Source organism: Hypanus sabinus, chromosome 10 (assembly GCF_030144855.1).
Source record: "Hypanus sabinus isolate sHypSab1 chromosome 10, sHypSab1.hap1, whole genome shotgun sequence".
NCBI lineage: Eukaryota > Metazoa > Chordata > Chondrichthyes > Myliobatiformes > Dasyatidae > Hypanus > Hypanus sabinus.
Window position 1 is genome coordinate 111785533 of NC_082715.1, and position 414335 is coordinate 112199867.

A 414335-nucleotide genomic window follows, 5' to 3' on the forward strand; every position below is an offset into this window, starting at 1 on the left:
ACAAAACTGCTGATTACATCATTATGCTGAAGAGTAAAGACAGTGGGTTTCTGGAAGTTTACTCTATTCCCATCCTTCTTGTTAACCATTTCCCTCTGATTTGGAATCACCTAAAACATCAACTACCATATGAAGAAAACTTGTGAAACTTTAAATATAATGAAGATTACAAATGCTGTAACTTACAAGGTGTTTAGTAAGATTCTGCATTTTAACTTGTTACTTTTCAACAAGTTATTTCACATAAAATCTGTCCACAGAAGATGCTATATTTTTCTCCTTAAAGACACAGTACCATAATATTAAATGTATCAGCATGCTTTAAGGGAGTGGAAGAGCATGCTGGGCATGATAAAGAGATTCAGGAAAAGTTGTAACCTGAGATGAAATAGCCAAAAGAATGTTGCAATTCAGGCACGCAAGGTGGAGGAATGTAGAGGCTTGTAAGCAGGAGATTTTAACCAAAATAAAATGTAGACACCAAATGGCTGGATGGATTTCAACTGGTTTGACTGATGTTTGGGAGATTGTTAGATAAATATCATAGACAGTAGAGGTAGAAATAGAGCTCAATGATGTTTAGGTGCAGAATTAGTAAAACTGGAGACAGACCACATTCATGAAAGTTTAGGACTAAATTATTTGAAATTGCATTTAAGATTAAATCAAAATTGTTCATTTCTGATTTTAAAAACATCAAAACCAGAACAAAATGGGGTTCAATTTTACTCATAAGTATTTTATTTTCATAACTTGCATAACTGGATTTTTCCAAAGATAGAACATAATGTGCGAACATTAAGCTTTTATTATGTGCAGGCTCTAGTGCCCTTGGTTTCTTTGCTGAATGCAATATACATTTCCCAAACCAACTCGGGAACAGTTTTTTTACTAATTCTCCAGTAAGTGGGATATTACGTTAAGTACATTTAACAAATTTCAAGGGAAAGAAAGATATCAGAATTTTACCTTAGTTGCATTTAAAAAAAACTTAAATCTGAACACCAAAAGAAACAGTTTTTAAAATAAAGAAGCTAGTTAATCAGAAGTGGCCTAATGAAAAAGTAGAGGGTTCGGTCTTCAATGCACACTAGGATATTTTGATCTGACTATAATCAGTTACATTGCTTTTTTAATTGTCCATTCATTCAGAATATATATATAAATCTCATCTTTCATCACTTTTAGCCATAAACATCATCATCCTCCAAATAAAAGAAATCTCTTTCTAGATTTTCTGATTCATCATCTGAGAAGTCATCTTCATCCTCATCATACGTGTCATGCCAGTCAGGGACATATTCATCATCATCATCATCTTCATATTCTCCATCTTCATAGTCTCCATCTTCTTCTTCTGTTTGGCTGCCTGATTTCTCTCTGTGGCAAACAGGAGAGGAATTTTGGGGTATTTAGGGATTAGTCAAAAGCTGTTACAATGGGCAAATTGACCTGTACTGTACATTTACTTAGTTCTTTGTGTGTATGATAGATTAAAAAATGCAGCCTTCTCACCCCCCCCCCCCCGTTTCCTAAAGCTTTCAATTCAATTAACATACTATTTCTTTAAAAAAAAAACATTTAAAGCATGAAAACTGAAAGGTTAGTCAAAATTTGCATTCCTCAAAACTACATGACAACTGTGTTATTTTTAGTTATATAACCAAACCTGAATAACTAATTTTACAAGTCAATAGGATACAATGCAATGTCCCATGGATAAAGACAGTTAGATCCACCTACTATTTACATTTTGCTCAGTTTTTCAGGAAAACAAGTAAGCACTTAAACACCTGTCCAAAACCACTCAGTTGCAACCCTTATTGCTAAGCTTAAACAATGAATTGAACTAGATGGATAGATATCAGGCATCAGCCGAAGCAATGAATTGAGAAATGAGTTATTTCTGGCCAAGTCAATCTTCTGAAATCCTCCTACAAAACCATGTTGATTATTTCTAAACTGTTCCACAGTTAGAACAAGCATCTGCCTGACAGTAATTATCACAGAATCATACCTAGAGACAACATGCTGTACCAGTGTCCTTCATAATTATCTATAGGTAAGTTTTAACACAATGGCAGAAGTGTCTCACCAGAGGTGTTGGTATTTGAGGGAAAGGAATAACCCTGTGACTTCTGAACCTGAGCTCCACCCCACCAGAAATCTCATGAGATGAAGAGAAACATAGGCTAGCCTCCTTAGCCAATGAATCAGTTTCTCCAGGTTGAATAACAACAGACAAAGCACTGAAAATAGCAAGAATGCAGTATACTCTGGATGGAAGATTTAAATGTTTATCATCAAGAGTAGCTTGGTAGAAGTGGTACCAACAAGCCATAAAGGGCCATTGCTGCCAGATTGGGTCTGAAGCAGGTAATAAATGATACAAGTAATGAACCTACTTTGTCCTTTTTAGTCCACCTGCAGAATATATAACTGTCCATGACAATATAGTTTTGGTGGAGAGAAGGTACCACCTTCATGTTGAAGATATAGTTGTGTTCGTGGCAGTATAGTAATGGGATAGATTGGATTTAGTAGCTCAAAATTAGACATACGTGCAGTACTGTGCTCAATAGAAATATTAAGCACAATCTATTACCCTATTGTCCTGCATATTATCATTACAATCAGGCCAGGCCATCCTTAAGTAAAAATAGTAGCAAGGCATGTTGTAATCATCACTAGTCATACTCAAAATGATGTGGCAATTGGCAAAGCCGCAATGCAGAATTAGAAGTAATCCATTCAGTTTAGACAATAAGAAATTTCTTCTCGGAGCAGTTAATCTCTAGGAATTGTCTAGTCCAAAGAGCGTTGAAAGTGTCACAGAATACATTTAATACAGATACCTGACAGACATTTAAGCTACAAGTGTGTCAAGACGTTTGCAGTGAGAGCAACAATATAGTGTTGGGAGCCAGCAGTGGACTTTCTAAACAGAGAACGAGTTGAACGAGTGGGCCTAACACGCCAACACTTGTTCCTGTATCTCATGTCTCTATTATCCACCTCACAAATTCTTCAGTGTAGAATTCTGAGTCTAAACATCTTCAGCTGCTTCATCAATGACCTAACTTGCAGAATAATGTTGTAACTGGGAACATCTGTTATCATAACACACTGTAAGATTCTCTATTTGTATCTGTAACAAACAAAGCAGCCCAGGGCTGCATGCTTTAAGACTCCGTCAAAATTCAGCCATGGGCTGCTAAGTGGCAAGCAGTGCTTGTGCCTCAAAAGTGACAGACAATGACCTCGACCAAAAAGCAAGACTACAGTACTATAAAACTATTAATTCCTAATAGTTATCAACATAGGAATTAATCCAAAGTAAGCTGCTGTGTTCTTTTTATTGACTATAAATGATCAAATTCAGTGCAGACACCTAGAGTAGATAATGGACAGCCTTCATACAATCCTTTTGATAACTGCATCCTCCAAATCTTAATTTTCATTGTAACATTCAAGATGATAGTTGACACTTTCAGATTATTCGAAGTTCCGAACTTGCTGAAGTAGTGAAATCATTTCATTTTCACGGCTTGAAAGAGCCGTATGTAAAAAAAGTTCTGAATTGTCTCAATACTATTTCTCACCAACTATCAGTGACAATAATCAATGCTTTTTGAACACAACTGATGCTGTTTAAAATCTTAACACTAAGTACAGTGTAATGTCTAACGAATAGCCAAGCAAATGCATGCAACTGATGCTAGTTAGAGACTATTCAGCAAGAACCTCCCGTCCCGATTAAACAATGGGAATCCCTGCTATTTTCTGTTTTTGTCCTTTAAGAGTTGGCCCAAATAAGCAACTGCCACCATTAACCAGAACCCACTGTATCAATTTCTTGCACCTATGTTCTCACCGCAACTGCTGGACAGAGAATGGAAAAATTTTTCTGGCCCACACCTTCCACCCCAGCAGCTTCTGTATTCAACAGATCATCCATAATTTGTACCAAATTCAACAAGATTGCTACCTAGCCCCCTTCCCTTTCAAAGTATTTTGAATGGATTGTTCCCTTTCCAACTCCCATTGCTATAAAAAGCTCTTCCCATTTTAGACCACCTTCCCATGCAACCTCAATAGACACACTTGTCCTTTCACCCCTCTACACCTTCTGTGGACCAAAATAACCTTTGGGGTGCAGCAGGGATTTCTTTGCATTTCCACGGGGTCAGTATGCAGCATCTGGCACTCACAATATTATCTCTACACTGGAGAAACTGATTGGTTATGCAGTACATCTACATTCAGTCTGCAGGACTGACTGAGCTTCCAGATGCTGAATACTTTAGTTCTCGACCCTGCGTATAAGATTCGTCAGACATGATCTTCCTTTCACAAATCTATACTGACTTTGTCCGATGATTTCACCTCTTTCCAAATGTGCTGTTATCACATCTTTGATAACTGACTAGCACTTTCCCCACCACCGATGTCAAACTAACCGGTCTATAATTCCCCGGTTTCTCTCTCCTTCCTTTTTTAAAAAGTGGGGTTACATTAGCCACCCTCCAATCCTCAGGAACAAATCCAGAATCTAAGGAGTCTTGAAAAATTATCACTGATGCATCCACTATTTCTTGGGCTACTTCCTTAAGCACTCTGGGATGCAGACCATCTTGCCATGGGGAATTATCTGCCTTTAATCCCTTCAATTTACCTAACACACTTCCCTACTAACATGTATTTCCCTCAGTTCCTCCATCTCATTAGACCCTCGGTCCCCTACTATTTCCGGAAGATTATTTATGTCCTCCTTAGTGAAGACAGAACCAAAGTAGTTATTCAATTGGTCTGCCATGTCTTTGTTCCCTATGATCAATTCACCTGTTTCTGACTGTAAAGGACCTACTTTTGTCTTGACCAATCTTCTTCTTTTCACATATCTATAAAAGCCTTTACAGTCAGTTTTTATGTTCCCTGCCAGCTTTCTCTCATAATCTTTTTTCCCCTTTCCTAATTAAGCTGTTTGTCCTCCTCTGCTGGTCTCTGAATTTCTCCCAATCCTCAGGTGTGCCGCTTTTTTTTGCTAATTTATATGTTTCTTCTTTGGACTTGATACTATCCTAAATTTCCCTTGTCAGCCACGGGTGCACTACCTTCCCTGGTTTATTCTTTTGCCAAACTTGGACGAACAATTGTTGTCATTCATCCATGCGATCTTTAAATGCTTGCCATTGCATATCCACCGTCAACCCTTTAAGTATCATTTGCCAGTCTATCTTAGCTAATTCATGTCTCATACCTTCAAAGTTACCCTTCTTTAAGTTCAGAACCTTTGTTTCTGAATTAATTATGTCTCTCTCCATATTAATGAAGAATTCCACCATATTATGGTCACTCTTACCCAAGGGTCCTCGCATGACAAGATTGCTAACTAACCCTTCCTCATTGCTCAATACCCAGTCTAGAATGGCCTGCTCTCTAGTTGGTTCCTCGACATGTTGGTTCAGAGAACCATCCCGCATACATTCCAAGAAATCCTCTTCCTCAGCACCCTTACCAATTTGGTTCACCCAATGTATATGTAGATTGAAGTCACCCATTATAACTACTGTTCCTTTATTGCACACATTTCTAATTTCCTGTTTAATGCCATCCCCAACCTCACTACTACTGTTAGGTGGCCTGTACACAACTCCCACCAGTGTTTTCTGCCCCTTAGTGTAATGCAGCTCTACCCATATCGATTCCACATCCTCCAGGCTAATGCCCTTCCTTTCTATAATGTTAATCTCCTCTCTAACCAGCAATGCTACCCCACCTCCTTTTCTTTCCTGTCTATCCCTCCTGAATATTGAATATCCCTGGATGATGAGCTCCCATCCTTGGTCACCCTGGAGCCATGTCTCTGTGATCCCAACTATATCATATTCATTAATAACTATCTTCACATTCAATTCATCCACCTTGTTACGAATGCTCCTCGCATTGATACACAAAGCCTTCAGGCTTGTTTTTACAACACTCTTAGCCCTTATACAATTATGTTGAAAAGTGGCTCTTTTTGCTTTTTGCTTTTTGCTTTTTGCCCTGGATTTGCCTGCCGGCCACTTTTACTTTTCACCTTGCTACTTTTTGCTTCTACCCTCATTTTACACCCCTCTGTCTCTCTGCACTTATTCCCATCCCCCTGCCACATTAGTTTAAAGCCTCCTGAACAGCAGCAGCAAACGCTCCCCCCCAGGACATTGGTTCCAGTCCAGCCCAGCCCAGGTCCTGTTTATACCGGTCCCACCTCCCCCAAAACGGGTTCCAATGCCCCAGAAATTTGAATCCCTCCCCCTTGCACCATTTTTCAAGCCACGTATTCATCTGAAATATCCTCCTATTTCTACTCTGGCTAGCACATGGCACTGGTAGTAATCCAGAGATTACCTTTGTGGTCCTACTTTTTAGTTTATCTCCTTACTCCCTAAATTCACCTTGTAGGACCTCATCCTGTTTTTTACCTGTATCGTTGGTACCTTGAACTAAGAAATGGGAATATTAAGGCCACCATCATAATTACACATGGAAGGCTAGCCAGAAAAGAAGTGGTTTTGTGACATTGAAAGGTAGCAGCTGAAACAAACAGGATGTTGTGATAGAAAGAGAAAAAAGTAATCTTAAAATATAAAACATCATATTATGTAACAGGCCCTTAGTTTCAACTTGCCCCTGCCAACCAAGATGCCCAACTGAACCAGGCTCATTTGCCTGCTCTTCCTCCATATTCTTCTCAACCTTTTCTCTAAGTATACATGTCCAAATTAGGAGAAATTAATTTTCTCAGAAGTGAACATTTAAAACCAATCATTGAAAATTTTCCAAGGACAAAGAAATATGGGGAGAAAGCTGGAACAGGTTATTGAATTTGGATGCCCAGCCACAATTATATTGAATGGCAGAGCAAACTCAATAGCCAAACCCCTGTAGGTTCCTGCCCCCACCAACCTCACACACAGTTAAGTTCCAGATACTCATAACACTTTAGGTGCAAAAGATCCTCACTTACCGCCTAATCCAGGCAACATACAACTCCAGCAAGACAGAGTCTAACCATCTACCTTTGATATTACCGGCGATATCAACATTATCCTGGGAATACCACCAGGTAGAGTCATATAGCCTTCATCCTATCATGCCTATGCTTACCCTCTAATACTCATCCATATCAATCCCATTTATCAGCAATTGAACCATTTTATCTATCAAGAGCCTCTCCAGACACTCTGCTCAAAGGAAAACACATTTAGTCACTCCAGACTCTCATAAACTCATATCTAAAACTAATGAGATGCCAGCCTAGTGAAGATGCAATGTTGACACTAAAAAAAACATGCTAAGTTCAAAGTCACAACTAACAGACTAGACTGAAGCTGTACAGTCCTATCATGTCCAGTCATGAAACAAGTAGACAATTAAATAATGGCAGGAGGGGGACTTTAATATCCTCAACAATGACTAGAAATTGAGTGCTACTGACAAGATTACAAGGTTGAAGCAATGGAAATTAAGTCCCAAGTGGGTGATCCATCTTGACTTCCTCCCGAGACATAACATGGAAGCCAGTCTTCAGATAATTACTGAATGTTGTTTTGGGAAGGACTTCTGACACTGACTTTTCACTTAAGTTTAATCTTACTGCTTCAAAAATTCTTCAGCTGCAACAGTGGGAGTTGAACTCAAGTCTCCAGATCAATAGTCCAGCCTTTGATTATTAGCCCAGTAACTTAACCGAAGTGTGCAAATTTAAAGCACACGGTATTGGGGGTATGATATTGATGTGGATAGAGAATTGGTTGGCAGACAGGAAGCAAGGAGTGGGAGTAAACAGGACCCTTCAGAATGTCAGGCAGTGACTAGTGGGCTACCATCAGTGCTGGGACCCCAGTTGTTTACAATATATATTAATGATTTAGACGAGGGAATTAAATGCAGCATCCCCAAGTTTGCGGTTGACACGAAGCTGGGCGGCGGAGTTAGCTGTGAGGAGGATGCTAAGAGGATGCAGGATGACTTGGATAGGTTAGGTGAGTATGCAAATTCATGGCAGATGCAATTTAATGTGGATAAATGTAAGGTTATCCATTTTGGTTGCAAGAACAGGAAAACAGATTATTATCTGAACGATGGCCGATTAGGAAAACAGGAGGTGCAACGAGACCTGGGTGTCATTGTACACCAGTCATTGAAGGTGGGCATGCAGGTACAGCAGGCGGTGAGAAAGGCAAATGGTATGTTGGCATTCATAGCAAGAGGATTCGAGTACAGGAGCAGGGAGGTTCTACTGCAGTTGTACAAGGCCTTGGTGAGACCAGAGTTGGAGTACTGTGTGCACTTCTGGTCCCCTAATCTGAGGAAAGACATTCTTGCCATAGAGGGAGTACAAAGAAGGTTCACCAGATTGATTCCTGGTTCAAGTCAACAACTGTAACTCAAATAAGCATGCATTACAACAGTGTTGTGCAGAAGAACATCTATGAATGCACAACACGTTGAACCTTGAAGAGGATGGGCAACAGTAGAAGACCACAAACATACAGTATAATGAATGTATAATCCAGTCTCCGAGAATGCCTTCTAACAACTTAACCACATCAGGCTCACTGGCCTGTAATTTCCTGGTTTATTATTAGAGTGTTTCTTATACAATGGAATAACATTACATATCCTCCAATCCTCCGGCACCTCACCCATGGCTAAGGTTGTTTTAAATCCTTAATTTTAATTTAGGCCCCTTGCACCTTCTGGACTAGCCTCCCACAAGGTTCAAGGGAACACCCTGAATCTGCGTTTGATGGTCTATGGAATAATTCTTCCAAGTTAGGCACCAGACTCCATTTATTTGTGAGGATTAAACAAAGTCAAAGGAACTAGGTGTTGCTGTTGACACCTTTGAAGCCAGTGGCTAATTAAATTCCTGTCAGCCCAGTAACATATATTTTTATGTTGTCAGAGTGGATTTGTTGGAACCAGGCAGCTTCTTTGTCCATCTTGGGGTTATTTACTGAGCAATCACATTGCTGTGAGCCTATGGTTAAGTTTAGGCTGTGGCAAGGGCAGTTCTCCTTTTCAAGGGAATATTGGTGAAATAAATTATTTTTATGACAGTCTGCTCATTTCTTGGTCACCATTACTGACAGGAGCTTCAGAATTCCAATAAATTTAACTTCCCCAGCTTCTATGGAGGTTTTGAACTTGTCTCAAACCTAGACTCCATATTACTGCAACCGTAGTCCAATTACCTCAGATACTGAGATACCACCCTTTCAGGTTGGTAGAGTTTCCTTTCAACTATACCAAGGGAGGTCAGGCAGCTGGGGCTCATCAGCCTTGGACGGCAGACCGCTTAGGAGAAGGCAAACTCTGATTTTAAACCTCCGCTGCCTTGTGGCCATACCCACCCATGGGAAAGGCTTCAGGAGTAAACCCTGAGAAAGAAATCAGGAGCCAGGGTCCCCAAGGCAGTTTGATGTTGTTTACAACTTCACTCTGGCAACCTCTGTGACAACACTGGTGCCAAGCTATATCAGCGCTTGCCCTTCCCTTGGACTACATCAGTGACGTGGAGAGGGGGAACTTGCTGCATGGGCAAAACCCGGTTCTTCAAATCTTCCCGTCCAGGCCTGCACCCTGGAGAGGACACAGTCCAGAGGTGTAAACCCATGACCCCCAGGATTGACGTCTACCTACTACTACTACGATACCAGGGGCAACTTTTTGTTTGCTCTGTCTTTCCCTGTATCAGCTCAAGATCTGCATTGTCCAACTTCTATGCATTGTGCCAGGATGCCCTTGGACTTACTCTTTGATGGAATCAGATGTTGCTGTGTTAGGATGGTTTCTTGACTGAAATTCATTCTGATCAACTCCTTGCTTTGGCTGAAACCCCACTCGGAAGTCCTGAAATAGCAGATTATACTTAAGTTATTTCATTCAAATTATTTTCAAATACTTGTAGCATAAACCCTAGCAACAGCATTATAAACATTCAGACTTGAACGTATCAAATTATATGTAATGACAAGGAGTTGCAAATTTCTCCCCTGGAGCAAATAAGAGATTTCTGTAAACCTTGGGTACCTGTTTCCCAAACAAAATGCTGGAGGACAGGGTATTGTGGAAGGATCAACTGTACTCTTTTCCTAGATACTGCCTAGTCTGCTAGGTTCTTCCAGCGTTTAGTGTGTTGCGCAGATTTCCAGCATCTGCAGATTTTCTCGTTTGTACCTGTTTCCCAACATAGATCTGGCACTCCTTCACACTTCCAACATTATTAAGATATCATAAGTGGCAACACAGGTAGAAAGGGTGGATCAGAAGGCTTAAGGCACGCAGGCCTTCATCAGTCCAGGCACCGAGAACAGAAGCTATACTTCAACATAAGTTGGGAAGTTATGTTGCAGTTGTACATGATGCTGGTGAGGCCACGTTTGGAATACTGTGTTCAGATTTTGTCAGCATGCTATTTAGAACAATACCGTTAAACTGGAAAGTGTACAGACAAGATGTGAGGATGTTGCCAGGACAAGAGGGACTGAGTTAGTTTGAGCAGTCTAGTACTTAATTCTGTGAAGTATAGGAGAATGAGGGGTGGTCTTAGAGAAAGAGATGTGGTGAACACACACATTCCTTTTCTCAGGACTGAAGTAGAGGGCATAAGTTTAAAGCAAGAGGGGAGAGATTTAATGGGAACTATTTTTTTAAATTCAAGAGGGTGGTCAGTATATAGAAAATGATGAAGTGGTTGAGGCATGCAGAGTAACAAAATTTAAAAGGAACTTGGGCAATTATTATGGATAGTAAAGGTTTAGAGGTCATGGGCCAAACACAGGTATATATAACTTAGATGAGAATTTTGTTCAGAGTGGACCCTATTGGACCAAAGGGCCTGTTTCCATTCCGCAGCAAGTTTATTGGGCAAATGAGGAATTCCACCTAGTTCCTACATCAAACTTTCAATCATCCAAATTTCCCTTACAAACTACACAACAATACAAAACTATTTCAGAATATGGCATTTTCCTATTCATCTGCAGAGAAGCATACTTGACCATTTACCTCTTCCGTTCCCCATCCATAGATGTAGACTGTCCTTCCAGGTGAAGCAGCAATTCAAGATTCTTTCTATGTAATGTAGTGTTTACAATGTTTGGTCGGCATGGTAGATCCAAGCTTCCAGTTGTCTAACACGTATATTCTCCATCCCACTCTCACTCTGAGCAATGTTATAATTTAGGCCCTTTCATTTCCCAGTTGGGGATGATAGAGTTATGGAACACTACAGCACAGAAACATGCCCTTCAGCCCATTTAGACTGCTCCAAACCATTAATCTACCTAGACTTTTTGATCTGCACCCGGACCATCCCTTTCTCATCCATGTACCTATCCAAGTGTAATGCCCTGTTAAAGGTTTCATTGCTAACGTAATGGTCTTTCTGTAGAAGCAGTTATGGGTTTTGGCTAGAGATAACGGTGCTTTGGAATGTGAGCCGTCCAATCAGGGGAGCTTTTTTTTTGAGTGTGCCTGACACAGGTGTGAGCTGAGGTCTTTGCTTGTAGGGGGAGGGATGAAGAGAGAAGATGCTGGAGAGAACCAGTCATAGGATTCAATCTGGTGGGGGACCATGATTCAATGGAGCAAGCACAAGTCTAGTGAGGATCAGTAAATATGACTTTTGGTAGATTTGAGCTCCAACTTGTGCACATTTGACTGTTTAATTATAATGGGCCCTTTTGTTCTCTTCTTTACTAGTTAAATTAACATTCATAAATATAATCCCTTTAATCGTATGCAGTGGGCTGTCTGTAATTTCTTGGCAATGAATTGTAACAGTAGCAAATTACACAGCATTCACTCAAACCAGCATTTGAGGTGGGAGACCCATCCCAATCTTACGTATTTGGCAGGACCGGCGGGTGTATTCTGTAGATGTATACAGCCCAAGGAAACTGGGGTTTCATTGTGGGGGTATCATCCCGGATTGATTTTGTGATTAAGATATGTGGTTATGGACGCTGCAAGGGTTGAGTGGTAGTGTTAATCCCCAGGATTACCAGTAATGAATGTGTTTCTATTGAGTGGGATAGACTTTCATAGCCCCAATGAATTGTTGATTAAGACACTGAGTACCGTTAAATCATTAGGAACATTTGGAACAGTTACCATCATGGAGCAAAGGTTTGACAAAATGTTACTATTGGGGCTTCAGGACCATGGGCTATCCATACTTTCCAGAAAGAGGGGAGTGTAGACAAGAGTGCCAAATCGGCAGCCGAGATTCCAGTAGTTGGGGGTGAAGATTTTAAAGACAAGTTGGTCTTGTTTCTATGGAACACAGGGAAGGAGTGGCCTGATTTGGAAGGTTTAATGAGTTCTCCAGTGAGGGGTGAAAATTCTGAGTTGGTATCAGCATTTACGTCCCTGGTGAATAAATGGGGCAGAGGGGTACAAGATCTTGGCGGAGCAGACCTCTCAGATGCTGGATGAGTGGCAGTGGTCTGATGACATGAAAAGACGGTGAGAGGCCTGGCTGCTGACAGAGTGAGAAGGTCAGCTGTTTCAGTATTTCTCTCTCTAGCAGGTATGGTCTGATCTTCTTGGCATTCCCCACAGCTCTCCATTTCACAGCTTTTTACATTCCTCTGGGTTTTTTCTTGCTAACTGCATCACACGGCTTTTACGTTTATGCACTCTCTCTCTCACATTACCCTCATTAATCTATCAACTAGACAGCTTTAACACAGTTTTTACCCCAAAGCAACCCTATCCTCACCCAGTGAGATATCCTTTTTATTCTTTCCACTTGTCCCCCACCTACCTGGCAATTTACAACTAACTTGTTTTCTCTATTCCCAGGTTCTAATGAAGGATATTCAATTGTAACGTCATCTCTGTATACTTTTTCACAGGAACTTCCAATTTTTCCAGCATTTTGCGTTTTTACTATTAATCCAATGAAGAGTTCACTTTTGAATATCAGCTAGTTAAGTGTAGGGAGAGTACCTGTTAAACTTTCCTGCCTGCAAGGACAGGGGAAAACATTTCATATAACCATTTAACAATTACAGCATGGAAACAGGCCATCTGGGCCCTTCTAGTCCATGCCGAACGCTTACTCTCACCTAGTTCCACCGACCTGCACTCAGCCCATAACCCTCCATTCCTTTCCTGTCCATATACCTATCCAATTTTACTTTAAATGACAATATCGAACCTGCCTCTACCACTTCAACTGGAAGCTCGTTCCACACAGCTACCGCTCTCTGAGTAAAGTAATTCCCCCTCGTATTACCCCTAAACTTTTGCCCCTTAACTCTCAACTCATGTCCTTTTGTTTGAATCTCCCCTACTCTCAATGGAAAAAGCCTATCCACGTCAACTCTATCTATCCCCCTCATAATTTTAAAAAGCTCTTTCAAGTCCCCCCTCAACCTTCTACGCTCCAAAATAAAGACCTAACTTGTTCAACCTTTCTCTGTAACTTAGGTGCTGAAATCCAGGTAATAATCCAGTAAATCTTATCTGTACTCTCTCTATTTTGTTGATATCTTTCCTATAATTCGGTGACCAGAACTGTACACAATACTCCAAATTTGGCCTGAACAATGCCTTGTACAATTTTAACATTACATCCCAACTCCTATAATCAATGCTCTGATTTATAAAGGCCAGCGTAGCATTATCATTATCCACAATGCCACCTACCTTAGTATCATCTGCATACTTACTAATCCAATTTACCACCTCATCACCCAAATCATTAATGTATATAACAAACAACATTGGACCTAATACAGATCCCTGAGGCACCCCACTAGTCATCGGCCTCCAACCTGACAAACGGTTATCCACCACTACTCTCTGGCATCTCCCATCCAGCCACTGTTGAATCCATTTTACTATTTCAATATTAACACCTAAAGATTGAACCTCCTTAACTAACCTTTGTGCAGAACCTTGTCAAAGGCCTTACTGAAGTCCCTATAGACAACATCCACTGCTTTACCCTCATCAACTTTCCTAGTAACCTCTTCAAAAAATTCAATAAGATTTGTCAAACATTACCTTCCACGCACAAATCCATGTTGACTTTCATTTCTTTTCCGTAAGCAATCTTTTGAGGTTAAATTTCACATCTGAACATCCCTGTATGTGTATTGCTGCTTTACTACAGTTTTAATTACCTGTGTTGAGTGCTGGAGGATAGCAAGCAGTCTCTCTTGTATCCTGCGGATCAGTTCAAGCCCCGTGTTCAAGTGCTCTGGTTTAAGAAGACGAATGCAAGAAGCCAGGTCTGTGCACTGCAAAAGGGTCTCCTCTAAGAAAGACAAAGTGATGCTTCAAAAAGATACCAGACTCTTCACAATTTCAGTCAATATTTCACAGGATAAAATGCTGCAGAGAGCTTCACAGGGGCATTAGCAAATAAAATTGAATACAAGGATGAATTGGGCCAGATGACTAAAACATTTTTCAAGGTTTGTGAAGCAGTTGGCCGAGAGTTTTAGCCTTGTCAACTCAATCACAAAGTAAGATGAAAACCAGGGTAAGACAAGAGTGCGAAATGAAGGGATTTAATTTTAGCATGAGACATAACCAGGTAATGCCTCTAAAACAGTCCTTGAGCTAAGTGCTTGCTTGTCTAATTCACACAGCAGAGAGCTTTTCCTCAAAGACAACTGATCTAAATGGGTTTCCACAGCAATCCAATTTTCCTGTTGCGCTCTTTAGTCCAAAATTCATTTACTTAATCCAGTTGCAGTTTGAACATGCATTTCAATCAACAGCTTAGATTTCATTCACTAACAACCACAACGGTAAAAACAGAGGACTGTATAGTCACTGAGTTATAAAGCACAGAAATAGGCCGCGTGACCCATCTTGTCTATCCTGACAAAGTTGGTTACCTACTATCCTCTCCAGTCCCGTTCTACTCTTTCCTTTCTCAACCTAAACCTTTATCCTCACAGTATGGACTCCTACCTTGGGAAAAAGACTGACAACTCATCTTATCTATGGCCTCCTGATTTTATGATTTTACAGAATCCCATGTACTGTACCTCACTTCAGGTTACTCTGAGGCTGGAAGAGTTTACAAGGATAGAGAAGGGTAAAGCCATAGAGCTAATTGCTGAGAGTTCCTAGAATCAGAATCAGGTTTATTAAAATCAGCATGTGTGGTGAAATTTGCTAACTTAGCAGCAGCAGAACACTGCAATACATAATATAGAAGAAAAAATATGTAAAATTAAAATAATAATAAATCAGTAAGTTCTACCCATTATAATTATGACTGTACTGGAACCTCAATTATTTATCACATGGGGGCATTTTGGTTTGGAGGCATGAACCTTGTATTTGGTCTGACGTAATTATTAAGCTTTTGAATTCCCTATTTTGATTCTCTAATTAAGTTCCCAACAAATGTACCACTCTTCATTTTAACATGAGATATTTTCAGTGACTGTAAATTGTTTTCCTTTCTTTGTAAAGTTAAACAAAACTAACAAATTTCAAGCGCCAAATTTCAACTCACCAAGCAGGATCTGCAGGGCATTTGTATGTAGCTCCAAGTTCTCTGTCTGCTGCTCCATTACATCCATCTTCTCTGTGTCCTGATTATAGTAACTATACACACAAGAATAGGCCAATACCTAATAAAATCAGACAATCAACACTGAGCTAACAGCACCACAAAAAGATAATGATCGTCTTAAAACAATAAGTTGCCTTCACTGAAACCAGCTTCATACAAGCTCTCCTAACAAAGCCCTTCCAATCTGGAAATGTAATGGTGAGGAAGCAAAGTTAAGAATGCACAGTGACCTGGAGCGTAGTCTAACACATCTGGCCCTGGGCAAGGCATGAGATGAAGAATACTACATTTGGGTCCAACTGCCCAGACAACACTGTCAGGACAAAAGCAGGGTCTGGGACCAGTACAAGATAGAAGAGATTCTCCAGATGCTGGAAATTTACAGCAACACACACAATGTGCTGGAGGAACTCAGCAGATCAGGCAGCATCGAAAGACAGCGACTAACGGTCAACATTTCCAGCCAACCCTTACTCTCCATAGATGCTGCATGGCCTGCTAAGTTCCTCCAGCATTTTGTGTGTTACCAGCTGCTTTGTTTGGAATTAATACTGGTTATATTACATGGAACAGTAAAGGTGTAAGCAAAAAGTTAAATGTGATTCTTCCTTGGTTTATGCTAAAATAAAATGGAAGTCTGTAAAACAAAATGGTGTTATCTTGGAGTGTGATTGCTTTGAAAAGATACAAGAGAACCAACCCACAGCAATGCTTTGGGAAAGTTAAAGGAGTACAAGTCTACAACCATAACTGTGGAAAATTGTGAAAAATATGTTTTTCTTGGGAAGGCAATGTAATTGCGCAGGTACCAAGTGCGTGGAAAAGTGCCAGTGTTAGATATTTTGAAGGTTATAAAAGGGGAATATTCTTGGTACAAGGGAGAAGAGAGCTTTGTCTTAGGTTGAATAACAGCTGATGCTGAGATAAGTTAACAGGAATCAGAATCAGGTTTATCATCATTTGCATGTGACGTGAAATTTGATAACAGCAGCAATATGTAACAGAAAAAAACAGAATAAGAATAATAAATAACATCAATTTATAGTACACGTGTATTGAATAGATTAAAAAATTGTTCAAAAAACAAAAATACTATATATTAAAAAAGCAAAATAGTGTCCAAGGGTTCAACATCCATTTAGGAATCAGATGGCAAAGGGGAAGAAGCTGTTCCTGAATCACTGAGTGTGGGTCTTTAGGCTTCTGTACCATCTTCCTGATGGCAACAGTGAGAAAAGGATGTGCTGTGGGTGCTGGAGGTCCTTAATAATGGACACTGTCTTTCTGAGACACCACTCCCTACAGATGTCTTGGGTACTTTGTAGACGAGTACCCAAGATGAAGCTGACTAGTGTTAGCGGTCACCCTAGTTTGGGAAAGGGATCCAGAAGAGACCCTATAAACTGTGCTGCTAATAAGAGAGAGAGAGGGAGGCGTCCAGAGCAGTGAGAGAGAGAGAGAGAGAGAGAGAGAGAAACTGCTCGAAAGAATGATGTTATGGTTCCTCTGCTGACTGTTTACCTTCCTCCGAGGTCACTTGCCTGCTTGTAGAGAGTCTGCAGAAAGTGGTGGGCGGAGCAGGTGGGGGGTGTTATGATCATGTGGCCATTTGCAAGATTTATTTTTTGTGTAGTGGGGGAGGTCGATAATCACATAGCCATTTGTTTGATTTGCTTTTTTAATGCAGGGGTTGATAATTATGTTGCCATTTGGGAGATTTGGGATTTTTTGTGGGGAGGGGGTTGGGGGTTTTCCTTTGAATGGCTTCTCTGGTTTTCTTCGATTCATAGCTATCTGGAGAAGACAAACCTCAAGAGTTGCAAACTGCATACCTTCTTTGATAATAAATGTACCTTGGCATCTTTTTCTACCTGTGCAACAAGGAAAGAATCTTAACAGAAACTCACCTACCCTCCACCTCCTCATTGAATCCTCTTGAGCCTAAGCCTCAGCTCCTCCACTCTGACCCTGTCCACTCACACAATGCCTCTCTGCTTAAACCTAACTTCTTTTTATTGGCCCGTGAGAAATGCAGAAGCATTGACACTTGCTCTTTTTTATTGCTTCTCACACTCACACAGATCTCACTCTTGCTTCAAAGCGAAACTCACATGCAACAGAACTTGCTCTTTTCACTGCCTCCTGCTCCCACTCAATCCTCCAAAGTTAAACTCACAAGCAAGGAGACTTCGCTTTTCACTGCCTCCCATTCTCACACACGATCCTTCAATGTCTGAAACTAGTTTTGGATGGGTATTTCAGAAACAAACATGCACTGGTATCATAATGTCTAGAACCAGTCCCAGCAGTTTCTCAGACCAGTTCTCACTGAAATGTGATTCAAGCACCCATTCTATAAGTGAGATATAGTGCACATGATGCATCTGGATGGGGGTACAGCCAGGGACCCGACCGTGGATTACGGCACAGTGCCTAGGACCTGTCTGGGATTTGGGGCACAGTGTCTGGGCTCATATTAGGTCAGGATACCCTGTCAGGCAATCCATGGTCTTTTAACTCTCATCACTATGTTTGAAATGAAAACAACAGTCAAGTGTGACCTCTGCTCTCACCTTCCTTGCCTGAGCAAGCATCTTACACGCATCAATAACGAATGTCAATGACTTCATTTGTAAAGCTTCATTAACTGCAGAAACCTTTGCTTCCAAATTCATAGCAAAGTCCTGGAATGAAAAACAAATACTCTTTTGAAATTATTGTTCATCTAGAAAATTTCCAGTTAAATAATGTGACTTTCTTAATGTGGACAGACAAACTGAGTATGAAATTGTCTCAAATAGGCAGGTAATCAATGACCAGCCAAGCCTTTCCAGACAGTGACTTGGAAACTGCTTGGGTTTCCAGATGGTGGAAAGGGAAGAGGCGAAAGGATAGATGGTGCATATTTGTGTGTAGGCCTCCGTTAGTCTCATGAGACCATGGATTTGCGCCTTGGAAAGTTTGCTGGGCGCAAGCCTGGGCAAGGTTGTATGGAAAACTGGCAGTTGCCCAAGCTGCAAATCTCCCTTCTCCACGCCACTGATGTTGTCCAAGGGAAGGGCATTAGGACCCATATGGCTTAGCACCGGTGTTGTCGCAGAGCAATGTGTGGTTAAGTGCCTTGCTCAAGGATACACATGCAGCCTCAGCCAATGCTTGAACTAGCTTCAGATCACTAGACGAACGCCTTAACCACTTGGCCACACACCAACTGCATATCTGATAGCTACATCAGAAGGTGAGAGGGGAAGTGGTTGGTGGAAATGGAAGAATGAACCCAGGAATTCACAGAGGAATTGGTCTCTTTGGGAGAGATGAGGATGCACCTGATAGTGAGGGAAATTTCACTGCATTTTCTTTAAGTTTGATGCCAAAAATCATGTACAGGCATTTTAGATGAGTTTGGCACTGCTGCTAATCTCCAAAAGCATTTTCTGCAGAACCAGCTTCCCCAAAGATATAGTTAATCACGTCAGAAGTTCTATCTTAGGACTGGAACACAAGCAGAACATACTCACCCGTGCCTGGTGGTGAAAAGTGCACCTCTCATTATAATCATGAAACCGTTTCTCTTGCCGTGCTGCTTTACTGACCTGTGGAATTACAAATATTTCACATCAAGCTTTAGGAATAGACCTACAGTAGATAACTCTGCCAGTTCCAATTTAACACGTTACTGAAAATTCCTTTCCTACTTACAATTAATAGGTTTCAACCTGCGCATGCTTCAACTGATGTACCTCATCTTCCCTTTCATTTTTGCCATCTTTGGGTAATGCCCAGGACCATGGTAGTATTTCTCAATGAAAACAAGATTGTAACAGATAGACTGTATATTATCCAGCTGGCTCTCGCTGCAGCAGCAGAGACTTAGATCTGCATGGTACATTGACTTCCAGAAACACAATGTAAGCAAAAATTTGCCAACTTGAAATAGTTTGTTTTAAAAACCTGACTGTACAGTGAATAGCAGACCGTCCTACTTAAACAGGCTATCCAATTATCTCCCACTAACTCTCCTTGATGGCTTATTTGTAAGGTTCTGTATTCAGTAGCATAGGTTAAACATGATTAATTTTAGCAGCAGTTGCACCTCTGCAGTGATCTCAGTTACTCTGGGTTTTGGGCTTAGCAAGGAATGACTGATCGACCATTAGTCCACACCTAATTATCGGCACAGGTATCCTCTGTTGTTGAACACTCAAAAAGACCAAGTACCGGATACCTGAAGGGTGGAAGCAGCTGTACTAAGATAAGAAACAACAGGGGAGAAAATTAGGAAATAAAAATAACTTGAAATTATGATATGTTTATCAAGATGGCAGCTATTTTGGTAGTACTCAACCATAAGGCCTGCAACATTCAGAAAGCCTATATGCACCAACCACCATCCCCCAACCCTATACATTCATTCACAGCCAAGGAAAATGAATGTGTTACTGTGATTTTAAACATTATGGTGAAGAAGTCTGATCTCACCATAGCTGAACAGTTATAGTAATCTTTGTGAGTTGGTTTCCATGGCTTTAGGCATCGCCAGCAAAATCCATGATTGCACTTGGCACATGTCATGCTGTAAGAGAAACAGATAATCAAGTCCAAAAGAACTCACCTTAATAATTTAACAACCCCCATTATATCACAGTTCTTACTGACCTCTTTAGAACTGTACAGAATTCCCTATTATATCCAATTATTTTAATTCAGACTCATTCACTTTCAAGTAACCAAAAGTGGCAATCCACTCTTCACAGCCTGTGGTTCAAGCAATGATTTTTTTAATTGCCCACCCCCTTGGTGGGATACATCAGTTTCACAGATTCATTACAGCACAAAGCTATTCATCCCAGTAAATCCCTGCCTGTTCTCTATACAGCTGGTTCCATTTCCTAATGACCATCCCTTAGGGATCTTTCCCTGGATTCAATCAAATATCAAGGATTGCAACTCATCTGAAAAGACCACTGTTGCTGCTTCAAAAGTGAACACAAGATCAGGGCCATTAGAAAAGCCCACTGGGCAAGAGACAAAAACAGAGAAAGGAACTTGTCTCTGCCTATCTTTTGGACTGCAAGCACTCTGATCTTGAGAAAACACCTTGTTTAATACCATACCATTTTAAGTTAAGATATAACAATATACAGTATTTGCTGATATAATCCAAATATGTCTGAATGCTAAAGTGGCAATGGAGATGTGTGTCCCTTACATCAGTAAAGCTGCTGGTGCTACCCGGGGCTGGCTGCCAAGTGTCTGAGATTAACTGCATTTGGCCATGGTAGCACAGTGCAGTGCATTAATGTGATAGAAAACACTTTCAAGCATGGCATTGAAGAGAGGTCAAAAAAATACTGAAGTAATAAATGCTGGAATTATAAACCACAACAAAAGTGGTTTAACGATAGGGACATCCTACCACAAACATATTCTGATAGGTTTAACAAAACATCACTCTGCTTTGTTTACAGATTATCTACTAGTCACTTCACACTTCTACTACTTGAAATAATACAAGGAAAAATCAGAAAGAATTTTTTTAGAAGTTCAAATATGTGAAGCTTCCTCTCCTTTACAGGAGTGGGAGTGAAAAGGATTTAAAAGAGCAAGTCTCATTGCTGTTGAGTTTCACTTTACAGCTGTGTAACAACAGAAAGGAGTTAAAGAGCAAGTCTCACTAATTAGCAAGATGGCTAATTGGGCAGCTGCCAATAAAAAAAATGCAAACACAAGTGGAGCAGCCATTGTGAAGTGATCATTGTGTGAGGAAGGTTCACTGTTCAGAGTGGGACCAAGAGGCTTTGGCTAGAAGAGGCAGGAAGAGTAGGTGCTTCTTATCCCTGCAACAGACAGTGAGGACTGCTGAAGACATCATCGATGTCTCTCTCCCCTCCACCACACCCCATTTAGGACAGACATCAGAAACACTGCATACGGCACTTGCCTCCAGCATTGTCAAAGACCCCTCCCATTCTTCCTGCAACTTCTTTGACTTCCTGCCATCAGGCAGAAGGTATGCAGCAAAAGAACCAGAACTGTCAGGCCAGCTAACAGCTCAATCTCCTGAGTTATTAGATTTCTTCACACCCTTCTGCCACCCAGTACACATGTACACCCTTGTCTGAATGCCCTGCACATTGCTTCAGAAGAACAATGTTTCATTTAGCTGTATACACGTGTATGGTTGAATGAGTAGAGGTTAAGCTAAGGCTCTGTAAGGTCTCTTTCCTTCTTATTGCACAGCTAGAGTTGTGGGAATGATGTTCCTCTTGCATGATGTGGGAAGTCAGGCAGTCACCAATGTCCACACACTATATCTGTCAGAAATGCTTCTGGCTGTAGTTCCTTGCAAACCACAATAGGAACTGAAGCTGAATAAAATCTGGATCATTCGGAGACTGAGAGATCGTTAGACAGGAGATTCAGGGAGGCAGTCACACTTAAACTGCAAGAGGCAGGTAGCTGGATGGCTATCAGGAGAGCCAAAGACAATAAGTAGTCAGTGCAGGGTATCCCTACACCTGTTCCTCTCAATAACAAGTATACAACTTTGGATGCATTTGGGGGGACACAAACGACCAGGGAAAGTTGCAATATCCAGGTCTTTGGCACTGTCTGAAAGGGGAAGGGGAGAGCAGTAGTGCCAGGGGCTTTATTGGTTAAGAAAACAAATAGCAGATTCTATGGTTGAGAATGATACTCTTGATTGGTATGTGGTCTTCCAGGTGCCAGGGTTAGAGACATCTTGGATCAAGTCCCCAGTGTTCTTAAGGAAAAGAGTAAGCAGTCAGAGGCTGTGGTACATATCGCTGTTAACAACATAGCATGGAAAAGGGATGACGTTCTGAAAAGTGAATCCAGGGAGTTAGGAAAGATGTTAAAAAGCAGGATCTCAAGGGCAGTAATCTCCAGATTGCTGCCTGTGCCACATACCAGTGGCAGAGAATGCATGGCTGAAGAGATGGTACATGGTGCAGGTTTCAGATTTGTGAATCATTGAGATATCTTCTGGGGAAGGTAATGTCACATAAAAAAGGGACAGGTTACACCCGAACTCGAGAGGGACGAATATCATTGTGGGTACATTTGCTAGAGCTGTCAGGGAGGATTTAAATAAGGTTCACAGGGGGATGGGAATCAGAGTATTAGGTGAAATGATGAAGCAGTTGGTCCTAAGGTAAATACAATTATGCAGGATACAGCAAGGCAAGGGTTAAGATAAATGCCCAGGCAAGGTTAGCTTACAGAGAGTGCACAGTCAACCCAAGCAAGAAAGGCCTTTGAAGAGCATAGCTTCCCTTGCCACAGCAGGGGGCTGGAGCTATTTGCCTTACAAAGACATGACAAGAATGCAAACGAAGGATTCTAGGATGACACTTCATTGGTCAGTTACTTTACTAAATCTGATTGGCCTTTAATGGGGGTTCTATTAGCTATTAATATCTGTATTATCATAGCATGAATGGTAATTAGTAATGCAAATAAGGAATTTGAGCATACACAAAGTTATCAACTGGTCAATATCTCTATCCACTAACTAACTTCTGTATAAAAATGACATTTTTATTCAAACTTCAGACCAGTGTGGTGACAGGCGCCATGCTGTTCTCCTAGTAAATAAAGTAATCAGTGTGCGTTTTCAGAGTCCAGAGATGAAACAAGCAGAGAAACAATATACAGTGAGGAAGGATGGGCAGAGGATTGGCACAAATGCAGTCAGTTAGATGGGTTTAATGCAAGAAATATAAAAAAACAAGGATGATGAACTGAGAAACATGGAACAAAATGTAGATGTACATGTACGTGGAATAACAAAGTTGTAGCCCATGACAGTGACTTGGTTATCACATGTTCTGGGGTTTAGATATTTCAAAAGGGATAAAGAGGGAAGTAAAGGAAATCGGGGTGGCATTACTAATCAGGGATAGTGTCACAGCTGCTGAAAAGGAGGATGTCATGAAGGGATTGTCTACTGACTCAGTATGGGAGAAATGGGAAGTGAACAATCAGTCTGTTGTGAGTATTCTACAAGCCCCCAATAGCTACAGGGACATTGAGGAGCAGATTGTTGGCAAATTTTCTTAAAAGTGAAAAAAGAACGTGTCATGGGTGACATCAACTTCCTTAATATTGTTGGGCACCACCTTAGTGCAAAAGATTCAGATAAAGCAGAATTTGTAAGGCGAATCCAGGAAAGATTCCTGATACAGTATATGGACAGGTCAACTGGAGGACAGCCATTCTGACTCTAGTACTAGGCTATGAACCTGGTCAGTATGAGAGCATCTCAGAGATACAGACCACAAATCACTGATCTTTAGCATAGCATTGGACAAGGGTAGGAGCGGGTGGTATGAGAAAGTATTTACTTGGGGGAGAGCTAATAACATACAAAAAATGCTGGAGGAACTCAGTAGACCAGGCAGCATCTACAGAAAAGAATGAACAGTTAACACATCAGGCTAAAACCCTTCACCCGGACTCATCCAATTTTTTTTTTTGTACAGGTTACCCTGGATTTCCAGCATCTGCAGAATCTCTTATGTTGCTAATTACAGTGGTATTAGGCAGGACCTTTTGAGCATCAACAGAGATCAGATGTTCTCAGGAAAATGCAAAGCAGAATGGAGAGGTTACATAGGGTTCTGGTTAGGACTATCTAGCTGAGACAGGGGAATTATGGTAGGGTAGATGAAGCATGGTTGACTAGAGAAGAGGAACATTTAGTCAAGAGAAGGAGGAAAGCACACTTAAGGTTTAGGAAGCAAATATCAGAAAGGGCTCTCCAGAGTTACAAGGAAGCCAGGAAGGATCTTAAGCAGGGACTTAAGTGAGCCAAAAGCGACATGAGACAGTCTTGATGAATAGGATTAAGGAAAATACCAAGGTGTTTTTCATGTGGTGACTAGAGTGAGGATAGCACCACTCAGGGATAAAGGGGGATTTATGTAACAGACTGAAAATGCTGGAGCAACTCAACAGGCCAAACAGCATCTATGGAAAAGAGCACAGTCGACGTTTTGAGCCGAGACCCTTCAGCAGGACTGGGGAAAAAAAGATGAGGAGTAGAGTTAAAAGTTAGGGAGAGGGGAGGGAAAGGAGAAAAGTAAAGAGCAGGGAAGTTGATTGGTGAAAGGAAAAGGAGGATCACCACCAGAGGGAGGCAATGGGCGGGCAAGGAGTTAAGAAGGTGAGAGAGTAGGGTATTACTGGAAATTGGAGAAACCGATGTTCATACCATCAGGTTGGAGACTATCCAGATGGAATACAAGTTGTTGTACCTCCAACCTGATTGTGGCCTCATCACAACAGTGGAGTGGGCTGTGGATTGACATATTGGAATGGGAATGGGATGTGGAATTGAAATGGGTGGCCACTGGAAGATCCCACTTTTTCTGGCAGACAGAGCATAGGTGCTCGGCGAAACGGACTCCCAGTCTAGGTCAGGTCTCACCAATGTACAGAAGGCCACAATGGGAGCACCAGATACAGCATATGATCCCAACAGACTCACAAGTGAAGTGTTACCTCACCTGGAATGACTGCTTGGGGCCCTGAATGGTAGTGAGGGAGGTGGTGTGGGTTAAGTGTTGTGCTTGTTCTGTTTGCAAGAATAAGTGCTAGGAGAGAGATCAGTGGAGAGAGATGAATGGACAAGAGAGTTATGTAGAGAGTGAACCCTGCGGAAAGCAAAAAGTGGTGGCAAGGGAAAGATGTGCTTGGTGGTGGGATCCTGTTGGAGATGGTAGAAGTAGCAGAGAATGATGTGCTGGACACGCAGGCTAGTGGGATGGTAGGTAAGGACCAGAGGAAATTCATGTTTTATTCCACCCCCCCCCCCATCCCGCCAATTCAGCCTCTTATCATCTACATCTGTGACATTTCACATGCTTTGGATCTTTTTAATTTCAAGGTCCCTAGCCCCCATCATAGTTTAACTATGGATAGCCAGTCCCTATACACCTCCATCCCCCACCAGAAAGGCCTCAAATCTCTCTGCTTCTTTCTGGATATCAGACCCAACCAGTTCCCCACCACCACCACTCTCTTCCTTCTAGTGGAACTTGTCCTCACTCTTAATTAACTTATCCTTTGGCTTCCCCCCCCCCCCTTCGTTCAAAGAAAAGTTATAGCCATGGGCACTCGCGTATGTCCCAGCTATGCCTACCTGTTTGTCGACTACATTCCGAGCCTACACTGGTGGCTGTCCTGCACTTTTCCTAAGCAACATCGACGACTACACTGGTGCTGCTTCCTGAAACTCATCAACTTCATCCATTTTGCCTCCAACTTCTACCCTGCCCTCAAATTTACCTGATCAATTTCCAACACCTCCCTCCCCTTTCTCGATCTTTCTGTTTCTGGAGACACCTTTATCTACTATTATAAACCCATGGTCTCTCACAGCTACCTGGACTATACCACCTCCCACCTTGTAAAAAAGCCATCCCTTTCTCTCAAATTCTCTGCCTTCACTGCATCTGCTCTCAGAATGAGGCTCTTGATTCCATAACAAAGATGTCCTCTTTCTTCAAAGAAAGGGACTTGCCTTCCTCCACCATCAGCGCTGTACTCAACCGCATCTCTTGCATTTCACACACATATGCTTTCACCCATCCTCCCGCCACCTTACCAGGGATAGGATTCTTCTTGTCCTCATCTACCACTCCACCAGCTTCTGCATCCAGCATATAATTCTCCACAACTTCCGCCATCTCCAGTGGGATCCCACCACCAAGCACATCTTTCCCAACTCCCCCCCCAATTTTCTGCTTTCCACAGGGATCACTCCCTACGGGAGTCCCTTGTCCATTTGTTTCTCCTGGCACTTATCCTTGTAAGCAGAACAGGTACTACACCTGCCTCTACTCCTCCTCCTGCTCTACCATTCAGGGCCTCAGACAGTTCTTCCAGGTGAGGCGATACTTCACCTGTAAGTCTTTTGAGGTTATATACTGTGTTTGGTGCTCCCGGTGTGGCCTCCTGTATATCAGCATGACCCAACATAGATTGGGAGACCGTTTCACTGAGCACCTACGCTCCACCCGCCAGAAGCGGAACCTCCCAGTGGCTACCCATTTTATTTCCACTTCCCATTCTGGTATGTCAATCTATGGCCTCCTCTATAGTCGCAATGAGACCACACTCAGGTTGGAGGAACAACACCTTATATTCCATCAGGGTAGTCTCCAACTTGATGGCATGAACATTGATTTCTCTAACTTCCAGTAATGGCCCCCACCCTCCTTCACCTTTCTCCATCCTTTTTTCCCTTTCTTACCTTAGCTCCTTGTCTGCCCATTGCCTCCCTTTGGTGTTCCACCCCCCTTTTCTTTCTTCTATTGCCTTCTATCCTCTCCTATCATACTCCTCCTTCTCCAGTCCTGTATTTCTCACCAATCAACACCCAGCTCTTTACTTCATCCCTCCCTCTCCTAGTTTCACTTATCACCTTGTGTTTCCCCCTCTTCTCTTCCCACCTTTTAACTTTCATCCTCATATTTTTTTCTCCAGTCCTGCTAAAGAGTCTTGGCCCAACACTGCACTCTTTTCCATAGATGCTGCCTGGCCTGCTAAGTTCCTCCAATATTTTGTGTGTGTCGTTTGGATTTTCAGTATCTGCAGAGTTTCTCATTTCTGGGGAAATCATGTATCTGGAGGTGGTAGAGGTGGTCCTTAAATGAATATTTTGCCTCAGTATTCACCAGTGAGAGGGACTTCGATGAACGTAAATTCAGTGTAGAACAGGCTAATGCGCAGAAGCATGTCAAAGTTAAGAAAGAGGCAGTATTGGAGCTATTGAAAAATATTAGGATAGATAAGTCTTTGGGGCCTGCTGGACATACGGCAGGTTACTATGGAAAGTGAGGGAAGAGATTGCTAAAGTGTTGCCAATGATCTTCTATCCTCACTGGCCACAAGAGCAGTACCAGAGGATTGGAAGATGGTAGATGTTGTTCCTTTGAACACGAAAAGGCAACAGAGATAATCCAGTGCGTCTTACATTTATAGTGAGCAAACTAATGGAGAGGACTCTTAAAGGCAGTACTTAGAAGCATTTGGAGAAGCATAGTCTTATTGGGAAAGTCAGCATGGCTTTGTGTGAGACAGGTCAAGCCTTTTGAGTCTGACTGTATTCTCTGAGGATGTGACAAAGTTCTTTGATAACAAGACAGCAGAGGATGTGGTGGATTTGGATTTTAATAAGACACTTGTCAAGGCACCCCATCCTCAGGTCTGAGAATTTCGCAAGGCAGGGGATCCACGGAAACTTGGCTACATTGTTTCGGAAATGGCTTACCCACAGAAGGGAGAGGGTAGTAGTAAATATATACTGTCTTGAGGTCAGTGACTAGTGTTGTTCTGCAGGGATTTGTTATGGGGCCCCTGTTCTTTGTGATTTTTATAATGTTTGAAATAGGAAGTGGAAGGGTGGGTTTATAAGTTTACAGGTAACACAAAGGTTGGTGGTATTGTGGATAGTGTGGAAAGTTGTCATAGTTTGCAACAGGATAAACAGGATGCAGAACTGTACAGATAGAGTTCAATCTGGAAAACTGTAATACATTGAACTTTGGAAGGTTGAACCTAAAGGTGGAGTACAAGGTTAATGGCAGGGTTCTTAGAAGTATGTGGGATCAAAGAAGTTTTGGGGTCAAGTCCATGGATCCTTAACGTTGTCATGCAAGTAAAGAGGGTGGTTAAGGTTAATGATGTGTTGGCCATCATTATAAGGGGAATTGAGCTCAAGAGCTGCGAGCTAATGGTTTGACCACACTTGGAGTATTGTGCTCAGTTCTGGTCACCACATTATAGGAAGGATGTGGAAGCTTTAAATAAGGTGTAGAGGAGGACTTACTGGGATGCTGGCCAGATGAGAGAACATGTCTTATGAGGAAGGGTTGATTGAGCTAAGTCTTTTATGCCTGGAGTAAAAAGAGGGTGAGCACCAACTTGATAGAAGTGTGTACAATTAGGAGAGGCATAGATAGAATAGACAAGCAGTTCCTTTACCCTAGGGAGGCAATGGCTGATATCAGAGGACTTACTTTTAAGGTCAGTGGATAATAGGGACATTTAATAGACTCTTGGACACATGGTGTAGAAAAATGGAGATTTATATAGGAGTGAAGGATTAAACTGCTCGTGAAGTAGATTTATGTACGTCAGCATAACACTGTGGACTGAGGGGCCCATACTCTACTGTACTGTTCTAGAATGGGCTGTTGATGCAACTGAATCTTTGAAGAACACGTCCAGGCAATACTCACTGAATAAGCTTACATGGATTCAAATCAAGCAGAGCTGATTTGTGGATTAGTCTTGATCAAATGAATGCAGGATAGTGGGGGGGGGGGGTGTGGGGAGTGGAAGGAGGACAGCTGGTTTTTTGGGCTGAATAGCTTTCTTTAGTATAAAGTGCAAAGAGCTTATATTTTTAAAAATAACTGATGGACACTCTGACTCACTGGAGGCAACCTTCATTCTTCTCAATCTGTGCATGGCAGCTTGGACATCTTTTAGAGATGAGTTTTGCCAGGTGCTTGCTTTGTGCTTCCATAGTCATTCCCTCATAGTACCCTCCATCATCCATCCATTGTGACACGTGGCTGCAGCTGGCAGGATAGTGAGCCTAGAATATGAGAATGGGAGGCAGGATCAGAGGATGTTGGCTTCAGTCTTTTCACCATATGACCCAACCCGTCTATACAAATCAAGATTCCCTCCGAGCTAGTCCCATTTTCTCAAGCTTAGCATATATCCCTGTAAAAGTTTCCTATCCATGACTATTGAGAATCTAGAAGTGACTGCACAAATGTAACTCTTATATTTATAAAGTATCTGGGTGATCATAATGTACGAGAGCTGTGGTGTGTGATTCACCTCAATAGACTCATCTTTAATTAGCAACTACCACACTTTTCTAAGGTGCAGGAAAAAGGAATTTTGTTCAGAAACACTGCAATAAATGGACCAGATGACATATCTTCTAATATTTTCCCACACTGTACTACCTGTTTCCTTACACAACATTCCTTTCTCCAGTATCACTGACACTCTTTTCACTGCCATCTCAAACGCTACATTCTCAATCCAGTTTCCTGTTACTGTATGTGACCAACTCAAAAATCCCGTTCCCAGTACTAGACACAAACGTCTCTTTATAGCCAACATCCCTGTTACGTACCCCATAATGAGTTAAAAGAACCAGCAGAAATGGAACACACCTGGAGTCTGGTTTTGCTATTAACTATTTATTAGTATCTATGTAATATAGTAATATAAAACCAGATAAATCAAACAGGTTAGCAGAGTTTATACATACATAAGTGTCCCAAATATAAAACCCGGAACTTCTTCAAGCTTAGGTGGTAAGTGATACAGTCTTACGATGGTATAGGAACAAAGTCAGTTCGGTTCGTTATATTGAGTTGAGTAGAATTGAGGGGGGGGAGGGAGAGAAAGAGGTGATTTGTTTTCCAAGTAAGCCAATGCCGTCGATCTTCCCACATTGTCCTCTGAAGTTCTGTTAAAGTCACCGACTGTGACCACACTAAGGGTACCGTCTTCACATGGTAAAGCTATAATCCCAGGCAAGAGTTAAACACACCGACAGCTTTCCACCAGTCACCTCTTGTCCACATTGCGAGCAAAACCCACCCTTTCGTGGGCACTCAAAGCTCATCCAGTGTCTATTTCTTCTGAGTGTCTGTCAGAAAACCAGCTGACCTTGTGTATATATCCAACATGCTGAACACAGGCTGTCCATTATATAGCTCTGCCCTTCCATCACCATGGTGACTCACGAGCTACTCGGTGCTCTCTCCCTCTGAATTCAGCGGCACACACTCTCTCTCTTTTTAAAGGCACAGTCCATAATGAATAAACCTTAGGATCTCGTCACATCCCAAATTTTACTTCCGTACTCTCATCTCAGCAGGTTACTTCAAATACCACAGAGGATCAGCTACAGGCTCTTGGTTCTCATCACATCTCATAACTTGCTGGAAGATGGCCAAGCAGCAATATACAATGCTTAACAGCCAACAACCTTCATTATCTGAGACTTAAGTATCTGGTTAAGGACATTAGTAAGACAGTGGTTATATTACTGGAGAAATACAGCCCAGCAAAAATGAGCATATTCAGAAGTAACAATAAAAGCAGAAGTTAGAAGGCCATTTCAAAGGCAAAAGGCATTGGTTGGTTACAAAGAGTAATGATTCTATTCAAAATTAATGAGCGTGCAAGGAAAAAGAGAAATCATTACTTAGTTTTAAATTGTTTATTCTGAGAAGAACACAGGAGAACTGACATTGGAATCATGAAACCCACTAGCACTCTGTTTGCTTCAATCACAATTCACAATCCTCACAGGCTGAAGCATGCAGCCTGACTACAAGCAGCAACTATGGTCTTATGGTACATTACCCACCCTTGCACAGCTATTACTGTCCAAAGGTAGAGCAATACAGTGGAGATACAAGTCCATTAGCCAAAGCAGTCAATGCCCACTTTACCGTGGGGTGGAATGGTGGTGTACATACTACAGTTCTTTGAGCATGTAACAAGCTCAGTGGATACAGAGGAACAGATTGATGTTATTTACTTGGATTTCTAGAAGGGATTCGTTAAGGTACTACATAAAACACTTATCCATAAGATAAGGATGCATAGAGTTGGGGGCAATGTATTAGCGTGGACAGAGAATTGGTTACTCGATAGACAGTAAAGATTGGGATACATGTGTGTTTCTCTGGTTGGCTATCAGTGGTGAGCGGTGTGCTGCAGGGGTCGGTGCTGGGCCCGCAAATGTTCACTATATACATCAATGATCTGGAAGAGGGAACCGAGTGCAGTATATCTAAGTTTGCTGATGGCACTGACTTGTGTGGAAAAGCAAATTGTAGAGGGGATACGGAGAGTCTGCAGAGAGATATAGATAGGTCAAGTGAGTGGGCAAGGATCTGGCAGATGGAGTACAATGTTGGTAAATGTGAGGTAATCCACTTTGGAAGGAAGATGGAGGATCAGATTATTAGTTAAATGATAAAAGACTGCAGCATGCTGTTGTGCAGAGGGATTTGGGATTTCTTGTGCATGAATTGCAAAATGTTGGTTTGCAAGTGCAGCAGGCTATCAAGAAAGCAAATGGAATGTTGGCCTTCATTGCTAGGATTGAATTTAAGAGCAAGGAGGTTATGCTGCAACTGTACAGGGTACTAGTGAGGCCACATCTGGAGCACTACATGCATTTCTGGTCTCCTCACTTGAGGAGGGATATATTGGCTTTGGAAGCGGTGCAGAGGAGATTCACCAGATTGATTCCAGAGATGAGGGGGTTAGACAATGAGGAGAGATTGAGTCAGCTTGGACTGTACTCACTGGAATTCAGAAGAATGAGAGATTGTATAGAAACATATAAAATTATGAAAGGGATAGATAAGATAGAAGCAGGAATGTTGTTTCCACTGGTAGGTGAGCCTAGAACTAGGGAACATAGCCTCAAGATTTGGAGGAGTAAATTTAGGACTGAGATTGGAGAAACTGCTTTTCCCAAACAGTGATGAATTTTCTGCCCTATGAAGCAGTGGAAGCTACCTAAGTAAATAGATATAAGCCAAGGTTGGTTGGATTTTTGCATACTAGGGGAATTGAGGGCTATGGGGAAAAAGCAGGTAGGTGGAAATGGTCAGTTCAGCCATGACCTTATTGAATGGCGAAGCAGGCTTGACAGGCCAGATGGCCTACACCTGCTCCTATTTCTTATGTAGCAGGTAGCATAACGCTATTACAGTGCCAGCTGTAAGACTGGGGTTCAATTTCTGCCACTGTCTGTAAGGAGTTCTCCCTGTGCTTGGATTTCCAGCATCTGCAGATTGTCTCATCTTCCTGTGATCATGTTGGTTTCCTCCAGGTGCTCCAGTTTCCTTGCACATTCCAAAGTTGTGGACATACTATGTTGGCAGTGGAAGTGTAGTGAAATCTGCACAGCAAAATCCTCACTGATTTGATTTGACACAAATGATGCATCCCACTGTATGTTTCAATGTGTATGTGACAAATATTGTCATTCGTTATCTTTCTCAGCTAGTCCCAATTTCAGATGTAAAACTTACATCTATTTAAAAGGGACCACCAACTCAGATTTTACACAACATATGTTATATTCATTTTAAAATTGCTTTTACAAATGTGGGAATTGCTGGCAAAGCCTATTGCTTGCCTATCCCTAATTGCTTTTGAATAGGTGCTAATGAATTATTTCCTTAAACCTTGGCAATGATCTCTCAAAGTACTGCATGTTACTTACAAAGTACCCATAGTTTATTGTTCTTCCTTCTTTATGTTTACAGTACTCAGAATAATAGAGGTGCCAGGCAGGATAGTGGAATGCTCCACTTGCGGTATGTGGGAAGGGAGGGAGACTTCCAGTGTCCCTGACAACTACACCTGCAAAAAGTGCATCTAACTGCAGCTTCTAACACTTTGTGTTAAGGAGTTGGAGCTGAAACTGGATGAACTTCAGATCATTTGGAAGGTTGAGGGGGTGATAGAGAGGACATATAGATAGGTAGTTACACCAAAGGTGCAGAGCACAGGAAAACGGGAGACAATCAGGAAGGAGAAAGGGGTTAAGGAGCCAGTGTAGAATACCCCTGTGGTCATCTCCCTCAACACCAGGTATACCACTTTGGATACCGTGGGGGGGAGTGGGGGTGCAATGACCGAGACCTAGCAGAGGATAGTCACAGCATCCATGTCTCTGGCACTGAATCTGTCTTTGCAACTCAGAAAGGAAGGAAGAAGAGACGAGCTGCGGTGACAAGGGATTCCTTAGTTAGGGGAAAATAAAGGAGGCACTGTGGACCAGAATGAGTTCCCCAGATAGCATGTTGCCTCCTGGGTACCAGGGTCAGGGACATCTCGGATCGAATCCTCAGCATTCTTAAGTGGGAGGGTGAACAGCCAGAGGTTGTGGTCCACGCAGCTACCAATGACATAGGTAGGAAGAGTGACAAGGTTCTGCAAAGGAAGGTAAGGGAGTTCAGTGCCATTAAAGGGCAAGACCTCCAAAGTTGTGATCTCAGTATTGCTACCCATGCCACATGTAAGTGAGGCCAGAAATAGGAAGTTTGTACAGATTAATACATGGCTAAGGATTTGGTGTAGGAGGGAGGGCATAAGATTTGTGGATCATTGGGTTCCCTTCCTGGGAAGGTGGGAGAGGTACAGAAGAGACAGTTTGCATCTAACTGGAAGGAGACTAATAACCTAGCAGGAAGGTTTGCTAGAGCTGCATGATAGATCTTAAGCAAGAGTTATTATCAAGGTTCTTACATGTCAGATACAGCACAGAACAGGCCCTTCTGGCCCTTCGAGTCGTGCTGCCCAGCAACCCACCAATTTAACCCTAGAGTTGCAGGAGGATGGGAACCAGTGTATCAGAACAGTAAGTGGAGAGGTTGTGGAGATGGATGTTATTAAGAGCTCAAAGTCAGGAATCAAAAGGTTGAGCATAGTGCAAGTAATGTCCTAAGCTGCATATACTTCAATGCAAAAAGTATCTTAGAAAAAACATATGAGCTCAGTACATGGATCAATAACTAAAAGGCATTAATGAGACTTGTTGTAGGAGGGGCAGGACTGGCAGCTCAATATTACGGGGTTCCATTGTTTTAGACCTGACAGAGCGGGAGAGATGAAAGGAGGAGTGATAGTGTAACTGGTTATGGAAAATGTCACTGTAGTGCTCAGTTAGGACAGACTAGAGAACTCGTCTAATGAGGCATTATGGGTGGAACTGAGAAATGAGAATGATCTGACCACGTTAATGGGCTATACTACAGGTGACCTGACAGTCCGAGGAAATGAGCTGAACAAATTTGTAAACAGTATGCAGACTGTTGCAATAAATATAAGGTTATTATAGTAAGTGATTTTAATTTTCTACATACTGACTGGGACTCCAATACTGTAAAAGGACCAGATGGGATAGAGTTTGTCAAATGTGTTCAGGACAGCTTCCTTAATCAGTATGTAGAAGTCCCAAAGATGACACTTGATCTACTGTTACGGACTGAGAGAGGGCAGATGTCAGAAGTAGGGGAACACTTTGGATCTAGTAATCAGAATGCAATTAGTTTCAAGTAAATATGCAAAAAGATAGGTCTGATCCATGGGTTGAGTGTCTAAATTGAAGAAAAGCCTACTTTGGTGGCATTAGAAAGGATCTGGCAATTGTGGATTGCAATAGGTTGTTTTCTAGCAAAGGTGTAATGAAAAGTTGGATGCCTTCAAATGTGATATTTTGAGAGTACAAAGCTTGAATGTACCTTGCAGAGTAAAACACAAAGATAACAGGTGTAGAAAATCTTGGTTTTCATGAGATATTGAGGCCCTGGTTAAAAATAAACAAGGAGGTGCATAGCCAGTATAGGCAGGTAGGAACAAATGAGTGCTTATCGGGTATAAGAAATGCAAAAGAATACTCAAAGAAAGAAATCAGGACGGCTAAAGAAGGCATGAGATTGCCCAAGCAGACAAGGTGAAGGAGAATCCAAGGGGTTCTACAGATATGTTAAGAGCAAAAGGATTGCAAGAGACAAAATGGTCCTCTGGAAGATCAGGAGCCAAAGGATATGGGGGAGATAGATTTTTTTGCATCTATATTTACTCAGGAGACAGACCAAGACTATAGAAGTGAGGCAAAGAAGCGGCGAAGTCATGAACTATACACGGATTACAGAGGAAGTGTTTGCTATCCTGAGGCAAATTAGGGTGGCTAAATCCCCAGGGTCTGACAAGGTGTTCCCTCATCCCCTGTGGGAGACAAGTGCAGAAATTTTTGGGGCCTGAGCAGAGATATTTAGATCCTTAGCAATAGGTGAGATACTAGAGGAATGGAGGAAAGTCAATGTTGTTCTGATAAGATGGGCTCCAAAAATAAACCAGGAAATTATAGGCAGTGAGCCTGATATCAGCAGTGAGAAAATTATTGGAAGGTATTCTAAGGAACTGAATTTATAAGTATTTGGGTAGATATGGACTGATGAAGGATAGTCAGCAATGGCTTTGTGCTTAGTAATTCATGTCTAACTAATCTTATAGTGTTTTTCAAGGAAGTTACCAGGAAAGTGAATGAAAGCAAGTCAGTGGATGTTGTCTACATGGATTTAAGTAAGATATTTGACAAGGCCCATATGGGAGGTTGGTCAGAAGGTTCAGTTGCTCAGCATTCAAGATGAGGTAGTAGATGGTCGCCTCTCTGACTAGAGGTCTGTAACTAGTAGAGTGCCAATGGGGTAAGTGCTGGGTCTGTTACTGTTCGTCAACTATATCAATGATCTGAATGGTAATGTGATTAACTGGGTCAGTAAATTTGTGGATGACACCAAGATTGGGTGTACAGTGGACAGCGAGGAATGCTATCATGGTTTGCAGTGGTATCTGGGCCAACTGAAAAAATAGGTCGAGAAATGGCAGATGGAATTTATTGCAGACAAGTGTTGCACTTCAGTACGACCAACCAATGTAGGCCTTACACAGTGAATGGCAGGGCACTGAGGAGTGAAGTAGAACAAAGGGATCTAGAAATAAAAGTCCATAATTCATTGAAAATGGTGTCACAGGTAGATAGGGTCATAAAGAAAGCTTTAGGCACATAGGCCTTCATATATCCAAGTACTGAGTACAGGAGATGGGCTGTCATGTTGAAGTTGCACAATACATTGGTGAGGCCTGATTTAGAGTATAGTGTGTAATTTTAGTCACCTCTCTACAGAAAAGATGTAAATAATGTTTGAAAGAGTACAGAAAAAATTTACAAGGATGTTGCTGGGTCTGGAGGACCTGAGTTACAAGGAAAGATTGCACAGTTTAGAACTTTATTCCTTGGAGCTTGTAGAAGATTGAGAGGAGTTTCGATAGATGTATACAAAATTTTGTTAATTATAAATAGGGTAAATGCAAACAGGGTTTTTCCACTTAAGTTAGGTGGAACTACAGCCAGTGGTCACAGGTCAAGAGTGAAAGGTGAGAAGTTTAAGGGTATATGAGGGGAAACCTCTTCACTCTGAAGATCATGAGAGTGCAGAATGAGCTGTCAGCACAAGTGGTGCATGTGAGCCTGATTTCAACATTTAAGAGAAGTTTGGATAGGTACATGGATGGTAGGGGTATGGAGGATTATGGTCCCAGTGCAGGTCGATGGGTAGTTTTAATGGTTCAGCACAGACTAGATAGGTGGAAGGGCCTGTTTCTGTGCTATGCTTATCTATGACTCAATGACTGTGTAATATTGAAATGTAATACAGGTGTCCCCCATTTTCGAACGTTCACTTTACGACACCTCGCTGTTAAGAAAAACCTACATTAGTTACCTGTTTTCACAAACAGAAGGTGTTTTCACTATTACGCGAAAAGGCAGCACGTGCCCCGAGCAGCCGAGTTCCTCCCCCAGAACTGCATTCTAGCCAGCATCGCTTAAACACGTGCCTGTGAGTATCTGTGCTTTATGTCGATTTATTTTGTGCATCCGTTAGCAAGATGAGTTCTAAGGTATTGGAAAAGCCTAAAAGAGCACGTAAGGGTGTTACACATAGCGTAAAACTAGACATAATTAAGCGTTTCCATAGTGATGAACAAAGTAAGGACAAAGTGAGACTGGCTTGTGGAAATTAACGAAGATGATGTTGAAGAGGTTTTGACATCCCATGACCAAGAACTGATAGGTGAAGAGCTGATGCAATTGGAAGAGGAAAGGATAACAATTGATACCGAATGCAGTAGCGAATGGCCCAAAAGTGAAGTCATCCATGAACTGAACATGAAGCAACTGCGTGAGATTTTCACTGCGATTGACAACTTTAATTTTGAAAGAGTACATAGGTTTAGGGCATATTTGCAAGATGGCTTGAGTGCTTACAAAGAACTGTATGACAGAAAAATGCACAAGGCTAAGCAGTCAAGCATACTATCATTTTTCAAGCTTTCTACGTCAGCCACAGCAGACAACGAACCTTGATCTTCGACACTGAGGCAGGCAGACATAGAAGATGACCTGCCTGCCCTGATGGAAACAGACGACGATGAGATGACACCCCAGTGTCCCACCACCCCAACCTCCGACGACTCAGCCTTACACACCATCATCAGTGTCCTCGTTGTCGTCCCGATTCCAGTAAGTGAAATTACACTGTACATACATTATTTCTACTTTATATAGGCTGTGTATTTTTATGTGTTATTTGGCATGATTTGGTAGGTTATTTTATTGGGTCTGCAAACGCTCACAAGTTTTTCCCATATAAATAAATGGTAATTGCTTCTTCACTTTACGACATTCCAGCTTACGAACCATTTCATAGGAATGCTCTACCTTCGGATGGCAGGGGAAACATTTAACTCATAATAAAGATAACAGCGCAGCCCACTTAAGTAACAGCTGGAGCATTTATTTTTAGCCACATTATATGAGAGTGTATTAATAACTTGAACTCTCAAGAGAAATCTTTTATATCCATTAAAAGGTCCTCAGGTTAACATCCATCCAAAGTGCAGAACATCTAATGGTACAATACTCATTCTGTCTGGATTTTAGGGAAGCAAAGAGGATTAATAAAACATGTTTACCTCTGGGAAATTACAGGAGAAGCAAGAGGACCAGCAGCACTTGGAACAGGTACCAACACTGCCAATCCCCTCCTTACACAGGATTTGATCACAACCTTGAGGATTAGTGCACCAGGTCAGGTTTGAACAACATTCCACGTAGCCTCGCAGTAGTGTTTTGGAATACTATAGAAAGAAGATGATAATGACTGTCAGGTAACTCAGCTTGGCAATATCAGTCAGCAATTCTCTAAAGTCACCCTCTATTTAATTTCAACTGTGTATAAACTTCCTCAGCTTTCAGATGCTTTGAATTCCTCATGTCTGTATACATTATAGTATTAAACCTACATCTTCAAATGAAGAAATACTTTACAATTGATGTAGACAACACTGCTAGGCAACAGAAGAAAATAAATGCCTTGCCTCACAAAGCTTAAAAATGCTTTAAACCAGCCAAGCCCAAAGAACTCAAATTCCAACAAGTGAATGTATAAACACTATTGCACCATTCTGCTAGAATCCAGGGGGGATTGGTGAGAATGTGTGAATAATAGTCTACAGGAAAAGTTAGTTGGGGAATGATTGCACTGTGAGCCAGCATAGACTCAACAGGCAGAACATGAAAATTTGTTCAAATGGGTACCAGCTCAAGTCACAACACAGACAAATGAAGTGGCTGCCATTTGTCAAAACAACTTTTCTCATTCATGTGATAAGCATGTCATTGGCAAGCTATCATTTATTGCTCATCTTAGTAGTGTTTGAAAAACCGATGGTTACCAATCTTCCCAAAACAATGCAGCCCTTTCAGGGAAGGTACTTCTAGAGTGCTACTGTGAAGGAAACACCAAGATTTTGGCCCAGTTATAATGAAGAACCATTCATATTTTCAAGTCACAATGAGTTAAACGGAGGGAAGTTAAGGGTGGTCCCTTGTAACAATCGCCTTTGGTGGTGAAATTTGCTGGTGTGGATAGTGGGCATTTTATAAGTAGTGGCATTGAAGCTGTATATGTGGTGGTGGAAGAAGGGACAGGGGATTCTGGATGCTGAGCTCCTTCAGAGTTATTAAAGCTGCAAATATCTATTTAAGAGGAGAGTATTCCATCACACCTTCGATTTAAGATACCAGTGCTGAAAGGGTTTTTGCAGAATATGATGATGAGTTCCATACTGTGTTACCAAACCTCTGAAATACTTGGCCCCTGTGTTTATAGGCATCTAGAGAGTCAAATCAAGAAACGGTATTCTGCCAAAGGAGTCTGCACAAACACCAAGACCAGTCCTCATCCATTAACAGTGGGATCAGTCCTGGAGAAATCTACACAACGGCTGGAATTTGTCTCCAGCAGTCTCTATAAACTCTGAGACCAGTCTCCAAGAAGCTCTACACACAGTGGTGTTAATAATAGGAGTTGGATTAATCTTGGAGAATCTCTATAAACTGTAGGGTTATTTCAGGTAGTTGAAAAATTCCCAGGACATACATCAAGTATACAGAAAATGTTACTGCAACCTTCTAATCAAAAACAAATAAATCACTGAAAGTTTCACAATTCATTTACAGCTATCAATGATCTATAAATCCTTCATTCCTGAAAACCTATCTTTGGTTCTTCTTCAATATTAAACTGAAAGATTGTCTGGATTTTGCAACTACATGAACTGCCTTCCTCTATGCTTTACATTTAATTGCCAATGAACTGATATCTTACCTTGGCTGCAATCTCACTATCGCATATGATAGAACAGATGAACTCATTTGTCGGCTGTGCAGGACAGTCAGAGATTGGACAGGTACAATTCTGCACCAAGTTCTGTTCAATCCTGGTTATTAAATACTCTCTCCAGCAGGACTGAGAACAGGGAAAGACCAAAAGCACATCAAAATACAACTAGTAACCCAAAACTGAGTCATCATCCACATCCTACAACTACTAGTAAGGACTAATCACAGATATCAGAATAAGTAATAAGCCCCTTAAGTATGCTCCAGAATTCCATATTTTGGCTAATTTGACTGTAAAATCAACTTTATACTCCTGTCTACTAATAGCAACATTTTACCTCTTTGCTAATTAAATATTCATCTGCCTATGCCGTAAAATTACTTTAACACTCTGCTTCCTCTAAGCCCGGAAGCTCCAAAGACTTTCAACTGAGAAACAAGTATTGCCTCATTTGTCTTAAATAGGCAGCACCTGACCCTCGCCCTGCCTACCCCCCAGTTGTATATTCTCCCACTAGAGCAGTGGTCCTTAACCACCGGGCTGCAGACCGGTACCGGATATGTAGCTGACCCATATTGTTTCATACTGCCAAATCATATCGTTTCCTCATGGCCCGGTAGCACATGCTTTGTGGCCCGCTAGTTGGGGACCACTGCACTAGAAGACACATTCACTGTCAAGAACCCTCAAGATCCTTTGCAACTCAATCAACCCCCTTCCTTCTAAATTTCAGCCGGTACATACTTAACCTGTCCAAATTTTCCTTATAAGGCAACCTTTCCATTCTGGTATTTGTCTTGCATACCTTCAAAGGGACTGTTTCCAATACATTAACACCTTTTCTTAAATATTCCAGATGTGGTTTCACAAAAGCCCTCTTTAATCAAGGCATTCCCTCCTTAAACTTGATTTCAGACTCGTTAATAATAAAGTTAGCTTTCTAATTACTTGCTGTTCACATCTGAAAATCAAGCACTAAGAGACATATTACTGCATCTCACACCTCTGCAATTGCTCACTATTTAAATATAATCCTCTTAATTTTTCCTGTCAAAACAATTACATTTTTCTGCACTTTTCTTGATTCGTCAATCCTTCTCTCCACATACTTATCTACAGTATTGCCCTTCATAATCTCATGTTCTCTTCTCAATTTACTGCACTAAACCTTAGTGTCATCAAAATGTTAGGCAACCATATCTTCAATGAAAACATTTATATAAATTATAATAATTTGCAGTCTCAGCACCAATTCCTGTGGGATTTCCATCTTGTCAACTGGAAAAAGAGCTATTTATGCAAAGCGATGTGACAAGGTGAGATTCCAATGGTTTCTCACATATTTTCTACAACACTCCATCTGCTCTCACATTCCTTGGTACCAAGACTGTTTCTCAGGTCTATCATTTACAGTCACCACAATTTTCAACTGACGAACACAGTCTCTTCATCCTCCCTGTATTTTCAATGTGGGCTTAATACCAGACTTTGTTTCTCCCATAAAATACGTGAGTTGCATGAGCCCATGTGTGGTCACACATGCACTATTCCATGATTTCCTTTGTCATCTTTCTAGTACGTTGAACCCGTTTTAATCTTAGACCTTCAGCCAACTCTCTGACAAAATTGCATAAAGTAGAAATAGGATTCTGCAATAGGAAACAAGGGAACTCACCTTACAGCAGTAGTGCATGCAGCAAAGGGTGGGAGCAGCTTCACTATCATTAGTAAGCAGGCTCAGACAAACAGGGCACTGTGTGATGGGGCTGTTAGGAGTTTGCGGATTCCGAACCTTAAGACCCGCTACCAACAAGAGGTCTTCGTGATCTTCAGTATATCGCTGGACCAGTAAGTCAACATTCCACTTGCTGTACATAAGCAAGTGCTGTGCCACATCAGAGGAGATGCTGAGCGTGTCTGCTACCTGCAGGACAGTGTGGCTCATCAGCTGCTGTACCTCTTCCTGGCTCATGGTCCGTCCCATTGACATGAGGACCGTCTCAAGCACTCCTTCATCTGAATTCTGTGATCCATCAAAGCTTAGAATAAAACAAACAAAAAACAACTAATTTAACCCAGGTGCACTGAATGATCACAGCAGACTCCAAACCATCTGCCAACACTATTCAAATAGCAAGCAGAATGGATCTCAATGTTTGATTTAAAAGCACAAGATCTTGTTTAACATGGTCCCTATCTGGCAGCTCAGGTGGGTACATGACATCAGAGGGAGTTCTCAAGTAACCATTTCTCAACTGGCAGAAACTTCAATGCCACTGACATAAACTTGGGTGCCATACTGCCCTACAAATCAAGATCACTTAATTTTTAACCCTTTGCTGGTGAAGCACACTGGGGATGAAAGTGTGCACCATAAGTCATTTCCCTATGCTCTATCTAATCTGTGTAGAAAACTAAAAACTATGGGGCAATTGTGTGACTGTGGACTGAACTGAGATGGTTCACATTGGTTTTTGAAGTTCAAATTTGGGTTAAATTATCATATAGTAAAGTCTAAGAGACAAAAGAAACAGGTTTGATACAAAGTTTGTCATTTTTCTCTATCAGGCCAGAAACAAATATGCTTTAAGTGGGTTCAGTAATGGATTACGTTAACATATGCTTACTGGGCAAATGTAGGAACTGTTTCAGTTTTATAAGGAACAGAAGGGATAGAACACAGAGACATTTTAATAAGAACGTTAGTGAGCAAGTGTGTCAACCCAATAGAGATATAGGCTAGCATGTAATAGAGACAACTTGTGTTTGCAGTTGAAGACAAGTACAGTACTTTGACAGCACTGGAGTATCCAAAACAGAGTCAAAAGTTGGATCAGAGTGAAGTGATATTTTAATGGTATTGATGGATGTTGTCACTTCATTGTCACAAGCAATGAAGGATGAGCCTGTATGTGGCATTTTGTCTGGAAAGATCACTAGATGGTTGGTTTTGGTAATTACTTGGGATGGAAAAGTCTGTGATGAGGGTGAACAGCATGTTACTTCAAAGACAAAATTGAAAAATGACATTCCTCAATGATTTGTACTGGGGTCTCAGTTAGAAAAAAAGGTTGCTCAAGACATCAAATACAACTGTATAACAAAAGGAATGGTCACAATGGCATACACACACAGATTACGTTAATGGGGGAAACTCTGACAAGGTATAAGTACAAAGTAGGCCCTCTTGCCCACCAAGTCCAAGTTGATCACTAAGCACCCACTTATACTAATCACATATGAACACCATTTAATTCTCCAACTTTCCCACTGACACCACACTCACAGAATCTACAATAAGGACAATTTTCAGTAGTTAGTTCATCCAAAAAACCTACATATCTTTGAGATGTGGGAGGAAACCTATGTGAACATAGGGAGAACATGGAAACTCCTCATAGATAGCACTCAAGGTCAGGATTGAACAACTGTACCATTTGCTGCCCAGTTATTATTCACACTGGGTTCAAGAAAAAGATTATTTTCTTAATGCAGAGAGATCTAAAAGTGTTTTAGACTGTCCTACATTGTGTGAAATTTGTTGTTTTGTAGCAGAACTACAGTGCAAAGATATAAAATTACATAAATTATGAATTAAATATTACAACAAAAGGAATAATAATGAAATTTAATGGCAGAGGGGAATAAGCTGTTTCTGAGTTATTGAGTGTGGGTTTTTAGCTCCTGTTCCTACTTCTTCCTCTTTAAATAATTTCCAAAAAGAAGTTATTATATTTACAAATGCTTTGTCTATTGAAAATGGATGAGATGTACAGGACATTACAAGAATCTCTTCCATTACTTGGGGATTGGCTGCAGTTTGAAGAGTGGTGACATAAACAGCATGTTATTTTTTCAGCTTGACTCAATTTCAAAATCCAAATTGCTCAGATTTGTTATCTTTGTGCATAGCCAAAGGAATTTCAAAACTATTAGCCTTTATCTTCATGGTAGAAGAAATGAATAAAATTTGCTTTACAGTAACTTTCACAAAAAATTGCAAAGAATTAGCAAAATAACCAAACTTTCATAGAAGGTACATCAAAAAAATCTATATAGTATTCTGGGATTGAATGTTAAACAAATAAACTTTGCACTTTACTCATTTACATTGCTGCTTTCAATATTTTCCTATAGCTGCAAGTATAAAAGACAAAAGACTGTTCTTGACCAATGACATAATTTATCTGTGAAGTTCCAAAACCAAGAGTTCCAAGATTTAAAAAATCATTATCTAACATGATGTATCACTTCAGCAACCTCTCCAGTGCATTCACATCTTTTCTATTGTGTGGTGACCAAACTGCATACAGAACTCCAATTGTGGACTAACTAATCTTTCATATAGTTCTATCATTAAGAGCAGGGAGGAGTGATCCAATTTAAGAAGGCAAATATTCTGAATTTCTTTGATCTGCAATACTATTTCAATTTCTCTCTTCACAGCTACTGTTTCAGCTGTTGAGTACATACATTTTGTTTTATTTTCAGAATCTGAAATACTTCAAAATTTCTCAAGATTTTACCTCAAGATAATATAAGCCAGGGAGAAGCTTCCTGGAATTTAGGAAAAAGTTGATTTGGAGATTTGAAATGTTAAGGCTAGTGATAAGGGGGGAAAAAGTATTACTTCCACTAGTCTGAAATGTTAAACAAACCAGGTCTACCAGGAGTGAAATAAGGAAGAATAATGAGTGAATCTCATTAAAACCAACCAAATTTTGTAAGGTCCAGATAGTGGATGTACAGAGGATGTTTTCAATCGTGGGAGAGTCTGAGACCAGAAGGCACAGACTCAGAATTCAAGGACATCCCTTTAGAACAGAGATGAGGAGGAATTTCTTTAACCACAGTGCGGTGAATCTGTGGAATCCATGGCAAGTCATAGGTATATTTAAAGTGGGGGTTTATAGGTTTTTGATTAGCAAGGACATCAAAGCTTACAGGGAGAAGGCAGAAGATGGAGTTAAGGTGGAAAATAAATCATCCATGATTGAATGGCAAAGCATACACGATGCTCCTAATTCTGCTCCTCTGTCTTATGTACCTTTTCCCTGATATAATAACAAGAAGAGGGCACGTTCTTAATGATAAGGCTCCTTAATGATGGATGCCACCTACTAGATGGTAGAGAAGGGTGTGCTGTGATGGAACTGGCTGAGTCTACAGCCATCTTTAGCCTCTTGCAATCCTGTTGAGAACCTTCCTACCAGGCTGAGAAGCAACCAGTCAGAATGCTCTCCACCTACATCTAAAGAAATTTACACTCAGACTCCTAAGGAAGGAAGGCTGCTGATGTGCCTTCTTCATGATTCCATCAATATATTGGGCTCAGGTCTTCGAAGAAACTGTCACCCAGAAACCTAAAGCTACTCACACTTTCTACCACTGACTGCTCAATTAGGACTAGTGCATATTCTCTTGATCTCTCCTTCCTGAAGTTCAAAATCAATTCCTTGGTCATGCTGATGCTGAGTGTCAGGTTGTTGTTGTGATACCACTCAACAACTGGCCTATCTCACTCCTGTATGCCTCTTGTTACCATGTGAGATTTTACAACAATGGTCATCTGCTAGTGTGTTTGAGCTACATGGTGTTTGAGCTACAATGGCATGCAAAAGTTTGGGCACCCTGGTCATAATTTCTGTTATTGTGAATAGTTAAGTGAGTAGAAGATGAACTGATCTCCAAAAGTCATAAAGTTAAAGATGAAACATTCTTTTCAACATTTTAAGCAAGATTAGTGTATTATTTTTGTTTTGTACAATTTTAGAGTGGAAAAAAAGAAAGGAGCACCATGCAAAAGTTTGGACACCCCAAGAGATTTGACCTCTCATAACTTTTACCAACTTTTACCAGACCTTAATTAGCTTGTTAGGGCTATGGTTTGTTCACAGTCATCATTAGGAAAAGCCAGGTGATGCAAATGTCAAAGCTTTAGAAATACCCTGACTCCTCAAACTTTGTCCCAACAATCAACAGCCATGGACTCCTCTAAGCAGCTGCCTAGTACTCTGAAAATTAAAATAAATGATGCCCACAAAGTAGGACAAGGCTATAGGAAGATAGCAAAGTGTTTTCAGGTAGCCGTTTCCTTAGTTCATAATGTAATTAAGAAATGGCAGTTAACAGGAACAGTGGAGGTCAAGCTGAGGTCTGGAAGACCAGGAAAACTTTGAAAGAACTGCTCATAGGACTGCTAGAAAGGCAAATCAAAACACCCATTTGACTGCAAAAGACCTTAAGGAAGATTTAGCAGTCTCTGGAGTGGTGATGCCTGTTTTACTGTGCAATGACACCTGCACAAATATGACCTTAATGAAAGAGTCATCAGAAGAAAACCCTTCCTGCGTCCTCACCACAAAATTCACTGGTCAGAAGTCTGCAAAGGACCATCTAAACAACATTTAAACAAGTTAAAAAAGAACTTTTTGGCCGCAATAAGCAAAGGTATGTTTGGAGAAAAAAGGGTGCAGAATTTCATGAAAAGAACAGCTCCAACTGTTGAGCACGGGGGTGGATTGATCGTGCTTTGGGCTTGTGTTGCAGTCAGTGGCACGGACAACGTTTCACTGGTAGAGGGAAGAATGAATTCAATTAAATACCAGCAAATTCTGGAAGCAAGCATCACACTGTCTGTAAAAAAACTGAAAATGAAAAGAGGATAGCTTCTACAACAGGATAATGATCCTAAACACACCTCAAAATCCACAATGGACAACGTCAAGAGGTGCAAGTCCCCTGACCTAAACATCATCGAAAATCTGTGGATAGATCTCAAAAGAGCAGTGCATGCAAGAACCTCACAGAACTAAAAGCCTTCTGCAAGGAAGAATGGGCGAAAATCCCCCAAACAAGAATTGAAAGACTCTTAGCTGGCTACAGAAAGCGTTTACAAGCTGTGATACTTGCCAAAGGGGGTGTTACTAAGTACTGTCCATGCAGGGTGCCCAAACTTTTGCTTCGGGCCCTTTTCCTTTTTTATTATTTTGAAACTGTAAAAGATAGGAATAAAAAAGTAATCTTGCTTAAAATATTAAAGAAATGTGTCATCTTTAACATTATGCCTTTTGGAAATCAGATCATCTTTTACTCGCTTAGCTATTCACAGTAACAGAAATTTTGACTGGGGTGCACAGACTTTTGTATGTCACTGTATATCATGAATGCAGAGAGAGTAGAACAGAGATCCTTGAGATGTGCCTGTGTTGATTGTCAGCAAGGAGGAGATGTATTCACTGATCCGTACTGACTGCAGTCTCCCCATGAGAAAGTTGAGGATTCAGTATAGTTCCGTTAGAAAGTTGGCAATTAATACTAAAGGGATGATGGTATTGAATGACAGGCTGACATTTGCTGTTGTTGAGATGTTCCAAGGACAAATGGAGAGCCAATGAGACTGCTTCTGTTGTAGACCAGATGCAGCGACAGGCATATTGCAGGGGTCCAGGTATTTGATCAGGCAGGAGTTAATTCTAGCCATTTCTCTTGAAGCACATCACTACAGTAGATGCAAGCCCCACCAGGTGGTCAATGAGGCCGCTCACCTTGCTGCTTGGTCACTGGTACGATCATTACCCTTTGAAGCAGGTGAAAACTTAAGGCTGCAGGAGTGAGATGTTGAAGAGGTCCTTGAATATGTCAGGCACTTAGTCAGCACAGGTTTTTAAGTACCCATCAGGTACACCACTGGGGTCCGTTGCCTTACCAAGTTTCATCCTCTTGACAGATGTTCAGTCATAGGCCTCCAAGACACAGCTCACAGGGTCACTGATGTTTTGTGCATTTGCACAGATGTAGTGCTATTCTCCCTTTCAAAGTATGCATCAAAAGTGTTGAGATCAGTTAGCGAAGCATCACCGCCCTTTTATGCTGTGACATTTCACCTTATAAAAAGGCATGCAAACTCTGCCACAGACTTCCTGTATATGATGTGTCTCCAACTTTAAATGGAATTGCCTTTGCTCTCAAATTACCTTCCGTAGGTCATACCTGGACTTTTGGAAGTGATTTGAGGTCAAAATTTATCCATGGTTATAAGAGTTGGAATACAAGTTCAAATGTACAATTGTATGGCTACATTTAATTTCGGCATCACATCCTAGGGATAATAATACTGACCTTGGTGGTGATAACATGCAGAGCAATTGGTTAAATAATAGAGACTGGCTGCCTGAACCTTGAAGCTGATGGTGCAATCCAGGATCTTCAAAATAATACATACAGGCTGGAAAAATTCAATTTCCTAAGAAATCAGCACATCTACAAATAGAACAGCCCTACCTGCAACCTATAATCAATTGAAATTATCTGGACCAAAATTTTAGTTTTGCAAGGGCGTTGCTGTTATTTGGTTCAGAGACAAACAAACAGTTCTGAAGAATGCACAGTCCATGATCAGACTGAACCACACAAGCTAACAAAGCAAATGGTTCAATCCTGATTATATTATGTCCTCAAACTGTCTACCATCCTTCAACCCATGAAGTAATGTTGCTGTGGTAAAATACTGCAAGTCCCACAAAATTAAACCCAACTATTGGAATACTTACAAATAAACAATTTGCTCATATATAAGGTCAAGCACCAGTCTGGTCCCGTTTCAAATACAAAAATAAGGGTGAAAATTTTTAAAATGCTTAAAATTATGAGAGGCATAGATAAGATGGATGTTAACAGTCTTTTCCCCAGGGTATGGGAGTCTAAAACTAGGCAGCATAGTTTTAGGACATATTTAAGTCAGCTGAGGGGCAACCTTTTCCAGAAGGTTTTGAGTATATGGAATGAGCTGCCAGAGGAAGTGGTTGTGGCAGGTACAAAAATATAACTTAAGAAGCACTTGCATAAGTACATGAATGGGTGGAGGGAAAGGGGCCCAACATAGGAAATGGGACCACAGAAGGCATGGACTAGTTGGGCCAAAGGGCCTGCATTGCTCAATGCCTGTAAGTCAATATCCGACCTGTGTAACCCAGGATTTCCCCCCCAAATCTCAGAATACCTTCAAAACCATCTTATCTTTAACACAGTTGCTAATCTATTAAGTTGACCAGCTGGAAGAGATCCCATCTCGTCTACATATGATACTAATAAAATAGAATTAAAAAATGAGAAAGAGCAATAAGATGATCAAAAATTTGTAAAAGAAAATGTTTTACTGCATCACTGGTTGAAATTAAACAATCTATTTCCATTTGCTGATACAATCCAGTAATGAACTAACATGAGCTATTCTGACAATCAAGTTCAACACAGCAGTGACAACACTCCTATTGTTTTCTTTCAGTTGGCTTCCAAGATCATGTATCCAATCTATAAAAGTGAGAAGTTTTCAGAGATGCAATTTTACTACAATCAGTTCTGCGTGACTCTTTTGGATATAATCAATTGTGTAAAGGATTCATAGGTTGTAGCTAACGGTTATATCTGTAGTCTACTGATCTGTTAACTGCAGCAGCAAGAGATTATATATATTACCACCTGCCCTTTTCCATCTGCAGCGTTTACTCAGTAGGGAGCACAAGTAACACACACAAAATGCTGGTGGAACACAGCAAGCCAGGCAGCATCTATAAAGAGAAGCACTGTTGACGTTTCGGGACAGACCCTTAGTCAGGGCTAACTGGAAGGAAAGATAGTAAGAGATTTGAAAGTAGGAGGGGGAGGGGAAATGCAAAATGATAGAAGATTGTGCTAAATAAGTTGATCTCAGTGAGCAAATGCTAAAGAGAATATTTAACTCCAATGTTTCACAGGAGAAAAGAATAAACAATATATCCAGTGTTTCTGCATACATGAAGAATGGTGGCTTGCACTTGGTATAGTGACACAGATATTGTCAATATGTACTGTACTTGGAAAACTTCATCTTTAGCAGCTAAGTATGGAAACCCCTGCATTTTCAGGTGTCATTCCAATCTATTGTGTGGAAATAGCCTATGCTATTCTTGGCAACATTGTATGCCCAATTAAAACACACAAATCTATTTTCTTAAGACTGCTAGTGACTGGCTAATTGGTCCTAAAATATGTACCTCCAGCAACAAAATAAAAGCTGGAAAAGTGTCCACCCCAAATAATTTCAAACCCACCAAATACGAACAGTGTCTCCCATTCTCCCTCATTCACTGTTTGCCAGTAAAGGTGCAATCTGGTGCAAAAGGGAAGTAGTCAAAGTCATACAATAGATATTAGTCAATGTTTAGACATGGACCACTGGTGCTTGTGTTACCTAAATACTGATTGGTTCTCTTTGCCATTGCTGTTTGATCCCGTAGCTTTTGAATCAAGTTTTTTAAGTATTATTTGCGCTTGTCCTTTCCGTGGGGTTGTTGGATCCTCAAGTACATACTCCAGAATGTGAGGGTTGTCCTCGTTGCGTCTAACGAATCCCTTGTTGATAAGGTGTATGATACAGAACAGAACATCCATATTGCTGCAATTGGAGCGAAGGAATTTATTTGCTGAACTCAAGGCCTGGTTTTGACACTTGTCAATCACCTGCAAAAGGTTCAGTATACAAAGTTAGTAATAGCTTTGAGACTACAGTGCAATGTACAGGTTTACTCACTTATCTAAAATAATTATCATGAATAAGCAGTTGTAGTGAGGAGGGGGAATGAGGGGATTAAAATGTTCCTCTTGTTCTTTTTCTTTTTCCTGATCAACAAAGCCTCCCAACACCCTCTTTCCTGTCACTCACTCTTACTATCTGCTCATCATTTACACTCGTTTCCATATCACCTCTCTCCCTGTATTTCATGCTCTATCTTTCTCTCATATCACATTCCATCACCTTCAGCATTTTGTTACTTCTACTATCAGCTCTCAGCTACTGGGACAATTCACCACTCTTCTCTCTTCCATCTGTCGATCACCCTCTTCACCTGCATCCACTTATTGCCTGCTAGCTGTTGCTCCACCCATCTTTCTATATTTTTACACAGATTTTTCAACTCTTTCTTTTAGTCCAGAAGAAGGGTCTCAACCAAAAACACTGACTGTCCATCTCCCCATAGATGCTGCCTGCTCAGAGTTCCAGTGGTTCGTGTTTGCACTTTAAACAGCAGGTCAATGTGGAGAGAAAGATAGTCAATAATTCAAAATATTATTCATCTGAACTAGGAGACAACAAAGATGAACTGGTGGTGCTGGGGTTGGGGGGGATGGATAAAATGATAGGATGTTAAGATGCAGCCAGGGTTCATTTGGCGATAAGCTTAAAATTATCTAGTTTTGGTCAACAGCTGCTAATGATAGAGAAAGCAAAAACAAACAATGGGTTGTGTAAAAGCTGAAATAGTAATCTCCCAGCAGATCTTGCAGTATCAGTAAAGAAAAGAATGAATAAGTTAACATTACAGATGAACGACCAAGAGCAGAACTAGCATATCATGTTATGATGTTAAAAACAAGTCACCTAAAGTTAATAATTTCAGATTTAGATGCTAAAGGACACAAGGCATCCAGATAGATAAAGTTCTTCCCCTCAAGCTTGAGTTGGGCCTGATTACAACAGTACATAATGCCACAGACAGATGGATTAGAGTGGGATGGAGAATTACAGTGACAGACAACTGGAACTTCAGGACATTTCCACAGAGTGAATGATGGTGCTGCATGAAGCCAATCTTCCTTTAGATTCTCCAATGCAAATGCAGTGCACTAGATTGGAAGTGCTAGTGAATGGCTTCTTCTTTTGAAAAGACCATTGTGATTCCTGGATAATCTGAAATTCTCTTTGTTATAATGGTGCTTCCTGAGCCCTCTCTGCAACTTAAATGAATTTGTTTTCTTTCATTCCCAGTTCCTCAACCTGAAACGAAACATTCACCATTTCTTTTTACATGCTTGAACTGCTGAGTGTTTCCAGTATTGCTTTGTTTTCCTTTGATTATAATTACCTTGAAAACAAGATTATCAATATGAAGCTCTTTCTCCGATTTCATAATCTGAATAATCATGCAATAGATAATATTCCTTTTGCGTTCCAATATGCTGGCAGCATCTTCATTCACGTTTAAATAGGTCTGCTTTGGTAGCAATGTGTAGTGTTCTTTATTTGCTGATCCTCTAGCCAACATCTTATCATTCAATCTCAAGATCCCTGAGGAGTAGATTGAAAATAAGTAGAAAAACTGTAAGATATAGAACCAGAATTAGGCTGTTTGACCCATCAAATCTTCTCCATTCCATCATGGTTAGTTTATTACCCCTCTAAACGCATTCTCCATCCTTCTCCCAGTACTTTTGATGTTCTTACTAATCAAGAACCTATGACCCCTCACTCTAAATATACCTAATGACTTGGCCTCCACAGCTGTCCGTGGCAATGAATTCTACAGATTCACCACCCTCTGGCTAAACAATTTCCTCTTCTCTGTTCTTAAGAGAAGTCCTTCTAAGGATGTGCCCTTGGATCCTAAATTCCCCCACTACAGAGAACATCCTCTCAATGTCCACTCTATCAAGGATATTCAATATTTGATGGGTTTTAATGAGATCCCTGCTCATGCTTCTAAATTCTAGCGACTACAAACCCATAGTCATCATTCTCTTGAACCTCCTCTGGATCACCTCCATTGCCAGCACATCCTTTCTTAGTTAAGGGGCTCAAAACTGCTCACAATAAACTCATCTACATTTTCTTTGTTACAACACCACACATTTCAAGGGTTTCAGGTACTTACATATCAATACATATTTCAACATGGGGGGCATTTGGCTCTCACTGCAATTCACGGATTCCCTTCCAAGCAACCCTATCATCGCCATTCCTCTTCGTTTGATTTTCGTTTGATAGTGACATCTACTCTATCACCCTCATCAACCTGTTACTTGTAAGAAAATGCTTCTCTTATAGAAACATGACACAATTTGTAATAGACTGGAGCAGTAATACCATGACCTATTTTAGTAAGCAATAATTATAGACTTAGGGAATGTACATACCTTGATCAGTGACTGGTTGTATAAGGATCTGATTTTCTCCAAACAGAGGTTCTAATGCATGACTGATCAGAATGGGGGACAACCCAGTCAATTTTATAATGTTTTCCATAGAAACTTCCTTGCAGATGAAAATAAAAATATTTATATTAAAAATTTTGAATGCAAGATTCTTCACAGTTATGCAGCTCATCATGTCCCTGCAATGATCTACAAGTGCTAAGTTGTTTGTTCCCATAACTAGCATTTAACTTTTTCCACGATTTACCCATTCCCTCTTGAAAGTGACATTAAATCCATACACCTTTTTCAGATATAAGCTTTGTAAGCTTCCCATGATGCTCTTGGAAACAAATTTCTCCCCTGCAATTCATACCTCACTCGTCCCTGGATCAAAAGGGACACTACCCAGATATGCCCAACTGACATTCCAACTTCCACCTTAAAGGTTTCCACATTCTCTTAATGATGCAATACACAGCTGCAGAGTGCACTATCCACAAGAAATACTGCAGAAACTCATATTTTACCAATCTTTAAAATCAATATTTAAATTCCAGGAAATTAATATCCTGGAACTCAAACTTGGATTTTCAGGTCTTTGTCAAGGTGTCGATCATGAGGCTGCTAAACAAATTCTATATAAAATATAGGAGCAGAAAATGCCAAATTCCTAAATTTTATGGTCTTTAGTTCTAAAGTGAGCACAAATGTAGCACACAACAGCTGGATGGAGCAGCAACTTCAGCATATTGGACCTTCCTGGCTTACCTCCTGTTCATTAAACTGCAGAAGGATGTACATTTGCAGAGTGGACACGTGCAAGGTCAGTGATCCATAGGAGATGACCGCATGCCCCAACCACGTCCATTGTAACCGCCGAGGCTTTGTGCTACTAAACCCATATACATTCTGATCTAGGAACAGAGGGCAAAAAAAAATCAGAGTCTGAATTATGTTATCAAGAAACACAGAGTAAGTGAAGCATTAGGTGACCAATTTTGCTCTGCTATTTGATATGATCACCACTGATCTTCTGTCTTATCACTTCCTAATCTGATCCTCAGGTCTCCGAATAATCTTACAACTTAAATACATTCATTAGTTTAGTACAAACACCACAAGCTTACAAGTGGAGAATTCCAAAGATTCATAATCCTAAGAATTTTCCCCCTATATCAATCCTAAAAGACTGAAGGCTAATCCTGAGATTATGCTCCATAGTTCTGGATTCTACAGCCTGAGAAAACAATATTTTAACAAGCACTCTCTAAAAATTTTCCATCTCAATAAGATCATTTCAATAAGCACAGACCAAGCTCACTTGATTTCAACAGCTCATACATTATTTTTGCACATTGATAAATTGTCTACATTATTATTCTGTACTTTATTATTAGTTAAATCTGCAGATTGCTAAGTGTGTTTTTAAATGTTCCTGCTGTAATGAAAGAGTTTCCCACTCTGGATCAATCAAGTATTTATTATTATTGTTAACAATTTACTGAATCTATTTTTCATTGATTGCAAAAATTCTTAGTCACTTGCTGGGCACAGAGCTACAAGTTATCAAAGTATTCAAGACAGGAGTGAAAGAACTGCAACTTTCCACAAATGGGAAATAAATCTGAACAGGCATGAAAAAAAAATCACTTCTTGGAACTACTAAGCCAAATTTTTCATCAGTACACTGGAGTAAAATAATCTGATGAGTTCTATTTTCATGCAGTATTTATGTTAACTACTTTCATTGCTGTATTAAAGAACCTCAATGTTAATAGTGTGTCCGAACTGCAAGCAGTATCTGCTGAAAAAGCCCAAATTCAAAGTCACTGAGCCAGACACAAGTGCAAATCTCACCATGTCACCTGGGAAATTTATTAATTCAAATAATAGATTTCAAATCAGCTGGCCTCAGTAGCAATAACCACAAAACTGATGATCTGTTATTAAAGCCCAATTGATTCAGTCATAATCTTTTGGGAAAGGAATCTTCTGTCCTTACCTAATGTGGTATTCGTGTGATTAGTGGTTCTAGAAACACAATGTGACTGACTCCTAATTGCCTGCTCAATTCAATCAAAGCTCAATGTAAATCAAAACTCATGGTGCTGTTGGTAATATTTAAGAAGTGGACAGAAGATTGGCTGGTTATCAAAACCAGGATAGAGATAATCAAGTATTTCTGACTTGCAAGATGTAACAAGTGATGTTTGCTGCAATTACTGCTTTAAGTAATAAAAACAGGGGTTTTGTTTACCAGATGCAACGTGAAATTTAGAAAAATACTTGGAACACACAACAAGGACCAGTAAATAATATGGCATTATACAGTACAGAAAAAGGCCGCTGGCCAGCCATGCCTGTCACCTCTCTGGAAGTAATAATTGCATGTATCCTTTCCTCTCCATGGTGAATGTATTCTTTTTCAAGTATCTTCATCTTATCTCTTGTACCAGATAGCAAAATGTAACATGGCTCTGGGCAGAAGTTCTCAATTCATTTTGCCTTAGTTGCTGAAATTAAGCCCTTTTTTCTTTAGTTATATGTGCAATAGATTTTTTTTTACATGACAACATACAGTATACTAACTATGAGTACAGAAGTCAGAAAATTCCTCAAGGAAGTTGCTGAGTGCCAGTGGAAAGTAGGTCTTAGGATCATCTTGATTGCACAGGGGAGATGTAGTCCAACAGCGAGGAGAAAGCACCAGAACTTTCAGATCTGTTTCTTCCTCTGATATGAATGGCTGATCTTCCATCATCTGTATCACAAAAAGTTCATTGTAAAATGTGAACAAACTACCTACCTTTATATTAGCAATTTCCACACATGTTCAAATGTTCAAAAAGCATATCACTTGCCAAAAAAAGATTTAACATAAAACCATATATTTACAAGGGATGGAACCGTTAAAGTACATAAGGGTCATGAAATAATTACAATACAAAATGCTGAAGGAACTCAGCAAGTCAGGCAGCATCTATGGAGGAGAATAAACAGTCAATATTTTGAGCCAAGGCCCTTCATGGGCACTGGATAGTATGGGACAGAAGCCAGAATAAAAAGCTGTGAGGAGTGGATGGAGCACATGCTGGCAGGTGATGGGGAGGTATTTAGGTAGGGGTGTGAGGAATGAAGTAAGCAGCAGGGAGGTGAGAAATGGAAGTAGTAAAGGGTTGAAGAAAGAATCTAGTAGGAGAGAACAATGGACCATGGAAGAAAGGGAAAGAGGAGCATCAAAGGGAGATGGGCAGGTGGATGTGGAGAGAATGTTTCCTATCATGTGAGTCTAAGGCCAAAGGGCACAGCTTCAGAATAGAGGGATGTCCATTCACAGCAGAGATGAGAAGGAATTTCTTTAGCCAGAGGGTAGTGAATCTGTGAAATTTATTGCCAATGTCAGCTGTGGAAGTCAAGTTATGAGTATATTTAAAGCAAAGGGTGACAGCTTCTTGGTTCGGCAGGACATGAAGGTTAGTCATGTTGGTATGGCAGAGCAGACATATGGGACAAATGGCATAAGCTCTTATGTCTTATTGTTGCTCCTCCAACCAAAGAGTGGCCTAATCTTGGCAGTAGAGGAGGCCATAGACCAACATGTAGGAATGGGAATTGGAATTAAAACGGCTGGCCACCAGTAAAATGCTGTATTTTGCTACACCTTCACATTCACCTCTTCCCTCACCTCCACTCAGGGCCCCAGTCTTTCCAGATGAGGCCACACTTCACCTGTGAATTTGTTGGTGCTGTCTGTATCCAGTGCTCCCAATGCAGCCTCCTCGCGACTTCAATGTACTGTACATTGGGGGACTGCTTTGTCAAGCACCTTAGCTCCATCCATAAAAAGCAGGATTTCACGGAAGCCAACCTGAGCCACTATCAGGTTAAAGGAGCAACACCTCATATTTCATCTGGGGTTTCTCAAACTTCTGGTAATTTTCCCCTCCCCCTTCTCTCATCTTCAATTTCCCCACTCTGGCTCCCGTCTTGCCTCTTCTCTTCATCTACCCATCACCCCTCCTCCTTTCTTTCTCCCATGATTCACTCCTGTCAATAATCCTTCTTCTCCAGTTCTTTATTTTTTCTACCCATCACCTCCCAGCTTCTTACTTTATCCCTTGTTACGTACCCATGGGTACCTTGTACTTGTCACGTGACAGTGGTGTTGAAGTTATACTGGACCTAAGGTAATGGTCTTGTGATGGTGGAGTGATGTCATTTTCCCACCAGTAGAGGTCATGTGACAGTTTTTTTCAACAGGGTATAAGAGGGGCAGTTCGTGGCTGGATTTGCCATTTTGACTCCATGCTACTGCGTGGTCCAATATTATGACGCAGTTCCGTTGAAAGGTGGAGTTTTATTTAATGCCTGAAGTTTAAAAGGTAATTGCCGGCAGTTTCTTTATAATACTGCCAGTTAAAAATCAGTGGAGAGTGAAGATCAGAGTTCGGGAGCTAATAGATCGAGGAAAATCGATTTCAACGGTGAAACAGGTTTGACCTTGTTTGATCCTCATTCGGAAGGAATTCGTTGGCTGGGCCCATGTTAGCCCCTGCGATAAGAGCAGAAAGGGTTGGGTGCACATTCATCAAAGAAAGGTCAGTGCCTTTAAGCCGTTTCATTTTCATCTTCGTAAATTCTCCGGGAAAAGTATAGTTCGACTGGCAACCGCAACAACACGACGTGAAAGAGAATTTAAATCGTCTAAAAAAGTCTCTCCTTTAATGGACCGTAAGCATTTTGAACTTTCACAGTACTACTTTGAAGAACTGTTTTTGCTTTATCCTTTTAAGATCTGCTCAAGCTACCACATAGCAGCTGATTTCCAGTTGCGTTAGTCATTTGTTTACTTTTGGGGTTTGTTTTTCAGTGGTTAATAAATGTTTTATTTGTTATATAAAAAAAACCCTGTCTCACTTATAGAGTTATTGTTGCTGAATCGGTAACACCCCCCACCTCCACCCAGCTGGCTTCACCCATCGTCTTGTAGCTTGTACTACTTCCCATTATTCTTTCTACTTCTCCTTCCTTTCTAGTCCTGATAAAGGGTCTCTGCCTGAAACATTGACTGTTTATTCATTTCCATAGATGCTTCCTGACCACCGAGTTCCAACAGCAATTTGTGTATTGCTTGGATTTCCAGTATCTACAGAATTTTGTGTTCATGAACTCATTTTTATAGCTCAACATTACACAGAATGGTACAGCACAGTACAGGCCCTTTAGTCTACAATGTTGTGTTGACTTCTAAAGCTACTTCAAGATCAATCTAACTCTTTACTCCCACATAGCCCTCCATTTTTCTTTCATCCATGTCGCTATATCTGTCGGAAGGGCAGACCTACAATGGTGCTTAACAGCGGCTCCTTTGAGTTCATCTGCTGAAACAGCTTAATTTCTACATTTGCCTCTCTTTTTCCTTTTCAGGGTGGATGGGGTTCTGTCAGAGTTCCTAAACTGGAGTTAATCCCTGACTTCAGTTCTTTGAGCTGGTGGAACCTGCTCCTGGGAGCTCATGACTGACTGCTTTTCGAAATCTCAAGGATGTGGCCTAGAAGACATGCGTGCCTTCGGGGTTCCAAGGCTTCATGGCCCTGTGGACAAGCTGATTCTATGCCAGTGTTGCAAAGGAAAACATAACATCAGGAACAGTGGTCCAGCTGTCAGAGGCTCTGTATTCAATGAAGCATGTGCTCGCTCTCTCTCGTTGATAGAGGAGTTTGGTGTCAATTCTTGAGTTGGAGAATTCCGAAAAAAGCCACATGGCAGACTTTTTCCATTGCAAATCAGCGAGTTGCTTTATTATGTCTCCCCTCTCACTGAATGGGGGACATCTCTCTTTCCCTTTACTAAGGAAAGAGAAAGCATGTGGTATGTTGAATTGTAGGGTGAATGATTAATTTTTATTTACTTTACTTAATGAGATACACATGGAAGGAGGCCACACCACCCAGGAATCTCCTGATTTAATCTGAGCCTAATCACGGGACAATTTTACAACAGCCAACTAACCTACCAACCAGCATGTCCATAGACTGTGGGAGGAAACAGGAGCACCCGGAGGAACCCCATGTGGTCCCAGGGAGAAACCAAACTCCTTACAGGCAGTGGTAGAAACTGAACCTGGATCATCTGTAATGACTACACCACAGTGCTGCCCCCACTGTTGTACTGCAGATCATGGTCTCTCTTGGGGGCTTTGTGATTGCTTGTTTAGTGGATGAAACATGCTGATGCCTTTTTTTGCTGAAGCGGGGTTGAAGCAGGGTTGTTGCTTTGTTGCTGCTTGTGTGTGGGAAGGGGGGTTTTGGGGTTCTTATGTTTTTACTGTCACTCATTCTTTGAGGCAATTGTCCGTTTTTGTGGATACCTGCAATTAAGAATTTCAGGATGTATATTGCATAATTGTACTGATATTAAATGGAACTATTGATCTATACTGAACTATCTAAGGCTTAAAATTCTCTCCCTCCATCACCAGCCCTGGCATGGTATACCATGCACTCACCACTCTGTAAAAAACCTACATCTTACATCCCCCTGTACTTTCCTCCAATCACATTAAAAGTATGTCTTCTCATATTAGCTACTGCCACTAAGAGGACACAGCCTGTACACTCTCTACCTCTTATTTCTATGAAGTCTCCTCTCATCCTCCTTTGCTCCAAAGAGAAAACCCCCAGCTCGTTCAGCTTGGCTCATAAGACATCATTGTGGTAAGTCTCTGCACTCAGTCTAAAGCTTTCACATCCATCCTATAATGAAACAAGCAGAACTGAACTCAATATTCCAAATATAGTCTAACCAGAGTTTTATAAAGCTGCAACATTACCTTGCAGCTGTTGAACTCAATCCCTCTATAAATGAAGGCCATCACACCACATACCTTCTTCACCAATCAAATTAAATGGCAATTTTGAGTGATCTGTGGATGTGGACCCCAAGATCCCACTGTTCCTCCGCACTGCTAATAATCCTGCCATTAACTTTGTACTCTACCATCAAATTCGACCTTCCAAAGTATATCTATCACTTCACATGATCGGCATTGAATGCCATCTGCCACTTCTCAGCCCAGCACTTCTACTATCCCCAGGTAGAGCCCATCTTCTTGGTGTCAGCATCAAGGTCACATTGCCAGGTGATTTTTGGCCAACCTCTCTCCGTTTTCCCTTAGGTTCCACATTAATGCTTGCTTAACACAGCATGTGTCCTATCCATCCTCAATCTTTTCCTTAATTATTCTTCCGCTGGTAGCTGATGTGTTCTCTGCCATTGATCAGTGTTGCTTAAGACTTAAAGCCAGCAGATCCACAAGATTTTGCTTAGAGAGCTATCAATTTGCACTTTCCTGATTAAAGTCTTTGTTGTCCTCCCAAGTCTCTGTCCCGAAAAGAACTGACTTCACATTGGAGTTGAACTTAGTGCGCTGCGACAACTCCTTGAAGCGCCAGATGATCTTGAGCTGGATGAGGCTGCCTAGCTTTACCGATCCCTGCCTTGACATCAGCATCTGTTACACCCTGTCTATCGATGCCACTACCCAGATAGGTGAAGGCTTCTACCTCGTGGACTTCCCTCAAGAATGACTGGGTTGACAGAGGTTGAGTTGATCCTGAGGACTTCAGTTTTCCCTTTGTGGATGTTAAGGCCAACTTGTGTTGGTGGTTGCCAGGTCTGTTGTTTCTTTCCCACCCGCCACAGCAGTTCTGTATTCTATCAATGTCCCACTGTAACCCTCAATAACATTCTTCATTATCCACAACTCCATCTACTAACCCACCCTTCCATTTCCTCATCCAAGTAATTTCTTAAAAATCACAAAAAGCCAGGGTCCCAGAACAGATCCCTGTGAAACACCACAAGTTATGGATCTCCAGGCAGAATATGCTCCCTCTATTCCCACACTCTGCCTTCTGTGGACAACTCGGAATTCACACAGCCAAGTTTTCCTGGTTCCCATAGCTTCTAACTTTCCGATTGAGCCTACCATGAGGAACCTTGCTGAATATCTTACTAAAATCTATATACATGACATCCATTGCTCTACCTTCATCAATCTGCTTTGTCACCTCTGAAAAAGTCAATCAAGCTTGCAAGGCACAAACTGCCTCTCACAAAAACCAGACTGACAATTTCTAATCAGGCTATGCTTTTCCAAATACTCATAAATCCTAAAGGGTCAAGGAGTTGTGGTCTCTGGCTGAAATGCTCACCCATTGAGAGATCTGTCACCTGAGCAGGTATATTGCCCAGTAACAGATCCAGTATGGCCTTTCTCTAGTCAGCTTGTCCACATACTGGATCAAGAATCCTTCCTGGACATACCTAACAAATACTGCCCCATCTAAATCTTTTCCACTAGTGAAGTGCCAATTAATATTAGGCAAGTTGAAGTCACTCTTGACAAAATAAAACCCTGTTATTTTTTCACTTTCCAAAATTTGCCTAATGGTTTGCTTATCAGGCTGTTGGGCAACCTAGAATACTTATGATAGAGCGATTACTCCCTTCCTGTTTCTGACTTCCACCCACACTGACTAGTAGATGATCTTTTTATAACGTTTTCCCTTTATGCAGCTGTCATACCCACACTGACTAGTATATGACCCCTCTACAACATTCTCCCTTTCTGCAGCAGATTAGCAATGCCACTATCCCACCTCTTCTGGCTCCCATCCTGTCCCTTTTGAGGCACCTAAACCCTGGAGCATCCAGCAGCCTTCTCTGCCCTTCTGACAGCCAAGAGTCTGTAATGACCACAACATTGCAGCTCTAAGTACTGATCCATGCTCTTAAGTTCATCACTCTTCTTACAGATACATTTTGTATTAAACATATTTCAGCCTATCAAACTTCTATGCATTATGCCCTACTTACTGCCTATCCTTCCTGACAGTCTCTCTACACGTTGTATCTACCTTTACACCAACTGCTCCATCATATGACTATCAACTCAGGTTAATCCCACACCCCACCCCCCAACCTCGTCGATCTCATTTAAAACTCTCCCCAACAGCTCCAGCAAACCTGCCTGCAAGGACATTGGTCCCTATCAATTTCAGATTGACCTGTTCCTTTTGTTCAGGTTATATCTTCCCCAGAAGAAATCCCAATGATCCACAAATCTAAAACCTAGATTTTTATATTTAATGGCAACAAAACTCTTTCACTGCTTTTTCCACCTGTACTGCCATCTTCAAAGCTTTATTCAAAAATACCTCCTATTCTCTGTTCTTCAATATGTTATGGTGAAGGATCAAGGCAATCTATTCAGTCAAATTACCATCACTTTAAATTTACATCAGGCCCACTGGAAGCCTCTGATGCTCATAATTATGACATCTCATTGAATCCAGAAGATTCCTTCATGACATTTATAATTTCTTATCTTCTAAGCAGAACACACCAAGCTAAGGTAGCCTAGTAGTCACAGTAAAAACATAAAAGTATGAAAGTCATAAAATACAGGAAATGGTCTTAATAAATATTGCAACAGGAAAACCCCTGAAATAAGTCTGCAATCTAAACTGAAAACTCAAGGACAATGTTTAACCTCAAGTTACATTGTTAACGCAGGAGATTTCAATGAAGACAATTTCCATCAAGATCTTCAAGCCATTTCATTCAGCAGTGAATGTTCTTAAAGAAATAAAATTAATATACTAAACTGCTACAGATTGGTTTTGAGAGGACTAATCATTACAAAAACTGTTTCCAGTCACTCTTACAAGTGTCAGTTGGACACACAACAACTTACTTCATCATCCATGCTCTCAAGTTTCCTATCGAGCTGCTGCAGCCTGTAGAGGTGAAACTCCTGCTGTAGATCATCTGACTCAGTGAGATTCTTCAACATCTGTTGAGGGTACCTGCTAGGGAAACAGGTCCCAATATGATCGATCACAGCTCGCTCCAGCCACACTTTGCCCTGGGCCAGTAGCCGATCAGCTAGATAGTACCTATGAAAGAGAAAGAGCAGCTCAGAGAGAGAAAAAAAAAACACAAAAATTGACTTTTGGGGTGGCTGTTAATACTTAATAGTAAAATCAGGTAAAAGCTCCTCAAATCAATGCAACTCATATAGTAAATGCTCTCCTACAATCCACAACCTCTGTAAGGGACAGCGGGTATATGGAAACCTCATCCCAGTTCCCCTCCAATTTGCACAAAATCCTGATCTGGAAATCGCTGATGTGAATTCTGATACCCAACTGTGGAAAGACCACAAGGACTGCAGCAATCCAAGGCAGTGACACACACCTTCTCAAGGGCAGCCAGGAAGGGCAATAAATGGCGATAATGCGAAATCCTAAAAATTAATATTTAAAAAATCCTCTCAATTCAGGGGTCCTCGAACTTTGACCCAGAAACAATTCATTTTAACTGGTTAAAAAAAATCAATTTAGAACAACAAAGTTGAAAGTGACTGCATTCTAAACTGATGGTAGCGATTCGGAAGTTGTTGAAGAAACCTTGGCAAATTGCTGCAGCACATCTTCATCTGAGATAGAGATGAGGGCTGTGCAGGATGGTTGAAGAACCAAATAATAGACCTTCATTTTTATAATCCATACAAATTACCTGTAGAAATGTTCAAAGATGTTAGCAAGTTCGAGTCCTGAAAGGAACAGCATTGGCTCCAAGATTTGCTGCAACTGGTTTAGCGTTTCCACATTACTTATGTTCATTTCACTTTCTTGAATCCGTCGATCAATGTACTGTGCGAATTGCTCACTAACCTGAAGAACAGAGTTACATTTAGAGCAAGATCTTTTACATGAAAGTTGCCAACTTTGTTCACATCTCTTCCAGTTTCCTTTACTCCATTCCTGATAGAATGTTCCTTTCCTGACCCCAGTACAAAAATTGGAGATGCATCCCAATGAATTCTTGGCATCCTCCCTTTCATGATTACAGTAAGTTTTCCCAAAGCACATCATTTTCCCTGCAAACTGCTACTGCGGTTTTTTTTTACACATACCCTGAGTACAGTAATGCTGCTCAAATCCTAGCCTGTTGCTCAAAACTTTAAACATCTCCTATTAGGATCTCATCCTTAACACAGCAGTGGAATTATTTTCCATCTGTCACAATAATTCAGGATGCACTGGACTTTCTCCTGGTTAAACATGGAATAAACAAATAACTATTTTCATCCCTACTCGTTTTATCCTGCTCCTCTGCCACTTTCACCCAATGCGCATGTACTGTTAACAAAATCTGTCTTTGAACATCATTTCTTCTAAATCACAAAGAACTTATTATTCCACCCCTGTAACAGTACGCTACCTGTCAATGGTCCTACCTCAGCTTAAGAGACTCATATAAACCTTACCTAGCTAAGGAACTGAGAATATTAACTCTTACTTACTTACACGTAATTCTTTTATTTATGCATAAGACGTAGCTGTCTCTAGCATCTAAGGCAGAGAAAGTTAGAAATTAACAACACTAGTTGGTCAGATGTATTTTCCTGAAGGACAATAGTGAGAATCTCTTCAAAAACCTTGCACTTTCATAGTTTTCACTACAGATAACAGTCGTCCTCGCCTAGGTTTCTTTAATTTCTTGAATTTAAATTTCCTGGCTGTGGCTGGTGAAATTCAAACTCCAATATGTAATGTAGATACTTGTCCATTAACTTAAGTGGAAAAACCCTTAATAACAACTTACAGACAGTCCAACAATTCCTTTATTTCACATCTTAGCCTTTTAATGATTTCCATATTTCTCCAATTATTTTTCCACCTTCTTTGACCTCATACACCCGGTTTGCTCTTAGACATCCATTCATTTCCTCAAAAATACCCTATTCTTCAACCTGGCCATCACCCTTTCTTCTCAATAGCATAGTTTTATGTCTAAGCTTTCAGTCATTCCAAATAACATTTTTATCGGCAATTCAGTTGAAACCAATTTCGCAATAAACCAGGAAAACAAATGGTGAAGAATACTGCACATACACTGAAAGGAAATGACTTACAAAATATAACTGAAAAAATAATTCTCCAGCAGAGGTAACAAGTGCAGCTAAAGTATCTGAGCCTTCAACAGTGGAAGCACAATAGATGCATGTCACTCCAAGATTTTGTGTGACACTACAGAAGGTCAGTGTCACTCTGTCTTTACCAGTGACAGCACAGAGTGTCTTTGGAACGTCAATCTTTATTTTTACCATTAATATTTTTATAAGGGTCCTTCATTTGAGAATACGTCATGCTGTTAGCTGCAGGTTTAGGGTGAAAGGTGATATACTTAAAGGGAGTCTGAGGAGGAACTTCTAAACCTTCTCTCTCAGGTACTAGAATGATAACAACTCATGACTTTCCCAAGTTCTAATGTGTTTACATCCTCACTTACCATAATTTGTAATACTCCTTATATGTTATCAATCTCCAGAGGAGAGATATAGAACTGCAGCATTAAAATTTTAAAAAATAATTCATATATCAACACACAGAAATTTATTCATTTCTAACCACCAGAACTACTAGTCCAACTCAGCAGAGCAGATTCTGTACATTCACAACATCTTGTTCCCAAGTTTGAGAATCAAGAATATAAGTAGAAAGGTTTAGGGTGAGAGGGGAGAAAATTAACAGGAACCTGAGGGGCAACTTTCTTTCCAGCCAGAGAGTGGTCAGTATATGGAAGTAGTTGAGGCAAGTACATTGAAAAAAAAACACTTGGATAGATACATGGATAGAAAATAAATTTAAAGGGATATGGGCCAAATGCAGGCAAATGGGAATAGCTGAGATGAATTTTCTTGGTCAACATGGACTTGCTGGGCTAAAAGACCTGCTACCATGACTTGATGACATATCTGTAAATTCAGACCTGCAACACATCTCTTCCCGATTTCAGTTTTCTCACATAGGAATGTTGCACTGTTTTTACTAAACAAAATAAGTGGCGGCTTAATAATAATCCAACATCTGTGAGACCGAGCTGTTCTTAATTGCTATCAATTCTCATCCCTTCACTGAATAAGATTCTGTGAAGTTGAATGGTTGGTAAATATACAGTAGCTGAACAAGTCATGTGTTTTTCAGGGTACAGTAATGCTGGCAAGGTCAGCATTTGATGCCCATTCTTGCCCAGAGTTCCTATAAAGTGATTAGTTGGATGACATTTAAGAGATAAGCATATTTCTTTGGATCCAAAGGCCAAGGCAATAGCAGGAGAAAGAGTTCACAAAAAGCGAGCAGGCCAGTCGAGACATTCTGCCACCACAGTTTCTGAAGAGACCTTGGATTGCATAGCAGGACAAAGTGTTCAAAAGAAGCAAGTGGGGGCAGTCAGGGCAAATTGCGCGTCACAGCTCTCATGGCAATGTTGCAGTGTGCGTAATTAGGCACTTGGCAAGTGCCAATAAAAAGTTAGGTTGTGTGAATGGACCAGTGTTGGAGTGGGGAGTTTAGAGGCTTCAGTGAGGAGAGTAGATTTTCCTTTCTTGCTTTCTATTGCACAATTCGAGCAATGGAGATTCGAGCCAGGCAGGGCAGTGAAATACTCTTCTTACAGGATATGAGAAGGCAGAGAGACCTCTAATGACTACACCTACAAAAAGCGCATCCAGCTGAAGCTTCTTTCAGACTCTTTTAAAGAACTGGAACTGAATCTGGGTGAACTCCAGATTATTTGGGAGGCTGAGGGGTTAATCAGCAGGTCATACAGGGAGATAGGTACACCCAAGGTGCAGGACACAGGTGACTTGGTGAATGTCAGAAGATGGAAAGGGGATAGGCAGCCAGTGCAGAGTACCTCTGTGGGTGTTTCCTTCAAAACAGGTATACTGCCTTGGATACTGCTGGGGAGGATGACCTAGCAGAGGAAACCCACAGCAACCAGAACTCTGGCACCGAGTCTAGCTCTGTGACTCAGAAGGGGAGGGGGAGAAGAGGATTGCAGATTCATTGCTAACGGGAAAAGGAGGTTCTGTGAATGAGAACAAGATTCCCAGATGGTATGTTGACTTCTAAATGCTAGGTCAGGGACATCTTGGATCTAGTCCACAGCATTCTTAAGTGGGAGGGTGAGCAGACAGATATTGTTTTCCATGTCTGACCCAATGACATGGGTAGAAAGGGTGATGAAGTCCTACAAAGTGAGTTTAGGAGTTGGGTGCTAAATTAAAGGACAGGACCTCTAGCATTGTGATCTCAGGATTGTTATCTATGCCACACGCTACTGAGACCAGGAATAAGAAGATAAGACAGGTTAACACAAGACCAAGGAGATGGTGCAGGATGGAGGGCTTCAGATTTCTGGATCATCGGGGTTTCTTTCAGGGAAGCTGTGACCTATACAGAAGGATCAGTTTGCAGCTGAACTGGAGGACTACTAATATTCTTGCAGGAAGTTTTAGTAGTGCTGCACGGAAGGGGGCTTTAAAACTAGAGTTACAGGGGGTGGGTGGGAACCAGAGCACCAGAGCAGAGAATGGAGTGGTTGTGGGGGAAAGATGTTGTTAACTTACATGCATACCAAGTCACGAATCCAAAGGAGCATGGTGGGACTAACATTCTGTGTTGCGTATATTTCAATGCAAGGAGTATTGTAAGAAAGGCGCATGGATCAGCACCTGGAATTATGACATTGTAGCCATTAGTGAGACTTGGTTGCAGGAGGAGAAAGACTGGCAGCTCCAACTCCATTGTTTTATATGTGATAGAGTGGGAGGGATTAAAAGGGGAGGGGCAGCATTACTAGTCAGGGAAAATGTTACAACAATGCTCAGACAGGACAGACTGGAGAGCTCATCTACCGAGGCTACCTGGATAAAACTAAGCAGCAAGAAAGGGATGACCATGTTAATGAGGCTATATTATAGACCACCCAAGAGACCATGGGAATTAGAGGAGCAAATTTGTAGAAAGATCACAGATTGCTACAAGATACATAAAGTTGTGATAGAAGGTGATTTTGACTGGACTCCCATATTATAAAAAGGCTGGATAGGCTAGAGTTTGTCAAATGTATTTAAGAAAGCTTCCTTAATCAGTACATGGAGATTCCAACTAAAGAGCGCAATACAAGATCTCCTACTAGGGAATGAGACAGGGTGGACGACAGAGGTTTGTATAGAGGAACGCTTTGCGTCTAGTGATCATAATGCCATTAGTTTCAAGATAATTATGGAGAACAATAGGCCTGGTCCTCAGGTTGAGAATCTAAACTGGAGAAGGGCCAATTTTGATGGTGTGTACATGGAACAGGTTGATTTCTGACAAAGGTGTACCTGGTAAGTGGGAAGCCTTCAAAAGTGAAATTTTGAAGGTACAGAGTTGTCTCTTCCTGTCAGAATAAAAGCCAAGGATAACAGGTTTATGAAACTTTAGTTTTCAAGAGATATTGAGGCCCTGGTTAAGAAAAAGGAGGTGGAAAGTGCAGGCAGGAAGAAGCAAATGAGGTTCTTGAGGAGTACAAGAAATGCAAGAGAAGACTGTACGAATTAAGGAGGGCAACAAGAAGGCATGAGGTTGCCCTAGCAGAGAAGGTGAAGGAGAATCCCAGGGCTTCCACAGATATATTAAGGGAGAAAGGATAGCAAGAGACAAAATGGTCCTCTGGAAGATCAGAGTGCTCATCTATGAATGGAGCCAAAAGATAAGCCAGAGATCATAAATGGAACTTTTGCATCTATATTTACTTGGGAGACAGACACAGCATCTACAGAAGTGAGGCAAAGAAGCTGTGAGGTCATGGACCATATACAGTTTACAGGGGAGGTTTTTGCTGGACCATCTGGAAAAGTGAAGAAATACCCGAGGAGTGGAAAACTGGACTTACTGTAAAACTGCCAAAGAAAGGAGATTTAAGTATATGTGACAACTGGAGAGGTGTTACACTCCTCTCAATTACAAGCAAAATTTTCAGTAGCATCTTGTTAAATCGGCTCTCAGAGGTTGTGGAAGATATCACCCGGAAAGAACAAGCTGGCTTTAGAAAAGCCCAATCTTGCATAGACCATATATTCGTACTACGACAAATTCTCGAACGATCTGTAGGGTGGAACAGCAATCTTTATGTACTATTTGTGGTCTTCAAAAAAGCATTTGACAGTATCCACCGAGAAACACTCTGGAAAATTTTAAGAAGATACAGATTTCCCCAAAAAATTGTAAACATTATCCAAATGATGTACAGCAACTTTCACTGCACGGTGATTTGTGGAAAGCAACTGACAGAAAGCTTCAGGATATGCACAGGAGTTAAACAGGAATGCATCCTATCATCTTTGCTCTTCATTTTAGCAATGGATTGGCTTATGAGTGAAACAATCACAGAAAAGAAACGGGGTATTCAATGGATACTTACCTCAACACTTGTAGACCTAGTTTTTGCTGACACTATCAGTCTGCTAGTGAGTCATCATTGCGACATTCAGGAGAAATCAGACAGACTTACATCATATGCATCGCAACTTGGGATGAACATTCAAGTGAGAAAAACAAAGATCATGAAGATGAACGCTCCCAGTCTCCAACCAGTAATCATCAATAATCAGCAAGTGGAAGAGGTAGATGAGTTCACGTACCTTGGGAATAAAGTCAGCACTGATGGAGATAGTGGTAAGGACGTATTAGCAAGACTATCTAAAGCAAATCAAGCTTTTGGTAGCCTCAATGCAGTTTGTAAATCCACACACCTCAAACATACACCAAAATTAGAATTTTTAAAAGCAATGTCCTAAACGTGCTACTTTATGGAAGTGAATGTTGGAAGATGACAAAAGACATCTGCAAGAAACTTGACATGTTCCAGACAAAATGTCGTTGACGTACCAAGAAGATCCTCTGGCCTGAGAAAATCAGAAACCAAGACTTCCTTACATCTTGCAATATGGAATCAATCTCAGTTTGTGTGAAGACGATGGAGATGGCTGGGCCATGTAATAAGAATGCCAAATGATCAACTAGCAAAAGTAGCACTAAGGTGGACCCCACAGGGAAAGCGAAGTAGGAGCAGGCCCAGAATGACGTGGTGAAGATCTGTGGAAGCAGAACTGAAAGTAGTAGGCATGAACTGGGTAACAGTGAGAAGCAATGTGAAAGACCAGCAGAAATGGAAGACCCTTGTGTAGGCCCCATGTGCCACTTAGGCACTAACGGTTCAGATAACGACGAGGTATTTGCTGCCTTGAGGCAAATTAGGGTGGATAAATCTTTAGGGCCAGAACAGGCTTTCCCTCGGACCCTATGGGAGGCTTGTGCAGAAATTGCAGGGACCCAAGCAGAGATATTTAGAACATCCTTAGCCACAGGTAAAGTGACGAGAGGTTTGGAGGATAGCTAATGTTGTTCTGTTGTTTTAAAAAGGCTCTAAGGGTAAGACAGGAAATTATAGGCTGGTGAGCCTTACATCAATAGTGGGTAAGCTATTGGAACATATACCAAGAGAGCAGATATACAAGTATTTGGAAAGAAAGGGACTAATTAGGGATAGTCAATATGGCTTCATGCTTGGTAGGTCATGTTTCACCAATCTTACTGAATTTTATGAGCAAGTTACCAGGAAAGCTGATGAAGGCAGAGGATGTTGTCTGCATGAACATTAGATATAGGTGCAGAATTATGTCATTTGGCCCATCGTGTCTGTTCTGTGATTTCATCATGGCTGATCCAACTTTCCCCTCAGCCCCAATTTCCTGCCTTCTCCCTGTATCCCTTCATGCCCTGACCATCAAGAATCTACCAACCTCTGACTTAAATATACATAAAGACTTAGGAGTGCTGTGTTGAATATTAATACCAACAATGGCAGATGGATGAATCGTCTGTTTCAATGGGGTAATTTCGAAGTCAAGCTATCAATCTGTTTGGTGAGGGTTCAGCAAGCCACTGCCATCCTAGAGAACAGGATTTCAATACAGTTACTTTAATGGTGATTAACCTACGTGCACGGCAGTGAGGTGGGATAGCTGGAGAAATGCTGCCGAGAAGCCCTTGCGCAATGCCAATGCAAAGGCAGTCTGTTGCCCAAATAGTTCTTCCATAGCATTCTTCAGCTTTAGGTATATGTCCCGGTAGCGTTCAACAAAATTAGGGGAGTCCCATGCTCCATCCAGGAATCGTTTAACCTAGTGAGGGAAAAACAAAACAACAAATTATGCAAAATGCACGTATTCAAAATGTGCAGTCTGTCATTTAATGAACACGTGAAATTTTCCTGTCTCCTCCCCATTCCACCACCATGCAATGAATTAAAGCATTTTTTGATCTGAAATTACATGAAGGAAACAGTAGGACATAGCATTGTCTAATTCGTTCCACCACTTGATCTCTACTGATCTGATCATAGCCTCAGATCTACTTTTTGTGAATTCCTCCACATTAAACACTTTCAATAATTTCTCCTCTACAGAACTACGAAAAGATAGAAAATTCCGAAGTTCTGAGAAGAAATTCTTTCTTATCCCAGCTTTAAATGGGTGACTTCTAACTCTGACACTATACTCTTTAGTTCCATTCCTCCAACAGAGGAAACATCTCATTATTAACACTATTATGATCCCTCAGCATATTGTATGTTTAATAACATTACTTATAAACTCTGATCAGCATTGACCCAAACTGCTTCACCTCTCCTCATAAATCAATTCTTTCATGGAATGAAACAACCATTGAAGCTCCTCTTTAAAGCCTCCAAGTGCATTGTTCTTTAAGTTAAAAAGCCACAGTGGTATTCAGCCCTCCGAATACAGACCCTGTACATCTGCAGCATCTTCCTTATGTTTTGTACTACACACCTTTTACAATTAAATCCAACATTCTATTTTCACTTGCTGTAACTACAGGCTAACTTTCTGAGTTTCGTGTACAAGGACAGCCTCAGCAGTGTGTAGTCAATCTCCATTTAAACAATATTCTGCTTCTTAATTTCCTCATATTCTATTCCATTCGGCAAATTTTTACACACTCACCAAATAAAAGTCTCCTTGCAGATTCTGTGAACTTCTCAAAAGTCAGTTTCCCAACTTGGTATCATCAGTAAATTTGAGTATGATACACTTGCTAATTTTACCCAAATAATTAAAATAGATTGTAAATCGTCAGGATCCCAGCACTTTGTTGGGATACTCAACTAGTTACAAAAATGATCCATTAATCTCAACAATGTTTTCTGTTAGTTGGGTAAATGTTCATTCCTAGTAATATATTACTTTAATACAGGGAATTTAGATCTCATACAGTAACATTCCATGTGACACCCTGTTTATACTGTTACGCCTGTGGCCCCCCCCCCTCCTTTTTGAGAATCGCAGGATCGCTATTGATTCAGGTCAGGAGACCCAGGAAATGAGAGAGAGACACGCAGATTCCTCAATGTTTGGAATGTGTCCTGGGCCTCCGAGAGACAAAGCCACGGTTAATGGCCATTATCTCTTGGAGACGGAGTTGTGTATTGAGTACTGTACGATTCATCGAAGCCCCCAGGCAATGAACCGAGGGGGGTTGGTGGAGGAATTGCATCATCCCAACCTGATTGACATCTGAGATCCTGTGAGTCAGGATAAAAGAGGGTCTGGGGAACAGCCCCTTGAGACGCACCAGAAGAAATGCTAGAACTCCTGTAACAGCGTAATAGCGAAAGCCGGTGGAAAAGCCCACGTGCGTCTTTTTCCATTTGCCTCGGAATTGGTGGGTCTTGCCACGGAAGAACGGCTTTAGCTAACAACAAAGGATAAATCAGCCCCAACGACTCTCGAAGGAACGACATCATAAAAGGAATGGGCAAGTTTTAATCCGTCTCTCTCCCCAACCAAAAGCTGCAGCTTGAATGAACTTGAGTGACTTTTATATTTCCATCGGACAATACATTATCCCCTAGACAACGATAGAGCTATTTCATATTGTATTTCATATTATACCCGTGCTTTTAGATTTAGTATTGACGACGTATATTATATGTATATTTGTATTGATATTACTTTTGTGTATTTTTATCAATAAATACCATTAAGAATAGTACCATCAGACTTCAACAGACCTCTCTATCTTTGCTGGTAAGTGACCCAGTTACGGGGTACGTAACAATACCTTTCGGAAATCTATAAACATCACCTTGTTTCCCACTACCCACCTAGTTCATTAGATCCTCAAAGAGCTCTAATCTGTGAAACACTTTTTCATGAAACAAAAATGACTCCACATGTTTACAAATGTAATGCCCCGAATGTTGGATTTCAACTGATTCATGGTTACTGATAATTAAATCTGGTTTCCTGAGTTGTCTCCCTCCTTTCTTAAGTATGGCTTGTTTCCAATTTATATAGATTATTTTAAAGTCTGGGAAATTTAGGAAGATCACTGACAATGTGCCCACTCTCTCTATAATCACTTCTTTTTAAGACACAAGGATTGAAGTCATCAGGTTAGCCTTAACCTATTAGTTTGCCAAGTACTTTCTTTCTCCCAGTGGTAATGACAGTATGAGGCTCCTAACTCCTTACGCCACTGTTTTTCGAGTATTTTTCAGATGCCATTACTGAGAGGAAAAGACAAAATCAAACTGTCTCATTCTCTCAGAGAGCAATATTTACTTGAGTTCCTCTCTTCCTTATATTCCTGCCTTTTTTCATAATTCCTGCTACTAAACTCTCAATTTATCCCTCTTGTAAGCTTTTTAATCCCGCCATCATTCTATGCTGGTGTTGAAATTTTTCCCATTTTCTGGCCTATTCTTCACAGTGTCTTGGAAATATCTTTAACTTCTCTGGTCATGAATAGATCATCATTCTAGCTGTATCTTTATTTCTCAGTATATATTTTTGTTGTATGTTATGAACTACCTTCATAATGTGCGCCTCTGCTGATATATAGACTTGCCTTTTCATGCATTTCACAGCTTATTTAAGTACACTCCAGAGTCACACCTTTGTAAATATCTTTTTAAGTTGAACCACTTGTTTTAGACCCTAGTTAAGTATGGTGACCTTCATCTGTTCCTATTTCTTATGCGCTACATTACAATCTAGATCATAAACTAAAATTGATACTTTAAATAGGTTAGTTTCTCTAAATTACTAAGCCAGTTGAAAAACTTAATTACTATATAAATTACTGGCTTATTACAGGGCAGGTGTATTCAGCTGCAAACAAAGAGCAAACCTTTTAGGATGGTCAGGAAAATTACAATACTCACCAGCCAATTACCTGACTACTGCTCTGTCAGGTCAAACCCCATTTTTCACATTTTTAACTAGAGTTGCAGTTGCTGGTATTTTTTTTACACTAATTCATCATTCAAACATGAGCACATCACGTCTTTCTCCCACTTCACCACAGTCTTGTGAAATGAACACAATGTGTTCATGCACACTCTGGTAAGCTCCACAAATAACTTTAGGTTATTGCCAAAGATGTGAAGATGAATATCACAAGCTTTTCATGTGCTGACTTGCATTTCCTGACTGTTATACCACACATTCATGCCATCTTCATTCTAAAGTTATGGACTGGAAGCAGCTATAGTGCAGAAGGAAATTATGAAACTTGAAAGACAAATGCTTGCACACAATAAACACCTCCTACCTTCAAAGGTCCATCAAGTATCTTACATTAGCCTGAATTAGTACAGTCATGGTTCAAACTCCACTTATGCATTCCTACAATATGTGATCAAGCCTATGAGCATCAGCAATATATGGAGATGACAATATAAAACCTCAGACTTGACCTATTCAAAAAATTCTGGCTGACTCTCTACCTTAAACTCCAACTTACAAGGCAGGTTTCATAACCCCTTAATTCATTAGTGTCTGAAAATTAATCGATCTCAGTCCTGAACTAGCTTAACAGCCTCCTTGGGTGAAAAATACATAAAGATTACAATCCAGAAAGTGAAGTATCTTTTCTTTAGTTCCTTATTCTAAGCTTCAGATGATTCATCTGGAATAAACTATCTCACAGAATATTATATTTTCAAAAATTCACTTCAGATTCTAAACTTCAATGTGTATGCCAATTTTATTTCACTTCTCCTCCATCTAGGCTGGCATTAAAAATCCAAAAAGGAACTGATTGCTTTGTGCAAATACCCAGTTAAATCATCCTCAGTCCTTCATGACTCCACAAGAGGAAGATGAAACCGACTGTGATTTTTTTGGAGGCACAGAGCAAATACTTACAAGATGAAGAAGTATTACATCAATGAACTTTTCTCCATGATATTCCTTCAGCTCTATTATTTTAATATTCCTGTTTTCATAATCAGGTTAACAAAATGAAAACAAACCCATGCTTAATGGACCACTGCTACTGTAACTTTGGAAAAAAGCATACCTGTTGAATAGCACCAATTTGCTGTTGTAGTTTAACATTCACCCAAGTTTTGCTAGGAGACCATTTGCAAAATAGGGCTGCATATGAGTTGCAAGGACACTCCCATCCCTGTTCCACAACACTGGATCTTCCCATTCAAGTTTTACAGCTACTTCATGATATCATCATACTCTTAGCCTGTAACAGACAATCTGAAGATGTGGCACCGACCACCCTTACCTGTTGCTGTACCACTCCGTTCCAGCATTGTGCTATCCCAGAGATGCTGCTGGGCTTGTTCACTGCTGCCCCTTTCGCAGATGCGGAAGTGCTACTGCTGTCTTTTGATTTATTTTTCCCATCTGTAATATCCAGAGAACACATTTACATAATACCATCCATCTCCAGCTAACTAAGCTCTCATTTTAGAATTTCTCTAGAAACATATATTCTGCGAGAAGGCAACAGGGTCAGTCCTCCTTCTGCACCTCAACCAGGCTTTATCTGTTGGATTACCCAGGCATCCTTTCCAGTCAATGACAATAAGTATTATACCATAAGATTAGGAAGAGAATTAGCCCATCCAGCCAATCATATATGCTTGGTATCGGGGAACTCAGAGCAGAAAAAAAATTGCAAGCCCAGGACACAATGTATTTGAAGGTGAAATGCAAAGAATGCACTAATAACTGAACAAAACAAAATCATAGAAAATTCAGACAGTTCCTTCATACATTACTCCGTATAGTATCTCAATTCAAGCTTTTATCCAATTTGAGATCCATCCAGGCTCAGTAACAGTCATTACCCTACAACCATCAGGCTCCTGAACTGGCATGGATAACTTCATTTACTACTACTCTGAACTGATTTTGCGACCTACAGGCTCACTTTCAAGGATTTGCTACAACTCATGTTTACAGTTTTATATTTTTTATTTGCACATTTGTCTTCTTTTGAAGATTGGAGAGTGTCAGTGCAAGTTTTTAAAAACTATTGTATTTCTTTAGACAATTTCTTTGTATTGTATTTTCTGTCAGAAAAAGGAAGAGGGCAAGAACTCTACTGGGTGTTTTTTTTAATGGACCCCCCTCCCTGATGTAACAGAGACATCGAGGAGCAGATAGGGAGGCAGATTCTGGAATGGTAATAGGGTTGGTGTGATGGGTGATATTAATTTTTATAATATTGACTGGCATCTTCTTAGACCAAGGGATTTAGATGGGGTGGAGTTTGTTAGGTGTGTTCAAGAAGGTTTTCTGGCACAATATGTAGATAAGCCAACTAGAGGTGAGGCTGTACGTGATGTGGTATTGGGAAATGAACCTGAACAGGTGTCAGATCTCTTGGTGGGGCAGCATTTTGGAGGTAGTGATTACTACTCTATCTCCTTTACTGTAGCACTGGAGAGGGATAGGAACAGAGCATTTGGGAAAACAATTAATTGGGGTGGGGGAAATATCTGAATCAGGTTATCACTGGCATGTGACGTGAAATTTGTTAACAGTAGCTCAATCCAATACATAATCTAGCATAGAGAGGAAAAAAATAATAAATAAAACAAAACATAATAAATAAAATGTGAGAATAGGACCAATCAGGAGCGATAGTGGAAACGTGCATGGAGCCGGAGGTAGCGGTGGTACTTAATGAACACTTTGCTTCAGTATTCACTAGTGAAAAGGGGCTTGGCAATTGTGGGGATGTCTTACAGCAGGCTGAAATGCTTCATTGTATAGACATTAAGAAGGAGGATGTATTGAGCTTTTGAAATGTTAGATAAGTCACCAAGACCGGACGAGATATATCCCAGGCCTCTGTGGGAAGTGAGGGTGGAGATTGCTGAAGCTCTGACGATGACCTTTGCATCATCGATAGGGACAGGAGGAGTACCAGAGGTTTGGAAGGTTGCAAACATTGCTCCCTTGTTCAAGAAAGGGAGTAGAGATAACCCAGGAAATCATAAACCAGTGAGTCTTACTTCAGAGGTGGGAAAGTTGTTGGAGAAGATCCTGAGAGGTAGGATTTATGAGCATTAGGAGAGACATAGTCTGATTTGGGATAATCAGCATGGTTTTGTCAGGGCAGGCCATGCCTTAAGAACCTGATTGAATTCTTTGAGGATGTAACAACACACAGTGATGAAGGTAGAGCAGTGGATTTAATGTATATGGATTTCAGTAAGGCATTTGATAAGGTTCTCCATGAAAGGCTCCTTCAGAAAGTAAGGAGGCGTGGGATCCAAGGAGACCTTGCTTAGTGGATCTAGAACTGACTTGCACACGGAAAACAAAGGGCGGTTGAAGATGGCTCATATTCTGCATGGAGGACAGTGATCTGTTTTGGGACCCTTCCTCTTTATAAATGTTTATAAATGATCTGGATAAAGTAGTAAAAGGATGGGTTAGTAAGTTTGCTAATGACACAAAGATTGGGGTGTTGTGGACAGTCTGGAGGGGTGTCAGAGGTTATGGGGGGCATTGATAGGATGCAGAACTGGCTGAGAAGTGGCAGATGGAGTTCAACCCAGATTGAAGTGTGAAGTGGCATATACACTACATACTTTGAGATCTATCCCAGACTATTCATTTTTCTGCATTCCCTTGTTTTCCATCATTATACCACACCCTTCTGTTCCATTTTATGCTATGACTTGGGCTCTGTCTGACCTTTTTTCTTCTTCAAGGAGATTCAAAGGAAATTTGAGCAGACACAAGCTCAATCTATACACCCACGCTTACTACAGCAAATGCTCCCCAGGTATCTAGGTTACCTTGGTACCTTATTTAAAATACACTTGTGTTGGTTTCCTCTGGAGCTTCGGAGGCTGAACGGTGACCTGATAATATCATATAAAATTATGGGCAGCAGAGACAGGGTAGCTGGTCAAGATTCCACCCCCTCCCCCCAAGGCTTGAAGGCTAGAGGAAAAGTGAGAGAAATTTTAAAGGAGATTTATGAGGCAAGTTGTTATTTACATAGAAAAAGGTACACGGAGTGCGCTGCTAGGAATGGCAGGGGATGACGGAGCAGGTATGATAGCAACTTTTCAGAGGAATTTATATAGGCACATGAACAGGCAGTGAGTGGTTGAATACAGACCATTGTCAAGTAAATGGGATTTGTTTAAATTGGCAATGTGGTCAGCAGAGACATTGTAAGTGAAGTGCTGTACTGTTCCATGTTTTTCCTTATATGATAAAATAGCAAAGTATATTGCAGGGGCAGTAAATGAGGGAAGTTGAAAGCAAGTTCATGATATTAATAATATATTTACCTGAAATAGGTTGAATGGGCAAAGCATACCTTATACAGGATCGGGTATTCCATGCAAAACTTTCTCCAAAAGCATGAGCAAGGAGGATCAAGTGGAATTATAAAAAAGGCAGATGAAAGGAAGGATTAGGGAAGTCATTAAAATCAATGTTTGCTACTAAATGTAGCTATTTGTAGGCGATGTGACTAGCTCAGGTAATTGGGCAGAAGGCCCTGTTCCATTCTGCATTATCTTTATGATTTGGAACATCAAAAGTGATTATACTTTTAAACAATTAATTTCACATCAAACTCTTTGGGATGTTCCTTATTCTTAGACTGCTGTTTAGGCACTGGACTGAAATCACATCAAGACACGTGGAGATGGAACCAAATAAAATCTTCCAGATTACAAGAAACCTGAAATGGTTCACACTCATCTTCCAAATATAATGAGATTTTACTTCTAGTCATCCTATGGTTGTGTCTGAATGATAAAGCAATTAAAGTTGTGCTCAAAATAAGGCCTTGGTAGTGGAAAAAATAGTAACAAAAAATAACTAATTAAAATTTATGACCTTACCAGGTTTATTGGCTAGTTTCAGCTCCTCAATTTCTATCTGGCTGGTATCAACATGAACCAAAAGATGACAGAGACGCCGTACTCTGGAATTGAATATGGCTGCATGGCCTCTTCCCTGTTTCAAGATCTCAGAGTTCTCCAGGTATTCAGTCAATAGCCAGAATAATGGACTGGGATTAACGTTGTCTGAATCAAGATAAATACTTATTATAACCTTGGCATCAAGATAAATATGTAAGAGAACAATTTTATAGGTACTTGATAAGAATCGATTGATCAGCTAATACATTAGTCATCAAATACTCTGCAGTCATGGGATATAATTGCTTAATAGGCATCAATACACTTTAAACTACCTTTCTAACAATGTACAATGATATACAGTATCTGTAATTTATAGTAATTTTATGTCTTTGGAGCACCTATGGAGAGAAATAAACAGTCAACAGTTTGGGCTCCCTCCCTTGCCACTTTTTCCCCTGGTTTTCCATTGTCTTTCTCACTGCCCACCTGATAACTTTTTACTTACTGAAACAACTATATTATTCTTGTTTGAACCTTTAGTCTACTTGGCTTTCCCTTTAAATCCTGCTTGCCTCAGTTTATTTATCTTCTCAATCACTCTGCATTAAGGCAGGTTACTTGGAACCTTTACTTTTCCATTTTTGGGAAAGGTATCATGCCATGAAGATAGCACAAGGCAATTAAAAGAACATCACTGATATCAATATGTTATGAATGTCCAAGTTGCTTAGGAATACACACCTAGGGCCGTTATACTGAATACAATTGGATTGATCAAGGCCTCCCAACAGGTCCGCCCTAATGCTTCAGCTGCTTCCGCATCTGGAAGGAAACGATCAGCAAACATTTGTTCATGTCGTAAAGCGCTGTTTAACCTGCAACAAGAAGAAGCCATCATTTTCACAGAGTCGGAGTACCACTGCACAAAAGCAGGTACTTTGGTCCATCCAGCCAATGCTGACCTGATCTTCTGCCTAGTCCATCTACCTGCACCCAGATAAAGTATTTCCTTATAAAGTATTTGTGATAAATCTCTCTAGTTGCTTGAAGATTTTGACAAAGGAAATTCCTCAATTGAAAGTGATGTGTTCTTTCTTGCTTTACTAAAAGTTAAAACAATGCCTCAGTAAGAAAGCTAGAAATATGTCGTAGTGCTTTTCCCCAAGGAAAACTTGACACACAACTATTTGAAGCATTTTGTTTTCATTGACTCTTGGAAAAAGTCAATGAGGTAAAACTTCTCTACTGACTACAAAAAAGCTGCACATTCACTTGCATAGCATTACAACATTTTACCTTTTCTATTGTATCGTATTTTTCTTGCTTTATACTATCTATTGGCAATTAATGCATTATTCTAGAAGTTTAAATAAAGCTACTATTTTCATATCTCACTGTTCTTTGAAATTGTTTGCATGCAGGAAAACCAGGCAAGACTCACATTTAGGCTGATAAGTGGTGAGCAAAATTAGAGCAACACAAGTGCCAGGTTACGACCCGGCTATTTGCCATTGACTTTCAATGCCTCTACTATCACCATATCCACCCACCATTCATAAATGAATAAGCCCCACTAATACTGCAGTTGCCTTAAGATTGAAAAAGGTGTAGTAAAGTACTCACATATCCCTTAACTCATACCATAATGCACACTTGTAAATGTTGTACTTCTACCACTTGCTAAGATGAGTGCAACTCCAACAGTTATGAGCATTAATAGAATCCAGGACAAGGAATCTTCTTTAGTGGCAATTGATCCACTACCCTAAATATTAACATCCTCCATCATCATGCATTATAGTTGTAGTCGATTCTATCTACAAAGTGCACAAATACTTGCCGAAGCTTCATCAGTAGTATTTCCAACTGCTTGACCTCTACTACTGAGGAGGATTAAGGCAGCAAGGCACAGCAACATCACTTACAATAAAAGCAAAATTTGCTGGAAATTTTCAGCAAGTCAGGCACATCCAGAAACTGAACTAGCATCCTCATAGGAGCCTGGGTGGAAGGAGGTGTAGTTAAAGTAGTGGTTGAAATCAGTAAGTTTATAGTAAATTTTGTCAATTTTAACAACTTCACTACTTACCCATCCTGCCCTCAAATTCCTTTGGACAATTTTTGACATCTCTCTCCTCTTTTTTCATCTCAGCAAAGTATCAGACAAATAATATAAACCCAACAACATCCACAGCTACCTTGGCTACACCTGATCCCACCCAGTTTCTTGTGATAACTCCAACCTTTTTTCTTGGTTTATCTGTCTTCGCCACATCTGTTCCCAAGATGAAAGTTCCTGCTCTGGCACTTCTGAAATGTCCTTTGTCAGGGAACAAGGTTTCACCACCACTTGCATTTCTCCCATTTTCCAACCTTCTTTTCTTAAACCCCTCCACTCAGACAGCACAGACAGCATGTTCCCTTGATTCTCACCTATCCAGCCTACCAGCCTTTTCATTCAACATATCATCCCGTTCATTTCCACCAGTTACAAAAGGAACCCACAAGTCACATCTTCTCCTCACCACCCCTTTCTGCAGGCAATTGCCTGGTTAGCTCATCCCTATCCATCCACTGGTATTTTATCCTGCAGAAGGTGCAACACTTGTTTATACACCTCCACACCTCCTTCCCCACAACCATCCTGGGACACAAACAGCCTTTCATGTCATACGAAAATTCACTTGCATCTCCTCCAACCTGGTTTAATGTATTCAGTGCTCTCGATGTGACATCTATATTGGTACGGTTAAATGTAGACTAGGCAGCCATTTTACAAAATACCTGTACTCCACACAAAACGGCCACTTTGACCTCCCAGTTGAATGCAATTTCAAATCCCCTTCTCATACTGATCCATCAGTCCTTAGCATTCTCTATTGCCACTGCTAAAAAAACTGGTCCTCAGTTTTGCCTAGGTAGTCTGCAACTAAATGGTATGAACACTGAACTTTCTAATTTTAAGTAACCCACACTCCTTGTGCTCCTCACACCTTCTGATCTCTCCACCCTCTCAACCCTACTCACTTGGTTCCAGCTGTTTATCACTCCAACACTACATCACCTGCTTCTCTTATTTCCACCCGCTCTCATCCACTTGATCCATCTGCCTTTTTACCCTTCCATTATCTGGTTCCACTCAACATCTTCCTTACTTGTCAAGTTCCAGCACCTGCAGCCTCACCTTCACTATTACCTACCTCCATTCTCCCCTCCTACCACCTGGCTCCATCTGTTCCCCTTTTTCTCTCTCTACCTGTCTCAACATATCAACCACCAGCCATTGTTCCTTGACTCCACTCCTCCATCTCATCTCTTTATACTTGCTATCTGCTTTCTACATTCTCAATCCTAGTGCTGGGTCTCTATCTGAAACATCTACCCACACTTTGACCCCATTGATGTTGCATGAGTTCATCCAAAAGACTGGTTTTTGTTTTAGATTATAGCATCTACAGTATCTTAAGTCTTCAAGAAACCACAGTACACATGGGCAAAACAGCTGACATGAACACAGTGGGCCCAACAGCCAGCTTCTGTCTTGGACAACTTGATGACAATGGATTCTGCTAATGCAAAATAAACCCAAAGGAAGAAACTAGAAGTGCCACTTTGGCAAACTAAAAGTGACCAGGTCTACGACTGTAAGTGTGAAATTCTCAGCAGGCCAGAGAGTGTGAGAACTGACAAATCCTTTGTCAACAGACTTAAAAACATAAAACCTTAATTCATCTTTCTCTCTTTAGATATCATCCATTCAACATTTTCTCATTCTGAATACGGTGTGAATGCACCAGTGAAACACTATGGTCCCATACTTAACAGATCACATACTTGCTAAAAAGCTGCAGCAACTGCATCCTGTCCTCTTGAATCTCCTGACACCAGGTGTGTGCCTTCGTCGTGTAGAAGAGATAAGTTCGACAGCAAAGCTGCTCCTTGAACACTGGCCAGAAGGTTGGCTTTGGTCCCAAAACTTCAAATCCATGAACTCGAGTGTCAATACCACCCTGATTTGAGGAAAAAAAATTAACCAGATGTAAGGCTCAGCTCTGGCTAAGTATTTTAATTACATTTCTGAATATGTATGCAAATAGAAAAAAAATAATCAGAACATTTGAAAGAAACTTTTTGACAAAATTAGATAGGGAAATTCTTCATTGCGTCTTCAACAATTATCACATAATTACCTGCTGGCATCGCTTGATCCGAATCTGGATAATTGTCCAGTATCGAGTCATGTTTTCCAGGAGTAAAACACGGCTAGCAGTGGGGACCACATTCACCTGCAAAGCAACGGCAGGATCAGCAGATGACAAAGCAAGTTACAGTGATTCACAAGTCAATGATGAATATTCAACAGCACTGCTGACTACCAAATGTTAAAGGTTAATAGCTCACTACTTATTTCATAATTACTGATTTAAACAATAAAATGATTTTAGTTCAGCGACTCATTCAAAGAAATACTGCAGGTATTATGTGCCTGGTAGGATCCAATCAGCAGAACTGACAACAAAGCCTACCACTTGCTCGTTGATAGATGAAATGATAAAAATCAAATTTAATGTCACACGCACAAATATACTAATACACAGGTGCAATCAAAAACTTACCTGCAGCAGCATCACAGCCACATAGTATGATGTAAGCACTATGTATACCATTTTTCTTTACGAAAAAACACAAATAGAATTTTCAAAAAACATTTCAGTGCAAAGTGCCTGGGAACCCAAGACAATTTTCTTCAATTCTTGCATTAATTAGCAACCTCATACAACCTGAATAGACCAACACTCCCCTAGATCCTAATGAATCAACAAACTTTTAATGAAGGGTTTCAGCTCAAAATATCAACTGTTTATTCACCTCCATAGATGTCGTCTGACTTGCTGAGCTCTCCAGCATTTTGTCTGTGTTGTTCAAGATTTCCAGTAGAACCTTGTGTTTAAAATCAGAAAGTGACCTTGTTTCCAATAACAAAGTCAGACCATTCTTGATTAGCATGCTAACCACCACCCCAAGACATCTGATCCCGCCATCATCAATGCACAGAGGCTACAATATCTAGCATTAACAAAGTGCATGGCAGTTACTTGCAAAGACTACTCTGAGAATACCGTTTAATCCACATGATGGACATATGAATCTCATTCTCTCAAATCTAAATAACTAGCAGATAAACCAGAACAACTTTTCTATGAATACCTTTCATCAAGGGTACCCACATTCCATGCCATGCCATACACTTGCAGCGACCATTGGGCAGGGGGTATAGAAGCCTGAAGTCACACACCACCAAGTTCAAGAATAGCTACTTTCCTTCAACCCTTTGGTTCTTCAATCAACCTGCACAACGCTAATCACTATGTCAGCAAAGCAACTACAAAAGACTGTGTTTTCTTTGCAATATAACTTATGGTTTGTTGTTCTACTTATCAATGTTGTGTCTTTATTCACCTGTGATGCCGCTGTAAGGTTTTCATTGCAACTGTGCAGACTTGTGCACATAACAATCAACTCAACTGTATTTTGCATCTACAGTACAGTGCCTTGAAAGTATTCAGCTCCCACAATTATTTTTACATTTTACTGTCTCATTTTCTAAATTTAAAATATATTGAAGTAGGATTTATTACGCCAATCTACAAAACATCATGCATTTATGTCAAATCAAAAGAAAAATACAAAAACCTGTCAACAAATCATAAAAAATCAAAAATCGAAATTGAGACTGAAAATGTATTCATCCCCTTTGTAATTACTACACTAACTTTCCTCAGGTGCAATATACTATTACCTTAGCTACCCACCTAATTTGTTGATATAGAAAATTGGACGATCGCCTGTTTTCAATGAACTCATAAGAATAAATACACCCTCTCTCTGTAAGGTCCAACAGAATGGTAGATTTCTAACGGACCAAACAAAAAAGAAGACAGAACAGCATTCAGGACAAGTAAGAGAAATGATAATAAAGAAAACACAAATCTGGGGAAGGATACAAAACCATCTCAAAGGCACTGAATGTATCTTGAAGCTCAGCATAGTTCATCGTGAAAAAATATGAAACTGTAGCGATGTGCTATACACAGCGCTGAAATAACAACACGCAGTCGGTAAGTCGTTTCAAGAGTAGTTTATTCAAACTTCGCGGCGCTGGCATTTAATCCCTAGCGCCCGTCCTCTCTGGGCGGAAATGACGTCAGGGGTGCATTACCAAAGTCTCCCCCCGCGCACTGGCTATTTGTGAGCTGGTTCGCCAGCACAGAAAGTGGGTCGCCACATAACACCCCCCCAAGAACTAGCGATACACCCCCCAATGTCCACAGTCTGGATCAGCCTCTGTTTGGGAGGTCTGCCTCTGCGCCATGGTGCCTGAACCTCGACTGACTGCGCCAAGTCCACATGGGCTGGTTTGAGTCGGTCCACCGTGAAAACCTCCTCTCTCCCCCCAATGTCCAGAATGTATGTGGACCCGTTGTTGTTGATCACCTTGAACGGCCCGGTGTCCGCCCCTTCATACAAACACAAACTTACAGTTCTGCAGGTCTTTGGATACATGGGTCGGGGTCAGTCCATGCTGTTAAGTCGGGACAGGGGCCAGGTTGCCGAGCCTTTCACATAGTCTGTCCAGGACTGCTGCGGGTTCTTCCTCTTGCCCCCTTGGGGCTGGTTTGAACTCTCCCAGGACGGCCAGGGGCGCGCCGTACACCAACTCGGCCGACAAGGCGTGCAGATCCTCTTTGGGCGCCGTACGAATTCCAAGCAAGACCCAGGGAAGCTCGTCCACCCAGTTAGGTCCACTCAGGTGGGCCATGAGAGCCGACTTCAAAGTGACGGTGGAAGCGTTCCACTAGTCTGTTCGACTGTGGGTGGTAGGCAGTAGCGTGGTGTAGCTGTGTTCCCAACAGGCTGGCCATAGCCGACCACAGGCTGGAGGTGAACTGGGCACCTCTGTCGGAGGTAATGTGGGCCGGTACCCCGAAGCGTGCTACCCAGGTTGCAATCAGTGCTCGGGCGCAGGAATTGGCAGATGTGTCGGTGAGCGGGACCGCCTCTGGCCACCTCGTGAACCGGTTTACCATATTTAGGAGGTACCGCGCTCCTCAGGACACTGGTAGGGAGCCCACGATATCCACATGAATGTGGTCGTACCTCCGGTGGGTGGGTTCAAACTGCTGCAGCGGGGCTTTAGTGTGCCGCTGCACCTTGGCTGTTTGGCACTGCGCACATGTTCTGGCCCATTCACTGACCTGCTTGCGAAGTCCATGCCATGCGAACTTGCTGGAGACCAGCCGGACGGTTGTCCTGATAGATTGGTGCGTCAAACCCTGTATAGAGTCGAAAACTCGCCGCCTCCAGGCTGCCGAGATGATGGGGCAAGGTTGGCCGGTAGCCACATCGCACAGGAGGGTCCTCTCATCTGGTCCTGCAGCTGCAAACCCGAATCTGCGGTCCTGTAGCTGAGCATCTTGTCATCTGCCTGCTATGCCTCTGCCAGTGCTGCATAGTCCACCCCCAGGGACAGGGCCTGGACAGCTGGTCTGGAGAGTACGTCCGCCACGACGTTGTCTTTTCCCGAGACATGCTGGATATCCACCGTGTACTCGGAGATGTAGGACAGATGTCGCTGCTGGCAAGCCGACCAGGGATCAGACACCTTCGTGAACACGAAGGTCAAGGGTTTGTGGCCCGTGAACTCGCTGAACGGCCTGCCTTCTAAGAAGTACCTGAAATGCCGGATTGCCAGATAGCCAGATACAGTGCCAACAGCTCCCAGTCAAAAGCATTGTACTTGAGTTTGGGTGGTCGTAGATGCTTGCTGAAGAACGCCAAGGGTTGCCAGCGCCCCTTGATGAGCTGCTCCAGCACCCCACCGACTGCTGTGTCGGTTGCGTCCACTGTGAGTGCGGTCGGAACGTCCGTTCTGGGGTGCACCAGCATCACGGCATCTGCCAAGGCTTCCTTGGCTTTGACGAAAGCGGCCGTGGCCTCCTCATCCCAAGTAATGCCCTTGCCTTTACCCAACATCAGGGTGTACAAAGGGTCCATGATACGGGCTGCTGAGGGGAGGAAACGGTGGTAGAAGTTCACCATACCAACGAACTCCTGTAGGCCTCGTGTTGGGCCAGGCAAAGTGGCAGATCGCGTCTACCTTGTTGGGCAGAGGTGTTGCCCCGTCTTTGGTAATCCTGTGGCCCAGGAAGTCGATAGTATCGAGACCGAACAGGGATTTGGCCGGGTTGATCGTGAGACCGAAATCACTCTGGCGGGAGTAGAGCTGGCGGAGGTGGGACAGATGCTCCTGGCGACTACTGTTGGCTATAAGGATGTCATCCAAATAGATGAATGCAAAGTCCAGGTCGCGTCCCACCGCATCCTTTAGCCGCTGGAACGTCTGTGCGGGATTCTTCAGGCCGAATGGCATCCAGAGGAACTCGAACAGACCGAATGGGGTGATAAGTGCTGTTCTAGGGATGACTTCAGGGTGCACCGGGATTTGATGGTATCCCCATACAAGGTCTACTTTGGAAAATATTCTTGCCCTGGTATTCTTGTCGGGGTCACCAATGTAGCAATGTGCTACACACAGCGCTGAAATAACGGCACGCAGTTAGTAAATCGTTTCAAAACTAGTTTATTCAAACTTCGCGGCGCTGGCATTTAATCCCTAGAGCCCGCCCTCTCCGGGCAGAAATGACGTCAGGGGTGCATTACCAAAATCTCACCCCACGCGCTATTTGTGAGCCGGTTCACCTGCGCAGAAAGTGGGTTGCCACAAAACCACGGCCTCATTGACCAAGTCAGACTGCCCCTCTAAACTTAGTTGTTGAAGAAGAATGGCACTTGTAAAAGAGGCTACTGTGACACTAAAAGTCACTCTGAGTGAACTGCAAAAGTCAGTGGCTACAACTGAAGATGAAGTTTATGGCTTCACAATCTCTAAAGGCCTTGCACAAAAAGAGCATTTATGGAAGAGTGGCAAAGAAGAAGCCCCAGCTTAAAGAAAATAGCATATCCTAACCTATAAAGACTTGGCAAAGCATCATTTATAAGATACTGTAAAGATGTGGAAGAAGTTTTTATAGTTGGATGAGACTGAAGTGGAATCTTCTGGCCTCAACTTTAAGCTGTATGTGTGGCATAAATCTCATATAAACAATCGAAAATCTCTGGCAAGACCTCTAGAGAGATGCCCACTGCAACTCCCCAACTAACCTGGCATAGCTTTTTTTTTGAAAACTTTTTTTATTGCGTTTTTAAGTGATTATAGAGTAAAGTATGGGAAAAAAATGTATATAACCCTTCCCCCCTACCCTTAACCCCTCCCCCCTAACTTCCCTATAGAAAAAAAAGAGAAAGAAAGAAAAAAAAAGAGTGCCTGGATATCGGAAGATCCCCACATGCTCCAGGGAGTTCATAATAACTTTAGTATATATATTTATTTCTTTCCACAAGTAACCAATTGTTTCATCTTCAGAGCACCTATATATTTAGTTCTGTCTTTTGTAAATAAGGGCACCAAATTTTCAGAAATGTTTCATATTTATCTCTTAAATTATAAGTAATTTTTTCTAATGGAATACAGCCATAAATTTCTTTCTTCCAACAATCTATACTTAAATATGTGAACGATTTCCAAGTAACTGCAATGGCCTTTTTGGCTACTGCCAGTGCAATTTTTATGAATTATTTCTGATATTTATTTAGTTTGAGTTTCGGTTTCATCCCTTCAATATCACCTAGTAAGAGTAATATTGGATTATGAGGAAGTTGTGTTCCTGTAACTTGTTCCAGTAAAAGTCTTAAATTTGTCCAAAAACGTTGAATTTTAGAACAAGACCATGTAGAATGTAAAAAAGTACCAGTTTCTTGGTTACATCGGAAACACTGATCAGATAAATTTGGATTTAATTTATTTATTTTTTGTGGTGTAATATATAATTGATGTAGAAAATTATATTGCACTAATCTTAACCGAACATTTATTGTATTTGTCATACTATCAAGACATAGTCTTGACCAATTTGTTCCTTCAATTTTAATATTCAAATCACATTCCCATTTTTGTCTTGACTTATGGACTCCTTGCTTAATTGCCTGTTTTTGAATCAAATTATACATACAAGATATAAATTTTTTAATATTTCCTTTTTGAATTAAAATTTCTATTTCATTAGATATCGGCAATAACATTGTTTGACCTAATTTTTCTCTTAAATAAGCCCTTAGTTGAAAGTAACAAAATAAAGTGTTATTTGATACTTTATATTTATTCTTTAATTGATCAAATGACATTAATATACCTCCTTCAAAACAATCTCCTATATATCTAATCCCTTTTTGAAACCAATTATATAAAAGTAGATTGTCCATTGTAAAAGGAATAAGTCTATTTTGAATTAAAGATCTCTTTGCTAATAAAGATTTTTTTGTCTCATCATCAACATTTATCTTATTCCATAAGTCAATCAAATGTTTTAATATAGGAGATTCTTTCTTTTCCCGTATCCATTTAGATTCCCATTTATATATAAAATCTTCTGGTACGTTTTCTCCTATTTTATCTAGTTCTGTTCTAATCCATGCCGGTTTATCTTTCTCGAAAAAAGATGCAATAAATCTAAGTTGATTTGCTTTATAGTAATTCTTAAAATTTGGAAGTTGTAACCCTCCTAGATCAAATTTCTATGTCAATTTTTCCAATGATATTCTTGACATCTTACCTTTCCAGAGAAACTTCCTCACATATTTGTTTAACTCTTGAAAAAACTTCTGGGGTAATTGTATTGGTAATGATTGAAATATTGTAGTCTAGGGAATATATTCATTTTTATAGTATTTACTCTACCTACTAATGTTATTGGTAATGTCATCCATTTATCAAGATCTTCCTGAATTTTTTTCAAAAGTGGTGAATAATTTAATTTGTATAAGTTTTTTATGGCATTATCAACTCTTATACCTAAATATTTTATACCATTTGCCGGCCATCTAAATTGAGTTATTAATCAACATTGACTATAGTCTCCAATAGTAAGAGGTAAAATTTCACTTTTATCCCAATTTATTTTATAACCTGATATTTTCCCATATACTTCTAATCTATAAGATAATTTGCGTAATGAATGTAATGGATCTGTTAAATAAAGTAGAACATCATCAGCAAATAAGTTAATCTTGTATTCTTCCTAATTAACTCTGAAACCCTTAATATCTGGGTCCATTCTAATTAATTCAGATAATGGCTCTATTGCCAACACAAACAAAGCAAGTGATAATGGACAACCTTGCCTAGTTGATCTTGTTAACTGAAATGATGTTGAAATTTGACCATTTGTCACTACTTTAGCTTTGGGATTAGTATTTAAGGTTTTAATCCATTTTATAAATGATGTTCCTCATCCATATTTTTCCAATAACTTAAATAAAAAATCCCATTCCAATCTATCAAATGCTTTTTCTGCATCTAAAGCAACTGCCACACTCGTTTCCTCCCTCTTTTGTGCTAAATGGATTATACTAAATAACTGGGTTACATTATCTGCCGATTGTCTATTTTTGATAAATCCTGTTTGATCCATATTCACTAATTTTGGTAAGCATTTAGATAACCTATTAGATAAGATTTTTGCTATTATTTTATAATCAGTGTTTAATAAAGAAATAGGTCCATATGATGCTGGTTTTAAAACGTCTCTATCTTTTTTTGGCAATACTATTAAAATAGCTGTTGAAAAAGATTCTGGAAGTTTATGCATTCTTTCCATATAACCATATAACAATCACAGCACGGAAACAGGCCAACTTGGCCCTCCTAGTCCGTGCCGAACTCTTAATCTCACCTAGTCCCACCTACCCACACTCAGCCCATAACCCTCCACTCCTTTCCTGTCCATATACCTATCCAATTTTACCTTAAATGACACAACTGAACTGGCCTCTACTACTTCTACAGGAAGCTCATTCCACACAGCTATCACTCTCTAAGTAAAGAAATACCCTCTCGTGTTTCCCTTAAACTTTTGCCCCCTAACTCTCAAATCATGTCCTTTCGTTTGAATCTCCCCTACTCTCAATGGAAATAGCCTATTCACGTCAACTCTATCTATCCCTCTCAAAATTTTAAATACCTCGATCAAATCCCCCCTCAACCTTCTACTCTCCAATGAATAGAGACCTAACTTGTTCAACCTTTCTCTGTAACTTAAGTGCTGAACCCCAGATAATATCCTAGTAAATCGTCTCTGCACTCTCTCTCTAATTTATTGATATCTTTCCTATAATTCGGTGACCAGAACTGTACACAATATTCCAAATTTGGCCTTACCAATGCCTTGTACAATTTTAACATTACATCCCAACTCCTGTACTCAATACTCTGATTTATAAAGGCCAGCGTTCCAAAAGCCTTCTTCACCACCCTATCTACATGAGACTCCACCTTCAGGGAACTATGCACTGTTATTCCTAGATCTCTCTGTTCCACTGCATTCTCCAATGCCCTACCACTTACCCTGTATATTCTATTTGGATTATTCCTGCCAAAATGTAGAACCTCACACTTCTCAGCATTAAACTCCATCTGTCAACGTTCAGCCCATTCTTCTAACTGGCATAAATCTCCCTGCAAGCTTTGAGAACCCACCTCATTATCCACAACACCTCCTACCTTAGTATCATCGACATACTTACTAATCCAATTTACCACCCCATCATCCAGATCATTTATGTATATTACAAACAACATTGGGCCCAAAACAGATCCCTGAGGCACCCCGCTAGTCACCGGCCTCCATCCCGATAAACAATTATCCACCACTACTCTCTGGCATCTCCCATCTAGCCACTGTTGAATCCATTTTATTACTCCAGCATTAATACCTAACGACTGAACCTTCTTAACTAACCTTCCATGTGGAACTTTGTCAAAGGCTTTGCTGAAGTCCATATAGACTACATCCACTGCCTTACCCTCGTCAACATTCTTCGTAACTTCTTCAAAAAATTCAATAAGGTTTGTCAAACATGACCTTCCACGCACAAATCCATGCTGGCTACTCCTAATCAGATCCTGTCTATCCAGATAATTATTAATACTATCTCTAAGAATACTTCCCATTAATTTACCCACCACTGATGTCAAACTGACATTGCTAGGCTTACTTCTAGAACCCTTTTTAAACAATAGAACCACATGAGCAATACGCCAATCCTCCGGCACAATCCCCGTTTCTAATGACATCTTAAAGATCTCCATCAGAGCTCCTGCTATTTCTACACAAACTTCCCTCAAGGTCCTGGGGAATATCCTGTCAGGACCCGGAGATTTTCCGCTTGATGTATTAACTCCATAAAAGGAGGAATTAATAAATCTTTAAACTTTTTATAAAATTCAGGCGGACAACCATCTTCTCCTGGAGATTTATTACTTTGAAGTGATCCCAGAGCTTCTTCAACTTCCTTCAATGTAAAAGGCATACCTAATCCCTTCTGTTCTTCCATATTTAATTTTGGAAGAGTTATTTGTGATAAAAATCTTTCTATCTTAACGTCATCATTTTTTTATTCTGATTTATACAACTCAGAATAAAAATTCTTAAAACCCTCATTAATTTCTAGAGGCTTATAAGTAATTTTATTCACTTTTGTTCGAATTGCATTTATTGTTTTAGATCTGTTTTTAACTGCCATGCAAGGACCTTATGTGATCTTTTACCTAGTTCATAATATCTCTGTTTAGTTCTCATAATTGCTTTTTCTGTTCGATATGTCTGGAGTGTATTATATTTTAACTTCTTATTAATAAGTTGTCTTCGTTTTTCTTCTGTCATATTTCTTTGAGATTCTTTTTCTAATTTTATAATCTCTTTTTCCAATTGATCTATTTCTATCATATATTCCTTAATTTTAGAATTATAACTTATTATCTGACCTCTCAAATATGCCTTCATTGCTTCCCACAATATAAATTTATCATCAACTGAATGTAAATTTGTATCTAAAAAGAACTGAATCTGCTTTTTCATAAAATCATAAAAATCTTGATGTTTCAGTAGAATTGAATTAAATCTCCATCTATAAATTGATTCCTCTTTATCTATCATTATCATTGTCATTATTAAAGGAGAGTGATCAGACAATATTTTTGCTTTATATTCCACATTTTTCACTCTATCTTGAATATTCGTTGATAATAGGAAAAAATCTATCCTCGAGTATGTTTTATGTCTATTTGAATAAAATGAATAATCTCTTTCTTTTGGATTGATTCTTCTCCATATATCGATCAAGTTTAAGTCTTTCATCAATGAGTTAATTTTACTACTTTTGATTTTGCAATAGCCTTTGTTGATCTATCTAAAACTGGATCTAGACAAAAATTAAAATCACCACCTATTAATATTTTATCATGTGCGTTAGCCAAATTCAAAAAGACCTCCTGTATAAATTTTACATCATTTTCATTTGGTGCATAAATATTCATAAGAGTCCATAGTTCTGAAAAAAATTGACAATGTATAATTAAATATCTTCTTGCCGAATCAATTAATACATTTTGTATTTTAATTGGTAAAATTTTATTAACCAAAATTGCAACTCCTCTCGCCTTTGAGTTAAATGAAGCTGCAATAACATTTCCAACCCAGTCTCTTTTTAATTTCCGATGTTCTATGTCCGTTAAATGAGTTTCTTGTAAGAAAGCTATATCTATTTTCATTTTTTTAATATATGTTAAAATTCTTTTTCTTTTTACTGGTCCATTAAGCCCATTAACATTAAAACTTTAAAAATTCAATAAATTAGTCATTGTTTTTAATGATGTTACTCCAATCTATAATAATGCCTAATCTTTCAACTTTCATGGTATCCTGGGAAATCTTTTTAGAAGTCTCCATGTCGCTATGTGTGTCCCCATCAATCATCCAGGCAAAAGAATAGAAGAAAAATAGAGTATAAAGAAAAAAACAATATACCCCCCTACTAATGTTGTGAAAGAGAAAAAACACAACATTACCCCCCTCTATTGTACGGGTCATGGCAATCGCCATGATTACACACGTGAATCCCGTAGTAACCAATTCAAAGCTCCCCAGCCCCCCCCCGCAACATAAAAAGTATATATATAGGAAAAAAAACCATACCAGTCTCAATTAATATTCCTAAAATTTTACTTTTCTCCCTTGTATCATCCTTAAATGTCCATCAGTTCCATTCGCTATCTCTGTCTTCGTCTTTAACCATTAAGTTTAGAAGTCTCTACGTTTAATTAGCGAATCGATGGAAGTTTTTGTGCGAACACCTCCGCATCACGATAATCGGAAAAAAACTTTTTCCCTCCTCCAAAAAAATTATCAGTGTTGCTGGGTGACGCATTAAAAATTTATAACCTTTTTCCCATAAGACTTTTTTAGCTGAATTAAATTCTTTCTTTCTCTTCAAAAGGTTATAACTTATATCAGGGTAAAAAAGAACTGGTTTCTCTGCTATCATCAATGGACTCTTTCTTCTTTTGTCACCTTGGGCAGCCGCCCTCAAAATCTTTTCTTTATCCTGGTATCTTAAACATCTTATCAAAACTGATCGCGGATTTTGATCATCTTGAGATCTTGGCCTTAAGGCTCTGTGCACCCTTTCAATCTCAATTGAAGTTTCTTCTCCCATTTCCAATTTTTCAGGAATCCATTTTTGAAAAAAATTTATTGGGTCTTCTCCTTCGGTATCTTCTTTAAGTCCAACAATTTTAATATTGTTGCGTCTACTAAAATTTTCAAGCTTATCAATTTTTTTCCACGAGTTGTTTTCTTTCTGATGTCCAGGCATTATTATCATCTTCCATTTTCTTCATTCTTCCATCCATATCTTCCATTTTAATTTCCAAATCTGTAATTTTCTTTTCCATTTTTTCCTGTTTCTTTGTCATTTTATCAAACATAGTCTCCATATTTATTATTTTTTCTTTAATTACTTTTTGGTTACTTTTAATGTATTTAATTTATGCATTATCTGCCTCAAAGTCTTTTTTGTATTTTCAGAGGAACTTTCATCTCCATCTTCGTCTGATTTTTCCAGAGAATCCGACTCTCTCTCAGATTCACTTTCACTTTCGGTTTCAGTCGCAGCTGAGATTTGTAGTTCTGGTTGCTCTCGTTTGCGCATTCTCGTTCCTTTACACTTGCGCAGTTCTCGTTGATCTTTTCCTTTAGAAATGGCCGATGCTGCCGCAGTTTCCTGTTCTATTTCGCCGGTGATGTATTGTACCTGAGTCCGCGGTTCTTCGGTAGAAATAGGCCTTGATTCTGTTCCAACTTGAGCTGTCTTTGCGGAAGTAGTTTTCTTCATCCTCTGTTTATGAGGCATAGCTTAAAACAATCTGGAGTAGTTTATAAGTAACCTTAAGAAAGTATTGACCAACTTTTCTTCACTTAAACATTAATTTATTGACTTTTTTTTACGGGAGGGCTGGGTTCCAGCGTCTCGATCCTACGTCATCTCGTGACGTCCCCCCACCTGGCATAGCTTGAGCAACTTAGCAAAGAGCAATGGGCAAATCTTGCTCTATCTTTTTGTGCAAACCTAATAGAGACTTATCAAAAAAGACTACTGGTTGTAATAGTTGCAAGAGGTGGTTCAACTGAGTACTGTGCAAAGGGGGATGAATACTTTTAAAATGCTGACATTTTAGTTTTTGAATTTTTTGTTTTTTTACGCTTTACAATTTTCTATATTTGTAGGGCTCTACTATGAAAAAAGAAGCATGAGATTCATAATTAAAAATTCTTAGTTAAATTAAAATCCCTAGTTGTAATACTCATTTATGTGAACAAAGGGTTGAGGGTGCAATATCTTTACAAGACACTGTATACAGCTCAGGATAGGAAGAGAAATTAAGCCATGTCACAGTCGTTCCTTAGTCTCATACAACCATCCTGAGAGAATCTATCAGTAGGTTCAAAATTTATGTTGCTCACTGCCTAAATGCAGTTTGAAGCACCAACTGTCAAAGCTTACCGATGTGAAATGACTGCCAGCAAACAGATCATTTGATCTGCTTTGCTATGTTCTACCAGGAAATGTATCAGCTGAAGAGGCAACAGTGCTCAATTTGAATTAGCAGATCTCTTATAGTTCCAATAAGCATAAATTAGATTAATGTAGATAGGTACAACAAGTAGAATGAACATGAAGCGAAGGGTTTGTTTCCGTGCTGTAGGACCCTGTGACTCATGGGTTTAACAGAGGTTCAAGTCCCTTTAATAACTGAACAGTGGAACTGCAACAGATACCAGTTCTCCATAATACAGGATGCACATGCCAAAATGGGTAATAGTACTGGGAAAAGATGGCACACCAGTCCATATGAGGACCCCAGGATACTATGCTAAATCTTAAAAATTTGCAGAAAAAACCTGAAGCCTCTGAGTCAAAAATCTGGATTTTTTTTTTTGCTTTCTGTAAGGTTCCATGGGAGAATCCTGCAATGGGACTTGGAGATTTGCTCAATGCGTCACTGGAACATATAAGCCAGAGATAGAGTCAAAGAGAAGTATAGCAAATAAATAGGTCCTTTGGTCCATTAGTCATGCCAAATCATTAAAATTGCCTACTCCCATTGACCTGCACCCAGACCATAGCCCTCTATACTTCTACCACCCATGTATCTATCCACTCTTCTCTTAAATGTTGAAATCAAGCTTGCATGTACCACTTACGCTGACAGCTTGTTCCACATTCTCACAACTCTCTGAGTGAATGAGTTCTGCCCCATGTTCCCCTTAAAATTTTCACCTTTCACCCTTAACCCATGACCCCTAGTTGCAGTCCCACCCGACCTATGTGCAAAAAGCCTGCTTGCATTTACCCTATATTTGAAAAGTTGACGATAAATTAATAGCATCACTGAAATTTATGACTCTAAACACAAGTAGTTATGTTATGCATAACAAACAAGCTTCAAAACAGAAAAAAAAACATAAGAACATAAGAAATAGGAGCAGGAGTAGGCCATCCGGCCCATCGAGCCAGCCCTGTCATTCAATAAGATCATGGCTGATTTATGCATTATCTGCCTCAAAGTCTTTTTTGTATTTTCAGAGGAACTTTCATCTCCATCTTCTTCTGTAAACTCAGTTGATCTACCTGCCTTTTCCCCATAACCCTTAATTCCCCTATGTAAAAATCTATCTAATTGTATCTTAAATATATTTAGTGAAGAAGCCTCAACTGCTTCCCTAGGCAAAAAATTCCACAGAATCACCACTCTGGGAAAAACAGTTTCTTCTCATCTCCATCCTAAATCTTCTCCCCTGAATCTTGAGGCAATGTCCCCTAGTTCTAGTCTCATCTACCAACGGAAACAACTTTCCTGTTTCTATCTTATCTATTTCTTTCAAAATTTTGTATGTTTCTATAAGGTCTGCTCTCATTCTTCTGAATGCCAGAGAGTATAGTCCCAGGCGACTCAATCTCTCCTCATAGGCTAACTCCTTCATCTCTGGAACCACCCTGGTGAACCTCCTCTGCACTGCCTCTAAAATCAGTATATCCTTCAAGAATGGAGACCAGAAATGCACACAGTACTCCAGGTGCTGCCTCACCAATACCCTATATAGTTGCAGCATGACCTCCCTGCTCTTGACTTCAATCCCTCTAACAATGAAGGCCAACATTCCATTTGCCTTCTTAATAACCTGTTGTACCTGCAAGCCCACTTTTTGCGATTCATGAACAAGCACTCCCAAGTCCCTCTGCACAACAGCATGCTGTAATCTTTCACCATTTAAATAATAATCTGCTCTTATATTAATCCTTCCAAAGTGGATGATCTCACATTTACCAACGTTGTATTCCATCTGCCAGACCTTGGCCCACTCACTTACCTATCTATATCCCTCTGCAGACTCTCCACATCCTCTGTACTATTTGCTTTTCACTCAGTTTAGTGTCATCAGTGAATTTTGCTACACTACACTCAGTCTCCTCTTCCAAATCATCAATGTAAATGGTAAACAGCTGCGGGCTCACACTGACCCCTGTGGCACCCCACTTATTTATAAGTCTCTTATGCGGCACCTTATCGAACACCTTCTGGAAATCCAAGTATATGATAACCATCTGTTCCCCTCTATCCACTGCGCTCATTATGACCTCAAAACAACTGAAACAATCAAATAAAGCAGTCAGTGACCCAACAATGAATGGCTTCCTGTTCATGTGCAAATGAATTTTGAAGAAAAGGAAACGACAAAAACTAAATCTGAGATTATGTTCAAGAGTCATAATCATAGAGCATTAAGCTTAAGTAAATTAGCGCACCTTGGATAAGTGTCAGAATATTACCGAATATACCGAGATACAGTGAAAAACTTTGTTTTGCACATCATCCATACAGGTAATTTCAAAATGTAAGTACATCGAGGTAATATAAAGGGAAAAGCAATAACAAAATACAATATACAGTGTTGGTTATAGAGAAAATACAGTGCAGATAAGCACTAAGATGCATGGGCCATCACAAGATAAAACTAGGTCAAGAGTTCAATTTTATCAAAAGGTCTGTTCAAGAGTCCTAGCAGCAGGACAGAAGCTATATTTAACCCAGGTAGTGTGTGTTTTCAAACTTTTGTATCTTCTGCTTGATGGAAGGAGGTAAAAGAGAAAATAACTGGGATGGGAGGGACCTTTGACCTTTGATTATATTGGCTACTTTCCCACACAGTGGAGAGTGTTACAGAACAAAGGGGGCTGAGAGGCACAAATACATATTCCCCTGAAAGCGTAATACAAGTACACAAGATGGTGAAGACGACATGACAAGCTTGACTTAACTGAACTGGGCACAAATGTACAAGACACTGGTGAGACTGCACCTTGAATATTGTGTGCAGTTCTGGCCACCACCCTATGGGAAGGATATAATTGAGCTTAGAATGGATACAGGAAAGATTCACAAGAATGCTTGGACTGGAGGGCTTGAGCTATAAGAGACTGGATAGGATGAGGCTATTTTCCTTGGAGTGGAGGTACCTGAGGGGTGACTTTACAGGTTTATAAAATCATGAGGGCAGAGATAAGGTAGTCTTTTCCCCAAGATAAAGAAATCTAAATTTATGTTTAATGTTTATGGATGTTTACGACATATAAACATTGCATGTTTAAAGAGAGAAGATTTAAAGGGAACATCAGGCAAATTTTTCAAGAGTACGTGGAACAAGCTACCAGGGGAAGTAATAGAGATGGACATGATTACTATGATTAAAAGACATAGATGGGAAAGATTTAGAGGGAAATTTGCCAAATGCAGGAAAATGGGGCTAGCTCAGGAAAGCACTATAGTCAGCATGGACAAGCTGGCTGAAGAGCCTGTTTCTAAAGCAGAAAAACAAAACCGTTGCAGGAACTCAGGGGGTTGGACACATCTGTGGAGGGAAATGGAGTGTCAATTTTTCAGGTAATTTCTGTGCTATGATTCTCTCATCAATTTCCTCAGATTTTATAAACACATCCATACACTAGGGACAAATGCAGTGCTGAATTAACCCCTCCCACTCCCATGCCTTTGGGATGTGTGAGGAAACTAGAGCACCTAGAAGAAATCCGAACGATCATAAGGAAAACACACAAACAAATTTGTTTCAGTTCATCAATATTTCTGTCTCTTCGGGTCAAGCCTCAGCACCTCATTAAGGTCTGGACTCCAAAACATGAATTCTCTTCCTCTTAAACCATTCTGTTGGTGATTAACTCTTGCATTTCAGATCATCGTCTTGTTGCATCATCCAACTTCTACAAAGCTTCAGGTGACGGACTGCTTCCTTGACATGGATACATGCTTCCTGGATACAATTTTGAATTCACTGTTCTCTCAACATTTGCAAGCTGTCCAGGCCCTGAGGAGTTTAGCAGCTCCAAACTATGATGCTCCTTCCACCATGCTTCACAGTTGGGATGAGGTTTTGGTGTTGGTGGGCAGAGCCTTTTTCCCTCCAAACATAGCGGTGTTCATTTCTGCCAAAAATGTTCAACTTTTGTCTCACCTGTCCACAAAACATTATTCCAGAAGCGTTGTGGAACATCCAGGTGGTGCAGCTTTTTTTTTTGAGAGCAGTGATTTCCTCTACGTTGTCCTTCCATGAACATCATTCTTGTGCATACATGAACAGAGACTTTAGCAAATTCTAGAGATTTCTGCAGGTCTTTTGCTGTTACCCTTGGGTTCTGTTTCACCTCCCTCAGCATTGCACATTGTGCTCTTGGTGTGATCTTTGCAGAACACCTACTCCGAGGGACAGGAGCAACAGTACTGAGTTTCCTCCAACTGTAGACATTTTCTCTTACTGATGAACACTCAGGTCTTTAGAAATGCTTTTGTAGCCTTTTCCAGCTTCATACATCTCTACAATTCTTCTAAGGTCCTCTGAAAGCTGTTTGGATTGAGGCTCAGTACACACAAACATATCTATCTTGAGAAGCGCAGGCTCTGTCAGTAACCTGATTTTGTCTTTTTATAGGACAGGGCACCTCCACAACCCACATCTCCAATCTCATCTCATTGATTAGAACACCGGATTCCAAATAGCTTTTGTAGAAGGCATTGCCCCAGAGGTTCACATACTTTTTTTGACCCTAGACTGTGATCGTTTAAATGGTGTGCCTAGTATTGACAAGAAGAGCTACAACTGCTTGTGGTATTAATTTAGGTAGATTGGGTTTGTCTATTATTGTGATTTCAACCATATTTTATGAGTAATTAATGCAGAAAACCAGGTAATTGCAAAGGGTTCACAAACTTTCTCTTGTAATCGTATATCCTCACAGGAGTTATTCAGTTGGATAGAGATCTTACGTCTTACTACTCACTGTATTTAGTTCTGTATTGATGTTACTGGGGTCATCTCCACCCATAACCACCACACGAGCTGGCATGTAACTGGAGTCTTCACTTGCAACCACCAAGGTCAGCTGTCTGTAAAAAGATAAATGTATCACAAAATCACATAGATTTATTGTTGAGAAATGAAATTGTTTTGCGCATATCCACGGTGACCACAAAGTAAAGATCTATCTTTATTCTTGATCAAACCCACTACCGTGTTCTTGGTCTATGGCTTTGTAGGCCCCAACTCTAAGTGCTCATCCAAGTAACCCTTTAAATAGGACGAGGTACCTGACTCTAGGCTTTAAGGCAAGGAGTTCCAGACTACGAAAGATGCTTGGTTAAAAAAAAAACACCCCCTAAATCTGTTTACAAATTAAATCAAATCTATGTCCATGGATTATTGGCCTTCCTGCTATGGTGCCAGTGTCCTTCTTCCAGGAAATTTAAGAATTAGTAGAGTTGAATATCATCTGTCAACTTCACAGCAAATAAAAGTCATTTGGACAAATACATAAACAGAAAAGGTTGAGAGGGTTAATAGCCCAAACATGGGCAAATGGAACCAACTTAGGTGGGTATCTTTGTAACACAAATGAGTGGGACCAAATGGCCTATTTCTATGCCACAAGACTCAATGACTCTGCAAAAATCCTCCTAGTAAATCTATTTAACTAAGTTTTTCATCATAACTCCACTCATCACTTTCTCCAATGCTAGCACTCCTTCTTGAGGTAATGATGACCCGAATTCACAGTAACCTAGCCATGGCCCAACTAATGCTTTATGCAGTTCAACCATAACTTCACTATTCTTCTCCCCATTACCTCATGGGTTTTCTCTGGGTGCTCCGGTTTCCTCCCACAGTCCAAAGACGTACCGGTTATTAAATTTTCATTGTAAATTGTCCCATGATTATGCTGGAGTTAAATCGAGGTTTGTGGGATGGCATGGCTCAAACGGAAAGGCCTACTCTGCACTATACCTCAATAAATAAATCGTATTCTAAGCTGAAGCCAAAATGACTAGTATATTTTACTCACGGTTTCCCAAACATTCTGGCCTGCTCTGCCGTTCAATAGAATCATTGCTGATCGCTGACATCAATACCATATTCTAGCTCTTTCCCCTAACACTGTGATACATTTTCCATCTAGAAATATATCTTAAGTATTTTCTGCAATTTTACCTGTGCTGCTCTCAGTTATAGTGAAGACCACACTTGTACTCTTTGACAAAAATATATTATCCAAGCCTTAAACTTCTTGCATTGTAATCTGAAACAGCCAGCCTGTCCAGCCATGTTGAATTCTTTTAAACTTCCACTGCCAGGGGTAGTGGTGGAAGCAAATACAATTGTGGCAATTAAGAGGTTGTTAGACATACATGTGACTATGTAGGGAATGGAGAGACATAGATCATATACAGGCATAAGGGACTTAGCTTAATTTGGCATCCTGTTCACTGCTGACATTGTGGACCAAATGTGTTGTTCCTATACTGTGCTGTTCTAAGCAGAAGTCAATGAGATTCCATCTGATTTTTCTGTGCTCTTGCAAATACAGTCCTAGTTAACTTTTGCTCATACAGCACTTCCAACATCCCAAGAATCAGTCTGGTGAAACTTCACTACACTCTCAATGGCATAAATATCTTTTCTTAAATTAGTGGCCCAAAATTGCACACCATTTAGGTGAGGTCTCAACAAGGCCCCATATCAATATAGCAAGAGATCTTTATTTTAGCACGTGGTTCAAAAAGAGTTCAGGTACGTTTCAGCTTTTATTTTAAAAATGTAAAAATAAATCGGTGAGCAGCAATCAGCACAGGGCCAATAAAAAGGAAGTGTAAGCAGAGCAACCGTTGTTGGAGAGGTGCATTGTAAACAGCAGAGGTTCCAGTAAGTTTTCTTTCTCCTGTTACTACAGAAAAAAAACTTAATGCACTATGAATAGATACAGAGGTAGTACAATGTTCCTTGTGTAGTATGTGGGAAATTTAGGAGACCTTCAGGCACCCTGATGACTACATCTGCACAAAGTTCATCGAGTTGTTCTGTAGAGACCATTTAAGGAGCTGGAGCTGCAGCTTGATGACCTTTGGTTCACAGAGTAAAATGAGGTGATAGAGAGGGGTGACTACCTCCCCATAGCACCCAAGTTGCAGGAGGCAGGTCCCTGAATGACTGTCAGAAGAAAGAAAGGGAACAGGTAGTTAGTGCAAGGTACCCCTGTGGCTGCTCACCTCAATAGTAAGTATACCGCTTTGCATACTGCTGGAGGCAGGCGGCAATCTACTGCAGGAAAGCTGCAGCAACGAGACCTCTGGCTCTGTGGCTCAGAAAGAAAAAACAGGAGAAGAGGAATGCAGTAGTGAAAGAGGACTCCATAATTAGAGCAGAAAGTGGACTCTGTAGATGTGAAACACCCAGATGGTATGTTGCCTCCCAGATACCAAGATCAGGGATGTCTCAGATCAGGGCCACAACACTCTAATGGGGAAGAGTTAACAGCTTGAATTCAAGGTACATATTGCTACTAATAGCATAGTAGGAAAAAGGTATAGGTCCTGAAGAGAAATATAAGGAGTTAGGCAGAAAGCTACAAAGCAGGACCTCCAGGGTAGTAATCTCTGAACTACTACCTATGTCATGTGCAGTAAGGAAAAGAATAGGATGACTTGGCAGATGAATGCATGGCTGAAGAATTGGTTTAGCAGGCAGGGTTTCAGATTTTTGGATCATTGGAATCTCTTCTGGGGAAGATATCAACTGCACAAAAAGGACAGGTTACACCTGAAGCTGAAGGAGACAATGATCCTTGAAGGAAGGTTTGCTAACATTGTTGGGGTAGGTTTAATCTAATTTGGCAGGAAGATTGGAACTAGCATTTCAGGGCTGAAGAAGCGGCAGTTTGTATACAAGTAGATACAGTGTGTCCTGAGACTGTGAGGAAGATAGGGCCATCAATGGGATGAGTTAAAGTGTAACAGGGTGCCAAAATCAAAAAGGGTAATAAATACACAATGGAAGATGCTATATTCAAATGTATGCAATATATGGAATAAGGTAGTTGATCTTGTAGCATTTAGAGATTGGTAGGTATGATGTGGCTGAAAGGAGGTCTTAGTAGGGAGCTTAACATCCAAGGATACACATTATATCAAAATGTGTAAAGCAGAGAGGGTGGTATGATTCTGTTGGTATAAAATCTTATCAAATCCTTGGAAAGAGGTGACATAGAATCAGAAGGTGTAGAATCCTTGTGGGTAGAGTTAAGAAACTGTAAGGATGAAAAGACCCTGATGGGAGTTATCTACAGGTCTCCAAACAGCAGCCAGAATGTGGGCTACCAATTACAGAGGGAGATAGAAAAACATGTGAAAAGGGCAATGTTACAATAATCATGGGGGATTTCAATATGCACACAGATTGGGAAAATCAGGTTGGTGCTAGATCCCAAGAGAAGGAATGTTTAGAATGCCTACGAGGTAGCATTTCAGAGCATCTTGTGGTTGAGCCCACCAGGAGAACTGCAGATTTGATTAGGACTAATGACGCAGATTTGATTAGGAAGCTCAAGGTAAAAGAACACTTGGGAGGCAGTAATCAAAATTCAACCTGCAGAGATGACAGCAGAACCGCAATGGCTGGTGGTTCTGGGGAAATTTAGGAAGGTGCAGGAAAGATTCATCCCAAAGATGAAGAGGTATTATAAAGGGAGGATGAGGCAACTATGGCTGACAAGGGAAGTCAAAGACAACATAAAAGCAAAAGAGAGTGCATATAACAAAAAATAGTGGCAAGGCAGAGGATTGGGAAGATTTTAAACAACAGTAGATAACTACAGTATAAAAGCCATAAAGAGAGAAGAAATAAAATATGAAGGCAAGCTATTCAATAAGAAAGGATATAAAAAGTTTTTTTCAGATATTTAAGGAGTAAAAGAGAGACAAGAGTGGATATCAATCACTAGAAAATGAAGCAAGAGAAGTAGTAAAGGGAGTAGTGGCAAAGAAATGGCAGAGGAACTTAAGCACTATGCGTCAGTCTTCATTGCAGAAGACACTAGCAGAATGCCAGAAATGCAAGTGTCAAGGGCAAAAGTGAGTGTCATTGTTATCACTAAGGAAACGTGCGGGGTAGCTGAAAGGCCTGAAGGTAGACAAGTCACCTGAACTAGATTGACTACATCCCTGGGTTCCTAAAGAGGTAGCTCAAGAAATTGTACAGGCATTAGTAATGATCATTCAAGAATCATTAGATACTGGCATGGTTCTGGGGACTGGAAAATTGCAAATGTCACATCCACTCTAAGAAGGGAGGGAGGCAGAAAAAAGTGATTGCTGTACTCACTGGAGTTTAGAAGAATGAAAGGTCTAGATAGAGTGGATGTAGAGAGGATGTTTTCTATAGTTGGACAGTCTAGGACCAGAGGGCACAGCCTCAGAATTGAAGAACATCCATTTAGAACAGATGCAAGGAAAAATGTCTTTAGCGAGAGGATGGCGAATCTGTGGAATTCTTTACCAAAGACAGCTGTGCGGGGCTAGTCACTGGTTATACTTAAGGAGGAGAATGATCGGATCTTGATTAATCCAGTCAAAGGTCATGGGGAGAAGGTAGGAGAATCGGGTTGAGAGGGATAATAAATCAGCCATGATGGAATGGTGGAAAACTCATAGGCATATTTTGCTCCTAGGTCTTATTATTCCCCTACTCAAATCCTTTTGCAATGAAAGACAACATACCATTGCTGAACCTTTATATTTGCTTTCACGGATGGGGTACAAGAACAGCTAAGTGTCTTTGTATATAAATGCTTCAAGCATGACAAAACTTTACCCACTATAAAATGGGTTTTCTACCTCCAAGTTAATTTCCTACAGATCTTCATTTTCCTTTGTCAAACAATTCACCAAAATTGTGTTAATGAACTTGACTAACAACTTTTCAAAAAAATCTAAATCAACTTGGTCAGACAGACCTTCCCTTGTAAAGAAAGGTAATTAAAATCATACTATAGAAAGCATACAACAGCACAGGAGAAGGCACAGAGGAGATTCACCAGGACGTTGCCCAAGATGGAGATTTATTATGAGATTCTGGAGAGACCAGGTCTGTTACAGCATCAAGCGTCCAGAAGAACACTTGAATCATTGAGGCAAAGGAGGCTCGGCTGGAAGCTGAGCTTAAAACAGGTGGCATGAATTGGTCAGTGTGCACATCGTGGGCTGAATAGCCTGATTCCATCCTGTATAACAATGAACTTAAATGTTACCTATGCTTCCACTTATTTTTAATCTGCACTTCTATAAATGTTGACAAACTATATTGGAGTTCTTTTTAAATTATGAATTTGCCAAAAGACAACACTATAATCAGAATGTACCCTAGTGCTTTAACCACTTTAAACATGTTACTCATCTTTCATCGTCCTCTTACTATGTGCTGAGCAAACCTGGTTGTTCAATTCCTTCTCCTTCATATCAAGGGTCACAGAGATAGAGTTGTACAGCACAGAAACAGACCTTTTAATCCTACCTTCATGGAAGACAGATTCAAAGTTTTAAGAGAAAGGGAGAGAAAATGTACGTTAAAATGGTGTAATAGCGACACTGTATAGTACACAAAATAAGCTAACTGAATCCTCCAGTTGAAACCAATGCAGAGACGTACCTGATAACCACCCCTTTGTGCATGTATATGTTAATATAGTGAGACCCTGTGCTACCATTCGATTCCCAGTACGTTTTGGTATTCTTGTCAGTTAGCTTGCTTGCTCTGTGATGATTGGAGGACACCTCCACTTTCTCCCAACATTTGTCTTCTTTAAGCTCCACATTGGAACCTATGCAAGAAAGGAAGAAATATAGTAATTACCAGGCAAGGAAAGTATGCTAAAGAACATTATTGCAGAATCCAAATACATTCAGGATTGAATAAAGTTTCCCAAAAACTCTATAAAGGTTTTAAAGATTACTAACAAGAATCAAATCGAATGGTCTGCATAACTTTCTAATCTAGATCAGCCCTGCTCGAGTGATTCATCAATGACACCACAGATTTGTTAGGTTTAAGAATAACGTTAGACGTGAGGAATTTAGCTTAGGATTCACTAATATGTCACAAAGTAAGATACACTTATGCCAATACTTTGGTATGCTGCTCTGAAATAATATTCTGACTGCCACCATTTTCCCTGTTCAAATAAACATTTTTTAAAATATCTCAATCATTAGTTCATTCTTAACTCAAAGTGACCACACAAATTCTCCAAATCCACATTTTGTTATAATGTAGAATCATAGATACTGCAACTAATTATGGCTGGACAAAGGAGGCTTCCTTTTGATCTATCCCAGCATTTTCTCCTTCATCTTCTTTTGGTTTATTATTTGTTCTTAACCTGTTCCTTTAAGAATCAAGAATACTCCCTAAGCCATCCTTTCTACAGAACAAACAATCCAAAAGTTCCTCTAAGTATCCTCACAACCCACCATTTAGCTATCAAATTGGTACTTTTTTGGTGCTTTACTTCTAAAGGATACTGACTGCAAAGTAACAAACAAAATTGTACATTGAAGATATGATCACATGGATGTCTTAGAGACTTCTCACTTCTAGCTCCATCAGACTAATGATACGTTTTAGACTTACATTATCTTACCTTACTGCTGTCACATGCTGTTCTGTTAATTCTCTTGAAAGATCCCCCAAAACTATATTATTGACTTGCACCGACAAACCTAGAGATACTTCACCCATGTTCATAGAGACAGCTGGCTCTGTCTACATCTCCTGCTGCTTCAGAAAAGCAATAACATATTCAAAAACCTTTCCACTATGGTCATTCTCTCTTCTCCCCCAGGCAGAAGATACAAAAGCTTGAACACACACACCAGGTTCAAGGACAGCTTCTATTTCATTGTTTTAAGATTCTTGAACTAATCTCTTACTAAAGATGAACTATTGATCTCATCAACCACCTCACTGTGACCCTGACACGTTATTGTCTACCTGAACGGCACAATCTATAACTGTTAAACTTGTCAGCATTGTTATTTTTGTACTAGTTTGATATACACAAATGACAAAATGATCTGAATGGGTGGCTTGCAAAATAATTTTTCACTGTAAATCTGCACATTTGACAATAATAAACTGATTACTGCACCCATTGCCCTTCCTTAATCTTGTTTCTTGTATTTATTCCTTTGTGTTATGTGCAGTCATAAATGTATCTTCCAACCTATTTACAACTTAACACACCAGACATTGACTTTGCAACAGTACAGCCTTGTCAATTTGTCACTAATCAGAAACTTAGATTTTCTTATGTGCCCCACTGTAAGAGCTGGAAAGTAATAGCAACAAAATCAGTAACATTTTTTTCAGTATGTCTATAAAAATACAAAAATACTCTATACTAACAGTTTCACACTTCTCTAATTGATAACTACAAGTCAAATCCAAACTCTGTATTTCTGCACTTCACAAATCTAAATAGTTGATCTTGGTAATAGATATTACAGGTAAAACCACGCCATATGCTGTCGAATCATAGAGCATGGAAAAAGGCCTTTCAACCCTTATGTTTCCCTCAATAGATACTGCCTGACCCACTGAGTTCCTTCAGCACCTTATTTGAACATTTCTAAGTTGATTAAATCCTAATGTGTGCTCTCCCTTATGAATTTCTTGGTCTTGTTTTGACAATATTATTAGCACAGAAACAACTCATTCAGCAAGCTAGTCCCATCTGCCCATTTGGCACATAGCCCTCTAAACCTTTCCCATCCATGCACTGATCTAGATGGTTTTCAAATGTTGCTAATGAGCTTGCTTCAACCACTGTTTCTGGCAGCCAATTCCAAGTATGCAGTACCCTTTACACGAAGAAGCTGCCTGATCCCCGTTAAATCCCTCCTCTCAACCTATGTCCTCTTTTTAGCATCCCCTCACTAGGGAAAAGACTGTGTTTTCACTTTTTCTATGCCACTTATGACCTTATATACCTCAATCTGGTCACCCTTCAATCTTCAGTTTTAAAAAGCAAGCAGGGCTTATTGGGAGTTGCCCGTGGAGCTGGAGATTGCAGAGTGAGTTAAAGACAGTTCCTTGTGGACTTTACGTGCTTGTTTTTAAAAAAATGAGTTGGGTGGGCCTGTCGGGACTTGTTTATGGAGTAGGAGATTCCTTGGGTTATTATTAACTTAGCAAGGGCCAATTAAAAGTAGTAAGTTGTATGTGGAGTGGCCATTGTGGATGCAAGCAGAATTAGAGAGAGAACTTTGTCTCAACAGGCTCTGACAGCAATAGGCAAAAGCTAAGAGAGTCCAGTCTTTTGGAATCATTTAGTTGATTGTAGAACTTAAGCTTAATGAGTTAGAGCCAAAGGTATAACAAGAGTAAGCAGGATGGTAGTTAAGGCAGTCTGATGCTCCTCTTGTAAGAAGTGGGATTTCAGAGTATCTAACTGTGTCCCTGATGACTACATCCGCAGGAAAAGCACCCAACTTCATCTCCTGACTGACAAGGTCAAGAAGCTGAAGCAGGAGCTGGATGCACTCAAGACCATCTGGGAGGCTGGAAAAAATCTTCTAGATGAAACTTTTACTGAAGTCATACCCAGAGTACAGGCTTCAGACAGTAGATTGGTAACAACCAGAAGTAAGCAGTTAGTGCAGGGTTCTCCTGTGGCTATTCTCCTCAGTATCAAGTATATTCCCTTTGGATACTGCTGGGGTGGAGATGACCTATCAAGGCACAACAACAACAGCCGGACTAGTGGCAACTGTGGCTGCCTTGGAGGTTCAGCAGCAAAAGGTTAAGTCAGGCAGAAGCTAGTAAAAAGAGACTCAATAGTTAAGTTGATGGACAGGAGATTCTGTGACTGCAGATGGGTCCAGGATGTATCAGAGTGGCTACAGAGTATTCTCGGGGAGGGGAGGTGAGCAGCTGAAGGTTGTGGTGCACATTAACATCAATGACATAGGAAGACAGGGGAAAACGTCCTGCACAGTAAGTATGGGAGTTAAGGAAGAGGCTGATGATCAGCAGCTCCAAGGTAATAATCTCTGTATTACTCCCAATGCCGTGTGCTAGTCAGGACAGGAATAGGATGATAGAACAGTTGAATGAGTGGCTGAGAAACTGGTGCGGGGGCAGCGGTTCAGGTTCTTGGATAATAAGAATCTTTTCTGCAGGAGGAGTGATCTCTACAAGGTGGCCGGGTTCCAACAAAACTGGACAAGAACCAATATCCTGGCTGGGAAATTCACTTGTGCTACTCAGAGGGGTTTAAAGTAGTTTGGTGGGGATATTGGAACCAGAGCACAAGGCCAGAAAGTAGAGTGTTGGAGAGAGAGGTAGATGTCAGGACCAGTTAAAAAACAAGCCAGGAGCAAAGTAATAGACATGATGAGAGGGATAGTTTCAAGTGTCTATTTTAATGTTGGGGGAGTATTAAGTGCATGCAGCACTTCAACTTCACTAATGTAAGCTGGAACCTTCTGAGTTCAAGGTGTTTAGATGGGACAGAATTTGTTAGGTGCATCCAGACGGGTTTCTTAAGTCACTATGTAGATAATCTAACATGAGGAGGGCTGTACTGGACCTAGAGGGTGATTGACCTTTCAGTGGATAAACATTTCAGGCACACTGACTACAACTCCTTAAGTTTTAAGTTGCAAGGATAAGTATGGACGTTGTGGGAGAGTACAGTAGCATGCAAAAGTTTGGGCATCCCGGTCAAAATCTCTGTTACTGTGAATAGCTAAGCAAGTAAAAGATTAACTGATCTCCTAGTCATAAAGTTAAACATGAAACATTCTTTTCAACATTTTAAGCAAGATTAGTGTATTATTTTTGTTTTGTACAATTTTAAAGTGAAAAAAAAGGAAAGGAGCACTGTGCAAAAGTTTAGGCACCCCAAGAGGTTTGAGCTCTCAGATAACTTTTACCAAGGTCTCAGACCTTAATTAGCTTGTAAGGGCTATGGCTTGTTCACAGTCATCATTAGGAAAGGTCAAGTGATGCAAATTTCAAAGCTTTATAAATAACCTGACTCCTCAAACCTTGCCCCAACAATCAGCAGCCATGGGCTCCTCTAAGCAACTGCCTAGCACTCTGAAAATTAGAATAAATGATGCCCACAAAGTAGGACAAGGCTATAAGAAGATAGCAAAGCATTTTCAGGTAGCCATTTCCTCAGTTCGTAATGCGTGGTTTTTGAGAAGAATGGTGAAAAATCATGGAAGGCAAAGTAACAAATGAGGAAGTGTTATGAAAAGCCATAAGAAGAGAGCTGATATCATTAATCAGGAAGCAACCATTGGAATTTTTGGAACATACTGCAGAAAGAGAAGTTCAAACATCTTGTAGTGACAGGAAAAATCAACAGCGTACGACATTCATGAGTTATATCAAGGGATGGACAGGCAAAAGCTTTGAAGAGCTTATCAAAATTTCTCAGATTTAAGACAGAAGACTATGATCGCCCACAACATATCAGACAGCACATTAATATGATGATATATCAGCTGCACATATGGGCAGAGAAATGGCAGGTAGAGATTAACCCGGCCAAATGTGAAGTGATGCACCTTGTAGGTCAAATGTAAAGATCCTTAACAGTGTTGATGAGCAGAGGGATCTTGAGGTCCCTGAAAGTGGCTATACAGATTGATAGGGTGGTTAAGAAGGCATATAACATGATTGCATTTAATAGTAAAGGCATTGAGTTCAAAAGTCAGTAGGTTATGTTGCAGCTTTATAAAACCCTAGTTAGGCTGCATCTGGAGTAATGCATACAGTTCTGGTCACCTCATTATAGGAAGAATGTCAAGGCTTTGGAGAGGATGCACAAGAGGTTTAGCAAGATATTGCCTGGATTACAGACGTGCAAAATTAAAAAGTGGAACAAGCCTGTGTTTTTTTGTGGAGCAGCAGAGATTGAGGGGAAATCTGTTAGATATTTATAAGATTACAACTAGCATAGATAGAGTGGAGTGAGAATATCTGACTTCCTGTCAGATCGTCAACAGGTGGTAAGAGTGGGCTCCCCCACCTCCACCCCTCTGACTCTCAACGCAGCAGCCCCTCAGGGCTGTGTACTAAGTCCTCTCCTTTGCTCCCTGTATACCCATGACAGTGTCGCCACCCACGCCAACGACACTACATTGATTGGCTTAATCTCAAACAATAACGAGGTGGCCTACAGGGAAGAAGTCATCTCCCTGACACAATGGTGTCAAGAAAACAACCTCTCCTTCAAAGTTGCAAAAACAATGAGCAGGTTGTGGACTACAGGAGTAATGGAGACAGGCTAACCCCTATTGATATCAATGGATCTGGGGTTGAGAGGGTAAGCCGCTTTAAGTTCCTCTGCATCCACATCACCAAGGACCTCATCAGTACAAACAAGCTGTGTGGTGAAAAAGGCACAACAGTGTCTCTTTAACCTCAGAGGCTGAGGAAGTTTGGTATGGGCCCTCAAATCCTAAGAACTTTCTACAGGGGCACAATTGAGAGCATCCTGACTGGCTGCATCACTGCCTGGTATGGGAACTGTACTTCCCTCAATCGTAGGACTCTACAGAGTGTGATGTGGATAGCCCAGTGCATCTGTAGTTGTGAACTTCCCATGATTCAGGACATTTACAAAGACAGGTGTGAGAAAGGGCCTGAAGGATCATTGGAGACCTGAGTCACCCCAACCACAAACTGTTCCAGCCGCTGCCATCCAGGAAATGGTACCACGGCATTAAAGCCAGGACCAACAGGGTCCGGGACAGCTTCTTCCATCAGGTCATCACTGATTAACTCATGCTGATTTGAGTGTATTTCTATGTTACATTGATTGTTCTATTATTATAAATTATTAATTACTATGATTGCACATTTAGACAGAGACGTAATGTAAAATTTTTACTCCTCATGTATGTGAAGGATGTAAGAAATAAAGTCAATTCATTTCATTTCAATTCTTTTCCAAGCATTGAAATCTCTAATACCAGATGGCATGCATTTAAGGTGAGGGGGTTAATTTTAAAGGAGATGTGAGGGGCAAGTATTTCTCTTCCCACAGAGTGGTGGGTGCCTAGAATTCACTGCCTGGGGTGGTCGTAAAGGTAGAAACGTCAGACACTTTTAAGAGACATTTAGTCAGTCACATAAGTGTGAGGGAAATGGAAGGATATTAGCCACTTGATTACAAATTTACTTGTTTGGTACAACATTGTGTGGAGAAGGGCCTGCAGCTGTGCTATAGTGCTCTTATATTCCATCTTCCAACATTCCAGGGATTAAAGTCCCTAGTCTACGCAATCCTTCCTCATAACTCAAGCATCCAAATCTAGGCAACATCCTGGTAAGTTTTTCCTGCGAGTTTAATAAAATCTTTCCTATTACAAGGTCGACAAAATTGTACACAATAATCTAAATGTCTTATATATCTACAACATAATTTCACAACCCCTGTACTCAGTGCCCTAACTGATAACGATCAGTGTGCCAAATGCCCTTTTCACCATCGTCACTTTCAGAAACTATACACGGCACTCTAAGGTCCCTTGAGTCCATAACACTCACTATGGCCCTTCCATTCACACACTGGCTTGATCTCTCAAATTGCAAGACCTCACATTTTTTGCCAGTCCTCAGCCAAAAGACCTAGCTGCTCATTTTTCATAACCTTCTACACTATCTACAACACCTATTTCAGTATCATCTGCAAATGTCCTAACTATGGTTTGCATAGTTGCACCAAAATCATTTATATAAATTACAAAGGTCCAAGCATCGAGCCCTATGGCAACCATTAGATGCAAATCTCTAGTCTGAGAAACAACCCTCAACTGTCACCCTCTGTTTCCTACACTAAGCCAATTATGAATCTATCTCTCCTGGATCCCAAGTGATCTAACTTTCCAGACTAATCTGCCATGAGGGACCTTGCTAAAGGTAAAGGTCATTTGGGTAACATGACCTACCCTCATGTACTCTCTTGATATCTCCTCAAAATTCTCCAAAGAGATTTGCCAGCCACAATTTCCCATGCACACAATCATGATAAACTGTCCTAAGTCAAATGCTGCTCCTCCAAATATTAATACATCCCATCTCTCAGAATCCCCTCCAGCAATTACACACCATCAATGTCACACATTAGTCTTTGCTCCTCTTTTTAAAACAATGGTACCACATTAGCCACTCTCCAGTCCTCTGGAACCTCACCTGCGGCCAGAGCAAGGAAAAATCTCTGCGGCCAGAGCAAGGAAAAATCTCTGCAAGGGTCTCTGCAATTTCTTCTCCAGCTTCCCATAAGCCCAAGAATGCACGACGGTCTCCAGGGATTTATCCACTTTAATGCACTTTAAAGCCTCCAATAGCTTCTCCATGCTATTTGTGTGTGGTTTAAGGCAACACCACTTATCCTCCACATTTCCTTAACTTCCATCACTTTCTCCACAGTAAAAATAATTGAACAGAAATATTAAAAATATCTCCCATTTCTTTTGGTACCACACATGCAACCATGCTGACCTTTTAAAGGATAAAAGATTCTCTTATTCTATGTTTCATCTTGCCTTCCAGATCCTCAGCCTCTCGTTTTACCGTCCTAACATCTCTTAAGTGCACTGCTTTTCTTCTTGTCGTCAGAGATTCACTAGTTCCCAATTACTTATGCACAGTGTACCAGAGCCTCAATATCTCTCGTTATTCAGGATTCCCAAAACCTATCATCCTTATCCCTCACCCCAGCAGGAGCATGTGGGCCTTGAACTTTTGATATCATACATTTTGAGTCCTCTCAATTGACAATTGCTCCTTACTTACATACAATCTCACCCAATCAACCACTGCAAGATGCCACCTAATGGTTCCAAAATGAAAGAAAGTGGTGTCAGAATGCCGGGTGGGGGGGAGGCAGGGAGTAAATAGGTCAAATCAGTGAAGTAAATAAAAAACAAGCTACTTCTTTAAACTGAAAGAAATTGTCCAGATCACTTGTTAATATGATTACAGCGGTTAAAATGCAAGTCAGGATTTATCCTGTAACAGTGAATAGAACAAGTGCAATATCCATCGCTTTTACTATGTGCTGACTTCTTTCACAGAAAGCTGGTTGGTTCTGAGTGGAACCTCACTCTCTCCCCTTCTCAATTCTGTGCTGTTCCATGTATAAGATGCCATTTGCAAATGGACGTATTTGCTTCAATGAATTTTTGGATGTTTCTTTATAAACTTAGGTCATCTCCATACTTTCGCTTTAACTTTGCAAGATCTTTAAATTTCAGCATATAGATTCTGATAGCAAGAATAATACTTGTCTAGAAGCAATTCCAATTAAATGACCATAAAACCAAATAATCCTTCAGATGCGATCATTAGAATATTAGTTAAGAATTTATTCTTTCTTTCACAGGCTGTTGGGAGCTGTAAGAAAGGCCTATATTTTAATGTCTATCCCTGAATCCCCGTGGAGGTAGTGCTAAATAGTTTTGTGTGGCTGGTGCCACTGAACTGGTCAACAGTAGCACAAAAGATTACAGTCTGGGGTGGGCACTCAATGACAGGGAGGACTTGTTACACTTTTTTTGCAAGAATACGTCATTTCCTCAAACTCACCCACTACTTTATATCATGTGGATTTCACTAAGATTGGTCCCTATGATCACAAAGGCTGAAGAAAGCCAAGATGGATCACCTTTTAATATTTGATTTGCAAATATTTCAGCCTTCCATAATAGATTTATGCAGGTTCCTCCATTGTTAAGAAAGTAATTAGCTGTTTAGTCATCTATCAACACTCAGGACTAGGTAAGTCAAGACTGGGGAGCTGATCGTCTGAGTGTAGTATTATCTGGCTCCATCTATAGTCTGCTACTTCTGGGAGTAGTCCCACAGCATTCTCACTAGTTTGTGGAACAAATTACAAATGCTTACCTGAAATACAACTTACTAATTTGTTCCGGGATAGCACTTGATGTGCCTCCCGAACATTCAGGAGTTATGCTCCATACAATTTAATGCAAGATTGAATGAATTAAACTCAGTGTGCTGCAATGAGTTTCAACTGCATATTTCTGTCAGCAATATTGATTTTAAGTTATCTTCACTTCATCAAGAAACCAGATGCTTTCTTTTAGCTCCACACATAATTTAAACTTGCCGTGATTCAGTCTGTTATCATTGAGCCGCTCGGACAGACCTTGACAAAGGTTCCTCAGGAATACATCAAAGAAAGGGATATTGATTGGTTGATGACTACGTCTATGTTCCTCAATTTGTCCCAAAACCATCTGCAAGAAAAAAAACAACAAATATGCATGCTTAGGGTATGAGGAAAATTCAGTCTTCTTATTCAAAGGTGCTTAGGAACATAACTGATATTGGGCACCTTAGATTCCAATTTGCAGGGGAGGAAGGAAGGCCAGTGCTCTAAACTCACATGTGAAGTATCTAAAGATACTATTGTGGAATATCACTGCATGTGGACCATGTAGAATAAGGCTCAAAACTTTTTCCATCTTTGTCAGGCCTAAGTTTATAAAGTATCTTTGCCACAATGGGCTTAGGTGAGAAAGAAATGTCTTCAAAACCATTGCTATACTGGTCCTTTGGAAGAAAATAATTTATTGGGAATGGAAATTATTAAAGTTATTTATATCCTTGCAAGGATATAAACTGTGTTAAGGTATTCCCAACTGAGACAGATAGCAACATTTTTTTTTATCTACAGCTATATCATCTGCTGCAGCAGGTAATAAGAACTCAAATTCAAATTTCTCTGATAAATACTTTAAGGACTTGCTGAATTCCATTTTAAACTGATTTTGAAAAAGTAAGGGCAGGAGAGATAATAAGCTCCCAGAGTAGAATATTAGGGTTCAAACACTGAACCAACCTATCTCCTCTGGAATGCTTAGTGGGCAAATGCACTACTTGGGGTAATGCAGAGCCACATCACACAGAAATATTTCAATTGTGCATCTGTAGGTCTGTCATTGTAGTTCAGCCAGGTGTGGAAATAAGGTCTCTGAGGCAACTAAAGAAGAAAACAGCAATTATCCATGATGTACTCCACATCTGGTGCCAATCGACTCTCCATCAATTCATAATGAAGACATACATCGGATCAGGACAAGCTCAGACTTGACACAATGATCAATTAATTTTTAAACATATTCCTAAATTCAATAAAGCAATTGCTGGAAGGTCTACCACTGCATAAATGTGCTCCACTGCAACAATCAACATTTTTATCATAAAATGGTGAAAAGTAATTCACTGGACGAGGAACCACGCAGAACCACTTCACATACCTGTATACATCCAGCGAGTATACTAGTGGTCATTTTCTTGTATAGGCTGGCATATTTTTCACAGTCACTGACCAAATCTCGGAGCTCTGCAGCCAGCAATAAAGCTGAACTGTGCTTGTCTAATGCCTTAGACAGTGCTTCCTTTGAACCAAGCCGACACATGACTACTGCGTAATCTTTGTTCACCGTAGCTAGCCTGTGTAGAAACCGTATAAAATCTTGCAACACCTGAAGGAAAAAAGAATAACTTCAATCACATGAAATTGGGAGGTTTACTTGCTGAATTAACAACACCTGCTGAGTCAGTGAACTACCTCATAAATTTACACAAACAAGGAAAATCTATGATTTTACCTCAGATAACAGTGAATTAATCAACTTCAGCCAGGGCACATTGATGGACAAATTCCTATCCCATTCCATCTTTTTCCTTTCTTTCTGAACTTCCATTTTGTTGTCTTTTGCACACTGGTTGAACACCCAAGTTGGTGTGGTCTTTGATTTATTCTATTTATTGATTCTATTTCAGTTATTATTCTATTACATATTTATTGAGAATGCTAGCAAGTAAAAGAACCTCAGGTTTGTATATGGTGACATATATTTATTGCAATAATAAAAATAGTTTGAACTCTCATCCCATTACCACCCTCTTTCATCTTGCACTCATCCTCCCCGGCATTCAATCAGATTTTCCCTTTTGTTCTCTCCTCCCCATTTGATCCATAAAATTATTATTTCATTTTTCATTTGTGAAGAACAGCAATATGAAATATTAAACTCTATTTCCCCTCTATCCTGATCAGATTCATTTAATCAGATTTCCAGTTTTTGTACCTTAAAATTACTTACTTGATTTGTATAAAATAATTAATTCAGGTAGAAGCAAACAGCAATTACTCCAGCTGGTAATTACTCCACTGGTTACTTTCTGGTATCAATTATCTAAAACTGTGGAATATCTGTCATCTCTAATGAACAGCATAAAGCTAACAGTTAAACTATTTTAGTTCGAGCTAGTAACAAATAATTCAATTTTGTATTACAATTTTACTTATAACACTGCCAGTGACACATATATCAATCTTTGAATATTGATATAATTGAGAAATGTGAGTCAAGGATGAACACAAAAAGCAATTTAATGCCAAGACCAAAAGGAAATAAAATGATGCAAATCAGCGATAAGTCGATGCCAACCTTCAAATGTTTATGCTGAGTAGAAAAGAATGTAAAGACAGGAATCCAATCTATAACAGACACCCAGGAAAAGCAACATGAATTACAAACAGTGCTTGAATCAAGTGCATGTATTGATAAAAGAGGTGAACAGTGAAAAATATTGTGCCTTAGGAAGAACAATCAACTGACATCAACTGCATTAATAACACAAACTAGGAATCTAGGCTTCATACCTCTCGGTCATTACTGAAGGCAGTCATGGATGACAAACATGGTTCAATACTTTCATGCCAGGGCAACAAGTCTTCCTGATAATTATCCAAAAATTTGCTCAGAATTCTGAAAAAAAAAAAGGCCATCAAAAATAGACAACATTTAGATTATTGGTCAATAAATTGTTTCATTCTCATAGAATTATTGAAGACAGCAATTTTGAAGCAAAGGATGGTTTTTAAACCTTCTTCCAACAATTGTGGCAAAATCCAATAAAAGGTCACACAGACCAGAAAAATAATAAACAATTCCCTGCTGGCACTGAGCCAATTACTGAGATGCAATTTATCACAGTATTGCCGTATAAAAAGGGATGCTGAGCAGCAACAGGATCTTTAATCATGATGGTTTTGCAATGGTCACCACACTGTAGATCCCAGCGCAGTGCAATGAGCTAGCATGAGGGATGTACAAGGAGACTACTGCCATCTACTGGACAGCAGTGTATAATAGACTCAGCAAGTACAGAAACAAGCAACAAAAATCACAGTTAACACACCACTGGACTCTGGCAGAGCTCAGGAAACAATCCCTTTGTGAATTTCACAGGATAGGGTCCCCATGTTGCATTACATGCATTACGCAGTTTATTCACTCCATCCAGTCTCCATTGCACCTGACTCTAGAGTTATTATCACAGATGCAAGATCAATCTTCTGGAGGGTGAACCTATAGGAAGGATCAGGACTGGATAATGTCCCTGGTCAGGTCATTAGAATCTGTGAGGATCAGTTTGGCAAGCGTATTTGCAACATTGTTATCCTTTCCCTGCTTGAGCTATGGTTCCCACCTGCTTGATGGGACTGGTCAAAGAACACTGAGGCTGTCTACAAGAAGGGTCAGAGCCGTCTCTGCTTTCTGAGGAGACTGAGGTCCTTTAACATCTGCTGGACGATGCTGAGGATGTTCTATAAGTCTGTGGTGGCCAGTGCTATCATGTTTGCTGTTGTGTGCTGGGGCAGCAGGCTGAGGGTAGCAGACACCAACAGAATCAACAAAAATCATTCATGTTGTGGGGGTGGAACTGGACTCTCTGACGGTGGTGTCTGAAAAGAGGATGCTGTCCAAGTTGTATGTCATCTTGGACAATGACTCCCATCCACTCTATAATGTACTGGTTAGGCAGTGGAGTACATTCAGCCAGAGACTCATTCCACCGAGATGCAACACTGAGCGTCATAGGAAGTCATTCCTACCTGTGGCCATCAAACTTTACAACTCCTCCCTCGGAGTGTCCGACACCCTGAGCCAATAGGCTGGTCCTGAACTTATTTCCACTTGGCATAATTTACCTACAATTACTTAATTATTTATAGTTTTATATTGCTATATTTCTACACTATTCTTGGTTGGTGCGACTGTAACGAAACTCAATTTCCCTCAGGATCAATAAAGTATGTCTGTTTGTCTGTTAAGACCACTATCACCCAGATACCCAAGAAAAACAAAATAGAGTAATGCAACTTAATGACTATTGCCCTGCCATCTACCATCATGAAGTGCTTTGAAAGGCTGGTCACATGAATCAACAGCAGCCTTCCAGACAACCTCACCCATTAGAATTTGCCTACCACTGAAACAGATTTACAGCGGACATCATCTTCCTGTCACTACACTCATCACTGGAGCATCTGAAAAGTAACAACACCTATGTCAGACTATTGTTTTTTGCCTACAATTCTGATGTCAAGACTGTTATTCCAAGCAACTCATCAACAAATTCTAGATCCTGGGAGTCAACGCCTCGCTCAGTAACTGGATCCTTGACTTCCAGACTAACAGACACAACAATCAGTAAGGATATCCATACCTCTGCCATGATTATTCTAAACACTGGTGTTCCACAAGATTGCTTCCTCAACTGTGTACACTCATCATTGCACGGGCAGATTCTGCTCTGTCCATCAAGTTTGCAGATGATACCACTTCAGTTAGCTGTTTTCTAAATAACGATGAGTCACAGAATAGAAAGATACAGCTTAATAAATGGTGTCATAGCAACATTCCCCGAAGTGTTAACAAAACAGCTAGTCATCAACTTCAGAAAGGTGAGCAGTGCACATGCTCCTGTCTAAATCAATGGTTTTAAGTTGAGGGTTGAGAGCTACAACATCCAAAGTTTGAATATTACCAATAGCATGTCCAGGTCAAAACCATGCTGATGTCACAGCCAAAAAGATCACCAACGCCTCTATTTCCTCAAGAGGTTAAACATACCCGGCATATAGCTGGCAACCCTTAACAATTGCTGTTGATGTACAATAGAAAGTATCCTACCTGGATGCATCAATGGTTTTATATGGCAACTGTTCTGCATATGGCCGCCAGAAATTGCTGAGAGTTGCATGAACAGCTCACGCACATTACAGGAACTAGACTGCTGTCTATGGACTCCGTCTTATACTTCTTGCTGCCTCAGTAGAGCAACAGCATAATCAAAGACCCCAGCAACCCCATACATTCAGAATCAGATTTAATATTACGAGTATATGCCATGAAATTTGTTGTTATGCGGCAGCAGTACGTTGCACTAATAATAAAACCGGAAAATTGCGGCAAATAATGTGTGTGTGTGTGTGTGTGTTAAATAAATAGAGCAAAAAGAAAAAAGTAGTGAGGTTGTATTCAGGGGTTCAATGTCCATTCAGAAATCTGATGGCAGAGAGGAAGAGGCTATTTCTGAATCGTTGTGTGTGTGTCTTCAGGCTCCTGTACCTCCTCTCTGATATTAGCAATGAGAAGAGGGCATGTCCAGGATGATGGGGGTCCTGAATGGGGATGCCATCCAAATAAAATATATCCATCAACTCTTCTTTGTTTTCCTTGCCTGTTATTCCCTCAAAGAATTCCAACAGATCTGTCAGGCAAGATTTCCCCATGCTGGAGTCTCTTCTAGGCAGCTCTTGGAATAAGAAGCTTGTTGGCTCTTCTCTATCCTTTTACAAACCACTTTCCACTGCTACTTTTGTTTAAACTTTGGAGATTAACTACTTTTAGTGAAGGATTTATGATTTAATTATGATGGCTGGAACCTGAACTGGAATGGAATTAAGATATGGCAAAATTGTTTCTGAAGCTGAACAAACCGAATTTACAAGGGAGGCAGAAGAAACCTATACTCCAGAAAGAATGTTCTTATTGATACAAGATACTAACACCAAAGTTAGAATGGTGGATACTAAAATTGATAAACTGATGAATGCAAATGAAAAGCTTGAATAAACTGTATCTGCCATCCAAGAATCTTTGAGGAATCTGGAATCCCAGTATCAAACGCTTAAAATAGATACTAATAAAATCAGAAGACAAGAAGAGACAATACATCAAGTGATTAAGGAGCAGGAGCTGAAGTTTTCTACTGTGGAAAAGAAAATAGCTGAGGTTTTGTCAGAACTATCAAGAATTAAGAAGAAAACGATCTATCTGGAAAGCAGAAGCTGAAGGATGAAATTTACGTATACTGGGTTTGCCTGAAAATATGGAAACCGGTGAGTTATTAAAGTTTTTTATATTCACTTTTTTTTTACAGGTTTTTTATAAAGTATGTTATACTCACTTTTTAGTGAGATACTTGAAACCTCTCCACTAGTAGACAGGGTTTTGAACTCCCTGCAATAAGCCATCGGTTGAGATGAAACCACAAGCACTAATTCTGTGCTTACATTATTTTGCTACTAAAGAAGCAATACTTCGCAATGCCAGGAAGCAGGGAAAGTTAACTTACAACGGTGTTGAGTTTCGTAAAGTGGAAGATTTTGCCTCTGAACTTTATGCAGAAAGAATTAAATATCGAGAAGTGATGGCAGAACTCTACAGGAAAAAATCTTCACCCATCTCTGCGCTACCCTGCCCAGTTGTTAATTTTTCTGCCTAACACTCGTCCAAAGTGTTTTGATTCTCCCAAGGAAGCTAGGAAGTTTCTCAACGACTTTAAGTCAGTCGCGTAAACAACTTCTCCAGTGCCGTTCTACAAGCAACTTCAACATTTAATCCTTAGCTGACAACTGTGTGTAGTTGAACCGTTTAAAGACTAATCTGTGTTCTATGTCTGTATATTCATCACTTTGATTCATGTATTTCTTGTCCTTTTTTAAGATTTGTATGAATTTAACATAAGTTGCAACATATTATTTGCTTGAATCTATTTTTTTTCTAAATATATGATCAATCTTTACATAATGAATTTAAGATGACTGCTGTTAATTATGTGCTAGCATCTATTAGACATAATATTGAATTTAATCTTTAGTCGAAAGTCTTTTATAGCTCAGTCATCAAAAGTTTAATTTACGTTCTTTTTTGGTCCAGACATCACCTGGTGGGTTTTTTGCCCTTCTGCTTTCTTTAAGGATCTGTAAGAGTTTAATATTAGTCGTATCATATTACTTGATTAGATTTTTCTTTTTTGAATATATGATTAAGATTTATTAAACAAATTTAAGATGGTTGCTGTTAACTACGTTTTAACCTCAGACATATTATAATACTTGGAATTTTTTCTATTTTTTTCTTCGTATCTGATGTTGTGTCTTGAGTCAGTGGTGTAAGTATATAACTTTTTTTAAAAAAAGATTCTGCCTATTAGAGACATGGATTTAGGGGGTGTAGTTAGCTTGCTACCCCCATTGGATGTTTTTTTTTCTGGCTTTGAGGGGAGCGGGTGGGGCTATTAGTTTAGGGTTTTTATGATTGGGCAGTCCTGAGAGGTTTTCTTGTCAATCATGTTGTTTTTTTCTTTCTGATTAAATCCATTCTATTCTTCCCTGCAGGTTCTGCTTGTCTCACCACATTCTTTTTATAAATCCTTAAATTAAAATCTCAGTATAGATGTTAACAAAATTAATTTAATTTCCTGGAACCTGAATGGCTTGAATCAACCTATTAAGCATAGAAAGGTCTTTAAGAAATTGAGAACATTTCAAGCTGATATTATTTTTGCGCAAGAGACCCACATCCATAGGGAAGATGAAAATTGTTTTTTTTTTAATTTTGAAAGGGTTCTCAATATCACTCCTCATCAATTTCAAAAAATAGTGTCTATATTTTTTTATTAATTTTAAAGTCTCTTTTGTACATTTTAATACTGTCACTGATGCAATTGGAAGATACTTAATTGTTACTGGTTTGTTATGTGGTCAAAAGGTGTGTGTACTCACCTAATGTAGATAGTTCTGAATTTTTAAGAGGTTATTTTCTGCACTGCCGAATTTAAATGAATTTAAGTTGATTATGGGTGGTGACTTTAACTGCTGTCTAAATCCCTTAATTGATAGATCATCGACCAATCCGTGCCTTCCTAATAAGGCTGCGTCCTGCATTAATTCCTTTTTACTAGATATGGTGTGTTAGATATTTGGAGATTTCTATATCCTAAAGATAAAGATTTCTTCATCTTTTCCCCCTCATGTACATCATAAATATTCAAGAATTGATTATTTTTTGTTAGATATGCTATTGGTATCCTTTGTTGCTGATTGTATGTGTGACATTATCGCGCTGTCGGATCACACACCTATGAAACTCACACTGAAGTTTTCTGATAACTCATGGAAGGCAGCTCAGTGGCAATTCAATGCTGCATTGCTCCATGATTCAACTTTTTTAAGTTTTATAAAAGAGCAAATCTCTTTATTTTTTGAATTAAATACAACTGAGGGTATGTCAAAGTTGGTTATTTGGGATACGATAAAATCTTTTCTTAGGGGACATATAATTTAATATATAGCAGCTATAGGAAAGAAAACTAAAGCAGAGTTTTTAGTGGTTACTAACAGGATCAAAGAAATAAAATAAAGTTTATTCAATGTTACCTACCAAAGATTTATACAAGGAAGGGATGAAACTTCAACCGCAGCTTGACTTGCAATTGACTTACCCCATTGAACAGCAACTTTTGAAATCCAGAAGTCAATTTTATATACATGGAGATAAATCAGGTAAATTGTTAGCTCCTCAACTCAAAGCATCTATGGCTAGAAGGCAGATTTTAAAAGTACGAAGATCTGATAGATCTTCCGTTCCCAAGCCCGGCGCTGAAACATACGTTCTTAAGCATTTTATATGCATAGAAAGATAAAATATATACTATATACTAAGACAAATGTTTGACTAACTGATGCTAAATAATACTGGATGTACCTGTTCCGACTTACTAAGAGAACTTCATATTTTTTTTAATCCTGATCCACGATAACCAACGCACATCCTCCCAAATACTTTAAATCATCTCTAGATTACTTATAAAACCTAATACAATGTAAATTCTATGTAAAATAGTTGTTATACTGCATTGTTTAGGGAATAATAAGAAAAAAAAGTGTACATGTTCAAAACAACAAGTGCTGGAAGAGCACTTCCGGGTTTTCTCGATTTGAGGTTGGTTGAATTCGCGGATGCGGAACTCGCGGATAAGGAGGGCTGAAGAATAATCAAAAAGCTTCTTATTTTAGGTTATATAGAGGTACCCGGTAGGGTTGCCCGCTCAGTCCGCTGCTGTTTAATTTAGCTTTAAAACCTCTCGCTATTGCTGTTTGGGACTCCAATGAGGTTTCGGGTATTAAGAGAGGAGATAAAGTGCATAAGGTTTTGTTGTATGCAGATGACTTGTTAGTTTATATTTCAGATCCTAAGACATTGATTCCTGCTTTGTTACCTATATTTTCTGAATTTAGTAGTTTTTCTGGATATAAACTAAATTTGCATAAAAGTGATCTACTTCCTATTAACAATTATTTTGATCAATATGATCAATTTCCTTTTAGTATTGCTAAAAATAACTTTACTTATCTCGGTATTAAAATTACCAAAAATTTTAACGACCTATATAAATATAACTTTCTTCCATTAATTGCATATATACAGCAAGTAATTTCTAAATGGTCTCCTATGACATTATCATTAATTGGCCATATTAATGCTATTAAAATGATAGTATTACTGAAGTTTTTATATGTATTCCAAGCAATCTCTTCTTTTGTTCCTAAACTGTTTTTTGATAGAATAGACTCTAAAATTTTATCTTTAATTTGGAATAATAAAAAATCCTAAATTGAGAAAACTTTTATTGCAGAAAGTAAAAAAGTATGGTGGTATGACTTTGTCAAACTTTAGATTTTACTACTGGGCAATTAACATTCATTATATCGCTTTTGGGTTCATTTTTCAGATATACATGAATGTCCCTTATGGGTGGATTTGGAAAAAAACTCGGTGAAGGATTACACTTTGGCTTCTTTATTGGGAGCTCCTCTTCCTTTTTTGCTTTCTAATATCGGTACTCCAGATTTTAATCCTATTATTAAGCATACATTAAGAATTTGGTTTCAATTTCATAAATGCTTTGATTTTAATAACTTTGTTCTTTCTAGTAAAATCTATCTTAATTATTTTTTTAAACTTTTAATTTTTGATCAGACCTTTTCAATTTGGAAAACCAAAGGAATAGTAACTTTTTTAGATTTGTTTTTGGGTAATTGTCTAATGTCTTTCACTCAGTTAGCAGATAAATATGACCTATCTAATGTACACTTCTTTAGATATTTACAAATTAGGAATTTTCTATGTAATCTACTGCTAGATTTTTCTTTGGCTTATTCACCCAATATTATTGATATTCTTTTTCAGGTCAAACCATTTCAAAAAGGACTGATAGCTATCATTTATAAATGGTTATTGAACTTGACACGTTACCTAATGATAAAATTAAAGCTGCGTGGGAACTAGAGTTTCGAAAGTCACTTTCAGATAATCAATGGGATAAAATTTTTCATTTGGTAAATACCCCTTCTACTTGTGCCCATCACTCCTTGATACAGTTCAAAGTAGTGCATCGGGCACATATGTCAAAGGACAAATCAGCCCGTATTTTTTCTAATATTAATCCTATTTGTGATAGATGTAATATTGAGGTGGCTGCTTTAACACATATGTTCTGGTCTTGCATCAATTTAGATAATTTTTGGAAAGAAGTCTTCAAAACCTTGTCAAAGGTTCTGAATTTGGATCTACAACCGAATTTACTTACAGCAATTTTTGGGATCATTCCTTCAGAAGCAGGATATATTCCTTTTTCCGCTCAATGGATGATAGCTTTCTCAACTTTATTGGCTAGGAGAGCCATTGTGCTTAAATGGAAGGACTCTAATCCACCAACTGTTATTCATTGGCTTACCTCCATTATGACCTGTTTAAGTTTAGAGAAAATAAGAAGTCGGACATTTGATACATTCTCTAAATTTGAGGAAACGGCAACCTTTTATTCAATATTTTCATGTGCTCTGACCTATGGCCCTTCCAGTTACCTTTTTGAAGCTTTTGATTTGATCAGAAAGTTTTTCCTAGTTTTTTTTTTGTTTTTATTCTCGGTTTAAGCTGCCCAGTTCTTTTTTTTTCTTTTTTTTTGTGTTTTGGAGTATTTTCTTTCTGTTTATGTCAATTATAAAAGTTTCTTTATCTATTTTTTTCTTTTTATGGATAAGAGGAGAATCAATTACCCTTCTCTTTATTATATACTATTAGATTAATACTTTGTCTTAATCCTGATGTATTTTTCCTTTTATTTGAACTGTTATTGATATAGATATTTGAGATAATTTTCCTCTTGTTTATATATATATATATATATATATATATATATACACTTTTTATTTAACTAATAAAAAGATAGATAAAGGAAAGATTTTCCCATGTTGACGTAGGCCTACTTTATCATGTGCCTCCAAGAACACTGAAATTTCATCCAACATGATTCTAACACCTTTCCATCACTGAAGTCAGGTTAACCAGTATACAATTTCTTTTCTTCTGCTTCCATCCTTTCTTTTTTTTAAAAAAAAAATTTTATTGAATTTTCAAATAGGTTACAGAAAGAAAAAAAATTATCAACCCTTCCCCCCTGCCCCCTAACATATCCCTATAGAGAAAAAAAGAGAAGAAAAAAGAAAGAAAGAAAGAAAGAAAGAAAGCAAGCAAGCAAGCAAGCAAGCAAGCCTGGATATCAGAAGATCCCCACATGCTCCATGGAGTTCATAATAGCTTTAATATGTATATTTATTTCTTTTCCCAGATAACCATTAATTTTATTTTCGGAGCACCTATATATTTAATCCTATCTTTTGTAAATAAGGCCGCCAAATTTTCAGAAATATTTCATATTTATCTCTTAATTTATAAGTAATTTTTTTAACTGGAATGCAGCTAAAAATTTCATTCTTCCAACGATCTATACTTAAGTATGAATCCGATTTCCAAGTAACTGCAATAGCCTTTTTGGCTACTGCCAATGCAATTTTTATGAATTCTTTCTGATATTTATTCAACTTGGATTTTGATTTTATCCCTTCAATATCACCTAGTAAAAATAATGTTGGATTTGGTGGAAGTTGTATTCCAATAATTTGTTCCAGTAAAACTCTTAAATTTGTCCAAAAAGGTTGAATTTTAAAACAAGACCAAGTAGAGTGTAAAAAAGTACCAATTTCTTGATTATATCGAAAACATTGATCAGATAAATTTGACTTTAATCTATTTATTTTTTGTGGTGTAATATATATTTGATGTAAAAAGTTATATTGTACTAATCTTAGTCGAACATTTATTGTATTTGTCTTACTGTCAAGACATAATCTTGACCAACTTGTTTCATCAATTTTAATATTCAAACCAGTTTCCCATTTTTGTCTTGACTTATAAATTCCTTGCTTAATTGCCTGTTTTTGAATCAAATTATACATACCAGAAATATTTTTTTAATTTTTCCTTTATGAATTAAAGTTTCTATTTCATTAGGTTTCAGCAATAACATTATTTGACCAAGTTTATCTCTTAAATAAGCCCTTAATTGGAATTAACAGAAAGAGTGTTATTTGATATTTTATATTTATTCTTTAATTGGTCAAATGACATTAATATACCTCCATCTAAACAGTCTCCTATATATCTAATCCCTTTGTGAAACCAGTTATATAAAAGTTGATTATCCATTGTAAAAGGGATAAGTTTATTTTGAATTAAAGGTCTCTTTGCTAATAAAGATTTCTTTATCTCATCATCAACATTTATCTTATTCCATAAATCAATCAAATGTTTTAGTATAGGAGATTCTTTCTTTTCCCATATCCATTTAGATTCCCATTTATATATAAAATCTTCTGGTATATTTTCTCCTATTTTATCTAATTCTATTCTAATCCGTGCCAGTTTATCTTCATCAAAAAAAGATGCAATAAATCTAAGTTGATTTACTTTGTAATAATTCTTAAAATTTGGTAATTGTAACCCTCCTAGGTCAAATTTCCATGTCAATTTTTCCAATGATATTTTTGACACCTTACCTTTCCAAAGGAATTTCCTCACACATTTATTCAACTCTTGAAAGAACTTCTGCGGTAATTGTATTGGTAGTGTTTGGAATAAATATTGTAATCTAGGGAATATATTCATTTTTACAGCATTGACTCTACCTATTAATGTTATTGGTAACATCATCCATTTATCAAGATCCTCTCAAATTTTTTTCAATAATGGCAAATAATTTAGTTTATATAAATTCTTTATATCATTATCAACTCTTACACCTAAATACTTTATACCATTTATCAGCCATTTAAATTAAGTTATTAATCGACATTGACTATAATCTCCTTTAGTAAGGGGTAGAATTTCACTTTTATCCCAATTTATTTTGTACCCTGATATTTTCCCATATTCTTCCAATTTAGATAATTTACGCAATGAATGCAATGAGTTAGTTAGATAAATCATCATCATCATCAGCAAATAAGTTAATCTTATATTCCTCCTCATTAACTCTGAAACCCATAATATCTGAGTCAGTTCTAATTAATTCAGCTAATGGTTCTATTGCCAACACAAATAAAACAGGTGATAATGAGCAACCATGTGTAGTTGACCTTGTTAACTGAAATGATGTTGAAATTTGGCCATTTGTCACCACTTGAACTTTGGGGTTAGTATTTAAGGTTTTAATCCATTTTATAAAAGATACTCCTAATCCATATTTTTCCAATACCTTAAATAAAAAATCCCATTCCAATCTATCAAATGCTTTTTCTGCATCCAAAGTAACTGCCACACTCATTTCTTCCCTCTTTTCTGCCAAGTGAATTATGCTAAGTAACCGAGTTACATTATCTGCCAATTGTCTATTTTTAATAAATCCTGTTTGATCCATGTGTATTAATTTTGGTAAGTATTTAGATAATCTATTAGATAAAATCTTTGCTATTATTTTATAGTCCGTGTTCAACAAAGAAATAGGTCTATATAATGTTGGCTTTAAAAGATCTCTGTCTTTTTTTGGCAATACTATTAAAATAGCTGTCGAGAAAGATTCTGGAAGTTAATGCATTCTTTCCGCTTGGTGTATTAGCTCCATAAAAGGAGGAATTAATAAATCTTTAAACTTTTTGTAAAATTCAGGCAGAAAACCATCTTCTCCTGGAGATTTATTACTCTGAAGTGATCCTAGAGCTTCTTCAACCTCTTTTAATGTAAAAGGCACATCTAATCCCTTCTGTTCTTCCGAATTCAATTTTGGGAGAGTTATTTATGATAAAAACCTTTCTACCTCAACAATACCATTTTGAGATTCTGATTGATACTGTTCAGAATAAAAAAAAATTAAAGTTTAATTGATTTCTAAAGGTTTATAAGTAATTTTATTTACACTTGTTCTAATTGCATTTATCGTTTAGGAAGCCTGGTCTGTTTTTAACTACCAAACAAGAATCTTGTGTGATCTTTCACCTAGTTCATAATATCACTGTTTAGTTCTCATAATTGCTTTTTCTGTTCGGTATGTCTGAAGTGTATTATATTGTAGCTTCTTATTAACAAGTTGTCTTTGTTTTTCTTCTGTCATATATCTTTCAGATTCTTTTTCTAATTTTGTAATCTCTTTTTCCAATTGATCTATTTCTACCATATATCCCTTCTTAATTTTAGAAGTATAACTTATTATCTGGCCTCTCAAATATGCCTTCATCGTTTCCTATAATATAAATTTATCATCAACTGAATGTGAGTTTACTTCTAAAAAAAACTGAATTTTTTTCATAAAATCACAAAAATCTTGATGTTTTAATAATATTGAATTAAATCTCCACCTGTAAATCGATTCCTCCTTATCCATCATTATCATTGTCATTATCAAGGGGGAATGATCTGACAATATTGCTTTATATTCCATATTTTTCACTCTGTCTTGAATATTCGCTGATAGTAGGAAAAAATCTATCCTTGAATAAGTTTTATGTCTATTTGATTAAAATTAATAATCTCTTTCTCTTGGGTTAATTCTTCTCCATATAACAATCAAATTTAAATCTTTCATCAATGATAAAATTAATTTTGCTACTTTTGGTTTTGTAACAACCTTTGTTGATCTATCTGAAACTGGATCTAGACAAAAGTTAAAGTCTCCACTTACTAATATTTTATTGTGTGCATCAGCCAAATTCAAAAAAGCATCTTGTATAAATTTTACATCGTTTTCATTTGGTGCATAAATATTCATAAGAGTCCATAGTTCTGAAAAGATTTGACAATGTACAATTACATTTCTTCCCACAGAATCAATTAATACATTTTGTATTTTAATCGGTAAATTTTTGTTGACCAAAATTGCAACTCCCCGTGCTTTTGAATTAAATGAAGCTGCTATAACATTTCCGACCCAATCTCTCTTTAATTTCTGATGTTCTATCTCAGTTAAATGTGTTTCTTGTATAAAAGCTATATCTAATTTCATTTTCTTAATGTATGTTAAAATTCTTTTTCTTTTCACCAGTTCATTAAGCCCATTAACATTAAAACCTTAAAAATTCAGTAAATTAGTCATTATTTTTAAATGGGGTTACTCCAGTCTATAATAATACATAATATTTCAACTCTCATAGTACCTTGGGGAATTATTTTAAAATTCTCCATGTTGCTATGTGTCTCCCCTCCGATCATCCAGGCAAAGAAAGAAAGATAGAAGAAAAATAGATTATAGAGAAAAAAATAACCAAAACCTGCCCCTGCTAATGTTGTGAATGAAAAAAAAACACAACATTACCCCCCTCCGTTGTGTGGGTCATGGCAATCGCCATGATTACACACATGAATCCTGTAGCAATCCATCCAAAGTTCCCCCAGCTCCCCGTAACATGAAAAAAGTATATGTAAGAGAAGAAAAAATAATATCACTACTCTCGATTAATATTTCTCAAATTTTTACCTTTCTCCCCCGTATTATATAATTAAAAGTATATTTAAATATTCTTCTGTCCTTAATGACCATCAACTCACTTCACTGTCCCCTTCTTCATCTTTAATCTGTTTCACTTTTAAATCTTTACTGTGTCTAGCGAATATTTGGGAGTTCTTGTGCAAACTCCTCTGCATCCCCATGATCAGTAAAAAATCATCTTTTTCCGTCATCCAAAAAATGATGACGCAATATAAATTTATAACCCTTTCCCCATAAAACTTTTTCGCTGGATTAAATTCCTTCTTTCTCTTCAAAAGGTTATAACTTACATCAGGATAGAAAAGAACTGCTTTCCCTTCTATCATCAATGGCTCATTTCTCTTTCTGGCACATTGGGCAGCCGCCTTCAGGATCTTTTCTTTATCTTGATATCTTAAGCATTTTATCAAGATTGGTCGTGCGTTTTGATCAGGTTGAGGTTTTGGTCTTAAGGCTCTGTGGACCCTTTCGAGTTCAATCAACTGGGTTCCCTCTTCCATTTCCAAATTTTCCGGGATCCATTTTTGAAAAAATTTTATTGGATCCTCTCCCTCTATTCCTTCTTTAAGACCAACAATTTTAATATTATGTGGTCTACTAAAATTTTATTTTAGCACGTCTATTTTTTCCAACAGTTGTTTTCTTTCTGATGTCCAGGCAAGAATATTATCTTCCATTTTATTCACTCTATCAATAGTGTCTCTCGTTATTTCTTCCAGCTTTGTAACTTTCTTGGCCATTTTCTCCTATTTTTTCACCATTTTATCATAGTCTTAATATTTAATATCTTCTTTTATTATTTTTAATGTTCTTAATTCTTTTAATTCATGCATTATTTGTGCCAAAACTTATCTTATGTCTCCAGAATATCTTCCACCTCCAACCTCTTCCTGTTGTTCTTCTTTTACCTCCTCATCTTCATCCAGAGAATCTGAATCCACCTTGGATTCATTTTCACTTCCACTTCCAGTCGTAGCTGGGATTTGTAGTTCAAATTGCTCATGTTTGGACATGCCCTTTCCTTCGTGCACGCGCAGTTCCTGTTGTTCCTTCTTGGAGCCTATTGATGTTGCCGCCGATTCCTGTTCTGTATTGCTGGAGGTAAGATGCACTCGAGTCCGAGGCTTCTTCATGGTGGCCGGCCCAGCTTGTACTGTCTTCAAAGTAGTAGTTTTCTTCTTTGTCTGTTTAGGAGGTATATCTAAGGAAAATCCTGAGTAGTTCAGACTTAGTTTTTAGAAAATATTTACTAACTTTTCTTCACTTAAACATTAATTTATCAGTTTTTTACGGGAGAGCTGGATTTCCACGTCTCGATCCTACGTCATCACGTGACATCCCCCATCCTTTCTTAAAGGAGTGACATTTGCCACTTTCCAGTCCTCCAGAATCATTCCAGAATCTAGTGATTCCCGAAAGATCATTACTAATGCTTCCACAATCTCTTTAGCTATCTCTTTCAGAGCCCTGGGATATGGTCCATCTGGTCCTGGTGACTTATCTACCTTCAGACCTTTCCGTTTCCCAAGCACCTTAGAAACAGAAAACCTGCAGCACAATACAGGTCCTTCGGCCCACAATGCTGTGCCAAACATGTACTTATTTTAGAAATTACCTAGGATCACCCATAGCCCTCTATTTTTCTAAGCTCCATATACTTATCCAAGAGTCTCTTAAAGACATATTCGTTTCAGCCTTCACCACTGTTGCCGGCAGACTATTCCATGCACTCACTGGCTGTTCACCTTCCCATTTCAGGATATCATGGACATGATCAGTAACACCCTAGACCCTGGCACCTGGAGGGCAAACTACCATCAGCGTTTCTTTCCTGCGTCTACAGAATCGCCTGTCTGACCCCCTAACTATAGAGTCCGCCATTACTGCTGCCTTCTTCCTTTCCCTACACTTCTGAGCCACAGGGCCAGACTCCGCGACAGAGGCAAAGCTACTGTTGCTTCACCCAGGTAGGCCATCCCCCGCAACAGCACTCAAACAGGAGTACTTACAGGGACAGCCACAGGGGTACTCTCTAATATCTGACTTTTGCCCTTCCCTCTCCTGACTGTTATCCACTTATCTGTCTCTCGAGGCCCTGGTGTGACTACTTGCCTGTAGTTCCTCTCTATCACCTCCTCACTTTCCCTGACCAGACAAAGGTTATCGAGCTGCATCTCCAGTTCCCTAACCCGGTCTCTAAGGAGCTGCAGCTCGATGCATTTGGCACAGATGTGGTCATCCAGGAGGCTGGGAGTCTCCAGGACTTCCCACATCTGACATCCAGTACAGAACACTGCCCTCACAGACATACTTCCTGTTTCTATTCTTCACAGGTAATCTACCTCGCCTCAACCCGTTATCAGTAAAGCCCCACTGAGCTAAAGCCTTCCTACTCTGTCTACCTCTACTCCATCACCCGTTCTATAAAGTTGTCTCTTTTTAATCTCTCCGCACTCATCTAACTCACTGACGTCCACACGCTTGCACAGTCATCCCTCAATCACCTTCTCCTTAGTAATACAAATACACTTACTTCTGCCCCCTGACACATTCAAATTTCTAGTATACTGCTGGTGCCTTCCAGTGAAGTCTGACATAAAATAATAATTATATTCACCCACTCTGTTTTGGCCCCCATTACTAACTTCCGGTATACCTTTTTATATTATTGGATAGCTTCCCTTCATTTCATCTTTTCTCCCTTTATTGTTATTTAGTTGCCATTTGTTGGATTGAAAACTTCCAAATCATCTAGCTTCCCACTAATTTTTAGTATATTGTACACCATTTCTTTTGCTTTTAAGATATCTTTGACTTCCCTAGTCAGCTATGGTTGCCTCATCCTCCCTTTAGAATACTTGGGGATGAATCTGTCTTGTGCCTTCAAATTCGTCCCAGAAATTCCAGCAATTGCTGTTCTGCCATCATTCTTGCTGGTGCCCTCTCCCAATCAACTTTAATCAGCTCCTCTCTCATGGCTCTGTAGTTCGCTTTTCTGTATTGTAATACCAATGCATCAGATTTTAGCTTCTCCTTCTCAAAATGCAGAGTGAATTCTATTATATTATGATCACTGTCTCCTAAGGGTTCCTTTACCTTCAACTCCCTAATCAAATCTGCTTCATTACACAACACCCAATCCAGAATTGCCTTTTTTCCTAGTGGGCCAATCAAAAGCAGCTCCAAAAAAAGCCATCCCATAGGCATTCTACAAATTCCTTCCCTTGAGATCCAGCAAAAACCTAATTTTCCCAATCTTCCTGGACATTGAAATCCCCACAACTATCATACATTGCACTTTTTACATTCCTTTTCTACCTCCCATTACAATTTGTAGCCTATGTCCTACTGTTCTGAGGCCTGTATACAACTGCCATCAGGGTCTTTTTACCCTTGTAGTTCTTGGTATAAACAAGAACTTGGTATAAATAAGAGTCAGCAAGCTAAAAGCCTTCAGTCCAGCAACACCTTGGTGATTTTCCCCTACACACTCCAGAACAATCATATTCTCATACAGACGTAATACTGAACACAATACTTCAAGAGAGGGCCTTAAAGGATGAACTTGAACAGTTGGATCGAATTAAGTCTTCTTTCAGCTAAGGAATTGCTCCTCAGGAACTGTCATCTCTCCATCTCCATATTAAACATGACTGGAAAATATGAAAGAGTAGAAGGTCTGCAGATGCTGGAAATCCACACCAGCACATGCAAAATGTTGGAGCAACTCAGGCCAAGCAGCATCCATGGAAATGAGTAAATAAGTTGACATTTCATTCCTGACAGAGGGTCTCAGCCTGAAATTTCAATTGTTCATTCATTTCCACAGATGTTGTCTGACTCGTTCAGTTCCTCTAACATTTTGTGTGTCTTCTTTGGAAAATATCAGCCAGGTTTTTGGTGACTAGAAACCCAGATTTAGCTATTCAAAAGCTAAATGGTTAATCGGTGAGACTGACAGTGGGGGAGCTGTGTTGCCTCAGTTGTGGTGAAGCCACAGGGTTGCCTGTTACAACTGCCCAGGATTGGGTGCTGCCCTCTGATGTTCACGAAGTGGAAACACAAGCTGAACCAGCACAACATCGTATGGATTATTGCTCTACCAGCCATGCCATTCAGGTACCTGCGATACATTATTTTGTTTGTGATTGTATGTTGTCTGCTATCATTATATGTGTTTTGCACCTTGGCCCCAGAAGAACACTTTTCCATTTGGTTATATTTCTGTATGGTTAAATAATCAAATTTGAACATGAAATAGATTATTGGCATGACAAACGTACAGGACAGAGCAAGAGAAAAAATGCATCATTTTGGTTGGAGCAGACATCTTTGTCTGCCACTAGAGATTAAAGATTAGTTTTATTTGTCACTTGTACACTGAAACATACAGAGAAAAATATGTTTTGCGTCAACAACCAACTCATTCAAGGATGTGCTGGGGGCCATGGTTCCACCACCAACATAGCACTTACACTCGCACACAAATCTTTGGATTATATGAGAGAGAAAACCCGAGCATCCAGAGGAAATCCACGTGGTCACAGTGTGAATGTACAAACAGCGGCGGGAATTGAACCACAATCACTGTCGCTGTAAAGCATTACACTAACTGCTACAATATTGTGGCTTTAATTTGTACTTGGACACAACTAACTACACAATCAAAGTGTTCCACTACATACCTCGTGATAGCCTGCTGCACAGCCTTTTCAGAACGGAAATGATCCAACCCCTGTACCAGTGACTGAAAGGCTTCTTTATCCTTCATGATGTCAGCAATCTGAGATTCCAGGCCAGTTGACTCATCGCAAATCCAGCGCTCCAATGAGAGAATGATCTCTTTGGTGCCACTTTGCTCTTTTAAGCTCACTAACAGCATCTTCAACTCAGCATCCTTCAAGCTTAAGGCTTCTTTTGATTCTAAAACATTAGAAGATTCCAGGATTAGTCAAGTGGACCATGTCATTCTTGAAAATCAATAAGTATTTTGGGTCTGCAATTAAAACATTGATCAAGGATAGTTATTTCATTTTAACTCCTCCCTTCATTACACATTCACTGAACTGGAGGAATATTACATCAGAATCCAATTGAAGACCTTCAGAAAAATTCCATGCTGGAAATAATATTTTCTCATAAACTATACAAACAAAACAAATTTTTAATGTAGTCAACAACAGTAGACATCCTAAAAAGCCTACTTTGAACATAAATTAAGAAAATACAACGAAAGGAAATGAAATTCACACCTTAGATGGCAAGTAAATAAATCTCTACAGTAACTAATTTTTAAAAGACACAAACTGCATTTGTTTCAATAATGAAAAAAACTTCCTAGATGCACTATCAGCCAAAAAAGACAAGATCCAAAGGGGGTATCCAAACACGTAGTAGAAAAGGTAGATTTAATGGAAGAGCGCATTAAAAGAGTGGATGGAGGTACCTAGCCAAAGAGGTTCAGATTTAGAACTTCAGAACACTGGTGCTAGGTTGCTGAAGGCACCAGAATGAGGATTTTTTTTTAACATTTTTTATCGCGTTTTCAAATAATTACAAAAATAAAAGAAAATATATGAAAAAATATATATATACCCTTCGCCCCTAACATCCCTATAGACAAAAAAAGAAAGAAAGAAAAAAAAAGAAAGAGTGCCTGGATATCGGAAGATCCCCACATGCTCCATGGAGTTCGTAATAGCTTTAGTATATATATATATATATATATACTTATTTCTTTCCCCAAATAACCAATTATTTCATCTTCAGAGCACCTATATATTTAATCCTGTCTTTTGTAAATAAGGGCGCCAAATTTTCAAAAATGCTTCATATTTATCTCTGAAATTGTAAGTAATTTTTTCAAGTGGAATACAGCCATAAATTTCCTTCTTCCAACGACCTATACTTAAGTATGTATCCGATTTCCAAGTAACTGCAATAGCCTTTTTGGCTACTGCCAGTGCAATTTTTATAAATTCTTTCTGATATTTATTCAATTTGGGTTTCAGTTTTATCCCTTCAGTATCGCCTAGTAAAAATAATATTGGATTATGTGGAAGTTGTGTTCCAATAATTTGTTCCAATAAAACTCTTAAATTTGTCCAAAAAGGTTGAATTTTAGAACAAGACCAAGTAGAATGTAAAAAAGTACCGATTTCTTGATTACATCGGAAACAGTGATCGGATAAATTTGGGTTTAATTTATTTATTTTTTTGTGGTGAAATATATAATTGATGTAAAAAATTATATTGCACTAATCTTAACCGGACATTTGTTGTATTTGTCATACTATCAAGACATAGTCTTGACCAATTTGTTTCTTCAATTTTAATATTCAAGTCGCTTTCCCATTTTTGTCTTGACTTATGGACTCCTTGTTTAATTGCCTGTTTTTGAATCAAGTTATACATACAAGAAATAAGTTTTTTAATCTTTCCTTTTTGAATTAAAGTTTCTATTTCATTAGATTTCAGCAATAACATTGTTTGACCTAATTTTTCTCTTAAATAAGCCCTTAGTTGGAAGTAACAAAAAAGTGTTTTTTGATACTTTATATTTATTCTTTAATTGATCAAATGACATTAATATACCTCCTTCAAAACAATCTCCTATATATCTAATCCCTTTTTGAAACCAATTATATAAAAATTGATTATCCATTGTAAAAGGAATGTCTATTTTGAATTAAAGATCTCTTTGCTAATAAAGATTTTTTTGTCTCATCATCAACATTTATCTTATTCCATAAGTCAATCAAATGTTTTAATATAGGAGATTCTTTCTTTTCCTGTATCCATTTAGATTCCCATTTAAATATAAAATCTTCTGGCGTATTTCCTCCTATTTTATCTAGTTCTATTCTTATCCATGCCGGTCTATCTTTCTCAAGATGCAATAAATCTAAGTTGATTTGCTTTATAATAATTCTTAAAATTTGGAAGTTGTAACCCTCCTAGATCAAATTTCCATGTCAATTTTTCCAACGATATTCTTGACATCTTACCTTTCCAAAGAAACTTCCTCACATATTTGTTTAACTCTTGAAAAACTTCTGGGGTAGTTGTATTGCTAGTGATTGCAATAAGTATTGTAGTCTAGGGAATATATTCATTTTTATGGTATTTACTCTACCTACTAATGTTATTGGTAATACAATCCATTTATCAAGATCTTCTTGAATTTTTTTCAATAATGGTAAGTAATTTAATTTGTATAAGTTCCTTATATCACTATCAACTCTTATACAAAAATATTTTACACCATTTGCCGGCCATCTAAATTGAGTTATTAATCGACGTTGACTATAATCTCCTTTAGTAAGAGGTAAAATTTCACTTTTATTCCAATTTATTTTATAACCTGATATTTTCCCATATTCTTCTAATCTATAGGATAATTTACGCAACGAGTGCAATGGGTTTGTTAAATAAAGCAGAACATCATCAGCAAATAAGTTAATCTTGTATTCTTCCTAATTAACTCTGAAACCCTTAATAGCTGGGTCCATTCTAATTAATTCAGCTAATGGTTCTATTGCCAACAGAAATAAAGCAGGTGATAATGGACAACCTTGCCTAGTTGACCTTGTTAACTGAAATGGTGTTGAAATTTGACCATTTGTCACTACTTTAGCTTTGGGATTAGTATTTAAGGTTTTAATCCATTTTATAAATGATGTTCCTAGTCCATATTTTTCCAATACCTTAAATAAAAAATCCCATTCCAATCTATCAAATGCTTTTTCTGCATCTGAAGCAACTGCCACACTCATTTCTTCCCTCTTTTGCGCCAAATGAATTATACTAAATAACCAAGTTACATTATCTGCCGATTGTCTATTTTTAATAAATCCTGTTTGATCCATATGTTCTAATTTTGTAAGTATTTAGATAATCTGTTAGATAAGATTTTTGCTATTATTTTATAATCAGTGTTTAATAAAGAAATAGGTCTATATGATGCTGGCTTTAAAAAATATCTATCTTTTTTTGGAAATACTATTAAAATTGCTGACGAAAAAGATTCTGGAAGTTTATACGTTCTTTCCGCTTGATGTACTAACTCCATAAAAGGAGGAATTAATAAATCTTTAAACTTTTTATAAAATTCAGGCAGAAAACCATCTTCTCCTGGGGATTTATTACTTTGAAGTGATCCTAGGGCTTCTTCGACCTCTTTCAATGTAAAAGGCATATCTAATCCCTTCTGTTCTTCCATATTTAATTTTGGAAGAGTTATTTGTGATAAAAACCTTTCTATCTTGACATTATCATTTTGTGATTCTAATTTATACAACTCAGAATAAAAATTCTTAAAAGTTTCATTAATTTCTAAAGGTTTATAAGTAATTTTATTTACTCTTGTTCGAATTGCATTTATTGTTTTAGAAGTCTGGTCTGTTTTTAACTGCCATGCAAGGACCTTATGTGATCTTTCACCTAATTCATAATATCTCTGTTTAGTTCTCATAATTGCTTTTTCTGTTCGATATGTCTGGAGTGTATTATATTGTAACTTCTTATTAATAAGTTGTCTTCGTTTTTCTTCTGTCATATTTCTTTGAGATTCTTTTTCTAATTTTGTAATCTCTTTTTCCAATTGATCTATTTCTATCATATATTCCTTCTTATTTTTAGAAGTATAACTTATTATCTGACCTCTCAAATATGCCTTCATTGCTTCCCACAATATAAATTTATCATCAACTGAATGTGAATTTGTATCTAAAAAGAACTGAATCTGCTTTTTCATAAAATCACAAAAATCTTGACGTTTTAGTAATATTGAATTAAATCTCCATCTATAAATTTATTCCTCTTTATCTATCATTATCATTGTCATTATCAAAGGAGAATGATCTGACAATATTCTCGCTTTATATTCCACATTTTTCACTCTATCTTGAATATTCGTTGATAATAGGAAAAAATCTATCCTTGAATATGTTTTATGTCTATTTGAATAAAATGAATAATCTCTTTCTTTTGGATTAATTCTTCTCCATATATCAATCAAATTTAAGTCTTTCATCGATGATAGAGTTAATTTTACTACTTTTGATTTTGTGACAACCTTTGTTGATCTATCTAAAACTGGATCTAGACAAAAGTTAAAATCTCCACCTATTAATATTTTGTCATGTGCATTAGCCAAATTCAAAAAAGACCTCTTGCATAAATTTGACATCATTTTCATTTGGTGCATAAATATTCATAAGAGTCCATAGTTCTGAAAAAAATTTGACAATGTATAATTACATATCTCCCCGCCGAATCAATTAATACATTTTGTATTTTAATTGGTAAATTTTTATTAACCAAAATTGCAACTCCTCTCGCCTTTGAACTAAATGAAGCTGCAATAACATTTCCAACCCAGTCTCTTTTTAATTTCTGATGTTCTATGTCTGTTAAATGCGCTTCTTGTAAAAAAGCAATATCTGTTTTCATTTCTTTAATATATGTTAAAATTCTTTTTCTTTTTACCAGTCCATTAAGCCCATTAACATTAAAACTTAAAAAATTCAGTAAATTAGTCATTATTTTTAATTATGTTACTCCAATCTATATTACCTAATCTTTCAACTTTCGTGATATCTTGGGAAATCTTTTTAAAATTCTCCATGTTGCTATGTGTGTCCCCACCGATCATCCAGGCAGAAAGATAGAAGAAAAGTAGAGTATAAAGAAAAAAACAAAATACCCCCCTACTAATGTTGTGAAAAAAAAAGAACACAACATTACCCCCCTCTGTTGTACAGGTCATGGCGATCGCCATGATTACACACGTGAATCCCGCAGTAACCGATCCAAAGCTCCCCAGACCCCCTGCAACATAAAAAAGTATATATATAAAAGAAGAAAAAAAAATACTATTCTCAATTAGTTTTTCTGAAATTTTGCTTTTCTCCCCTGTATCATCCTTAAATGTCCATCGCTTCCGTTCACTGTCTCTATCTTCATCTTTAATCCATTACGCTTGGAAGTCTCTATGTGTAATTAGTGAATAAATGGAAGTTTTTGTGCGAACTCCTCCGCTTCTCGATAATCGTTAAAAAATCTTCTTTTTCCCTCCTCCAAAAAAATTATCAGTGTTGCTGGGTGACGCATTATAAATTTATAACCCTTTTCCCATAAGACTTTTTTCGCTGGGTTAAATTCCTTCTTTCTCTTCAAAAGGTTATAACTTATATCAGGATAAAAAAGAACTGCCTTCCCTGCTATCATCAATGGCCCGTTTCTCTTTTTGGCACATTGGGCAGCCGCCTTCAGGATTTTTTCTTTATCTTGGTATCTTAAGCATTTTATCAAAATTGATAATGGATTTTGATCAGCTTGAGGTCTTGACCTTAAGGCTCTATGAGCCCTTTCAATCTCAATTAGAGTTTCTCCTTCCATTTCCAATTTTTCAGGGATCCATTTTGGAAAAAAATTTATTGGATCTTCTCCTACATCTTCTTTAAGTCCAACAATTTTAATATTGTTTCGTCTACTAAAATTTTCAAGCTTATCAATTTTTTCCATAAATTGTTTTCTTTCTGATGTCCAGGCAGTAATATCATCTTCCATTTTATTCATTCTTTCAACCATGTCTTCCATTGTAGTTTCCAAATCTATAATTCTCTTTTCCATTTTTTCCTGTCTTTTTGACATTTTATCAAACATAATCTCCATACTTGTCATTTTACTTTTGATTACTTTTAATGCGCCTAATTTACGCATTTTTGCATCAAAGTCTTTTCTATATTTCCAGAAAAACTTTTACCTCCATCTTCGTCTGATTTTTCCAGAGAATCTGACTCTCCCTCGGATTCACTTTCACTTTCGGTTTCAGTCGTAACTGGGATTTGTAGTTCTGGTTGCTCTCGTTTGCGCATGCTCCTTCCTTCACGTTTGTGCAGTTCTCGTTGGTCTTTTTCTTTAGGATTGATCGATGTTGCCGCAGTTTCCTGTTCTGTATTGCCGGAGCTGAAATGTACCTGAGCCCGCTGTTCTTTGGCAGAAGTGGCCCTTGATTCTGTTCCAACTTGCGTTGTCTTCACGGTAGTAGTTTTCTTCATCTTCTGTTTGTGAGGCATAACTTGAAACAATCCGGAGTAGTTTACAAGTAACTTTTAGAAAGTATTGACTAACTTTTCTACACTTAAACATTAATTTATTGATTTTTTACAGGAGAGCTGGGTTCCAGCGTCTCAATCCTACGTCATCACGTGATGTCCCCCCCAGAATGAGGATCTTTGAGAAGACAAAAGATCGGAGATAGTTTTTGGAAGTCTAGGAGCTATAGGGTTACAAGTAAAATAGGTCTCTAGTCAAGGATGAGAAAATTAAACTGGCCGACTTAGAGCTCAGATAATTCAATGAGTACAGGCAAGATTCGCTGCAAGACAGTGCAGAAAGGGGGGAACCACAAGTTTCTTGATCACTACTACCAAAACTAGATTTGGAATTTAAGAATGAAATGCTCTCAGTGACTAAAATCAGATCATGAGCAGGACTGACGTGATAAGATGCTGAGAGGCTGTGCGAGGGGGTGGAGTTTCAAGATGGCGACGTAAACATCTGCCTTTTAGGCGCTCTTCACTTTTCTAACTATAATCACCCTTTAATCAAATCTTTTCGAATTTAATCAAATGAGTTGATATTTTCGATTGACTTTTTTTTTCCCTAAAACTATATTTGATCTAACTTTGCCGAACTTAAAATGGCTACAAGTAAGAAATCGTCTAAGGAGCCTTTATCTATCGATGCAATTTCTAATCTTCTGGACGCTAAACTTGCAAGTTTGGAAAGCAAGCTGGAAAGTAAAATGGCAAGTTTGGAAGATAACCTGGAAAGTAAAATGGCAAGTTTGGAAAACAAGCTTACCACGAAAATGTCTGAACTTGAAGGAGCTGTTAAATCGCTTGATACTAAGTTTCAGTCGCAGGCAACGGATATTCAGCGGCATGAAGATAAGTTGGAGACTCTTGAAAAATTAATTGTTGAAAAAGCACGTACACTTGAGGCGTTGGATAAGAAGGTACAATCGACTCTTAAAGCTGTAGATCAGCATAAGTTTAAAATTACTGATCTCGAAAATCGATCTCGCAGACAGAATTTGCGAATTATCGGGTTCTCCGAAAAAGTTGAGTCCGGTGATTTAACTGAATTTTTCTCTAAATTACTATGGGAAATTTTCGGTGATGAAGGTTTGCAAACTAAACCTGTTATTGACCGTGCTCACAGAGTTGCGAGGTTTTCGTCTATGTCTGATAAACCACGAGCGGTGATTGTTCGCCTTCATTATCCTCGTGAGTAAGAGCTTTTAATTCGATTAGCTCGTAAAAAAGGTATGATTTCTTACAATAGCTTCAAATTTCGAATTGTTGAGGATTATTCTTATGAGGTTATGAGAGACAGAATCGCTTTTAAACCAGTGATGGCAGAGATTTATTCGATTGGACTTAAACAAGTTTTAATGTATCCAGCGAAGCTTAGAATTACGCTGAACGACAACAGTCAGCAAATTTTTAACACTCCGGAAGAAGCGAAGAAATTTGTTGAAGAATTTCGATCTTCTACTGCAACTTGAACTATGTGTTATGTGGAAGATTTTTCAGAGAGAGGATATCTTTCTATTTTAAGTTTTAACCTATGAAGCTGGGTTATAACTTCTTATTTTGATCTATGGGTCTGGTTTTTTTTACTATCATCATTGTTTATAGATGTTCTTTTTAATTTTTATAATATCTTTTTTTTTCTTTCTGTTTTGGTTATATACGTTTATATTTTGCAATAATGATTTACTTTTTTTTAAGATGTCGTTTCTTTTTCCCGTAAGATTCTGTTTTTTGTAAGCATTTATTTGTTTGCCTGTACTCAGAAATGGGATGAATGTTTTGGATTTTTGGTCTTTTTTTTATATATATTGTACTGTTTATTATATCCCTTTTTTTTAAATCTTATTTTGTCTTCTAACAGATTGCTGAAATCACATTTGTATTTAGTAATATGGCTTTTTCAAAATGGCGTTTCTTCTTCCCATAAGTCTTTGTTTTTGAAACGTCATCTTGTATTTGTACACGGGATTTTTTTTTAAAGGTATATTACACTTTTAAATTTTGATGTTTATACTTTTTTTTATTAATGATTGTTTGTTTTATTATATTAGTTTTCTTTTATTCTGATTGATATATATTGTTTTTTTGCAACTCTATATCTTAATTTGGGTGTTATATAGTTTTCTTTTAATCTTTTTATAGAGCTGCCATCTTGAAATGGGGGTAATATTAGTATTAGATTATGCGCCTGCCGCTTGGCTTTTTTTCGAAGGGTGGGGGGAGGGGGTAGGGATCTTTTTTCACACTTTTGCTCTTTATTTTTTTGCTTTTAGTTTATCGGCCGACTTTAAATTATTAATATTGTTGAGGTGTCATGTTCTCCGGTTGCTCCTGAATCAATTTTCCTCCTTCCTGAATTGTGGGTTATGTGTCTTTTTAACCTTTTATGATACACACAACTAATATTAGTATGATGGATAAATCTGTTAACTTTATCTCCTGGAATACTAATGGTTTAAATCATCCGATTAAACGTAAAAAAATATTTAAAGTATTCCATAGACTGAATGCTAATATTATCTTTGCACAGGAGACCCATATCAGGAGGGAGGATAATCAACGTTTTTTTAGGTTCTGGAAGGGTCAACAATTTCACTCGAATTGTACCGCTAAAATTAGGGGTGTGTCTATTTTTATAGACCCCTCAATATCGTTTACACATCATGAAATTATTTCTGACCCACAGGGTAGATTTTTGTTGATAACTGGCTTACATTTTCATCGGAAAGTTGTTCTAGTTAATATCTATGCTCCAAACTTTGACTGCCCTGAATTTTTTAAACGTTTATTTATATGTTGATAATGGGTGGAGATTTTAATTGTTGTTTGAATCCTTCGATGGATAGATCTAAACCCATTTGTACTCTTCCGAACAGATCAGCCCTACTTATTAATTCGTTTATGGTTGATTCGGGAATTACAGAAATATGGCAGTTTTTGAACCCTAAAGATAAAGAATTTTCATTTTTTTCACATGTATATCATAGCTATTCTAGAATTGACTATTTTCTTATTGATCATCAGTTATTAACGGATGTTATTGATTGTAAATATGATTCTATTACTATTTCGGATCATGCACCTTTGAAGTTATCTATTAAGATTTTGGACTATTCCAATAATATCAGATCTTGGAGGCTTAACGCTACTTTGTTTCAAGACCCAGAATTTATCACCTATATAAAACAGCAAATTGACTTGTTTTTCTCAACAAACTGTACTGAAGAAATCGACAGAGGAATACTTTGGGACTCTTTTAAGGCTTTTATTCGTGGACAAATTATCTCATATTCTGCTGGTAAAAGAAAACAAAGATATTTAGATATTGCTTTATTAGTGGATAAAATCAAGGAAATTGATAAGATTTATTCCGTGACTCCTACCAAAGAACTTTATAAGAAGAGAGTTGAGCTTCAAATGGAACATAGTTTACTATTATCTTCTTCAATTGAAAATCAATTAATTAGGACCAGGGCTCAATTCTATATTCACAGTGATTGTACTGGTAAACTGTTAGCTAATCAATTAAAAGCTATCTCGACTAAGCAACAAACTATTAAAATTCGCAAACAAGACGGTAATTTAACTACTGATCATAAAGAAATTAATAATACCTTTCAAGATTTTTATAAATCTCTATATCAATCAGAATTTGATGGTGACCAGTCCATGATAGATAATTTTTTTAACAATTTGAATATTCCTAAACTGATTGATGAAGACCATAACCTGTTAGATGCTCCTATCTCTATGGTGGAAATAGGAGAGGCTATCTCATCAATGAATTCAGGGAAAGCTCCTGGTCCTGATGGTTATATAGTAGAATTTTTTAAAACTTTTTCTTCTTTGCTCTCTCCTTGGTTATGTGAAATTTTTAATGATGCGTTTGCTAAGAAGAGATTACCTCAATCTTTTTATGAAGCTAATATCTCTCTAATTCTTAAAAAAGATAAAGATCCTACTTTATGTACATCTTATCGCCCTATATCACTATTAAATGTAGATTCTAAGATTCTTACAAAAATTTTAGCTATTAGATTAGAAAAAGTACTATCACAGATTATTTCAGAAGATCAAACTGGTTTTATGAAGAATTGGTATTCCTTTTTTAATGTTAGAAAATTGATTAATATAATTCATACTTCACCACCCACAATCCCAGAATGTGTTATTTCATTAGATGCTGAAAAAGCTTTTGATAGAGTTGAATGGATATATTTATTTAATACATTGAGAAATTTTAATTTTAGTCCTAACTTTATATCATGGATTAAATTAATATATCATAAACCCGTTGCTTCTGTTCTTACAAATAACTATAGATCCTCTTTTTTTCAATTATCTCGTGGTAAGAGACAAGGCTGTCCTTTAAGTCCTTTATTATTTAATATTGCATTAGAACCTTTAGCTATTGCTATTCGTGAATCTCCTAATATTTTTGGTATTACCCGTAATGAGAAGTTATACAAATTATCACTTTATGCTGATTATTTGCTGTTATATATTTCTGACCCTGATAGATCTATTCCCGCTATTTTATCCTTGTTGGTTCAATTTGGTACTTTTTCTGGTTATAAACTAAATTTAGATAAGAGTGAATTATCTCCTTTAAATGCACAAACTTTATTGAGTGATAGGATACCATTTAAAGTTGTTACTGATAACTTTACCTATTTAGGTATAAAAATTACCAAGAAATATAAAGATTTATTTAGACTGAATTTTTTACCTATGCTTCATCAAATTCATCAACTTACTACAAGATGGTCTCCTTTGTTTTTATCATTAATTGGTCGGATTAATGCTATTAAAATGATGATTTTACCGAAATTTTTATACTTATTTCAAGCCTTACCAGTTTTTATTTCTAAATCTTTTTTTGATAACATTGATTCAAAAATTTCCTCATTTGTGTGGCAAAATAAAAACCCTAGGTTAAGTAAAAAGCAATTACAAAAATCTAAAAAAGATGGTGGTTTAGCTTTACCTAACTTTAGATTTTATTATTGGGCAAATAATATTCGTAATTTAATGTATTGGAAACTAGATTTGGATTCACCACTGTGCCCACAGTGGGTAAATTTGGAATGTAATGAGGTAAAGGGATATTCTCTATTCTCTGTTCTTGGTTCTTGTCTTCCTGCTGATTTAGTTAAATTTAATAAACAAATATCTAATCCTGTTATTAAACATACATTACGAATTTGGTTTCAATTTCATAAGTTTTTTACTTTGAAAAACTTTGTTCTTGATAGCCCTATCTTACTTAATTTCTTTTTCAAACCCTCTTGGACAGATCAAGCTTTTAACATATGGAAAAGGAAAGGTATAAAATGTTTTCGTGATCTCTTTTTTGAAGATACTTTGATGTCATTTGACCAACTTTCCAACAAATTTGAATTACCTAAATCTAATTTTTTCAGATATTTACAAATTAGAAATTTCTTACATAAAGTTTTACCATCTTTTCCTAATTCAACTTTGGTGGACTTTACAGATTTGATTTTTACCTTAAATCCTTGTCAGAAGGGATTAGTAGCTTTTATTTATAATATGATTATGAAGATACAACCAGAAATATCAGTTAGAATTAAACAAGAATGGGAAAAAGAACTTCGATATAATATATCAACAGATAAATGGGAAAAAATTTTGCAAATGGTTAATTCTTCTTCTATATGTGCTAAACATGCTTTAATACAATTTAAAATTGTACATAGAGCTCATATGTCTAAAGATAAACTTGCTCGATTCTATTCTCATATTAACCCTCAATGTGACAGATGTCATTCAGAAGTGGCCTCATTGACCCACATGTTTTGGTCATGTCCCACTTTACATAATTACTGGAATTTGGAATATAGATTTACAACCTCATTTTATTACTGCAATTTTTGGCATACCAAATGAAGATGGTAATCAGTTTTCCCCTTCAATCAGACGAATGATTGCTTTTGTAACATTAATGGCCAGAAGGTCTATATTACAAAATTGGAAAGAAGTAAATCCTCCTACCACATTTCAATGGCTTTCTCAAACTATTTCTTATCTGAGCCTGGAAAAAATTAGAAGCACTATTTTTGACTCATCAATTAAATTTGAAGAAACTTGGAGACCGTTTATTCGACATTTTCATATGAATTAATTTGGCCTTTTCCAGACCTTCTTTCTGCTTATTCATGTTCAGGTATGGAGTTCCGGAGTTTGTTGACTATCATATACTTGTAAACTATTATTATTGCCCATGTTAGTTTAGTTTAGTGTTTTATTTTTCTTAATATATACTTTTTTTCACATATTTTCAAATTTTTTTTTTCTCTTTTAATGGTTATTTTTGTTTTTTTTCATATATAATCATATGGACTTGATTGATTAAGGTATTTTTTTCTGCTGATGTTTAATAGGATATTGTTATCTTATTATCAACGTGATTTCAAGTCTATTGTATTCATAATTTACTCATTATTATGTTATGTTTTTTTTATATGTATATATGAAAACCAATAAAAAAATTGAAAAAGAAAGAAAAGAGAGGCTGTTTCCTCTGGCTAGTGTAGCTTTGCTGAATGGTCTCACAACAAAAGGTCAGCCATTTATGACTGGGATGAGAAATTCATGCATGTGCAAATCAATGCAATGTTCTGCCTCAGGGCTGTATATTCAGGCTCTCAAGTTTATTCATGATGGCAAAGACAGAATTTTAGACACTAATCAGAGTATACAGGGATAGACAGGAAATGGATAAAGTGCAAGATCACTATCTTACAGAACAGCAGAGTAGACACTGGAGGTCAATGTTACATTAGGCTGTTACACATCTATTGTCAGAGAAGTACTTGCATAAAAAGGTAAACCACCTCCATACGAGCAAGGACAGAAAACAGGGCAAAGTGAGTATACTTATTTATTCAGTAAGTTATGGGCCAAAGTATTTGGTGAGTACATTTCTAACTCTTGTGGCTTCAGTCTCATTGCTGTCTGTTCTGAAATTGTTAGGTTGCGTTCAAGAAAACAATGAAATGGCACACTGCCGTCTGACAGCGTTTCAGATTTCTCCGGTTACCCCATCCACAATGATCTGCCCGAGCAGCGTTTTCAAAATTACATACTTTGGCGAGCGTTTCTGAAAAGCTCCAGTTTCAAGGGACGAAAACGCAGTTTTAGTGTGGACGGAGGATAAAAATGAAGAGAAAAAGCTTCGGTTACAGATTTATCTGGTGTAGTATGGATGTAGCCTTAAAGAGCTATAGAGTAAATACTAGAAGATGGGACTAGCTCCCTGGGTAAAAAAGTTAGCATGGATTATTTGGCCAGAAAGGCACACTTCTGTGATGTAAAACCATGGCACATGAATACTCAACAGTAAAGGTAGTATTTTATAAATGGAGCTGTGATCTCAAAATAAAGATAGAAATGAAATATAATACTACATGGTTATTCTGAGTTTAACTGCATGTTAAAAGTACCAGTCATTACCTTTATTCTCAATTCCAGTGGAAAGCTTATGGTTCAAAGAGATATTACTGAGGGCCATGATTGCCAGCATCTGTTGATGACTGCCAGTGGAGCTGCTTCCATTTCCAATGCAGCTATACAGAATTGGACAAATATCACAAGATACCAACAACTCCGCTAAGCTTTTGTGATTAGAAACCAGCATAATGACAATTAGCAAGCCATCTTGCACCGCAGAGGAACATCTGGAAAGAATCATAAGGGTAAAATATGGTTGGGAAAAAATGTGCATTTACAAATATTAATTATTTCACCACCACTCCCACTTCCCAACACAAAATATCACTTTTACTGCCCTTTGAGAAAATTCAAAGATCAAAAGTCCTAATTAAATCACTGGTGTCACTGATCTGGCTGATCTCAAACAGGTATTACAAGGCTTGACAGGAGGAAAGTTGAAGAACAAAACTCTTAACATGTTCCTATTCCAAACATCATCCAGTAATTTCCACTAGAAACCTCGTGCATAATGTCCAGGGGCAAAAAAATGGTTCGGTCTTTCCAAATTAGAATAGCCAGAATAGTTGCAGAAAACACACTACTAGAAGATACACAAGGATTAAACCTGAAAGGCATTGTGATAGACAGATAAAAAGGCCAGGAACAAGCACATCTGGTGAAACTCTCCTTACCCACAGGTGTTCATCATTTTCGCTACAGCTGCAGGAATAACACTGAGCAGGCCTTGTGAATTCTGGGTGGAGGCTGAGCCAATACTGGCAAAGATTTCAAGGATGACCTGAGCATCAGCATCAGCAAGGTGAGGGCGAACACTTTTTGTGCGCATGTCATATTTGCTGGCTCCCGTCAGAATCTTCAGAGTCTGCAGAGACAAATTTGTGACAATTATTAAGCACAGCATCAAATAAATAAAATCTATAAAATGTACTTTCATTGACTTTGTGACCTTATTTCTTTCTACTAAAAATACTTCCTAGTCAATAAAGTACAATGCAAGAGTATACAATGTTGTCACAAAGGAACATGCACCCAATAAAGTTCTCATAGATATCAAATGTTATACTGGATAAAAATATCCAGAATTGTAGCACAACTTGAAGCAAATATTGGCCAAAAGCATCAGCAGAACTCCCCATGCCCACCAGAGTGCTGGTTGGGGGGCAGTTGATTGGGTGCTGTGGGGGGAAGGTAAGGCCTTAGTTTACAAACCCATCTGAAATATGACAGCTCTCAGTAATCACTGGACTGAACTCATTCAAGAAAGTGTGCTCACATCACTGGACTTTAACCTATGTTGATTCTGTACCACCTGAATCACAGCTACTGCACTATCAGCTACCCTTGCTGAATGAGGCATGGTGACATAACAGTTAGCAATGCTGCCTCACAACTCCGGTTTGATCCTGTCCACAGATGCTGTTCGTACATTGTTCAAGTGACTGTGTAGGTTTCTTCCAATTGCCCATGTCCCATCCTACATTCAGAAGATGTACTTATTGGTTTACTGACTATTGTAAATTGCCCCTAGGTATAGTAAGTAGCAAAATAATTACACAGGAAATCCAGTGTACATGTTCATGTGAGGAAGAAAGTTAAGGGTGGCAATGTGTGGAAACCTCAAACATCAAGAGCTACTGTAAATTTAGCCACAAAGGAAAAAGTATTTATAAGGTATAAGAAGCTGAAATTGGACAGGGCCTTTAACGAAAGTAAAAGAAGCCAGGAGATCAGGAGGGCTAAAAAAGACCATGAAATGTCTTTGGGAAGTAGAATTTATAAAAAAAAATCTGAAGGCATTTTACATCTATAGTGAAGATAAGTGGGTAGCTAGGGAAAGTGTGACAGCTGAAGGATAAAGGGAAGAATTTAGGCCATGAGCAGGTGGAAGTGGGTCAGGCACTAAATGAGTGTTTTGCATTGGTACTCACCGGGGGTTTTGATAACATGGAATTGAACTTGCCTCAATGGGTCCAAACAAATTGTAATTTTTCATCCTCTACATTTTTTTCACAATCTCAAGATACTACTGGACATTAAGAACAACAAGTACTGCAGGTCTACCCCAGGAGGAGTTGCTGGATAGAGATGGAGCTGGACTTCTGCGCACCATGTTGCAACCTGTTTCAGTCACCCATGGTAGCAGGCATCAGGCACCTTGAATGCAGAGGAACACTTTCATTTGGCTGTATTCATGTGTATGGTTGAATGATAATAAAACTTGAGCTTGGGAGAGGACACACAGGACAGAGAAAACAGAATACTGATAACTCTAGGGCATGTTGATATCAAGGAAGCGTTGGTACAGGCTCTCTTGAAGAACATTAAGGTAGATAAATTACCAGGGGCTGATGAGACTAATCCAAGTTGATTAAGATCCCAGAGGACTATCGCAGAACCAATGGTGTTACTCTATTTTAAAAAAGCAACAGAGGTAATCTATCAAATTATAAGCCAGTGAAACTCTTATCAAGTGGTAAGAAAAGTACATGAGAATTCTTCAGTGATAATGATTTAAATTGGTAAATTGGTTTAAAATTATCACATGCACCGAAGTACAGTAAAAAAATTTGTCTTGCATACTGTCTATACAGACCAATTCATAACAACAGTGCAATAAGGTAGCACAAGAGAAAACAGTAAGAGGGCAGAGTAAGGTGTAACACTGACAGAGAAAGTGCACCGCACACAGTAAATTGCAAGGTCATAACAAGGTACATTGTGAAGTCAAGAGTCCATCTTATATGACTACTGAACTACGGAATAGTCTCATAACAGCAAGACATCTGTCCTTCAACCTGGTGGCATGTGCTTCCTGATGGGAGGGGAGGTTGGTTTTCATGATGTGCTGAGCTGTGTCCACAACTTTCTGCAGTTTCTTGTGGTCACAGATAGAGCAGTTGCCATACAAAGCTGTGATATATCTGGACAGATACTTTCTATAGTGCATCAATAAAAATTGCTCAGGGTGAAAAGGGGAAAATGCCAAATTTCTTTAGCATCTGAGTAAGCAGGTGTATTTGTGAGCATTTCTGGCCATGGTGTCAAAGTGATTGAACCAGGACCGGCTATCGGTGATGTTCACTCCTAGGAAATTGTTCTGACTTAAAGACGGACTCAGGAACAAAACTCGTACATAACCCAGGGACTGCCTGTAACTTTGTTGCAAACCCTGATCAATTCTCGGCCTACCACGAGCAAATTCAAGACTACAACAACTTTGTATCCTCACATCCCACCATAATTTTTGCCATCATTTTGAATCTGGTATTCCCTTGATTGCTGGACCATCTGACTGTCATGAACTAATGTACATCTATCAAATCGGCTCTTAACCACCTTTGATCAAAAGAGCACCACCATAATGTCACCAACATAACCTTAAAGCTTAAATCTCTCATTTCATGAAAACTAGATTGATCACAAGGATAAATTGTAAACAAGATTATTTAAACAATTGGAGAGACAGAGAATGTAGACAAAAGAACAAAGAGATGTGAATGTAGGAGGCTGCCTTCCACCCCCAGAAAGAAAAGAAAAAGGAAAATCAAATAAGCTGAACCAAAATCTGATATAGGCAGAGAAATCAAGTTACTTTAAGTTCTAGAAATCAGTATTGAGTCTAGAAGGCTGCAACATTGCAGATGGAAAGTGTGATCCCATGCCTGAAGATTGTATTGTGCCTCATGCTACCGAGTACCGGTGGGTCCACAGATCAGATTGGGAGTAAAATGGAAAATTAAAGTGGCAGACAATGAGAAGCTCTAGATCCCCTTTGCAGACAGAATGCATAAAATAGTCATCTAATCCACATGGATTTCCCTGATGCACGGGAGACCATATTGTGAACATTGAATTCAGTACTCTAGATTGGAAGAAGAGCAAGTGGATTGCTACTTCACCTGGAAAAACTGTTCAAATCTCTGGGTTGTGGAAAGGGAAGAGGTGAAAGGACAAGTGTTGTATTGCCTTAAATTGTAAAAGTGTGGTAAGAAAGGGAATGTGGATGGAGGAAACAGAAAAATGCGCCAAAGAATTTCAAAGGGAACAATCCTTGCTGAATCTCTAACATAAAAATAAATAAAACTGGTGGCGGTTTGTCTGGTGGTGGAATCGCTTTGGAGGTGATGGAAATTGCAGAGAATGGTCTGTTGAATGCAGGGGTTCAGAGAATGAAGGTGAGGACCCAGGAAAGTTCTGTGAATAAAAATGAATGAGATGCCGTCAAGGCCTTTGTTAACAATGTTAAGAAAGAGGCCACAGTTCAGGAAGACATTGCAGAGGTACATTTATAGTTCATATTTCAGAAGAAGATTTATCTGTTTTGTTTTAAAATACTAATATCAAAATATAGTGTTGCAGTTAGGCAGAACACCAAAAAAAATGGCAAATCCCTTGAAGTTATCTAAATCATACACTCCTGTGCTTTTCCACTTAAAAAAAATAATGACAACAAAAATAAGGATTATGGGGATAATGCTGGAAAATGGCACCAAGGTAGAAGATCAGCAATGATCATAATAAACAATGGGGCAGGTTTGAAAGCAAAAACTGGCCTGCTTCAATTCCTATTTCTCAGAACTCCATCAGAACTAACAAACCCATCCAGTGCCAATGCAACAGAAACATTAGTTCACCCAAAACAGATTACTTAACAGTTTTTGATTGCAATAAATCAACAGTGTACTAAGTGAACAACATAAAGAATGCTCGTAACCTGTTGGTAGATTCCAAACAATTTTGAATGTCATTTCATAAGTTCAAGTTTTACAAATTTAGAGACCTGAAAATTATTGGTGACAGTACATTGCACTTTTAATGCATATAATAATGTCAGCTATTTCATGGGTGGATTTTTAAATTTATGGAGGATAGACCACTAATCCAAAGCAGCAACTCTTACATAGGCTGAGAGAGAAAACTGCTGCTTTGTTAGAAGTTGATGCTCATATTTTATTTTAAGTCAATCACCGTGTTCCTAGATGAGGAATTGCGGGGGTTCAGTATCCTTCAACAGAGGAAAGAGAACATTTTTTAAAAATGAATTAAATGTTTAACTTACTGCCAGAGCAGCTTGCTGGATGAGTGGAGAATTCTTGTGTTCTTGCATGCAGGACAGAATACTCTTAATTCCCCCCTCTGTAGCAAACAGTGCTCTCCAGTCATATCGTTGCATCAGAATATACAGTAGCTGCAAGCATGTGATGACCAAAGTTTTCTCCTTGGACAGATTGGTTAGTTCTTCCACCAGTAGTTTGATCAGCTTATCCCTTTGGTTTAGACTGGAATCCACTTTCAGAGGTAGCTTCTCTCGTGAACCATCCTCCTCCAACATCTTAGTGATGAACTTAAAACCTGCAACTTGCAAACTTATATCACAACTTGATTTCTTCATGATGTCTACAACATCCCCCATTTTCTCCAAATTTGTCTTACGTCCAGTCACTTTGGGGCAGTCAAACACTAAAAAAAACAAAAAATGTTTTAGTTTATAACAGTCTGACAACTCTCCATATTTCACTACCCGAATGATGAAATCACAAAATGAACTAACAGTTCATCACTCCATGCCGTCCATTGTTGCAGGAGAAAGAATATTGAGGCTAATAACTAGGTGATAGGGATATAGATTGTGCTGATGTTGTATAGGGAATAACAGACAACGTAGAGAGAATAGAGACAAGGAATGTAGCAGTGACAACACCCAAGTTCAGGAACTTACGTAATTATGTTATAGCATGTACCCAATGTAATAGAAAATTGGATTGGCTGTTAAGACCGGTTGATAATAATTTCATTCTGCAATCAAGACCTAATCTGCTACATAATTAAGTCTTCCTGTAACCACCTTTCTCTTATCAAAATGTAGTTTTTCTGGTAATCTAATCAACTGAGAATGTAAAAGCTGCACTTAATTCGTGCTCTGATAGAGCAGCTTTGACTGGTCTCCTGATGCATACCAGTTTTTAATAAATTGTCTGTTGTCTTGAACACCAACTTAGTGTGGCTTTCAGTTTGCTCCTATACCATCCGACTGAATAATGAATTATAATCAATAGTCTGTCACAATCTGTTGCTCAATTTTTCCAGAAACAAAGGACCACAGTTCAGGCTAGTGGACTATGCTGGCCACCGTGATTGAGAGAAAAAAACCTGATATTTACCCCCTATTTTACAATGGATACACTTACCTTTGAGCTTCTCATCAAGATCATCTGGTAACTCTAATTCTTCCATTCTGTCCATCTCTGCCTGCTGCCCAGCACTGATTTTGCTTGAAGTGGGTGCAGTGTTTGTCAGTACTGGAGGTACTTCTTTCTTGGCTTTCTTTGACTGAGAAACGGATAATCCAGAGGATGAGCCCATGGCAGGTTGGGATCCATACTCAACACTTGTTAATGAACTGGAGAGTGGGTCCTGATCCAGCACTTTCCTCTTCAAATAATGTTTGGTATAAACATGAGAACTCTCCAGGTCATTACGATAGGGCACTGGACAATATGGATTCAAGAAATGAAGCAGTTTCTGTGCTAGTTCCACAGGTACAGTCAATTGAATCAACACACTCTCATCCATTACTGAAATCTGTGAAGAAATCAAATGGGGTTGTCCAGATTATTAGCATCTGTTATTTTATATAGATATCTTTTTATTACAAGATTAATTATATTTCCTATCATTGTACACCATCTCATCACCATTTTGATTATTTAGATTATTGTTCTTTATTTCATCACTTTAAAACTACATATCTAGTTAACCACTTTGCCAGAGAAAGCCATTCTAGTATTTTGTAACAAGTAGTCTCAGGTGAATTAATTTTCTTTTTAAAAAAAAGTGGATAGTGAGAAAGAGGGGAAGACAGTGAGAACTTGACAATTCACAACAACCCCATTTCTGAACACGTTGCTGTCAATCTTTTACATTTAAAGCATGAGTGAAAACTAGATAAGGCTTGGTGAAATATTCTGTAAAACAGACTGCAAAAACTCATTTACTAAAGAACCAGGGTCAGAAAATAATGGTGAAATGCAAGGTAGACCAAAGTGGGAAAATCAAAGCAACAGAATTAAGATGATCACTATAGCCTGAAAATCAAAATCTGCCAGTGAAAAATAAAATAGAAAATACTGAAACATTTAGGTCATTAATATATTAAATCAGTTATAAAACATTAAATAACATGAAATCAAATCCAGATTACTTCGTTAATTCAATAAAGACCAGAGGACCTATTAGTGTGAAAATAAAATCACATTGACCATAAACACACCAAATAAGATGCCACTTGTGATGGCAGACGACCACTGTAACAGTAAAGGTTAGGCGCAAGACATCACAAAGATGACTAACAGTAATTACAAATGAGTGAGCCCATCTGTCCAATTTCTCATGCACCCAGAAATTTCATTTCCCCGATCATAAACACTGCAAGATTGGGTCTGTTTGAAGTTCATCTCTTGGGAGCAGAGATGCTTCAATAGTCAAATTAAACTTTACACCTCATTTTAAAGACCAGGAGAAGGAGTACACTCTCGAAGAATTCATATATTGCTAAACCCCATGAGTACAATCTACTCACTCACCTGATCTTCTAGACTCTGTCTGATGATTTCGACAGCCTCCTGTTGCTGTTTTGGCTCCAACTTCTTGATGAAGAAAAGTACTTCCCACCATTCTGAGCGTCTGAGAATAGAGGAATCTTCAGGAATGCTCTCCGACAGGTAAGGAAGAGAGTATAAGCCACCAGGTGGCTTATGGAAAAATGTCTGAGCCACTAAAATACAAACATGTCATGTAATATGCTGTCATCACAGAAGAAAACGAATCACATTTCAATATAATGATGATAATTCGCTTTTTCAAAAAATCCTTAGGGATGTGCCAGTTTTTAAAAGATCATATTCTTTGTTCTAGCATGAACTAAATTATCTACAATGATTCAAGCAAAACTGTTCACTACACAAAAAGTTCACATACTGAGGAATCCACAAAAAAAAGTGAAACTGCTAGATAGGCAGAACTATGTTAAGCAAAGTTCAAAAATAAGTTACAAGAACTTCATTGAAACACCAGTTTAGACATTAAAAACACAACCAGATTTTGAATCAAGTGAAAAAATAAAGTTCTCTTTCTTTTAGGATGTGCTCTTAATCTTCCAGACATCTACAGGGGTTTCACAACCAATAACTACGGTCACTTAGGCAGGCAAATGTAGTAATTAATTATAACACAGAAATGTATTACATATGTATATTTGGTTTCCACAGGTTCCTAAAAGCCTAATGGAGGCAGACTTGCCCACTTTAAGACCACAAAATCTTTCCCGACTTTCAGAATGTCAAATCTGAAAGCCAGTCAGTTACATGAAGCACCATGTACTCATCTCTAATTGATACAGATTTCCAGACACGAAGGTATTGCCTTATATCTAACACTTCAAAGGTCATACTGCAACTTCACAGCATGGTTTAAATGACAATTCAATACTGTAAAACAGTGTTAGACAAGTGATATTAAATAGGACTAGAGCAACACACACAAAATGCTGGAGGGTTTCACCTATCACCTTATGTTTCTCCCCTCCCCCCCATACCTTTTAAAACTACTCATCTTTTTTTACCTCTAATCCTGCCAAAGGGTCTCGGCCTGAAACGTCAACTGTACCTTTTCTATAGATGCTGCCTGGCCTGCAGAGTTCCTCCAGCATTTTATGTCTGTTGCTTGGATTTCCATCACCTGCAGATTCTCTACTTTTAAATAGGATTTGCTTATACATATCCTAATTAGCACCAAGTTCACAAGGTAGAATGAAAACAGATGGCTAGGAATATTCTTGGCTGAAGTCAGCTAAGGCATAGATAGCAATTTCAACCACAGCTGACGTGTATGGTGATAAAAGCAGAAATAGGTGGTTTTGAAATAGTGTCAATCAAAATTTCAGACGTCCATTAAGTTTCAGACCAATTACAACAAGTCAGTTGTAAATAATCAGGTTTGACTTGAGGCTATAGCCAGGATGAGTGACAGGATTTGTGATGAGACTAAAAATAATCATTTCAATCCTCTAATATTAACTTAGAGGAAACTTCTAATTATCGAGTATCCATGTCAACAAAAACAGAAAACAGAATTGGTGGAGGGAATGAAAAGAGTTTAAGTAAAGCTGTGCATTCTCCTGCACATGGAAATGGATGCTTTGCTTTTGAATAATGCCAAGAGGCAGCATCTAACTGCTAAATAAGACAGAGCCAAGGATAGATCCTTGGATGACACAGAAGATAGTAGTATAAGAAAAGATGCAATTTTCAGGGACTCTTTGACTGCTAGTGTCCCTTTCTAATCATTTTTGGCCAGCTTCTCTCTCATGCCTCTGTAATTCGTTACTCCACTGTAATACAGTTGGCCCTCCCTATCCGCGGATTCCGCATGCGCGGATTCAACCAACTGCGGATCGGAAAAACCCAGAAGTTCTCTCTCCAGCACTCTTTATTTGAGCATGTACAGACTATTTTTTTTCTTGTCATTATTCCCTAAACAATACAGTATAACAACTATTTACATAGCGCTTACATTGTATTAGGTATTATAAGTAATCTAGAAATTACTTAAGTACAGGCAATCCCCGGGTTATGAATGAGTTCCGTTCCTGAGTCTGTCTTTAAGTCGAATTTGAAGTCGGAACAAGTACATCCAGTATTACTTAGCGTCAGTTAGTCAAACGTTTTTCTTTGGATATAGTACATATTTTACCTTTCTATGCATATAAAAAAACTTAAGAAACATATGCATTCCAATAATTAAACCACTGCGTTGCTTAGTAATAATTGTAGCTTTCATCGGGGCAGGGCCTTTCACATGCTCCATTAAAATTTTTTCCAATCGTTGACCAACTGTAGCCTAACGCTTTTTCAATGACCGATGGTGTTTCACTTCTTTCCGATCGCTTTATTACATCCACCTTATTTTCAATCGTGATCGTGATTACTTTCGTGAACAGAAACACTGTGGATTCAGAGCTGTACCGCCAGGTCCTAACGTCCACCGCACTGAGCATGTTAAATAAAGTCTGGGGTTCCGCTGGGTCCTAAAGACCACCACACTGAGACAGGTTAAATAAGGGACTTGAGCATCCGCGATTTTTAGTATCCGCGGGGGGTCTCGGAACCAATCCCCCGCGGATAAGGAGGGCCGACTGTACTGATACATCTGACCATCTGCAGAGTGAATTCGATCATAGATCTAAAGTTCTTTTAGTTAAGCTCCCAAATCAAATCTGATTCATTATACAACACCCCATCCAGAATTGTCTTTTCCCACGTAGGCTCAACTACAAGCTGCTCTAAAAAGTCATCTCACAAGCATTCTACAAATTCCATCTCTTGGGATCCAGTATCAACCGATTAACCAATGTGCCTGCATATTGGAATCCCCCGTGACTATCATTATCCTTATTATGTGTCTTTTCTATCTCGTGTTGTAATTTGTATATCATATCTTGGCTACTGTTCAGAGGCCTGCATATAATTCACATCAGGGTCTTTTTACTATTGCGCTTTCTTAACTCTAACCACAAGGATTCTATGCCTTCCAATCCTACGTCACCTCTAAGAATTTGATTTCATTTTTTACCAACACAGCCACCACACTCCCTCTGCCTACCTGCCTGTCCTTTCAATATAATGTGTATCGTTGGATGTTAAGCTCCCAGCTGTAGTCATCTTTCAGCCACAACCCAGTGACGCCCACAATGTCAAATCTGCAAATCTCTAACTGCACTACAAGATCATCCACTTTATTCCATATAAAGTGCTCAGGTTTTCTAAAACAATATGTAGATAGGCCTACAAGAGGAGAGGCAATACTTGATCTGGTGTTGGGAAATGAACCTGGACAGGTGTCAGATCTCTCAGTGAGAGAGCATTTTGGAGGTAGTGATCATAACTCCTCCTCCTTTACCACAGCTCTGGAGAAGGATAGGAGCAGACAATTTGGGAAAACATTTAATTGGGTAGGCAGAAATATGATGCTATTAGGCAGGAACTTGGGATCATAAATTGGGAGCAGGTGTTCTCAGGGAAATGCACGGCAGAAATATTGCAAATTTTTAGGGAACATTTGCATGGCATTCTGCAGAGGTATGTTCCATTGAGGCAGGGAAAGTATGATTGGGTAAAAGAACCATGGCATACAAAGGACATAGAAAATCTAGTTAAAAGAAACAAAAGGTTCAAGAAACTAGGTACTGTTACAGCTCTAGAAAATTACAGGGTTGCCAGGAAGGAGCTTAAGATTGAAATAAGAAGAGCTAGAAGAGGCCATGAGTAGGCCTTGGCAAGCAGAATTATGGAAAACCCCGAGACATTCTACAAGTACGTGAAGAGCAAAGAGGATGAGCCATGTGAGAATAGGATCGATCAGGTGCGACAGTGGAAATCTGTACACGGAGTCGGAGGAGGTAGTGAAGATACTTAATGAATACTTTGCTTCAGTTTTCACCAGGGAAAAGGACCCTGGTAATTGTGAGGATGACTTACAGAGGACTATATCACTTGAGCATATAGCCATTAAAAAAGAGAACGTGCTGGAGCTTTTGAAAAGCACGAGGTTAGATAAAGTGACAGGACCAGACGAAATATACCCTAGACTACTGTGGGAAGTGAGAGAGGAGATTGCTGAGCCTCTGGCAATGATCTTTACATTATTATGTTACGTACCCCATAACTGGGTGTCTTACCAGCAAAAATAGAAGTGTCCGTTGGAGTCTGATGATACTATTTTCAACAATATTTATTAGCAAAAATATACAAAATAATATCAATGCGAATATACAGAGAATATACGTTAGCAATACTAAACCTAAAAGTGCAGGTATAATAATAATCACTAATGAAACAAGCTCTATCGCTGTCTAGGGGATAATGAATTGTCAGATGGAAATTCAGTTCCGTTCATGCAGGCTGCGGTAGTTGTTTGTCGATGTGTTGCAATTGTTGGGGGGGGGGGGGAAGAGGGAGAGGGAGGGAGAGAGAGAGAGGGAGAGAGGGAGAGAGGGAGAGAGGGACAGAGGGAGAGAGGGAGAGAGGGAGAGAGGGAGGGAGAGAGAGAGAGAGAGAGAGAGAGAGAGAGAGAGAAAACGTGTGAACAGTAACAGCTATTTTCTTGCCAACCTTCCTTTACGATTTTGATCCGTCGATGCGTTGTTGTTGTGGTCATTCATGTATGACCCCTTTGTCTTTTAGCTAGACCGTTCTTCCATGGTGGACTCGTCACCCAGGCAAGGGTGGACACACACACAAGCCCTCACCGGTCGCGCTATAAACACTGTGAGTTAAAATTTGCCGACCCTTCGTTCAGTCTCCGATCTCCCACCCTGTCTCGTGGGGGTTCTGATGCTCACTAGCATTTCTCCTGGTGCATCTGAGGGGAGTTACCCCGACCTCACTTCTATCCCCACTCATGGGGTCTCAGGTGTCAATCAGGTTGGGATGATGTAACACCTCGAACCAGCCCACCCTGGTTGCCCCCTGAGGGGTTTCAATGAATAGAACAGTACCAAGTAAACAATCCTTCTCCAAAAGACAATAGCAGTAATCAATGGTTCTGCTCCTCTTTTGTTCTGCTCTCTCTCTCATTAACTTTCATGAGCAAGGATGTCCTTTTGCATTTGTACAGGGCCCTGGTTGGACCACACCTGGAATATTGTGTACAGTTTTGGTCTCCAGGTTTAAGGAAGGACATTCTGGCAATTGAGGAAGTGCAGCGTAGATTCACTAGGTTGATTCCTGGGATAGAAGGGCTGTCTTATGCAGAGAGATTAGAGAGATTGGGCTTGTACACAGTGGAATTGAGGAGATTGAGAGGGGATCTGATTGAAACGTTTAAGATAATTAAAGGATTTGATAGGATTGAGGCAGGAAATATGTTCCAGATGTTGGGAGAGTCCAGTACCAGGGGGCATGGATTGAGAATAAGAGGTCAGTTATTTAAAACAGAGTTGAGGAAGAGTTTCTTCTCCCGGAGAGTTGTGGAGGTGTGGAATGCACTGCCTCGGAAGACGGTGGAAGCCAATTCTCTGGATGCTTTCAAGAAGGAGCTAGATAGATATCTGATGGATAGGGGAATCAAGGGATATGGGAACAAGGCAGGGACTGGGTATTGATAGTGAATGATCAGCCATGATCTCAGAATGGCGGTGCAGACTCGAGGGGCCGAATGGTCTACTTCTGCACCTATTGTCTATTGTCTATGAGCTGTTATCAATAACAACTGCCCTGGCAGCTTTCCTTTGTCTCTCTTACTTCCTTTTTAACAGCATCGAAATAGTAGCGATTTGTGATTCTCCAAAAAGGGGGGGGGGGGGGCATGGGCAACTCTGCACCCTTCTGCCCATCAGAGTTGTTCATCCTTCGTAACACGCCCATCCTTCTAATAATTTTCACCAAAGGGGAAAATTAACTAATAGAGTCTTCCAGAATTACAGAATCTAACACAATACAAAAGAGTTTTTAACTACAGAGTAATACAGATATACATTCAACTTAGCATCTAAACAGTTAGTGATTACATTGTCACTTCCTTTAATATCTTAATATCTTGTACCTTAATAAATTCCTGTAGCATCAGACTCCAATTAAATAACCATGTTTTTATTCCTTTTCTTCAGCAAAAACAAAACTAAAGGGTTGTGATCTTAAGTATATATTACAAAATGTGAACCAATACATGTGTGATTATTCTGTAGTACATTACAAAAGTTTATGCAAATACTAATCTTTATTTTACTTTTAAACTTAACAGTCAATCTTCCATGGAGTTGTCTTTATTATTTACATGCTTTGTCGAAATCCCTCAAAACCAGATCCTGTTATTTAAAGTGGCATTTTGTCAACCTTGGCCTCTTTTCCATTTAACTCTCACGTGGTTAGCTTGCTCCAGTGTGGAATAGGCTTTCACATACTCCCTTCATAGGAGTTATTTTATCAACAATGTTTTCCAAACTTAGCCCATCTTCTGAACTTCCACACAATTCTTTATTTTTAAGCAAGTCATTAGTTTTATCTTCAGGACCCTTCGTTCTATTAGTTTTCAGTTTAACATCTGCAAGTTGTTTACCTTTAAATTCCAAAACTAACTGTAATTGATTCACAGGCATCTTGTTAACAAGCCATTGTTCCTTCAGCCTGGTTACTGCTTCTGAAACCAATCCAGACTTTAAATTTTCTTTATTCAATTTAGGAACTACACTTTTCCCTTCTCCTTCAATAATAATATTCACATCACCAGCTCCCATCTCCTCACTAACTTTTAACACACCTTCTAACACAAACAACTGAGAATTCTCACTTTCCACTGGCACCAAGGTTAACCCTTTCTTCACTGAATCAAGTCCATCTGACCCAAAAGGACTGGATTCCTTTTCAACTAAATCAGATACCTCAGACTTTTCCTGAGTTTCATTACTAGGTTCAGTACCATGTGCATCCACATCTTGAACACACTCAAACGACCCATCTGCATCTTCCAGGCTTTCAATACCCATCCCCTCTTCAAATTCTAAATTCCCCTGATCCTCCCAGTTACTCTCTGGGCAACTCCCATCAGAAGTAAACTCAACCCTGCGGGTTAAAACAATTTCATCTGCCAACCCAGCAGACTCCTTCAAGGTAACGGCATCCTTTTCATCTAGGATTGCCCTTATATCATTATCAGGAACACATTTCAATTTTTCAACTTCCTCAAACAGTTCCGTCAAGCCAGACAGATCATCCATGTCCAACCCTGGACCTTCTAACTGCCTTATCTGGTTCTCATCTTTACTCTGTGCCTCTATAAATTCCCTCTTGGCTAAGGGTAGGCCTACCTCCTCTTCTTTACTCTCTTTCACCTCCCTATTCTCCGTTTTACCATCCCCTAACCCCTCTTGGTACAGGGTCGGTAGAAACGTCTCAGCCAAATCGACACTGGACTGATTTAAACTGGTCTCGTTCTCAGCTGCCTTTCCCGATATGCTGCGAGTGATCGTGCATGCGAGATAGATCTTGGAATCTAGGGGCGGGTCCTCAACACTTACAGGCTTGCTCGTCAGCTTCACGGCTGAACACACCTCACCCCCTGCTAAATCATTACCAAGAAGGACGTCCCCGCTGTCTCTTGGTAATTCTGACCGTACCCCTATTTCAACTGGTCCAGTTACCAGATCACAATTTATAATGGTCCCATGCAAAGGTACAGCTTCTGTCCCTTTTCCTATGCCTCTCAAAACTACCTCTCCAGTCTCAGGACCAAAATCTAGTACCTTACTGAGAATCAATGACTGCTCAGCTCCAGTATCTCTCCAGATCCTCACTGGAACTGGGGTTTCTCCCTTTTTCACAGACACGGTCCCTTCTGAAATAAATTTCTCACGCCCCTCTCATATTTTATCTACCTGGGCCTTTCTCGTCGATTTGCTGATCGACACAATACACCCTGTAGGGACTGCTGCGTTCCCTTTTCCTGTCTCCTTCCTCGGAGCAAAGCACTTAGATGCAATATGACCAATCTTTCCACAATTAAAACAGGTCAAGCCAGGAACCCTCCTGCCAGCCTGCCTTTCTTCCTCCTTACCCTTACCACTAGCTCCCGGCTTATTTTCTACCTCAGCCGGCGGGCTTTCTCTACCATCCCTACGGTCTTTCTGGTAACTCTTATTCGAGGAAAACTTTGTCTTGTGGGTTAGGGCATATTCATCAGCAAACCTGGCAAATTCTGATATAGACTTATTCTGCTTCTCGTTCAAATACATCTGGATATCATCCGAAACACAACCTTTAAATTCCTCAATCAGAATTAACTCTCTGAAACGCCAGAAATCCTATTCCACCTTTTCTGCTGCACACCAACGATCCAAGAGCACACCCTTCTCATAGGCAAACTCTGCATATGTCTGATTCCACACTTTCTTTAAATCTCTGAACTTCTGTCTATATGCCTGAGGTACCAACTCATAGGCCCGGAGGATAGCCTGTTTTACTTAGTCATAATTCTCAGACTTCTCCACAGACAACGTCGCATATGCCCGTTGTGCCTTCCCTTTTAACACACTTTGTAACAACGCCACCCACTGATCTCTGGGCCACTTCTGATTCACTGCCACCTTTTCAAAATGCAAGAAATAACTATCAACATCTGTCTCCTCGAAAGGAGGTACTAACCTAAACTCCCTACTAACATTAAATTTCTCCTCTCGGTCTGCCCCTGGGACTCTTCTCTCTCGCTTTAACTTCTCCATTTCTAGCTCATGCTGCCTCTGTTTCTCCTTCTCCTCATACTCCCTCTGTTTTTCAGCTCTTTCCTTTGCTTCCAGCTGTTTTAACCTAAATTCAAGCTCCCTCTGTTTATCTTTCTCCTGTACCTGGAGCTCAAACTCCCTTTTCTTCTGTTCCAACCTTAATTTTTCCAACTCTAACTGAGCCGTCCCAATAGCTGGTATCTTTTCAGGGATATGTTCCAATACCTCAGCTGAAAACACATCCTTCTCAATATAATACTGAGTTATGGCCCTCCGCATCTCCCACTTTTTCATTAACGACTTCACCTCTGTGAGATGTAATCCTTTCGCAATATTTACCAAGTCCGTCTTTGTGGCATCCTCTAGCGCCTTCAAAGTCGGGTTTTGTGTAAATTCGTCTACGTCCATCTTTGCTGGTTTCCTGTCTGGTTACCCACGCAACCAGATCAAAGTCTGGACTTATAGCCCGATTCACTGGCCCTCAAATTTGGTATCAAATCCCGAGACGAGGCCCCAATTTGTTACGTACCCTGTAACTGGGTGTCGTACCAGCAAAAATAGAAGTGTCCGTTGGAGTCTGATGATACTATTTTCAACAATATTTATTAGCAAAAATATACAAAATAATATCAATGCGAATATACAGAGAATATATGTTAACAATACTAAACCTAAAAGTGCAGGTATAATAATAATCACTAATGAAACAAGCTCTATCGTTGTCTAGGGGATAATGATTTGTCAGATGGAAATTCAGTTCAGTTCATGCAGGCTGCGGTAGTTGTTTGTCGATGTGTTGCAATTGTTGGGGAGAGAGAGAGAGAAAGAGAGAGAGAAAACGTGTGAACAGTAACAGCTATTTTCTTGCCAACCTTCCTTTACGATTTTGATCCGTCGATGCATTGTTGTTGTGGTCATTCACGTATGACCCCTCTGTCCTTTAGCTAGACCGTTCTTCCATGGTGGACTCGTCACCCAGGCAAGGGTGGACACACACACAAGCCCCCACCGGTCGCGCTATAAACACTGTGAGTTAAAATTTGCCGACCCTTCGTTCGGTCTCCGATCTCCCACCCTGTCTCACGGGGGTTCTGATGCTCACTAGCGTTTCTCCTGGTGCGTCTGAGGGGTGTTACCCCAGACCTCACTTCTATCCCCACTCACGGGGTCTCAGGTGTCAATCAGGTTGGGATGATGTAACCCCTCGAACCAGCCCACTCTGGTTGCCCCCTGAGGGGTTTCAATGAATAGAACAGTACCAAGTAAACAATCCTTCTCCAAAAGACAATAGCAGTAATCAATGGTTCCGCTCCTCTTTTGTTAGCTGTGTCTCTCTCTCATTAACTTTCATGAGCTGTTATCAGTAACAACTGCCCTGGCAGCTTTCCTTTGTCTCTCTTACTTCCTTGATAACAGCATCGAAATAGTAGCGATTTGTGATTCTCAAAAAAGGGGGGGGGGGGCATGGGCAACTCTGCACCCTTCTGCCCGGCAGAGTTGTTCATCCTTCGTAACAATTAATAGGGACGGGAAAATTAGAGGGTTGCAAATGTTGCTCCCTTGTTCAAGAAAGGAAGTAGAGATAACCAGAAAATTACAGAACAATGAGTCTTACTTCAGTGGCTGACAAATTGTTGGAGAAGATCCTGAGAGGCACGAATCATGGCTTTTGAGGAGACATAATTTGATTAAGGATAGTCAGCATGGCTTATCAAGGGCAGATCTTACCTTACGAGCCTGATTGAATTCTTTGAGGATGTAACAAAACATATTGATGAAGGTAGAGTAGTGGATTTAATGTATATGGATTTCAGTAAGGCATTTGATAAGGTTCACCATGCAAGGCTCATTCAGAAAGTAAGGAGGCATGGCATCCGAGGAGACCTTGCTTTGTGGATTCAGAACTGACTTGCACATAGAAGGCAAGTGGTGGTTGCAGATGGTTCATAAAACTGCACGGAGGTCAGTGACTAATGGTGTTCTGCAGAGGTTTTTATAAATGATCCAGATGAAGTAACAGATGGGTGAGTTAGTAAGTTTGCTGATGACACAAAGGTTAAGGGTGTAGTGGATAGTCTGGAGGAATGTCAGAGCTTACAGGTAGACATCGATAGGTTGCAAAACTGGGCTGAGAAGTGGCAGATGGAGTTCAACACAGATAAATGTGAAGTGGTTCATTTTGGTTCAAATTTAAAGGCAGAATATTAATGGTAAGACTTGGCAACGTGGAGGATCATAGAGATCTTGGAGTCCATGTCCATAGGACACTCAAAGCTGCTGTGCAGGTTGACAATGTTGTTAAGAAAGCATATGGTTTGTTGGCATTCATCAACCGTGGGACTGGGTTCAAGAGCCATGAGGTAATGTTACAGTCACATAGGACCTTGTTTAGATCCAGTTCAGGTTCAGTTCCAGTCACCTCACAACAGGAAAGATGTGGATACTATAGAGAGAGTGCAGAGGAGTTTGCCTGGATTGGAGAGCGTGCCTTATGAGAATAGGTTGAGTGATACTTGGTCTTTTCTCCTTAGTGACAGCGAATGAGAGGTGACCTGATAGAGGTGTTTCAGATGAGGGACATTGATTGTGCAAATAGCCAGAGGCTTTTTCCCAAGGCCAAAATAGCTAACATGAGGGGGCATAATTTTAAAGGTGCTTGGAAGTAGGTACAGAGGGGATGTCAGGGGTAAGTTTTCCACACAGCGTAAAGGGTGTATAGAATGCACTGACAGCAACGGTGGTGAAGGCGGATATAACAGGGTCTTTTAAGAGATTCTTAGATAGGTACATGAAGCTTAGAAAAATAGAGGGCTATGCGGTAGGGAAATTCTAGGGAGTTTCTAGAGTACAACATTGTGTTCAAAGGGGCACATGGTTGGCACCTCGTTGCGGGCCAAAGGGCCTGTAATGTGCTGTAGATATCTCTGTTCTATATACTGCATGCATTTAAAATGTAACACCTTCAGTCCAGTATCTGATTTTACCCCCATGTTACATTTCAACTCATCACACTGACCGCAATTTTGCCCTAATATCTGCCTGTCCTTCTTCACAATCTCACTACACATCAACTTGTATACCAAATGCCCCATCCTCAGCCTTATCACACTGGTTTCTAACCCTCTGCCAAATTAGTTTAAACCCTCCCCATCAGCTCTAGCAAACCTGTCCACAAGGATATTGGTCCACCTCAGGTTGAGGTGTGACCTGTCATACTTGTGTCAGAAGAGATTCCAATGACCAAAAAAATCTGAAACCCTGCACCATGCACAAGTTCCTCACTCAGACAATCATCTGTAGTAGCATTCTGTTCAACCCTGACTCACATGTGATCCTGGGAGTAATCTAGATTACTACTTTGGAGGTCCTGCTCTTCAGCTTCTTCCCCAATTCCCTATACCCTCTACACATAGCCTCTTTCCCCTTCCTACCCATGTCACTGGTGCCAATGTACACCCTCCCCTTGGGAATCTTCTGCAGCTGCTCCACGACATCCTGGACCCTAGCATCTAGGAGGAAACACACAATCCTGGCATTTCTTTTGCAACCACAGGTTCTCCTGTCCGTCCCCCGGAGTACTGAGTCGTTCCACTATTGCTCTGCCTGACTTTACCCTTGCCTGCTGAGCTTCAGTCTGGCCACAGTACTACTGGCTGCCACATCATGATAGAGCATCCCTCACCCCACCAGTATCAAAAGGGGTATACTTGCTGCTGAGGGGAATATCCACAGGGGAACTCTGCACTGACTGCTTTCTCTCCTACTTCTCTTGTGGTCACCCATCTACTATCTGAAGCCTGCACCCTGGGTGTGACCACCTCTGTAAAAGGCTCATCTATGAGGTTTTCAGGTCCTGAGTACATAGAAGCTCCAGCTCCTTGACCTTGTTAGTCAGGAGCTGCTCTCGGATGCAATTATCAGAAAGACTGTCAGGGTACACTGAAATCCTTAATCTCACAGGAGGAGCATTACACTTCTAATACCTCTCACTTCCCAAGCTTACGTTCAAGCCTGCGACTGACTGTTCTTGCCTAAACCTGTTGAGCCAAAGCCTGACCACTTTAACACCATCCATTCTGCTTACACCCCACTTCTTTTTGTTGTACTTCCAAATGCTTAAGAGATTATTATTACAGCTCACCAAAAAGTTCTAAAAGGCCACAGTTCTTTTTAAATCTGATATGTGAAGTCCACAAGGAACAGTCTCCAACTCACTCTATGATCTCCCATTGTGCAAACAAGTTTTGAAAACACGGACTGGAACATGTTCCAGGAGGTGACTACTTACAACCATCATATTAACATCGATGAATATGCAAGATCTGTGACTGGCTATATAGAGAAGTGCATTGAGAACATCATCATTATAAAACAAAAGCTATGGCTGACAGCAGAGGTCAAGGTACAGCTGAGAGATCAGGATGCTGCCTTCAAATTGGGGGCTAAGACAGCTCTCAGGTCAGCAAGAGCTGCGCTTTTCCCACATCATTAGGAAGGCAAAGTGGGATTATTCACAGAGAATATATAGGCATTTCTGTGACACCAGATATAGGGTATGGAAAAGAATTCAGTCCATAATACACTACAAGACTGGGGTGGCACAGTAGTGTTATAGTTAGCACAATGCTTTACAGTACCAATGACCTGGGTTTGATTACTGCCACTGCCTGTAAGGAGTTAGCACATTCCCCCTATGATCGTGTGGGTTTCTCCCACAGTCCAAAGACGTACCAGTTGGTAGGTTAATTGATCATTGTAAATTGTCCCAAGACTTGGCTCAGATTAAATTGAGGGATCGCTGGGCAATATGGCTCAAAAGGCCAGAAGAGCCCTATTCCATGCTGTATCTCAATAAATAAAGTACATTGTGTGTGGTAACAACAGTGACACTTCTCTTCCTGAGAGGCCAAATGTCTTTTACACTCAGTTTGATGCATGTATTGAAGTGCCAACAAGGAAGACCTGCCTTCTCCACCACACCCCCACCCCAAGGAGCAGACACTCCATTTGGCTGCAGCTGATATGAGGAAGACCCAAGCCAAGGTCACCCCATGTAAAGCTGTAGGACATGATAACTAATGTTCTAACTGACATCTTCAACATCTCTCTGGAACAGTCCACTGTCTCCTCGCGCTTCAAGGTGGTCACCGTCATCCTCGTGCCCAAGAGGGCAGCAGAACCCTGCCTCAATGTCTACCCAGTGGCAATGACCTCAAAAACAATGCAGTGCCTTAAGCACCTGGTTATGGATCCCATTAAAACCCATCTTCTTGCTGCCTTGGACCCTTTCCAATCACAAACAAGAGAAAATCTGCAAATGCTGCAAATACAAGTTACACACAGAAAATACTGGAGGAATTCAGCAGGCCAGCAAAAATCAAGGAAATGAGTAGTTGATGTTTCATGCCAAGACCCTCCATCAGAACTGGAGAGAAAAAAGATGAGTCATAGTACTGGCTACACACTTTGCATGCGTCCCAGGTACACCTGACTTTTCAGCAGCTACGTGGAACAGTCTATGTTCCAAGCCTACATTGGTACCACTCCCCAACTTTTCATATGCTACATCAATTGCACTGCTGCCGCTTTCTGCACCTATGCAGAGCTCATCGACTTCGTCAACTTTGCCTCCAACTTCCACCCTGCCCTCAAATTTATCTGGTCCATTTCTTTCACCTCCTTCCCCTTTCTCGATCTCTCTCTACCTCTGGAGACAGCTTATCTGCTGAAGTCTGTTACAAATCCACTGGCTCACACAGCTACTTGGACTCTACTTCTTCCCTCACCTCCTCTCCCACACAGTTAATTGTAAAAATGCCATCCACTTCCCTCAATTCCTCTGTCTCCACTGCTTCTGCACTAAGGTTGAGGCTTTTCATTGCTGAACTCAAGAGATATCCTCCTTCTTCAAAGAAAGAAGCTTCTCTTCCTCCACCACCAATGCCGCCCTCATCTCTTCCATTTTGCACACATTAGCCCTCAACCATTCTCCTGCCAACCCACCAGGGACAGGGTTCCTCACCCTCAGCTTATCACCCTACCAGACTCTGCATCCAGCACATACATCTCCAGAACTTCTGTCATCTCCAATGGGATCCCACCCACCAAGCACATCTATCCACCACCCACCTCCCACTTTCTGCTTTCCACAGGGATCACTCCCTATGCAACTTCTGTGTCTATTCGACTCTCCCTGCTGATCTCACTCCTGGCACTTAGCCTTATAAGCAGAACAAGAGCTACCCCTGCCCCTACACCTCCTCCCTCATTACCATTCAGGGCCCCAAACAGTCCTTCCAGGTGAAACAACATTTCACCTGTGAGTCTGTTGAGGTCATCTACTGTATCCAGAGCTGCCAGTGTGGAGTCCTGTATATTAGAGAGACCCGACATAGATTGGGAGACTGCTTTATTGAGCACCTACACTCTGTCCACCAGTAAAAGCAGAATCTCCCAATGGCAATACATTTTAATTCCACTTCCCATTCCCATACCGACAAGTCAGTCTATGGCCTCCTCTACTGTCGCAATGAGGCCACACTCAGGTTGGATGAGAAACACCTTATATTCCATATGGGTAGCCTCCTACCTGATGGCATGAACATCGATTTCTCAAATTTCCCCAGCAATGCCTCCCCCCCCCCAATTCCCCTCTCTCATCTTACCTCCTTACCTGCCTATCACCTCTGGTGCTCCTCCTCTTTCTTTCATGGCCTTCTGTCCTCTCCAGCCTTGTACCTCTTTCCCCAATCAACTTTACACCTCCTTTCTTCATCCCTCCCAGCTTCACCTATCACCTTGACATTCTTCCTCCCCTCCCTTCACTTTGACTCAATCTTTTTCTCCATTCCTGATGAACGGTCTCAGCCTGAAATGTCTACAGTACGCTTTTCCTTAGATGCTCCCTAGCTGCTGAGTTCCTCTAGCATTTTGTCTGTGTTGCTTGAACCCTTTCCAGTTCACTTATTGCTCAAATCGGTCCACTGATGATGCCATAATCTCTGAAACTCCACTCTGAACTATCCCACCTAGAAAATGGTGCCTCATATACCAGGATGCTGTTTATTGACTTCAGCTCGGCATTTAATACAATCATCCCTAAGAAGCTGATCTCCCTAGGGCAGTAGTCCCCAACCACCGGACCGCGGACCGGTACTGGGCCACAAAGCATGTGCTACCAGACTGCGAGGAAACGATATGATTTGGTGATATGAAACAATATCAGTCTGCTGCATCTTTCCTCATTCCCTGTCGCGCCCATCTGTTAAACTTGAACGCATTCAAGTCACACCTCAACCTGAGGCATTGAAACCCTCAAACTGCTTTGGCACCTTGAGTCCAAGCACCTTGCACTTAAAGACAAACCTGTTGAGTTTTGAGCAAAAAAAAGATGTGAGCAAGCAGGACAGAAGCAAGTGCTGGGAGCCACAAAAACTAAATTGCGGAACAGACTGGACATAAGGAACCCCTTCGAGTATCACTGTCTCCCATCACCCCTGGATGGGACCGTCTTGTTGCAGGGAAACAAGGCCAGGGCTCCCACTGATTCAGCAATATTGGTGTTGCAATGATTTTATATGTTCATATGAGGGAAATATGCGTTGTGTGTTTAATATTAAATTCCTTAGATAAACTCTTTTAGAAATGAAGTTGAGTGTATTAGCCACTTATAAGTGACTATAGTTGACGGGTTGTGATGAATACCACCACCCCTCCTCCCCGTTGGCCGGTCTGCAAGAATATTGTCAACATTAAATCAGTCTGCGGTGCAAAAATGGTGCCCTGGGGTACCAACCCATCTCTGATACTGGATTCTAGGCTCTTGTGATACGATTCAGCAACAAAAAATAAAGAATTGAGACAAGTTTTTTTAACAAATAAAACCTTTATTAAACACTGCTCAAAAAAACAGAAGTAAACAAACAACTAACTTAACCCAAAGTCAGCTGCTATACGGCAGCTCGAACAGTTCTTAAAACGAGAAATGCGAACACAGTTCTTAAAAGTAGTAAATGCAAAAGTCCAGATGATTTACACAATTAGGAGGGACGTTCCTTGAAGTAATAAATTCTCTAATGACATGACATTACTGCTGATCCGAGCCGAAATATGTCTTGCCTGAAGGATTTATGATGAAGGAAATAAGAACGGCTTAAGTGGACTGACCTCTTCCTTTTGGCGAATAGCTCACTGCCCTAGACCTTTCTGCTCTACAGCAGGGACTATCGTGGGTGCAGATTACTATTTTCTGAATGAAGATTCCATAAGGTTGATCCTGTATTACTGCCGCCACCAACTTTACTTGATCTTTCAGCTTCCCAAACTTCGATAATTCTTCACTCTCCGACTGGACTTTAGCTGGCAGCGATTTTCAGAACGGCCGGCACAACGATTCTTACTGTAGAAATTAAAACTCCACTTTAAAACGAAACTGCATCATGAAATCAAATATGCAGCAGAACAGAGTCACTGATGAATTAAGCCACGAACTGACCTGTGTCACAGCGAGGTGTGCTCCTTTTATACCTGTTGAAAGAGGCCATCACATGACCTCTCACTGATGGGAAAATTACATCACTCCACTATCACAAGACCCTTACATCATGCCCAGCAGAGACTCAATTACATCATGGTCATGTGACAGTCACAAGATACCCACGGGGTATGTAACACTTGACAGAAAAAGCTACACGTGTGGGCAGTGGAAAAATCGCCCTGAGATGGATTTTTTTGTAATTTATTTTTTTTTAATTGAAGTTCATCAAACATTTCCATAAGATGTATTTCAGACATTGTACATATATATCAAAATCTCCACAAAGTATTTATCTGGGGTATACACTTATAGAAAAGAGTGGAAAGAAAAAAACAAGCAAAAGGTAAGAACTATGTACAAGTAGGGAGTGATTTTTTTTTGCAACAGATTCATTGATTTGTGAGAATAAAATCAGCCCTATGAGGCATTATGTAGTTAAACCATTTTTCCCAGTATGAATCAAATTGTTCCAGCTTACGATTAACAGTTGCTGTTATCTTCTCCATTTTGTAAATGTCCATTGTAATTTCCATCCACGTATTTAAAGTTGGGCTCTCCTGTGATAACCATTTCCTAGTAAGAGTCTTTTTACCAGCCACCAACAGTATATTCATTATATATATACCTCTTTTCAACCATTCTTGAGGTATATATCCAAAATATATTGTCTTACTCTCCAAGGGTATTTCACATTTAAAGATGTCTTGTAGGGCATTCTGTATCCCCCTCCAATAGTTTTTGATAACAGGGCAGTCCCAAAAAATATGATAATGATTTGCATTTTGATTTCCACAATTTCTCCAGCAAACAGGGAGGTTACTATCATAATGGGATTTCTGAGGGGGTGTAATAAAATATTTTATCAAATTTTTCCATCCAAACTCCCTCCATTTCTGTGAACTGGTACACTTCCATTGATATCTCCATATTGTTGTCCATTCTTCCTCAGATATAATGATCCCTCCTTCCTTCTCCCATCTCGCTTTAATGTATGAAGTCGAATGTGTTTTAAGATTTGACAACCCCTTATACATGCTTGAAATGATTCTACCACCATTATCTGAATTATATGCTTTTCTAAAGAGCTCTATCAAGCATGTATTTGCCTTGGTTAAATTTTTAAGTGTCTTATTAACATATTGTCGCATCTGTAAATACTGATAAAAATCTTGTTTTTCTAATAAATGTTTCTCTTTAAGCATTTCAAAACTGAACAGTGTTCCTTCTTTCATTATGTTGCAAAGAACTGTTATTCCATTAGCTGTCCAGTCCTTAAATCTAGCATCCAATTTATTTGGTGTAAAATCTGACTCATATGCACACCATTTAAGAATTGCAATATCTCGCTCAGATTATCTTCTTTTATAGTAGTTTTCCATATTTTAAGAGTCAATTTCACCCATGGGTTATCAATAGTATTTATGTACCTTTGCAGGTTGTTATCAGCCAAAATTGCTTGTATGGGGATGGGAAGTACCCGCTCCTCAATGTTTTTCCATTGAGCGTCATATGATGGGTTGCACCAACATATCACAGCTCTCACTGTGCTGCAAAATAATAATCTCTAAGAGAAGGTAAGTCCCACCCCCCCTTTTCCTTTGCTAATTGCAAAGTTTTGAGATGAACTCTAGGCCTTTTACCCTGCCAAATATACCTTGATAGCATCTTGCTCCATTCGTTGAATTGATTTTGATTCATCTCTATTGGTAGCGTCTGAAAGAGATATAACATTCTGGGCAGTATATTCATTTTAATTGACTCAATCCTTGAACTGAGACTGAAAAAAGGAATCAGGTTCCACCTTGCCACATCTTCCTTAATTTTTTTTTATATAAAGGCTGATAATTACATTCTGATAATTTTGCCAAATCTTTTGGCATAATGATGCCCAAATATTTGAAAGACTCTGTGTGCCATGCCCAGGGGTATCGACTTTCAATTTCTTTTGGTGGGCTATAGTAATATGAAAGTAATTGGGTTTTATCTATGTTGATCTTGTATCCTGATAACTGACCATATTGTTCAAAGGATTGCATCAATTTAGGCAAAGAGTACGTTGGTTGCCCTAGATAAATCAAAATGTCATCCGCATAACAAGCCAATTTATGCTCTGTCCCTTTAATAGTAATTCCCCTGATATCTTCATTTTGTCAGATGTATTGAGCTAATGGTTCCAGATATAACGTGAAGAGTAGTAGTGACCATGCACAACCCTGTCTCGTGCCCCTTTCTAGGGTAAGACTATTTGATAAATATCCATTGATTTTAATCCTAACAGTAGGATTGTCATATAGTGTCTGTATAGTTTTAATAATTGTGTCTTGGAAACCAAATCTATGTAAAACTCTGTAAAGAAAATTCTAATTAACCGAATCAAATGCTTTTTCAGCGTTCACACTTATCACTATTGCTTCAATTTTATTTTTTTGTATATGATCCATAATGTGAAGTGTCCTTCGTATATTGTCTTGTGTCTAGCGTTGTTGTATAAAACCTGTCTGATCATTATGTATCAGTATGGGTAGAAACTCCTCTAATCATTTGGCCATGATGGAGGTAAATAACCTATAATCTACATTAAGAACGAATACTGGTCTAAATGACCCCCATTCCATTTTATCCTTGTCTTCTTTCAGTATAGCTGAGATTATCGCTTCCTTCCAACTGGGTGGCATTTGTGCCTTTTTTAGAGTCCAGTTCAATGTGGGGAGTAAAACAGGAATTAACTCATTTTTAAATTCTTTGTACCACTCTGCCGTATACCCATCTGATCCTGGTGACTTGCTTAATTTAAGCCTACTAATTGCAGCTTTTAATTCAACTTCAGTTATGTCAGCAGTCATCGTTCTATTTTGTTCTTCGCTTAAAGTGGGTAACTCTAGAGAATTCAAGAGAGTGTCAATTTAGGTTATGCTCCACCCTGGAACATTGGAATATAGAGTTTTGTAAAACACTTCAAAAGCTTCTTGAATTTCACTTAGCTTATTTTTTATCGTTTTCATTCTTGGGTCCCTAATTCTATGAATTGTATTTTCTGCTATCTTTTTTTTCCCCGTTCCATGCCAGTATTTTCATAGATTTTGATCCACTTTCATAATGTTTCTGTTTCAGAAACATTAAGTTTTTCCTGATTTCTTGCGTAGCCAAATTATTTATTTCATTCCTAATTCTTTTCATTTCCCCTAATGTATCCTGTGCCAAATTCAATTTGTGTTTTTTCTCTAGTTCCCTCAGCCTATTTTGTAATTCCTCTAATGTTTTATTCCTTTTTTTTATATGAAGATATCGCTATAATTTTCCCTCTTAGGACCGCCTTCAGAGTATCCCATAAAATGGGAGGTGAAATCTCTTAGTTATCATTAAATTCTAAGTAGAGACCAATTTCTTTTTTAATTTGTTCCTTAAAGTACAGATCATTGAGTAGACTTGAATTTAGTTTCCAAATCGTATTCTTTGGTTGTAGGTCAAAATCAACAGATAAATATATAGGTGCATGGTCACTTACATCTATTGTCCCAATTCCACTGGTGTTTATTTTGTCTTTTCCAAATGTTATAAAATAATCTATTCTTGTATATACAGAATGGGGAGCAGAATAATGAGTGTAATCCCTTCTGTCAGGGAAAAGGTCCCTCCATATATCAATTAAACCAACATCCTCAAAAAGTGTATTTATTTTCTTATGTAAAAATTTTGTTTCATAGGTTTTTCTATTGGAAGAGTCTAAGTTTGGTTGTAATTGTAAATTTAAGTCTCCCCCACATATCAGGAGACCTTCTGTTTCCGTTACCATAATATCAGTAATTTTCTGAAAGAAACCAACATCACTTCCTGGGGGTGAGTATATATTCAATAGAGTAACTGAATTGCTATCTATATTCCCTCTTACCAGAATATATCTGCCCTCTTTATCTCCCATTTCTAATACTTTTTCAAAATTTAGCTTACTTAAGAATAGCAACTCCTCTCCTGTGTCCTGATTAGTGAAGCCCATTCTCTTTTGCTTTTTATGCTCATTATCACTTAAATGAGTTTCCTGTAAATATACTACATGGGCTTGTTCTTTTTTTCATTTTGGATAAAATTCTCTTATGTTTGATTGGATCTAACAGCCTACTGACATTAAAAGAAATGAATTTTACTTTATCCTCAGCCATCTGTATTTATCTGTCAATGTACCATTGAAATTAGAATAAAACTTAATCAATCTACTCACTGAACAAATAAGAACCAAGAAACGCAAATAATAACAAAAATGGCAATGAACATGTGATTCCAAGGCTGAGGTCTCTAGTAGATGACCCTGCGTTGAACTACAGGAAATGTCTAGCTGTGAGGGATAACCCCTCCTACTTGTGAGTTGAAGGCCCCATTGCAGTATTCATAAAAGTCAGTGAACAAATCCATTACACAGAAAAGATTTCCCTGTGTACTCCTCATATATATATACATACATACACACAAAAAAAAATATATATATACATACACACACACACACACACACACACATACATACACATATACACACATATATATATTCTCACTTTGGTGGGGGGAAAAGGAGTAAGTGAGGGAATAAAGAATAACAATTAAGTAATATAAAATCCACATTATAATAAATATTTCTCGAGATAGGTATATCATCGTCTACTTTTGCTTCCATTTAGCTTCTCAACATTTTTAAAGTTAGCCAAACCTTATGGCTCTTCTAAAGGGGGTGAGGATTGTCTTTGGGAAACTCCCGGTCTCTTCCTGATATATTTCTCAAGGCCTCCTCCCGTCTCCTGCCTTCTCGTTTCTCGCACTATTTCCCAAGCGGAGCAGGATAATTCCTCAGCCAGGCTTTCCTTCGTTTTGGTTATGCTGACGGGCAACCCTCTGGCCCTCATGTCTGTAGTCGCCTTTTCCACTGTCTGGTACAACAGCGTCCCGTTGTCATAAAACACTCGAAGTTTAGCAGGGTATGGAGTTTGAAATCTAATCTTATTTTGTTTTAGTACTCGTTTTACTTCGGAGTATTCTTTGCGTTTCTGGAGGACCGCGGGGGGGGGGGGGGGGGATCGGTCAAAATATATTAATGTATCCTCTAAAAACACTCTCTTCTTACCCCAGGCCCTTCACAGAATCTCCGCCTTGGTGCTGTACCGAAGGAATTTAGTTATTATTGAGCGTGGCTTTCTATCCTGGGTAGGTTTTGGGACTAACGCGCGGTGGGCTCTTTTGACGTCCAGCTTCATAGCCGAGGGAAGATCCAGCGCGCCCCACAGTAACTTTCCAACAAACTCAGTCATAGACAAGCCCTCCTCTCCTTCAGGAATGTAGTAGATTCTGATATTTTTCCACCGTGATCTTCCTTCCAGGTCAAGCAGTTTACCTTCTTGGTGATTTAATATTTTTATTGTCTTACTCAGTATCCGTTCCACGTTTTGAAAGTGATCTTCCACCTTCTCAATTCGAGTCTCTGCCACTGCTATTTTTTGATTGATGCTAGCGAGCTCAGACCTAATATCATGGAGCTGCTGCTTTATCTCTTTCTGTTCTTCCATTATTTTTTTCAGGATTTCGAAGATATTCGCCACTTCACCTGAACAAAGCCCAGCAGCCACCTCGCTAGCACACGGTTGGGTAGGAGAGCCACTCGCTGCACTCCTCTCGGACGCAGGCTCTGCGATGTCGCTTTTTTTATTTCCATTCTTTTTCCTCATTCTTGCCCCTCTTTTCAGTTCAAATATTTTTTGAAAAATATTATATTTGATGGGTTAACGGGGCTTAATACACGTTTTTCCGGAGGAGCTAGTGACTTAAGCTGCCATTCTCAATGGTGACGTCATCGAAACCCCGGTCCTGAGATGTTAAAAGAATAATTTGTCCTGTTGACTTGCAGGAAATTAGATGCTTTTAGGTGATTATGTGGTCTTTGTCAAGTACTATTGAAATGTTAACGTGTTAATGATAACATCTAAGAATGCAGATACTGATACATTGTTCCTAGGTGGATGACCTTTGCTTCTGCTTTAGGTGCTTAACTATTCTTTGTCTCGTACTATGACCATTGCCAGGGATGTGACTGTGGGGGTAGATAAAAATTGTATCTTACATGCGTGACTACCATGGTGTAAGATCTTGTATAAAGGAAGGACTGTTCCCTTATTTGGGGAGCATCAGTTGACAGGGCTCCGCAAGCACTGCGAAGTTTGTTAAGCAATCCTCCAAAAAGCTTCTACTTGCTTAAGTAAAGAACCATGGCCATCCAAAGAAGTTGACGTATTGCATTTGTATCAAGTGTGTAAGAATCTCAGGAAAACGAAACAACATTACAATCCCTCTCATGCATCTTGATATTGTCACTCAAAATTCAGTGCCTCACAAACTTGCCACTTAGACCTGGCCCACATCTTCATTAACCAAGTCCAACAATTTCCTTTATTAGATCTTGCTCCTGTTTACACAAGTCATCCCATTTGTGGGGGCATGGCCAGGTTTAGTTGGGTTGTGGTCCAGGTTAGCTGGGGTGTATGGGCACTTGGACAATAGGAATCGGGTTAAGAGTAGTGTTGGGGAATGTATATGTGGGACTGTGGCAGATAGGGTTGCAGAACCACCTGAATCCAGCCTATTGTTTTCATTAACCTAGTCCAACCACTTGGTTTAATTAACCAGTTGTGCACTGGGACACATCAGTAACGTAACCTGGGGTCTTCAGGTATTTCGGGTCTTTAATCATCAGACACCCTCACCCTCACCGAGGCAACCCAACCGTACAGTCAGTCTGTTTTAGCGGAAACATCACTTAAGCCATCACACTGAGCACTGGTGCTCCCTTGGGATGCGTGCTCAGCCCATTACAGTTCATACTGTTATCGCATGACCACATTGCTGGATCCAGTTCAACTGAATCATCATGTTCACCAATGACACAACAGTGGCTGACATCATCAATAACGACAATAAGACAACGTACATAGAGAAGGCAGAGTGGCTAGTAGAATGATGCGAGCACAACAACTAAAGCCTCAATGTGGACAAGACCAAGGAAGTGATTGTGAACTTTAAGGTGGTGCAGGCTGGCCACTCCTCACTGCATTGAAATGATTTCACTGTAGAAAGAGTTAGGAGCACCTAATTTCGCTGAAGATACATAAAAGATTATCTCACCTCGTCCCGCAACAGCTTTTTGATTACTTCCTGAGTGAGGCTCCACCCTACCCCATTTTAACCTATTTTTACAGGAGCACCATCGATTGTCTTGACCAGGTACATCAACATCAGATAAAAGGAACTGCAAGGTGTCTGACCACAAGTCTCAAAGAAGGATTGCAAGAACTGTTCCAGAGGATCAATGGAGTCTCACTTCCACTCATTAGAGACATTTACGTACACAGGACTCTTAGCATTGTCAATGATCCCTTCTATCTGTCCAGCAATTTCTTTGACCCCTGACCATCAGGCAGAACGCACTGTAGTTTTAGGACAAGAACTGCTTGGATGAGAAACAGCTTCTTCCCCGTTGCCATAAGACTACTGACCTCCCTGCCACCATGTGAGAATCTCATCATATGGTTTCATCACATATGAATGGCCAGTAATGTTATGCCGCTTTTTTAAAAAACTTGCTTTGTACATAATGCCCTGGTAAAGGTTGCAGGCTAACGCAATGGTCTTTCTTCAGAAGCAGTGTTTGCTTTACGGTTAGAGATAATGGATGCTTTGGAATGCAAACCATCCAATCAGACAAGCGGGGTTTTTTTGTGTGTGTGTCTGACACCGGTGTGAGCTAGGGTCTTTGTTCAGGGGGGAGAAGAAGAGGGAAGACGCTGGAGAGAACCAGCCAAAGGATTCGACCCATGGGGGACTGTGTTATGATGGAGCAAGCAGAGGTCTACTGAGGTTTGATGAACAGGACTTTAGTTGAGCTCCAACCTGTGCACATTTGACTGTTTAATTATAATGGGCTCTTCTTGTTCTTTTCTTTACTAACCCTTTAGTTAAGTTAACATTCATAAATATAATTCCCTTAATCATATGCAGTATGCTGTCTTATTTCTTGGCACCTAACAGGGTAACAAATTACACAGAATTCACACGAACCAGGATTTGGGCTGGAAGAGCAGTCCCAATTTCACAGATTCAGCATGACTGCAGTGTGTATTCCCAAGATGTACACAGCCGAGGGAAATCAGGGTTTCATGTACAAGCACCTTTTTATTTATGGCAAAATTACTTTGTGCTGTATGCAAGTTATATGCACTGTGTTGTGCATCTTGGTCCAGAAGAATGTCATTTCATTTGGTGCTATATATGTGTAATAAACCCAACTTGAACTTGAGTGTTGGTGTACAGACGACAATGGAAACAAAGAGAGTCCTGTGGTTAAAGGCTACAGGCTGGAGAAAGAAGGGTGTAAATACCAGGAATGGCAATGTATGGAAAGAAATTAAGGAGAATAGTCGAGGGAAGAGATAGCAGATCTTGTATACAAGATCATTTTGTTCGTTTCATTAAACCCTCAGCAAACTTATGTGAGGAAGTAACACAACTTCAATTAATGTTGCTCTGCTGTAATCTTTGAAAGATACAGCAACAGCGTTCAATTATTTTGATGGCACCAATACATACATTCACAACTTAGAACGAATGTTCATTTTAATAAATGTATGTGATTCAGTTATACTTGGGTACCGAATGACATTGAACGTTCCAGCATAGTAAAAAGATTGTGAGTCGTAAATATTACATGCAATGGAAAGGGTGAGCAGTTTCAAGTTCCAGGGTGGCAACATCTCTGAAGATCCATCTATATTGATGCAATTATGAAGACACACCAGCTGCTATATTTTACTAGGAGTTGAGATTTGGTGTAGCACTAAGGATACTAACAAATTTCTACAGATGTACAGTGATGAGCAATCTGATTGCATCACCATCTGGCATGGAGGATTGATTGCACAGGATTGGAAAAGGCTTCAGAAGGTTACATACTCAGCCAGCTCCATCATGGGCACTAAACTCCACAACGTAGAGGACATCCTCAATAAGCAATGTCTCAAAAAGACAACATCCATCATTAAGGACCTCTCAGCACCCAAGACATACTCTCTTATTACTACCATCAGAAAGGTGGTACAGGAGCCTGAAAACGCACAAAACTTTAGGAACAGTTTTTTTTCCCTTCTGTCAACAGATTTCTGAACAAACAATGAACCAATCCATGGACACTTCTTTGCTATTTTTGCTCTACTTATTTACTTCATTTTTTAATTGGTTTCCTTCTGTAATTTGTGGCATTTTTGTGTTGCACTGTTCTGCAATCACAGAATACATTTCATATGTCAGTGATAGTAAACCTAATTCTGATATGCCAATATTTAGACTTCTCACAAAGCATTACTCAGCCAATGTTACTTCATTATCATGTCCTGACACTCCTCTCAAATGAATATACCAACATGCAATGAGTTCCATTTTCTTGCTATTCTCTGACTAAAGAGCCACTAGTTTAATGAGAAAAGGTACCATCTCATGTCAGAATACATCAACAATGAATTCAGTTTCATTCAGTATTCATTTCTTTGTGAATGTGAAAAATATTAACACTTTGCCACTTACATTAGGTGGCATCTTTGGGGCCTGCAACCACTAGGATACAAGAAAGTTGCAGGTGGAGGAGGAATTCCTGAAATCTAAAATGATTCTGCAGAACTGACCTACAAGTTGTAGATCAGTCCTGCAGACTCAAACTGCAGTTTCAACTCAAAACTGATGATTGATAGTTCAAAACTGTAGTGCAAACATTCTAAAAATTGATTTATACACACTGCTCAAACGTGTGCTTACCTGTCGTAAGTTTAAGATTTTCAGCAAGAGATGAAGCTTTCTCATGTGATTCCTTCTCCACATGCCCACTTGATCCATCCCCAATGATCTCAATCATGTGCCAATGTACCCAGTATGTTCTATTTAACTGGTACCAGAAAACCTGGAAGTAAAAAGGGCATAGTATAAATCAGAGCAAGTCTAGTCACTTCTACTCCTACACAACTTCGCACAAAGTGAGAGTTTCAGTAGGAAAGAATGAAAACAACCTATACACTCATAAAATCAAAGGCAACATATTGCAGATGCTGAAAATCTGACAGCAGGATGGAAAAAACTAGAAATATTCAAGATCAAGCAACTTCTGCGGAGAGAAAAACAAAATCCAACAAAAGCTCAAATAATTAAATATAACATCTTGAAGAGAACAGAATGGAGCAGTCAGCATGATTTATCACAGGAAAATCATGTTTAGCTCATCTATTGGAATTCTTTGAGGATAATGCCAAGGGGAAGCAATAAGTATTCACCTTTCCTCACAGGCTTTCTTAAATGTCCAACATAGAGAAAGACAGGGACAGCAGGTGTTGGAATCTGGAGCAACAAACAATCTGCTGGAAGTACTCAATGGGTCAAGCAGGGAAGGAAAGAAATTATTGAAATTTTGGGTCAAATCCCTGCATCATGATCACAATCAAGATTAATCAATGAGGTCAGAGCATAGACTTGGGATAACAATGATGTGCATTAAGAATTTGGTACAGAACTCTAAGCAAAGAATGGGTATTAACAAACCTTTTCTCACGTTGGCACACTGTAGTTAATGGGAAACGTCACCTCACCTGGAAGGACTGTTTGGGTCCTGAATGGTAGTGAGGGAGGTGGTGTAGGGAGAGCTGTGCCTCTTGTTCCGTTCCCAAGGATAAATACCAGGAGGGAGATCAGTGAGAAAGAATGAGATTACAAATGAGTTATGTAGGGAGTGATCCCTGCGGGAAGTGGAAAGTTGGGTGGGGGGAGGGGACAACTGAGATGTGCTTTGCAGTGAACCCCAAACAGTCATTCCAGGTGAGGTGACACTTCACCTGTGAGTCCATTGGGATCATCTACTGTATCCAGTGCTCCCGGTGTGGCCTCCTGTTTATCAGTGAGACCTGATGTAAATTGGGAGACACCTTCACCAAGCACCTACACTCCGTCTGCCAGAAAAAGCAAGATCTCCCGGCGGCCACCCATTTCAATATTTCCCTGCTCTTTACTTCACCCTTCTGCCTCTCCCGGCTTTCACCTATCACCAACCACAACCTGAGTGTGGCATCATTGCAACAGTAGAGAAGGCCGTAGGTTGATATATCAGAATGGGAATGGGAAGTGTATTTCAAATGGGTGGCCACTGGGAGATCCTGCTTCTTCTGGTGGACAGAGTAGAGGTGCTTGGTGAAGCAGTCTCCCAACCTAGGTAGGGTCTCACTGATATACAGGAGTGCCACACCTGGAGCACCGGATACAGTATATGACCCCCAACAGACTCACAGGTGAAGTACTGCCTCACCTGAAAGGTAGCAAGGGAGGTGTTGTAGGGGCAGGTGTAGCACTTGTTCCGCTTGCAAGGATAACTGCCCGGAGGAGTTTGTGGGAAGGGATGAATGGACAAGGGAGTCGCATAGGGAGTGATCCCTGTGGAAAGCAGAAAGTAGGGCGGGGGGGGGGAGGAGTTGCTTCGTGGTGGGATCCTGTTGGAGATGGCAGAATGTCCAGAGAATTATATGTTGGACGTGGAGGCTGTTCAGAGTGGTAGGTGAGGACAAGAGGAACTCTATCCCTGACAGGGTGGCAGAAGGATGGGGTGAGAGCTGGTGCACGTGAAATGAAAGTGATGTGGTTGAGAGCAGCATTGATGGAGGAGAAAGGAAAGTCTCTTTCTTTGAAAAAGGAGAACATCTCCTTCATTCTGGAATGAAAAACCTCATCCTGAGAGCAAATGCTGTGGAGATCGAGGTATTGAGACAAGGGGATGGCATTTTTTGCAAGTAACAGTGTGGGAAGAGGTAAAGTCCAGATAGCTGTGAGAGTCCATGGGTTTATAATAGACATCAATAGATAAGCTGTCTCCAGAGATAGAGACACGGAGAAAGTGGAGGGTGTCGGAAATGGGTTTGATTACCACTTGATAAGCCTTGCAATTTTCTTGATTCATTTTTGCTCTTTAAACATTGTACGAAATTAGCTACTGCTTCCCAACTAACCAATGGCCCAATTAACTGGAATCCACTGTACTTGGATTTCTAGAAGGCATAGATAGGGTACTGCTTGAAAGACTGATCCATTAAATAAGGATGCATGGAGTTGGAGGAAATATATAAGGATGGATGGAAGATTGGTTAACCAAGAAAAGGCAGAGAGTTAAGATAAATGGGTGTTTCTTAGGTTGGCAGTAAATCTTGAGCGGTGTGGCACATGCTTCAGATCTAAGCCCCTAACTGTTTGCAATATATATTAATGATTTGGAAGAGGAGACCGAGTGCATCCTACTTAAGTTTACTGATGACATTAGATTGAGTGGAAAAGTAAATTTAAAGAGATATAGATTTGTTAACTAAGTGGACAAGGACATGGCAGCTGGAGTACAACATTGGTAAATGTGAGATCATTATTTGAGAGATTATACTTGAGATTATTTAACTGGTGAAAGATTGCAAAGGTTGTGCAGAGGGATTTAGGATTGCTTACGCGTGAATTGCAAAATATTGATTTGCAGATGCAACAGGTTACCAAGGCAAATAGAATGTTGACCTTCATTGCTAAAAGGATTTAATTTGAGAACAGGGGAGTTATGCTGCAACTGTACAGGGTACTGATGTAGCCGCACCAAGAGTATTGGGTGCAGTTCTGATCTCCTTACTTGAGTAAAGATGTACTGGCTTTGGAGGCAATGCAAAGGAAGTTCACTAGGTTGATTCTGGAGATGAGGGGTCAGCTAGGAGAGATCGAGTCACCTGGGACTATACTAACTAGAATTTATAGAATAAGTGGTGATCCATCCCTTTCATAACGTCGTATGAGACATTGAGTGTAATTTCTCATACAAAATTATGAAAGGCATAGATAAGACAGAGGCAAAAAAGTTGTTTCCACTGGTGAGTGAGACTAGAACACGGGGACACTGCCTCAGGATTAGGGGGAATAAAATTAAGATGGTAATGAGGAGAAGCTGCTTTTCCCAGAGTAATGAATTTGTGAAATTCTCTGCCCAGAGTAGTAGTACAGAATACCTCAATAAATATACTTAAGACGAGGTTAGATTTCTGCATAGCAGTAGAATTAATTGTCAGAGGGAAAAGGCAGGTAGATAGAGCTGAGTCCATGACCAGATCAGCTGCGACATTGAATGGCAGAGCAGGCTCAACGGTACAGATAGCCTACTCCTACTCCTTATGTTCTTATGTTTGTAGATACACCAAAGAAAACATCCAATCCAACTGCAAAGTTTGATATGGCAAGTGCAATAAACAGAGAGCTGTTAATGCAGTCCAGCCCATCAAGAAAACCAGGCTCCCTTCAATTGACTCTGCCTGCACTTCCTGCTGCCTTGGGAAAGCAGCTAACAATCAAATAAACTTCCTCCTCCCACCCCAGCCATTCCCTCTTGCCACCCACACCACACCGCCCCCCCCCCGCCCCAAATCAGGCAGAAGACACAAAAGATTGAAAACACACCACCAGGCTCAAAGACAATCTCTTCCACTGTTAGAAGACTCTTAAATAGACCTCTTGTATGATAAAGGTGAAGCCTTGATTTCTCATTTTACCTATTAAGGCACTTGCACCTCATCTGTCTACTTTCACTGCACTTACTCCATAAATGTAAAATGATATTCTGCAGCCTATTGTTTTTTTTCCATGCACCACCTCAATGTACTTATGTTCAGAATGATCAGTCTGGATTGCACACAAACAAAGCTTTTTGCTATATCTTTGTATATGTGACCATAATAAACCAATGATCAACAACAGAATTTTAAACTCAGGATGTTGCTAATCAGAACTAGTGCTATGAATAAACATCAAGAGGTGGCATGGTAGCATAGCAGTTAGTGTAACGCTATTATAGCGCCAGCAACCTGACTTCAATTCCACTATTAACGTTCTCCCTATCATCAGCTGTTTGCTCCGGTTTCCTTCCACATTCAAAAGAAGGTCGGTTAGGATTAATAATAAGTTGGTGCTTGCATTTCACTATATATTTCATTGTACATCAGACAAAAAGCTTTTTTAAAAAAGAATTTGTATAAAGTTTTTAAAAACTGAAAGCAAAGTAGATAGGAGTGGACAGCAGAGCTCTGAAACAGTACCAGTATGCATGATTTAAAACTTAGGCTGATAGACAAGTTGTGATAAAAGTTACCTTTTACTGTAGTTGCATTTATCACAAACTTTTAACCTAAACATCAAACTTCGAGGATATTCTTAATCGAGATGTTGCCTTCCCCCTCAGCCTTCCTCTACTCAGGTCATTAAATGACAGAAAACTGGACAAGTTGAGAACCCCTTTAACTTGTACTATTCTCTCCTAAAGCTGCAGCAGGAATTGTAGAGAAGCTAAGAATGCAGAGAGAGTAGAAATAAGATTAATGCAGGATAAGTGCAAATGGGTGGTCGACAGACGTAGCGTAGTGATCAGCACATAGCTTTACAGTGATCAGTGTTCAATTTCCACCACTGTAAGGAGTTTGCACAATCTCCCTGTGACTGGGTTTCTTCCAGGCGCTCTGGCTTCTTCCCACGTTCCAAAGACAATGGGTTAGTAGGTTAATTGGTCACTTGGGTGTAATAGGGTGGTGCAGCTTTGTTGGGCTGGAAGGGACCGTTACTGTGCTGTATCTCTAAAAATAATAAAGGTGCTGGGTCGATTGTTGAACTTAACCACTGGGGATTAATATCTTCAAGTAAGAACTTATTAAAGGATACAGGGATAAGGTTCAAAATATGGAGTCAGGCTTGAAACATCACAAAGAATGGTGGAAAGTCGCAAGGAAATATATGTTTGTATTATTTTTCTTGTTTCAAAAGCCAGGAAAAGAGGATATTCAACCTATCATGTCCATGCCAGCTCCCAGACAACTCCCACTAATCCCATTCCATGATATAATAGCAGAGCAGTAGTTCATATTTACCTTTCTGATACCAGCAATTAACTGAGAGGACATTTAGTCCTCAGAGTATCCGGACTCTTTCCAAACTCTTATTTGTCCAACTCTGTCATTTAATGTTAACTGTCCTGATCCTGTATATCATCCATATCCTTCTATTCCTTTCATGTAGAGGCACTGATCGTGTGGATATTTAGAGGCTTTTTCCCCAGGGCTGAAATGGCTAACACGAGAGGGCACAGTTTCAAGGTACTTGGAAGAAGGTACAGAGGAGATGTCAGGGGTAAGTTTATTGACACAGAGAGTGGTGAGTACATGGAATGGGCTGCCGGCGGCAGTGGTGGAGGCGGAAACGATAGGGTCTTTTAAGAGACTACTGGATAGGTACATGGAGTTTAGAAAAATAGAGGGCTATGGGTAACCCATGATAATTTCTAAAGTAAGTACATGTTTGGCTCAGCATTGTGGGCAGAAAGGACTGTATTGTGCTGTAGGTTTTCTTTATTTCTATGTTTCACATAGCTATCCAAAAGCATCTTAAATTCCATACTGTCTGCTTCCACCCTGGTAACCCATTCTCCCACCTTTTCCCCATAACCCTTAATCAAGAACCTATCAACCTCGACCTTAAATACACACAATGACTTGCCCTCCACTGCCAAGGCAACGAACTTTGCAAATTCACCATCATCTAACCAAAGAAAATCCTTAACATCTCAGTTTTAAGGGGACATCATTTTATTCTGAGGCTGTGCCCTCAGTTGCTCAACTCCCCTACTAATGGAAACATCCTCTCCATATCCATTCTACCCAGCCATTTCAGTATCCAGTAGATATCAATGTGATCCTCTCCAACCCCTCCCCACCATCCCCCCAACCCTCTGAAATACATTGAGTGCAGGTCAAGAGACATCAAATATTCATCACATGTTAAGCCCTTCATTCCCAGGATCATTTTCCAGACACTCTCTAGAGACAGCACACCCTTCCTGAAGCCCAAAATTGTTCACAGCATTCTAAATGCAACCCGACCACAGCCTCAGCAAAACATCCTTGTTTTTACGTTCTAGTCCTTTCAAAACAAAAGCAAATATTTAATTTGTCTTCCTTATTACCATCTCAACTTTAGGAATTCTGAACAAGTATTTCGAAGTCCATTTGCACCTGACTTCTGAATTTCCTCCCCATTTAGAAAATAATCTACAACTTTATTCTCCCTAAGACAATTCCACATTGCCCTATATTGCATTCCATCTGCCACTTACTTCCCCACTCTCCAAACCTGTTCCAGTCTTTCTGTAGACTCATGCCTCTGCAATACTACCTGTTCCTTGACTGATTAGAGCAGCGAGGGTGATTGAAGCGCCGAATGCCTGCCTTCAGATCACTGGTGGGATTGCTCTGCTGCCTGAGGGGAGGCTGTGTAAGCCCATTGCTGCACCCGGACGAAAGGCCTCTGAGTCTCTATCTTTCGAGATGTTGGAGGATGTCACTGAGGTTTTCTGCATAAAAGGATTTGAACGAAGGACATTTTTTTCCAGCCTTGTAGCTTTTACATTTTTTTTTCTCCTGTTCTTTCTCAATTTTTTTGAGCGGGGGGGAGGGGGATTTGGGGATCGATGCTCCTATGGCATGCTCCCATGGTCGGGGGGGGGGGGGGTCGATGTTCTTGTTGCACTTTTTGTGTGGGGAGAGGGGATTTGGGGGGGGGCCAATATTATTATGTTTCATGCAGCGGGAGGGATGTTTGGAGTTCTTATTTCCTCTTAAAAATTATCATGTTACAGTGTTTCTGTGCATCGGGGTTGGGTTTGCTGTTTCTCTATGAACTGACATTCGATGGTTTTTCTTTGTTTCGTGGCTATCTGGAGAGAAAGAATCTCAAGAGTTGTATACTGCACACATACTTACTTTGATAATAAATGAACCTTTGAACCTGTCTTGGTACCCTCTTGCAAACTTGGCCACAATGAAAACAGTACCTTTATCCAGATCATTAAACACATAATGTGAAAAGTTGTAGACACAAGACTGATCCCTGAGAATGTCACTATTCACTGACAGCCACCCTGAAAAGGATCTCTTTATCCCCACTCTCTGCCTTTTGCCAGCCAGTCTTCTATCGATGCTACTGGCTTGTCTCTAATACAGTAGCCATTTAACTTGCTTAGCAGCCTCGTGGCAGCACCCTGTCAAAGGCCTTCTAAAAATCCAAGTAAACGATAGCTATCAACTTTCCTTTCTCTAACCAGTTTGTTACTTCCTCAAAGAATTATAACAGATTTGTCAGGCAGGATAAACTATGCTGACTTTGCACTTATTTCATCATATTTCAAGGTTCAAGATTGTTTAATGTCATTTCCAATGTGTTATTCTAGATCTAATGCAGCGTTATAAAAAAACATTAAGAGAAAGAACACAATAACGAAAAACACAATAAACATAAATGCACAAGATAGCTTAAATACAGATTCATAGTATGTACATAAAGTGGGCAAAGTCTAGGAGTGTCTGTACATAGTGTGACTGACAAGAAATGATAAAGTAATGCAAGTTGGGAGTGTGGTGGGGTGAGTAATTGGGTGGAAGTGTTGATCAATCTTACCACTTGGGATAGGAACTGCTTTTGATTCTGGTGGGTCCTGGAGTGGATGCTACATAGCCTTCTTCCTGATGGGAGTGGGACAAACAGTCCATGAGCAGGATGGCTGGGATCTTTCATGATATTGCAGGCCATTTCCTGGCACCTTTATACATACATGTCCTTGATAGCAGGTGGGCTGGTGCTGATGATATACTGGATAGTTTTGACTCCCAGCTGTATAGCCTTCCAAGTATTCTGAACTTTCATCCGTAATTTGAACTCTAAACTCTTACTAACCATCAAGTTCAGGCTAACTGGCCTATAATTTTTTTGTCTCTCAATTCCCTCCCTTCTTAAACAAAGGTATCACATTTGCAATTTTCCAGTCCTTTGAGACCCTCCCTGAATCCAGTGATTCTTAATAAGACACTACAGCAATTGGGCAAGCCATTCAGCCCACAATGTTGTGTCAATCCTGATGACAAAAGATGTTGATTTAAGTTCTTTAAAGATCACTACTCTATAAACACTTCAGCTACCCCTTACAAAATTCCGGGACATTGTCTACCTACATATTGATCACTGTTACAGTGACTTTCTCAAATGCTATTTCTATCTCCTGCTGTCTTTGGTATGCCACATCCTTACTGCTATTTGAAGGCCTGTACATTCATCCTCACAATTAAGGGAAAAAATAGCATACAAACATCAAAAACCTACAGAACAATACAGCCCTTCAGCCCACAAAGTTGTGCCAAACATGTCCCAACCCTAGAAATTACGAGGCTTACCCATAGCCCTCTATTTTTCTAAGCTCCATGTACCTATCCAAGTGTCTCTTAAAAGACCCTGTTGTATCTGTCTCCACCACTGTTGTCAGCAGCCCATTCCATGCACTCACCACTGTCTGAGTAAAAAACTTACCCCTGACATACCCTCTGTGCTTACACCCCAGCACCTTAAACCTGTGTCCTCTTGTGGCAACCATTTCAGCCCTGGGAAAAAGCCTCTGACATTCGACACGGCAATGCCCCTCACCATCTTATACACCTCTATCAGGTCACCCTTCATCCTCCGTCGCTCCAAGGAGAAAAGGCCGAGTTCACTCAATCTATTCTCATAAGGTATGCTCCCCACTCCAGGCAACACCCTTTTAAATATTCTCTGCACTCTTTCTATGGCTTCCACATCCTTCACATAGTGAGGTGACCAGAACTGAGCATAGTACTCCAACTGGGATCTGACCAGGGTCATATATAGCTGCAACATTACCTCTCGGCTCCTAAATTCAATTCCATGATTGATGAAGGCCAATACACCATATGCCTTCTTAACCACAGAATCAACCTGCGCAGCTGCCGTGGACTCAGACCCCAAGATCCCTCTTATCCTCCACACTGCAAAGAGTCTTACCATTAATACTATATTCTGCCATTAAATTTGACCTAACAAAATGAACCACTTCACTTATGTGGGTTGAACTCCATCTGCCACTTCTCAGCCCAGTTTTGCATCCTATCAATGTCTCGCTGTAACATCTGACAGCCCTCCACACTATCCACAACACCTCCAACCTTTCTGTCATCAGCAAATTTACTAACCCATCCCTCCACTTCCTCATCCAGGTCGTTTATAAAAATAACAAAGAGAAGGGGTCCTAGAACAGATCCCTGAGGCACACCACTGGTCACCAAACTCCATGCAGAATATGACCCATCTACACTCTTTGCCTTCTGTGGGCAATCCAGTTCTAGATCCACAAAGCAAGGTCCCCTTGGATCCCATGCCTCCTTACTTTCTCAATAAGCCTTGCATGGGGTACTTTATCAAATGCCTTGCTGAAATCCATATACACTATACTGCTCCACCTTCATCAATGTGTTTAGTCACATCCTCAAAAAATTCAATCACCTGCCCTTTACAAAACCATGCTATTCCTAATCATACTATACCTCTCCAAATGTTCATAAATCCTGCTTCTCAGGATCTTCTCCATCAACTTACCAACCACTGAGATAAGACTCACTGGTCTATAATTTCCTGGGCTTTCTCTACTCCCTTTTCTTGAATAAAGGAACAACATCCTCAACCCTCCAATCCTCCAGAACCTCTCCCATCCCCATTGATGCAAAGATCATCGCCAGAGGCTCAGCAATCTCCTCCCTCGCCTCCCACAGTACCCTGGGGTACATCTCATCCGGTCCCAGAGACTTATCCAACTTGATGCTTTCCAAAAGCTCCAGCACATCCCCTTTCTTTATATCTACATGCTCAAGCTTTTCAGTCTGCTGCAAGTTATCACTACAATCACCAAGATCCTTTTCCATAGTGAATACTGAAGTATTCATTAAGTACCTTTGCTATTTCCTCCAGTTCCATACACACTTTCCCACTGTCACACTCAATAGATCCTATTCTTTCACATCTTATCCTCTTGCTCTTCATACTTGTAGAATTCCTTGGGGTTTTCCTTAATCCTGCCCAGCAAGGTCTTCTCATGGCCCCTTCTGGCTCTCCTAATTTCCTTCTTAAGCACCTTCCTGTTAGCCTTATAATCTTCTAGATCTCTAACATTACCTAGCTGTCGAAACCTTTTGTAAGCTTTTCTTTTCTTGACTAGATTGATTACAGCCTTTGTACACCACAGTTCCTGTACCCTACCACAACTTCCCTGTCTCATTGGAACGTACCTATGCAAAACTCCACACAAAGATCCACTGAACATTTGCCACATATCAACAGTACTTTCCCCTGAGAACATCTGTTTCCAATTTCCTGCTGATAGCCTCATTATTCCCCTTACTCCAATTAAGCACTTTTCCAACTTGTCTGTTCCTATCTCTCTGCAATGCTATGGTAGAGAAGACAGAATTATGATCACTATCTCCAAAATGTTCTCTCACTGAAAGATCTGACCAGGTTCATTTCCCAATACCAAATCAAGTACAGCCTCTCCTCTTGTAGGCTTATCTACATATTGTGTCAAGGAACCTTCCTAAACACTCCTAAAAAAACTCTACCCCATCTGAACCCCTTGCTCTAGGGAGATGCCAATCAATATTTGGGAAATTAAAATCTCCCATCACAACAACTCTGATATTATTACATCTTTCCAGGATCTGTTTCCCTATCTGCTCCTCGATATCCCTGTTACTATTGGGTGCCTATAAAAAACACCAAGTTATTGACCCCTTCCTGTTCCTAACCTCCATCCATAGAGAGTCCGTAGACAATCCCTCTATGGTGTCCACCTTTTCTGCAGCCATGACACTATCTCTGATCAAGGGTGCCACACCCCCCACTTCTTTTGTCTCCCTCCCTGTCCTTTCTGAAATATCTGAAACCTGGCACTTGAAGTAACCATTCCTGTCCCTGAGCCATCCAACTCTCTATAATGGCCACCACATCATAACTCCAAGTACTGATACACGCTCTAAGCTCACCTGCTTTGTTCACAACGCTCCTTCCATTAAAATAGACACATCTCAAACCTTCGGTCTGAGTGCGTCCCTTCTCTATCACCTGCCTATCCTCCCCCTCTCACTGTCTACAAACTTTCTCCATTTGTGAGCCAACCTCCTCTTCCCCAGTCTCTTCAGTTCAGTTCCCACTCCCCAACAATTCTAGTTTAAACTCTCCCCAGTAGCCTTAGCATACCTCCCCACCAGGATATTGGTCCCCCCAGGATTCAAGTGCAACCCGTCCTTTTTGTACAGGTCACACCTGCCCCAAAAGAGGTCCCAATCATCCAGAAATCTGAATCCCAGCCCCCTGCTCCAATCCCTCAGCCACGCATTTATCCTCCACCTCATTCTATTCCTATACTCACTGTTGTGTGGCACAGGCAGTAATCCCAACATTACTATCTTTGTGGTCCTGCTTCTCAACTTCCTTTCTAACTCCCTGTAGTATTTTTTCAGGACCTCTTCCCTTTTTCTACCTATGTTGTTGATACCAATATGCACCACGACCTCTGGCTGTTCTCCCTCCTACTGCAGGATATATGCAGGATATATTGGGCGCGATCTGAAACATCCCAGACCCTGGCACCTGGGAGGCAAGCTACCCTCTTGAGTTTCTTTCCTGCATCCACAGAATCGCCTGTCTGACCCCCTAACTATAGAGTCCCTTGTCACTACTGCCTTCCTCTTCCTTTCCCTAACCTTCTGAGCCACAGGGCCAGACTCTGTGCCAGAGGCACAGCCACTGTCTCTTCCCCCAGGTAGGCTGTCCCCACCCACCCCCAACAGTACTCAAACAGGAGTACCTATTGTCAAGGGTATAGCCACAGGGGTATTCTCTAGTTCCTAACTCCTCCCTTTCCCCCTCCTGACTGTGACCCACTTAACTGTCTCCCGTGGCCCCGGTGTGACCACCTGCCTATAACTCCTCTCTATCACCTCCTCACTGACCAGGTGAAGGTCATTGAGCTGCATCTCCAGTTCCCTAATGAGGTCCCTTAGGAGCTGCTGCTCGACACACCGGGTGCAGATATGGCCGTCCAGGAGATTCCAGGACCTCCCACATCTGACATCAAGCACAGAACACTGGCCTCACACACATACTACTTCCTTTCTACAATTAACACAGTTAAGCCTACCTCGCCTCGTCCTGGTACCGCCTAAGCCCATTGAGCCAAAGACCTATCACTCTGCTGTCTCTCACTCCGCCGCCCGCTGGATATGGCGGTCTTCTTTTTAAACCTTTCCCGCTCTACTGGCTGACATCGCACACCTGCGCAGTTTTGCCTCTCTTTTACCCCGAGTAGTAAAACTGCCTTCGCTCCGGAAATCCTTAGCATTTACCCGTAGCCTTCTTGCTCCGAAGCTGCTAAAATTTGGCAATGCTTAAAAAGGGAAGAAATATCAAAGGTCACATTTTGCTTTTAGAAACAATAGCAGCAATTCAAGGTTTTGATAAACATGATAATGTTTTTATTTGTTTAGTTTGGTGACTTTACCTCATGAGTCCAAGTATTCCTGACTCAAAATCACTTGAAAGAACAAAAATCACTAATTTCAAGAAGTGTGTATTTACAGCAGAGTGGAGGGGTGGAGATATGTCTCTACCAAAGGAGGTGTAAAGACGTTCCTTCCCTCCACTGGCCTGCAAGTCACCCTTAGGCAAGGCGTAACACCTGCTCAGCCCCCACCTCCCCGCCATCACGGTTATGTAAAGAGCAAACACAAGGAAATCTGCAGATGCTGGAAATTCAAACAACAACACACACAAAATGCTGGTGGAACACAGCAGGCCAGGCAGCACCTATAGGGAGAAGCGCTGTCGACTTTTCGGGCCAAGATCCTGACAAAGGGTCTCAGCTCGAAACGTCGACAGCGCTTCTCCCAAGAGATGCTGCCTGGCCTGCTGTGTTCCACCAGCATTTTGTGAGGGTTATGTGAAGCCATGGGAGCAGGGGGTGGATGGTTGTATGAGAAGCTGTTACATATTAAAAATCCTGCTTATGTAACCACTGACATCAGGATGACAATCCATGAAAAGTATTGATAATGGCTTGCGTCACCCATCTTGTAAAGGCTGCCCAGAAGGCAGCGATGGCAAAACACTTCTGTAGGAAAAGTCACCAAGAACACTCATGATCATGGAAAGACCACAATCACTCACATCAAATGACACAGTACATAACGTATAAGTGTGATGATGCATTTAAGAACATAAGACAGTAGAGGAACAGGCCCTTTAACCCAAAATGTCCGAGCCAATTATGATGCTAATTTCAACTCCACATTGGCCTGTATATAGTCTATATCCCTGCATTCCCTGGCTGCTCATGTTCTTATCTAAATTCTTCTTTAGGTACTAGATAATGACCCTGGTCAAGTGACAAATCTCAGAACAAGAAAGCATTTCGGACAGTGGCCACAACTGCCTGGCCTTTAGCATTGCCAAGGACAAGCTCAAGAATATACAATATAGGAAACAATTTAATTGGGTTAGGGCTAATTTCAATGCAGGAAAATGAGAGTTCAAATTAGGACCAGAGGTTCTTTGGGAAATGCATAGCTGAATGTAGAGATTCTTTAGGGACAACTTGCATGGAGTTCTAGATAGGTTCCATTAAGACAAAAAAAAGTATGATAGAGTGAAGGAAACAGTTGATTAAAGAGGTGGAACATTGAGTCAAGAGGAAGGAAGCAAACATACTTATGGGTTAAGCAGCAAAAATAAGAGGGCTCCTGAAAAACTTGTGTCAGTGGTGAGCAAACTAATGGAGAGAATTCTTAGGCACAGGGTTTATAGTAGTCTGATTAAGGATTTTCAGCTTGAGTTTTTGATGGGTAGGTTGTAAAGAGTGAGAGAGTGAGGAAATAGGCTGTATGAAAGATTTGTTGGCTCTGTGGCTCTCCTCCAACAATGCAGAAATCAGCTTGTTTCATAGATGTATTATTTAATGGAAGCTTTATTTTGGTGGCCGGTGGTATAGTGGAACCCACACCAGACTTCAAGGTGAGTGATCCGGAATTCAAATCCAGCTGGCTCCTTGCCAGGCTTTTCATCCGTGCTGGATTGAGCATCAAGCTGGCAACTTGGCCTTGTGAAAAAACAGACTAAAATGCCAAAGAAACGACAAGGTTTGCCACCCGATGTACCACGTGGTGCGGAAAGGAACAAGTATTTTGACTTTTGTACTGCTATTCGTGTAGACTTTTGTTTTCTTTCTGTATTGCATTTGTGTTAGTTCTAATAAAAGTATTTTCTTGTGGTTTAGTACATTTGAGATTATTTTTGCATATGCATATGCAAATATACTGAACTGAAGCAGAAAAGAACACATAACAAATTTTAAAATAACTTTCATTAGTTTATAAAGGTTAGCAGAACATCATGGGCCAAAAAGCCTGTACTGAGCTGTTCCATTCTATGTTCTAACATCACTATCATATTAAGCTTTCACCATCTCACTTGGAGGCACATGCCAGACACCTACTACTGCTTAATAAGTGTCAATCTTACCTGTTCATCAAAAGCCACTTCCCAGTACTCATTAGGGTTTGGCCCATTTAAAAAGCATTGCAGCCCTTCAGAGTTGTCACAGCACCAGTAGAGTATCAATCTAGCACGCTGGAAGCACATGGTCTTTTTGCTACAAGGGCTCACCGGCAGACTGAGTCACGACCGGGGCCGAGGGAACAGTGGAAGTGTGCTACACTGAGAGATAGTCCAAGTGCACATTTAAGATAAATAATTCGGTTAGCTTGAAGGATTTTCTGAATATTTATTGTGTCTTGTCCTATAAATAAATAGTTAATTTTTACTTCCCAGAAGTGATTGTCTTCTATCTTCACTCACCAAACATGTTCACCTGATTTCACACAATTAGGCTACGAGCAGGGTTTGGTGATTGAACAGAAGATTAATATGTTTAAAGGCAAAAATAAGAGAGAACACAACCTCCTCTCCCCTCCCACCCCATGTGAGGAGTGCCAAGTCCCACAGTGGACAGTCAACGGTGCAAGATTTGGGAATCTCACCAACCCACTGGCAGGCCACAGTACGCTGGCAGACTGGTCAGACAAACTGGACTCCCATGGAGTGAAAATGGGACACCACATCATGCCCGTAGTTAACAAGGGAAAGTCCTTAGTTCCCCGAGAGAAAGGGGAACCAGAGAGGTGATTTTTGGCTCCAAAAGCCATAGTAAAGCAAAAGTAAAAGACAATTTCACAGAAGGAAATAGACAGCTTGAGCAACAAACTGGAAATGCTAAACCAGTGATGTACTACCATGGGGGAGGCTGTCCAGTCAGTGCAGACTCAGACTAAAGAGTTAAGAGTGCAGAGACAGCTTGCCGGCTAGTAAAGGTGCAGCAGTTAGAGACTACCGACAGAGCTAACTGGTGACTGGACCCTGTTAAAGTCCAAGCCCTGATGTTGCGAAAAGGTGACCCCGACAAGTGGATGGGAGATAGGGATATTTGGTTAGATAGTGAGGAAAGGGGAAGCAAGGTTAGAAAAGAGTCTCTAGGTTCCCCCGCTAAGTGAGTGCCCACCCCCCCAACCTTATGCAACCACACCAGTACAGACCAGACCCAGACCCAGCAAGGGGGTCTACTGACCCATCGCCTCTCCAGCCTCCATGAAACAGGGTAAGGAAGGCTGGTGGAGAGGAATAGCATGAGGGAGCAGAACCTGGGAAGGATAACATAGTTAGTCACATCGAGACAACTACCATCAGAGAGTTCTCCGATCAGGAACTGGCATTTAGGAGACTGATATAGATGGAAGCCGTGGAGGCTCTGTTCACGAGGTTGCTGAGGAACTGAGCTGGGGGGGGGGGGGGGGGGGGAAGGGTGGACCATCGTCCTACCATGCAATTAACAACACCTTGAGAGTGCCACCTCCTTCTTTCCCCCAGGAGTGATGAATCATTATGGGGCAGTTAAGGTGAGTCTTCGAGTGGGACAAAACCCGAGGAGGAGTGAAGCATAGTGGTGGAAGTGACCAGAGCCCTTTGCCAATAGACTCTAATCACAAGGATCTATTAAGACAGAGACAACTCTCTGGAGGGTCAAAGAATAACTTCCACCACAGTGGGGTACTTAGTTAAAGCAGCAATTCCTCCTTTAAGGAGAATGGGACTGCTTTTATTGGGACCAGTGACAGGGAGTGCCATAGACACTGCCATCAGATTATTGGAGGAATTAGAGTACATGGGTGAAAGTCCCAGAAGATGGGTGCACAAGTTAGACTAGCAGCCTAGAGGGGGAGGGTCTGGCATGGTTCATAAGGAAATGTTTTTGGCATTGCTCAGAGTCCAGGTCCTAAGGGAGCAGTAGATGGGGCTCCCAATCCCACCCTATATACCATGTGGAGGGAGCACTGTTAGAGGAAGAGAGGCAAGGAGGTCATTAAAGGAGAAGCATCATTCTCCAAGCCCTCCCACTATAAAGGCTACTTCTGCACTCCGCAGGGTTCCTTGCATTTTGCTCAGGGCTCCCATTATCCTTCACTGGAGGCTCTGTAAAAGACACCGGCAAACCCTCAGCAGCAGCTAGGCAATGGGTGGTGCCGTCCTGCCCAACTCACGAAAAAGGATGGAATTAGGGCTCCCGGCAGATATGTTCGATGGCCTATTTCCAGGGGTCCAAGGCCTTGCATACCTATTGCAGTATATTTTGGGAAAGGAAAGTGCAGTGAAGGATAGCACAAGTGGACACCATCATTCTGGGTAATCCTGATAGTTGGTAGAGTCCCAGGGCTATCATAGAGGGTAGGGGGCTCATTTCTCCCTGCCTGGGAGGTTATCTTGCAGGTGGCCATCAGAGCAGGGGAGCCTGGACCCATGACTGTCTTGGTGGCAGCCTCCCATGCACTTTAGGCATGAATGTACTGAAAGGTAGTAAGGATGTCCTGCAAACAAGGAAGGATTGTTTCACCTTCGGGGTGGCACAGTGAAGGTACTGGTGGGATTGGCCAAGCAGGAGTCTTTAGTGATTCCAGGAAGCACCAAAGGAGATCAGAGAAACTATGGAACCCTGTTGAGGGGTGGGGGTCATCTGACCTGCAACCTCCTCCTAAAATAGCTCGGTGTAATCAGTGCTATTTAGGACTATGGCACATCGAACTTCGACTGTAGATGGTTGGATCAGTATGCAGTGCCCCTCACAGCAGCTGTCCCAGATTTAGTGACACTTATTGGTGGTAGCAGACCTAGCAAATGCCTTCTCCATCCATGAGTTCTGAACCACGAGTTCTGAACTATCCATGAGTTCTGAACTAATTTGCTTTTACCTGGAAGGGAGACAGTACACCTTTTTCTACCTTCCACAGCAGTGTGTCCATAGTCCCACCTAATGCCACGGCATGATTGCCTGAGACCTGCAGGGGATATACTTAAACACCATCATCTCTATGTCCCACTACATAGACTATCAGATGCTACAGGGACCACAGGAGATGGTGAGATAGGCCCTGGGTAAGGTGGTCACCTCTCTGCGGAAATGGGGTCGGTCCTTCTACCCTGAAAAGATGGCACCAGCCAGAACATCATATTCCTGGGCATACGATGGCATTCTGGGCAGCAGGACCAGTTCAGGAGAAGCACAAAATTTTGGGTACTGTGGTCCCCACCTCCAAAGAGCCAATGAAGCACTATGTGGGGCTCCAAGAGGATTGTTGTCATCACATCCCCCAGCTAACTATGATGCAGTACCAGGTCTCCCAGAAAAATATCACCTTAAAATGGGGTCCCACACAGCAAGTGGCCTTTAAAACCATCAAGTAGATGGTAGAGCAGGCCCCTTGGCCCCTAGACAGGTGGGGAGGCATTCTAGTTGCAGCTTTCAGCTACCCCCAAGGTGGCTGAGCAAAGCCTGCGGCAGGTGTTGCTTTCTCTTGGGGCTTTGAAGAAAAACCCTTTGAGGCGGTGACACAATACACCCCTTCAAGAGGCAGTTGTTGGTCTGCTACTGGGCTCTCTTGGCTACAGAACATCAGACTCCCAGAGTCAGTCACACTGCAACCATACCTCGCTATCATGCAGTAGTTAAAGCCTAATGATGTAACCTGCACAGAGGGGTGTGCCCAGCAATTTTCCATTGTCAAGTGTTCTGGTACTTTTCAAACAAGGTGGAAAAAAATCTTGATGGGGTAAGCCACCTCCATGAGCAGATCATGGATCTCTCTGATAACGACTACCATAACCCCTGAAGTGGTTCCACCATTGACCCCTCACCCAATGACACAATGGAGTAAACCCGATGACGACCTGACAACTGAGCAGATGCAGCAAGTCTGGTTTACCAACAGCTCCAGGCCTTGGTGGAGCGGTAAACAGTGGTGAAAGGACGCTGCACTCCAACCTGCATCAGGGAGAGTCGTTACCCAGGAAGCTGAAGGGGAATCTAGCCAATTGGCTGAGTTGGTGGCTCCAATCGCCTCTCCAGGAGGTGGTGGGGTTTTTGAAGATCTATACCAATTCCTGGGCAGCAGCTAACAACATGGTGGTGTGGCTGCCTCATTGGCATTGGCAGAACTAGGAGGTACATAGGTGACTCCTCTGGGGCACTCCTATTAGGAACTCATCTGAGAGATCTGGGGACACAGGGGTGGCTATACATAATGTTGATCTAACTGTACAGATTATGAAAGCCACAGATTTTTCTGAGAAAGAGGACAACCACAGATGCCTGGCGGTACCTTCAACCCAAAAAGCAGGCATTGGGGGGAGGGGTGGAGGGAGGAAGAACAAGGAAATGGCAGAAGTTCAGGGGATGGGAAGGAATTTTGATGAAACCATGACAGCAGCTGTGAGCTGCCCTACTTGCTTGCAGGTGAAGCCCAGGGGGTGGGTAGCAAGTCTCCTGGAACACATCCAAAGGGGAAAGGAGGCTGGTCAGGTATAGCATGTAGATTATGCAGGGCCTCTGTCACCACAGAACAAGAAATGATGTGGTCACAATGGTGGACACATATTCTGGAGTCCTGGTGGCCATGCTGACCAGGAAAGCGTGATAAAAGGCATGCAGCACTTATCATTCATGTATGGGATACCCTGGAAGGTTCAATCAGACAATGGCTCATATTTTGAAGGAGCCGAAGTCCAGGAGTGGGCTATGGGGTCCAGCAGTTTGTGGGTGTTCCACATCCCATACACCCACAGGCAGCAGGGTTGAACAAGTGTATGAACAGACTGCTGAAAGAGCAAATTAAGTTACTGCCTCCCCCCCAACCCACACCTTTCAGGGGTTGCTGAGTGTGCTGCAGCAGGCAGTGGACAACCTGAATTCCTGGCTGGCAGGTCCAGGAGAGTCCCCAGTGTCCCTGCACCAAGCAGTGTTGGATCCTCCAAAGGGTGGAAAAAGAGTTGGAAGAGGAACCAAAGAAGGTTTGGATCCAGTACCCACAGGAGCAGTGGACATTGTAGCATGTGGGCCATAGAATGTGCAAAGGGTCACATCACTGGGGGAACAGAGGACAGTCTGCCTAAATACCCAGCGACTAACCAGAACAATGTGAGTGTGTATCTCCCTACATTACAGAATGGCAAAGTGATGGATTCTGAAGGCAGTAGCGATGATGGTGGTCCATGTGAGATCCTATACTTCGGACGGCTGGATCTACACAAAGGTGCAAATCCATGCTGCAGAAAGGGCGCTGCTGATACCAATCCCCTTTAATAAAGAACAGGACTTTTGGAGGAACTTGTCTGGTTTCTCCAGCTTTGGTATTCTGTTTTGGGAAAGGCCGGGAAGAAGTAGTCCATTCCTGCCAACTTTGCCCCATCATATGGGAATGGCCTTAAAGAACTTGAGTTTCAGTAATCCCTGATGGGGTGGTTTAAGGGCTGGTATTTCCTACTTGATTTGTCTAATCCCAAGATCCCAACTCTAAGAATTATTCCTCTGCCATTGAGGAAGGGGAAGGAGTTTTTGGTGCAGGCAGGCAGGCACAAGCGTGTACAGGAGCAGTATCCTGGGACAAATGTGTCAATGCCAAATGGTGCTGTGAAGGCGGGTATTCTCTAGATGCAAAATTGTACTTACTGGATATGCAGCTCCCGGTACCTTACATACAATACCTTAATAGCCTAAATGAATACCTCAACTATGAAGGTAAGTAACGTAAGAGGTGTACCACAGAGCCAGAAAGATGCTGGATGGTAGCCTTCCCTGCATCATGTGGCCGTCCCAGGAACTGATACGCATGACCTGTGATGGAGATGATGGACAAGGAGATGGCCACAGCCTCAAGCATATAGGGGTGCATTGAGTAGAGTGCCAGCTGAGATGATAGCTATTTGGATGACGGCCTTAGACTATCTGCTTGGGGAGAAAGGTGGGGCGTGTACAGCCACTGGACAGGAGTGGTGTATCTACATCCCCAACAAGTCTGGAAACATTACTTACTCAGCTGATCATACCCAGCAATCAGTAAATAAGATCAAGAAAGTGGGGGGGGTGTGAGAGGTTAGTATACTACTGTAGTACACCGGGTAACAATTGGTGGGCTGATAATTCTGGGTATCATGATCTTATGTTTTATATGTAATACAGCGGGGTGTCCACGGGGTTATACTCGTCTTCGTGCTGAATGTTGCAGCGTTGCATCTTTCAAGGGGTGGCATGTTGAAGTGTATCTGCTCATCGAAAGCCACTCCCCGTGTTACTGTGATAGTTAAGGATTGGTCCATTTTAAGAGCATTGCTGCCCTTTCACTGGCTGCTGTTTGGCACCTCGGCACTGATTGATGATATCACAATAACCATAAAGTATAAATCTAGAGCACTGAAAGCACTGTCTTTTTGCTTCAAGTGCTTGCTAACAGACTAGGTTGCAACCAGTGCTGCAGAAACAGTGGAAGCATGCTGCAGTGATAAGAGGGCCCAAGCGCACACTTTAGATAGCTTCTTGTAAATAGATGAACTTGAAGGGTTTGCTGAACGTTTAATGTCCTCTCTTGTCCTGTGAATGGATAGTTAACTTAAAGGGTAGTGAGTGCCTCCACTCACCGAACATGCAAAACTGGTTTCACACAACACTTAGCACTCTATACAAAAAGCTGCCATATAAATCCCATTTGAACTTACACTCACTTTAAAGCTATGATGGCTAACGTTTTACATTTTTATTCTGTCTATACATCTCACAACTTTATATATCAGTTTGTCTTTTAGCCTCCAAAGCTTGAAAGAAAATTCTCCTGACAGCTAATATTCTAATCAAAGCCAAATTTACTACTCTGCCCAGGTTGAAACCATGTATCAAGCATGGGCAGAATCAAAAGTATATTTAAGATGCTTTTATTCATGTTTTCAAAATAAACACTGGATACTTCACTTTGAAAATGATGCCAGAAAACCCTATGACTTCTGTCCTTCTAATGTCAAGTACATATATATGTGCAGGTACAATTAAAAAAAATTACTTGCATTAGCATCACAAGAACACAGCATCATATAAGCAGCACTCTCAAGAAAAACAAACTGAACACAAATTATACAAAACTTTTATAAGAAAACACAATTAGAACAAAAAAAAAATGCAATTGCACAAAAATGCATTTTCATGCAAGGTGGTCACAGCAAATTTGCTCCAGTGAACCACCATTTCTATCATAGCAAAGGCAAAGGATGTTTACTTGCAAAACTGAAAATTTGCTGCAGAACCAACTGCTCTAACAACACTGTTCAAGGCAGCTGCACTTGATGCAGCAACTACACGAAAATTGCTGAAAAATGTGTGACTTGTCAACAACAACCAGAACAAGTTCAATCCAGTCAAATACCCAACTCATTAAAACTCAGCTACACACTAAAGCACCATTGATTGCAGCAGCTTAAGGTGGTTCTTATCAAAGTATTCTTATCAAAATCTCAGTAATAAAACATGCGAAAAAATTAATTAAAAAGTTACGAGAATTACCCACACCAACATTGGTGCATGAATGGGCTCAACTTAACAAAAGCCTAATGTAGCTTGGTAATAATCACCCTCTCCATGGGGTGAAACTCATTAACAGATGTTAAACAAAGGTCCAACTGTCCATATAAAAATAGATGAAGATTGTACAAATTTTCTTAACATAATTCCCCAATAAACTGCTGATACACCTTATTATACTTGGTCTACTTTGCTGCCCAGGTGTGACAAACTGAAAACAAAAACCACCATTCAAAAGGAGAAAATTTGTAAAATCATTAAAGGCATTCCTTATGCATTTCCCTTGACATGATCATATAGAAAAATTCCAAATTATTTCAAAAACTGAGTCAGATCATATAGTACATGTACAGAGATCTGCAATTCTTTTGCTGACTATTAAGAAATTTTTAAGCAGAATTATTATATGACTAAGAAAAGCATGTCACTGGCAATCCAGAACAAATTAAGTCTGATGAAGATGATAGAAATGGACTATTGACCAGTCAATTAATTTCCACTATTGTCCCTTTAGGTAAATTCCAAAACAATCCTGTTATTTCATGAACGGATGAAAACATTTTTAGTCAGGTTGCATCTCCTCAAAGTACATTATGATTGTTTAAGGACGTTCTTACCTGCACAGGTGGTGTCCCATCATTGCTGTATCTAAATTCCCCTTCATCTCCACAACTGACTTGTTCATAATCCTCCAACATCTTCACAGTCATGCCTGCCTTCAAATTTTCCTGAATATATTCCACATAACTGCCTCGACTGGCAAAGTTTGAGCGAGATTTATAAGCTGTAACTATTTTTTTCCGAGGTTGCTGTATCAAAAGAGTATTGGTGGTCATACTCCGTGGCTGAAATATTGATTTTGTGTTTCTGGGCAGCACTTCACTTGTTGACCCCATTACATGATCAGGTTGTTTATTCCGATCCCAGCCCATGACACGAACTAACTCAGAGATCAGGTTTGCCATTGCCATGGTAAACTCAAACTCACGTGACAGTCGAATCTGTTCTGGTACATGCAAGGCAGCAGACTCCTGGCGCTCTACACTCACATCTTGTCCACTATTATTTAATTTGTCCATCAGCGAAGTAACACATAGGTAACGTTTTACCAAAGAAAATAAGAGTTTACCAGGAATCTGAAATAGAGAAAGAAAGAGCATGTAACCACCCAGTTAATACTTCGTTTACTGTTCAAGGCACCTGTGATAATCAAAGTTGAAGTTCAAAGTAAAATTATCAACATATACCATATACTACTATTAAATTTATTTCCTTGCAGGTATTCAATCAATACAAAGAAACAGTAGAATCAATAAAATACTGCACACAAAGACAAACAACCAATGTGCAAAAGACAAATTGTGCAAACACAAAAATGAAAAACAAAAATGATATATTAATAAGTAATAAATATCAAAAACATGAGTTGGAGAATCCTTGAAAGTGAGTCCAGTTCCAATGTTATCCACTCTGGTTCAGGAGCCTTGATGGTTTGGTGGTGTGGGACCTAAGGCTCCTGCATCTCTTTCCTGATGACAGCAATGGGAACAGAACATGGCCTGGACATTGGGTGCCCTTGATGATGGATGCTCCTTTACTGCGACAGCACTCCCTGTAGATGTCTTTCATGGTGGGGAGACCTTTACTCATGATGGACTGGGGCATAACCACTACTTTTCAAATTATGAAAAGTATGACCATGATTCATCAGGAACCATGAAACTCAGCCTACTTTCACCCTCCACAGATCCTGTCTGGCCTGATTGGTACTTAAAGAATTTTCCAGCTTGAGTTCACATTTCCAGCATCTAGTTTTTTTTCCATTGTATGTTGAGTTTCAAGTATTGGTAAAGATTGAAAAAGTTGGTGGGGAAATTTAAGTACTAAAAACTGGATAGAAGGAACCAATAGAAGCTATTGTGCTGGTGGCAATGGATAAAAGTAACTGAGTGACATGAGCTGTGGAACTAAAGATAATGCTTTAAAGGTGAGCTTAATGAAGAGGCAACAAGATGATTTCTGGTCGTCTATACTAAACATTTCATAGCATGCGAAGCAAGTTATCACTTAGTTTAGGACAGTTCTAGTGCTCTGGCAGACTGATTCTGGAGTGATTAAACATGAAAATGCAGAAAGGCAAACAATTATTTAGGTGATTACACAGCAAAAAAACCTACTTGAACTGTTCCTTACCTAAATATCCATGACAGAGGTATCAGTCTATGTACTCACATATTGTGTACTAGTTGTTATTTCATGGTACTGATTTGTAACAGGGGACACATTGCACAGCATCCACCCAAACGAGATTTTTTAAGTTTGGGTGGACCGGGGGCTATCACCTCCTATATTAAGTCACGAGCCAAAGCAAGAGTTACATATGGTGGAGGTAGCATCATACTATGGGGATGATTTTCAGCATCAGGGACTAGAAATCTGGTCAGGATGGATGGGCAGATGAACGCCACTAAATACAGAGTGATCCTGGATAAAAACCTGCTAGCCTCTGCTAGAGTTTAAAATAGGGAGGAAGTTTGTCTTTCAGAAGAACAACAACCCAAAGCACACTGCCAGAGTGTGTCTTCAAATGAAGAAAATTGATGTTTTCAGTGGCCCAGAACCCTGACCTTAATCCGACCAAACATTTGTGACAGGACTTCAAGATTGCAGTACACCGCTGCTCCCCAACCAACAGCTTGAGCAATTTTGCAAGGAGAATGGGCAAATTTTGCTCCCTCACATTATGCAAAGCTAATAGAGACATCCAAAAAGACTACTGGCTGTAACAGCTGTGAGAGGTGGTTCAACTAAGTACTGAGCAAAGGGGAGGGAGTGAATACTTTTGAACTGCTGACATTACAGTTCTTGAATTTTTAGTTTTTCATGCTTTACAATTTTCCCTGCTGTTTGGACTCTACTGTGGAAAAGAAGCACGTGATTCACAAATAAAAATTCTCAGTTAATATAATCAAAATTCCTACTGGTAATATTCATTTATGTAAACAAAGTGTTAGGTGCTGAATACTGTACTTGAAGCTGCAATGTAGAATTATACATATTCTAAACACCAAAACAATCTCTATACAATTCCAATACAGCTTAACAATTTAAAGGCCCAGAGTGAAAACAAGTCTGAAGTATTTGAAAACAAATTCAGAGGCGCCATATGGATGTTTCATCCCAGCTTGCTCCTAAGATCCCCAACATAAAAACCACAATTCTTCTTGCTCATTCCACTCCAGATACCAAAAAAATGGCTGAGTGATCTAGATATAGCAGTTGAAACAATGAAAGAGGGAGAAGGAAAACATACTTCTATTGATATGCAAGGTGCTTTCATCAGAAATACAATGGAGTTAGAAAAAACTTTGAAATGTTCATAGACCCATGATTTTTTTTTTACTTATCTCCAGATTATTTTTTACCAGAAAGATTTAGCACTAAAGTTAAACCTGTCATTATTCTGTAATTTTTGGAAAAGATTATTATTACAAGATTTTTTTCACAATTAAGGATGCAAAATGAAGAGGAAATCAGATTACCTGAGGAAGATGAATTCCCTCAAATGAAATTCCATGTTCTTCAGATGAGGTGGTTTCTGCAAACAATTCCAACAAGGTGTAACGATTGTCAAAATCCATATGTTGTTCAATTCCATCCTGCTGGCTCAGCGAAAGGAGAACATAAGCTCGGCTACCTATTGCAGAACACAATGGCACATATTATTCAAGAGCCTTAAGTCATGAACTTTGAAACATATTAGGTTCATTAGTTAAAATATACTTAACTTTTAGCCAGTAATTTTCTATAGAAAATTAAAATTCTGGAGAAATCCAAGCTTCTTTTCTACTTTTTAACCAGGTAAATATACAAGTGCTCTTCAAGTTCAAGGACTATGTTAAAAGGCAAATTCAACAGAAAATACAGAGCAAATTCAACATGTTAAGCATCTCAAGTCAGAGCCTTTACCAAAACCCAAACTATATAGTTAGAATATATTAGATTAACTTCTATAAGGATGTGTTGGTTTCGACTGTATAATTGTTATTTTCCTTGTAGTTTAACATTCTGATACTTGTTTGTATACTTATACAATTACCTATATACATGTAATTGTTCAGTCTGTTTTTAGTAGTTGTTGCCTCTGTATTTTTCAGTGACAGGTATTGCATAACCTGACAGGTGCTGTCTTATTGGTTAATTCAAACAAATGAAATTTTAATGGATTGTGTCCTATCTGGTATAAGACCACCAAACTATGCTGGTTTGGTGTCTTTGTCTTCATCTTTCCCCTTGTTTTACTTCTGCTCCTCGCCATCTTCCTAGAACCTCAGTTCAAAACAATCAGGATCCAGCAGCCATATCCTGACAAGACAGTATTTGTGAAGCGATTGATAAGACTGTAGAAAAAACTCTGATAACCTGGCATCCAAATGTTCAGAAATCCTGATGGTCCTGCATCTACCTCACTAATCTGGAAAATAAATCAGGGGTTCTGAGAGCAAGCATGATGTGCAGTCAGAAGCAGGTGTTCAGAGCACAGCCAAAATTAGGTTTTTCCAAATTATTGAAGTAATAGAATTTTAAGCCCCCAGGATCAAAGGTGTGATTCAATCACAGGAGTCCAGATATGGCTAGTTAGACAAACATATTTTCTTTCTCAGTTCTGATGAGGGATCTTCAACCATTTATCTTTCCATTGATGCTGTCTGACCTGTTGAGCTTTTGCAGCATTTTTGCTTTTTTTAAATTAGCCAGTACCATGAACTAGAAGACTTTAAAAAGTTATAATGATATAACACATACAGTTTCAGTTATGGATGATTCATAATAAAGCTAGCTATAAAGAAATGGCAAGGAAGTGAGAATGATTGGCACTACATGGATAGAAGCAAAAGTACCCAAACACTTATGGTTTAAATTCTACCCGGACATGTCATTTAATACCCTCCAGAGGGCCACAACCTCAATGCCTCAATGACCCAGACAGCTATATTGGCTGGAGTCAGGGCTTTATGCTTTGGATCTTGGTAGGGTCACCCATGCCAAACAGGTCAAAGGACAATCAAAGAGTAGTCCACCTGTCCTCCAGGTTCAGAGATTTACCTGACTGGTAAATCAAAATTGTTACAGAAACTGCAATTAGATTCCTTCTACTTCTGAGTGCAAAGGTATTCCTGAGACTCCACCCAGGACTTAGGTGACTGACGCTAGTGAAAACTACTGTCACAATGAAGGAAGCCTCGAACACTGCCAGAGATGAAGAACCTTCTATACCGCCCTAAATGCCAATGGCATAGCAGACAGCAAATTTCATTTAATAAATCATTTTATCTGTAGTAAAGTATAAAAACATTGTTCCCAGGTAGTCACAAGTACCCAGTTGATTAAGTACTTTACAAAGGATACTTATCCAATGTGATCCTAGTTCCACAAAACATGATTGGCATAGTATATTTAAAGTAATTCCCAAGTTGTTCAGTTGTAAAGTACAGCATCTCACTACCCTCCAGAATACAGGTAATTGACAGAGCTTTGCCAGCATCACCCCATTATATAAAAACTGAGATGTGGAGTAGGAAAAAAAATGGCTGACAGTCAAAGATTCATAACACAGACTTTGTTCATGTCCACATGGGAAGGTATAATTAAGGGAAATTCACCTCAAATTCCACTGAATGCAAAGAGCAGGGACAGTAAAGAGCACAACAGACTTTTTCTGAGCACTCTAAACTCCACACCTGTAACAACAGGCTTCACTAATTTACTACAAAAACAAACTTACCAAGCAGAAGTGGAATCTTAAAAAGTGCGTTAGAAATGCTGTTAAAAATATTGGACAAAAGTTAACGATATAGAACTAGAAAACACTGAGAAAGTTCAGGTACAATGAGGATATGGTTTTACCAATACCTAACAAACTACACTCATCTCTGTAACAAATGGATAATAAAGATACCTACATCAGACTATTACTTCAGCGGTTTGAATAGACCATGACTGCGCAAGTGCATGGAGGTCAGCCAGTGAGAACAGCAGGAAGAGTTTAAAAAGAAAACAGATTTACAGAGCAGGCGTTGGAGGAGCAGGCAACAGAGTAGTGGGAGACAGGATAGGTAGGTTTTGGCTCAACAGGGCTTAGGCAATAAGGGGTCTAGGCCAGGTAGGTTATCTGTTTAAAATAAAGAGAGAAAGCATGTATGTGAGGCTGGAATTCTGTGCTTGGTGTCAAATGTGGGAGGTCCTGGAGAGTCAAGCTGCAGCGTTAGAGACCATGTTAGGGAACTGGAGTTGCAGCTTGATGACCTTCATCTAGTCAGGGAGAGAGAGGAGGTGATACAGAGGAGCTATAGGCAAGTAGTTACCCCCGGACCACAGGAGACAGAGAAGTGGGTAACAGTCAGGAGAGGGAAGAGCAAGAAACAGCTGTTAGAGAGTACCCCAGTGACTGTCCCCATTAACAATAAGTATTCCTGCTTGAGTACTGTTGGAGGGGACAGCTTACCTGTGGGAAGCAACAGTGGCTGTGCCTCTGGCACAGAGTCTGGCCATGTGCTCAGAAGGGAAGGGAAAGGAAGAGGCTGGCAGCAGTGATAGGGGACTCTATAGTTAAGGGGTCAGATAGGCGACTCTGTGGACACAGGAAAGAAACTCTGATGGTAGTTTGCCTCCCAGGTGCCAGGGTCTAGGATTTTCTGATCACGTCCATGATATCTTGAAGTGGGTAGGAGAAAAGCCAGAGGTCATGGAACATACTGATACCAATGACATAGGTAGGAAAAGGGAGGAGGTCCTGAAAACAGAATACAGGGAGTTAGGAAAGAAGTTGAGAAGCAGGGCCTCAAAGGTAGTAATCTCACATGACAGTAAGTACAAGAATAGAATAAGGTGGAGGATAAATGCGTGGCTGAGGAATTGGAGTAGGGGGCAGGGGTTCAGAATTCTGGATCATTGAGACATTTTCTGGGGCAGGTGTGACCTGTACAAAAAGGATGGGTTGCACTTGAATCTGAGAGGGACCAATATCCTGGCGGGAAGGTTTGCTAAGGCTATTGGGGAGAGTTTAAACTAGAATTGCTGGGGGGTGCGAACTGAACTGAAGTGATGGAGGAAAGGGAGGTTGGCTCACAAAGAGAAAGCTTGGAGATAATGTGAAAGGGATGATAGGAAGGTGATAGAGAAGGGACACGCTCACACTGATGGGCTGAGATGTTTCTATTTTAATGCAAGGAGTATTATGAATAAAGCAGATGAGATTAAAGTGTGGATCAACACTTGGAGCTACGATGTTGTGGCCATTACAGAGACTTGGATGGTGCAGGGGCAGGAATGGTTACTTTAGGTGCCAGGCTTTAGATGCTTCAGAAAGGATAGGTCGAAAGGCAAAAAAAGGTGGGGGCGTGGCACTGATGATCAGAGATAGTTTCACGGCTGCAGAAAAGGAGGAAGTCATGGAGGGATTGTGTACGAAGTCTCTGTGGGTAGAAGTTAGAAATAGGAAGAGGTCAATAACTCTACTGGGTATTTTTTTTTATAGACCATCCAATAGTAACGGACATTGAGGAGCAGATAGGGAGACAGAGTGGGGAAAGGAGTAATAATAACAGGGTTGTTGTCATGAGAGATTTTAATTTTCCAAATATTGATTGGCACCTTCCTAGAGTGAAGGGTTTAGATGGGGTAGAGTTTGTTAGGTGTGTTCAGGAAGGTTTCTTGACACAATATGTAGATAAGCTGACGAGGAGAGGCTGTACTTGATCTGGTATTGGGAAATGAACCTAGTCAGGTGTCAGGTCTCTCAGTGGAAGAGCATTTTTGAGATAGTGATCACAATTCTATCTCCTTTACAATAGCACTGGAGAAGGATAGGAACAGACAAGTTAGGGAAAGGCCTAATTGGAGTAAGGAGAAATATGAGGCTATCAGGCAGGAACTTGGAAGCATAAATTGGAAACTGGCAGAAATTGGCATAAACATAAATTGGCAGATGTCATTCAATGTGAATAAATGTGAAGTTATCCACTTCGGAAGCAGGAACAAGAGGGCAGAGTATTGTCTGAACGGTGTAGAGTTAGGTAAGGGAGAAATGCAAGGAGACCTAGGAGTCCTAGTTCACCAGTCAATGAAGGTGAATGAGCAAGTGCAACAGGCAGTGAAGAGGGCAAATGGAATGTTGGCCTTTGTTACAAGGGGAATTGAATACAAGAGCAAGGATGTCCTTTTGCATTTGTACAGGGCCCTGGTGAGACCACACCTGGAATATTGTGTACAGTTTTGGTCTCCAGGTTTAAGGAAGGACATTCTGGCAGTTGAGGAAGTGCAGCGTAGATTCACTAGGTTGATTCCTGGGATGGCAGGGCTGTCTTACGCAGAGAGATTGGAGAGATTGGGCTTGTACACGCTGGAATTGAGGAGATTGAGAGGGGATCTGATTGAAACGTTTAAGATAATTAAAGGATTTGATAGGATTGAGGCAGGAAATATGTTCCAGATGTTGGGAGAGTCCAGTACCAGAGGGCATGGATTGAGAATAAGAGGTCAGTTATTTAAAACAGAGTTGAGGAAGAGCTTCTTCTCCCAGAGAGTTGTGCAGGTGTGGAATGCACTACCTCGGAAGACGGTGGAGGCCAATTCTCTGGATGCCTTCAAGAAGGAGCTAGATAGATATCTGATGGATAGGGGAATCAAGGGATATGGGGACAAGGCAGGGACTGGGTATTGATAGTGAATGATCAGCCATGATCTCAGAATGGCGGTGCAGACTCGAGGGGCCGAATGGTCTACTTCTGCACCTATTGTCTATTGTCATATGTTCTCAAGGAAGTGTACGGAAGAAATGTGGCAAATGTTCAGGGGATACTTGCGAAGGGTTCTGAGTAGGTACTTTCCAAAGGGACAGGGAAAGGATAGTAGGGTACAAGATCGGTGGTGTATAAAGGCTGTTGTAAATCTAGTCAAGAAGAAAAGAAAAGCTTACGATAGATTCTAAAAACTAGGTAATGATAGTAATCTAGAAAATTATAAGCCTAGCAGGAAGGAGCTTAAGAATGAAATTTGAGAGCCAGAAGGGGCCATGAGAATGCCTTGGCGGACAAAATTAAGGAAAACCCCAAGATATTCCACAATTATGTGAAGAGCAAGAGAGAATAGAACCAATCAAGTGTGAGTGGAAAAGAGTGTATGGAACCAGAGGAAAAAGCGGAGGTACTTAATGAATACTTTGCTTCAGTATTCACTACAGAAAAGGATCTTGGCAATTGTAGGGATGATTTGCAGTGGACTGAAAAGTTCGAGTATGTAGATATTAAAGAAGAGGATGTGCTGGAGCTTTTAGAAAACATCAAGTTGGATAAGTCACCAGAACCAGATGGGAAGTACCCCAGGTTACTGTGGGAAGCGAGGGAGGAGACTGCTGAGCCTCTGGCAATGATCTTTGCATCATCAATGAGGATGGGAGAGGTTGTGGAGGATCGGAGGGTTGAGGATGTTGTTCCTTTATTCAAGAAAGGGAGCAGAGAAAGCCCAGGAAATTATAGACCAGTGAGTCTTACCTCAGTGATTGGTAAGCTGATGGAGAAGATCCTGAGAGGCAGGATTTATGAACATTTGGAGAGGCATAATATGATCAGGAACAGTCGGCATGGCTTTTTCAAAGGCAGGTTATGCCTTACGAGCCTGATTTTAATTTTTTGAGGATGTGACTAAACACATTGATGAAGGTAGAGCTGTGAATGTATTGTATATGGATTTTAGCGAGGCATTTGATAAGGGACCCCGTGCAAAGCTTCTTGAGAAAGTAAGGAGGCATGGGATCCAAAGAACATTGCTTTGTGGATCCAGAACTGGCTTGCCCACAGAAGGCAAAGAGCAGTTGTAGGCAAATCATATTCTGCATGGAGGCCAGTGACCAGTGGTGTGCCTCAGGGATCTGTTCTGGGACCCCTATTCTTTGTGATTTTTATAAATGACCTGGATGAGGAAGTGGAGGGATGGGTTAGTAAATTTGCTGATGACACAAAGGTTGGGGGTGTTGTGGATAGTGCGGAGGGCTATCAGAGGTTACAGAGGGACATTGATAGGATGCAAAACTGGGCTGAGAAGTGGCAGATGGAGTTTAACCCGTGTGAGGTGGTTCATTTTGGTAGTTCAAATATGATGGCAGAATATAACATCAATGGTAAGAATCTTGGCAGTGTGGATCAGAGGGATCTTGGGGTCCGAGTCCATAGGATGCTCAAAGCAGCTGCGCAGGTTGACTCTGTGGTTAAGAAGGCATATGGTACATTGGCCTTCATCTGTCTGGGATTGAGCTGAAAGAGCAGAGAGGCAATGTTGCAGCTATATAGGACCATGGTCAGACCCCACTTGGAGTACTGTGCTTAGTTCTGGTTGCCTCACTACAGGAAGGATGTGGAAACCGTAGAAAGGGTGCAGAGGAGGTTTACAAGGATGTTGCCTGGATTGGGGAGCATGCCTTATGAGAATAGGTTGAGTGAACTTGGCCTTTTCTCCTTGGAGCGATGGAGAATAAGAGGTGACCTGACAGAGGTGTACAAGGTAATGAGAGGCATTGATCCTGTGGATAGTCAGAGGCTTTTCCCCAGGACTGAAATGGCTAGCACAAGAGGGCATAGTTTTAAGGTGCTTGGAAACAGGTACAGAGGAGATGACATGGATAAGTTCTTTTTACACAGAATGGTGAGTGCGTGTAATGGGCTGCCAGTGGCAGTGGCAGTGGTGGAGGCAGAAACAATAGGGTCTTTTAAGAGACTTCTGGATAGATACATGGAGCTTAGTAAAATAGAGGGCTATGGGTAAAGCCTAGGTAGTTCTAAGGTAGGGAGATGTTCGGCACAGCATTGTGGGCTGAAGGGCCTATATTGTGCTGTAGGTTTTCTATGTAAACTGAGCAGAGGGAGATAAATAAAGTAATTTAATCCGGGTTCACCAAGCTTTCTTGCACCACGGACTGGCCGACGGGGGGTTGGGGGGGGGGGGGGGGGGGGAAGGTTGGTATTTAATCACTACCGGAATATAGGTGATAAGTCAACTTCAAGTCACTTATAAGTGGCTTATTCACTCAATTTGGTTTCTAAAAGGGTTTATCTAACGAATTTAACATATTTAATATTAAAGAAAATAGCCCTTATTTTCTTCACATAAGTATAGTGATATGTCAATTATATGTCACTTATAAGTCAATGGCATCATAACATTTTAAGTAACATTTGGATATTAAACACACAGCACATATTTTCCTCATATGAACGTATAAAATCATTGCAGCACACCAATATCGCTGAATCAGTGGGAGCCTGCAACAAGACGGTCCCATCGAGGGGTGATGGCAGACAACGATACTCGAAGGGGTTCCTTATGTCCAGTCCATTCTGCAATTTAGTTTTTGTGACTCTCAGCACTTGCTTCTATCCTGCTTGCTCACATTTTTTTCCACTCAAAAAACTCAATGGGTTTGTCTTTAAGGGCAGGGTGATTGGACTCAAGGTACTGACGCAGTTTTGAGGGCTTAAATGCCTCATTAGACAGCCTCCAGGCCCAAACTCCAGCCTCCCGCCCGCCCGCCATCAGATGCCTTGGCCAGGTGTGACTGGTCGTGGCTGGGATGAGAGGACAAGGTAAGGGCTGGAGGTCTCCATGCCGGGGCTGCAGCGGTCGCAGTCCGGAGAGAGTGAGGAGTGCGACAGGGTGCGCGCCCACCCCCCCTTGTAGGTAGGCATGATCTAATGGCTGACAAAAGTTTGGCTTGAGGGATGACTTTTAGTAGATCACAGCGAGGTAGCTGCTCTGCTACTTACAAAACCCTGAGCCCAAATTAGGTTGTCTGTGAATATTTTAGCACCGGATTCTCCATGAACATTCGGTGAGCTGAACAGGTTTAGAGGCGGCACCCATCTGTCCACGCTCCAGGCCGATAGCAACGGCACTTCTCACCGGCCGCGCAAAGCAGCCAGTTACCCGAGGCCAACCAGTGATCCCTGGTGCAAGGGTATCACTGCATTTAGGCGACTTTGTGTGCGTTCAAGTTCAACAGTGGGCGTGACAGGGAATGAGTAAAAGTGCAGCTGACTCATATTGTTTCATATCACCAAATCATATTGTTTCTTCGCAGCCCAGTAGCACATGCTTTGTGGCCCGGTATTGGTCCACAGCCCCGTGGCTGGGGACCACTGATTTAATCCATTGAATAAAATAGAGCCAAAAATTAAATTTTTCTAAGGTTTTAAATAAATAATTCCATTCAACCAAGTCAAAAGCCTTCTCAGCATCTAAGGATATCACACATTGTTATCTCCTTAGAGGAAGAATAGATAACATTTCATAAATGATGATTAAAATGGGAATATCAATTTTTAATAAATCCAGTCTGATCATCAGAAACGATAGATGGTAAAGTATTTTCAATCCTATGAGCCAGAACTTTGGATAAGATTTTAGTTTTAGTTTTAAGTAAGGAAATTGATCTATATGAAGAGCATTCATTTGGGTTCTTATTCCTTTTAAGGATAAGCAAAACAGAAGCTTCATAAAAAGATTGTGGCAATCTACCCAACTTAACGGAATCTGCAAAGACTGAACATAAATGAGGTATAAGCAGTGAGGGAAAAGCCTTATAAAATTCTCCAGAAAATCCATCAGGACCCGGATGGAGCCTTCCCCAACTGAAATGAACGTACAGCCTTGGCAATTTCCTCATAAGAAATAGGTTGATCCAACTGTTTTCGGTTATCAACAAAAAGTGTAGGAGTGTTTAATTGGTCTAAAAAAATTATTCATTACAGTATTATCTTCAGGAGAGTCAGAACTATAAAGTTTAGAATAAAATTCTCTAAAGATATAATTTATTTCTAAATGGTCAGTTGTCCTATGACCATTAACTTTACAAATTTTTTTTAATTTGCTGTCTAGATATAAAGGTTTTTAACTGGTTAGCCAATAATTTACCTGTTTTGTCTCCATGAATATAAAATTGACTTTTATCTCTTACGAGTGGAGTTTGAATTGGATATGTTAAAAGAAGATCATATTTACATTTAATTTCAACACACCTTTTATATAAACAGGATCTGAAGCCAAGGCATATTTTTGACCTAATTGTTTCAACTGATTAGCTAAATCAATTCTCTCTTTATTAGCTTTTTTCTTAACACTTGCAGTGTAAGAAATAATTTGTCCCCTAATATTCCAGCATATTCTCTTCAAAAAACATAATCTGTCTATCCAGAAACTTTAAAAAAATCCTTATCAGATAGCAAAGTTAGATTAAAACGCCAAAATCTGTATATTTGAGGGAGACCAGGGAGATTTAAAGACAAAAACACAGGAGCATGATCTGAGACAGCAATCTCTTTATATTCACAGGATCGAACTAATGGAATCATTTGGCTATCGATAAAAATAATCAATCCTGGAATATGTATGATGGACATGAGAGAAAAATTAATACTCCCTGTGGACTGGATGTAAGAAATGACAGACATCAACAATACCACATTTCTTTAGGAAAGATTGAATAAACAAAGCTGATTTATTGAGTGTCACTGGTTTAGAAGATGACCAATGTAAAACTGGATCTAACCAGTAATTAAAATCTCCTCCCATCACCAATGAGTAAAGACTCACATCTGGCAAAAACGAAAAAAAAAACACTCAAGGAATCCCAGATCATCTATATTCGGGGCATGCAGATTAGCAAATACCATTAATTTATTATCTAATTCTCCTGACCCTATAACAAAACGCCGATTAGTATCAGACACTACTTTATGTTGGACAAATGGAACTGTGTTACCTATAAAGATCGAAACTCCCCTAGACTTAGCTTGGAAAGAGGAATGAAAATGTAGCCCTCTCCATCGGCCAAAAAGGTGTAAATTGTCACATTTACGTATGCGAGTTTCTTGTAAAAAAAAATTGGGACCTTAAGTTTTTAATATAAGCAAAAATTTTATTCCTTTTCACAGGGTGATTTAACCCTTTCACTTTAAGACTAAGTAAATTAATAGTTTGATCCATTTTTAATACTATTTAGAGGTAAGATTACAGTAACAACCATTGGAATATATATTAAAAACAAACAATGAACCTTAAGATAGGGTAACCAAGCAACAGATTTGGCTGAGAGTACAAAACAGCTTCCAGAAAAAAAACATTCCCCCTCCCTCCTCCCAAAGTCAGAAGGTCGACCAATAGACAGTCATTACACCTAATGTTAACATCACCCCCAAGAAAAACCTACTGGTTTAGCTCCAATTTGATTTGAAAGTTGGCTGCATTCCAACCTAAACAAAACAACAGACGGAAACAAAACTTAACCGTTGTAGCAAGAACACATAGATTAATTATTACAGTTTCAAATAGATAAAATGAAAAACACCCATACTAAGCCTTATTGATAGAAAAAAAACTCAAAAAGAATAAGTATAATTTAAAATAATAAAAAACCTAACAAAATTCAAAACATATGAAAACACAAGGTATTAACTTGTTAAAATCTTATTCTCTAAGTAAAGCATTAAAAAGTTCAAAAAGAGAGTTAGCTACAAAGGTTTACCAACAGTAAAAGAAGCAATTATTCATGTAGAAAGATATTGTACAGTTAACCTCTTGATTCCAAGAATTCCTGGGTTTCTTCGGTCAAATGGAATCATTTCTTAGATCCATCTCTCAGTATAATTCTGAGCCGAGCAGGGTAACGAAGAGAAGGCTTGAAACCTTGGTTAAAAAGTTCTGACATAACCTTTTTGAACTTAGCATGCTCATTCATGACCTCAGGTGAAGAATCCTCGATGATTCTAATCTTCTGGCCATTATAATCAATCATTCCTCTTCGACGGGATTCACAAATTAAAAGTTCCTTTGTTTGAAATTCATGAAAATAGATTATTACTGATCTAAGTCTTGCTCCTGGAGCTGGTTTGGGCACAGGTGATCAATGAGCTCGATCAATCATAGGTAAAGACAATAAAATTTTAGGAAATAATTGTGTCAAAAAGCTTGCAAAGAATTCCGTAGGCTGATTACCTTCCATTAACTCTTCAAGGCCCAGAATTCTTAAGTTATTTCTTCTGCTTCTATTTTCTAAATCGATAATCTTGTGTCTTAATTTTTCATTAGACTTGCTTTTCACAAAGCTTTTGCAGGTCATCAATTTTCACATCCAAAATCGTCAACGCTGCTTCATTCTCTTCTATTCGTTTATAATGTTCAGTTAAGGTTTTTTTTTGAATAGAATCCACTTTTGCATCTATTTGTTTAATTTCAGCAGAAGATTCTTTTATGTGTTTTCGAAGCAGCTCCATAATACATTCCAAAGATGCAGAAGAATCTTTTTTAGTACATCTGGCACCACTTGTACTCATAGTAAAACAATATCACATTTAAAAAATAAGATTTCAAAACAGGTTGGAAACAGTAAAGTAAGTAAGATAGGAGCAATTGTAAAAAGTTGCTACTCCATCGGCAACCAGCAGGAAATCCCGGTTTTCTATGTTTCTATGAAGACTACAGCTCCAGCCCCACCTTTGATATTATAATTTCAAGAAAACCCATCCCCAAACTCTTGGTTGTGGGACTCAACAGGCTAACAGATACAATAACAAACATTAAAAGACATTTAGGCACATGTGTGGATAGGAAGGGTTTAGAGGGTTGTAGACCAGACAGATGGATGGTCACCTTGATCAGCATAGACCAGCTGGGCCAAAGGGCCTGCTTCTATGCTTTATGACTCTCTAGCTCTAACACAACTGTCAATGGATCCATGCTTCAATACACTTGTTACTTTCTCTAGCTGCACAACTTACAACAGTGTTCATCCGTAGCATTGGCGATATTCGATTCAACAAACGTAATCAACAAACTGTCAGCACTTAAAATAGACCAAACATCATTCAATTCAAACTTCAACAACCAGAATATTTCAGCACTTCAATAAAACAAAGCGACGAACCATTAGATAAATACCACACGATTGAGCAATGGTCCCTAACGGATGGGCAGTGCTGACCATTCAAAACTGTGTTCAAACCACAAACGTAAAGTATGAATCAATAAAAGGTCACAGATAATCAAACCACAAGCTGTTCTTCTTTCTGACATGTTGTTCTCAGTGTTGTGATTCCAATTTCACTCAAGGATCCAAGACAATCCTTTGCTGTAGACTGGTGTTCGTTTAGTATAACTATTATTTTGCCTACAAAGTATAGCTGTTAATTGAAAGCAAACCAAAACCGCAGAGAGTCTAAACTAGGGTACTTGACACTGTGTGATGTGTTTCCAAATCAAAAAGGGTACATTCTATCCTTTAATATGAAACCAGCAAAACCGAATGATTTTGTAATAATAAAAATCTAACAAAACTAAATTAGCAGTCTAATAGTGTTCCAATTGGCAATCTAGTTGAACTAAACTAGCAATCTAGTTGATTGAACTAAATTAGCATATTTAAGTGGTCAACAAAAAAATCATTCCCCATGGCTCAACCCCTCTCCACTAGACAAAACAACTAAGACAAAGTGTGAATACATAACTACGCTCATTTGCTTCTACCATGCCCCAATCTATGTGACAGATTACCATCATAAACATGCCACAAAATACAATACAGACAGAAAACAGATACATAGTTCCTACAAATAGGTTATCCTATGGAATACCACCTCACTATTCCTAATTTTTACACCATTTTTGTAATTTACAGTAATTTCACATCTTTTCTACAGATCAACTAATTTGTGCCACGCAAGCTGGGGATAATAAATATTTCTGATTCTGAAATAAGAAATGACCTGATATTCAAGTGTTGATCTACAAGGCGCAAGCCGGGACATATAAGTATACTCTTTGTTTGACTGGATGAGTGTAGTTCCAACAAAACTCAGAAGATTCTGGTTCCATTCAAGACAAAGCCACCCATTTTAATTGGACCTCATCAATCACTTGACTGGCCAGTGGTGTAGTGGCATCCGCACTGGACTTCAAGGCAAGCAGTCCTGGGCTTGAATCAGGCCTTGCTGGGTTGAGCATAGAGTTAGCACCTCAGCCTCGTAAAGCACAGACAACTGCTAAAGAAACATCAAGGTTGCCGCCCATGCACCACAAGGCACAGAAAGGAACTATAACAATCACTCTAAATTGGTCCAGCAGTGTGTAGCATTTATAAATGCACAGAACTTATATGCCCAGTCTATTGTGACAGCATCTCCAAAAACAATCTTTCCTACCACACAGTTTAAGGATTTCAGACACATGGTATCATTGCTGTCTACAAATATTTCTTCCAGGTCAATACCATTATAACTTGAAAATATATGTTGTCCTTTCATTGTTACCGGGTTTAAATCCTGTAATTTCATACTAATAGCATTACATAAGTACCTTCACCAACAAGACTGCAGCAGTTCAAGCAGATAAACCCATCACTACTTTCTCAAGCTCTTTTACAGATGGGCAGTGTTACGAACTCCCGCAACTGGATCACTTACCAGCAAAGATAGAGAGGTCCGTTGAAGTCTAGTGGTACTATTTTTAAAAGTATTTATTGATAAAGGGCACAAAAAAAAGATTAATGCAAACATACAGATAATATACGTCGTCAATACTACATCTAAAGCGCGGGTATAATAATAACCAATAAGAAATAGCTCTATCGTTGTCTTGGGGATAATGTACTGTCCGATGGAAAGATAAGTCACTATCAGTTCGCTCAAGCTGCAGCGTTGTTGGGTTTAAAAGCGATGTGGTTTAAACTTGCCCCAGGTCTTTTATGATGCCAATCCGTTAAGTCAGGGGAGCGGGCTTCCCTGTTGTTAGCTAAAAGCTGTTTTCCGTGGTTCCAGCCACCAATTCCAGCCATGGAATCGAACGCACGTGGCCTCCTTCAGATGACTTCCTGCAGTTACGTGGTCGCTTAACGTTTCTTCTGGTGCATCTGAGGAACTGTTCCTACAGACCCTCTTTTATCCTGACTCGCAGGGTCGTAGATGTCAATCAGGTTGGGGGTGTGTACTCTCTCCCTCAACCAGCCCACTTTGCCTGAGGGCATTCACGTAGTATAGTAGCTGGTCTCCAAGAGACAATGGCCATGTCCCGTAGCTTTACATCGCCGGGGAAACGAGCCAGCCTGCACGTCTCTTTTCCCATTTCCTGGGCCCCTTGACCCAACCCAACAGTGATCTTGCGATTCTCACAAAGGAGGGGGCTATGGACGTCAACAGCAGAAAGACTGGCCTTGCCAGCAATGCTGACGGCCTGAAATTTTTTTTAAAAATTGATCAACTCTGTGGGGATGCTTCAGACCCAGCCCTCAAAAGCCCAGTAGACAGGGAAGCCCTACGAAGATAAACAAGGCTATACTCATGAATCTAATTGAGAATAATAAAATGGAGAATTTAGAATTAAGAGCATACTCGCAGGATAAGACTTCAATTACTTTCTGTAACAATAAAGAGAAATTTCTTTGCAAGATAGTGTTGTGAATCTTTGAAACGTGGCTGTAGATTCCCATGTGCTTAATATATTCAAGCAGCTTTCAAAATGCCTGGGGAAATCAGACAAAATGGGAAACTGAGCAAGAAAGCAAACAAGATAAACCAGCCTCGATCATACTGAATTACAGCAATAAACTGTAATCCTGCATCCATTTCTATATTCTCAGTGTCTGCCAACATCTAATTTATGTCACCTTATAAACATCTGAATGACACTTCTGTTCAGCAGTTTACTTGAAATGTGAACACATCAATATATCATTCTGCAAAATCTTAATTCATCTTTTATAATGACTTCCTTTAACTTAATCTTATATCAAGCATATTAACAGCCAAAGTGAGCTGTGCACTCATGCAACAAGAGAATACTGCAGATGTTGATAATTAAAATACATAGAAAATGTCAAAAATATTGAGCCAGTTATTAAACAGACACTAAATAGATTCACATGCCAAACTAGTGTTAAGTTTTCTTGCCAACATTGATGAAGTTTTTTTTTTAAAGAGTCAAATTTTCCAGTCACATACAATGTCACAACTATCCACTTAAGGATCTGGACAAGTTCAAGTTTATTATAGGCAAAGGTAGTAACTGAAACAGATTACTACACCTCAAACAGAAATATCTTTTCTGACTCTGCAATATAAGATACTGTAGCGGTGTGCTACACGCAGCGCTAAAATTACGACACGGAGTCGGTAACTGCAGTCGAAGGAAAAAACTTTATTCCAAATCTTCAGCCTCACTTTTAAGCCCCCCTCAACCTGCCCCCCCATGGCGCAGAGGCTCCAAAGCTCTGTGCTCGCAAACCCCCGTAGGCTATCTAATTGTGAGTCGGTTCGGATGTTCCAGGAAATGGGTCGCCACATAACCCCCCCCCCCAGAACCGGCGATACACCCCCCAATGTCCACAGTCTGGGCCAGAACCTGCTTGGGAGGTCGGCCTCTGCGCCGAGGTGCCGGAAACTCGGCCGGTTGAGCCAGGTCCACATGGGCCGGTTTGAGGCTGTCCACCGTGAAAACCTCCTCTTTCCCCCCAACGTCCAGCACGAACGTGGACCTGTTGTTCCGGAGCACCATAAACGGTCCCTCGTATGGCCGCTGCAGCGGTGGCCGATGCCCGCCCCTTCGTACAAACACAAACTTACAGTTCTGTAGGTCTTTGGGTACGCAGGTCGGGCGCTGCCCGTGCTGTGAAGTGGGTATGGGGGCCAGGTTACCGAGCTTCTCGCGTAGTCTGCCCAGGACTGCTGCGGGATCTTCCTCTTGCCCCCTTGGGGCTGGTAGGAACTCCCCGGGGACGACCAGGGGCGCGCCGTATACCAACTCGGCCGACGAGGCGTGCAGGTCGTCCTTGGGCGCTGTGCGGATGCTGAGTAGGACCCAGGGAAGCTCGTCCGCCCAGTTGGCTCCTCGCAGGCGGGCCATGAGGGCCGACTTCAGGTGACGGTGGAAACGCTCCACTAGCCCGTTCGACTGTGGGTGGTAGGCAGTTGTGTGGTGCAGATGAGTCCCCAAAAGGCTGGCCATAGCTGACCACAGGCTGGAGGTGAACTGGGCGCCTCTGTCGGAGGTAATGTGGGCTGGTACACCAAAGCGAGATATCCAGGTGGCGATCAGGGCTCGGGCGCAAGATTCGGAGGTGGTGTCGGTGAGCGGGACCGCCTCTGGCCATCTTGTGAACCGGTCCACAATAGTCAGGAGGTGCCGCGCTCCGCGTGACACTGGCAGGGGGCCCACGATATCCACATGAATGTGGTCGAAACGCCGGTGGGCGGGATGGAACTGCTACGGTGGGGCTTTGGAGTGCCGCTGCACCTTGGCCGTCTGGCAGTGCATGCACGTTTTGGCCCATTCACTGACCTGTTTGCGGAGTCAGTGCCAAACGAACCGGCTGGAAACCATCCGGACAGTTGTCCGGATGGAGGGATGCGCCAAGTTATGAATGGAGTCGAAAACGCGGCGCCGCCAGGCTGTCGGGACGACAGGACGGGGCTGGCCGGTGGCGACGTCACAGAGTAGGGTCCTCTCACCCGGGCCCACGGGGAGGTCCTGGAGCTGCAAACCGGAGACTGCGGTTCTGTAACTCGGAATCTCCTCATCCGCCTGCTGCGCCTCTGCCAGTGCCTCAAAGTCTACCCCTTGGGAAAGGGCGAGAGAGCGCATCCTTACCTCGACATTGTCCTTACCCGAGACGTGCCGGACATCCGTCGTGTATTCAGAGATGTAGGACAGGTGGCGTTGCTGGCGGGACGACCAGGGGTCGGACGCTTTCATAAACGCAAAGGTAAGCGGTTTGTGGTCCGTGAACGCGGTGAAGGGCCGAACTTCTAGGAAGTACCTGAAATGCCGGATTGCCAGGTAGAGCGCCAACAGTTCCCGGTCGAAAGCACTGTATTTGAGCTTGGGTGGTCGCAGGTGTTTGCTGAAAAACGCCAGGGGTTGCCAGCGACCTGCGATGAGTTGCTCCAGCACCCCACCGACTGCCGTGTTTGATGCGTCCACTGTGAGGGCGGTAGGGGCGTCCATTCTGGGATGTACTAGCATCGCGGCGTTCGCCAAAGCTTCCTTCGTTTGAACGAAAGCAGCGGCGGACTCCTCGTCCCAGGTAATGTCCTTGCTCGGACCCGACATCAGGGCGAACAGGGGGCGCATGATCCGGGCAGCTGAAGGGAGGAAGCGGTGGTAGAAATTGACCATACCTATGAATTCCTGAAGGCCTTTGATCGTGGTGGGTCGGGGAAAGAGGCGGACCGCATCTACCTTAGAGGGCAGAGGGGTTGCCCCGTCTTTAGTAATCCTGTGGCCCAGGAAGTCAATGGTATCGAGTCCGAACTGGCATTTGGCGGGGTTGATTGTAAGACCATACTCACTCAGTCGGGCGCAGAGTTGACGGAAGTGGGACAGATGCTCCTGATGACTGCTGCTGGCTATGAGGATGTCATCCAAATAGATGAACGCGAAGTCCAGGTCCCGTCCCACCGCGTCCATTAACCGCTGGAACGTCTGTGCGGCATTCTTCAGGCCGAACGGCATGCGGAGGAACTCGAAAAGGCCAAACGGGGTGATGAGAGCCGTTTTGGGGACGTCGTCAGGATGCATCGGGATTTGATGGAACCCTCGGACGAGGTCTACCTTGGAGAAGATCCGTGCGCCGTGCAGGTTTGCCTCAAAGTCCTGAATGTGCGACACAGGGTAGCGGTCCGGTGTGGTAGACTCGTTCAGCCTGCGGTAGTCGCCGCATGGTCTCCAGCCCCCCGTCGCTTTGGGCACCATGTGCAGGGGGGAGGCCCATGGGCTGTCGGACCGCCGGATGATCCCCAATTCCTCCATCCTCTGGAACTCCTCCTTCGCCAGTCGGAGCTTGTCCGGGGGAAGCCGCCGAGCGCGGGCGTGGAGGGGTGGTCCCTGGGTCGGGATGTGGTGCTGTACGCCGTGTCTGGGCATGGCCGCTGTGAACTGCGGTGCCAGAACCGATGGGAAATCCGCCAGGACCCTGGTGAAGTCGTTGTCGGACAGCGTGATGGAGCCGAGGTGAGGGGCTGGCAACTGGGCTGCACCCAGGGAGAACGTCTGAAAGGTCTCGGCGTGGACCAGTCTCTTCCTGGGCAGGTCGACCAGTAGGCTGTGAGCTCGCAAAAAATCCGCACCCAGAAGCGGTTGGGCTACGGCGGCCAGTGTGAAGTCCCACGTGAACTGGCTGGAGCCGAACTGTAGCTGCACCTGACGGGTGCCATAGGTCCTTACTGTGCTGCCATTCACGGCCCTCAGGGGGGGACCCGGTGCCCTGCTGCGGGTGTCGTAACTCGTCGGGGGTAAAACGCTGATCTCAGCCCCAGTATCGACCAAAAACCGGCGTCCCGACCTTCTATCCCACACATACAGGAGGCTATCCCGATGGCCAGCCACCGTAGCCAACAGCGGCGGCTGACCCTGGCGTTTCCCGGGAACTTGCAGGGCGGGCGACAACGGCGGGCTTCTGCGCCCCACCGCTGGTGGTAGAAGCACCAGTGTTCCTTGGGCCGGGGGTTGGCGGGCTCTGCGGCTGGGCCTGGACTGGTTTGCTGCCGGGAGCGTGGCTGGGAGATCTGTGCGATGGACGCCCCGCTCACCTTTTTGGCGTTCCACAGCAAGTCCGCCCGGGCTGCCACCTTCCGGGGGTCACTGAAATCCGCGTCGGACAGCAGCAGGCGTATGTCCTCGGGCAGCTGCTCCAGGAATGCCTGCTCAAACATGAGGCAGGGTGTGTGTTCGTCGGCGAGAGACAACATCTCAGTCATTAAAGCCGATGGAGGTCTGTCGCCCAAGCCATCCAGGTGCAGTAAACGGGCAGCCCACTCGCGCTGTGAGAGTCCGAAAGTCCTGAGGAGCTGGGCTTTGAATTCTGTGTACTTGCCGTCTGCCGGGGGCGACTGTACGAACTCCGCGACCTGGGCCGCTGTGTCCTGGTCGAGGGAGCTCACCACGTAGTAGTAGCGGGTGTCTTCTGAGGTGATCTGGCGAACGTGGAATTGGGCTTCGGCTTGCTGCAACCATAGATTCGGGCGCTGTGTCCAGAAACCCGGCAGTTTCAACGAAACCGCATGAACAGAGGCGGCGTCGGTCATTTCTGGTCCAAAAATTGTTTGGACTGTCGGGGTCACCAATTGTAGCGGTGTGCTACACGCAGCGCTAAAATTACGACACGGAGTCGGTAACTGCAGTCGAAGGAAAAAACTTTATTCCAAATCTTCAGCCTCACTTTTAAGCCTCCCTCAACCTGCCCCCCATGGCGCAGAGGCTCCAAAGCTCTGTGCTCGCAAACCCCCGTAGGCTACCTAATTGTGAGTCGGTTCGGATGTGCCAGGAAATGGGTCGCCACAATACTGCATTTTTTAAAAAAGACTGATATTCAAGTGTGGGGAAATTGCTTGAAGCAAACTCAAATGAGATAGAACTGCCACACCCAAAGGATCTTTGGATGACTACAGCCATTTTATTTACAAATAAGTTTAAAAATTCTGCATATTGTTCCTCTCATTGAGTTTCTTGTGGTCAGTTATCAGTGATGGGAATAGCAGAATTCATTCATATTGCCCCAATCTGAGCAATGACAAATAACTTGCCATACTATTGTACTCTTATACTATAAAAGAGTAACTGCATCCTTCAAATTAATTAGAACATTGCAAGACAAAAAGCAGGAAGAATATTTGACAGTAGGTCTAAGATTTAAAATTGATTACATTATATGCAGGTGAACAGTTAGAACGTACTTAGCAGCCACTTTATTAGGTATAGGAGTATACCTAATAAAGTGGTCACACTAGTGGAACCCCGCACCATCTTCTACTACTGCAACCCATCTACTTCAAGGTTCAACATGTTGTGCATTCAGAGATGATCTTCTGCACACCACCGTTGTAACACATGGTTATTTGAGTTATTGTCACCTTCCTGTCACCTTGAACCATTCTAGCCATTCTCCTCTGACCTCCCTCATCAACAACGCATTTTCACCCACAGAACTACCATTGACTGGATATATTGTGTTTTTCACACCATTCTCTATAAATCCTAGAGATGTGAAAATCCCAGGAATTAGTTTCTGAAATGGTCAAACCAGCCCTTCTGGCACCAACAATCATTCCATGGCCAAAGTCACTTGGATCATATTGTTCCCCCTCATTTTGATGTTTGGTTTGAAGAATAACTGAACCTCTTGACCATTTCTGCATGCTTTTATGATTGGCTTCTTAGATACAAATAACTAACAGGTGTACAGATGTACCTAATAAAGTGGCCACTGAATGTGGAACAGTATAAGACATATGGTGCCTTCGGCACATGATTTCATGCCGACTAACATAAACCTATTCTACAATTAATCGAACCCTTACTCCTCAACTTTTCTTAAATCCATGTGCCTATCTAGGAGTTTTATAAATGTCCCTATTGTATCAGCTTCGACCACCATTCCTGGCAATATGTTCTCAGCACTCACCTCTCTGGTTAAAAACAACACCTCTAATATCTCCCTTAAAAATTTCCTCCACACAACTTAAACTGATATCCTTTGGTATTTACCATTGCTGGCCTGGAAAAAAAGATGCTGGCTGACCACACTATGCTCCTTTTGTCTTACATACCTTTAGCAAGTTATCCTCTTTGGCTATAAAGAGAAGGCCTAGCTCACTCAACCTTTCATTATAAAACATTTTCTCTAATCCAGTCAGCACCCTGATGAATCTCGTCTGAATGCTCCCATATCTTTCCAATAATGAGGCAACCAGAAATGAACACAATACTCCAAGTGGGGTCTAATTATTTTATAGAACTGCAACATTAACTCACAACTAATGAAAACCAACAGTACCATACGCCTCCTTAACCATTCTACATGTGTGGCAACTTTGAGGGATCTATGGACTTGGACACCAAGGTCCTTCAGTTCCTCCACTCTGCCAAGAATCCTACCTTTAGCCTGTACTCCACATGAAGGCTTGATTTTCCAAACTTAAAGGTTTCATCTTCCACTTCTCTGCCCAGCTCTGCTCCCTGTTTATAACCCACTGTAACTCACACAAATCTTCAAAATCCACAACCCCAATCTTTATACTGTCTGCAAACTTACTAACTCATCCTTCCACTTTGTCACCCAATCATTTATAAAATCACAGAGCAAGGGTCTAGAACTGTGGAACACCACTAGTCACCAACCTCTAGGCAGATTATAGTCCATTAACTTCACCCCCTGCCTTCTGTGGGCAAGACAAATCTGTATTCACATAGCCAAGTTCCCATGGAACCCCTGCCTCATGTCTCTCTGAATGAGCCTACCATGAGGAACCTTGCAAACCACCTTACTAAAATCCATATACACCAAATCCACTGCTCTACCTTCAACAAGTTGTTTAGTCACCTCCTGAATCAGACTCATGAGGCATGATCTGCCTCTCACAAAGTTATGCTGACTACTATTAATAAAACTACACTTCTCCAAATGCTCGTAAACACTATCTCCAAGAATCTTCAATAGTTTTCCCACCACTGACACAAGACACACATCTGCCATCCTCCAAGGAGGATGCAAAGATCATAATCAATAACCCATCAATTTCTTCTTTCTTTCTTTCTTTTTCAATCTTTTTATTAAATTTCATATATAAAAAAAAACAACACAAAATAATGAATAGATTACAGATTCAATAAACTTGAGATTACATTAGTAATAGGATAATAATATCCTATTAAAACATCCATCAATAAAAGGTACATAAATCAATCAAGTCTATATAAATATATATGAAAAAAAAACAAAAATAATCGTCGAAAAAAGAAGAAAAAAAAAATTGAAATTATATATGAGAAAAAATATATATTGAAAAAAAATACTAAACTAAAACTAACATGGGCAATAATAGCACTTTATAAATATATAAAGGTGTCAATAAAAGAACTCCAGAACTCCATACCTGAACAAGTATAAGTAGAGAAAAGGATCTGAAATAAGCCAAATTAATTCATATGAAAGTGTCGAATAAATGGTCCCCAGGTTTCTTCAAATTTAATTGAAGAATCAAAGATAGTGCTTCTGATTTTTTCCAAACTCAGATAAGAAATAGTTTGGGAGAACCACTGAAATGTAGAAGGAGGATTTACTTCTTTCCAGTTTTGTAATATAGACCTTCTGGCAATTAATGTTACAAAGGCAATCATTCGTCTGATTGAAGGGGAAAACTGATTGCCATCTTCATTTGGTATACCGAAAATTGCAGTAATAAAATGGGGTTGTAAATCGATATTCCATACTGAGGAAATGACATCAAAAATGTCCTTCCAATAGTTATGTAAAGTGGGACATGTCCAAAACATGTGAGTCAATGAAGCCACTTCTAAGTGACATCTGTCACACTGAGGATTAATATGCGAATAAAATCGGGCAAGTTTATCTTTAGACATATAAGCTCTATGTACAATTTTAAATTGTATTAAAGCATGTTTAGCACAAATAGAGGAGGAATTAACCATTTGTAAAATTTTTTCCCATTTATCTGTTGATATATTACATCGAAGTTCTTTTTCCCATTCTTGTCTAATTCTATCCGATATTTCTGGCTGTATCTTCATAATCATGTTATAAATAAAGGCTACTAATCCCTTCTGACAAGGATTAAAAGTAAAAATCAAATCTGAAAAATCCGATGGAGTTGAGTTAGGAAAAGATGGAAGAATTTTATGTAAGAAATTTCTAATTTGTAAGTATCTAAAAAAATTAGATTTAGGTAATTCAAATTTGTTGGATAGTTGATCAAAAGACATCAAAGTACCTTCAAAAAAAAGATCACGAAAACATTTTATACCTTTCCTTTTCCATATACTAAAAGCTTGATCTGTCAATGAAGGTTTAAAAAAAAAAATTACATAAAATAGGGCTGTCCAGAGCAAAGTTTTTCAGATTAAAGAATTTGCGAAATTGAAACCAAATTCGTAGTGTATGTTTAACAACAGGGTTAGATATCTGTTTATTGAATTTGGCTAAATCAATAGGAAGAAAAGAACCAAGAACGGAAAATATAGAATATCCCTTAACCTCACTACATTCCAAATTTACCCACTGTGGGCACACAGGTGAATCCAAATCTAGTTTCCAGTACATTAGGTTACGAATATTATTCGCCCAATAATAAAATCTAAAGTTAGGTAAAGCTAGACCACCATCTTTTTTAGACTTTTGTAATTGCCTTTTGCTTAACCTAGGATTTTTATTTTGCCACACAAATGAGGAAATTTTTGAATCAATATTATCAAAAAAAGATTTAGGAATAAAAATTGGTAAAGCTTGGAATAAATATAAAAATTTCGGTAAAATCATCATTTTAATAGCATTAATCCGACCAACTAATGATAAAAATAAGGGAGACCATCTAGTAGTAAGTTGCTGAATTTGATGAAGCATAGGTAAAAAATTCAGTCCAAATAAATCTTTATATTTCTTGGTGATTTTTATACCTAAATAGATAAAGTTATCAGTAACAACTTTAAATGGCATCCTATCACTCAATAAAGTTTGCGCGTTTAAAGGGAATAACTCACTCTTATCTAAGTTTAACTTATAACCAGAAAAGCTACCAAATTGAGCCAACAAGGATAAAATAGCAGGAATAGACCTACTAGGATTAGAAATATATAACAACAAATCATCAGCATAAAGCGATAATTTGTATAACTTCTCATTACGGGTAATACCAAAAATATTAGGAGACTCACGAATAGCAATAGCTAAAGGTTCTAATGCAATATTAAATAATAAAGGACTTAAAGGACAACCTTGTCTCGTACCACGAGATAATTGAAAAAAAGAGGATCTATAATTATTTGTAAGAACAGAAGCAACAGGTTTATAATATATTAATTTAATCCATGATATAAAATTAGGACTAAAATTAAAGTTTCTCAATGCATTAAATAAATATGTCCATTCAACTCTATCAAAGGCTTTTTCAGCATCTAATGAGATAACACATTCTGGGGTTGTAGGTGATGAAGTATAAATTATGTTAATCAATTTTCTAATATTAAAAAAGGAATATCGATTCCTAATAAAACCAGTTTGATCTTCTGAAATAATCTGTGGTAATACCTTTTCTAATCTAATGGCTAAAATTTTTGTAAGAATCTTAGAGTCTACATTTAATAATGATATAGGGCGATAAGATGCACATAAGGTAGGATCTTTATCTTTTTTAAGAATTAAAGAGATAGTAGCTTCATAAAACGATTGAGGTAGTCTCTTCTTAACAAACGCATCATTAAAGATTTCACATAGCCAAGGAGAAAGCAATAAAGAAAAAGTTTTAAAAAATTCTACAATAAAACCATCAGGACCAGGAGCTTTCCCTGAATTCATTGATGAGATAGCCTCTCTTATTTCATCCATAGAAATAGGAGCATCAAGCAAGCTACAATCTTCATCTATCAGTTTAGGAATATTCAAATTATTAAAAAAATTATCCATCGTAAACCGGTCACCGTCAAATTCTGATTGATATAAAGATTTATAAAAATCTTGAAAAGTGTTATTTCTTTATAATCAGTAGTTAAATTACCGTCTTGTTTACGAATTTTAATAATTTGTCGCTTAGTCGAAATAGCTTTTAATTGATTAGCTAACAATTTACCAGTTCGATCACTATGAATATAAAATTGAGCCCTAGTCTTAATTAATTGATTCTCAATTGAAGAAGATAATAATAAACTATGTTCCATTTGAAGCTCAACTCTCTTCTTATAAAGTTCTTTGGTAGGAGTAACGGAATAAATCTTATCAATTTCTTTAATTTTATCCACCAATAAAGCTATATCTGAATATCTTTGTTTTCTTTTACCAGCGGAATATGAAATAATTTGTCCACGAATAAAAGCCTTGAAAGAGTCCCAAAGTATTCCTTTATCAATCTCTTCATTATAGTTTGTTGAAAAAAATAAGTCAATTTGTTGTTTTATGAAGGTAATAAATTCTGGATCTTGAAGTAAAGTAGCATTAAGTCTCCAAGATCTAGTATTGATAGAAGAATCCGAAATCTTGATAGATAACTTCAAAGGCGCATGATCCGAAATAGCAATAGAATCGTATTTACAATCAATAACATCTGTTAATAAACGATGATCAATAAGAAAGTAATCAATTCTAGAATAACTATGATATACATGTGAAAAAAATGAAAATTCTTTATCTTTAGGGTTCAAAAACCGCCATATTTCAGTAATTCCAGAATCAACCATAAAAGAATTAATAAGTAAAGCTGATCTATTCGGAAGAGTTCGAATAGGTTTAGATCTATCCATCGAAGGATTCAAACAACAATTAAAGTCTCCACCCATAATCAACATATATTCATTCAAATTAGGAAGAGAAGTAAATAAACGTTTAAAAAAATTCAGGACAATCAAAGTTTGGAGCATAAATATTAACTAAAACAACTTTCCGATTAAAAAGTGAACCAGTTATCAACAAAAATCTACCCTGTGGATCAGAAATAATTTCATAATGTGTAAACGAAATTGAGGCGTCTATAAAAATAGACACACCCCTAATTTTAGCGGTACAATTTGAGTGAAATTGTTGTCCTTTCCAGAACCTAAAAAAACGTTGATTATCCTCCCTCCTAATGTGGGTCTCCTGTGCAAAAATAATATTAGCGTTCAATCTATGGAATACTTTAAATATTTTTTTACGTTTAATCGGATGATTTAAACCATTAGTATTCCACGAGATAAAGTTAATAGATTTATCCATCATACCAATATTAATTGTGTGTATCATAAAAGGTTAAAAAGACACATAACCCACAATTTAGGAAGAAGGAAAATTGATTCAGGAGCAACCGGAGATCCTGACACCTCAACAATATTAACAATTTAAAGTCAGCCCATAAACTAAAAGCAAAAAAATAAAAAGCAAAAGCATGAAAAAAGATCCCTCCCCCCTCCCCCCACCCTTTGAAAGAAAGCCAAGCGGCAGGCGCATAAACTAATACTAATATTACCCCCATTTCAAGATGGCAGCTCCATAAGAAAATTTTTTAAGAAAAAACTATATAACACCCCAATTAAAATATAGAGTTGCAAAAAAAAAATATATATATATATATACCTACATATATATATATATACACATACACATACACACCCATATCAGACAAATCAAAAAAAAACTAAAATAGTAAAACCAGAAAAATTAATAAAAAAAAATGCACATTAAAGTTTAAAAATGTGATACACCTTTAAAAAAGAAATCCCATATTCAGATACAAAGATGACGTTTCACAAGCCAAGACTTATGGAAAGAAGAAACGACATTTTGAGAAAGCCATATTACAAAATATGAATATAAATTCAGCAATCTAATAAGAAAATTTAGTAAAAAAGTTATCAAAATAGAATTTTTTAAAAAAAAAAGATTTAATAGACACTACAACATATATAAAAAAAAACTAAAGAAAAAGAATTCAAAACCTTTGTTCCATTTCTAAATACAGGCAAGCAAATAAACGCTTATAAAAAGTAAAGACTTATGGGAAGAAGAAACGACATTTTGAAAAAATAATTCATTATTACAAAATACAAACGTGTATAAAAAAGGATATTATAAAAATTAAAACAGCATCTATAAGCAATAATAATAGTAGTAAAAAAAAAGACCCAGACCCATAGTTCAAAATAAAAAGTTATAACCCAACTTCCAGGGTTAAAACTTAAAATGAAATGACATCCTCTCTCCAAAAAAAAAATCTTCAATGTAACTCATAGTTCAAGTTGCACTAGAGGATCGATATTCTTCAACAAATTTCTTCGCTTCTTCAGGAGTGTTAAAAAAGTGTAGACTGTTGTCGGGCAGCACCATTCTAAGCTTCGCTGGATACATTAAAGCTTGTTTAAATCCAATCGAATGAATCTCTGCCATCACTGGTTTAAAAGCGATCCTGGCTTTCATTACTTCATACGAGTAGTCCTCAACTATTCGAAATGAATAATTTCTGTAGGAGATCATACCTTTTTTACGAGCTAATCGAATTAGAAGCTCTTTCTCACGAGGATAATGAAGGCGAACAATCACCGCTCGTGGTTTATCAGACACAGACGAAAACCTCGCAACTCTATGAGCGCGGTCAATAACAGGTTCATTTTTCAAACCTTCACCACCGAAAATTTCCCACAGTAATTTAGAGAAAAATTCAGTTAAATCACCGGACTCAACTTTTTCGGGAATTCCGATGATGCGCAAATTCTGTCTGCGAGAACGATTTTCAAGATCAGTAATTTTAAACTTGTACTGATCTAAAGTTTTAGCAGTCGACTCTATCTTCTTCTCTAACACTTCAATTGTACGTGCTTTTTCACAAATTGATTGTTCAAGAGTCGTGATCTTATTTCCATGCTGTTGAACCTCTAACGCCTGCGACTGAAACTTAGTTTCAAGCGATTTAACAACTCCTTCAAGATCGGATATTTTCGAAGTAATCCTCCTTTCCAAACTTAACAGTTTACTGTCCAATTTACCTTCTAGTCTGCCTTCCAGAGCCGCAAATATAGCATCCAGTTTATTGTCCAATTTACTTTCCATACCCGCAAATTTAACATCCAGTTTAATGTCCAAAAGACCAGAAATTGCGTCGATGGATACAGGATCCTTAGCCGATTTCTTACTTGTAGCCATTTTAGGTTTGACAAGATTAGATCAACTATTATTTTAGGAAAAAAGGGTCAATCAAAGGTAGCAACTCATATGATTAAGTTCGAAAAGATCTAATTAAAGGGTGATTATAGTTAAAAAAATAAAGAGCGCCTAAAAGGCAGATGCTTACGTCGCCATCTTGAAACTCCCCAATTTCTTCTTTTGTTTCCTGTAGTGATCTGGGGCATAAAATTATCTATCCTAATGTTTTTCAAAAGCTCCAATGCTGCCTTTTTTTTAACCTCAACATACTCTGGCACACTAGCCTTCTCTATACAAACCTCACATTCATCCTTGGTGAATACTGAAGTATTTATCAAGGACCTCTCCTTCCTCCAGGCATGTTTCCTCCTTTATCCCCAAGTAGTCTTACCCTTACTCTAGTCATCCTCTTGTTCAACACATACATGTAGAATACCACAAGGTTTACCAAGGTCTTCCAGCTTTCCTCAGTCCCTTCTTAAACTCCTTCATAGTTACCTTCTAATTCTCAAGAGCACAGCCTGACTTTAACTCCATGGTTCCTTCATTCACTTGTCTCAATGGAACAAGCCAATCCAGAACCGATGAACAACCTCCATACCTGTGCTTACATCATCTTACCCCAATTTGTGCTCCCAAGTTCCTGCTTAATGCCACTGTAATTAGCCCTTCCCCAATTACTGTCCCATATTGTCTGCTCGTATCATTATCCATAACTATGCTAAAGGTTCAAAATACTCACCCATTGATAGGTTTGTCATCTGATCAGGTACATAGCCTAGAACTAGATTCAGTATGGCCTCTCTTCTCATTGGCCTATTGACATACTGTGTTAGGAATCCTTCCTGGACACACCCATCTATTCTGCCCCATCTAAACTAGGAGTAACAATCAATATTAGGGAAGCTGAAATCACCCATGACAACAATCCTGTCATTTTTGCACCTTTCCAAAGACTGCCTAGTTATTTCCACCTCGGTGTCTCAGTGGCTTTTGTGAGGCATACAGAATATACCCAAATAGATTGACTGGTCCCTTCCTGTTTCTGACTTCCACCAACACTGACTCAGCAGACAATCACAGCATGACATCCCCCCTTTCTGCAGCTATGATACTATCCCAAATCAGCAATGCACCTACACCCCAATCTTATACTTCCTTCCTTATCCTTTTGAAACATCTAAACCCCAGAACACAAGCAGGCAATCCTGCCCCTGCAGCAGACAAGTCTCTACAATGACCATAATATCACAATTCCATCATTATGCCCCATACTCCAAGTTCGTCATTATTTTAAATGCTTCTCACATTAAAGTCAACATATTTCAACCCATCCAACTAACTGTATTTATGCCCTATACACTGTCTATCTTTCTTCAATGTCTGTACACATTGCATCTACCTTTACAACATTGCCCAACAGCTCCAGTGAACCAGCCCAGAAGGACATTGGTCCCTCTCAAGTTCAGGTGCAACCAATCCCCTTTGTACAGGTCATACCTTCCCCAAAAGAGATCCCAATGATCCACAAATTTGAAACCATGCCCTCTGCACTAATTCTTCAGCCACATATTCATCTGTGATATCTTCACATACTTACCCTCACTGGTGTGTAGCACAGGCATCAATTCAGAGATTATTATCCTTGAGGCTTTTAGCTTCCTCCCAAACTCCCCATATCCAAATCTCAGCACCTCATCCCTTTTCCTATCTAATGTCATTGGTACTATTGTACAAGTAACTGTTGGCTGCTAGCCCTCCCCTTAAGAATGCCGTGGACTTGATCTGACTTGTCTCTGACACTGGTACCTGGGAAGCAATAGACCAAGTATTCTTGCTCTCATCCAGAGAATCTCCTATCTATTTCTCTAACTAATCAATCCCCAGTCACTATTATTATTCTTTTCTCCCCACTTTGTTTGAGCCAGTCAGATTCAATGCCAGAGACCTCACCACTATGGCTTTCCCCTGGTAGGTCACCACCACCCCCAACAGTATCCATAACAGTATACTTGTTACTGAGAGAAAAAATTACAGGGGTACCCTGCAATGACTGCATATTCCCTTTCCTAATGGTCACTCAGTTATCGGAACCCTAGGTGTAACTGCCTCCCTGTAACTTCTGTATATCAACCCCACAGCCTCAGCCTCCTAAGTGATCTGAAGTTCATCCAGCTCCAGCTCCCTAAGTGTCTGAGGAGCTGCAGAGATGGATCTCTTGCAGGTGTAGTGTTCAGATATTGGAGGTCATCCTGATTTCCCACCTTCTGCAAGACCATACCACTGCCATCCCCACTGCACTACTTGTATATTAAGAATGAAAGCGTCCTTACCTGAACCTCCACGCCAAAGCCACAACTCTCCACTCTAACAATGGCTTACTCACACAATGGCAAATCCACTTGAGCCTAACTTCTTTATATTGGCTGTTGCCAATTAGTTATTAACTGGCAAGTTCCTAATGTGCCTCTTATTTTTCTGGCAAGTTTTACTTAGCAGGAAATCCTGAGACCTACTGTGTTTGAACATTTATCCCAAATCCCATCTCCTGATGGCATGAAAGCTACTCAAGCTTAAACTTAATAAAAGGAAGGTGAGGGTTCCTAAATTTTTCGAAAACTTACACATCAAATAAATTGTTATGATATACAAGTGCATTTACTACTGTAGACTAATAATGTTTGAAAATAATTTCTAGCCCACAATGACAACCAACAAAACAATTTAAACTTCTTGTGAAATTAACAAGGGAACTTAACAGTACAGCATACAGTACATTTCATGAACCAGAAGGTTTTTGCTGGAGAAGTGGTCATGACATACTGGCACTGCCATTTTCTTGCACATCTTTAACACTGTGAAACAGTGCAATACTCTTGATGTTACAGTAGTCCATCACTTTAGCTTTTACTTTAATAGATCAATGACCTGCTGGTCCCCAGAAATAAGACTCATTTCAATTAATCGGATATGCTATAAACCTTGATGACTGTGCTGTCTTTACGACAGTTATTTAGTTTATAATATTTTCGCTTAGTAATTCATTCAATAGTATTTTCTAGTTAGAATTAGAAGTGTTTAAAGTGTATTCATTGCATGTAAAATATATCGGCATGCGATGACGTCACATCCGGTTTCGCCGCGTCTTGTGGGAAAACACCGGTTTGAAATTAGCGCGAGGGTGGGGGCTTTCCACGAGGCTCACCTGAGCAGAAGCAGTTTTGCAGGCATGAGAAATCACAGTGAGAGCAACGCTGTAAGTTAATAGATAATCGATATATTGAACTAAGATGTTAATGCCGATCCTGTTAGAAGTAACGACGGTAGATAATGTTTATGCTTTCGTTAGTTAAAGAGTCGCGGATAGTTTGCATGGAAGTGTATTTAAAGTAGTCAATGGAGCAGGTAAACTCTCCCTGTATACTGCACCTTAGTGTAATGTAGTTATAGTCACCTTTGCAAGTTTTTACACTTGAAATGTGATATTAAGGAAGGAACAAATACTGTATCAATCTTGTATTGTTTTATCAACAGTTTTCACCATATGTTAATGTGAAGAGTGAACAGTAAATGGTTAATCTTACTGCGATCTGGTTTGCATTGGCTGTGGTTTATCCGGACGTTAAATTCGGCGTTTCGTTACACCCGAAGGAGAACGTTACAGTGAAAAAGCGGCATTATCAGGTGTTTCAAGTGCTGCAATGTCAGCTCAATCCAGCATCAAGTCGACGCCGCCCAGCGACAAGGGCGGTAAACCGACATCAAGTAAGCCCACCCGGGCGTTATCAGGTGTTCCAAGTGCTGCAATGTCAGCTCGATCCGGGATCAAGTCGATGGCGCCCAGCGACAAGGGCAGTAGAACGACATCAAGTAAGTCCACACAGGCAAGAGCCAAGGCAGAAGCCGCCAAGGTGCGACTGCATTACGCCAAACAAGAAGCAGTTTTGAAAATGAAACTGGCCACCAAAGAAGCTGAAAGGGCCGCCAGACAAAGAGAAGAGGCCGCCAGAGAAGCCGAAACCCAGTTGGAAATGACAAAAATATCGACAGAGTTGCATGTGCTGCAGCTAGAAGGAGAAGGAGAAGCTGCCATGGTGGAAGCAGAGTACATAGAAGAAGCTGAAGGGTCGCGTGATCTGACCGAAACAAGTTCTGCTTTAGAAAGGACCAGACTGGAACGCACGAGCGACTATGTACAATATCAAGCAGACAGGCAGGCTCGTCTCCCCTCTCCATACCTATTCGATAACTTCCCCAGCTACGAGGAAGAGAATTTACCCTCGCGGCTCCGCGATGAAGTCAAGAATGAAAGAGCTGACAACCGATATTCTTTGACACCAAAGTTACGAAGATCGATGCGAAGAGACGCGGAGGTTGAATCCAGGATGGCAAATTCCATGAGAAACGCGCGTTCTCAGTCATATAGGCGCCAACGTACTTCTCCAGCCCGCATGCCGCTTGCAGCCGATCCCACGCTGCAGTATTTAGCACGACGGGATCTCGTCACTTCGGGACTGTACCAGTTTGACGATAAACCCGAAAATTACCGTGCTTGGCTCTCCACATTCACCAACGTGATCGACGGGATCCAGCTCAGTGCAACCCAAAGGTTGGACCTTATGGCGAAATGGCTGGGGAAAGAATCACGCGACCAGGTGAGACGCATGCGTTCAGTGTACATCAACAAACCTGAGCTAGCCTTAAGCGAAGCGTGGGAGAGACTTTGGGAGAGATATGGGGCCCCCGACATTATTGAAGCGGTGCTATATCGACGTCTGGAAAACTTTCCTAAGGTGTCAGCCAAAGATCACTTTAAGTTAAGAGAATTCGGAGATTTACTCATGGAGATCCAAGGCGCCAAAGAAGATGGCTATTCAGCTGGTCTAGTATTCCTAGATACTCCATCCGGGATTAGACCAATTGTGGACAAACTTCCATTTGGGCTGCAGGACAAGTGGCTGACTGTTGCCTCAGAGTACAAGGAAGACCACGATGGTCGATTTCCTCCCTTTGAGCACCTCACTGAGTTTGTGTGCAAGGAGGCGAAGAGGCGAAACGACCCTAGCCTCGTGGGTCCAGGTAGATCCTCTTCGAATGTTTTCAACATTGATAAACCCGTGTCAGTGCTCAAGACCGAAGCCCTTACAACTAACAACGACCCTGGCAAGTATTGTCCATTGCATAACAAACCTCACCCCCTGAAAGCATGCAGAATGTTTAGGGAAAAACCCCTTGAAGAGAGGACGGCTCTTCTCAAGGAGAAAAGAATATGTTTTAGATGCTGTTCCTCAACCTCTCACCTCGCCAGAGAGTGTACGATCGCCGTGAAGTGTCCGGAATGTGACTGCCCAGATCACGTCGAGGCCATGCATCCCGACCTGTCACCACAAACCGAGAGCGCTCCTTCACCCCCACAACAGGACGGCGGGGAGGGAGAGGCTCACTCTAGGTCAATAGCTGTCAGCACGAACTGTACAGAAGTTTGCGGTCAAGCTCAGTCAAGTCGTTCTTGTTCCAAGATCTGCCTCACTAAGGTGTACCCTAAAGGAGCCAAAGACAAGGCCATCAAAGCCTATGTGATTCTGGACGATCAGAGCAATCGTTCACTAGTCAGTCCAGAGTTCTTTAAATTGTTCAACATTGAGAGTGAGCGGTTCCCATACTACCTCAAAACTTGCTCAGGCAACATGGAAACCCAAGGAAGGAAGGCAGAAGGCGTCCAGATCGAGTCCCTGGATGGTAAAGTCGTCCTCTGTCTCCCTCCGCTCTTAGAGTGCAATGAAATCATGAATAACCGCGCTGAGATCCCGACACCAAGTGCGGTGCTACACCAGCCGCATCTCCACCACATCGCCAAACACATCCCAGAACTGGATCCGAAAGCGGAAATACTCCTGCTATTAGGAAGAGATGTTATCCAGGTACACAAGGTTAGGCAGCAGATCAATGGACCACTCAACGCCCCCTTCGCGCAACGTCTGGATCTGGGCTGGGTGGTGATAGGAGAGGTGTGTCTCGGTGACGTACACAAACCGATGGTTAACACACTCAAGACCAATGTGCTAGAGAGTGGCCGCCATTCAATCTTTCAACCCTGCCCGAGTGTCCCGTGCATCAAGGAAGCACAACAAGGCGTTAACAAGCGCGAGGCAAGCGACGAGTCGCTGGGCCAGTCAGTCTTCGCTCTAACGAAGTATGACAACAAACTTGCACAATCAGCTCAAGATACCATTTCTTTAAAAACCAAAGACACCAAGGTCTTCAGAGATGAAGCAAATAATGGGGTTGCCCCATTGCCTATCAGAGAACCATGCCAGCGCTCACCAGATAACAAAGAGCAGGCAGTCAAACGGTTCACGTCCTTACGGAAAACCCGGAAAAGGAAACCTGAAATGCAGCAACGCACCCGATTGGCCCACGAGGTACTGTGCACCCTAATGGCAGAGGTCACAGCCATTATAAACGCACAATCATTCCTACCTGTGTCTTCTGACCCAGAAAACCCCTTTATGCTTTCGCCATCAACGCTCCTTACGCAAAAGGCAGGAGCACCTCCTCCACCAGGAGACTTCTCAGACAAGAATTTGTACACAAAGCAATGGAGACAAGTCCAGGCTCTGGCAAATCAGTTCTGGTCCCGCTGGAGACAGAAATATCTACCCTCGTTGCAACAGAGACGAAAGTGGACAGAACCCCGCAGGAATCTTCAAGTTGGAGACTTAGTCCTGCTCAGGGACAAGCTAGTCGCTCGCAACAGCTGGCCAACGGCCAGAATCACTGCTACATTCCCTATCGAGGATGGACATGTCAGGAAGATCGAATTGAAGACTACCGACCAAGGCGATGTGAAAAATTTACCAAGGGCCAGGTACAGAAGTTATTCTACTTCTACCCAATGACTGATTAAGAGACTAAGTTTTGTACTCTGCTCATTGTGACCTTACGAAGGTCAAGCGGGGAGTGTGCTGTCTTTACGACAGTTATTTAGTTTATAATATTTTCGCTTAGTAATTCATTCAATAGTATTTTCTAGTTAGAATTAGAAGTGTTTAAAGTGTATTCATTGCATGTAAAATATATCGGCATGCGATGACGTCACATCCGGTTTCGCCGCGTCTTGTGGGAAAACACCGGTTTGAAATTAGCGCGAGGGTGGGGGCTTTCCACGAGGCTCACCTGAGCAGAAGCAGTTTTGCAGGCATGAGAAATCACAGTGAGAGCAACGCTGTAAGTTAATAGATAATCGATATATTGAACTAAGATGTTAATGCCGATCCTGTTAGAAGTAACGACGGTAGATAATGTTTATGCTTTCGTTAGTTAAAGAGTCGCGGATAGTTTGCATGGAAGTGTATTTAAAGTAGTCAATGGAGCAGGTAAACTCTCCCTGTATACTGCACCTTAGTGTAATGTAGTTATAGTCACCTTTGCAAGTTTTTACACTTGAAATGTGATATTAAGGAAGGAACAAATACTGTATCAATCTTGTATTGTTTTATCAACAGTTTTCACCATATGTTAATGTGAAGAGTGAACAGTAAATGGTTAATCTTACTGCGATCTGGTTTGCATTGGCTGTGGTTTATCCAGACGTTAAATTCGGCGTTTCGTTACACCCGAAGGAGAACGTTACAATGACTATATGATACTTTGTCATATCAAAGAATTTGACTTTTAGCAATGATTTGCACATCAGGCGTTATAAATAATAGACAATAGACAATAGGTGCAGAAGTAGACCATTCAGCCCCTCGAGTCTGCACCGCCATTCTGAGATCATGGCTGATCATTCACTATCAATACCCAGTCCCTGCCTTGTCCCCATATCCCTTGATTCCCCTATCCATCAGATATCTATCTAGCTCCTTCTTGAAAGCATCCAGAGAATTGGCCTCCACCATCTTCCGAGGCAGTGCATTCCACACCTCCACAACTCTCTGGGAGAAGAAGCTCTTCCACAACTCTGTTTTAAATAACTGACCTCTTATTCTCAATCCATGCCCTCTGGTACTGGACTCTCCCAACATCTGGAACATATTTCCTGCCTCAATCCTATCAAATCCTTTAATTATCTTAAACTTTTCAATCAGATCCCCTCTCAATCTCCTCAATTCCAGCGTGTACAAGCCCAATCTCTCCAATCTCTCTGCATAAGACAGCCCTGCCATCCCAGGAATCAACCTAGTGAATCTACGCTACACTTCCTCAATTGCCAGAATGTCCTTCCTTAAACCTGGAGACCAAAACTGTAAACAATATTCCAGGTGTGGTCTCACCAGGGCCCTGTACAAATGCAAAAGGACATCCTTGCTCTTGTACTCAATTCCCCTTGTAATAAAGGCCAACATTCCATTTGCCCTCTTCACTGCCTGTTGCACTTGCTCATTCACCTTCATTGACTGATGAACTAGGACTCCTAGGTCTCTTTGCATTTCTCCCTGACCTAACTCTACACCGTTCAGACAATACTCTGACCTCTTGTTCCTGCTTCCAAAGTGGATAACTTCACATTTATTCATTGAATGACATCTGCCAAGTATCTGCCCACTCACCCAGCCTATCCAAGTCTCCCTGTATTCTCCTAATGTCCTCTTCGCATGTCACACTGCCCACCCAGTTTAGTATCGTCAGCAAACTTGCTGATATAGTTTTCAATCCCCTCATCTAAATCGTTGACATAAATTGTAAAGAGCTGTGGTCCCAATACAGAGCCCTGTGGTACCCCACTAGTCACCTCCAGCCAGTCCGAGAAATACCCATTCACTGCTACCCTTTGCTTTCTATCTGCCAACCAGTTTTCTATCCATGTTGAAACCCTGCCCCCAATGCCATGAGCTCTGATTTTACTCACCAATCTCCTATGTGGCACCTTATCGAATGCCTTCTGAAAATCTAGTTACACAACATCCACTGGCTTACCCTCATCTAACATCCTTGTTACACCCTCAAAAAGCTCCAACAGATTAGTCAAGCATGATTTGCCCCTGGTAAATCCTGGCTTGGCCTAATCCTATTACTGCCATCAAGATGTGCCACTATTTCGTCCTTAATAATGGACTCAAGCATCTTCCCCACAACTGACGTTAGGCTAACAGGGCGATAGTTCTCCGTTTTCTCCTTCCCTCCCTTCTTGAAAAGTGGGATAACATTAGCCACTCTCCAATCTTCAGGAACTGATCCTGAATCTAAGGAACATTGGAAAATGATTACCAATGCATCATAAATGAAAACATTTGGCCAATCCTATTTAAAATGGTAGAACCTCTTTTAGCAGAAATAACCTCCACCAAACATTTCCTGTAGCTACTTGCACAATGGCAAGGAGGAATTTTAGACCATTCCTCCATACAAAACTGTTTCAGTTCATCAATATTTCTGGGACACTTTGCATCAACAGCCCTCCTCATATTACCACAATTGGGTTAAAGTCTGGATTCTGAATTGGCCATTCTAAAACACAAATTTTCTTCTTTTTAAACCATTCTGCTGCTGATTTACTCTTTGTGTTTCGGATCATCGACTTGCTGCATCATGCAATTTTGACTAAGCTTCAGGTGATGAACCACCACCCCGACATTCTCCTGTAAAATGTCTTGATACAATTTTGAATTCATTATTCCAGTAACAATTGCAAGCTGTCTTGGCTCTGAGGTAGTAAAGCAGCCCCAAATCACAAGGCTCCTTCCACCATGCTTCACAGTTGGGATGAAGTTTTAATGTTGGTGTGCAGTGCCCTTTTCCCTCCAAACACAGCAGTGTGAATTTTTGCCAATAGGTTCAATTTTTGTCTCACCAGTCAACAGAACATTGTGGAACATCCATGTGGCCTTTGCAAACTTGAGATGTACAATAATGTTTGTATTTTTGGACTGCAGTAGTTTCCTCCAGGGTATCCTTTCATGAACACCACTCTTGTTCAGTTGTTTTCTTGTAGTTTGCACATGAACAGTGACTTTAGCAAGTTCTAGAGATTTCTGCATCTCTTTCGCTGTTACCTTGGGTTCTTCTTCACCTCTTTCACATTGCACACTTTTCCCTTGGTGTGATCTTTGCATAATGTCCACTCCTCAGACGAGTAGCAACAGTACTGAATTTCCTCATTTGTAGACAATTTCTCTTACTGTGAACTGATTAACACTCAGGTCTTTAGAACTGTTTTAGTAATCTTTTCCAGCTTCATGCATCTCTACAATTCTTCTTCTAAGATCCCCTAGAAGTTGTTTTGATCAAGGCATGGTGCCCAAAAACAGATCTTTCTGTCAAAAGCCTATGTGACTTTTTTTAAAATATAGAGATAGCCGCCTCTACAACCCACACCTCCAATCTCATCTCATTGATTGGAACACCTGACTCCAAATAGGTTTTGTAGAAGGCATTACCCCAGAGGTTCACATACTTTTTGAACCTAGACTGTGATTGTTTAAATGATGTGAACAGTATTGACGAGAAGTACAATTGTTTGTGTGTAATTAGTTTAGGCAGATTGTGTTTGTCTATCATTGTGATTTGGATGACAATCAGAGCATATTTTATGAACAACTAATGCAAAAAAAACAGGTAATTGCAAGGGTTCACAAACATTTTCTTGCAACTATACCACAATGTGGCCAATTAACCAAACAACCTGCACGTCTTTGGAATGTGGGATGAAACTGGACCAGCTGGAGGAAACCCACATATCACAGGGAAAACATTCAAACTGCACATATTAAGCTCCGGAAACCAGGATTAAACCAGGTCTCTGAAGCTGTGGGGCAGCAGCTTCACTAACTGTTCCACTGCACTCCCCTCTCCAGTGCATCACCTACTCCTGAACCCTCAACCAAATGTGGGCAGAGCCCATGGCCACATCATCTATTTTGTCATCATGCATTTAACATGATTAAAGTAAACAGATGGTTGATAACTTACATGGACTTTGTGGGACAAGTGGCCTCTTTGTTGTCCCTCTCTGATAATGGAAAGATCCCTACAGAAGTCAGTATTACAATGCAGCCCCACATCTTATGTTTGATGATTATTGCAACACAGAAAAGACTTATAAAATATAGTCTGCCATTGAACAAAGGTAAATTATCATGCAATCCAAATTAGATAAACTAAAACAAAATGACATTGGAACTTGAGCAAATAAACCATTATTCAGCAAAATAAATGGAAGTGTAGAGTCACAGAAAAGTACAGCACACAAGCAGACCCTTCAGCCTATTTACTCTGGTGGTTTGAGGGACGACTGCACAAGCACGTGGACATCAGCGAGTTAGACCAGTGTAAAGAGTTTAAAAGAGACAGCTTTATAAAGCAGGCATCTAACGAGCAGGCAATGGAGTAGATGGAGTCAGAGTAGGAGGGCTTTGCCCCAACGAGGCTTCAGTGATAACGGGGCGAAGCAAGGTAGGTTATCTGTGAAGAAGAGCAACAGGAAGTGTGTGTGTGAGGCTGGTGTTCTGTACTAGCTGTCAAATGTGGGATGTCCAGGAGACTCCCAGCCTCCCAGACAGCCACATCTGCATCAGGTGCATCGAGCTACAGCTCCTTAGGGACCAGGTTAGAGAAGTGGAGGTGCAGCTCGATGACTTTCATCTGGTTAGGGAGAGTGAGGAGGTGGTAGAGAGGAACTATAGGCGAGTAGTCACAACAGGGCCTCGAGAAACAGATAAGTGGGTAACAGTCAGGAGAAGAAAAGGCAAGAGTCAGATACTAGAGTCCTCCTTGAGTACTGTTGTGGGGGATGGGTGGCGGACGTCCTACCTGGGGGAAGCAACAATGGCCCTGTGGCTCAGAAGTGCTGGGAAAGGAAAAAGGCAGCAGTACTAGGGGATTCTATAGTTAAGTGTCAGACAGGCGGTTCCGTACACACAAGAAAGAAACGCTGATGGCAGTTTGCCTGCCGGGTACCAGATTCCAGGGTGTTTCTGATCATGTCCACGATATCCTGAAATGGGAAGGTGAACAGCCAGAGGCCTCAGTATATATTAGTACCAATGACAAAGGTAGAAAAAGGGAGGAGGTCCTGAAAACAGACAACAGAGAGTTAGGAACGAAGTTGGGAAGCAAGACCTCAAAGGTAGTCATCTCAGGCTTACTGCCTGTGCCACGCGACAGTGAGTATAGGAATAGAGTAAGGTGAAGGATAAATGTGTGGCTGAGGAACTGGAAGCAGGGGGCAGGGATTCAAATTTCTGGATCATTGCGACCTCTTTTGGGGCAGGCGTGAACTATACAAAAAGGATGGGTTGCACTTGAATCTGATGGGAACCAATATCCTGGGAGGGAGGTTTGTTAAGGTTACTGGGAGGAGTTTAAACTAGAATTGCTGGGGGGGGGGGGGTAGGAACCAAACTGAAGAGATGGAGGAAGGGGCTGTTGGTTCACAAATAGAGAAAGCTTGGAGACAGTGCAAGAGGGAAGATAGGCAGGTGATAGAGAAGGGATGCACTCAGACCGATGGTTTGAGATGTGTCTACTTTAATATAAAAAGCATCATGAACAAATCAGATGACCTTAGAGCATGGATCATTACTCGGACCTATGATGCTGTGGCCAATACAGAGACTTGAATGGCTCAAGGGTAGGAATGGCTACTTGAGTGCCAGGCTTTAGATGCTTCAGAAAGGAGAGGGAGGGAGGCAAAAGAGGTGGTGCATGGCACTGCAGAAAAGGAAGAAGTAAGTCATGGAGGGATTGCCTACTGAGTCTTTGTGGATGGAAGTTAGAAACAGGAAGTGTTCAATAACTCTACTGGGTGTGTTTTTTTTTAAAATATAGTCCACCCCACAGTAACAGGAAACAGATTCTGCAATAATGTAATAATAACAAGGTTGTCATGGTGGGAGATTTTAATTTCCCAAATATTGACAAGCATCTCCCTACAGCAAGGGGTGTAAATGGGCTGGAGTTTGTTAGGTGTGTTCAGGAAGGTTTCCTGACACCATATGTAGGTAAGCCTACAAGAGGAAAGGCTGTACTTGATCTAGTATTAGGAAATGAACCTGGTCAGGTGTCAGGTCTCTCAGTGGGAGGGCATTTAGCAGAGAGTAATCACAATTTTATCTCCTTTACCATAGCACTGGAGAGGGATAGGAACAGACAAGTTAGGAAAATGTTTAACTGAAGCAAGGGGAAATATGAAACTATTAGGCAGGAACTTGGAAGCATAAATTGGGAACAGATGTTCTCAGGGAAATTAATGGCAGAAAAGTGGCAAATGTTCAGGGGATATTTGCTTGGCATTTTGCATTGGTACGTTCCAATGAGACAGGGAAAGGATGGTAGGGTACAGGAACTATGGTGTACAAAGGCTATTGAAAATCTAGTCAAGAAGAAGCTTACAAAAGGTTCAAATAAAAGATCTAGAAAATTATAAGGCTTGCAGGAAAGAACTTAAAAATGAAATTAGGACAGCAGAAGGGGCCATGAGAAGGCCTTGGTAAGCAGGATTAAGGAAAACCCGAAGGCATTCCACAAGTACGTGAAGAGCAAGAAAATAAGACATGAGAGAATAGAACCAAGTGTGACAGTGGAAGAGTGTGTATGGAACCAGAGGAGGTAGTAGAGATACTTAATGAGTGCTTTGCTTCAGTATTCACTATGGAAAAGGATCTTGGCGATTGTAGGTATGACTCACAGCGGACTGAAAAGCTTCAGCATATAGACATTACGAAAGGGGATGCGCTGGAGCTTTTGGAAAGCATCAAGTTGGATAAGTCTCTGGGACCGGACAAGATGTACCCCAGGCTACTGTGGGAGGCGAGACAGGAGATTGCTGATCCTCTGGCAATGATCATTGCATCATCAATGGGGACGGGAGAGGTTCTGGAGGATTGCAGGTATTGTTCCCTTATTCAAGGAAGGGAGTAGAGATAACCCAGGAAATTATAGACCAGTGAGATTTACTTCAGTGGTTGGCAAATTGATGGAAAAGATTCTGAGAGGCAGCATTAATGAACATCTGGAGAGGCATAATATGATTAGGAATAGTCAGCATGGCTTTGTCAAAGGCAGGTCGTACCTTACAAGACTGAATGAATTTTTTGAGGATGTGACTAAACACATTGATGAAGGTAGAGCAGTAGATGTAGTGTATATTTAAATTGAAGCAAGAGGCAGAGAGGGAAGAGGTAAAAGAAGCTCGGAGAGAAGTTTTTTTTTAACTGATCGGGGCAAAGAGGCTAGACTGCCCAGGCGCATGAAGGTCAGCCTCTGAGATCAGCAGGGGAATTTAAAAAGCGAGCAGAGGCTGAGTACGAACTTCACTCTAGGCGAAGTAAGGCCAGGTAAGCTCCTTTAATTAATCTAATTAGCTTAGGAGTAGGTAATGGAGGCAGCAGTTAGGGCAGTTGAGTGCTCTGTTTGCAGTATGTGGGAAGTCAGGGCGACCACAGCTGTCCCTGATGACTACACCTGCAAAAGGTGCATCCAGCTGCAGCTCCTGACAAACCGTGTTAGGGAGCTGGAGCTGGATGAATTTCGGATCATTCGGGAGGCAGAGGCAGAAATAGACAGGAGTTTCAGGGAGATAGTCACCCCTAGGAGTCAGCTAGTTGGGTGTCTGTCAGGAGAGGGAAGGGGAATAGACAGGAAGAGCAGAGCATCCCTGTGGCCGTTCCCATCAACAATAAGTATACCGTTTTGGATACTGTTGGTGGGGACAACCTACCAGCGACAAGTTGCAGTGGTTGCGTCTCTGGCACTGAGCCTGGACCCTCAGCTCAGAAGGGAAGGAGGGAAAAGAGGAGAGCAGTAGTGATAGGGGATTCAATAGTTAGGGGGACAGATAGGAGGTTCTGTGGAAGAGATTGAGAATCCCAGATGGTCTGTTGCCTCCCTGGTGCCAGGGTCTGCGATATCTTAGATCGAGTTCTCAGTATTCTCAAGAGGGAGAGTGAGCAGCCAGATGTTGTGGTCCATGTAGGGACCAATGACGTAGGTAGCTAGGTGCCAAGTTAAAGGACAGGGCCTCCAGGATAGCAATCTCAGGATTGCTACCAGTGCCAAGTGCAGGTGGGTTTAGAAATAGTAAGATAGTGCAGATCAACACGTGGCTAAAGACATGGTGCAGGAGGGAGGGCTTCAGATTTATAGATAATTGGGTAGTTTTCCAGGGAAGGTGGGACCTGTTCCGGCAGGACGGATTACATCTGAACTGGAGGGGGACAAATATTCTTGCAGGTAGGTTTGCTAAAGAGGGTCCAGTGGATTTAAACTAGATACGATGGGGGAGGGGAACCAGAGTGTTGGAACAGATATATGAGAGAAGAAAGGAAAAGAAGACAATAAAGTTCTTTGTACTGTTAGAGAAAACAGAGGAGGAGGTGGAGAATTTCTTAAATGCATTTATTTTAATGCTAGGAGCATTGTAAGAAAGGTGGATGAGCTTAGAGCATGGATTGATACCTGGAAATATGATGTTGTAGCTATTAGTGAAAGATGGTTGCAGGAGGGGTATGATTGGCAACTAAACTTTCCTGGATTTCGTTGCTTCAGGTGTGATAGGATCGGAGGGACAAGAGGGGGAGGTGTTACGTTGCTTGTCAGAGAAAATATTACAGCGATGCTCTGGCAGGATAGATTAGAGGGCTCGTCTAGGGAGGCTATTTGGGTGGAATTGAGGAATGGGAAAGGTGTAGTAACACTTATAGGGGTGTATTATAGACCACCTAATGGGGAGCAAGAATTGGAGGAGCAAATTTGCAAGGAGATAGCAGATATTTGTAGTAAGCACAGGGTTGTGATTGTGGGAGATTTTAATTTTCTACACATGGACTGGGAAGCCCATACTGTAAAAGAGATGGATGGTTTGGAGTTTGTAAAATGTGTGCAGGATAGTTTTTTGCAGCAATACATAGAGGTACCAACTACTGAAGGGGCAGTGTTGGATCTTCTGTTAGGGAATGAAATAGTTCAGGTGACAGAGGTATGTGTTGGGGAGCACTTTGGGTCCAGTGATCACAATACCATTAATTTCAATATAATTATGGCTAGGACTGGACCCAGGATTGAGATTTTTGATTGGAGAAAGGCAAAACTTTGAGAAGATGCGAAAGGATTTAGAAGGGGTGGATTGGGACAATTTTTTTAATGGGAAGGATGTAATAGAGAAATGGAGGTCATTTAAAGGTGAAATTTTGAGGGTACAGAATCTTTATGTTCCTGTTAGGTTGAAAGGAAAGGTTAAAAGTTTGAGAAAGCCATCGTTTTCAAGGGATATTGGAAACTTGGTTAGGAAAAAGAGAGAGATCTACAATAAATATAGGCAGCATGGAGTAAATGAGGTGTTCGAGGAATATAAAGAATGTAAGAAGAATCTTAAGAAAGAAATTAGAAAAGCTAAAAGAAAATATGAGGTTGCTTTGGCAAGTAAGGTGAAAATAAATCCAAAGGGTTTCTACATTTATATTAATAGCAAAAGGATAGTGAGGGATAAAATTAGTCCCTTAGAGAATCAGAGTGGACAGCTATGTGTGGAGCCAAAAGAGATGGGGGAGATTTTGAACAATTTCTTTTCTTCAGTATTCACTAAGGAGAAGGATATTGAATTGTGTAAGGTAAGGGAAACAAGTAGGGAAGTTATGGAAACTATGACGATTAAAGAGGAGGAAGTACTGGCACTTTTAAGGAATATAAAAGTGGATAAATCTCCGGATCCTGACAGGATGTTCCCTAGGACCTTGAGGGAAGTTAGTGTAGAAATAGCAGGGGCTCTGACAGAAATATTTCAAATGTCATTAGAAACAGAGGTGCCGGAGGATTGGCATATTGCCTCATGTGGTTCCATTGTTTAAAAAGGGTTCTAAGTGTAAACCTAGCAATTAGAGACCTGTCAGTTTGATGTCAGTGGTGGGTAAATTAATGGAAAGTATTCTTAGAGATGGTATATATAATTATCTGGATAGACAGGGTCTGATTAGGAACAGTCATCATGGATTTATGTGTGGAAGGTCATGATTTGAACAATCTTACTGAATTTTTTGAAGAGGTTATGAGGAAAGTTGATGAGGGTAAAGCAGTGGATGTTGTCTATATGGACTTCAGTAAGGCCTTTGATAAGGTTCCACAAGGAAGGTTAGTTAGGAAGGTTCAATCGTTAGGTATTAATATTGAAGTAGTAAAATGGATTCAACAGTGGCTGGATGGGAGATGCCAGAGAGTAATGGTGGATAACTATTCGTCAGGTTGGAGGCCAGTAACTAGTGGCATGCCTCAGGGATCTGTTCTGGGACCTGGATGATGAAGTGGAGGGTTGGGTTGGTAAATTTGCTGATGACACAAAGATTGGAGGTTTTGTGGACAGAGAGGAGGGCTGACAGAGATTACAGCCTGACATTGCTAGGATGCAAAACTGGGCTGAGAAGTGGCAGATGGAGTTCAACCCAGATAAGTGTGAGGTGGTTCATTCTGGTAGGTCAAATATGATGGCAGAATATAGCATTAATGGTAAGAATCTTGGCAGTGTGCAGGATCAGAGGGATCTTGGGGTTCAAGTCCATTGGAAACTCAAAGCTGCAGCAAAGGTTGACTCTGTGGTTAAGAAGGTGTATTGGCCTTCATCAACTGTGAGATTGAGTTTAAGAATAGAGAGGTAATGTCACAGCTATATAGGACCCTGGTCAGAACCCACTTGGAGTACTGTGCTCAGTTCTGGTCACCTCACTACAGGAAGGATGTGGAAACTATAGAAAAGGTGCAGAGGAGATTTACAAGGATGTTGCCTGGATTAAGGAGCATGCCTTATGAGAATAGATTGGTTGAACTCAGCCTTTTCTCCTTGGAGTGGCAGAGGATGAGAGGTGACCTGATAGAGGTGTATAAAATGACAAAAGGCATTGATCATGTGGAAAGTCAGAGGCTTTTTCCCAGGGCTGAAATGGCTAACACGAGTGGGCACAGTTTTAAGGTGCTTAGATGTAGGTACAGAGGGGACATCAGCAGTAAGTTTTTGTTTAAATAAACGCAGAGAGTGGTGAGTGCGTGGAATAGGCTGCCGGAAATGACAGGGTCTTTTAAGAGACTCCTGGATAGGTATAGGCAGCTTAGAAAAATAGAGGGCAATGGGTAACCCCAAGTAATTTCTTAATTAAGTATATATTCAGCAGAGCATTGTGGGCCAAAGGGCCTGTATTGTACTATAGATTTTCTAGGTTTCTACGTAGTCATTGCCTAACCATTTAAACTGCCTGCTCCCATCAGCCTGCACCAGGACCATAGCCCTCCATAATACCTACCATCCATGTACCTATTCGAAGTTCTCTTATGCATTGAAAATGAGTTTGCATGCAGCACTTGTGCTGGCAGCTCGTTCCATACTTGTGGCCCTCTAAGTGAAGGTTTCCCCTTAAGGTCCCCTTAAACTTTTCACCTTTCACCCTTAACCCATGCCCTCTGGCTGTAGTCTCACCCAACCTCAGTGGAAAAAGCCTGCTTTTATCCTATACTCCTCATAATTTTATATACCTCTATTAAAACTTTCCACAACCTTCTACGTTCCAAGGAATAAAGCCCTAATCTATTCAATCTTTCCTTGTAACTAAGGTCCTCCAGTGCCGGCAGCATCATTGTATATTTTCTCTGTATTTTTTCAACCTTACTTACATTTTTCCTGTAGGTAGATGACCAAAACTGCACGCGATATTCCAAATTAGGCCTCACCCATGTCTTATACAATTTCAACATAATGTCCTGTACTCAATACCTGATCTATTAAGACCAATGTGCCAGTTTTCTTTACAACCCTATCAACCCATGATGTCACATTCATGAATTATGTTCTACTGTACTGCTCAGTGCTTTACCTTTCACTGTGTCAGACCAGTGGTCCTACTGAACTGCAACAACTCTCACTTGTCTGCATTAAATTCCATCTGCCATTTTTCCAGCTGGTCCAAATTCTGCTGCAAGCCTTGGTAGTCAACTTGAGTGTCCATTACACCCCAACCTTGGTGTCATCCACAAATTTGAAATAAGAGCCAAACTGCATTCAATTCAAATTAAAGGAATAGGTCATGTTTATTTTATAAGTATCAGCAGTTGAATGCAAAACTTTGCCATTTTGTCTACTGCTTTACAAGGGTGCCAACAATACTGCACTTACCCATCATACTTCCATAGGAGCTGCTTGGGATCCATCGCTTTGCACCTAAATCTCCCAATATAGTCTCATGCTTACAACCGTTCCAGCCAAGATTCCCAGAGGCTCACTAATCTTTGGAACTCAAAATTAATGGGAGGTTTAATTGATGTGAACAAGGAGATCTTGACAGATCAGATATAAATTATTCTCATTGGCAGAAGTCAGGAACAGATAAATGGGCAAAGATTTAGTATTACTGTTGAGATGGGGGGATTAGGAGGAGCACAGAAGAGGAAGGACGGCGGTTGGCTAAACAACTAGATTGCGAATGGACGAAGGATGGCAGGAGGAAGTGAAGATTCGGGGAGTGAGTTAGAGAAGAAGGTCGGCGGGAAAGAGGAATGGTGGAAAAAGCAAGAAAGCAGAGGTATGAGATGTCAAACTCTAAGGAGTCAGGGGATGACCAAAGTAGGATAGCAAAACAATGGAAAGAAGATGAGGTTAAAGCAATGAGAAAACTGAGCGAAGACGGGGCGTCATTTGATGATTGGAACCCCATTCATTTGACAAAGATAATCAACAAAGTTATAGGCGAGGTCAAAAGAGCAAAGGTATTAAGAAATGGATCGCTATTAGTGATTTGTCGGGATAGTGCTCAGCAAGGCAAAGTGATAAGATTAAATAAACTTGACAGCAGAAAAGTACAATGTTCAATATCCAACAATAGAAAGTGGACTACAGCAGTTATTTCGGGAATACCAACAGAAGTGATTATGCATGAGATTAAACAGAACATAAAAGGAGCAAAAATTATTGAGACCAAATGTTTGAACGTTACAAGAAACGAGAAAAAGTGTGATAGTTTATCGGTTATGATTAACTTTGATGAAGAAAGATTGCCAACTAAAGGTTATTAAGGGCATATGTGTTATGAGGTCAGAATATATATACCACTGCCTTTAAGATGCTTTAAATGTCAGAAATTCGGGCACATTGTGGCAGTTTGCAGAGGGAAACAAAGACGTGGGAGATGCGCTGGAGAACGTGAATACAGGAAATGTGAGGTGGGAGCTGAGCTGAAATGCTGCAATTGTGGTGGGGAACACAGTCCAGCTTATTAAGGGTGCATTAATAGCAAGAAGGCAGCTGGGATACAATATGTTAAAGTAAGTCAAGGGATTAGCTACGCAGAGGCAGTGAAAGGAATTGCTGAAAAGGAGAAGGCTATCAAGCAAACAAATATAGGGAATAATAAACCAGTGAACTGTAAAGGCTGTAATAGGATAAATAAGGATACACTAATAATGAGTAGAAAGAATTTCATACTGTTTATGGTAGATGCAATTAACTGTTCAGCACAAACAGACCAGAGAACCAAAAAAATTAAAATTATAGTCAAGTCTGCAGAAAAATACTTTGGTATCACAGGGTTTAGGTGGGAAGTAGTTAAAGAAACACTGAATGGAGGATCAAACAGTTCACAGGCGGGGAGGCGGGATTTTAATGGCAGTATATATTTTACAATGGAATGCAAGGAGTCTTATCGCAAATGGTCAAGAATTAAAGAAGTATGTATCAGAACTTAAGGGAAAACCTCAGATTTTATGTATACAAGGAAACATGGTTGAGACCACAATTAGATTTTGTTTTACAAGGATATACAGCTATTAGAAGGATCAAAGTAATGGCAATGGTGGAGGAGTAGCAATATTTATAACCAGTGGGATGAGGTATAATATAATCAACATAGGGCAGAAATATGAATCAATAATAATCAAAATTTGGATAGGCAGAGAAAGCTTGGTAATAATAAATTATTATAATCCATGTCGAAGATTAAACAAAGATACATTAAATACAGTGGGTGGTGGGATGAAAGGGGAAGTAATATGGCATGGGGATTTCAATACAGTACACTATAAGGATGTAAAAATACTGATGAAAACACATTAGTGATAGAAGAATTTATGGATGATGAAAAATTGGTACGTATAAATAATGGAGAAGGTACAAGGTATAATATTTCCCAAAACACAGAATCCGCAATAGACAATATTTTTAAGTAAGGAATTAGCAGGGATCAGTACTTGGAACGTATTAAAACAAACTACAGTAGGAAGTGATCACTATCCCATACTCACAAGAATTCAGATTAAAATAGAACAAAATAAAGGACCTAGAGTGTCAAAGTGGAAACTAAATAAGGCAGATTGGGAGATATTTCAAAAAAGTGAAGTAAACTGTATAAAGATTTTAGATGGAAATATATTGAATACCGATGAAATGAATGATAAATTATAAATCATAAATTATAAATTATAAATACAGCAATTATAAATTCAGCAGAAGAAACAATTCCAAGAAGTAAAGGTAGAGGAGAGAGGAAAAGTGTTCCATGGTGGAATTGTGAATGTAGTAGAACATAAAAGTAAGAAATAAAGCACTTAAAGTGTTAAAAAGACAACATTCGGTAGAAACATTAATACAATATAAAAGAGAACAAGCAGTAGTTTGGAAAATAATCAGACAAGCAAAGCGAGCATACTGGAAACAATATTGTAACAAAATTAGAAGAGAAACTCAACTGTCTGAAATATGGAGCATGATAAGGAAAATGAATGGTATAAGTAGTAGTAAAGAGATTCCTGTGCTAAAGCGCAAGGACAAAATGGCAATTAACAATGAAGAAAAAGCAGAAATATTGGCAAAAATTTTTGTTAACATACATAGCTCGGAAAATTTGACAGTTGAGGCTAGACAGCAAAAGGAGGAGAGGCTTAAGCAAAATTCAGGAATGACGGACAAAAGGGCAACATCAGAAGTGCTGGATACACCTATTAGCATAACAGAAATAGAAAGAGCCATTGTGAATGTGCGGCCAACTTCTCCTGGGAAGGACCAAGTATGGAGTATAATGCTGAAGCAATTATCAAGAAGTGCACTTCTAGTTCTACAGACTGTTTAATAATATATGGGAAATAGGTAAAATTCCATCTGCATGGAAACATTCTGTTATTGTTCCAATAATTAAACCTGGTAAAGATTCATCAGACCCAACAAACTATAGACCAATTGCATTACCGTCACAGCTAGGTAAACTTATGAAACAAATAATAACTGATAGGCTTACATACTTCCTAGAAAAAAAGTCTTATTTCTCCCTATCAAAGCAGTTTTCGCAAAGGAAGAATTACAGTAGATTCAATATTTAGCTTGGAATCTGAAATTAGGAAGGCTCAAACAAATCGAGAAATGGTCCTAGCGGTATTATTCGACATAGAAAAGGCATATGATATGCTCTGGAAAGAGGGAGTTAATTAAATTGAAAGAATTAGGGGTGGAAGGAAAGTTATATAACTGGGTTCCAGACTTTCTTTTTGGTTGAACAATTCAACTCAAAGTGGAAGCAGAGTACTCCAGAACATACTTGGTTGAAAACAGAACACAATGAGGTAGTGTCTGCAGTCCATTACTATTTACCATAATGATAAATGACATATTTGCGCAAGTTGAACATAGTGTGGGGAAATCCTTATATGCAGATGATGGGGCTTTATGGGTGAGAAGAAATTTAATTTATATACAAAGGAAAATGCAAGATGCAATTAATAAAGTGGAGGAGTGGACAAATAAATGGGGTTTCAAATTGTCTAAGTAAGTCATAAGTGATATGTTTCTTAAGAAACCACAAACCAGTTTCCATGAAATTATATGAACAAAAATTAGAGCAGGTGTAGGTAATCCAGTTCCTCGGTTTGTTACTCGATAAGAAACTTACATGGAAAAAGAAAATTGAGAAAATTACAAACAAATGTAAAAAAAATAAACAACATTGAGGTGTCTTGCTGGACAGGATTGGAGTGTGAGCAGGTTACTGCATGAGGGCTACAGTGGATTATGGACGTGTAGCATACATGTCAGCTGCAAAAAGTAATTTAAAAATGCTGGATGTTGAGCAAGCTCAGGCCCTCAGGATGTGTAGTGGTGCATTCAGAACATCACCTGTATCAGCTCTTCAAGTCGAAATGGGGGAAATGCTATTAAGACTTAGAAGAATAAAGCTAATGCTACATTACTGGGTTAACATCATGGGGCATAACTATTCACATCCAGCTAAAGCTATATTAAAAGACTGCTGGGAACATAATAATTCAAATTATAATAGCTTTGGATGAATTGGGGATGCAGCAGCACAAAAATATGTTCTACATGAGATAGAATATACCCCTACAGTTCCATTATCTGATGTTCCTCCATGGCTCTTTACAATACATACAGTGGATATAAACCTGCAACAACTTTTTAAGAAGTCTAACTGTGGAATCAAACTGATAGTACAAGAATATATAGACCTGCATTTTAGAAACGAATTAGTAATAATTACAGATTGATCAAAAGACCCTGGCCACACAGGTATTGCAGACTACATTCCCCAGTGCGAAACTAGCATTAGAAAAAGAATATCAAACCACTTATCAGTGTATACAACAGAATTAATGGTAATATTGAGTGCATTATCTTGGATAGAAGAAAATAATGTCAAAGAGGCTGTAATTTGTTCAGACAGTTTATCTGCATTAACCTCTATCAAATCAAGAAAATCAGAAAGTAGACAGGATATTTTATTGGAGATTCTATGCAAGTTACACACACTGACCGAAAATGGGGTAGAAGTAAGCTTCCTTTGGGTTCCTGCTCATTGTGGTGTGGAGGGTTATGAAAAAGTGGACATTGTAGCTAAACAATCATTCAAATCGTCTATAATAGAGGTCCAAGTCCCTCTAAGCAAAAGGGAAGTCAAAAGCATTATAAAAACACGTTTTGAGGAGACATGGCAGAAGCACTGGGATAAGAGTGAAACAGGGAGACAACTGTACAAAATACAAAGGCAAGTCAGATACCAAAGAATATCAGGTGGGCATAGAAAGATAGAAGTGATCATCAGTCGTTTAAGAATTGGTCACACAAGTCTTAATTACACATTATACAAAATAGAGAAACATCCAACTGGGTTGTGTGAATACTGTAATCAACCAGAAACAGTTGAACATGTATTGATAAAATGTAAGAAGATTCAAAGAGAAAGAGTGAAGACAATAGGAGCGCTTAAGATAAACAAAATAACTGCTGTGGGTATAGAAGACATTTTAAGTGGGAGTTCAAGAGAAATACAGACCAATATCATGAAGTATCTGAAAGACTCTGGTTTATTATATAGAACTTAGGGAATGCAATTCTTTTCATTCGTCCTGTTTATCAAACAATCCACACTCCAGTCTAGTAGATGACAGTAATAATGCACCTTAAAGCTGGTTTGCCAACCGCCATAAAACAACACAAGAAGAAGAAGAAGAATTACTGTTGAGGAGTGTAGAAAAGAATTAATATCCTGGAAGGAAACACAGCAATAGACAAAGGGCTAAATGATTGCATAGGCTTCCTTGAAAAAAAGTGAAAGTTTGTATGGATCGAACTACTTACTCAACATAAATATTGAATATTGTATTTTTGTTCAATATTGGCTTGTAGGATATTTTAAACAAATACTGATTATACTGAATTTAATGCTAATCGCAAATTGCACAAACATATCAATAAAAAGCATTTTGTATGCTTATGCAACCAGAGAAGCAACTGATTATTGGATGTAATATTAAGACATCATGTGTTGGAGCTAACACATTAGTATGGACAGGGGATTGGCTAATGGGCAGAAAACAAGTAGCAGTAAAGACCATTTTCATGTTGGCAGCATGTGACCAGAAGCATACCATGGGGATCAATGTTGAAATTACAAAGGTTTAAATTTGACTTAGAAGAACCAAGAAAATGTATGGTACTCAGACAAGACAAAACTAAGTGGAAAAGCAAATAGACAATTTTTCTAGAGATTGGTTTGTGCATGCGGTCAAAATATTGGAATTCAATGTGGGAAAATATGAATTAGTTCATTTTGGAAAAAAGAGAACAGACCAATTTCAATGTAGAGGAAAGAAAAAGGCACAGATTGAGCCAGGTGAGAGGAGATTGGAGATAGAGACAAAGGCTGAAAAGGTGACAAGTGAAAACAAGATCCCACATATGGTAGAATCCAATAACTAACAAAGATGATGTAGAACCAGATAAGGGAGTGAAAAGGGACAATAAGAACCATTTTGAAAAAGAGATAAGAGAACCAAAAAGTGTAGCATACGATTGATAGGCAGATGTAACTAGATGGACAGAGAAAAGAGCACATTCAGTGCGGATTATCTGTAGTTGAAAAAAATTGATATTAATACTATTGAGTTGTACTATCCAGGCAGAATGTGTTCTTCTAGTCTGCATTCAGACCTTTCCAAATTGGAATTACCAAGTCAAACATACAGTGGTTGAAGTGTTTAATAATGAACATCCTACCTGCATCATGTGAAGCAAGGGCTCGAAGCATCTTTCCAGCACTCCTGCGTGTTTGCGTTTCCTTGTTACAGAGTAACTCCATAAGCACATCCAAAGCTCCCGTCTCTTTAAACACCCCAACTAGTGAACCAATACTAGCATAGGCACTCAGAACATGAATTGTGTGCGAAATATTCAGGGATGAGTCTGGTCCAGATTTGCGAGACATCTGCCGCCTTGCTCTTTGCACCAAGTGTTTGACATCCTCCTTCATGTCAAGTAACTCTACATCATCAAACGTGACATCAGAGTCAACATTCACTGGCTCTTGTTCAACTTTCACTCTCTGACTCTCAGGTTTCCGTTTCCCCAGGAGAGTGGGACAATTGGCATATACATCTTCAGCTGACATCCACATTAAAATATTGTCTGCTTTGTTGTCACTAGAACTGCTTCCTCCATTGCTGCTGCCTCCACCTCCGCTGTCATCTATACTCAGCACGTTCCAGCGAATTAGATACTCTGTAAGACCATCATGTGAACGGCGCTGTCGGATCAGCTCTTCTGGATATGCCTGCATTTTTGGCCCCAGCTGGACCAGGAGGTTTTTGCTACGCTGTTCACCCATTTTGTCAGTACCTGAACAAAAAGTTACAATTATTTTTTTTGCAGTAAAGTTTCTTTAATACTTCATAATCCAACAGCTGCAAAATACTTACTCAGATCCCAAGTTTGGCCACTAGTCACACCAAATGGAATAATTTTACTGTATTAGAGCAACTGCGTCTTAAAATGTAATGACTTTGTAGTTCTTCTGCAGATCTAATAGTTACAGTTGTGTGTAGATATTTGAAATGCACATTAGGAATAGTTAAATACATTAACAATCATGTCAAGGATACACTGAATAACTGAAAAAGCATAGTCACACCCCAACTTGACAACCGTTTTTGGGTTCTGATTTTGGCAACTGCAATTTATCAAGGCTCTGCAGATGAGATGAATATGTGATATTTATTTCTATCAGGAGTCTAATCGTCCAGAAAAAACAAATTTTGGCCAACCAATTCTTATAACTAACACACTCCAACAGAGGTAACATACTAGTGAACCTCCTCAGCAAGCTCTCCAAATGTGGTGACCAAAAAAGTGCATAGAAATCCCAGTTGATTACAGCTCTGATCAACACCATCATACCCTTAGTACTGATCAAAACGCTCCAAAATCTAGGCTACTGTACCTCCGTCTGCAACTGGATTCTTGACTTCCATACTGAGACTATAGCCAGTGCAGACTAGAAATAACCCCTCCTCCTCACTGACAACTCTAGCGCACCTCAGGATACATACTTAGCTCACTGCTCTACCGTCTAGCTAGGCACAGCTCACATCCATCTATAGATTTGCCAATGACTCAACCATTGTTGGCAGAATTTCAAATGGTGACAATGTGGTGTATAGGAGTCAGTTAGTTGTGTGTCGCAATAACCACCTTGTACTCAATGTCAATAAGACCAAAGAATTGATAGTGGATTTTAGAAAGGGAAAGTCAAGGGAACAAACATCTGTCTTCATTGAGGGATCAGCAGTGGAACAGGTGAGCAGTTTCAAACTCCTGGGTTTCAACATCTCTGAAGATCTATCCTGGGTCCAATATATTGATGCAATTACAAAGGCAGCAACACTGACTGTAAATTATGAAGCGTTTGAGGAGAATTGGTATGTTTTTTGATATCACAAGGGTGCGGCCTGGAAGACTAGCACACCTTCAGGGTGCCAGATTGTTGCGGCTCTGGAGACAAGCTAATTCAAGGCCAGTGCCTCTGACTGAGGAGTCACGGGAGAACAAGGAACATCGAGAGCAGCAGGTTAGCTACTGGCTGTGTGTCCAGAGACAAAGCCTCAGCGTCGATTCACTGGGCGTGGAACTCTGCAAAAGTGATATAACAGACTTTTAACATCATAAATCAGCAAGTTGTTTGTTAAGTCTCCCCTCTCACTGTGAAATGCGGACATTTGTTTCCCCTATTAGGGACAGAGAAAGCCTGTGGTATGTTGAACTACTGGGTGAACGAGTAGTCTTTGGGGTACTGCAAGTCTGTGTCTTTACTGATCCTTTGCTGCACGCTTGAGTGCTCAGTGGATGGCACCAATGTTTTTTTTGCTGGTGGGGGGGGTCATTGTCTTTCTGCTGCTTGTGCGTGAGAGGTGGGAGCTGGGGGGCCTCTGACTTTAAACTGCCATTCAGTCTTTGGGGCACTCCTCTGTTTTAGTGGATGGTTGCAAAGAAAAAGAAGATCACAATTTATGTTGTATACATTTCTGACATTAAACGTACCTAATGAACCTATTGATGTCACCAAAGACTCTCAAATTTCTACAGATGTATAGTGGAGAGCATTCTAATTGGTTACATCACTGTCTGGTATGGAGGGACCACTGCACAGGATCGGAAAATATTGAGAAAGTTGCACATCACGGGCACTAGACTCCTCAACATCAAGGACATCTTCAAAAGGCTATGCCTCAGAAAGGACCCAGGACATATCCTCTTCTCTTTGTTACATCAGGGTGGTATTACGGAGCTTGAAGACACACAACACTTCAGGAACAGCTTCTTCCTCTCCTCCATCAGATCGCTGCTGAATGGACAATGCACTACTTATTTTAGCTTAATTTTTAATATACATTTCTTCATGTAATTTATAGGATTTTTTTTAAATATTGTATTGCAATGTACTGCTGCCGCAAAACAACAAATTTCATGACATTTGCCAGCAATATTAAACTCAATTCTGATTTAGCCTATTGAAAGTTTTTAATAAAGCTGCAACTTCTGAACTTTTATACTCATTCTCCCAATGGAAAGAAAACATGCCATACACCTTCTTTACCATTCTATCCACTTGTATTGCCACTTTCAAAAAGCAATGGCAGGGTTGAAAAACACTAGACTTATGAACACCTCTACATAGAAATGAGCTTCTATAACATTAAGTTCAAATAAGCTGGCCTAAGTATATTCCTACAGGCTGAAGAACTAGTTATTTTCTTTCCACTTTCAGTAATTGTTCTTTTTTTAAAAATTAGTCCTACATATTATAGAGGGATAATTACTACAAAGTGAATTTGTTTATTTTCTGACTTACTGTAGAAGTGGAACTTGTTTCCTAATAGAGGATGGCCTGAAGTTTCATCTTGCATTTGACTTCTCAAAATGGGTTAACTTGTGCTTGTCAGGATTAAACTCCACATTCTACTACTCTACCCGAAATTCCAACCAATTTATTTAAATCCATATAAATATCTATATGTATGCATATTACTAATGTGGTCCCAGCACTGATCCTAAACACCGCCACCTTCAGTCAAAAAAACAACCCCCCCTTAAACTTTAGTCACTAAAAGCTATCGCACTCCTTCTCTCCCTTTTTTCCCCACTCTAAACTGTTAAAACTTTTTAATTCTCCTATCTGCCTGCAAATACACCTGTTTTGCGATGGCTTCAAAGACCACTAAATTGGGGAAGAAAGAAATTACTGCCGCTGGCCCCTCAGGCGAGAATATTACCTTGATTTTGGAGCAGCATAGACAGGAGATAATAACTGAATTTAAGTCTTCTATTAGTTTGGTGAATTCGGAATTGGATTACATTACATCCACGGTGGAGGATCATGCCTGATGCGTATCACATCTCGAGACTACTATGGATATATTAGACTGCCGTGTTAAAGAGCTGGAAAGCGTTTGTTCCGACTTAAGAGATCATAACAGCAAGTTATTATCCAAAGTTACTAATTTGGAAAGTCGGAGCAGACGTCAAAATCTGCGTATTTTCGGCTTGCCAGAACATATCGAACATGGATCTTCTGTCGAATTTTTCTCTCTCTGCTAAGTGAAATTTTCAGGAACAAAATACTTCTCACCTCACCCAAGACAGACAGAGCTCACCGCACTTCAGGACCTATCCCGGACCCAGGACACATGCCACGTCCTGTAATTATGTTTTCATCGCTACCAGACAAAAGATTTCCTCATTAAAGAAGCTTGTCAGAGAGGAAAGCTGGAAAATAAGGGTAAACCAATTTGTGTTGTTGAGGTCTATGCTCCCCAAGTTCTGAGTCTGCAAGCTGAGTTTAAAGGAGTTATGAAAGAACTATATTATCGCGGATTCAGGCCTTCCGTTCGATTTCCAGCTCACCTCCAAATAATTCTTACTAGTGGAGACAAAATGTGGTTTAACTCGACTTCAGATGCTCAGAAATTTATTGATGACCTCCCTGTGGCTTCAACTCTCTCTGGTTTTGTCTGATGACTTATACTGGCGGAGAAGTACTTTTTTTTCCTGGTTTTTTCCCCCAATCTTTCTTAAGTCAGTAAATTTTTTTTCATAGTTTTTTGTGGGTAGGTTATTGGGTAAAATCTGTTTACTTGTCTTTATATTTTTTTCTGAAGCACTAGCTCATAACTTTTTTTTGGATTATTATCTTGACTTAAACATATCAAATTTCGGTGGAATGGTTGTTCTTTTCACTTTGTAAAACCTTAGTTTGTAGTGCTAAAAGTTTCGTTTTTTGTAACTGATACAAAATGGAGCTAATAATGATGATGCTAAGAAACAGGAATTGGAATTACGGGGTGACATTTTTTTTTGAAGAGCTTGCTGCCGTTTTTTGGTAGCTTTCTTGTTCTGGGGTTTGGGGGGGTGGAACTCTAATGTCAATATTATTCATAGAACCTTTAGACATTTGTATTATTCAGGACGTTTTTCTGTCCTGTTTTTCTTGTTTTACACTTTTGCCCCAGAATTGTTACTTGAATTTCAGACAATGCTTATGTCTTCTATCCTATATTTTTTTAAAGGACAATGGTTAGTCCATTGAATGTTGTAAGCTGGAATGTTAAGGGATTGAACTATCCTGTTAAAAGGAAGGTGTTTTCACATCTTAAACAGCTTAACACAGCAATTTTTTTTTGCAAGAAACACACATTCAGAGTTCTGGTAACTCTTGCCTTATATCTAGATGGGTGTGGCAGCACTTCCATTCAACCTTTCAGGCTAAAACCAGGGGAGTTTCAATTCTTATAAATCAATATGCTCCCTTTGAGCTTCATAATAAAGTATCTGATACAAATGGTCATTTTATTATTGTCTCGGGGAAATTATACAACACACTGGTAGTCTTGGCTATTTTATATGCCCCCAATTCGGATGATATGGAGTTTTTTGATCGCTTCTTCTCTTTATTGCCTGAGATGAGTTCATATTCTCTCATATTGGGTGGTGATTTTAACTGTTGATTAGATCCGGTTTTGGATCAATCATCCTCTATTCCTAGATTACCAAGTAAATCTGCTTTATCAATTCAGTCTTTCCTTTCTAATTATGGTATCCTGGATGTATGGTGTTTTCTTCATCCAAATGTGAGAGTTTTTTTTCCACATGTTCATCATACTTTTACTAGAATTGATTATTTTTTAATTGATAATCAGTTGATTCCATCTGATCGCTCTTGTGACTATCGGAGAATATTGATTTCAGATCACGCCCCAGTCATCCTGTCTATAATTCTTCCTGGTTTCCCCCAAATGAATAAACATTTGTGTTTTAATCTGACCTTGTTGTCAGATAATGATTTTGTAAAATTTACGGAGGACCAAATAACTTTTTTTTAAATACTAACACGTCATCTGAAACCTCAAGTCAGATTGTTTGGGACACTATAAAAGCATACCTAAGGGGTCAAATAATTTCATATACTGTGAATTTGAATAGAAAGACTCATAAAGAGCGATTAGATCTGGTTAATCAAATTAAAGCAATACACCAACTATATGCCCAGACTAAAAATCTGGAGCTGTATAAGAAATGAGTGGAACTTCAAACTAAGTTTGACCTTATTTCCACTCACCCAACTGAATGCCAACTTTTGGAAAGTAACATCCAGTTTTATATTTATGGTGATAAATCCAGTAAATTTTTAGTCAACCAACTAAGATGCTCTTAAGTTAAACAACATATTACAAAAATTCAAATGGAAAATAGGAACATTACCCTGAATCATTCTGAAATTAATGATACATTCCAAAATTAATACTCTCGACTCTATACTTCTGAATCCCTAAATGATATTTCTGTCGAGCGTTTTTTAAATAGTTTAAATATTCCTTAACTTTATCCCGATCTTAAAGCAAAATTGAATGCACCAATTTCACTAGAGGAAATATCATCAGCTATTTCTGTACTGCAATCTGGTAAATCTCCTGGACCTGATGGGTTCTATAAATTCTATAAATCTATAAATCATTCTCCTCATGCTTTCACCTAAATTAATGTTAATTTTAACTGACTCGTTTAAACATGGTAAATTGCCAGCATCATTTAATGAGGCATGTATCATTCTTTTAGCCAAAAAAGATAAAGATCCAATCGAGTGTCCCTCGTACAGGCCAATTTCTTTGGTAAATGTTGATGTTAAAATTTTGGTAACATTTTGGCCTGCAGTTTGGAGAACTTTCTACCTTTAATTATTTCTAAAGACCAAACTGGATATATTAACAATCATCTCCCTTTTTTAAATATATGGTGTCCATTAGGTAGATTCCTGAATGTGTCACTTCCCTAAATGTGGAGAAAGCTTAATCTTTTTGCAGTTTTAGAAAAATTTGATTTTGGACAAAGTTTTATTATGAGGATTAAATTGTTATATTCACACCCCACTGCTTCTGTCTTGACTAATTCTCAACAATCCCAACCTTTTAATCTTAAACCTGGCACCGGGCAAGGGTGTCCTTTAAGTCCCTTACTTTTCGATTTGGCTATAGAGCCATTGCCAATTGCGTTTCGAAGTTGTGCTGAATTGACGGGGATTTGGAGGGGGGATGTTGAGCATAAAGTTGAGCTTTATGCTAATGATCTTTTACTTTTTATATCAAATCTGACTACCTCCTTATCCCCAATGTTTTCACTCCTTAACAAATTTAGCCAGCTTTCCGGATACAAACATAATTTATATAAACGCAAACTTTTTCCAATAAATAAAGAATAACAATCATTAGAATTTAATAACCTCCCTTTTAAAGTAGTAAATAATTAATTTACTTACCTTGGCATTACAGTAACAAGAAATTGTAAGTATCTTTTCGGAGAAAATTTCACTAATCTTTTAAATCATACAAAACATAGTGGTCACCCTTGTCCATGTCTTTGATAGGTCAAATTAATGTTGTTAAAATGTTTATTCTTCCTAAATTTTTATACTTATTTCAATCTTTACCAGTTTTTATTTCTAAACCTTTTCTTGATTCATTAGATTTTATTATTTCGTCCTATCTATGGAAGGGCAAATGACCCAGACTAAAGAAGCTTATCTTCAAAAACCTAAAAAGGTAGGTGGTATGGCCTTGCCCAATTTTCATTTATATTACTGGGCAGCCAACATTCATTCTCTTATCTTTTGGTTAACTGCCCAATATGGATGGCAACTCTAATAAAATTCTCTCTATCTCCACACTTCTTGGATCCGCACTTCCTTGCCATTTGCCATTGTTAATCCGGTTATCAGACACGCTCTGAGAATATGGGCTCAGTTCAGAAAACATCATGGGCTTCACGGTTTCTCTCTCTAGTCCTATTCTACATAATCATCTTTTTCAGCCTTCCATGAAGGATTTAACATTTCTAGACTGGCAAAGAAAGGGCAATTAGGTGTTTTGAAGATCTTTTCATAGATAAGCGCTTTGCAACTTCTGAACAACTGTTTTTGAACTGCCTACCTAACACTCACTATCTCCAAATTAGACATTTTATCAACTCTCTAATACCAAACTTTCCTAAGGTACCCGTTAAAAATGTTGTGGATTTGTTTCTTCATATGAATCCATTAGGTACAGGTTTAATTTCTACCATTTGATATATGTTAACGAGCGAGCCCACTTCGACAAAATTAAAACTGACTGGAAGCATGATTGAAATTTTTCTTTGTCCAATGAGGTTTGGGATTCAATTCTCAAGTCAGTTAATTCAACTTCTCTATGTGCTCGCCACTGCCTTTTATAGTTAAAGGTGGTACACAGGGCTCATATGTCTAAAACTAAATTGTCGTGGTTCTATCCTGATATTAGTCCCTGTTGTGATAAGTGTAAAGGGGGCAAGACCTCTCTTATTCATATGTATTGGGCTTGTCCTAGCTTGGAGAAATTCTGGAGAGATTTTTTTTAAACTTTATCTCACATACTTAATTGCTATTTGGAACCTAACCCTCTGATTGCTCTTTTCGGTACCTCGGGAGAAGCTGACTTGCATTTAACTCCGACTAAGCATCATACATTGTCTTTCGCCTCTCTTTTGGCCAGACGAGTAGTCCTTCTTAGGTGGAGAGATGCTGCCACACCCACTCATGCTCAATGGCTTAGAGATATTATGTCCTGCTTAGACCTTGAAAAGATTCATTATTCATTTAATTCGAATATAAAGTTCCAAAACGTGTGGAGAGCTTATCTTGAATATTTTCATAATTCCCATTTAGATTAAAGGTGCATCCCTCCCTTTTTTTTCTCTTTTGCATTTAAATCCCTTACTTCCAGCTCCATACTGTTAAAATTTATGGGGTTTTTTAATATGTAAACATATTTTAGATTAGGTAGTAGGCAATATACCTCCTTTTTATAAATATAGCTCTGCGGTGATATATTTCTGATCAACTTTTTTTTATATATCGTAAGGCTGGCTTGGAGTTGGGTAGTGGGAGGATGGGTGGTAACTAACTTTATGCGATTCTACTATGAGTGCTTTTCTTAATTGTTATGAACTGTACATTGATATGTCTGTTTTGCACTGTATAAACCACTTCTTTTTGTTTTGTTGCATTGCAAAAACTCATTAAAATTAATTTTTTTAAAACCCCACCACCACTACCCTGTCTTCTTTGACCAACCCAATTTTGGCTCTAATTTACCTCACATTTAACTTCAGCTTATAGACAAAATTACCAGTATCTGCCACTTCCTGCAACAGTACCACCATTTGGGCGTATCAATAAGATTCAGACAACAAGATGCAGTCTCACCCTGGAAAGAAAACTGTAGCTGCAGCTCCTCTGAAACTGCAAAGATCAACATGAACTACACTTAGACTCACAAAGAGCCTATAGGAAGCAGAAAGTGTCAAAAGATAAGAACACAGATAAAATGGTCACACCACAGATTCAGCCAGACAGCAGACAACATCAGGAAGGATAAGCACTGCAGGACCCCAGTGGCGCTTCCTCGAACTGGATATTAGTTGGTGGTGGTATTATTAGGTTGGGGGAGGTGGAGAGGGCAGTAGAGCTAGAGTTTACTTTCAGAGGAAAGCAGCAGCCACTGCACTGATGCCATCATTACTTACTCTGTTACACACCACAGGAGGTAATAAAGACTAGATGAGCAATAGCAATCAAAGACCCAACTGTCAGGGGGGCAGACCGAGATTTCTGTGGCTAATAGCAAGACTCCAGTATAGTATGTTGCCTCCCAGTTGCCTGGCTCAATGACTTCTCAGAGCAGGTACACAAGATTCTCAAAGGCGAAGGTGAGCAGTCAGAGGTCACAGTCCAGCTTGGTATAAATGACTTAAGTAAGAGGAGAGATGTGATCCCTGCAAAGCAAATCTAAGGAATTGAAAAGCAGAACCTCAAAGTTTGTGATCTTTAAACTAGCAAAGCAGGGTACTGGGATCCCAAATAACAGTGCAGCAGGTAGAGACACAAGAGACTAAATACTGGCAGAATAAAAAGGTAGGGCAAGGTGTAGGAGCACGAGCTGCCAGGAGACAGGAAAGTCCTAATGAGAGGAAGGCAGCAGGTAGGGAGGGAGGGGAAGTGGGAATAATGATTCGTACATAAACAAGACCAGTGGGAAGTTCCGACAAACAGAAGGGAGAGGGCCAGCAGGCTGAACTGTATTTGCTTTAATTCAAGTAGCCACACAGGCAAGACAAATGAACCAGGAGCATGGATCACCATGTGTGATTATCATAATGTTGCAATTATGGAAACATGTTTGCGGGAAGGTCAGCTGAGAGCTTAATACTCTAGGATATAGATGTTTCAGACATTACAAAGGGATATGCCTAAGAGGGAGTGTTACACCATTGATCAGGAAAATCATTAAAGCATTACTCAAGAAGGAGATCCTAGAGTATCACCTAATGAAGGCAGACCTTAGGAATAAGATAGGGGCAGTCACTTTGAAATCCAAACTACAGGCCTCCCAATAGTCAACAGTAATTAGAAAAACAGACTGTAATAAGATGCGAGAGCAACAATATATTAGTGAGGACAGGAATTAAACTTCTGTATTACTGAGCAGGATTCCCTTAGCGCTTTGATAAGATGGAATCCATAATATGTATCTAAGAGGGTTTTTGAAGTATGTGAAGAATGCTACTCGGGAGGGGGTTGTGCTGGCGTGCATCTTGGAAGCAAGAGGATGTGCAAATGATAGAACTATAGCGATGTGCTACACACAGTGCTGAAATAACGACACGCAGTCGGTAAGTCGTATCGAGACTGGTTTATTCAAACTTCGCAGCGCTGCCATTTAAATCCCTAGCGCCCGCCCTCTCCGGGCAGAAATGACTTCAGAGGTGCATTACCAAAGTCTCCCCCCGAGCGCTGGCTATTTGTGAGCCTTTTCGCCTGCGCAGAAAGTGGGTCGCCACATAACCCCCCACCCCACCCCCCCAGAACCGGCGATACACCCCCTCCCAATGCCCACAGTCTTGATCAGCCTCTGTTTGGGAGGTCTGCCTCTGCGCTGCGGTGCCTGAACCTCGACCGGCTGCGCCAAGTCCACATGGGCTGGTTTGAGTCAGTCCACCTTGAAAACCCCCTCTCTCCCCCCCCAATGTCCAGAACGTACGTGGACCCATTGTTGTTGATCACCTTGTACAGCCACTGTAGCGGTGCCCGGTGTCCGCCCCTTTGTACAAACACAAACTTACAGTTAACCATATAACCATATAACAATCACAGCACGGAAACAGGCCATCTTGGCCCTCCTAGTCCGTGCCGAACCCTTAATCTCACCTAGTCCCACCTACCCGCACTCAGCCCATAACCCTCTACTCCTTTCTTTCTTTCTTTCTTTCTAAATCTTTTTATTAATATTAGTAATATGGACAGAATACAGATGATATATTGATAAAGAAATTACCAACATACACATTCCATTACATATGAAAAAAAAACATACATAATAGTTACAATATAAATGAGTTTACCAAGACATAAGCCATAAGATATATGTATGGACATAGTAAATCTAAATATTTCATAATGTATAATATAAAAAAAACAGAAAAAAGAAAGAAAAAAAAACAAAAAAAAATTATATAATGCAAAACTAACTAATCTAATCTAATAACTATAACTAATAAGTAATATAAAAGAAAAAAAACAAACAAAAGAGAAGGAAAAAAAAAGTGGGCTGTTTATAATATCTCACAAAAATAAGTATTCATCAATGCCGTCACTTCCGGTCCTCTCAAAATACATAAGCTAAAAGCTGGGAAATCAAATGTACTTGGCACAGGATCATATTACATCATATGAAAATGTTGAATAAATGGTCTCCATAACTTTTCAAATTTAATATAAGTCTCAAAAGTACCACTTCTAATTTTTTCTAAATTTAAACATAACATAGTTTGAGAGAACCAATTAAATACAGTGGGAGGATCAATTTCTTTCCAATTCAACAATATAGATCTTCTAGCCATCAGAGTTAGAAATGCAATCATTCGACGGGCTGAAGAAGATAAATGCTGTGAATCTAACATTGGTAAACCAAAAATTGCGGTAATAGGATGAGGTTGTAAATCAATATTCAAAACCGCAGAAATAATATCAAAAATATCTTTCCAATATTTCCCCAAAAATGAACACGACCAAAACATGTGAGTTAAAGACGCAATTTCAGAATGACATCTATCACAAATAGGACTTATATGAGAGTAAAAATGAGCTAATTTATCCTTGGACATATGGGCCCTATGTACAACCTTAAATTGTATTAGTGAATGTTTGGCACATAACGATGATGTATTAACTAATTGAAGAATTCTATCCCAATTCTCACTAGAAATACTAAAACTAAGCTCTCTTTCCCAATCCTGTTTAGTCTTATAAAGGAGCTCTGAACGTATCTTCATAATTATATTATAAAGTTTTGAAATAAGCCCTTTTTGAAAAGGGTCTAATTCAAATAAACTCTCCAAAGTATTTGAAGGCACAAAATTTGGAAACGTAGAGAGTACAGAACTTAAAAAATGTCTAATCTGTAAATATCTAAAAAAATGAAATCTCGGCAAGTTATATCTGTTGGATAATTGTTCAAAAGACATGAAACAATTATCTAAAAATAAATCAGAAAATCTTAGTAATCCCTTAGTTTTCCAAGCTGAATAAGCTTGATCTATAATGGAAGGGTGAAAAAAACAATTAGATACAATAGGACTATTTAAAACGAATTGAGTCAACCCAAAAAATCTCCGAAATTGAAACCATATACGCAATGTATGTTTAACTATCGGGTTGTCAATTCGTTTCGGCAATTTAGAAAGAGCAAAAGGGAGAGAAGTCCCTAAAATAGAACCCAAAGCATAAGCTGATACCGATTTAGTTTCTAAACTCACCCAACAAGGGCCAAAAGATCCACCCCCATCTTTCAACCAGCATAACAAATATCTAATATTAACTGCCCAATAGTAAAATCTGAAATTAGGTAATGCTAACCCGCCTTCCTTTTTTGTCTTCTGTAAATATGTTTTACCTAACCTGGGATTTTTATACTGCCATATATATGAAGAAATTTTAGAGTCAACATTAGTAAAAAAAGATTTCGGGATAAAAATTGGTATCGCTTGAAAAATATATAAAAACTTAGGTAAAATAACCATCTTAATAGCATTAATCCTACCTATTAGAGATAGAGACAAAGGTGACCACTTAGTAAACAAACCTTTAATCTGATCAATTAAGGGTAAAAAATTAAATCCAAATAAATCTTTATGGTTCTTTGTGATTTTGATCCCTAAATAAGTAAAAGAGTCATTAACTAATTTAAAGGGTAAATTTCCATAAATTGGGACCCGTTTATTTAATGGAAACAATTCACTTTTATTAAGATTTAACTTATACCCAGAAAACTCACTAAATTGAGCCAATAATGATAAAACTGCTGGAACGGATTTCTCCGGGTTAGAAATGAATAGTAATAAATCATCTGCATACAAAGATAACTTATGAATATCTGTCCCACGATTAATACCCAAAATATCGTGTGATTGTCTGATGGCAATTGCCAAAGGTTCTAAGGCGATGTTAAATAGTAATGGACTAAGAGGACATCCCTGTCTAGTGCCCCGAAATAGGCGAAAAAAGGGAGATCTTTGATTATTGGTAACCACTGAGGCTACTGGAGTATGATAAATCAATTTAATCCATGATATAAATAACGGACTAAAATTAAACTTCTCCAACACATTAAATAAGTAAGGCCATTCAACTCTGTCAAATGCTTTCTCCGCATCTAATGAAATCACGCATTCTGAAGTATCATGTGAGGGAGTATAAACAATATTCAACAATCTCCTAATGTTAAAAAAAGAATAACGATTTTTAATAAAGCCAGTTTGATCATCTGAAATAATTTTGGGTAATACCTTCTCCAATCTAGATGCCAGTAACTTAGAAAAAATCTTAGAGTCTACATTCAATAAAGATATAGGTCTATAAGAAGCACAATTAGTAGGGTCTTTATCTTTCTTCAATATTAGAGAAATGGAAGCTCTATAAAAAGATTGTGGCAAATTCCCTAATCTAATGGCCTCCTCAAAAACCTTACCTAACCAAGGGGAAAGAGTAGCGGAAAAAAATTTTAAAAATTCAACTGTATAACCATCTGGACCCGGTGCTTTCCCAGAATTCATTGAGCAAATAGCCCCTTTAATTTCTACATCCGTAATAGGAGTATCCAATATCAAAAGATCATCAGATGATAACCTTGGAAAATTTAATTTCCCCAGAAAATCAGACATGGTATTATAATCTTGAGGAAATTCAGATTGATACAGGGAGGTATAGAAATCTTGAAATGCCTTATTTATCTCATCATGATTAACTGTCAGATTCCCATTCTGCTGACCAATCTTAGTGATTTGACGTTTAACCAGAGCATTCTTCAATTGACTAGCTAACAGTTTACCAGATTTATCATGTATATAAAAATCAGATTTAGTTTTCATTAATTGATTTTCAATCGAGGATGTAAGTAATAAACTATGTTCCATTTGAAGTTCAACCCTTTGTTTGTAAAGCTCCTTACTAGGAGCAATCGAATATTTCTTATCAATCTCTTTAATTTTATCAACCAATAAAAGAGTTTCCATCTTGATACGTTTCCTCAAACCAACAGAATAAGAAATAATCTGTCCACGTATATAAGCTTTAAAAGTGTCCCAAAGTGTTCCGCAGGAAATATCATCTGTAGAATTAGTTGAGAAGAAGAAGTCGATCTGCTCCTCCATAAATTTAATAAAGTCAGAGTCTTGCAACAAGGTAGAGTCAAATCGCCATTGTCTAGCATTAAAAGCTGTATCCGTAAATTTCATAGAAAGTAATAACGGAGCATGATCAGAGATAGCTATAATATCATAGTTACAACCGATTACCAATGGAATAAAACAAGAGTCTACAAAAAAATAATCAATTCTTGAATAAGAGTGATAAACATGTGAGAAAAAAGAAAACTCTTTGTCATTAGAATGCCGAAATCTCCAAACATCAAAAACTCCATTGTCAGTCAAAAAGGAGTTAATACAAGTGGCCGACTTATTAGGTAAAGTCTGAATAAATAAAGATTTATCCATCAGAGGATTTAAACAACAATTAAAGTCACCACCCATTATTAACTTATATTCGTTTAGATTGGGTAAAGAAGTAAATAAAGACTTAAAAAAGTCAGGACAATCCACATTTGGAGCATAAACATTAACCAAAGCAACCTTTTTATTACAAAGTAAACCCGTAATTAACAAAAATCTGCCATTCGGATCCGAAAAAATATCATGTTGAACAAATGAAATAGAGGAGTCAATAAAAATTGAAACTCCTTTTACTTTAGCATTCGAATTTGCGTGATACTGTTGACCCCACCAAAATCTAAAAAAACGAAATTTGTCCTCCCTCCTCACATGAGTTTCTTGTACAAAAATGATATGAGCATTAAGTCTTTGGAATACTTTGAAAATCTTCTTTCGTTTAATTGGATGATTTAAACCATTAGTATTCCAAGACACAAAATTAATGGTCTGAGCCATAATTCTATAATCAACCCTTTGGTATAGAAAGGGTTAACCAACTTATAAACTCATGCACCCGGAAGAGGAACAAAAGTAGTGAGAAGACCCGGAAGTGACGACAACACAGACATATTTGAAGTTCAAAAACAGCCCGAATAAAAAAACTAACACAAACTGGTACAAAAAAAATAGAATTAGAAAACAGACCATCCCCCCACCCCCCGAGAAAAAGAGAAAAAGCCAAAATATGACTTAAAAAGAGAAAAAGTAAGACTAATCCTACCCCCATGTCAGCTGAAGAACACTCCATATAAAAAGGATATATATAAAAGAATCACCCCGACTTTAAAAATAAAATCGCTATAATAAAAACCATATTTCTAAGTATAGTTAGTTGTAAAAAGAATAAAAATATAATCACTAAAAACAATTAGAACTCGGGCTCTGGCCCAGACAAAACAAAAAATATTTAAGCTGAGATAAGCGATGCCTTGTCTGGAAGAAACACGAAAAATATAAACATAATGCCATCTTAAGCAAAACCAAAAATCTTTTCCAAAAAAACACCATCTTAATCAAGGAAAAATTTACCTTCAAAGAATTAAAAATATACCTTCGAAGGAACAAAGTTAATAGACAAGTATGTAGTTAAATGATTAAAGTGTATAAGGCAAAACAATTAACATGATGCAAACACACTTTAACTTGAGTATAAAGTGTAGGATGAACCTACACCAATAACCAGATTATAATTCTGGTTTAAGAGATCGAGAACCATCTTATACGATCAGAATCATTCATTTATTAAAGACTGGTGTCTGTAGCAGTAGGGAAGTTCTCCTCCAGATATTTTCTCACTTCTGAAGTTGAAAGGAAAACTTGTCGTGGAGCATTCGATGGAGAAATTCGAAGCTTCGCAGGGTATAGAAGCGCAGGTTTCAGATTTTTCTCATAACATTCAGCCATCAACGGTTTAAAGAGAAGCCTTCTTTTTAAAAGATCTGAACTAAAATCTTCGATCAGGTGGAAGGAAAAATCTTTGATTTTAATCATTCCTAGTCGACGAGCTGCTCTTATAAGTTGTTCTTTGTCATGTACATAATGGAACCGGACAATTACCACCGAAGGTTTGTCTGTAACACTCGGTGATCGACGCCGAATTCTATGTGCCCGATCCAATAAAGGGGGGTTATTCGGGAAAATTGTCGGAAACGCTTCTTTTAAAAGTTGAGCAAAATATTTCGAAGGGTCATCTTTTTCTATGCCGTCTGGAAGACCAAGTATACGTACGTTCTGTCTTCTGGAGCGATTCTCAAAATCGTCACTCTTGGCTTTAAGGGCTTCCATCAGCTTAATGGTCGAAAATAAATCCTGTTGCAGTTTTCCAATAGTCAAATCTCGCTTCCGAGCTTCTTCTTGCAGAGACGCAATAAGAGCTTGTTGCTGTTTAATTACTAAATCCGTCTTAACCATGTACTCTTGAAAAGCCTTTATATCTTCTTTAAAAAATTGTTGTAGTTCAGCAAATTTTTGATCCAAAACCTCCATAAACAATTCAAAAGTTAATGGTGTTTGTTGTGTCGGAGCCTGCTTTTTTCCGTTACCGTTCGGATTACGTCCGGGATCCCGTCCCTTAGACCTGAGAGACATTTCTGTTTGCATATCATCAAAAGTTCACAACAAACGCTTGGCAGTAAATCCAAAAAAAAAGAATAAAGAAACTTTCAGTATAGGTAAAAATAAGCTGAATAAGGGTGATCAAAGGTTAAAAAAAGTAAAAGTTATGGAGCGAATCCAAAACGGTACTCACTCCATGAGCGTCTCCAGCTGACTCCCTCCACTCCTTTCCTGTCGATATACCTATCCAATTTTACCTTAAATGACACAACTGAACTGGCCTCTACTACTTCTACAGGAAGCTCATGCCACACAGCTATCACTCTTTGAGTAAAGAAATACCCCCTCATGTTTCCCTTAAACTTCTGCACCCTAACTCTCAAATCATGTCCTCTAGTTTGAATCTCCCCTACTCTCAATGGAAACAGCCTGTTCACGTCAACTCTATCTATCCCTCTCAAAATTTTAAATACCTCGATCAAATCCCCCCTCAACCTTCTACGCTCCAGTTCTGCAGGTCTTTGGGTACATGGGTCGGGGTCCGTCCGTGCTGTGAAGTTGGTACGGGGGTCAGGTTGCTGAGCCTTTCGCGTAGCCTGTCCAGGACTGCTGCATGTACTTCCTCTTGTCCCCTTGGGGCTGGTATGAACTCTCCCGGGATGGCCAGGGGTGCGCCGTACACCAACTCGGCTGATGAGGAATGCAGATCCTCTTTGGGCGCTGTACAAATTCCAAGCAGGACCAAGGGAAGCTCGTCCACCCACTTAGGTCCTCTCAGATGGGCCATGAGAGCCGACTTCAAGTGACGGTGGAAGCGTTCCATCAGTCCATTCGACTGTGGGTGGTAGGCAGTTGTGTGGTGCAGCTGTGTTCCCAACAGGCTGGCCACAGCTGACCACAGGCTGGAGGTGAACTGGGCGCCTCTGTCGGAAGTAATGTGGGCCGGTACCCCAAAGCGTGCAAACCAGGTTGCAATCAGTCCTCGGGCGCAGGAATCGGCAGATGTGTCGGTGAGCGGGACCGCCTCTGGAGACCTCGTGAACCAGTTTACCAAAGTTAGGAGGTACCACGCTCCTCGGGACACTGGTAGGGGGCCCACTATATCCACATGAATGTGGTCAAACCTCCGGTGGGTGGGTTCGAACTGCTGCGACGGGGCTTTAGTGTGCCACTGCACCTTGGCTGTTTGGCACTGCGCACACGTTCTGGCCCATTCACTGACCTGCTTGCGAAGTCCGTGCCACGCGAACTTGCTGGAGACCAGCCAGACGGTTGTCCTGATAGATGGGTGCGCCAAACCGTGTATAGAGTCGAAAACTCGCAGCCTCCAGGCTGCCGGGATGATGGGGCGAGGTTGGCCGGTAGCAACGTCGCACAGGAGGGTCCTCTCACCTGGGCCTACGAGAAAGTTCTGCAGCTGCAAACCCTAGACTGCTGTCCTGTAGCTGGGCATCTCGTTGTCTGCCTGCTGCGCCTCCGCCAGTGCTGCATAGTCCACCCCCAGGGACAGGGCCTGGACAGCTGGACTGGAGTACGCGTCCGCCACGATGTCGTCCTTTCCCGAGACATGCTGGATGTCCGTTGTGGACTCAGAGATGTAGGACAGATGTCGCTGCTGGCAAGCCGACCAGGGATGGGACATCTTCGTGAACACGAAGGTCAACGGTTTGTGGTCTGTGAACGCGGCGAACAGCCTGCCTTCTAAGAAGTACCTGAAATGCTGGATTGCCAGATAGAGTGGCATAAGCTCCCAGTCGAAAGCACCGTACTTGAGTTCGGGTGGTCGTAGGTGCTTGCTGAAGAACGCCAGAGGTTGCCAGTGCCCCTCGATGAGCTGCTCCAGCACCCCACCGACTGCTGTTTCGGATGCGTCCACCGTGAGGGCGGTTGGAACATCTGTTCTGGGGTGCACCAGCATCGTGGCATCTGCCAAGGCTTCCTTGGCTTTAAAAGTGGCCGCGCCCTCCTTGTCCCTAGTAATGTCCTTGCCTTTACCCGACATCAGGGTATACAAAGGGTGCATGATACGGGCTGCTGAGGGGAGGAAACGGTGATGGAAGTTCACCATACCAATGAATTCCTGCAGGCCTTTAACCGTGTTGGGCCGGGCGAAGTGGTAGATCGCGTCTACCTTGGCGGGCAGAGGTGTTGCCCCGTCTTTGGTAATCCTGTGGCCCAGGAAGTCGATGGTATCGAGACCGAACTGGCATTTGGCCGGGTTGATCGTGATGTCGAAATCACTCAGGCGGGAGTAGAGCTGGCGGAGGTGGGACAGATGCTCCTGACGACAACTGCTGGCTATAAGGATATTGCCCAAATAGATGAACGCAAAGTCCAGGTCGCGTACCACCGCGTCCATTAGCTGCTGAAATGTCTGTGCGACATTCAGAGGAACTCGAACCCACTGAACGGCATGATGAGTGCTGTTTTGGGGATGTCTTCAGGGTGCACCTGAATTTGATGGTATCCCCAGATGAGGTCTACTTTGGAAAATATTCTTGCCCTGTACAGGTTTGCTGCAAAGTCCTGTATGTGCGGCACGGGGTAGCGGTCTGGAGTGGTAGCCTCATTCAGTCGCCACATGGTCTCCAACCCCTGGATGCTTTGGGCACCATGTGCAGGGGGGAGGCCTGTGGGCTGCCGGACCTCCATACGATCCCCAATTCCTCCATCCTCTTGAACTCCTCCTTCGCCAGGCAGAGCTCTTCCAGGGGGAACCTTCGTGCGCGGGCGTGGAAGGGTGGTCCCTGGGTCAGAATATGGAGCTGTACCCCATGTCTGGGCATGGCTGCCGTGAACTGCGGTGCCAAAATCGATGGAAACTCCGCCAGGATTCTGGTGAATTAGTTGTCCCACAGCATGACGGAGTCCAGGTGTGGGGCCGGCAACTTGGCTTCACCCAGGGAGAACATCTGGAAAGTCTCGGCATGACCAGTCTTTTCCCTTGCAAGTCAACCAGCAGGCTGTGAGCTTGCAAGAAGTCCGCCCCCAGGAGTGGTTGGGCCATCACAGCCAGTGTGAAGTCCCACGTGAACCAGCTGGTGCCGAACTACAGCTGCACTGCGACTTCAAGTGACAGTGGAAGCGTTCCACCAGTCCATTCAACTGTGGGTGGTAGGCAGTTGTGTGGTGCAGCTGCGTTCCCAACAGGCTGGCCACAGCTGACCACAGGCTGGAGGTGAACTGGGCGTCTCTGTCGGAGGTAATGTGGGCCGGTACCCCGAAACGTGCTAACCAGGTTGCAATCAGTGCTCGGGTGCAGGAATTGGCAGATGTGTCGGTGAGCGGGACCGCCTCTGGCCACCTCGTGAACCGGTCTACCATAGTTAGGAGGTACCGCGCTCCTCAGGACACTGGTAGGGGACCCACGATACCCACATGAATGTGGTGGATACGTGGAACGTCTGTGCGGCATTCTTCAAGCCGAACGGCATTCAGAGGAACTTGAACAGGCCGAACGGGGTGATGAGTGCATGAATGTGGCACAATCGGTCCGTATCGTGCTGCCGTTTGAGGCCCTCAAGGTGGCTCCTGGCTTCCTGTTGCGGGTGTCGTACCCCGTCAGGGGCAAGATGCTGATCACCGCTCCGGTGTTGACCAAGAAGCGGCATCCCGACTGTTTGTCCCAGTCGTACAAGAGGCTGTCCTGATGGCCAGCTGCCATAGGCATTAGCAGCAGCTGGCCCTGGCCCTTGCAGGGCGGGCGACAACGGCGGGCTTTTGTGCCCCACCGCTGGTGGTAGAAACACCACTGTTCACTGGCCTCCTCACTCCTGCCTCTGTGTTGTGTGCGCCCCCCTGCCGGGCCTGGTCTGGTCCGCTGTTGGGCACGTGGCTTGGTAATCTGACGGACGGACTCTCTCCAAGAGCTCTCCCTCTTGGCTTTCCATAGCATGTCTGCCCGGGCCGCCACCTTCCAGGAGTCACTGAAATCTGCGTCAGCCAGCAGCAGATATATGTCCTCGGGCAGTTGCTCTAGGAACGCTTGCTCGAACATGAGGCAGGGCTTGTGTCCGTCAGCCAGGGACAGCATCTCGTTCATCAATGCTGACGGCAGTCTGTCTCCCAAACCGTCCAGGTGAAGCAGGCGGGCACCCCGCTCATGCCGTGAGAGGCTAAAGGTCCCAAAGAGCGGCGCTTTAAATGCTTCATATTTGCCTTCTTCCGGGGGCAACTGTATGAAATCTGCAACCTGGGCGGCCGACTCCTGGTCAAGGGCGCTCACCATGTGGTAGTAACGCATGGAATCAGAGGATATCTGCCAAATCTGGAACTGGGCTTCTGCTTGGCTAAACCACTTGCTTGGTCGCAGCATCCAGAAAGTCGGCCGTTTTAGCGAAACTGCGTGAACAGATGAAGAGTCGGTCATCTTTGGTCCAAATCCCGTTTGGACCGTCAGGGTCACCAATGTAGCGATGTGCTACACACAGTGCTGAAATAACGACACGCAGTCGGTAAGTCATTTCGAGACTGGTTTATTCAAACTTCGCGGCACTGACATTTAAATCCCTAGCACCCGCCCTCTCCGGGCGGAAATGACGTCAAAGGTGCATTACCAAAGTCTTCCCCCCCATGCGCTGGCTATTTGTGAGCCAGTTCACCTGCGCAAAAAGTGGGTCACCACAGAACAGCCCGTGCAGGAACCCTTTGGGAACAGTGACAGCAGTTTAGTTAGCTTCAAGGGTGTGACAAAGCTAGAGAAAATGCAGAAACGATTGACAAGGATGTTGCCTGCACTGGAGCACGAGTTATAAAGAAAGACTGGGAAGGCTGGGACTGTTTTGCTTGGAGCAAAGAGGCTGAGGGATGACCCCTAATACAGGTTTATAAAATTAAAACAAAGATACAGTAAAGAGGACCTGTCAGAGGAATATTGGGGCAGCAACCAAAATGGAAAAATAACACCTGAGAAGTGAGACTGGGATTTAAAAACAAGAGAACAAGAATTCAGAGTCACCATGTAAGAAGCAATATTGACACATTTAGGTTTGACTTTGGAAAAGAAGAAAGCAGATGTCACGTATAGGAAATTATTAATGATTGAGGTTTAGAGGGAATACAGTTGAGGGGGTAAAAAAAAAAGCAAAAGAGGTCATGAAATGTATTTATAAGTTGAAGTAAGGAATCTCCAAAAACTTCAGCATGGATGACAGAAGCCAAAAGAGCCTATTTCTGCGTTATTCAATTCTATCAAAACAATGATTATTTTTCATCAAAAGAAACCTAGTGGAAGTTCTACCGAAATGTTTCCTCAGTATTTATGATCTACTCTTACAATGCATAAATCCTGTCAACAACTGAATTCTTTTTAATGAAAGAGTAATGTGCTCAATCACATATGAACATAGGAAAACTAAAACTGCACCCATACTTGATCTTTACTTCTTTCTGACATACAAACTCAAGCAATGGCCATCTTAAATATAAATGGAAACTTCTGGAAATAATTAAGTCAGAATTTTTTGCAAGAAATCAGAGTTAACATTTTAGATCTATGCTCAATTATTTCCAACATTTTTTGTTCTTAATTCAAAAGCAGTTGCTAAGTTTTGATAAGTTTCTACTTTCTGACACATTAACTCGACTGGTTGGTAAATTCCTTGCAACCTTAATTTACCTCACAATCCAAGGCTTTAGCCAATCACCTATATGAGTGCAATTGTGTTTGCAGAAACAATGCAAAGATGATTGGACTCATCAAGTTTTAACAAAATGCTAGATAATAATTACTATTTCTGGCAAAACATTTGGGCCCAGGATTTTAAGAAGTTCCAGTCAGTGTTCACATGAGGAATGGATTTTGCAAAGTTTACTCCTCAAGGATTTTTGGCACAAATTCAAAAAAGGAGGGAGAAAATTTGCAAGGGGACAATTCTGAACCTTAACCAGGAACAAATCACCTTCCAGAACAATTCAAATCACGTAACAGGGAAGATAACTACACAAGCAACAAAATGCAATGCTCATGTAATTATGCTAATCAAGTTAGCAGATATTGTGCCAGAATTAGAGACTTTAAGCTAAATACTACATTAATTTTCTATGGCACAAGCTCCTTGTTTCACCACAAAAGCAGAAAGTAATAGAAGAGAAATCTTAAAGTTTAAAAAAATACTGATAACTTGGTCAGGCCACATCCTGTAGAAGAATTAAGAATTAACATTTAAAAATCAATGTTCAACAATTTCCACATGTTTTGCTTTTATTACAAAAGCAAGGAAGAGGACTACAAGAGGAGAAAACCAGAGGTCCATGAACCTGTCCTCATTCGGGGATCAGAGGTGAAGATGATCAGCAACTTTAAATTCCTCAGCATTATCATTTCAAAGGAGCTGTCCCAGGCCTAGCACACCAGTGCTATTACAAAGCAGGCATGGCAGTGCCTCTACTTTCTTATAAGTTTGTGAAGATTCAGCATGCCATTTGAAACTCTGACAAACTCTACGGAGAGTATAAAGACTAGTTGCATCACAGCCTGGTATGGAAATACCCAATACCCTTGAACAGAAAAGCCTACGAAAAAAATAGTGGATACGGACCAGTCCATCTCAGAAAAAGCCCTCCCCCTCCCTTGAGCACATCTACAAGAGGCACTGTTGCAGGAAAGCAGCACCCTGCCATCCAGGCCTTGCTCTCTTCTCACTGCTGACATCAGGAAGGTGGTAAAGGAGCCCTGGGTGCCTCCCCACCAGGTTCAGGGAACAGTTATTACCCCTTCACCATCAGGCTCTTGAAACAGAGTGGATAACTTCACTCACTGAACTGATTCCATTACCTATGAATTCACTTTCAAGGACTCTACAACTCATGTCCTCAATATTACTTATTTTTTAAAATTAGTATTTTATCCTTTTTCTTTCTTGTATTTCCAAAATTTGCAGTCATTCATAATCAGCTGCTTGTTCATCTTTGCTGTGTGAAGTTTTTCACTGATTCCATTGCATTGTATTTACTAAGAATGCTCACAAGAAAATGAATCTCAGGGTTAGTATGTGGAGGTATACATGTACTTTGATAATAAATTTACTTTGAACTTTTAAGTTTTAATACTTTCTAATTTTGATATATTAATTCTTTGCCAGCTAAGAAGATTCACTTTGCTTTCAATACCTCTCTCAATTGAATTTTAGACATTAATGTTTTGATTGAGAGTTGCCAGTTCCTGACTGACTGTCACAGAATCTACAGTTGAAATAAAAATTTTGTCCCTATTCTTAAACATACAGCTGAGTGAAAGACTCTTCAAGTATAGCAAAAGCTAATCCAACCCAAACCAAAAATCATCTTAAGCCTTCACCATTCTAAAATGAAAAAGTATTTCAGAGTCAGAAGACCAAAAAAAATCCAACCATCAAACTCAGAGGAAGTAAATTCAGAAACTGACTATGTTTGCCTCATACTTCAAATGGAGGCCCAAAATTTTCATTTGATGAATTTCTCATTCAAAATGAGATGGCATGATCAAGTTTGCGCATTATAGCTTTGCAACACTTGGTAATAATTTCTGCGATGATTTGTGCATATTGACTCATACCCTTGTAACCACAGTCCACAGCTGTGAGACTATGAGGAATCCTGTAAACATATTTTCTTTGGTCAGCAAACATCAAGAGTTTAAGGAACTTTGGAGGAAATCAAGAATCTCTATGAGCAACTGCTTAAGTTTTCAGAAAACCTCACACTAAACACAACTGTGAAGCAAGTTCCAAGAACAGTTGAAAAGTGACAATTTTTACTTTGTTTCTGATCTTTGATCATTGTCAAGATCTATTAACCCATTATAAACTATATTATCCACTCTATCAAACATAATTACATCAATGTTGAGATAGGTCTTCAACTTATCCAACAATATTCTAATGATTAATATGTTAAGTCATACCTACCAAAAAGACTCAGTTTCTGTCATATTGCACAAGTCAGATGATGCCACACAGAGGAACGAAGCTTATATCAGTTTGCTTTCCCAGTTGGATTTCAGCTTTCCATTCCTTTCCCAAAATAAGCCAGATTGTTCTCAATTCCAAATTCAGTTTCTGACACCGGGAATCTGGGAAAATCAGGTCATGCACTTCAGTAAAATGAAACAAAAGAACAAACTTATCTAAATGGAAAGAAAATGCAAATGAATAGTTGAATACAAAGGAATCTAAGTACTCTTGTGTGTAGACAGGTGTAGTAGACAGAAAGGCAAATGGCATAGTGGTCTTTCTTGCAAGAGGGTTAGAGCTACAGAAATAGCAAAGTTTAGTTACAATTATACAGGAGGTCAGTGAGCCTACAAGCATTGTACTGTTTCAGTTCCCTTATCTAAGGAGGGTTATAACAGTGCCTAAGGCAATCAATAAGGAATTTACCAACTGAAAGTGGGAGTGGGACGTCAAGTCTAACTGAAATAAGAGATAGTAAGAGATTTGAAGGAAGGGGAGGGGGAAATCCGAAATGATAGAAGACAGGAGGGGGAGGGATGAAGCTAAGAGCTGGAAAGGTGATTAGCAAAAGGGATACACAGCTGGAGAAGGGAGAGGATCATGGGACGGGAGGCCTAGGGAGAAAGAAAGGGGGAGGGGAGCACCAGAGGGAGATGAAGAACAGGTAAGGAGTGACTGTGAGAGGGGCAGAGAGAGAAAAAAGAGAAAGGGGAATAATAAATAAATAAGGGATGGGGTAAGAAGGGGAGGAAGGGCATTAACGGAAGTTAGAGTAATCAATGTTCATGCCATCAGGTTGGAGGCTACCCAGATGGAATATAAGGTGTTGTTCCTCCAACCTGAATGTGGCTTCATCTTTACAGTAGAGGAGGCCATGGATAGACATTTCAGAATGGGAATGGGACGTGGAATTAAAATGTGTGGCCTGGGAGATCCTGTTTTCTCTGGCTGTCAGGGCGTAGGTGTTCAGCGAAACTGCGCCCAGTACTCCCAGTGCTGCCTTCTGTATATTGGTGAGACCCAACACAGACTGGGAGACTGTTTCGCTGAACACCTATGCTCTGTCCACCAGAGAAAGCAGGATCTCCCAGTGGCCACACGTTTTAATTCCATGTCCCATTCCCATTCTGATATGTCTATCCATGGCCTCCTCCACTGTCAAGATGAAGCCACACTCAGGTTGGAGGAACAACACCTTATATTCCACCTGGGTAGCCTCCAACCTGATGGCATGAACATTGATTACTCTAAATTCTGTTAATGCCCCTCCTCCCCTTCTTACCCCATCCCTTATTTATTTTTTCCCTTCTTTTTTTCTCTCTGTCCCTCTCACACTCACTCCTTGCCTGTTCTCCATCTTCCTCTGGTGCTCCCCTCCCCCTTTCTTTCTCCCTAGGCCTCCCATCCCATGATCCTCTCCCTTCTCCAGCTCTGTATCCCTTTTGCTAATCAACTTTCTAGTTCTTAGCTTCATCCCTCCCCTTCCTGTCTTCTATCATTTTGGATTTCCCCCTCCCCCTTTCAAATCTCTTATTATCTCTTCTTTCAGTTAGTCCTGATGAGGGTCCCGGCCCGAAACATGGACTGTGCTTCTTCCTGCCTGGTCTGCTGTGTTCCACCAGCATTTTGTGTGTGTTGCTTGAATTTCCAGCATCTGCAGATTTCCTCATGTTTGAGGAATTTACCAAGTAATTCTTGGGCTGAGCAAATTGTATGACCACAAGCAGCTAAAACTCTGCTTTGTTTGGACTTCAGAAGAATGGAAAATACAACTAAGGAGCATGACAGAGTAAATACATAGAACATAGAAATTATAGCACATTACAGGCCCTTCGGCCCACTATGTTATGCTGACCATGTAACCTATTCTAGAGACTGCCTTGAATTTTCCTAGCGCATAGCCCTCTATTTTTCTAAGCTCCAAGAGACGTGCCCAAGAGAGAATACAATTAGGCTTATTTCCCAAGGAAAAAGGGGAAAATTGTAAAAGCCCTAACTAAAGTTTTCAACTTTTTGAAGGACCTATTAATTTGAGCTTGCTAAGTCTTTACCATGGTAAACAGACCAGTTACAATTTTTTTTAAAGCATGCTTGTTTACACGGGGGGGGGGGGGGGGGGGAGGGGGGGAGGAGAAAGAATGATGGATGTTGCCAGCAAAAGGAATCAAAATACAGTGATGTTTCCTGAGTTAGAACAAGATTATAAACTGTAGTTACAAGGTAAGAACACAAGAAATAGAAGTAAGAGTGGGCCAACTGGCCTGTTATGTCTGCGCCACCATTTAGTAAGATCATTCAGTAAGATCATGGCTGATCTGACCATGGACTCATCTCCACCTACCTGCCACCCCCATAAGCCTCAATTCCCCTACTATGCAAAAATCTATCCAACCTAGTCCTAAATATATTTACTGAGATAGTTTCCACTGATACATAGGACAGAGAATGCCACAATTCACCATTCTTTGAGAAAAGCAATTCCTCATCTCCCTCCTAAATTTACTCCCCCAAATCTTGAGGCCATGTCCCCTAGTTCCAGTCTCACTTACTAGTGGAAACAACCTCCCTGCCACGATCCTATCTATCCCTTGTATAATTTTATGTCTCTATAAGATCCCCTCTCATCCTTCCGAATTCCAGTGAATACAGTCCAGGGCAACTCAATCTCTCCTCAGTCTAAACCCCTCATCCCTGAAATCAACCTGGTGAACCTCCTTTGCAACGCTTCCAGAGCCAAGGAGATCAGAACTGCATGCAGTACTCCAGATGCAGCCTCACCAGTACTCTTATATAGTTGCAGCATAACCTTCTTCCTCTTAAATTCAGTCCCTCTAGCAATGAAGGCCAACGTACCATTTGCCTTCTTGATAGCCTGCTGTAATTGCAAACTAACCTTTTGTGATTCATTTACAAGCACTCCTCTAAGTCCCTCTGCACTGCTGCAATCTTTTACCATTTAAATAACCTGACCTTCCAAAGTGGATGACCTCATATTTACCAACACTGTACTCCATCTGCCAGACCCTTGCCCACTTGCTTAATTTATCTTTAACACTCTGCAGACTCTCTGCATCTTCTGCACAATTTGCTTTTCCACTCAATACCATTAGCAAACTAAGATACACTATATTCAGTCCTCTTTTCCAGATCGTTAATGTATATCATGCACAGTTGCTGAATCCATGCTGCGTCTACCTGATGGATCCATTTTTCCCCAGATACCCTGCTATTTCTTTTTTCACAATAGCTTCATGCATATTCCCAACTACAGATGTTAAACTAACTGGCCAGACGTTCGGTAAGATGGCGATTGCTTAGCTGCTTCGAACTTTTGCTCCGTTATTTTCCCTATCTTTGCACTGTATGTCTACATTCTTAAACCTTAGTTAGGAATTTTATTAGGTCTCTTTTGCTTGCCTGCGAACACATCTATCTTATAAAGTCTATCAGAAGCTCTAAATCCGGGAAAAAGGAAGTTATGGCTCCGCCGACTGAGATTATCGCTGCTCTGGAACAACACCAAGAAGATATTTTAAAGGAATTTAGAACTTCTTTCAACCAGCTGGGTGCCAAATTGGATGGGATCAGCGCTAGAGTGGACGAACATGCTGTACATTTATCTCGCATCGACTCGACCTCTGATGATTTAAAACGCCGTGTCGAATACCTCGAGACCCTTTGTTCCAGCCTACAAGAAAATTATAGTAAACTTTTTTCCAAAATGGTGGATCTTGAAAACCGGAGCAGACGTTGCAATTTACAAATTCTTGGTTTGCCAGAGGCCACCGAATAGGGTTCCCTCGTAAAGTTTTATTCCGATTTTCTTCGTGAGATTTTTGGGAAAGAATTTTTTCTGACTCCACCTGAGCTTGAAAGGGCACACAGAGTCTACGTCCCCCACACAATGTTGGGCTCACGCCCACAACCGGTAATTTTGTGCTTTCATCAATACCAGGTGAAAAACCGTTTGATTATGGAGGCGTGCCGCAGAGGTACTTTTGCTTTTCGAAATTCAACCATTCGTTTTGTGGATGATTATGCCCCCCCAGGTTTTGAAGATGTGTGCTGAGTTTAAAGGCGTGATGAAGGTGCTTTTCGATCGTGGATTTAGACCCTCACTTCGCAATCCTGCCGATCTCCGAGTTACGCTTGCTAATGGAGAATATAAGTGGTTTAAGTCAGTGAAGGAGGCTGAGGCATTTGTTGGAAGTCTTCCGGCCATCCAGTCGTCTTCGGAACTCGGTCGGACCTTCTAATTTGGTGGATAAGTACCTCTCGTAGTAAAAGTATTTTTTTCCGGACTCAGACTTTACTTGAATAACTCAGACACTATCTGTTGAAACTCTAAGGGATGTAGACAATCTCTCCCTGGACTTGGTGCGTTTTTTCTAAATAGATATTCTGTGCTTAATGCTTCCCTGCGGACGTTTAGATTGTACTTGTGTAATCTATTTTATTCTTGTATAACTTTATCTATAGAGTTCTACAATTGACTCTAACTTGCTTTGGAGGTTTGGTGTTTTTTATTGAAGGCCTCCCTGTTGGTTGATTTACAGTTTAAGTTTTGCTGCCCTTTTTTTTCTGTAAATGGTTGATAAGTACTCTCTTTGAATTTATAATTTCCCCCTTTTCTCCCTCCTTTTTTTTCTTTTCTTTTAATCTTTTATAATTTTTCGCCGGTAGGTTAGTTTTAGTTTTCTTCTGATTTTCTTTGTATTAAGTTTTATACTTCTGCAGAAGTTGTTCCTATTTGTAATTATGTTTTCCAGTGCATAAACTAGCTACCATTTGCTATATTATTTAAACAGAACTGTTGTTAATGACACAGATCTGGAAGTCATATTTGGGTTAATTTTTTTGGTAGAGCTAGCTGCTTTTTTTGGTAGCCGTCTAGTTGTGGGTTGCAAGGGTGGGGTAGGTTTTCCAGTTTTAACATCACTCACTGTTTCTATTGCTTTTCTTTGTTACTCAGGACATGTTTATGTTTTGATTCTACGAATCTATGTTTACATTTCTGCTCCCAGACTGATATTGTATTGCTTGACTTTTTGTATGCCTGCTGCCTTTTATGCATTAACAATTGATAATGGCTAGTACATTTAAATTTGTGAGCTGGCATGTAAAGGGATTGAATCATCCTGTTAAAAGAAGGAAGGTACTCTCACATATTAAACAACTCAAAGCTGACATTGCTTTCCTTCAAGAAACTCATATTCGTTGTTCTGATAACTCCCGGCTTTTGTCAAAGTGGGCGGGTCAGCATTTTCATTCATCCTTTGCCGCTAAAGCTGGGGGGGGGTCTTCATCCTTATTAACTCAACTATTTCCTTTTGAACTCCATAATAAGATATCTGATACAAATGGCCATTTTATTATTGCTTCTGGTAAACCATATAATACTAAAGTTGTACTAGCAAACCTGTATGCCCCCAATTTTGATGATGTTAATTTTTTTGAACGTTTTTTTTCCTCACTACCAGACTTAAACTCATACTCTTTTATACTGGGTGGCGATTTCAATTGTTGGTTAGATCCTAAGTTGGATCGATCGTCCTCTGTTACTAGACCACCTACTAAATCTGCCTTAGCTATCCAATCATTTCTCTCTAATTATGGTATCTCTGATATATGGCGTTTTCTTCATCCTACTGAGAGAGATTATTCTTTTTTTTCACATGTTCACCATACCTTTACTAGAACTGACTACTTCTTACTCGATAACCAACTCATTCCATTTGTCTATTCTTGTGATTACCAGAGTATACTGATTTCTGACCATGCCCCAATTACTCTCTCTTTAAACTTTCCTGGTCTCCCCCAGAGGAATAAACACTGGCGGTTTGATTCGACTTTATTATCGGATGATGATTTTCTAAAATTTATCAAGGATCAGATAACCTTTTATTTTAACACTAATACATCACCTGAAGTGTCATCCCAGATTGTCTGGGATGCCATGAAAGCATATCTGAGGGGGCAAATAATCTCCTATACAGCAAATCTTAATAGAAAGTCCTGTGCAGATCGATTAGACCTCATTAACCAGATTAAACAATTGGATCAACTGTATGCTCAAACTAAGAATCCTGAACTATACAATAAGTGTGTAGAACTTCAAGCTAAATTCAATCTTTTGTCTACTCAACCGGTCAAACGCCAACTTCTCGAAAGTAAGAGTCGCTTTTATATTCATGGTGACAAATCTGGTAAATTTCTAGCCAATCAGCTGAGGCGTTCCAAAGCCAAACAACATATTACAAAGATCCAGAAGGAGAACGGAGACTTTTCATCAGATCATTTAGAAATTAATGACGCATTCAAAAATTTCTATTCTCGACTTTATTCCTCTGAATCTTTGAATGACAATATCTCTGTTGATCAATTTTTAAATAATCTGAATATTCCTTCGCTTTCATCTGATTTTAAAGCCAAACTTAATGCGCCTATATCATCAGAAGAAATATCTTTTGCAATTTCTGCATTGTCCTCAGGGAAATCTCCTGGACCTAATGAGTTCCCCGTAGAATTTTATAAATCATTCTCCTCACTTCTTTCTCCTCAGTTATTCTCAGTATTATCTGACTCGTTTAATTGCAGCAAATTACCACCCTCTTTTGAGGCATCTATTATTCTTTTATTAAAAAAGGGTAAAGACCCAACAGAGTGTTCCTCGTATAGGCCAATCTCTTTGCTTAATGTTGATGTCAAAATCTTGGCTAAAGTTTTGGCTTATAGATTAGAAACTGTTATTCCCTCCATTATCTCTGATGACCAAACTGGTTTTATTAAAAACCGTCTCCCTTTTTTTAACATTCGGCGTCTATTCAATATTCCACATTCACCTCCAACTGGGATTCCAGATGCGGAGAAAGCATTTGATCGTATAGAGTGGAACTACCTTTCTGCAGTTTTAGAAAAATTTGACTTCGGTCAAAGTTTTATCTCTTGGATCAAATTGCTGTATTTGTGTCCTACTGTCTCTGTTTTAACTAATTTTCAGAAATGCCAGTTATTTAACCTCAAACGTGGCACCCGTCAGGGATGCCCTTTAAGTCCCTTTCTCTTTGATTTGGCTATAGAACCTTTGGCGATAGCATTTCGAAACTGTCCTGAATTGACCGGGATTTGGAGAGGGGGTGTTGAGCATAAAGTTTCTCTCTATGCTGATGACTTATTACTTTTTCTTTCAAATCTGTCTACATCCTTACCTCCAATGTTTTCACTTCTTGACCAGTTTAGACAGTTCTCTGGCTATAAACTTAATTTACATAAGAGCAAACTTTTCCCAATTAATAAAGAAGCACAAGAATTAATATGTCGTGATCTCCATAAGTAGTCCATAATCAATTTACCTATCTTGGGATTACAGTCACAAGGAAGTTTAAAGATCTCTTTTGTGAAAATTTTGCCAATCTTGCATATAATATAAAACAGAGTCTGGTACAATGGTCACCTCTATGTCTTTGGTAGGTCATATTAATTTTGTTAAAATGCATGTTCTCCCTAAACTTTTATACTTATTTCAATCAATCCCAATTTTTATTCCTAAATCTTTTTTCGATTCCTTAGACTCTATTATTTTGTCATATCTGTGGAAGAATAAGCGCTCTAGAATTAATAAAGTCTATCTCCAAAAACCTAAAAAAGAGGGTGGCATGGCTTTACCTAACTTTCGTTTATATTACTGGGCAGCCAATATACATTGTGCTACCTTTTGGTCTTTTTTCCATGGCCAATCCGAGTGCCCTAATTGGGTGGCAATGGAGTTGAGCTCCATTAAAGAACTATCTATCTCTGCACTTCGTGGTTATGTACTCCCTAGTAGTTTGTCCAGATTAATAGTTAATCCTCTTGTTAGACACACTTTTGGGCTCAGTTTAGGAAATTTTATGGTTTCCATGGTTTTTCTGTTTCCAGCCCTGTCGTACATAATCACCTTTTTCTACCCACGACGTATGACTCAGCATTCCATGATTGGTATAGGAAGGGCATTAGACATTTTGAAGATTTTTTTTATTGATAATCGCTTCGCTTCTTTCCAACAGCTCTCTGCTAAGTTCAATCTGCCCAATGCTCATTTTTTTTTAGGTATCTCCAAATTAGACACTTTATTGTTCCTTTAATTCCTAACTTCCCTGAAATGCCTGAGAAAAATGTTATGGACTTTTTTCTTTCCATTAATCCACTAGGTAAAAGTTTAATATCAAGTATTCAAGATAAATTAGCAGCCTTACAACGTGCCCCTGTGGATAAAATTAAAATGGCATGGGAGCAGGATTTAAATACCTCCTTATCTGATGAGACTTGGGACTCGATTCTCAAATCGGTTAATACAACCTCTCTTTGTGCTCGCCATTGCCTCTTACAGTTTAAGATTTTTCATAGAGCCCATATGTCTAAATCATCTCGATTTTACCCTAACATCAGTCCGCTTTGTGATAAATCCAAAAGGGGCGAGGCCTCTCTCATTCATATGTACTGGTTTTGGATATGTACCATATGTACTGGTTTTTCATATGTACTGGTTTTGGATATGTACTGGTTTTCTCCTAGCTTGGAGAAATTTAGGAAAGATGTCTTTATAATGTTATCGTATATTCTGAATCACCACCTAGAACCAAACCCTTTAATTGCTCTGTTCAGTTTCTGGGGTGAGACAGATTTACGTCTGAGTTCGTCTAAGTGTCGAATATTATCATTTGCCTCTCTCCTGGCTAGACTTTTAATCCCTCTTAGATGGAGAGATATTGCCCCGCCCACGCATGCTCAATGGCTTAATGATATTATGGCCTGCTTGGACCTTGAAAAAATTCATTATTCAGTTCTTAATTCGGACTTAAAGTTCCATAAGGTCTGGGGACCTTTTATTGAGTACTTTCATAACCTTCCTCCTAAGGTTTTTTTTTCAGTCCCTTGCTTTCAGCTGCTTTTTCTTTTGGTAGTAGGCATTAATATCTTCTGTTGCTAAGTGTATTCACAGTTTGGGGGTTTGATTGTCCTGATTTATATTCTCTATATTGTGTTGTGGGTGGTCTGGAGTTTCATTTTTTTGTTTTGTGTTGTGGGGCTTGGGGAGGACACTAATTTTGCTTGTCTTCAATTTGGGTGCTTTTTCAATTATCTTTCTCTGTATCAGATTGTTATTGTATGCTTATTTTTGCACTGTATCAATGTCCTGCATTTTGATCTGGGGGGTCTTTTATCTGTAGTTATGTAGAAAATGTATAAAAAAAAACTAATAAAAAAAACTAACTGGCCAAACTAACTGCCTTTTGCCTACAACCTTTTTTAAACAGTGTCATGCCATTCACCTTCTTCCAATCTGGCAGGACTGCCCAGAGTCCAGAGAATTCTGGTAAATTATCAGCAAAACCTCTACCATAACCTCTGCCATTTTTTTTCCAGTAACCTAGGAAGCATTCCATCAGGCCCTCTGGACTTATCTATCTTCAGGCCCACAAGTTTGCTCAGCACTTCCTCTTGGGTATTGGATCCATCGAATCCATATCATCTCTCTTTGGCATGTTAGATGTGTCCTCCATCATGAAGACCAACACAAAACAGTCATCCAAAGCCTCAGCCATTTCCTCATTACCCAATATAAATTCCCCCTTCGCGTCCTCCAAGGGGCTTACGTTCACTTTAGCCACCTTTTTCTGCTTTATATTTAATGCCCTGATAAAAGTTTCACTGCTAGAATTGTACAGTATTTCAATGGTCTTTCTGTAGAAGCAGTGTTTGGGTTATTGTTAGGGATAACGGGTGCTTCGGAATGTGGACCATCCAGTCAGGAGAGAAGGGACTCGATTCGGACTTGGGACTCGGTTGTAATCGATTCAGACCTGGGACTCGGTGTGCCTGATACCTGTTTGAGCCTTGGTCTTTATTCGGTGGGGGTTGAAGAGAGAACACACTGGAAAGAGCCAGTTACAGGATTCAATTCAGTGGGAACCATGATTCGATGGTGTAAGGTGGAGGAGTCTACTGAGGATCGGTGAATAAGACTTTTGGAAGAGTCGAGCTCCCACCTGTGAATTTGACTGTTTAATTATAATGGGCCATTTTCGGTTTTTCTTTCTTTTCTTTACTAACACTTTAGTTAAGTTAATATTCATAAATATTCTTACTTTAATTATATGTAGTGTATGGTCTGTTATTTCCTGGCAACAAGCTGTATCAGGTCTGCAAATTCACACCAACCAGGGCTTGGATGGGAGAGACGTCCAAATCTCACAGATTTGACAGGACCAGAGTGAGTATACCCGAGATGTACGAGGCCAAAGAATGGTGGGTTTCTCGGTGCTGATTGGGAGCCTGCCAGTGAGGGCTAACAAGCCATTTCCTAAGATGTCCAGAAAGATAGGAGGCCAACATACAATTATAAAAACTTTTACTATCCGCTTTTGTATTTTGTGCTAGTTTATTTTCATAATCTATCTTCCCTTCATTATTGCTCACTTAGTGGTTGCTCTTAAAAGTTTTCCCAATCTTCCAGTTTCCCACTACTCTTGGCAACTTTGTACACACGAGCTTTTAGTTTGATGTCTTCTTTTATTTCCTTAGTTATCCATGGCTGGCTCCCCCCATCTTTACTGTCCTTGGTTTTAACTAGAATATACATTTGTTGAGCACTGTGAAAAATCTCTTTGAAAATCTTCCACTCTTGCTCAACGGTCCCATCATATAGCCTGTGTTCCCAGTCTACCCTATTTAACTCCTCCCTCATCCCATTGTAGTTTCCCTTGTTTAAGCATCATACTCTGGTTTTAGATCAAACTATTGCACTCTCCATTTGTATGAAGAACTCAATCATACTGTGATCATTCTTTCCAAGAGGATCCCTAACTACAAGATAGCTGATTTTACCGGTCTCATTGCATAGGACCAAATCTAAGATAGCATGCTCCCTTGTAGGTTCAGTAACATGCTGTTCAAGAAAGCTATCATGCATGTATTCCATGAAGTCCTCAAGACTGCCTCAACCAACTTGATTCACCCAATCGATGTTCAAGTTAATGTCCCCCACAATAACTGCTGTTCCATTCTTACATGCCTCAGGTATTTCTTGGTTTATTACCTGTGCCACTGCAATGTTATTATTCGCCGACCGATACACAACTCCCACCAGTGATTATCTTCCCTTTAATATTCCTAATCACTACCCAGATGGATTCAACATTCTGCTCCTTAGATCTTATATCGTCTCTCACTATCACCCTGATCTCACGCTATCTCACCTCCCTTACTTCCTGCCTATCCTTCTGTATTGCCTGATATCCCAATCCTCTCCACCCTGCAACCATGTTTCTGTAATGGTCACTAAATCATACCCCTTTATACTGATTTATGCCACAAGTTCACTGACCTCGTTTCAAATATTATGGGCATTCAGATAAAGTGCCTTCACACTCATTGTGCTTTTAAAATCTAGTAATCTTTGTCTTTTCTGCACTTTACTTTTCTACACTCCACCCTTACCTTTCTCTTTGTTAACTTTTGCTTTTACTTTATCCGTACTTCTCCAATTTGTTGAACCCAACACCCCTCCCCGCAGTTTAGTTTAAAGCCGCAGTCAGAGCCCTGGTTTTGCAAATTGACAGGATTCAGGTCCCATCATGGCTCAGGTGGAACCCATCCCAATGGAAGAGCTCCCTCCCTTCCCAATCCTGGCACCAGTTTCCCATCAATTCAAACCCACTTCTCCCACACCAATCCTTGAGCCAAGTACTTAACTCCAATCTTCTTGAACCTGTGCCAATTTGCGCATGGCTCAGGAAGTAATCCAGAAGTTATCACCTTTTTGGTTCTGCTTTTTAAATTTAGTCCTTAGCTGCTCAAATTCCCTCAGCAGAACCTCTTTGCTCATTCTACCTACCTAAGGGAACAGTCATTTAAAATTGAGGCGGTTAGGAACTTTTCACAGACGGTGGTGAAACTCTGGAATTCTACAAAGCACAGTGTTGTGGATATTAGATCATTGGAGTTTAAAAAAAGGGAAGGCAGGTATTTTTTCTCAAAAATTCAGAGAACTGATGAATATGGGGAACTGGAGTCACATACTTGGTCCATTTAAACTGTACTTTATTTCTAATCAAAATATTTCTCCAAACATTTTTCAACTATTCCAAACTGGTCCCTTTGTCTCCCATCTCATAACATTTTTGTTAAATATCATTTATTAACTACAAGTAGTATTATAACCTATGATTTCAACCTTAGGATTTAATTGCATTTCCTCAAACATTGCCAAAACTATGAACATCACAGAGATGGCGGAGCTTAGGAGGAATGATGGCACCTAACAGCAACTCCTTTGCTTGCATCTTCGGAAACAGCTCTATTTCTATCTTTAATATCTTTATTTTTCCCTTTCAGGGTTCTTTTGAAGACCATTACCTGGAGTTACACACAGGCTTCGGTTCTTTGCAAGAATGGGGCCCATTCTTAGGGTTCCATGACTGGCCGTTATTCGACTTGCCAAGGGTTTGGCCTGAGTTTCGATCGTGTTCAGAAGCCTAAGATCCCAGGGCTCTGGAGACAGGCGGATCGAGGGTTGGGGTCATGGCAGGAGACTGGTGTGTCGTTGAGGAGGCCGGAAAATGTTTCGCTGTGGGTCTGAAGACCCAAGGTCTTTGTGACCTTAGGACAGAGAACTTGAAAAAAAACTGACAAAACGGACTTTTAACATCATAAACCAGCAGGTTGTTTTGTGTCTCCCACTCACTGTGAAAATGGGGGGTACCTCCCTTCTTCCTTGCCAGGGAGAGAGAGAACCTTTGGTTTGTCGATTGTCAGATGAAACACGAAGCTTTTGGGATAACTTTGGTCTGTGTCTTTGTTATTGCTTAGCACACGCTTGGGCTCGGTGATGGTACTGATGTGCATTTTACTTGCTGGTGGGGGGGAGGGGTGATCGCTACCGCTTACGCACGGGGGTAGCTGGGGTGGGGGGAATTTGAGGCTCTCACATTTAACTGTTGTTCATTCTTTGGGGGCACTTCTCTGCTTTTGTGGATGTTTGCAAAGAAAAGCATTTCAGGATGTATATTGTATACATTTTTTTTTACTGATTTTTTAATGCATTTTCTACAACACTACAAACCAAAAAAAAACCCCAAAAACAAAACAGGAAATTAGTACAGTGCAAGATGAACATACAATAGTAATATAATACAAAATAAAATAATTGAAAAAGCACCCAAGTTGAAGTCGTGTAAAGGTAGTGTCCACCCCCAACCCCACAAAAAAAACTCCACACCAACCAAAACAAAATGTAGAAAATATAAATCAGAACATTCAATACAATTGAAAACAGAAGATAATAATGCCTACTAACCAAAAAAAGCTGAAAGCAAGGGACTGAAAAAAAAACTTAATTAAAAAGAAAGTTATGAAAATACTCAAACAGTCCCCAGACCTTATGAAACTTTATATCCTAATAAACAATTGAATAATGAATTTTTTCAAGTTCTAAATAGGACATGATATCGTTAAGCCACTGAGCACGCGTGGGTGGGGCAACATCTCTCCATCTAAGAAGAATTAGACGTCTAGCCAGGAGAGAAGCAAAAGATAATACTCAAGTTTAGTCCAACTCAAGCGTATATCTGTCTCACCCAAGAAACCAAACAGAGCAATTAAAGGGTTAGGCTCTAAGTGGCAATTCAGAATACAGGATAAGGTTATAAAAACATCTCTCCAAAATTACTCTAGACTAGGACAAGTCAAATACATATGAATAAAAGAAGCCTCGCCACTTTTGCATTTATCACAAAGAGGACTAATATTAGGATAAAATTGAGATAGTTTAGATTTGGACATATGGGCCCTATGAACAATCTTAAACTGTAAAAGACAGTGACGAGCACAAAGAGAAGTTGAATTAACCGATTTGAGAAACGAGTCCCAAACCTCATCAGATAAAGGGATATTTAAATCATGCTCCCAAGCCATTCTGATTTTATCCACAGGGGCATGCCATAAGGATACTAATTTATCACGAATAAAAGATATTAAGCCTTTACCCAATGGAATAATAGAAAGAAATAAGTCCATAGCATTTTTCTCGGGCATTTCAGGGAAGTTGGGAAATAAAGGATTGATAAAATGTCTAATTTGGAGATCTCTAAAGAAATGGGCATTAGGTAGATTGAACTTAGCAGAGAGCTGTTGAAAGGATGCAAAGCAATTATCGATAAAAAGATCTTCAAAATACCTAATGCCCTTTCTATACCAATCATAAAATATTGAATCAGAATATGTAAGATAGGACTAGAAAGGGAAAAACCATAAAATTTCCTAAACTGGGCCCATATTCGCAAAGTATGTCTAACAAGAGGATTAACAATTAGTCTAGACAAACTACTAGGGAGTGCAGAACCAAGAAGTGCAGAAATAGATAGATCTTTAGTGGAATTCAGCTCCACTGCTACCCAATTAGGGCGATCAGACTGGCTATGAAAAAAAGACCAGAAGATAAGACAACGAATGTTAGCTGCCCAGTAGTATACACGAAAATGAGGTAAGGCCATGCCACCCTCTTTTTTAGATTTTTGAAGATAAACTTTATTAATTCTAGAACGCTTACTTTTCCACAGATAGGACAAAATAATAGAGTCTAAGGAATCAAAAAAGGTTTTAGAAATGAAAATTGGAATAGACTGAAATAAATATAAAAATTTAGGGAGAATATACATTTTAATAACATTAATACGACCTACCAAGGACATAGGTAGAGGTGACCATTGTGACAAACTCCGTTTTGTAGAGTACAAAAGATTGGCAAAATTTTCACAAAAAAATCTTTAAACTTCCTTGTAACTGTACTACCAAGGTAGGTAAATTGATTATCAACTACTTTAAAGGGGAGGTCACGAAATGCTAATACTTGTGCTTCTTTATTAATTGGGAAAAGTTCACTCCTATGTAAATTAAGTTTATAGTCACAGAACTGGCTAAATTGATCAAGTGAAAACATTAGAGGTAAAAGAAAAAGTAATAGATCAGCATAAAGAGAAACTTTATGCTCAACACCACCCCTCCAGATCCTCGTCAATTCAGTACAGCTTCGAAATGCAATCGCCAGAGGCTCTACAGCCAAATCAAAAAGAAAGGGACTTAAGGGGCATCCTTGATGGGTCCCACGTTTAAGGTTAAATAACTGGGATTGCTGAGAATTAGTCAGAACAGAAGCGGTAGGACATAAATATAGCAATTTGATCCAAGAGATAAAACTTTGACCAAGGTCAAATTTTTCTAAAACCGGAAAGAGGTAGTTCCACCCTATACGATCAAATGCTTTCTCCGCATCGAGAGAGATAACGCATTCAGGAGTCCCAGTTGAAGATGAATATAAAATATTGAATAAACGCCGTATATTAAAGAAAGGAAGACGAATATTAATAAAACCAGTTTGATCATCAGAAATAACAGAGGGTAAAACAGTTTCTAATCTATGAGCCAAAACTTTGGCCAAAATTTTAACATCAACATTAAGCAAATAAATCAGCCTGTACGAGGAACACTCTGTTGGATCTTTGCCCTTTTTTAATAAAAGAATAATACATGCCTCATTAAATGAGGGTGGCAATTTACCATAGTTAAATGAATCAGATAGTACTGAGAGTAACTGAGGTGAAAGAAGTGAAGAGAATGATTTATAAAATTCTACGGGGAACCCAGCAGGTCCAGGAGATTTGCCTGAAGACAGTGCAGAGAATGCAAAAGATACTTCTTCTAATGATATAGGCTCATTAAGTTTTGCTTTAGAATCAGATGAAAATGAAGGGATATTCAAGCTATTTAAAAAAAGATCAACAGAAATATTCTCATTCAGAGATTCAGAGGAAAAAAGCCAAGAATAAAAATCTTTAAATATGTCATTAATTTCTGAGTGATTTGATGTAATATCCCCGTTCTCCTTCCGGATCTTTCTAATATGTTGTTTAGCTTTAGAACGTTTCAACTGATTAACTAGAAATTTACCAGATTTGTCACCATGAATATAAAAGCGATTCTTACTTTCAAGAAGTTGGCGTTCAACTGGTTGAGTAGAGAGAAGGTCAAATTTAGTTTGAAGTTCTACACGCTTCTTATATAATTCGGGGTTTTTAGCCTGAGCATATAATTAATCTAATTCTTTAATCTGATTAATTAAGTCTAATCGCTCTATATGGGACTTTCTGTTAAGATACGCTGTATATGAAATTATTTGACCCTTCAAAAATGCTTTCATAGCATCCCAGACAATCTGGGATGAAATTTCAGATGATGTATTAGTGTTTAAAAAAAAGTTATCTGATCCTTAATAAATTTTCGAAAATCATCATCCAATAATAAAATCGGGTTAAAACGCCAATGTTTATTCCTCTGAGGGAGACCAGGAAAATTTAGAGACAAAGTAACTGGGGCATGATCGGAGATCAGTATACCCTGATAGTCACAAGAATAGTATGGTGAACATGTGAAAAAAAGAAATAATCTCTCTCAATAGGATGAAGGAAACGCCATATATCAGAGATACCATAGAAAGAAAAGAGTGAATAGCTAAAGCAGATTTAGTAGGTGATCTAATAACAGGGGACGATCGATCCAATTTTGGGTCTAACCAGCAGTTAAAGTCGCCACCCAATATAAGAGAACATAAATTCAGATCTGGTAATGAGAAAAAAAAAGTTCAAAAAAGTTAACATCGTCAGAGTTGGGAGCATACAGGTTAGCTAGTACAACTTTAGCATTATTTAATTTACCAGAAACAATAATAAAATGGCCATTTGTATCAGATATCTTACTATGGAGTTCAAAAGGAATATTTGAGTTAATAAGAATGGAAACCCCCCCCCCCCCCTTAGCTTTGGCCGGGAAGGATGAATGAAAATGCTGACCCACCCACTTTGAGGTAAGCCGAGAATTATCAAAACTACGAATATGAGTTTCTTGGAGGAAAGCAATGTCAGCTTTAAGTTGCTTAATATGGGAGAAGACCTTCCTTCTTTTAACAGAATGATTCAATCCCTTTACATTCCAGCTCACAAATTTCAATGTATTAACCATTATCAATTGTTAATACGTAAAAGGTAGTAGGCATATATAAAAAACAAACATTGCAATAACAGTTTGGAGCAAAAATATAAACATAAATCAATAAGATCAGGACACAAACATGTCCTGAATAGCAAGGAAAAACATGAAAAACAATAAGTACTGTTGGGACTGGAGAATCCACCCCACCCTCGCAACCCAAAACTAGGTGGCTACCCAAAAAAGCAGCAAGCTCTACAAAAAAAAGATACCCCAAAAACAACTTCCAGTTCCATAACATTAACATAAGCTCCGTGTAAATAATATAGCAAATACTAACTAATTTATGCACTAGAAAGCAAAATTACAAATAGGAACAACTTCATCAGAAAAAATAAAACTTAATACAAAAAAAAATCAAGAGCTAACCTACCCATGAGAAACTATGAAAAACTGAAAGAGAAAGATAAAGGGGGGTAAAAAAGGGGCAAATTTTATATTTAAAGAGAGTACATATCAGCCGTTTTTAAAAAAAAGGCACGTCTTATACCATAAATCGACAGGGAGACCTTCAATAAGAAACTCCAAGCTCCGAAACAAATTAAGACCAATTGTAGTTCTCTATAGTTAAAGTTATTCAAAAGTAAATTACACAAGTAAAATCTAAGTCCACAGGGAAACATTTAATTTAAATCGTCTATTTAAGAAAATCACACCAAGTCCAGGGAGAGACTAACTAGAACCCTTAGAATCTCAGTAGTTAATGTCCAAGTTATTCAAGTAGAGTCTGAGTTCGCAAAAAAAAACTTTAATTCAAGAAATACTTATCAGACATTTTAGAAAATCAAACTGGGTCCGAAGAAGTCAAGATGGCTGGAAGATCTGCAACAAACAAGTCAGCCTCCTTAACTGATTTAAACCACTTATATTCTCCAGTAGTAAGTGTAATTCGAAGATTGGCAGGATTACGGAGAGAAGGTTAGAATCCACAATTAAAGAGCCCTTTCATAACGCCTTCGAACTCGGCACGCATCTTCAGAACCTGGGGGGCATAATCTTCCACGATACGAATGGTATTATTACGGAAGGTCAGAGTACCTCTTCGGCGTGCCTCCATAATCAAACGGCTTTTCACCTGACATCAATGGAAACACAGGATAACTGGCCGTGGTCTAGAACCCAAAACAGCTCGAGGGACATAAACCCTGTGAGCTCTTTCTAGCTCAGGTGGAGTCGGGAGAAATTCTTTCCTGAAAATCTCACAGAGAAAAGAAGAGAAAAATTCAACAGAAGAACCCATTTCGGTGGCCTCCGGCAAACCGAGAATTCGCAGATTGCAGCGCCTGCTCTGATTTTCAAGATCCGCCATTTTGGAAGTAAGTTTGCTGTTTTGCTCCGTTAAGTTGGAGCAGAGAGTTTCCAGATGCTGAGCATGACATTTTAAATCTTCAGATGTTAGGTCGATGCGAGATAAATGTTCGGCTTGGTCATCCACTCTGGCGTTAATCTGATCCAATTTTAACTCCAGCTGACTAATAGAGGCTCTAAATTCAGTCTTGATATCAGTTAGAATGTCTTGTCGATTCTGTTCCAGGATAGAGAATCTCGGCCGACAGAGACATGGAGGTTTAGTATTTTTTGTAGCCTTAAGATAGACATATTCGCAGGCAGAGAAAAAAAAACCAAATAAAATAACGAACTAAGGTTTAAAAAGGGAGACACATAGTGCGAAGATAAGAAATATAACGGAGCAAAAATCTGAAGCGACTAAATAATCGCCATCTTACGGGAAGTCATACATTTCTGACATTAAATTTGACCTTTTAACCTTTTATACAAATTGAGGATTATTTCAAATGTCAAGAATCATCCAACAACCAAATATCTGAAATGGAAAATCTGATCAGGTGAGCAATCAAATATTAGGTTAACACAAAGAGAAAGATGCAACAGGAACAAAAACCATCTCCAGAAACAAATGTCAAAAGTCACTTGTATTGCAACATTAGGGCATTTTAAATTATTTAAAGAATAAACTGAACCAACATACATACACACACATTCCCCCCCCCCCCAAACAGTGTGCTCAAATTGTTGGTTTCATTTAAGTCAAAGTTCCAGTTGTAGAATATGCTTTTTTATGACGCAAGAACATTTTCTCCACTACCTCTTTCCCTTGCTACCTAGGAATACCAACTTGTCCTTAAAATAAATTCATAAATGCCTCCTGTTCTTCATCCACACAGCCATCCTCCAATCAAATGAGTACAGCCAAAAACAAATCTGTTACCCAATGAGAAAGATATATCTGTCCTCAAAATAGTCAGTTTGTTGCTCATCACGTTTCATGCCAAATACTATATACAGTCCTTCAAAGTTAATGAATAATTGATAGTTCTCTTAGCTTTAAAAGTAAGGAAAGATGGCATACACGAATAAATTATTGATTCAAAAAAGGATTGGTGCTGCAACCATTTCTTTTCACATTATATGTCAATGACTTGGATGATGGAATCGATGCCTTTGTGGCCAAAATACACAGAGGTGCAGGTAGGATTGAGGAAGCAGGAAACATTAGGAAAATGTTTGGACACATTAGGAAAACAGTCAAAGTAGTGATAGAAGGAATAAAGGCAATGAGAATTTTCTAAACAGGGAGGAAATTCAGAAATCAGAGGTGCAAAGAGACATGGGAGTCCTCAAGAAAAGATGTACTAGCATTAGAGATGGTCCAGAAGAAGTTCACGAGAATGATTGCAGGAATGAAAGGGCTTTCCAATATTTTTATTAATTTACATATAGGAATACAGAAAAGAAAAAATATAAATACATTATACTAAGTCACATATGAATACTCCTTACCCTACATTCATACAGATTAATTAATTTGTAACATTGAAATAGTAATTTTATTATATTAAAAAAATCTCACCCACTACCAAGACCGAAGCTGATTAGTAAAAGAAAAAAAATTATTAGTCATCATCTGTGCTTTAACAAAATCAAAGGTTTTGAAAATAATTCAAAAAAAATCCCCACAATGTTCGAAAGTCTTGGCTAGATTCAGAGATTGAACATCGAATCTTCTCCAAGTTTAAACATGACATCACATCACGTAACCACTGGGCATAAATAGGAGGGGCCGCATCTTTCCATTTAAGCAAGAGGGTTCTTCTAGCCATAAGAGAAATAAAAGCCAAAATATGCAAGTCAGATGTCCCAAAATAATAGCCTTTCCTCCAACAAAGAGAGAGGGAGGGAGGGGGAGAGAGAGAGGGAGAGTAAGTGAGTGAGTGTGTGTATTATATCCATTATAAAAAGGTTTCAAATTAAAAATTACATCCAGTAGATTCTTATCAGGACTTTTAGGAAATGTACTTATTTGAGACCATAAAAAATAAAATCGCCTATTTGTAGGTATCAAAAAAAAAGTTTTAGGTAAACTATTTTTAGTTGACAATTGTTCAAACAAAAAAAGACTTCCCTCTACGAACAAGTCCTGAAAGCATTTAATACCTAATCTATCCCATTCTTTAAAAGCCACATCAATCCTAGAGGGCTTAAAAAAATAATTCGGAAAAAAATGGGATTCGAAAGAGAAAATCTCAATAAGACAAATTGTATCCAAATTCTTATAGTGTGTTTAACTACCAGATTACCAGTTAACTTGCTCAGAGACAAAGGAAGTGAGGATCCAAGAAGAGAAATAATAGAAAATTTATTAACAGAGTTAGCTTCTAAAAAACCCACATCCGGCAATCCTCACGATTAATGTAATATAACCAAAATGTAAGATTTCTTATATTAACTGCCCAATAATAAAATCTAAAGTTTGATAAGGCTAATCCTCCATTCTTTTTATCTTACAGAAGGTGAATTTTATTTAATCTAGAATGCTTATTCTTCCATATATAATAGAATCAAAAAAGATTTAGGAATAAAAACAGGCAATGCCTGAAAAAGATATATAAATTTAGGTAATATGTTCATTTTGATAGTTAATTCAGCTGATCAGCAATAACGATAGAGGCGACCAATTTGATAGTATCCTTTTTGTGTGATTCAACAGGGTAAGAAAATTTTCTTTAAATAGACATTTATAGTTTTAAGTGATTGTTACACTGAAGTAGGTAAATTGGTTTCTTACAATTTTTAAAAGGAAGGTTAGAATTTGTTGGTATCAAATTATTCACAGGGAAAAGTTTATTTTTTATGTTGGTTTAATTTATAACCTGAGAACTGGCTAAAACAGGAGAGTAAAGAAAGTGCATGGGGTAACGAAGTCTCAACATTAAAAACAGCAGCAGATCATCAGCGTACAGCGAGACTTTGTAAACAGTGTCTCTCCTTAAAATACCAGTGATATTAGATTCTCGAAAGGCAATGGCTAAGGCCAGATCAAAAAGCAAAGGGCTCAACTGACAGACTTGTCTAGTGCCACATTGAAGCTTAAATGGTTTGGAATTATGAGAATTAGTGATAACTCTAATGGAAGGAGCTAAATGAAGTAATTAAATCCTTTGAATGAAAACAGGTCCAAAATTGAATTTTTCTAAAGTTTTAAATAAATAATTCCATTCAACTCTGTCGAAAGCTTTCTCAGCATCTAGGGCTAACACACATTCCAATATCATGTTAGGAGAATAAATAACATTTAATAACCAACGACTATTAAAGTGAGAATATTGATTTTTGATAAATCCAGTTTGGTTATCGGAAATGACAGATAGTTAAATATTTTCAATCCTATGGGCCAAAACTTTAGATAGGATCTTAGTATCAACATTAAGTGAAGAAATTGGTCTATAAGAAGAGCATTCAGTTGGATCCTTATTATTTTTAAGAATAAGTGAATGAATCAAAAAAACTGAACATATATGAGGTATAAGCAGTGAGGAAAAGATCTTGTAAAACTTTCCAGAAAATCCATCTGGACGCGGAGCTTTCCTCAAATGTAATGAACGCACAGCCTCAACAATTTCCTCAAAAGAAGTAGGTTGTTCCAACAACTTTCTGTTGTCAGCAGAAATTGCAGGAATGTTTAGTTGGTCTAAAAAAATTGTTCATTACAGTGTTATCCTTAGAAGATTCAGAACTATAGAGTTCAGAATAAAATTCTCTAAAAGTATCATTTATTTCTAAACAATCAGTTGTCCTATCACCATTAGCTTTGCATATTTCTTTAATCTGTTTAGCTATAAAGGTTTTAATTTGATCAGCCAATAATTTACCTGTTTTATCTCCATGAATATAAAATTAACTTTTATCTTTTAGGAGTTGGGTTTCAATTGAATAGGTTAAAAGGAGATCATATTTAGTTTTAGTTTCAACACGTCTTTTATATAACACAGGTTCTGGAGCCAAGGCATACTCTTGGTCTAACTGTTTCAGTTGATTAGGTAAATCACTTCTCTCTTTATTAGCTTTTTTCTTAATACTTGCAGTATGAAATAATTTGTCCTCTAATATACGCCTTAAAGGCATCCCATCTGATAAGACTAGAAGTCTCCTCTAATGTATTCTCTTCCAAAAAAAAGTAATTTGTCTCTCCATAAACCTTAAAAAATCTTTATCAGATAACAAAGTTAGATTAAATGGCCAAAACCTATTTGCTTGAAGAAGACCAGGGAGATTTGAAGATAGGAGCACAGGAGCATGATCTGAGACAGCAATCTCTTTACATTCACAGGATCGAACTAATGGAATCATTTGGCTATCGATAAAAATAATCAATCCTGGAATATGTATGATGGACATGAGAGAAAAATGAATATTCTTTGAAAAAAAACGCCAAGCATTAACAATACCACATTTCATTTAAAAAGATTTAATAAACACAGCTGATTTATTTGGTATCATTAGTTCAGAAGATGAACAATCTAAAACTGGACCGAAGCAACAATTAAAGCCTCCACCCATCACCAATGAGTACAGACTTTGATCTGGCAAAAATGGAAAAAAAATGCTCAAGGAAACCTGGGTCATCTATATTCAGAGCATGCACACTGGCAAATACCATTAGTTACTTATTTAGTTTTCCTGATGCTATAACAAAATGACCATTAGTATTAGAAATTACTTTATGTTGAACAAAGGGAACTTTATTATAAGGATTGAAACCCCTCTCTCTGGCTTTGGCCTAAAACGAGGAATGGAAATGAGATCGTCTCCATCAATTAAAACAGCGTGAATTGTCGCACTTACGTACATGGATTTCTTAAAGAAACACAATTGGTTCTGTAAGTTTTTTAATATAGGCAAAAATCTTATTTCTTTTCACGGGGTGATTCAGCCCTTTCACGTTAAAACTGAGTAAATTAATACTTTGATCCATTTTAAAACTATTTATAAGAAAGGTTCAAGTAGCAATCAGAGAAATGTATATAAACTCAAATAATAAACCTTGAGATAATATTAGCTAAGCAACAGAATTGACTAGGTTCCCAAATTAGCTTCAAGAAAAAAGAACCCCCCCATCACCCTCTCTCCTCCCAAAGAGAGAAAATCAGTCAAAGAACAACCATTATCTACCCACACTGAAAACATTCCCTTAGAAAGCCTGTTGGAACCACTCCAAAGAATACAAGGTTATTTACTGTTCCAACCAAGACTAAATAATATACAGTAAAAATCAAGCTTAGACAGGTTTATCAAACAGAAAGAGCAATTATTCATACTGAAAAATATTAAAGCATTTTAATATATATAGTACATCTGTTTTTGCAAGATGTTTGATCTATTCAATGTAAGTATAGCCATTTTTTGAGTCTAAAATTTCTTGTGCCTGCTCCTTCATACAAAACCATTTAAATGATCCATCTCCCATTGTGATCCTCAGTTGAGCCACCAGAGAAAGAAGGGAATGCTTAAAATTTTGCCTGTATAGCTCCACCATAACTTTTTTTAAACTTAACGCTTTCTGCCATAATTTCTGATGAAAAATCTTCAACAATACGAATCTTCCGACCTTAGTAGTCAATCATAGCTTTTCCACAGGCATCACAAATCAGACAGTCCTTTATTTGAAATTCATGGAAACATATAATGACTGATCTTGGTTTTGATTTTGAAGTCGAACCGTAGATAGGTGATCTGTGAACATGATCAATCAAAGGCAAAGACTTTATAATATCAGGGAATAATTCCATCAAAAAGGTTGCAAAGAATTCTTCAGGACAATCTCCTTTCCCAAGATTCGTAAGTTGTTTCTCCTACTTCTGTTTTCCAAATCAATAATCTTCTGTCTCAGTATTTCATTGGACTTGGGATTGTTTTTCATCTTTTGCAAATCATCCATTCTCTCACCCAGTATAGTAATAACCTCTTCATGTTCCTTTATCTTCTTATCATGCTTGATTAGAACTGCTTGAATATCTTCAAATTTTGTAGCTATTTGTTTAATTTCAGCACTGATTTGTTGCGAATCAGCCAACACTTCTTTCTGAACTGTTGAAACTCCTCAGTAAGCTTTTGAATTGAGCCCGTAACAGCTTCCAAAGCTGCTTTGGTAGTCATAGTAATATAATAATCCGTCTGACAGTAGTATTTTAAAAGACTGGAGACAAAAGTAAATTAGGAGCACCAGCAGAGAGCTATTACTCCATCAGCAGCCACCAGGCAAATCCCTGGGAATATCATTAAAGTCTATCAAATATTGAAAGGCCTAGATAGAGTGGATGTGAAGATGATGTTTCCTTTAGTGGAGGAATCTAAGAGCAGAGGACATAGCCTCAGAACCAAGGGGTGTCTCTTCAGAACAGAGATGAGGAGGTATTGCTTTAGAAAGAGGATGGTGAATCTATGAAACTCATTGCCAAACAGCTTTGGAGGCCAAGTCATTGGGTATATTTAAAGGGGAGGTTGAAATGTTCTTGATTAGTAAGGGCAAACATTACAATGAGAATAGGTTTGAGAGGGAAAAATAAATAAGCCATGATGAAATGGCAGAGCACACTCGATGGGCCAAATAGCCTAATTCTGCTCCTATGTCGTACAGTCTAATAGAATCAAGTTGCTATCCAAAGAACTTAGTTTCATGCACAAGGCCTGATGGCAAAATGGGACAAGATGAAGATTTTAAAATGCATTTCATGTTTTCAAAATACCAAATGTTGTTTCTTATACTTTAACTTCTCAATACCCAAACCAGCTGAAGCACATCAAATTTGCGTAATTTTCTCAATGTATTAGAGTTAAAATCTTTAATTATGACTCTACTCCATGTAGTTTAGAATGAAAATTAACCTAATGATATATATAACGTAAAAGCAACCTTTCTTAAATAATCCTCTCTCCAGTGCCCCTCCCTGGCTCCCACTCTTGTCACCACCTCAGGAACCTCCCTCCCCCACCATTCCCTCCCTTCAGGGGATCTCCCTCCCACTCCCCCATTATCTCCCTCCAGGGGGGACCTCCCTTCCCCCTCCATCAAGACAAACTCCTGCCTCTATTCCCTCCCTCCAGGGGACTTCCTCACTCAATTACCCCCTCCCCCTACCCCATCTCCCTCCCTCCCTTCCCCCCCCCCATTTCCTTCCCTTCCGGAGAGCCTCCCTCCCATCCCCACACCTCCCGGAGACCTTCCTTCCCACTCCCCTCTCCATATAGGAGACCGTCCCTCTTCGGGACTCTCCCTCCTCTACCTCCCTCCAGGGGACGCTCTCTCCCTTCCTCCAGGGGACGGACCTCCCTCCCATTCCGTTCGTCCAAAGAATCTCTCTTTCTCCCCTCCCCCCAAATCCCTGTCCCTCTCCTTCTTCCAAGTGCACACTCTTTCTTTCTACCCATCTCCCTCCAGGGGCTCGACTTCACTCTCTCTTCCTCACCCTTCTGAGGCGCTCGCACTCTCTCTCTCTCTCTCTCCTCCGCAACCTTCCGAACTTTTCCTTCATTTCCTTCTCTCACCCACCCCACACCACTCTCTTTTCCTGAGCTCACCCACGCCCCGTTTCGGGCCCACTCACCAGGCCCGCTTTAGTCGCGCTCTACGTTACTGCCGCTTCAGCCGCCGTTCGATCCCACGCATGCGCTCTAACCCCGGTGCGGCCTCGCGCTCTCTGTGAGGTAACTTCCACCTCGGTCCGTGGCGCAAGATCGGACGCCAGCTACTTCCGGATCCCGCGCAGCGGGCGCAGTGCCAAACTCGACCAGGCCAGCTCGAGTTGTTTTGTGCCGTGAAGAGGCAGAGGTCGACCATCGACGACAGCGGGCTGGAGTCTGCTTCACGGAACGATGAAGGGTCGTCGTTTACCTCTGTTCAAAAGCTGACTGACCGATTGAGATGCTCTTCACAGACTACAGTAGCACGTCATTCAATATTATACTCCGCACAATACTTAACAATGAGCTTCAAAACTTAGGCCTCAATACCTCTGTGCACTGGATTCTCAGTTTTAAACTTAAATGCCGTATTTAAGTTTGCTGACGACACAGCTGTTGTTGGCCAAATCAAAGATGGTGGCGAATCAGCATATAGGAGGGAGATAGAAAATTTGGCTGGCTAGTGCCACAACAACAATCTTTCACTCAGTGCCAGCGAAACACGGCCAGTGTGGAAACACCAATGCCCTTGAACAGAAAAGCCTACAAAAAGTAGTGAATACGGCCCTCCCCACCATTGAACAGATCTATACGGAGTGCAGTTGCTTGAAAGCAGCATCCATCATCAAGGATCCCCAACATCCAGGCCATAATTTCTTCTCACTGCTGCGTAAAGACCCACACCACCAGGTTCAAGAAGCTATTACCCATCGACCATTCAGCTCTTGAACCAGTGGGAATAACTTAACTCACCCCATCTCTGAACTGTTTGCACAACCTATCAACTCACTTTCAAGGACTCTTCATCTCATGTTTTTCATAATTATTCCTCATTTAGTTTTTTTCTTTCTTCTTGTATTTGCAGTTTGTTGTCTTGAACATTGGTTTGTCCTGTTCGGCACAGGCTCATTGATTTTATTGTGTTTCTTGTATTTAATGAATATAAGGGCTGTTAATGATGTATGTACTTCAAAACTATTTTTTCTTAGAACTTTTGAGTATCGTTTGCATTTTCTGTTTTTTTAAACAGAACCACTTTTTAACCAATAATTCTTCATCTGCACCATTACATTAGAGCGCATGAGAAAGTAAGCCATTCAGCCCCTCATGTTTCCTTTGCCATTCAGAATCAGGTTTATTATCACCAGTATGTGTTGTGAAATTTGTTAACATAGCAGCAGCAGTTCAATCCAATATATAATATAGAAGGGAAAAAATAAATAATTACAGTATACATAGATTAAAAATCATGCAAAAAACAGAAATAGTATATATTTAAAAAATGAGGTAGAGTCCAAGGGTTCAATGTCCATTTAAGAATTGGATGGTAGAGGGGAAGAAGCCATTCCTGAATCGCTGAGTGTGTGCCTCAAGCTTCTGTACCCCCTACCTGTTGTTAACAGTAAGAAAAGGGCATTATTAGGAGGTTCCTAATAATGTACACTGCCAGGACATTTTCAAGGAGACACCACTCCTTGGAGATGTCCTGTGTGCTTTGTCGGCTAGTACCCAAGATGGAGCCAGCTAAATTTACAACCTTCTGTAGCTTTTTTTGGTCCTGTGCATTAGTGTTCCCCCCCCCCCCATACCAGACAGTGATGCAGCCTGTCAGAATGCTCTCCGTGGTACATCAATAGAAATTTTTGAGTGTATTTGTTGACATACCAAATCTCTTCAAGCTCCTAATGAAGTATAGCTGCTGTCTTGCCTTCTTTATAACTTCATCGATATGTTGGGACCAGGTTAGATCCTCAGAGATCTTGACAGCCAAGAACTTGTAACTGCTCCCTCTCTCCACTTTTGATCCCTCTGAGGATTGGTATGTGTTCCTTCGTCTTACCCTTCCTAAGTCCACAATCAGCTGTTTCGTCTTATGAATGTGAGGTTGTTGTTGTGACACCACTCCAATAGTTGGCATATCTCGCTACTCTATGCCTTTTCATCACCATCTGAGATTCTACCAAAAATGGTTGTATCATCAGCAAATCTATAGATGGTATTTGAGCTATGCCTAACCACACAGTCATGGGTATAGAGACAGTAAAACAGTGGGCTAAGCACACACCCCTGAGGTGCACCAGTGTTGATAGTCTGCAAAGAGGATACATTATCACCAATCTGCACAGATTGTGGTCTTCCGGTTAGGAAGTCGAAGGTCCAATTGCATAGGGAAGTACAGAGACCCAGGTTCTGTAACTTCTCAATCAGGACTGTGGGAAGGATGGTATTCTGTGCAAAGCACAGAAACATATATCACTGTGATGATTGTATTCTCTAGTATCAATTGTTTGGTGACAATAAAATATAAAGTATTAAATGCTGAGCTATAGTCGATGAACAACATCCTGATGTAGGTGTTTGTGTTGTCTAGGTGGTCTAAAGCCGTGTGAAGAGCCATTGAGGTTGCATCTGCCGTTGACCTATTGTGATAGGCAAATTGCAATGGGTCCAGGTCCATTCAATGAAATCATGACTGTTCCAGTATCCTCCACTAACCATTGGTTCGTGATTCTCTAATACCTAATATGTCCAATTTTGCTCAGCAACTGAGCCTCCACAGACCTCTCAGGAAGAGCAAGGTAAGGAAATCTGTTCTCGTCTCAGTCTCATAGGAAGTCTCGTTATTTTGGAATTGTGACCTTGTGGGTGTCCCAGATGTACCACAGTTTGACATGCCAAATGCCTTACCCAATACCACAACAAACTGCAGAGTTGTGAATGCAGTTCTGCCCATCACAAAAACCACCTATCCCCTCAATTGCTCCGGGAAGGCAGCCAACATAATCAATGTCCCTGTCCACCTGAGTCATTCTCTGTTCTCCCTCTTGGAAGACAATAAAGCTTGGAAATATACCACTAGATTCAAGGGCAGCTTCTATCCCAATATTACAAGACTTTAGCACAGACATTATATATGCTAAAGATGAGTTCTGATCTCTCAATCTAACTTTCACTTTGCACTTTATTTATCTACCCAAGAGTGTACTTTTTCTTTGACTGGAACACCATATACAGCGTTTGTTATTGTATTTTCCTGTTGCATTACCTTGATACACTTATGCATGGAATGATCTATCAAAATGGAACATTTGTTGTGACAATAATTTACCAGTTATCAAGGTGACATCATCCTTGTACATCATTAAAAACTGCATACTTCAATTAGGTTAACTTTAATTCATCTAAATCTAATCTGCTCGAGGATTGTTGCTTCAGGTTCCAACATCTTCAGTCTCTTGTACCTCCAGAGCAGGGTTTTCCATCAAGGGGTCCACAGACCCCACAGCATTAAAAAGGTTGGAAGCCCCTGCTCTAGAAAGCAGTCTTCTTAATGTGCCCTCATATCAAAAGCCTACCACCCCAATAATCTAATAAGCCTTAAATTACTCATTGCATGTATATTGTTCCTCAGGTGGAGGGACTAGATCTTTACTCTTGTAAAGGGGGTTTCTTCTTTTTTCTTTGTTACTGTGTATGTAATCAAAAGGGCTTCTTTGTTTTGTTAAAAGCAGGAATGCTCCTTTGTTGCGAGAGAGTGCTGGAAGCTTGTTTGGGTTAAAATTTACTGATAACGAGAATTGTATTCCTTTGTAAACCAAATGGGGATTAATGTTGTTCTTTCTTCTGAGTCTGTAAGCGGTTGTTGACGGGCTTTTGGGGAGATCGGCGCGAGGAGGTGAGAGAGAGAGGACGCAATGCTGTAAGCTGGGCAAGGAACGGACCCCAATCGGGGGTCCAAGGCCAGGAGGTACTCCGAGGAGGGGGGATGAAGCTAGATGTGCTTGGTTGACCACTCGGAGAGTCCTGAGCTGCGAGTCGAGGAGTTCGGAGGGTCCTGAGCTGCGAGTGGAGGAGTTCGGAGGGGATCGAATGGTGGCCAGAAGACTTCAGTAATTGAGCTCCAACGGTTGTGCACGAAGTGGTTTGGACTTTGATAAGTTTGGCGCCTTTTCTTTATTTTTTCTCTTCATATATACTGTATCGTTATTAATCACTTAGTTATAGTAACCTTTATAAATTGTACTCATTTAATCGCTTATGGTGTACTGTCTGTTTTTGGGCGAGGCGGGGACATCACACAACATCCACACCAGCTGATTACCCAGTTTGGCGGGGCCTAAGGCTGCTCCCCCTAGACGAGAACAAGCTGAGCGAGCCTGAGGCGACCCAGGGGGTTACACTCTTTATTCCCCATGTAATTTCACATCACACTGAAGAAAGATGTCTCTTCCTTTGCATTCAGATCATCTTGCATTCCTGTACAAATATCTCCAACTCTTAAAAATGCCATTGTTCAATCTCTTACAATTTTAAAAGTCTCTTTTTTTTAAAATCAGTGTACCTCATAATTTCCAAGAACACAAAAAGTAATAGAGGCTAGATTGAGATACCTTCTGCCCCAAGTCTCAACTCTTTTTCTTTGCCAATTGAGCATTATGTTTTAATGCTCTTATCCTTGCCCATTCACATAATATTAACTAGTAATATCCATCTACAACCTCTTTCTCACTTTTGCACAGCTACAATGCCCCCGTAATGTTTGTCATCAACGACTACTGTACGACTACTCTTGCCCTCCTGTTAACAAAGATAACAGTGCTAATGCTAAGGCTAATGCTAACGAAGCACTGGGAAGCCTACATGAAGCCATCAGTGAGCTACCGACTACACATCCTGACAGCTTTGTGGTGACTGCTGAGGACTTTAACCGCACCAGCTTAAAGACTGTGTTGCCCAAATTCCTGCAATATGTGGATTTCAAAACCAGGGGAGACAACACACTGGACTTGGTTTATACCAACACCCCACAGGCACTCCTCACACAGACATTTTGCAGTATTTTTCTTTATTTTACGAGGTTCAGTTGCGAGCTCAACACTCAACTCGCCATAGTTGGAGAGCGTACTCAGGAACAGCCTGACTGGATTCGAACCCAGGAACCTCCGTTCCGGAGTCCGGCACTGATGTCACTGCGCCACCAGCTGACCTCGTACGATACGCCCTCTAGTCCAGGCAGAACCCTGGTAAATTCCACTGTATTCTTTCAAAGCTTATGCATCCTTCCTATAAAGAGGTGAACAGAACTGAACACAATATTCCAAGTGTGCTCCAACCAGGGTTTTATGAAGTTGCAACTTTACCTCATGGTTCTTGAACTCAATCCCCAATTTATGAAGGATAACAAACCATATGAATTCTTAACAATCCTATCAACTTGCACAGCAAATTTGAGGGATCTGTGAACATGAACCCCAGTATCCCTCTGTTCCTCCACATGCTAAGAATACTGCCATTAATCTTGTACTGCACCTTCAAATTCAACCTTCCAAAGTGAATCATTTCACACATTTCCAGGTTGAACACTATCTGGCACTTCTCAGCCCAGCTTTGCATCTCATCAACCCCCTGTTTTATGTAAAGCTTCTACACTCTCCACAATTCCACCACCCTTCATGTACCTGCAAACTTACTGATCCACTTTTCCACTACCTCATCCAAGCCATTTATAAAAATCACAAAGAGCAGAGGTCCCTGCAAACACCACAACTCATTGACTTCCAGGCAGAAAATGTTCCATCTACAATTGCCCACTGCCCTCAATGGGCAAGCAATTCTCAAACCACACAGCCAAGTTCTCCTGGATCCCATGCCTCCTGACTTTATGAATGAGCCTAACTCAAGCAATTTTGTCAAAAGCCTTACCAAAATCCATATACCCCACATCCACTGCTTGACATTCGTCAATGTGCTTTGTCACTTCCTCAAGTCAGTGGAGATTTGGCATGACATCTAAAACTTCGACAAACTTCTAGAGATGCATAGTGGAGAGTATATTGACTGACTGCGTTGCAGCCTGGTACAGAAACACCATGGCTTTTGAATGGAAAATCCTACAAAAGGTAGTGAATTTGGACGAGTATATCAGGGTTAAAGCCCCCCCAAAATCTTTGAACACATCTACATGAAATATTGTCATAGGAAAGAAGCATCCATCATCAGAGATCCCCAAAACCCAGGTCATGCTCTCTTCTTATTGCTGCCATCAGGTAGAAGGTGCAACTGCCTCAGGTCTCAGAACACTAGATTCAAGAACAGTTACTACCCCTTAACCATCAGGCTCTTGATTAAAAGGGGATAACTACACTCAGTTGCCCCATCATTGAAATGTTCCTAGAACCAATGATCTCACTTTAAGGACTCTTTATCTCACTATCTCATGTTCTTGTTATGTATTGCTATTTATTTATATTTGCATTTGCAGATTTGTTGTCTTCTGCACTCTGGTTGATCTTTCATTGATCCTGTTATAGTTACTATTCTATAGAGTTGCTGAGTATGCCCACAAGAAAATGAATCTCTGGTTGTATATGGTGACATATATGTACTTTGATAATAAAATTTACTTTGAATTTTGAAGGGAGGGAGGCAGAAGAAAGGAAATTATAGGCCAGTTAGCCTGACTTCAGTGGTTGGAAAAATGTTGGAGACTATTAGCAAGGATGAGGGTTCAAGATACTTGGAGACACATGATAAAACAGGCCAAAATCAGCATGATTTTCTAAAGAGGATATCTTGCCTGACAAATCTCTTGGAATTTTTTGAGGTAATAACAGGCAGGATAGACAAAGGAGTCAGAGCATGCTGTTTATTTGGATTTTCAGAAGGCCTTTGACAAGGTGCCTCACGTGAGGCTGCATAACAAGATTACAGCCCATAGGATTACAGGTACAGTACTAGCATAGTTAGGTGACTGGCAGAAGGCCAAGAGTGAAAATAAAGGGGCCTTCCTGGTTGGCTGCCAGTGACTAGTGGTGTGATGCAGGGTTAGTGTTGGGATGGCTTCTTTTCACATTGCATGTGAATTATTTGGATGATGGAATTGGCTTTGTGGCCAATACGAAGATAGTTGGAGGGGCAGGTAGTATAGTGAAAGTAGGGAGGCTGGAGAAGGACTTGGGGAATGATGGAATGGGATAGAAAATGAAATGGGTGGAATTGGGAAAGAGTAGGGAATGAGAGGGTTTGGAATGGTGAGACAGGGAGCAGGATGGGCTACCCTTGTCCAACTCTACTCAGCTGGGTTCAGATTCCGAATGCTCAGTTGTTGGGAAGCTATTCAGTCTGTCATACATATACAAACTTGTCCCACTGCACTACTCTCTCCTCATAGTTCTATATTTGTTTTCCTTCCAACTATTCGTGCCTCTTAAAAGAGAGAGTACAGGAAGCTAATTGATTCTGCTTCTCATACCCTCTTCAGTGGAGTAGTTCACCATATAACCATCATTTCATAAACTTAATATTTTTGCCAATCACCTTTATTCTAAGTCTCCAAGTTGTTGACACTACCTCCAAAGTGTGTGGCCTCTCTTTACTTCTGATAGCTATACACTTCCATGATACACACCTCTATCAAATCCTCTCACAACTTCCATTCCAAGGAGAACAACTCCAGCTTCTCCCATGTGTCCAATAACTAAAGTCCCTCAGGAATCATTCTAGGTTTCTAAACTCTCTCTAAAGCTCTTTCCATTGGAAGAGTGCTCGGGAATTCAGGGAGACAGAATGAAGGGAACTGGCAGAAGTGACATGCAAGTACTGGCAAACACTAATGAAAGGTGATGATCAAGGCCACAAATTCGTACACTGGCAAACCTGCCCATAAAGATGGTCAACAATTAGAAATGTGATGGCAAGTCCCACGATACTCAAAGAGATGATATTATTCACCCCAGCATGCAGCAAAGCCTGGACAACATTTTGACAACTGCTAAAACACAGTAACATTTGCAGCACAGGTAATGACCACCTACAAATGAAGTTTAATCACACCTTTACATGCAGTCATTCTCATCACTGAGAATCCCACAAATACTGTGGGGATACTACCAACCAGAAACTCAACCAAGTAACCACATAAATACTGTAGACAGCAGCTCTGCTGAGTGATTCATTTCTTGACTCCAGGACCTTTCCACCAGCAACAAAACTGAAGTTGGGAACATAGTGATTTTATGGTAGAGTGGCTCCAAAACAAGCCAAAATTCCTTCCACATCAGCTGCTAATAAAATAACAAACTATAAGTTTTTGTAAAAAAAACAACAAACTGCTGGAGGAACTGAAAGGGTAGAGCAACATCTGTGGGGAGGGAAATTGCTGATGTTTCACGTCAATACCCTGCAACAGGATTGAAGCTGGGATGTGAAGATCACCCAATGTTTGATGGATGAGCTTAAATTCCCTCTCCAGTCAGACTTGATGCAGGGTCCCAACCCAAAATGTCAACAATTCTTTCCCCATCCCCACTACAGGGGCTGCTGAACCCGCTGAGTTTGGTTTTTGTCTCTTGGTGGCAATTTATTTGACATACTGTACAAAACCAAGAATGGAGATACTGAACAAGTCATTCATATGTCGAGAGGGAAAACAATTAAAAATCTAGGTCAATGACATTTTGTCATCAATCCAAAATATTAACACTTTCTCTCCTGAGATGCTAACTGAACTGATGAATATTACTGGCATTCCCTTATTTCACAACACTAGCATCTGCAGTGTTTTTTTCTCTCTCTCTGCTTTATGACTTAAACCTAGTCCATGTTGAGTTACAAAGTCCAGCAGATGGCAGTGTGTGCAGCCTCTCCACCAGTTGTAACTAGGTTTGAACACCAACAGGCTGTGCAGAGAAATTTACTAATTCTTCTTAATTTCAAAATAAACTTTATTCATAATAAAAATGTATACAAAGAATAAATCATTCAAAACATTTACATTTCTGATCAATGCATTCAGTAATGCATTGGACAAGGGAGAGCCAGTGGATGTAGTGTACCTGGACTTCCAGAAAGCTTTTGATAAAGTCCCACATAGGAGATTAGTGCACATGGTATTGGGGGCAGAGTACTGACATGAATTGAAAATTGGCTGGCTGATAGGAAACAAGGAGTAGTGATTAACGGGTCCCTTTTGGAATGGCAGGCTGTGACCAGTGGGGTACCGCAAGGTTCGGTGCTGGGACCGCAGCTGTTTACAATATACATTAATGATTTAGATGCAGGGATTAAAAGTAACATTAGCAAATTTGCTGATGACACAAAGCTGGGTGGCAGGAGGATGTTATGAGGATGCAGGGTGACTTGGACAGGTTGGGTGAGTGGGCAAATGTGTGGCAGATGCAGTTTTATGTGGATAAATGTGAGGTTATCCACTTTGGTGGCAAGAACAGGAAGGCAGATTACTATCTAAATGGAGTCAAGTTAGGAAAAGGGGAATTACAACGAGATCTAGGTGTTCTTGTACATCAGTCAATGAAAGCAAGCATGCAGGTACAGCAGGCAGTGAAGAAAGCTAATGGCATGCTGGCTTTTATAACAAGAGGAATTGAGTATAGTAGCAAAGAGGTCCTTCTACAGCTGTACAGGGCCCTGGAGTACTGTGTGCAGTTTTGGTCTCCAAATTTGAGGAAGGACATTCTTGCTATTGAGGGAGTGCAGCGTAGGTTCACAAGGTTAATTCCCAGAATGGCGGGACTGTCATATGTTGAAAGATTGAAGTGACTGGGCTTGTATACTCTAGAATTTAGAAGGATGAGAGGGGATCTGATTGAAACATATAAGATTATTAAGGGATTGGACACACTGGAGGCAGGAAGCATGTTCCTGCTGATGGGTGAGTCCAGAACTAGAGGCCACAGTTTAAGAATAAGGGGTAGGCCATTTAGAACAGAGATGCGGAAAAACTTTTTCACCCAGAGAGTGGTGGATATGTGGAATTCTCTGCCCCAGAAGGCAATTCTCTGGATGCATTCAAGAGAGTTAGATAGAGCTCTTATAGATAGTGGGGTCAAGGGATATGGGGAGAGGGCAGGAACGGGGTACTGATTGTGTATGATCAGCCATGATCACAGTGAGTGGTGGTGCTGGCTAGAAGGGCCAAATGGCCTACTCCTGCACCTACTGTCTATTGTAATACATGCTTAAAATATACCCATATCATCTTTGCCACTCATGTGGCCTCTAGGATGTTACAGCATTTCAATATTGCATTAAGGGGCTTTCCCACCTGTCCAAGCCCCTCCATGTCCAATAGCAGAAGGGGCCGAGACAGAACTTGCACTGAGCTTCAGTGCATCTCTCAGCATGTATTCCTGCAGCATTCCCTTATAGACATCTTGTAGGACTAGAAGAACAGCAAGTTACAAGATGACCAAAGAGCATCTTTCACGCAGAGTTGACGTCCACATCTGTGTACATTCTTGGGAATAACACCTAGATCAGGGAGTCCTATCATTCAGCTCCTCATCTTTCTCAATACACCCATCGCAAAGACAGTCTTTAAAGAGGTGGGTGACCGTCCGTCACATAGGCAACGTAGTTATCCTCGGGATAACACACATTGAGAGTGATACCGAGCAGGAGAGATCTGATTGGGAACATCTCTTTTCACTGCCAGTCAAGTGACGTCTTGGTGCTTGTTGGTGACTTTTGATGATGAGGCATTCTGCCAGATCAGTCTACTCAGGGTATCACCCCCTGTCCTGCAATATCTCCAGGAAATTCTGTACTGACCACTGCTTGATAGACTTGTGGTCAAAGGTATTGGGCTGGCAGAACTTTTCCACAAAGGACAGGTAGTGTGGCAATGTGCAGCTGATCAGGGCATTATGTGGCAAAAGGGTCAAGCCCATCCTTCACCACACTCAGGATAGATAGAACCTGCATAGTTACACTTGGTCCTCCCTTATTTGGTTTCTACACACAACCACACACAAACGTGATCATTGGGAAGAGGGTGACATCAGGTACACTTCTCCCTTGTTGTCCAGGGACATGTACATCGCAGCCTATTGGACACATTCCATCTTGGATTCCAGACACTCCGGGTAATTTCTAAACCAGAAGGGAGGACGGACCACACCTGCGCCAAGTACAACACTATTGAAAGTAATGCAGCTGATGACCAAGTTCTTCCCAGTTATTAAGAGGGAACACCATTCCCACAGTCCCAATTTCTGTTCAACCTTTCTAATCCACAACAAATTCTTGTTACGTGCATCAGCCCATCTAAACCAGATCCCCAACACCATCAGGCAATTAGACCAGACACCAAAGAGATCACTGGATTGGTTGGGTCCATTTCCAAAGGACATGACCTCAATATGTGCTGTTGACTCCAGCCCGACACTAATTCAAAATGGTCGCAGATGCCAAACGATCTACGAACTCATCTTGGATCCAAGTAGAAGATTCCACCATTGTCCACATTACTTGGCAACATCACTCCTCTTAAGCTTTCATTCTCTCACAGAGTTCTATGAAACACATAAACAGGATGGGGTAGGTGGCCAACCCTGCCCGACTCCAGACAAGATGAGAAATGCTATCATAGATTCTGACATGCTGCCAGCCAGAAGCATGGAACTGTACACTTTGCAGGTCTGGCCCATCAGTCCCACAGAGCTGAGCACAACTCAAGACAGTTGGCCATCATTTCTGGGAGTTTTATTCAAATTTAAAAAATGGATGGACTAGGTCAGCTCCTTCAGACTCTCCCACTTGCTGTTATCTAAAATCTCTGTGATAAAGAACAGAAGGTTCTGGGAGGCTGTGCTACCTGTGGCCTTTATGTTGTACAGACTAGCACAGAATGATCTGCAGCTCCTCACGAGTCTCAGTGAGGTTGTTACTGAGTCACCCTCTTCCGTAAGGCTGTGGATCACAGAGCTCCCGCTCTGAAACTTCTGGAGAAATCCTGAGAATGTCCCATCCTGCTCCAGAGTAGACACCAGATTGGAAAATAATATTGGAGGATTCAGAGGCAAAGAGATAGACTTACCAGATCATAACCTGCCCATGAAAATGACTTCCTTCTTATAAAGATATGAAAAGAATTTATATCTAGCAATAATTAAGCAGGGTGCATATGGAAATCAACCCTTTTAGACTGAGAATAGCCTTAAATAAGAAAAAAACTGGGTATGCTGGCAATCATTCTACAAAAAGAAACATGTCAATGCTCAGCAGGTCAAGCAGCACTTATGGAAAAGGTTGTGGAAGAAGAAAGAGGCAACAATTATGAAAATTCTCAGCAGAGCAGATAAAATGAGATGAACAAACAGGCAGATGGAAGTATAGTTGGGATTTCCATGGGCTTGTAATCTATGATAGTCATTAACCTGTCCCATGTGTTCAAACATAAAAATGTATAGCACATCAGGCACTTCAGCCCACAATGTTGTTCTTGGAGATTCTGGTATAGATAAACAAACATCTAAATAAACTAGTAATAAAAAAAAACAAGAAAATCTGCAGATGTTGGAAATCTGAATAAATCACACAAAATGCTGGAGGAGCTCAGCAGCCAGGCAGCAGCTATGGAATGAGTAAATAATGTTTTGGACTGAGACCCTTCATCAGGACCGGAAATGAAATGACTAACTAATCCCTTCTGCCTACAGAATACCCATATCCCTTCGTTTTCTGCACATTCATGTGCCTGAGAGCTTTTTAAAACCTCTAACATATTTGCCTCCATTACCAGCTCTGCAGCACATTCCAGACACCTTCCACTCTCCACGTAAATAAGTTTATCCCACACACCTCCTTTCAACTCACCCTCCCCCCCCCCCACTTTAAATGTATTCCCTCTAGTATCAGACATTTTGACCCTAGGGAAAAGTCACCATGTATCTCCTCCATGTGACTATTGTAAACTTCTATAGGTCTCACTTCAGCCTCTTCTACTCCAGAGAAAACAACCCAAACTTGTCCAGCCTCTCCTTATGGAACATGTCCTCCAATCCAAATGGAGGCAGAGACCCAGAGAGGGAAGTGTCAGAGATACTAAACCCGGAAAATCTCTGCAGATGATACTCAAAGTGGACATGTGCACCTATGCACATGGTGAGGGCAATGGGGGCGAGAGTGCTGAGGTCACACAACAGGCTACATATTCAATTTATTTCAAGTCAACTTTTAACTCTGTATCTGTACACGGTACTCTTTGTATGCACAAAGCTTCCAAAGAATAAATGGAATCCAAACACTGTGAAAACAAAACAATAAAAATTTGTTTCTTTTATTAAAAAGCTTTCACCGTGTAAATCACACCAAAATCAGGCATGTCAGGGAACCATCTGCTTGGTGACACACACCGCTCCTTAAATTGCAACTCATGGCAATAGTTTTATACTGTGAAAAAATTTGTTAAAAAACACACAGCCCTCCCCTGCCCCGCGTGATACAAACTCATACACATAAAAACTGCAAATACAATTTACAAGTGTTTTTCTCATCTTCTCTGTAATACATAAATACTGAATAAACACCTATAAAAATAAACTCTCTCTTTCAAGGCATTTTATAAAAAGTAGTGGCCGCTTCCTATGAAAACGCCTCCCTTCATAGCACCAAAAAAGCAGCAGCTTGCAATGGGGCCAATCACTGAAGGAGCCAAGAAAGGCAGGGAAAGTCAGGTGCCAGGAACAGGTCAGTGGCCATGGTTTCAAGGCTGGTATCTTGGGCAGTGGGTGCACAGAAGCAGATTACCCCACAAGCACGTCGTGTTGGGATGGGGGAATGCCAGAGTTGCTGCTCAGCAGCCCAGTCATCAAGAGTCAGCCTTACCCCTCCCTTTCAACTGCATGATGAATGATCCCTCCCAGGCTACAAGCTTCACAGTAGCAGCAACTTTCCTGCCCACCATATTGATCAGCTTATCAGTTCATTCAACAAATTATGATACAAGTAGCAGGGGACTTCCAGGATCACCAATCCTCCAAACACAGATACAAATCATGATCAAAATCTCATGCAGCGAGAGGTCTGTGCAAGTGCCTACTCTTTTATCCCAGGCAAAGACCAACCCAGGGTCTTCCCTCTCACAGGGGCCTGAATGAGACTTTAGAACACTAAATTATAATTCTACATCCAATAGCTGGGACACCAAGGACAAGCAGACTATAAGCTAGACTTCTTGCACTCAACTTTATAGCCAGCCTTGTTCCTGTCCTGCTCAAAAGAGGAAATGCAACTAATCTTAACACTACTCCTTAAAGTGGGTGGAGTGAAACACAACCAATACTGATCCTGCCTTTGCCCAAATGAGCACAAACTGCAACCAATCCCATTGTTGCTCTCTTCTCATGGAGGGGGATTTAGAACATCAAATATTACAGCACAAGAGAGTAGGGGGGAGGATTTAGAATATCAAATGATACAGTACAAGGGTAGGCTATTCAGCCCCTAATTAAGCTAATGATGCTTAATTACATCAATTCCTTCTGGCTGCAGATGATCTACACCCCTACACTCTCTGCACATTCCTGTGCTTATCTAAGAGCCTCTTAAAGGCCTCGATCATATCTGTGTCCAACAGCAGACCTGGTAGCCTGCTCCAAGCACCATCATTTGCTGTGGTAAAAAATACCTGCCCCGCACATCTCCTTGGAACTTACCCCCCCCACCTCACCTTAAATTCATGCCCTCTATATTAGACATTATGACCCTGGGGAAAAAGTTATCAGCTGTTTATCTGTGCCTCTCATAATCTTATAAACTTCTATCAGCCTTCATTGTTCCAGAGAAAACCAAGTTTGTCCAACCTTGCCTTATAGCACCTGCTCTCTAATCCAGGTAGCATCCTGGTAAACCTCTTCTGCATCCTCTTCAAAGCCATTACATTCTTCTTATAATGGAGCAACCTGAACTGAATTAAATACTCCTGACTTGAACTTAATAATTTCAGTGATGAAGGAAAGCATGCTATATGCCTTCTTTATGCCCTATTACCTTGTGCAGCCACTTTCAGGGAGCTATGGACTAGAACCCCAAGATGCCCCTATACATCTGAGTAGCCAATCTCATTTACCTGACTGTTGTTGGGTGTGGGGGAGATGGGAAGGCTTGTATCCAATTTGGATCCTACCCCTATCTTGCAATGGGGATACGCAGCCAATCTGATCAATGCTGCCGTACTGTGTGCTTGGCTGCTTCTTCCAGCTGGGTTTCAGTCACTGGAAACCACCAGCAGCAGTAAGTGCCTTATTTACACACCTCTGCTGCAAGGATGAGACCATTGACCCTGTTTCCCGTCTGTCCCCCCCACCAAATGGCCACTCCAATAGGTCAACCAATTTAATACAAATTACCAATCAAAATTCACATAATTTCAATTAAAAGCATATTCTAAATACTTCTGTGTGTGTGGGTATGTATACATGAGCACACGTGTGCATATGTGTATATTATATGTGTGTATTTCATATACACATATATATATAAAATACACAGAAACATACATATATTATACACACACATAGATCCCTCCAACAATTTTATTTTCAGTACAAATATAACAACAAAATAATTGTTGAGAGAGAATTGTGGAAACTTCAGTGCCCATATTCTGCAAAGTTAAACTGTAGCCCAGAGGGCAGGCACCAAAAATCCAAGAGAACCAGACAGATCCAGGCCTGGACACAGTCCCCACCCAGCCACATTCAAAATCTGTAGCTAAAAGCTGAGTTGCCACAAAACTAGACACATCTGCAACAAAGTTTTGTCAGAAGACTTTGTCCCTCCAAGGAGCAGGGAGAGGAGTGAGGTTGTATTTACACGGCCTTCACAACAGTGTGAATCTTTGGCTGAAGCCTGATGTGGGTCCACAGCGTGCAAATCGCTTTCAATTATGAAAAAAGATAAACCTCAGGCAGTCAATAATTTCACATTGATTTAGAAAAAAGCTCCATTCATTCTTTCTGAATAAAGCAGGGCTGAGGGAAGCAAAAATAAATAAATATAGCAGGCAGTTTCTAGTTTAAATAGATGGTGCTCCTCTTGGGTCCTTGCCAGCAGTCGTCAGTCATTCTGGGCCAGCTTGTTGTTGTGTGTGGTCTCCAGGCTGCTCACCTGAAGCTCTGTCAGACTACCAGTGCTGGATTGTTGGCCAATCACTGTCATCTGTGGGGGGAAAGAAAGAGGACAGCAGTCGGTTCCTGGTTTGACATCAGGCAACACTCTTCCCTCTCAGGGGTCTGAGCCCTGAGATGAGGTAACACTCCCTCCACCGACACCTTCCTTCAAATCTGGCCTCAGAGTCACCCGACACCCACCAGGACCCAGGCCAGAGCTCACTCAGCCACCCCACCCCCAACTCCATCGGGTCTGAGTCCTGGGATCAGCTAACATCCACCCACCCAGTTCCAGGCCCATGGATCACCCAGCAACTAACTACCCCCAGCTCCAGCAGATTCAGGTTCTGGGATCACACAACTATCCCTCCCATTAACCCTGTGCTCTCCTCCTACCCCAACCTTCTCTAGTGAAGCCTGGGATCACCCCGCCCCTTTACGACTGGGATCCACCGGTAACTGTTTTGGTTTTTCACTGCTGCTAGTTCTCACCCTGGGCTCTGTCCCCATTCTGTGACCCAGTACTGTCAGACATGATCAGCCTGTGTGTGCAATGTAAATGGTTCCCTGACTCTCTGGGATGGGAGACTTTTCAGTTTAACAATTGCCATTCACTAATATTTCAGCCCAGAAACTAGTAGTAGCACTGGCCATTTGTGTTTCTCTGGCCAGCTACTGGCCGTCACTGTCAGCTGGTAACAAGACACCTAAATGGAGAATAACACCTCCAAACCTTCTTTCAGGATGACAGCACGAGTGTGAGAGTGTTAACGAGGGAGAGCCCACCCTTGCTCCCCGCGGATGGCTGTCCGTGTGCAACGTACCTGGTGGAGCTGGACAGCTGACAGTGGGATTTGGACAGTGCCCGTGGGAGCAGTCAACACAACCTGAGGTACACCACCTGCAAGAGACAGCAAGCAGCAAACACACCCAGTCAGGGCACATCATCCTTGTACCTCGAGTCCCAGTACCAGACCAACTCCCAACTCTGACGATCGCCACCTCTAATTTCCCACTTCACCAGAGCCTAAACTCACTCCCTTCATCTATATCTGAGACTCTCATCGAAATAAACAGTGCCCAATTCTTCCTCCGCTAGATTTCATAACACAGACCAAACATGTTCAAATCTTCCTTCCCTGTCACCAAGCCCACTCTCACATCCTGTCCACTTCTTACTTATCTTAGACTGCTAAACTGAGTATCCAACTCAGTAATAACCCTCACCAACTACATCACTACCACAACTGTCAGCACACTTCACAAAATACCACTGTGGACCAACGGACAGAGAGTCAGACCACTGACCAGCACAGTTAGACAGCTGCTGAGAAACGACCCCAGTGGCCCCTCCCCAATGTTGTTAATTCTAGCCACACCAGTTCAATTAAAGGACAATTAATGTAGTGGTCACCAACAAATCAACAAGTTCCCTTTGTGTGGTGTCCAGGTAGAAGGGCAGCTGGTTGCTGCCACATCCAGTCTGAGGAGTAATTGTTAATATCATTCCTGAACTATTCTTCATTTTAGTAATAGATTCAGACTTTTCAAGGTCAAGTCCACAGCAATCGCCAATTTGTCTGCTGTCTTCCTGTTTTTAACTGAGTTGGTGTCCTATGCCTGACCCTCCATTTGTGGTCAGACCTCCTGTGCACATGGACCTGACCTCTCACCTTCCTTCTGACGTACTGCACATGGACCTGACCTCTCACCTTCCTTCTGACGTACTGCACATGGACCTGACCTCTCACCTTCCTTCTGACGTACTGCACATGGACCTGACCTCTCACCTTCCTTCTGACGTACTGCACATGGACCTGACCTCTCACCTTCCTTCTGACGTACTGCACATGGACCTGACCTCTCACCTTCCTTCTGACGTACTGCACATGGACCTGACCTCTCACCTTCCTTCTGACGTACTGCACATGGACCTGACCTCTCACCTTCCTTCTGACATCCTGAACATAGACCTAACCTCTCACCTTCCTTCCAACATCTGCACATATGCCTAACATAGTCTCAGGTTGATAAGCTGTGCATGGGCCTGATCGTTCACCTTCAGCCTGGCATCTTTGCATTATCCCAAACTTTTACCTTCTGTCAGACATCTGTCCATCAAATGGCAGCCCTTCCCCAACTACATCCGTCAGGGACACACCACCTGTAAGTCCCTCTCACCCAGGCAAAGCTGGTAGAGCCATTCACTCACGGCTCCAACTATCTGCACTTGATCCCAACCTCCAGTTCTGCCCATGTGGAGATCACACATTTTCCCATCCGGATTTCCTCCAACGTCCCAAAGGTGCACATGTCAGCAAGTTAACTGGCTTTTGTAAATTGCCCCCTCACTATGCAGGTAAGTGGCAGAATTTGGAAGGGGAAAATTACTTTGGAAATGGAGTTCCGATGTGATCAGGTTAGACTTGGCAAGTGGAAATACCCCCATTCTGTCTTGTGAGGAAATACTGAATTTACAAACATCATTTAGAAACACATCAGTGTATTGGTCAATATAACTGGATCAAAACCCTGGCAATGTCTCCCAAACAGTTCTGTGGGAGCGTCGTCACCACAGGGATTGCAATAGTTTGAGAAGGTGGCTCAACCTTACCTTCTCAAGCCTAATTAGGGATGGTCTGTAAATGCTGGTTTTACCAATCATGTCCAGATCCCAAAAAATGAATAAATTAAAATAATAACTGCATTGGCAGGAGCATCTGAACCCAAACTACAGGGATAACATTGTCAACAGAGGCAGAACCATCACAGTAAGTCCTCTCTACTCGACACCGCCACCTCTCGGACCACCTTACCCTGCTCCTGCATCTGGCTGTGCGATACTTGCATCCCCGAAGATGGCTGCGAAAAGGCATTGAGAACAGCAAGTCCGTCCGACAGGCTGGGGCTGGACGTGTACATAACCGTACCGTGGGGACTCGGGTACATCACATGACTGGCCATTGAAGTGGGTGCAGATGAAGTGACGATTGTTGCTGGCAGCGTCACTGATGGAACAAGAGTGAACGGAAATGATCACGGACTCGTAATTCAGAAAGAAGGGCTGGGGCAGGGGTGGGGGGGAAGGGGTGCAGGGTTGGGAGAGGGTGTGGTAGCTGGACAGTAGAGAATGCAGGAGGGCTGGGAAGACAGCGAGGGCAAGTATGTTAGAAGGGGGGAATGGAGAAGGGATAGGGTTGAAAGTGTGGGGAGAGGAGTAACAGCAGGTGGGAGAATGGAGGGAGTAACAATGGGAAGAATGGCAGTGTGCGATGGAGTAGACAGCTTGGGGGAGGTGAGCAGATTTTCAGGAAGGAGGATAGGAAAGGTGTGTTGGGCCCAGGGGCAGAGAGCATGAAGGGAGTGGGAGAGGGAATATGGGTTTAGTCAAAGTCTATATTTGCGGGGTGTTGGGACAGCAAAGAGAAGGTGCAGGCAGCAGTCCTTACTTGTCCCGCTCGTTGAGGCCTGAGAGATCTCGGAGTTGCTGTCACTGATGGTGGCCGTGTGCTGTGTTGACTGATGCACACTGACCTGTGCCGGCGACTGGTGCAGCTGGATCGTCTGCAAGGGGACCTGCTGGGCCATGGCACCTCCTAGGCAGAGAAAAAGGCAGCTGAGCAGCCATCAGGAATGACACCTCCTCCCAGGCATGGCCTGTCCCCAAGAGGGCACGTAGCCTGGGATGATGCACTCCTAAACTCCATGGCTTTTCACTCCATCCTCCGTCACACATCAACACAACAGGAAAGCAGAAGCGCTGACAGGCACAAACTGCACAAGTCCGACGCACGAACTCACACCACACTCCTTACGTACCCCACATGCCCCCTGGATATGCACTCCGTTCAGACTCTGTACACCCTTCCATTGCACAGTATATGTCCTGCACTTGCACAACATATCAGCTAAACCTTTCTTATCTATGCACAATCAACATCTCTTCTGCTGTTCAAAGCTCACATGCCTTTAGAATTGTAAAGTGAAACCACAGAGGGGTGAGTTCCTCCTGAGCCTGAGCCTGTCTGATAAGTTCGTGGCCTAAGGTAGAAGATGAGTTATTAACTTCAAACTTTCTGCACAATTACTCAAAGAATTGATCTGCATGTGCAAGTACTGAGAGCTGTATAACTCATCTCCTTCTCCCTTACTTATCAATCACCCCTGCTGTGGACCACTTCTACAAAGAAGGGATCCGTATGCTCCACGACCGCTGGACTAATTGTGTAAATGTAGGAGGGGACTATGTTGAAAAATAAATGTGCTAGGTTTTCTAAAATTCACGCCTTCAACCTTAGGTCATGAACTTATCAATCACCCCTCAAATAATTGCTTTCAGAAACATTCTCTCAGTTCCCTCAGATCTGCTAGTCACTTACCTTCAACCTGTGCACTTAGCATTTCAACCCAGCCACTGAAAATAGCCTCTCTGTACCCTAAATCAGGGACTTTCAACCTTTTTTATGCCATGGATCAATGCCATTAAGCAAGGAATGCAAGTACCCCACTGCTCTAAATGAATCCTCCATGATCTTAAATACTTCAATCAAAACTGTCAGGTGTTTCCTCGAGAACAAAACTCTCAGTCTCCGGGCAAGGAGTGCACACCTGGCCTGGCTTTGCTGCCTGTATAAAATCACCAAGAACACAGAATGGGTCAATGGTTGCAGTCTGATTTTGCAGTATTGGGGGAATCAAAGACTAGAGGTTACAGATTTAAAGTGAGAAGGAAGAGATTTAACAGGGATCAGAGGAACAATTATTTCACTTATAGGGTGGTCAGTGTCTGGAATGAACTACCAGAAGAAGTGGTTGTTGCAGGTACATTAATAATTTATATAGGTACATGTATAGGAAAAGTTTAAATGGATACAGGATAAATACAGGTAAATGGGACATGCTTAGAGGGGAATTTTGGACGAGATGGGCCTAAGGGCCTGTTTTCATGCAGTGTGACAATGATTGTGGCCCTTCCATTCCCACAGGCACAGAAACGGGCCTTCAGCCCATCGAGCACCTGTCTGCACAAATGACATTTCCCTACACGAGGCCCACTGCTGTGGTGGAACATGAAACAGCGAGTCTCTGCCCAAACCACTCCCTCAAGCAGCGAATTCCAGGTATTAACTGCCCTCAGATGTAACAAAAATTTCTTCAAATCTTTTCCAAACCCCCTCTGTCAACTGGTTTTAATTTCCTCGGCACCAGGCTCATCTGCCCTAACTGTATCACTCGTAACTTTCAGCTCGCCATCAGGTCACCCCCACCCGAGCCTCTTCCACCACAAAAGAAAACAAACCCAGTCTCTCATGACCGACTGAACCATTCCATGCCAGGCCACACACTGGTGAATCTCCTCTGCGTCCTCTCCACTCCAATTACATCCTCCCTGCAGCTGTGGGCTGAGGTTTCAGAGGAGCAGTGGCATTTCTGACACTGCCTGACTCATGATTCCAGACTGCAGTTAAACTCAGTGCCCGAGGGAGGGGTTTGAACCCAATGTCTGGATGTTCAATGTCTGCAGGAATCAGGACGCTCCTTTCTGACAAACAGACACAGGGTCCCTGACTCGAAACGTTGACTGCTCCTCTCTCCGTGAATGCTGACTGGCCATTTCCAGTATTTTGTTTTTATGCCGAGCCCAGTGGTGCCTTCTCATTGTACCAGGCTCCCGCTCCTGACTCGAGCAAATAAACGAGGCTGACACTCCCGTGCAGTGCTACCCAGTTGAAGATGCCGTTTCTCATGCCAAATAAAAATCCAAGCCCAGCATGCCTGGTTGCTTGACTCTGCTCTGTGGAGACTGGGAGAGTCAGCTCTGGGTCCAGTCCCTGAGATTCCAGCAGTCAGCACCTGTCAGAGACATCACACTAGAATCTTGCCGTGCAAATACAGCACCGTGTATTACAACAGGACTGTGTAACTCAAGCACAAGAATGCAGTGGTAAAAATGGAAATTCTTCCTTCGGGCAGCTGGTCGAGGGGGAGTGGGCACTAAAGGAGGTGATACTCTATTCAGAGGGAGGCCCCACTATCAAACAGGAGGCAGGGAGTCACAGGCTGATGTGTGCAGAGGCCTCAGTGTTCACACGGTACAGGACTCTGCTGGGCAGGGCCAGGACTCCATGGTGGGACAGGCCTGAGATTCTCTTCACTGCTCCCATCCACTCCCTGACCTAGCTCAGCCCCACGTCCCTCCCGCTGCCCACTTGGGAACAACACTCGCCTGCGATGGAGACAATCTGACCGCCTGCGGACGCCGGGAGGCGAAAGACCGTCTGCTGTCCTGGCTGCGACTGACCGCTCATCATCTGACCCTGCTGACCCGGGATGGTCAGTGAGTGTTGCTGCAACTGACCGATCGGGATGGAGGGCGTCCCTGGCAGTGACGTGCCTGTCAGAGGGAAAACAGACAGTGAACCGAGCAGCTAAGAAGGCAGCTCAGCTGGGGGCAGGCAGGGGGAGGGGCACAGGGCCACACTGTTAGTGAGGGGGTGTTTGGCGCTGAGGGAGGGGGGGTATAATCACTCCCCAATCCCTACAACTTTACTGAGGGAACCTACAACCACTGCAGCTGAGGAACTGGGTTACTAACAGATCCCAAACCAGGAGATCAAGCACAGCTTGGTATGGCAATTCATAGAACACTACAGCACAGCACAGTCCCAACAGTTCACGATATGGTGACAACTATTTAAAATACTCCGAGATCAATCTAACACTTCCCTCCTATGTACCCTTCCATCTTTCTATCATCGATGAGCGTACCTAACAGTTTCTTAGAAGTCCCTAATTTATCCAGGAATGCAATCAGGTGCAGGGGGTAGTGGACGACAGCCTGGCCCATCCCAGCCACTGTCCTCCTGCCCCACTATCGACAAAAAGCCCTGGCTCAAGGCAGCAGCTATCATCACGGATCCCCCAACCTGATTCACGTCCTCTTCCCTCAGCTACCATCAGACAGGAGGTACAGAAGCCTGAAGTCCCACACCACCACAGAGAAACAGCTACTTCCATGCAATCGTTCACAACCGTAACCCTACCTCTGCAATGGAACACTCGATCACCTGATGCACTACCAAGGACTTGTCTCTGATTGTCTTTACTTCTACAGCAAATCATTCATGATGGAAAATTGAGAAGCTGTAGGGAAAGGGGAGGGAATGTGAACTAATCTCCATCAGTAGAGGAAAACCTCTGGGCAAACCGATCAGAACACTGACTCTGGGCAATTCAAGGAGTGTTAAAGTAAGTGGCTGCAAAGTTATGGACTAAAAGCCTCTTAAACATTGTATATCTGATTTTATCACCTCCCCTAGCAGTCCATTCCAGGCACCTAACATTCATTATACAAAATCTTGCTTTCTACATCATTTTTAAACTTCTTACTGTAAACTTATGTCCTCTGGTATTTGATGTTCCCACACTAGGAAAGGACTCTGTCTATCTACCCGGTCTATGTCTCTCATAAATTTGAGGTCTCCCCTCACCCTCCAGTGCTCCAGAGAAAACAATTCAAGTTTGTCCAGTCTCTTGGCGCTAACACACTCCAATCCAAGCAACATGCTGGAGAGCTTCCTCACACCCTCTTTAACTTCTCATCCTTTTGATAGTGGTGATTACAATGACCTACGATGCTCCGAATGACAACTGACCGAAGTTTCACTCATCTGCAACTTGACTTCCCAGCTCAGAGCTCTGACCAACGAAGACCAGTACATGATATGCCTTCTTTATCGCCCTATCCACTGGAGTCGTCACCTTCAGGGAGCTATGGACTTGAATCACATCAGTGCTCCTAATAGTCCCAACTATTTACTGTAAACTTTCCTGTGTTTGACCTCCCCAAGTCCAACACCTCACATCTGTATGGATTAAACTCCTTCCAGTTCTCCACCCATGGGGGGGAAGACGGTGGGGGGGGGGGGAGAGGGGGGAGAAGGGGAGTGGGCTTACTTGACCCTCACTGACATCCATACATCCACGCCACACTGTCCGACCCACAGCACCAGCTCCAACAGCCTCCCTCCCCCATTCCACAGTCACAATCAACATGCACGCTGCCCTGGCACCCCCCCAGCCCACCCTTCGCTGCTCTCAACCTTCCCTTGTGCCCACAGGGTGCACACCCCATCCACCATGCTCAGCACTACAGGCTGCCAGCCCTGAGCCACCCTGCCCGTCGTTCACACCCACCTGACATGAGAGTGAACCCGCTGGGGATCTGCACCATGCTGCCAGAGGTGCCGGTGACGGCTGGTTTGAAGACGGTGCCATTGCTGTTGGTGATGGCGGTAACTGGAGCCAGATAGTTGGTGATGGGGAAGCTGTGGCCAGTGCTAACCTGCAGGTTGGTAGAGGTGTTGGAGGCCAACTGGTTGACTCCCTTTGACCCGGGAACGTTGGTCACAGTGAAGGTGGTTGGCTTCAGACTGTCCTGAGGGAGAAAGAGCAGAGTTAGTGTTGACCTGGGGAGAGACAGAGAAGCACAAACTAGGGAGGGAGGAAGAGTTTACCCCAGGGGCAGTCTGTCACGCTGCAGCTAGGGTACAGAGCATTGTTCTGACTCACACAACCCCACCAACACACACACCATGGCTCTTTGCCACCCAATGTCCCAAATCCCCCCACAACACAGAGTGTGGACCCCCATGCAAGGTACAACATGGTGATACCCCAGAACAAAGCCAGTCCAGAGTCGTAAACACCTGCTGCACCCATAACACCCATGGGTGCTCGATGTTGTGCATCAATATCCTCAAGATCCGCACACACAGTAGCCATGAGTACCATGGGTAGCCCTGTAACCATGTGATACAGGTGCGCATTCCCCTCTCCCCAATACTGGAAGAAAGGGCACTGTCTCCGTCATCAGCATTACCCAGAGCCCATCTCCGTACAACCAGGGGCAGAGGAACAATTATCCTCCCATCCATTTACAAAGTATCACTTAGTGCAGTTTAATCAAACACAGAGACAGGAATCTTTTATATCCTTACATATCAATGCCAAATGAACCATGGTTTTGAATTGGCTGCTCAGAGCTGCAGTTAAGTGATGTATGTGAAAGTTCTCAGTAAACCATTGACAAAGCACCTCAGAATCACAACACCGTACTTGAAACAGGAAAATGCTGGAAACATTCAGCAGATGAGAACACTGATGCACCATCAATAACTCTCTGAGACGTGAGGCGAGATATCGGCTCTTATCGACTGGAAGAAAGAACAAGCAGCAATTGACCACCATGCTACATCCTGAAGACTGAGAGGCCGGGCTCAAGCCTCAATCGCCTTTATACAGGGGTCTGTGGGAGGAGCCACAGGAGCAGTCAGCAGGGGGTGTGTCCAGACAGGTATATGTAGTTCACCACAAACACATTGCCTGTTTCTCTTTCCAGACACTAGCTGGCCAGCTGCAAGGTGACAGCAGCTCCTGCTTTAATTTCGGGTTCCCAGCATCTGCACATTGTTTTTTTTAAACTGCCTGGCACATGGACCGCCACGACCACGCGCGTACAATTGGTGGGCATGGACAGACTCATTTGTTTTTAAAAATTATATTTTTAGGTTCATAAGGCTGGTTTTGGGGATATAGAGGGGAGTTACGGGTCAGTTTGAGGTTTAGGAACAGGAATAGATGTCAGGCCAGAGTCTCTACTCCACGGTTGAATACCAACAACGCCAAGGTGGGACATCCATGGTCGAAGGTCAGATGTCAGCCCAGCAGAGAGTGAACGTTAAAGGATTATGTATGTGTATGACAGCCCGGGACCAAGGCAGATTCTGCTCTTTGCACACATAACATTCCACATTATTTTCCCAGCGGCGGAGTAACTGTACGATTTCCACGTCTGGAAAGGTCCAGATGTAAGAGGCTAGGCTTTTCTACCCATAGAGCAATCTCTCTCTTGTGAATAGGACAAGTAGCTCAATAATGTAGATTCAAATACATGCACGTGCGCACACACACACACACACACACACACACACACACACACAGACACCACCCCCCCCCACCCGTATCTCAGACTACAGGTTGACGGCCTTGCCTCTGGATAAATAATGGGTGGAGAACGCGTAACTGAGGGGCAGGTCAAGGCCAAACGCCTCCTTTGGCCACTGTTCCTCCTGTGTCAGATTATCCTGGCATTGACAGTTGGAGCAGCGGTCCTTCAGTTCAGCGAAGGCCAGTCTGGGCCTGACGGGAGCACAGTGGTCAGTTGGTTAATCAGTAACAAAGTGCCTTGGAAAAGCAAGTGATCAGTAGGTTGGTCAGGGCTGTGTCCAGGGTAGACAGGGGCATTAGGGCAGTGCTGAGCAACCCTGTCCAGCAAACTGAAACGGTGTTTGGTTCTGACCCTCCCCCAGGATACCAGGATCCCGGGCAGCTGTGGGCTGGTACTCCAGAACACTTTTGGCGGTTTGGGGGGGGGGGGGGGGGGATGAGAAAAATCACCTGTTCAATATGAAAGCAGACAGAGGAATTAATGCTTCCAGTGGGAAGTTCCAGCACAACAGATCCAGGCCTGTCAGCAGCATCATCAGGAAGCAATTACTGAGAAAGGAGAGAATCTGGAACCTTCCACCACTCCCCCTACCCCCCACTGAGAAAGGGTGTCAGGTTATATTGAGCCCTGAAGGTGTATGGAGCAGGGTACCAACACCCAGGGCCAGTCACCAACAGGGCAAGGTTGCTGAACGATGCCTGCTCCACACCGTAGGGACCGGGTAGGAGCTGACATTTGGATGGAACAGCTAGATTAGAGTCAATCGTTCACCTAAAAGAGAAATGGAAAACTACATCTGCCTGGCACTTTTCTCAGCTTCAAAACACGACTGGGCAACAGATGGGATTCCTCATCACAGAGTAATCTGGTGTGGGATGGGACCTGACTGCATGGTGCCAACACAGTTGGTCTACTCAAATCACCTCCTAGACAGCAAGGAGACTCACAAGCCACAGTGTTCCCCTCAGACATTCACCCGGATGCAGATACAAGCCGCCCTACAAGATCCCACACACCCTGGCTGGTCAAATGAGATGCGGGGCTAGGCCAGGGGGAAGATTACCCGGACTTCTCCTTCTGTGACAGCAATATAAACCAAGGTCCCACGGCCCATGACTCCGCTCTACCATTTGTTAAGATTACAGCTGATCTAACCTTGGTCTCAGCATCATTTTCTTGCTTCCTCCCTCAAGTCACCCGTTGTTCAAATATCAGCCAGTCCACCCCACCATGCATTATATTCACAGACGTCCTGGGAACAGCATCCCAAGTACAGGGGATGCGGTGTTCGACCATCAGTTAACCAGGGCAGCCACTTACTTGGGACAGCTTTTAAAGAACAAAAGCTAATTGAGAAAATAGCCAGGACTCCCTTAGTTTATTTGGGACACTCAGCTGCTTGATTGGGACAGGAGACTGCTGCCAAAGTTTCTAACTAGCGTCAGTTCATGCACTTGTGCAAATTGGACACTTCATCGTGATTAGAGTGGACAGATTTTAAATAGTGTCACTTGCATGTGCTTGTGTCATTGTCTGTTTGGGCCTACAGACACTGATTGAAAAATAAGTGATTTTTAATCATTTAGTTTTTTTATTTTGACTTAAAAAATATCAGAACCCTTGCCAAAATACCACAGAAAGTTTTGACACCAGCAGAAGGCCGTCCATTATCTGCACTAGGTGTCTGTGCTGATTTTGTTCATTTACAGTCAATCAAAACATCACAGCAGTGTTCACTGGACGAGTTTCTCTGTCAATAACAATTAGGAACTAATTCACTTTCATTTTACAGTAGCTCTGCTGGTGTTCTAACTTGTTCATTTTTTTCTCTTCAGTGGTTTGATCAAGGCACGACTGAGCAGTGTTCTGTTCTGGGTGTCGGATGAGGGATGTCCGGGAGACTCCCAGCCTCCCGGATGGCCACATCTGCACCAGGTGCATTGAGCTGCAGCTCTTTAGGGACCACATTAGGGAACTGGAGATGCAGCTTGACAACCTTCATTTGATCAGGGAAAGTGAGGAGGAGATAGATAGGAGCTATAGGCAGGTAGTCACAACAGTACTACTGCTGTTTGAGTACTTTTGGGGGAGGGGGCAGAAACTGCCTCCCTGGGGGAAGCAACAGGGTTGATGTGGAGGTAGATTTTAATTTCCCAAATATTGATTGGCATTTCCCTAGAGTGAGGAGTTTAGATGGGTGGAGTTTGTCAGGTGTGTTCAGGAAGGTTTCTTAACACTATATGTAGATAAACCTGCAAGAAGAGAAGGCTGTACCTGATCTGGTATTGGGAAATGAACCTGGTCAGGTGTCAGGGCTCTCAGTGGGAGAGCATTTTAGAGATAGTGATCACAATTCTATCTCCTTTACCATAGCATTGCAGAGGGATAGGAACAGACAAGTTAGGAAAATGTTTAATTGGAGTGAGGAGAAATATGAAGCTATCAGGTAGGAACTTGGAAGCATAAACTTGGAGCAGATGTTCTCAGGGAAACGTACAGCAGAAATGTGGCAAATGTTCAGGGGATATTTGTGTGGAGCTCTGCATAGGTATGTTCCAATGAGACAGGGAAAGGATGGTAGGTTACAGGAACTGTGGTGTACAAAGGCTGTTGAAAATCTAGTCAAGAAGAAAAGCTTACCAAAGGTTCTGACAGCTAGGTAATGTTAGAGATCTAGAAGATTATAAGGCTAGCAGGAAGAAGCTTAAGAATGAAATTAGGAGAGCCAGAAGAGGCCATGAGAAGGCCTTGACGGACAGGATTAAGGAAAACCCCAAGGCATTCTACAAGTAGGTGAAGAGCAAGAGGATAAGATGCAAGAAACAGGACCAATCAAGCGTGATAATGGTAAAATGTGTACGAAACCGGAGGAGATAACTAAGTACTTAATGAAAACTTAATGAAATTAATAGTAAGACCCTTGGCAGTGTGGAGGATCAGAACGATCTTGGGGTCCAAGTCCACAGGCCACTCAAAGCTGCTGCGTAGGTTGACTAAGTGGTTAAGAATGCATACGGTGCATTGGCCTTCCTCAACCCTGGAATTGAGTTCAAGAGCCGAGGGGTAATATTACAGATATGTAGGACACTGGTCAGACCCCACTTGGAGTACTGTGCTCAGTTCTGGTCACCTCACTACAGGAAGGATGTGGAAGCCATAGAAAGGGTGCAGAGGAGATTTACAAGGATATTACCTGGACTGGGGAGCATGCCTTATGAGAATAGATTGGGTGAACTCGGCCTTTTCTCCTTGGAGCAGCGGAGGATGAGAGGTGACCTGATAGAGGTGTACAAGGTAATGAGAGGCATTGATCATGTGGATAGTCAGAGGCTTTTTCCCAGGGCTGAAATGGCTTACACAAGAGGGCACAGTTTTAAGGTGCTTGGTAGTAGGTACAAAGGAGATGTCAGGGGTAAGTTTTTTTTTAAAAAAATGCAGAAAGTGGTGAGTGTGTGCTGTTGATGGTGGTGGAGGTGGATACAAAAGGGTTTTTTTAAGAGACTCCTGGACAGGTATATGGAGCTTAGAAAAATAGAGGGCTATGTATAACCCTAGGTAATTTCAAAAGTAAGTACATGTTCAGCACAGCATTGTGGGCCAAAGGGCCTGTATTGTGCTGTAGGTTTTCTATGCTTTTCCATATTTAATTAAATACATATTTTGTTTCTCAGTTAAACGGTTGCTTATCTTTTTTTGTACTTTTTCATGACGCTTCAGCTAATTAGGGCAGCCACTTAATTGGGCCAAAATGTACTCATCCCGATGTGTCCCAATTAATGGAATCCACTATACTTCCAAAGCTTGGAGATGAAATTCCTTCTCACGCGATTTTAAATAAGTAATGCCTTATTCTAAAACTTGGCCTCCTGGTTCTAAATACCTTCGCTGAGGGTAACAAACTGAAAATCCCACTCGTATACTTCAGCAAAATACCTTCATTCTTCTACCTGGCATGGAATGAAAACCCAACCTGCTTAACTTTCTTCAGTGTGTTCCGGCAAACTCAAAAGATCAGGATGGCAAAAAGACAGGAACCTTGGATGACAGAGAGATTGCGAGATTGGTCAAAAAGAGGGAAAAGGCCCAGAGGCCAATAAAACTGAAATTATACACTGCCTTTGAGAAATATCAAGAGAAAAAGGAATTATGAAAGGAAACAGGGATCACACAGTGTTCTGGCAAGTAGGATGGTGAAGAATCCCAAGACGTTTTAAGTAGTAAGAGGCTGGGAATTTATGCACCAAGCCAGAGGAAGCAGGTGAGGAACTTATCACTGGTATTCACCAAAGAGAAGGAAATGATATTGAAATTCGGGAGAGATTGTTGATATTCTTAGGCTTATTAAGCATGAGGTGGTGCTGAGCTTCTGGAAAAAAAACATTACTTGGACCTAATTGGAACTACCTCAGCATACCAAGAGAGGCAAAGGAGCAGATTGCTGGAGATCTTTATCTTCTTTAGCCACAGACAAGGTCACAGAATGGAAAATAATCAATTGTGTTCCTTTATTTAAGGAGGGCACCAGGGACAAGGAACAGTACAGCACAGGTACAGGCAAGCTCTGCCCGTGAGAACTATCATGGTAGGGAAATTATAGAAAAAGGTTCTTAGAGGTAGTCAGCATGACCACTTGCAGGGAAGATCATGTCCCAGCTTTTTGAGAAGGTGACAAAGATGAGGATAGGCTGGTCCATAAAATTAAGTCTGAGATCCACAGAAAGTTTGTAAATTTTAATCTCAAATTAACCTGGCCATAGAAGACAAAGGGAAGTGTTACAGGAGCATTTATAAGACTGGAGGTCTGTAATGAGTGGACTTCTGCAGTAATCAGTACTGAGTTCCTGCTGTTTGTAATTGTTATTAATGGTTTAAATGTAAATGCAGTTGGTCTGATTGGTAAGCTTGTAGGTGACACAAAAGTGGAGGAATTGTGAAGTCATGCTGGATATAAACAGGCCCTTCAGTCCAGCTCATCTATGCCAACCGAGTTGCCCTTCTGACCCTGTCTCATTTTCCTGCATTTCATCCATACAGTAGCATGCAAAAGTTTGAGCATCACTGGTCAAAATTTCTGTTGCTGTGAATAGCTAAGTGAGTAAAAGATGACCTGATTTCCAAAAGACAAAGTTAAAGATGACACATTTCTTTAAGCAAGATTACTTTTTTATTTCCATCTTTTACAGTTTCAAAATAACAAAAAAAAAGGAAAAGGGCCCGAAGCAAAAGTTTGGGCACTCTGCATGGTCAGTACTTAGTAACACCCCCTTTGGCAAGTATCCCAGCTTGTAAACGCTTTCTGTAGACAGCTAAGAGTCTTTCAATTCTTGTTTGGGGGATTTTCATCCATTCTTCCTTGCAAAAGGCTTCTAGTTCTGTGAGATTCTTGGGCCATCTTGCATGCACTGCTCTTTTGAGGTCTATCCACAGATTTTTGATGATGTTTAGGTCAGGGGACTGTGAGGGCCATGGCACAACTTCCAGCTTGCACCTCTTGAGGTAGTCCATTGTGGATTTTGAGGTGTGTTTAGGATCATTATCCTGTTGTAGAAGCCATCCTCTTTTCATCTTCAGCTTTCTTACAGACGGTGCGATGTTTGCTTCCAGATTTTGCTGGTATTTGATTGAATTCACTCTTCCCTCTACCTGTGAAATGCTCCCCAATGCCACCGGCTGCAACACAAGCCCAAAGCATGATCAATCCACCCCCGTGCTTAACAGTTGGAGAGGTGTTCTTTTCATAAAATTCTGCAGCCTTTTCCTCCAAACATACCTTTGCTCATTGCAGCCAAAAAGTTCTATTTTAACTTCATCAGTCCACAGGACTCGTTTCCAAAATGCATCAGGCTTGCTTAGATGTTCCTTTGCAAACTTCTGACGCTGAATTTTGTGGTGAGGACAGAGGAAAGGTTTTCTTCTGATGACTCTTTTATGAAGGTCATATATGTGAATATGAACAGTGCACCACCACTCCAGAGTCTGCTAAATCTTCCTGAAGGTCTTTTGCAATCAAACGGGGGTTTCGATTTGCTTTTCTAGCAATCCTACAAGCAATTCTCTCGGAAAGTTTTCTTGGTCTTCCAGACCTCAACTTGACCTCCACCATTCCTGTTAATTGCCATTTCTTAATTACATTACGAACTGAGGAAACGGCTACCTGAAAACGCTTTGCTATCTTCTTATAGCCTTCTCCTGCTTTGTGGGCATCATTTATTTTAATTTTCAGAGTGCGAGGCAGCTGCTTAGAGGAGTCCATGGCTGCTGATTGTTGGGACAAGGTTGGAGGAGTCAGGGTATTTATAAAGCTTTGAAATTGGCATCACCTGGCCTTTCCTAACGATGACTGTGAACAAGCCAAAGCCCTAACAAGCTAATTAAGGTCTGAGACCTTGGTAAAAGTTCTGAGAAGTCAAATCTCTTGGGGTGCCCAAACTTTTGCATGGTGCTCCTTTCCTTTTTTTTCCCCACTCTAAAATTGTACAAAACAAAAATAATACACTAATCTTGCTTAAAAAGGTGAAAAGAATGTTTCAGCTATGATTTTTGGAGATCAATTCATCTTCTACTCACTTAACTATTCACAATAACAGAAATTTTGACCGGGATGCCCAAACTTTTGCATGTCACTGTATTCCATTAAACCTTCCTTATCCAAATGGCTTTTGACCACTGTAATTGTACTAGCCTTGACCACTTCCAAAGGCAGCTCAGTCCACATACCTACTGCCCTCATGAGTTGAAAATCTTAAAAACAGTCACTTCAGGCAGATGGGGCTCATCAGCTGTGGTTGGCAGATCATCTAGGAGAAGGAAAACTCAGATCACAGTTCTCCTGCTGACTTGCAGCTGTACCCACTCATGGGGAAACCTTTGAGAGCAAACCCCAAGGAAAAACCAGAGCAGGATTCCTTAAGGCAAACTTACATTGAGTTCAATGCTGACTGACAACCTTTCCAAAGTCACTGGTGGCAAACTGCATCAGGGTCTACCATTCCTTTCAGTAATCACCTACGTGGAGAGCGGGAGCCTGCAGCATGCCCTCCATATGACCCATGTCTCAGAGAGAGTGCTCAGTTACAAAACCCATGCTCTACCTTGACCGATGGAGGGCTTCAATAAAATCACCCCTCAGCTTCCTTCAGACCACCCTATCCAGTCCTTCATTATAATTTCAAAAGTTTAAAATAAGTTTATTATCAAAATGCATATATGTCACCATATATTACTCCGGGATTCATTTTATTGAGGGCATTCATATTAAATAGAAAGAAACACAATAAATTAAAAACCACACACGATGGACAAACAACTAATGTGCAAAAGACATTGAAAATACGAAAAAAAACTAATAAAAGTAATAAATAAATAGGAATTAATATCAAGAAAACAGGCTGAAGAGTCCTTAAAATGAGTCCATAAGTTGGGGATCAGTTCAGTGTTGGGGTGAGTGAAGTTCTGTGCACTGTCCATTCCCTCACTGCTGCTTTGCCTCGCTTTTATCGACTGTGTCCATGTGTATTACCTTCAGAATAAAAGGCAAGGATAATGTGCTCAGGGAACCTTTGGTTTTGAGATATTGAAGCCATATTTAAAAGGAGGTACATGGTAGGTATAGGCAAAAAAGAACAAATGGGAACTTGAGGTCTATAAGAAATGCAAGAGAACACATGAGGGAATCAGGAGGGCTCAAAGAAGGTACAAGGTTGCTCTAGACCAGGTCAAGGAGAATCCCAAGGGCTTCTACAGATATATTAAAGAGAGAAAGGATAGCAAGGGACAAAGTTGGTCCTCTACAAGATCGGAGTGTTCACCAAAGCATGGAGCCAAAAAAAGATGGGGGATTTGGAAAAATGGGCTTTAAAAAATTTAATGCAGACAAGTGCGAGGAGTTGCACGTTGGGAGAACAATCCAGGGCAGGACTTGTTTGGTGAGAGGTCAAACACCGAGGATTGCAGTAGAACAGAGGGATCTGGGAACACAGATTCATAATTCCTTGAAAGTGGTGTCACAGGTAGAGATGATCATAAGGAAAACCTCTGGCTTGTTAGCCTTCATAAATCAAAGAACTGAGTAAAGCAACTGGAACATTATGCTGCAGCTGTCTAGTCTCTGCAAAACATGATTGATCATTTCTACACACTCTCTACCTTAATGTGTAACGACGAGAACTGTAGACAATACTCCAGGTCCAGTCTCACTAACGTTTTGTACAGTTGCAACATGACATCCCAACTCTTGCACTCAATGCCCGCAGGAAGATTGTCCAAGGATGCAACAGAGTACAGATTAGATGGAGATAGGGGTGGAGAACTGGAAGGAGTTTAATCCATACAGATGTGAGGTGTTGGACTTGGGGAGGTCAAACACAGGAAAGTTTACAGTAAATAGTTGGACTATTAGGAGCACTGATGTGATTCAAGTCCATAGCTCCCTGAAGGTGACGACTCCAGTGGATAGGGCGATAAAGAAGGCATATCATGTACTGGTCTTCGTTGGTCAGAGCTCTGAGCTGGGAAGTCAAGTTGCAGATGAGTGAAACTTCGGTCAGTTGTCATTCGGAGCATCGTAGGTCATTGTAATCACCACTCTCAAAAGGACGAGAAGTTAAAGAGGGTGTGAGGAAGCTCTCCAGCATGTTGCTTGGATTGGAGTGTGTTAGCGCCAAGAGACTGGACAAACTTGAATTGTTTTCTCTGGAGCACTGGAGGGTGAGGGGAGACCTCAAATTTATGAGAGACATAGACCGGGTAGATAGACAGAGTCCTTTCCTAGTGTGGGAACATCAAATACCAGAGGACATAAGTTTACAGTAAGAAGTTTAAAAATGATGTAGAAAGCAAGATTTTTATAATGAATGTTAGGTGCCTGGAATGGACAGCTAGGGGAGTTTAGTCCATAACCTTTGCAGCCACTTTAACACTCCTTGAATTGCCCAGAGTCAGTGTTCTGATCGGTTTGCCCAGAGGTTTTCCTCTACTGATGGAGATTAGTTCACATTCCCTCCTCTCTCCCTACGGATTTTCAATCATCCATTATGAATGATCGGAATTGTCCATACTGGGCTAAACACCTATCAACAGGCAGAGAACAGAGGGATATGGATCATTTGCAGGGAGATGAGATTACTTTAGATTAACATCACAGTCATACAGACATGAGGTCTGAAGGGCCTATTCCTATGCTATACTGTTCGAGTAAATGGCAACCCTTTCATGTGAGGAAACAACCTAGTGAACCTGCCTCCGATGCATGTCTACGGCATGCTGTGATGCTGCATGAAAACCCCCTCTTCTTTCAGAGCCCAACTCTGCAATAAAGGACATCATTGCAGTCGCCTTCCTAATTACTTACTGTACCTGCACACTTGTCTTTTTGTTCCAGGTGTTAAGATCTTCGTACCACAACATTGTCATCTCACACCCTTTAAACCATTGCTTACTTTTTCCATTCCTCCTTCCACATAGCAAAACGTTACATTTACCACAATTGCCAACTTCTTACCCGTTCATTGACCCCCACCCGAATCCTTCTCAGGACTTGCTACCTTTTGCCACGAGCAGCAGTACACAAACACCCTTCATCCAAGTTAAGGCCCATCACTGTGGCTCCCACTAACCACTGATGGCCAGCCTAAAAACGGCCTATTGATCCTGATTCTTGCTTCCAATTGTTTTTCATGCCAATATTGCTCCTAGCCCCACGCACTTAAACCTTTAACATGGCTGAATGACTTCAGGAAATCCAAATATATCATATCCACTGGTTTTCCCCTTCATTCTCAAACTACAGAAAGATTCATGCAGGAACAGTCTAAATGGGTGACTGATGCTTTCTGTGGGCTAAAGATCCTGTTTTAATACTGTAGAACTCTGCTATTCCAACTGCAGGAAATTGTCAGAGTTTCCCTTCCCAAAAACCATGCTAACTCTATCTTGGAGTTTGCACAATGTTCTTCGAGTAATAAATTCCTATAAATGTTAAGCCACTTGCCATGAGCTTTCTCATTGTCACCCCCTCCTTTCTCATATGATTGTCACATTTGCCACTTTCCAGTCCCCTGGCACATCTCCAGACTCCAGGGAGATCCACCCTCTCCGCAGCCACTTCCTTTACTAAACAAAGACATGATCATCATCCGAAGAGTGTGGACAGACCTGGATTGTTTTCTTTGTAGCACTGAGGGGGATGAAGGACAATCAAATACAAAATTACAATGGGCACGAGTAGTGCAGGTAGTATTTTTCCAGGGTAAAAATGTCAAATTAAGATGAGAAGGGAGAAGGCTTAAGGAGCTATGAAGGGCAATTCTCATTTTCAACACAGCAGAGGGTAAGAGTGAGCAGATTTCTAAAAAGCATGTGATTGGCTAAGTGTGTGGCACCTCAGCTAATAAAACAAAGGTAGCGTACAGCAGAGTGGCAAGAAGGCATGGGTTAGTAGCAGGTTAAATGGCATCTACAGAGAGGAATAAAGTCAACATTCTGGGCCAGGAACCTTAATCAGGATTGGAGAAAAAGAGGGAAGAAGCCAGAATAAAAGAGTGGGTGGGGGGGTAAGAAGAGGGAAAGGAATTAGTAGAAGCTGGCAGGTGATAAGATGACAACACACACAAAATGCTGGTGGAATGCAGCAGGCCAGGCAGCATCTATAAGGAGAAGCACTGTCGACGTTTCAGGCCGAGACCCTTGGTCAGGTGATAAGATGAACCAGGTTCGGGGTGGGGGGAGGTGGATGGGTAGGGAAGGGGAGATAAAGTAGGAAGCTAGCTGGTGATACGTGGAAGAGGTAAAGGGCTGAAGAAGAATGAACCTGATAGGACAGGGCAGCGGACAATGGGAGAAAGGGAAGGAGGAGGGGCACTAGAGTGAGGTGAAGGGCAAGTGAGAAGAGAAGGAGGAAGAGGGGAGGCAAAATAGGGAATGGAAAAAAAAACGGGGTGGGGGGGGGGAAGATGTGAAATAGCCTGACGTTAGAGAAACTGATATTCAGGCCACCTGTTTGGAGGCTACACACACAGAACAACACGAGTAGTCCATGGACATACATATCAGAATGGGTGTGCAAAGTCAAATTGAAATGCATGGCGATCAGAAAATCCTGCCTTTTGTGACAGACAGAGCAAAGATGCTAAAAAAAATGGTTTCCCTAATCTACGTTGGATCTCACTGATGCACAGAAAGCCACACTAGGGGCACTGGATACATGGATGACCCAGACAGACTTGCAGCTCCATCTCCAGTGTCTCCTCACCTGATTGGTCTGTTTGCAGCCCTCAATAGAGGTGAGGGGATAGGTGTAGCAGCTGTCCCACTTGCAGGGGTAAGTGCCAAGAAGCAGATAAGTGGGGAGGGGCAAGTAGGCAAAGTAGTCACGGAGAGCACAAACCCTGCAGAAAGCAGAGAGTGGAGGGGGTGCAGAATATGTGCTTCATTGTCAGATTCCATAGTAAATGGCAGAAGTTACAGAGAATGATGTGCTGGACACAGATGTTCATGGGACAGGTAAAGACAAGGAGAACTCTACCTCTGTAATGGTGGGGTACATATGGGATGAGCCCAGATGTGCAGGAAATGGAGGTGTGGGTGAAGGCAGCATCAACCTTTATGGAACGGAAACCGAGTTCTTCATCTCGTATCTGCCCTCATCCCATCCACCTGCCACCAAGGCTCCCATATCCATCCTACGATGAGGGCACCAGAACTGAACACTGTACTCCCCAAGTGTGGTCTAAGCAGGGTTTTGTAGAACTGCAAAGTTACTTCATGGCTTGTGAGCTCAATCCACGACTAATAAAGGCCAATGCACCTTCTTAACCAACCTATTAATTTGTACCACAACCCTGAGGGATGTATGGATGTGGACCGTGAGACCCCTCCGTTCCACCACACTATCAAGCATTCACCGTCCTGAGCATACCATGTTCGACCTTCCAAAGTGTCTTCCAGACTGAACTCCATCTGCCACTTCTCTGCCCACTCTGAATCCTATGAATGGCCCATTTCAAGCTAAAACTAGCTCCGACACTGTCTATAACACCAAATGATACAGAGATAGGTGGAGGGGCAGGTTGTGTTGAGGAAGCAAGGGAGTCTGCAGAAGGACTTTGACAGATTAGGAAAATGGGCAAAGTGGCAGTTAAGAGTACAGTTGGCCCTCCTTATCCGCGGATCCTGCGTGCGCGGGTTCAACCAACCGCAGATCGGGAAAACCCAGAAGATCTCTCTCCAGCACTCGTTGTTTGAACATGTATGGACTATTTTTTTTCTTGTCATTATTCCCTAAACAATGCAGTATAACAACTACTTACATAGTATTTACATTGTATTAGGTATTATAAGTAATCTAGAGATGATTTAGAAGTACAGGAAATCCCCGGATTAGTTCCATTCCCGAGTCCATCCTTAAGTCGAATTGAAGTCGGAACAGGTACATCCGGTCTTATTTAACGTCATTTAGTCAAACATTTGTCTTTGTATATAGTATATATTTTACCTTTCTAAGCATCTAAAACACTTAAGAAATATATGTATTTCAATAATTAAAACACTGCGTTGCTTTGTAATAATTGTAGCTTTCATCGGGGCGGGGCCTTTCACACGCTCCATTAAAATTGTTCCGATTGTTGACCGACTGTAGCCTAACACTTTTCCAATGACCGATGGCATTTCACCTCTTTCCGATCGCTTTACTACTTGCACTTTATTTTCAATCGTGATTATTTTCGTGAACAGAAACACTGCTGATTCAGAGCTGCGCCGGACTGAGACTGGTTAAATAAGGTCCGGTGTTCCGCTGGGTCCTAAAGATCACTGCACTAAGACTGGTTAAATAAGGTCTGGTGTTCCGCTGGGTCCTAAAGTTCACTGCACTAAGACTGGTTAAATAAGGTCCGGTGTTCCGCTGGGTCCTAAAGATCACTGCACTAAGACTGGTTAAATAAGGTCCGGTGTTCCGTTGGGTCCTAAAGATCACTGCACTAAGACTGGTTAAATAAGGTCCGGTGTTCCGCTGGGTCCTAAAGATCACTGCACTAAGACTGGTTAAATAAGGTCCGGTGTTCCGCTGGGTCCTAAAGTTCACTGCACTAAGACTGGTTAAATAAGGTCCGGTGTTCCGCTGGGTCCTAAAGATCACTGCACTAAGACTGGTTAAATAAGGTCCGGTGTTCCGCTGAGTCCTAAAGATCACTGCACTAAGACTGGTTAAATAAGGTCCGGTGTTCCGCTGAGTCCTAAAGATCACTGCACTAAGACTGGTTAAATAAGGTCCGGTGTTCCGCTGGGTCCTAAAGATCACTGCACTAAGACTGGTTAAATAAGGTCCGGTGTTCCGCTGGGTCCTAAAGATCACTGCACTGAGCCAGATCAAATAAGGGACTTGAGCATCCGCATTTTTTGGTATACGCGGGGGTTCCCGGAACCAATCGGCCATGGATAAGGAGGGCAGACTGTATATTGTATGGTCATGCACAATGGTAGAAGGAATAAAGGCGAAGACTGTTTTCCAAACTGGGAGTGAATTCAGCAATCAGAAGTGCAAAGGGACTTGAGAATCCTAGTGCAGGATTCCCTAAAGGTTAGTTGCAGGTTGAGTGTGTGGTGAGGAAGGCAAAAGCAATGTTATCGTTCATTTCAAGAGGACTCGAATATAAAAGCAAGAACATAATACTGAGGCTTTATAAGGCATTGATCAGACTATATTTAGAGTATGGTGACCATTTTTGGGGTGGCACAGCAGCACGACAGTTTACAATACAGGTGACCCAGGTTCAGTTCCCAACGGTGCCTGTAAGGAGTTTGTACGTTGTCCCTGTGACCACGTGGGTTTCCTCCGGATACTCTGGTCTCATCTCAAGTCCAAAGATGTACCAGTTGGTAGGTGAATTGGTCATTGTAAATTGTCCCAAGATTAGGCCAGGATGAAATGGGGGATTGTGGCTCGAAGGACAGGAAGGGCCTACACCGCACTGTATCTCAATCAATCAATAAATATCAAAAGAAGGGTATCGGAGGGTCCAGAGGAGGTTCACAAGAATTATCACAGGAATGAAGGGTTAACTTATGAGTGTTTGATGGCTCTGGGCTTGCACTTGCTAGAGTTTAGAAGAATGAAGGCAATCTCAATGAAACAAACACTAAGTGGTCATGTGGATGACATTTCCAGTAGTGGGACAATGTTGTGTCTTCTGATCCTGCACAGAATAGAAGGCATGCCTTTACAGAGATGAGGAGGAATTTCTTCAGCCGGAGGGTGATGAATCTGTGGAATTCCTCACCACAGGCAGCTGTGGAGGCCCAGTCCTCGAGTATATTTAAAGCAGAGATTGATAGCTTCTTGATTTGTAAGGGGGGGTCAAAGGTTATGAGGAGAAGGCAGGAGAATGTGGCTGCAAAGGTAAATAAATCATCCATGATCGAATGGCAGAGAGAACTCAGTGGGCCATATGGCCTAATTTAACTCCAATGTCTCACGGACTACATGCCTATAACACTGCAGAAGCGCACAGAATAGCAACGTTTAATTAGTTTTTAAAATCACAATCATTTTGCCAAGGCAGTGGAGCAAAAAACTCAAAGATGAAGATGTAAAGGGACAGGGAGAAGCCTTCGCGGAACCTGAGGGGGCATCTTTCATCTAGCGGGTGGTGGGTATTTGGAATGAGCCGTGATACAAGCAGGTACAATTACAACACTTAAAAGACATTGGACAGGTGCATGGAAAGGTTAAAATTTAAGAGGAATATGGGGTTAACACAAACAAATGGGACAAGCTTAGTTCAGCAAACTGGTTAGCATGGATCAAATGGGCTAAAAGGCCTGGCTTCCCTGCTGTATAACTCTACGTTTCCAACTGTAGTGGTTGAAAAAACATCCCATTTAAAATCCATCTTCAAACAAGAGAAAATCAGCAGATGCTGGAAATCCAAACAACACACAAAATGCTGGAGGAACTCAGCAGGCCAGACAACATCTATGGAAAAGATGTACAGTCGACGTTCCAGGCCGAGACCCTTCGGAAGGACTGTCCCGCCGAAGGATCTTGACCTGAAACATTGACTGTACTTTTCTCCCCCACCCCTACAGATGCTGCCTGGCCCGCTGAGTTCCTCCAGCATTTTGTGTGTGTTTCTTAAAATCCATCTTCCCAATTTACCACATAAAGTTTAGGCAGCAAACTGGAGCACTTAAGGTTTTGAAGGTGCACTGTACATGATCCAATATTTAAGTTATAGTCATACAGCACAGAAATAGATGGATGCCAATGCCTCACAAGATGTTATCCCATTAGCCAGCAAAACTTTCTAAACATTTCCAATCCATGTACCTATCTAGCAGCTGCCTTTGAAAAGTTGTTATTGAACCTACCTTAACCACTTCCTCTGGCAGCTTACCCCACAGATACCACCCCCTGTGCAAAAAAAAAGTTGCCTCTTAAGACTCAATAAATCTTTCCCCTCACCTTAAATCTAGTTCTTGAGTTGCCTGCACTGAGAAAAAGACTTTTGTCTAGGATTGGGCTTTGACTATAGATACCGCCATTAATCCAGAAGGCTCAATTTAACAATGAGCCAGCCTTCACCGGAGCTGGAAAGAAATCGGTGTGAGGGAGGTAGCAGTAGGAGTCGGGGCGACACTATCCTGCTGCTCCGCAAGAGACAGCTGTAGTCACCTGGACTTCAGCAGCACAACCCAGACACAGGCCCATCCTGTCAGTGCTGGTTACGGCCAGATCCTCAATAACATCTTCCTCACGTCTACATATTTACTGATTTGCCAGGAATATGCAGGTTGAGTGAGGAAGATGCCAACATCTACAGAACCATTTGAGAAACAATGACCAGGACAAGGACAGCAATAACCAGGATCTGGACACATGGAAATTGAGCACAGAACATCAGAATGGATTTGAAGGTGGAAAGTCTTGCCCAACTTGATAAATTTTGCTGCAGTGACAGAGGGGAAAGTGTGGTTGACATAGTCACACAGAGATTCACAAGGCATGCAATAAAATGCCACAATAGTCTTGCCCTCAAGACTGAAGGTCACGGAATGAAAGGGGCTTTACAGTAATCCTGATGAGGTAACAGGAAAGTGAAGGAAAAGGTTGATTTCCCAGAGCAGAGTTCACTGGGGGCAGGATGATGGGTTTTCTTAACCCAGTTAATACTTGGGCATAATTTGGAGGTGACCAGTGGTAGAGCTGGAGATCCAGACACACTGGTGAAAATTAATGCTGCAAAAAGAGTGGAATTTCAGGGTGGAAGCACAAGAGGAGTAGAGCTGTAGGAGTGGCAGAAGGAAAACAATGGGGGAGGCCAGGAATAGTTTGTTGGTGGAAGAGGCTGTGAAATTGGTTAAAGGTGCTCAGGACACATAGCTTTATACATGCAGAGTCCAAGAGCAAGTATGGTGACACACAAGAGCAGGGCGACGGTCGGCAGAGAAGATGGAGTGAGCAAAAACACCACCAAGAGTGAAAACGGAGGAACAGAGGCCAAAAGCAAGAGTGTGAGAGATCTGAACAGATGGTGGGACATTGGGCAGGATGTCAGTGGTTTGCTCTCCTCTTCCAGCAGACCTGCTTCGTCTCAGAAATTGTTCTTCCTTCCCTAGGAGGTGACAGAGAGGAAAGCAACCTCACTGCAACAGACACCCATCCCAGGAGGCTACACAAATGTCACTTCACCAGAATCGTTGTCTCTGCTGCTCTCTCTCCTGCCAAAGTTTCCGTTACAAATTCATGCCCTGGTATCCAATCATAGCATCTCCAGCAGTTCTTCAGTGTTATAGATATTCTGGGAGTATGTCCCTCAGTGCAACAAAGGAAGCCGATCTTTGTTTGACTACCACCTGCTATGTGAGAGGAGGGGATGGAGCGGGGGGAGGTCAGTGAGTGAAAGCAGCTGACAAGGGTGGAGACTGAAATGTGATCGGCAAACTGACCACCAGCTCTCTGACAGCTTGCGCTCAGTCCCAGTGGAGTCAACAACTGTGTTCTGAAACAGCTGGCAGCAGAAACACAACCACCTCAAAACATTAACCCTTTTACTGTCCCACTCACCCCCCATCAACAGGAAATCAGTGGAGAGGGAGATCCCTGAATGCCCCAGTTCAAGACCTCCCACTTGCCCGAAGAAGCCGTTTCGGCCAACGCCTGAAAACCCAGCACTCAAGCAGCCAGCAGTTGGCCATCCTGAACATGATCATCTCCCCAGCATCTCTCCACATCAAGGGACATCTGTAGTAACAAACCAGGCAAAATAGACAAGCTGAGTATAATCCGGGTGCTTCCTACTCATGGGGGATTTGCAGACATCTTTAACCTCTTCCCTGCTTCAAACTGTGGGCCCTCCCCCTTTAAGACGACCACTGTCATTCCGATACCCCCCCCAAAAAAAACTAAATAATTGCTTTAACCACCCAGTGACTCTGACATCTACCACCGTGAAGTGCTTTGATGGCAACACTAAGTCTAGCTTGTCAAATAACATTGACCCACTGCAACTAGCCTGCCACTAAATCAAGATTATAGTGGATGCCATTTCCCTGGCCCTACACTCATCCTTGAATCTTCACCTCTAAATCAACTCATTTTTTTTTTAGGTAGCATTTACATTTTAATTGGCATTGACTTCCTTATTCTATCTAGCTCAATGATTTGATCTGTGTGCAAGACAAGCTTTCCACTGTATCTTGGTACTGTGGCGACCCACTTCCAAGCGCACTCGAACCGGCTCACAAATAGCCAGCGCGCCGGCACAAAGGCCAGTCCCAAAAGGGTGCCAGGTCTGCTTCACCAACAAAGGGAAAAGCCTGCGGGGGATCGTGAGTACGTGCCCCTACAGCATCCGCGCCCGGGGAGGGCGGGATCAGGGAGGCTTTAAAGCAAGGCTGTGAAGTTCGAATAAAATCTTCTTTAACTGCAGTTTACCGACTCCGCATCGTTATTTTAGCGCTGTGTGTAGCACACCGCTACAATTGGTGACCCCGACGGTCCAAACAATTTTTGGACCGGAACTGAACGACGCCGCATCTGTTCATGCGGTTTCGTTGAAACTGCCAAGCTTCTGGACACTGCGACCTCACCTGTGGTTCCAGCAAGCAGAAGCCCAATTCCACGTTCGGCAGATAACCTCACAGGACACACGTTACTACTACGTGGTGAGCTCCCTCGACCAGGACACAGCGGCCCAGGTTGAGGAGTTCGTACAGTCTCCCCCAGCGGACGGCAAGTACACTGAATTCAAAGCCCTGCTCATAAGGACTTTCGGACTCTCATGGCGCGAGCGGGCTGCCCATTTACTGCCCCTGGATGGTTTGGGGGACAGACCTCCATCGGCTTTAATGACTGAGATGTTGTCTCTGGCCGGCGGACACAAGCCCTGCCTCATGTTTGAGCAGGCATTCCTGGAGCAGCTGCCCGAGGACTTACGCCTGCTGCTGTCCGACGTGGATTTCAGTGACTCCCGGAAGGTGGCAGCCCGGGCGGACTTGCTGTGGAACGCCAAAAAGGTGAGTGGGGCGTCCATCGCACAGATCTCCCAGCCACGCTCCTGGCAGCAAACCAGTCCAGGCCCGGCCGCAGAGCCCGCTAACCCCCGGCCCAATGAACACTGGTGCTTCTACCACCAGCGGTGGGGCGCAGAAGCCCGCCGTTGTCGCCCGCCCTGCAAGTTCCCGGGAAACGCCAGGGCCAGCCGCCGCTGATGGCTACGGCGGCTGGCCATCGGGATAGCCTCCTGTATGTGAGGGACGCCGTTTTTTGGTCAACACCGATGCCGAGATCAGCGTCTTACCTCCGACGAGTTACGACACCCGCAACAGGGCACCAGGTCCCCCCCGAGGGCCGTGAACGGCAGCACAGTAAGGACCTACGGCACCCTTACGGTGCAGCTACAGTTCAGCTCCAGCCGGTTCGCGTGTGACTTCACACTGGCCGCCGTAGTCCAACTGCTTCTGGGTGCGGATTTTTTGTGGGCTCACAGCCTGCTGGTCGACCTGCCGAGGCAGAGACTGGTCCACGCCGAGACCTTTCAGACATTCTCCCTGGGTGCAGCCCAGTTGCCAGCCCCTCCCTTCGGCTCCATCACGCTTTCCGACAACGACTTCACCAGGGTCCTGGCGGATTTCCTATCGGTTCTGGCACGGCAGTTCCCGGCAGCCATGCTCCGACACGGCGTACAGCACTACATCCCGACCCAGGGACCACCCCTCCACGCCCGCGCTCGGCGGCTTCCCCCGGACAAGCACCGACTGGTGAAGGAGGAGTTCCAGAGGATGGAGGAATTGGGGATCATCCAGCGGTCCGACAGCCCATGGGCCTCCCCCCTGCACATGGTGCCCAAAGCGACAGTGGGCTGGAGACCATGCGGCAACTACCGCAGGCTGAACGAGGCTACCACACCGGACCGCTACCCTGTGCCGCACATTCAGGACTTTGCAGCAAACCTGCACGGCGCACGGATCTTCTCCAAGGTAGACCTCGTCCGGGGATACCATTAAATCCCGATGCATCAGGACGCCATCCCCAAAACGGCTCTCATCACCCCGTTCGGCCTTTTCGAGTTCCTCCGCATGCCGTTTGGTCTGAAGAATGCCGCACAGACGTTCCAGCGGTTAATGGACGTGGTGGGACGGGACCTGGACTTCACGTTCATCTATTTGGACGACATCCTCATAGCCAGCAGCAGTCGTCAGGAGCATCTGTCCCACCTCCGTCAACTCTACACCTGACTGAGTGAATACGGTCTAACAATCAACCCAGCCAAATGGGGAGTCCCAAAAGGGCACCAGGTCTGCTTCACCAACAAAGGGAAAAGCCTGCGGGGGATTGTGAGTACGTGCCACTACAGCATCCGCGCCCGGGGGGGGGGGGGGGGGGGGGGGGCAGGATCAGGGAGGCTTTAAAGCGAGGCTGTGAAGTTCAAATAAAATCTTCTTTAACTGCAGTTTACCGACTCCGTGTCGTTATTTTAGCGCTGTGTGTAGCACACCGCTACAGTACAATAATAAACCAGTAAGAGTACTTCATGGAGAGGCGGGAGGGAGGGAGGGCGGGGGGGGGCCGCAGGGGTTGTTCAGCAGGCAGAGAGAAAGAGAGATAAAAAAATGAAAGTGAGAAAAAGAGATTGAGCTCAAAGGTATGGATTCTGCAGCCTGGGTGGCAGATTGAGTTGGGACTTCGACCCTCAATGCAAGTGGCAGTTTCATTGGGGAGGGGGGACTGACTGGAGGTGGTTGTTGCATTTTACTGAGCCTGCATACGGCTAGGGTTACAAACTCTCAAAAACATAGTTTGCAGCAGAGTCATTACTCAGTGAATCACGCCAATAAAACCAGTGTTTGCCTGGAAGTTTCACAGCTTGCCCTTTTATGGAGAAGGAGCATTCCCCAAGTAGGGTGCTGAGCAGTCAGGACCCAGTGACAATCACAGCGTAGACAAAGATTCACTGTCATTCTCGACCTGCACTGCACCAACTCTGCAACACATTAAATTGCCTTTGGGGATTTCAGTACAGCCTCGTCGTCCATGAGCTAGCTTCAAGCCACTCAATATTTATCTCCCACAACCAGTAGTCTGTTCCCAAATGTTCCAGACTCCCACCTCCCAGGACTAAGACTTGCTGACCTGCCTCACAAGAAACATCAAGCCTTTCACCAATTCCGGACGCCCTTGAACACTACACAGCTGATGCAAGACTTCCAGAAGGGTCTTTGCTGGTAGTAACAAAGGCAATCAAATTGTGCACAGCAAGCTCCCACAAGGGAGCCAAAATGGTGCTGGTGAAACACAGCTACGTGTTGTGGGTGGCTTAAAAAACTTTTAAATATGCTTAACTACCCTCACTGCAATTTCCCTTTAAGTAATGTACTTTTGAACCAACTTAACGAACCACCAATGTCACAATCTTCTGAAGGACTCAAAGGACTTAACTCGAAAGCAAGTAGCACAGCACCTTTAAACAGATGAAGGTACATCACCATAGTCAAACTGAGGGAAAGGGCGGCTTGCAAGCCAGACTGAAATGCCGGGGAATGAAGCTTCCTCCACCCAGCATCTTGTTAGCAAATGCACAGTCGCTGGAGAACAAGATTGAGGACCCAAGGGCAAGATTGCTGTAGCAAAGGGAAATGAGGGACTGTTCTGCTCTGTCCTTCATGAAGACATGGCTCAATCCAGACAAATCTCGACTTAATGAAGGATGTTCGACAGCTGTGGCAGAACTCGAATGCTGTTGCCTTCTACAAAGTGAAACCAAACAACACAGGTGACAACAGGGTTTCGCTTCCAGATGAGTTCAATGCCTTCTATGGTTGCTTTGACCACCACAAACTCCCACAGCCCCCAATGATCCTGTGATTTCAGTCTCTGAGGCTGACACAAGTGCATCCTTCAGGAGGGTGAACCCACAGAAAACATTCAGCCCACACGGAATATCTGGCCAAGCACTAAAGACCTGTGCAAATCAACTGGCTGGAATGCTCACCGATATCTTTAACGTCTCGCTTCAGTAATCTAAGCTACCCATCTGTTTCAAGCAGGCTTCAATTATGCCAGTGCCCAAAAAGAACATGGTAATCTGCCTATGTGACTTGTCCAGTTGCCCTTACATCCACAACGGTAAAGTGTCTTAAGAGTTTGGTGATGAAACAGTAACTCCTGCCTGAATAGTGACTTGGATTTGCTCCAATTTGCTTACCAGAGAAACAAGTCCACAGCAGGTGCCACTTCATCAGCTCTTCACACAACACTGGAACATCTGGACAGCAAAGATGCATATACCAGGATGCTCTTTATTGACAACAGCTCAGTAGTTAATAACATCAACCCCTCAAAATTAATCAATAAGCTTCAAGACCCGGGCCTCAATACCTCCTTGTGCAATTGGATCCTGGATTTTCTCGCTTGCAGACCCCAGTCAGCTCGGATTGGAAACAACATCTCCTCCATGATCTCCATCAGCACAGGTGCACCATAAGACTGAGCTTAGCCCCTGCTCTACGCACTTTACACTTACGACTGTGTGACTAAGCACAGTTCCAATGCCATATTCAAGTTTGCTGACAACAATATGGTCATAGGACGAATCAAAGGTGGTAGCGAATCAGCATTTAGGAAAGAGATTGAAAATCTGGCTGAGTGGTGCCACAACAACAACCTCTCGCTCAATGTCAGCAAGGCCAAGGAGACGATCACTGACTGCAGAAGGAGGAAACCAGAAACCTTAAACTCCTTGGTTATCTTTTCAGAGGATTGGTCCTGGGCCCAGCATGTAAGTGCAATTGTGAACAAAAGTACAGCAGCTCTTCTACTTCCTCAGGAGTTCACAAAAATTTGGCGTAACATCTAACACTTTGACAAATTTCTATAAATGTGGAGAGTATACGACCGGTTGCATCACAGTCTGGTATAGAAACACCCATGCATTTGAACGGAAAATCCTACAAGAAGTAGTGGACACGGCCCAATCCATCACGGGTAAAGCCCCCTCCCCACCACAGAGTATATCTACATGAAGTGCTGTCACAGGAAAGTAGCATCCATCATCAGGGACCCCCACACCCAGGTCACGCTCTCTTCTCACTGCTGCCATCAGGAAGATAATACAGGAGCCTCAGGACTCTCACCATCAAGTTCAGGAACAATTATTACCCCTCAACCATCAGACTCCTGAACCAGAGGGGATAACTTCACTCACCCCATCACTGAACAACCCAGGCACTGACCTTCAAGGACTCATCATCTCAAGTTCACTATTTATTGCTTTTTTTTTGTATTTGCAGTTTGTCTTTGGCACACTGGCTGTTTGACAGTGCTGTTGAGTGCAGACTTTCACCGTTTCTTGTATTTACCATGAGTGCCCGCAAGAAAATGGACCTCAAGGTAGTATAGGGTGACATATGTACTTCAATAATAAATCTACATTGAACTTCAAACACATGCAATGAAGGCCCATGCAATATCTTTGTTAAGCTCACTGAGTGAGAAATGTTGGCAGGTTATCAAGAGAACCAGGTACACGTGATGATAGCAACAAAATGGCCTGACATAAACTGCTCAATATACCAAATTACCAACTACTTTCACTAAATAATACAGCAGATTCTAGGGGCTAAGTGGCCTGCTTATGGCTTTATTTATATTCTCCATCCCTCCGCAGGCCTCCCACATTCGCAAAAATAAATGGACGGACTCCCAGGTTAACCTGGACCACCACACCCCATCCATTCACCCTGCAACATGGTACTGAGGGAAAGTTCACGACAATTAGCACTGGTACAATACAGACACTGAGGGGGAGGTCTGAGTGAAGTCCCAGCGACAGAGACAGCTTAGCCCAGGGCTGAGGTGAATGCCAATTGACACAAGGAACTGTGATTCTGCCCAACCATGGACTGCAGGCATCACCAATCACCAGTGACCCTCTCCCAAATCAAACACACAACCCCACCCCACCAAAACACAAACACTCCTTCAAGGTGGCAACACCAGCTCCCAATAATCGTGCTAGCTTTAAACTCTTCCACAGTGTTTCAAGGCTCCTGGTTAAAGATTTCAGCAAAGCAGAGCTTTACAAATATTCTTTGATAAAACGGTATTTAATCCACTGGCAGCAGTTATCTGTGGTGCTTGGTGAACTAGAGCTTCGATAGACATCAGACTCGGCCGGGAGATGGTCTGACCAGGCTGACAACGCCATTACTTTTCCTGGCCAATGGCTGCCCACTGGAGAACAGGGTGGACACTGAGACTGAACACACAGGAGGAGATGAGAAACTGTTGCATTCTGGTTTTCACCAGAGTGTGGCTGGGCGACACTTCAATTCGGTGGGACACAGGAGCAGAATAGAGCCTGCTCGCCATTCCATCATGACTGATTTATTATCCCTCTCAACCTCAGGGGAGCCCCCTGTTGGGGAGGTGGCCATTGACACAGAGCTGTGGGAATTGAAAGTCACGAGTGGAACGCCAGCCACACTGCCAGCTCAGGGAGTTCAGCTCCACCGTCGACATCCTCCTCGTCATACTGAGAAAGCCTTCTTAAAACATGAAACTTCACTGAAACAATGTAGCAGGCAAGGACAATTTCCCCAGCCTCATCTTTGCTCCCCCTCAGCAAACACTCACTGAATCGCCCCCTTGCAGAGTCTGCCTTGTACTTCACCATAAACCCAAGACAGCAACAATGGAGACCCTGTTGGACAACGAGCTGTGTGTCAGGGCAAGGTAGGGTAGCTGCCTGTTTGTCAGCCCTGGCGGTCTTGGGATGGGACAGGGTTCTGACTAAGAACACAGCTGAACAAATTAGCTACTCACCATTTCAAACCAGCTTCCCATACATCCCTCCCACCTAACCAGGGTTCATAGGTGGGTGAAACAGAACTGGACACTTTAAAGCAGCCACTGGCTGGGTTCCACCATCGACTGCAAGAAACTGCTGAGAGTTGTGGGCAAACACACACAAAATGCCGGAGGAACTAAGAAGGGAACTTGAAATGTCAACTGTACCATTTTCCATAGATGCTGCCTGGCCTGCTGATTTCCTCCGGCATTTTAGTCAAATTTCCAGCATCTGCAAATTTTCCTCTTGGCCGAGAGTTGTGGACACATTTCAGCATATCATATAAACCAGACAACCCCACCGCAGCCCCCCCCCCACTCCATGGAACCATCTACTCTTCTCTCTACCGTGCTAAAGCAGCCATAATCAAAGACCCTTGACATTCTCTCTCCTCCTCTTCCCATTGGGCAGAAAGCACATGCTTAAAGACAGCTCCCATCCCAGTTATTAGACCACTGAATGGTCCCCAAGTACAACAAGATGGACTTGTGATGTCACTATCTACCATGTCATAGGCTTGCACCTCACTGTCTCGCTGCACTGCATTTTCTTTTATTCTGCTTTGTTGTTAATTTTCCCTTGTACAACCTCGATGCACTGTTGTGATGAAATGATCTGCAAGACAAAGTTATTCACTGTACCAAGGTACAACCGACAACAGTAAACTATTTAGCAAATCATACATTAAGCTTTCCAATCAGAGGATGGGAATGATGATAATTCCTCCTTTGCACTTACTAGGAATGAGCTCAATCAGTCTCAGTTAAATCATCTGTGAGACTAGGAGCAGACCTCAGTTCAGAGCCAAGCATCTCAGTCTCTCCACACACAGAACGACCCCCACCTCACTGAAAAGAGAGCATCAGTGAGCATTTTCAGAAGTTGGGTTTTGTGGAACAAAGCTAATAGAAATTTAATCAAGAACCCAAACAAAAAAAATTGGCTGGTAAATATCAGTGGAAGCAGTTTCTAATGAACTGGCAGAAGTCAAATGATATGGCTCTGTACATAGTTTGCTAAAAAATAATGGATGAATTGAAAGCAAATTATTAGCCTCATTATGCAACAAAGTAAAATTTAATGGCTCTTTACGAGAGTGCATCCACTAAATAGGCAAATATTTATATGTTTATTGGTAAATTGGATACCTCAATAGAAAGCCATATAACAGTGACAGACTGGAGACAATGGTAAGCAATGTAAACAGCAGCATAAATTTACACAGGGACAGTGCAGATCGATTTAACATCTTTGAAAATGCCAAGTCAAGGATTTTACAGTCATGAGCAAAACAGGGCTAAATTTTAAGAATGAATTGAATAGAGATAGGTGGAGAGAACTGAGGAGCAATGAAATTCAGGGATGTATGTTCGCCAATCACTGAAAAGTGATGATCAGCTTTAAAAATAATCAGAAGGGCAAAGGGAATGTTATCTGTTACAAAGTCAAGTACAAGCAGGAGGCGCGCTGTAAAACTCTTCGCTTCATTTCGTTTATTTAAAAAAGGGGCTAGCAACTAGGAAGTGAGATTAACCCAAACTTCACCTTTAGCCACAACAGCTATGACGGGCTGAATGGTCTCCTGTGACAGGAATTTGTGTTGGTGTTGCTGCATGTTAATGGCCCAAGAAGAGCTCCTGCGCTACCGTTGCCAAGCAGGCAGATCTCACAGACGGTATCGTAACTGAAGATGCGATGCAAGGATGGGCACAAGGCAAAAACTGGTGGTACAGTGGACAGTGACAGACGTTATCTAATGTTACAATGGGATTTAGAAAGTCAACAAAAGAACGACAGATGGAATTTAACTCAGACAAGTGTGAAGTGAGGCACCTTAGACGGCATGCATGGAATTGGGCAAATGTCCCATCTTAGTGCTCCTTCTATCACACACTCGACCAGAATATGGAAACGTCTTAAAGTAATTCAATACAAGACACACAGCCTTGGCCCTGCTCGAGGACACAGCATTTAGTTATGTGATCATTCGTAACCACCTGTAAACCCCACTAGACATTCTTGCTAAAGCTCTTCACCATGGCAACGCCACTCAGTTTTACTTTGGTTGGTGTGGGTTGCTGCTGACCATAGTTACCGCTGCCACACAAGTACCAAACAATGGTGGTTGTTACTTTATCAGTTGAGCTGTGAAGATTGCACAGGCCACAGCAAACATCCTCAAGGTGGTCTTGGATGAAGCAACAGAAGAAGGTTGTGCCCAGTACACTGCCCCAAGGGACTCCTCGTCTTTCTGTATTAGGTCCAACTCCAAGCACTGGAGAGTTTGCAGAGGTGGTTTTGGGGAGAAAGAGGGGAGTTAGAAATCAGCTGAGGGTTTTAGGACAAGGATGTGGGGGAGTTAAAGGATTGGTCACAGTCTGAACCTCTGCACTGCATTTCAAAGGTCAGCAACATGGACATGGTTGGAGCTTAGCAGACCACTGGGGCCGAAAACCCCCTCGGTATGCAGGTCACCAAACCAAAGCTCAAAGCCTAGTGTTCATGTCCCCATCGGCAGAGTTGGAGGGTCATTTGTTGTCACTGGCAAGCCTGAGTGGATACAGAACCGGACCCCCAAGTTTGCTGGAGGCCGAAGGCGACAGCCTGGCCTAGAGGTTGCAGCAGTGAGCGTGTGCACGCATATGCGAGCAAGGGAGGGGGCTTGCTTTGTTGCATGGTATATTTCGCTCTATGTTGGGCATGATGTGTTGGTTGTTATTTCACTTGATGTTTCAAAGTACATGTCACAAATAAATCTGAATCTTAACACCAACATCAGGTTCCTGCACAAACTGAACCCCCCCCCGCCCCTGCTCATCTCTGGATCTGAGCACGTTGGTCAGTGTTTGGACGACATGAGCAGAGTGCAGTGCCACTGTGAACTGAGCACGTTGGTCAGTGTTTGGACGATATGTGCAGAGTGCAGTGCCACGGTGAACTGAGCACGTTGGTCAGTGTTTGGACGACATGAGCAGAGTGCAGTGCCACTGTGAACTGAGCACATTGGTCAGTGTTTGGACGATATGTGCAGAGTGCCACTGTGAACTGAGCACGTTGGTCAGTGTTTGGACGACATGAGCAGAGTGCAGTGCCACGGTGAACTGAGCACGTTGGTCAGTGTTTGGACGATATGAGCAGAGTGCCACTGTGAACTGAGCACGTTGGTCAGTGTTTGGACGATATGAGCAGAGTGCAGTGCCACTGTGAACTGAGCACGTTGGTCAGTGTTTGGACGATATGAGCAGAGTGCCACTGTGAACTGAGCACATTGGTCAGTGTTTGGACGATATGAGCAGAGTGCCACTGTGAACTGAGCACATTGGTCAGTGTTTGGACGATATGTGCAGAGTGCAGTGCCACTGTGAACTGAGCACGTTGGTCAGTGTTTGGACGATATGAGCAGAGTGCCACTGTGAACTGAGCACATTGGTCAGTGTTTGGACGATATGAGCAGAGTGCCACTGTGAACTGAGCACGTTGGTCAGTGTTTGGACGATATGTGCAGAGTGCAGTGCCACTGTGAACTGAGCACGTTGGTCAGTGTTTGGACGACATGAGCAGAGTGCAGTGCCACGGTGAACTGAGCACATTGGTCAGTGTTTGGACGATATGAGCAGAGTGCCACTGTGAACTGAGCACGTTGGTCAGTGTTTGGACGATATGAGCAGAGTGCCACTGTGAACTGAGCACGTTGGTCAGTGTTTGGACGATATGTGCAGAGTGCCACTGTGAACTGAGCACGTTGGTCAGTGTTTGGACGATATGAGCAGAGTGCAGTGCCACTGTGAACTGAGCACATTGGTCAGTGTTTGGACGATATGAGCAGAGTGCAGTGCCACTGTGAACTGAGCACGTTGGTCAGTGTTTGGACGATATGAGCAGAGTGCCACTGTGAACTGAGCACATTGGTCAGTGTTTGGACGATATGTGCAGAGTGCAGTGCCACGGTGAACTGAGCACTGATGGCCAAGTCAGCTCCCACCCCCATCTTAACCGTATTTTACAGGAGCACTATTGACAGCGTCCTGACAACTTGCATCTCCATCTGGTATGGGGGCAGTCGAGCATCAGACCAGAAGTCACTACAAAGGACTGTGTGAACGACTGACAGGATCACAGGGGTCTCCCTACCATCCACAGGCGATATTTATCAGGAGCGCTGTGTACACAAGGCCTTTAGTATCATCAACGATCCCACCCTTCCGTCCAGCACCCTCTGACTTTCTACCATCAGGCAGGAGATTGACGTATAAAAACAAGAACGATCAAGTGGGGAAACAGTTCCTTCCCCCGGGCCATCAGGCTTCTGAACTCCCGCTGCATCATATTTGAAATGTGTCTGGTTAATCTCTTCCATACCTTACAATATTTAAATATATGCACTTTAGTTTGTTATTTATAAGCCATTCAGCTGTAGATTTTAACTGTACCTTCACAAGTTATCGTGCGTTATGTGTACGACTGTGCTTTACACCCCAGTTCAGAGAAACATTGTCTTGTATATAATGTATATAGAAACTTGTACGTAATTAAATGACAATAAACTTGACTTGACTTGCATTAGCAGATACAGACCCACCAGAAGGAAATCTTCACTGTTGTCTGTCAGCTCTCATGGCATCGGTCAGACATGGCCAGACAGTCTCCCCCTCCATCAGCAAAGGGAGAGAATACACTGGGTGGGGTTGGTACACTACTTTGACGAACACAGCTGCTAGATTACCTCTGATCAGATGGCAAGGGAACCACAAATGATCTCATTACTGCAGACAACATCCGTCCACGTCTGGAACTGTTGGTACAAGGCTCAGCAAAGACCAGACTTCCAGAGAACACAGGTGTACCCAGACTGTTCTGCTGCATGGTCACCCTCCATCGTAAAGGTAATCGCTGTGGTGAGTTTTAAACTGCCATTCCAGGCCGCTGCCGATCAGCATGATATCCTCTGCTACTGCACCCTGACATTCTAAAGTATCTGTGGGCAACGTAACACAAATGCACCTCACATTAACACAGTAGTCTGCAGACAGGCTGCGGGAAAACAGCTCAACAGCTGAAGAGTTGTGGGTCAGGCAACATCTGCCAAGGCAAGTGGACAGGCGATGTTGTGCTGAGATCATGTCGACTGAACATTTCCCCGAGATCCTCCAGCAGCTTTTTCTTGTGTTTGCTCCCAGTATCTGCAGTTTTGTGTGAGTACACTGACTAACCGCATTCCATAGACATGCTCTAGTCGTGGTTCTGGGATAGTGGAAGGACAGACAGAAACAACTATCACAGAAAATCCAGACTGAAGGTGAGAGATTAACCAGGGCCAGAATCAGGAGGAGGAAAGTAATGTTAAACTTTCCCATAAATAACATCTGCTCAAGTAACACGTTTTAAACCCACACAGGGCCGTAAACTGTGTCAACAGGGTGAGATAGGAACCTCGATTAAACGAGAGAGCAGTCACGGGTGGGGGCGGTGGGTGGTACTTGTTAGTTTCCACCTGTTAACTGCAAAATTACAACACTCCCTTCTGCCAAACAGCTGATGTGAAAAACCGTCACTTGAAGAGGACAGCTGCAGTCAAAAGAGAAAAGGCTGCTGCTGTTGTGGGAATGAGCTCCCCTCATCACGCTGCTGAAATATTCCCCCTGCACTCCCCACACAAACTTAAAAAAGCATCAGGCTAACACTGATACCCACCAAGTGTCTGAAAGGGTTAATATTTTGCAGTGCTGAAAGAGTTATAAGTCTGAAAAATATACTGTGGCCACACAAGCAGCTCGACTTCAAAACATGCCGATTTGACTGGGAGATAAACACAGTGCACAGGCAGGTCAGATCAGGGAGGGGGCAAACCCACGGGCAGCTTTACGTGGGTAAGGAGTGTTCTGACAGGATCAGGGAAACATCTTTACCCCTTGGCAGCGGAAGTGATTGGTGGAAGAGCAGGGATGAGCCAGTTGAACAAGTCACCTTCAGAGGTCAACAAGCAGCGAGCGGCCTATGCAGAAGAGTTAACCCACGTTGTGAATGTCTAGTCTGGCAGTGCTCAATGTTCAGTTCCAACAAACCCTTTCCCAACAGCGACCACACACTCAACCAAGGACAGGACGAGTTCAGCAGTACGAGGAGGGTTAAGGGCAACATCACTTGGCTGCGGGGCTAGAAAGTGAAGCCCATAGGGAGACGGGGGCCAGTGCACACTTTGTACGAGATACCACTCTAAACAGCTCCCCATGTCACAGCCAGATATGTCAACACTCTGCGTGACGTGGAGTCCAACCCATCAGCAAATCACAACCCACGCCACTACTCAAAACTCCCCCCACCCCCACCCTTCACTCACAGCGAAGCCAGGCTCTGGGACAGCTGCAGCTTATAAGGAATATCAGAGGGCCCTGCCAAGGGCTGTAGTCAGGGAACCAAACCATATATGGTCATGATGGTCACACAAACTTTATCAATGAGAGAAAGGGCAGAGTGAAGGGGGTGGGGCAGAAGAGGGTGGATAAAATCAGCTCCAGAAGTATAGCACAGGATGGGAGAGAGGCGGGTAGGGGTGAAGGGGGAGAGAGGCAGAGACAGGGGTGGGAAGCGTGACTGATTGCACTCCTGCCCTTGACTCCCCTCTGTCCCATACCCCCTACATAACAATTGGTGAGGAACTTTTTGCTCTCCGGATCAGAGGGACTGATAATGGGCCTCAAGTGATCCCACTACAAAACAAGATCAAACTGTAAACTTTGCAACCTTTTATCTGTTCAAAAATAAAGATCAAACTGTACTGTTACTCACTGTCTATACATTATTCTCAGCAATGATTGTTGTGCAGGATAAGCACAGAGTCTATCCCATTTCATTCTGTGCAGACTACAATCTCCAGGGAGGTGAATAGATTTTTTCACTGTACTAGGCAAAATGAACGGCAAAGGACACCACTTTCAGACCAAGTTAATGTCGTCCCACTTTGCACTGAAATCACCAACAGTTACAGCTATGTTCAACCTGGTGACAAACTTCACCTCATACCCTCTTCAACCCAATTTCAAGCTGCTGCTACACAAACAAATTGCTGGAAACACTCAGCAGACTAGACAGCATCTGTGGAGACAGGAAGCGAGTTAACAGGTCACAAACCAGACTTTATGCTGCAATGAAAGTGGACAGAGTGAATTCCTACCGGATGGCAAGACAAGTTCAAATGGGTTAATGAGGCAGGTAGATGCTTAACATGCTTCTCTGGGTGCAAGGCATCTCCCTTTCTAAACTTGTACCGTTCTGCTCAGCCTGAAGCAAGTCCAGTCACAACAAACCGATCAACAAGAATAGGGAGGTGCTGTTGGGATGCAGCAAGCTGACCTCCATCTCAAGTTTCAAATCTACTTCTGGACCTTGAGCATCAGGCCCAAATATACTCAGATCACCCCTCTGTAACTTCCAGCTCTCTCGTGTCCTTGGTCCACAGTCTCCTCCTGCCATTATCCTACTCAGTCCCTGCCTTGGTTAAGGATGAAGAGGAAGTCGTCTGAGACACTTGTGCAGAAATGCCCCAATCAGAACAAACAGGAAAATGGTATTCAGTCTTTCCCAGAGGAAGCATGGTCAACAGAGCTGTGAGGGCAAGAGCAGCAAGCATGGCAAAATCTAACTGCTTTCTATTCTGGTTCCTCCAGTTACCCAACTTACAGCATAGATGATTCCAAAATGGCTTTTTTTTCGGAACTAAGGCTACCCCTCTCCCTTTAATGGACAGAACCATGGTCACGGCATTTCCATTTCCTGCACCCCTGCTCTCTTCCCTTCTCCCCCCAGACAGACGAGAACAGGCCCCGCACATCTTCCAACCCATATCCTTCACATTAAATGAATCATACTTGGAAATCTCTAACAGCCCCAACAAAATTCCACTACCTGACACATTCATTTCCTGATTTCCAAGAGAGGACCGACTCCGTTTACAGCCCCCTGGTTTGGTCTTCTATCCACACCTTACTGCACTTGCCCCTGCGACCACTGGAAGTGCAATTCTTGTCCCTCTGGTTGAAGCAGTGATTCACTTACACTTCTATCAAGTGAAATACAGCGTGGCCTCTTCTATAATCCAGAAACCAAATCCAGGTTGGGTGACTATTTTGCAGATCACTCAATTCAGTCCACGGGGTGACCCCTGAGCTGCCAATGGCCTACCACTTTAATTATGCACTGCACACAACCCCCTGGGTCCATGCCTTTCTCTGCCGTCAGTGACGCCCAACACATCTTTTGATTCAATACTGAATTCTGCCAACTCCAGCCAAACCATTTCCTTCTATCTCAGGATTGGCCATTTCATCCATCTGTGATTCTGGCTCCATTTTTCCTTTCTCCATTAGTACAGCCTGGCTTGTTGCCCATGACACAATTAAGCACAATCACCATCACAATGCCCCCACGAACCCACCTGACTCATGCTGTCACAAACATTCCCCTCATCCAATCTATCCCACCAGCTTCTTGCTACCTTAAATTCACCCATTTTCTCTGACCCGATTGTGGCTTTAGTCCGAAGCATCATCTCTCTCCACTCAGCTGCCTTGTCAGAGCATCTCCAGCAGGATGCCCACATTCTTACCAAAAAGTTCAGATTACTCTCTCAGGCCAGTTTCTATCAATGACCATCATATCCTATCAAGAATTAGGTCCACTCTCCTGAGTCTCAATTATTAAATTCAAAGACATTCTACTTGAAAAACATTTTAAGCTGCCCAGCCTTGCTTCAGGGGAAAATGCACATCTCTGGACTCTCACTTTCATAGTTTGAAGCCAAAAACACTTACTGACTCTCAACAGCATTTCAGCTTCTCAACATCAGCACACCAGAGTAACGTAACGTCAATTAAATACAAAGTGTTGTATTACTTTCTTGAGAAGTTTCTGGAAAGCCAATGAAACTGCCCAGGGAACTCGGGGAAAATGCCACATTTGTAGAGGTCAACTTTTGGGTTGGGACCTTGCACCAACCATGTGCAGAAGGAAGGTAGTCCATACGGGGTAAGAAAGAAAGGCAAGGCACGAGCTGGCAGGCAATAGGTGGAACCAGGTGAGGAACCCTGAACTTTTCTAGACTCCTGCAAATTGAAGGGGCAGAGGCCTGAGGTACACATCTTTGTGGTGGCTACGTTGAGCAGTTCTTGTTCCAAACCTACTCTGGTACCTCTTGACAACTCTGTTCCCAGTGCTGGGATAACTGCAGGATGTTGCCCTCCATACTCACACTGAATTCAATTTTATCATCTTTGTTACTAACTCATTCCTGTCTTCTAATTCACTTGGACTTCTCTCCATCTTCTGATTCTGTCTCCAGCTCGGGAGACAGACCATTCACTGACTTTTACAATAAACCACCAACTCTCGCTACCACCTCAGCTACACCTGTTCCCACCTTCTCTCTTGCAAAGAATACCATTGTTTTTCTCAATTCCTCCATCTTGATCGCCTCTGTCCATAAGATGGAGCTTTCCATTGCAGGACTTCTGAAATGTCTTTCTTTGCAGTGACCTCAAAGGAAAGCATTCTCGCAGTGATCAGCTGCCAGGTCTCTCTAGCTCAAAGAGCATACAGCAGCAACAGCCGAGCTGCCCGAAAATGAGGTGAACTGCTTCAGAGCAGCATACCTGGCTCTGCACATCTCATCATTAAACAGCTCCAGGAACAACTGCAGCAAAGACCGTCTGTGACAGCCAGAAAGATGAACACATCTCCTGCATGTTCCCTTCCAAGTCCCACTATGGAAATCACCTTTCCTTCATTGTCACCAGAGGCTGCAACCATTTTATCAGTACTAATTAAAGGTGGACAATAAATACTAACTATACTAATTCCAAATTCAGATGCACAATATAATCACCAGTTTACCTGCAGATCAAAGCCACTTTTTCAGGAATATAGAATCTGACTGGCTATGAACTCCCGTGGATAAAGTTAATTCATGATTAACTCAACATCCCCAAAACAAAAGATTATCCACCCTCTGCTTAACTTATCCTCAAACATTGAAGAGCCTTAGTAAGACCATAGGAAATAAGGATCATTTCCCATACTCCAGAACCAACTTACATAAAATTCCCCATCACCTTCAATGTGCCAGCATGGCTTCTGGTCACTTCAGGAAAGGGTTTGAAGATCAGGAATCAACTTGTGGTTTATTCAGAGTGATCTCCTTCTGCCTCACACCTCTCCAGAACTAAAAGAATGAATTTACTTTCAATGCTACACTCTACTAAACAAACTCCCTCTCCACCTCACATCTCAGCAAATACTTGTTTTTCAAATGTAGTCATCCTAGTCTTTGAGCCCCAAATCAGTACACTGCCTTTCCCCACACATCCTCAAAATAAAAAAGGGTAAGTGACCAGAAGGCAAACTTTGAGAAATAAGCAGTTAGCAGGGAACCAAGATTTTCCTTGAAGTGGGATACGTCCCTTCCTCCATCCTGCACATTTCATGCCTCCCCCCCCCCTCCAATTTCACATTTCCACTGTGTGTGGGAAAACAGATTTCCAGCTTCATTCTAACATGGGTTTGCTCTTTAAGATTCTACCATGTTTATATGCACAAGAAACACTTCTCCACTTACCCAAGTCCTCCATTTCTCAGGCATGAACTTATCCTACTTTCTTCATTTACTAAAGCAGAGGCTATTCAGCCCACTGTGACCAGACTGGGTTTTCACAGAGCAACCCCAGCTGAACCATTTCTACTCATTTCTGTGCAGCCCTGAAACTTATTTCCTGCCTTGTTTTCATTAAATCCCCTTTCACCCTTTTGCCACTTACCTACACAAAACAAACAGTTTACAATAACCAACTCACATGTTTCCGGGAATGTGGGATGAAAGCACAGCACCAGATGGAGATTGTCCAAAGAACACACACATCACCCAAGGTTAGGTTCAAACCCAGGCCCCCATCTGGCAGCACAATCACACAGCTACCATTTTATTGTTATTTATGTACATGTTCAGAAAACCATATTCAAATGCATAAACATTTCAATTTTCCTTTCACCCATCACAAACATCTTTAACCCTTTTCTCCATTTCTGCATCTCTTCTTTGACCAGCATCTCTCACTGACAAGTCCCTCTGAACCTCTACAACCTTTGAGAGCACAGAGCAGCAATTTTAAAAGCAAAATGGAAATATAAATTCTGCCTTGTTGACATTTATAACCCAAGAATTTTAGGAGCAGGAAAAATAAACAGTAGGACTTGAAATTTCTTTTTATAAAAGTTCCACTTCCAAACATCAGGATTCAATCACTTTTTCCAAACTTTCGAACAAATGCAGATAAGATTATGCAGCCTGCAGAGTTTGATATCAACAAGCAGCAGCACTCAGAGGCAGGCACATTGAGGAACGCAAGACTGGGAGCAAACTGGCACTGCAGGAGAGATTTACCAGACTCCACAGAGATGTGTAGGCAAAAAGTATAACTGCCATTCCAGGAGGTTTATTAGCAAATTGGACCCATATTCTTTTGTTAAAAGAATACGGGTGATTTCATTGGAGCAGACAAAATTCTTACAAGAATACGTACACAACGCTGGAGGAACTCAGCAGGGCCGGCAGCATCCGTGAGAAAAGAGTAGCCAACGTTTCAGGCCGAGACCCTTCATCAGGAATGGGGGGGAAGAGAGGGCCAAAGCCCAGTAATAGAGATAGGGGAGGGGGTAGGGCCTAGAGGCGCCTGGTGGCTACTCTTTTCTCACGGATGCTGCCTGACCTGCTGAGTTCTTCCAGCGTTGTGTAGGTATTCTTTGATCCACAGCATCTGCAGTTGTATTTTTGTGTTAAAGTTCTTACAAGTTTGACCAGGTATATACAGGTACAAGAATAAAGTCTCTCCCATCCACCAACTTGAGAAACAAGAGTCAGACCTGATTTGAGCACTCTACGATTTAGAGACAAGGTGGAAAGAAAGAGGAATGAAGGGTTATGGGACACATGCAGGAAAGAAGGTGCAAGGTAAAAGACTAGCCAGCTATGATTATATTGAACAGAACCAGCTGTGCATTGCCTATTTGGCTCGATGAGGAAGTGGGAGGCTAGACTATCAGAGAAGTCCCCCTAACCTTGTACGCCTATCCCCTCTGTCCACCATTAACACAGGAAGCTGCTGAGGAGCAGGGGTTACTTATGGGTTTCCCTGTTCACCAAGAGCTTGCAGTCAGTGAGGAAGCTTCGCAGTTAACTGTCACACTACCTGCTCTAACAACTGGAACTCGACCAGCTCTAACAAACACGTTGGACAAACCTGATTCTTTTGTCTGCCACAGAGGCCAACAGAAGATCTGATTTCATGAAAGGAATAAATAGGGTCGACCCCCACACAGAGAAAAACTGAAATATTAGACAACATGCACTGAAGACAAAAGGGAGAAAGTTTAAAGGAAATTCAAAGGGCAAGGATTTATAAAGACACGTGTGCACACGCAAATAGACTCTTCAGAATGGGTGCATGGAAGGGCAGAAGTAAAAGCAGATATAGTGGTGTTTAGAGCTTTTTTAAAAAGACATGAATTTGCAGAGAATTAAGGGATGTGGCTGCTGTGCAGGTAGAAGAGAATTTAATTCCGTACCTTGTTTAACATAAAGAACCTGTTCTATGTTACGTGAGTGAATATTGGAACACACAATCCACGGGCTGCTCACAGAGGTTCAAATAACTAACTTGTAGTACCACTGAACGAAGATGAGATCGACCCAGCATCACCACCACAGTCAAACAACAGGCAGCAATAAAAAACTCTCAACCAATGTTTAACTCTAACCATGGTGAGGTTAGTTCCAATCTGGACATGGCAGCTGATTTCACTCCTCCATGTTGGTGGGAAATAGGAGACTGAGAAGGGAAATCTTGCTGTAAAAAGGCTTGGCTCCTAAAAAGCACCGCAAACTGTTCCTTGGTGGCAACCCCACCCTGCCTATGGTCTGGTCACTACCCAGTTCACAAACCAGGAACCAGCAGGTCTTCAATTTGTGCATTTTGTTTTATCTGAACCTTTAAAGCCACAGAATACATTCAGAAGTCAGAGGACAGTCCACAAAGATGGATGACTGACAAACTCTGAGAAAAAACACTAGCTGCTTTCCGGCAGCTGTTGCTGTCACACTTGAGGATGACAGGCACAACCGGAGACGCTGCTCCTTCGCCCACCTTCGTCTGGTGGAGGCAGCCCTGCCGCTGCTGGGACCCAGCACCAAAGCAGGAATGGTGACATACTGTACATCAGTCAGCGCAAAGCCTCAATTTCTCCCAAGTTCTCCCAATTCAATAACGCCCAGAACTTATCAATATTTGAGCCATATTGATGGACAATTACAGCTTCTATGATTGTGGCCGAACGGTAAGTTTTGTTGCTGGGATGACACTGGAATAAACACAATTCCAAATCAGGATGATGCACAACTCACAGGTTACACACGTCACTCAAACACAATCACAAAATTGCTTTGTGTGAAAACACATCTATTGATGTGAGTAAACTCTAAAATGAGAGAGAAAATGCAAACTGCCAAACCAAAATTCTTGATTATTTTCTGTTCTAACAGGACAATTCAACACCAAACATCTGAACTCTGGCATGGGAAGAGATGACCGAGACAACGGGAAAAAAAGTGCTCAGTACATCCACAACATTGCCACCGAATCCTGGGGCTCTCGAGCCCAGTGCAGCAGCCACACTGTCATGTGAAAGGCAAAGCTCTGCAACCTATGGTGGGTGGATGGAAAAGACTCTCACCCATCTCCGGGCAAGTTCACAGTTCCCACAGAAAGCTCAGACACCAGGCAACTGAGTGGGGAAATGCCAGACACGGGAGGTGACAAGTAGCCTGTCGGAAGAACTCAGCATGTCAAGCAGCATCTACGCGGAAAGGGAATTAAAAGTTGTCAGGACTGACGCAGCTTCCTCCCACCAGAGAAGCTGCTTGACCCACAGTTCATACAGAAGCTCCAGATTCCTGAAACTAGTCTCCAGTTTCCACAGATACATCGTAAGTATGGCAGCCCCAGCACAGCAACTATTACACCCATTCACCTACCCCTCATCTTCATCCAGACCCACAAAGCAATGTATCAGCTGAGCACTTACTCCCCACCACGCAGTCACGCTGCCCCACGGGTTTACCTTGTTTTCTCCACTGCTGTCGGTCTCCGATACCTGATAGGTGAGATCAGTTTCCTCGAACCCCGTGGCGCTCATCCGCTGATCCGTAGTGGGGTCAGAGCGCGGCGGGGAGTCTGGGGAGTTTAGACACGTCTGTATCAGCGCCTTGCCCGTCTCACTGGTGATCATCGGCTGCAGTTTCTGGGTGGCAAAGGTGTACACGTGCCCTGTCTCACTAGCCACCAGGAGCAGCACCTGCGTGCCTGTCAGCGTGGAAAGTTCATAGGCCTGTACATGGACAGAGGAAGGACAGGTTGTTTTATCATGGCTTAACAGGAGCAACAACCACATCAGCAACACTGGGGCACCGGTCCGTACAGGGGCAGTGGTTAATGTAGAACAGTACACTGGGGCTCCGGTCCGTATAGGGGCAGTGGTTAATGTAGAACAGTACACTGGGACACCGGTCCGTACAGGGGGAGTGGTTAATATAGAACAGTACACTGGGACACCGGTCCATACAGGGACAGTGGTTAATGTAGAACAGTACACTGGGACACCGGTCCATACAGGGACAGTGGTTAATGTAGAACAGTACACTGGGACACCAGTCCGTACAGGGGCAGCGGTTAATATAGAACAGTACACTGGGGCACTGGTCCGTACAGGGGCAGTGGTTAATGTAGAACAGTACACTGGGACTGGTGGGTCCGTACAGGGACAGTGGTTAATGTAGAACAGTACACTGGGGCACCGGTCCGTATAGGGGCAGTGGTTAATGTAGAACAGTACACTGGGACACCGGTCCATACAGGGGCAGTGGTTAATGCAGAACAGTTCACTGGGACACCGGTCCGTACAGGGACAGTGGTTAATGTAAAACAGTACACTGGGGCACCGGTCCCTACTGGGCAGTGGTTAATGTAGAACAGTACACTGAGACACCGGTCCGTACAGGGGCAGTGGTTAATATAGGACAGTACACTGGGACACCGGTCCGTACAGAGGCAGTGGTTAATATAGGACAGTACACTGGGACACCGGTCTGAACAGGGGCAGTGGTTAATATAGGACAGTACACTGGGACACCGGTCCGTACAGGGGCAGTGGTTAATGTAGAACAGTACACTGGGACACCGGTCCGTACAGGGACAGTGGTTAATGTAGAACAGTACACTGGGACACCGGTCCGTACAGGGACAGTGGTTAATGTAGAACAGTACACTGGGACACCGGTCCGTACAGGGGCAGTGGTTAATGCAGAACAGTACACTGGGACACCGGTCCGTACAGGGACAGTGGTTAATGTAGAACAGTACACTGGGACACTGGTCCGTACAGGGACAGTGGTTAATGTAGAACAGTACACTGGGACACCGGTCTGTACAGGGACAGTGTTTAATGTAGAACAGTACACTGGGGCACCGGTCCGTACAGGGACAGTGGTTAATGTAGAACAGTACACTGGGGCACCGGTCCGTACAGGGACAGTGGTTAATGTAGAACAGTACACTGGGACACCGGTCCGTACAGGGACAGTGGTTAATGTAGAACAGTACACTGGAACACCGGTCCGTACAGGGACAGTGGTTAATGTAGAACAGTACACTGGGGCACCGGTCCATACAGGGGCAGTGGTTAATATAGGACAGTACACTGGGACACCAGTCCGTACAGGGCAGTGGTTAATATAGAACAGTACACTGGGACACGGGTCCATACAGGGGCAGTGGTTAATGCAGAACAATACACTGGGGCACCGGTCCGTACAGAGGCAGTGGTTAATGTAGAACAGTACACTGGGACACCGGTCCGTACAGGGACAGTGGTTAATGTAGAACAGTACACTGGGACACCGGTCCATACAGGGGCAGTGGTTAATATAGAACAGTACACTGGGACACTGGTCCGTACAGGGACAGTGGTTAATATAGAACAGTACACTGGGACACCGGTCCGTACAGGGGCAGTGGTTAATGCAGAACAATACACTGGGGCACCGGTCCGTACAGGGACAGTGGTTAATGTAGAACAGTACACTGGGGCACCGGTCCGTACAGGGACAGTGGTTAATGTAGAACAGTACACTGGGACACCGGTCCGTACAGGGACAGTGGTTAATGTAGAACAGTACACTGGAACACCGGTCCGTACAGGGACAGTGGTTAATGTAGAACAGTACACTGGGGCACCGGTCCATACAGGGGCAGTGGTTAATATAGGACAGTACACTGGGACACCAGTCCGTACAGGGCAGTGGTTAATATAGAACAGTACACTGGGACACGGGTCCATACAGGGGCAGTGGTTAATGCAGAACAATACACTGGGGCACCGGTCCGTACAGAGGCAGTGGTTAATGTAGAACAGTACACTGGGACACCGGTCCGTACAGGGACAGTGGTTAATGTAGAACAGTACACTGGGACACCGGTCCATACAGGGGCAGTGGTTAATATAGAACAGTACACTGGGACACTGGTCCGTACAGGGACAGTGGTTAATATAGAACAGTACACTGGGACACCGGTCCGTACAGGGGCAGTGGTTAATGCAGAACAATACACTGGGGCACCGGTCCGTACAGGGACAGTGGTTAATGTAGAACAGTACACTGGGACACCGGTCCGTACAGGGACAGTGGTTAATGTAGAACAGTACACTGGGACACCGGTCCATACAGGGGCAGTGGTTAATATAGAACAGTACACTGGGACACCGGTCCGTACAGGGACAGTGGTTAATGTAGAACAGTACACTGGGACTGGTGGGTCCGTACAGGGGCAGTGGTTAATGTAGAACAGTACACTGGGACACCGGTCCGTACAGGGACAGTGGTTAATGTAGAACAGTACACTGGGGCACCGGTCCGTACAGGGGCAGTGGTTAATGTAGAACAGTACACTGGGACACCGGTCCGTACAGGGACAGTGGTTAATGTAGAACAGTACACTGGGACTGGTGGGTCCGTACAGGGGCAGTGGTTAATGTAGAACAGTACACTGGGACATCGGTCCGTACAGGGACAGTGGTTAATGTAGAACAGTACACTGGGACACCGGTCCGTACAGGGGCAGTGGTTAATGCAGAACAATACACTGGGGCACCGGTCCGTACAGGGACAGTGGTTAATGTAGAACAGTACACTGGGACACCGGTCCGTACAGGGACAGTGGTTAATGTAGAACAGTACACTGGGGCACCGGTCCGTACAGGGGCAGTGGTTAATGTAGAACAGTACACTGGGACACCGGTCCGTACAGGGACAGTGGTTAATGTAGAACAGTACACTGGGACTGGTGGGTCCGTACAGGGGCAGTGGTTAATGTAGAACAGTACACTGGGACACCGGTCCGTACAGGGGCAGTGGTTAATGCAGAACAATACACTGGGGCACCGGTCCGTACAGGGACAGTGGTTAATGTAGAACAGTACACTGGGACACCGGTCCGTACAGGGACAGTGGTTAATGTAGAACAGTACACTGGGGCACCGGTCCGTACAGGGGCAGTGGTTAATGTAGAACAGTACACTGGGACACCGGTCCGTACAGGGACAGTGGTTAATGTAGAACAGTACACTGGGACTGGTGGGTCCGTACAGGGGCAGTGGTTAATGTAGAACAGTACACTGGGGCACCGGTCCGTACAGGGGCAGTGGTTAATGTAGAACAGTACACTGGGACACCGGTCCGTACAGGGACAGTGGTTAATGTAGAACAGTACACTGGGACTGGTGGGTCCGTACAGGGGCAGTGGTTAATGTAGAACAGTACACTGGGACACCGGTCCGTACAGGGACAGTGGTTAATGTAGAACAGTACACTGGGGCACCGGTCCGTACGGGGACAGTGGTTAATGTAGAACAGTACACTGGGGCACCGGTCCGTACAGGGACAGTGGTTAATGTAGAACAGTACACTGGGGCACCGGTCCGTACAGGGGCAGTGGTTAATGTAGAACAGTACACTGGGACTTGAGAAGCTGCACATCTGACCCAAGCCCAACATGTGCACACTGGCTCAGTAATGGCCAAGTTTGCACAATGAGCTTTTGTAAACACTTGGAATATCACTCCAAGAGATTGTTAGACCAGGTCAGGTCAGGAGTGGAAGATTGAGTACTCAGCTGTTGTCAGGCCTATCATTTGAAGCTTAAACGTCCCTCATCGCTACCTCAGACTGGCAAAACTATGTCCACTTTGCACTACAATGGACAGTTTTTATTTATTCACATCATTTTCTTTAATGATGTACAATTTATGTTTTCTTGTAAATGTCAAGCATCTGACACTATGTGCCTGCGACGTTGCAAATTTGTAATTTCTGATTGCATCATGTGCTTATGACAACAAGCTCTGCTTTAACTCAAACATACACCCTGGCAGCTCTGCAGCACAGAACATGCAAAGCTCGCAGCATCCTGTCGTGGAGCCCCAGACAACAGTACACACAATCTGCATCTGATACTGGTGCACAAACTCTACAAACACAGAGAACGCAACAGTAAGGAGTGGTTCTCTCCTCCATCCTGCCCTGCTCTGCCGTATCATGATGGCTGATCAGCTAGCTCAGCACCACAGGTTCCCTTTAATATCTAATCTATACATCTCCGCCACCAAAGCCCCCTTGGGTAAAGAATTCAAAGATCAGCTGCACTGAATAAAGCAACTTCCTCTCATTCATCCTGAGTGACCAACTTGTTGGTAAACATGTCACTGTGCAGGGTACACAAGACAATCCTCATCCGGAACTCCAGAGGAAAGGCCTGGGGATTTCACCTTTATTCACAGGATTAACCTGACATCCCTCAGAAACAAAGCTGGCAATCACTCCCTTGATTACACACCTTTCCTTAGAAACCCTGTGTGGTCTCACCTCAACTCTGTAATAAGACCAACTAACATCCACCCTTATTCTAAGTCCTCTTGAAATGTTAGGCAATACACTCTGCCTTCCAAAATGCTTGCTATCTGTATATTAACTTCATAAGATCCCTCTAAATGCCATTACTTTTCAATTCCTCACCATTTAAAATGCTCAATTTTAGTCTTTTTTCTACAAAAATCCCTAACACATTTAATTCCTCAGTAGGATAAAAAAAACTGGCATGTGCCCTTTGACCCCATCAATTCTCAACCCAAGATGGCCATTCAACCAGCCTCCCACAGACCCCGAAGATACCCACCATTACCCTCCGAGCTACTGGGTCCAGAAGGGCTTTGCATCTCAACTTTTGGAATATATAAGATAGCTTAAGTTCGCCATTATTTCAAACTCTGAATTTATGTGCTACTGATAAGCAATCTTTGTCTTACACTTGTTCATCACACATACCTAACAGTAAAAAAAATTACTGATCATTAATAAATGAAAATTTAATGAGTGCAGGGAAACAAAAGCACCATTGGGAGAATACATGATTGAACAACAACAGCAGGCTTTCAGTCTCCACCTATAATGCCTTGTAATTAAAAGGTTACAGTACTTTTACTTAGGTTTTATGTTAAGTATACATTTTTTTTAAAAAAAATCAGCATTGTTGACTTGTTAGATTTTCATCAGCAACATTCCTGGCAAACTCAATGAATTTCTCTGCTGCTTTGTGACCAGCATTTGCTTTGCAGTGTCTTTTCTTAAATTTCTGCAACCAGCCTGCTGAATATTCACAACTACCTTAAATTTTCCAGTTTGCTGTGATAGATCCTTACTTGTTACATGATCAGCATATGGTCACTCCGATACTGACAAATCCACTCTTTCAATACACAATCAAGATCTTCATTTCTCACTTTATGCACTGTTTCCGAGGTCTCTCCTCAGAACCGCCTATGGTGTGCATCACCTGGGAACCTTCCCAGCACCACGTGGAATTTTCCATTTGTGAAGTTACGTCAGTGTTCAAACAAACTTCAGATTGTGGAGGTTTTTGTATAAGGAGTACCCAGCCTGAATTCCAGTCAACCCTCCAACCCCAAGTCGTCCCTGTAGTCCTATCATTTTTTGCATATTAAATTAATTAACACAAATTCATTGAACAAAATTGGAATGAATTGATTGAGGCAGTGGGCTCCATGTGGTAACTTAAAGGGACAAATCACCACGTGTTTTCCTTGTATCTATTCAGCTGCTTACAACTCCGATTTATCAAATGTGAATACTCTTTCAATAATTCATTCAAATTCTGTCCAATCCAGCCAAGTGGCAGTTAGTAATTCTGTACGTCAGACCATCTAGTCAATAGCTTGGTCTTTTCTTAAAATAGTTCTATTTGCTAACTTTCCTTCTGTGGGAACAGTTCTACGAGTTATAACACCCAAGCTAACATTTCATTAGCCAGTCGGGGCTGGGATTTTGTGCTTATTAAGGGATTATATACAGATTAATTACATATTAATTCTTTAAAAGTTAGCTTCTGTCATACTTTAAATGTTTCTCATTTCATGCCTCACATCTTCGTTAAGATCTCTACTTCACACTGACACCAACACTTTCAAAATCTTATTAAGAGTTAAGATCGTTCTTCCCCAAGGCCTCAAACACCAAATTATTAATCAGCCTTTTCTCAATACAGTTGGGGTAACTACACAAGTAACAAAGAATAATCTGGAAAATCTGACAAGTATCCAAGAAAGTCAGATTATCCGAGTTACAGTGAAGTGCCAATAAAAGGCACAAAGGCCTGGGTGAATAATCCAAATGCCCACCGATGTAGCTGCCCCTCCCCCAGGGAGTTAATCATGCTCTCTCATAGGTTGATTAAATTCCACGAGACATTTAGCTCAGACCACTGGGGGAGGGTTATCTCCATTTTCCCATCCCAATGGTCTGAGGAAATCGATGAGCTTTGAAGCAGCTGCTTTGAGTTTGTAGTCTGGTCCACTTTCCAAGACTCAGCTTCCGGCCCATGTCAGAGAACATCAGCAAAACTACCCAGGAGACAAGCACTCTGGGAGAAGACATGAGATTGGAGCAGAGGATTTTCCACAGCCTTACTGAATAGTGGAGCAGGCGTGAGAAGCAACAGAACTACCTTTGCTGTGGGACACACCTCTTGCTCCAATGATCAACAATCTTCAATGGTCTTTAAGTAGAAAAATCAACCTTTTCCCAGGTACAGTCTCACCAGTGGCCTATAAAGCCGCACTAAATCCTCCCTATTTTACTCCACAGCAAAGCCCAACACCCCACTGGCCTTCCAAATCACTTCTTGTCCTCTATGCTAACTTTGTATTTCATGTACAAGGGCACCCAGAACCCTCTGTACAGCAGCATTTAAAAAGCTTTCCACTATTCCGAGCTTCCTCTCAAAATGTATAATCCACTCCCACATTACACTTTGATCTGCCAGATCTGTACCCAGTTGCTCAATTTCTACTCCGAAGGCCTGCTCACAACTGCCATTCCCATTTCAGAATTATTCTCCAGCTCAGTTGCTTCATTTAAAGATTGTAAACTGCAGAGGCCCAGCATGGATGTCTGTGGCATCTCACTAGTTCTAGCCCCCCCCCCCACCCCAAAACGATGCATCTATCCCAGATAGATTTTATGTACTCCATTGTGAAGAGCTTCCTTCTCATCATGTATTAAACTTCCAGCATCTGATCAAGTACCTAGTTTCCCATTATTCATCCTGCTTGTTACATCCTTAAGCACCAAGATTCATCAAGCACCATTTCCCCAGCACAGAACCACATTGATTCTGCTTCAGTCTCTCGATTGGCTCCCTGTGCTGCTGTCCCAGTCTGCCCACCTAATCTGGGACGTCTCACAATCAAGCGTCATCCATTTTATCTGCCGTGGGAACTTACAGCCAAGATATCCCATCAAAACGATCAACAGGCACGGAACAGCAGGCCCTCATGTCTTCTCCATCAGCAGACCAGCTTGAAAACGTCTCTGAACAATTATTACAAACAAATCACATGTGGAGCCAACTCACTGGACCACTGTTACACCACCCTGGAGAGCACTTACCGTGCTACTCCACGCCCACAAGTCTGATTACCTGGCTTGTGGAGTATAGGCAGAAATTGAACTCCGCGCAGTACCATGTGAAGGCAAGGACTGCTTACAGGACTGTCGAGTCAGTGGACTGGACCGTATTCAGGGATTAATTTTCAAATTGGAATAAGTACACCCCAGTTGTCACCGACTTAAAACTTGTGTGGATGAGAGTGCTGCTTTCCCAAATCAAAATCCATGGATGAACCAGGAGATTCATAGACTACCAAGAGCTCGATCTGTGGTGCTCAAGTCTAGTGATCCAGCACTCCACCGGAAGGCTGGGTACAACTTGCACAGGACTCTCAAGGGCAAAAGAACAACTCCGAAGGAGGCAAGAGACAGAATCGGCAGGGTTCAACGCCGGCAGGGTATGCAGGCCATTACTTCCTGCAAAGCAAAACCCAACATCTTGAATGGCTGTGATGCTTCACTCCCAAGTGAGCTCAAAGTCTTTACTGCATGCTTTGAAAGGGAAAATGAAACTACAGCTATGAGGATTTCTGCAACATCCAGTGACCCTGTGATCTGTTCCAGAAGCCGACGCAAAATCGTTTTTCAAGAGGGTGAAGCCTCACAAAGTGATGAGCCCTGATGGTGTACAGGGGGTGCTCTGAAAACCCACGTCAACCAACTGGCAGGTGTTCAAGACATTTTCTATCTCATTGTTACAGTCAGAAATTTCCTGCTGATTCAAAAGGGCGACAATCATATCAGTGCCAAAGAACAGCAAGCTGAGCTGTCTTCAAGTCTCACATTTACAGAGAAGAAGTGCTTCGGAGGTTGTTTGTGGCTAGAATCAACTCCTGCTTCAGCAAGGACCTGGACCCACTGCAAATTGCCGATCACCGCAACAGGTCCACAGCAGGTGCAATCTCATTGGCTCTTGTATCACCTGGACAATGTTAGGCTGCTGTTTATTGACTGCAGGTCACCAGTTAATACAATCGTTCCTACAACTCTGACCAAAAAAACTCCAAAACCTGGGCCTCTGTACCTCCCTCTGCAACTGGATCCTCGACTTCCTCACTGGAAGAGCACAGTCTGCACATCAGAAATAGCATCTCCACCTCATCAACACTGGTACACTACCCTCTCTCTACACCCGCGTCTGTGTGGCCAGGCACAGCTCAAACGCCACCCATAAATTTACTGACAATACAACCATCATTAGCAGAATTCCAGATGGCAATGAGGTGGTGCACAGGAGTGAGATATCAGCTCACTGAGTGCTGCCACAACAACTTTGCATTTAACGTAAGAGCAAGTAATTGATTGTAGGCTTCAGAAAGGGCAAGACAAGGGAACTTATACCAGTCCTCAGAGGGATCAGAAGTGGAAAGGATGGGCAATTTCAAATTCCTGGGTGACATTTCTGAGGTTCTATCCTAGGCTCAACATATTGACAGCAGCTACTTTTCATTAGGAGTTTGAGGAGATTTGGCATGGCACCAAAGACACTCTCAGATTTCCCCAGAGAGTATTCTAACTAGCTACATCACCGTCTCGGGTGAGGGGGGGGCACTGCATGAGATCTAAATAAGCTGCAGGAAATTGAGAACTCAGTCAGCTCCACCATGGGTACGAGCATCCCCAACTCAAGGACAGCTCAAGCAGCGATACCGCAGAAAGGCAGCATTCATCACTGAAGACCCCCATCAACCAGGAGATGCCCTCTTCTCATTGCTCCCAACAAGGAGGTACAAGAGCCTGAAAGCACACAGACACACTGGTTCAGGAACAGCTTCTTCAGATTTCTGAATGGACACTGAACCCATGAACACTACCTCACGACTTTGTTTTTGCACTACTTACTGAACTTAATTTCCTTCTGCTGCCATAAAGTTAACAAACTTCAGGACATATGCTAGTTATACAAAACCTGACTCAGATTCTTTTAAACTTTAAGTGCCTGACGTTATCTTCATAATAATGGATTCCAGCATTTTCCCAAGACCAAATGTTGAGCTAACTGGCCAATAGTTCCTGATTTCTGACTGGGTCCTTTTCTCGAACAGTGGTTTTGCACCAAAGACAAAAATTACTATAAATTATCCAATTAGCAAACAAATAAATAAAATAATGAGGTACTGTTCAGAAATCTTTTGGAGGGGAAGAAGCCGTTTCTAAATCACGTAGGTTCCTGTACCATTTCCGGGTGGTAGGAAGAAGGAGGCATGCTGCAGAAGGCGAGTTTCCTTAACGATGGATGCCTTCTTCCTGAGGCATCACATCTTGAGGTCATCGATGGCAAGGAGGGTTATGCCCATGATCGAGTCTGCAACCCTCTGCGCTCTCCTGCGATCCTGTGCACCAAATCCTCTATGCCAAATTGTGGTGTAACTAGTCAGAATAGATCAGTGATCACATCTCACTGACAGGTGCATCTCAGGCTGTTAGTGTAGCCACTGCTCTATTCTCTTACATTCATAACCGTGGGCTAGGCGCTACTCAAACACCATTTTCCCAAATACGCCTATAACACAAGTAAAACTGCAGAGGAGGCATATAAGAGTGTGACAGATTGGCAAGTTGAGTAGTCATCTTACATTCAATGTTACCAAAGCCAAGGAACTGGCATTAGATTTAGGAAGGGGAAGTCAGGAGAACACAGCAATCCTTCCTGAGGGGTCAGCAGAAATTGTCAGCTTTAAGTTCTTACATCAACATCTCAAAGGATCTTTCCTGGGCCCAACACATTGATGTAATCATCAGGAAGGCATGAAGAGTGCAAGACTTCGTGTGTCAAAGACACTTAGAAATTTCCATATAGATAATGGTAAGAATATAGACTGACTACATCACAAGCTCCAATGCTGACAGGGGTTGTGCACTCAGCCAGCCTCATCACAGGCACAACTGCCCAAACATCCTGCTCATTCAGGACACTCACCAGCTGGGACATTCCTCTTTCTCTTTACTACCATCAAGGAGGTGGCACAGGAGTCCGAGACCCACGCTCAAAAATTCCAGAACAACTTGGGCCCCATCAGACTTTTGCATGATCAGAATCAAGAGTAACATTTAATAACACTGGCACATATTGTGAAATTTGTTATTTTGTACCAGCACATCACTAAAAATTACAGTATAAATTAAATAATTAGCACAAAAAGACAACAATAAAACTGAGGTAGCATATCCGATGGTAGAAGGGAAGAAGCTATTTCTGAAACGCGAAGGTAGCTTCAGATCTGCAGTGACTCATCACTCAACGAGGAAGCCAAGGGAGGGAGAGGGAGTACAGTTTTGGAGCTTATTGATTAGAACTGAGGGTACGACTGTGTTGAACACTGAGCTTAGTCAAGAAATAGCATCAAACCTGATGCAGGCACCGCCATCATCCAGCCGATCCAAGGCAGAGCGAAGAGCCAGTGAGGTTGCATTCGGTGCAGAATTATTGTGGTGATAGGCAAAGTCCAGGTCCCTGCTTAGGAGTTCTGACCATGGCCAGTCTCTCAAAGCATTTCATCACGGTAGATGTGAGTGCAACTGGGTGATAGCTGTTCAGGCAGCTCTTCTTGGGCACTGGTATGATTGTCACCCTTCTGAAGCAGGTAGAAACCTACAACCGCAGCTGTGAGACCTTCAAGATGTCCCTGAACACTCCTGCCAGTTGGTTTGCACAGGTTTTCAGTGCCCTGCCAGGTACAGCATCAGGGCCAGACATCTTGCGAGGGTTCACCCTCTTGAAAGAAGTTCTGATGTTGGTCTCTGAGACAGAGATCACAAGGTGACCAGATGCTGCAGGGATTTGCACAGGTGGAGTTTTATTCTCCTTTTCAAAGTGCACATAAAGGAGTTGAGCTCGTCTAGCAGTGAGGTATCATGTCCATTTATGATGTTGGGTTTTGCATTGTATTAGGTAATGGCCTGAATACCCTGTCAGGGCTAATGTTCATCCGATTCTGTCTCTCACTTCAAATAGAATTGCGTTTTCGCTCTTAAAATAGCCTTCCATAGATCATACCTAAACTCTTGTATGGTTTTGGATCATTGGTCTTGACTGTCAGAGCCAGCTGTCAGCAGACTATGAATCTCCTAGTTCATCCACAGCTTTTGATCTGGGACTGTTCTCGAAGGCACACACTCATCCACACGGGTCTTGCAGCATTTTCATTCACGTTCAAGGATCAATCCTCGAATATTGTCCAGTCCTGTAAGTGCTCCTCTGCCTCCTCGACCATACCTCCTTGGTCCTCGCCACTGGTACTGCCACCTTTAGGCTCTGCTTATACACTGGGAGAAGCACAACTAGGTACGATCAGACTTTCCAAAGTGTGGATGGCACAGCAAGTGTTCTTGATGGTGGTGTAACAGTGCGTTGGCTCCTCCAGTTCCACAGGTGATATGATTGTGGTAGGTCAGAGACCTCTTCAAGCTGGCCTGGTTGTAATCCACTGCGAAAATAGGAAAGGCATCACGGTGCTCAGCTTTTGCAATGCCTGCCCGATGCTGGCCTGGGGTAGAATATACACCACTACCAAGATGACAGCAAGAAACTCCCTCAGCAAGTACACAGGATGAAACTTGACCACGAGATGCTCTTGGTCGGGTGAGCAGGACTGAGATTGGATCTGTGCACCACATTGAGTTAATCCTAAAGCATGCTCAACCTCCTTTACTTTTAAAAGGCTCAGCTGTCCTGTCATTTTGGTGGATCATGAAGCCTGTGACTGCAGCACTGCATCTGAAATGGCCGGGGGTGAGCCATGTTTTCGTAGCAGTCCCTGATGTCCCTCCGGTTCTGCAACCTTGCTCTGAGGTCTTCAATTTTAGTTTCCAGAATTTGTACGTTCACCAGCAGGACAGTCAGGAGTGGGGGGGGGGGGGGGGGGTCTAAGGTCTCTGTGTTTCAATCATACATACAAAATAGCTTGCCTTCCCCACTTTCTCTTTCTTAAAGGGGAACTGCTCTTGCAGCCCAAGTCTGCTGGCTGGAGTAAACAGAATTTGAAGATGCATGTTTTTTTAAACATCCTAAAACAATATTGCTTATTGATACTCCCATGGCTGTGACTGTGGGTTTCTGCCAGTGGTCCTAAACCGGGATATCTGATGATTTCCATCGAAGCTGCACGTAGTCACAATTTATCAGTGCCATCTTGACCAGAACCACGAACACTGCTTAATTTCTACTTGTTTTGCACTAGTTATTTTGCAATTAGTAATTATGTCTTTGAACCACACTGCTGCTGAGTAATGCCAGTAAACCTGACTCTGTGGAAACCTGTGGAAGTCTCAGCTGATATAGCAAGACTCCTGACAAAGGAGAGCTGCTGGTGTGCCTTTGTGACCGTCTGCTACTGTGGGCTGCATGCAGTAGTGGGCAAATTACAATGATGCTCAGGCTGGTGTTAATTTGAAGCACAGGTTGATAGCTTTTGATTGGTAAGGGTACAAAAGGCAAAGGGGAGAGGGCAGGTTTGAGAGGGAAAATAAATTTGTCATGGTAGTATAGCAGTTACCATTAGGCTATTAGAGCACCTGTGATCCAGGGTCAGTTCAGCCACTGTATGGAGTTTGTGGCCACGTGGGTGCTCAACTGTCTCCCATACTCCAAAGGCATACAGGTGAACTGGTCACGGGGGTGCAATGGGTGGTGCTGGCTCACTGGGCCAAATGGCCACTATGTCTGAATTCTAGCCACTTCATTTAAGTAGAAGTAAGCTGCTGGGTGATAAGAGCTCTTCCTGGTCACCAGCACTATCGAAGCAGTAAGCGCTGAAGATGTCCAGGCTTTCAGTCCCTGGCAAGAGCCTAATGCGTTGCAAAGGTTCACCCCCTTGAAGCTGTGACATCAGATTCTGAGACAGATCACAGTGAAAACTGATAACAGATTGCCACTATAGTCCCAATAAGCACTGGATGGTATCAAAAGCTTCCAGAAGTCCACTTGAACAACCAACAGCTCCCGCTCCGGTCTGCAATTCATAGCTCCTGCTCGACAGCATACACCCCCTCACACCAAGTATACTGATGGACACCAGGCTGAGGGCCCAGTGCCCAGGCTGGAGACACTGGACAGATAACTTGGCTAGCTGCTCTTCCCTCAAAATGCCGGGGGAGCTGGGCCTAACATATATCCTGTCACTTCTCACAGATCAGGCTCCTCACATCGCGGGACCACCAGGAAGTAAACTGGCTTGAACTGGGGAGAAAGGGGGGGGGGTGGAGGGGGGTTGCTTTCGATCCATAATCCCAGTAACAGCTCTAGGTGCAGCCACCAGAGTTGGCACCATCAGTCTGCAAAAGGTCACCAACTTACAGTGCATCTGCAATTTTACACCACGAGGTAAAAGAGAGCTTTAACAGGGCAGTCACGGCGGACACTAGTACCCTCGAAAAGCAGGCTGGATTTCCAGCAACCTGTTGAGGTATCCCGGCTGCAATATTTCTTGCAACTCCGATTGTCCCCGCCGCGCATCCAACAAGTTGTCTTAACCAACCCGCCCACACGCACAGGGTTTAACCTGTCCCCATCAATACAGAAGTGGATCCGGATACTGGGGGAGGGAGAGAGGGGAGGAAGAGGTGGGAGAGAAAGAATAAACAGCCCACCCCACCACTCCAACGGCCGGCCCCCTCTCCGCCTCATTTAACCCAGAGCTTGCCAGCGAGCTGTCAGCCGCGGCCCGGGCCGCTCACCTTCTTCATGATGCCCGTCTTCCTCTTGCTGAAAGTCGTGTATCTCCTCAACTTGTTGTCGATGAATTCCATTTTGATCTTCACTCTGCCTCGCGTTTTCTTGCCCGGTTTCAGCCCGGCCGCTGCAGCTGCGGGGCCTCCCGCGGCAACTACCCCGTAAGCCCCGCCGCCGCCGCTGCCCGCGGCCAGCCCCGGGCCGCCACCGCAGTCCAGGCTCGGGTCGTGACCGGTCAAGCCGACCGCTGCCTCCATGTCCGACACCCGACGCTTCACCCCGCGCCTGTCAACCGGGGCCGGGGGCACCACCAGGTCATCCTCGTCGTCGCTGCTGGCCTCCGAGCCACTGTAGGCGGAGCTGAGGGGAGGCTCCCGTTCCCGGTTGCGGACGCTACCCGGTGGCGGGGGCGCTGCGGGTGGTGGTGGCGGCGGAGGCGCCTGCTGCAGGTTGCCCACGGTCGAGACGCTGTCGTTAACTCCAGCCTGGCTCTGCAGCATGGTGCAGGGCTCCGGTCCGTGCGGAACCCGCCGCTGCTTCTCACTCCCGCCACCAACTCGCTGCACCGGCAGTCGCAGCACGGCGCGGCACTCTGCTCCACGCCCAGCAAATAATCCCGCGCTCACCCACAAGCCCGCATCACCCGACCCACCATACCCGCCCTGGCAAAAGAACCTCTCTCTCCCCCAATCACACCACGGCTTCAGAAATAAATCAATGACTGGAAACCCCGGAGGTCGAGGATTCCCTCAATGGCGGAGGCTGCGCGACACTGGTGCCCGGCGCTACTTTCTCCTCCCCATATAAAGAGACAATGTTTCCTTTTATGGCGCGAGCTGCCCTTATATGGTGAGTCACCGCTTCGCGCTTTGATTGGCTGTCCGGTATCGTCACCCCCGAATAATTTACATACCAGTGCGAGCTTCTAATTACATCATGGGTGGGTTCAGAATGGGAGAGGGCACATGAGTGGGGGAGGGATAGGGCTTCGGAGATTACTTGATGGGCCGAGTGTTTTGATTTTGCTCCTATATGTTATGAGCGAGTGGAGTTTATGGGGAAAAGATGGGGTTGAGGACAGGATAACTGGGAGAGGGAGTAGGGGTTGAAAGGAGTGGAGCAGGGAGGGAGTGTGAAGATGGGTGAGATAGGGCCAGGGGGTGAGGGGGAAGATGAGAGGAATTCTTGTTTCTCCATCTCCCCATCCCTTATCCATCTCTCCCTATCACCAGCCCTTGTCCTCCAACTCCACCCCTCCTCTTCTAACAGTTCAATTGGCCTGCTTTTGCGCTTTGTTCTTCTTCTTTATCTCCTACCCCTTTTGCCACACTCCCCGACTTCTCTTTCAGCTCCCATCTTCCATTCTTCCTTGCTCCCTACCCTCTCCTTTCATCCTTACTCCCTCCTCCCCTTCCCCGATATTAGGATAATAATTTGCCCTACTGTTTTCCCCACAACTGGACGCACTACTTTATCCACATGGAAGTGCATAAACCATCCACTTGACACTCACTCGGCATGTCCCAGCCAGCTCTGTATTGGTAGAATAACTCATCATGACAGGAACATTGTGAACGGCACTGATCTGAGATATCCTGCTTGGAATAGAACAGTACAGCACAGAACCAGGCTCTTTGGCCCATGATGTCTGTGCCAAGCACGATGTCGATCTAAACCATTCTGCCTGCACTTGACCCATATCAGTCCACCATGAATATTAATGTACTTATCTGAACCCCTCTTCAGTGATACAATGCTATCTGCTTCCATCTCGACCTCTGCTGGCCTATACCAGGTATATTAAAAATGTCCCACATCTCCCTCCAAACTGCTCCCCTTACATGTTAAAGCTATGCTCCCTAGTACGAGACTGTTCTCCCCTGGGAAAAAGAATTTGACTGACTCATCAAAGGTCTGATTTCCTATATGTATGAGTCTGTACTGTAAGTTAATAACACATTATATCTCACAAATATTGTCTTTGCTGATTTATTGTCAAAATACAGTGACACCTTACAATGCTAGGAGCAAACTGTGGGAGGTAGAAGTCAGGGTGTCATTGGTCGATTTCGGGACAGATCGGACATTGTTATTCACAAGTGGCTCTTCCTCTCAAAGGTTGTTGGCATAATCAGTAAGCAGACCGAGGAAGCTCCTATCACCTGTAATGAGCAAGAACATGAGATTTGAAAGGTGCAATGACCAACAGCTGAGCAAATGGAGGAGGAGACAAAGCTAAAGCTCACCTCATGAACTTAACCTAGCTGACCAGGATGTAGATTCTCTCTGTCGGCCTCCATTCCCCTCTTGACCTCACGTCCCATCGCCTTTCTCTGTGTCTTCTCCGAGTCTTTTTTCTGCTTTCAATGATCATTCCTTCTCCCCTTCCTTTCCCTTCTTCTCTTCCTCTGCTTGCCTTATCTTCATCTCCATCTTCTGCTTGTTTCTGGCTTTCCCATCTCAATCTATGTCTTTCTCCCCATCCTTTCTCTCTGTCTTCCCAGCCTCTCTCTCTATACCTGTTAATCTCTTCCTCTACTGCTCCCTGTCTGTCCTCTCTGCCTCTATGCCTCCTCCCAATTTCTCTTCCTCTATCTCTACCTTGGCCAGATTCTTTCCCTCTCTCTCTCTGCTGTTCTCCATCTCTCCTCTTCCTTTCCATCCAGTCTGTATTCCATTCTTTATCTCCGCACATTTTATCCTCCTCTCTCCGCCTTGATTTCCTCAATTTCTCTCTTGACATCTCTTTCTTTTTATTACCTTCACTGCGTTCAGTCTTTCTGACCCTCTCTGGTGACATCTTCCTCTGCTTCTCATTATCTCGACTTCCTCCCTCTCTATCATCGTATGATCGTGACATTAGTTTCTGTGCCCACATTGACCTTCTCACTCTCTCTCTGCTCTCCAGTTTCTCTTCCTTCTCTCTCATCAGCTGGTCTCTCAGATTCCATTCTTGTTTCCTCTCTTTATCTCTTTCTCTCTCCTTAAATCTGCTAATTTTGTCTGCCTCCCTCACTCGTCTGTCTTCCCAAACTGCTTTCCAGCTCTTCTCTTCATCCCCTCCCTCCTGCCTGTGTATCTTTATCTGTTTCACTTTAGCTCCCATTTTGTGGGAATACTCTTTCCCTTTCTCTCCGTGGATCTCTCTGCCCATTTCACCTTCCACTCAATAATTTGAGAGAACTTCTCCCTCTCTACCTTTGCATTCCTCTCTTATTAAAGCACTTGAGTGGAAGTACTGAGATCCAAACTGCCAATGGTCCACTGTGCAAAACTGTGAGTACCTCTGCAGGTATGTCATCGGCAGAGATTGTGAGAAATGTCATTGTCACCAGGACAGTGACTGTGTAGGCAGCAGGTGCAAGGAAGGAAACCCAAACACTTGTTACCTGCAGAGAATTGGCAACATCAATGACCACACATTTTTTCCTCTGCCAGAATTCTTCCCATTTCCTCTCTGCTCTTGGGACCAACTGTCCTGACTACTTTCCCCACCATGCCCATAGCACCACGAGGACACAACAGCACAAAGAGAAAGGCAGTGAGCACCTCCGGTGCCTGAGGAAGCATCATCCCACCCAGGCACCAGTAAACTGGTTAGAGTATATAGAGTAATGCAGCACAGAAACAGGTCATTCACTCCAACTGGGCTGTGCTGACCAAGATGTCCATGTATGTGTTACCTGACTTGCTCCAATTTTGTTGGCCTACCTCCTTCATTCTAGGTCTTGATCCCTCTGCCAATGGAATCCTTTTCATGATAAGAATCATTCACAACCTCCTCTGTTCCAACAAAAAATAACTCCAACTTCTCCAATCCCTCATTTTTGAAATCAGTCCAGCAAATCTCTTCCACACCCTCCAAATTCTTTTCCTCTTCCTCAAACTGTGGTGCTCAGATGGCCACTACTCCAGTTGTAAAGGAATCAGAGGAAGCATCAACTCAGTTTGCATCTAACCATGCTTAACTAGGGTTTTGTACATTTCAGTAAGATCATTTCTCATTCTCCTAAACTCCTGAACATGTTAACCTAATCTGCTTAAACTGTCCACATATGACAAATTGTTTATAAGAGGAACCCATCAGTCTAAGCTGCAGAGATGGGTACAATTACAATGTTTAAAGGAGAGCCGGATAGATGTATGGATAGCAAAGGCCAAATGCAGGTAAATGGGACTAGTTTAGATGGCATCTTGGCCAGCAGAGATGAATTGGAATAAAAGGCTTTTTGCATGCTGTATGAATTTACAATCTTTGCTTTCCCCGTATCTGTTGCTGGGGAGACCAGATCTGCTCATAATATTCCAGTTGCAGTCTCACTAGAACCCCATGTAATGGAGAAAGACATTTCTTGTGCTCAAATCTCTTCTACTAAAGGTCAATATACTATTACCATCTAACCTGCATGTTAACATTCATTCAGTTGTGTACAACAAAACACAGGCGCCTCTGAACACCAATAATTTCTCAACATGTTTCACCTTTATGTGCTTACAGTGTGGATAACCTCACCTTTTTCCTTATTACACTTCATCAGCTATCTCCCTGATAACATCAGTAGGAAGTGCACCCAACTTCAGCAACTGACTGACGGGGTCAACGAGTTGGACGTACTCAGGATCATTCAGCAGGCTGAAGATATCATGGATGAGACTTTCAAAGAGGTACAGGCTTTGGACTGTAGATGTGTGAGCACCAGGAGAGGTAAGGGGATTAAAAAGTCAGTGCGAAGTTCCACTCTGGCCATTCCCCTCAGCAATAAGTACTGTATACCCCTTAAGATATACTGCTGGGGGGGGGGGGGGAGAAGACCCATCAGATTACAGCAGCAGCTTCCAGGCTGGTAAACCTGTGGCCGGCTCTGAGGCTCGATAGGGAAGGGTAAGGTCAGGCAGTGGAGCAGTTATAGGGGACAGAAAGGAGATTGGGGCCACAAAAGAGACCCCATGATGGTGTGTTGCCTCCTAAGTGCTATGGTCCAGAATGTATCAGAGCAGAGTGGCTGCAGGATATTCTCAAGGAGGGTGAATAGTCAGAGGTCGTGGTGCATATTGGCATTAATGACATAGGCAGAAAAGGGAAAGAGGTCCTAAGCAGTGAGTATATAGAGTTAGGAAGGAGGCTGAAGAGAAGGACCTCCAAGGTTGTAATTTCGAGATTACTCCCAGTGCCATGGGCCAGTGCAAGTAGGAATGGGGTGATAGCACAAATGAATGAGTTGCTGTGGAGATGTTGCAGGGGCAGGGTTTCAAGTTCTTGGATTATTGGAACCTTTTCTGGAGAAGGGGTGACCTGTACCAGAAGGATGGGTTTCACCTGAACTGGAGGGGAATCAAATCCTGGTCATGAGGTTTGCTGATGCTACCCAGGAGAGTTCAAACTAGTCTTGCAGTGGAATAGGAACTGGAAACCCAAGTCAGTAAGGGAAGGATCAGACCAGAAGGTAGATGTCAGGAAAAGTACTTAAAGGCATAATCGAAATAACAGATATGGTGGGTCAGATAGTTTGAGGAGTGTGTATTTTAATGCTAGGAGCATATGAGTAAAGGTGATGAACTTAGAGCATGAATCAATATATGGAACTATGATGCAGCCATTACTGAATGAGAGAGGGGCAGGAATGGGTGATTAATATACCAGGTTTTTTCAAAGTTTTAGAAAAGCTAGAGGAAGTGGTAAAAGAGAGGGTGGAGACACACTATTAATAAGGGATAATATAACAGCTGCACTCAGGAGAGACATAATGGAGGAGTCAGACATGGAGTCCATTTGGGTGGAACTCAGGAATAGGAAGAATGCAATCACACCAATGGGACTGTACTACAGATCCCCTCCCCAATAACCACGGGAACACTGAGAAAAAGATATATAATCAGTTTAAGGACATATGCAAAAATAATAGGATTGTTGTCATGGGTGATTTCAACCTCCCTAATATAAATTAGAACCTTCTTAGTGTAAGGGGTTTCAATGGGGCAGAACTTGTTTAGTGTATCCAGGAAGGTTTCTTAAATCAATATGTGGATGGTCCAACAAGAGGAGAAGTCATACTGGACCTGGTGTGGGGTAAAGAGCCTGGCCAGGTGACTGACCTTTCAGTGGGTGAGCAGTTAGGGAACAGTGACCACAACTCCTTAACTTTCAGGATAGCTATAGAGAAGCATAGATATGCTCCTTGTTGGATGGTTTTAAATTGGAGTAGGGCAAATTATGAGGGCATTAAACAGGAACTAAGCAGCATTAATTGGGAACACCTTTTCGCTGGCAAGTCCACATCAGACATGTGGAGAGTGTTTAAAGATCAATTTCACAGAGTACTGGAAAGGTATGTTCCTGTTAGTAGGAAGGATGAGGATGGAAAGACAAGGGAACCTTGGGTGTCCAGAGAGCTGATGCGTTTAGTCTAGAAGAAAAGGGAAAGTAACTAAAGCATTGGAAGTTAGGATCAAATAAAGCAGATGAGTATAAATAATCTAAAAAAGAACTAAAGGAGGAAATTAGGAAAGCCAGGAGGGGCAATGAAAAATCCTTGGTAAGTAGGATTAAGGTGAATCCCAAGGCATTCTAAACATGCATCAAGAGTAAGAGAATAACTAGGAAGAGGGTGGATAAAGGGGAGAACATTTGGTTGGATGCAGAGAATGTGAGTGAGGTACTTAATGAGTACATTGCTTCTGTATTTACCAAGCAAAAGGACCAGGGAGATCAGTGCTGAGTGTATACATATGTTAGGGCGTTTGAGATCAAGGAGGAAGTGTTGAACCTACTAATGAGTATTAAGGTCCCCCAGAGCCCGATGGGATTTACCCCAGGTTATTGAAGGAGTCAAGAGACAAGATTGCTGGGCCATTGACCATTATCTTTATATCCTCTCTAGCCACAGGCAAGATCCCGGAGGACTGGCCAGTGGCTAATGTTGTACCTCTGTTTAAGAAGGGAACAAAGGAAAGTCCTGGGAACAATAGACCAGTGAGTCTCACATCAGTTGTAGGGAAATTGCTGGGGAAAATTCTTAGGGATAAGATATATGAGCATTTGGAAACCTATAGCCTAATAGGGAGAGCCAGCATAACTTTGTATATGGCAGGTCATGCTTTACCAACTTGATTTGAGTTTTTTGACAAGGTGGCGAGACAGATTGATGAGGGTAGGGCACATGGACTTCAGCAAGGTGTTTGACAAAGTCCCTCATGGGAGGCTATTCCAGGAGATTAAGATGGATGGGGTCCAGGGTGAATTGGCTGTTTGGTTTCAAAACTGGCTTTTGCGTAGAAGACAGAGGGTACTGGCTGATGGGACTTATTTGAGCTGGAGGTCTGTAATTAGTGGAGTTCCACAGGGATCTGAGCTGGGACTTATGGAATGCTTGTCTTTATGAATTGAGGCATGGAGTTCAAAAGTCAGGAGGTTGTAATGCAACTTCATAAAACTCTGGTTAGGCCACATCTAGAGTATGTATATATTTCTGCTTGCCCAACTACAGGAAGGATATTGAGGCTTTGGAGAGGGTGCAGAATAGATTTACTTGCCTGGTTTAGAGGGCATGTGCCATCATGAAAGGCTGGATAAATTTGGTTTGTTTTCTCTGGAGCACCAGAGGCTGAGCAGAGATCCGATAGCAGCTTACAAGATTATGAGGGACAGAGAGCATGTTTCCCAGGGTTGAAATGTCTAGTACCAGAGGGCATGCATTGAAGGTGAGAGGAGGAAGGCTCAAAGGGGATATGAGGGGTAAGTTTTTTTCCCCTTGGGAAGCAGTGGATACCTGTTATCGTGGTAGAGGTAAATACATTAGAGGTTTTTAAGAGAAGTTTGAATAGACACATGGATGTAAGAAAGATGGAGGGATGTGGACATGGTGTGGGTTGGAGGGAATAGTGTTTGGGTGTTATTGATTTGCTTTTTAGCTGGTTTCTGTGCTGTGCTGTTCTATGTTAACTTGCCTGTGAAGTCTTCCTACATCCTTCCAATCCATATGCAATCCATCTCTGAGACAATCAGGTTGTGGCCCAGCACCACACTGGTTACACCCTGTAAAATTGCTGTGTGTATGATGCTCAGGCCTGTCAGTGTTGGACTCTGCACTGAGGAGTGAAGTTGTGCCAGGGATGGCTGTCATGCACTTGCTTCACACAGACCTGACATGGTGAGGTCTTCATCCATGGGTCATGAGTACTGTGAAGATGGTACTCTGCTCTACTGCCCTGATGCACACACACCAACTCAATCTTATCTGGGTTCAGTCACAGACTTCGGTTGTGGTCAGACATGAACCACCATCCATCCCTTCACACCTGTATCACCTCCTCCTTTTCCCCAAATCTCCACTCACCCTCTACACTTGTCAAAAAACTAATCACCTCCCACTTCTCCTGTCTCTCTTCACCAAACACCCGTCCCTTATTCTTTCTTCTAACCTCACTCCACCCTCTCCAATTCCCAATCCTTCCTCACTCTGCAAAAAAAAAATTCAGGGAATGGTTTTCCATTGTGAGTGAACACGCACACATGCACACAGAATCTTCCCCATAAGTAAACACATTCACACGTCAGAATCAGGTTTAATATCACTGGCATATGTCATGAAATTTGTTAACTTTGGAGCAGCAGTACATTGCAACATGATAAACACAGAAAACAGAACTACAGTAAGTATATATTATATATATTAAATAGTTAAATTAAAAATAAGTCATGCAAAAACAGAAATATATAAAAGTGGTGAGGTAGTGTTCATGGGTTTAATGTTGATTTAGAAATTGATGGCAAGGTGACGAAGCTGCTCCTGAATTGCTGTTTGTATGCCTTCAGGCTTCTGTACCTCCTTCCTGATGGTAACAATGAGAAGAGAACATGTCCTGGGTGCTGGGGATCCTTACTGATGGATGCTACCTTTTTGAGGCACCACACCTTGAAGATGTCTTGGATTCTACAGAAGCGGGTACCCATGATGGAGCTGACTAATTTTAGAACTTTCCGCAGCTTACTTGGATCCTGTGTATTAGCAGGCCCCCCCCCCTTGCCCCGTGAACACACACACACACACACACACCTCTGCCCCCTTTCCAACCTGTTAATGGTGCACAGACAATTGGTTGCTGGGGTTACCAACATTCCTGCAGGTGGAAGTGCTGAAAGGATGTTGAGTCTATCTGGATTCACACTTCCCCTTTCGCGAAACTCAGCTGCAGAAAAGCTCAGTTCACAAAAGCCAGCTTCAGACCGAGAAAGGAGCAAATACCAGAAGAACTAAATCTGTCCTGTGTAAGTTGCTCAGAAGTCATTTTGGTTTCTGAGAGATTAACACATGTGCAATGAACAAAAGAGGATTTACCTTTCTGTGAAGATACAACTTGTCTTACCCTTCACCCAGTTCTTGTTCCCACACTTCCTCTCTGAAGCTCAATGGAAAGGATTCAGAAATCAAAAGAAACAGAAAATGCTGGAAATCCAAAATAAATTCAAAGTGTTGTTGATTCTGTTTCTTTCTTCACAGATGCCACCTAATTTGCTGAGTGCTTCCAGCATTTTCTGTTTGATCTGGAGACTTGGAACTGAAGTGTCAGGTAATGATTTAAGAAACTGGAGTAGATGATGTGGACCCTTCCATTGCCATGGTTTCACCAGTGATGTCACAATATTCTATCTCCATGGTTTCAAGCTGTCTTTATTAATATTAGTGTGGAAAGGGATAAAATTTAGTGCCGAATGTGGGCTGGGGTTGTAGTTTGGTCAGTTGCCAGCAGCTGCACCACCTCTTCTGCCAATGATCTGTACAAATGCAACAGTAGTCCTAAGGCTGCTGGTGAAAGGGGAAAATTTGGGACAAGCTCTTAGTGCATATTTTGAATTATTCTGGTGGAGCTTTTGTGAGGGACTATTTGTTGATTCTAGTATCAGCCTCAGCTGACCCAGTCACTAGTCTCACTTGGCTCAGGGTCTTTTAGTGAAATCCCAGAACAGAGGTATAGGATGCAGCTGACACACTGGCACCTCTGCAAGAACATCTCCTGGAGCTCAGGTCTTCAACCATCCACAGTCTTGCATGAACAGAAAACTCCCAAGGAATTGCATTGAGGAAGAGCAGAATTCTCACCAGCTTCCTGGTCAATTTTTACCCTTCAGTGTGCATCAGATTTCTGCCACCATGCATAAAATTAGTCCCCATCTTCTGGCATAGAGGAGGAGAAAAGGCTTGAGGAACATACATGGGATTAGAGAAGGCTGTGAGGAGCAAGTGAATGGGGCAGAAGGAAGAGAGGGATCACAAAGGGAGCGAGTGTGGACGTTGTTACAAGCTCGGAACAGTAAAATAGGAAATAGAGTGAGACTGTGCAAGTCTCAGGCACTGAGAAATGGCAGGAAAAGGCACACAGACATAGTCATAGACCTCACATTTTCACACACAAACTCAGCCACAGACATACAGATTGACAGACCTCATGTTCAACAGACACTATGACTGACATAGATCTCACCTTGACAGACACAGCAGTGACTTCTTGGAAACAGCAAGCACACAGCAAATAACCCACCTGGCAACAATGTCTAATGTCTACCTGTCTCTGTCCCCTCTCTCCCTTTCACCCTCCATTCCCACTTTTCTGTCTTTCACATCCGAGACCTTATTTCTGTCTCTCCTCACTTTCTCATCACACCCTCCTTCCCTTCCTCTATTCTTTCACTACACCCCTCTTCACTCTCTTTTACTGTCTCTTTCTCATATTGACTGCTCATCTTGCCTTGGCACCATACCCTATATCTCTGTCTCTCCTCTCAATCCCCTTTTGCTCACCTTCCCTTCTACCCTCTCTCTCTCCATCTCTGTGGAGAGCTGTAATGAATGCAGTGTTTGGCCACTCCTGAGTGGTAGGAATAACCACTGCCTGTTGAATGTTGAGGCTGTAAAGTCAGAGCAGAGGCAAGCAACTCAAAAATAAAGAGATTAAAAGGATTGATGAAAGCAAAGTTTTTCAGGATTTTTTCTCTCTCTGCTACAGCTGTCTAAGAGTGTCAGATATCTGGAATAACAAATGTGCCCCAACGTCCCAGTGAGTCATCAGCTTCAGCACAGGTGGGGAGACATATTCTCAGCACAGGTCACACACTTGTGTACAGCAGTAGAGTTTGACACTGTCATATGTTCCACACACCACTTCCCTTACACACAGCCTAACTACAGCAGCACAGATGCAAACTGATACACTAAATCAGTGTAATATTCCTTCCATCTGTGAGAAGGCTGGGACCCTTCCTCAAAATTTTAAATTTGGTACACAGTTCATTAGAACTCCATCAAGAGGAGCTGGAAAATTTGGGTTTGTGGATCCCCAGAATTTTCACCTCAAGGAAATTAAGCCCATCATTTGAGGTATTTAAAATGGAGATAAATATTTGATAGAGGAATTGAGGACCATGGGGAATTGACAAAGAGGAAAAGAATAGGAACACAAGAGATTGCAGAAGAGGATATAGGCTAACATAGATTAGCCAGGATCATATTGAACAGCAGACCAGGTTGGAGGGCTGAATAGACCTCTGTTGTTGACCCTTGCTGTTTCCTTGTGTTCTGTATCAGAGTGTATTTTAGGACAATTATTTGATCCTTTTGGACTTTGCTCTTTTGGTTTAAGAACGGTAAAAATTTGTAATGCCCTTTTTTTTCCTTTGGGAAAATAGTGTTACATTGGCCAGTATCAAATCTCAAAGAGTGTACAGTGAACTTGATCTGCAGCTGTGATTTTGTCTGCAGGAAAATAGATGTCAATCTGGAGTTTGCTGGAGGTGTTGGCATTGACATCTGATCTGAAGATGTTGGGGCTGTGGGGAAAGAGATTTAAGAGGTTAGATTGGCTTTTGATAAGGTTCCATGAAAAGGTTGCTGTGCAACATGAAAGCACATGAGATTCTATTGTACTGGGACAGATTGTGAATTTGTTGATAAGCACAGTTAACATGGGAATAAAGATCTCACTCTAGATGGCAGGCAGTGACTAGTAAAATTAATTTACTGGTCAGCTGAATGAGTTGAATTTGCCTCAGAAACTCAACATTAAGAAACTCTCACAATGGATCAAGTATGTTGCAAAGGATGAAGGAGTTTCATTAGGTATCTCTAGAAACCAAATTTTTGGAAAATGTCAACAAATTTTGGAAAACAATTAGGAGTGGAATAACTAAATTACACATCAAAATTTTCTGTTAGAGTCGATCCATTCAAATGGGCTATCTGGACGTGAACCTATCCAGAAAGGTAGGAAATATGACTATTTTTGGAGAGTGTCTGTATGTGTGCGTGTTGGTGTGCACACAGAGCAGGTTCTTGGTCTCAATCCACCTGCAGAATACAATTTTCAATAGATTGGATATCGAGAACAATTTTGGGTACATGCTGTCAACACGTATTGATCTTCCACAAACTCATCCATTCAGCTCCGCATTATTACCAAATTAAAGCACAAGCGTCAGACTTGATTTTTTTTCATGTCAGTCATGTTGAAAATTTAACCAGTTGGCAGCCATGAACTTGTGGGGTTGGGGTGGAGGGCCCTGGTGCAGTTTATTATTTTCCCCATTGGTCTTCCCTCAACTTTACCACTGTTGTGTAGATTTGGCTTGCATGATTCTTATTCAGGTCTAAAATACTTAGTCCTTAACTGACAGCAGCCTAAACAATGCTTGATGTTCAAGGAACCCCATTCACAAATCCAGGCTGATGGAGGGTTCTGATGGCAAACACCGACAATTCTCCTCCCCCCCATAAATGCTGTTTGACTTGTTGAATTTGAGACAGATTGGTTGATGCTCCAGATTCCAGCAGCTGCACCATCTTACATTAACATCTTCTCTACCTGAAGAAATCACCTCCCATTCATCATTCTCCCAGAATTATCTTTCTACCCCAACCTCCTCAAAATTCCAGTTGACTCCACCAATGACACGAGTTTGTAATCTTCCCTCCACTATCCTCCTTCTTCTGACCCAATCCTCCCCAGCCCAAATCAACCCCTTCTTTTTAACTAAATCATACTTAGTTCTGATATTTTCAAAATTAAGAGGTTAGCTAAATAAGAAACAGGGCCTGTTGTAATAAACATGCCTTTATGCTCTAAAGATCCCAGCAGCCACATGTACCATGTGTTTGTAAGATTAACTTCAGCTCAGAACTGTGGAATTGAATGAAGACCAAGCTACAGACATGATGCATTAAAGAAAGCATCATCCACTCACTGTGACCCATGATGCTTCTTCGGTCATGTGGGTGGTGTTCAGAGTCAGAGGTAGGGAGGTACATTGATCCAGAAGTTTCAGCCTTTTGGCCATATCAAAAAGTCAAAGTCACACTCATAGAAGTAGGCCAGTCAGCCTAATGCACTCATGCCAATCAAATGGCCATATAAACTATTCCCACTTGCTGTATATTTGGTCCATTCCAATGTAAACCTTATTATCCATTTACCTGACTGTCTTTGAAATGTTATTATTGAATTTGCCTCAACCGTTTCCTTGGTTGGTCGTCAAGTTAGAGAGACCTCAAAAAACTCTAGATTGGTTAAACACAACTTGCCATGCAAAAAGCTGTGTTGACTATCCTTAATCAGGGCCTATCTATCCAAATACTTTATAGCCTTAGAATACCCACCTATAATTTCCCAGCTTAGTTTAGAGTCTTTCTTGAACAACATTAGTTATCCTCCAGCACTCATCCATGAGTAAATATGTTAAAAAAAAAACCTCTGCCAAGGCCCAATATTCATAATAGCCTTCCACAAGATCTGAGGGGAAACCTTGTCAGGCCCTGGGGAATTATCCACCCTAATTTTCTTCAAGATAGCAAGCATCTCAGCTTCCGTAATCTGTACATGGTCCCTGACCTCACTACTGTGCCTCAGCCCTATAACAGCATAAGAAATAGGAGCAGTAGGCAGCTGGCACGTCCAGCCTGCTCTGCCATTCAATAAAATCACAGCTGATTTGGCCATGGACTCATCTCCACCTACCTTCCTTTTCCCCAAAACCCTCAACTCCCTTCCAAGGCAAAAATGTATAGGTTATGTCTGTCTCCTGAGTAAATACTGATGCAAAAAATCCTGTTAAGATCGGTCTTATCGCTTTCGGCTCCATGCATAGATGACAGGACTGAACGGTCTTGGCCCAAAACATTGACTGTACTCTTTTCTACAGATGCCGCCTGGCCTGCTGAGTTCCTCCGGCATCTTCTGTGTGTGCGTTTTTTTTAAAAAACAGATCCCACCTTCCCTGGAAGAGAGCCCAGATGATCCAAAACTCTGAAGCCCTCCCTCCTGCAACATCCCCTTAGCCACATGTTAAAACTGCATTATCTTCCTATTTCTAGTCCCACTAACACTTGCATGGGTAGCAAACCTGAGATCACTACCCTGGAAGTGCACCTAACCCCTTGAACACACTCTGCAGGACCTAATCACCCTTCCCACCCATGTGGATCACGACCTGGCTGCTCACCCTCCCCCTTATTGACTGCTATGGACTCCATCTGAATGTCCCTGACTCTGCCACCGAAGTGGCAACAGACCATCCAGGAATCTCCTCCTTGTCTGTAGAACCTCCTGTCTCTTGCCCCAACTAATGAATCCCCCATCACTTCTGCTCACCTGTTCTTCTCCCATTCCCCTCTAAGTCACAGAGCCAAATTCAGTGCCAGAGATACTGGTAGGTCATTTCCCCTCATGCCCAACAATATGCAAACTTGTTACTGAGGGGAACAGTCACAGGAGTACCTTACACTGGCTGCCCATTCCCTTTCTTGATGATCACCCATTTATCCATGTCATGTAACTACCTCTCCGTATCTCCTGATAATCAACCCCTTTGCTTCCTGGATGATCCAGAGTTCATCCAGCTTCAGTTCCATAATGTGGTCAGTAAGAATTGACCAGCCCTAGGATAAAGTGTGTCCATCCACCCAGCTATACCCGTCACACTTTTATACATCTCAGTAAGATCACCTGCCAGTCTCTTACACCCCAAGGAGACATGTCCTAGTCCGTCCAATGTCTTTATAACTTAATCCCTCAAATCCTTGCATTTTCCATATTCTCTCCAGTTTAACATTTTCCCCATAGCAGTGATTAAAACTGAATGCAATTCTCCAGCAATGGTTTCACACAACAGGTGTGAAGGTGAGGTTCTTGTTACCTGCATGAATGTTCAAGCATGTAGTAGGACTGATGGAAAACCAGACCTCCAGCATCAAGGAAAAGAGAAAGAAACATTGAAATGAGATGAGAGAGTTTGACAGATGGTAAGTATGACAGATAGATACATTATTGATCCCAAAGGAAATTAGTGGCACAATAGCATTACAAGTGCACAGATATAAATATTAGAAGTAGAAAGAATAAAATAAATAAGTTACTGCAAACAGTCTAACAGGAGGGGGTCATCACTTCCCCGACTATGGGTTGACGCATTATAGAGCCTAATTATAAAGGGTAAGAATGATCTCATATAGTGCTCTTTGGAACAGCACAGTTGTCTTTATTTTTAAAAAGGTGCTCCTCTATTTAGCCAAGGTGGCATGCAGAGGGTGAGAAACATTGTCCACAGATTTCAGGATTTTCCATAGGGGCCTTTGTTCTACCACTGCCTCCACTGTGTCCAATTTGACCCTTATAACAGAGCAAGCCTTTCTTACCAGTTTGTTGACCCTGTTGGCATCACCTGTGTTGATGCCATTGCCCCAGCACACCACAGTATAAAAGATTATACTGGCGACAACAGACTGGCAGAACATGTGAAGGAAAGGCCTGCGTACTCCATAGGACCTCAGTCTCCTCAGGAAGTAGAGGCGACTCTAGCCTTTCTTGTACACAACCTCTGTGTTAGTGCTCCACTGAAATCTGTCATCCAGGTGCACCCCCAGGTACCTGTTGAGCAGTTGTCAGGAGGATACTGACAACTGTTCTAAGTAGCCAGAGCTGGATAGCCATGTTCTCTCCAGGGTGCTAGTGTCAAGAGGAGGTGAAATGTGATAAAGGTCAGAAAGAATGTTATTGATCATCTGGTAAGATAGGAAAGGCAACAGCACATGGAACTTAAACCTGATAAATTCTGAGTGCATGGTGGAAGATAGGCCATGTACCATCAAATGCAGGATCTGAAAGAGTATTGAGGAAAAGAATTTTGTGTACAAGGCCAAAATTAGTACAGACAGACAGTAGTGAAGAAGGATTGGAGGATACCAGAGTCTAGAGCTGAGATGTCATGTCATAACTATGAAAGTTTGATTAAGCCACAGCTGTAATATTGTGTGCAGTTCTGATCCCCACAGTCTAGGAAGGTTGTGATTATACTGGGGGGGTATAGAGGAGATTCACCAAGAAGGTGTCTGGATGGAATATTTCAATTATGGGGAGAGGTTGGAAAGGCTAGTTTTATTCTCCTTGGAGCAAAAGACTGAGAGTAGAAAAAAATAACATGGCAGAGGTCTCCAAGAACAAAAGAGATCAAAAGAATCATTTTCACTTTGAAGATGGCTACAATCTGGAACAAACTACCTGAGAGGATGGTGGAGACAGAGACTCACAATGTTTAAGTAGTATCTACCTGAGCACCTGAATCATCAAGGCATTGTAGTAAATAGATTTAGTACAGGGGAGGGCTTGATGGTCAGCATGAACAAGGTGAAGCAAAGGGTTCTGGGCTGTGACACTATGGTTCCCGACAACATACAGATTGACATTAGTTTAATGGACCAGCATTATGCACAGCGTTGGACTTGCTGGAACTCTGGGGGAAGACAAAGCGATCCTACAGGGATAAGTTCCGCTTGAACCAAGCTGGAACTGCAGATCTGATAACTAGGACTGTAGAGAGGGCTTTCAGCTAGGAAAAGGGCAAGAGAAAGGTTTATAGACTCAAAGGAAAAGGTTAAGGCTAAACAGTAAAGTAGCAGCTTACATAATAGTCAGGGAGGTGACAGATTTGCGGAAAAAATGCAAAGGGAAATAATTCAAGAAAAAATGATCAGCCGTTTAAACTAAAGACCTTTGGATGAATATAGCATTCAAAAACAAGACAAACCACAGTATAGCAATAAATGGCTTGACTCAATAGTTAGGGAAATTAGGTTACACAGTAACCAGAGTGCAATAGAACTAGTTCCTCAGCAGAATAACACTGCCTCCTAGTGTTGCTTGATGTTGACAGCTTGTCTCCAGCTACTCTGTGCATCGGGTGCTGTGTTCCACCGCTCAGTCTCCCAAGTAGTTGAAGTAGATTCATCCCTTGTCAATGGGAGCATCTTACTGTGAGGGTTGAGTTATGATGTCAGCAATGATCCAGAGCATACCAGACCTGTGCTCACCATCATTAACCAAATCTAAATCCAGTAAATAGAAAATTCACTGCCACTAGAATAAATCATGGTGAGTGTGAAGTTACCAGTGCAGTACGAGATGAAGGAGATGAAGTGGTGAGATGTGAGAATGAGTAAGTGCAGCTTGATGATCATCTATGTATATTCAGAGTGAGTCTACATGTGTATGCACATGCATGTGAGTTAAGTCTATGCAGAAGAACCTCATTGCCAGTTGCTGCAGATCTCCTTGCTAGCAGGCCAAGACTTCACTTTGTCAAATCTATCTGGTAATACATTAACCCTAATGTATGCTATGCAAGAACTCCGAGATGCATCTTCTCTCCTCAGTCCTGGAGTAGAAGCAAACAATCTATCCCAAGCAACTGTCAAAAGAAAGCAACCTCCTCCCATAGATGCTGTCTGGCCTGCTGAGTTCTGCCAGCATTTTGTGTTTTTATTTTTTTTGTTAAGAGAAAGAATTAGTTTGGGTGAAGATCAGCAAGAACCAAAGCCAGAGGAGTTCAAAGGGGTCTTGACAAATGGAGAGGAAATTAATGCAGGAATAGACAAATCTTGCCACTGAAGGAATACAGTTAATGGATCATTAATCTTAACAAATCAGGTTTGGAGAATGCATACAGGAAAATTCCCTGGAATACATAATGGACATGCACATGACAATATTAACTGGTATAAACTGGTATTATAGTTATACACTTGGGAAATCTATACATGGAATTTTATGCACCTTTCAAAACAGACAGAACTTGAGTCTTGAACTTACATAAAGCCAATGATGTGAATTTGATTAGCCCAAGCTAGATTAGGAAAGTAAAGTTAGATTATGACACAAATTAAAGCAATGGTCCAATTTTCAATGTACCTTCCACTTTGAAGTAAGAGCTTCTGGAAGAAAGCAACCCATCCACAATTAATCAACATGGACTAGATAAGTTTACAATGCCACACAGAATTATAGGTTTGAGGACTGGGAGAGTTTTTAGAAGTGGTAATAGATGAACCAAAAATTAATGAAGTGGGAGCAGGTGTACCAAATAAATAAATGAAATAAAGTTCCTTGTACAATATATACAATGTAAAATGGAGAATAGTTCTGATGAAAGTTCAAGGATTTGACCAAATGCTGCCTAACCTGCTGAATATTTCCAGCATTGTTTTATAGTGAGTGTAGATTAAAAGGAGAACTGGAATTTAAAAAGTCCAATGAATGAGGATGTAATTTCAGAGAAAAGACTGAAGAAATTCAGGATACAAATCCACTGAAGCTTCTACCAGAAGTAGTGCAGAAATTGGATGCATCAATGATAGTTGTCCAGAATGCTCGAGGTACCAGAGCAGTTCCAGCAGAATATAAACTGTAATTACAAAACTTTTAGCCTGTTGTCTGTTGGCAATAAGATGCTGGAATCCATCATTCACAACACCTGTAGGATCAGAATCTGGGAAAATAGAGCTTGACAGCTCTAAATCTTTAAGAATGGAAACAGTAGAACCAGAGGATGGAGTATACTTCAATTTTTTAAAATGCATTTGCTACCACAAAACAGGTTGTTTCATCAAATGAGGCTGAAGCATAGATTAAGGAATGAAAACAGTAGGGACAAATGGGATGTTGTAAGCCACTGAACCATTACGAGTAGTTGATCACAGCTATTCACAATTTATAATAACTTGGATGCCAAGATAGGGTAATACATTCAAATTTGCTAATGACATAGCAGTTAGTAAGAAAATTGATTGCAGAGGACACAAGGTGTTTTTGCAGAGAGAGAGAGATGGGTTAAGTGCTTGAGCAAGTAAGTGGGAAAGATGTCAAGCTAGTTCCTTAGGTGGAAGAATAAAAAAAACTTTTCAAATTGACAAGATACATCAGTATGTGATGGCTCAGGAACCCCAAGGAGTAAACCTACAGGAAGCAATTAGGTTTGTTAATGTGTGTGGTTCAGTGGACAAGAGGCCTGTGAGTGTAGAGGGCTTTGTAGGAACTACATTTGAGAGATATACTCGCTTTGGAGTTCTGAGAAGACTTAGTAATATTTGCCAAGATCACCAGAGTACGGACAGAAGATTCTGTAATATTAACAAGGAAGCTACTTGGAGCATTTTTTTGAAATTGGCAAATCCAGAATAAGTGGTAAAGTCCCAGGACGAGAGGACAGTACCAAGGAGAGATCTTGTGTCAATGCAGCATTTACAGTCCTCCTAGGTAGGGAATTCCAAACATTTACAACATGTGTGAAGAGGTGAAGGAGCAGTTCAGAGATGGAAGCAAATCCACAAGCGATGGGTCAGATTAATTCTACAACATACACTTACTGGGAAAAGACGACCAGGAGTCCCAGTTACCTTCATTGTAATAATATAAATTATTTTTAAATGTACAAGCTTTATTAACAGAAGTATAGATTAGAAAAACAAAACTTATGCTGGAGTACTGCCTTCACTCTTGAAGGATGTAAAGGTCTTGATGAAAGGATACAAAGGGTGAAGATTTTGCTGGGTTTATTCTCCTTGGAACACTGATGATGAAGGAGGAGTGTAACA

At 41.4% G+C, this 414335-nt stretch overlaps 2 protein-coding genes across 6 annotated transcripts; both read right to left on the reverse strand.

Annotated features, from left to right (window-relative positions):
- Window positions 1-718: 718 nt before the first annotated feature.
- LOC132400977 (cullin-9) lies at window positions 719-315392 on the reverse strand. Of its 3 annotated transcripts, none has more exons than XM_059982631.1 (41): window positions 315308-315392; window positions 289281-289444; window positions 264457-265074; window positions 210823-210977; window positions 207898-208416; window positions 185167-185308; window positions 158110-158300; window positions 156715-157108; window positions 155586-155986; window positions 151198-151388; window positions 150527-150750; window positions 136631-136868; window positions 118654-118759; window positions 117239-117466; window positions 116125-116215; window positions 106587-106758; window positions 100894-100999; window positions 83220-83315; window positions 82864-83039; window positions 79771-79904; window positions 79006-79191; window positions 75408-75529; window positions 70802-70984; window positions 63481-63638; window positions 62657-62858; window positions 55486-55657; window positions 53665-53810; window positions 52897-53014; window positions 51849-52051; window positions 50177-50445; window positions 41621-41984; window positions 39931-40071; window positions 38234-38398; window positions 29068-29231; window positions 20081-20174; window positions 19120-19194; window positions 18175-18285; window positions 15542-15659; window positions 14190-14323; window positions 9806-9903; window positions 719-1380 (listed from the first exon to the last, which is right to left on the reverse strand). In XM_059982631.1, the coding sequence occupies exons 3-41, from the start codon at window positions 265061-265063 to the stop codon at window positions 1185-1187; spliced, it is 7590 nt and encodes a 2529-aa protein (XP_059838614.1). In that variant the 5' UTR covers window positions 265064-265074; window positions 289281-289444; window positions 315308-315392; the 3' UTR covers window positions 719-1184. The 3 variants fall into 3 exon arrangements, with proteins under 3 accessions (XP_059838614.1, XP_059838612.1, XP_059838613.1); XM_059982629.1 differs by having other exon boundaries at window positions 116086-116215; window positions 315308-315391; XM_059982630.1 differs by lacking the exon at window positions 289281-289444 and having other exon boundaries at window positions 116086-116215; window positions 315308-315383.
- A 13039-nt stretch (window positions 315393-328431) lies between these two features.
- On the reverse strand, window positions 328432-395165 carry LOC132400979 (serum response factor-like). Of its 3 annotated transcripts, none has more exons than XM_059982635.1 (8): window positions 394434-395165; window positions 379805-380071; window positions 339491-339731; window positions 337521-337688; window positions 334744-334890; window positions 334111-334302; window positions 332119-332195; window positions 328432-331343 (listed from the first exon to the last, which is right to left on the reverse strand). In XM_059982635.1, the coding sequence occupies exons 1-8, from the start codon at window positions 394926-394928 to the stop codon at window positions 331242-331244; spliced, it is 1689 nt and encodes a 562-aa protein (XP_059838618.1). In that variant the 5' UTR covers window positions 394929-395165; the 3' UTR covers window positions 328432-331241. The 3 variants fall into 3 exon arrangements, with proteins under 3 accessions (XP_059838618.1, XP_059838615.1, XP_059838616.1); XM_059982632.1 differs by having other exon boundaries at window positions 379838-380071; window positions 394434-395109; XM_059982633.1 differs by lacking the exon at window positions 337521-337688 and having other exon boundaries at window positions 394434-395099.
- Window positions 395166-414335: the final 19170 nt, after the last annotated feature.

Coding starts and splice junctions, on each gene's coding strand:
- LOC132400979 (XM_059982635.1), bottom strand. CDS start 394,928: ATGCTGCAGAGCCAGGCTGGAGTTAACGACAGCGTCTCGACCGTGGGC. Junction 380,072..394,433: donor AGACGGGCATCATGAAGAAG/GTGAGCGGCCCG, acceptor GTCCATGTACAG/GCCTATGAACTTTCCACGCT. Junction 339,732..379,804: donor ACAGCAGTGGAGAAAACAAG/GTAAACCCGTGG, acceptor TTTCTCCCTCAG/GACAGTCTGAAGCCAACCAC.
- LOC132400977 (XM_059982629.1), bottom strand. CDS start 265,063: ATGGGTGAACAGCGTAGCAAAAACCTCCTGGTCCAGCTGGGGCCAAAA. Junction 63,639..70,801: donor CCCACCTCACTGCCGTGCAC/GTAGGTTAATCA, acceptor TCTGTTCTTCAG/GTTAGTGAGCAATTCGCACA. Junction 38,399..39,930: donor ATAGTGAGATTGCAGCCAAG/GTAAGATATCAG, acceptor TTCTTTCTATAG/TATTCCAAAACACTACTGCG.